We start from the raw sequence: 527,603 nt of genomic DNA, 5'->3' as shown, positions 1-527,603 counted from the left end.
ACATATTGGCAGTTGCCACTGTGTAATTATACTTAGGTCAGATATTCCATAGGAAGAGTGTTTTTTGTTTTATATTTATATTTATATTTATATATTTATATATATTCACTGAAAACACCATAGGTTTCAGGGGCGTTATAGTTAGGTGGACATTTCCCTTGTACAAAACCCTAGAAATTCCCCTGTTTTAGTTAGTTCTGCTAACTATAACTCGCGCCCCCGCAATGCACTGCTGATGACGTCACATATTACATCACTCATGACATGGTCAGTGACATCACTGATGACATCACTGATGACATCTCAAATGACATCACTGATGACATCATCCATTGAGTATGTGTTTCTGAACAGTTTTATTATGTTTAATATATATAGGGAAAGGCCTGTTGAAGAATAAGTGGGTGTACAAGTGTGTGAATGGATGATTTTCTAGGTGCGTAACTGACTCTATAGTGAGTCATTAAATGTATCTTACTGCAGACTAGTGACTAAACTGTGTGAATGTCTGTATGTGTCTGTGTGTTGGTGTATAAGTGGCTGCATGGTTTTGTGAATAGCTATATGAGTGTTTATATGGGTTATTGATTGGTTGTCTGAGTATCTGTATGGGGTGCCTGAGTGTTTGTGTGGGTAGGGTGTGTGTGACTCTGTGACTAGATGTGTGAGTGGGTGATTCACTGGGTGCATGGTTTTAAGAGTTCATCTGTGATGGACTGTAAGGTTGGGTGAGTGTCTGTATGGGTGTGTTAGTGATTGAATGTATATCTCAGTTGTACATGTGTCAGTAACTACATATGTGAAACGCAGTGTATATGTGTGTTTGAGTATATAACTATCTATATGTGAGAGTGTGTGATTTTGGGAGTGGCTGTATGCGCCATAGTGCAAGGATATCTGTGTCATGTGCTGGTTGTTTTTTCTGCAGGAAGACACAGAATTTGTTAGTATTTTTATGAGTAAGTGAACTTGAGTGTGTTTAACTGTATAGATGAGTAAATTAATTATTTGCATGACTGACTAGATGTGTCAGTACCTCAATGGATGATTGGCGGTGTGTGAGTGTCGATATAGGTGTATAAATGCACAGAGTGACTGTAAGTATGAGTGACTGTAGAGGTGAGTGAGTGGACATGTATGTAGACCTAAAAGTCAATGAGTGGGTGAGTAGTTATTGGTATTGGAGTATCTATGGTTGTCAAAATGGCCGTCTGAAATTTTGAGTCGGTGTATCAAAGGTTATATTAGGGTGTGAGAAGATGCACTAATTTATCACATGGATGACGTCATCAGTGATGTCATCGGTGATGTCATTTGAGATGTCATCAGTGATGTCATCAGTGATGTCACTGACCATGTCATGAGTGATGTAATATGTGACATCATCAGCAGTGCATTGCGGGGGCGCGAGTTATAGTTAGCTGAACTAACTATAACAGGGGAATTTCTAGGGTTTTGTACGAGGGAAATGTCCAGCTAACTATAACGCTCCTGAAACCTATGGTTTTTTCAGTGAATTTCTAAGGTTTTTTAAATGCCAATTCCTAACTATAACGTGCCTGAAGCCTATGGTTTTTTCAGTGAATTTCAAAGGTTTTTTTAAATGCCAATTCCTAACTATAACGTGCATGAAGCCTATGGTTTTTTCAGTGAATTTCAAAGGTTTTTTAAATGCTAATTCCTATCTATAACTTATCTCTGAAGATATCATGTTTAATGATTTTGATTGGATTTCTATATTTTTCAAATTCAGTGTGTCATTTCATTAATTACATTTTTTTTAAAATACTTTTTTATCACCATTTTTAAACGTATTTTTTCAATTAATTCTTTTAAAAATTAAAAAATATTATTTGAACTTAATGGGTTTTTCAAACATATTTTTCTATATTTTTAAAAATATTTTTTTAACTATGTGTGCAAAACTTTATTTTATATATATTTTTTCCATGTTTTTGGATCTGCGCACCCTGTGCACACCGTTCTCAATCCCTACGCGTTAGCATCCGCGCATGGCATGCGTCGGGTACGTGGTTAGTGCGCGATTCCAATGCGACCGGTACGCGACTTCCAGCCTATACGCAACACGTTCGATGTACGTAACGCGATGTTTACGCGCTTCCGTGATGCGTCATCTGCGTCTATGATGCGGTGGGTGTGCGGATCCCGCGAAGTATTTAACATTTTAAAAAACATATTTATGTATTTCATGTGAATATTAATTGAAGACAAAGTCTAAACTAGTCTTAAAAGTAATATATTTTGACATCTAATCCTATATTTCTTTTTAATTCAATTTCGCGGATGCGCGCTGGGTGCGTGCTGCGTACGCGCAGGGTGTGCGGATCCCATGTGACCTGCAAAAAAAGAGATTTGATTGGTTCATTACACTTCCTGTTCTAACTACTGAAAGACCCCACCCATTTCAATCATTCTTCTTTGAGCTTCTTTGGAGAACCACCTCTTTGGAGAGAAGAAGATTTTTTAGACTAAGTTTACACTTAGCTCTAACTTTTTTCAACCAAAAATGGCTTCAGGGCAGCAGGCATCACCTGCATCACCTCATAGTTCTGAGGATGAATTTTTGCCGGAGGCACCACTCAAAAAACGTTTTTCTTCAGTGGTGTGGAAATTTTGTACTTTTCCCGAGGGGCAGAATAAGACCAATGCCACCTTTGTCACGTGCAAGATTTGCAAAAGAGTCCTATCGAGAGGGGATCCTAACAAGAAATACTCTTGCGGCACGGCAATGATGAAGCACATGAGGACCCTTCATCCAAACAATCTTGCAAAAGAAGAGTGCTGACGGATGAGAAACACTCCTGCTCCTGCGCCATCCACCTCATCGCAGCCGAGCACATCAACAGTGCATCCATCAGCCCAAACCTTGGACATCCGTCCTCAATTTCAATTTTTAAAAGTGCTCTGCACTAAGTGCAATAAGACTTTGTGCTATGGCGAGCAGTCGATCGATCTGATCTGCCGCCGCCAAGAAAGTCACATTTGCTAGTTTATTTTTTGTTGTTCCCTGAAGTTCATTGTTTGGTTTCTCCTGGGTTTTTTTTTTTCAGGAAAACCAAAAAAATCACAAAATTGTTAGAAAAACCCAAAAAAAACATTTAAAAGAAGAAAGAAGAAAAAAAAAGTTCTTGTAAGAACTAACTTTCCTGGTTTAAAAAAAAGAGCTAAATTTCTTTGTTAGTGTGTGAAAGTTTAGATGAATGTATCTGTAGTACGTAATTGACTGAATAAATGCATTAGTAGCGTATGGTGAATGTATAAGTGCAGAACTATAAGGAAGTGCTGCAGCATCACACAGTAACCTCTTTAACTGCAGTGTGCTGTAGTACTTCCGAAGCACAGGGATGCAACATATGTACATAAATATGTTGCAAATCTATGCTTCTCTCTGCACGGCTGCTTAAACTGCAGCCATGTGGTGACACAAGCACCCTTGCACCATAGTGCAAGGATATCTGTGTCATGTGCTGTTTGTTTTTCTACAGGAAGACACACCTTCCTGCACAAAAACAATGAGAAAATGCATTTTTCTCCTTCAATGTATGCTGAACATTTCAGCATGCATTGAAGATATAAAAATGTGGAGAAATTAAAACAATTCTCTTTGTTGTGCTTTCCTACACCAATTTTAGAATGGTGCACCATTCACACACATATCAAGATTTATGATTTCTAATAAATCTAGACATGTGTCTTGTTCTATGAGTATTAAGTGCAATCATGCACAACAACACTTATAGAACACCCTTTCAACACAAAGTGGTCTAAATGATGAGGTTGTATTTACATGGAGTATAAAAAGTGCACAGAGTGCCTTTTCCTCTCTTTGTAAATATAAAAGAGTATCTTGCACAATAACTATGTTACAAAAAGTGACATATTTCCGTTTTTAAATTTCCTTGCGAATGATAGCAGGTAAGCACAGAGTTGTGTCTGCAAATATGTTCAAAGAAGAATGATTGAAATAATTGCGGTCCTTCAACAGCTAAAAAGGTGAAATATTATGAACCCCTCAAATCTCTTTTTTTGCAGGTCACATGATATCTGATTATGTTCAGATTTCAAAACTACATAAACAGAGTGTTTTTAGAAACGTGTTTCAACTTTGTAGCTTCTTGCAGGCCTCTTCATTCTGCATATTGAGACTTAGTTAAACTTACCTTCACAGTAATAGGAATAAAAAATGGTATTCATTTTTTGCTGTTTTTCATTCAAATATAAATTCTTAAAAATTGCTTATTTTAAAATTTGGATCTGTGAAAGAAAAAAAAAAAAATTATAACATATAATAATACTTTTTTTACAACACAACATAATTTCCACAAAGTAATTTGTTTGCCTTTTTTGCTGTTCTCAGAATATATTGAATTTCACTCGAAATAGTGATTTCAATGGTACTCATCACTTAACAGCGGGCAAAAAAAAAAACAATCAGAAAGATTGTAAAAAAAAAACAACATACTATTCTCAGTAAAATACCAGAAAATACAAATCATACATATATGAAATGCTTACAGATTACAAAATTTTATAACTTTAACTTATAAAAACTGTAAATGTTGCCGCATTAAAATAATCACCGAATAAATGACCACCAAAAAGTCCATAATTCAAAAATATACCTTTCCTTGAGGCAAAATGGTATGTAAATTGTCTAATGGTAGTCCTATTAAATTATAATAATAAATTCCTCAGAGAGTGAATTATCTTCCTAAAACTTTGGCTTTAAAAATATTAGGTAGGAATTTTGTAATTCCCTAGGCAAACGTTGTTTGAAAACCTACTGGGCATCATTATAAAGTGTCCAGCCTTTGTCACATTTTAGATAGGCAGTGTAATGTCCAGATGTGGTGGAAGGACCATCATGGAAAATTATTGCAATTGCTACAAAAGTCCTTCCTGATATTGATAGTTGTGCTGCTACAAATTGTTTTATTAAAGTATCCAATTTTCTTCCATCAGCTGTACAACGTTGCATCATTAAAATTATGTATTTTCCATATTTTGTTAAGAATAATGTGGATAACATTTCTGATTTACATTGGCTACACTCCATGTTTTGAATTGCACCTTTCACTAATTTATTGAAAGACACTGATTTACAGTCTGGTAATGTTAAATACAGAAATCTCTCAGTGTCTACATTGATGCTACATGTATACATGCAATTTTCACAATAATGTTCCCATTTGTAAGAAAGGCCAAAAATATTTTCTATTTCTACACCTTCATTTTCAAAAATGGTAAGCATATACAATAAAAATTCCTGAGCATCTTGTTGGATATTTTGTGTAAATTGTGTAGAACCAGAACACACATCCAAAAGATTACGAACATCTGAAACAGATTGTATTTTACTTCTATCTGTTGTCAATTTTTCTTAAACAGAATGCAACAGAGAACAAAATCTTTTTTCCTGATTCTGCATAATTTATGCTTGCAAACCTTCCAGAAAAAAACAACATTGACCACTACATTAGCATAGCAGTTGACACCAGAACTATTTTCAAACTGATAACCAACAATCTCTTCAACAGTGTCCAATTTCTTTTTACCTGCAATCACAACATTATCTTGTTCTTTTCCCTTCTTGACATCTTCAGTACAGATATTCTCTAACCTTCTTTTTCGACCAACCACACGCTTTTCAAATACAGGATATTGACCTAAATTGGGAGCATACACCCTTCTTAACCTATTATACTCTTTTACACAGTTTGCATCTGCAGTAACCTTTGTCTCATCAAAATCAATCAAAAACAAACCAGATATTGTTCTGACTCGCGACAAAGCAACATATGCCATACCCTCTTTAAATATAGTAGATCCAATGTTAACCAATGCACTGTCTACACTTAATCCTTGAGATTTATGAATAGTCACTGCATATGCCAGAGAAAATGGAAATTGTTTCCTACGGACATATAAATCTTTAACAAGCAAAAAATGAACTGAACAACGACCAATTTCTTTAACTTCATCAATCTGATCAAATTTAATTTTAAAAAATTCAATTCCTTCTTTTTTCTGATAATTCACAAAATCCACCACTTTGCTCATTGCACCATTAACTAAACCTTTCTCTACATCCAAATTACGCCTTAAAATTACCCGACAGTTTACACACACATACAGTGTATTTTCCAAACCAGCAGTTTTAGATATTTTTTTTTCTAAACAATCTAGTTTTGATCTCCACTTACCCGTCAAAATAATAGTGATTCCTTCATGTAGTATTTTATCGATGGCTTCCATATTTACAATTTCTTCATTTTCCAATTTTAATAATTCTTCGTTGAATATTGAACACTCACGCAGTGTCGGCATTAAGCAAATCACTGACTTATTTTTAGCAATTTCCACGTACACTTTTGCAGCAACTGCATTTTCATTTGGAAAGACATTGCAAAGTAATCGACTCTCCAAAGCTTCTTTCCCTTTTTTTGAAAGAATTCCAATTCTTATATCTTGAAGAATACTTCCATATTCAGCATCATTTGCCTGTCGCATATTTGTTGTCAGTTCTTTGTATTCAAAATTACTCCAAATGTTCACATTACTAACACTGCCAAGAGACTTTCTGGTATCTTCATGGGCAAGTGTTTTAAATACCGGTTGTCCTTTTACCGGTGTCAGTTGCAGTAGATCTCCAAAAGCTATGACGTGTTTTCCTCCAAATAACACGTCACACTCTGTTTTAAGAATGTGCTGCATTCTTAAATGCACAAAGGCAAGCATCAAGTTTGAAACCATGCTCACCTCATCAATAATGAGAAGTTTCATTTTCTTCAGCACTCTTGAAACTTCACAACAAGCTTCTCCAGATAGCTTGTGGTATTCCAATTTGTTCTCATGCTCTACTGGCAGCATTAGTAAACGATGTAAAGTAATTCCTTTAATGTTATGTGCTGCCAACCCAGTTGGAGCAGTGACAACACAAGACAAATGCGACTCAGTTGTTTTTTGCAGATAACTTGTGATTACTTTAATTAAGAAACTCTTTCCTGTTCCAGCTTGACCACACACACACATTCGGATAGGTTGAAATGATGTACATGAGCACACTCTCTTTTCATGAAGTAATCCATGGTCAATCTGCTCTTTCACTTGCTGATATATTTGTTTCTGTTCAACATTTAGTTGCTCTTCCAAGTTTCCTAACTGTATTGCATCTTCTTGTGCTTGATACATGGCTGTTTCCACCTTATTCATTGCAATCGCTGCTTCATTTTCAACAATTGGTTGTCCTAGTAGATCTTGACTCAGTGCATCAGAACTTTGACTGTCTTGAGAACTGTCTCTCGCAATCTCAGCTGCAATTGTAGCTTCTTGATCAATTTCATCATTCAACATTTTCACATAATTTGCGAAAGCACTGCATTGTATGCTATCTTTACAAGCATTAAATGAATCTTCATAGCTGGGAAAATCTCCAAGTAATTCCAGTTCAGAACGCCATGGTTTGAACATTTGCAAAAGGGCTAAAAAGTAAAATTCCCTTTTGTCAGCAGTGTTGCAACTCAGTTTTCTGTGATTAATTAAATTTCCTTTCCTTTGTTTCACCAGACATCCTTCAGAACCAATCACTCCATATTTTTCATCGTTGATGCTCTCTGTAATATTCCGTTCAAAAGTGTAGTTTTGCAGCACTTCATAGAGACACATGTTCTCAAGATGATGACTTCTCTTTGGATAGTATGTGTCCAACATATTGGTTTTCAAAATATCTGTACTTTCAGGGTCATTTTCTGCTAAATATTCAATTTCTTGAACAGATTTCATTACCCGATTTCGCATTCCTGCAAGACCTAGACTCACCCAAATGATTCTTCTACTTTTGGAATATAGACTTGCAGATGATAACCGATCTGAACATTCATATGCTCCAATGTCACGATGCGAAAACATTTTCAAACTGAAACTGTATAATTTCTTACTTAGAGTCATCTCGTGAGAAATCTCTTCCCACATTTCTTTCAATTCAGTCTTTTCTGATTTAGTAATGTAAGACGTTACATATCGAGCAACAGCAATGGAATTGTCCGCAACATACTGAATATCCATGTTAGCGTTCCACATGGATAAAATAACTGGATTGTAGTCATTTATGTATTTTGATTCTTCGCTTCTTCTTAAGTTGTAGGTGTTTTTCGGAGATTTTCTTGTGATGGTATGTCGTACAGCTGACATAAAACTGTTCACTCTTCCTTTGGCTAATACAGGACGTGGAAATACAAAACGACATTTGGTATAGAACTTATCCTTTGACTTGCACTTTCGTCGACAGTATTTTCCACACCTATGGCTTTGAAATCGTAAGACTTGTTGTTTTAAGTTTTTCTCTTCTCTGCTATTTGGAAGAGCACATGTAGCATAATCTTCAATGAAATACAAAACATTTTCATCTGAATCTGTTCCAAATTTGGGGGCGTCCATAACAACATATGTATGTGAGGAGCACCTCTTGCTTGATACTCCTTTCTCCAAAAGAAATCCACAACTTCTCCAAGAGGAGGATTCTTTTTATTGCAGATGAAAGACATCATAGCTTCAAATCTATGATTGAAATATCTGCATACATTGACAGGATCCAAAGAGCACAATTCTCCAGGTGTCTTGTATTCAATATTTTTTATATTGGAATTTGCCTCTCGAAGAAATTCAAGTAAATCATCCCAAGCATACTCAGCACAGCTTAGTGTAACAAACCATATAGGAGTTCCCAAGTTCCGTAGCATGCATTTCAGTTCTCCATGTCGATGGTACCAATATTCATTAGTCCCACGCTGACATGCCATCAGATTAATCAACTGAGATTCTAAATGATCATCTCTCTGATGCACTTTATCCATAAAATCCTTTGCAGTTACATTTTGAAGATGCATTCCAGTTTTTAAAATGTGATTTACTGCATATGAAAGTCCAGACAAGTCACTTTCAAACAGAAGATGAAACATATAAGGGATACATTGTCGAAATCTTGGATCTTCTGCATATAATCTTGTTGTCCGATATTCAGATTCAGGAATCTGCACAGGACGTTCATCATATCGTCCATCTTTTCCTATTGGAAACAACTGCGGGAAACAACGAGCTTCCAAGCTCTCTTCCCATACACTCATGGGACTTCCTGTTGATTTTTTCATTTGAAACAACTCAATTGTATTCCCCATCACCTCTTTGGAATGAAGTGGATGTACACTGTAATGTTCATAGATCTCTTCACATCTGGACATGTCTACTTTTTCAATTTGTCCACTTAATGTTTCACTATCTTCTGCTAAATCTATTTCTTCTTCTCCAACAAACACATTTCTATAGTACTCATTATTTTTTAACAGATACAATGATGCCTTTTGCACTTTTCTAACATCCACTAACTCTTGCCAGATTTTCTTATTCTTAGTAGGAACACCATTAACTAGAATGACTAGTGGCTCATTTTCTGCATGATCTACACCAATAGTTTCAACATTTTTCCTTAAATCTAATGGTCAATACACAACTCTTCCTTTCAATCCTCTTTGCAACTCTGATGGAGGTAATTTACTTGTTTTGGGCTCCATACGAACAATAGCCTGAAACGGGTGAACACATTGTATCAGAATAGACTCATACATATTTAAATCTATCAGCTCTGGAGGAATATCAACCAACTCTAGATTATTATGAACAGCTCTAGCAGGCATTTTATTCTCATCTAATTTATTGTAACAATATTTGCAAATACGCTGCTCACATCCCAAATCAAAACAATCCTCTACCAACAAATAAGTTGCAAATTCCATCCACTTATCATTATCTTCTATTTCACCTTTTAAATACAGATTGACACCCCTAGTCTGATTTTTATAGTGACTTCGCCGACAACAAATACAAGAAACATTTGGTCTTTCACCTGAAATTACCTTAAACTTTGTGATTTCATCCTCAAATTTTTCTGTAATTACAGGTTCTACATTGTCTTCAACATTTTGTTCTACTAATGTGTCAGTTTCTTCACTCTCTTGCTGAGGCCCAAAGTAAAAAAACTCAATATCCTCACAGACCTGCTTCACATCTGAAACTGACCCACGCAAAAGAGCACTGTTCAACTCACTTAACTTTAGTGCTGGACTTTTTGCATAATACAACCTTCTCACTAACTTCCGCATTTGAGTATGATGTACTACCAGCATTCTGAAATGGTGAAAAACACTTTCACAAACTTTCCTAGAAAGACAAGCCAGAGAATGACCTTGCAAACCAGTATGTTTTCTCACTCTGCAAGGGTCTAGTCCTTGCAACAGCTTAATCTTTTGTTTTACACTTTTTTTAGTATAGACTCGTAAAAAACTACATAATTTTTCAATAGATTCCTGTTGTACACTACAAACACTACTGCAATCCCAAGTGTACACAGGGTTTTTAGCACGTCTCCCTAAAACTTCATCAGCTATCACTTCTTCTGCATTTCTTTCAACCCTTTTCTCTTTCTCCATTGGACAACCATCACTAACCTCATAACCTCTACCACTGGTGTCAACTGCATACAATAATTTTTCACTTAGTGAATAACTCTCTTCATTAAAAAAGGCTCTGAACTAGAACTGTGTTTCCATTCTCCCAAAAAAACATCACAACATTTTTATTGGTTTATCTAGTGATCGAATTCTGTTGAACAGTTTCCTTTTTACTTCAAAAGCCTTTTCCACAATGCTTTCAATATGCTTCTTCTTTTTATAAAATAAAGCTCTCTTTTTATATTTCTTCACATCTTTCAGCAAATTATGCACTACTCTCTTGTAAAATATTTTTTTGCGTAATTCCTTATACTGATTTTGTCTTCTTTTACCATACTTTATCTCCTTTGACTGAACATTTGCTTTTTTACTTTTCCTCTTATTTTGATTTTTTTTCTTACTTAAAAAATTCTCTGAAGTTGCTGCATTCTCTACACTCTGTTTGCTCCTACAAACATTTTTAATAAATTGCTTCGTGATCTTACCAGAAGATTTGTTCCTTTTAGCCACATTATCTTGTTCATTCAATACTTGTGGTTGATGTTTCTTCAAATAATCCTCCTGTCTCTGTTCTTTTCTTTTTCTTTTTTTTTCTGGCATGATTTCTCGATTTTAACGTTGAAAAACGGTATCTGCAAAAAAGAATCACAAATAAATGTATATTAATAACTTTCAAATTTACAGTATTCCATTACTGTACAAAAACATTTTATATAAAAACAGACTAAGAAACTATAGCCCTGAACCACAAGTGTGAAGATGATTAAAACACTACATACATAGTGCATACTACTTTGAAGCAGTTCATGCCCTAAAGCCTACCTCACTAAAAGACTACATGCTAACTGACTGAATGATTACAGTACTAAAAGAAGACACACTGGGTGAGTAACAGGGTGTTTGCTAGAAGTGTATGAATACTAACTGGGGAATTGAAGGTGCGAAAGACAACTGTGTAGCTGATTAGAGAACTGAATGCATACTGGATAGGCATTTAAAGCAGTTCATGTGCTAAGGCGCGGCTCACTGCATGAGTACTTGGGTACTGACTGAATGATTAGACTACAGCAAGGAGACTGCCTGGATGAATTTATAAGTGGTAGGGTTTTCGCACAGGGAATGGATTAGTACTTGGTACTGAATGGGTCACTAGAAGAGTGCAAAGGGAGTGGCAGGATGTTTGCTGGACTATATGGATACTGACTAGGGAATTGAAAGTGTAAAAGACAAGTCTCTAGGTGGTTAGAAGACTGCATGCATAGTGCATAGGGGTTTGAAGCAGTCCATGTGCTAAGGCCTGGCTCAGTGCATGAATACTTAGACAGTGACTGAATCATTAGAGTACTGGAAAGAGAGTGTCTTGGTGAATTTATAAGTGTTTGGGTTTTGGCACAGTGAATGGATTACTACATGGTGCTGAATGGGTCACTAGAAGACTGCAAAGGGAGTGACAGGAAGTGTATGGATACTGACTAGGGAATTGAAGGTGTGAAAAACAACTGTGTAGGTGGTTAGAGAACTACATGCATACTGCATAGACATTTGAAGCAGTCTATTTGGTAATGAATGGTTCACAACATAAGTACTTAGAAACTGACTAAATCATCAGACTACTTCTAGGACAGTGCCTGGGTAAACATTTAACATTTTCAGTTCTGGTGCAGTGGAGACAATACTACATGGTACTGCACTTTAGTGTCAAAGCATGACTCATTTTATCAATGCATAAGCAAACACTGGCATCTAATGCTACTACAACTTGACAACATGACAGGTTTTATAACAGTTATCTGTCAGCAAATACACGATGTTACCAAACGCTTCTCTCACAGTGGTTCCCAAATGCACACAGACTCACAGTGTGATTCTAGACAAGCACCACTATCCCTAGGAGTTTACTAAAACTCATTCACTACACTGGAAGTGGTAAGGGAACTGCACACAATCTACATATTTCACGACCACACTTTACTGTCAATACCTAACTCATTTAATGGAAGCATAAGCCATAACTGTCTTCTAATGCTACTAAAACTTCACAACATGACATGTTTTAAAACAGTTATCTGTCAGCAAATACACAATGTTACCAAACGCTTCTCACACAGTGGTTCCCAAATGTACACAGACTCACAGTGTGATTCTAGACAAGCACCACTATCCCTAGGAGTTTACCAAAACTCATTCACTACAGTGGAAGAGGTAAGGGAACTGCACACAATCTACATATTTCACGACTGCACTTTAGTGTCAATGCCTGACTCATTTAATCAACACATAAGCAAAGACTGGCTTCTAATGCTACTAAAACTTGACAACATGACAGGTTTTAAAACAGTTATCTGTCAGCAAATACACGATTTTATCAAACGCTTCTCACACAGTGGTTCCCAAATGCACACAGACTCACAGTGTTGTTCTAGACAAGCACCACTATCCCTAGGAGTTTACCAAAACTCATTCACTACAGTGGAAGTGGTAAGGGAACTGCACACAATCTACATATTTCACAACTGCACTTTAGTGTCAATGCCTGACTAATTTAATCAACGCATAAGCAAAGACTGGCTTCTAATGCAACTAAAACTTGACACCATGACAGGTTTTAAAACAGTTATCTGTCAGCAAATACACGATGTTACCAGACGCTTCTCTCACAGTGGTTCCCAAATGCACACAGACTCACAGTGTGATTCTAGACAAGCACCACTATCCCTAGGAGTTTACCAAAACTCATTCACTACACTGGAAGTGGTAAGGGAACTGCACACAATCTACATATTTCACGACTACACTTTACTGTCAATACCTAACTCATTTAATGAAAGCATAAGCCATAACTGTCTTCTAATGCTACTAAAACTTCACAACATGACATGTTTTAAAACAGTTATCTGTCAGCAAATACACAATGTTACCAAACGCTTCTACCACAGTGGTTCCCAAATGTACATAGACTCACAGTGTGATTCTAGACAAGCACCACTATCCCTAGGAGTTTACCAAAACTCATTCACTACAGTGGATGAGGTAAGGGAACTGCACACAATCTACATATTTCACGGCTGCACTTTAGTGTCAATGCCTGACTCATTTAATCAACGCATAAGCAAAGACTGGCTTCTAATGCTACTAAAACTTGCCAACATGACAGGTTTTAAAACAGTTATCTGTCAGCAAATACACGATGTTACCAAACGCTTCTCTCACAGTGGTTCCCAAATGCACACAGACTCACAGTGTAATTCTAGACAAGCACCACTATCCCTAGGAGTTTACCAAAACTCATTCACTACACTGGAAGTGGTAAGGGAACTGCACACAATCTACATATTTCACAACTGCACTTTACTGTCAATGCCTGACTCATTTAATGAAAGCATAAGCCATAACTGTCTTCTAATGCTACTAAAACTTGACAACATGACATGTTTTAAAACAGTTATCTGTCAGCAAACACACGATGTTACCAAATGCTTCTCTCATAGTGGTTCCCAAATACACACAGACTCGCAGTGTGATTCTAGACAAGCACCACTATCCCTAGGAGTTTACCAAAACTCATTCACTACAGTGGAAGTGGTAAGGGAACTGCACACAATCTACATATTTCACGACTGCACTTTAGTGTCAATGCCTGACTCATTTAATCAACGCATAAGCAAAGACTGGCTTCTAATGCTACTAAAACTTGACAACATGACAGGATTTAAAATAGTGATCTGTCAGCAAATACACAATGTTGCCATATGCTTCTCTCACATTGGTTCCCAAATGCACACAGACTCACAGTGTGATTCTAGACCACAACCACTATCCCTACGAGTTTACCAAACCTTATTTACTACTATGGAAGTGGTAAGGGAACTGCACACAATGTGCATATTTCAAAAGTGCACTTTTGTATCAATGCCTGACTCATTTAATCAACGCATAAGCAAAGACTGGCTTCTAATGCTACTAAAACTTGACAACATGACAGGTTTTAAATGAGTTATCTGTCAGCAAATACAAGATATTACTAAATGCTTCGCTCACAGTGGTTCCCAAATGCACACAGGCTCTCTGTGTGATTCTAGACAAACAACACTATCCCTTGCACTATACCAAAACACATTTCTTCATCTACAAGGAGTACTACATTTTACTGCAGAAACATAACTCATTTCACAAATTCATAAACAATGACTGGTTTCTAATTCTACCAAAATATAAAAACTGCATAGTTATCTGTCTACAAACACATGAAAAAAACAAATCCTTATCACAAAATGGTCTCTACATGCACACACACTGTTAATAAGATTGTAGAGAAAAGAAAGTACTCCCTACACTTTAGCAGAAGAAATACATTTCTCTGATTAAAATAAAAATAGTCTACATACATCCCCTCACAATTAAATAACTCACCTTTCAAGATGTTTTGTAGATTAAGAAGTATATCAGTCACACACCAGATATCAGTCACACACCAGATTTTCTCATACAGAATCTCTGCACTGTGCACCTGTCAGCAGAACCAAAGAATGGCAAAGTTTCCCTCTCATTTTCCACACATACACATGTAAACATCAAATCACATTCCTTCCCACATAAATTCAAAAGCAAACACACATTTCTATTGGTTAAACATTTCAACCCTTTCCAAATGACATAAACCTCAACCCTTCCACCAATCTGCCTTCTGCCCGTTACCATAGAAATAGGTCATGGAACACTGTACTGAGCACACAAGTCACAAGTTCAGCACACACAATGTTGCTAATCAAAACAGCAAGTGTGCTTGACTTCTCAACATATCAGCTTATCATATATAATGTTCCTTACAATCAGTTTTTGTTAACCAATAAGAATCATGCGTTTAAAAAACAGAAATATGCACCCTACCTTTCAGTGTAGAAGGTTGTTAAACAACCAATGATTTCTTGTCTTTTTTCAAAATTGCATCTTAGCCACCATTTTAGAAACATCTTACTTTCCAAAATGCCATTTCATTTACAGAGACCATCTGAGTGCATCCAGACCTCCTTACAAGATGCTTACAGTGTGGATTGTGGAACACAGCTACATTTTCTGGAGCCAAAGGTATGCAGAAAACAAAGGCATTCACAAAGACCTAGGTTTGCCAAATGTATAAATTAAATGGATTGGACAGAGAGGGTTAAAGTGGCACCAATAGATGCCATTGGTGAAATCCTTCATGCAAATCCAACACCCTGACCTCATAATAGTGCACTGTGGTGGCAATGACCTAGGCACTTTGACTGGGGTAGGTCTGGAAATGCTTATGAAGGACACCTTTGCAGAACTGATTTCACTTTTCCCTAAAACTGCCTTTGTGTACTCTAACATATGCCAAAGGCAGAAATGGAACTGGTCCGATAATTTTTGTCCACAGATTGAGAAAGCTAGGAAACATGTGAATAAATCTGTTTCTGCTTTTCTCCGAGACTACAGAATGGGGTCCATTTACAATAACAATTTGCGCTTTCATATGCAAAAGATGTATAGGAGAGATGGAGTACACTTTACTGATGAAAGAAACAGAGTCTTCCTCAACAACTTTAGACTCTGTATAGGTACTAACTTATGAGTACCAAAAACTCTCAATGAACACAATGGCTCTTTTTAGAGCCACTCAAGAACAAAACACTTAACCTTAATCTTTATCTCCCATCAATTTCATTTTTTTTCCCTTGGATCCACGAACCCACCGCAAGAGGATCCGTGCATCCAACACGATAGGATGCACGCACCATGTGCGCATTTCGCCGTTTTCTTTTTTTTAAAAGGGGGGCCCCAGGGGGTCCTTCTGGGACCCCCTAAGCACCTCTAGAGGGTCAGAGTATTTCCACTCTGCCCCCTTTATATGTTTTACACACTTATTCCCCTTGCTTCTTCAGCCTCGCTTCTACTGAGGCAGAAAATGGCCGCCAACAGTTCCTGGTTTCGAATGTAGAAAGACACTCGACAGCCAATTAGCATTCAGCGTGCGATCGGGAGGGTGCGCGCTCGGTTTGGGGAGGGTGCGCGTACTACTGAACAGATTCACACCATTTATGCAAAAGGCATGAGTCTGAACTGAGGACTACCTCTTTGCCAAATTTGGTTTCATTCCGTTCAGCGGTTCGGGCTGTAGCTGCGACAACAGATCCTATGGGAAATTGCATGGGGAAAACGCGTTTTGGGACCCCCTTTTTTCTCAGCCCCCGCTTGACGAATCACCACAAAACTTTCAGGGTAGGAGCAGCGCGGAGCTGGCCAAAAGTTTGGAAAATTTCGTGAAGATTAGTCAATCGGCGCCAGACTTATTGGGAATAGAATGTTGCAGATTTCCTATGGAAAATAGGTCCTAACTATAACTATCTACTGGCGACCGCCAGTACATAATATATATATATATATCTATATATATATATCTATCTATATATATATATATATAGATAGATATATATATATATATTCACTGAAAAAACCATAGGCTTTCATCACTCATTATATAATATGGAGTACCATATTTGAAACCATTGACACACCAATATAAGTTTCTAAAAACCCACTCAGTGATTCCTAGATCTACACACACTTCTAAACACTTACTTATAGATTCACTCATACATGCTGACAAAGATCAATAGAACACTATCAAATATACTTTTACACCTACATCAACATTACACACCAGCATACATCCTATTCACGTATGTAGTCGTCCTACTCACTTATGCAAACAATTGATCATACTTACATTTACTCAGCTACACACTAATACAAACACCGCTTCATTTATTCATATAGATAGTAACTCATACTTTGGTGCCGATCACGATCCGGTAAAAACCGGGTACGAACCTTTGGACGGAGCATATTCTCCGTCCGACGCGTACCCGGTCGTCAAAATTTACAAACAAGGAATTACGATTCGCACGGGAACACCATTTCCGTACGAATCGTAAAAAAGCCCGACCGAACAAAATAAACCTACAAATGCGATCCGGGAAAGCGCCGACGTGACGTCGGGACGCTCGCAGCCTGCCATTCACGAACCAGGAATTACGATTCGCACCGACGTCATCCCGCACGGTGAATATTTTCCGGCTGCCAAAAACTGCCGGGAAATCAGGACGACGCGAACAAGGACCACCAGTACGCGACGGACAGACAGGACGACGCGAACAAGGAGGACCAGTACGCGACAGGACGACGCGAACAAGGAGTACCAGTACGCGACGGAGAGACAGGACGACGCGATCAAGGAGGACCAGTACGCGACGGACAGACAGGACGACGCGAACAAGGAGGACCCGTACGCGACGGACAGACATGGACCGGAACCTACGTGTCATCCCGGCCCTCATAGCAGTCAACCCCCTCTACAGGTTTGGACGCAGACGCCGCAGAAGGTCAGAATAACTAAGGGAGGGGGTAAAGTGGGGTGGGGTGGGGGTGGCAGGACCAGGGCAGGCCACAAAACCCCCACCAAAGTCACACAGCACACATGCCCCGGACATACCTGACTCCCATGCCCTGGTCACTACGAGGGGGTGGGGGCGTGTCCAGCTAAGCCAGCGCCCGCCACAACGGAAGTCCGTCACCACGTGAACCTGCAACACAACCAGACCGGTACGTCCCGTACCCACGCCTGAAGAGCGTGGGTATGAGACGTACCACGCCCACACCCACGTCACCCCAACAATGGCGGGACGGATCGTACCCACGTGGCAAAGGCCTGGGTACGGCCCGCACAAGCATCACATAGCGTGGGGACGGATATGTACGGACCCTACCCCCACCCGCGTACGTATGGAGCGTACCCCCACCCCACCAGTGTAAGTACGACTCGTACCCTCACCCGCGGACGTACGGACCATACCCCCACCCCCGTAGGCATGGAGCCCACCCCCACCCCACCAGTGTAAGTACGACTCGTACCCTCACCCCGTATGCATGGAGCGTACCCCCACCCCACCAGTGTAAGTACGACTCGTACCCTCACCCGCGGACGTACGGACCATACCCCCACCCCCACCAGTGTAAGTACGACACGTACCCCCACCCCCATAGGCATGGAGCCTACCCCCACCCCACCAGTGTAAGTATGACTCGTACCCTCACCCCGTATGCATGGAGCGTACCCCCACCCCACCAGTGTAAGTACGACTCGTACCCTCACCCGCGGACGTACGGACCGTACCCCCACCCCCACCAGTGTAAGTACGACACATACCCCCACCCCCGTAGGCATGGAGCCTACCCCCACCCCACCAGTGTAAGTACGACTCGTACTCTCACCCCGTATGCATGGAGCGTACCCCCACCCCAACAGTGTAAGTACAACTCGTACCCTCACCCGCGGACGTACGGACCGTACCCCCACCCCCACCAGTGTAAGTACGACTCGTACCCTCACCCCGTATGCATGGAGCGTACCCCCACCCCACCAGTGTAAGTACGACTCGTACCCTCACCCGCGGACGTACGGACCATACCCCCACCCCCACCAGTGTAAGTACGACACGTACCCCCACCCCCATAGGCATGGAGCCTACCCCCACCCCACCAGTGTAAGTATGACTCGTACCCTCACCCCGTATGCATGGAGCGTACCCCCACCCCACCAGTGTAAGTATGACTCGTACCCTCACCCGCGGACGTACGGACCGTACCCCCACCCCCACCAGTGTAAGTACGACACATACCCCCACCCCCGTAGGCATGGAGCCTACCCCCACCCCACCAGTGTAAGTACGACTCGTACCCTCACCCCGTATGCATGGAGCGTACCCCCACCCCAACAGTGTAAGTACAACTCGTACCCTCACCCGCGGACGTACGGACCGTACCCCCACCCCCACCAGTGTAAGTACGACACGTACCCCCACCCCCGTATGCATGGAGCCTACCTCCACCCCACCAGTGTAAGTACGACTCGTACCCTCACCCCGTATGCATGGAGCGTACCCCCACCCCAACAGTGTAAGTACGACTCGTACCCTCACCCCGTATGCATGGAGCGTACCCCCACCCCACCAGTGTAAGTACGACTCGTACCCTCACCCGCGGACGTACGGACCGTACCCCCACCCCCACCAGTGTAAGTACGACACGTACCCCCACCCCCGTAGGCATGGAGCCTACCCCCACCCCACCAGTGTAAGTACGACTCGTACCCTCACCCCGTATGCATGGAGCGTACCCCCACCCCAACAGTGTAAGTACGACTCGTACCCTCACCCCGTATGCATGGAGCGTACCCCCACCCCAACAGTGTAAGTACGACTCGTACCCTCACCCCGTATGCATGGAGCGTACCCCCACCCCAACAGTGTAAGTACGACTCGTACCCTCACCCGCGGACATACGAACCGTACCCCCACCCCCACCAGTGTACGTACGACACGTACCCCCAGCCCCGTATGCATGGAGCCCACCCCCACCCCACCAGTGTAAGTATGACTCGTACCCTCACCCGCGTATGCATGGAGCGTACCCCCACCCCACCAGTGTAAGTACGACTCGTACCCTCACCTCGAATGCATGGACCGTACACCCACCCCACCAGTGTAAGTACGACTCGTACCCTCACCTCGAATGCATGGAGCGTACCCCCACCGTGTATGTTCCAAGCGTACATATCCAGAAATAGGAGGTGTGTGTGCAGAGTCCTCCCAGCAGTGCCCTGAGACAGGAGGGGTGGGTGCAGAGTCCTCCCAGCAGTGCCCTGAGACAGGAGGGGTGGGTGCAGAGTCCTCCCAGCAGGGCCCTGAGACAGGAGGGGTGGGTGCAGAGTCCTCCCAGCAGTGCCCTGAGACAGGAGGGGTGGGTGCAGAGTCCTCCCAGCAGTGCCCTGAGACAGGAGGGGTGGGTGCAGAGTCCTCCCAGCAGTGCCCTGAGACAGGAGGGGTGTGTGCCTAACACTCCCAGCAGTGCCCTGAGACAGGAGGGGTGGGTGCAGAGTCCTCCCAGCAGTGCCCTGAGACAGGAGGGGTGGGTGCAGAGTCCTCCCAGCAGTGCCCTGAGACAGGAGGGGTGGGTGCAGAGTCCTCCCAGCAGTGCCCTGAGACAGGAGGGGTGGGTGTGGAGTCCTCCCAGCAGTGCCCTGAGACAGGAGGGGTGTAACACATGTGTGTGAGGCTGGAAGTACACACATGCATACTGCCTACAAGGGAACATGTCCCCATGAACTCATGTCAACAGACTCCATACACAAGTACAGTGATCACCAAGGATGCCACGAATGTTGCAGGTGGAGACATGGCCCTGCATGCATGGCCAAAGTAGAAGGGCTCCGTCACACACACAGCTCATGTAGACACAGCTCTGCGCTAAATATTGGGAACACCCTGCAGGGAAGATATCAGGGTACACAGAGGGAGGAATACACCCTGGGACAATTGCACCATGCAGTAACTGCTTACATGAACAAAGAAAGTTAGCTAACACCTTGTGATGGCACACAGATCCCAGGGTCCCCCCAATGAGCAGCACACTACTACATTTCCCACACACCCAACACATAAACACCACCCAAAACCATGTAGCAGCCCCACCAACACCAATACCAGCCTAGCAGTAGTGTCAGAATGAAAAAAAAGTAAAGCTTTATTCAGCATGATCACAATGTCCGTGGATCGCAGGCAGTTCAATATTCACAAAGCCCATAGGGCAGTCAAGAAGTCTCAGCTGGATGGGGGACACAGTGGGATGCGTGTCCCCTAGCTTGCCTGCACAGTTACATGCCGTCGTCTTCCACAGGGGTGAGGGCATCATGGGGGGGGGAAGCACCAGGCACCGCAGGGACATCAGGGCAAAGGGGAGGCGTTGTGGGTGCAGGGATGGAGGACTCCACCACAGGGGGTGGGGCAGGGCCAAAGGCGGAGGCCAGGATGGCACTACACACCTTTGCAAGGTCCTCCAGGGATTCCCCTGCACCCGAAGGATCCACAGGCCCCAAGGAGGGGGGGGGTCAGAGGGATGGGTCGCAGCACCACTGTGGGAGGGTGTAGACAGGGGGGGGAATCAAGCACCCTGACCGGGGACCTCCTTGACCACTTGCGGGGTGGTGTCACTGTGGGGCTCAGGGACAGAGCGGCCATGAAGGAGTCTTTGGGGGAGAGGTGGCCAGGAGAGCTGAGGGGAGGGGATTTGGAGGGAGTGGACTGGGTGGAATGCGGACTCCCACTCTGGCTGCGTGTCACACGTTTGCCCCCCGACCCAGTGGGTTTGCCTACCTCACCCTGTGTGTGCGTGTCAGGAGGAGTGCGGTGGACCTTCCCTGCTGGTGTGGTGCCTGTGTCTGTTGATGTGGGTGCATGCCGACGTCTGGGTGTACGTGGGACAGGCATGGGAGTGGGAAGTGTGGATGGGGCAGGGGTAGGTGGTAGGAGGTCGCGCTGCAGGAGACCCACTGCTGCAGTCAGTGTCGAGTCTATCGACCTCAGCAAGCTGCGTTGGTCAGCCTGCGATGAATGAATGCCCTCCAAGTATGCCTCGATGTTGTTGAGGGTCTGGCCGTGGGCATGGAGGACATTAAGGATCACAGCCTGACCAACCTGCAGCTGCCGCTGGATGTCCACAGACTCGGCATTGGCGGCAGCAGTGGAGACAGGGGCAGGGGGTGCGGTGCCTGGCATGAAGGAGACATGCGGTGACCGGGCACGCTGGGAAGGGACACGAGCAAGTGGGAGGCAGCTGATGGGAACGGAGGGGGCGGTGCGAGGTGTTGTTCCGCTGTCAGCTGCTGGTGCAGCCTCCGCCCACTCGGAGATATCCTCCTCGGACCTGTCAGCTTCGTATTCTGACGTGCCAGTCGACAGGTCCTCGGCCGCACTCTCCTCCGCCTCTGTCCCACTCGATGTGCCAGCCACGATGTCACGGCTGGCACTGGTGCTCGGTCCCTCCGCCTGGTCTGTGTCCATGTCTCCCTCTGTGTCCCCCGACGATGCTGTGGGCAGGGTGGAGAGACAGAAATTAATCAGACACCTGTACACATCTGTCACATGAGTCCAATCTACATAGGTTACATTGCATAGCCTGAAAAGGAAGATCCCTAACATCTACTAAACAAGGTACCGATGTAGGGGGTTCCATGATGGAATATCGTTAACATAACTATCGTCAGAAATAAATATCGTCACTAAAATATCGCTTACATTAATATCGTCATCCTATACTTAAACAAGGATTCACACAAATATCGATTTTTTTTTATCGACAACCCTAATATCGTTCACACTAATATCTACAACATAAATATCGACTACTACATTATCGACTTTATTTTAAATAACATTACCTTAGACATGTATATCGACTACACTAACATCGACGACCTATCTGCTTATAGAAATATACAAAAAATATCATCTTTTTATTACCAACTCGATATGCACTATTCTTTTATTTTACTCACTTTTTTTTACTATTTTACTTTACAAAACTATTCACACATATAATTATTTAGTTTTCCTAATACTTATTGATATAAAAATATATAATATAGGTTAAAAAAAATTACATTTACTGATACTATCATACACTCCGATGGCCTAAATGTGAAACACATTTCATTATTTTCTACATATAAACTATTTACATATAAAACAAAAAAGCACATATAAAACTTTTTACTATGTACTTTAACAAACAAATAGTGATGCAACAAACTCTTACGAAAATAACGGTTTTCTAATTCAAAATAACGTTCTCGACCAATGATTTTGAAATTTCACTAATTGAACCAATCAAAAGCTACCATTAATTAACTCACTAATATAAAAACAATTATACACTTAACGTAATTTACCATTTTTGGCCCAAACTTGGAGAAAAACGGTTACCTTGCTGAGAGAAGAGAATACAAACCTACGACTACAACTACAAAACGTCATACTACACTTCAAGTAAGTAAAATCCCATTGCTTTTTTCATTCGAACTTAGCAAAAAGTAGATAAACTCCCTAATTTAAAAACTGTTCTTCTTTAGAGTGAAAACAAAACATGTTGAACTTATCAACAACGACCAGAAACTTAGATGTAAAAACATTTATAAACTACCTTATCCATGTCTACTTAGATAGCTGATAAAAATTATTTAAACTTGCTAAGTAAATGTACAATTTACTTCATATGTTAACAACTACTATCATCCAAATACTATAAGTAACACAATGATTATTTTTTCCACAGACTCTACAAAATTATTTGCCTATCTACAACTACACTACCAACATCTTCTACTACATCAAGTAAGTATAGTCACTGTATGTATAACAATTCTGAAAGTAAAATCAAACACCTATAACACTAAATCATGTCTTTCAATTATTCTTTAACACTACTACAGAACTTAAAAAGAAGAAAATTCAGAAAGAGAAATAAGAATAAAAGAATTACCAGTGAAGCCACATAGTAAGTATATGTTCACGCTTTTTCCTGCTCTTATACACATCTCTGTAAATCGTGTTCAATGTTCTTAAAAATACATATATATATTTCCACAGATCTACCTTAGACATGGCAACTGGAGCTACTTTCATTACTTCGCAAAAAGGGAATCTAATGCTGAACTACATGGGTTACACCTACACCCAAGAAAGAATAAAAGCGAATAAGACCCATTGGAAATGTAGCAAATATTACTCAAGTGCATGCTATGGTAGAGCAACAACTGTTGATAACAATGTGGTAAATGTACGTGAGCATAACCACCCACCAAATGTAACAGAAGTGGAAGTTAGAGAAGCACTGGAAACATTGAAAGATGCTAGTACAGGATCACAAGAAACAAGCACTAGTATTTTGAAAAATGTTTTAAGCAAAGTGCCAGAACATGTGACAGGACAGCTACCTTCTATTCCCAACTTAAAAAGATTAATTGCAAAAACTAAACGTGCTTCAGATCCAACTCCACCAACGCCAGAAAGTTTTCAGGATATAAAAATATATCCTGAATATACCATTACACATAATGAGGATAAATTCTTAATGTATGACAACCACAGTCATGACAAACGATTTTTACTTTTTGCTACTAATAGTAATTTGCAAAAACTTAAATCATGTGAAACATGGATGATGGACGGGACTTTTAAAGTTTGTCCCAAACCTTTCTATCAACTTTACACCATCCATGGGGAATACCAAGATACAAATATCCCTCTAATTTATACTCTGCTGCCAAACAAAACAAATACTACCTACGTTGAACTTTTAACAACGATCAAAGAATTAACAGATAATTACTATCCTCAAAGAATTATAATTGACTTTGAAATGGCCATGATTCAAGCTATCCTTAAAATATATCCCCATACCTCAATACAAGGTTGTTATTATCACTACAACCAAAGTATATGGAGGCACTTACAAAAATCTACCTTAAACATTGAATATTCTACAAACAGTCACTTTGCTTATCAAATAAAAACGTTGATTGCATTGGCATATGTACCAACAACAGAAGTAGCTAACTACTACAATTTATTAATTGACAGCCCTTTCTACCGCACCAATGAGAAAAAACTAACTCCCTTCTTGGACTATTTTGAAGATACCTGGGTTGGAAGATTACATCGTTCAGGCCACCGTAGACAACCTAAATTTCAAATTCCATGGTGGAATGTGTATGCTAGTACAATAGCACAGAAAGCTAAAACTAACAACGCAGTTGAAGGATGGCATAATGCCTTCCAAGCCACTTTAGGAAGAAGTCAACCAACACTTCACAAACTAATCCAAAGCATTAAAAAAGAACAAAGCTACCAAGAACTCAGAATAGAGCAATCCCTTTCTAAAATTGGCCCTAAACTAAGTAAACAAACATTAAATATGTACGAATATCTCCAGCAAAAAACTAGAATGTACCCAAGTATAGAAGGTCTAGCATACTTAGACCTAATAGCTAAATCCATCCTTTAAATATAAATACCTAAAAATTAAGCAAAGCATAACAAAACATACTATGTAGTTAAATTTAGTAACATTATGTCATGTAAAAATATAAGTAATATATTATTACAAGACATAATAACATAACATTTTACTAAATAGTACACTATAACACAATGCAACCCAAAAGTAAATATCACTTTTACTTACGGTTCTACTGCTGTAGAATATGTTCCACGGTGATACTTTCCACAGCAATAATAGCAAACGCTATCCATATAGTGTTTAAAAATCCCAGCAAAATGGAAAAAATACAACTGTTTGATAATAGTCCCCCGTCGCAATCCTCTCGAAATTGAAACCATTAAAAAGGTGATAAATAATCACGAGTAAAAAAGTAGAAAACTCGAAAAAGCAGGGAAAGTAAAAAAGTATGTACCTGCTTTAAATAAAAAAGCGTTACAATCCATCTGCTCCCCAAAACGAACACCTGTAAATAATCGAAACAAAACGCACCCTCAAAACATAGGAAATACACATAGCCTACACATAGCATATAAAACATAAGACAACATCTGAATTCATCCATTAATACAACAGTAAACGTTACTTGTGTTCGAACTACCTCACAAAGTACGTTCTCCATAACGACGCTAAATAACACGTAATTCGCACATAAAGAGTAAAGTACTACACATATCGACAAGTACACACTACAACTATCACTAAAATAAATTTAAATAACTTTAAAAATAATGTAAAATAAACTTACCTTCACCAACAAGAAGCAGCTCCCAACCGCGAGGTTCCGTTTTCTAAAATGACCCAAACAACGATGTTGATAGAGTAAAAAGTGAAGTTCCAAAAACAAAATGGATGCATAATAAAAACTAAAATAGGACTAAATACCTTTTGATCAAAAATAAATTGTATTAAATAGCATAATATTTACCATGTTTAGTAATAATTTACTTTTTATTGTTAAAAAACAAATGAATATTGTAAAATATACATTAATATGTTCAATAGAATTATGTATTAATTGTTTATTGTATATTAAAAAATGTTTTTCATTGTTAAATATTTTTCTCAGATGTTAAAAAATGTAAATTTATGTTATGTACATATCGTGATAAAATCAATGACATAAAAAATATGTAATATATTAAATTTTTATAAAAAATATTAAAATTTAATATACTAATTTATGCATAATTGAAACAGTATTTATGTACAAAACTGCAATATAATTTGTTAGCAAAAATTATGTTAAATGTTTTATCAAATGTTCCAAATCTTTGCAGTAACAAATTAAACTATGAATAAAAAAAAAAATTAAAACATTTTTATTTCTTAATTTAGAAACTTGTCATATGTATGTAAAAATGTTATAAAATGTTTTTAATTTATATTGTTGAAATGAATATTACAACATGACATATATTATTCTCATTAAAAATAGTAAATAGATAATGCTGGATAATAAACCATAATAATTAACTAGTCTAACTCCAATCCTACGTAAGTCAGGGTAAATGGTGGATAGTAAACCATTATAATTAACTATTCTAACTCCAAACATAACATAAGTCAGGGAAAGTGCTGGATAGTAAACCATAATAAATTACTATTCTAACTCCAATCCAACATAAGTCAGGGAAAGTGCTGGATAGTAAACCATAATAAATTACTATTCTAACTCCAAACATAACATAAGTCAGGGAGAGTGCTGGATAGTAAACCATAATAAATTACTATTCTAACTCCAATCCAACATAAGTCAGGGAAAGTGCTGGATAGTAAACCATAATAAATTACTATTCTAACTCCAAACATAACATAACTCAGGGAAAGTGCTGGATAGTAAACCATAATAAATTACTATTCTAACTCCAATCCAACATAAGTCAGGGAAAGTGCTGGATAGTAAACCATAATAAATTACTATTCTAACTCCAAACATAACATAAGTCAGGGAGAGTGCTGGATAGTAAACCATAATAAATTACTATTCTAACTCCAATCCAACATAAGTCAGGGAAAGTGCTGGATAGTAAACCATAATAAATTACTATTCTAACTCCAAACATAACATAACTCAGGGAAAGTGCTGGATAGTAAACCATAACAAATTACTATTCTAACTCCAATCCAACATAAGTCAGGGAAAGTGCTGGATAGTAAACCATAATAAATTACTATTCTAACTCCAAACATAACATAACTCAGGGAAAGTGCTGGATAGTAAACCATAATAAATTACTATTCTAACTCCAATCCAACATAAGTCAGGGAAAGTGCTGGATAGTAAACCATAATAAATTACTATTCTAACTCCAATCCAACATAAATCAGGGAAAGTGCTGGATAGTAAACCATAATAAATTACTATTCTAACTCCAAACATAACATAACTCAGGGAAAGTGCTGGATAGTAAACTATAATAAATTACTATTCTAACTCCAATCCAACATAAGTCAGGAAATGTGCAGGTTAGTAAACAATATAAATTTTTCTATCTAAATTATTTTTTAGACCCTATTCCCCTATAATACCAAAATAACGCTTCTTCAATATTAATTTAATAATTTTTGTTAATATTAAAAAATAAATTTCGTGTAAAATTTAAAATTTCGATGTTAAATTTTGATTTCATGATAAATTTCTAATTTATTAAGATTTTATACAATTTTTTAACACTACATTTTTAAATTACTACCCACCCTAATCCCCTATAATACCAAAAACCCGCTCCTAAAATTTTTATTTGAAATTTTAAAATTTAATTACAAATTTAATTTCGTGAACAATTCGAAATTTCAAATTAAAATTTTGATTTCTTAATTATTTTCTAATTTGTTTATATTTTATAAATTTTTTAAAAACAAAATTTTAAATTACTACCCACCCTTATCCCCTATAATACCAATAACCCGCTACTAAAATTTTAACAATTCTTTTGTAGAAAATATTTTTTAACACATATTATTACTAGTAGGAGTTTTGTAAGTTTTTTAAAAACATAATACATATTTTTTTATAAATTTTATAACACCTTATATTTTTGTGTCGATATTATATAAAACGACATTTTGATCAACGATATTCTGTTCATCGATATTTTTTTATGACGATATTTTTGTCATTCTCACGAAACGATATTTTTTACAACGATATTTTCTATTACGATATTTTTAACAGTCGATATTCTTACCACGATATTAATGCTAGTCGATATTTTCCCGTCGATATTCTATCTTTATACCGATGTAGGGCATGAAACACACAGTTGGTTGAGCCACCATGCCACTGAAATACCATGGAGAGCATGAGATAATAGCAAATGACAAGAAACGGAGTCTGACATAGCACCCAGGCCCTGGGGACAATCCAGCACTGCATCTGCACCACACAGCGTTGGCGAAAATAGGGATGACCAGGGACCATATCCATGAACTTGAGACACATGCTGCATAGGTAATGCTGAAAACATGCCCAACATGACTGGGTCACTGCACCTTGAGTGTATGTCCAGACAAACATCACACACTGCCCAGACCCAGCAAGTAGAAATCAGGATTTGACATATAGGCTTTGCCCGCCCCAACCACCCCCTACACGAGGCAAATTGTTGAGACACAGGTGGCACCAACATCTCATAGTCTGGGTGATAAACACAGGGGCAGGCAAAATGCAAGATTGGACGCCAAACACCCAAGGTGCGCCTGTACAAATAATGAGGTACCAGTGCCCATCCTCAGATGAGTATAACAAGACACACAGGCACTGGCAACTGTGAGTATGAAGAAGGACATTCAGGTCAGGCTGCACAGTGGACACCTGTACTAAATTTCACGTCTATATACATGGTGCCAGGGGACAATGGCACAGAGCACAACCTACGCTGTAGACACTGAGAGTGTCCACGTTTTGTGATGACACATACAACACCGAGGAAAAGGTGCCCCAGGGGACAGTAGTGGCCACACAACTCCATGCTCCTGAATGGTAATGACTGCAACACACGCCACCATCCCTGCACTATGCGTATCGCACACTCATGCACATCATGTCACAGGCCACTACATAGGACATGCGCGCTGTAAGGCATGACACTTGAGAGACTAACTCCCATGTCTGGACTCAGCATCAGTGCCAACTGACATGGAACCCACATGCAGTGAACTGGACAGGGCACAGGCAAGGTCCCAAAACCTGTTACACACCACCCCCACACATGATGCTACAGGCATAGTTCTCGTGGACAAAGCGCCAGCCTACATTACCTTGTGAAGGAGTGACTACACACAGACCAGGGAACACATTGCAAGGAGGGGAAGGGTGGCAGGAGCGCAGCGCTATACTGGGGCAAACTGGATCTGCACAGCACCTTTAAACCCTGGCAGTGAATTCATGCTACTGTGCCCTTACAAATGCCGGTGACACACAACAAACACACATGTACCTATCCCCTTCCGGCTGCTGCATCTCCTGTAAGCGCCTCTCCAAGTCTGGAAAGACCACCGGCAGCACACGCCTGTGGAGGTGGCTCAGACGGCGGCGCCCGCGGTTCTTGTGGCTCACAGGTGAGTCCCCCAGCAGGACCCGTGCGATCCTCCGCGTCCAGCACCGGATATCCTGCCAGCGTTTCCTCACCTGGGACAGGCTCCGCCTCCGACCATCCACACCCCTCACGGCACTGACGGCGGTCAGCCAGATCTGCTCCTTGGCAGTGGCGCCTACCTGTGAGGAAGAACAAGTGACACCACATCAATACACCAGCCACATGTCACAGAGAGACATATGAGAACAAATTAGCTGGTTACAACAAGGCATGTCATGCAGCCAACGCATTGCACCTTTGTCATAGGGACATGATCCTCTGGGGAGGGAAAAAGCAGTACGTGCCAAAGTAGGTACACAGGTGGAATGATGGCAATGTCACAATCAATGATCAAGGCTCACACTGTGCATCACACCCACCCCTCCTGTCTCAGGGTACTGCTGGGAGGACTCTGCACCCACCCCTCCTGTCTCAGGGCACTGCTGGGAGGACTCTACACACACCCCTCCTGTCTCAGGGCACTGCTGGGAGGACTCTGCACCCACCCCTCCTGTCTCAGGGCACTGCTGGGAGGACTCTGCACACACCCCTCCTGTCTCAGGGCACTGCTGGGAGGACTCTGCACCCACCCCTCCTGTCTCAGGGCACTGCTGGGTGGACTCTGCACCCACCCCTCCTGTCTCAGGGCCCTGCTGGGTGGACTCTGCACACACCCCTCCTGTCTCAGGGTACTGCTGGGAGGACTCTGCACACACCCCTCCTGTCTCAGGGCACTGCTGGGAGGACTCTGCACCCACCCCTCCTGTCTCAGGGCACTGCTGGATGGACTCTGCACCCACCCCTCCTGTCTCAGGGCACTGCTGGGAGGACTCTGCACACACACCTCCTGTGTCTGGCCAGCACCTCAAAGCAGTCACATGCCACAGGCCACTGACGCCACCTAAGCAGAGTACACAGACACACACAGGCACAGGACATTCACCTGCCATTGCCAAATGCAGATACAAACCTCACTGCACATGTGCCACTAGATCGGGGGTGCTCACAGGTGTGGGGCTGGCTCTGCACGTCAGACACACAGCACTGCCCCCTGCTCACATGAGATGTGCAGGGCATATCCAGGCCTCATGCATCTGGGGTGGTCCACTACACATATGCACCCACACAAATGACATTGGACTTACACACACAGATGTCCAGGGGACGAACACATCATGTGGACACTCTCAGCATAGGTACAGTGGACAAACACACATCTGTAGGTACAGTCACCTGTCACACTGGGGTAACCACAGAATCACAGGAGGACTGTAGTAGCTCTATACCCTGGAGGATTAGACAGGCACAATGTGTAATGCCACATGCAGTGAATGTCACAGTAAACACAATGCAAGTGAGGAGAGCAGACATGCACCACAGCATGCTCTGGCTGGGAGACATCAGGCATCCCCCCCCTGGGACCCCCCCCTACAGTACATAGCATGTGTGTTACACCAGGACACAATGCCAGAAGTCACAGTCACAACAAAGGGACAGTCTGTGCCAGTGGCCTATGCACTCACCTGATACCCTGGTCGCCCATACAGAAGGGGGTACTGTGGGAGGATCACATCCAGCAATGCCAGGTTCTCCTCCAGGGTGAATGGCTGTGTCCTCTCCACAGCCCTTGACATGGTTCCAGGGAATCAGTAGCAGCAGCTGGGTCGACGAATTCAAAGATGTGCAGGCAAGTTCTCCCTCATGGGACCTGGCTGCCTTATATCTGCCTTTCTGCCCTGTCTCATGCACAGGAGTACAGAGTGATTGGTCACTCACATTTGCATCCTATGTTTCCACCAATCCCTTCAAACCTAGCAGTCTGTGTGTACTCTATCGGTTTCATTCTCCTGCATGATGTCAGCCCCACAAACACATTGCAACAAAGTAGATTAATTCCAACTGACTTCTGCTGTGCACCTTCCAGAACAAATTCAAATTTTGAACTTGGTCTCCATGACAACCAGCATGCATGTAGGCCTTAATACTTGTCCCTCATGTGTCCCCTATGTAATTTGGAGCTTCACACACAGGTACGGTGCGTTCCGGGGCCCTAGGGCACCCCAAATGCATTGCAACGGCCCGTACACGCGTGCCTACGTTCACTATCACTATGGGTGTCCTCGCGTATGCGTACTCGTAGTGGTACGGGCCGTACACACGCCTGTACGCTCCCTATCACTATGGGTGGCCTCGCGTATGCGTACTCGTAGTGGTACGGGCCGTACACACGCCTGTACGCTCCCTATCACTATGGGCGTCCTCGCGTATGCGTACTCGTAGTGGTACGGGCCGTACACACGCCTGTACGCTCCCTATCACTATGGGTGTCCTCGCGTATGCGTACTCGTAGTTGTACGGGCCGTACACACGCCTGTACGTTCCCTATCACTATGGGTGTCCTCGCGTATGCGTACACGTTGTGATAGTGAGCGTACAGGCGTGTGTACGGCCCGTACCACTACGAGTACGCATACGCGAGGACACCCATAGTGATAGGGAGCGTACAGGCGTGTGTACGGCCCGTACCACTACGAGTACGCATACGCGATGACACCCATAGTGATAGGGAGCGTACAGGCGTGTGTACGGCCCGTACCACTACGAGTACGCATACGCGAGGACACCCATAGTGATAGGGAGCGTACAGGCATGTGTACGGCCCGCACCACTACGAGTACGCATACGCGAGGACACCCATAGTGATAGGGAGCGTACAGGCATGTGTACGGCCCGTACCACTACGAGTACGCATACGCGAGGCCACCCATAGTGATAGGGAGCGTACAGGCGTGTGTACGGCCCGTACCACTACGAGTACGCATACGCGAGGACACCCATAGTGATAGGGAGCGTACAGGCGTGTGTACGGCCCGTACCACTACGAGTACGCATACGCGAGGACGCCCATAGTGATAGGGAGCGTACAGGCGTGTGTACGGCCCGTACCACTACGAGTACGCATACGCGAGGACGCCCATAGTGATAGGGAGCGTACAGGCGTGTGTACGGCCCGTACCACTACGCGTACGCATACGCGAGGACACCCATAGTGATAGGGAGCGTACAGGCGTGTGTACGGCCCTACCACTATGGGTGTTCTTGCGTATGCGTACTCGTAGTGGTACGGGCCGTACACATGCCTGCACGCTCGCCATCACGATGGGTACACATACGGCAGCACTCCCATAGTGAAATGGTAACGTACACAGGCCCTCTTCGCAGCAGTACAGTGGTTTTCACACATCACAGTGGTGACAGGCGGCACACAGGTAGGGATAGGGCGGACATACTTGTCCATGGATGGACATACTTGTCCATGGATGGACATACTTGTCCATGAATGGACATACTTGTCCATTAATTGACATCGAGGCATCGTCTGTGCATTACGACATGTGTGGGGCACAGGTGTGACGGCCTGTGATGTGTAACATTACTCCTGAGTCGAGAAGGCACCAGATGTATGATGAGATGTCTACAGATGTACTGTGTGATGGTGCAATGTGTGCCAGGCATGCCCTTGACTCCTTTGACATGTGTGCATGTCGTACTGCACACTTGGGGTGAGCGTCACTGGCATGGCACGGACACCAACACACGGAAGTGTCCCCTGATGCCCGGTACAGGGGTTACCACACCTGACTTGTCACTACCCACGGTGCACAATGTGACTATGTCATGTATGTGTGGGGGCTTCCCATCAGGTTGATGTTGGAGCACCCTCAAAAGCTGCAGCCGTTGCAGCAACCAACATGTGTCTGTGTGTAGATTGACATTGCACACTGTTCCGCACACCATGCCACATGTGGTATCGGATGTGAGGTGCACATGTATGCATGGGACACGGAGTAGCGTGACAAGGACATGTCTGCATCCTCACAATGAATGTGTGGTGAGTCATGACATGTGCACCTTCATGGCAAGGTGTGTGGGCTGTCCTAGTGTGATGTCATGTGACCTGTGGCTCTAGTGTTCCGCTACCAGTCTCTGCAATCGGCATCCTACTTCTGCTGATGTGTGGGCGTATGTCACTCCTGTCTTGCGTCTGGCTGTTCACTTGCACTGGGACACAGCTATTCCCATGGCATGGCATGGGGAGGTTCTCAATCTCCGTGTGTAGCTGGGTCTTGGTAGGGGTGTCACCTTGCATCCATACGTGTCCTGGGCATGTAGCACATACCTGACTCCCTATGTAGCATATGTGTATTGACAGATTAACATGTGCGCAGTACATATGAATTGTTGTCGTAGTGCACTCACTCTTCCTTGTCACTTCCAAATTACTGCAGAGCGCCGCCTCTTGCCCGACCAATGCCGGACTTGGCTGACATGCGGGAGAATGACAGCATCCGGCTCTACCGCTTCCCCCAACCGTTGATTCTGGAGTTGACGGCGAGACTGGCACCACACCTGCAACCGCAGCACAGGTATCCTACGGCACTGACACCCCAGCTGAAGGTAATGGCTGCCCTACATTTTCTTGCCACGGTAATATACCATAGCTCATGTTGGTGGCATGTCCCAGAGCATGTTCTGGCGTGTGCTGCATGATTTCTTAGAGGCCATGTTGATTCACCTGGATGACTTCATCAAGTTCCCAACCCCTGAACAGTTGACTGCGGTCAAGCGTGGATTCTATGCCCTGGGAGGGATGCCCCATGTCATTGGGTCCATAGATGGGACACATGTAGCTTTGGTACCACCACACGCACGGGAGGTGGCGTACCGCAATCGGAAGCACTACCACTCCATCAATACCCTTGTGGTGTGTCAGTCCGACATGGTGATTTCACATGTCTGTGCTCGTTTTCCAGGATCAGCACATGATGCCTACATCATGAGGCGTAGCAGGATGCCTGAAATGATGATGCAGCTGCGCAACGAAAGAGCATGTGTTGTTGGTGGGTACAGTCTGTCTGTCCTGTATTTTGCATAGCCTACCAGCACGACCACTGCACCACTTCTAACGATGTCAATGTGCTTCCCATGTAGGGGACGCTGGCTATCCCAGCATGCCATGGCTGCTCACACCTCTCCGCAACCCCATCACGCCGGCACAGCTCCGCTACAACACCGCCCATGGCCGGACAAGGCGAGTGATAGAGAGGACATTTGGCCTGCTGAAGAGCCGATTTTGGTGCCTCCACAAGACCGGCGGCGCGCTCCCATATGCCCCTGCGAAGGTCTGCAAAATCTTCATGGTCTGCTGCATGCTGCACAACATGGCAGTTGAGAGAGCTGTGCCACTCATCCTGGATCAACATGACGAGGACCATCCACCCGTGGAGGACGAAGGGCTTGGCAATGGGGCTAGTGATGTGGAGGATGTGGAGCCGCAAGAGGACATCCGGAATCGGCTCATACGCGACTTCTTTGCTTAGTGGTGAGTACCAGTGTCTGAGTGTGCACGCATTGGTCCCCGTGTGGCATGTGTTGTGATGTGTGTCTCCACCTGCATGTATGGCACGTGAGTCAGAGATGTGTGTGGGTGTGTCACTGGAGTGATGGTGGCAGTGATGGTTGTATTTCCCCAGTCATAATTGTGACCTAGCATGTTGTCATCCATACATGTGTCGAGTAAATGCACATGCAAGTGGCTGTGCTTTTTGTGGCTGACTTCTTGTGTGTCTCTCTTCCCCAGGTACTTGCGCATGCCGTCTGCTGCTTGCATTGTTGTGGCACTGCTATTCCTCATGGACACGTCATTGTGGGCTGACTCAGCGTTACAGGCACGGACACGTTTGGAAGTCTCCATAGGGTAAGGGATGCATCAGGGGTGTATTGGGTGTGGCAGTTGTTCATGATGTATGCACACTGCCCCTGTCGATGTTTGGTTCCTCTGCAGACATGTCGCATCAACATGGTGCACATGACATGCAGCTGGGTACACCTGAATAGATGGTCAGACTTGTTGACAGTCATCTGTAATGGGATAGTGGATTGTGATGATGGCATCAATGTGTGTAACACTGCCCTCGGACACATGCGGTTAGCATTGGGTTGACATGGTGTGGGACTTCCACATCAGCTGATCAATGGTGTATGGCAGTCTCTCCGTGAGCAGCTGTGGGTGTTTAGCTGTTAGCCGACAATTGTGTGCCAGTTCCATGGCTAACACGCATTTGTGCTGCAGAAGGGGGGTGCCAGTGTTGGACCCACATGTTACTCCACAAGATGTGTTCATGTGTACTTCAAGTTGCCTCTGCAATCCCGAATACATGACTAATAAAGGTGTCCCTATGCCTCCAAGGTGCCTCTTCTCCGTCAATGCTGGTGTGTTGCCACGGTGCATCCAGCATGTCTGGCATGGTTCTCCCTGATGGTGGCTATGTGTCGATGTGTCGAGTAGCACGATGCAAGCTGTGTGTGTGGGCTGAGACTGTGTATTGTGCATGATGTCCATGAGTGTGTGGGTATTGTGACATGTGCCATCCCCATGCATCCAACGTTGGCCAGGCCCCCATTCTCTGCATCCACCGGACTCAAGCTTGCAGGACATGGTTCTGCCACCTGTCTACACATACCTGGGTGCCCCCCCGGACCCTGGACTGGATCCCTGACCTCTGCGCATGACTGTTGCTGTACTCAATGTGTCTGTCAGCACGGTTGTGCGGCCACCCCCTCAGCTGGTTGGGCCCATCACGGGTGTGTATGGTGCTCCATGTCTGTCTTGACTAATACACTGTGACCCGCGTGTCCTGTGCCAGACTCAGGCCCCAGGGTGTGGATGTTTGGAGTCAAAAGAGAGCTCAGGCATGTTTAGACTTTACAACACACATGTAAGGTAATAATGCAACCAGCAGGCATCTTCTCTTCATGGTGTGAATTTTTATTTGGGGGGGGGGGGATAAAGTGAGGGGCTTTCCGGGAGTTTGGAATCCAAAGTTCAGTAGGGGAGTTGGTGTCCTTGCCATTTGAAATCCTCAGAGTCCATGCCACAGTCTTTGTCAACATTGGTCAGACAGTGACCAGCAGGGCCATGTGGCAGGGAATGTCTCTTGATGCTGTGCTGCTGTTGCTCCAGTGGGCCAGGTGCCAGGCCAGGTGTCCTGGGAGATGGTGATGTTGCGCCGACCCTCACGGTCTTTTACGTGGACGACCCGCCCTCCTGCGGGGACCCTCAGCAGCAGGCCGTGACGACGTCTGGGATGCTCCATCGGATGTTTCCTCCTCCTCCTCCTGATCCCTCCCTGTGGGTGGTGATGTTCTCCGCCTTCTGGCACAGGGAGGGTCGGCCATGTTGTCGGCCATCCGACGGAGTGTATCGTGAATCCCCTGGAACACCGTCACTTGCTCAGCCTGTCTGTCCTCCATCCTCCGTTGGTGTTGCAGTAGACAGGCATGTAGCTCCGCATGTTGCTGGGCCTGCTGGGTCTTGATCCCCTCGAGGACGGACACAACCTGGGCCATGCCCGTGGTGTCCTGCCGGTATGTGTCCATGATGTTACGGACATGGGCAAATACCGGTTCCCCAGCCAACTGGTCAGGCTCGCGCCTCCGCCGTCCTCCACTCCCACCACCCCTGCCCACTTGCACCTGGCCTGCCCTTGTGGGTACATCGGGTCTCCGGGACCCCTGAGGGGTGGCATTGGCGTTGTCGCCTGCCTCCTCCTGGGTGCCCGGGACACCGTGTCCCTCCTGGCCAGCCTGGCTGCATTGTGGTGTTGGGGCAGGGATCCTGGGTGTCTCCTGGGATGTGGCAGGAGTGGGGGTGGTGGTTGGCACAGTTGTACCTGACGCAGGTGCTGCAGGTGGTTGGACACCAGAGGGGCCAGGTCGGTCGGGGTCGTCCACAGAGTGGTGAGAGTGGTCGCTGCCGGTGGGATCGGGCTCCCGCAGATCCGGGTCCTGTGAGTCTTCCCCCCCAGTGTTGGGGGGTGAACCACGACGTTGACCTGTGTGTGAGAGAGACAATGTTAATTTTGGTCCATGCAACATCCATGTTTCATCAGTGTCAAAGTTGGCACTTTTCCTCTTGGAATTAGGATCTGTCTTGCATTCCACTCACAGTGCACTTGTGCATGGGTGTGTCCCTTGGACACCACTTTGGCCCCTTTAAATATGTGTGGCACAGTCTTACTTGCTGCGTCAAGTGTGACTGCAGTCAGCAGTGGAGTGGGCAGGTGTGGCGAGCCATGCATTGGCGCCTTCCGTGTAGCACTGTACATGTGCACATGGAGTGGATCCACACACTTATATAATGCAGGTAGCTGTTGTTGTGCTCGTGAACAGGTTGTGACATGGCCCTGTGTTTTGCCATGGTGAAGAGGGGGGGTTCTGGCACTGGCCACCCTTGGCTACATGCACGCAGTCTACCTGCTGACGAGCAGACATTCCCACACACCACACGGCTGATTTGCTCTCCCTGTGTCTCCCTCCCTCTCTGTCCCCCTCTCCCTCCCTCTGTGTGTCAGCCTCCTCCCTCTGTCCGTGTCCCTGTGTCTCCCTCCGTCTCTGTCCCCCTCTCCCTCCCTCTCTGTCCCCCTCTCCCTCCCTCTCTGTCCCCCTCTCCCTCCCTCTCTGTCCCCCTCTCCCTCCCTCTCTGTCCCCCTCACCCTCCCTCTCTGTCCCCCTCTCCCTCCCTCTGTGTGTCAGCCTCCTCCCTCTGTCCGTGTCCCTGTGTCTCCCTCCCTCTCTGTCCCCCTCTCCCTCCCTCTCTGTCCCCCTCTCCCTCCCTCTCTGTCCCCCTCTCCCTCCCTCTGTGTGTCAGCCTCCTCCCTCTGTCCGTGTCCCTGTGTCTCCCTCCCTCTCTGTCCCCCTCTCCCTCCCTCTCTGTCCCCCTCTCCCTCCCTCTCTGTCCCCCTCTCCCTCCCTCCCTCTGTGTGTCAGCCTCCTCCCTCTGTCCGTGTCCCTGTGTCTCCCTCCCTCTCTGTCCCCCTCTCCCTCCCTCTCTGTCCCCCTCTCCCTCCCTCTCTGTCCCCCTCTCCCTCCCTCTCTGTCCCCCTCTCCCTCCCGCTCTCTGTCCCCCTCTCCCTCCCACTGTGTGTCACCCTCTGTCACCTCAGCCCAGCTTCCTAGACACACACTTTTTCCAGTCCTTTGAATGGCCCTTGGCTTGTTGCGGTGAGTTTGTTTCTGATCTCCAGGCACCCATTGGGTGTGGTGTCTGTGTGTGCGCTGCTGCTGTGGTTGTGTGTGCTGCCACTCTTTCACAGTGTTGGCTGTTCATTAGCTGCTGTCATGTGCAAAAAGTGCCATCACCCCCATGTGTTGATGCAAGGCGTCCGCCATTTGCTGGCGAGTCTTTCCTGTGTGGGGACACAGTGTTTGTCTGGCTGTGACCTGGGCCATATGGGCAGAGGGCATTGTTGTCTGCTTCTGAGTTGCACTATGTGATTTTTGTGGCCCACCCTCCCGCCATCCGGGTTACCGTGTCATGGGTTGGTGTCTTCTGTGGCCTGTGACTTGACATTGTCCAGCTGGGTGCATGGGGCATGGTGGCAGCAGTGGCATGTGCGTGTTCATGGAGTGTGGTTGAGTCATGTGATCGGTTGGGGTGGTTGCGTGCCTGTTAGTGATTTTGGTTGTCGATGAGGTCCCCCCCATGTGAGGTGCGTTGTTCGTGTACTCACCCGGGTCTCGGAGTCCTCCTAATCCTTTGACTGCCTCCACCGGCTGTATGGCCATCACCCTCTCCTCCCAGGGCTGGTATTGTACGGGTCTGCGGGAGGGCCCTCCTCCGGTGGCGTTGGCCTGGTTGTGTTCCTCCAGCATCTTGGCTCGGACCCTCCTCCGCAGATCGTACCACCTGGCTTGGCATTCCTGCCTGGTTCTTCTGGTGTCCGCAACAGCATTCACAGCATCGACGATGGTCTGCCACATGGCTGTTTTTGCTGCAATGCTGGTCTGTCTGACCAATGTTCCAAAGAGATGTGGCTCGACTCTGAGGATTTCATCAACAAGGACCTCCAACTCTCGGTTACTGAACTTTGGATTCTTGTTAGTGGGCATGGTGAGGGGTGTTGGTGTGGATGGTGGGGGGGTGTGTGGATGGTTGTGGGTGTGTGGGTGTGGTTGTGCAGGTGTGTGTGTGTGTGAATGTGATGAGGGGGTGTTTGTGGAGGTGGTTGTGTGGAGGTTTGCAAGTGTAAGGTGTGGTGAGGCTTGTAGTATGGTTCTGTGGTGTCTGTCAGCAGTGAGTCTGTTGCAAAGGCTCATGGTTTGTGTGTGTGGGCCCTTTTTATTGGTCCATGGGTGGGTGTGGCTGTGTTTGAAGTTTGGGTGGGTGTGTTATAAGGAGTGGTGGTGTTTTGGGCCTCTGTTTGTTTTTGGCAGTTGCAGGTCAGTGGATGTGTTTTTTTAGTGTTTGTTGGCCATGTGTAGTGGCTTTGTGCCATTCGAATAGTGTATTCTTGTGTAGTTTTGTTTTGTCCTGGTTGTGTACGTGCGTTTTGAGCGTGTGTACGGTGTGTACATGGGCCATTTGGTTGTACGGTGCTGTCCTTGTGTGTGGCTTGGTACGACTCGTACATGAGGTTGTGATGTTGGGGCCTGGGGTGCGCTCCGTACTTAGGAGGTTGTGTTGGGGGTTCGACTCGAACGTACTGGGGTGTACATGGACGTTGGTATGACACGTACTGGGGTGGGGGTTGGCCTCGAACGTACTGGGGTGTACATAGACGGGGGGGTTCGACACGTACTCGGGTGTACATACACGGGGGGTTCGACACGTACAGTTTGACTCGTACTCGGGTGTACATACACGGGGGGTTCGACACGTACTCGGGTGTACATACACGGGGGGTTCGACACGTACAGTTCGACTCGTACTCGGGTGTACATACACGGGGGGTTCGACACGTACAGTTCGACTCGTACTCGGGTGTACATACACGGGGGGTTCGACACGTACAGTTCGACACGTACTCGGGTGTACATACACGGGGGTTCGGCGCGTACATGTGGGGGCTGGGGGGGGGTCGACTCGAACGTACGGGGGCTGGGGGGGTATGGCGTGTACATGCAGGGGCTGGGGGGGTACGGCGCGTACATGCGGGGGCTGGGGGGGGGGTACGGCACGTACCGGGCACCTGTTTGGACGTCTCCATGGTTGCTATAGGAGTTCGGTGCGGACGGTGTTTTTACCATACGGTTGTACGGTCGGACGCACGGGTTGGATCGTAATTCCTCGGTCGGACTTCACTTTTCACATTCGTACGGTAAATCGTCCGAGGAGGTGTCGGACACATTTTCCGACCCGAGGACTTGTGGGGGACAATTCCCAATGCGATTCGTATGGACTTTTTCCCATGCGAATCGTGATTGCCAGTTTGTACGGCACTTGTACGATTCGTACGGTAAAAAGACCGGATTCGAGTCGTACGGGGAATATTTTTACCGGATCGTAATCGGCACCTTTGTGTGTTATAAAATCACTATTACAAGTATACAGTTATCCATACAGTCACTCATTGAATCACTGAGTCTTATGTATACCTATTTATATACAACAACTGTCACATACACTGCCTTTTATATTTCTACTTTGTTGGACATGTATCATTGAGAAATATATTTACTCATCACTACACCCATAAAGACATTCACTCACCCAAACAGCTGTTTCCACATGCAGTCTTAACTTCATATACCTACTAAATCAACTATTTACACATCTTTGGACAGTCACACATCTCCCACCCAACCACACACACATTCACTCTCCCATAAAAATACTCACTTAACTAATCAATAACTAATATAGACTTTCACATAGCTAGTAACCAACTTATGCAGTAGTTTACACAACAAGAGACAGAGTGATACAGATATTCACACAGTTTAATCACTATCACATATATTTAGTGAGACACTTTTAATTAGTCACTTAAACAGTCAATCACACTGCTAGTAAATCCTCCATCCAGACACTTATACTTCCACTCATTCTTCAATGCAGATTGCTATATATATAATACATATTTAAATATCGAACCAAACCACATTCACTGGATGATGTCATCAGTGATGTCATCAGTGATGTGTGAATGTGATGAGGGGGTGTTTGTGGAGGTGGTTGTGTGGAGGTTTGCAAGTGTAAGGTGTGGTGAGGCTTGTAGTATGGTTCTGTGGTGTCTGTCAGCAGTGAGTCTGTTGCAAAGGCTCATGGTTTGTGTGTGTGGGCCCTTTTTATTGGTCCATGGGTGGGTGTGGCTGTGTTTGAAGTTTGGGTGGGTGTGTTATAAGGAGTGGTGGTGTTTTGAGCCTCTGTTTGTTTTTGGCAGTTGCAGGTCAGTGGATGTGTTTTTTTAGTGTTTGTTGGCCATGTTTAGTGGCTTTGTGCCATTCGAATAGTGTATTCTTGTGTAGTTTTGTTTTGTCCTGGTTGTGTACGTGCGTTTTGAGCGTGTGTACGGTGTGTACATGGGCCATTTGGTTGTACGGTGCTGTCCTTGTGTGTGGCTTGGTACGACTCGTACATGAGGTTGTGATGTTGGGGCCTGGGGTGCGCTCCGTACTTAGGAGGTTGTGTTGGGGGTTCGACTCGAACATACTGGGGTGTACATGGACGTTGGTACGACACGTACTGGGGTGGGGGTTGGACTCGAACGTACTGGGGTGTACATAGACGGGGGGGTTCGACACGTACTCGGGTGTACATACACGGGGGGTTCGACACGTACTCGGGTGTACATACACGGGGGGTTCGACACGTACAGTTCGACTCGTACTCGGGTGTACATACACGGGGGGTTCGACACGTACAGTTCGACTCGTACTCGGGTGTACATACACGGGGGGTTCGACACGTACAGTTCGACTCGTACTCGGGTGTACATACACGGGGGGTTCGACACGTACAGTTCGACACGTACTCGGGTGTACATACACGGGGGTTCGGCGCGTACATGTGGGGGCTGGGGGGGGTCGACTCGAACGTACGGGGGCTGGGGGGGGTACGGCGCGTACATGCGGGGGCTGGGGGGGGTACGGCGTGTACATGCGGGGGCTGGGGGGGGGGGTACGGCGCGTACCGGGCACCTGTTTGGACGTCTCCATGGTTGCTATAGGAGTTCGGTGCGGACGGTGTTTTTACCATACGGTTGTATGGTCGGACGCAAGGGTTGGATCGTAATTCCTCGGTCGGACTTCACTTTTCACATTCGTACGGTAAATCGTCCGAGGAGGTGTCGGACACATTTTCCGACCCGAGGACTTGTGGGGGACAATTCCCAATGCGATTCGTATGGACTTTTTCCCATGCGAATCGTGATTGCCAGTTTGTACGGCACTTGTACGATTCGTACGGTAAAAAGACCGGATTCGAGTCGTACGGGGAATATTTTTACCAGATCGTAATCGGCACCTTTGTGTGTTATAAAATCACTATTACAAGTATACAGTTATCCATACAGTCACTCATTGAATCACTGAGTCTTATGTATACCTATTTATATACAACAACTGTCACATACACTGCCTTTTATATTTCTACTTTGTTGGACATGTATCATTGAGAAATATATTTACTCATCACTACACCCATAAAGACATTCACTCACCCAAACAGCTGTTTCCACATGCAGTCTTAACTTCATATACCTACTAAATCAACTATTTACACATCTTTGGACAGTCACACATCTCCCACCCAACCACACACACATTCACTCTCCCATAAAAATACTCACTTAACTAATCAATAACTAATATAGACTTTCACATAGCTAGTAACCTTTTTCTTTAAATCTGCAACTGTGACTTCTCCACTGACTTCCATTGGACACGCAGCTGTGTTTCCACTCTGCACACAGCCTCCTTGGGGTTCCTGGGTACCTACCTTGGGTGGTTCCTGGTTCTCCAATCTCTTCTAAGTTCTTTGGTCCAAGTTCCATTTTTCTTTGCAGTCCGAATTCCACTTATTTAGTATATGGTTTGTTCTCCACCTGGAGACCAGTGTATATTTGTACCACTGACCTGATTTCTTTTAAGTATTCTTATGTGTATTATTGATATCTCCATGTAGGAGGTATACCAAATATAGTGAATGTATTGTATCAATAAATAACCTTATTTTTACATAAACAGTGTGTGGTTCTTTCTCATCTAATCTACATTATTAATTAATTGTGGTAAAATAAGCCTCTTGACACTCCTTCAAGATAAGTCTGAAGGCTGCTCTCTAAGGCTACCCGTTTGAGAGCTTTAAGCTTATCAAAGACCACTAAAATCTCCATAAGGGTTGCCTGGGTTAGTGCAAGGTGTATCACTCCTTTAAGTGTACACCATATACTAACCAGCCTCCTACAAGTGCAGATCATGCAAGGATGTTCTTAATCCAAAGTCACAGAGCACATCCAGCAGGCACCCAAAATGGTAATGAAGGACATACTTGCATTGGGGAGGTCCAAGGATCTGTCAATGGTGCGTGCCTCGCAGATGGACACTGCCCTGCACTGTGCAGTCAAAACCACACCGGTCAATGTAGTTCAGAAAGAGACCCTGAAATGCAAACTGATAGCCGGTAGAACTCCGGACGCCCCACAGTCATGTTGATGGTGTGAAGGACCCTACCCGCACGCAGGTGACTGCCCTGCGAGAGACAAGAAGTGCACAGCATGTGGCAGGCTAAACCACTTTTTGTAAGTGTGTCTCTCTAATCCAAAAACAGGGATGCCTTGCCCCAGATGAGTACACACAGTAGACACTGCGTCAGAGATCCTAGAAGGGAGCAACATGAATGATGATGGCTCAGAAACTATCCACAGTGTCCATGCAATAAAGCCGAATAGCCACCAGGCACGGGTGGCACCACAGTGCCTGCTGCACTTCTGAACTCCCCATCAAGACCCTCATTGACACAGGAGCCTCCATCAACCTTATGGTGTCAGAGCTGCATCATTCTCTGCCAACAGCCCTACCCCTTAAGCCCACAACAGTTAAAGCAGGGGTCTCCAACCGGACGATCGCGAGCTACCGGTAGCTCACCAACCCTCTGGGAGTAGCTCGTCCCTCCTATTCATTTATTAAGACGTGATTTCACATTTTATTTTGTATTCCATCATTCTCTTTTAGGGCAATCAGCCCTTGCCCGTTCTCACCCAAACCAGCTGCTCAGATTGGCTGAAGTGAGCTTAGCTGGGGCGGGGCGGGCTGAAGAACGTGACGTTCTTCCTGAAGTCAAGCGCCACCTCTCTTTTCCAGGCTGGCATTGCGCTTCGTATTTCCCATTTGATCCTCCCAGAGTAACTGCAAGGTAAGATGGCCCGTGGCTGAGTAGCAGCATAGTGACTTGGTAAAATTGGCTCCTTGCATGCAAGGCCCTTTGGTTTAAACATGGGCTACCACCGTGCCTTAGATCTGCATTCACGAATAAAGCGCGGTGGCAGGCGACGTTAAAATCAAAGGTCCTTGCAGGCACTGGGCTGCTACTGCTGTGGCAGCCGATGCTAAAATGCAAGGTCCTTGCCTGCACTAATCTGGCTTTCACTGACCTCACCACGCTTTCATTTGCCTGCGCGTAGTAGTCAGTGAAAGCGACTCCGTGCATTCAAGGAACCTTGATTTTAACATGGGCTGTAACCGCGCTTTACATCTGCCTTAAGTAATAAAGCGCCGTGGCAGCCGACTTTCAAATTAGAAGTCCTTGCATGCACTGGGCAGCTACGGCGCTTTACATTTGTCTGCCTTCAATAGTAAAACACTGTGGCAGACAACATAAAAATCCTTGCCAGCACTAAAACTCTTTGTCATGCAAAGGCAAATATATAGCGTGGTGTAGTAATCAGTGAAAGACTTTCACTGATTACTACACCGCGCTATATATTTGCCTGAAGTAGACAGTGAAAGCTGCTCAGAGCATGCAAGGATCTTGGATTTTAACGTCGGCAGCCACCGCGCTTTACATCTTTCTTCAATAGTAAAGTGCAGTGGCAGAGGATGTTGAAATCAAAGGGCCTCATATGGACTGAGTCTCATGTTTGTAATTTAACTGTGGGGCAATTTGAAAATGAAGGTCAGACTGTGGCCAACTATAACAGTACATCAAAAGTAAGTACTTGCACTGTTGCCTCAACATTAATGAATGTATATTTTTTGAAACATGAAGGCTCTGTGCGTCTTGCTTTGCATATTTCTGCTTCACAACATGTGTCAACAGGCAGAAACAGGGCATTGCCACCAGTCAAAAACAGAGTCCCTTTGATGGGTTTTTGTCTTGTTCTTCTCTGCTTTTTAAAGCCCAGACTGCAAAATTGCAAAATTCATGCCACATAATGTCAGAAGGGAAAATACATTTTTACTTTTCAATCTCCTACTTTTGCAGAAAGGCACAGACTCCAGAGTCCAGAATGAGTTTATGTAGGGGACCCATCAGACATTTTGTTATAGGTGCGCGAACCCAAAAATTAACAGATAGAGCAGAATGGGTTTTGAGACATAGAAAAGTAAAATAAATTCAAATATGCACTGGTAGCCCCCAACATTTTGAGCAGGTGAAGCACCATGGCTGGGATTGTACACAGACAGATTGATGCCCTCACATTCCAAACCTTTTTCGAAGAGGTTTACACCTGTGTGCCTTAGGGGTATGTAGCAATTGTGCGCAGAGGACAGCTGTACTGTTAGTGAATAGCTTTTGAGAAAATGGAGATGTGCTTAGTGTAGGATGCAGAAAATGCTGGCATTTGAAATCTGTGAAGTGCAGGACAAAGTGTGAGAACATAATTGAGTTAGGACAGGTGAAATCTAGACTGCAAAGTAAGCCCTTGTAAAATAGACTGCAAATTATGGTTTTGATTAAATAAAAGGCTGCCAAGAAATTGGAGTTGGATTTCTGGAAGTAGAAGACTGGGCAGAGAGTGCAAGGCTTAGCAGACAGTATATTACTGTGCTGAACAGAGTGAAGAACTATGGCTATACATTTTCTGGACTTTGCAGAGTTGAATCATGTGTTATAGAACTGAGTGAAGTGCTTTATAGTGAAACTAGGGTTGCCACCTTTCCAAATACCGGCCATTTTTTGCTGTTTTAATTGTCTGCAAAGGTCCGAGCATGAAAAAACAGTCATATGTATTCACTTGTAACATACCTTTTCTCCCCCTTTGTTTACTTTACTTTATTTGATAATGAAGTAAGGGGAGGCCTTCTGTTGCAGCATTCTATCTATTCTAGTGCTTACTAATCCAGTGTGTGGCACTGAAGCACTTACCTACATGGTCAGCAAGCTATGGCATGTGAACCATGGGTGGTTGGACATGTTTTCTTTGGTTTGTGATCCTATGTGGGAAGTGTTTACTCCTTGTCTTCCCTGATGAACACCAATAATTAGGCTTAAAGTCAATGAAGCTGGGTGTGGGGGGTGTCTCAGAAAAATGTGCGAGTTGCTCGGCCTTTAGTAGCTCACGATGATTTTTACATATCAGAAGTAGCTCTCACTAAAGAAAAGGTTGGAGACCACTGAGTTAAAGTGTATGCCTACGGGAACACCACACCCCTTCAACTGGCAGGGCTATTCCAGGCACAACGCAGGCACCAGGATGCGACAGGCAAGGTGTACGTCTCCCAAAAAGGTAATAGATTCCTCATCACGTACCAGATGGCCCAAGACCTCGTCCTGGTTCATTTAGCTTTCTCCGTCCATGCGCCAGCAGCAGAGATGCGGGTGCAGGAGTTCTCTCCGCTGTTCGACGGGATCAGATGCCATTAAACCTGTAGCACTTAGACACCACTGAGTTGTGTTTCACCTGCGCCCCAAAGCTGAGAAAGAGCCAAAGCAATTAGAGGTCGTAGGAATCATCAAGAATATGGCTGGACCCACACCGTGAGTGTGCCCCATCACAGGGGCCAAGAAACTAAAACAGCCCGGGGCAGTGATAATCTGCATTGATATGAGGTTCCCGAACTTAGGGATTAAGCAAGAGAGGCATCTGACTCCCACAGTAGACGATATCATAGGGGACCTCGTGGAGTCAAAGTGGTTCTCAAAGATGGACCTGCGGTCGGGGTACAATCTTCGCCCATGCGGTGGCTATGCCACATGAGTGAAGATAGTACCATAGTATGGCATTTCAAGTGTAGCCGAAGTCTGCCACGATATCATGAGAGAGGTGTTAGTAGGACTGCCTGGTGTGTTAAACATCAGTGATGATATTTTGGTACATGCCCCCACCATAGAGAGTCATCTGGCAAGGTTAGGATCTGTCTTCCAGCGGTTACAAAACCACTGCCTCGCACTCCACTGTGAGAAGGGTGAGTTTCTCTACGAAAACATAAGCTTCTTTGGCTTCCACTTCTCGAACGATGGGGTGGTTCCCGACCTAGAGAAAGTGAGGGACATACAAGAGGCACTGGCCCCCACCTCGGTATCTGGAGTGAGAGGCTTCCCAGGTACGGTTACCTATTGTGGCTGGTTTATTCAAAACCTAGCAGACCCCACAGCTCACCTGTGGGAACTAACCAAAACAGCGACCTTGTGGACATGGAGTCAAGCCCAAGAATAGTCGTTTGCAAGACCAAAGCAGCACTATCCGCAGAAACCACATTGGCCTATCTCAACCCTAGGAGGGCCTCTGAACTAGTGGTGGATGCCAGCCCTATTGGCCTAGGAGCCGTACTGTCTCAACGCCTGGAGGATGGAGTGTGGTCACCCGTTGCCTATGCCTGCAGAGCACTGCCCCCACCGAACAGAAGTACTCGCAAATTGAAAAGGAAGCGATAACCGTGAACTGGTGTGCTTCTCTACCATATCTATTTATACAGGCCTCCTTTCAAAGTCTACACAGACCACAAGCCACTTATTCCTCTTTTTAAAGGCTCCGCATTCAAGCTGCCGCCACAGATCAAAAAGTGGATCCTGCAACCCCCAGAGTTCAACTTCAGCACTGAATACAGACCATGCACATGAAACCCAGCCTATCTCCTGTTGTGACACGCCAGGTCTGCCATCCTGGCTGAAGAGGCAGCAGCCAAGGACATCAAAGAATACGTTCGACTCGGTCTGTAGAGGGCAAGGCTACTCCCCATGTTGATCCAAGAAGTTGCAGAAGCCACAAAGATGACTGTCTCCAGATGGCCATCACTGCCATACAGACAAACAACTGGAAACCCCTAATGAGCCATTCCCATCAGAAGACCAAGAAAACAAAGCATACACTTCAGTCCATCCACAACGTGAGGCAAGAGGCACTAGGCTACTGCTATACAGTGTCCTGCTGCATCAAACCCTCCAGCTGGTGCATGGGTCCCATCAAGGTATAGTAAAGACCAAGAACCTTTTATAACTAAAATGGAAAGTAAATGCAAAACACATAACACCCTCCCGTTGGTCAAAAAATATACTACTCTAAAAAAATAGCCTTGCATTTCACATAAAATCCTTAACGTGTCAAGCAGCTAAAAGCAATAAAAAAGGTCAGATAAGTAACATGCAAACTAATAAAAAATGCAAATAAGAATTTCATAAAAAGAAAAAGCCAATCAAAGAGTCTAAAAGGCATCCAAATTAAAATGTGGCATTTCAAACAAGTCCGGGACACCCAAATCCAGAATGTCATTATGTCTCGGAACTGAACCTGACTCTGAAGAAATCACAGCAAAAGAGGCCAGTTAAACAAGATCAAAATGTAATTTTGAGACATCCACAGCCCAATCAACAGAAGTCAAGGACAACATTGGTCTGAATGCAGCCTGCATTGAGGAAACAAGATCCAGAGACACATCGGGCATAGGCTCATAATTGACATCTTGCAGCAAAGAGGGCAGAATCACAGGATAGCACAACTGGTGTAACTGCAACGGACACACAAGTCAATCTATGTGCGGAAACTGGGCAAGGCATAAGTCAATAGCACATTCGAGAGAGTACCAAAGACAGTGAAATGCAGGCTGCACTCTCTGAGACTACATTAGCCGGAAGGACAGAGACCAGTTCTCGTTCAGTTCCCACAACAAGGACTCTCTGAAATACTATATCATGCATTCATGACACAGGAGGACATGTGGTAGTTCCATTACCACCAGGTCTTGATGTTGGACAGCCATTGTGGAGCAACAAAAATAGAACCAAAGCAGCGACCGGAAGAAACAGCACAATTGAGATGCCTCCAAAAATGCCTGAAAATAACGAATAACTCCAAGTACAGTCTGAAATATGGAAACAAATCCAGATCCAATCACTTAAAATAAAAAAGTGTACCACTCCAGAGGTGTTTGAAGCATTGCAATTGCGTTGTATAATTTTGCCAAACTGTTGTGATAACTGGATGCAGAGAAGTGATTGAACTTCAACCGAGAAACGAGCAACTTAGGGATAACAAGTTTCTCGGGCAGATGTGAATGCCATATCTTTTTGAAACAATAAGACTTTCAGTCTGCTTATTTTATTAAAATTAATCTGTGTACCAGGGTCTGTCAGCCACAAAGTAAGTTCCCCAAGAGAATGTGTGGGAGGAAATAAGACATTTATACAGCAAGTCACGACTTGGAAACAGTGACAACATAGGAGAAACCTGGTTTCATCCCGCAGCAGCTCTGATAATTTAAAATTAAATAGCTGCCATTTGAAAGTAACAAAAATTCAGGCTTTAGCAAAGAAATTGGAACACACTTCAAATAACACCCAGGGTTAGCCATTGAAGCATTATAGACACCATGAAGTGTAATCTTCCTGCAAATGTAGGAGTTTCCTAAAGAAGTTCCACGGTATTGTAGACTAAAAAAAACATCCTTTGTGTCATGTAGACATTTGAACTGAAATGACAAAAACCAAGCTTCCTGTAAAAACTTATCGCCAATTTCTTTGTACCTCTCCACAGGAAAGTGCTTTAGACATGAGGTGAAATTAAATGTTGAGAGTGGTAAAGAAATAAATCCATGTATTAGCCATGTGGCTGAAGGGGTTTTAGCTACTGTAAAAGGCAATGTATCTAACCTTTCAATATTGAGCATGGTGCAAGTGGATTCCTTTTTTGCCATGATTTTCTGCATATGTGTCAAATTATGAGCTAAGAACAATTCAGTTGCATTTAAATATTTCCATGGCTCTGGATTTGATTTTACAACCTGCATTGTCCAACTTAACTGTAAAATTTATCTTAACTGATTTTGACCACTTTGAAGCATGGACATGTCATTCTGTATTACATCAAATGCAGATGAAACAATATTATTCAAAGAATAAGTATGTGTGAATAATGTAGTAATTTCATTATCAACCACTGCCAGTGCTTTTTCAGTTTTTTCCTTATCAATTTTGTCTCAACCTGTCAGCCGCTTCCTCTTGAGAAATTTTCCAAGGTTCATTGTATGTGTCATAAATAAAACATTCAGGATGAGGAGCTCTGGGACATAAAAGAAATCCTTTAAATCCATATTATCAGAGAGTAGTGACAAATGATCTTTAACTGCAGGCAATGTGGAATGTTCTATCATTGCTGCATAACTTTCCTATGCTATAGATGGTAATTACTCCTGAGTGTTGTGTCTAAATAAACCGGGGGTCTGGCCTGCTTGCAGTAAACCCCTTAAAAGAGTTTTAAAAATGGGCATTTCAGCAATTAGTGTCGATTGGCCATAATAACCACCCACCTGAACCAGAAAGGGATGTATGTACCATTCTGCACCACCTGATTTAGCTGTGTTTCTGTGGAATTAATAAACTGTTGGCAACCAATAAATTTTGCAGTTTTAAAAAAATGATAATTTAATGAGGGATCTGACAAGCCCAAAATAAAGCATCAGTATCCTGCACCTGCCAGTGTCATGTTCCCCAAACAGATTTAAGCTCAACATTTTCCTTCCAATATTGATAACCTTGTATGACTAAATGTGAAATTGTAATAGATTCATTTTGTTTACGTGGGCATATTTATCTACGCAGGCTAAGGTGTAAATTGGAAAAAAAAAAACAGGATCTGCAGGTATATGACCAGAAACATAAGGGATTTTTAAAAATATATAGTTTTGAACTACCCACAGGTGGTGTCAGACAGTGTTCCCACTGTGTGTATTAAAAACAGCACAAGGGGCCATAAGTATGACCTTTTTGTGCTCGTAAACGGGAGATCATCCCGTTTGCGAACGCAAAAAAGGGAAATGGAATGTACAAACGAATCACTGCCTCGCAAAATAGCGTTTACGACTCTCGCTATTAGGAAGGGGTGTCCCTTCCTCATAGCGAGACTCAATGCCATTTGCTATTGTTTTGCAACCGCATTTGCAGCTGCAAAACATTCTTAGTTTACCACGAGGCAGTATCTGTGAGGCCTGCACAAATAACATGTCACATTTGTCCTTTTCTGGGAACCAAACACCCTATTGTAGTGCTTGACTCTCAGAGGGTAACATTGCAGGGCAGTCTAAGGCTTACTGAAGGGAGGTGGTGTGGGCTAGTAATCGTCATTACAGGAGCGCAGAAATAACACTCAATAATTTATTGTCCAGTCTGTACTTTGCTTTATAAAAGTAAGAGTACATTTATTAAACACACACACTACTTAATACTATGCACCAATTTACAAATAAACATAAGCTGTTGGAATTACTTTGTGACATTGCATAACATCTCCACCCCTCCCACGGGGAGGTCTAGTACCACCACTTCCATGTATGCACATCATCTTGCCTCCTAATGCAGTGGGTTGACAAAACCTGGAGTGAGGGCCTTGCCAACTGGCACCATCCCAGTGGCGACCCACCCCATCAGCTCAACAAGTATTACAAATAGGTACCCCTGCCCTGGGGACACATAACCCTGGCTGAGCATCTCATACTGACCATACAGTATGCACCTCTACATCTTTTGGCTAACAGTCTGGGTTGTTCTTCTCCTCAAGCAGAAGCAAAAATACATGTCTGGGCATCAATTTAAATGAGGTACTTATCATAGATGATAACAATTATAATGCATTGCAATTAAAGATCCTACAAGGCATCACAGTTGAATCACAGGATTATGCAAATACAGCCAGACACCCTAGCAGGAATGTCCAGCAACATAACCCCATTTGGCTTATGCCATCACCTTACACAGGTACTTCACATAACACATTTGACTTTCAGTCCTTCTAAAAGAAATAACCTTGGTAAATGCACTTCTGGTGCAATTGCACCTCTTCACCTCCAGAGGATGCCCTTTTCCAGACATCCACAACTCAGACCTTCATACCTTGGTGCAGTCCATAACGCACCCCCTGCTGCAGAACAAAGGTTCCAGCCTCAGAATGCTTGGGTTGCTGGCTGAGCCCTTGAGGGGTTATTCTTTAACAAGTCCCCAGAGACTTAGTGAGAGACTTTCTTTCTTTGTGCTGGGGGAGACTGTGTTGCTCCCCTTGCACCCTGTCACACATTTGGCTGTGACCCCGTACTTCTGGGGCCACCACGAACTGAGGAAAAGCTACTTTACCTTGCAGGCCGGTCCAGGCCTGCAAGGCATTATGGGGCGCTACTTCCATTCTCCGTGAATACTATAGCAGCGGCTCTCCCGCTGCTTCGGGGAGAGCCGCAATGTGGCCCTCCGGCCGCATCTCGGTATGGTTGGAGGGTCCGGTCCCACCCAGACCCCCAGGTGAGTCATGGCAGCTCGGGGACCCCACTCCCAGCTGCTCCACCTGTTCTTGGGGGCCCGGTGCCACCCAGGCCCCTCGCACCTCTCACCTCCTTTGGGGCCCCGGTCCAACCCAGGTCCCCGTCCGGCCTTCTGGGTGGAGATCCACTCAGGAACCCCACCCCTGGGGGCTCCCGCCGGTTCCCCGCCTGGCCAGCACCCTCGCGTGCTGCCACGTGAGCCGGCACTCCGGTTTTGGTCTGCCCGCTCCGGCGGGCAAACACGTAGTTGCATCCTCGCTCCAGCGGGTCTTCGGGGGAGTGCGACGGCACTCCCCCCGGATTCCAGCTATTGCGGGGCAGTGCGACGGCACTCCCCCCACTGCATCTTCACTTCGGGGCCCGGGGATGGGTTCCCAGGCCCCGACATGGACACTTTCACGGGGAGCGAGACGGCACTCCCCGGCTTTGCTTCTGTGCGTCGGGGCCCGGAGTTGGGATCCCGGGCCCCAGGGTATCTTCACGCGTAGTGCGATGGCGCTCCCCGACTTGGCTTCGCCTGCGAGAGGGGTTCCATGATGGCACGCCCCCCTCCTCTTCAGCGCCATCACTGGGGGCCAGGGTGGGCTCCTGGCACCCCGTTTGGGCATGTTCACGGGGAACTCGACGGCTCTCCCCGGCTTGACTTTTTCCGGGGTCAGCCCCCGGGACCTGACCCACCCCGGGGGCTCATATTGGACCGGTAGTGGAGCCCCACGCGCTTCGTCATCGGTCCCAGTAGAGGTCAAAGGTCGCCTACCTTCTGGGGGCATATCTCAGCTCCAGGGGACCGATCTTCTCGATCTTGGCCTCTTTTTGCTACTGGTGGCTCTCCCCAACCACTGGGAGCACTTTATTTTGCCCTCTTGCTCTCCAGGAGGGTGAATGCAGCAGGGAGCGATCTTCACTGGCTCCCTGCACCAGCCTTTTGCCTGGCTCTCTTCCTGGGCCTCTCTTCTCCTTGCGCAGAGGCCCAGGCTTCTGCTCACTGGTCCTGGTCTCCCCTTGTGACGCAAGTCAGGGTCCTGGGCCAGTCTAGAGGTTCTTCCTTCCAGCCGCCCATGGTGCCAGGCTCCAACACCAGTCGTCCTCAGCAGACCACACCCCAGAGAGAGCTCCTCTTCCTGTGTAAACTCTTTTAAAGAATTGGGGAGGTGGCTGGCAGGAAGTCTCTGTTTACCCTATCACACAGCGACACATCACTTCTCTGCCCCTGCTCCCTCCTTCCTGCCCAGGCCTCTGGGTTTGTTCAAAATGGCGTCATCCGGGGTCTCATGCCACATGGTCTCTGAGAGCCCCTTCCCCCTCTCTGCATTCTCTCCAGAGCAGCTTGGTGCCTGGTATCAGGTGTCAGCTGCTGATGGATGAACCTGTTGCTCCACCCATCTTCTCTTCTTGGAGTGGAGGCCTTCACCCTTGGAATGCTTGTCGTGCAGGGCTGGGCCTCTTATGCTACTGCTTGGGGAGGAAGGTCATTAATTCAGCCTGGCAGGGTCAGCCCAAGCCAGGCCCTGGTTATGAGCTGACTCAATATAACATTTGACATATGACATTTCTGGATAACCCAAAAGCAGTACAAATATGACTTTGGACTCTTCGGAATACTTCTTCTCACATAAGTTACAGTTGACTTTAGTGCGTGTCTGGAATTTGTAGGCCAGAGGAAAGAGAAACTAGCCCATGTGCTCCCCTTCCTCCTAGGAGAGTAATGGAATAAAAACAGTAAAGCACACTGACTTTCCCTCAAATGTTTCTTCCCATTGTAGAAAGCCTATTCCATGGCACCAACCAGTTCTGCATAAGTCCTGCCACACCATTCAATTTGTGTCTGCTCTTGGGCTGCGCATGCTAGGAATCTCCCCTACGCAGCCCTTACACTTGTGCACACGCATGTACACATGTGTCCCTTTCGTCATGAGTCCACTGTGGGTGAGTGCCCACTTATGAGGCTCTCCCAAAAGCTCAACAAATAGGTGTTCAAAAAGCGAAAAATCCGGGCAGCTCAGATGCTCAGAACCACCTTGTAACAACCACCTCCTTCAAGTAGGTGGTAAACCACACACAAACGCGGAGTGGTCCCCAGGGGTCCCCTTCCCCTTTGTGAATGGGGGCGTAATTATTTTTTAAGAGCAGGCAGGGGTCCCAGGGACCACTGCCTGCCCTTAAAAAATGAAACTGAAAAGATTCATTTTTCTATTTAAAATGCAGCCCGTTTTCCGTAAAGGAAAACGGGCTGTATTTAAAATAAAATAAAACTGCTTTATTTAAAAAGCTGTCCCGGACATGGTGGTATGCTGACCACCATCCCAGGCAGTGCTAGCCATTCCCAATGGGGTCGCAAATTGCGCTTACCTCATGAATATTAATGAGGCATGCAATTTGCAACCCCATTGGGAATCGCAAAGCAACGCAATTTGCGAGTTGCAAAATGCAAGCGTCGTACATCGGGCCCAAGGAGTACTAACTGTGTGGCAGTGCTTAATTTGTAAAAAAAACGTACGTGCCAGGGCCCTTTTCAGTAGCCCACTGAAACTTGCACCACCCATACCCTGTCAGCACTGCCAATGGCAGCACCAGCATAACACCTAATCATCACACTCTTACAAGTGTGAAAATTCACAACATTTTAGGCCACACAAAGTACAATAACGGCACGAGAGTCTAGTATTATTTTTTTTTTTATGTACATTGACTTACTAAAGATGGTTGTTGTGCTCCTCTCAAAGCAGTACCACCATGGGGTAGACTGTCACCAGTGCTGATAAATAAGTGCCGGTGCCGAGCACCGGAAATCACCGACTCAAATTAAGCACTGCATAGCAATGTGCATAATGATGGTAACAAAACAGTTCACCATTAGCTGCAGTGTTCAAATATTAATCCTCATTCTCAAATACAGTGTATGATTCTAAATCAGATAGCATATTAGGAACAGTCTCAAAATCCCAGTGATCGGACATGGAACCTTGAGAAAGAAAATCACTCATGGCAACTTGAAAAACATATGGAATTTGTAATGTCTCAGTTGGACCATGAATATCATATGAGACATTATCCTGAACAATACCATCAGTTACAGGAGTTGCAGTAAGACTTACCAGTGAAAAGTGCCTTGGGACCCTATGTGAAGTAGAATGAGGCATAAGTAGTTCAGCTATAAGTTATGGTGAAGCAGGATCTGAAAGAGAGTATCCATTCAAAAGTAGAAAGAAAACAGTGATAAGTCTAATCCAGAGGAAAAGGACTGTCAACGAATCATAAAAGTCTCAGGAAAAGGCAGGCATGGGCGCCTTCAAGTTTCATATGCAGGCTCAAGGAACCCACATTAAAAGACAAAGGTAATACATGTTATTTCCTCCATAGGCATATATTTCACTAAAACTCCCATGGTCCATTGCGAACAGCTCAATCAGTCATGAGGGGGAGTGACTATAAATAGAGTACTTGCGCGTAGGCTGTGTGCATAATTTAATTCACCTGTGAAGGCAGTTTTGTTGTCGAGTGGAGCTGAAAAAGTGAGGATTTATTGCTGCCGGGTTTGAAAGCATTTCTATGTTTTCCAGTTAAAGGAACTGTGGCTTTAGGTGGCTGAAGGATGTCTGCCTTTTCTGTTGTTCATAAGTTTCCTCTTAAAGTACCAGGGGAGGATTTCTCTGGTTGTTCTTTGATACACACCAGCTGGTGTGCTTTCATTTTCTGAAGTGCAAGGAGCGCTTGATTTATTTGAATTAATTTCTTCATGGAAGTCTCATGACCTTTTGCACTCTACAAGCCTGTTTTAGGAACAGCTGTTTAGCTGTTATTCGTATCCTGTTTGGCAAAGCGTGCTATTATATATGCTACTGAATCACAGAGTGTTTTTTTTTACTTCCTGCTTTTTTCCTAAATTCCCAAAACACAAGACTGGTTCTTCTATTTTTGTAAGGGGAGTTTTTTCCTGGTGACATTTAAACTTGGGAGATATATGAATACTTAGTGAATACCATTTTCTTTTGGGAGTAACTATCAGTTACCTAAAGGATTTATGCTTTTTACTGATTTTGGCCCATTGGCTGCATATTTCCCATCACAGATAAGAAAGGATTTTCTGGATCTAATGTTTGGTTCGTGATGAGAATATTCATAATTGACAAACATACATAGGACTTACAGTGTGTGCATGGTATGCATGAATTTCTATATAACACATAGCCTGCCTTACACTAGTACCACAAAGGTTTTGAATGAGGATTTTCAATTAACTTGTGATTTGATTGTATTTCAACATTTTTGTGCATATCAAGGAAGGATAAATGAGACTTAATGTGGTTTATAAGGAAAGTCATTGGTTCCATAAGGCAGCACCCAATATGATAGGTATTTGTCATGGCAAAATTATATATATATGAGTTATCTTCTAATAGCAGTGAGAGTGGAGACCTTAATTGTCTTTATCTTTTCTTTACAGGTCTCCATCCTTGCAGTTCCTTTTCCCCACTACCCCTTCCCTCACTCAATCACTCCAAGCCTTATGGTATGCTGAATCGGGAGTATTGTGGGGTGGACCCAATCTGAGCATCGTTCTGATCACAGGGAACTCGTATGTATACATAGTCAGAAATTTACAAAAAGTCTGTTTCAGCCAAAGGAAAAATGCCCATATACCACAAGTGTCATAAGAAAAATCATCAATGTTGATAAAGGAGTCTGAGTGAAAACAGGAACCTTAGCAGGTGAAGGAGAGCTGATAGAAGCCTCCAAAGGTGGTTGAAAGTATAAAACTTCAAAGCAAGGGCAGCAGTCGAAAGCGGGCACACTTACATTAGAAACACATCCACTGCTATCATTATCAGCTGGTTTGATCGAACGTTCAGCTTCTGTAGATCCCAGCCAGGGTGTAGACAGATTTGTACTGCTATAAGCATGTATTGGAATTTCATGCAGGGTAGCGAGAAGTGTGAAGGAATTACCCAGAAACCTCTGTGGCTTGCTGTGCAGGACTGGTCACATGGCATAGCACGATCAAATTAATTAAAACAAGTCTGTTGTGTTTAGAACCAGCGAGCGGTGGCAAAATCACAGTTCAAGTGCCTTTAACAGTAAGTACAGGCACTGGTGTATGGTAGGATGGGCCATACTCCTTTTTCACTGGAATCTTCTCCCGGACTAGGAATCCAGCCAGAAGTGCTGGCTTCTCCTTCACTTTGTCAGTGGCAAAATGTTTACAATTCAAATTGGAGTGCTCATCATGGAAGCAAAACATTCATTCATGTCAAATGGAGCATCTCTAGCCACTTTGCCAGAGTTATCAAAATCTGGAAAATATTTTTGGAGCCCGAAAATAATTTCATACGGGTTTCAGCCACCCAAAGACCTTCTAGGCAGATTATTTAATGCTCTCTGGAATGCATACAGGTGATGGATCCAACTACGACCTGGACTTAATACTCTAGCTGCTAAAGACTGCTTCAAGACATGTTTTTTTCTGTTCCACTATTAGGTTTTCCTCATTGGTTCCAGGGGGCACAATAATGCACCGCAGTACCCATGGTTTCCATAGTATCCCGGTAAGCCTTAGAGATGAAAGCCAGTCCCTGGTCTGAGTGAAAGCTGCTACTGCATATGTGCCGACAAAGACTTGCAAATCTTTAATAACAGTTTGTGCATCAGCTGATTTCTGTGGCCATACCCAAAGAAATTGTGAACATGAATCAACAGCCACTAGAATAAATTTAAAGGCACTATCCGAATGGAGTGGTCCACAATGATATACATAGACACATTGTAAGAGCTTGTTGGAAACTAGAAGTGGTGACTGTAGTGGGCATGAAGTAGTGGAAGTTTTAATTTGCTGACAATACTAAGAACATCCTTTTTAGTCCCCAGTAGCGTTTCTGTAGTAAAGAAACTGTAGCAGCTACAACAGCACGAGGAGATGCTAATCCCTCATGAGCTGCTATTATTAACTATAACCTGCAGTCCCTGTTGGGGAGGACTCGAGCACCCACCTCGGGAATGCGGGCTACGGAGACATTTTGAGGGCTCAATAGATAGGAGTATTTTGCTGCATTGCCTTTAGATAAGGGCTCAGCACTATCTGAAGCAGTGACCGCAGCCATGAAGTCAACACCAGTCCTTGTTTGTGAACAAGTAATTGCAGCTACTAAAACTGTCTGAACAGCTGCATTGGCAGCTTCATCAGCCAATGAATTTCCTGCAACGTATACACTTACACATTTATTACTGAATGTATGAATAACATGAGCCTGTGGCAGAGCATTTTTAAGTGTTGCCACCGTGCCCCAAAGCAATTTATGCTTGATAGTCTTTACTTTAGAATCATTTAATCCATTCAAGCTCCAGTAAGGTAAATTATCATTAAAGGCCTGGACATGGTAATATAAATAATACACCGTAAGTGTGGGGGAATTCAAATTCCGTGTTCTGTTGTACCAGAACCAATACTTTCAATTCAACCAGTCACCTAAAGTTTCTGTATACTTTTTTTGTGCCTGAAATACACCATCTTTCATGACATTCTTCACCGGAGCACATCCTCCTGAATATTTGTACTTAGTACCAACGGCGTGCTTGGCTGAACCGTAACTATAGATTAAAAAATCATATTGATCAAGAGGCAAAATTTCACTAGACACAGGATATTCTTTTTTTTTCTATATAGAAATCTTTTTATTGAACAGACATTGGTTTCGATAGCACAATACAGAGGACCAAATCACTTATACAGTGCAAGAAGTACGGATAGAAGAATAAACATTCATTACATAAGAGGGGAACATCATGGGGAGGGTGGGTCATCTTGTTCGATACTTCGAGGTGGTGTACAAATTTCTCCTCTATAAGCATTCCATGGACCCCATACACGGGACCACTTTTTAGGGCATCCCCTTGCCAAGTATACTGTCTTCTCTCTAAACATGCACCAGTCAAGATTCTTTTCCAAGGCTTCTACTGTGGGTGGGTGCGTTGCCCCCCATAGCTGGTCGATGTTCCTTTTTTGCCAACATGAACCCTAGGGTGGCCCATTGTGTCTGATGAGTGTTCAAATCCGAGGGCTCCCTGATGTTTAGGGGGCATCGTCTTGCCTCTGTACGAAGACAGACCCGTAACACTTCATTGAGACACAAGATATTCTTATTCATACTGGAGGAATTCCTGTTTTCGTAAGATTATATCAAAAACATAATTTACATTATTAGCTGTCAAGGAAGTGGCCCACTGGATCCATCTTGGATGTAATGCTTTTGCATTAAGTATGCTAGCTTTGGTAATAGCCTCTGAGGCTCAGACTGGAGATATCACAATTATGTGTTTCTCCTGAGCCAATGGACGTTCCTTCAGGACATCTCTTTGAGCTGCAGTCAAAAACTTTTCAGTGGATACAAAACTAATTTCAGCATTAGAATATAAATGTGATTTATATGCAATGGGCACTGTTTTACCTTTATTGAACAAAACATATGTGTAGCCAGTAGAACCCACAAAAATACAGATTACCAAGTTTGTCGTATTAGCACAAGTGTGTAAATGTTTAGACCCAAGCATTTCAGTCAGTAACTTTCTGACTATATCAGTAGACCAATGTTTATTAGAAAAATTTGGACGAATTATATTGTACAACGGTTTTATCTGCAGTGTATAATTTGGTATCTAGGTCCTACCAAAGTTTAGAAAGCCCAAATGAGATTGTAGCTTTTTCAATGTATTTGGGGTTTGTAATAGAGCACATTTCTCAAATGCGGTGCCAGGCTTTTGCCTTCATTTGACAACTTGTACCCCAAAAATAGGCCACTGAGAAATGCAATTTTGGATTTCGGAAAACTGAATTTATAGCCACCTTCAGTGAATCCCAATATTATGTGATCCACCCTGGTAAAATAAATCATCATCTGTAAGGTAAATATCATCACATATGACAACGCTTCTAAATCAATTTCTCAAATAATTGATGTTACTGGGGCAGAAAAAAATCCTGGGCTGTTCTTATACCCTTGTGAAACCTATAGCATTTTGTCTGGTCCCAAGCGCTGTGAAGGCTGTTGAGTCACAGCTATCAGATGCTATATATTGCCAGAAAAAAAACATTGGAAATGTCAAAGATAATTTTGTATCTCTTACTAACAATGTTGGGTATTAAGCCTGCTCTGTGTGCCTTTTGCACCTCAAAAGTGCATGTGTGATTGTTTAAATGTCTGCAGTCTTCGACTGTACGATAGGAATGATCTGGTTTATGCAGAGTAAACAGTGGACTAATCATGGGGAACAAACAAGATTCAATCACGCCTTGATAATCTAATTAGTGTAGAATTTCCTTTACAGGGCATTTAGCCTCATCTTTTATAGGGTAATGTGGTTGTCCTTGCGGGCTGGACTATATAGGTATAATATAATAAGGGGAATCCCTATCCCAACCTGCCTGATTGTGATATAATGCTGGGGTTTGAGCAAGAGCCCGTTCTGTAGCATATGCAGTTTTAACATCTTCTGGAACAATATTAGAAAAGGAAGGTATAATTACATCCTCTCCTTGTGGGACTTTAATAACAAACTCAGATGACCAATCCGTCTCAGACGAGAGAATATCATAAATAGAGGACAAATCCTTAAAAATAATCAAGCTTGATTAACCTGCAGACATATTAGGTGCTCCCTACTAAGCTGAATGAGGACAAAAAACCCTTACTATGATGGACGTCTCTGTGTAGAGGTAATAAAGGTGCTTTGGACACACGTAAATTACTCAGGAGACCCATTAAAGGAGACCCACTAAATAAGTATCATACCTAGAACGTTGATAATGCCATATTATGTGGTTCCTACTAATCTAGTAGGACTGTGTAGTTAGAGCAACACAACTTTATAATGTAGAGACTGAGGTGCCGATCACAATCCGGTAAAAACCGGGTACGAACCGTCGGACGGAGCATATTCTCCGTCCGACGCGTACCCGGTCGTCAAAATATACAAACATGGAATTACGATTCGCACGGGTACACCATTACCGTACGAATCGTAAAAAAGACCGACCGAACAAAAAACACCTACCAATGCGATCCGGGAAAGCGCCGACCTGACGTCGGGACGCACGCAGCCAGCCATTCACGACCCAGGAATCACGATTCGCACCGACGTCACCCCGCACGGTGAATATTTTGCGGCAGCCAAAAACTGCCGGGAAATCAGGACGACGCGAACAAGGACCACCAGTACGCGACGGACAGACGGCGACGCGAACAAGGAGGACCAGTACGTGACGGACACACAGGACGACGCCACCAAGGAGGACCCGTACGCGACAGGACGACGCGATCAAGGAGGACCCGTACGCGACAGGACGACGCGAGCAAGGAGTACCAGTACGCGACGGACAGACATGGACCCGAACCTACGAGTCATCCCTGCCCTCATAGCAGTCCACCTCCTCTACAGGTTACGACGCAGACGCCGCAGAAGGTCAGAATAACTAAGGGAGGGGGGAAAGTGGGGTGGGGTGGGGGTGGCACGACCAGGGCAGGCCACAAAACAACCACATGAGTGACACACTACACATGGCCTGGACATACCTGACTCCCATGCCCTGGTCACCACGAGGGGGTGGGGGCGTGTCCTGATAATCCAGCGACCGCCACAACGGAAGTCCGTCACCACGCGAACCGGCAACACAACCAGACAGGTACGTCCCGTACCCACGCCTCAAGAGCGTGGGTACGAGTCGTACCACGCCCACACACACGTCACCCCAACAATGGCGGGACGGATCGTACCCACGTGGCAAAGGCCTGGGTACGGCCCGCACAAGCATCACATAGCGTGGGGACGGATATGTACGGACCCTACCCCCACCCGCGTATGCATGGAGCGTACCCCCCATGCCAACAGTGTAAGTACGACCCGTACCCCCACCCGCGTATGCATGGAGCGTCCCCCCCATGCCAACAGTGTAAGTACGACCCGTACCCCCACCCGCGAATGCATGGAGCGTACCCCCCACCCCAACAGTGTAAGTACGACTCGAACCCTCACCCGCGGACGTACGGACCGTACCCCCACCCCCACCAGTGTAAGTACGACCCGTACCCCCACCCGCGTATGCATGGAGCGTAACCCCCACCCCAACAGTGTAAGTACGACCCGTACCCCCACCCGCGGACGTACGGAGCGTACCCCCAGCCCAACAGTGTAAGTACGACCCGTACCCCCACCCGCGGACGCACGGAGCGTACCCCCAGCCCAACAGTGTAAGTACGACCCGTACCCCCACCCGCGGACGTACGGAGCGTACCCCCAGCCCAACAGTGTAAGTACGACCCGTACCCCCACCCGCGAATGCAAGGAGCGTACCCCCCTGCCCAACAGTGTAAGTACGACCCGTACCCCCACCCGCGTATGCATGGAGCGTACCCCCCATGCCAACAGTGTAAGTACGACCTGTACCCCCACCCGCGGACGTACGGAGCGTACCCCCAGCCCAACAGTGTAAGTACGACCCGTACCCCCACCCGCGAATGCAAGGAGCGTACCCCCCTGCCCAACAGTGTAAGTACGACCCGTACCCCCACCCGCGTATGCATGGAGCGTACCCCCCATGCCAACAGTGTAAGTACGACCCGTACCCCCACCCGCGTATGCATGGAGCGTACCCCCATGCCAACAGTGTAAGTACGACCCGTACCCCCACCCGCGAATGCATGGAGCGTACCCCCCACCCCAACAGTGTAAGTACGACTCGAACCCTCACCCGCGGACGTACGGACCGTACCCCCACCCCCACCAGTGTAAGTACGACCCGTACCCCCACCCGCGTATGCATGGAGCGTAACCCCCACCCCAACAGTGTAAGTACGACCCGTACCCCCACCCGCGGACGTACGGAGCGTACCCCCAGCCCAACAGTGTAAGTACGACCCGTACCCCCACCCGCGGACGCACGGAGCGTACCCCCAGCCCAACAGTGTAAGTACGACCCGTACCCCCACCCGCGGACGTACGGAGCGTACCCCCAGCCCAACAGTGTAAGTACGACCCGTACCCCCACCCGCGAATGCAAGGAGCGTACCCCCCTGCCCAACAGTGTAAGTACGACCCGTACCCCCACCCGCGTATGCATGGAGCGTACCCCCCATGCCAACAGTGTAAGTACGACCCGTACCCCCACCCGCGGACGTACGGAGCGTACCCCCAGCCCAACAGTGTAAGTACGACCCGTACCCCCACCCGCGAATGCAAGGAGCGTACCCCCCTGCCCAACAGTGTAAGTACGACCCGTACCCCCACCCGCGTATGCATGGAGCGTACCCCCCATGCCAACAGTGTAAGTACGACCCGTACCCCCACCCGCGTATGCATGGAGCGTACCCCCCATGCCAACAGTGTAAGTACGACTCGAACCCCCACCCACGAATGCAAGGAGCGTACCCCCCTGCCCAACAGTGTAAGTACGACCCGTACCCACACCCGCGGACGTACGGAGCGTACCCCCACCACACCAGTGTCAGTAGACTCGTACCCTCACCTCTAATGCAGTGTGCGTAACCCCACCGTGTATGTGCCAAGCGCACATATCCAGAAATCGGAGGTGTGTGTGCAGAGTCCACCCAGCAGTGCCCTGAGACAGGAGTGGTGGGTGTGGAGTCCTCCCAGCAGTGCCCTGAGACAGGAGGGGTGGGTGCCCATCACTCCCAGCAGTGCCCTGACACAGGAGGGGTGGGTGCAGAGTCCTCCCAGCAGTGCCCAGACACAGGAGGGGTGGGTGTGGAGTCCTCCCAGCAGTGCCCTGAGACAGGAGGGGTGGGTGCAGAGACCTCCCAGCAGTGCCCTGAGACAGGAGGGGTGGGTGTGGAGTCCTCCCAGCAGTGCCCTGACACAGGAGGGGTGGGTGCAGAGTCCTCCCAGCAGTGCCCTGACACAGGAGGGGTGGGTGCAGAGTCCTCCCAGCAGTGCCCTGACACAGGAGGGGTGGGTGCAGAGTCCTCCCAGCAGTGCCCAGACACAGGAGGGGTGGGTGTGGAGTCCTCCCAGCAGTGCCCTGAGACAGGAGGGGTGGGTGCAGAGACCTCCCAGCAGTGCCCTGAGACAGGAGGGGTGGGTGGTGAGTCCTCCCAGCAGTGCCCAGAGACAGGAGGGGTGGGTGCAGAGACCTCCCAGCAGTGCCCTGAGACAGGAGGGGTGGGTGCAGAGACCTCCCAGCAGTGCCCTGAGACAGGAGGGGTGTGTGCAGAGTCCTCCCAGCAGTGTCCAGACCCAGGAGGGGTGTGTGCAGAGTCCTCCCAGCAGTGTCCAGACCCAGGAGGGGTGGGTGCAGAGTCCTCCCAGCAGTGCCCAGAGACAGGAGGGGTGTGTGCAGAGTCCTCCCAGCAGTGTCCAGACCCAGGAGGGGTGGGTGCAGAGTCCTCCCAGCAGTGTCCACACCCAGGAGGGGTGTAACACATGTGTGTGATGCCACAATTACCCACATCCATACTGCCTACAAGGGAACATGTCCCCATGAACTCATGTCAACTGACTCCACACACAAGTACAGTGATCACCAAGGATGCCACGATTGTTGCAGGTGGAGACATGGCCATGCATGCATGGCCAAAGTAGAAGGGCTCCGTCACACACACAGCTCATGTACACACAGCTCTGCGCTAAACATTGGGAACACCCTGCAGGGAAGAAACTGGGTACACAGAGGAAGGAATACACCCTGGGACAATTGAACCATGCAGTAACTGCTGACATGACCTAAGGAAGTTAGCCAACACCTTGTGATGGCACACAGATCCTAGGGTGGCCCCAAAGAGCAGAACACTACTACAAATCCCACACACCCAAAGCCTTAAACACCACCCAAAACAATGTAGCAGCCCCACCAACACCAATACCACCATAGCAGGAGTGTGATAATGAAAAAAAAAATAAGCTTTATTCAGCATGAGCACAATGTCCGTGGATCAAAGGCAGTTCAAAGTCAACAAAGGCCATAGGGCAGTCAATTATTCCCAGCTGCATGGGGGACACAGTGGGATGTGTGTCCCCTACCTTGCCTGCACAGTCAAATGCCATCGTCTTCCATACTGGTGAGGGCATCAGGGGGGGGGAAGCAACAGGCACCGCAGGGACATCAGGGCAAAGGGGCGGCGTTGTGGGTGCAGGGATGGAGGACTCAACCACAGGGGGTGTGTCATGGCCAAAGGCGGAGGCCAGGATGGCACTACACACCTTAGCAAGGTCCTCCAGGGAGTCCCCTGCACCCGAAGTGACCTCAGGCCCCAAGGAGGGGGGGGGTTCAGAGGGATGGGTTGCAGCGCCACCGGGGGAGGGTGGAGACAGGGGGGGAGACTCAACCACCCTGACCGAGGACTTCCTTGACCGCTTGCGTGGTGGCGTAACTGTGGGGCTCAGGGACAGAGCGGCCATGAAGGAGTCCTTGGGGGAGATGTGGCCAGGAGAGCTGAGGGGAGGGGATTTGGAGGGAGTGGATTGTGTGGAATGCGGACTCCCACTCTGGCTGCGTGTCACACGTTTGCCCCCCGACCCAGTGGGTGTGCCTATCTCACCCTGTGTGTGCGTGTCAGGAGGAGTGCGGTGGACCTTCCCTGCTGGTGTGGTGCCTGTGTCTGTTGTGGTGGGTGCATGCCGACGTCTGGGTGTACGTGGGACAGGCATGGAAGTGGGAAGTGTGGATGGGGCAGGGGTAGGTGGGGGGAGGTCGCGCTGCAGGAGACCCACTGCTGCAGTCAGTGTGGAGTCTAGGGACCTCAGCAAGTTGCGTTGGTCAGCCTGCAAAGAATGAATGCCCTCCAAGAATGCCTCGATGTTGGTGAGGGTTTTCCCGTGGGAATGGAGGACATTCAGGATCGCAGCCTGACCAACCTGCATTTGCCGCTGGATGTCCATAGACTCAGCATTGGCGGCAGCAGTGGAGACAGGGGCAGGGGGTGCGGTGCCTGGCAGGAAGGAGACATGCGGTGACCGGGCACGCTGGGAAGGGACACGAGCAAGTGGGAGGCGGTTGGTGGGAACTGAGGGGGCGGTGGCAGGTGTTGTTCCACTGTCAGCTGCTGGTGCAGCCTCCGCCAACCCTGAGACATCCTCCTCGGACCTGTCAGCTTCGTAGTCTGATGTGCCAGTCGACAGGTCCTCGGCCACACTATCCTCCGCCTCTGTCCCACTCGATGTGCCAGCCCCGATGTCACGGCTGCCACTGGTGCTCGGTCCCTCCGCCTGGTCCGTGTCCATGTCTCCCTCTGTGTCCCCCGACGATGCTGTGGGCAGGGTGGAGAGACAGAAATTAATCAGACACCTGTACACATCTGTCACATGAGTCCAATCTACATAGTCAACATTGCATAGCCTGAAGAGGCAGATCCCTAACATCTGCAAAACAAGGTACCGATGTAGGGCATGAAACACAGTTGGTTGAGCCACCATGCCACTGAAATACCATGGAGAGCATGAGACAATAGCTGATGACAGGAAACGGAGTCTGACATAGCACCCAGGCCCTGGGGACAATCCTGCACTGCCTCTGCACCACACAGCGTTTGTGAAAATACCTATGACCAGGGACAATATCCATGAACTTGAGACACATGCTGCATAGGTAATGCTGCAAACATGCCCAACATAACTCGGTCACTGCACCTTGCGTGTGTGTCCAGTAACATCACACACTGTCCAGACCCAGCAATTAGGAATCAGGATTTGACACATAGGCATTGCCCGCCCCAAGCAACCCCCACACGATGCTAATTGCTGAGACACAGGTGGCACCAACATCTCATAGTCTGGGTGATAAACACAGTGGCAGGCAAAAGGCAAGATTGGACGCAAAACAGCAAAGGTGCGCCTGTACAAATAATGAGGTACCAGTGCCCATCCTCAGATGAGTATAACAAGACACACAGGCACTGGCAACTGTGAGTATGAAGAGGGACAATCAGGTCAGGCTGCACAGTGGACACCTGTACATAATAGCACGTCTATATACATGGTGACAGGGGACAATGGCACAGAGCACAACCTACGCTGTAGACAGTGAGAGTGTCCACGTTGATGATGACACAAACAACACTGAGGATAAGGTGCCCCAGGGGACAGTATTGGGCACGCAACTACATGCTACTGAATGGGAATGACTGCTACACACGTCACCATCCCTGCACTATGCGTAGCGCACACTCATGCACATCATGTCACAGGCCACTACATAGGACATGCGCGCTGTAAGGCATGACACATGAGAGACCAACTCCCATGTCTGGAGCCAGCATCAGTGCCAACTGACATGGAACCCACATGCAGTGAACTTGACAGTTCACAGGCAAGGTCCCACAACCTGTTACCCACCACCACCACCCATGATGCTACAGTCATTGTTCTCGTGGACAAAGCGCCAGCCTACATTACCTTGTGAAGGAGTGACTACACACAGACCAGGGAACACATTGCAAGGAGGGGAAGGGTGGCATGTACGCTCACTATCACTATGGGTCTGCACGCGTATGCGTACACGTAGTGGTACGGACCGTACAAATGCCTGTACGCTCGCCATCACGATGGGTACACATACGGCAGCACTCCCACAGTGATTGGGGAACATACACAGGCCCTCTTAGCAGCAGTACGCCGGTTTGTACACATCACTGTGGTGATAGTCGACACACAGGTAGGAATAGTGCGGACATACTTGTCCATGGATGGACATACTTGTCCAGGAATGGACATCAAGGCATCGTCTGTGCATTACTACATGTGTGGGGCACAGGTGTGACAGGCTGTGATGTGGAACATGCCTCCTGAGTGGAGGAGGCACCAGATGTATGATGAGATGTGTACAGGTGTACTGTGTGAGGGTGCAATGTGTGCCAGGCATGCCCTTGACTCCTTTGACATGTGTGCATGTCGTACTGCGCACTTGGGGTGAGCGTCACTGGCATGGCACGGACACCAACACACGGAAGTGTCCCATGATGCCCGGTACAGGGGTCATGACACCTGACTTGTCACTACCCACAGTGCACAATGTGACTATGTCATTTATGTGTCCGGGATTTACATCAGGTTGATGTTGTAGCACCCTCAAAAGCTGCAGCCGTTGCAGCAACCAACATGTGTCTGTGTGTAGATTGTCATTGCACACTGTTCCGCACACCATGCCACATGTGGTATCTGATGTGAGGTGCACATGTATGCATGGGACACGGAGTAGCGTGACAAGGCCATGTCAGCATCCTCACAAGGAATGTGTGGTGAGTCATGACATGTGCACCTTCATGGCAAGGTGTGTGGGCAGGCCTAGTGTAATGTCATGTGACCTGTGGCTCCGGTGTTCCGCTACCAGTCTCTACAATCGGCATCCTACTTCTGCTGATGTGTGGGTGTATGTCACTTCTGTCTTGCGTCGGGCTGTTCACTCGCACTGGGACACAGCTATTCCCATGGCGTGGCATGGGGAGGTTCTCAATCACCGTGTGTAGCTGGGTCTTGGAAGGAGTGTCACCTTGCATCCATACGTGTCCTGGGCATGTAGCACATGCCTGACTCACTATGTGGCATGTGTGTATTGGCAGATTTACATTTGCTCAGTAGACATGAGTTGTTCTCGTAGTGCACTCACTCTTCCTTGTCACTTCCAAATTACTGCAGAGCGCCTCCTGTTGCCCGAAGAATTCCAGACTTGGCCACCATGCAGGAGAATGACAGGATCCGGCTCTACCGCTTCACCCAACCGTTGATTCTGGAGCTGACGGCGAGACTGGCACCACACCTGCAACCGCAGCACAGGTATCCTACGGCACTGACACCCCAGCTGAAGGTAATGGCTGCCCTACATTTCCTTGCCACGGGTACCTTCCAATATACCATAGCTCATGTTGGTGGCATGTCCCAGAGCATGTTCAGCGGTGTGCTGCATGATTTCTTGGAGGCCATGTTGATTCACCTGGATGACTTCATCAAGTTCCCAACCCCTGAACAGATGACTGAGGTCAAACGTGGTTTCTATGCCCTGGGAGGGATGCCCCATGTCATTGGGTCCATAGATGGGACACATGTAGGTTTGGTACCACCACACGCACGGGAGGTGGCGTACCGCAATCGGAAGCACTACCACTCCATCAATGCCCTTGTGGTGTGTCTGTCCAACATGGTGATTTCACATGTCTGTGCTCGTTTCCCAGGATCAGCACACGATGCCTACATCATGAGGCGTAGCGGGATGCCTGATATGATGATGCAGCTGCGCAACGAACGTGCATGTGTTGTTGGTGGGTACAGTCTGTCTGTCCTGTATTCTGTTTGGCCGAGCAGCACTACCGCTTCGCCTGTTCTAACGATATCCATGTGCTTTCCATTTAGGGGACGCTGGATATCCCAACATGCCTTGGCTGCTGACACCTCTCCGCAACCCCATCACGCCGGCCCAGCTCCGCTACAACACCGCCCATGGCCGGACAAGGCGAGTGATAGAGAGGACGTTTGGCATGCTGAAGAGCCGATTCAGGTGCCTCCACAAGACCGGCGGCGCACTCCCATATGCCCCGGCGAAGGTCTGCAAGATCTTCATGGTCTGCTGCATGCTGCACAACATGGCAGTTGAAAGAGCTGTGCCCCTCATCCTGGATCAAGATGACGAGGACCATCCACCCGTGGAGGACGAAGGGCTTGGCAATGGGGCTAGTGATGTGGAGGATGTGGAGCCGCAAGAGGACATCCGGACTCGGCTCATACGCGACTTCTTTGCTTAGTGGTGAGTACCAGGGTCTGAGTGTGCACGCATTGGTCCCCGTGTGGCATGCGTTGTGATGTGTGTCTCCACCTGCATGTATGGCACGTGGGTCAGAGGTGTGTGTGGGTGTGTCACTGGAGTGATGGTGGCAGTGATGGTAGTATTTCCCCAGACATAATTGTGACCTAGCATGTTGTCATACATACATGTGTCGAGTACATGCACATGCAAGTGGCTGTGCTTCTTGTGGCTGACTTCTTGTGTGTCTCTCTTCCCCAGGAACCTGCGCATGCCGTTTGCTGGTTGCATTGTTGTGGCACTGCTATTCCTCATGGACATGGCATCGTGGGCTGACTCAGCGTTACAGGCACGGACACGTTTGGAAGTCTCCATGGGGTAAGGGATGCATCTGGGGTGTATTGGGTGTGGCAGTTGTTCACGATGTGTGCACACTGCCCCGGTCGGGGTTTGGGTCCTCTGCAGACATGTGGCATCCCCATGGGACACGACATGCAGCTGGGTACACCTGAATAGATGGGCTGCCTGGTTGTCAGTCATCAGTGATGGGATGGTGGATTGTGATGAAGGCATCAATGTGTGTGACACTGCCCTCGGACACATACGGTTAACATTGTCTTGACATGGCGTGGGACTTCCACATCAGCGGATGTATGGTGTATGGCAGGCTCTCCGTGAGCAGCTGTGGGTATTTAGCTATTATCCGACACTTGTGTGCCAGTTCCATGGCTATCACGCATTTGTGCTGCAGAAGGGGGGTGCCAGTGTTGGAGCCACATGTTACTCCACATGATGTGTTCATGTGTACTTCAAGTTGCCTCTGCAATCCCAAACACATGACTATTAAAGGTGTCCCTATGCCTCCAAGGTGCCTCTTCTCAGTCAATGCTGGTGTGTTGGCACGGTGCATCCTGCATGTCTGGCATGGTATTCCCTGATTGTGGCCATGTGTCAATGTGTCGAGTGGCAAGATGCAAGCTGTGTGTGTGTGCTGAGACTGTGTAATGGGCATGATGTCCATGACTGTGTGGGTATTGTGACATGTGCCATCCCCATGCATCCAACGTTGTCCATGACCCCATTCTCTGCATCCACCGGACTCAAGCTTGCAGGACATGGTTCTGCCACCTGTCTACACGTACCTGGGTGCCCCCCAGGACACGGGCCAGGATCCCTGACCTCTGCGCATGACTGTTGCTGTACTCAATGTGTCTGTCAGCACGGTTGTTCGGCCACCCCCTCAGCTGGTTCTGACCATCACGGGTGTGTATGGTGCTCCATGTCTGTCTTGCCTAGAAAACTGTGACCCATGTGTCCTGTGCCAGACTCAGGCCCCAGGGTGTGGATGGTTGAAGTGAACAGATGACTCAGGCATGTTTAGACTGTACAAGACACATGTTAGGTAATAATGCTACCAGCAGGCATCTACTCTTAATAGTGTGATTTATTATTGGGGGGGGGGGGCCAAGTGAGGGCCTTTCCGGGATTAGGGAATCCAAAGTTCAGTAGGGGAGTTGGTGTCCTTGCCATTGGAAATCCTCAGAGACCATGCCACAGTCTTTGTCAACATTGGTCAGCCAGTGACCAGCAGGGCCATGTGGCAGAGAATGTCTCTTGATGCTGTGATGCTGTTGCTCCAGTGGGCCAGGTGCCAGGCCAGGTGTCCTGGGAGATGGTGATGTAGCAGCCACCCTCACGGTCCTTTCCGTGGACGACCCGGCTTCCTGCGGGGAACCTCAGCAGCAGGCCGTGACGACGTCTGGGATGCTCCGTCGGATGTTTCCTCCTCCTCCTCATGATCCCTCCCTGTGGGTGGTGATGTTCTCCGCCTTCTGGCACAGGGAGGGTCGGCCATGGTGTCGGCCATCCGACGGAGTTCAGCGTGAATCTCCTGGGACGCCGTCACTTGCTCAGCCTGTCTGTCCTCCATCCTCCGTTGGTGTAGCTGTAGACAGGCTATTAGCTCCGCATGTTGCTGGGCCTGCTGGACCTTGATCCCCTCGAGGACGGACACAACCTGGGCCATGCCCGTGGTGTCCTGCCGGTATGAGTCCAGGATGTTACGGACATGGGAAAATACCGGATCCCCAGCCAACTGGTCAGGCTCGCGCCTCCGCCGCTCTCCACTCCCACCACCCCTGCCCACTTGCGTCTGGCCTGCACTTGTGGGCACATGGGGTCTCCGGGACCCCTGAGGGGTGGCATTGGCGTTGTCGCCTGCCTCCTCCTGGGTGCCCGGGACACCGTGTCCCTCCTGGCGAGCCTGGCTGCATTGTGGTGTTGGGGCAGGGATCCTGGGTGTCTCCTGGGATGTGGCAGGAGTGGGGGTGGTGGTTGGCACGGTTGTACCTGACGCAGGTGCTGCAGGTGGTTGGACACCAGAGGGGCCAGGTCGGTCGGGGTCGTCCGCAGAGTGGTGAGAGTGGTCGCTGCCGGTGGGATCGGTCTCCTGCAGATCCGGGTCCTGTGAGTGTTCCCCCCCAGTGTTGGGGGGTGCAGCACGACGTTGACCTGTGTGTGAGAGAGACAATGTTACTTTTGATCCATGCAACATCCATGTTTCATCCGTTACAAAGTTGGCACATTTCCTCTTGGAATTAGGATCTGTCTTGCATTCCACTCACAGTGCACTTGTGCATGTGTGTGTCCCTTGGGCACCAATTTGGCCCCTTTAACTATGTGTGGCACAGTCTTACTTGCTGCGTCAAGTGTGACTGCAGTCAGCAGTGGAGTGTGCATGTGTGCCGAGCTATGCGTTTGCGCCTTCCTTGTAGCACTGTACATGTGCACATGGAGTGGATCCACACACTCATATGATGCAGGTGGCTGTCCTTGTGCTCGTGTACAGGTTGTAACATGGCCCTGCGTTTTGCCATGATGAAGAGGGGGGGTTCTGGCACTGGGCACCCTTGTCTACATGCACGCAGTCCACCTGCTGACGAGCAGACATTCCCACACACCAAAGGACTGATTTGCTCTCCCTGTGTCTCCCTCCTTCTCTGTCCCCCTCTCCCTCCCTCTCTGTCCCCCTCTCCCTCCCTCTGTCTCCCCCTCTCCCTCCCTCTGTGTCCCCCTCTCCCTCCCTCTGTGTGTCAGCCTCCTCCCTCTGTCCATCTTCCTGTGTCTCCCTCCCTCTCTGTCCCCCTCTCCCTCCCTCTCTGTCCCCCTCTCCCTCCCTCTCTGTCCCCCTCTCCCTCCCTCTGTGTGTCAGCCTCCTCCCTCTGTCCATCTTCCTGTGTCCCCCTCCCTCTCTGTCCCCCTCTCCCTCCCTCTCTGTCCCCCTCTCCCTCCCTCTGTGTGTCAGCCTCCTCCCTCTGTCCATCTTCCTGTGTCTCCCTCCCTCTCAGTCCCCCTCTCCCTCCCTCTGTGTCCCCCTCTCCCTCCCTCCGTGTGTCACCCTCTGTCACCTTGGCCCAGCTTCCTGGGCACACACTGTTAGCAGATCTTTGAGTGGCCCTTGGCCTGTTGATGTGAGTTTGTTTCTGATCTCCAGGCACCCATTTTGTCTGCTGTGTGTCTGTGCGCTGCTGCTGTGGTGGTGTGTGCTGCCACTCTTTCACACTGTTGGCTGTTCATTAGCTGCTGGCATGTGCAAAACAGTGCCTTCACCCCCATGTGTTGATGCAAGGCATCCGCCATTTGCTGGCAAGTCATTCCTGTGTTGGGACACAGTGTTTGTCTGGCTGTGACCTAGGCCATATGGGCAGAGGGCATTGTTGTCTGCTTTGGAGTCGCACTATGTGATTCTTGGTGCCCACACTCCCGCCATCCGGGTTACCGTGTCATGTGTTGTTGTCTTCTGTGGCCTGTGACTTGACATTGTCCAGCTGGGTGCATGGGGCATGGTGGCAGCAGTGGCATGTGCCTGCTCATGGAGTGTGGTTGAGTAATGCGATGGCTTGTGGTGTTTGCGTGCCTGTTATTAATTTTGGTTGTGGTTGCAGTTCCCCCCATGTGAGGTGCGTTGTTTGTGTACTCACCCGGGTCTCGGAGTCCTTCTACTCCTTCAACTGCCTCCACCGGCAGTATGGCCATCACCCTCTCCTCCCAGGGATGGTACTGTACGGGTCTGCGGGAGGGCCCTCCTCCGGTGGCGTTGGCCTGGTCGTGTTCCTCCTGTCTCTTGGCTCTGACCCTCCTCCGCAGATCGTACCACCTGTTCTGGCAATCCTGCTTGGTCCTCCTGGTGTCCGCAACAGCATTCACAGCATCGACGATGGTCTGCCACATGGCTGTTTTGGCTGCCTGGCTGGTGCTTCTGACCAATGTTCCAAAGATCTGTGGCTCGACTCTGAGGATTTGATCAACAAGGACCTCCAACTCTCGGTGACTGAACTTTGGATTCTTGGTAGTGGGCATGGTGAGGGGTGTGGGTGGGGATGGTGTGGGTGTGGGGGGTGTGTGGATGTTGGGGGGGGGGTGTGGATGGTTGTGTGTGTGTGTGAATGTGATGAGAGGGTGTTTGTGAGGGTGGTCGTGTGAAGGTGTGCAAGTGTAAGATGTGGTGTCGCTTGTAGTCTGGTTCTGTGGTGTCTGGCAGCAGTGGGTCTGTTGCAAAGGCTCATGGTTTGTGTGTGTGGGCCCTTTTTATTGGTCCATGGGTGGGTGTGGCAGTGTTTGAATTTTGGGTGGGTGTGTTATAAGGAGTGGTGGTGTATTGGGCCTCTGTTTGTTTTTGACAGTTGCAGGTCAGTGATTGTGTTATTTTAGTGGTTGTTGGCCATGTTTAGTGGCTGTGTGCCTTTCGAATGGTGTATTGTTGAGTTGTTTTGTTTTGTCCTTGTTGTGTACGTGCGTTTTGAGCGTGTGTACGGTGTGTACATGGGCCATTTGGTTGTACGATTATGTCCTTGTGTGTGGCTTTGTACGACTCGTACATGCGGTTGTGATGGTGGGGCATGGGGTGCGCTCCGTACTTAGGAGGTTGTGTTGGGGGTGCGCCAGGAACGTACTGGGGTGGGGGTACGACTGGAACGTACTGGGGTGTACATAGACGGTGGTACGACACGTACAGGGGTGGGGGGGTGTACATTGACGGTGGTACGACACGTACAGGGGTGGGGGGGTGTACATTGACGGTGGTACGACACGTACTGGGGTGGGGGTACGACTGGAACGTACTGGGGTGTAGGTAGACGGGGCTGTGACACGTACTGGGGTGGGGGTACGACTGGAACGTACTGGGGTGTACATAGACGGTGGTACGACACGTACAGGGGTGGGGGGTGTACATTGACGGTGGTACGACACGTACAGGGGTGGGGGGGTGTACATTGACGGTGGTACGACACGTACTGGGGTGGGGGTACGACTGGAACGTACTGGGGTGTACATAGACGGTGGTACGACACGTACAGGGGTGGGGGGGTGTACATTGACGGTGGTACGACACGTACTGGGGTGGGGGTACGACTGGAACGTACTGGGGTGTACATAGACGGTGGTACGACACGTACAGGGGTGGGGGGGTGTACCTTGACGGTGGTACGACACGTACAGGGGTGGGGGGGTGTACATTGACGGTGGTACGACACGTACAGGGGTGGGGGGGTGTACATTGACGGTGGTACGACACGTACTGGGGTGGGGGTACGACTGGAACGTACTGGGGTGTACATAGACGGTGGTACGACACGTACAGGGGTGGGGGGGTGTACATTGACGGTGGTACGACACGTACTGGGGTGGGGGTACGACTGGAACGTACTGGGGTGTACATAGACGGTGGTACGACACGTACAGGGGTGGGGGGGTGTACATTGACGGTGGTACGACACGTACAGGGGTGGGGGGGTGTACATTGACGGTGGTACGACACGTACTGGGGTGGGGGGGTGTACATTGACGGTGGTACGACACGTACTGGGGTGGGGGTACGACTGGAACGTACTGGGGTGTACATAGACGGTGGTACGACACGTACAGGGGTGGGGGGTGTACATTGACGGTGGTACGACACGTACAGGGGTGGGGGGGTGTACATTGACGGTGGTACGACACGTACTGGGGTGGGGGTACGACTGGAACGTACTGGGGTGTACATAGACGGTGGTACGACACGTACAGGGGTGGGGGGGTGTACATTGACGGTGGTACGACACGTACTGGGGTGGGGGTACGACTGGAACGTACTGGGGTGTACATAGACGGTGGTACGACACGTACAGGGGTGGGGGGGTGTACATTGACGGTGGTACGACACGTACAGGGGTGGGGGGGTGTACATTGACGGTGGTACGACACGTACTGGGGTGGGGGTACGACTGGAACGTACTGGGGTGTAGGTAGACGGGGCTGTGACACGTACTGGGGTGGGGGTACGACTGGAACGTACTGGGGTGTACATAGACGGTGGTACGACACGTACAGGGGTGGGGGGGTGTACATTGACGGTGGTACGACACGTACTGGGGTGGGGGTACGACTGGAACGTACTGGGGTGTACATAGACGGTGGTACGACACGTACAGGGGTGGGGGGGTGTACATTGACGGTGGTACGACACGTACTGGGGTGGGGGTACGACTGGAACGTACTGGGGTGTACATAGACGGTGGTACGACACGTACAGGGGTGGGGGGGTGTACATTGACGGTGGTACGACACGTACAGGGGTGGGGGGGTGTACATTGACGGTGGTACGACACGTACTGGGGTGGGGGGGTGTACATTGACGGTGGTACGACACGTACTGGGGTGGGGGTACGACTGGAACGTACTGGGGTGTACATAGACGGTGGTACGACACGTACAGGGGTGGGGGGTGTACATTGACGGTGGTACGACACGTACAGGGGTGGGGGGGTGTACATTGACGGTGGTACGACACGTACTGGGGTGGGGGTACGACTGGAACGTACTGGGGTGTACATAGACGGTGGTACGACACGTACAGGGGTGGGGGGGTGTACATTGACGGTGGTACGACACGTACTGGGGTGGGGGTACGACTGGAACGTACTGGGGTGTACATAGACGGTGGTACGACACGTACAGGGGTGGGGGGGTGTACATTGACGGTGGTACGACACGTACAGGGGTGGGGGGGTGTACATTGACGGTGGTACGACACGTACTGGGGTGGGGGTACGACTGGAACGTACTGGGGTGTAGGTAGACGGGGCTGTGACACGTACTGGGGTGGGGGTGTGGCTCGAACGTACTGGGGTGTAGGTACACGGGGGGTACGACACGTACTGGGGTGGGGGTGCGACTGGAACGTACTGGGGTGTACATAGACGGTGGTACGACACGTACAGGGGTGGGGGGGTTTACATTGACGGTGGTACGACACGTTCTGGGGTGGGGGTACGACTGGAACGTACTGGGGTGTACATAGACGGGTGGGGGTATACATATACGGGGGGTACGTGTCGGACGTACGGGGGCTGGGGGGAGTGTTGGGCGCGTATGCGGGCACATGTCTCCATGGTTGATATTGGTGTTCGGTGCGGACGGTGTTTTTTCCATACGGTTGTAGGCTCGGATGCACGGGATGGATCGTGATTCCTCGGTCGGACTTGGATTTTTACGTTTGTAAGGTAAATCGTCCGAGGACGTGTCGGACACATTTTCCGACCCGAGGACGTGTGGGGAATGATTCCCGGTGCGGGTCGTATGGACTTTTTACCATGCGAATCGTGATTGCCAGTTCGTACGGCACTTGTACGATTCGTACGGTAAAAAGACCCGATACGAGTCGCACGGGGGAATTTTTTACCGGATCGTGATCGGCACCTGAGTCTTCATTTATAATCAGTAAATGTTGTTCTATCTGGCTAGCTCACAGTACCGCATCCAAACTCCTAAACCTCCAGAGTTATGGATGTTGTCAGTAACCTAGAACATGAATCTCAGATTCCAAAGGAAATCGTATTATGATAGTGAAGAATACAAACAATTCAATCATGATAATTGTTCATAACGTTACAGGTATTACTAGCAATACAAATTTTACTCTTATCTATTGCTTACCTTTACACTAAAGAGAGCATATCAAGAGTGTCAATCTGCACGGTCTCTTGGAATGGCCTAACCCCATACCTTGATAATGTATGTCAGGAAGCTAGAATCAGTGCATCCACAGATTAACCTCCAAGGGAACAGCTATCTTCCTTCTCAGGATGAAGATCGGAAACAGCGGGCATACATGTCAGAAGCATTCCGTGATGACTTCGGGCAGAACAGAACCTCTCACTGAGTTCAGCACAGATGTGGTTTAAATAATAAAACAGCAGACTAATCAAACTGTGTCAAAGGTGTAGGACAGTGTTTTAATTAGATTGAATCTGAAGAGTCGTCTCTTTGTGAGCACAGAAAATAAAACAATGCCTCCAGTTCTGAATTTGTGCAACCCAGGAACTAACTGCGCAGATTACCGGTGTCAATGCCTATCTGAAAGAAATATGTATAAGGCTATTCTTGCAGTAGAAAAACATACAAGGCACCATTAGAAAATGAGGCTGAGTTAACATGAAAATGGAAGCTAAATGCAAACTGTAGTGTCCGGCTGGACATGTTCTAGTGTTCCGCCTGCTTGTAACCCACACTATTCACCCACCCATCACAGGCGTCACCGGTCAGGTGACCCTGTTAATAAAAGGGTCCGGGCGCACGTGCCCTGGGCCAGTTCCAGTACCGACAACAGCGTGTCTCTGTGGTCCTTTACATAGCATGTGGGCCTAGGGCCCAGGACACCACACAAACACTGCTATTAGGCTGATTATGCACAATAACAAAAATACAGAATATGACGATCCAGGCCAGTTGGAGGGCATGTTAGAGTCCCAGAAAAACGTGGAAATGGACACTCAAAACTTGAACCAACAACCACAGGCAATTCAGATAGAACAACCAGAGGACAACAAGGATTGTTTGTGACAGAACGGGAGGGACAGGTTGGAAGAAGAAATTTGCCAATCGTTCTCAGGTCCAAAATTTAAGCACAGAGCCAAACAGCATCCAGCAAGGGACAAATCCAGGTTGCCACGGAAACCCCCACAGTGATAATTGACTTCCTAAGGGAATACGATTCTACCCGTCCACGGTCCTCAAAGTACTTAGACGTCTCTAAGAGTCAAGTAGATGCACTGTAGAACATATTTGAACAATATTTTCCCTATTCAAAGAGATACCTATATCAATTCCACTCACTCCAGAACACAACCTACCTCGAAGTAGAGTACTATGAACGACCTCAAGCTCATATATTTAAATGTAATTAGGATAACTCATCATTGGGGTTCAGTCGAAGAGCCAGGTCTTAAGATCTTTCCTGAATTGAGTCAGCGTTTGGGATATATATGGTCCCATAAACCATAAGGGAGATAACTTCCAGTGCTTATCTAGGATTATGCTCCAATGCCCCAACACAAACATTTTGCTTGGAGGGGCCTTGAACATAACCCCAGATCTATATCTAGACAAATCCCAACACCTGCAAACATACAATCATATGGACAAAGGTCCGCTATGAGACCTCCAGTCTTATTTTTCTCTCCATGACCCATGGAGGCTCCTCAACCCTGATGTGAGGGACTACACCTTCATCTTCTGGGTGCATGGTGCATGCTCTTGCATCACTTACTTCCTGACCTCTACTCACCTTCTCAGCAGAACCACAGACACCATCATACATTTGAATGGGGTATCAGATCACACAACAATTCTGATTAAACTGGACCTGGGACTAGTGAAACTCCCCCTTTGGGCAATGGCAGTTTAATATGTCCTATTATCACTTGCTGAATGATAAAAATAGACTCATCTTCATGTTACACACCTACCTAGAGGAGAATAAACACTCAGTATGCTGCACCCAAATGGTATGGGCGGCAGCCAAAGCATGTGGTATGGAGGAAAGAATGAGGGTCTCAGCATTATGTAAGAGAGAAGCCCTACGAAAGATGATGGGGTTGGAAGAGCAGACAGCCTTGCTCACTAGAATTTACAAAAATACTCACTCACTTATTGAAACAATCTTCTACATTCCAAACACGAACTAAACAGGCTATTTAAGTCTCAAGCTGAAAAAGGGTTGTTCAGGCTAAAACAGCGAAACTATAAGGCGAGTAGACTACTTGCACTACAACTTTGCCAACAGGAGGTCCAACTTACCATACAGCTATACAAAATGCAACTGGGAACAATAGTAACCCATCTATTAGATATTCTCAGCACATTCAAAGAAGCCTAGGACAAACTACATATGGCAGAATGCATACACTCTACGACCGAGTCATTCGAATTCCTGTCACAAATATCCTGGCCCAACCTAACATCAGAGCAGATAGATTCCCTGAACCAAGAGACCTCAGAAGACAAAATAACACAAGTTATCACTGAACTACCATATAACAAAGAACCGGGAATAGACGTGTACCTAGCAAAGCACTTAAGTCTTAACAAACAGTGCCTAGAGTCCCCCTTCTATGTAAACTATTCAATGACATACGAAGACAACCTTCTAATCAGGGAAGTGAATAGGGCCAGAATCACCTTACTTTTGAAACCTGGCAAGGGTGTACTAGACTGCACCAATTATCAGCCAATCTCCTCACTAAACATGGACACAAAATTGTGGCGAAAGTCCTGTCCTATTGCCTCAAAAAGGTTAAACCAATTATAACCCACCAGGACCAGGTGGCCTTCATCCACCAGTGTTCCTCCTCCTCCCATGAAGGCCTGCTAGTACACATTGTGGCAGGCGAAGGATGGTAAAGACAACAAGGTGGCTCTCTCCCCAAGCTCAGAGAAGGCGTTCCACAGGGTGGAATGGCCATATTTATTTCACCTTTTATCATTCGCTGGCCTGGTAAACAAGTCCACAACCTCTGTCTGATGGCACTATACCAATCCCTTTGTAGTGGTAAACTGTAACGGGCATACGTCCACAGTATTTGAGATAAAACGGGGAACAAGGCAAGGATGACCACTTTCAATACTGCTGTTCGTCTTAGTGCTTGAACCTCTTCCGCAAGACATCAGGAAAAATACCAACGTTGAAGGAATCCAAACCGCAACTAGGCAACACAAAACCTTTCCATACCTGATGACATTCTGGCCACTCTCTCCCACCCACAGAAATCAATAACTCTTCTGATATAAACAATCTCTCAGTTTGCCCAGTTTTCAAGGTATAAAATAAACTGGGACAAAAGCAAAGCTTTCCTCTTCATACACCACACTACCATAGCCGCGATAGCGGACTATCCTTTCACATTGAAGTTGCATTCCTTAAATATTTATGGATCTTCATGAATACATGGCTCGCACATATGTTAGAAAACAATATAGATCCTGTCTTATCCAAAACAAAAACGGATCTTACGAATTGGTTCTCATTCAACCTATCCACGTGGGGAAGAATGCAGATCTACTGAATGAATGTGATGCCCCACCGGGAAACAGCCTATACAAGGTGGCCGTTACCACGCAATACCATTAACCATTAACATGCATCCTGTCTTTACCATGCAAAATGTTACCACGCATATACCTTTACCACGCATGCCATTACAACAAAAATATAAGTATTTACAGTTAGGTGTAAAGCCGTTTTAAATAAATATATATGTAGGGGATTCGGGAGGGCAGGGTAATTTTAGGGTTTAGGGTGAGTAATGGCATTTGGGTGGCAAGGGTAGGTTTTAGGGTTCATGGCCGGCAATTGTATTTGGGTGACAAGAGTAGCTAGGGATGAGGAGTTGGCCTAACAGCTAGGGCTGTCGACATCGAATCTGGGGAACTGGGTTCGAGTCTCGGCAATGCTGCTGAACATCCTGTGATTCTGGGCAAATCACTTAATCTCCCCGTGCCTAACAAAAATGAATGAGTCCTCATGTAAAGTAACTGGTGCTACGTAAAGCGCTCTGATACCCGATTCGGGTCAAGTTCGCGCTATATAAAACTCTGTTAAAAACAAAAACTTTGTTTTTAGGGTTTAGGGTGAGTACAGGTATTTAGGTTGCAAGGGATTTTTTAAGGGTTTACGGTGTTAAGGGTATTAGGGTGGCAAGGGTATTTTTAGGGTTTTTGGTGGGTAAGGGGTATTGGGGTGGCAAGAGTACGTTTAGGGTTCAGGATGGGTAAGGGTATTTGGGTGACAAGTGTATTTTTAGGGTTTATGGTGGGTAAGGGGTATTGGGGTGGTAAGAGTACTTTTAGGGTTCAGGATGGGTAAGGGTATTTGGGTGACAAGTGTATTTTTAGAGTTTTGGGTGGGTAAGGATATTTGGGTGGCATGGGTATTTTTAGGGTTTTAAGTGGGTAGAGGTATTAGGGTGAAAAGGGTATTTTTAGGGTTTAGGGCGGGTAGGGTTATTTGGGTGGCAATGGTATTTTTGAATTCAGGGTGGGAAGGGGTATTTGGGTGGCAAGGATTCTGTATGGGTTTTGGTGGGTAGGGGTATTTGGGTGGCAAGGATATTTTTAGGGTTTAGGGTGGGTAGGGTTTAGGGATTGAGAGTTGGTAAGGTAATATATACATTGATATGTATTTTTATATATATGTATATGGATAAAGAGATATATACACATGCATACACATACATATATATAGTAAGCATGTCTGTGTGTGTGTGTGTGTGTATACGTGTGTGTATATATATATATATATATATATATATATATATATATACATATAAATATATATATATATATTACCTACTGGCGGTCTCCAGTAGGTAGTTATAGTTAGGACTAAGTATCCATAGGAAGAGCATTTTTTGTTTTGCTTATAACTTTGGCGTCGTTTGATGAATCTTCATGAAATTTTCCATGTTAATTTCCATAGGAAACTTTAGTCAAGGCTACAGGTCGAACGGGTGAACGAAATTACCCCAAATTTGGCAGGGGAAGGGTCTTGGTCTAGAAAGCATGCTTTTGTTTATTTGGTGTAAATCCGTTCAGTAGTTTTTGAGAAATATCAAAATTTACAGATATCAATATTTGGGAATTCTGCCATCTGATTGGCTGAGGCGTTATGAGCACGAGCTTGCTTCTTATTGGTTGTGAGCGCTACGAGCGGTCGCAACTAGGAAGTGTTGGCTGCCATTTTGAGATTCCATCAAAGTGAGTAAGGGGAAAAAAGGGCGAAAAGAGTAGGAAAGAGGAGGGTAGGAGCGCTGTGAGGCCTGTGGGGTGGTTAGGGTGTGCTACACAGGTGGTGTGAATTGATGTATTCACCCCTACCGGTGTGAAAGTGCTGTTTTGCCCAGAGTGAGATGGTGCTGAGGTGAGGTGCTGGTACACTCGGGGATAAAACTGTGAGCTGATTGCTGTAAACTGATGTGCTCTGGGCGCTGTAGGATACTGGCCGCTGTAGCATAGCTGTGCAAGTGGTGTTAGTATGGGTTTAGAGTATAGCGGTGTGAGCTCTGTGGGGTGGTTAGGGTGTGCTATACAGGGAGTTTGAAGTGAAGTATTCACCCCTAGCGGTGTGAAAGTGCTGTTTTGACCAGAGTGAGATGGTGCTGAGGTGAGGTGCCAGTACAATCGGGAATGAAACCGTGAGTTGATTGCTGGAAACTGATGTGCTCCTGGCGCTGTAGCACACTGGCCACTGTAGCATAGCTGTACAAGTGGTGTTAGTATGGGTTTAGACTATAGCGGGAGTGGGAAGCAAACTACTCACCCCTAGTCTGAAGACTCGAATGGAGTGTTTTAGCAAGCTGTAATAAAGAAATAATCGTGAAGAATATAATGCAGAATGTTGCAATGCCACAGAAGACAAATGGTGAAATCAGGTGTGTTTAAGAAAGTGGCTGTGTGGGATAAAGCGATGGAGTATGCAAGTTATATAAAAAGTGTCTTTATGTAAGTGCCATAAATGGAACCACTGGTGCAAGAGCTAAGGCATCCAGCTGAGGCAAACTCCAACCGCTTCTGCTGTATTCAAACGTAAGCTCCCTCATCAGTCAATTCCACATTACATGTTACAGTTCCATGTGACATAAGCAATAACTATAAGACATGAATGACTGTAAATTGTAGAATAAAAATAAAGGTAGGATACGATTACCACACTGTGCCAACCAGTTCCTAAACAATGCAGTGTTTTTTTAACTTGATCGCCAGTTCGTAAGCAGAGGCTGAGGATGAGCTAATTTGTGTGAAAGGGTGAGCAGTCTAAATATCGATAATTTAATTTCGACCTACCATAATATCGAGTCTAGAATATCGTAGGGACAGAATATCGATGTCAAGAATATCGATGGACAGAATATCGACCCTAAGGTAAGTAATATCGATTTTTGTTATATCGATGATAGTAATATCGAAGTTAGTAATATCGATATGAAATATATCGATGTTACTAATATCCATGTCACTAATATCGATATTTATAATATTGTTATGTATTTTATTATGTATTTAATATGTATGTGTTAATTATTTTTTCTACTGTTTTTAAAATATATGTATACAATTTATATATGTTAATAATGGTTTTTTTAAAGTTAATTTTGTGTTTTAGTACCGTAGCGGGTTGTGGGTTTATAGGGGAATAGGGTGGGAAGTAATTTAATTATATGAATTTAATTATAAATTTTTGGGAATTATAAATTAATTTTAAATATTTTTTGCGTTTAAATTCTGTAGCGGGTTGTGGGTTTATAGGGGAACAGGGTGGGAAGTAGTTTAATTATATGAAATTAATTATAAATGTTTAGGAATTATAAATTAATTTGAAATAATTTTTGCGTTTAAATTCTGTAGCGGGTTGTGGGTTTATAGGGGATTAGGGTGGGAAGTAATTTAATAATATTAAATTAATTATACATTTTTAGGAATTATACATTTTTTTAAAATAATTTTTGTGTTTAAATTCTGTAGCGGGTTGTGGGTTTATAGGGGAAGAGGGTGGGAAGTCATTTAATTGTAATTAAGTAATATTTATATGTATTTATTGGTATTGATAATTATATTATTGTTAATTAAGTATTAATTGGTAATTATTTTTATTAATTGGTAATTAGTTTTGAATAATTGATTAATTGTTAATTATATTATTGTTAATTAAGTATTAATTGGTAATTAAGTTTTTATTAATTGGTAATTAGTTTTGAATAATTGATTAATTGATAATTATGTTAACTGTATTATTTTATTATTTGAATGTTTCATGCGTTTATAGGGGAATAGTGTTGGAAGTAATTGAAATCTAATTAAGTAATTATTAAATTTGTAGTTGGGTATTGATAATTAATTAACTGTAGATTAATTATTAATTGGTAAATATTTAAAATAATACTTTTTTGGTTATGAAAAATAATTTATTGTTGATTAATAATCAATTGGTAATTAAATATGTTTAAATATTATTTAGTGATATTTCTAATTAATATATTAATAAGAAATTATTAATTGGTAATTAATGTATAATAATTATTATTTTGTGTAAAAAAAAATATGTAATTGTTTAAGATTTTTTAATTGGTAATTAATGTTTGATAATTAATTTTTGGTATACAAAATTTAATTGTTCAATAATTTTTAAATTGGTAATTAATATTCCTTAATTATTATTTATTGGTATTTATTAATAATTTTTTGCTAATTAATTATTTATTGGTAGTTATGTTTTTAATAAATATGTATTGGTATTTGTAAGTAATTTTGAGTTATTTAATAATTAAATTATTAATTATTTTAAATAATTATTTTATTTAAAAGTATGTTATTTTTAACTTCTAAGCTATCCAACACTTTCTCTACTGTTGCACTCTCTGGAGTTAGAATAGTAATTTTTACCCCTACGCAATCCAACACTTTCCCTACTGTTGCACTCTCTGGAGTTGGAGTAGTAATTTGTACCCCTACGCTATCCAACACTTTCCCTACAGTTGCACTCTCTGGAGTTGGAATAGTAATTGTTACCCCTACGCTATCCAACACTTTCCCTACTGTTGCACTCTCTGGAGTTGGAATAGTAATTGTTCGTCCTACGCTATCCAACACTTTCCCTACTGTTGCACTCTTTGGAGTTGGAGTACTAATTTTTACCCCTACGCTATCCAACACTTTCCCTACTGTTGCACTCTCTGGAGTTGGAATAGTAATTTGTACCCCTACGCTATCCAACACTTTTCCTACTGTTGCACTCTCTGGAGTTGGAATAGTAATTTTTAACCCTACGCTATCCAACACTTTCCCTACTGTTGCATTCTCTGGAGTTGGAATAGTGATTTTTACCCCTACGCTATCCAACACTTTCCATACTGTTGCACTCTCTGGAGTTGGAATAGTAATTGTTACCCCTACGCTATCCAACACTTTCCCTACTGTTGCACTCTCTGGAGTTGGAATAGTAATTTTTACCCCTACGCTATCCAACACTTTTCCTACTGTTGCACTCTCTGGAGTTGGAATAGTAATTTTTAACCCTACGCTATCCAACACTTTCCCTACTGTTGCACTCTGTGGAGTTGGAATAGTAATTTTTAGCCCTACGCTATCCAACACTTTCCCTACTGTTGCACTCTTTGGAGTTGGAATAGTAATTGTTACCCCTACGCTATCCAACACTTTCCCTACTGTTGCAGTCTCTGGAGTTGGAATATTAATTTTTACCCCTACGCTATCCAACACTTTCCCTACTGTTGCACTGTCTGGAGTGGGAATTTTAATTTTTACCCCTACGCTATCCAACACTTTCCCTACTGTTGCACTCTCTGGAGTTGGAATAGTAATTTTTACCCCTACGCTATCCAACACTTTCCCTACTGTTGCACTCTCTGGAGTTGGAATAGTGATTTTTACCCCTACGCTATCCAACACTTTCCCTACTGTTGCACTCTCTGGAGTTGGAATAGTAATTGTTACCCCTACGCTATCCAACAATTTCCCTACTGTTGCACTCTCTGGATTTGGAATAGTAATTTTTACCCCTACGCTATCCAGCACTTTCCCTACTGTTGCACTGTCTGGAGTGGGAATCTTAATTTTTACCCCTACGCTATCCAACACTTTCCCTACTGTTGCACTCTCTGGAGTTGGAGTACTAATTTTTACCCCTACGCTATCCAACACTTTCCCTACTGTTGCACTCTCTGGATTTGGAATAGTAATTTTTACCCCTACGCTATCCAACACTTTCCCTACTGTTGCACTCTCTGGAGTTGGAATAGTAATTGTTACCCCTACGCTATCCAACCATTTCCCTACTGTTGCACTCTCTGGATTTGGAATAGTAATTTTTACCCCTACGCTATCCAGCACTTTCCCTACTGTTGCACTGTCTGGAGTGGGAATCTTAATTTTTACCGCTACGCTATCCAACACTTTCCTTTCTGTTGCACTCTCTGGAGTTGGAGTACTAATTTTTACCCCTACCCTATCCAACACTTTCCCTACTGTTGCACTCTCTGGATTTGGAATAGTAATTTTTACCCCTATGCTATCCAACCCTTTTCCTACTTTTGCACTCTCTGGAGTTGGAATAGTAATTTTTAACCCTACGCTATCCAACACTTTCCCTACTGTTGCACTCTCTGGAGTTGGAATAGTAATTTTTACACCTACGCTATCCAACACTTTCCCTACTGTTGCACTCTCTGGAGTTGGAATAGTAATTTTTACCCCTACGCTATCCAACACTTTCTCTACTGTTGCACTGTCTGGAGTGGGAATCTTAATTTTTACCCCTTCGCTATCCAACACTTTCCCTACTGTTGCACTCTTTGGAGTTGGAGTACTAATTTTTACCCCTACGCTATCCAACACTTTCCCTACTGTTGCACTCTCTGGAGTTGGAATAGTAATTTGTACCCCTACGCTATCCAACACTTTTCCTACTGTTGCACTCTCTGGAGTTGGAATAGTAATTTTTAACCCTACGCTATCCAACACTTTCCCTACTGTTGCATTCTCTGGAGTTGGAATAGTAATTTTTATCCCTTCGCTATCCAACACTTTCCCTACTGTTGCACTCTCTGGAGTTGGAATAGTAATTTGTACCCCTACGCTATCCAACACTTTTCCTACTGTTGCACTCTCTGGAGTTGGAATAGTAATTTTTAACCCTACGCTATCCAACACTTTCCCTACTGTTGCATTCTCTGGAGTTGGAATAGTAATTTTTATCCCTACGCTATCCAACACTTTTCCTACTGTTGCACTCTTTGGATTTGGAATAGTTATTTTTACCCCTTCACTATCCAACACTTTCCTTACTGTTGCACTCCCTGGAGTCGGAATAGTAATTTATACCTCTACGTTATCCAACACTTTCCCTACTGTTACACTATCTGGAGTGGATATAGTAATTTTTAGCCCTGCGCTATCCAAAATTTTCCTTTATGTTGTTTTTTTGGGAGCTGGAGTAGTAGTTTTATTGTCTCTGCTATTTAATATTTATTTTTATTATTTTAGCTAATGTAGTATATAATTAATTTTAACAATCTTTAAATTAAATATAATTTTGTAAATTTGTTATACATAATTATTTAATTTTTATTTATGTTATTGTTTTATGTGTGTAATGCGTTTGCAATTTTTAATATTTTTAAATAATTTATAATTTATTACAATAATTATAAAAACATTATTAAGTAAGTATATATATTATATATTATATGTATATGTTTAATTCATTTTTTATTAAATTATATTGATTAATTATTAATTTTTAACATTATTAAATATATTTAATTATGTTTATTTTATTTATAAGTATTATTATGTTTATTTAACATATTTATTGTAACAAAAAAAAACCGATATTTTTAAAAACGATATTTTTGACATCTATATTTTTTTTCCGATATTTTTGCACTTACCATGTTGTAGATAGGATGTCGATATTCTTGACATCGATATTTGTGTTGCGATATTTTTGTAGGTCGATTTTCTGACCTTCGAAATTTTGTCAGAGATCCGTGTGAAAGGGCTTCGTGGATAAGAGGCAGGCAGAGAGACGTGTGTACAAAGAATAGATATGGTTTCAAAATGGATGTCGGGTTTAGGCTAATTTAGCAAGTAAGTAGCGTATTTGCATAGGCCATACATCATCCATCCCTGGTTAGTGTGGAGAGGTAAGGGCCAATAATGAAAACAGAGTTCAAATGCCTAACCATACTTAGAAAGTTATTATATGAAAATAGTTCAATTGAAGTGTATTAAAATATTTAATAGGAAAAAGTCAAAAAAGTTGGAAAAAATCAATCCAAGAATAAAATGAATTTCTTACACGTCTTGGAGATTGCAGTCCGGAAGTTCTTCAGCGGCTTGAAATGCGTAATGTTCCAAGAGGCGATTGTTGCCATCGTGTGAGAAAAGCAAAGCGATCCAATTCATAGCCTCGAAGGGACACTAATGTTCCTCAATGTTGGAGCGGCAATATGAATTGGCAGGCAATCTGCGATATTGTGAAAGGTCGCACGTTGCAGGAGATTTTTCGCGGCTGCGCAGAAATCCCATTCCGCCAGGATACCTTTTTGCGTTGTATCCGTCATTGCTCCACAGCCCGAATAATCAGGTTCATGGTTTTCAAGATACTCCATTACCTGCTGGATATCGGGAGTGTTTGCTGGGATGTGGGCAAGGCATAGATCCATTCACCTGTCGATTGGGCAAGTTTTGCAATAAAAACGGTTGCACGCAGATTGTATATGTGTAAATAAATGTCATGTTGTAGCTGGCTCCGATAATAGATAGAGGCAGGCAGCCGAAAAGTTCAATTTTTTCACGGTATTGATGCAGCTTCGCGTAGAGGCGTATTCTTTTGGACATGCTTGTTACCACAGGGAGCGTAGCCATTTTTAACAAGCTAAAATAGTAGTAGGATGGCCGCAAACAGAGCGAGAATTATGGGCACTGTTGCTGTTATTCCAGAGATGATCGAATGAATGAAGATACTCGAAGAATGAAGATGAAAGTACTCCTTTCGACCAGCTTCAGTATTAGACTAAAAACAGTTTGAAAGCCTGTGAGAAGGCTGGAGGAGACAATGTTAAAAAATTGTGCAAGATCTTAAATGTCAGATGTGTTGAAAATTGTGTAACAATTCACAAAGTGTAATGGGAGGTTCGTATTTAAAAGGGAGTGTATTTTACTTGAAGTTCGTGCTATCTGCAGTCGTTAAATTACTTTTGGAGAAGTGATGGACACTTCTGTTTGAAACAAAAGCGCTTTGAGTTTGCTCCGTTTAATAAAATCTGTTTTCAAAGTAGGTATTGAAGGCCAAGTTGAACTTTGGGAGTTACTTTGTGTGGGTGGGAATAGAGATTGCCAGAGGAAGTTATCCGGTTTGAAACAGTAAGGACATACGGTTTGCCAGCTCACATTGCGTAGCAGTCCATGTTATTAAGAACCAGATAACTGCCGCTAGAAAGCTGTGTGAATGTTGGTCTGATTGTGGGAGTTGGGGTGCTTTTAAGAAAGCACGCAAGATTGGCGGCCGTAAGTTTAGAAGCGTCGTGCAGTTGGACATTCTTGCATAGTAATGAATGACTGGCTTGTGGTCGCACTTTTCACCTGTGAGAAAAACTTCAGTAGCCTCTTACAACATGACAAACAACATGTACACCTAGCAGACACAACAACACTACGTACTGTGGAACCGTGGCTAGCCATGTACACAAACCAAACATGGCATGGCACCTCTGCCACACAATGCAAAATGCGGGCAGAGAAAGGAGCAAAATATGTGCGAAGGTGGCAAGTGATTCTCGATTATAAAAGTATACAATGCAAAGTGTTGAGGGGATGTGCCGGAGAGACTTGAGTATGCAGAGCACAGACATTTACGTGTCAACATACACTGATGGTCTATTGAGTGAAGTCGACAGTGGACGCATCCATGATAGTACAGTCAGTAGGGAAGATTACGAAAACATAGCGCGTACGTGCCCCCTTCCCCCCCAAAATCTTTAGCGTAGTGGGCTGGCTCGGCGTACGCAAGGCTAGCGTAGGGGTATGAATAAAAGATACGTTTTTCTGGGTGTGGTTCTCTTCCAGAATGGCAAACATGTCTGTCAGGTCTGCGCTGCTTACACCGCCACGAGGCTGACGCCGTGAGTGAAGGTAGCTGCGGGAATAATGCTCTCAGCCTGCTGCTATCCAGAAACCGTTATGGCCGCTGCAACGCACATATGCCCCACAGTTCACCTTTCGACACCGCTGTATGTGAAAGAGGGCCCTCCATGTACCGGCAGAAGCTTTTGGGCCGAGGTCTGCGAGCTGGGAAGGCTCCTGAGATCAACGCTGGCTACCGCGACACAGGCAGACAGCGCCCAGCCTGAGGCCCAGCACCGTGAAGTGCTCTGTATACGACTAACACAGTAGTCGAAGAGGTACCAACAGTGGAACGGTGTCTTGATCCCACAATGGACGATGTTAGAACTGCATCTGAGAGTGCAGATGAAGGTTCTCCCTGCGATCAGGTGCAAGTAACTCTAGGTCCCAACAGTGGAACGGTGTCTTGATCCCACAATGGACGATGTTAGAACTGTATCTGAGAGTGGAGATGAAGGTAGTCCCTTCGACCAGGTGCAACCCACTCTAGGTCCCAACAGTGGAACTGTGTCTTGATCCCAAAATGGACGATGTCCGATATTACTTGCTGCTTGGTTTTGACAGAACTCCCTCCGTTGAGGTGCATCAGACTCTGTGCTTCCGTAGCTAACTGGTGCAAATGATTATTGGGCTTGGTTGACTGCAGTCGGTGGAGTACACCGTGGTACAGCAGGTCGGAACAGTGAAACGGGGTCTTGATTCTGTGATTGAGGATATCAGAAGTTAAAGTTTGTGATGATTTCTGTGTACCCACTCCGATCAGGTGCAACCAACTGCGTGCTTCCGAATCCAACGGCACGTGGTTGTGAGGCATTAATGACAACTGCCTCTGGCCTACAGTGCGGTCAGCAGGGCTCACAATTCAGATGGAGTGGTGATTGTTTAATTACAGAATCCAGTAGGCAACTAACTGCAATGTCTATTGAAATATATACAATAGCCTTTTAGTATACTTGCTTGAAGAAGTTTTTTTAAGATGAATTATAGGTCTAGTACAATGACCAAATTCTTCTTGGTAGTGGCAAAGAACACTGAATAACAATGTGCACAGTGGACAGCAGAGATCGCAATTCGAATTGTTTTGATTTATTTATTGCAGAGTTTTGTGTAATTTATGTTGTTGTATGCTGTGAAGAGGACATGAGAAAAAGTATTCATGGAAGACTGTGCTCACTACTGCCTTCAATTTACACTGCAGACAGCAGTGTTCACAAATCAGATCGAGTCGCTATTGTAGATGACGCAGTCCTGTAGGCAAAAGACATTGCTCCAGTGTGCTCTGTCCGCACCACGCATATGCATCATCACAGGGTCCGCACGCGGTTTTTGTTGCTTTGCGTACGACAAACTGGGCAGCTCAAGTCAACGCCACGTGGCTGTGGGCCCTTGCTGACCGCTCCCTGGCGTACACTGCAGACAGCAGTGTTTACATATCAGATCGAGTCACTATTGCAGATGATGTAGTGTTGCAGGCAACAGACATTGCTCCTAGTACGGCCCACCCGCAGCACGCATCATCGCTGGCTGTGCACATGCTGAATGCTTTTGATGTGGCTATCTAAGTGCACTAGACCTGATGGACCCTTTATGATACAATCTTTTTATGTATTTCAGATCTACTGCTTGTATCTTGGTATACCACAAGTTATGGTTGTTTTACAATAGAATCTTTTCTGTATTACTTCACATCTAGTGTCCCTACCTTACTGCAGCACAAACTATTGACCCTTTTATTATTGAATCTCTGTGTGATCAAATGATTACTGTTGTAGTTGATGCTAGCAGCAACCATTCCCTGAGGGCTGCTTTACACTCACCCCACACACATCCAGTACAGAATGGATATGTAACCCTGGTAATAAAAAGGAGTCGAGCGCACGTGCCCGTACCCACTTCCACTATCTATCTGTGTCCGTGTGTTCATTATGTATGCATGATACTGCCCCTGGGCCGTACCACATTACATTGTGCTGTGGACAGCGTATGCAACCATGTTACCTCTGGCAGTGGGGAAAAGTTCTGTTATGTAGCTTTTAGATGCATGGCTATCACAGGTGGAAGGCTGCTTTACAGAGCATGAATATTGATGAAGATGATGGTTGCATGTTGTGTGTACTGTCAGATATGTGTACATAGCAAAATGTTTTCAAAAAAGCTCTGTAAGCAGAAGAGGAGTCTCTCATCAAACGCTGTAGAGAGAATGGCAAAATTGGGTGGGGTCCTCCAACTGTTACAATGGGAAATTTTATGAACCAATCAAATGCTTTTCTTTAAGGTCACATGGCAATCGTGCAGCGAGCGCACGAGGAGGCCGTACCCGACGTGATTTTGAGAAAATATTACCGTCATTTAAGTTTATTACAGTTAGAAATATGTAAATGATTAAAATATTTTAGATTATCGCTTGGTCTCATATACACTTTAAACTTATTTAGATATAGTTTTGAGCTAAATAAAATGATGGAATTGCATTCCCGGCGCGGCACCATACGTCTATGACGTAACACAGGGCCTGGCAGCGTGCACTCGTCGAATACGCAACGCGCAGCAGGTGTGACCCCACACGTACATGACGTAAGGCGCGGCTTGGTACTGCGTACCCATCGCATACCAAAGTAGCAGCTGGCGCGACCACATATGTATATGATGTTACGCGGGACGCGGTGCCACGAACCCGTCGGATATGAAATGCGCATCCTTTACGAGTTTAGCAATATGGCGGATAGGATTGGAGTGCTAATGGAGCTTGTTACACTACTGTTACGAGACTTCAGTTTTCTCAACAACAAAAAAACCGATATACATACTTTTTTTTGAAGATATAAAACATTATATATTTTTCAAATTAAAAACAAAAAAGGATAATAGAGTTCCAAAATATTACACAAAATATTAGAAAAAAATATAGGTTTTATAAATATTAAAATATGAAATTAACATTTAAAAAACCTACGAAATTCACTGAAAAAACCATAGGTTTTACCGACGTTATAGTTAGGAATTAGCATTTAAAAAACCTTAGAAATTCACTGAAAAAACATAGGTTTCAGGGACGTTATAGTTAGTTGGACATTTGACTCATATAAAACCAGAGAAATTCGTCTGTTATAGTTCGTTGAGCTAACCATAACTCGCGCGCCCGCAATGCACTGGTGATGATGTCACATATTACATCACTCATGACATGGTCAGTGACATCACTGATGACATCTCAAATGACATCACTGATGACATCACTGATGACATCATCCACCTGATAATCTGATGCACATACTGATGGCCTAATATAAACTTTGATACACACACTCTAAAATACAGACTACTATTTTTGAAACTATACACACAACAATGCCAGATACTACATACCACCCACTATTTCCTAGGTCTACACTCACATCCACTCACTTATCCATGCAGTTGCTCATCAATACAGTACTATAATATGCACTTATACACCTATACATACAGTCACAGTACGCCACTCATCCATAGATTTACTCACACACCTAGTCAGTCATGCAAAGAATCAATCACATACCCATTTACTCATGTATACAGTTATACACACCAACTGCGTTATTTATACACACACCACATCACTTATTTATGCAGATACTAACACATACTTACTGTCTTATACAATCACTGATACAAGCAGACACTTTTATACACCCACTCCTTCAAATAACTTTCTCTCACGTATAGTCATTTATATACTCCAACACTCACATATACTGCGTTAAAACATATGTAGTTACTCACACATATACCAGTGAGACAATCATTCACTCACCAACACACCCATACACACACTAACTCACCCATACTGCCGTTCGCAGATGTACTTTTGAATCCATACAACCAGTGAATCATCCACTCAGACATGTATGCACATAGTCACACACCCCCCACCCACCCACACAGACACTCAGGCACTCATACAGATACTCAGACAACAAATCAATAACCCATATAGACACTTGTGTAGCTACTCACCAACCCATGCAGCCGCTTATACACCAACTGAGACACTAATACAGACTTTCACACAGTTTAGTCACTAACCCATACATTCAGTAACACATGTTCAATCACTCACTTATACAGTCAGTCACGCACCTACTAAATAATCCATTCAGGGACTTGTAAATTCACTCTTTCTTCAATACACCTTGGCATAGATATATATGAAAATATTTAAACTTTACAGAGACACACATTTACTGGATGATGTCATCAGTGATGTCATCAGTGATGTCATTTGAGATGTCATCAGTGATTTCACTGACCATGTCATGAGTGATGCAATATGTGACGTCATTACCAGTGTATTGTAGGCGCGCGAGTTATAGTTAGCTCAACTAACTATAACGGGCGAATTTCTCTGGTTTTATATGAGTCAAATGTCCAACTAACTATAACGGCCCTGAAACCTATGTTTTTTTTAGTGAATTTCTAAGGTTTTTTAAATCCTGATTCCTAACTATAACGTCTGTAAAACCTATGTTTCTTTCAGTGAATATATATATATATATATATATTTATATTGTCTCTCAAAAAAATAAAGGCACGGCACTCCTCTTGGCAATGATGTTATTTTATTTCAAGTCGTGTAACATTTTGCCGTGATCAGGAACTACGGTTCGAAACGCATAGGAAGGAGAAACACGACTTGAAATAAAATAACATCATTGCCAAGAGGAGTGCTGCGCCTTTATTTTTTTGAGAGACAATTAAATTACGAGACGTTGCCCTGGTCTCGACGTGGGCACCGACTGTGAAAGTTCTCCCACTGTGGCAGGACATTTGAGAAAGGATATATATATATATCAAAACAATAACCTTTGAGGCATAGAGTGACGCATAAATACTGAGGGTCCGTGGGGGCCAACTAGACCACCAGGTACCTCCAGTATGCGCCAATGAGATGTGTTGCAGAGAGGTGTTTAGAGGCCACGCCCCTTTTTACACCTTTCTGCAACGCAGCGCTGTAGCGCTTACTGGAGGTACCTGGTGGGCTAGTTGGCGCCTCAGGACGCAAGGGGAATTAATCCCCCAATTTACAATACGCCAGGGGGCACGTTTGTACAGTAGTGAAGGGAGGGGGTGGGGCCTGATGTGACATGTGTGTAATTATGCAATCACTTCGCCAAAACCCAAGCACTTCTAAATTCACCATGCACTCTCCTTGCAGCACTCTAATCATCCAGTCACTACCCATGCACTCATGCAATGACTCATGCACTAATTCATGCACTGCTACAATACCCTGAGCACTACCCATGTAGTTCAGCCATCCCCCTGTCACTACCCATGCACTCCTCCAATCACCCAGCGAGCACCATGTACTTATCCAATCACTCCGCCAAAACCCAAACACTTATAAATTCACCATGCGCTCTCCTTGTAGTACTCTAATCATCCAATTAGTACCCATGTACTCATGCAATGACCAGGCACTAACACATGCACTGCTACAATCCCCTGAGCACTACCCGTGCAGTCTAGCCATCGCCCTCTCAGTACCCATGCACTCCTTCAATCACCCAGCCAGCACCATGTACTTATCCAATCACTCCACCAAAACCCAAGCACTTATAAATTCACCATGCACTTTCCTTGCAGTACTCTAATTTTCCAGTCAGTACCCATGTACTCATGGAATGACCCAGGCACTAACACGTGCACTGCTCAATCCCCTGAGAACTACTCATGGAGTCCATGCACGTCCTTGTCACTACCCATGCACTCCTCCAATCACCCATCCAGCATCATGTACTTATCCAATCACGCCACCAAAACTCAAGCACTTATAAATTAACCATGCACTCTCCTTGCAGTATTGTAATCATCCAGTCAGTACCCATGTACTCATGCAATGACCCAGGCACTAACACATGCACTGCTACAATCCCCTGAGAACTACTCATGGAGTCCAGGCATCTCCTTGTCACTACCCATGCACTCCTCCAATCACCCATCCAGCATCATGTACATATCCAATTACTCCACCAAAACCCAAGCACTTATAATCCACCATGCGCTCTCCTTGCAGTACTCGCATCATCCAGTCTGTGTCCATGTACTTTTCCAATCACTCCGCCAAAACCCAAGCACCTATAAATTCACCATACTCTCTCTTTGCAGCACTCTAATCATCCTGTCACTACCCATACACTCATGCAATGACCCAGGCACCAACTCATGCACTGCTACAATCCCCTGAGCACTACTCATGCAGTCCAGCTATTGCCCTGTCACTACCCATGCACTCCTTCAATCACCCAGCCAGCACCATGTACTTATGCAATGGTCCAGGCACTAACACATGCACTGCTACAATCCCCTGAGCACTTCCCATGCAGACCTCTAACCACGTACACACTACTGATTCACTCCTCAAATTACCCAGGTAGTACCCATGCACTCCAGAAATCCCTCTGTCACTACCCATGCACTCCTCCAATCACCCACCCAGCATCATGTACTTATCCAATCACTCTGCCAAAATCCAAGCACTTATAAAATCATCATGCACTCTCCTTGTAGCACTCTAATCATCCAGTCACTACTCATGTACTCATGCAATGACCCAGGCACTAACTCATGGCAAATACAGAGGCGGTCATGCTAATCACAGGGGTACCCCAACGCATAGTGATCCCTAGTGTATGTAGGTGTTTTCACTGTATTCTAAGTGTCTTTTAGCATAGCACTGGCTCTAGGCCTGGTTAGTCAGAGTCAGTTACCTCCAGTACCCGACAGCAAAAAGTTGGGGGCACAGGAGGACTTTCTGCTCCTCCGTTGGTTCTTTCTGCACATCTCTTGCTTCTTCCTGCACTTTTCTTCGTCTTTCTGGACTTCTGTTGCCTCGTTCTGCCTTTGGCTTGCTTCTTTCTGCGCTTTTCTTCCTCTTTCTTCACATGTCCTACCTTTGTAGGCATAGTTAGAAATTAGCATTTAAAAAACTTTGAAATTCACTGAAAAAACCATAGGTTTCAGAGATGTTATAGTTAGAAATTAGCATTTAAAAAACCTTTGAAAATCACTGAAATAACCATAGGTTTCAGGGATGTCATAGTTAGAAATTAGCATTTAAAAAAACCTTAGAAATTCACTGAAAAAACCACAGGTTTCAGGGACGTTAAGGTTAGTTGGACATTTCACTCATAGATAATCAGAGAAATTTGGCCGTTATAGTTCAGCTAACTATAACTCGCACCCCCACAATGCACTGCTGATGACATCACATATTACATCATTCATGACATGGTCAGTGACATCACTTATGACATCACTGATGACATCTCAAATGACATCACTGATGCCATCATCCATGTGATAATCTGATGCACCTCCTCATACCGTAATATAACCTTTGATACACCCAATCTAAAATACAGGCTACGATTTTTGAAACCATAGACACACCAATACCAGTTAATACATACCCACTCACTAATTCCTAGGTCTAAACACACATCCACTCATTCCCCCTTACAGTCACTCATACATGCAGTCAACCATCAATACGGCATGAGCATATGCACTCACATATCTATACTGACACTCACACACCACCACCCATCCATAGAGCTACTCACACACCTAGTCAGTCATGCAAAGAATCAATCACACTCCCCTTTACTCACCAATACAGTTATACACACACCACCTCACTTATTCAAACATATACTAATACATACTTACACTCTTATACAATAACTAATACAAGCACACACTGATCCATACGGCCACTCTAACAATCACTCACTCTCACATATAGTCATTTATACACTCCAACACTTACATATACTGCCTTTCTCATATGCAGTTACTCACACATGTACCACTGAGACATCCATTCACTCACCAACACACTCATACACACACTCACCCACCCATACAGCCCTTCACAGATCCACTCTTGAACCCATACACCCAGGGAATCATCCACTCACACATCTATGCACAGAGTCACACCCCCACCCACCCACTCAGACACTCAGGCACCCATACAGATACTCAGACAACCAATCAATAACCCATATAGATCCTCATTTAGCTACTCACCAACCCATGCAACCGCTTACACACCAACTGACAAACTAAATTGTGTGAATGTCTGTATCAGTCACTAACCCATGCATTCAGTAAGACACATTTATTCACTCACTTATACAGTCAGTCACGCACCTACTAAATCATCCATCCAGACACTTATACACCCACTCATTCTTCAATACACATTTGACATATATATAAAACATATTTAAACTTTATAGAAACACACGGTCACTGGATGATGTCATCAGTGATGTCATTTGAGATGTCATCAGTGATGTCACTGACCATGTCATGAATGATATCATATGTGACGTCATCAGCAGTGCATTGCGGGGCGCGAGTTATAGTTAGCTGAACTAACTATAACGGCTGAATTTCTCTGGTTTTGTACAAGTGAAATGTCCAACTAACTATAATGTCCCTGAACCCTGTGGTTTTTTCAGTGATGTGATCAAGGGCACGGAGGTGCTCAAAACGCGTCATAACGGCTTTGCTTGCTAAATAAAACCTATTCTGCCACATAATTTCGGAGTCCGGATCTCTCTCATCGCCAGAAGGAAGTTGGGAGATCGAATACTGTATATGTATATATATATATATATATATATATATATATATATATATATATATATATATATATATATATATATATATATATATATTATCTACTGGCGGTCGCCAGTAGATAGTTATAGTTAGGACCGTGTTTCCATAGGAAATCCGCAACATTCTATTTTGAATAACTTTGGCGCCGATTGACGAATCTTCGCGAAATTTTCAAAATAGGTGGGGCGCTCCGCTCCGCTCCTTCCCTGAAAGTGTCGGGGGGATTCGTCAAGCAGGGGCTGAGAAAAAAGTGGGGTCCCAAAACACGTTTTCCCCATGCATTTTTCCATAGGACCTTTAGTCCAAGCTACAGCCCGAACGGCTGAACAGAATTACTTGAAATTTGGCAGAGAGGTAGTCCTCAGGTCAGGGATGTGCTTTTTGCAGGTCTGGTGTAAATCTGTTCAGTATTTCCTGAGAAAATAGCATTTAAATCAATATATATATCTAAAGGCGCGCTCCGAGCGCGTACGGTAAACTTAACGTACGCGAACGCTGCCGTGCGCGAGCGCAATTCTGATTGGTGGTTACATGACTGTAAACATTCGAATTGGTCGAAATCAGGAAGTGTCGGCCGCCATTTTGTGTGTCTCACACTGATAAACAAAGGTGGAGAACGTGAAAAGGGGGCAACGAAGAGAGTTGCAGACCCCCTAGCGTTTGTCAGGGGGTCCAAGAAGGACCCAAAAGTATGAAAAATACATTTTATTTTATTTTTTTTAAATCGCGGGGTGCGCGTACGGTAAGCTTACCGTACGCGCACGGCAGAAAAAAATCATTAAAAAAAAATAGAAATAAAAATCAATTTTAAGTGTTTAGATATTTAAACCATTTATTGATAAATAAGTTATTTTGTTGGTCAGGTAAGTGTGAAATTTCTGTATTTATCACACATTACTTTCATGCTTCCTTTTTTTCACTTCTCCTCTCTGCTTTTCTCATTTCCGGTCCCTCAAGGACCTTGTAGGGTGAACATTTTTTTTTTTTTTAAAAAGCGCGTACCGTACGCGCAGGGTAAAAAAAGAAATAAAAAAAAGTGATTAAATTTTTTTTTAAAAAGTTGTGAGGTAAGGCTGGCTCTTAAAAGAGCCGTTGTGTTAATACAGGGACAGAGGAAAGAAAGAATGGGAATATTAACAAGGACCACAGATGTGCTGGTCTATCTTATTGTTTATTAGGGAAATACTGGTCTCCCCATGAACAATTAGACCATAACATCTGGTGCACCTCATTTGTACCCTCTGAAATCGAGGGTTCCTTTCCACAGGAGCAGAAGAGGGTGATGCTCCCACCGCAGAGGAAGGGCTCAGCTGAGCTGCCGAAGATGTACTCGGCTGAGCTTCTGCGGATGTGCTCGGGTGACTTACTGGAGATGTTTCTTCAGTATGTCGAGCAAAAGTCCTGGGATGTACATCCCTAATGTGTCTAACCATAGAGTGATTACCAAAGGAATACTTCTTCCTTGGATCACCTCTAGATAAGACACGCTCACAAAGTGTGCAGGTGACTAATGGAGCATTTACCTTTTTCTGCCCCTCTGGAAATGTAAAATATTCCCAAACAAAAGAATTCTTTTGTTTCCTCCTTCTCTGTCTAATGATGGTGCTGCCCTGCTCACTCACAGAAGAGGACTGCTGCTCTGCCATTGTATGCCAAAGACAATTCAGCTCCTTCTCCTAGGAAATCACAAGCAGTAATGAGGGGAATGGGTGTGGTGTAGGAAGATTCTGGAACTGAAAGTAGTTTAAACCAATCAGAAGTGTTGTTTCTTGATCACATGACCCACCGTACGCGCACGTTAAGCTTACCGAGCGCGTACGGTAAAAGTACGCATGCGCATAGGGAAGACACACGCACGCGCGCATGCGCATTACAGGCACGCTCGTACACTTCCGCGTAACGTGCGCACGCGCGTATGAAGCATGCGCTTACGCGTCGCGTAGGAAGTATGGACGCGTCCGTAAATTGCGTAAGCATGCGCACACGGAGTATAAATATTACGTACACTCACCGTACATAAAGCGAAGCATGCGCTTACGGTAAGCTTACCGTACGCGCACGGTAAAAAAATTTTAAAAAAATATATATAAAAAAAGTTAAAGGTTTGTTGGAGATATTAACTATGTTATACAACTATATCTAACCATTTATTTAAGAAAGGTGAATCTTTCTATATTGCAGAATGGATTAAATCCATGAATATATGCATAGGTAGCATAGTGTTTAAAGGAAAAAATTAAAAGAAGAAAAAAAAAGATGTAAAAAAACAAGCAAATTCAATGAAAAAACCATTGGTTTCACACACATTATAGTTAGGAATTAGCATTTAAAAAACCATGCAAATTCACAGAAAAAACCATAGGTTTCACACACGTTATATTTAGGAATTAGCATTTAAAAAATGTTGCAAATTCACAGAAAAAACCATAGGTTTCACACACGTTATATTTAGGAATTAGCAATTAAAAAACCTTGCAAATTCACTGAAAAAACCATAGGTTTCACACACGTTATAGTTAGGAATTAGCATTTAAAAAACCTTGCAAATTCACTGAAAAAACCATAGGTTTCAGACACGTTATAGTTAGCTGGACATTTCGCTCATAAAAATCCATTGAAATTCCCCCGTTATAGTTAGTTCAGCTAACTATAACTCGCGCGACCGCAATCCACTGCTGATGACGTCACATATTACATCACTCATGACATGGTCAGTGACATCACTCATGACATCACTGATGACATCTCAAATGACATCACTGATGACATCACTGATGATGTCATCAATGTGATAAATTACCACATCTTCTCACACCCTTATAAAACCTTTGATATACCAACTGAAAATTACAGAGTTCCATTCTCAAATTCATAAATAATGCAATACCAATAACTGCATACCCACATATTAAATTTTAGGTCTTCATACACCTCCACACACTCACCTGTACAGTCACTCATAGTTACAGTCACTCAATAAAAAAGTATCATATGAATTTATACACACACCTATATAGACACTCACACACTACCAATCATCCATAGAGGTACTCTCACACCTAGTCATTCATACAAATAATCACACTGCCATTTACTCACCTATGCAGTTATACACACTCAAGTTCCCTTGCTCACAAAAATAGTATCACATTCTTATTCTCTATTAGAATCATTGACTCAAGCACACACTCATCCATACAGTCACTGTCACAATCACACACTCTCACATCTAGCCACTTATATACTCGTACACACATATATACTGCCTTTCACATATGTAGTTAGTCACAAAGGTACCACAGAGATATACATTCAATCCATAACACAGCCATACATACACTCACTCAACCATACAGTCCATCACAGATGCACTTTTAAAAACATCCAGTCATAGAATCACCCACTCACTCATCTATGCACAGAGTCACACACACCTTACCCACACAAACACTCAGGAACTCATACACATACTGAGACAAGCAATCAATAACTCATATAGACACTTATATAGCTATTCACAAAACCATGCCGCCACTTATACACCAACACACAGACACATACAAACCTTTATACAGTTTAGTCACTAGTCTGAAGTAAGATGCAGTTAAACGACTCACTTATCGAGTCAGTTACGCAACACAGAAAATCATCCCTTTACACACTTGTACACCCACTCATTCTTTAACAGGCCTTTCCCTATATATATAAAAGATATTTAAATTTTTTAGAAAATCACACATTCACTGGATGACGTCATCAGTGATGTCATGAGTGATGTCATTTGAGATGTCATCAGTGATGTCATGAGTGATGTCACTGACCATGTCATGAGTGATGTAATATGTGACGTCATCATCAGTGGATTGCGGTCGCGCGAGTTATAGTTAGCTGAACTAACTATAACGGGGGAATTTCAATGGTTTTTTACGAGAGAAATGTCCAGCTAACTATAACGTGTGTGAAACCTATGGTTTTTTCAGTGAATATATATATATCTATATGTATGGTTACCCCCACTTTTTGCTTGCGTCAGTATATTTCTGATTAGCCTGACTGGGATCCTGCAAATTGGGACCCCAGTCACTGTGCTTCCTCCCTAAATTTGACTATGGTAAGTACTTCTGTACCTCCAAAATTGGCTACGGGTGTACCCTTGTACGTTCCTAGCATATGGTACTAAGGCACCCACGGCCTAGGTACACCAGGGGTTTCCCATGGGTTGCAGCATGTGTTATTCCACCCATCAGAGACCATTCAAACAGTGACTATAGGCCTGCCATTGCAGCCTGTGTGAGTTGGGCTTGCACCTCTAATGACAGATATAAGTTTCCTAATATCTGAGATCACTGCACTTAAAAACTATGTCACCCTTATAGCAGGCCTTTCAGTCCTGAAGGTAGTGTGCTTGGTTACAAGTGTGAGGTTGCTCCTGAATGAGCAGGACACCCATACAAACCCCAGAGTCAATTCTCCTGGCTCTGTAAGTGCGGCCAGCCATTTTGAATCATATAGTGGCCATCCGTCATCACGCGATAGCTAACTATGTATTGGCTGGGCTGAACCTGGGCATGTTTGGCATCAAACATGTTGTAATCATACCCCAACACCTTTACCGGTGGTATGATTAGAGGTATGATTCCATGTACCGGGGGCTCCTCTGGGAAGCCCCCAGTACTCCCGGTAACAGCCTTTCAGGGTCTGCCAGGAAGCTGGTGCTGCTGACAACCCCATACATGATTCTGCCCTCCTGCTGCTGAGCAGAGCTCAAGGAGGGGAAGGTAGAACAATAGGTTTCCTGTGTCAGGGAGGTGTAACCACCTCCCAGACAGGACTTAGTGTATTGGGCTGGGATGTGGGCGCTTACCAGCACCACCAGACTGCTTTGAAGGGCACATTTGGTGCCCTCCTTGCATACTCTAGTTTGAACCTGGTCAGTGAGGCCTTGGCTCCCGCTCTGGTGTGAAACTGGACAAAGAACATGGGAGTATCCTCCCCTCTGTCCAGCCCATCCTCTGGGAGGGATCCCTGAATTGTCCTAATCCCCTTCCTAGGGTTTTTAAGGGCTTAGCTGTGGGTGGCTCTTCATATTTGCTGTGGGACGATACTAAAGACAGAAACCACATCACTCTTTGACTGTCTTGAGATTTGGACTTCGCTGCACTTCACCTGGAACAGAGACTGCATCAAGGAAGCCTCCTGTTGCTCTCGGTCTTGCTGTTCTGCAAGTCTTCTTCATTGTCTGTGTCTGTGCTTCTTTCAGAATCTTCAAGAGACCTGTGGGCTTCCAGGACACCCAAAGTTTTCTACCCTGGAGTGAAGGAGTCACTCCCCTGCATCTGCAGGCACCGCAACGAAGTTGACGGGTTTGCTGCTCCTGAGGCCCCTCGGACTTCAAAGGGCTCAGCAACACAGGTGGTGGTTCTGCAACTCCATCAAGGCCTGACCTGTCCTCTCTGCAATTTTGAGGCCAGTATCCTTCATTGGAATGGCTGGAGTCAAACCCCTGTGCACCGCATCGACTTGCCGTTGGCAATGCTTGTTGTCTCTGCACTCCAGAGATCTTTGAGCTGCAAGAAGCTCCATCCTCTAGCATTTCTTCCTGCCAAGTCCAACGTCCTCACCATATCCTCTACACCGTGGGCCAGCCTTCTTGATGAGAGGCTCGGTATCCGCTTGCAACTACTGTGCCTTCGGCCTGTGGGTCATCATGAGGGTCTTCTTCTGCCTCAGTGGGCTCCTCTGCTTGCTCTGGGCCTTCTCTGACTTTCCTGCTTTTAGTGAGTCCCTTGGACCTTGCTGGTCCCAACGTTGCTCCTTCTTTGCTTTCCACGCCTGTTGCAGCTGCCAAGGCTTGTTGGTGTACCCGCCGGACACTGACCCCCTGGTTTTTGACTTCCGACATGGGACAGCACCTGCATGGCTCCTGGTCTTCCTCAGCATTGCCTAGCCCTCACAGCTGCTGCGACAAGGTTACCATCAACCCTTCTGAACCATCCGACATCGGTGGGCGTTCTGTCTTCCATGCCTCCTGGTCACTTCCCAGTGGCACAAACTCTATCCCCTCTGCTTTCAGGTTCTTCACTTCAAGAATCCACTCTTGGATTCCACCGGACTCTTGCACAGTCTTCTCTAGCAGCATCTTTCCTGAAGTCCTCCTTTGTGGTCTCAGGCGGTTTCCAACGTCACTTCGCACCTATGCACCCAGCTTCCCTTGTGTGGGTATCCTGGTTCCACGGGTATCCACAGGTGGGGTGACTCTAACTTTCTATCTCCACTGGGTTTTTTCATGGTCCACTGGGAAGGGTCCTGCTTCTTCAAAACTGCAGCTGCGACTTCCCATTTACTTGTATTGGACATGTGGCTTTGTTTCCACTTTGCACACAGCCTCTGTGGGATTCATGGGTACTTACCTTGGGTGGTTCCTGGGGTCCCCCACTCCTCTGAGTCTTCTGATCCAAGTCCCAACTTTGGTTGCAGTTTGCATTCCATTTTTTTAGTATATGGTTTGGTCTCCCCTTGGAGACCACTGTATTTTGTGCTTGCTTACCTATTGCAATTGAAGTATTATTGTGTATTTGTGTTTATATCTCTGGGTAGGAGATCTACCAATGTGTTAGTGAGTGTTGTACAATAAATAGGCATATTTTTATATATACTCTGTATAGTTATTTTTCGTTTAACCTACATTACATAATTAACCTGGCAAAACAAGCCCACTCCTTCGAGATAATCCTGAAGGCTGCTCTCCACAGCTACCCCTTTGAGAGCTTTCAAAGGTTATCAAGGACCACTAAAATCACCATGGGGCATATCATCAACAACGAGCGATAAATATCACTAAACGTGTTTAGCGCGTTTTACATTATCGCCGTATATCGCCGGATCACATCGCCATGTTAGCGGCGTATTTGCAACGATTTGCTAACAGGCGATGTGAAATCCGGCGATATACGGCGATTGTCATCAATATTGCATGAAAACCAGCGATGTTTGAACAGCGCTGAAGAAAATGTTGTATATAGGTAGAAGTGGATTTAACCAAACAATCCACCTCACATTATGTACATGGCTAAGTTGAGAATTTAGCAGACGTTAGTATTAGGCGATATCAGCAGTTAGCGCGGAGTTTTTCATCGCTAAGGTTTTTCTGGGACGGCTTGTAAATACGTCGATGTACGGTTAGCTATCATTTTCCTGTTGTTTCCAGAGAGGAACACCTACTTTGCATCTCATTAGCGATGCAAAGCGTGGCGTTTGAAAAACGGCTGCTAACATGCGCTAATGCATGTTAGCGGCGTCATGTTAATAGGGCGATGTAATTTTCGCCAGAAATGCGCATGCGCAGGCGTCCGCGCATGCGCATTTGTCACAAGAAGTTGGAAACGAGGAAGAGGGAGCCCCGGAGACGCCGCGCTGCAGGTAAGTCTTTACTTTTAATTATTTCATCATGCATTATATTATTTTAAAAGGAGGGTGGGCGGGAGGCGGGCGGCACGTAGTGGGGCTACGTGGAGCGCGCGAGTGTGCGTAGATTTGGGCACACTACGCGCTGCTGCACGTAGCCCCACTACGCCCAGGCCTGGTAATAAATAGACCTATTTGTATATATACACTGTGTGGTTCTTTTTAGTTTAACCTACACTGCATGATTATCCTGGTAAAACAAGCTGCTTAAGACTCCTTCAAGATAAGCCTGAACGCTGCTCTACACAGCTACCATTTTGAGAGTTTTCAAAGGTTATCAAAGACCCCTAAAATCACCATAAGTGTTGCCTTGATTAGTGCAGGGTGTTTCACTTAAATGAATGTGCACCATATACTAAGCCAGCCTCCTACAATATATATATAGATTCCATCAAATGCTGCCAAACTCACAGTGGATGACGTTACATTCGTGATGGTAGATCTCACGCGCTTACATTTGGCTCAAGAAGTCGCTTCTAGGCACTCATTGGTCTCTTAATGTGTTTAATATAGCAGACACTTTTCAGCAAAGGAATCTTCCATCTCAATGCTCCATAACACTTTTGCATATCCAGCGCTCTGAGTCTGTTCAAATATACTGAACCGTACCCTCATTGGTGGGTTCAGTTTGCGATAATAAAAGAAGGACTTCAGTCATTTTATCAACATCACGGCTGCTGTTATAATGCAGTTCCAGTATGTATCAAACTGTTTATCCAGCAACAAATGTTCACAATTAACTCACCCCAATAGGTAAGTATACAATGAAAAATCGCTGCTTTACCATGTTGTTGTTGTAATTAATACCAGCCCCTTTAAGGCTCCCGTGGAGCTCTGCAACCCTCACAATCAGGATTCCGCGTCTCCCACCATACCCTCATCGAAAGACTCTACAAAATCGGCAAACAACAAAACGCCCTCAAGTGAATCGCCTCTCTTCTTACAGACCTCACACAGAGCATCCGGATGCCTCCCTTCATCTCTGAACCCAAGATATCATATGCGGCATACCCCAAGGATCATCCCTCAGTCCCACCCTGTTCAACACCTACATTACCCCCCTCGCAGATGTCATCAGATCCCACAGCCTCAACATAATCTCCTACACAGACAACACTCAACTAATCCTCTGGCTCACAGAGGACCCCTCCCAACCCAAAACAAACTTTCTGCAACGCCATGACCACCGTGGCTTACTGGCTGAGAAACAACTGTCCCAAACCCAACCCGACAAGACAGAGCTGCTGATCTTCGGGAAGAACACTTCCGTATGGGACCACAGCTGGTGGTTAGCATAACTCAGACCAACACCAACCGACCCTGCACACAACCTAAGGCATCATCCTCCACAGCGAACTGACCAGGAAACGACAAGTCAACACGGTTGCCTCCTCCTGCTTCCACACCCTTCACTTGCTCTGCAGAATCTGCAAATGGATCCCGGTCAACACCAGAAAGACTGTCACTCAGGCCCTCATCACCAGCTGTCTCGATTACGGCAACCCTCTCTATGCCAGGATCTCCACCCAGCTCCTCAGAAGACTCCAGACCATATAGAATGCTGCAGCCAGACTCATCCTTGACCTCCCCAAATAGACCCATATCACCCCCTACCTTAGAACTGGCTCCTCATTCGAAAGAGATCCCTCACACACACCTACAAGGCTCTACATGATCAAGGACCAGTCTACATCAACCATCGACTGAACTTTCATCTACCTGAAAGACACTTGCACACCTCCTCATCTGCTCGCGTGCACGCCCCCTGCATCCGTTGCAGCTGCAGCAGGGGGCAGCTCATTTTCCTAGACCTGGAACAACCTACCCCTCCACCTCCAAACAGCACTATCCCTCACAGAATTCAGAAAGAAACTCAAGACCTGTAATTTTGACGGAGACATGGCACCCTTAGTGCCCAGATACCCCTAGGGGTGACAGTGTTGCGCTATACAAATACTGATTGATTGACTAATTGATTATCAAGCAGTCTTTCCTGCATGACAGTCTTAAGAACCCGGAAGTCACCCATCAGAATAGTAGATGGTTTGCAACAGCGTTAGCAATTGCAAAACTTGACATTGAGAGCCCCACATGTCCCAGACATTCATACATGGCAACAAGAAATGCTCAAAAACAGCCAAATATAGATAGGTGATCTATCTAGCAAATGACCAGCTGCATAAATTCAAGGAAGTCTAGGGGTGTTGTAGGACTGCGAGTGACACACAGACTGCTACCACAATGGCTTTACTAGCCCTGGAATGACCCTGAGTATACATTACACAACATCTGGTCGATACACGCATAGTCACCGCCCCTTCCATTAACAACGATATTTATACGACCAATCAGAAAAATCATGAAAGAAGGAGCGATATCTCGTTACCCACAATAAAACAGATGTGATATGGATAATCGAGAGGTTGTAGAGGACCCATATTGAATCAAACACGAAGCTCACTACACACGCATGTTGAGTTGAGTTGAAAGCCATGGAGGGGACAACTGTAACCTTCAAGGGCTATGACTATTTTGTTTGCATGAAGAAATGACGCGAATGTTAAAGTCAACAGTCATGGTTTTAATTATATCTGTTTATTGTTCTGAGTCTACTTTATTGAAGTTTACATAAAGAAATATATTGTAGGCTTCACATAAACCAATGTTTCCTTTTGTCAGCGTAAAGCTTCCTCTACCCATAGTGCTTTAAAAGAAAAAATAGTGATATTTGAATTATTACAACGCCTCTTCAGGGGTAATATGCACTATTTAAATGGTATTTATTTTGTGCACGTACTGGGAAAGATCAACACATCCGCCGTTTTTACAGTGCATGAATATCTCCTAAACAGAGCATGAACAAAGTGGGAAGCTCCCTCTCTTGAGAATGTGTGAAGTGCTAACAGGGTGTGAAGCTTTGTTTCCCCTCTGCTGCATTTGCTTCTAGGTGTGAGGCTCCTGACTGCTGCCAACCAGGAGACTCGAACAAAAGGGATGCCTGAGTACCCCTCAAATTCGGCCTTTGTTATGGCCCAGCAGGAGTCAGAACTAAGAGAGCCCCCCCTCCCCCCCCTGCACGCTGTTGCAGATCGAAAGCAGACAACGTGCCTGTGCTGCTGAAACTGTCATTGGGACGAATTCAGCATCTTTTTCAGTGGGGCCCAACTTCTTGGCAGGGTGGACGGCATCCACCCTGTGAAAAAAATGGGTGGACGCCATCCACCCGCGTGTACCCCCGACTCGTGCCCTGGCTGCAACTGTCCATATGTCAGTACATACCGTTATCCTCGCTGAGGAACAGCGGAAGGAGGGGCACTCTGCAGAACTGGACTCCTAACATCTGGAGAGAAGATGTGCTTCTTTATTGTGTTAAGTTGTATGGGAGATACTCCAACACACAAATGTTGATATATATGTAGCATTTTCTATGCAATCGTGACAGTGTGTACTATGGTTCGCACACTTAATAAAAATGAATAATATCAAAAAAGAGACCAGGGTGACAATGAAAGTCCCTTGAAGAGAGGCTGTAAATGTATCTTTTTTTGTAAAGTATTTTATTGATTTTTGAAACCATACAACATATAATGAATAACCCACATTTTTTCCCTCTTCCACCCCCTCCCGTCCCACCCACTTTTCCATCCTTTCCAAATCTTCTCAAATGTATTTGCGCACCCTCTCCCTTAATGGATTGTTTTTTCCTGTGTATAGTTCATATCCATTCCCTTATCCCTGGGGCCACCAGGGAGCCCCATTTACGTTCCATTTCTCTTTTTGCAAGGAGGAACCCTAGATTAATCAGTGTGGGTAGGTAATATGTTGTGTCCGAATCACTCCAAATCCCTACTAGGACCAGTGGGGCACTAATCAATATCCTCCCTACAGTGACTGTCTCTAATCTACGTGTCACCTTCTCCCGCTACGCACTCAGAGCCGGGCATTCCCGAAATAAATGTGAGAAGGTCCCTTTTTGTCCACACCCTCTTAATCAGGAATCGTCTAACACCTTCCCTCTTCTATATAAGTGGATTCTAGTGGAATAAACTCTGTGTAGAATTTTAAGCTGTATTAATTTGTAACAGGCCTTAATTGCCACCTTTCACAGGAAACGGTAGTGCATCTACCCAGCCTTCATCCTCCAGGTCTCCAAAGTCACTCTGCCACCTGTCCCTCAATGATACAAGGTCTTTCTGAGTATTCCTCATGAGGGTCTGATAAGTGAGTGAAGTCATTTTTGTCTGTAGGGCCCCCTGCAATAACCTGTATTCCAATGGGGAGGCCTCCATAACTTCCTCCCCTGCTGTAGCCATTGCCAGTAGCGCATGGCCCAATTGCAGATCCCTAAACATTTGGGAGGCTGTCCACTCATACTCTGTTTGGAAATGTGAGAAAGGCGCCACCCCATTGACATGCCATGGATCTGCCAAAGTGCTGAGTCCTATCAGATCCCACTGTCGGAAACCCTCAAGCTCAGTCACTTACTTTAGCTTTGCACCCCCATAGTGGAGTCCCCGGGGTAAGTCTTCCTTTCCATCTTATCACTCGGTGAAGCTCATGCCATATTGATACTGTCACATTTGTGTGTGGGGGTGTTCCTTTTTTAATTTCCCCCCCATAGAGAACATGTAGATGCCCTTTCTCCCCCATCATCTCCCTGTCCATTTGGAATGCTTGGTGGTTCATCAGTGCATTGGCCCAGTCATTGTAAATGTATAATTTTAAACAGTTTTTACAAAAGATAAAGGTTTTATAAAATAATCTGCAAGGTGATCACTGCCTGGACCAAGGCTGGGGGGACGGGGGGACTCTCGTCCATTTTTCTCTCTCCACAAGGATCAGATGTTGCCCCTCAGGAGTCAGATGGCTCTGGCTTTGACTTGGCAGATGGACATGAGGCGTATTTAGAGCCGGCAGCCTTTGCTTACATGGGAGACTAGGGGCTGGAACTCCAGCACAAGGGCCTCCTATGGGGCATTGCTTTAAACCCCTGTATATTTGGTGATGCTAATAAGAAGACATGTGAGGCAGCCTTAAATCAGCAGGGCCCTGGGTGCAAAGCCTTCAATTCATTGGCCTTGAAGGCGTTTGACTGCTGAGGCTAATGGCCCATCCATCTACGAAGACGAGAAGATTATTAATCTGTGTTGCTCCTGCTTGCTTGTATGTGCATGATCTTAGACTGTTCGCGTGTGGCAGGAAGGCAGCACCTGTGCGGGCACCAAACCGTACCCCAGACTAAAAACAGGATTTAAAGACTGGCATAAGAAAGGAGAATCGGACTACTGAGATTATTGATGTGCCTTACCCCTTTGTCTCTTCCTCATCCCAGACCATGCATCAGGAGGATCAACCAAAGCTTGTGCCACCACCATTCATCGCCATGGATCACTCACCAAAGCATTGAACCAGAGGAAAGGAAGGGAAGGGTACCCTTTCTGTACACAATACCATGCCTAGACAAGCCTGCCTAGACCACGGAAAAGTAAGGAGAAATGAAAGCGTTTCTCCTTCCTTGCGCCTACTTTAAAATGGCTCAGTTTTCTCACGCTAAACCCAACCTACTTTATTTAGTAAATCAGGTTTAACGTGAGAAAACTTGGGTGGTGCATGGGAACGCCTATGCTCCACCCTTGGTACGCCCCCATGGCGCTAAGTAAAAAGCAGCGGCATGCGCTGCTTTCCATTACTGTTCCATTATTTCCAGTGCTAGACAAGTTTAGCGCTGGAAAGTAAATTGGAAAAAAAAAGATTTTGTACACATGTCTGTAACTTTTGTGAAGCACAAACAGCGCAAAATCTTAGTAAATCTCTGCCTTAATTGTTTTTTATTTGTCAATTACTCTGCATTGCTCCTAACACTGAAAGCCTTCATGGTAATAATTTTATGCATGTAAACAAGACTTCTGCTGCATCTGTATATTGCTATTTCTGTATTGATCCTCTGAATTTTGTAATAAACCTTCATGTTTTTCTAAATCCTGCATAGAACTCACTTTTTGAGACTTTCCTTTCGTTTTTGACTGTATTTTGGGATACTGTTTTGAACCTTATAACTGGGACACATTGCTTCATGATTTGAGGTTAACCCCATCCCTGATCCACCATAGAATTGGATGGGCTAATAAATTATAGATTTTCTAGGAGTACAGCGTGCCCACAATAGGGAGCTTGCCACAGCAAGGAATACCCCTTCCAATCCCCTGGAGAACAGCCCATTCAAACCCCATGGCCTGGAGTTGGCAGGCTACCAAAAGCAAACATCAGAACCAGTCTGCTCAAACAGAGAGGCATTGTCGTCTGCCCGGCCTGCAGAATACAAGAGGCAAACCAATCAAAGTCCTAGGAGGACAGTAAAAATGCAGGAACATGACCCTCACCAAAAGCAAAGTGCTTTCAGAAAAAGACAAAGTGGAAAAGGCCCAAACAAGGCAAACAATAAGCAGGAACTCGACACCCAGGGGCTGGGACAGTGTGGCTTCTGGCTCTCGTAGGAAACAGACAAAGCAGGAGGATTCAGGATAGATGTTGTCCTCTGTGGGAAGACCAGGAAAGAGAGCGATTGAAATTGTTAGGTCTCAGCTCTAGACGGCATGCATTCGCTCTCTCGAACCGAGACATGCTGTATCTGCTTTGGGGGCTTCAGCCCGCCCGTAGGCTTGCCATTTGCTGGCTCCCACATCGCTCTGTTAGTCCTTCTCCCCATTTGTCCACGGCATGCATGCATCATGCCTCTTGCAGAGTTTAGCTGTCCCTAGAACTGTGACCAACTTCTAAACCTATGCAGCCGCCATTCTAAGACAGTGTTTCAGGCTACTTTTTTTTCCATTAAGAGCGCTTTTCAGGACAGCTACTGTTGTTTCTCGCTCCTGCTCATGCCGCCTGCTTTATACAAAACTATCACTTAGCAAGGGTATCTATGCTGGCTGGCTGCATTTTTATCGAAAGTGTGAAGATACCGTTGGTCTGGTACACAGACACAATTTTTTTAACGTATGGATTAAGGAATGTTCACACACCTTTTAAGTACTTATAAATACATAAAAGAAATGTTTTTGGCAAGTATGGACACAAATTATTTTTGGGTGATAAGCAAATAATTACTTTTCTTTAAATTCGAAATTCATTTTTTTCTTCTAATTGTGAGATTTTTGGTGAAATGTAAATAGTTTTAATGAGTTCTGGTGCATTTTCTGCACAAAAGAAATCAAACACATCTCTGGTTTCTGGAACAAGAGGCCTTTTGTTGCATAGGCTGTTGTACGCTTGCCTTAAGAAGGAAGGCCTCTTTTCTCAGCAAGAGAGGATGTTGCATAACTGCCTGAGCTGCTCATTTCGGAGTCTGTGGGAACCAGGTTTGAGTCACGGCATCGGCGTCAACATCCTGTGATTCTGGGCATAATCACTTAAAATTAATTAATTTTCTATTTCCGAGTTGCTGTGCTCTGCCCTTAGTTTTATGCATGCTGGTCCATGCCTAGACTAGAATACAGCAGCCATGGCAGTCTTAATTAACTTGTCACCTACTATTACCACCAAGCCAGTCTCATGATTCCTCTTGGCAAGTGCTGTTGCTGCCAAGTTGTGCTTTGCTTGCCAATCTTCTTACCTAGACACATCCAAGTGCACCGTCTTCTCTGTGCTGTGCGTAAGTTCATCGAGTGAGCGCGCACCTCTGCGGGAAAATATCCCATTGTTCTAAAATCTGTATTCACGCTACCTTGCATGCTGTCGCACAGAATGTTTATCTTTTTGTTTAGGTAAATGTTGTATTCTATGATGTAATGTTCCTGGCTACAGATGCTCTTCCTAGGCAACGTGATGCTTCTACTACCGCAGTCCAGCGCGTGGGTTCTAGGAGGCTGGTGGCAGGCGGGTTCTGAGGATCAGGCTGGCCAGGGGTCGTTGTAAGCAGCTAAATAAACACCTCTCAGCTATACCCCTACCATGTCTTGACTTCTTCAAAATGGCGACCATGATGGGATGCTGACTAAGAGGACACCGTGGTAGTGAGGATTTTGTGGACGAGATTCAGGTTTACTATCAGATTTAGGGAGGATTTGACCTCTGGCCAGAAAAGGAAAATATTTTTACCCTGTGATGCAGCTTAAGTGCAACCTGCGTCAATGTCCAAACTGAGGAGGGTGCGGTGAGTGTTCTGAACTGTTTGGGGCAAACCTGTAGCCTGACGAGAGAGTTCTGCCTATAGGAAGGTGCGATACTGTGCTGCGTGCATTAGGTCATGGCCGATCTGTCTGGAGGCGAGGGACAATGTACAGTATACAATAAGAGCTGTACGCCAAACTGTGGAGGTTGCAATAGTGACTATTGAACCCCAGAATCGATAAGGAGTGTTGGAGGTGAATCGCTTACCTGCAAGTGGCATCAATTGAATGTGAAGGGGTAGATACTTGCTGTGGCTAGCAGCGGAACCAACAGGATGAGGAAGCTTTGCAGGTGTGCACAGCAGTGTGTGCATTGAGATGAATTTTCGCTAACAAGCACAGCTGGGTGTGTGTTGAAGGGTGTTTTCAGTGATGTGCTCAGCTTTGTGATTACACCAGAGGATAATCACACCGATGTGCGTGGCTTCAGTGCTACATTGACACCATTCTTTGTGCATCACAAGGTACTGTTGACAATTTTCTACTGGTGGTGTTTAAGTAGCTTTCTTGCATCATTTGGCTTTCTATCTAAGCCAAATTAAGAACTTCATGTGATGGGTAGTGACACTGAGCTCAACAGTAGTCCCTCACCTCAACACTGACATGTTTGTTGAACTACTAAGGAATGTGTAGTAAATCTCCTTGGGTGTCAGATGTACCAGATAAGTGAATAAGGGAAAACTAGTAAGCTTCTATAAAATTTATTTTGCAAACTATTACTGGAGGACTTGATGGCAAGTGTGTTAAGTTGTCAGTTACCAGAATAGTCCTGTTGTGAGTGCGGTCAGGAGAAAGCATTCTTCCCTATATTTGGAACGGTGTGTTCAGTCATGACAACGCAGTCTATATCTGAACCTACAGTCTTCTTACAAGATCCAGGGGTTCCATGTAAGAGATGGAAAGACTGGAAGGAAACGTTTGAAACCTATTAGGGGAAGATGTTTTTGTTCCGATTAGAAAATTGGCCATTCTAAAACATAGTTTGGGGCTGAAAGGCAAAAAGGTTCTCAAGACACTGCCAAGACCGGTTGTGGAAAGGAGAAATGTAGATGAGGGGTCTGATGAGGAGGAGGACGATGTGTGGGAAACTGCAATTAGAGCCCTGGTAGAGAATTTTGGCAGAAAGATCCGCATTGTGGTCGAAATGCACAATTTGTTTCTCGCACGCAGCTGCAGGGGGAAACCATTGAGCAGTATGGCAACCCTGAGAAAGTTGGCAGTTTCATGTAAATTTAGAGATCTCGGGGATGAAATGGTTAGAGATCAGATAATTAAAAGGACTAAAAATATTAAGATCCAGGAGAAGTGTGTCAATTAGACTAATTATAACTGATCGGCCTAGGTATATGACTGTAATATTTATATGTCAGGGCTGTGGACCAGGACGTTGCCTGTTTCTAATCATTACAAAGGTAATCCGGGATGCTATGAATGCAATGATCAAATGTGTCCAGCTGCTATCTGTACGTTCAAAAATCAATAAAGTTGTTTATCAAAAAAAAGATCCAGGAGAAGCTCTTGGGACTAAAAGACTCTACATTATAAGAGACCATAAAAGTAGCTAGGTGTATGGAGAACACCTCTTGCTATGTCAAAGAATCGGGAGGTGCTGCTGTTAATGGAGCAAGTGAAGCAGAAAAGGCATGTGATGTGAATGTTGCGAAGAAATCCTTGCATAGGGGTAACGAAGGAGAGAAGAAAGATTGGAAAACTCATAATGCTGGGAAAAAGAGAGCGTGCTACAGGTGTGGTAGTGAGCGACACATGGCTGAGGCTATCAATTGTCCTGCAGCTGACAGCAGGTGTTTCAAATGTAACAAGATGGGTCACTTCTCCAGAAGGTGCAAGATGGGGGACAAATGGAAGTCAGGAGCACAGTGGATGTTGTGAATGGACAGGAAGTACCCGGTGACAACATGGATTTGGAATCAAGCGATAAGGGAAAGTTGTTGTTGTAGTACTTTATTCGACATATAAAAAATATCATAAAAGTGCAGTGCAATGTGTGATAAAAACAGTTTAGAAACATACTACAACAAATGGCTTCAATCCATGCATGGTTAAAAAGAATAAAAACAGCATATATATACACGTATCAATTTCACATATCCCCTTTAGTTGATAATATGAACAATAATGGCCAACGGGGTCAGGGGAGTGGGTGGTTTGCTTGTAGATGGTACGCCTTAAGTAACCTGCGTCTTAATCTCCAGGCCCAGCCCAGGTATTTGGCGGTCCCACAGATTACACTAGGGACAGATGTGTCGTAGGTCAAGATACGCAATGCCACCCTAGCGGACCTTACACCCAGATTTTTGCAAACAGGTTTAAGCCACCTTAGTCTTGGTTGCCTGTACGCCTGGCAGGTAAGGGAAAGATTAAAGTGGTGGTGATGAGTGAGAAGGAACCACACCATACGGGTCAGTCAAGGGAGTCTTGTAAGGAGTATCGCCCACCTGAATGTACAATGAGGGTGAAAAACAATCACCTCCGATGTAACACGGATAAGACAGAAATGTTGCTGATAGGGAAAGATAACCCCTTTCAACCCAAGGATTGGTGGTCGGAGGAGGCAGCAGCCCCTCCATCCACTGTGGAGGTGGCTAAAAACCTGGGGGTGTGGTTCGATTCCTCCCTTTCCTTCAAACCCCATACACTCAAGGTGGTGGGTACATGCTTCGGCCTAATTAAAACCATGAAAAAATTATTTGATTTGATTCCGCTTTCTGCGAGGAAAACAGTGGCAGTGGCATTAATACTTTCACGTCTAGACTACTGTAATAGCCTCCTGGCAGGGGTCAATAAATCAACCCTGAGGAGGCTACAGGTAGTGCAACACGCAGCAGCCAGATTGGTCTTAAAACTTCCCCGTATGGCGTCAGCTTCAGCGGCGCGGAAAACACTTCACTGGCTCCTGCTACACAAGAGAATTCCAATCAAACTCCTTGTTACCACCTTCAGAGCCACTCGCCGACTAGGACCAGTATATCTCTCTACAAGATTTACGCCATATACTACAATGAGGACACTCAGATCTAAATCTGCAAACTTACTCCAATTGCCTGGTTTTAAACTTAAAACTTGGGGAGGGACGTCTGCAACTGTATTAGGTGCAAAGGCTTGGAATTTTATGCCAAACAAATTGAGATCTATGGAATCTGAAATGCAGTTTAGGAAGGCCCTAAAAACCTGGATCTGTGGAACACACGACGAATCTTGCCTTGCCCTCATCCAGGTCTCCATTCTCCACTGCTACGTTTGTTATCTGTACAGCGCCAGGAGGCTCCTTTGGGAGTGACAGTGTGCGCTTTATAAATGCCACATTTCATTTCATTTCAAGGGCAAAGAGGTACACGTTTGGGCTGATTAATGTTCACCATTTTCCATCATTGATAAATTTACCTGAGAAGGATTGGATGCTTGTGATCTGTGTTACTCGGATGTTGAACCCATAGGGTACTGTGGGGACAAATTGCCAGTTTTAATATATTTCAATGCAAATGTGGAATTTCGAGATAGTAAGGTGATGGGAAAAAATGATGTTGTTGAGAAGGGAAGATCTTTGTTGGGGTGGAAGGAACAACTAGCCTTGGGCATGATTTTGAACCCTAATCACCCTAGATGGTGATGAAAATCCATAACACCAACAGCATTGACTGAGCGTGCACGGGATATTTTGGCAATAGAAATTTGTGATCTATTTGACTGTTTGGGTAAGGGTGAAAGGCATGCTGCAGTAAAGATGGATTGGTTCCTGCAATGGCCAGAGGTGGCATTTATGAAAGAGGTCAAGGCATCAAAGGTGATTGCTTTTTGTTGGGAAGTATTCCAGAGAGATGGTTGTCCTGCCTCCATACTGGCCAATTGGGTTTCTCTTTTTACTTCGGGAGAGATTGAATTTTTCCTGAAAAGGAGGGGGATTATGCATAGTAGGACCACGCTGAACTAAATCAGGGGGAAGAATGTAATGGAGCACTTTAACCGCATCTTGAGAGAGAGTCTACGGTTGGCAGTGACAAGTAAGGTTGGTTGGAGGAGTCAGGTTAAGGATGTGTTGTGGAAATATAGGACTACTCTGCACTCTATGACAGGTGGGTCTCCATTTGGCCAACTTAAAGGGAGAGTGCCTTGCGCTGTGGAGAAGCCCACAAGATGGCTCAAGTCTAAGTGGGATTTTGAGAGGTCAAATAAGAAGAGGGAGAACAGTCAGGTGATATGTGTGCAGAGACAGAATGGAAGGAAAGTGGAGGATGGTGTGCATGAGAGGGCATGTCCGTGTAACAGGTTGATGAAAGGGTATGCCAAGTTGTTCGATTCCAGGAGGGTCGGCAACAGGGCGATGAAAGGGTATGCCAAGTTGTTCGATTCCAGGAGGGTCGGCAACAGGGCGATGAAAGGGTATGCCAAGTTGTTTGATTCCAGGAGGGTCGGCAACAGGGCAATGAAAGGGTACGCCAAGTTGTCTGAGACAAGGAGTGTGGCGGAGCTAAGAAATTAACCTGTTCAGTGAACAGTGAGGCAAAGACATTTGGGGAGGAGGGTGACCCCGTGAGTGGGTAAAGTCCTAAGCTGTTTAAAGTTCATGTATGCACTTATAACATGTGCTTGCATGGTGAACAAAGGCTTACTGTCCGGTAAGTCTTGATGATAGTTAAGGAGAGTTTAGCAGTTTTATAGTTGGTTTAGATGTATGAATATTTTAATTAGACTGGGGCAGCTATTTGCATTGTTTATTTGTTATTGTGTTAAAGAAGGCGTATGTGTTGTATTTTATGATGTAATATTCCTGGCTACAGATGCTGTTCCTAAGCAATGTGATGCTCCTGCTACTGGAATCCAGTGAGTGGGTTCTAGGAGGCTGGTGGCAGACGGGTGCTGAGGCTCAGGCTGGCCAGGGGTCCTTGTAAGCCGCTAAATAAACACCTCTCTGTTATGCCCCTAACTTGTCCTGACTACTGTATTCACACCACCTTGCATGCTGTTGCACAGAATGTTTATCTTTTTGTTTAGCTAGATATAATTCAAATGTGCCAAATCTGTGCAATTTACCCTGCACTTTTTTTCCATCAGCAGAGGTTCTAGAGGTCAGATTGAAGACATTTTAACTTAGAGGTTTGCATCCAATATGGGCGCATTTCACACAATTTTGTTTTGAATTCTGCTATTCTGAACACACTGATCAATATTTTAGACACTGGTTCTAAATGAACTTGACCTGGATTGACCACCCACCACAGAGGTCTGTCTGTAACCTGTGGGCCACTGTCCCTAAGCGGACTCAGCCTTTCATCATCCATCCTTCCTTGCAAGTAACGCGGGTCAATAGGTTAAGACCACACTGCTTTATATTTTACATGAGATTAGAAAACATTTACTTGTATGCAACTGCCTTTTCAATGCAACAATGGTCGGCTCAGCTGAAATGACCTTAAAATATGAAGTGAAGGTGCCTAATTATTCAATGGATAGTGTTCCAGCGGCTGGAACACTATCCATTGAATAAGCGCCCAAGGCCAAGCCCTAAAACCAGCATAGCGTATTAACAAGGCCTCAAAGTAATACCAGAGAGGCTGCTGCATTTTTCGTGCAGTGCTGATTGTACCAATATTTTTATTGGGTACAAAATGGCGGCGGCTATTCTTGTGTTCTCAAACGCCTAAGAAGCCCTGTCACCCACCTGCACATTCATGCAATGGCTTGAGTAGTTCTCTGCAGTGCTTAAGGAAGGTAATACTTTTAAAATATCCAGTAGACGGCAACAAAGAGTAAATACATTCTTGGCCGAAGTAGATGAATAGGTGGCGTGGGTTGCATTTGTGCCACCATTTCATTGGCGGTTCGTATCTTTGTTCTTTTGACAGAGGGATTGACTATCTTTCACAAAACACATTACATTAATACCAGAGCAATCAATGCAGTTCTCAAACCTGAACTTCACGTTTTGATTCGAAGGAACAATTTTCACCTGCACCCTAATGAAATGTCATTAGAAAAAAAAGACCATAAGAAATACAAAGCTTGGTATAATTTCACACTTACAGCTCAATCTGCTTGAAATGCCACTGTTCTTGACCTTTAGTCACATTACAGCTTCTTCCAGCAAAGCCTTCGGACTGAAAGGAAAAGGTGAATGTGCAAATTGTTGAGCCTGCCTGACACTGCCCAGGTCCTTGGTGTTCGAGTGCAGGCATTTGAACCAATGTCATTTTTAGGTCTCGCCTAGCTATTGCGTTTGCGCAATTGCTATGCGAGACTCTAGTAAGAGGGGCATTTCAAAGTGCTCCCAAAAGTGGATTGCATGGCGAGCACGCGCACAATCACGTGCATCGTGTCGCCATGCAATCCGTTTGGGGAAGCTCTTCAGCCCACTGGCGCGTGCCTGTGTAGCCACAGCCTCGGCATCATACTTCAAAGGGTCCGCTCCCCCGCCTGGAATGCGCTCCCCCGCCCCCGCCACAGCATGCCGAGAGATTGTTTCCTCATGGCGCCTCTCACAACTGTCCCTCCCCCACCACAGGGCTAGTCTCACGGACGCATTGCCATTCATCCATTTCACTTTCATGCCCGTGTTCTCTTTGCCTTTCAGCACACAGCCCGCCCTCCGCCCTCCATGTTTTCTTGCAGCTTTACCCAGATCTGAGTCTCAAACAACCAAAATAATAAGTTTGGCCTGCACGCTTTCTGCGCTTACAAAGTTAACATATGCCGCGCTCATTCCCTTTTCGTCCTTCTAAGGTCGATAACATTAGCTCCATTAATTCTGCGTCTAAGGATTTAAATAACCATATGTTTTCTTGCAACTTTAGGCACTTCACACACACAGCCCCACTGCTCACACACACAGGCATCAAGGCAGAAACAGAATGCACTGAGCCCCACCAGTGTTTGCCACACACACATGCCTCTCGCATCTCGTGTTTTCTTCCAGCTTTGGCCCGTGTTCTCTTTGCCTTTCAGCACTCAGCTTCCCCGTAACCACCATTTAACTAACATCCTGCCACACTCATTCCATTTTCATCCTCGCTTTCACTTTCATGCCCGTGTTCTCTTTGCCTTTCAGCACACAGCTTCTCCGTAGCCACCAATTAACGACCATCCTGCCACACTCATTCCATTTTCATCCTCGCTTTCACTTTCATGCCTGTGTTCTCTTTGCCTTTCAGCACACAGCTTCTCTGTAGCCACCATTTAATGACCATCCTGCCGTAAACACCATTTAACTACCATCCTTTTAGTTAAAATAAAAGAATTGCCTCTAAGGGTTTATGGAGCCATAAAAATACAAGGCAAGGCAACATACACTCCGAATGCCACTCAGAGCCACATAATTACATGCCACATAACTACAATGCACTCAATACAACAGACACTCCAAAAACCAATCAGTGCCACATAGTTACACACCACATAATTACACAGCGCTCAATGCCACATACACTTCAAATACCACTCAGCGCCACATAATTACACACCACATAATTACACTACACTCAATGCCACATGCACTCCAAATAACACTCAGTGGCAATTAATTACAATGCAAACAATGCAAGATACACTCAAAATAACACTCAATGCCACATAATTACACACCACTAAAATCAACATACACTCCACACAAAACCACTCAGTGCCACATAATTATATTCTACATAATTACACTCTATCTATCTATCGCCCTCACTCTATCTATCTATCTATCTATCTATCTATCTATCTATCTATCTATCTATCTATCTATCTATCTATCTATCTTATCTATCTATCTTATCTATCTATCTTATCTATCTATCGGACTATTGCACTTTATCTATCTATCTATCGCATCACCACAGCATCACTAAGCACCACCACAGCATCACTCAAGGGCACCACTACATCACTATGCGCTACCACAGCATCAATTACCGCCACAGCATCACTCGACACCACCACAACATCACTCACCACCACCACAGTATCAATCTGTACAACCATTCAACAACAACTGGCTCTAATATGTTCTCTCAATATTTAGGCTTTATTACAAATGGCACAAAAAAGATAATATTTAACTTCTGTTCTTGGATTTTAGGCGCAATTAAATACACTAAAAATAATCTTCACAAGAATTATTAACAAAAGTATAAACGATTGCCATTATAATTTACATTAACTTTTATTTAAGTATTAATTATTTGCAAAAATTAAAAGCCATTGTTATTTGTAATATCAATACATCTAAGTCACGTAAATACAACACATATTGCATTAAAATGCTATAGGTGTCACATTTGCAACAGTTAAAACTATTGACATTGTACATGAGAAAGCTAGTAATTTCAATAGTTTCAATACCAACACATAAATAAAAAATTAGTCAATTTACAATACAAAAAGCTCAAACTTTCGTAATGCGAGACCTATTGCATTGCAAATGCTTGTTAGCATGTGCTGTGCTGCGAGACGTATTGTTCACTGTTCAGTTGGCTTACAGCCTGCCCACAGCATACCATCGATTGTTTTCATCAGGGGCGTAGCCAGGGTGGACTGGCCATAGCGTGCAACGGACGTTTCCCCGGTGGGACGCCAGGGTGGGGGTCGGTTTTAGACCCCCTGCAATATCGGACCCCAGCAACAAAAGCGGCACAAAGCTTTCTGCTAGTGCCCCCCCGGGGTCTGGCTGAGCTCATTGCCAGGGCTGGTTTTGGTTCCCAGTCCGACCCTTGGCGTAGCTTCCGGAGGTGGGGTGTTTGGGGGGTTACAACCCCCTTAATAAATGTATTATTTCATTAATAGTTGGGTGCAGGAGCTTTCAGTAGGGTCTGGTAAGTTGTCTGTCAGATTTCATCTGTGATTTTTAAATACTCACGCACACGAAAACACACACACACACTCTGGTCTCTGTTTTGAAGGTCTTAAAACATGGATATTTTAAAAAAATACTATGTTTTAGGTACCCCTCACAATCTGCACTCCTTTCCTTTTCCACTGGGCCTTGATCCCTGCTCATGCGTGGCTTCTCATGTAATGGTTAACATGATATGCGAGCGTGATTGTCGGAAAATCTGAAGCTCACCCCCACCATCTGTCCTACTGACCAAGCTACGCCCCTGGTTTTCATTGTTATTCTCACTTGCAATCTTTCGATTGCTCATCTTCCCTAGGCTCCCCTTCCCTTCATATGTTAGCTCTCCCTGCAGAATGGATCAAGTACATGTGCTGTTCCTAGAGGGGAATGCTTTCAAAATATCCATTTCTTGTTTGAAGAATGCTTTCAAACGGTGTGCTTTCGGTTTACATTGGTTTTCTTGCTTTCAAAAGATGCAGTTTTATTTTGCATTGGGTTTTCTTTATAATTAATCAATTCATGACACAGCATGTAATTGCACGTTTTTCCATCTAGTTCAAATTTTCAGATGTTTGACATCTCCTTATTTATGATCTTTTCACCCTATCTGCCATCTCTATCAACACTTTAGTTGCTTACAGTTACACCCACAACTCTACCACTCTACTCCATGATACTCCACTCTATTGAATGCTACTCTCTCTACATAACTCTACTTCACGCTACTCTATGCCACTTTACTCAACGCCATGCTATTCTACTGTGCACCATTTCATTCTACTCTACGCTACTTTACACTACGTCCCTCCACTCTACTCTACACCACTCCACTGTATTCAATGCCACTCTACACCACTCCACTCAACGCCACTCCTGTCCACTGTGTGCCACACTATGCCACTTCACTCCACTCTACGCCATGCCACTCCCCACAATGCCACTCTACTGCACTATACATCACTCGACTCTTTGCCACTGTACTTTGCATCACTCTACACCACTCAACGTGAGGCAGAGTAGTATCGTCCCACTGCTCTGGGAGCAGTAAAAATAGGAAAAACAAAATTATATTAATGTTTGTTATTATCATTTTATTTTTCCGTGGCTTGTCTGGTAAGGGGCGGGACAGGCTCGACCAGGAACAGGGGAGGAGTGGTAGGCACTCACTTAAGTGCGCAGGACTGTTTGGACAGCCCTCTCGGGCTGACCAAAACAGTCCTGCGCAATTTGCATGTTCTTCATCCAGGCTGTTCTACAGCTGGGCGAAGAACATGCCAAGGGCTCCCAGTCCCTCTCTGAGCACTGAACCACGGCGCTCAGACCAATCACGATGCTGGTCACCACCCCTCCAACCCCGTTGAGTTGCAGCCACCACTGACTCTGCTCCACTTTACTCAACACCCCTCCATGCCACTTTACTCTACTCCACTCTATTCCACACTGTGACACTCCACCCTGCTCTATTCCACTCTACAGCACTTCACTCTACACCACTCTACTCTACGCCACACTACTCTACGTCACTCCACTCTACGCCACTACCCTCTTTGCCACTCTATCTTTGGCTCTCCACTCTATTGTACATCACGGCACTCCACTCTACTCTCCCCTATGCCACTCTATCTTTGGCCCTACACTCTACTGTACACCACACCACTCCCTTCTATGCCACTCTCCTCTACACCACTCTACTTTATGTCACTATACTCTACCTCACTCTACTCTACCTCACTCTACTCTACCCCACTCTACTCTACCCCACTCTACTCTACCTCACTCTACTCTACCCGACTCTACTCTACCCCGCTCTACTCTACCCCACTCTACTCTACCTCACTCTACTCTACCCCACTCTACTCTACCTCACTCTACTCTACCTCACTCTACTCTACCCCACTCTACTCTACCCCACTCTACTCTACCTCACTCTACTCTACCCCACTCTACTCTACCTCACTCTACTCTACTCTACCCCACTCTCCTCTACACCACTCTACTTTATGTCACTATACTCTACCTCACTCTACTCTACCTCACTCTACTCTACCCCACTCTACTCTACCCCACTCTACTCTACCCATATCCACTCTCTTCTACGCCACACTACTACCTTCTAGCCATGCTGACAGCAGCCACGCTGCTGTACAACAAGGCTAACAGACATTGGCAAAGCCAATAGGTCTCGGCAATCTAAGAGCTATAGGCATTGGCAGTGCTAATGTATTTATGCATTTTAACTTTTAAAAAACAGAGCCGTAAACAAATGCATTTACATTGCCAACGCCTATTGCTCTCGTATTGTCGCGACCTTTTGGCTTTGGCAATGCTTGTTTTGTTATAGCAGTCAGTGTGGGGGCGCACCTCCTGACGTAAGGACTGTGATGAGGAATAAATGAGGAACTAATTCTGTGACAGTCAAATAATAATGTGTTTTGTTAGAGAACAGGAAGAGCCGTGCAGAGGTCATGAATAAATTAGAGGCTTTGACGCATTTCTGCCATTCTTTCAGTTCCGCCAGCGGCCTTTCTCGTGTACTGTTGCTTCTCGACATGCTTGTTTTTTAAATAACACATTTTTTATTTCCTTTGCCTTAACTAATATCTTACACTTTCTTTAAACTGATGTTTTACATTTTTTCAAGAAAATTGTAATTGGAATGCCACTATGCTCATTTATTATACATTTTGCAACCGAGAGTTTAGTGTAGAGTTTTTTTAATAACTCAACACTAAAATGTATACAATGCCACGAGCCAGCTGCCATCCTTGAAGCAGCGGTGCCTTGAGACTCCCAGTGATTCTGCTGCCCCCTGTTAAGCACACAGGGGGCCACGAATCACCGTCGCATATTCCAGCATCACTCACTCGCTTCCGGGCTGATTACCGGTGCAAACATCTGTGTTACGCCCCCGCGACGGGCGAGTCCCGCGACCGGGGTGCAAGGATGCCCGAAATCAACCTCTGAGAGTCAGCGACCCTCACTTTCCCTTCTAGGGTGGTCAGAGGCGCAACTAGAGCCAAATTTCGGGGAGGGGGGCGGGGGGAGGCTAATTCTTCAGCAATAGGCAGAGTGGAGATGCAGCGGCTCTAAGGTGGGGTGAAAAAACAACAAAGCCTCGTTAACAAGCGAATGGTCTTTTAAAGACCTGTGAAGTACTCGGGTGCGTGTGTGCCCCGGAAGCTGTCTCAGACCGGGCTGCCACACACGAGGGGGGGGCGAAGCCCTTTGAGCCCAATGGGCGTAGCGCGCCTGAGGGTGCTTGCAATGAATCTCACTCAGGTAGCTCACAGTCTGTATCACGATACTTCAAATGCCCTCCATTTTTGGAGTCTTGTATTCAGTGCCAATGGGCTTCCAGTGACCATCATGCTCGGTGTCAGGCTGCTTTAAGTGTCAGAGCTAGGAAGCTTCAAGTGATCCTCGTTTTCAGTGGAAGGAATTCAGTGGCGGCTTCTCCGCTATGGTGGAGGAATTAAGTGGCGGCTTCTCCGCTATGGTGGAGGAGCATCGCCCCACTCCTTTTTAGCAGTTTAAAGGAAAGGAAATATAAAATGATAATAACTTTGAGTTATTATCATTTTATATTTCCTTTGTGGGCGGGCAGGTAGGCGGGGCTGCTCTTCTCATGGAACAGGGCAGTGGAGGTGTGATTTGCCCACTCCTAAATGCGCAAAGACTGTTTGGTCGGCCCTCTCGAGCCACCCAAGCCAGTCATGCACACTTTCCCTATTCTCCATGCAGTTTGCATTACAGCCTGCGTGAAGAACAAGACCAGGCCCCTATTCCCTGGTTGAGCGTCGAACCAGGATCTCAAAACCAATCACAGCGCTGTGATTGGTCAGTTGAGACTGGGTGCTTACCAATCACAACGCTGCATTGCAGCGTTGTGTTCAGTCAGATGAGCCTGGCAGTTCTTCCTGGCTTCCTGTCCCACGAGGAGAGGAGGAGACAGGGAGTAGAGATGCGGGACCCAGCGGTAAGGTAGGTGTATTATTTTTTTCATTTGTTTTTACATTACGCAACCTTTCTCCCCCTCTCCCTCCCCACGCTTGCCCCCGAACCGCTACCCGCGAGTCATGCTGGCTGCAACTGGGCAGGATGCTTTATGCAGCACTCACTGTCCATGCCAGAATACTTCAAATTACCTTCACTTTCCATAGTACAGTGTTTCCCAAATTGTGGATCACGACTCACTGGTTATGTTATGTTAAAGATCCCTTTTTAAGAGTATATCCATCAAAAAGGTCTCTTGGCGCTGGGGTAGAAGGAGGCTTCTGCTGTCAGAGTCCTTTATTCATAAGCTTGTCTGAACAGCCAAGTTTCTGTTTTTTCTGAACCCCTTGTAATTCACAGAGGATCTTATTTCAAGGGGGAAAGTGTTCCAAGTGAGGAAAGTGGACACAGAAATCCTGCCTCTCCTCCCCCCCTCATTCTTTTGCTTCGAGGAACAACCAGTAGATTTAAATGTGCTGATCTGAGCTGGGGGAATGAATTTTGGAAGAAAGGAAAGCAGGGGTTTTTGCCCTAGAGAGATCTAAAGATAAGGCACCCTGTTTTGAAAATGGACCTCCGAGCTACAGGAAGCCAGTGCAGTTTTTCCCAAGGATTTGATGTGGCAATATCTGAGCTGCCAAAAGGCCAGCCAGGCTGCCTGATTTGTAATATCTGCAGTCTGTGCGCAAGGACAGAAGGAAGTCCCATGAAAAAACATTTACACAGTAAATGCAGGATATTACTGGGCAATTATTATTTTAATGATCACTTCCAGGGTAAAGTACCTTCTTGTTTTCCGAAGTTGCTAGAAACATGATCAGGTCACTCCGCCGATCTGAAGTTTCGTAGATAAATCCTCATCTATGAGGATGCCGTCACTTTTCATCGTTTTTTTGGGGAGTGGAAGGGTGCTCATCTCTGAAGGCCGAAAAGAGGGGTTCCATAAGAGGGCTTCAAGCTCGTTTTTTGGTGGGTCAGGCAAGTCAGTGCAATAAATAAATATGACTTTAAAGTCTGTATTTATCTTGTCACATTTATGATGCTACAACAAGGTCAAATGTCAGGCTATGGCATATTCTTTTAGGATGGGATTGGTGTTTACTTTTCTTTTTTCTGACTGCAAAGTGAGAGGACTTTTAAAAAGTGTATTATGTGACAGTCCTATGATGTTTTTAGCAACATACAACAAAATGTAAGTACCTGTAAATTAACTGTGCATTCAGAAGTTATGAAAGTAAAAATGAAGTACACATTTTTAGGTCTCGCCTGACCCAGCGCATGCGCTGGTCTTGCGAGACTTATTGAGAGGGCTCCAAAAAGTGCTACCAGGCCAGCCTGGAGCTACAGTGCATGTGTGCGCGCGCGCGCGCTGCGCTTAACCGCGATTACTTTCACTTTAGCGGCCGCACGGCCGCTTTGATGTTTGATCGCGATCACTTTTACTTTTCATAGCCGCTTTTGGGACCTTATAAGTATTTAGTTATGCAACTGTTGCATGGCTAAACACTTATAAGGTCCCAAAGGCGAGACCTATTGGCTATGCCAATGCTTGTTTATAATTCTGAAGAGCTCCTCCTTCACAGAAAGTGAGTTGTAGCCTGCACTGTGATCTGCTGTCACGCTGGGAGGAGAATCCCAATGATGAAGCATGCCACATCTGGTGGGTGAGGGAATTTGTCCTCAAAAAGGAATACTTCTGTTCAGCTAGGTTTTTCAAATGCTTTTTAGACCCAAGTGTTCCTGTGTGTGTAAGATATGTGAGTTGAGAGTGAACACCTGCTGGTCTCTAAATCTCCCCTGGCCCTTCTTTTGTGTTTACTACTATTCTTGTAGGTCCAGTAGAGGTTTCAGTAATTTAAACCTGAGTTCACCCCCGGTGGGTATGGCACAGAGCAGGCAGGCTTAACTCAGGAAAATTAGTAAAGCATTTACAAGTCCCAAAACTGTTAAAAAGTAAAAAAGACAACACAATAAAAAAAATCTCCAATTTATAAGAATAGAGAATATTGTAATGAACAAAATGACACCAAAATGACAACAATCCAATAAGAGGAACCGGAGATATGAATTTTTAATTAAAAATAGCGCCATTAAGCACCAACTGCGGTCATCTGGTTGTCCTTGATCGGTACCTAGGCCCGACATAAGGCTGACCCCGATAGAGCACGGGTCGGATACAGAAACCAGGTACATCCCGGTCGGATATTTTCCTCCTGACGTAGTTTCTGAAATGGTAGTCAAAGTCCTAAGAGAGGTAAGGCAGATTGTAGCCGAGATTGGCTCCACAAGGCTAGATAGCCGTCAGACGATGAAGCCGTTGACTTTTGGCAGGAAAGCTCAGAGTGGAAGAAATTCAAAATATGTGCCCAAGTAATGTCCCTTGCTGGGCAGATACTTTTGGCACCTTCGCCAGGTGAAGATATCTACCTTTAGACTTTGTCACTTTTTTCGGGCTCCAGCGGGGCAAGGCTGAAAGCTGTAGCCAAACATGGCTCCATGAGGATGGATACCTTTGCTGCTGCGGAAAAGCTATGCGAGGCAGCAACCTGAAACTTTGTTCTACAGCAAAGCAACTTTGTAGGATTGACTTTACAGGTTTATCCTGGTCCTCCAGAGGTCTTTGGATCCAAAGAGTTTTGAAGTCTCTGGTTTTTCAGGATGTTGGGAGGAGTACACTTTGACACAGCCATGGTCCCAGGACCTCAGGAACAGCACTTAAGGGTCAACACGCATTCCAGCAGAAACCACCAGTAGGGTCCAGGACACGTCCTGTTGGGACTGGTTAGCTGGACTCTTCAGGAACAAGCATTGGCATAGCCAATAGGTCTCGCTTTTGGGACCTTATAAGTGTATAGCCATGCAACAGTTGCATACCTAAATACTTATAAGGTCCCAAAAGCCAGACCTATTGGCTATGCCAATGCTTGTTTCTGTTTATTACTGCTCTGTAGTAATGGCGGCGCACGGGTGCTACCATTACTACATAGAAGTAATAAACTGGAAAAAAAAAATGGCTCACGGAGAACATCAAAGCGGTTGTGCGGCCGCAAAAGTGAAAGTGATCGCGTTTGCGGTCAAACATCAAAGCGGCCGCGCCGCCGCGAAAGTGAGGCGCGCGCCCGCGCACATGCACTGTTGCTCTAGGCTACAGTGGTAGCACTTTTTTGAACCCTCACAAAAGTCTCGCCAGACAGCGCATGCGCTGGGTCAGGCGAGACCTAAAAATGGCTTCTCAAAGTTTTATTCCTGTGCTTAAAAGGTCAGCCAACTGACCCGAGGAGTTGACTTCTTTATGCTGGATCCAAGTGGAAGCAGGTCCAGCCTCTCAGTTCTCCTCACAGATCTCAACAACAGGTGCAGTCTTCCTTCTGTCTTCTACAGGGCCAAAAGTATTCTGCAGAAGGGGCCCAGAGATGCTACATTTATGCCTGACACAAGCCTGTGAGTGGGGGTGACTCCTGGCCCCTGCCTAACTAATAGGGAAAAATTCCCAGGGGGTACCTCTACCCAGGTTTGCAGCAGTTCCTGTGTGCCCTAGTGCAAACAATCCCACAGTGTCTCTCTGTACCTAAAACCAGGATGGCAGAACCTTCATTTCCCTGCGCAGAGGTGTGACCAGGGAAATGAGCCACCCCTCCTCTTTAGTCACTCAAAACGAGTTATAGGGGCAGCTCCTCTCCCACTGAGATTGTTGGTGCCTGGCTGGCTAGAAATTCAAAAGAGATAGCAGGTCCAGGTGTTAGCTACATTTGCCTGCGACAGGCTAGGCTTCTTTGAAGATAATCAAGTTACGAGTTACCGCCCAGATGGTCATCATGTCAGAGGGACAGAACACCTCCCAACAGCCTAGGCATTTGTCTCAGCGCTGAGTGCAAGTTTCCATCTCATCAAGGAGCTATTCAGCTCCTGGGTGGCAGCTGAAAGCTCATGCAGGTGAGTTTCTAGAAGCTTATGTTGGGCAAAAGGTGACGTTTTAAAGGTACTCTTTGTTAAATATTTAGTACAAATCTGAATTTACCAATGAATTGGATTTGTAATTAATATTTTAAAAAGTCAAAGATTTAACTTTTTAGTAGGTTCCTAGGAGGAAATATAATTTTTAATTTTAATATTAACACCCAAAGATTTTCTATGGAACACCTAACCCTTTTACAGTGAAAATAGCCTCAGGGGCCTTGTCACTGTAATGACACATTTTCTAAATTAAAATGTTACATTTCCTACTTTAAAATAATTTGACCTCTACCTTATTTCTTAGGGCAGTCTCATTAATATCTAAAAGGAGGGTTTAGGCTTGTCTAAAGGGGTTATTTTGACAGGTCAAATTTGCAATGTTAACACCACATAGACAGACTACATTAGTAGACCTGCAGTCATGGTTTGCACTTTCACTCTAGTTAGGACTCAATGTGTGCTGCAGGCCACTAGTGACATTTAACTAACAAGCGTGGAGTACACTGTGTACCATATGCTAGGGACTTACTTGTAAGTTAAACATATCAATTGGGCTTTCAGCCAATTTCAACATATTTTAGGCATCAGAGCACATAAACGGGTGCCTAGTTAACAAAGTGCCAGAACACACAGTCAAAAAAGCAATAAACTCTAGCAATAAATGGGGGTTACTGCACAAGAAGGTGCATTTTGCTAGAGTATTCTTTGATTGACCATCACATTATGGATTCCGCAGCAACCACAGCACTAAGACCGCCCTAATAGCCGCCACCGACGACATCCGAGCCCTCCTCGATCAAGGCCACAGAGCAGCCCTCATCCTCCTGGACCTTTCAGCAGCCTTCGAAACCATCTCCCACCGCACACTAGCCATGAGACTCCACGAAGCCGGCATCCAGGCCACAGCCTTGGACTGGATTTGATATTTCCTCTCAGGCAGAACACCCGAGAATAAGACTCCCGCCCTTCCTCTCTGAACTAACAGAGATCAGATGTGGAGTACCCCAAGGATCCTCCCTCAGCCCCACGCTCTTTAACGTCTACATGGCCCCCCTTGCAACCATAATCAGAAAACATGGGCTCAACATAGTCTCATAGCCCAACAACACCCAGCTCATCCTCTCCCTCACCAAGGAACCCAACATCACCAGGCGCAGTTTCTAAGAAGGGATGAAAGACATCGCAACCTGGATGAGCAGCAGCTGCCTGAAGCTCAATTCGGAGAAACAGAAGTCCTCATCCTCGGCTCCACCCCTCCACATGGGACAACACCTGGTGGCCCTCTGCCCTCGGAAACCCACCCACCCCACTGGACCACACACGCCTCCTCAGCATCATACTCGACTCTTCACTCACCATGACGGCCAGATCAACGCTGTGTCCTCCACTTGCTTCAACACCATCGGCATACTTCGCAAGACCTTCAAATGGATCCCCCAGTCACCGAGGCACTCATCACCAGCAGAATGGACTACAGAAAAACGCTCTATGCCGGAATCAACTTAAAGCTGCTCCGCAAACTACAGACTGTCCAGAACGCTGCAGCCAGACTCATCCTCAACATACCACACCATAACCACGTCACCCAACACCTCTGCGACCTCCACTGGCTCCCTGTTGAAAGAAGACTAACCTTCGAACTGCTGGCACCCGCCTACAAAGCCCTCCATAACACCGGACCCCAATACCTCAATGAACGAATCTCCTTCCACGCCCCAAGAGAAACCTCCGCCCTGCCGACCTCGCCCTAGCCACGGTCCCCCGCATCCACAGAGCCAGAGCAGGAGGCTGATCCTTCTCCTACATCGCAGCCGAGACCTGAATGAACTCCCCCACCACATCCGACGAAGCCCGACACTGCACCAATTCATAAAGGACCGCCACACCTGGCTCTTTGAATGACCGACGGAGCTGCCTGCACCCCCACCCGTGAGACCCTCAGGGGTGAGTAGTGCGCTTTAAAAACCCTAATTGATTGATTGATTGATTATGTCAGGATGATGCAAGCAAACCTCACGTTCTGTGCTGAGAAGCTTCGAACGGCCCTTTTCAGTGCCCAATGCTTCACCCGACCCTCACATTCTGTGCCAGCATGCTCTCCAGTCAGGTTGCTCAAAGTATCCCTCACTGTCCGTCAAAGGACCCTCACTTCCATTTAAAAAGTTGCAAACGATGTTTTGTTTAACAGTATCCTTCAACTGACCCTCACATTCTGTGCTGGGATTCTTGAAGTCACCCTCCTTTTCCATGCGTGGGTGCTTCAGAGACCCCGCACATTCTTTGCCGGGGTGCTTGAACGGACCCTCACTTTTGTGCCAGGATGCTTCAGAACCAGGGGGTTTACAGCGTCCCTCACTTTCTGTGTTAAGATGCATGAAAGGGCCCTCACTTGCTGCGCATGGATGTTTCAGACAGTGAGCTGCCAAAGAGCATCGCGTTCTGTGGCAGGATGATGCAGGCAAGAATCACATGTGTCTCGATGCTTCACATGACGCTCACTTTCCGCTTCAACTGTCCCTCATTTTTCAGTCTCAGGCAGGTGGAACCATCCCTCGTTGGCAGTCTCTGGAAGCTGCTAGTAACCCTCCCCTTCAGTGCCAGAACGCCTCAAACGTCCCTCAGATTCGACTCCGGGGTGTTTTGAGTGACCCCCATAAACCGTGAGAGAGGATGCTGTAAGGGACCCCTCCTTTTCGAAGGGGAGACAGGCGAGCAGAGACGGAGATGCCTGGGTTGAGTCCATGTGAGAAGAGCAAAAGGAGAAATGAAAGAGAATTATGGAGAGAAAAAAAAGTAGAAAGGGAGAGAGAGAAGACGAAGAAGAGGGAACTGTAGAAAGAGGGAAACATGTGGATGTTGGTAGTGAGAATGGAGGCTAGAAAAGATGAAAACAGAAAGGGAGATAGAGAGATGGAAAGGTAGTTTGGGGAGACAAGGGGTAGATGTAGGAGACAGGGAGGAAGGATCTGCTGGGCTACTGCAGGGGAAGATCATGGGGGGGCAAAATGGGAGAGAAGGGAGAGTTAGAAAAGGAGGAATCAGGGGCGTAGCTTTCTTTGGTGCAGCAGGAGCAGTGGCACCAGGGCCCAGAGTGCCACACTAAGCCCTGATTATTGCTGTATTTTATCGTTCAAACAGCAGTGGGGCGGGGGGCTTCCTTGCACCAGGGCCCATGGCACACTGGCTGCGCTACTGGAAGGAATGGAGCTGTCGAGGAAGGATAGAGCGGCGTCGCAGGGAAAAGGGGAGAGGAGAGGTTGTGGGAGGAGATGTGGGAAAAAAGGAGGGGTGTGTTGATGGAAGGAGGGGGACACCGCGAGAAGGAGGGAGGGAGATGTCGATGGCTAAAGGAAAGGGGTGTTGGAAAAGAAAGCAGGACGTTGCTGGGGAGGTGCTGTGAGGGCAGACGGTGTGGGTGAGGGAAGTGCCCGGAATCCACACAGTAGCCCACGCCGGTGGATGTGATAGCCACCGGGGCAGCACACAGAGCCGCTGCCGCGATCAGCGCCCCCGGCCAGGCCCGGCCTCCTCCGTCCTCCCCCGGAGCCGGGCCTGCCCCCTCCTGTCCTCCTCTGCCCGCCAAGCAGGCGGCTCGACACAGCGAGCGGGGGCAGCCAGTGGGCCGGGCTGTGTGATAGCGAGAGGCCGGGGGAGGCTCCTGACTGAGACCAGGGCCGTGGAGAGCACGAACCGGGCCCGGGGGAGATCACTGACCGGGGCTGCAGGAGAGCATTATCCGCGTGGGCGAGAGGCTCTGAGACCGGGGCCCGGGAGAGCACGGCCCGCAGGAGGCGTGCGCAGAGCGGGGACGCTGCAGCTGAGCACCGGGGACCTCCGGCCTGAGCCCTGCGGTCCGCCCATGGAGGACACCTTACCAGCCCTCGCAGCCGGCCCCCGCAACACTGTGCGGTGCAGGTAAGGTGCACATCGGGAGGAAACAGAGAGAGCTCAGCGTGCACGCACTTCACACCCAGAGAGTACACACAGAGGAGCGGACATGGGAGCGAAGACCATGCACTGTGCACCGATTACAGCCAGGGAGCACACTCAGAGAAGGGAACGAGCACATACATGTACACAGGGCACTGTGCACAGATTACAGCCAGAGAGCACAGCGGAGGGAACCGGCACATACATGTACATAGGGCAATGTGCCCAGACCACAGTCAGAGACCACACCTAGAGAAGGGAACCATCACATACATAGGGCACTGTGCACAGATCACAGCCAGAGAGCACACAGCGGAGGGAACCGGCACATGCACACAGACAGAGCACTGAGAGGAGATCGCAGGATGTGAGCACACAGCGGAGGGAACCGACACATGTACGCAAAGAGAGCACTGAGTGGAGATCGAAGCAAGAGAGCACACAGAGGAGGGAACCGGCACTTGTACATAGAGAGAGCATTATGCATAGATCGCAGCCAGAGAGCACACAGAGGAGGGAACCGGCACATGTACACCTAGAGATCACCGAGCGGAGATCACAGCGAGAGAGCACACAGCGGAGGGAATCGGCACATATACGCAAAGAGAGCACTGAGCGGAGATCGCCGGAAGAGAGCACACACATAGGAAGGAACCGGCACATGTACACAGGGAGAGCACTGAGCGGAGATCTCAGCGAGAGCACACAGAGGAGGGAACCGGCACATGCACACAGAGACAGCACTGAGCTCAGATCACAGCGAGAGAGCACACAGAGGAGGGACCCAGCACATGAACATAGAGAGAGCACTGAGCGGAGATCGCACGAAGAGAGTACACAGAGGAGGGAACCGGCGCATAAACACAAAGAGAGCACACAGAGGAGGAAACCGGCACTTGTACACAGAGAGGGCACTATGCATAGATCACAGCCAGAGAGCACACAGAAGAGGGAACCGGCACATGTACACCTAGAGATCACTGAGCGGAGATCGCAGGAAGGGAGCACACAGAGGAGGGAACCGGCACATGTACACTGACAGAGAGCAGTGAGCAGAGATCGGAGGAAGAGAGCACACAGAGGAGGGAACCGGCACATGCACACCTAGAGAGGACTGAGCGGAGATCGCAGGAAGAGAGCACGCAGAGGAGGGAACCGGCACATGCATGCAAAGAGAGCACTGAGCGGAAATCGCAGCCAGAGAGCGCACAGAGGAGGGAACCGGCACATGCATGCAAAGAGAGCACCGAGCGGAGATCGCAGGAAGAGAGCACACAGAGGAGGGAACCGGCACATGTACAGAGAGAGCGCACTGAGCGGAGATCGCAGGAAGAGAGCACACACAGAAGAGAGAAGAGGGAACCGGCACATGTACAGAGAGAGAGCTTTGAGCGGAGATCGCAGGAAGCACACAGAAATGAGCACATACATTCGGAAAGGAAGCACTGTGCACAGATCACAGCCGCCCCTGCTTTAAGTAGGCCGCTCCTCACGGTGCTAAGTATCAGCACTTCTCAGTTTCCTCCCTTTCAGTACCTGCACTTTTCCTTGCTAAAGGAAAGCACAGTACACATAAAGTTGGACCAGGGCAGTGGTCGAAGTTGGCGGGGTCGGAGGGACACGAACTGCCCATACTTTTTTAAATTTATGGAAAACAGTTCCACTACTTTCTGTGAAAAGATAAGTGTCCGAGAATATTAATCCCGGGAGTTGAAATGCTTCAGCTGCAGTGTTAGGCCACGAGTCTTCAGTGCTGAGACCGAAGGCTGACAGACAGCTAAACAAGCCTTCCTGCCAGGGTGCCTGCTTACCTGAAAGAAGTGTCAAAATGCTCAGTACGTCAATCTACAAATGTAATAAGGGAGCTCCGATGTCGGCATTGGCGTTAATTAATTAATGGATTCACTTTACACTGCTTGATGACATACATGTATTGTTGTTGAGTGTTTTTGGAAAGGAGTTACCAGCTGGGCTGTGAAGTGTGTGCTTTTTAAAGGCCGGCAACACAGGACCGACTGGTGCTACTGGGGCCTGTTACCCCACCACCCCCCTCTCCACTGCTCCGACTAGGATTCAGTACTGTGGCTGTCTGGTTACAGACACAGACCTCCTAGAGGTTTCAAAAACTATCAGTGCGTTTCCCACTGAATAACTTAATTTGTATTTGTTTAACATTTAAGCAGTGTGTCATTTATAGGTACATACATGAAGGTGAAAGACCCCAAAAGTTACTGAATGTTTTGTTTTTTTAGCCACTCCTTTGACCTCGACCCCACGCTTAGTCGCCCCACCCCCATGTGCACAACATCACAGCTCCCTTACTTTCTTTAATAGGCTTAGACTGCTGGAGCAGGGTCAGGGCAGGGATTGTGGGAGGGGATTATGAACAGGCTGTCAGGGCTGCTGAATCCATATGCTGGGCCATAGCCAAAATGTTATGTTATGTTATAAGTTGTTTGTAAAGCGCACGTTCCCCCAGGGGTTTCATGGCGCTACTTGGAACATACTGGGACCAAAGGGAAAATCGTGAGCTCTCATGCACAGCCACGTTTTAATCGATTTCCTGAATTTGAGTAGGTCTACAGGATCGGATCTCCAAAAATATGAAGCAGAGCCTGGCTTTCATAGTGACAGGCGGCTCACTGCTTAGGGGATTGTAGGCTGTGCATCCCACTAACAGGACAGGGTCCAACCAAACCCTATGCTGTTAAACACACTGTATGTATAATTTGGGGTGCGTCCTGTGTGCTGAATTCTATGTGCATGTGTGAGTTCTTCGGCCTGTGTGTGAGTGCCAGTGAGAGAGAAAGTGTGCGCTCCTGGTTTTGTGTCTAGTTTCCACCCCTGATAAAAAAAGATGGCAAAGACCCAAAGATTCAGCCCTGCCTCTAATAAGCAGCACCCCATTCCAGGGCGCACATACACACAGGAGTTCTGCTGGTAGCCTGTGGCCCTTATCTGCAGGATCTTGCTATTGACAGCTACTGTCCCCAGGACCAATGTGGAAAGACCAGGGAGGCAGCTGTAGAGAGCCAAGGGGTTCAGAAGTGATTGGAGGGAGAGGCAGAAGGTCTGTACATCCCATCCTCGTCGCCACTCTCCCCAGGACCAATGTGGAAAGACCAGGGGGGGGCAGCTGTAGAGAGCCAAGGGGTTCAGAAGGGATTGGGAGGAGAGGCAGGTCTGTACATCCCATTCTCGTCGCCACTCTCCCCAGGACCAATGTGGAAAGACCAGGGGGGCAGCTGTAGAGAGCCAAGTGGTTCAGAAGGGATTGGGAAAACAAGCAGAAGGTCTGTACATCCCATCTTCGTCGCCACTCTCCCCAGGACCAATGTGGAAAGACCAGGGGGGGGGGGGCAGCTGTAGAGAGCCAAGGGGTTCAGAAGGGATTGGGAGGAGAGGCAGAAGGTCTGTACATCCCATCCTCGTCGCCACTCTCCCCAGGACCAATGTGGAAAGACCAGGGGGGGGCAGCTGTAGAGAGCCAAGGGGTTCAGAAGGGATTGGGAGGAGAGGCAGGTCTGTACATCCCATTCTCGTCGCCACTCTCCCCAGGACCAATGTGGAAAGACCAGGGGGGCAGCTGTAGAGAGCCAAGTGGTTCAGAAGGGATTGGGAAAACAAGCAGAAGGTCTGTACATCCCATCTTCGTCGCCACTCTCCCCAGGACCAATGTGGAAAGACCAGGGGGGGGGGGGCAGCTGTAGAGAGCCAAGGGGTTCAGAAGGGATTGGGAGGAGAGGCAGAAGGTCTGTACACCCCATCCTCGTCGCCACTCTCCCCAGGACCAATGTGGAAAGACCAGGGGGGCAGCTGTAGAGAGCCAAGGGGTTCAGAAGGGATTGGGGGGAGAGGCAGAAGGTCTGTACATCCCATCCTCGTCGCCACTCTCCCCAGGACCAATGTGGAAAGACCAGGGGGGGGGGGGCAGCTGTAGAGAGCCAAGGGGTTCAGAAGGGATTGGGAGGAGAGGCAGAAGGTCTGTACATCCCATCCTCGTCGCCACTCTCCCCAGGACCAATGTGGAAAGACCAGGGGGGGCAGCTGTAGAGAGCCAAGGGGTTCAGAAGGGATTGGGAGGAGAGGCAGAAGGTCTGTACATCCCATCCTCGTCGCCACTCTCCCCAGGACCAATGTGGAAAGACCAGGGGGGCAGCTGTAGAGAGCCAAGGGGTTCAGAAGGGATTGGGGGGAGAGGCAGAAGGTCTGTACATCCCATCCTCGTCGCCACTCTCTCCAGGACCAATGTGGAAAGACCAGGGGGGCAGCTGTAGAGAGCCAAGGGGTTCAGAAGGGATTGGGGGAGAGGCAGAAGGTCTGTACATCCTGTCCTCGTCGCCACTGCTATGATGCCGACTTGCCAAGCCTGTAGTACTTTCAAAAGGGCTTTGCTGCATAAACGCAGCTCCATCAAGATTGTCAACAGTCCAGCTCAGCTCCCACCCAGTCTCCAACTGCCTCCCTGTAGTACTTGCCTCCCTAGTGACTGTCAACATTCCTTGCATGCCCTTCCTACCTACAATTAAAGGAACCCCAATACATTTAAAGCCACAACACACTCCAATCCTAAACATTGCAGTCCCAAAGTCAAGGCCCTTTCTAACACATGACCCGTCCCCACGAGCACCGCTCCAGCAAGGTGACAGATGCGAACTCTCGCAGAATCCTGTGTGTCTCACTTCCGAGTCTGCCACTGACTCTCGGTATGACCCGAGGACTGCCATTCACTACCCTAGGTACCCACCTGTGATGAAATCTCACTGACCCCTAAATGTGCCGACTGAGCCTTTCACTCTGGGATGACGTGAGCAGTGTCCACTCACTACCTGGTTGTCCTGTGTCTGAGTCCCTGACCGTGTGACTGAGGAAACCCACTTGTTAGGACCAGTGCTTAATTTGTAAAATTTGAAGTGCAGGTGCTCAAATCTTTGTCGGAGGCCACACCTACTTTTCTTTGACTCCACCCACTTCCTCCACTGGCTCCACCCACTTCCTCTATTAGATCCACCCACATCCTCAACTGGCACTGTGAAACGTCAGATGAATTTCAGCAAGGGAGCCTGCCTTCCTCATAATAAGGTTCTGATAGGAGGTTCCCCTGCCCTGTGAACATTTTGAAAAAGATTAAATCAAAAGTGCATTTAAAGCACAATTTTGGAATAAATTAGATAAAATCACTAATGCATTGAACAGGGACAATAATTCCAGTGCTCTATGTGCTGATTTGGGGAACGGACAATACCGGGGTAGGGTATGCCCTTTTTAATAGTCCATGCCTGACACTTGGCGAGTTCGTAGTGGGAAGCTGACCAATATGGTATGGTAACAGAATATGTTGTCCGAATATAATGCAGGTAAGGAAATAGACCCCTTGCTAATGCCGGCTTGATATAAAAAAAAATAACAGACATAGTTGATGTGCAGTGGGCCTCTCACACCTAGACCAGGTGTCTGTGCACTAGTAATGCCGGGTCTGGTGGCTTAGTGGACTAATGCGCCCACTACAGGGGCCTGTGTTCAACCACATTGCCACAGCTTCAAACCCCACTCATTTCATCCTTCCAAGGTCGATAAAAGGAGTACCATTGAATTGGTAACAATAAACATCTGTTATTCAGCTCCAAGATGCCCTTGGGTGAGCGTGCGCTTTACAAATACACATGTTAAGTTATGTAACAGATGTGTCCCTGCTTACTGATCGTCAAGGTTCTCATTTGTCCCGTCTTTTCCTCTCTCCTGCCTATCTTTATACCTCCACCCTCTCAGCTTCTTCCTCCTTTTCACTCTCTCCATCCTATCCTCTTTTTCCGTCTCTCACTTCCCTCCTCTCTCTCTTACTAGGTTCTCATTCATCTCCGTTCAATATGACATCCTTATTTCTGGACCCATTCTCTTGGTCGTTTTTTGCCCCTTTTCCTCGTCTTTATCTTACTTCTGATCCCTCCCACCCAGTATCTCCTCTTTCCATTCAGTCACTTATTCCGCTCCTCCTCTCGTTTCTATATTTCACCCCCTCATTTTCCTTCGTTTTTTCTCTTCTCTATTTTTCGTTTTTCCTCTGGTTCCATGAAATGTAAACATGGAACCAACAAGGCCACCGTCACGCTGCGTTAAAAAAAGAAAATCTGAGCGGGAGGCCTTTAAAATAACTTCAGCAGGTGCAGGGCAGGATGGGCGCACACTTGGCAGATGCCCCCGAAACCTGATTGCGACAAAGGAAACCCCAACCTGGCAATGCATAGGCGATGAGATTAAGATCCAGGCAGAGTCTAGTACTGACATCACCCTGCGCTCTAATGTGAGACTGCCGCCACATGTAATGTCGCTAACTTTGCATTAAAAAAAGCGCTATAATGAAAATAGGGTTTGCACTTTTCCACGCACGTATGCATCAAACCGTTAATCAAGACATACTTGCTTCAGAAGCTTATGTTAAAAAACAAAAATGAAATAATTACTTACTGCCTTTTTTCAGTTTTATTTATAGGCCTCCTGCTTGCTTCCTTCGATGACTAGAACTGCAGCTGCGCAGTACACTGGGGCATGCGAAAAGTGCAGACCCTGATCTGCATTTTGTCCATACAACTTGGGAGGAAGCACTTGATGATTCAACGCTAAGGAGGGAGGACGGGCCTGACGTCACCATGCCCAGGCAGTTTATGGCTGTGTGTGTGTGTGTGTGCCATCCTTGTTCCTCATGAGAAGGCGGGAGGCCCCGCATCCAAATTTAATAATTTTACAGCATGGCACGCTCAATCAAGCACCAATGACTGAATCCAGGCAGGCATGGATTTATTTACAAATTTACAAAGTCAAGCAACAAGGGCCTCCCTGCACGAGCGCGTACTTTTCATAGAGCAGTTTCTTTCGAGAGCCATCCGTTTTCTATTCACGGGAACCTAAAAAGGTAAATTAACTGTCTCATTGTCATCCCCTGGGAATAACTCCTAAATAAAAGTCCCACAGCTGGTGTTGAAATAATTGAACCCGGTATAACACATGCTGTAAGTAACAAAGCACGGAGTTACTACTCCTTGAAAAAATTTGATTTATTTACCCCTCACCATAGCATGCAGCTCCAGCGAGATTCCAAGGCTCCGCCTCTTTCATGAAAAAACGACCCGTGCCGTGCGCCTTTCACGCAGAGAGCGCGAGCTGCACGTCGCTTGTCAATAATAAACGCTGCAGTCCTTTCACGAAGGATGAACGTGATGTAAAAAATAATAAACGCACACCTACCTGCCCAGAAGACAGTGCTTAATTTGTGCCGGTGCTTTCCGGTGCTTAGCACCGGCACTTATTTCTTAGGGCCGGGTCTATACACGATATCGGTCTCTCCAGTGAATAGATGATATTGCATCAGCAGCACTGCTCGTGTTTGACCTTCAGGGGGCCCTTCTGGTAAGACTAGTATACGAAATTGCTACTTTGCAACCTGTTCCGAAAATATCTAGTAAATTTGTAACTGTCCCCAAAATATTCCAAGGGTGGAGTTGGAATAGTTAACAAGCCTCCTGCTCTGCATCTACCACCCTCACATTCAAATAGGGCAAGCTCTGAGGAAGTTACACTTTAACTTGTTCTTCTGGGCAGGTAGGTGTGCGTTTATTATTTTTTACATCACGTTCATCCTTCGTGAAAGGACTGCAGCGTTTATTATTGACAAGCGACGTGCAGCTCGCGCTCTCTGCGTGAAAGGCGCACGGCACGGGTCGTTTTTTCATGAAAGAGGCGGAGCCTTGGAATCTCGCTGGAGCTGCATGCTATGGTGAGGGGTAAATAAATCAAATTTTTTCAAGGAGTAGTAACTCCGTGCTTTGTTACTTACAGCATGTGTTATACCGGGTTCAATTATTTCAACACCAGCTGTGGGACTTTTATTTAGGAGTTATTCCCAGGGGATGACAATGAGACAGTTAATTTACCTTTTTAGGTTCCCGTGAATAGAAAACGGATGGCTCTCGAAAGAAACTGCTCTATGAAAAGTACGCGCTCGTGCAGGGAGGCCCTTGTTGCTTGACTTTGTAAATTTGTAAATAAATCCATGCCTGCCTGGATTCAGTCATTGGTGCTTGATTGAGCGTGCCATGCTGTAAAATTATTAAATTTGGATGCGGGGCCTCCCGCCTTCTCATGAGGAACAAGGATGGCACACACACACACACACAGCCATAAACTGCCTGGGCATGGTGACGTCAGGCCCGTCCTCCCTCCTTAGCGTTGAATCATCAAGTGCTTCCTCCCAAGTTGTATGGACAAAATGCAGATCAGGGTCTGCACTTTTCGCATGCCCCAGTGTACTGCGCAGCTGCAGTTCTAGTCATCGAAGGAAGCAAGCAGGAGGCCTATAAATAAAACTGAAAAAAGGCAGTAAGTAATTATTTCATTTTTGTTTTTTAACATAAGCTTCTGAAGCAAGTATGTCTTGATTAACGGTTTGATGCATACGTGCGTGGAAAAGTGCAAACCCTATTTTCATTATAGCGCTTTTTTTAATGCAAAGTTAGCGACATTACATGTGGCGGCAGTCTCACATTAGAGCGCAGGGTGATGTCAGTACTAGACTCTGCCTGGATCTTAATCTCATCGCCTATGCATTGCCAGGTTGGGGTTTCCTTTGTCGCAATCAGGTTTCGGGGGCATCTGCCAAGTGTGCGCCCATCCTGCCCTGCACCTGCTGAAGTTATTTTAAAGGCCTCCCGCTCAGATTTTCTTTTTTTAACGCAGCGTGACGGTGGCCTTGTTGGTTCCATGTTTACATTTCATGGAACCAGAGGAAAAACGAAAAATAGAGAAGAGAAAAAACGAAGGAAAATGAGGGGGTGAAATATAGAAACGAGAGGAGGAGCGGAATAAGTGACTGAATGGAAAGAGGAGATACTGGGTGGGAGGGATCAGAAGTAAGATAAAGACGAGGAAAAGGGGCAAAAAACGACCAAGAGAATGGGTCCAGAAATAAGGATGTCATATTGAACGGAGATGAATGAGAACCTAGTAAGAGAGAGAGGAGGGAAGTGAGAGACGGAAAAAGAGGATAGGATGGAGAGAGTGAAAAGGAGGAAGAAGCTGAGAGGGTGGAGGTATAAAGATAGGCAGGAGAGAGGAAAAGACGGGACAAATGAGAACCTTGACGATCAGTAAGCAGGGACACATCTGTTACATAACTTAACATGTGTATTTGTAAAGCGCACGCTCACCCAAGGGCATCTTGGAGCTGAATAACAGATGTTTATTGTTACCAATTCAATGGTACTCCTTTTATCGACCTTGGAAGGATGAAATGAGTGGGGTTTGAAGCTGTGGCAATGTGGTTGAACACAGGCCCCTGTAGTGGGCGCATTAGTCCACTAAGCCACCAGACCCGGCATTACTAGTGCACAGACACCTGGTCTAGGTGTGAGAGGCCCACTGCACATCAACTATGTCTGTTATTTTTTTTTATATCAAGCCGGCATTAGCAAGGGGTCTATTTCCTTACCTGCATTATATTCGGACAACATATTCTGTTACCATACCATATTGGTCAGCTTCCCACTACGAACTCGCCAAGTGTCAGGCATGGACTATTAAAAAGGGCATACCCTACCCCGGTATTGTCCGTTCCCCAAATCAGCACATAGAGCACTGGAATTATTGTCCCTGTTCAATGCATTAGTGATTTTATCTAATTTATTCCAAAATTGTGCTTTAAATGCACTTTTGATTTAATCTTTTTCAAAATGTTCACAGGGCAGGGGAACCTCCTATCAGAACCTTATTATGAGGAAGGCAGGCTCCCTTGCTGAAATTCATCTGACGTTTCACAGTGCCAGTTGAGGATGTGGGTGGATCTAATAGAGGAAGTGGGTGGAGCCAGTGGAGGAAGTGGGTGGAGTCAAAGAAAAGTAGGTGTGGCCTCCGACAAAGATTTGAGCACCTGCACTTCAAATTTTACAAATTAAGCACTGCCAGAAGAACAAGTTAAAGTGTAACTTCCTCAGAGCTTGCCCTATTTGAATGTGAGGGTGGTAGATGCAGAGCAGGAGGCTTGTTAACTATTCCAACTCCACCCTTGGAATATTTTGGGGACAGTTACAAATTTACTAGATATTTTCGGAACAGGTTGCAAAGTAGCAATTTCGTATACTAGTCTTACCAGAAGGGCCCCCTGAAGGTCAAACACGAGCAGTGCTGCTGATGCAATATCATCTATTCACTGGAGAGACCGATATCGTGTATAGACCCGGCCCTAAGAAATAAGTGCCGGTGCTAAGCACCGGAAAGCACCGGCACAAATTAAGCACTGGTTAGGACCCACTACTTCCAGACGCACTTCTTGAAAATCTGATCCCATCCTTGCTCTGCTCGAAGCCCCACCCAGGCCCCACCCCTAACACCACTGCAAACTCTGCCCTATCATCGCACCCACTCGATTGGGCAAGTACCTGCACTTTTTTCTCAATTAAAGCCCCGACCAGACAGAGGGAACAGCGCATGCACCGGGTGTGTCTCATTTGCATATTTAATTCAGAATAGCGTCACAGAAAGTGACGTCACATAAAGCCTTACACTTTGTTTTGTTTAACTTTTTGCAAGTTAGATGAAGGGCTTTCCATATATTAGTGTGTAACTGCTCTAAGAAATGCCAAATACGACACTATTTTTTATTTTAAACAGGTGTCGAACTTGTTATAGCCTCTTTTAATTGCGTTTAGAGAACAAACGAAATGTGCTGGGTATATTTGTTATCAATTAAAGTTGGTGTTCAGACATGTCTGTTTTCTGCTGGTGCTCTGTGCCAACTTTAAGGCACGAAAGCGCTGCACATTTGCAGTTCGTTTGGTGATGGAAGGTTTCATGGTGTGACGTTCTCTGTACTTCTCAGATTAGGACCTTTTTGACAAAGGGAAGGAAGGTGGGAAGGAGGGTTTTGCAAACGCCCCAAGACCAGGTGAGTAGGTGACACCCACAGAGCTTGTACATGCAAGCCGCTACAGTGCTGCGGCGCAAGGTGACACCTCTGAGCCCCTCTGTCTGGCCTTGGGTAAGGGGAACGGAGTCCCCTCTCTAAAACTAGCAGGGGGACGCCGTACACCCGCATCCATCTCCAACTTGTGCCCTTGCTCTGGTGCAGGTGTCACTGCTCCTCTCACACATGTGCACACAGATAGACTGGGTTCATGGCTCACCTGTGATCATAATGCACATATGTGTTTGTCTCACTTATTCCCCACACAGGCATCTCTGTGTGCGTCTCACCTGCTCCTCGCTGGGGTGCGCTCCTAGATACCTTATATGTTTGTCTCTTTTGCTTCTCGCACGTGTGTGAATACAGCGCAGCCCTGTATGTGTGTCTCTCCTGCTGTGTGCATAAGTGTGCTCCCACACCACCTCTGCGTATCGCCGGCTGTGTGCACAAGTGTGCTCCCAGACCATCATTGCACTTCACCAGGTGCGTGCACAAGTGTGCTCCCGCACCACCTCTGCGTATCACCGGCTGTGTGCACAAGTGTGCTCCCAGACCCTCATTGCGCTTCACCAGGTGCGTGCACAAGTGTGCTCCCAGAGCACCTCTGCGTATCACCGGCTGTGTGCACAAGTGTGCTCCCAGACCATCATTGCACTTCACCAGGTGCGTGCACAAGTGTGCTCCCAGAGCACCTCTGCGTATCGCCGGCTGTGTGCACAAGTGTGCTCCCAGACCATCATTGCACTTCACCAGGTGCGTGCACAAGTGTGCTCCCAGACCACCTCTGCGTATCACGGCTGTGTGCACAAGTGTGCTCCCAGACCACCTCTGCGTATCGCCGGCTGTGTGCACAAGTGTGCTCCCAGAGCACCTCTGCGTATCGCCGGCTGTGTGCACAAGTGTGCTCCCAGAGCACCTCTACATCTCACCTGTTGCGCGCACAAGAGTGCCGCCAGAGCACCTCTGCTCCTCACCTGTTGCGTGCACAAGTGTTCTCCCAGACCACCCTCTGCGTCTCACCTGTTGGTTGGCACATGTGTGCTCCCAGAGCACCTCTACATCTCACCTGTTGCGCGCCCAAGAGTGCTGCCAGAGCACCTCTGTGACTCACTTGTTGCGTGCATAAGAGTACGCCCAGACCACCTATGCGTCTCACCTGCTGTGCGCACAAGAGTGCTCCCAGAGCACCTCTGCTCCTCATCTGTTGCGTGCATAAATATACTCCCTGACCACCTCTGCGTCTCACCTGTTGTGTGCACAAGAGTGCTCCAAGAGCACCTCTGTGTCTCACCTGTTGCGTGCACAAGTGTGCCCCCAAACCACCTCAGCGTCTCACCTGTTGCGTGCACAAGTGTGCTCCCAGAGCACCTCTGTGTCGCACCTGTTGTGTGCACAAGAGTGTTCCCAGAACACCTTTGCGCCTCACCTGTTGCTTGCACAAGAGTGCTCCCAGACCACTTCTGCGCCTCACCTGTTGCGTGCACAAGTGTGCTCCCAGACCACTTTTCGCCTCCCTGTTGCGTGCACAAGTGTGCCCCCTGACCACCTCTGTGTCTCACCTGTTCCGTGCACAAGTGCGCCCACAGACCTCCTCTGCATCTCACCTGTTGAGTGCACAAGTGTGGTCCCAGACCACCTCTGTGTACCACCTGTTGCATGCACAAGTGTGCTCCCAGACCACCTATGCGCCTCACCTGTTGCATGCACAAGTGTGCTCCCAGACCACCTCTGCGTCCCACCTGTTGCATGCACAAGTGTGCTCCCAGACCACCTTTGCGCCTCACCTGTTGCATGCACAAGTGTGCTCCCAGACCACCTCTGCGTCTCACCTGTTGCATGCACAAGTGTGCTCCCAGACCACCTCTGCGTGTCACCTGTTGCATGCACAAGTGTGCTCCCAGAACACCTTTGCATCTCACCTGTTGCATGCACAAGTGTGCCCAGACCACCTCTGCATCTTACCTGTTGCTTGCACAAGTGTGCTCCCAGACCACCTTTCGTCTCATCTGTTGCGTGCACAAGTGTGCCCCCAGACCACCTCTGCGTCTTACCCGTTGCATGCATAAGAGTGCTCCCATGGCACCTCTGCGTCTCACCTGTTGCGTGCACAGTGTGCCCCCAAACCACCTCTGCGTCTCACCTGTTGCATGCACAAGTGTGCTCCCAGAGCACCTCTGTGTCCCACCTGTTGCGTGCACAAGTGTGCTCCCTGACCACCTTTGCGCCTCACCTGTTGCATGCACAAATGTGCTCTCAGACCACCTTTCGCCTCACCTGTTGCGTGCACAAGTGTGCTCCCAGACCACCTTTGCGCCTCACCTATTGTGTGCACTAGTGTGCTCCCAGACCACCTTTGCGCCTCACCTATTGCATGCACAAGTGTGCCCCCAGGCCACCTCTGCGTCTTACCCGTTGTCTGCATTGGAGTGCTCCCAGAGCACCTCTGCGTCTCACCTGTTGCGTGCACAAATGTCCCCCCAAACCACCTCTGCGTCTCACCTGTTGCGTGCACAAGTGTGCTCCCAGAGCCCCTCTGTGTCCCACCTGTTGCGTGTACAAGTGTGCTCCCTAGACCACCTTTGCGCCTCACCTGTTGCGTGCACAAGTGAGCTCCCAGACCACCTTTGCGCCTCACCTGTTGTGTGCACTATTGTGCTCCCAGGCCACCTTTGCGCCTCACCTATTGCATGCACAAGTGTGCTCCCAGACCACCTCTGCATCTCACCTGTTGCGTGCACATGTGTGCTCCCAGACTACTTCTGTGTCTCACCTGTTGCATGCACAAGTGTGCTCCCAGAGCACCTGTGTGGCTATACCATTTGAGTTTGTTTCCACTTCCCCTCTTTGTTGCAGGCGATGCTACTTCTCGTGATGGGGGTGCATGCATTTAGATTGCGGAGTCCCTCATGGTTATCTTCTTTTCTAGCTTTCTAGATTCCCAGAGCATTACTCTTGATTCCCAGCACCACGGCTTTCCATGTCCCTGTTCTTGTTCCCTCTTGCATGTAGTTGACTTGCTCCCTGCCGTGTTTTGATCTGACCTGATCACGGTCACGTGCACTGTGCGCGTTGTGCTGATGGGTATTAAACTGCCATGCCCCTTTAATTTTTTTAGATCTCGCCTGACCCAGCACATGCGCTGGTCTGGCGAGACTTTTTGATAGGGCTCCAAAAAGTGCTACCAGGCCAGCCTAGAGCTACAGTGCATGTGCGCATGCGCGCGCGCCGCGCTTGACCGTGATTACCTTCTCTTTCGTGGCCGCACGGCCGCTTTGATGTTTGATCGCGATCACTTTCGTGGCCGCACGGCCGCTTGGCATAGCCAATAGGTCTCGCTTTTGGGACCTTATAAGTATTTAGCTATGCAACTGTTGCATGGCTAAACACTTAAAAGGTCCAAAGGCGAGACCTATTGGCTATGCCAATGCTTGTCTATACTTGTTATCATCACTGCACTGGTGCGGTGCTCTGTTGGTTTCGAGCCGTTGCCATTAACAATGACACATCCTGTGTTCCTTCTCCTCTATCATGACTTTAATTTTCAATGTTCTTGTTTTGCCATTGATTATCCGTATTTTGTGCCCTGGTCTTGTTTTTTTAGTCACTGGTTCCCACTTCTACTCTGACAGTTGTACAATACCAGCCCCCTCCTGTTTTTTTTAAATTGTCACTGTCTTTCTCCTTTGTTTTTGTTATCTGTTGGTTTTTATTATCATTGCCATGTGTCCCGTTCTTGTTCTCTGTCAGGTATTACTCTTCTGCAGCCTTTCCCTTCTTGTGTTACTAATTGTTATTGTCATTGCCGTGGCCCCTCTTTTTTAGGTCTCGCCTGAGCTAGCGCATGCGCTAGCTCAAGCGAGACCTTTAGTAAGGGCTCCAGAAAATGCTATCACTGTGGCCTACAGCTTGCGTGCATGTGCACGGGCGCGCGCTTCCATCATGGCTCATTAAGTGCATCGCGTGCGGGCACCCTTCCAGCCTGCGATCGCGATCACTTTCACTTTGACGGCCGTATCACGCGAGCGCGCACACAACTCCCGGGCTTGTTTAAAAGTTTAAATGTGTCTAAGCGCGCATTGTTGCATCATCTGGCTTCGCGCACACTGAATATTTTAACAACCCCATTTTACAGTTTCATTGTTGCATAGTACTGCAGAGGCTTTTAATAATGTATAGCCGTTCAATATCTCCTCACAAAACGGAGGCAAGGGAATCGTAGCAAGTTAAAGCAAATTTTGACATGAGGAATGAACTACTTTTTGGGAATAATGGTCTCGATATTCCATCTAAATAAAAACGGTTTTATACATTTTTTTTATCTGCGCACGTTCCCGCCATAAGAGCATTTACTGGTTCTAACAGTCCAGAGATGGATTTCCAGATCTGGCTCCTGACCTTTCCCTCTCGCCTCTTTCTTTTGCCTCGGGTGATTATGAGATATTGATGCTTAACTGTACACCTAAGTCGAAACTGTAAGCAGCAATCTTCCAGCAGAGCTAGGTCTGAGAGGGGGTTTCCTTTCATACTCTCGCAGGAGTAAGCCTCAAGTTCATAAGGTGAATGAGGCTGAAATTGAAAATGATAACCGTCCTTGTTGTTGGAGAGAGCACATGACAGGTTCGCATTTTCAGCTGGGAGATTGTGGGTGGCTCATCGGCAGTGATAAAGTTCTGTATGGGCACTACAATGTGGCTTCGTGTTTTTATTTATTATCTTTTATTGACACCTCTATGTTTGCCTTCAACAGGGGTTTTGAGATCGATCACATTTTTTGTCATTTTGTTTTCATTAAAAAAAAGCTGGGGTTGTCGGAAGGTTTCCCTGTGACATATCTGAGATTAGATCACTGCGTGGCATTCCTGGCAAGCCCATAATTTCAGACAAGAGCATTTGATGCCTAGCAACCAATGATCGTGAGCAGACTGCAGGTTGGCTCCCGCACTTCATCAGCACCATGGGAGAGTGTGAGGGTGCACAGGTCATCCGGCTGCAAGACAGGAACAGGCGCTTAAGGAAACGTTAAGCGCTGTAATCAAATGCTCCTCTTTTAATGAGCATTTCTCTGTTTTAATGTCGGAAACTGTTGGTCACAGCCACTCTTTGGCACATGCACATTTGCTCAAACACAACGGTGGAACGGTGCACCCGTACACAAACAATGAGTCTTTGGGTCCATTTGGAAAATTCTCGCTTTATCCACATCCAATTTTCAGATTTGTAAAATGCAAAGGTTAAAAACAACCAGCCAACTAGTTTTGTTCAAACTCTCTTGAACTTCCTCAGGGCTTTTGCTTATATGCCGTTGCGCCTCTATTTCAATAAGAATTGATGCTTCGAGCCGACTCACATGTTGATTGGTTTAGTCAATATGGGGATATTTCTTCCCCTTGTTCAATACCTGAATCCATATTGTATCGTGCGAAACCGTGTCTGATCGTTGCACATTTGCTCTTTATTAAAAATTAAGCACAAGGAACCTGTACAATTCTGCAACAAGCATTGGCATAGCCAATAGGTCTCGCATTTGGGACCATATAAGTGGTTAGCCATGCAACAGTTGGTGTTGTTGCACCAAGGACATTCTGCTGCATAACTAAATACTTCTACTGTCCAAAAAGCGAGACCTATTGGCTATGCCAATGCTTGTGTTTAGTGGTTGTTGATATGAAAGTAATGCCCCCTCCTCATGTTCTGTTGGTTGTTATTAACAGTCGCGACTCCTCTAGTAGTTCTGTTGGTTGTTATTATCAATACCATGTGGCTGCTTGTAGTTCTGTTGGTTGTTATTTTAACCGTTTTGCCCCCTGTTCTTACTCTGTGATGCTTGCTTCTGTCACTATGCTGCTGTCTCGTCATTCTGTTTGTTGTCAATATCACTGTGTTGCCCTTTGTTCGCTGTCTTGTTCTTGATTCTAGTTATGTGGTTGTTACTATAGCTGATATATACCCTTCCTTCTGTTACTTGTTATTATTACCTTTGTCATGTTCCCGGTTCATGCTCTCTCTTGATTGGTTATATGCTGTGCTGTCATCATCTTCTGTTGCTCTGTCTTTTGCCATTATCACGGCAGTGTCAACCTTTGCTTTTCTATCTGTTTTTATCATTGTAACCTTCCACGTTCTTGTTTTGTCTGTTGTTATCTTCACAATCATGCAGTCTGTTAATGTTTATTTCACTATCATTGTTACCATTATCATTGTCTTCTACTTGTTATCTGTAGGTTGTCATCACCATTTCCTCATTTCTTGTTGTCTGTAGTTAATACAGCCAGGTAGCCTTTTCTGGGGTTACTAGTTGCTATTGTCATGGTCCAGTCCTCTGGTTATTAGAGCTGCCATGTCTCTATTGCTTGTTGTCTGGCAGTTGTAGTTATCACTCCCAGTCCCAAGTAAACCAAGTTATCATTGTCTTGTAATTTAAGATGGAAAGGTGCACCCGGAAATCAATGGGAGTCCATGAAAATCCAATACATGTTGCAAGCTTTCTGTTTTTGTTTAATCTTTGTCTCAAATCCATATGCAAGAACAATCTTGTTTGTGCAACAAACTTTTAGCCAATGTGTTTCGTTCAAAGAAAATTATTTTGAACTTCATCAGGACTCATTATATCTTGTGATCAGAAAACCATTTCCCTTTATGTAGTTGAGTCCTCATAGATTGGTTTGGTAGTTGAATAGTCATATGGGGTTAACTTCCTCTTGTTTGTTCACAATATTAAATCCAAATGAATTATGGCAACATCATCCGCTGGTGGAGTATCCACAATAGATACCCCCAAAGCTGATCCCTTGATAAGCATCCCGGTGGCCTGTTCCGGGTCCAACAGTTATCATTGTCTTGTCCTTTGTTGTTTTTACCTCTTGATTGTTTTTATCAATGCCATGTCCTCATTTCTTGTTGTTTCTTGGTCATACTTACCATTGACTATGACCCACTTCTCGGGTTAATTGTTGTTATTATCATGATCATCTCCTCTGTTGTTGTCGTCTGTTTGTTGTAATTATCATGGCTACTGCACTATTTCTTGTTGTCTGTCGGTCGTAGTCACTACTGCCCTGTAGCCTGTTCTTGTGTTATTAGTTGTTATTATCATGATCATGTACTCTGTTCTCTTGCTCTCGGTTGGTTGTTATTATTATGGCTAGATCTCTGTTTCTTGTTGTCTGTTGGTCATAATCACTACTGCCTTGTAGCCTGTCCTCAGGTTTCTAGTTGTTATTATCATGATCACATCCTCTCTTCTCCGTCCTCTTGCTCTTTGTTGGTTGTTGTTATCAAGGCTATGTCTCTATTTCTTGTTGTCTGTCGGTCGTAGTCACTACTGCCCTGTAGCCTGTTCTTGTGTTATTAGTTGTTGTTATCATGATCACGTACTCTGTTCTATGTTCTCTTGCTCTCGCTTGGTTGTTGTTATCATGGCTAGGTCTCTATTTCTTGTTGTCTGTCGGTCGTAGTTACTACTGACTTGTAGCCTGTTCTCAGGTTTCTAGTTGTTATTATCATGACCACGTCCTCTGTTCTCTGTCCTCTTGCTCTTGGTTGGTTGTTGTTATCATGGCTAGGTCTCTGTTTCTTGTTGTCTGTCAGTCGTAGTCACTACTGCCCTGTAGCCTGTTCTCAGGTTTCTAGTTGTTATTATCATGATCACGTCCTCTGTTCTCCGTCCTCTTGCTCTTGGTTGGTTGTTGTTATCATGGCTAGGTCTCTGTTTCTTGTCGTCTGTCGGTCGTAGTCACTACTGCCCTGTAGCCTGTTCTCAGGTTTCTAGTTGTTATTATCATGATCACGTCCTCTGTTCTCTGTCCTCTTGCTCTTGGTTGGTTGTTGTTATCATGGCTAGGTCTCTGTTTCTTGTTGTCTGTCGGTCGTAGTCACTACTGCCCTGTATGCTGTTTTTGTGTGTAATTAGTTGTTATTATCATGATTACGTCCTCTACTCTCCGTCCTCTTGCTCTCGGTTGGTTGTCGTTATCATGGCTATGTCTCTGTTTCTTGTTGTCTGTCAGTCATAGTCACTACTGCCCTGTATCCTGTTCTTGTGTTATTAGTTGTTATTATCATGATCACTTACTCTGTTCTCTGTCCTCTTGCTTTTGGTTGGTTGTTGTTAACATGGCTATCTCTCTATTTCTTGCTGTTTGTCGGTTGCAGTTATCAGTGTCTTGTAAAAGGTTCTCTGGTTATCAGTTGTTATCATGACTGCCATGTCTTCGACCCTTGTTCCTGCATGGTTGTTATTTTCACTGTGCTGAACCCTGTCATGATTTATTGTTTTTGCTCTCATCCGACCTGTTCTTGTCCAGTCTGACTACTGCCACATAACAGTTTCTGGAGCTGCTGGATGTCATCATTCACCCTTCCTCTGGGCTTGCTTGGCGTCGGGTCTCATCTGAGCCCTAAATTCACCCCCTGTAATTTGTTTCTATTTCATAACAATCAGAAGGCGTGACGTAGATCACTCATAAATATATTAGACCTGGGAAGGTGCAGAAGTTGAGATAAATTAGTCGTTTCATAAATGAAGGTATTTGTAGGTTTCATAAGGTTACTTCTCTGCTGTCGGAGTCTCATTGCAATTTTCTAGAGATAGGGTGACGCATTTCATTCTGTCTCTTCTGTGCTTCTTCGTATGATTCAGCATTTCATGTCACTTCTAGGAATGGAGAGCGCTCCTAGAGTCCTGGAGAGATAGAGAGGTGGCGTTTGGACTGTCAGTATATTATAGGGCACCTAGGAATGGAGAGCGCTCCTAGAGTCCTGAGAGACAGAGAGGTGGTGTTTGGACTGTCAGTATATTATAGGGCACCTAGGAATGGAGAACGCTCCTAGAGTCCTGGAGAGACAGAGAGGTGGTGTTCGGACTGTCAGTATATTACAGGGCACCTAGGAATGGAGAGTGCTCCAAGAGTCCTGGAGAGACAGAGAGGTGGTGTTTGGACTGTCAGTATATTATAGGGCACCTAGGAATGGAGAGCGCTCCTAGAGTCCTGGAGAGACAGAGAGGTGGCGTTTGGACTGTCAGTATATTATAAGGCACCTAGGAATGGAGAGTGCTCCAAGAGTCCTGGAGAGACAGAGAGGTGGTGTTTGGACTGTCAGTATATTATAGGGCACCTAGGAATGAAGAGCGCTCCTAGAGTCCTGGAGAGACAGAGAGGTGGTGTTTGGACTGTCAGAATATTATAGGGCACCTAGGAATGGAGAGTGCTCCTAGAGTCCTGGTGAGACGGAGAGGTGGCGTTTGGACTGTCAGTATATTACAGGGCTCCTAGAAATCGAGAGCGCTCCTAGAGTCCTGGAGAGACAGAGAGGTGGCGTTTGGACTGTCAGTATATTATAGGGCACCTAGGAATGGAGAGTGCTCCTAGAGTCCTGGAGAGACAGAGAGGTGGCGTTTGGACTGTCAGTATATTATAGGGCACCTAGGAATGGAGAGTGCTCCTAGAGTTCTGGAGAGACGGAGAGGTGGCGTTTGGACTGTCAGTATATTACAGGGCACCTAGAAATGGAGAGCGCTCCTAGAGTCCTGGAGAGACAGAGAGGTGGCGTTTGGACTGTCAGTATATTACAGGGCACCTAGCAATGGAGAGTGCTCCTAGAGTCCTGGAGAGACAGAGAGGTGGCGTTTGGACTGTCAGTATATTATAGGGCACCTAGGAATGGAGAGCGCTCCTAGAGTCCTGGAGAGACAGAGAGCTGGTGTTTGGACTGTCAGTATATTACAGGGCACCTAGAAATGGAGAGCGCTCCTAGAGTCCTGGAGAGACAGAGAGGTGGCGTTTGGACTGTCAGTATATTATAGGGCACCTAGGAATGGAGAGTGCTCCTAGAGTCCTGGAGAGACAGAGAGGTGGCGTTTGGACTGTCAGTATATTACAGGGCACCTATGTTGGAAGGCGTTCCCCGGGGAGGCTACGGAATGCGTTCCCGACCACCCGGAGGCCCACCTTTCCCAGAGTTAGGCCGAGCAAGAGCGGGGAGGCCCTTCCTGGAAGGGTCTCGTACCTAGGATCGCACACGCTGCGCTTACTCTCTCTTCGGATAGAGGGACACCACACAGTAATTCGTTGTAAGACAATAGGCTTTTATCGGTAGTTGTCAGGGATCTTTATGATCCGGCAGGCAGGTGCAGAATTAAGGCCACAAGCGGCAGCGATCTCGTGATGAGGGAAAAGGGGTAGCGGGACAGTCTTTGAATCAGTGTGTCTGCGAGGTATCCGGCGCACAGCTCTCAATCCTCGAGCTGAGGGGATGTTGCTTCTCTCGGCAATCTCTGCTGTTTCTCTTGGACGAGCGGGCCGCGAGTCACTCAGCAGGCACCGGAGGTTCGTAGTTCGGGGAGCCGCGATGGCGTCAGCAGGGCTCAGATGGCTCAGAGTTCGGGGAGCCACGACAGCGTCAGCAGGGCTCAGATGGTTCAGAGTTCGGGGAGCCGCGACAGCGTCAGCAGGGCTCAGATGGTTCAGAGTTCGGGGAGCCGCAACAGCGTCAGCAGGGCTCAGTTGGTTCAGAGTTCGGGGAGCCGCAACAGCGTCAGCAGGGCTCAGATGGTTCAGAGTTCGGGGAGCCGCGACAGCGTCAGCAGGGCTCAGATGGTTCAGAGTTTGGGGAGCCGCGAAAGTGTCAGCAGGGCTCAGATGGTTCAGAGTTCGGGTAGCGTTCTTCGGTTCGGGGAGCAATCGAGCCGCGACCAGGTCAGCAGGCTCTCGTCAGTCCAGGTCTTCCCTGCTCTCGTCCCTTCAGCACCCCTTGTTATACTCCCCCCTCCTCTTTGAAGTCCGGAGTCCTCGCGGAGAGGGGTCTGGTGCCTGGGGGGGCGGTGTGTCGGGGTTTCCTGTCGCTCGGCCCTTTGATCTGTTCAGGTGGGTCCGGGAGGGACTCCAGACACCCAGCGGCCGAGGCGCCTGCTCCCCGGGGGCCTGGTGGTCGATCGAAACCTCCCTCGGGGGAGAGACCAGAGGTGTGACAGGATTGGCGCCTCTCGGTTTGGTTTGGGGGGGTTTCGCTCTCCCTCGGCCGGGCATGCGTGTTGGGGATCTGGTCAGCCCTCGGGATGTTGGCCCACGGGAGCCGGAAGGCTGTATCAACGAGGTTCAGCGTGGTTGCAGGGAACTTGCTGGTCGGGAGGGCCCACGCCACGAGGCCGGTCTCACACGTGCCCCCCCCAGCTGAAAGGCGGGGAGAACTACCCATCCACTTGGGGGTTCTCCTCGCTGAAGCGGAAGAATCGGGACAGGCCGTCCGCGTTGGCGTGGTCCGTCCCGGGGCGATGTTCCACCGTGAAATCCATCCCCTGGAGGGAGATGGACCAGCGTAGCAGCTTGGGGTTTTCCCCTCGCATCTGCATCAACCACCGCAAGGGGGCGGTGATCCGTTTGTACTCGGAAGTGTGTTCCGAACAGGTAGGGCCGTAGCTTTTTGAGGGCCCAGACTACTGCGAAGGTCTCTCTCTCAATGGTGCTCCACCGCTGTTCTCGGGGCAGCAACCTTTGGCTGATGAAGGCTATGGGCCGATCTGTGCCCTTGTCGTCGAACTGGGAGAGGACTGCCCCGATGCCGTGTTCCGAGGCGTCCGTCTGGACCACAAACTCCTGGGCGTAGTCGGGTGCTTTGAGCACCGGAGCCGCGCACATGGTGGCCTTTAGGGTGGCGAACGCCTTCTGGCAGGAGGGAGTCCAGTGTACTTTCTTGGGGTGTTTTTTGGAGGTTAGTTCTGTGAGGGGGCCTGCGATGCTGCCATAGTTCTTAATAAACCTCCGGTAGTAACCGGTGAGGCCCAGGAAGGCCCGGACTTCCGTTTGGGTCGTTGGGGGTTCCCCGAACAAGATGGCGTTGATCTTCGGCTGGAGGGGGGCGACCTGCCCACTTCTCACCTGGTGCCCCAGATAGGTTACGGAGCCGTGCCCAACTTGACATTTGCTGGCTTTGATGGTGAGGCCGGCCCGGCGCAGAGCCAGCAGGACTTGCCGGAGGTGCTCGGTCCATTGGGAGCTGAATACCGCTATATCGTCGAGGTATGCTGCGCTGAACCCCTCTAGTCCGGACAGGACCCTGTTCACCAGCCGCTGGAAGGTGGCCGGGGCATTCTTCATTCCAAACGGCATCACCCTAAAGCGGTAGTGCCCATCCGAGGTGGAGAAGGCGGAGCGCTCCTTGGCTCCCTCGGTGAGGGCAATCTGCCAGTATCCACTAGTCAGGTCGAAGGTGCTGAGGTAGCGAGCGCCCCCGAGGCGGTCAGTGAGCTCGTCGGCACGGGGGATAGGGTGAGCGTCCGCTCGGGTGACCGCATTGAGTCCTCGGTAGTCCACACAAAACCTCAGCTCGGGGGCGACACCCGGGGTAGCCGCTTTCGGAACCAGGACTACCGGGCTGCCCAGGGGCTGTCGGAGGGTTCAATCACCCCGAGGTCCATCATCTTCGCCACCTCGGTCTGGATGCAGGTTCGGACCCGATCAGGGACCCGGTAGGCCCGGTGTCTCACTGGCGGGCTGTCACCGGTGTTCACGTCGTGGACACACCAGTTGGGGACCCCAGGGGTTAGGGAGAAGAGGTCCGCGAACTGCCTTAGTAGCTGGCGGCAGTCGTCGGACTGTTGGGCTGTGAGGGTGGTTGATAGTCTCACCCCCTCCACGGAACCATCGGTCTCTTTCGCCCCCAGGGGGTCTGGAAGGGGCTTGGTGTCTTCTTCGGCCCCATCGTCGGTGGCCAGGAGTAAACTCAATTCTGTCCGTACAAAGTGGGGTTTGAGGCGGTTCACGTGGAGAACCCGGAGGGGGTTCCGCGGGGACTGCACATCGACGAGATAGGTGACCTGGCTCTTCCGCTCGACCACCTCGAAGGGTCCAGTCCATTTATCTTGGAGGGCGCAGGGTTTCACCAGGGCCATGACCCAGACTTGTTGGCCCGGCTGAAACTCGACCAGCGTAGCATTCTGGTCATACCAGCTCTTCATCTCTTCCTAGCTAGCCTCGAGGTTCGCTTCTGCGAGTTCTCGGAATTTCCGGGTCTGGTTGCGGAGCGCCAAGATGTATCGGAACACATCCAACTCGGCCGACTTCTGTTCGGTGTACAGGAGGCCGTTTTCCCAGTATACCCAGTGGGTGCCGGTCCGGTCGCCTGCTGCTTGGGCCTCGGCCTGTCATCGGGGTCCAATGAGGGACGGGCAGGTGGATTGTTCTTGGCAGAATTCTTCACGGGAGGGGCCCCCTTCGCAGTGCCACTGGGCCAGTTCTGGCAAGTCCCCGAGTTCGGTCAGGGATTCGGGGTCGGAAGGCACGGACCCTTCGTCGGGAGTGGTCGTTTCGTGCAGAAGGGGGTCGTTGGCCCCTGGTGGCGTATTCTGGACCTCGGGGATGGTGGCGGTGCTTAGCGGCAGGGCTTCTCCCCCCTCGGAGGAAGGCACTCTGAGAGTCATCGAGCGCGTGGTGGCGCATACCCATTCGGGTAGGCCCATCATCTCGAGATGGGCTCTTCGTTCCACTTGTCCCCACGGGGAGTTCTCAAGGTCGTTGCCCAGGAGGCAGTCCACGGGCTGGGAGGTTCGGACCGCCACCTTTAACTTGCCGGTGACTCCCCCCCATTCGAAGGGGTCTAGGGCCATCCGGCAGAGGCTCTCGGAATTGTCTGATGATATGACGGGACAAAAGGCGCCGGGCAGGATCTGATCTTCGGAGACCAGGTGACAATGAACCGCCGCGACACTCGCCCCCGTGTCCCGGAGGCCCTCGACGCGGTGACCGTTGACCGTTACCTGCTGTCGGTACTTCTTCGTGTTGGCGGCCAGGGACGTTCCGGGGACCATCTCCCGGTCCCCTAGGGAGACCAAGGCCATGGCGGCTGGTTCCCATCTCTTCCCCCAGGGCTACGGAGGCCATTTGTCGAGCCGGCGGGGTTGTTGTGGCGGTTCGCTGGTACATGGGACATTGAGGGTCGCTGGCATAGTGTCTGGTCTGTTGGCAGCGGAAACAGGTGATCCTCACTTGGGGCCCCGGCCTCCATGGTGGCCCGGTGCTGGCCGGAGGTGGAGCTGGAAAGGGCGGAGGTGGTCCTCTGCGGGGGCTGAGCGGGGATCCCCCCGGGAGTTCCCTTGGCCGGCCTTGATTCCCTCCGCCCCTCTGGCGGGGGGGTCCCTGACTGTGGCGACTGTAGTCTCCCACGGGGCCCCGGGAGGCCCGGGTGTTTACCCACCGGTCAGCCTCAACGGCCAGTTTCCGAGGGTCTGTGAGTTTGCTGTCCAGGAGGTGCTGGCGCAGCTCTACAAAGCAATTAGCGGACAAGTGTTCCCATGCGATTAGGTCGAACAGCTCCTCAAAGGTAGAGACCTTGCTGCCCTTGATCCATCCGTCCAAGGCCCGGCTGTAAAAGTTCACGTACTCCACCCAGGTGGTACCGGGTATCTTCTTGCAGTCTCTAAACCGTTGCCGGTACATTTCAGGGGTGAGCCCATATCTGGCTACTAGGGCTTCTTTCATGTGACTGTAGGAGTTCATCACCGTGGAGGGCAGGTCCAGCAGGGTATCTCTCCCCTCGCTCAGGAACCGGCCCCACAGCCCAGCCCCCCAGTCTTTCTGCGGGACTCGGTGGGAGGTCATGGCGACTTCGTAGGCTTTGAACCATTGCTGGATGTCGTCGTTCTTATAGTATTCTTTCACCACATCTTTGGGGATGTGGACCTTTGGTTCCACGGTGGAGGAGAAAGGTTGGGTTTCCGAGGGTCTGGCCTCCGCATTCTTAGCCTTGAGCTCGATCTCTTTTAGGCTACGTTCGTGCTCTAGTTGGAGTTTTCTTTCTTCGTGTTCTCTTTGTCGTTTCTTTTCCTCGAGTTCTCCTTGTAGGCGTAACTGTTCCACCGCCAGTTTTTTTTCAGCCAGTTTTAGCTCTCCTTCGATTTTTAATTTTGCTAGTTCTAGTTCGTGGTTGCGACCTCTTTCTCGGTCTGCTAGTTCCTCTGGGGATAGGCCCCCCTCGGGGGCGCCGTTCCTCCCCGGGGTGCTTCGTGGTTCGTTGGGAGGCTCTCCTTGTTTGTGTCTGGGGAGTTCCCGCCTCGACCCAGGTTTTTAATGCCCCCTGGAAGTCCTCTTTCGTGCTTAGTCCGGTGGTAGCGATTCCAAAGTCTTTGCAAAATTGTTTCAGTTCTCGGTGCGTATAAGATTCTAACTGGTCCTTTTGGAATGTCGTGCTCGGGTTGGTGCCTACGGCACCTAGGGAAGTTTCTCCTTCCATTTCTTCTTGATAGTGCGTAAGCCGTCTACTGCACGATCTCTAGGTGTTGGCTCGGATCCCGTCGCCTGCCACCAAATGTTGGAAGGCGTTCCCCGGGGACGCTACGGAATGCGTTCCCGACCACCCGGAGGCCCACCTTTCCCAGAGTTAGGCCGAGCAAGAGCGGGGAGGCCCTTCCTGGAAGGGTCTCGTACCTAGGATCGCACACGCTGCGCTTACTCTCTCTTCGGATAGAGGGACACCACACAGTAATTCGTTGTAAGACAATAGGCTTTTATCGGTAGTTGTCAGGGATCTTTATGATCCGGCAGGCAGGTGCAGAATTAAGGCCACAAGGGGCAGCGATCTCGTGATGAGGGAAAAGGGGTAGCGGGACAGTCTTTGAATCAGTGTCTCTGCGAGGTATCCGGCGCACAGCTCTCAATCCTCGAGCTGAGGGGATGTTGCTTCTCTCGGCAATCTCTGCCATTTCTCTTGGAAGAGCGGGCCGTGAGTCACTCAGCAGGCACCGGAGGTTCGTAGTTCGGGGAGCCGCGACGGCGTCAGCAGGGCTCAGATGGTTCAGAGTTCGGGGAGCCACGACAGCGTTAGCAGGGCTCAGATGGTTCAGAGTTCGGGGAGCCGCGAGAGCGTCAGCAGGGCTCAGATGGTTCAGAGTTCGGGGAGCCGCGACAGCGTCAGCAGGGCTCAGTTGGTTCAGAGTTCGGGGAGCCGCGACAGCGTCAGCAGGGCTCAGATGGTTCAGAGTTCGGGGAGCCGCGACAGCGTCAGCAGGGCTCAGTTGGTTCAGAGTTCGGGGAGCCGCGACAGCGTCAGCAGGGCTCAGATGGTTCAGAGTTCGGGGAGCCGCGACAGCGTCAGCAGGGCTCAGATGGTTCAGAGTTTGGGGAGCCGCGACAGCGTCAGCAGGGCTCAGATGGTTCAGAGTTCGGGTAGCGTTCTTCGGTTCGGGGAGCGATCGAGCCGCGACCAGGTCAGCAGGCTCTCGTCAGTCCAGGTCTTCCCTGCTCTCGTCCCTTCAGCACCCCTTGTTATACTCCCCCTCCTCTTTGAAGTCCGGAGTCCTCGCAGAGAGGGGTCTGGTGCCTGGGGGGGCGGTGTGTCGGGGTTTCCTGTCGCTCGGCCCTTTGATCTGTTCAGGTGGGTCCGGGAGGGACTCCAGACACCCAGCGGCCGAGGCGCCTGCTCCCCGGGGGCCTGGTGGTCGATCGAAACCTCCCTCGGGGGAGAGACCAGAGGTGTGACAGGATTGGCGCCTCTCGGTCTGGTTTGGGGGGGTTTCGCTCTCCCTCAGCCGGGCATGCGTGTTGGGGATCTGGTCGGCCCTCGGGATGTTGGCCCACGGGAGCCGGAAGGCTGTATCAACGAGGTTCAGCGTGGTTGCAGGGTAACTTGCTGGTCGGGAGGGCCCACGCCACGAGGCCGGTCTCACAACCTAGGAATGGAGAGTGCTCCTAGAGTCCTGGAGAGATGGAGAGGTGGCGTTTGGACTGTCAGTATATTACAGGGCACCTAGGAATGGAGAGTGCTCCTAGAGTCCTGGAGAGACGGAGAGGTGGCGTTTGGACTGTCAGTATATTACAGGGCACCTAAAAATGGAGAGCGCTCCTAGAGTCCTGGAGAGACAGAGAGGTGGCGTTTGGACTGTCAGTATATTACAGGGCACCTAGGAATGGAGAGCACTCCTAGAGTCCTGAGAGACAGAGAGGTGGTGTTTGGACTGTCAGTATATTATAGGGCACCTAGGAATGGAGAGCGCTCCTAGAGTCCTGGAGAGACCGAGAGGTGGCGTTTGGACTGGCAGTATATTACAGGGCACCTAGGAATGGAGAGCGCTCCTAGAGTCCTGGAGAGACCGAGAGGTGGCGTTTGGACTGGCAGTATATTACAGGGCACCTAGGAATGGAGAGCGCTCCTAGAGTCCTGGAGAGACCGAGAGGTGGCGTTTGGACTGTCAGTATATTACAGGGCACCTAAAAATGGAGAGCGCTCCTAGAGTCCTGGAGAGACAGAGAGGTGGCGTTTGGACTGTCAGTATATTACAGGGCACCTAGGAATGGAGAGCGCTCCTAGAGTCCTGGAGAGACCGAGAGGTGGTGTTTGGACTGTCAGTATATTAGGGCACCTAGGAATGGAGAGCGCTCCTAGAGTCCTGGAGAGACCGAGAGGTGGCGTTTGGACTGGCAGTATATTAGAGGGCACCTAGGAATGGAGAGCGCTCCTAGAGTCCTGGAGAGACCGAGAGGTGGCGTTTGGACTGGCAGTATATTACAGGGCACCTAGGAATGGAGAGCGCTCCTAGAGTCCTGGAGAGACCGAGAGGTGGCGTTTGGACTGGCAGTATATTACAGGGCACCTAGGAATGGAGAGTGCTCCTAGAGTCCTGGAGAGACAGAGAGGTGGTGTTTGGACTGTCAGTATATTATAGGGCACCTAGAAATGGAGAGCGCTCCTAGAGTCCTGGAGAGACAGAGAGGTGGTGTTTGGACTGTCAGTATATTATAGGGCACCTAGAAATGGAGAGCGCTCCTAGAGTCCTGGAGAGACAGAGAGGTGGTGTTTGGACTGTCAGTATATTATAGGGCACCTAGAAATGGAGAGCGCTCCTAGAGTCCTGGAGAGACAGAGAGGTGGTGTTTGGACTGTCAGTATATTATAGGGCACCTAGAAATGGAGAGCGCTCCTAGAGTCCTGAGAGACAGAGAGGTGGTGTTTGGACTGTCAGTATATTACAGGGCACCTAGGAATGGAGAGTGCTCCTAGAGTCCTGGAGATACAGATAGGTGGCGTTTTGACTGTCAGTATATTATAGGGCACCTAGGAATGGAGAGTGCTCCAAGAGTCCTGGAGAGACAGAGAGGTGGTGTTTGGGCTGTCAGTATATTACAGGGCACCTAGGAATGGAGAGCGCTCCTAGAGTCCTGGAGAGACGGAGAGGTGGCGTTTGGACTGTCAGTATATTACAGGGCACCTAGGAATGGAGAGCGCTCCTAGAGTCCTGGAGAGACGGAGAGCTGGTGTTTGGGCTGTCAGTATATTACAGGGCACCTAGGAATGGAGAGCGCTCCTAGAGTCCTGGAGAGACAGAGAGCTGGCGTTTGGGCTGTCGGTATATTATAGGGCACCTAGGAATGGAGAGCGCTCCAAGAGTCCTGGAGAGACAGAGAGGGGGCGTTTGGACTGTCAGTATATTATAGGGCACCTAGGAATGGAGAGCGCTCCTAGAGTCCTGGAGAGACAGAGAGCTAGCGTTTGGGCTGTCGGTATATTATAGGGCACCTAGGAATGGAGAGCGCTCCTAGAGTCCTGGAGAGACAGAGAGGTGGCGTTTGGACTGTCAGTATATTACAGGGCACCTAGCAATGGAGAGCGCTCCTAGAGTCCTGGAGAGACAGAGAGGTGGCGTTTGGACTGTCAGTATATTACAGGGCACCTAGGAATGGAGAGCGCTCCAAGAGTCCTGGAGAGACAGAGAGGGGGCGTTTGGACTGTCAGTATATTATAGGGCACCTAGGAATGGAGAGCGCTCCAAGAGTCCTGGAGAGACAGAGAGGGGGCGTTTGGACTGTCAGTATATTATAGGGCACCTAGGAATGGAGAGCGCTCCAAGAGTCCTGGAGAGACAGAGAGGGGGCGTTTGGACTGTCAGTATATTATAGGGCACCTAGGAATGGAGAGCGCTCCTAGAGTCCTGGAGAGACAGAGAGCTGGCGTTTGGACTGTCGGTATATTACAGGGCACCTAGGAATGGAGAGTGCTCCTAGAGTCCTGGAGAGACAGAGAGGGGGCGTTTGGACTGTCAGTATATTATAGGGCACCTAGGAATGGAGAGCGCTCCAAGAGTCCTGGAGAGACAGAGAGGGGGCGTTTGGACTGTCAGTATATTATAGGGCACCTAGGAATGGAGAGCGCTCCAAGAGTCCTGGAGAGACAGAGAGGGGGCGTTTGGACTGTCAGTATATTATAGGGCACCTAGGAATGGAGAGCGCTCCTAGAGTCCTGGAGAGACAGAGAGGTGGCGTTTGGGCTGTCAGTATATTACAGGGCACCTAGGAATGGAGAGCGCTCCTAGAGTCCTGGAGAGACAGAGAGCTGGCGTTTGGGCTGTCGGTATATTATAGGGCACCTAGGAATGGAGAGCGCTCCAAGAGTCCTGGAGAGACAGAGAGGGGGCGTTTGGACTGTCAGTATATTATAGGGCACCTAGGAATGGAGAGCGCTCCTAGAGTCCTGGAGAGACAGAGAGCTGGCGTTTGGGCTGTCGGTATATTATAGGGCACCTAGGAATGGAGAGCGCTCCTAGAGTCCTGGAGAGACAGAGAGGTGGCGTTTGGACTGTCAGTATATTACAGGGCACCTAGCAATGGAGAGCGCTCCTAGAGTCCTGGAGAGACAGAGAGGTGGCGTTTGGACTGTCAGTATATTACAGGGCACCTAGGAATGGAGAGCGCTCCAAGAGTCCTGGAGAGACAGAGAGGGGGCGTTTGGACTGTCAGTATATTATAGGGCACCTAGGAATGGAGAGCGCTCCAAGAGTCCTGGAGAGACAGAGAGGGGGCGTTTGGACTGTCAGTATATTATAGGGCACCTAGGAATGGAGAGCGCTCCAAGAGTCCTGGAGAGACAGAGAGGGGGCGTTTGGACTGTCAGTATATTATAGGGCACCTAGGAATGGAGAGCGCTCCAAGAGTCCTGAGAGACAGAGAGGGGGCGTTTGGACTGTCAGTATATTACAGGGCACCTAGCAATGGAGAGCGCTCCAAGAGTCCTGGAGAGACAGAGAGGTGGCGTTTGGACTGTCAGTATATTATAGGGCACCTAGGAATGGAGAGCGCTCCAAGAGTCCTGGAGAGACAGAGAGGGGGCGTTTGGACTGTCAGTATATTATAGGGCACCTAGGAATGGAGAGCGCTCCAAGAGTCCTGAGAGACAGAGAGGGGGCGTTTGGACTGTCAGTATATTACAGGGCACCTAGCAATGGAGAGCGCTCCTAGAGTCCTGGAGAGACAGAGAGGGGGCGTTTGGACTGTCAGTATATTACAGGGCACCTAGCAATGGAGAGTGCTCCTAGAGTCCTGGAGAGACAGAGAGGGGGCGTTTGGACTGTCAGTATATTACAGGGCACCTAGGAATGGAGAGCGCTCCTAGAGTCCTGGAGAGACAGAGAGGGGGCGTTTGGACTGTCAGTATATTAAAGGGCACCTAGGAATGGAGAGCGCTCCAAGAGTCCTGAGAGACCGAGAGGTGGCGTTTGGACTGTCAGTATATTATAAGGCACCTAGGAATGGAGAGCGCTCCTAGAGTCCTGGAGAGACAGAGAGGTGGCGTTTGGACTGTCAGTATATTATAGGGCACCTAGGAATGGAGAGCGCTCCAAGAGTCCTGGAGAGACAGAGAGGGGGCGTTTGGACTGTCAGTATATTATAGGGCACCTAGGAATGGAGAGCGCTCCAAGAGTCCTGGAGAGACAGAGAGGGGGCGTTTGGACTGTCAGTATATTATAGGGCACCTAGGAATGGAGAGCGCTCCTAGAGTCCTGGAGAGACAGAGAGCTGGCGTTTGGACTGTCGGTATATTACAGGGCACCTAGGAATGGAGAGTGCTCCTAGAGTCCTGGAGAGACAGAGAGGGGGCGTTTGGACTGTCAGTATATTATAGGGCACCTAGGAATGGAGAGCGCTCCAAGAGTCCTGGAGAGACAGAGAGGGGGCGTTTGGACTGTCAGTATATTATAGGGCACCTAGGAATGGAGAGCGCTCCAAGAGTCCTGGAGAGACAGAGAGGGGGCGTTTGGACTGTCAGTATATTATAGGGCACCTAGGAATGGAGAGCGCTCCAAGAGTCCTGAGAGACAGAGAGGGGGCGTTTGGACTGTCAGTATATTACAGGGCACCTAGCAATGGAGAGTGCTCCTAGAGTCCTGGAGAGACAGAGAGGGGGCGTTTGGACTGTCAGTATATTACAGGGCACCTAGGAATGGAGAGTGCTCCAAGAGTCCTGGAGAGACAGAGAGGTGGCGTTTGGACTGTCAGTATATTACAGGGCACCTAGGAATGGAGAGCGCTCCTAGAGTCCTGGAGAGACGGAGAGGTGGCGTTTGGACTGTCGGTATATTACAGGGCACCTAGGAATGGAGAGCGCTCCAAGAGTCCTGAGAGACCGAGAGGTGGCGTTTGGACTGTCAGTATATTATAGGGCACCTAGGAATGGAGAGCGCTCCAAGAGTCCTGGAGAGACGGAGAGGTGGCGTTTGGGCTGTCGGTATATTACAGGGCACCTAGGAATGGAGAGCGCTCCAAGAGTCCTGGAGAGACGGAGAGGTGGCGTTTGGGCTGTCGGTATATTATAGGGCACCTAGGAATGGAGAGCGCTCCTAGAGTCCTGGAGAGACAGAGAGGTGGCGTTTGGGCTGTCAGTATATTACAGGGCACCTAGGAATGGAGAGCGCTCCTAGAGTCCTGGAGAGACGGAGAGGTGGCGTTTGGGCTGTCGGTATATTACAGGGCACCTAGGAATGGAGAGCGCTCCAAGAGTCCTGAGAGACCGAGAGGTGGCGTTTGGACTGTCAGTATATTATAGGGCACCTAGGAATGGAGAGCGCTCCAAGAGTCCTGGAGAGACGGAGAGGTGGCGTTTGGGCTGTCGGTATATTACAGGGCACCTAGGAATGGAGAGCGCTCCAAGAGTCCTGGAGAGACGGAGAGGTGGCGTTTGGGCTGTCGGTATATTACAGGGCACCTTACTTGTCAGCAATGATACACAGACCTCGCTAGAGGTGCTGTGTGGGTGATAAGGGCAGGCCGCAAAGAGTGACTGCACACTGTGCACCGACTTCTTGCAAGCTGCTTGCAGTTTTGCGCTGCGCCTTTTGTACTGACACGTCCAGGCGCAGGACTTGCCGAATTAATATTAATGAGCCATTTGTGACGCCCTGTCCTTGGACATTAACACATGGATGGTGTCTGCAAGGAAGAACAGACCTCCATCCCAGCCTCTGTAACTCCACAAGGGGTGCTTTGTTTGTTTGTTAGAAGCCCGGGGTCCCTACAGGAACCGGAGCTTCTGTAAGATATATGTCCCATGTGGGATGACATCCTGGGATGCAGGCAGGGGTTGCTCTTGTGGGCACTGCCTCAGCCTGCCTGCTGCCTCAGGCGTCCGACACACTGCTCACAGGGGAAACTGTCCCCTCGGGGCAGCAGCCTCCCCTTCGTGACTGAGGTGTCAGTATCTGTTCAGTGGTGAGCGACCACAACTGAGGTCACACACCACTGATGCATCGGATACATGTCACTGCAAGTCACAGTTTGCCGGGAGCGCCCTATACTTCGCCTCTTAATCGTCATTTGGGAAGAAGCGCAAAAGCCCTGCTGGGTATCGGACATGCTTGTGCGAAATGCAGAAGGGTTAATACATTACAAAACGCATTTTGCACCGGCAGGCCCTGTGATTTTGTGACTCTAAGGGTTTGGGGCTGCAAATACCGTAGAAGATCCTGGCCTTTGTTATTTCAGCAAAACATGAACATGAACAAAGCTTTCAACAGAAACTACTATCGAGGAAAATTGTTCCAAAGGAAAGGCATTTTAAATTGCTACTGAAACTATTAAAACAAACATTTAAATAAAGAGTTTAAATGTGCTACAGAGGGACGAGAAAAGATTATATTAAAAAAGGTCGGGGTTATGGTTTAATGTAAGGCTTGGCACTGGGATTAAGGTTAGGGTTAGTTCTAGGGTTAAATAAACGTATACTGCAAAATAATCTGGTGTATTGTTGTTTGTTTTTGTTTTCAGAAGTGCATCTAATATGAAATACATACTTTTGTTGAAACCTCCATGCTGTGTATTGTCTTTTAAACATATTTTCTGTCCTAACTTTTCTATGTGGTGGCATTTCTGCAAAGATATTTCTCTGAAAAGATAATCTTATAATGACATAGTCTCGCCTTTCAATGTTCTTGCGGGCTAGATGTCCGTTAGTTTCTAGGAAACTTAGAAAACATTCCCCATGGGCCATTACCGGAAGGAACATGAAAAAATACAAGTATATGTTATGAACAAGATGAGGCAATGGCCACGAAAAAGTTCTGAGCAGGTACCGCGTCTCTCTAATCACTGTGCTTCACAAAGGAAATAATTAAATAAACCTGAAAATGTATAAGCAACTGAAGAGTGACTTACACTGGTATAAATATGACCCCTCTTTCCAAATCCGAAAAAACCAAACTCAATAACATCTGTTACGGTGTTGCAGATGTGCGGGAGGAGCGAACCCAAGCCACAGACCAGGATTACCAGTGACGAGGTGTATGAAGTTCCTTTAGATTTATTGTATCGTATCAGGATATCCTGAAAACATCGTGGATCCCAGCGGTCCCACATCTTTGCCAGACACCCCTGTGTTACAGTGATCCCCAAAAGGCACCAATCTAGTGGCCAAGTAAGGCACATGTAGGGCTGTTTCTCTCCTAGTCACTGGGCACCCTTTTTCTGCAGGGAATTTACAATGGCTCTCTGTGAGAAGTTGGCCTGGTATATGCTGACCACTAGTTATAGTGGGCACCTTGTACCAGTCCAAACGACCCTTATTGATGATTAGGTTAAAGATAACTTTTATAGAAAGCTTTCCTAGTGGCAGCTATGGAGAGCAGCCTTCAGGCTAAGTCTCGAAGGAATGTAAAGCAGCTTGGTTTACCAGATTATAACCTCCTGAATGACCAAATGAAAGGAGAACCACACAAGAGATATATAAAATATATGTATTTTTTACTAAACACTCTCTACTAACCTCTTTATGAGATTAGAGCACAAAGAACACAATATTAAATCACAAGAACGACAGTGAATAGCACAATACACAGCGGGCTCCAGGGGGAGACCGAACCATGTACTAAGAAAGTGGTATAACAACCACAACTTAACTAGACACAGTGCCTAGAGCACGTAGAATCGCTGGGACCCCAAGGAGCCACCCAAAGTAGTGACACAGGGGACCCACGGAGGACGGGTGCAGTGCATGAACACAGGCGCGAGCTCCGTACAACTCTATGGGAAAGCTGCGGTTGGAATTTTAGAGTTTAAGGACACTTCACGAAGGACTTTAAGCAAACCCTTTCAAACATAGAAGGTTCTAAGACCAGCACCCTTGAGAGTACCGAGATACCTGTGTTACCTATCCCAGAGGAGCCGGGTGCATAGGGGTCAAGTGATGTCAGAAACCTTCGTCGTTTTCGATGGCATGATGCGAAAAAGTGCTGCTGCTGGGAAGATGAAAAGTGTCTGGTGGAATCCAAGCCTGGATCCGAGGTGAGAAGAACCTGTCCAGAGGGGACAGAGTCTGGGTCACTTCAGAGTGACCAGGGGCAACGATAGACGAATGCCCACCGATGTCGGGTGCTCCAGGTGAGAAGATGTGATGCTTGTCTCTGCAGCCACGGGGACCAGGAGATGTTGGCGATAACCAAAGTCCGGAGGTGAGCTGTCCCATGAAGGATGTCGAGTGCTGGAGGGTCAGTGTCCGGATTGAACACCAACAAGCCTTGGCAAATGCAACCCACACGGGCAGAGGAAATAAGCTTCGGTGAGGACCAGCAAGGTCTTGGGAACTCTCCAAGCAATGGAGAGTCAGAACACGTCTGAAGCAACCAGTAAAGCTTCACAGGGACCCACAGGCCAACGGACTGGGGATCGCGAAGAGAACTCTAGCTCAATCACGAAATACCAGCCCACGGAACACTCGTGGAGTGTAGGCCGGAAATCTTCAGTGAAAATACTGCTCGGGTCAGGACTACAAGTAGCCCAAAGCACAGTCTCAGGGATTGCCGAAAAGCATATGCTGCTGCAAAAGTACACGTGCACAGGGGTTCGGGTTGCACGGTCCCCACGAGGAATACTGGTCTTAGAATTGCTGGGAGAGCAGATCAACCTCAGAGACCTCGGGAACACACCTCCTGTGTTGCAGAAATATTCGGAGTCCTCAGGAGCTCGGGAGATGCAAACCGGTTAGATGCGTTTAGGTGCCATCTGCTGCAGGGGAGTAACTCCTTTACTCCAAGGGAGATTCTTCAGTCATCCAGCGTAGTGTAGATCGTCGAAGTACTTGGTTTCTGTAGCAGAGTTTAGTCCAGGTAAAATCTAAAGTCCTGTAGTCAGGGTTCCTTCTTCATACTCAAGGAAGGGGTGGGATAAACTCTGTGGACCCACCTATGGGAGGGTCGGGACAGAGGGGTGGTTACACCCTTGTCCTTTGACCAGTTTCGCATCAGAGCAGGAGCAAATGGCTCCTGCAACCGGTTTGAACTGGACTATGCACAGGTACACCAAATGTGCCCCCAGTGCAGATTTTCAAACACTCTCAGAGTGCATCCACCCAGCCCCAATACACTAAATCCTGTCTGGGAGGTGGTCATACCTCCCTGTGACAGGAAACCTATTGCCAAGCCTTCCCCTGCTCGAGTTTGGCTCAGCAGCAGGAGGGCAGACTCGTGTCTGTGGCTGGCAGCATCCATTTTGTGATGCCCAGGTCGAGAAAGCTGGTACCGGGTGTACCGGTGTTTCACATAAGTCCCTCTAGAAGGGTGGAATCATACCTCACACACCAGTTACTGGTGTGGAGGTATGATTCCAAGGTGTTTGACACCAAACACGACATGTTTCTAAGCAGCCGTTTTAAAGTTAGCATTTACCGCAAGGCTATAATGCACTTAAATATATATGGTTGGCTGCATCACAAACAACCCCGGAAAATAGGTTCCGAAGGCTGCAGAGGGGCTCTGCTCATGCAGTTGCACCCTCTCACATAAAACCCAGCACCCTGCCTTCAGGATTGATAAGGCCTGCCATAGGGGTGACGGATAGGTTTATATGTGCAGAGATTTAGAATAGATATATTGAACCTATATCTAAGTAAGGGGTGCATGCACCACCTCACACAGGCTGCAGTAGCAGACCTGTGGTGTCAGTTTGAATGGTCTCTCAGGGGTGGCATAACACATGCTGGGAGGCCTCTGGGGTACCTATGCCCTGGGTACATAGTATACCATAACCTAGGGACTGATAAGGGTACCCTAGTATCCAATCTGGAGTGTACCTAAAGTACATGCACAACCAGTTTAGGGAGTAAGCAGATAAACTGGGGTCCTGATTAGCAGGATCCCAGTCAGACTAGTCAAAAACCAGCAAAACACAAGGAAAAAAGTGGGGGTAACCATGCGGTCCGATTCCACCTTCCTACAGTCTCCACATCCCAGTGAAATATTCTTATCCTGATTTTCAAGATCCTGATTAAAAAGGAGATTTTGTAGGCATACTGTGCTCCAAATTGAGGGTGCGTATAGAATTGGATGGTGAGTATAGAATTGGAGGGTGAGTATAGAAAAAGCAACAGCCCAAAATCGATATAGCTCCTGCGCTGTTTGAAGGCTGACCGTTGCATTTATATTGTTGTGCAGAACTGCAAAGGCCTCATCATCGGGGCGAATACATTAGAGGAGGCAATGCAAAGAACTGTTAAGTGGCAAATGACACTATTGATCAGTGGCGTATCGTGGGCGGGGCCACAGGGTTGGTTGTCTCAGGCGCAAAAATTCTTAAGGGCATTCTTTTGGGCGCAACATTTTGAAAGAAAAGTGGAAGGATCCTTGCCTTGCCCCAGGCACTGGCAACCCACGCTACGCCGCTGCCATCGATAGCGTAGTGTCAAAGGCCCAGGATGATCCATCTCACATTTTCACCCGATCCACATAAGATATGACTTACATAAAATTAATCAAAATGTAACTAATTTACATAGTCAGTTTTTATCTTAAAAATCTGGCAAGGATCTGTCCCTCCTTAACTTACCCTGGGGATCCCTGTATTAAGAGTGTGTAGCTTCAGCATGCTGCCTCCCCAGGACTGGTGCTTTTACAAAAAAGCCATTGTTATTTCCACAACAGTAGTAATTATTAAATAAAATGGAAAATGACCACGATGTATTGTTTACTAATATTATGAACATGTTGCGTTGAACCAAAAAAAAGAAAATCTGAAACGTCAGGCTCATGTAGCTGATTGACTGGGCAGCGACAGCCACACATGCGCAAGTCTAACAGCAAACCACACTACACCAACCTCAGCAGCACCTCCGAGAGGGGAACACATATTGACTTGGCTACTTACCGGTAATGTTCATTACTCCGAGTCATAGTCTCCCTCGTCACAGTGATCACGGGGCGCTCCTTGGTTACTGTGACGAGGGAGACGGACGAGGTTGGCAATGTTGGGTGGCTTTGCTGGTAATATCCAAGAAATATACCTCTATTCTTCGGACAGCTGTAAAATATATGAATGGACCTATTTATTAGGGAGTTTTATATAGCACCTGCTGTCACCTCGGCTGCACCCCACATGTAGGGTAAAGAGAGGAAAGAGGTCAGGGGCTCAGATTCTGTCTGATGCGAGAACAAGCCCCAGATCTGGCATGCTTCAGCCACCTCTTGATGAGTAGGAGTAAGAGACTCAGGTAGAAACAACTAAGAGACAACAACTTCTGGATATAATTAACAATCACTAGAAAACGAGAACAGAGGACAGGACAGTGATAATAAAAAAAGAAAAGATATAAAAGGAGCTTGGGCTATGACAGTGATAAAAGCAGCCAACAATATCAGCAAAGATTGGGCAGCAGTGACAACTTCAGCCAGCAAAGTACAAGCATGTGCTCAGCGATAATAACACATGACAGCCCAGTGTTCATAACAGCGATAATGACAAGTGAAATTTAACAAGAATGGAAGACATGACAGCGGTACTAGCATCTAAAAACACAAGAAAAGGTTACAAGGCAGTGATAACGACTACTGACCTGACCAGAACTGAGAATCTGGCAGTGAGAATAACCAACAGAGAGAAAGGACAAATGAGAGGCAAGCAATCTCAAAAAATGAAAGAAGAGTGACAGTGATAACAAATGAAAGATAACAAGAACAGACAACAAAGCAGTGGTAATAACATCTAACACCACAAGAAAAGGTTCCATGGCTGTGATAACTACAACTGAAAGGAGACAAGAACTCAGATCATGGTAGAGATGATAACAACCAAGAGAGAGAAATCACAACTGAGAGGCCAGCGAGAATAGCAGATGGTAGATCAGGCTTCATTAGAGAGATAATATGTCAGTGTCAAAAATGAAGGAGAAAAACCGAGGACTTGATCATTGTAATGACAACAGTCTAAGCACAAGAATACATGGTGGTGATAAAAACTACTAGCACAGGAACTAAGGGCAGGACAGTGAAAACAACAACCAACTGAGCAAGAAGAGGGCACATGGCAATGGTACTAAAACCCGACAGAGATCAAGAACCGGGGACATGACTGATAATAACCAGAAGGAAACAGAACATAGAACATGACTGTAATAATGTGACAAACCACGAACAAGAGAAAACAGCAACAGGTCATGTCCACTGTTGGTGGAAACTGACAGTGATAATAACAACCAAAAGAGCAAGGAGAGGGAACATAGAAGTGATAATAAGAACCAACAGAGCAAGGAGAAGGAACATAGAAGTGATAACAACAACTAACAGAGCAAGGAGATGGAACGTGGAAGTGATAATAAGAACCAACAGAGCAAGGAGAGGGACCATGACAGTCAGAACAACAACCCACAGAGCAAGAAGAGGGAACATAACAGTGATAACAACAACTAAGAGAGCAAGGAGAGGGAACGTGGAAGTGATAATAAGCAACAGAGCAAGGAGAGGGGCCATGACAGTCAGAACAACAACCAACAGAGCAAGAAGAGGGAACATAACAGTGATAACAACAACCAACAGAGCAAGGAGAGGGAACATGGAAGTGATAATAACAACCAAGAGAGCAAGAAGAGGGGCCATGACAGTCAGAAAAACAACCAACAGAGCAAGGAGAGGGAACATGGAAGTGATAATAATAACCAAGAGAGCAAGGAGAGGGACCATGACAGCGATAACAACAACCAACAGAGCGAGGAGAGAGAACAAAAACATGACAGTGATAACAACAACCAAGAAGAGAGAACATGACAGTGATAACAACAACCAACAGAGCAAGAAAAGGGAACATAACAGTGATAACAACAACCAACAGAGCCAGAAAATGGCACCTGGCAATGATACTAAAATCTGACAGAGGCTAAGAATCGGGGATATGACTGATAATAACCAAAAAGTAAAAAGAACATAGAATTTCACAGTGATAATGAGACAAACCTAGAACAGAAAACTGAAAAAGGTCATTAACAATAACAACTACTAAAGATGGCTACCGACCGTGACCATAACAACTAACAGAGCAAGCAGAAGGAACATGAAAGTGATAACAACAACCAACAGAGCAGGGAGAGGGAAAAACAGCCAACCGAGCCAGAAGAGGTGCTCTGGCTTTAATATTAACAATCAGCAGGACAAGAGATGGGGACGTGGCAGTGATAACCACAAGCAACAGTGCCAGAATACGGGACATGGCTTTAAGAAGAACAATCAGCCGACAAGGGTAGGGCACACGCCAGTGATATTAACAACCAAAAGTGCCAGAAGAGGCTCGAACATAACCAAAACAACTCCCGGGCTATGGAGGGGGGACACAGCCGAGATAATATCAACAGGGCGTCTATAGTGACCATGGTTGTGATGACAAAAATAGTGAACATGGTAGTGATAATAGTGTCCAAAGAACAACCTGTGTTGGCGGCAGTCGATACATACACGCAGGTGCGCAGAATGCACCTGTAGGGACCTCGTGAAACATTCACACACGTGCACTGTGTACACACCTGTGCTGGCAGCAGGCGAGACATACACGCAGGTGCACAGAGTGCACCTGTGCATGGAGCTCGTGAGACATTCACACACGTGCACTGTCTACACACCTGTGTTTGCAGCAGGCGAGACATACACGCAGAGTGCACCTGTAGGGAGCTCGTGAGACATTCACACATGTGCACTGTCTACACACCTGTGATGATAGCAGGCAAGACATACACGCAGGTGCCCAGAGTGCACCTGTAGGGAGCTCGTGAGACATTCACACACGTTCACTGTGAACACACCTGCGTGGCTGAGCAGGGAGCTCGTGAGCCATGCACACAGGTGCCCAGAGTGCACACCTGCGTTGGCTGAGCAGGGGGCTCGTGAGCCATGCACACAGGTGCTCTGTAGCACATACATACAGGGCGCGAAGTAAAACAAACGCATGAGTGATCTGTGAGCACCCCAGTCGGAATCAGAGAAGAGGTGACCCCGGGTGCACTGTGAACACAATTGTGAGGGAAGTAGGTGAGAATTTCACACGTGCTTTACGAGTTCACGTGTGTGGAAGGCAAACGCGGCAGGGTGCACGTGAGAACATGCGCAAGTATCTCAGCGCAACTGTGCAGGGGTATCGGGTGACATGTGGAGATCCCTGCGAGCACAAGTGTGCGGGAAGCAGCTGTGAATGTCACACGAAGCAAACGAGGCGTTCACCTCCGTGTTCGGGGAGCGTGCCTACATAGGGAACGGGTGCACTGTGAGCACAACTGCGCGGGGGAAATGGGTTCTATGTACGTCACTGGGAGCACACGTGTGCGAGGAAGACAGACGGGCACACTGTTGGTGGATGAACACACGTGTGTGGGCAGCAGGTGGGACATTCACCCTCATGCTCTGTAAGAACAGTTGTGTGTGGGAGCACGTGAGACATATCTCATATGGTCCGGTACAGCCGAGACCCCCTCCTCCCTTATCAATACTAAGACAGTAACACGCCTACCACAAGGAATATTTTGTATTAGGGAGTCGTAAACCCCCCGGCCGTATTTATTAACATAAAATTAAATCAACAATTTTTTAATTATAATATTTGAACAATACGCAGAAAAACCATTACATTGTTTACTTGGATAGGTACAGGTGTAATTTTCCTAACCTTAACATATCTCTAATACAAAGATATTCCTATCCGAATCTAAACATTACATAATCAATAATCACAACAATAACATTTCATTTTCTGCGTATCCCTATTTTGAGCCTACGGCAAGGTCATTAACTGGTGGCAGATCCTTATCAAATTATGCCCGCACTCCAACGGAGTGCGCATGCGCAGGGGGCCCATTTACCGTGAGGGTACTTCCCCCCCAGGTCGCCCCCATACGCCCTTATGCCCGCCCTCCAACCGGAGTGCGCATGCGCAGAGGCCCCATTTCCCGTGAGGGTACTTCCCCCCCCCTCCCCCCAGGTCACCCCCGTATGTCCTGTAAATTCTCTCCATAAGGGGCCCTTGCAGTTATGCGCCATTTACTTGCGCCCTTGTGCACGTGCGGGGTGGCCAAGCATCCTACTGGAAAAGCGTGACTCCCCCTCCCCGCACCCATCCAGCCAACCGGCTGTAACTGCCGCTGGAGTTCTATGAGAGACCACTTGTCCCTCCCCCTTGGGCGACGCCATTCAAGAATGGCGCCGCCCTCTAAGGACCTTAAATTTACTGCTCACCAATCATGACCTTACCGCCACAGGCCTGCATAGTTGACCGACTATCAGGCCCCCCAAAAAACTCACCGAAAGGTCATGCCCTGCCCCTATACCCAACTAACTCGGCTAGAAGATCCTCCATAACGATTACAAATCCCTAATTTTGACAGATGGATGCCGTCTCTTAAGAAGCACGGCTCTATAGTCTGGAGGTGTGGAGCCCTAGATAGCCTCCCCTTAGGGGATCTTTGCAGTCCTCGAGCCCGGATATACCCCGGGCATAGACGTGCCTACCCACCTACTTCTGTGGTTAGTGTTTTGCCCAGCCCCCTTATTACCCAAGTGTACCCGGTCATCCCCACCCCGAGTGTAGGATAATAATGCGAGGGCTGACTGGCTAAGGGGAAAATGACATCGTCTGGGAGCCACTAACAGGCCCCGATTGATAGCAGCGCGATGTGCCTGATAGACACAATGCCCCAGACAGATACCCATTGCCTGTGGTAATGCCCCATTGGAAGGCTACACCGGGAGGGCCCCTACGGGCCCCCAAGATCCCCCATGAACATATCATGTAAAACAATCTACACTGGACCACTATGTTCTGAGATAGGATCTGCGCAAGCTTCCACCCCTACTGCGGAGCATCCCAACAGCTCGCCTACGATGGCACCTGCGAGCACAGGCGCCGTAATGGCAGAATACCTTTTCGACCAGGGGTGTCGGATCCGCCTTTTAAAAAACCTGGGTTCAGTCGAGGTGGCCAGGCATACACCTTTGAAGTAGCGTACAGCTAAAATACCACATCTGGCAACGACAAATGGTTGACACCTACACCGGTAAAGTAGCGTACTGCTAACTACCCTGGCTGGCAACAACAAATGGTTGACACACTTATATTCAACCAATATAGTGCATGGGCAGCACCATCTCACCCATGCACGCTGGCACCTCTTGAGTTTTTCCATTGATCGCCCATCAGCCTTAATTCGGCTGCTTGCCACTCCCGTCCTGGATCTTCCGGTCCCCCTGCCTGCCCACATCTTGCAGTCATTGGGGTGTGGAGCGCCTCCCATGTAACAGTTATGGATCCAGCCATACATAAATGAAAATCAAACACAGATGATTAGTGTTTTTTGTCTTTGGGTAAAAGATACAGCGTGATACAATGTGTGACACAAAACGAATGCAAGATATCATAGGCATCCAACACACTATAAGTGCACAAGCCATGAACGATAGGTACAGTGTATTGCAGAAATCGAGTGCAGAGATACCGCGTGACAAACCATAGGCCTCTAATGCTTGATCAGGTATATAGGGCGGACCGGCAGCGTGTGCCACAACACGGACATCCAATGAACCAGTGTTGTGGCACCTGTGTGCAGAGATAGTGTGTGACACAATAAATTAGTAGTATGCATACCTACAAGTAGAGCACATGGGTGCACCGGTACCATGTGACAACCACCGGCATATATTGCTGCACCCTCCTTGTTACCTAACGGGTTTCTAATGTATAGGTGTCGCTGCAATGGGTGTCTAGATGCTTTTCGGCAGTCCCCTACCTTGTATGTGTGACTGCACACGCGTGCTTAAGTACTCATGAAGGCGTGACAGCAAGGCATGGGACGTACTGATGTGACATCATACGTGGCGATAATGCGCTTGAGTGACTTCACCTGGGCCAGCGCCTCGCAAGACTGACCTCAAAACCATGGAATGGGTTGCTGTCACATGACAGCTTGGAATATCTAGATGTGAATGGCCACTGAAAGGCAAGTCACGTTTCGTACTACAAACGCCAATAATTTGGCCACTCTAATGGCAACAAATTGCCCCAGCCAGGCCATTGGTGCCAAAAACCTGCCGCTGACACACTTAAAATGTGACCATTAAAACACGCATGGGCATGTAGCATTGAGATCTTTGCATTCTGATGAACCAGCCCCAAAATTGGACTAAATGTGAAAAGAATGTGTAACTGACAAAAGCGGCATCTATAACTTGCATTTTGTGAAGCGGCCCAAACTCAATGTAACCTACAAATGCCGAATCCATACTTGCATTCCTTGTCAAGCGGCCAAAGCACACTTTTCCATGCATGGTGTTACAAACCATCATGGGAGCGCAAACCTTTTGCTCTTAGTTTTCTATTCAGAAAATCAAGTACTGTGCAGAACATTGACATCAGACGTTTCAATGAGGCCTAGCATAGCACCAAGTGCATTAACATCAGACCGTCCGCTGAGAGCGCTTAGCATAGCACCAGTTGTATTACAGGAATTGCTCAGTGAAAGTTTCTTGTATGACTCCAGCTCCTGGAATGCCAGAATCTGAGCATAATGCTGCTAATTAATTAGAACCATCTGGGAAACCCAATTCCAATATTTGCATCAAAATGCATTCTCTCTGAGTTCAAAACAAGCATGATAAAGTGATGGATCTAATCCTATCACTGAGTTTGCAATCCCATGGAATACAGCTAAGGCACAGACCAAAGAATTTCTCAGAGGTAGGAAATGTGATCACTGGCTGAATGTGGGCTTTTAGAACCAGGCGGCGTGAGTTTCTATTGTGGCTGCCTAACTTGAGCAGACCATATGATCCTGGGCTAAACCCTACATCTAGCCCCTCACTCACTGTAGATCATATAAGGCATATATGGACCCTCTCATATGGTAGCTGCCTAACACCAGTCAGCTGAACAAGACCCTCTTTGTATAGATAGCTTATACACTACAATATATATATTATAGGAAGATGGTGAGGCCCTGGTGAAAGTCAGTAGGTTCGCACAAGTTGGTTGTTTTTTGCTGTAACGTTTTTATACTGGGGTCTCACGAAGCACCCACAGGGGATAAAAGGTACATAGCCTTTAAACCATATGCTTGAGATATCAGTGGCAAGATCAGCTATTGTTCGATTTGCTTAAAAGTTCACTTTGAAGCAATAGTTAAAAGACAAGTTGACGCTAAAATCATGAAGGGAAAGTCAGCCATGCCCATCATAGCCAAGAGTAAGTACACAGTATAGCTGCAGAAACCTTAAAATGTAAACACCCCTTAGGAGTAACCCAGTATCAATGCATATGTAATACAGTGCTATAATAACACACACCAACGAGCTACAGACACATAATGGCTTCCGATGTTGCAAGTACATTGTTGACAATAGCTAATTCGTTTTAAGGTGTCTTGACAGTTATAGTTTTAAACACTCCAACTGCTGCGCACCCCGCATTGAACCCAGTTGCTTGTAATCTAGAATACAGCAAGAAAAAGGTCGGGTGATGCCTCCGGAGAGGCTGAGGAGCAGCTGTGCTTCCCATGATCCAGGAAAACTGGCATGATAAGGTAAACGTTCCATGAACAGCCCTTGATTCCCACATGAGCCTAAAACATGGTGCTAAAACAATGGGTAGAACATTGCCCAATAGCACTCCCCAGATTTTTTACCAAATACCTTTCAAAAGTCATCAGTGCTTTCATGAAACATAATCTGCCCAGCCCCTGACCCCCACCACCGTCTAAATGTGGTGCTAACACTATGGGGAATACATCACCCCAACATGGCTGCTCAGATGTCCCACCTCCACGCTGTAAACGATACCCCTGCATTATTAAACGTGCCCTCAAGAGCGAGCTGCTCGCGCTATCGTAATTGAAGACAAAACGCTTGGTCACGCTGGGCGCAGTAATACAAAGCAAACAACGGCGGGAAATCGCAATACCCAAACCTGCCTCAAGATCCACTTAGACCTTGTTAAGGCTGACCCCATCTCTTTATCAAAATGTTTTCCCACATTTTTTGTCAACTAAATTACTATTGCATACATCTTTAATTGAAGGAACAGCTACATCGCAACACCCGGACACTCTTTTAATGTTACACATGTGTGTATAGTGTTCTTAGTGCACACAGACACACTATTAACATTGTGTTGTGTTTATACGGTGAAAATCAGCGACTTTTGACCCCCGCTAAAAATGCTCTTTCTTCCTCAGCTGCAGGCTCCTGCTATCTTATTCCAGGACACTCTGTAAACGTTACACTGCATTTATCATGTGCTTATCACACACAAGGACACTCTGTTAACTTTACACATGTGTGCATAATTTTCTTATTGCACACATACCCACTATCAACAAATTGCTGTGTTTATACAATGAAAAACAGCGACTTTTGACACAGCTATCTTATTGCACCGAGAACCAACATTTCCAAAACACCCGTGAATTGCAGGAGACAGCCGTGAATTGGAGCTCAAACGACCGCCACTGCTCGGTGTAGACCGATACTGCAGTGAGTGGTGCGAGAAACGGGTACCAATTGGGGACTCTGACTACATTTCAGCGATCCTCAGTACAGTGAGACCCTCCCATCTGAGTCCCATGTTCCTTTACTCTCTTCTGGGTAACCTGCTATTGCACTCCGCATATTAGACACCGTGATATTCAGACAAGAAATCAGGTATCTATGCCGTCATTCTCAAAATGATTTCCCTTATCTTTCAAAAAGGGGGTGAAGCACTAGTCAGCTAAAAAAGCGGCGACACAGTCATGCTAACAAACATTTCCTCAAACATTTCAAAGTAGTCAGGAAGATCCGCGAGGCAGTGCACCTGTCCCGCTGCCATCCGGAGCTATGCGTGCGCCAACAGCCCCCTATAATCATGCTCCTCTTTGTTACCAGGTGCCTTACAAACACTCACCCTTTAGGTGCAGAGCAGGGCGATAACCCTGCCAACTCGGAACCTCCATCCTTCGACGCTGGCCCAACACTTCAATGCCCCCAGCCGGCACACATGGAGACCGTAGTACTGCCTGACGGATCCGGTCACTTGGCGCGCTGGGATTCCTCACGCTCGCCGCGATCCGCTTGGCCCCAAGAAGCCCGTACGCCGAGAAACAACTGCTGCTGAATGAAGGTTACACATGGTCCCACGGAGCAACCTGCAAGATAAAAAGAGAAGGGTTGTACCGCTTCCAAGCGAGACTGCACGAGTCCCAAAACCGCCGCTCCGCGTACCCGAACCTGTAAAAACAAAACAAAAGAAATTAAAATACAGCCTTCTAGCGAGGCTGTTGTCCTTAAGGGGCAGGCTGTGGGAGCGGCGACCAAAGAGGTAGACTCCGCCGCTCCCCAGCCTTTTATTCAAAATCTACTCAAGCCAGGCTGGTTCTAACCGGCCTAGCCCTGATGCGATGCGTGCCCCGGAAGTGATTACAATCACTTCCGGGGCACGCCCTAGAACCTAGAGACCAACGATTGGCGGGACGGGCCTGTCGCGTCACGCTTGCGCGCGACAGGCCCGCCCCTGTGTGGTCGTTGGGGGCCGGCAGGACCGCCATACATGCGGCGTGTCCGATGCCGGCCCCGCCTTCCTAGATCATTGAGTGAATGTGTCTGGGTCCAGTGGGACGAACACACTTTGCACACACCTGTGCGAGGGACAGATGTGACATGCACGAGAGAGCAGTGAGTACACGTAAGCAGGAAGCAGGTGATACGTGTACATGAGCACACCCCTGCGGGAATCAGGCACACACAAGAGCACTGTGAGCATATGTACGGGGTGAGCAGGCAAGGCATCTACACGTGTGATCTGTGGCACACTTGTGAGGGGAGCAGTGCACAAGAGCACTATGATGAACTGTGCGTAGAGTAGCTGCGAGGTACACACGTGTGAGGGTAGTAGGTGAAACACACACCAGAGCGCTGCAGGTAAGTAAGACATGCATGCACACATCCTTGTGGACAGCAGGTAACACATACAGACAGCTGCTCTGTGAACACAGGCTAGGAGAGTAGACAGGTGCTCTGTGAACACAGGCTAGGAGAGTAGGCAGGTGCTCTGTGAACACAGGCTAGGAGAATAGGCAGGTGCTGTGCGAACACAGGCTAGGAGTGTCGGTAGGTGCTCTGTGTACACAGGTTAGGAGAGTATGTCGGTGCTGTGTGAACACTGGCTAGGAGGGTAGGCAGGTGCTCTGTGAACACTGGCTAGGAGGGTAGGCAGGTGCTCTGTGAACACTGGCTAGGAGGGTAGGCAGGTGCTGTGTGAACACAGGCTAGGAGAGTATGTCGGTGCTGTGTGAACACAGGCTAGGAGGGTAGGTAGGTGCTCTGTGTTCACAGGCAAGGTGAGTAGGTGGGATGTGAATATGAAAGTCAGATGTGAACTCACATGAAAAGTGCATGTGCTCTGTGAGGCCTGTGGGCGAAGGAGGTGAGATATGTCTCCGAGCCCTCTGTGAGGGCGCTGGCGAGGACAGCAGGGGAGAGGAGCAGTAGTGTGTGCATGCAAGGGTGAACGCTGGCTACTGGGACCGGGCTCTCGGAGGTACCGGCATGCTGCAGCACTTGTAAGTAGAGATTTAAGCACACTGAGGGCCGAACACCCTACAATCCTGTCACATTCATACACATACTGGCAAACCAGGCCCTGGCATCCTGAACGCCTGTGCGCTGCGGCCCAGTAAGCTTATGACACGCTGAGAACAGACACGCTGGGGCACAAGCACACTGAGCTTGTGGCACACTTAGGTTATGACACCCTAAGAACAGACATGCTGCGGTCCAGTCACGTTAAGCCATGACACCACTGTACGTATCACACTGGGGGCCTAGAAAACAGAGTGTGGCACACAGAAATCCTGGTGTATTGAGGTCCTGGCACACCGAGCCCTGGCACCAGCTCCAAGGCTCATCAAGATGATTTAATTCCAAGGCCTTGGCGCTCAGTAACTGTGATGCAGAGACCTTGGCACTCTATGTCTCCAGCATTCACAGATGGCATCACACCGAGATCCTCGCTCACCGAAGACCAGGCACACATGACGTGGCGCTACAGGGCCACAACCAACCAAAGCAGTGGCACGTTAAGACTCTGGCAGACTGAGATACTGTATCATTCAGTCTCTGGTAGACTGACATACTGTAACAAAAAGGCTCTGGTAGACTGAGATACTGTTGCACTACGTCTCTGGTAGACTGAGATACTGTAACACTAAGTCTCTGGCAGACTGAGATACTGTAACACTAAGTCTCTGGCAGACTGAGATACTGTAACACTAAGTCTCTGGCAGACTGAGATACTGTAACATTAAGACCTTGGCAGACTGAGATACTGTAACACTAAGACTCTGGCAGACTGACATATTGTAACACTAAGGCTCTGGCAGACTGATATACTAACATCAAGGCTCTGGCGGACTGAGATACTGTAACATTAAGGCTCTGGTAGACTGACTTACTGTAACATTAATGCTCTGGCAGACTGAGATACTCACATCATGGCTCTGGCAGACTAAGATACTGTAACCTTAAGGCTCTGGCAGACTGACATACTGTAACATTAAGGCTCATGCGGACTGAGATAATGTAACATTAAAGCTGTCATATTGAGAGGCAGGGCACATTTAAATCCTGGCACACACAGATTCTGGCACACTTATGCCCTGTCACATTTAGGCCATGCAGCACTAAGACCTCAGTTGTAAGAGCTCTCTGCACGTACTGTGATAGGTCATTCATCTTTATGTGCTTTGATAACTCAGTCATCTGTACGTAGTGCAGTGATAACTCATTCATCTGTAGGTGCTGTAATATCCCAGTTATCCTTATGTGCCGTGATAACTCTAGCATTCTGTATTTACTGAGATAACTAAGTCACCTGTGAGTGCTGTAATAACTCGGCCATCTGTCCCTGCTGTGATAACTCAGGCATCTGTACCTGCTGTGTTTCTCAGGCATCTGTGCCTGCTGTGGTTCTCAGGCATCTGTACCTGCTGTGGTTCTCAGTACTCCTTGGTAAGGGCCACCACTGATAGCTCTCATACATGTGACTGTACTGTGGCGGTCAGTGCTGCTGGCTCCCTGGAAAGGGTGGTCACTGTGGTGGTCACTCTTGGGTATGGCACATCTGTACTGTGCCTCTCAGTGTTTGCTGGTAATATATGTCATTGATAACTCTATGGTGTGTCTGTACTATGGCTCTCGGTGCTCCCCGGTAAGAGCAGTCACTGATACCTCTTGGGTATGGTGTTTACATACTGTCGCTGCCAGTGCTACCTGGCAAGGGGTGGCACTTGTAACTCTCAGGCATTCGTCTGTCCTTCGACTCTCAGAGCCCCCTACCTGATGGTAAGAGATGTCACTGATAACCCGTGGGTATGGTGAGTCTGTACAGTGGCTGTCACTGCTCCCCAGTAAGAGCTGTCACTGATAACTCTTGGGTATGGTGTGCATTGCTCCCTGGTAACAGCTGTCACTAATAACCTTTGGGTTTGGTGTGTCTGTGCTGTGGCTGTCACTGCTCCCCTGTAAGAGTTGTCACTGATAACCCATTGGTATGTTGTGTCTGTACTGCATCTGTCACTGCTCCCCAGTAAGAGATGTCACTGATAACCCTTGGGTATGGTGTGTCTGTGCTGTGGCTGTTACTGCTCCCCGGTAAGAGCTGTCACGGATAACCCTTGGGTATGGTGGGCATGTTCTGTGATGTCACTGCTCCCCGGTAAGAGCAGTCACTGATAACCTTTGGGTATGGTGTGTCTGTGCTGTGGCTGTCACTGCTCCCCGGTATGAGCAGTCACTGATAACCCTTGGGTATGGTGTGCCTGTACGTTGGCTGTCACTGCTCCCCGGTAAGAGCTGTCACTGATAACCCTTGGGTATGGTGTGTCTGTGCTGGGGCTGTCACTGCTCCCCGGTAAGAGCGGTCACTGATAACCCTTGGGTATGGTGTGTCTGTGCTGTGGCTGTCGCTGCTCCCCGGTAAGAGCTGTCACTGATAACCCATGGGTATGGTGTGTCTGTGCTGTGGCTGTCGCTGCTCCCCGGTAAGAGCTGTCACTGATAACCCATGGGTATGGTGTGTCTGTGCTGGGGCTGTCACTGCTCCCCGGTAAGAGCTATCACTGATAACCTTTGGGTATGGTGAGTCTGTACAGTGGCTGTCACTGCTCCGTGGTAAGATCTGTCACTGATATCCCTTGGGTATGGTGTGTCTGTGCTGGGGCTGTCACTGCTCACAGGTAAGAGCTATCACTGATAACCTTTGGGTATGGTGAGTCTGTACAGTGGCTGTCACTGCTCCGTGGTAAGAGCTGTCACTGATATCCCTTGGGTATGGTGTGCATTCCTCCCTGTTAAGAGCTGTCACTAATAACCTTTGGGTATGGTGTGTCTGTGCTGTGGCTGTCACTGCTCCTGGTAAGAGCTGTCACTGATAACCCTTGGGTATGGTGTGCTTGTCCGTTGGCTGTCATTGCTCCCCGGTAAGAGCTGTCACTGATAACCCTTGGGTATGGTGTATATGTTCTGTGTCTGTCACTGCTCCCCAGTAAGAGCTGTCACTGATAACCCATGGGTATGGTGTGTCTGTGTTGTGGCTGTCACTGCTCCCCGGTAAGATATGTCACTGATAACCCTTGGGTATGGTGTGCCTGTCCGTTGGCTGTCACTGCTTCCCGGTAAGAGCTGTCACTGATAACCCTTGGGTATGGTGTGCATTGCTCCCTGTTAAGAGCTGTCACTAATAACCTTTGGGTATGGTGTGTCTGTGTTGTGGCTGTCACTGCTCCCCGGTAAGATATGTCACTGATAACCCTTGGGTATGGTGTGCCTGTCCGTTGGCTGTCACTGCTCCCCGGTAAGAGCTGTCACTGATAACCCTTGGGTATGGTGTATATGTTCTGTGTCTGTCACTGCTCCCCAGTAAGAGCGGTCACTGATAACCCATGGGTATGGTGTGTCTGTGTTGTGGCTGTCACTGCTCCCCGGTAAGATATGTCACTGATAACCCATGGGTATGGTGTGTCTGTGTTGTGGCTGTCACTGCTCCCCGGTAAGATATGTCACTGATAACCCATGGGTATGGTGTGTCTGTGTTGTGGCTGTCACTGCTCCCCGGTAAGATATGTCACTGATAACCCATGGGTATGGTGTGTCTGTGCTGTGGCTGTCACTGCTCCCCGGTAAGATATGTCACTGATAACCCATGGGTATGGTGTGTCTGTGTTGTGGCTGTCACTGCTCCCCGGTAAGATATGTCACTGATAACCCATGGGTATGGTGTGCCTGTCCGTTGGCTGTCACTGCTCCCCGGTAAGAGCTGTCACTGATAACCCTTGGGTATGGTGTATATGTTCTGTGTCTGTCACTGCTCCCCAGTAAGAGCTGTCACTGATAACCCATGGGTATGGTGTGTCTGTGTTGTGGCTGTCACTGCTCCCCGGTAAGATATGTCACTGATAACCCTTGGGTATGGTGTGTCTGTGTTGTGGCTGTCACTGCTCCCCGGTAAGATATGTCCAGGGCCGGACTGGGAACCAAAACCGGCCCTGACAAAGTGCCCAGCTGCCCCCCCCCCCCGGCTTGGGGGTGCCGCCGAGCTCTTTGCGAGGGCCGGTTTTCGGCCGATTTTGTTACAGGGCCGATTTTGCAGCTATGCTGCAAAAACGGCCCTGTAACAAAAGCGGCCCCCAGGGGCCCAAAACCGGCCCCCACCCGTGCGGCGCACCGGGGGATTGCCCGGTGCCCGCTACGGCCAGTCCGGGCCTGGATATGTCACTGATAACCCTTGGGTATGGTGTGTCTGTGTTGTGGCTGTCACTGCTCCCCGGTAAGATATGTCACTGATAACCCATGGGTATGGTGTGTCTGTGCTGTGGCTGTCGCTGCTCCCCGGTAAGAGCTGTCACTGATAACCCATGGGTATGGTGTGTCTGTGTTGAGTCTGTCACTGCTCCCCGGTAAGAGCGGTCACTGATAACCCATGGGTATGGTGTGTCTGTGTTGTGGCTGTCACTGCCCCCCCGGTAAGAGCGGTCACTGATACCCTTTGGGTATGGTGTGTCTGTGTTGTGGCTGTCACTGCTCCTCGGTAAGAGTGGTCACTGATAACCTTTGGGTATGGCTAGGGCCATGGAAATATGCGATTCTGCAGCCACGGTGTTTTCTACATATATATTAATACATGATCTAGAGGATAATTTGCAGATTTTAACAAAAAATATTTTGTTTGTAGCTGAAACGGAACAAATGTTAGTAAAAAAGCAGCAACACATGTTACACACACAGGAAGACCTAACGCAAAGGTTGACTGGTCAGCTTTGAATTGTTTATTGCAATATTTGGGTGTTAAAGTGGTTCTAATGAGGTGAAACAGTTGGTTGAAAGTGGCAAAAAAGTAATACTATCACACGATATGCCGCATTATGCCACATAATTTGCCTTTTCTTGCTGCATAATTTAGTCACCTCTGCCGCATAATTTAGTCACCTCTGCGGCGTAATTTGTCCTTCTCCCGCCGCATCACTCCAGTGGCCGGGGGTGGGGTGCGTCGTACTGCAGCTCTCACTGCTCTCTGCTAAGAGGTGTCACTGATACCCCTGGGGTACCTCATGACTGGGTTGTGGCTTCCACTGCTCCCCGCGAAGAGCTGTCACTGTTAACCCTCGGGTGTGATGTGTGCCCATCACCGAGGCCGGCTCCAGGCAGTCAGAGAGGGATCTTGTTTTTCTCCATTCTTACAGTGGTGAGCACTCCGCCCTTTGCACGCTCTTCCACCCCTCCTCCCCCGCTGAGGCTGTCTGGGTGCTGTCAGCCAGAGGCTGCCGCACATTCCTTCCTGCCTCTGCTGTAAACTGATTAAGAATGGGTCATTGCTAAAGAGAGCGCTGCTGGGGGACAAAAGCAGCCCATTTCTGTACTGAATATTTCTCTGTGTCTTTCCTTGCATCTCACTGCTTTAGCCACAGTATGAGCCCACATGACAGCCTAGCCAGGCCCGTCCAGTCTGCCCACCTCCCTGCTTCTGACTTATGCAGCCTTCACTGTCACCTCCTTTCTTTCTGTGACAACTCATGCAGGGTCCCGCATAGGCCCGAGAGCGCCGGGTCCATGCCAGGTTTTCAGGAGAACCACTGAGCAGGTGAAAGGTTGCAAATGAAATTCCTTTACATGATTGTAACCACACGCACCTCTGGAGTGCCCGGCCCGGATCTGACACCTCTGCTTCCACGGTGACTTGTCTCCGATCGTATCCTCACTCTGGCGGGGTTTCTGCAGAGATCTGTGTGCCTCTTGTAGGGGAATTATTCTCTATAGTACTATGAGATTCTACGTCATGTGCTCTGCCCTTCTTTTAAACCAGGGTACGCAGTTCTAACCCAGGAACATCCCCTCCAAGGACTTGCACCGCTCGAGGTACTTGTTTTTGCGTGTTCTCTGATATGTCTTTATAGTTCTGGCGATGCCCCCCTCCCCAGAACTAGGAGCCATCTCCCAAATGTGGCATCATAACTCGACAGCTTCAAATGTGGGCCCCAGAACTGGATGCAATAGAATCAGATGTGCCCCAAAAACTGCAGAGCTGCTGGCGTCAGTACATAGCGGTCTCAGAACTGGATACAATACCCCAGAGTTGGATTTGAGAAATGGAAGCAGAACTGTAGACGGGGACTCAGTAATTGGACACAATACCCCAGGTGTGGATCTGAGACCCGCAGACAATGTTGATGATGTGGTTGTGGGAACTGGAAGCAATATTCCAGACATGGACTCTAGACATGGACACCATACTCGAAATGTGGCCTGGAGAACTGGAAGCAACATGGTACACCTGGTGTGTACACCCCACAGAGTTGGACTCAATAAACCAGATTTCCCTTTGGAACTGAAAGTAATACTCCAAATGCAGCCACCAGAGCTGATAATATTTGTCCACAAGCGCCCCGCAGAACTGAACACAATATCTCAAGCACCATCATGATCTAGACACAATACTTCAGATGTGACCTTGAGAACTGGAAGCCAAAGTCCCAATGTGGTCTCCAGACCTAGACTCAACACCTCTTCGCCCCATCCTGTACTGCTCCTCCGCAGCTTTCTGCCCACAGTTTTGCACTTGGCTTTACTGGACTCAAGCCAGCACATCCTGCAGTACTGTAGGGGTGCAGGGCAGAGGACAGTTTCCTTCTCGCTTGCTGCATAGAGGTATGCTGCTTTCCCTTTCTCTTTCACTGAAGTGTTCCACTGGCTATAAAGGTTGGCTAATCTGGCGAGGAGTTGGTTTCTGTCCATTGTACAAGGGCGACGTTTCAGATCCTGCATAAATTATGAAGTATATGTGTTGTGTCCTCCACTCATGGGAGCTTCGAAACATGCAATTCAAACAAATGTGGTAAAAAGGCTGAGTTTAAAGAAACTATCCAATAAACCAAAGCATCTGATAGATGTGCCCGATAGAAAGGAATGAGCAAGCTTAGAAAACTATTTTAACTGTAGTATCAAAACCTTATACTGCAAATGCAAACAGAGAACTGATATTACTAGTAGCTATGGCGCCCTCCTCCAAGAGTACAGAGGTTAGTAGTTTACCAGTCCAGACAAAGACGAACTGTGCTATCAGCCTTCTGGACAATGACTATGAGGGCAACCAATCAGAAGTCTCAATGCGTCCAGGTACTTTCCACTGCTCCAGATATTCCAGCACCCCCTTCACTTCCTCTTATAGATCAGTCGTAACTCTTCTTGCAGTATGTAATATTAAAATAGCTCCTACTAATGTACCATAAATCCCCCAGTAAATACGTTTTTTACCCATATCGGATTAGAGTTTTATTTCTCTTTATTTTTCCACACTTGCAGGACTATTAAAATGTACAGTATTTTTTTGAAACTTTGTGGTGCCTCCATCCCAAGAGAGATGGACTCCTCTCTGCCCATAAAGGTCTTCCTCAGCGCATTTTGATCCTGCCTCTTTCAGGAACCAAGCGGTACAAAAGGGGGTGGTGATGGACGGAGCATCAGAACCAATCAAACACTCACACCCAGTCAACAGATCTGGGTTTGATCCATCACCGTTCTTTAGCCCACTCTGCCACCCCAGTTCAGACATGGCCATATGCAAATCAGTCTGACCCTGTGCCTCATGGGAACAGTCCAGCTCGAACTGCCAAGCCATGCCTTCCCTGGACCGGAAACAAGCTTCCTAGGACCGGTCTGTCCATCACCACCCCCTTTTGTACCGCTTTGTTCGCCATAAGTTGGCAGGGTATGCTCAGACGTGAGTCCCTTGCTCACTTTGCCACTGGATACAAGCAAGCCTGGCTGAAGACGGCTGAAATGCCAGAAACCGGTCCTAGGAAGCTTGTTTCCGGTCCAGGGAAGGCATGGCTTGGCAGTTCGGGCTGGACTGTTCCCATTAGGCACAGGGTCAGACTGATTTGCATATGGCCATGTCTGAACTGGGGTGGCAGAGTGGGCTAAAGAACGGTGATGGATCAAACCCAGATCTGTTGACTGGGTGTGAGTGTTTGACTGGTTCTGATGCTCTGTCCATCACCACCCCCTTTTGTACCGCTTTGTTCGCCATAAGTTGGCAGGGTATGCTCAGACGTGAGTCCCTTGCTCACTTTGCCACTGGATACAAGCAAGCCTGGCTGAAGACGGCTGAAATGCCAGAAAACGGTCCTAGGAAGCTTGTTTCCGGTCCAGGGAAGGCATGGCTTGGCAGTTCGGGCTGGACTGTTCCCATTAGGCACAGGGTCAGACTGATTTGCATATGGCCATGTCTGAACTGGGGTGGCAGAGTGGGCTAAAGAACGGTGATGGATCAAACCCAGATCTGTTGACTGGGTGTGAGTGTTTGATTGGTTCTGATGCTCTGTCCATCACCACCCCCTTTTGTACAGCTTTCTTTCAGGAACCAGCCGCAAGCAAGGTTGGATGCCAAGACGACAGAGTGCCAAGGCTGCCGAGTTTTGATTCTACCTTGGTCTCTTTCTTCCACTATCCTACATTTCTTGTGTCTTTTTATTACTCTTCAGGTGCTTTATCATCACTTCTTCCTCTCTTTGCCACTGATCTCTTAGCTTTCTCTTCTCTCTACCGTTTCTGCCTTTCTTTTTCTTACTGTGGGTCAAAGTTTTGTAATAAAAAAAGTAATCCTGGTCCCCAAAAGTGAATGCTGATGCCAACCTCCAGCAACCGGTGGGCCTAACTGAGAACTACACTGTAGCCTCTCCCTAGCGGAAGGATAAGATGGCGTATTCCAGGGTTTGAAGACACCCAACAGGGAATGCATTGATGGTTTACTGAGAGTCTCTATTCCAATGGCCTTAAAACCAGCTATGGTTTTCTGTGGCATGTGAGCGATACCCGAAGGTATGTGTAAATGCAAGACTTCAAATACACATAGGCCACATTCGTGCAGAACAGTCCTTGCAAATGGAAGCACACCTGGCAGCCTCAATGTGCCTCTGTACTTCTATCCAAGTATGGCTTTTTACTGTCATCTGAGATATGTGAGTTAAGATGAAAACAATGCGATGATTTATGTTAGACGGACCGGGAGGGTCGGCCGAGGACAAGGGGAGAGGTCTCCGGGGAGAGCCGTCTCCAGCGATCGTACAGACAAGTAACTTCCCCCCCACAGATGTACACCACACAAGGATAGGTTTTAACGCTCTTTATAAGCAGTTTCTTAAGGTACGATGGAATGGTACAAGGAGGTCTGGACTCCGGGGTCCCCTCGATTTTAGTCTCTGGGTTTGGGAAAGGGGGTAGCGGGACAGTCTGGTTTCCAATCTGGTAGATGCAATGATGGATAGCTCACAATCCTCAAGCTTGGTGTTCTAGCTTGGACGGTCCGCGGCAGCGCCAGCAGGTCCCGATGAAGATGGTCGTTACACGGTCCGCGGCCGCGCCAGCAGGTCCCGATGAAGATGGTCGTTACACGGTCCGCGGCAGCGCCAGCAGGTCCCGGTGAAGATGGTCGTTACACGGTCCGCGGCAGCGCCAGCAGGTCCCGGTGAAGATGGTGGTTACAGCGGACCGCGGCAGCGCCAGCAGGTCCCGACGAGGATGGAGGATGCAGAAGGCCGCGGCAGCGCCAGCAGGCAGGACGATAGTTCACAAGGCAGGGCTACGGCAGCGCCGGTAGTCCGTCAAGGATGAGTTCTTCGCGGTGTCTCTCGACTCCAGGATACAACTACCTCCCTGCTCTGGAGCTGCCCTAGTTATAGGTCTGGCGCCCTTTGATGTCCGGACCCTCGCACTTGGAGGTCGGGAGGTCCGGGATGAGGGAGTCCAGACACCCAGCAGGGGGTGGAGCCAGCGCCCGGGGGAGCTGGAGGGCGATCGGCACCTGGCGGGGGAGAGCCATCGACACTCCTTTCTCCCATCGACCTGCCAAGTGGTCCGTTCACCTCCTGGGTGGATGGTGGTGCCGGGATGGCGGGGCCTGGCCAGGCCCAGGGTTAGGGTCGAGCTGAGGCCACGCGGCCTCGTGGTGCAGTGTCCAAGATGGCGGCTGGTCCGGACGGGGGAGCCGGGAGTGGGTCGGCCCCATGATACACAGATGTCCGGGGGCAGGAGTTCCGTCTGGAGACGGGTTGCGGGCTGGTCCTGTGGGTCACACCTGGAGGGCCGGGGCTTGGGCCGTGTCATGCAGGGAGGGAGCAAGCCCTTCATGTGGCCTGTCCAACATGCGTCCCCCCCAGCTGAAGACGGGGAGAGTCACCCATCCTCTTGGGGACTTTCCTCGTCGAGGCGGAAAAAGCGTGACAGGCCATCTGCGTTGGCGTGGTCTTGGCCCGGCCGATGTTCCACAGTGAAGTCCATCCCCTGCAGGGAGATGGACCAGCGCAATAGTTTGGGGTTCTCCCCCCGCATCTGCATTAGCCACTGCAGGGGTCGATGATCTGTCTGCACCCGGAAGTGGGTGCCGAAGAGATAGGGCCGGAGCTTTTTGAGGGCCCACACCACTGCGAAGGCCTCCCTCTCGATTGTGCTCCAGCGCTGTTTTCGGGCCAGGAGGCGTCTGCTAATGAAGGCCACCGGGTGGTCCAGCCCCTCGGGGTTCAGCTGGGAGAGGACCGCCCCGATGCCATGGTCGGAGGCATCCGTTTGCACAATGAATTCCCGACTGTAATCGGGAGCCAGGAGCACAGGGGCAGTGCACATGGCGGCTTTCAGCTTCTCGAAGGCCGCTTGACAGTCGGGGGTCCAGTTAACCCTCTTTGGTTGGTTTTTGGAGGTGAGTCCCGTGAGGGGCCCCACAATGCTGTCATAGTCTTTCACGAACCGCCGGTAGTAGCCGGTGAGCCCCAAGAAGGCTCGGACCTCGGTCTGCGTGACTGGGGGCTGCCAGGACTGGATGGCAGCGATTTTGAGTTGCAGAGGGGCCACCAGACCGCTCCCCACCTGGTGTCCGAGGTAGGTCACGGATCCCTGACCAATTTGGCACTTGCCGGCCTTGATTGTGAGACCGGCCCGCTGGAGGGCCTGCAGGACCTCTCGGAGGTGGTGGAGGTGGTCGGACCAGTGGCGGCTGTACACAGCGATATCGTCCAGGTAGGCGGCGCTGAACTCTTCGAGCCCCGCCAATACCTGGTTCACTAGCCGCTGAAAAGTAGCTGGGGCATTCTTCATGCCGAAGGGCATGACCTTGAAATGGTAGTGGCCATCGGGGGTAGAGAAGGCGGAACGTTCTTGGGCCCGGGGTGTGAGGCCGATCTGCCAGTAGCCCGCTGTCAGGTCGAAGATGCTGAGGTAGCGAGCAGCCCCCATGCGGTCGATCAATTCATCCGCTCGGGGGATGGGATGGGCGTCGGTCCTGGTGACAGCATTCAAGCCCCGATAGTCGACGCAGAATCGGAGTTCAGGAATGGTGCCGGGGGCAGCAGCTTTGGGGACTAGCACGACCGGGCTGGCCCAGGGGCTATCCGAGGGCTCGATGACCCCGAGCGTGAGCATCTTGGATACCTCTTCCTGGATGCAGGCCCGCACCCGATCTGGTACGCGGTAGGCCCGGTGTCTGACAGGGGGACTGTCCCCAGTGTCCACGTCGTGCAAGCACCAGGGGGTGACCCCTGGGGTAAGGGAAAACAAGGTAGAAAACTGCAGCAGGAGGTCCCGGCAGCCTTGGCGCTGTTCTGGGGTGAGGGCGTCGGAGAGCCGAACCCTGTCCACGGAACCATCCTTCTCCTGAGTCGTCAGGAGATCCGGGAGAGGCTCGGAGTCTTCTTCTGCTCCACTGTCGGTAGCCATCAGGAGGCTGAGCTCTGAGCGCACAAAGTGGGGCTTGAGTCTGTTGGCGTGGAGGACCCGGAGGGGGTTCCGGGAAGACTCCATATCGATGAGATAGGTGACGGGACTTTTGCGTTCGACCACTTTGAAGGGCCCTGTCCACTTGTCCTGCAAGGCACATGGTTCGGTGGGGGACATCACCCACACTTGCTGGCCTGGTTCAAATTCGATGGAGGAGGCATTGCGGTCGTACCATTTTTTCATGTCCTCCTGACTGGCCTCAAGGTTTGCTTTGGCCATCTCCCTGAACCGCCGGGTCTGGTTGCGTAGTGTCAGGAGGTACTTGAAGACGTCTGGAGGGGTCTTTAGGGGGGCCATCTCCCAACCTTCTTTGACTAGGCTGAGGGGCCCTCGCACAGGGTGCCCGTACAAGAGTTCGAACGGGCTAAAGCCGAGGGACTTCTGGGGAACTTCCCGATAGGCGAAGAGGAGGCACGGAAGTAGTACATCCCACTGGCGACGGAGGGGCTCTTCCAACCCCCCAATCATTCCCTTGAGCGTGCGGTTGAACCGCTCGACTAGTCCGTTTCCTTGGGGGTGATAGGGGGTCGTGAATCGGTAGGTGACCCCGCACTGTTGCCAGAGGGACTTCATATATTTCGAGATAAAGTTTGTGCCTCTGTCGCTGACGACTTCGCGGGGGAAGCCCACCCGGGAGAAGATCCCCATTAAGGCCCGGCCGACCACCGGGGCTGTTACCGTTCGCAGGGGCACAGCCTCGGGGTAGCGGGTGGCGTGGTCCACCAGTACCAGGATGAACCGATGTCCTTGTGCTGTACGGGGGTCCAGGGGCCCCACAATGTCTATTCCCACCCTCTCGAACGGGGTGGTGACAACTGGGAAGGGTTGCAGAGGTGCTTTGAGTTTGCGGCCGCTCTTCCCGCTGGCCTGGCACGTGGGGCAGGACCGGCAGTGGTTGAGGACGTCGTTTCTCATCTTCGGCCAAAAAAAGTGTGTCACCAGGCGACTGTAGGTTTTGTCCTGGCCCAGGTGTCCCGCCAGAGGGACATCGTGGGCCAAATTTAGCAGGAAGTCTCTGAAACGGAGGGGCACGACCAACACTCGGCTGGCCCCTAACTCCGCGATTCTCTGTTCACTGTATAGTAGGTCGTTGTCCCAATAGATCCAATGGGCTCCAGTGGTGTCCCCTGCGCTTTGGGCGAGGGCTTGCTGGCGGAGTCCCTCGAGGGAGGGACAGGTCTTTTGCTCTTGACGGAACTGTTCCTGGGTGGGCCCCCCTTCTTGACGCCACTGAGCTAGGTCGGGAAGGTCCTGGGGCTGGGCGACCCCTTCGGGGGTTTGCTCTGGGGGGTCGGTATAGTCTGTGTCCTCTACTGGAGCGATCGGGGGAGGAGGTGCTGGCCACTCTGGTTCTTCTGGTCGGGGGATGGTACGGGCGGCCATGGACCGGGTGGTTACGCACGCCCAGTCCGGGAGGCCCAACATCCCCAAGTGCTCTCTCCTTTCGACGGCGGCCCACGGGGAACTCTCAAGATCATTCCCCAGGAGACAGTCCACGGGGGCATCATCTCGGACCGTCACCTTCAACATGCCGGAGACTCCTCCCCATTCGAAGGGGACGCAGGCCATCCGACAGAGACTTTCGGAATTGTCGGCCGAACGGACGGGGCAGAGAATGTTCGGCAGGATCTGCTCTGGTTTTACCAGGTGACAGCGGACGGCCGTCACACTAGCCCCTGTGTCACGTAGTGCTTCGGCCCGGCGCCCATTAATGTTCACCCACTGGCTATATTTTCTGGTGTTGGCGGGTAGGGGAGCCCGCGGGACCATGTCTCTTCCCCCTAGGCACGCTAGAACCATGGCGGCCGGTTCCCACTCTTGCTGTGCCTGCTCATATTCTTCTTGTTCCTCGGAGATTTGTTCTCCCCCCAGGGCGGCGGCAGCTACCTGACGGGGTTTTGGCGTTTGGTTCTGCGGGCAGTTCGGGTCATTGGCGTAGTGGCCGACTCGCTGGCATCGGTGACACGTGACGTTGGCTCGGAATCCCGGGCACATCGGGGGGTTGCCCCGGCCGGCCGGGGGCGGGGTGCTGGCAGCGGGAGTGGCCGGGGCGGTGTCTCTCCCTCGCCCCTGGCCTCCTCCTCCTCCTCGGGGACGGTGCTGACCTTGGTGGTTCCGGTTCTGCTCGTGTGGCCCTCTCCGGCCCACTCGGGTGCTTTCCCACCGGTCAGCTTCGGCAGCGAGTTGCCGGGGGTCAGTCAATTTACTGTCGAGGAGGTGCTGCCTGAGCTCGACGAAGCAGTTGTTAGAGAGGTGCTCCCATACCATAAGATTAAAAAGTTGCTCGTAGGTCGTTACGTGGCTTCCCTTGATCCAACCCTCGAAGGCTCGGCTGAACTAGTTGACATATTCCACCCAAGTTGTACACGGGATCCGGGTGCAGTCTCGAAACCTCTGGCGGTACATTTCGGGCGTGAGCCCATATCGGGTGAGGAGGGCAGCCTTCATGTGGTCATAGGATGACATCTGATGGTCTGGGAGCTGTAGCAGGGCATCACGGCCTTCGTTGACGAACCTCCCCCATAGGCCGGCTCCCCAGTCACTTCGATCGATCCGGTGGGAGGTCATGGCGATCTCGTAGGCCTTGAACCACTGTTGTATGTCGTCCTCCCGGACATACTCTCGAACGACATCCTTGGGGATGTGGACTTTCTTTTCTGTTGCTCCCGGGGTGCGCGGTCGCTCGGGCACCTCCGGTTCTTTGTTCTGCTTCCGTAGGTCTATTTCTGCCAGTTTGCGCTCGTGTTCGTACGCTAGTCTTTTTTCTTCGAGCTCTCTCTGCCTCTGTTTTTCTTCCCGTTCTTCTCGGAGCCGCAGATGTTCCAGGTTCAGTTTTTGCTCGGCTAATTTTAGTTCACCGTCCATTTTGAGTCGTGCCATTTCTAACTCATGTAGTCTGTTTTTTTCTCTTTCTTGGATCTCTTCCTGTGAAAGGCCCGTTCCTCGCTCCTCGGGAGCCGTGGCGATCCTCTCTGACGCTGCACTCTTTCGGTCTGGGGATCTGGTGACCCCGGTTTCTGCCCACGACTCAATGGCGTGCTTGAAATCGTCTTTGGTACTCAGGCCGGTGGTAGCAATGCCTAGTTCCATGCAGAATTGTTTTAATTCACGATGGCTGTACTCTTCCAATTTATCCATCTGGAATTTCTCGGTAGATCCGCTCTCTTTGGTTGACATTGTGGTTTTGTCGTGGGGTGAGCTACTCTCTGTACGATTACGCGTTGATTCGGATCGCGCCGCTGGCCACCAATGTTAGACGGACCGGGAGGGTCGGCCGAGGACAAGGGGAGAGGTCTCCGGGGAGAGCCGTCTCCAGCGATCGTACAGACAAGTAACTTCCCCCCCACAGATGTACACCACACAAGGATAGGTTTTAACGCTCTTTATAAGCAGTTTCTTAAGGTACGATGGAATGGTACAAGGAGGTCTGGACTCCGGGGTCCCCTCGATTTTAGTCTCTGGGTTTGGGAAAGGGGGTAGCGGGACAGTCTGGTTACCAATCTGGTAGATGCAATGATGGATAGCTCACAATCCTCGAGCTTGGTGTTCTAGCTTGGACGGTCCGCGGCAGCGCCAGCAGGTCCCGATGAAGATGGTCGTTACACGGTCCGCGGCCGCGCCAGCAGGTCCCGATGAAGATGGTCGTTACACGGTCCGCGGCAGCGCCAGCAGGTCCCGGTGAAGATGGTCGTTACACGGTCCGCGGCAGCGCCAGCAGGTCCCGGTGAAGATGGTGGTTACAGCGGACCGCGGCAGCGCCAGCAGGTCCCGACGAGGATGGAGGATGCAGAAGGCCGCGGCAGCGCCAGCAGGCAGGACGATAGTTCACAAGGCAGGGCTACGGCAGCGCCGGTAGTCCGTCAAGGATGAGTTCTTCGCGGTGTCTCTCGACTCCAGGATACAACTACCTCCCTGCTCTGGAGCTGCCCTAGTTATAGGTCTGGTGCCCTTTGATGTCCGGACCCTCGCACTTGGAGGTCGGGAGGTCCGGGATGAGGGAGTCCAGACACCCAGCAGGGGGTGGAGCCAGCGCCCGGGGGAGCTGGAGGGCGATCGGCACCTGGCGGGGGAGAGCCATCGACACTCCTTTCTCCCATCGACCTGCCAAGTGGTCCGTTCACCTCCTGGGTGGATGGTGGTGCCGGGATGGCGGGGCCTGGCCAGGCCCAGGGTTAGGGTCGAGCTGAGGCCACGCGGCCTCGTGGTGCAGTGTCCAAGATGGCGGCTGGTCCGGACGGGGGAGCCGGGAGTGGGTCGGCCCCATGATACACAGATGTCCGGGGGCAGGAGTTCCGTCTGGAGACGGGTTGCGGGCTGGTCCTGTGGGTCACACCTGGAGGGCCGGGGCTTGGGCCGTGTCATGCGGGGAGGGAGCAAGCCCTTCATGTGGCCTGTCCAACAATTTATCACGCATGTCATACCTAGCAAAAATTCCTTATGGTGTTCTATGTGTTGACAGCAGCAGCAGCGTGTACCTTACCCGGGCAGTTATCTACTTCCTGGAGCTGCGTTATTGACATGTTTGCGCGTGATAAGTCTTCTTTACCACTCACAGGTTTGCTGAAGCAGGGCATGCTCACTGATTCAATCTGATTACACACCTACATGTTGACACGGAGGGTGGCTCATTGATTTTTATGATTCTTTGCGGTGGGTATGCATGTATGGCAAAGGCACAGCTTATGCAAAAAGAACAGTAGATGGACGGAATACTGAACAATGTCAAACACTCACCATCAGTACAAAGATCTGGGCCTAAACCCATCGTTTTTTGCTCATCACGCCTTCCCAGTTAGCACCCAGCCATATGCAAATCAGTCTTGACCCTGCTCCCCATGGGAAAAGTCCAGCCCGAACTGCCAGGCCAGGTCCTTCCTGGACCAGAAACAAGCATCCTAGAGCCAGTTTCAGGTATCACCCATATCAGCTAGGATAGCTTGAATCCAGTGGCATGGCGAACACAGGATCCACTTCTGGGCATGCGCGTCCCACTCAGGGGGACAAATACAAAAAGATCAATTATTGGACAGAATGCTGCACAATGTCAAACACTCACCCCCACTACAGAGATCTGGGCCTTTGTTTCTGTATGGCATAGCTTATGCCACCTCTGAAAGAATATAAAGAAAACCTGGAGACAAGATGCCATGTCGAAGCCAGTCCGCCCAGAAGATTCATGGAGAGGTACACAAACTTTAAACTGGAGGAAGACAGGGATAGAAGAAGCGGTAGATGTATCGGAGACGTTGAATCAAATACACCAAGTGTATAAACACAGAAGAGAAAACGTGCATATTCCAATAGAGGTGCGATTCCCTAACAATAGGTTATGCACTCAGACCCTACTTGATATAGTCAGTGGCCCTAATCCAAGGGCCCGCCCTGACACAAACACTCCTACCCCCAGTAGATTACTAGGCTGCTGCAGGGAGACACTGCACCCTAAAGGATCTCACCCACAAATATCCCGTTATTTGACAATGCCTCCAGGAAGCTAAGGGGAGACTCTGAACACGCAGGAATCCAACTCAAGCCCATCCAGGTGAGCGAGAAATGGATGTAGTCTCACCTTTGCTCTGAGGGGGTCTCTACAACTTCAAGCTCCGGGAAAAAACACCTAATATTTGGACTCATCAGTAACACAAAGAACTTCTGCACAGAAGTGGAGACATTCAAATGGAGCAGCCTTTCACCAGAAGTGGCGCAGCGAAATCCGTAACAAAATGAAAACAACCCTTGAGAGACACAGGAGAGTTATCGTAGTGTGAGATGAAAATATAGAGCGTGAAGGTGAAGGCGGCCGGAGGTGCTGCAGTGGGAAGTAAAATGTGCGTAAAGAACAGTCTTTGCCTTTATCATCTACGTTGCTAGGTAACAGAAAAGGACACAATGCCCAGTTATCGTCACTGTGCCTTGCCATGTGCGGGAGGATGGGCCTGGGGGCGGGACAGGGTCCGAAAAGAGCAAACTCCAAGTTTCTGAACTCGGTCCCATAGTATGCGGCGCTTCACTGCTAAAGCTGTAACATTTTACTCTAGAAAACATACATTCCTCTTCGCTATGCGTGGGAACTCTTTCAGTTGTATCTAGTGACTGGAGGAAGGAGGCAGTTCTCAGAGTCTTCCCCATTTCCAGCAAGAGACACCAGAACACTATTGATTAAATTGACATTTCGGTCTTCTGTGCTGATTTTCTTAAACCTGCCTAAGATATACCCATTGAAAGAAGCGTAACATTATCTAGGGGTAGAGCAGGTGTAACATTATGTAGGGGTAGAGCAGGTGTAACATTATGTAGGGGTAGAGCAGGTGTAACATTATGTAGGGGTAGAGCAGGTGTAACATTATGTAGGGGTAGAGCAGGTGTAACATCATGTAGGGGTAGAGCAGGTGTAACATTATGTAGGGGTAGAGCAGGTGTAACATTATGTAGGGGTAGAGCAGGTGTAACATTATGTAGGGGTAGAGCAGGTGTAACATTATGTAGGGGTAGAGCAGGTGTAACATTATGTAGGGGTAGAGCAGGTGTAACATTATGTAGGGGTAGAGCAGGTGTAACATTATGTAGGGGTAGAGCAGGTGTAACATCATGTAGGGGTAGAGCAGGTGTAACATTATGTAGGGGTAGAGCAGGTGTAACATTATGTAGGGGTAGAGCAGGTGTAACATTATGTAGGGGTAGAGCAGGTGTAACATTATGTAGGGGTAGAGCAGGTGTAACATTATGTAGGGGTAGAGCAGGTGTAACATTATGTAGGGGTAGAGCAGGTGTAACATTATGTAGGGGTAGAGCAGGTGTAACATTATGTAGGGGTAGAGCAGGTGTAACATTATGTAGGGGTAGAGCAGGTGTAACATTATGTAGGGGTAGAGCAGGTGTAACATTATGTAGGAGTAGAGCAGGTGTAACATCATGTAGGGGTAGAGCAGGTGTAACATCATGTAGGGGTAGAGCAGGTGTAACATCATGTAGGGGTAGAGCAGGTGTAACATTATGTAGGGGTAGAGCAGGTGTAACATTATGTAGGAGTAGAGCAGGTGTAACATTATGTAGGGGTAGAGCAGGTAGTTACATAGCACTCCGATCAGCCTAGAAAGCGCCATTTCTTTTCCATTCATTCAGTCGACAACAAGTCACAGGGTGAAACAAACCAAGGCTCTCTATGCATCTCAAGGGTTACCAGCATCACACCCTGTTGGCTTTGTACCTTGTGTCCTCCTCCAGTTTGTCTAGATCTCCTTATGACACTATGGTGTCTGAGAGAGATCAAATGATGTTCATTGAGGCATCAGAGAGCAAGAACTGGCAGGGAAGATGGTTCTTGATTGTGGGCACACATTGGGTACCAATAAGCATCTATTAGTTAGCGCCAAGATGTTCTGGGGGTGAATGTAAATACACGTTATGGTGCGGAAATGTATATGCTGTGATCAGCTGATGTTCAAGAGCGCTGCCAATAGCCTCGCCAATGTATTGTTGTTATTATGAATTTCCAACCTGATGACCCTATATGGCTGGCCCTGCTAGACCTATCGACAGCTTTCTTTATGGGTGGCTGTTCTGCGTCACTGACCTGCCATGGTTAACGGTGTAGTTGTGATGTAGCACGCGTAATATGTACACTGTTGGAGTAGGATTAATAAGAAGTGGTCTACATGGCAGGGAGTAGCTGTTCGCTTCATGCTTGTTTGCTTTCACATTACATTTCTTCCACAGCTCGACATGAACCATTTCTTGTAATGGTGGAGCGTTGATATCCATTATGCAATAGACGGCTCCTCCATCTTGGAACGGCATTTGCTCTAAAAGCAGAGATGCTGCTATTCTCGTTGTATTATAGCCTTAGTGGGCTGTACTGGCCATTATAAGCCCGCTCCAGCGTTAAATGCCCGAGCCAAAGGTGAGGGCCTTTAACAAAGGAGAAGGGCTTTAATGGCCAGTAGAGCCCGCTACAGAGTGCTCTAACGCTAGTTGAACATTCCACCCCTAGAGAGCAGAATGCTCTAATTTGTAAAGCAAAGGCCTGACGGAGCCCAAGGCGATTAAAATCCCAGAAGGCTCCGTGAGGCCTTTGTTCTCCGCAACAGCGATTAACAAACATTGGAATGTTGGTGCTTTGGGCTTCTACGGCCATTAGACACATGGAGCACTCCATTGTCTTTAATGGAGCGCTTAACATAGAAATGTTCTAATTTACAGTAAGTATGCCATCTCTATCAAACCTACTGAATGGCAGAGTTTGTGTCCGTGCTCTGTTCCTGGAATTGAAAATGAGTAATGCAGAGACAAAGTCACCATTGGTTTGTCCCTCAGAATATTTGAAATGAGTGCCAGGTGGTAAAATGCTGAATTGTTTACACAGACCAGTTGTCCTGCATCTAGACGCCTCCCTGTAGACAATCTGTTCAATTCTGAACTGGCTGAGTCCCACCCTGGATTGAATATAAACTTGTATGCCTGCCGTAAGCCTGTTTACAAACCAAATCCTGTTTATTTTTGAAATTCCGTCCTTCAATATGCCCTATAGATTGGGCTCTGGGCTCCCAAGGACATTTGGGGAATTCAGCTTTGTAGGCCATGGACTTCGGGTGCATCACGGCGAGGGAAGAAGGGGGGTCATTTTTGGGGTTTGCCCTTGGAATTCCCTGCTTGGTTCTGGTCCATGTTTCCATGGCTGCCAGGACACAGGGTGGATCTTATACAATGCTGTCAACTGTAGCTGAAAACGCTTTTAAATCACAACTTTTTAGAGAGCCCTGCCCGCTCTTAGTTACACCCGGTATTCAGACTTTTCCTGCGGTGCTGTGCACCAGGGGGCTATGTTTAGGGCGGAATGGGCTGCTACAATCCAGCCCTGAAAGTACTCCGCATATATATCTTGAAAAATGTGCTCCATTTGATACATTTTTTTCAAAACATTTCTTTGGGAGGTGCGACCCCACCCATACCCAGTGGCTAGACTGAGGCTTGCCCACTGCTGCTTAGTGCATTGTGGGTCTGTTGTGAACATTTGAGCCAGGGTAGGTTTGGGTTCCCACTTCAGGCCTTTGCACACCAGGCTCCTGTAGGGGTTAAGTCCACTGAGTGTGCTGCTGGAGTTTTCCACCCTCTTGCCATGCCTCTAAGAGGACAGCAATGGCTGAGCTGGAGGTATTGGAAATCACAGAAAAGACCCAATGATGCACATGCCCTAAAGTCAAACTAGGTATATATTTATTTATTTTGTGTTGTATGTAATAGCAGCATGCCACTTTGTTGTGATTTCAGAGCTCCTTTAGGCCCTGTGGATCCAGAGAAATACCAAACCAGTAGCAGAACTCAGAGAGTACAAAGAATTGCAGAAAATACCCCGGCGCAGGTGAGCTAAGGACGTGGGTCACGATGTGCTCAGATATGCTCTCGAGATACCCTCCTTCGCCTCCGGCCTTACCTTAGTGACTTAACAATGTGCACCGATGTTTGTGAGTCACAACCTTTGTGACCTTGCCCTTCTTTAAGTTTAGAAAGCTTTATTGAAGTAATAAACATAGTAAAACATCAATACAAGTTATATGATGAGGGGTGGCATTCCCAGAATAAATATAACAATAAGACAAAGAAAAAAAAGAGTGAATCACACCTCAGATGAAAAAGAAACTATGCAAAGTCAAATGCTTTTTAAGATTTTAAGTAGAAAGAGAAGGAAGGAAAAGAGGAGAAAGAAGGGAAGAGAGAGGGAAAAGAGGAGAAGAGAAGAAAAAAAAAGGTCTAACACGAGAAGAAAAGTAAGATATGTGACCTTGTCCTTCTTTGCACTTCTATTCTTTATCGCTTAGGTCACTTTGTGCCCTTCATTACTGGATCACGGTTACTGGATCCCGGTCTCCATAACAATCCCAGGTAGCGACAGGGTTTTCTGCAAAATGATAGCTTTTCCGTTGCATACAAGAGTTTACCAAGAGAGTATGAACATGAGGGTCCTTTGGAACGTGGATAGTGCAGGAATACTTTCCTTCCTATTCGTAGTAAAAAAAATGCTTCATTTAATATGGGTTGAACCCCATACCACGGATAGACTCATACGCTTGAACCGTTGCTTCCATGTTTAATGTTCTAGATATGAGGGATCCGTGCTCCACTGCTGCCTCCTGTCCTGTTACTTGTGTTAGGAAAACTTGTGCTGCTTCCTCCCATGCTGTGTGTACGCAAGTCAAGCTTGGTAACATCCTTCTGCTCCTCACAAAACAATGGCATAGCCAGTGCTTGTTGAGAGTACAGAATGGCTGTTAGAAAAGCCACTAGAAGATCGCCTTACCATGGGCTCTACTGGGGCTCTGTGGTTTCTGATTCATTATTCACCCCCAAGAAAGGGGCAGGATTTGTTAAAGGGAGAAAGTCATAATTAATACCATCCAGGAAATAGTTAGCCCCTGCGCTACTGAAAAAGATGCCAACAAAGGCCATCTGAGATGGTCTCTAGTAGCAGCATTTATTTTTAATTTAGCCAAATATAGACTGGTTGCAGTGGCGGCTTCTCCACTAAGGCGGAGGAGCGTCGCCCCACTGCTCTTAGAGCACTGGGAAAGGGAATGCTGTTATCATTTTATTTTTGGTTGCTGCGGAGCTTCGTTAGGGCGGGGCAGCGCTGGTGGCTCAGGGAACAGTGGACTGTCCACACTAGGTGGGCATGACTATTTGCCCGCAGTTTTGGCTGGCCAAGCAGTCATGCACAGTTTGCATATTCCCCACCAGGCTGTAGTGCACAGGCTCTCTGTCCCGATCTGAGCGCCGATCCAATCACAACGCTTCGATCAGCACGCTGCTTTGCAGCTTTGTGATTTGCTTAGGGGAGCCTGTGTGCCTAGGTACTTCCTGCAGCTTCTTCCGCACTGGAGTCAGGAAGAGCAGCGAAGGGGAGGAGAGATGCAGCCAGCAGAAATATAAGTGTGTTTTAAAAAAAAATATTTTCAAACCGCCCCCCCGTAGTTCCTCCAGTCACCCCCATTCCCTACTAGCCCCACTGACTGGACGTTAAAGTTTCTTCATGCCTTTCCTTAATTACCAGCCCGTGCGGTGGTGGAGAGGAGTTAATCAAGAACAAGCTCAAAAACAAACATTGGCAAGGCCAATAGGTTTGACGTTACCTGCCAGCATTTTCGCTTTGTCAATGCTTCCTTTGTTTTTCAAGGTTATCGCAAAATCTTTTTGTTGGGAAACCTGTAGGCCTCACTCAATCTGACAAAAAATAATTTGGCAAAAAGCAAACCTATGTTTGGTCTCAAAATGACACATTGTGATAGTAGTGCCTCGAATTTCAGGGAACTACTATGTTTGTGAAAGTGTTATATACCGTCACTCACTGTGAAGTTTGCCCATTGCTGAGGTGGGGTGACCTATTGCCCTATGTTGTAATCTGTAGTGCGCAAAATAAAATAGTGAAATACACAATAACACACCAATGGATGAAGAGGGCTGACTGAAAGCCCCTGTAAATAAGTATATGATAAATATTGATTTCTGGCAAACCAAAGGGTCTTAGGCAATCCCAGACCTACCGAATGCCTTCGGTTGTTGTACCGGCCTCTGGTAGAAAATCATGTACTCTTACACCCTCCTATAATGTCATCTTTTTGGTAATTAGTTACACTTTGAAACAGGGATCTTATCTGATCTAGAAAACATTATCTCAAAGCACTATTGAAGACCCCCAGTGACACTTTTTACCTGAAAAATGGGGCTCTACACCCACATATCTGCTGCTTTTCTGTAGAGATCTGCTTCAATGGAATCCATATCTGGTCTTAGACTCTCTCATGCACAAACCATTTGAGATAATGGCGCAGACGGCAACCATTGGTTCAATTTCAAACGTTTTTATTGAAGGTTTTGGTGCAAAACAGCGGCTGACATGAGTTAAATACATTTTAAACAGTACAGTTGCAAGGCGTTTACACGTGGGTAATATAAAAACTGATAACCAGTGATCAAAGATCACGCTAAAGTATCAATAATCTACGTTGTTCAACCGCGTGATGGGAAAAAAAGACAATAGAAAATAATTAAGAAAGGAGAGGGCAATAGAAGAAGAAAACAAAGAAACAAAAAAGCAAAAGAGTTAAATGAAGGTTGCTAAAGTTAACAGGCAGTTAATGTGAAAGACCTGTCGAGCCTAAATAGGCTTTGTCCTTAAGACTACGTAGAGAGCACCGAATCTTGGTTGCAAATCAGCGTAGTGGGCTGTTGGTTATGATGGCGTCCACCTCTCCCAAATAACATTAGGAGGGCTGGAAGTGAGGCATCTCTAAAGAGGGAAGGCATTGTGTTTGGAGATGGCTACTTTGAGTTTAAGGAAGTGATAAACGATGGAGAAAGCAATTTTGTATTTTTGCTTAATGTTGTAGCACAATAAGGGATTTGTTTCGAGCTAAGATCACCCCCAGTAGAAATTCCCTTTGACCTCCATGATTTGTCTATGGACATGTTGGATCCGCTTTAATGTCCTTATTGAACCAGATTGTGGTCTGTAAGGAGTTTCTAAGTTTCAAAGCCGAAAGGCGAAGGTCGAGCTCAAGCAGAACATTTCTAGGGTGTTCCAGAATCAGGAATCGGGAATCTTTATTCGGTTTCTTTCACAAAAACCATAAAAGCGCATGAATAAAATACAAATAACAACATCCTCAGAAAAAACACACACTAATTAAAATAGTGTCCAAGACTGTGTATAAAAAGATTAACTTCACTTTGTGATATAAAAGGCACGAGTAGCGCTATCAATGAGAGATCATCTGTAAGAGATTGTTCAAGGGAGAGCCATTGGGATATGAAGTCAAAGGTATTGTTAAGCCACTTCACCCTCTTGGCAGCCCGAAAGGCACGTTGGTACTTCCTGAAGTCTGCAAGATTAGCCCCACCTAGATGTTTAGGTTGGTGAAGGTTTTTTAGGGAGATACGATATGTTTTATAAATCTAAATGAATTTGTGAAGAAGGTGATGTACATTGTGTAAGAATTCATCCGAGCAGGGGATGAGGGACATGCTTAGTAATGTAGTCAACAATCAGAGTTATAACCATTTTAATGGATTCCAGTTTGCTCCAACATGTCAGGAATTTTGTTGACCATCCTTCCAGGAATTTCTGAAACTTTTGGAAGAAAGACTCATTATGTCATATAGATTCCGTGAGGTCATCATTAAATTCGAGACCGAAGTAGTTGAGGAAGTCGAGTTGCCATGATAGAGCGAAGGTGCCCAGAACCTCTTCGGTGCAGATGATGTCAAGTGGATGAACCTTACATTTATTTTTATTGAGGGTTTAGCCAGAAGTCAAGGAATATTCTTCAATCGTGGCCATAATTTCAGAAATAGTAGTGTCTGCGTGTTCTGTTATTATTAGGATGTCGTCCCCATAGGCCACTGTTTTAAAAGATGTGCTATTAATATTTAGACCTATTTAGACGTATTATGTTCAGGACAACAAGAGTGGTTCAATGGCTAAAAGGAAGAGGGAAGGGGAAAGAAGGCTGCTCTGTTTGGTGCCTTGTTTGAGTGGCAAAAAGTCAGATAATACACCATTAGACCTGATTTTAGCGTTGGGATTTGAGTACTGGGCCATTACCATCTATATAAATGATTCACCCAAAATAAAGCAGGACAGGGTGGCTTTTAAGATGGGCCATGCAATCTTGTTGAATGCTTTTTTAGCATTGGGTGCTATGGCTACTACTGGTGAGTCGGCCTTTGATTGATTGGAGACGATCAGAGATGGCCAAATCGCTTCAATACGTTTAGCCAGTATGTTGGCGTATAATTTGCAATCTAAGTTGATGGGTGATATTGGTCTGTGATTTTTGGGATAAGTGTGATCTTTGCCTTCCTTGGGAATTACAGCTATAATTGCTTCTGTAGTAGTCCCCCGATGCAACCAGTCTTGGCATAGTCTTGAAAAAGGTCCAGTAGGGGTAGTCAAAGCTCTTCCATGAATACGTTGTAGATGTAGGCAATAAGGCCATCTGGCCCAGGGGCCTTTCCGACTTTAAGGGATTTAATAGCTGATTGTATTTCCGAATCTAATATGGCCTAATTTATTTGAGACTGGCGTTGGGCATCTAATTTAGGAGGGTTAAGCTAGTTGAAATATGTCAAGCCATCCTTGGAGCTCATAACTGTATTTTCCTCATATACTGTTCGATAAAATTCTATTAAGCCAAGTGAGATTTTATGGGGGTATAAGTGTAACTGTCCCTCCTTGTCCCTGATAGGGGTCATTTGTGAACTGTTTTATCTATGTTTTAACAAACGGGCTAAGATTTTACCTGCGGTATTTCCAGCACATAATTTTATTGAGTTATGTTTGGTTACCCATTGGCAAGCCCTGCTGCTCAGAGGGTTGTTAAATTCGTATTTTTTCTGGATTCCGGTATCTAAGAGAGGAGTCCTTTCTCAGAATAATGCCTGAATTCTAACTGTTTAATTTCAGTTTCTAATTGTTTCATCTGTGTGTTTGCAGATTTATTAATGTGTGAGCTGATTCCGATTATACCAGCCTAAAGTGGCCTTGAAGTCATCCCAGTACACCCGGGGAGGATTGAGCTGAAAGAAGTTTTTAATAGATTTGTGTATATTCTCCAAATGGTTTTGTCTTGTAATATTTCCGGATTAACTCTCCAGGATGTATCAGTTGGGGTGGTTGTGGCCTAGTCTACTGAAGCAGAGATGGCCAAATGTTCCGAAATCAGTCAGAGGTTCGATGGAAGTGTCAGTGATCATCCTCGCCAAATTCTTAGATACTAATATGTAGTCAATTCTGGAAAATGATTGGTGGTGGGGGAGTATAAAGTATAATCTCTGGTGTCTGGGTGCTGAATACGCCAGGTGTCTGCAAGAGAGTAGCTGGAACATATCTTGTGGAGAAGTTTATGGGATGAGGATGGCCTGAATTGAGCTCTTGAGCTGCGATCTATGGTGGAGTGAAAGTCACTCCCCACTATCAGTTGGGAGTCGTTGGGGAGTCCGGTAATCAGTTCATAAATGTGTTTTCAGAAATTTATATTGTTAGTATTGGGCGCATAGATGTTCAGCAAATAAAATTCTTAACCAGATGTCGATGGTTTATTGAATATCCACCACCAGTTTTGATCTGAGAGCGTGTCTAATACAGTAATATTTGCTTGCTTGGTGATGACAGTAAGTATCACATTCTCTTTTTTGTATGCATGAGAACCTATGACTTCTGAGATCCAAGGAGCAATAAAGGAAGAGATGTCTGAGAGAGAGAGAGTTTAGATTCTTGTAGAAGCAGTATATCAAATTTGAATTTGTATGTGTATTCTATAATTTTGCTTCCTTAACCGGATGGTTCAATCATTTTGTGTTAAGTAAAGACGTTGTAGGGAATCAGTCTTCAGCATAAATGATAGGGTAAAATGATGAAGACCTGAGGTCATCCCAAGGTGTTGTGTGAGGGGATTGTTAATGGCAAGAGTTTCTTGCATTAAAAGACTGCGGACATAGACAGTGTGGATGATGCGATTTAGGACAGTCCTGAACATGATGTTACTGTAACGTCCTGGCTTTCTCGGGGTTGGGACAAACAGACAACGGACCAGAGAAAGGGAGGTTAAGGAGGATTTAATAAACAGATAAACAACTACAGACAACAAAGAATACCGGTACTGGAATCACCAGTTAAAGTACGATACCCATTCACAGCTCTTCTAACCGTCCTCCGCATGCACACCGGTCCCGGTATGCTCCAACGGAGGGCACAGTGCTAAGCAGTGGCCGACAATGCCACTCGACCGCTGTGAAGGGTAGTTCCAAGGTTGTGGAATATACGGGGGGCACGTGGGAGTCACCCGGCCGGGCTCTCTACCACCTGGGAACAGCCGCTCTACCAGTTTCCCCCAGAGTACTGCCACAACACAAAGACGCTGGGAACACCTCCTAGTGTGCGTCTCTTGTATCCGGGTTTAAGTGATGATACCCAAAGTGGTGCAGAGAATGGATGGGAGCAGCCGCTCGACCTATCCCAGTTCTCCTACGAGTGTCGATGGCTAAGACGCGGAAACACCTCCTGGATAGCGTCTTAGCTCTAAGCGTGTGTTCACCCAAGTAACGAGGGTTGGGAGCTTCGGCTCGCACCAACCTCGATTTCTCCAAATTGTCAGGCCGTTGGGAGCTTCGGCTCTACCAACGGTACTTGTGCCCAATGACGTTGAATACGGCTCTCAGAACGGGACAGGACACGGGCAGGAAGCACACGCCAGCACCTCTCCTCCGCTCCTTAGAATGTTCCTTCCGCCGCTCCACTCTCCAACGGGTCCGTGTACCTCAACCAGGTACTCCGGCAAAGATCAGAATATCCGACGCCGAGTCCCAGTGATCTTCTCCTTAAGTAGTTCTCTCGGCGTTGTATAACATGAAAACTAGGTGTTACCCTTGGTGTTATGTAACCAGAACTCTTGAGTTGCATAACATGCAAACTAGGCGTTACCCTTGGTGTTATGCAACCAGAACTCTTGAGTTGCATAACATGAAAACTAGGCGTTACCCTTGGTGTTATGTAACCAGAACTCTTGAGTTCCATGAGGCAATTGTTGCCGGAGGGCATTCTGGGAGTTGTAGTCCGCTCTCCTCCAAGCGCACCAGGTTCACGGAAGTGGCATTGTGGGAGGGAATCCATGTGCGGGAGGGGATTCCTGACAGTTACGACCAGAAGAAAGGATAAAAGAGAGATACAGAAAAAATATGATACAACAAACAATTAGAGTCCATCAACCCCATAACCCAACCCCACCTACGCCTGAAAAGTTGGCATGGACATCATATGGTGCTTCAACTGTGCCATAAATAATCTGAATTGCACTGTGACTTTACTACCTATCTGGGGTATGTAACCAGAACCCCTTTTTGGGTGTATGGAAAATCAATTAAAAAAAAAAAGAACCCATCCCCACCTACCCTACCCTACCCCACCCAGCACACCCAACCCGAAAAAGGAATAGCACAGTCAAGAACCTGGGGGTGAAACTTGATAATAAGCTTTCCATGAATGCCCAGGTTCAGTCTGTGGTAGGCACCTGCTTTGGCTTACTCAGGATGATGCGAAACTTTCTTCCATTGCTTTCTCAGTCACACAGAAAGACAGTTGTCCAGGCTTTGGTACTATCTCGCCTTGACTATGCAAATGTTTTGTATCTCGGTTTGCCTGAATATCTCCTGAATCGCCTCCAGGTGGTTCAAAATGCTGCTGCTCGGGCGATCTATCTGGCCGATCGCCGCACTCATACGACCCCTCTTCTGAGAACTCTGCACTGGCTCCCGGTACGCAAGAGGATTCTCTTTAAAGCTTTGGTACTGGCTTTTAAGGCCTCCCATAATATTGGCGCACCGTATTTAAGGGATCGCTGCCAATATTATGTACCTTCACGTTTGCTACGATCCTCTACTGCCCAACGACTTTGTACTCCCAGGTTTTTTCTTTCCCGTCAGGGTGGCCGTACTTTTCAGGTACTGGCGTCCGCCCTATGGAATAATCTTCCTTCTGACTTACGCCAGGAATCTGATCTCTTGCTTTTTCGTCAGAAGCTAAAAACATCACTGTTTCCTTGATTTGGGTCTGTGATTTATGTTTGTTGAATATCTTGTTGCGGGTTCTACGATCAGCGCCGGGACACTCTCGGGAGTAGCCGTGCGCTTAACAAATACCCAGTAACATTAACATTAACATTAACATTGGGCTCTAAGGATGAGACCAAACATCTCCTGGGCGCCATAAAACAGCCTCATAAATATGGAAATAAGCTTGAGTATATAAGTGTTGTTACTTATGCGTATTGCAGCGTAGGTTGAAAAAAAGCCATACCAGTGAGTAAACAGCTCTTACACACTTAGCATATTGAGTGAGTAAAAGGTTTCAGAGCAGGTAAGTGGACTGACTGACCTAACAATCAGCAAAGTCAAACAATGAATGCCTAAAATGAATCGAAACAATACAGAGAAGGCTGGCTTGAGCATCTTTCACATAAGAAACCTTCTGGTGGCAAGAGTAGGAGGCCAACAGTGGAACGTTGATGTTAAAAAATTAATGACAATGTTAAACATCTTAATCCTATAGCATAGGGAACCGAAGAACAGAACAGCTGAGTAGCAGTAGGAAAGGTACACATCAAAAAAGTAAATTAGTGAGGCATTGCAATGTCTCTGGGATAATAAAGGGAATTTACCTCTCCACCACTTGGATGCTATAAAGTAAGGAAAACAGGACCTAATCGCAGCTGGTAGAGCAACATTACTTGCAGGACAAATAGATGTAATATTCGGCTTAATGTTAAGGAAACCTGATACTAACCACAGTCATGTACTGTGAGGATGTGATACAAACCTTAACATATCTAAGATTGCCAAGCTTGGTGTGACAAAGAGATATGAGAGCAAAATAACATTATAAGGTAGTGTTTGCAGGTAAAGTCAAACTGCACTTTGTTCAAGACATACAGATCATCAAAGGGTGTAAGCAACTGCCTATCAAAAAAAGAAAGGAGTTTGATGCATCATAAAAAGTGGCAATGAATTACAATATCGCTGCATTGAAAGAGATTGTATCCATTTCCACCTCTTGAATGCTATTTAGAAAGGAATCCAGGTCTCTGTGATCGTGGAACAGGTACGATGAACATTTGTAGGTAACGCAGAACCTGGCGGGACCTGAAGAGGAAAAGGGGATGTTCCGTAGCCTAGATCTGAGAGAGAGAAGCATTTCCTCATTTGGACAGTGATCTTGAAATAGTCCTGCGAGATGGGGATCGGGTGACCTTCTCAGTTAATACTTGTGTTCTGAAGTCCACGATTAGTTCCACATGTTGGTAACGCAGGGCTTGGCAGATTATTGGTCTAGGTGGGCTCATTGCGGAAGCATGATCGTAAATCGTCTAGGGATATGATGCACTTGCTCAAGTTCAAAGCATTTTTTGAAGGAAATATTAATGCTGTGCGCAAGCCAGTCCACCAGAAAGGCAATGCATGAGTCATACTCCCTTCGCTGTTTTCAGGAAAGCCCCACAAATCTTGTGTTGCCCCCCCTACTCCTATCCTTAAGTTGGACGATAGAGGGTTGCACCAATGTTGCCATTTTATGTAATAAGCTGAGGTCTTCTTTGCGGAGCGAGATTTGTCTTCGAGGTCGCTGATGCGCTGCTCTGCAGCAGATAGCTTGTCGGTTGTTTGTTTGATATCCGACCTCATACCCGCCACATCTTGTTGCATGATGTCCATACTGACTGTTGTTGTTTGGGCAAGATGCAAGATATCGGAAAGCTTTTTAAGATTGATGTCTATTGGTTCCCTAAATTCAGTATTGTTTTTTTTTACTAGGAAATCGGAAAGCCGGAGTCTCTGGCTTTGTCCTTTTGGTATCTGTTTTTTATTCTTTCTCGGAAATCCTGACACTTGAGCAGTTTGGAACAAGCGGATTTAAAGTAGGCTGAAGTGGAAGGTGACCAAGCTCAGTTGGTGGTCAGTGAGATGAGCCTTTAGTTTCGTAGATGATGTGTACAGCCCCCCTCTGTCGCCGACTGGAGTTGGGGGACCCTTCTCACAGATGGTTAAATAAACACCTACTAAGTAGCATGTTGTCTCGTACTGTGTAAAGAATATCTGTTAAAGATGGTGGTGGGGACCTCTCAAGTCCCTTCTCTTTTCTCTAGTGGTGATGACGTGCCCTACATTTCAGTTATAGAGGGTCACTGTATGGTTAGGGTAGCTGGCGAGTGCACAAATGTAGGGTATGCAGCACTATTCTTAATTGTGGACATGCAGCCTTCTGGACTGGTGGAGCGGGTCGCGTGCGTCGCTGCAACACGGCTACTTAGGGATCCAGTATGAGAACGCCAAGAGGAGGTGGGATCATGCAGGTAGGCCGAAGCATAAACTCTAGGGCTCTTAGCTGGGGCAGGGAACCGCTATAGACAAAAAAAGCAGAGGCACTTACTGCATTTTGTTCGCAGGGAAGCAGGCGATCAGAGGCTTGGTGTAATGAGTCTCCGGCGGTACGCTCACCCCGGGACTTGCAGCCACACCGTGTGATGCGAAGTAACGTGCTAAGACTTTACCGGCAGTATTACCAGAGGTAAACTTGATTACCCATTGGCTAGCCCTGCTGCTCAGGAGTTTGTTAAATTTGTATTTTTTTCCGGTTTAGGGATTGCCTTTCTCAGAGCAATCCCTGAATTTAAACTGTTTAATTTCAGTTTCCAATTGTTCCATCTATATGTTTGGAAATGTATTAATGTGGGAGCTGATTCTGATTATAACCCCCCTAATAGTGGCACTGAAGGCGTCCCAGCGCACCTAGCTAGAGCCGTCTTCAGGAGAATTAGCCTGAAAAAAGTTTTTAATAGCTTTGCAGATATTCTCCAAATGGGTTTTTATCTTTCATGATTAACTCTCTAGGATTGAACAGTTGGGGTGGTTGTGGCCCAGTCTAGTGAAGCCCAGATGGCCAAATGATCAGAAATCAGTCTGGGTTCGATGGAAGAATAAGTGGTGCCCCATGTTTTAGATCGCATACAGACCGTTTTTCAGGTTGCATAACTGCAGTTGAACCCCTGTATGAACACAGATGTAATTGTGGCCACCTTAATTGGTTATTGAGTACTTGTGAGGAGACTAGTGATCGAAGGCACTCTTTGGTCTTTGTCCCTGTCGGTGCGGTCTCGCCTGCTCTTTAGTTGCAGCCTTGCCATGTTTTGGGACTGGATGTGGCCATGCTGTAGACTGCAATCAACCTGTTTTCAGGACGCACTACTGCAGCGGAGTCAGAAGCGGTAGCGGGTGAATAGAAATCTTGCCGCTTCTAACATTGTTGAGCCCCCGCTTGAGCAAAGGTGTAGTTTTGTGATGGATTGTACAATTACGGCGTAGTTGTGGTCACGTTAATTGATCAGAGCCTGCTTGTATGTCTCATTGCATTGGTAGAATCACTCCCTTCATATCGTTTGTAAAGAGGTGAGCGATTGGAGGATTGATATAATTTTCGTCCCGGCCAAAACGATCTCGCCTGATCTTTAGTTGCGGCCTCACCGCATTACGGGTACAGAGCGGCCATGGTGTAGGCCGCAGACATCCCGTTTCTCGGTTGCCTTGCTCCCGCAGAATGCAGACACCAGGGAGCGATTTTGGAACCTGTGCCGCCTTCCGCACCTGCTCTGGAGCACTTTTCCTTGTATTTGGAGTGTGTTTAGTGCATTTGGCTCATTTCGGAGATGATGATGCAGCATCAAGGAAACAGCTCGAGCTCAGGCAGCCATTTTCCTCTGCGTAAGGTCACGGTAACCATTTCTTTAACTCCATTACCTGTACCATAGAAACTGCATCCTCAAAGGGGCCTTACTTAGTATTCTACAATGAAAGGGTTCTCGTTCGGTCAGGGTTTTTGCTGATTCCAAAAGTTTGCTATGTTTTGTACCCATGACCGCCACTTCCTCAACTGAGAAAATATTAGCCAAACTTGATGTGTCCTGGAATGTGTTATTCTGTCAGGCAGGACTAGCTAGCTCAACAGTTTGTGATCATCACTGCACCTACCCCAGGCAAGACCACCAAAACCACTACTGTTGAGTTAGATATTGTCCCATATTTAAAAAAGTATTTGCAATGCAATTGGGCGCGCATTTACATGAGTTTGAGCTATTGGCATTGTAAATGACAATAGCTTAAATTCTCGCAAATGTGAGACCTATTGCATTGCAAATATTTGTTGTTTCCAATGGGTATGGCACGCTTTTTCCACAAAAGCATTTGTTTGAAAAACAATGCTTTCATTTTAATGGTGGCCGTGCCCCCTTACTTTTGACGTGGCTCGTCTAAAGAAAGGGGCGTGGCCTCTATAAACGTGCAAGTGTGGTATGGGGTGCTTGGAAACAACAAAAATAAAAAGTGAATAAAGAGTAAAAAACCAAAACATGTGCCCGCTTTTGGCACCGCAAATAAACCAAAGGCCCGGCCGCCACTGTGGCGTGCCATCCCATAAAAAAATACATTAGAAGAGAGCACGTCCTGCCTCCAACAGCAGGCAGGTGAAAACAATTTAAACAAAATAGTGCTCGGAGGCTGTAATTAAAGCCTACCACGTAACAACACAGGTACGAGCGCTAGTCCTTATGGGTGGTTACAAGATGGGACAAGGCGGTACCAAGGAAGGACTACTAAGCCTATTGACCAATGAAGAGCCAGAGTTTACAAAGGACAATGGCACAAGCCAATGAAAAATGTGGGCGGAGCTTCAAGTCCATACCTGAATACAGCACGCCTCGCAGAGCAGCGCATGCGCTGCCGAGGCTTGACCTAAAAACGTACAATATTAGAAGAGACATCATGCTCATTCAACTAGCTTAAAGGCTACCTTCTGAAGACGCCTTTCCACTCAGGCAACTGAAAGGCTGGGCAACTTTTTTTCGAGTATTACAAATTGGTTGCTTCAACCAGAGAACGCGTAGCTTTCTGGTGGTGAATTGTCTACCGTTTGTTAGCTTGACACACTGTCAGGCATTTGCTGCTTTGCCCCTGGTTCCACTGCAGTTGCGCTCTATACTGCCCAGCTACCAACGGGCACTTGATTCTTCTGATATCATGAGCCTCATTTACGATTTTAAAACTTGAAAAGCCCTATTATTTTTTGTCACGGGTGTTGACAGGGTTGTCGCAGCATAGGTAAATGACGTTTACCAGATGCTCGCAAGGATGGTGCTCCCTTATAAAAAGAAAGGCTTTGTGATTCAATACCTGAACCGCTGAAGCCACCTTCCGGCCTTGCTCGCGCGCACGCACTGCCTGGTGACGTCTGAGGTCTGCGCTGGAGTCAGTGCTGCTGCAAAAATCCTTCGGGCTTGCAAGTAGGCGATCCATCGATTTGGCATGTTTCCAGCCAAATGCTAGCGGGGCCTCTGACTTGTGAGTGGGGAACAGTTTAGCAGTGGTGCCAAGTTTTCTGTCTGGTATTGCACTTATGAGTGACATTTAGTATCTGATGATATGTGACACCGTGAATGGCTCTTTAATGATCCTGCACAAAAGCCCATCTTACAAACTCTGGAAGATTCATCACTCTTTCTAGGGCTCTGTCGCTCTCTGTTACTATGGTTTAGACTCCGGCAGTACTGCCTTCTTTCAGGCTCCTCCCGCACGTCTGTCCCTTCCAGTTTCTGCAGTGTTCACATCTGTCTAGCTTCCTACAGTACTTCCAGCAATCTAGGTTCCTGCAGCACTTCCCCTACAAGGCGCCTGCCGTGCTCCCTTCTCTTTCCACATTGCTGCATCCCTTTCCTTCGTTCAAACTCACAAAGGGTACCCATCTCCTAAAGTCCTACAATGCTTCTCTTTCTCAGGTTCCTGCAGAAAGTTGGACTTTCTCCAACATAGACTTTCACTAGGTTGCTTCTACATGCCTCCCTCCAGGCTCCTGCAGATCTCATTCACACACAGGCTTCGCAGACACACACCACCCTCCGTCTGCCTACCACTAGAGCACGTCTGCACCGGGCTTTAAGATGGAAGTTTGCTTTGTTTAGAGAGTCCTCTTAGAGACAGGAGGCAGTAGGGAAACCCCGATCCCAACAAACCAAGACCTATTCAACGAGGCCAAATTCATGCATATACATTGAGATTGTAACTGACTTCATGCATTTAGCCTTCTTTCCTGAAGTTTTCCATTCACAATATGGAGCTTCAAGGTGCAGTAGAAATACATCATGCAGGCATTGCACTGTCTCAGAAAGTATTCGTCCCCAGGTACATCACAAAGGGGTCACCAAGCCAGTTCACTGCCAATCACTCAGATGCGAGCATGGGAATATTTTTTTTAAAGAAACGGTTATGTGATGTTTTAGACCTATTGGCTTTGTCAGTAGCATCTCAAATGCTGTGCGGCATGCTTAAATAACTAAAGAAAAGCAGGTGTGCCATTTTGTAGGCACGCCAACATGCATGCGCACACCTACAAAATGGCTTGGCTGCTTTGTTGTTTTTTTTAGTTACCGATCAAAGTTGGATAGATAACCCAAAAAATCAAGTGTGTGAAAGAGCTTATTTAAAAGCGGTTTTGGGAAAGCAACATGGGGTGGCAAAGCAACACAGTGGATCGGTGTGATGGTGGAAGCCACGTGGGGCGCTGGTAGGGGCTGACGCACTGGAGGGGGGAACAGGATACAGAGGAATAACAAAGTGGCGTACTGTGGAGGGGGAGCAACGGGCAAAAATGAGCAATGTGGAGCAAGAGGAACGTGGAGGGGAGAAGCACACAGGTGACTCAAGCAACACTTGGGGAAGGGATGATGCACACAGGCAAGACAGATGAACACCAGAGCACAGTTGGGCAGAGAGAGAGGTATACCACGGAGACAGCTGGAAAACACATGTACTCTTGTGGAGTGCTTAAATAAAGGGGGAAAAAAGTAGCTCCTGAAAAGTGAGCAGTGGAAGGACACAAGTAATGGCTTAATGAATCCATGCTCCATGGGGAGCAACGAGGAGAGAATGGAAAGCCTACACAAGTTAACGCATAATGAGTAAACAAATGCGAGGAACAATTAAACCAACCAGTGGTAAGCAATGACTGGGCTCTAGGATCACTGTAAGCCAACAATACATCTCACAACAAACAGCGCATGCGCTGTCTTGTAGGAGAGACCTACAAAGGGAGGACTGACTTTGCTTCACTTTCTTTTCTTCATTTCACCGTGTTCTACGTCATCCTCTGCTTCCCTCTCTGCTCCTTTCTCCTTCTGCACTCACCTCCCTCTCCTGTCTTGGCTTCCCTTTTATCATTACCTCACTTCCCTCTTTTCACCTCTGCTTCACCCTTCTCTCTCCACCTCGGTTGACTCCTCCATCTCCCCTATCATCAGGCACTAATATCACTTGTTAAGACAAGAAGAAACACAGACACACACACACACACAGTCTCTCTCTCTCTCTCTCTCTCTCTCTCTCCCTCTTTCTCTCTCTCTCTCTCTCTCTCTCTCTCCCCCTCCCTCCCTTCCTCCCTCCCTCCCTCCCCTGTTGGGCCCAAAAGGGGGCAGCACAGACCACAGACTAGCTCGCTGGTGTGAAAAAGGCCACTTTATTGGAAACAGGTGCACCTTGCACAAAAAACCCTTGGCCTGTGCCGTACAAAACTAAACCTCACTAAATATTGTCCTCCTACTTTACACCCCTCCCCTAAACATGTTCCCCCCTGCAACAATTATAAAACAACTTGCAAATTCTTAACCTTTCTTCCCTACCCAACCATGTAAACTTCCTATGTTCTTTCAGAACTGTAACTATACATCATTATACCACAACTGCCCTAGGAAAAAACGCCCCCAAAGCAACATAGCGAGCCACACCAGCACCTGCTCCAGCGACAACCCCAATACAACTCGTAGTCCCCCCGATGCACCTGCTCCCAAGAAAACGACCTCACATAAAATAGTAATGAAATGCCCCCGAAAAAAACCCTGAGGAAAAAGAGGGAAAAAACACAACCTTCACAGGGAGGGAGGGCGACAAAAAACTAAACTGCCAACTATCCTCCCCACCGGCTGTCGTGTCACATGCCACCAAAATGGTGGCCCACGACACAAAGTGGCCGGTTATATATCTACACAGCCCAAATGTAGCCTCACCCAAGCCCAAAGAGCCCCAAAACCGCCCAATGTGGCCCAACTAGCCTCCTGGCTCTGGTTGCCCCCCGGCCCAAAAAACCCCGTGGGGGGCAGGCCTCTGCTGATCGGCCGCCCCCCCCACCCCCCAAAGCCCTATAGGGCTCAAAGGGGGGCAGCACAGACCACAGACTAGCTCGTTGGTGTGAAAAAGGCTGCTTTATTGGAAACAGGTGCACCTTGCACAAAAAACCCTTGGCCTGTGCCGTACAAAACTAAACCTCACTAAATATTGTCCTCCTACTTTATCCCCCACCCCCTCCCCTAAAACATGTTCCCCCTGCAACAATTATAAAACAACTTGCTAATTCCTAACCTTTCTTCCCCTACCCAACCATGCAAACTTCCTACGTTCTTTCATAACTGTAACTATACATCATTATACCACAACTGCCCTAGGAAAAAACGTCACTCGGGAAGCCGGCCCTGACGGCTTTCCGACCCCCTCCAGTAGGACTCCTGACGCTTCGGGTATCTGCACACACCAATCGCCCTGTCCAACGCCTCCTTCAACTGCACTATATACAATTACATGCCATAGCGGGACAGGTGTACTCCATTCACCCAAAAAAAATACACTGCTGCATTTGCTGCAGATGTTCAATCCTGCCAAACCCTTCCTTGTCGCAAAAAACTCTCATGTCCCTGTTAATCTTCCTCCGCACCCTGTCTATGGCCGCCGGCTGTTCAGCCCCTCTCCAACATCTCCTAGGTATAAATTCCGGCCATATTACATGACAACCAGACCATTGCCGCTGGATCTCCAGCAAATTCCGCTTCATTTGTTTCAGCAATGCCAAGCCTTTGCATTGCACCAAATCATTTTCTCACAAATGAATAACCAAGACATCCGGGCTAATTCCCCCCTCAACTACCTTACTCAGTGCCGGAAATAACTCATGCCACCTCATGCCCCCCTTCCCTTGCCAAGGCAACGAAAAAGCCTAGGATCCAATTCTAGATTTAAATTCCTGGTCTTGTCCCATTCATAGCTCTCTGCACGTTTCACGAACGAGTGTCCTAAGATGAGAATGGACAGTCCTGCCACCGCACCTGAAAAGACACATATGTGAGACAAGCGACAGCAAATTAAACTTCCTCCTCCCTGAAGCCCCGCATCCTGAGGTATGGCTTATAACAGTCTGATTTCCAGCGCCCCAGACGCATCAGTTCCTCCTTCCCCCACCCCTTCTTCGCCGCATCCGTTGCCGCGCCTATATGAAAAGAGTGCATCCCAAACATTCTGGGGTTCTCACCCATTGCGCGTAGGGCGTGCCGCAGAACCCAAAGTAATTGCGCCGCTGACACCCCGCCACCCTCGGCCTGGCTAAAGACCGCACCCGCCGCAACACTCGCCCTGGACGCCGACCTCTCACCCCACACCGCGGGGCACACCGCCCGATCCGCCACAGGTCCCATGACCACCCACTTCCCCACTCCCGTTGTTCAGTCTTGGAGCGCCACAAGAGCACCGCCACCTCCCTGGTCCGCAACTCTACCTCCTCCCACCATACCCCCTGCTTCCCTCTTGCCCCCAGGAGCCGCGGTACCCGAAAAGCCCCGAAATACATCCATGACATTAGCGTGGAAAACAGAATAGCTTCCTCCCGGTTGCGGCAATTCTCCGGCATGCGTCTTACCAAGCTGACGAGAATACCCGCCGTTATGGGACGGCGCTGTGAGGCAGTGGCGCCTCATTCCCGCACCCAACCTTCCAACAAACGGGCACCCAGTTCCCCCGCTGACGGCGCATAGCCCCACCACAATTTACCCATGAAAGCGATGGCTGACAACTTGCCCGCAATCGTCACTTTGGACATTCCCTTGTCCATCATTGCCAAAATGAAGTGCACCACCTGCTCGCCCCTCACCCTCAGACTGTCGTGCCGTGTAGCCCCACTGGCCAAAAATTCCCGCAAAGCCTGCTCGTATGCCTTCCAAATTGAAACGGCCACTGACCCTCTTACCAGTTGAACAACCCTTTCTCTCCTACTGACCACATCCCTGCCGGCACCGGCGTCTTGCATTCGTCCACCTCCGTGGCTAGCCCATGGAACCTCTGCCACTGTGAACGAGACAAAGCATCTGCAATGTCATTGTCCACCCCCGGCACATGCCGGGCTTGAAACAAAACGTCATGTTCCAAACATTGCAGCACAAATACCCTCAGCAACTTGAGCACCTGTGGGTCCCTGGCCGACTGCCTATTCACAACATGTACCACAGACATGTTATCCACCTCGAAAATCACCTTTTTGTGTGCCAGATCCCCCGCCCACACTGTCACTGCCACCACTAGCGGGAACAGTTCCAAAAATGCGATGCTCCTCCCCCCGTTCTGCCACTGTGGGGGCCAAGCCTCTGTGCACCACTTCCCCTGCCAATACAGTCCGAAGCCGCCCACCCTCGCCGAGTCCGAGGAGATGGTCGCGTCCCATACCCACTCCTCCAGGGGTGCCATGGGAATACCATTGAATCGCTACAAGAACGCCCACCACATGCAGAGGTCCTCCTTCGTACCCACCGACAGGCGCAGATGGTGGTGCGGGAGTGTCTAACCGGACAGGGACACGCCCAGATGTCTGCAAAATGTCCGCCCCGTTCGCACAACCCGGCACGCAAAGTTCAAGTGCCTAAGAGAACCTGCACCTCCCGTACCGTCACCTTCTGTTTGACCAACATGGAGTCAATCAACAGCAGCATGTGCACCTTCTTGTCACCCGGAAAATGGGCCTCCATGGCTACCGAGTCCAGCTCTATGCCCAGAAATGACAGCACCGTGCTGGAACTTGTGTCTTCTCTGGCACCAGGGGCACACCCAGGTAGCCCATGAGCTCTGTTAAACTGTCCAGCTGCTGCTGGCAGTCCGCCGAACCCGGCCGTCCCACCAGGAAAAAGTCATCCAGGTAGTGCGTCAACGTCTCCTTACCTGTATGCTATGAGAAAACCCACTGCAAGAAGGTGCTGAACCGCTCAAACAAAGCGCACGATATGGAACACCCCATGGGCAAAGCTTTGTCCACGAAGATGGCCCCCTCAAACTGATCTCCAATAGTGGGAAATCCTCCGGGTGTACCGGTAGCAGCCGAAAAGCCGACTTGATGTCGCATTTCGCCATGAGGGCGCCCGTCCCCACCGTCGCGACCAGTCACCGTGCCACGTCCACTGAGGAGTAAGAAACCGACGCCCCATCCGGCCATGACAGCTGCTGAATCAGCCGATACTGTCCAAGCTCTTTCTTCGGCAGCACTCCGATAGGGGAGATAATCAGGTCCCGAATAGGGGTCTCTTGGAAAGGCCCCGCCATCTGCCCCTCCCGAACCTCCTTACCCAGTTTTTCCTGGACCATCGCCCCGTGTGTGCTGGCAGATTTTAAATTTTTGGCCCATCTGGCCGCTCTCGGACCTTCGTATCCAAGCCGGAAAACCTCCCGAAACACTTGATGAAGCAGTCCCGCGTCTTCAGTCCGTGGATAAGAAGCCAAGAAGGTTTCCAGCCGTTCCAGCTTAACTGGCGTATGAGCCTTTTCCCATATTCCCTTGTCCTCCCCTACCTCCCCAGCCCCCCTTGCTGGCCTGCCAGCGCGGACTGCTGTCCCTGACTGCCGCCTCCTGTCCCCCAGCATTGCACCACCAGGTGTCGCCCCGCGCATTTGGAGCACTCGTGTCGGAACCTGCAATATTGTCTCGCACAAGCGCCCTTGTTGAAATCCCAGCACGCACCCACTGTAGGTCCAACTGTGTTCCCTCCTTGCCCCGGGTGGGGTGACTCGTAAAGGGACGGGGCGCGAGCGGAAGGCCGCTGGCCGTGTATATTGTGTTGTCGAACTTGGCCCCCCCCATAGTCTGCTGGTAGAGGTCTGAATCGATTTCCCCCCATTTCGCCTCCGGATCCCAGGCCATACGCACCCGGAACTCCTCATCATAGTGTGACCAGGCACATCCCCCGTACGTGACCTGCGCCCGCCTGATCACATCCATATACTTGGAAAGCGCGACGGACCTGTCAGGGTACTTGTCGCAGTACACACTGGCAAAGATCAAGAAACCCACCGACCAATTCTCGATGTTCAGGGGCACTCTCGGCCTTCTGGCCAACTCCAGCTCCTACTCCTTGGACCCCTCTTTCCCTGTCAGCTCACGATGCAGGAGATTTAAAATATCCACATACTCGCCCTTCCATATGTTCTCCTTGGTGGACAACGACAAGTGCGCCCCCAACGGTTTCGTGATGCCCATATACGGCAGCTTGCGCACCGGGACATCATTACTTTTTTTTCTTTCCTTACCCCCTTTACCTTCCTTGGGCGCACCTTCCTCGTCCTTTCCCCCCAAGCCGTTCGTGTCTGGCTCTGCCTCCTCTGGCCCCACCCCAGCATCCAACACGTACAATCCTTTACTCAACTGCAACCCCCATCCTCCCTCCCCACGCATCCGTGCCGACTGATACCATTGCCGGTTGTGGTCTACCCGCCCCACTCTCCACTCTGGTTCGTGCCTTACCTGGCGTCATGGTCGGCATCCGCACTGGATCACGCCGCCTAACCAGTCGTGCAGGTGGAGCCGTCAATCTATCCACCCGGCGTCCTGGTCGCGCCTCTCCCTGTAAGACACTAGGCACAGCGTTACTCCGCGCCCCCCCCGTCCTGACCTTCCCCCACTCCACAATTTCCCCGTCCTCCACACTTTCTTCCTCGTAATCCAACTGGCCCGGGCCGTCCTCATCAGACTCCAGCCCTATGCCATCCTCCCAAAGGCCGCCCTCCGCGGGCTCCTGCCTGCTCAACCCTGCCCGCTCCCTACAGGTGCGGAGCAGGTCTCTCAAGTCCACGCTCCCTCTCCTCTGTCCCGTGTGCCACTCCTCTGGGTCCCAATCCGTACTGTCGGACCTCCGCCCCGTCCCCCAGCGGCCGTATCAACCCTTCGGGTTGGGGCTAGCGGGGACTTACTGCCCTGCTACTCGCAGGGCGCCGCTGCTAGGTCCCTCGTGGGAGCGCGACCGCCTGCATAAGGCAGAGCTGGCCCATCCTCTCGGTGGAGTGGAGCCGCATGCTGCTCTCCCTAGCGCCTTGCCATGCTGTCCTGCCAAAAGAAAGAAATGGAGTCCGACATGCCGGGGTTAAACCTATCCCCCTGGCCACCACACCCACAGGCCTCCTCCCGGGGTCCCCCCCATCCCCGCCCCCACCGCGCCAGGCGCATGACTCCCGTCGCGAAAGAGTAGCCCGCCAGGTCCCGGGCCCCACTCCCCGGCCCCAAGTGCCCCACCCCTCTCTCCCAGCCGCTTGCACCCTCCTCCCCCTCACTCCATACCAATGAGTCCAGGTCCCGACAAACCACGCCGCCCCCCGGAGCACTGCCCAATACCCCCACACCCCGCCCGGCACCCGATGACCCCGCCGGCTCCCCCCAAGCCCTCGCGAACGACCCCCGGCTGCGCCAGCCCACTGCCGCCCTGTCGCGCCACCCCCCGGCATCGAGCACCAGCATGGAACCCCAGCGCGGGAGATCCCCGCCCCCCCCGGTCTCAACCCCCACCCCTCGCCTGGAATCGCCCCTTTCCCCAAAATCCTAGGCGATCCCTGGGACACCCCCCCACTTGGACCTTCCCCCCCACCCGGGCTCCACGGCCTGGCCTGCACCCCGTCGCCCCTGGTGTCCCCCCTCGGTCCCTCCAGCACCCTTGGACCCCCCTTCCTCCGCCCCCTCCACCTCACTATCAATAAGCAATAGCAAAGACCCACCGCTGCTCCCCAGAGCTGGTGAGCCCCCCACACAGCCCTGGTCCTGCCCAGGCGCCCCCGCCCCTTTCACACCGCCCCGCTGCTTGTTCCGGGCCCTTGCCCCCCTGCCTGTCTCGTACGTCGCGTCCCCTGCTCTTCTATGGGCCGCAAATCCCCCCAGCCCCTTCCACAAAAGTCAAGGCTGGCCTTGGTGCCGTGCCCTTCTTCCCGCCTCGCTGGCGTTTTGGCAGCGCGGGCCACTGAGACACCGCTCGCCGCCCTCCTGGGGGGTCTCACCTTGACGTTGGGCCACAGTATGTCAGTGGGGCCCGCATCCTCCAGCAGGCGCAGCACTTCCACCACACGGGGATTCTCCATTCCCGCCATCGCCGCAGACAGTCCCAGCCAGCAACGCTCCTCCGCACGCTCCGCCAATGACCGTAAACCGCCAGCAACGCTCTCTTCAAAACCCACACTCCTGAACACCGCTAACTTGCCGCACTCGGAACTCGCTACCCACGCTAATCCACAGACTACTGCCCACTATCAAAACTAAACTGCCAAAAAACTAAACTGCCCACTATCCTCCCCACCGGCTGTCATGTCACATGCCACCGAAATGGTGGCCCACGACACGAAATGGGCAGTTATATATCTACATAGCCCAAATGTAGCCTCACCCAAGCACAAGGAGCCCAAAAACCGCCCAATGTAGCCCAACTAGCCCCCTGGCTCTGGCTGCCCCCCGGCCCAAAAAACCCCATGGGGGGCAGGCCTCCGATGGTTGGCCGCCCCCCCAAAGCCTTATTCTACAAGCCTGCGTACAGGGCCGGACTGGGAACCAAAACCGGCCCTGGCGAATTGCTTGTCCAGCCCCCCCCCCCACCCCCCCACGGTTTGGGGGTGCCGCCGAGCTCTTTGCCAGGGCCGGTTTTCGCCCGATTTTGTTACAGGGCCGAATTTGCAGCTATGCTGCAAAAACGGCCCTGTAACAAAACCGGCCCCCTGTGGCCCAAAACCGGCCCCCACCTGTGCGGCGCACCGGGGGATTGCCCGGTGCCCGCTACGGCCAGTCCGGCCCTGCCTGCGTACTATGTGGGTGAGGAATAATGGGAAGATGCTGTAATGATTCAGTGTATTGTTTTTTAATTACATTTATAAAGAGCTTACTACCCCTGACGAGGCTGTGACGTGGTTAAGTGAGAGAATCTGTCACTGCTGCACTAAATACTGGCTCTGTACTGTGTTTGAACCTGAGTTGTGTCAATTATGTTTATGCAGGAGGTCTTCCAGCATAATAAAATTCCTGTAAATAATATTTTAAATGTCTTTTTATATACTACTGGGCCATGCGTGACCCTGGTCATTATACGGACTCGTCTCTTGAGAGTTTGACATGCCCACCAGGCCCACCTACTATGTTGCTCTCTGCTAACTCCCCGCCACTACCAAAAAATGAACACAGTGCTCAACCCTGAGCATTCAAATAATCCTCAAGTGTAGAATCCTGAGCCTCAATGAGCACAGGGTGGGACTTTCAAAAACCATTTTAGTTGTGCATTAACTTAGTCACACAGTCCAACTAACCTCGAGCGCTCCATCAACAATCAGTTACACAATAGGTCTGGTTTGCATTTTGAGTCACAACTAAAACATTTTTAAAAGCCTGCTGCAGTGAACAAACAAAACAAAAAGAAACAAATGCTTTCTGTATACAATACAGTCAGTAAAGAATGTAATTCGTGATGGTTTAGCGTTCTTTTGAGATGTTAAATAGCCCCTTCTCCATCGCATTGCACACATTTCGCAGGAGGCGGGATGACACACTAAACAGTCAAGGTGAGAGAGCATTTACTCCTGTGGGTAGAGCCAAAGCCCACTGTATATTTCAATGAATTGGTAGTAATAGGTCTCAGATAGCCATGACATAATGCCAGATCTATAAAGCTCCATGTGTAGAAACAGATTCCACAAAGTCACCATGTTCAGTTGCCGAAATTAAGGCTTCAATGAGAATTGTTTTGCAGTGGTCTTCAACAAGCTGTGAATAAATGAATAGTGCATTTAAATCCTCTTTATTCGTGTTGAGAGAAGTATAAAGTTGCCCGTTAACACGCTGTTGGAATGGGAATGTCCCCTGCATGGTGTATAGTCGTATTCCCCTGGGCTGCTCACGCTAATCTAGACTGTGAGATTTTGGAATTGTCCGGGACCTGGAGTGAGGCGTAGATCATACCTCATTTGTTTGACAGCGGACCGCCATCTGTATCATGCGTTTGGCATGTAGAGCGATGGTGGCAGCGTAATGTGTTTTGTAAATATGCAGTTGTGGCAATATCTTTTTATCTGACTCTCAAGTGTGGAGGTCTACATGCCCAGTCTTGTAAAGTTTCACTGCTACTCTCTAATCCAGGTCCCGATGGTAACATCCCAGTGCATGTTTGCATGTATGTATGTGTGTGGAGAGCATGGAACATTCATTGTGTGCATGAGTGAACCAGAGTAATGTAGTCCCTTGGGCTCTACTTTGGAAACTTTTGGCCAGTTTATGTCCACAAGATGGAGGTGAGGTTGTTTCTACTCAGACAGTGGAAATGTATTGCTGACATTTCTGAAGTTAAAGGTAGGAGACTTACCACTCAATTGAGGAAAGAGTAGACAGGGCTCCTTTTCGAAATTAGATTTGGTCTTTTGGCTGAAAAGAGCTGCTGACTACTCCCCATGAGCACTGCCATTTTTTAAGTGCTTGGGGTAAATGTTGGGTGTGCAGTCTCTGCTGTTCAGAGAGTGATGGATCCTTTAGGGGAGGCCAGCCTTCTGTCTTTTCCTGATCACTGTTCAGACTGGCTGTCGATTGCCAGGTGCTGAAAACCCTTTGAACCTCTGTTCTGGCCCTCCAAAGTTAAGGTGACCCTGCTGTGAGGAGCATCACTCTGCACAACGACTGTGTTTAGAAGACAGCCTGGAAAGGACACCTTAAAGGAGAACCAACCCAAACCTTATCCCTGAGTACACACCAAGAATCCACCTCATCTGTCTACTTTATCTGCTGACTGACTTCCAGTTCCAAGTTCTCTTGGCATTTTCCACTGAGTTGCCAGACATCTGCTGTGAAACTAGAACTCCTGTCGGCCTGACAGCCAGCCTTCCAGGGGTGAGGGGACATTTCCTAGAGTCTGACCTGGAAGGAAGAATTGTCTTCCTGTCCTGAAATGCCGGGAGGCTGACCTACCCAAGAAAAAGATGGAAGTAGAATACCAGACCTACAAGAAGTATAGACCCTGAAGGGGGACGAGCAGAAGCAGCTGACCCAGGAGGTGACGGTCCATCCACAAGAGAGACTCGAGAGAGAGCGAACAGCATGTGCTTGGATTGGAGGGGTGACTCTCTCCTGAAGCGTCTGCACCGTGGAACTGAGTGTTCCTAATCCAGCTGGGCCGCCATGACTCTGAAAGTGGCTTGCATTGTGGCACTGTCCGGAAATGTGCCTGAAGTAGACATGACATGTTCCACTCAAACCGCAGTCTCATCGCTTTAAGTGATGCCAGAGAGCAGCACCGCCACCCTGAGGAGTTCCACTGGCGGCCCTGTGATCTCTGACCCCACCGACCTAAAACGGATTACTTAATTTGAACATTTAATTGCAACCTGGGCAAGCTAGTCCTTTGTGGCCTGCTTTGAAGTTGACTTCGAAACTGTAACAACGTTTACTTTGGGCATAATGAAAATGTAACCACAACTGGGTTTGACCGCTCCATGTTGAAACTTACCCATCATTTCAGAATATACGAATTCTGTTTGGAGCCACACATACTACAGTTTGGTGGGATATTGATGAACCTACACTTGGTGGTCTGCTTGCTTAGAGTTGTTACTGCTGGTGAAGCTGTATCCATTCGAGACACCCACACAATGCCTCAGCCATCAACTGGGACACAGTAATAATTTCTAGTGAACTTGCCAGGTGATTATCAATAGGGAGAAAAAACATGGTGATTCTGCTTAAAACTTGGTGAGTAATGTAAACTGTTCATTACCAGTAGTGGCCACTCGTATTGTGAAGTGGTGGGGCGGGGGAGGGAGAACAGAAACAAAAAAAAAAAACAGAATTAGGAGTAATGAAAATAGCACATACCTGCTCTGACTGCCGTCGATTTGCTCCTGATCCTCGCGTCTCTTCCAGGAACGGCTGCACTCTACGTAGGGTCCCAGCTTCCAACCCCAGAGCTTCTGTCATGCAGGGGATAGCATGGGATTGGTCTGAGTGCCCTGGTTCAGCGTTCAGACAGTGCCTGGGAGCCTGTGTTTGTTCTCCACCCGGCTGTACATTGGAGAAAGGCTAAGTGTGCATGACGATTTGGACTGCCCCAGAGGGCCAGCCGAACCGTCATGCACACTTTGTGCCCACTACTCCCCCTCCTCCCTGGTGCTGCAGCGTACGCAGGGATGGCCCCTCTCCTCCCTCGGCTCACAGCCTGGGGATGAGAAATAAAATGATAATAACCTTGCTTTATTATCATTTTATTTTTGTCCTTTGCCTCTGCTGGCTTTCAGCGGGGGTGAGCCAGGCTCCTTGGCCACAATAGAGGAGCCACCCCTGTATTATCAGCCTAGAAACAGAACCTGTGAAAACAAAGAAATAATATGATAAGCGCACTCTGAAAGCGATTTTAAGTCCCTATGCTTTATTTTCACCCTTGACGCTCAAATGTATGAAGTCAGGTTTGTAAAAGACATAAGGTCAGGTGAAGATAGCTGTACAATGTTCAGATGGCCGACAAGTGCTCCACTTAGCACAGGGTTAGCTGAACTAGGAAGCACAGATGGGCTTAAGTTAGCTGTTAAGCTTGAAGTCTTTAATTTGTTCAAAATAAGTCACCAATGGCGTGGCATATGGTGTTGGGTTATTTGTTGAAGAAGTGTCATTTTTATAGTCCCTATGTATGGTTTCAAATCTGTGCTTCACTCATTAAATGGTGCCCTAACAACAAAGAAAAGGCCTTGATTTTTGCAACCTTGAAGGACAGACAAGTCACGTCTTACCATCTATACCCCTAGCATGTGTGGTCGATGTGAATACCTTTGTGCATGCCACCGGCTGTCTTGGTACTCTAGAAACTCATCTGAAGGGTTTCATTTACGACCAATCCCACGTCACCAGTTATTGCAGCGGGTTAAGTACATTATCAATATGTGATTGTTAATGCATTCTAGCTGTTTTAAGTACATCGTCTGAAATGGGGATATTCATTGACCTGAAAGCCAACGCGGAGCGGGCAATCAATAAAAGTTGGCAAATATTAAATGGCTTCAGAACAGCATCTTTAATGTGGTCGGTTCTTGTGGGATTATCTATTGAGATGCAATGAGGTGGGTCTGACCGCCCTGCTGCCTGCAGTGAGTACATCACTGTCCCATGCCACAGTGATGTCTTGTGTTTAGATAAGTGTATAGCTGCACATCCTACAAAAAAGTCAACTCTGGTACCCATTGTAACTAGTTAGCAAGAGTAAGGCCTTCAATGGAAAACGCTGGATGTACCGCAGCAACAGTGTTGCTATTTTGGAAAATAGGAAATGACAGAAGGAGAAGTCGAGACGCCGTCCCAGTCCAGATTCACCAAGCTCTGTGCTGTCTCCACTTCTGCAAGGACCTGAAATACAATTTTTTTAAGCAACACCTCATTGTGGGTTATCTACCCCTAATTCTTCCCATCCAACCCGCTCCTCCCACACGTCTGCCATTCCCCTATCTGTCCTAAGCCCGTTGTAAGCCTCACTCCAGCACATGTCTGCTCTCCACAGTTAACTCGTCTTTCATGCCGTAGCCCTTGTCTCTCTCATCTTCTCCTGCAACACTCAACATAAATACTTTTCACTTTGAAAACTCGACACTTAAGAAACTTTTTCACACACTCCAGTGTTATGCTATGGGGAAAACAATATTGTGGTTAAACAGGTAAGTATTTAACTTACAATCTCAGTCTTCGGAGCCAAAAGTCAGCAAGGGCCAGGGGGTCAAGTAAGTACCAAAACTGCACCACCAGTGGCACAGGGACGGCCGGTTGCAGAGATCACACTCTGAGTTCGACCCAATGCTTTCCAAAGGAGACAGGGGGTGCCTGGAGCCACACTGTTTGCAGGTAAGTAGATCGGTTGCAGGGGCCAAGTGTTGGGGGTTAGGTTAAGAATGGGGGAGCCACAAAGCAGCACCAAACCAGCAGCACTGGGGCAGGCAGAGTGCAAATTCAACGTCAGGTTTTCCCACCCAAATTAGGGATGTAAACCAGGGGCTGCTATCTGCTGCTAACAGTAGAGGCTGGGGGTCGCATTACAAAGGTGGCAGGCTTTTGAGTACTGGCCCATCCTTGGGGAGGAGGCATGACACCTGTGCCCAGGATGTGCATTGTTCCTAGTCCCAGGGAGCAGGGGCTCTCTACCCAGGGTTCCAGAAACATGTCTGGTGGTTGTTGGCTGCCTACAGCTGGTCAGGGACCACACCAGGGCTGGTAGGGATTCAGGTAGGGATTCAGGGGGCACCTCTGAGGTGCCCTATGGGTACATAGTACAATAAATCCCACAGTGTCATCAGTGGGGTTTTATTGAAAGAAGTAGATTGGTACCAAACACTGTGGTATTCAGTGAAGCCATCATGATGCTGTGGAACTCGAGTTGTCAAGTTCCCAGCCCCAGCCGCGGTCGGTAGTAGGAGTAACTGCAGGGCGGTGACGTGGGGAGGTGGAGGGGCAGGGTGGGGGGTAGTAAACTATGGATTACGGAGGTTTACAGGTAAGTTAACATATAAATTAATAAAACGAATTTCGTTGCGTGCACTGCATCGCATTTGGGGATGCAGTGCACGCAACGAAATATTACAATTTTCCACACCATTTCTGTGATTCTTTCTTCCTCATCCCAGGGCCAAATGAGGAATCTAGGGACTTCCCTAGTGATGCTCTTTTCCCATAGAAACAGCCTCTACCAATTATTTCTCATTGTTGCGGATACCAAAGCCTCACACCGAATCTGCGGACCAAAAAGAGTTGGGGGCTGGGAGTAAGGCATGGGACAAAGAAGAATTAAAGTAATGGGAATGTTCTTCCTCTACACCCTCCTTTGAATGAGGCATTACTCAAGCCTGCTCAGAAGCTTTGGAACTGGGGGTAATTTTAAAAAACGCAAACACCAAAGCAGAATGCAGTATCCAGTGTTCCTTTAATAAAAGTGGCTGAATCAGGGATGTTGCTTCCATTGGTGCAGAGTATGTAGTGACACCAGGTCCCAAACACCTGAGGGGCCCACTGAACCGCGATTATTGTTGAATTGTATCATTTGATCACCAGCCAGAGGGTCCATTTCCTTCCTTGCACTAGGGTCCAGGACACACTGCTACGCTACTGGGCTCAATTTGTCTCAGACCTTCAGACAGCCAAAAAAACACAGTCCCACAAGACAATTGTTCCTGAGAACCCATATACTGTCAATAAAGGGTAACAAATGTAGAGCAAGCACTCCAAATAGCAAATGTCACCAGTGGAGAGACACCTTGTGCCTCTACCTGTGAAAAGGCTATGCCACGAGTAGACAATCCTTGGACAGGACCAGGGGGCTCCATATCTGAAAATTCATTAGCCAATGAAAGTAGTCTGCTCAAGATAAATGCAAAACAGAGCTACACACAGAAAACAAATGTACCTCCTGTTGATCAGGAGGTACAGGATCTGCAGAGAAAAACAGGACGGACCATGAGGAGATGTGGGCAGGGGTGCCCATTATGCGGTGCAAGGGGAAACAAATACATAGATTCTCCTCCTGTGTAAAGGATGGACGAGGAAGAGGTACTAGAAACGTGCACAGGTTTCTTGCACGACTGAGTTAACTTGTATTTGTAAACTGCATCTGGTCACTGAATGACAGACATTTATTGTTACTCAACTCCGTGGTACTTCTTTTACCAACCTCAGAAAGATGAAACGTTGTGTGAATCTGCAGGGATTTGAACCTGTTACCATGGGGCCAAGACATGGAACCCAAATCAATTGTACTTTTTAATTGACCCTGAAAGAATGAAACGTTGAGTCTGCCTTGCCAGGATTCATTCTCTTGACTTTCACAGCAGATAATCATAGCTAGATTAAGTCACTGATCTAAGATCTGATTGGTTCGCATTCTCAACCTGCCTGACCTCCTGGCCCCATAATGGTTCTGTAACCTAGATTTGTAATAAGATGATACTATATAAATAAACTAATAAATGCAAATCATAATACTTTTACATTGTTATAAAAAGCACTCCAAGAATTCCCTGCAGAAGTCAATTCAAAGTTCAAAGGCATAGCCACCTAGCATAAGACACTTTGTAACAGTGGCCTGGGCTACACGCAGAAATGGGCCAGGCCACTAAAAAACAAAGATATGGGGACGATGTCCAGGAGTGAAGGGGTCTAAGGTCTGAAACTCTCTCAAACCATCCATTACAGCCTAACTGCTAACTCCCTAGGAAGCTTGTCAGAGCTAAACACTTCACCTGAGAGCTGGGTCTGATGGGTGGAGAGACCTCAAGCCAAACAGCACTATACAGAGCACCATAAATGAATAAGCATATATTAGACTTTTGACACACACCTGCTTACAATGTTAGGAATCAACAAAGCAGGCTGGCATCTACCAGGCAGCTAAATGTGGGTCTAGGCACATCTGCAGCTAGAAGCCACACTTCCTTCCCTTGGCAGGCTTACTTATCAGCCATGGACCAGCAGGAAGAGAAATCCCACACACCGCCTTGTGCAGCCAATGAGCGAGACGCCTCCTTAGCTTGTTTTATTGCTATTATTTTCATTTACCGCGTTTTCAAATGGTCTCACATTTAGAGTCATTCAAGCATTTTTGGGGGGTCTGTCAGCCCAAATAAACTTTGGTTTGTGAGGACTGGGTGGTGCATGAGATTGTGCTTCGGTTCTGTACAGTTTTGATTCCGCCCTGAGGACATTTGTTGGAGAATTGGAGATGCTGACTCCTTGCAGCGAAGATTTACCTGCTTCCCAAGTTTGTGTTCTGGGAGTGGGAGTTCAACTCAACTCTTAGTTTTGCGATGGAGCAGAGCTGGGATGGATGGATGGATGGATGGATGGATGGATGGATGGGTGGGTGGGTGGGTGGGTGAATGGATGGATGGATGGGGAGTTTCATTTTCGAGGTAGCTTGGCAGCTGCTGTGTATCATTTCACAAATGAAGGTTGTGATTTTGAAATTTCAATCTGCTGATTCAGAGGGTGTGGACACACGCGCCTGGAAGTGCTCCCAAGAGCATTATGCAGATTTTTTTCAACATTACTGGAAAGAGTGGAATGCAGCCATCTCGCCTGCTGCTTGCACGCACTGCCTAACTTTGGTGAATAAGAGGGCTCTCTTGCAAGAGAGAGGGCAATATCTGCCAAACCATACTGAGCTCAACATGCTCAACCATAAATGCCCAAGGATCAACACCCAGGAGTAATTAGGGTTGAACCTGTGTACATAACACCATGTCAGTTCTTGTAGAGCCGTTATATATATATATATATATATATATATATATATATATATCCAAAACACAGTATTCCACCTGGGGCCAGCCGAACTCGCAGCGGGTGCAACCGGGAAGTGGTGGTGGAAACCACTTATTACACAGCAAAAACAAGGAGATCATGGTACTCCCAAGGTCCGGTGCACTCACGGAGTATGTGTCGGCTATAAAACATCCGCAGACGCGTTTCTGGCTCTTGCCGTCATCAGTGCGGAAAAGCCGTCAATAAAAACATCTCCTCGCCTGCCGCTGTTAGAACGAAAACTCTGTGAGTGTCCCACATATGGTGAAGCACTCTAGCTTTGTATAAGCCACAACCAGAATAGGTCAACAGAGTCCGTAAGCGACGGTTCAGCAGCCCAAATTGAATCCAAAACACAGTATTCCACCTGGGGCCAGCCGAACTCGCAGCGGGTGCAACCGGGAAGTGGTGGTGGAAACCACTTATTACACAGCAAAAACAAGGAGATCATGGTACTCCCAAGGTCCGGTGCACTCACGGAGTATGTGTCGGCTATAAAACATCCGCAGACGCGTTTCTGGCTCTTGCCGTCATCAGTGCGGAAAAGCCGTCAATAAAAACATCTCCTCGCCTGCCGCTGTTAGAACGAAAACTCTGTGAGTGTCCCACATATGGTGAAGCACTCTAGCTTTGTATAAGCCACAACCAGAATAGGTCAACAGAGTCCGTAAGCGACGGTTCAGCAGCCCAAATTGAATCCAAAACACAGTATTCCACCTGGGGCCAGCCGAACTCGCAGCGGGTGCAACCGGGAAGTGGTGGTGGAAACCACTTATTACACAGCAAAAACAAGGAGATCATGGTACTCCCAAGGTCCGGTGCACTCACGGAGTATGTGTCGGCTATAAAACATCCGCAGACGCGTTTCTGGCTCTTGCCGTCATCAGTGCGGAAAAGCCGTCAATAAAAACATCTCCTCGCCTGCCGCTGTTAGAACGAAAACTCTGTGAGTGTCCCACATATGGTGAAGCACTCTAGCTTTGTATAAGCCACAACCAGAATAGGTCAACAGAGTCCGTAAGCGACGGTTCAGCAGCCCAAATTGAATCCAAAACACAGTATTCCACCTGGGGCCAGCCGAACTCGCAGCGGGTGCAACCGGGAAGTGGTGGTGGAAACCACTTATTACACAGCAAAAACAAGGAGATCATGGTACTCCCAAGGTCCGGTGCACTCACGGAGTATGTGTCGGCTATAAAACATCCGCAGACGCGTTTCTGGCTCTTGCCGTCATCAGTGCGGAAAAGCCGTCAATAAAAACATCTCCTCGCCTGCCGCTGTTAGAACGAAAACTCTGTGAGTGTCCCACATATGGTGAAGCACTCTAGCTTTGTATAAGCCACAACCAGAATAGGTCAACAGAGTCCGTAAGCGACGGTTCAGCAGCCCAAATTGAATCCAAAACACAGTATTCCACCTGGGGCCAGCCGAACTCGCAGCGGGTGCAACCGGGAAGTGGTGGTGGAAACCACTTATTACACAGCAAAAACAAGGAGATGGATGGATGGGTGGGTGGGTGGGTGGGTGAATGGATGGATGGATGGGGAGTTTCATTTTCGAGGTAGCTTGGCAGCTGCTGTGTATCATTTCACAAATGAAGGTTGTGATTTTGAAATTTCAATCTGCTGATTCAGAGGGTGTGGACACACGCGCCTGGAAGTGCTCCCAAGAGCATTATGCAGATTTTTTTCAACATTACTGGAAAGAGTGGAATGCAGCCATCTCGCCTGCTGCTTGCACGCACTGCCTAACTTTGGTGAATAAGAGGGCTCTCTTGCAAGAGAGAGGGCAATATCTGCCAAACCATACTGAGCTCAACATGCTCAACCATAAATGCCCAAGGATCAACACCCAGGAGTAATTAGGGTTGAACCTGTGTACATAACACCATGTCAGTTCTTGTAGAGCCGTTATATATATATATATATATATATATATATATATATATATATATATATATATATATATATGTATGTATATATATATATATATATATATGTATGTGTCACCTCATTGAACTGCTTCTTTATTTTTCTTTCGATATTGTGAGACCCAGTGGTGGGGGGCAGATACAAGGCAGACAAGAGCTACTGAGCTACAGTCGTGGTGGCTGAGGTCTTTTGCCACTGGTCTCCTCCGGTCCATCCTACTATGGCTCTGCACAGTGGACCCTTTCATCGCTTGACTCTCAGAGTAGCGGGAGTGAGCAGTCAAAGACTTCTAAGAGTTAGTGTGAGAGACAAGAGCTCAGAACTCAACAGTCAACCAACAGAAACAACACATTGTCCAGCCCACTGCTTATTATTAAAATAAAACGAAAGTACTTTAATCGCACTGCATCACGTAATACTCCACACTACACCCTCACTGGAGGCCTTCGGAGTTGGGGGCTGACCCTATACCTTCAGAGTCTGCTAAAGATATTGGAGTTTATGTGGACACTGATCTTTCTTTCAAAAACAGATTCATGCTTTTTCTTTTTCCTGTTTCTTTTACGTTTAGTTTGCAAAGTCTTACTTTTGCTGCTTTTGGAGGTGCTACGCACAGGTGTTATCGCACCTTAATTACTGTGACGCTTTCTATTTAGGCCTTCCATTAAAGTCTATATCTCGCTTTCAACGTATCCAGAATCTGGCTGTCAGACGTTTCTTGGGCCTACTGCAAAGGTGCTTGGTCAAACCATCTCCCAGAGCCTTACACTGGCTCCCAGTAAAAAGCACATCCATGATCAAGGTTATGTGTATTGCTCACAGAACATTCTACAATCAAGGCTCTGTGATATTGCAAACAAAAATTAGGTAATATGTTCCAAGTCATCTGTTCAGATCCACAGATGTATGTCTACTGGCCACCACTTGGATTTCACAGTCCCAATTGGGGCTCAGGTCCCTAAATTGTGTAACCTAATCCCCTAATCCCCTACTCCCTTCGAACTGAAGCCAACCATACGAGATTTCGTAAGGGCTTCAAAACATGGCTCTTTGTGTGAGTGGTTATCTTCCATTTCAGTACAAAGACACCCCTTCAGTGGTAACTGCGCATAACAAATACACTATACCTAAATTAATCAAATTAAGGAATCCGACACAGTGCTCCATTCCTGCTTGTGATGTTGAGGCGCTACACCCATTGCTACCCCTCCCTGCCACAAATGAAGTTCCCCAGCATCTGTAATTCCTGGCTTTTACCTTGGAATATGGTCCTGATTAGGTTGGGTTCTGATGTTTATTAGGCACAGGTGCAGTTCATTCCTGTCACCCTCAAGATACATATTCGCCCACCAGTTCAGTTTGGTTTTCGCTTCTTGGTTATTCATAAAAACTCTTGGTTTGTGCTGCATACCTTGATTTGCTGCTCAGTCTCTTGTTCTCACACAGCTCTCAAGTCCTGCAGTTACCTGTGTCTGAGAGTTACAGTCCGGGCAGGCGTGGGACAGGCGCGTGCAGTGGCCCTGCTCCGGTGGTGGTGGGATCTTTGCTATTGGGGCAACAGCCTCTCTTGGAACTTCAAGTCTTTTGGGATTTCAGTGCGTCAGCTCTCACCTTTGGCAGTTCTAACCTCTCAAGCAGGGGCACAGATGGGACGCTGGTATAGCAGGTGTGGCCATAAGGCCCATCTTGACCTTGCGCATGAGTTCAGCAAACCTCGGGCTGATCATGGCACTCTCCTCAGCAATGATGGAAGGACAGACTCTGACGTCATCAGCAGCATCACCTATCTCCAAGTCAGAAAAACAGCCAGTCACACTTGATACCTGATTTCTGTAGGTTTGTAGTCACTCGCTCTCTCTGGTCATTCCTCATGCACAGTAAACACTGGGCTTCCCCTCTTGGAAAGTCTCTCCTCCTGTGGGGCCAGGCACACTCCTTCCCTCAGCAACAGACAGGCTTCTAGGCTCTAAGCAGAACCTCAGCTCCTCCAGCAGTAAGTGCAGACTTCAGGCGATCCCACCTCGCCTCTGTGGGACTGACTATCATACAGACACCAGCCCTGGTACATAGCAGTCCTCTGAGTTCTCTGCGGAGCACTCACTGGTTTGGGTTCGATTTCTTTCAAAAGTCATTTCCTTCTTGCTCCTCAGACACAGCTGTGCGCACACAATGACCCTCACAGCAGGTAGGAATGATGCTGGCTCCAAGCAGGAGTATCCACAACAAGGGGACAATGTAGTGTGAGATCTCTGCACCTGGCTGTCATAACCCTTCTTATAGCAACAATCGGGGGACAGAGAAAAAGAAAGGCCCTCACCTTGAACATCTGAAACTACATTCCTGTCCCAATGTCCTGCATTGTTGTCAGAGACTGCTGGGATGTGATGCGTGTTCTTTCACATATGAGTGGTTAGTAGAAAGTGGTGTATATGTTGAGGGTGTCTTTGCTAGCCTACCTTCAAGAGTTCTACCGAGTTACTTTTGAGGCAACCAGTTTACACTATCTGGTTTTTGATGTGGTTGTTGTGCCTGTTAAATCTGGCTGCATTAAAGTTGTCCTGGAAAAGTGAAATAAAGAGGTGGAGATCTGATGAAGGAAACATTCAGGCAAAGACGCATTGACTGGACAAAGCTGGAGAAGGAGGTAGAATGATTTTGTCCAGCTGTGGGTGGTTATCTCTCTTCTTGATTTTACAAACTGCCTCCTTCCCCCTTACATGCAACAGGCAGCTTACAGCAGCACTGTTGGGTGCAGACAATCTAAAGCTTGTACATTTAATTTATTAGTTGTCATACTAGCTTCTTAATGTTTTAACTCACTTATGATACGTACCTATAATTGTACATGAGAGTGCTTTTTATGTATCAACTTTCTGCAAACATCCTACTACAAAAATAAACATAAAAACTGCTGCATCACATAAATGGCAGCAATGACTAGTGCACCAGCTTACCCGTCTGTGAATATTACCATCTCAAGAGGCCACTATTCCAGAATGAGCAATAAATGTTAAAAAAGGGAAACAATCTATCTCTGTCTGTGCACCCAGAATCTGGAACAGCGTTCCCTGATATGGTAGGCCTCCAACATCCCTCCAGAAAAGAGCTCTACAAACAGCACCTCATCACCTGTAAAGAGTCTCCCTGCTCCTGGTTGGTGTCATAGGAAATTTGAAGATCTGTCCTTCGCTTCAGATCTTCGACTATAAGAATATTGATCACTAATAAAGAACCTCCCTTCTCCTAGAAGCTTTCATTGAATATTGGGATATTTGCTCCTCGTTTCAGATCTTCAACTAAACGATGAATGCTCATCTGTAAAGAGTCTCCCTGACACTCTCATAAAAAGTCAAATCTGCTCCTCGCTCCAGATCTTCAACTCTAAAAAGGAAGATCACCAATAATGAGTCTCCGATCCCGTGGATGGACTCGTAGAGGATCAGAAGATTTGCTCTATGTTTCAGGTCTTTAACTATAAGATGAATGGTAACCAATAATCAGTCTCACTGCTCTTGGAAGCGGTCATAGAAGATCAGGAGATCAGATCCTTCATTCGGATCGTAAACTATAAAATGAATGACCCCCAATCAAGAGTATCCCTGTCCCTGGATGGTCGCGTAGAAGAGTGGGAGATCTGCTTCTTGTTCCAGATCTTTAACTATAGGATGAATGATCACCATTGAGAGTCTCCCTGCTGCTGGAAGCGGTCACAGTAGATCAGGACATCTGCTCCTTGTCCCATATCTTCAACTATAAGCTGACTCACCTGAAAATATAAAATAAAAGATTCTCAACAAAGAGTCTTCCTGTCCCTGGATGGTCATATAGAAGAGCGAGAAAGCTGCTTCTCTTTTCATGTCTTCTTCTACAAGATGAAACATCACCAGCAAAACCTCTCCCTACTCATAGAAACTCTCATAAAACATGGGAAGATCTACTCCTTGCTTCAGATCTTTGACTGTAATACCAATGATCCCTAGCGGAACCCAACCTAACTCTTTGCTTTTGGGCATGTCTGCAAACAGACCCCACTGATGATCGTTGTTTCTATAGTTATACATTGTATTTGATCCTAACTGTTGCACATACACTATGATGAATTTTTGTCAACTGTGTAAGCTAATATTGCTGTCCCAAAACTGAATGCATTGTTGTAAAGTGCTGTGCCACCCCTTGTAGCTGACCATTATTATATAAAAAAATAATAACTAGAAATGCTGGAATTTGTACTGGTGCAGAAAGGTTTCAGCAACTGAAACCTAGTGAACGGAAGGGTCCCCAGATGGCTCAATCAGGCTTATAATAAATAAGAGAGAAAACAATGGTATAGTCTTTACCTATAATCTTGAAGCATGTGAATGGATTATCCAGAACATTTTGATGGAAAAGTAGTCCGTAATTGTGAAGAATAATCATAAAGTAGGCAAACTTGTCAATCATGAAAAGTAATGAAGTCTGGACAAATGCACTGCTTTGACCATTTTATATTGATTATTTATGCCTGGTTGTCTGTTGTTTGATCACTAGAGGCACCCATGTCGATTCTACTCATTTTATATACTTGCGCAAGGTAAAGATTCAGTCTTCTCGATAGGGGCTCCAATGGATGTGCTCTATTCAAATCTCTGCTGCATGTGCTCATTTTATAGGATTCTTGAACATTTTGGCCTACACTTTCCTTCAAAAAGCTACATTTTGACAGTGTTGTAGCCCCAAGGTCACACTCTTTCTCTGTGTTCTTGATGGTCAGTGATTTCTGGATACCAGAGTGTAGGGTTGTGGTGTGATGCATATGAGTACCAAAGACTGCTATCCGGGTTATGGTGTGGTATGTTTGAGCAGTCAAGGCTTCCTGTAGGATGTGGTTATGGGTTAGGGTTGTGGATACAGAGTGACACGATAGGATCAATCAATCAATCAAGGGAATTGTAAGCGTACTACTCACCCGCGGGGGTCTCCAGGCGCTGGGTGGAGGTGGGGTAGCAGCTCCGTTCATTCAAAGAGCCAGGTCTTGAGTGTCTTCTTGAAGATGTTCAGGGTGGGGGAGGGTCTGATGTCGATCGGGACCTTGTTCCAGGTCTTGGCCACGATGTAGGAGAAGGCTCTTCCACCTGTTCGAGGGGTTTCGGCGAGGAAGAGGTCGGCGGATCACAGATTTCTTTTGGGTAGGTGGAAGGAGATACTTTCGTTGATGTATTGGGGTCCGGTGTTGTGGAGGCATTTGTAGGCGTGAGTGAGTATCTTGAAGGTGACTCTCTTCTCGACAGGGAGCAAGTGAAGGTTCCACAGGTGTTGGGTGATGTGTTCACGTCGAGGGACGACAAGTACAAGTCTGGCCACAGTGTTCTGTATGGTCTGAAGCTTGCAGAGCAGAGACTTGTTGATCCCAGCTTAGAGGGCATTGCCGTAGTCAAGTCTGCTGGTTATGAGTGTGTGGGTGATGGTCTTTCTTGATTCAGGGGGATCCATTTGAAGGTTTTTCAGAGGATGTGGAGGGTGTTAAAGCAGCTGGAGGTGACGGTGTTGACCTGTCAGGTCATGGGGAGGGAGGAGTCGAGAATGATACAGAGGTTCCGGGCGCGGTCGGTGGGGGAGGGAGGGATGCCGAGGGCGGTGAGCCACCAGGTGTTGTCCCATGCTGAGGGGGAGGGTCCAAGGACGAGGACCTCTTTCTTCTCCGAGTTGAGCTTCAGGCAGCTGCTGCTCATCCAGGATGCAACGTCCTTCATTCCTTCCTGGAAGTTGAGTCTGGTGGTGGTGGGTTCCTTGTGAGGGAGAGGATGAGCTGGGTGTCATCTGCGTAGGATACTATGCCTAGTCCCTGCTGTCTGACGATCACGGCAAGGGGGGCCATGTAGATATTGAAGACTGTGAGGGTGAGCATGGATCCTTGGGGTACTCCGCAGTTAATTTCTGTGGGTTCGGAGAGGAAGTGAGGTAGTCTGAGTCTTTGGGTTCTTCTGGTGAGAAAAGAGTGTATCTCACCTAAAAAAGGTCAATGTCTAATCAAGTGTATGTTTTAGAAAAGTAACAAGTATTTATTTATACAGTAGATTATTTGGATTGTAAAAATGGGACTCAGCAAAGAAATACTATGCCCCTGCTCATGCATCTAGACTCTACAGAGGCTAATACATTGAGACACATGGTTAATGTTAAGCATAGGGAAGTGCTGATTGTGATTCACATGCTATGCAAAGCTCTCCGGTGGAATGTCGCTGCGCAGTGGCTTACAGGAAAAGTACAGCAGCTCGCTTCTGGGCAAGGATAATATCTCTGTACTTGTTCCAAACTGCCTGTGTCTCAGAATGTTATAACGCTAGCAGGCCTCTCATAAATCAGACAGATAACAACTAACAGAAGAATCTGAAAAGAAAATACTGCTGTGGGCCCATCCAAGATGTGATTGACAATGTCTCAGACCAATGACTGAATGTTCATGAGCCAAAGAAGCCAATTACTGGAGGAAGACAAACCAAACCTGCTTAAAATATTTATAAAATACTATACGTTTCACATGTTAAACTTAAAAATAAGCCATGGAAGGCAAACGCGATCCCTGAAAGTTCGAATAAAGTAATCTCCATGGCAGGGACACTTTTGTGTCTGAATAAAGCAGGAATGGCCTTCATTCGCCTCTGTTATCATTTTCTGCCACCACAATCAATCAATCAGGGTTTGTAAAGCGTGGCTACTCACCCGTGAGAGTCTCAAGGCGCTGTAGGGGAGCAGATCAGACTAAGTGCTGAGTTGATCCAAAGAGCCAGGTCTTGAGATCCTTCCTGAATTGCATCAGCGAGGGTAATTTCCTGAGGTGGATGGGCAGGGTGTTCCAGGTCTTGGAGGTGAGGTAGGAGAAGGTCTTATAGATTTGTGGGACGGTACGCAGGGAAAGCTGGGTGGAGCGGAGGTGTCTGCTGGGTACGTGGAATGTGAGGCTGTGATTCAGGTAACGGGTCTGGTTTAGTGGTTTGAACGTTTTTCTTCTGTCAACTGGGAGCCAGTGGAGGTCACGGAGGTGTTGAGCGATGTGGCTGCGATGTGGGTTGTTGAGGATTAGTCTTGCCGCAACGTTCTGGAGTCTTCAGAGGAGTTTCTAGGTGACACCGCAGTGGCGCAGCAAGGGGTGGGCGGTCTGCCCCAGGCAGCATGAGGTTTCGGGGCAGCAGCCTCCCCCTTCTCTTACCTGCGGCTGCGCAGGCGGAAGAAGCAGGAATTGATTGGCAGCAACCCCCCACCCCACTCTTACGACCACCGTGGGGTGGCAAAGTCTGGGACCACCACGGGCAACAAAAGGCCTAGCTACACCACTGTGATGCCGGCGTATAGTGCGGTGCCGTAGTAGAATGAGATGCGGGAAAAGGTGATTGTCTTCATGGATTCGGTGGGGAGTTATCTGAAGGTCTTTTGAAGCAGGCAGAGTGTGTTGGAGCAGGCTGAGGAGACGTTGTTTATCTGGCGGTCCATTGTATGTGAGGAGTCCAGTACGATACCGAGGTTTTTTGCGTGGTTTGTGGGGGTAAGGGAACTTCCTAGAGCAGAGGGCCACCAGGAGTCATTCCAAGCGGAGGGTGAGGCTCCCAGGTTGAGGACTTCTGTCTTGTCCAAGTTGAGCTTCAGGCAGCTGTCCTTCATCCAGGCGGCAATGTCTTTAATCCCATTGTGGAATAGTTTTTGGCGACAGTGGGTTATTTGGTGAGGGAGAGGATCAGCTCAGTGTCATCGGTATAGTAGATGATGTTGAGCTTGTGGTTTCTGGACGATGACTGCAAGGGGGGACCATGTGGATGTTGAAGAGGGTGAGGCTGAGGGAGGAGCCCTGGGGTACTCCAAGAAGATCTCTGTCGGTTTCGAGAGGTACAGTGGGAATCTATCCCGTTGTGTACTGCCAGTGAGGAAAGAGCGGATCCAGTGAGGGCATTCTCCTGGATACCAGTGTTGTGGAGTCTTGGGGGCTAGGGTGCAGTGGGAGAGGGTGTTGAAGTCTGCCGAGAGGTACAGTAGGATGAGGACCGCGGTTAGGCTCTAGGTGAGGAGGGAGCGGATGTCGTCGGTTGCAGCGAGGATGGCGTTCTTGGTGCTATGATTGCTTTGGAATCTGGATTGAGGGATGTCCAGGACGTGGTTGGTTTCGATAAAGTCGGCGAGCTGGGCGTTAATGGCTTTTTTGACAACTGTGGCTTGGAAGGGGAGCAGGGAGATGAGCCTGAAGCTCTTGAGCAGAGGGTTTCGTCAGGAGGGGGCTGATCTCTGGGTGTTTCCAGTCTTCAGAGAAGTGGGTGGTTGAGGGAGCAGTTGATGGTTCGGCATAGCTTGGGTGCGATGGCGGAGGTGGCTCTGTGGAAGATGCGTTGCAGACAGGGGTCCGAAGGTGCTCCGGAGTTGATGCTTTTCATGGACTTTATAGTGTCGTCCGTGGTGCGTGGGGTCCAGCTGTACAGAGTCAGTGAGGGGGGTCGGTTGTGATGGTTGCTGGCACGGCATGGTGGGGTGGTCCTGGGTGTCGAAGTTGTCATAAATAGTCTAGATCTTGTGGTAGAAGAGGGCGCCGAGTCTGTTGTAGAGGTCTTGGGAGGGTGAGACGTCTGTGGCCTCGCTGTTGGGTTCAGCAAACTCCTTGATGATGCTGAAGAGTTCTTTGCTATTGTGTGTATTGTTGGTGATTCCGATGGAGGGCCTTCTTTCTTGTGATTTTGATGAGGTGGTGGGGTGTGGTGGTGGCTGCTTTGAAGGCGGCATGGGCTTCCAGGGTTTTGTTGTCCCTCCATGTCTTTTTGAACTGTTTACAGGTGCTTCTGGAATCTTGAAGTGTGGGGTGAACCAGCTTGCTTAATTGATGTGTTGTTTGCCAGTGGCTTTTTGAGGGGGGGCAAGAGTGTTGGTGCAGTTTGGGATCCATTGGTAAAGGTTGCATGCTGTGGTGTTGACGTCTGAGGATATCGGTGGTGATGTGTCATTGAGGAAGTTGATGAGTTGATCTTCTTTGACTCTGTTACAAGTATTGTAGGGTAAACGGTGGGTTTGTTGAAAGAGAAGTGGATGCAATGGTGGTCGGTCCAGAGGAGTTTGGTGGTGTGGTTGAAGGAGATGCTATTTCCTGTGGCAAAGATGGGGTTGAGTGTGGGTCCTGCTGTGTGCGTGGGAGAGGTGATTACCTGTTTGTCCTTCATTGGCGATGTTCTCAAGGAGGGAGGAAGTGTTGGGATTGTCCAGATGGAAGTTGAGGTCTCCGAGTAGGATGTAGTCATGGATGCGAGGGCCTGGTGTGCGATGAGGTCGACGACGATGGCATAGGTGAAAGAGGCACGGGGACTGGTGGTCTGTGGACGAGGGTGCCAAAGAGGGTGGTTTTCGTGTTGGTCTGGATCCGGAAGTGGAGGTGTTCCATGTGGGTCGTTGGATCATCTGAGTGGGTGGTCAGGCAGAGGGAGCTTTTGTGGACAATGGTGATGCCTCCTCCTGGCCGGTTAGGACGGTCCTTGCGGATGATCTTGTAGCCTTCGAGGATGGCGGTGGTGATGTCTGGCACTGAGCTGGGCTGCGCTGAGCTGCAGTTCATCCAGGTTTCCGTCAGTTAGTCAGTGTTGGGCGAGGCAGCGTCGAGGAGGTCCTAGTTCTCAGTGGCGTGTTTGTGGAGGGATCGTTCATTGAGAAGGATGCACTTGAGAGGCTTGGATGCAGTGAGGTTCGGTAGGTTGGGTGAGGGAGCCGAAGGTACGGAGGTCGGTGAAGGTGAGGTGGCAGTGAAGGCAGGAGAGCGGGCCGTGGGTGTTGGTCAGCATCGAGAGCTGGCAGTTGTTGCTGTGCCCTGGGTTGAGATCGTGGAGGATGCTGGCGTCATAGCAGTGGCAGGCCGGGCGACCAGGGTCCCTGGCGCTGGGCGCAGTCGGGTCACGGACTGGTGCAGATGGGCTTTCCTTTGGCACACCTTCGGCACTCCAGCGGTATTAAGTAATGTAAGAGGGGAGGACTGGTCAGCTGGGAGGTGTGAAGCAGGGAATAGGAAAACAGCAGGTTCGAGTGGGGAGGGGATGCTGGAGTCAGCATCAGTCAGAAAACGGGAAAGCAATGGAGGGCAAGAAAAAGAGGCAACATAAGTAAAGAGGGAAAAGAAGAAAATAACTGAGATAAAGGCAAGAAGAAAATAAAGGCACAAAGAGTAGGAGAAAAGAAAAAGAGAGAGCAAAGAAAGCACAGAAGCAGCAGAGGGACAGAGGGCAGAACAGCAGAAGAGCAAAATGCTCTTCCACTGGACCACCAGGAATGAGGCACAGGCGGGAGCCCGAGGGTGGAGGAGGGCCTCGAACACCCGACCAAGAAGGGTCAGAGCGCACTCAGGGGGCAGCAATGTCGTGGTGGAGTTGAGCGGGGAGAGTACAGACCAGCCGTGGTCCATGCAGGTAACAGAGGTGGGGGGGTGGGGTGGGTCCAGGTAAGGGGGGATTTCCAGAGACGATGCTGAGGGAAAATGAAATATTTATTTAATTTTCCCTCTGCATCGTCCCTCGAAATAACCCCTTACCTGGCCCCACCGCCCCATCGCTGTTACTTGCACGGACCGCGGCTGGCCGTGACACTGACCAGATCAGTGGGCTTGCTCTCCTTGCCGCGCGGCGGCCGCCATTAAGTAGCACGCCGGAGGGGGGAGGGCCCCGGGGGGTGAGCAGCGGCAGGAAAACAGGAAGGCGCTGGAGGGCAAGAAAAAGAGGCAACAAGAGTAGAGTGGCTAAAGGAAGAACACAGAGAAAAAGGGAACAAAGTGTAGGAGGAAAGAAAAAGAGAGAGCAAAGAAAAGGCAGAAGCAGCAGAACAGCAGAATGCTTTGCCACCAGGGATACGGTGCAGGCAGGAGCTTGCGGGTGGTTGAAGGCCTCTAACACCTAGAAGTGTCAGAGCGCACTCGGGGGCAGCTACTTAGTGGTGGAGCTGCCCTGGGGAGAGCAGTGACACTGACCATGTCCACTACACATCAGCAACAACACAGAAACAGTAACAGCTCTATCATTATGTTGCTGGTATCAGGGATGATGGGTGTGCAAGTGCTTGGCAATAGTTCTGTTCCTGACATGCATTGTTTCTCACCTGGCCTCTACTTTAATAATAGTCCCAGCCGGACGCAAGCCAGCCCTGGCAATTGAGTCGAACCAGCTGTGGGGTGGGGGGAAGGGGGTTTAGTGCACATGGAACAAACTGCAGCTGTTACAGGGGGCCGATTATTGCAGCTATGCAAAACCAGCCTCCAATAATAAAACCGGCCCGACCCTGGCGGCCCACCGGCGAAACGCCCGGTGCCCACTACGCCCAGTCCGGGCCTATCAACAGGGATACTCAGTACAAATTCTAGAGCCCCAGTTTTGGGGGGCGAGGGTGAAAAGCCAGCCCTTGATCAGGTTAGAAGCTACCTCTGAATTAAAAGCAGATAGCCAGCTACAGCAAATGGTCAGATATGCAGTGTTGTTATGTTATGTTATGTTAACGAACATTTTTAACGCGCACAGATACCCGGAAGTGTCCCGGCGCGATAGGCCTAAGCTGGGGTGAGCAGTGGTGAAAATAGCAGCTAAGCAACTTAATCAAAGAGTAAGGTTTTCAATTTTTTCTTAAACGTCTGCTCCAGCGGGAAAGGCCAAATTTACATATCCTCCCTGCGTCACAGACCCGTCGTTATACTAACTCATTCATACATGCATCCATTGGTGGGGCCCGTAACACCAACACTCATACGTCTCACTCGAATCTGCACACAGGAGGAAGAGAAGCACTGGACATGTGGGGGGTACCTTATTACCTACAGAAAGACCTATTTACAGTATTTACATATCATACATCTGTTCTTATAGAATCCTAACTTTAACATCAAGGCACTCCACCACATGGTCGATGGACCAATTAGTTGGACTGGTTGATGGTGATTTAGAACCAGCTAAAACACATTTAAAGTCTCAGAATCTGTAATCACTACCTTTCAAAGAATCACATACTCATTTTCTTTCAATAAATGTTTAGTTTATCTAATTAAATTCACTCTCATTGCCATAATTAGCATCGGAGTTAGTCAAAATTTAATAACAGTAGCATAAACCAGTATGACAATTATATTTACCTCATTTCTGATTTTGGCGACCATCCTCCCGCAACCTATCAACCCTGCATAAATCAAATTCCTTCCAGCGTGACCCTTCTATCGAATGCAGGCTACGACCCAAATCAGTCCGGAGCAAAGTTATTTCGCTCGGCACGACACAGTCCCAGAGATCTCCGGGGACCCGACGATCGTGCAAGCAAATCGGTCGACAGGGATTCGAATCACACTCCTGGAACGTAACAACCTAACGCCCTTCTACTAACCTCCTTTTTATAATAAATTTTGGGTAACATGCTACATTTACTGAGTTGGAAATGACTGTGATTGGCTAAGCCATTAAAATTTGCAATATCGGACATAATTTCCATAGTTCCTTGATTCTCATGAAAACCCGAAGATGTCATGTCCTGTTTGGGCAGTTCTCATGCGAAAGGGTCCAAAGTATCAATATACAGGCTGCTAGGGACAGGTGTCCTTTGTCTTCTCTGTCAGTCATACTAGTTGAGCTTTGGCAATCCTCCACGTTTCTATCCTTGACAAGGAACACTGTGACCCGGTCAGAGGATGCCTGGAGATCTTCAGAGCCATCCGAGTCTGCGCAGTAGACATCGCTCTCACACGACGGTGGCCACTTCCGAACTCCATTTTGGATATTGCGGCCTAGTAGGCCCGAATGCCAACTTAAGTGAAACAAACAAAAAGTAATTAATATACGGAAATGAAGAGTCTAATGTTTAAACCCACACTAATCTTTTTTTATATTAGTATTTTCCTAGCTTATAGCAACATTTAAAGCAATAATACTCACCATTCAGTCCCATCAGGAACGCAAAACATTACATGCAATTTTTCTATGTCAACACAATCTACCGTTAATATGCGTACCACAGTTATTCATTTGGGTTATTTGCCATGCAATTTGCATCTAGTCCCGCGTGTAATTCATGTTTATTAAGGTGCATGGTTGGTTAATGTCAACACTTCAAAAACAGTTAATACAAGTTTAACAGTTAGAAAGTTACGTAATTAGTATTTTATCATGCAAATTGAGAAGGTATACAAAATTTCGTTTTACCTCCTCCAGCACGTCCTCAGATCATGGTTGTTCCTGAGCTCAAAGGGCAGGCTATTCCAAGCCCTGGCAGTCCTTACGGAGAGGGAGCTCCCTCCCGTTCTGGCGAGGTGGTAACGTGGGATGGCAACAAGGCATTGGCCCGTTGACCGGAGCTGCCTAGATGGCGTGTAAAAATTGAAAGGCCTCCTAAGGTAAAAGGGTCCGGACTTGTAAAGGGCACCGTGGGCGATGGTTAGTGCCATAAACAGGATGCGCTGGTCAACAGGAAGCCAGTGCAAGTCGCGAAGAAACTGCTGGATTCCGAAACTTCGCCGGACGCCTAATAGCATTCGGGCAGCCGCGTTCTGAATAGTCTGCAGCTTTTTTATCTGGTAGCAAGGGAGGCCGATGTAAAGGGAATTGGCATAATCAAGCCGCGACAAGCTGAGAGCGCGGGTCACCATTTCTTTGGCCGCTTTTGGCTGGAGCGGCAGAAACTTCCTAAGAAGTTTCAATGTACCAAAGCACACTCCTGCCAACTTATTAATCTGAGTTTGGAATTGGAGTTCCTCGCTGAACCATAACCCCAGGTTTTTTGCTGGACTACCCTGGGTTTTTGGCTTGGGGAAGCCCACGGGCCACAGGTCATCCCGAAAATTCGTCGGAATGGTCCCATAGAGGAGGACCTCTGACTTTTCCTCATTACATTTAAGTTGGGCCCGCGCCAACCAATTAAAAACTTCCATTAGGCATTTTCTAGCTGATTCCATGGATGCCTCATCTTTTTTCCATGTGAAAAGCAGCTGGGTGTCATCAGCGTAAACTATAATTTTGCCACCCAATCCTTCCACCAGATTTATCAGTGGAGTCACATACACATTGAAAAGTAGAGGGCTCGGCGTTGAGCCCTGAGGGACGCCTGTAGTAATGCTTCTTGGTGCGGACAAAAAAGGCGGTACCCACACTTGTTGGGATCTGGTGGCCAGAAAAGATTTGATCCAGTCCCACACCTGGCCTGAGATTACAATATTAGACAGGCGAGCTAAGAGCTGACGGTGTGGAACCGTATCAAAAGCGGCAGAGAGGAATCAAGCTATCCTGGCTGAAGAGGGGTGAAACCCTGAAACCGGTCCTAGGATGCTTGTTTCCAGTCCAGGGAGGACCTTGCTTGGCAGTTCGGGCTGGACTGTTCCCATGAGGCACAGGGTCAAGACTGATTTGCATATGGCTGGGTTCAAAGTGGAATGGCATGGTGAGCAAAAAAACGATGGATTTAGGCCCAGATCTCTGTACTGGGGTGAATGTATGACATTCTTCTGCATTCTGTCCATCAACTGTTTTTTTTTTTTTGTAGTGTAAATACGGCGCATCCATGGTGACGCAAGGGTTTTGCATAGTGGCGCAGGGAAAGTGATGCATCTCTACAGATGCGTCACTTTCTTGTAAATCTGCCCCATAGTTGTCAATGACACGAGGGTCTTGCAAACCAGCATCCACTAACTCCATGCTCAAAACTACAGCCCATACCCTAGTGCCTTATTTCACACTGTCAGAAAGTCATGGACGTGGCAGGACGACAAGATTTTGTCCGACAAGATATATTACTTAAGACTTTATTGGAGGACAAAGTGATAAACATCTGGAAGTGGAATTCCTACATGAGGAAATGGATGGGTGTTTTAATCATATGTGTGGCTATAGAGTAGAAAGGGCGACTTTCCTGGTTAACACCCCTTGATCACTTCTCTATGTTGAAAGAAGATGTGGCATTATAACTGCCTATAGACCCCATTCCGGTGGGAGACTCCCGGTTTAAATGGCTTTATTTCGGCTGACTTCCTCCTGAAAGGGCCTCTGCTCAGCAGAAAATCATATTTCTTATCTCCCACTTTCCTCTTCTAAAATGTTGGCGTGGATGTGGCATTTTGGCAAGAGCTGCCGACTTTGGAACGGAGAAACCAGAATCTAGTTTTGGCGTCAGCTCAACATCCTGTGATTCTGGGCAAATCACATCTCTCCGTGTGTCTGTGTAATGTAAGTGGAGCGCTTAAGTAAAGCGCTCCAATACCTTCGTATCAAGTTCACTGCATATAAACCTGAAAAAAGGTTAGAGATGTAAAAGTAGACGTGAAATCTGCAGCTTAATGCTGATAATGTCGCCTGTGATTTAAAATCATATATTACATAGAAGCATCGCTTTTCAATTTGTGAGTCGAGTACTTAAAGCCAAGCCGTGGCTGGCGCGCTCTCTGCGCATGCTCCGTGCCTGTTTGTTTTGGCGCTCTTTGAGCCCTCGTGTCTTTATGGAGTGGGCCTCGGTGCATTTGTAGGTAATGTGGGTCATCTGTTTTGATTTACTGTTGACATTTCACAATAAGACGCGTATGAAATAAAAGTGAACCCGTCGAGCAGGCCTAAACGCAGAACACGGTCCCAAAAGAACAAACAACCTTCTAACTTCAACTCGGAGCACTCACAAAACGCCCCATGACTCACTGACGAAGAATGGCCGCCGTCACCCCCACGCCTCCCAGCGGCACAGTTCAGCTCATTGCTTAATAAATAAAGGCTTTTAATGTGAAATGAATCGGGTGGGAGATACCATTGCAGTAAACAGATATCTTGTCAGTGGAGAAAATAAAAAGAGAGAAATGACGGATACATTTGGCAAGAGACTGAGATAACGTTGCAGAATGGGTGTCTTGGCAGAAGAGGGGGCTGCCGAGATCTCACGCCTGCTCTTGGGGAGTTGGTACAGTCTAACCAATGAGGAGTCTAAGGTTTGGATTGGGTAGGGACTGCAGGTGGGATTTAATGAGTTTCACGTTGCGGTTTGCAGGGGAAAGATTACTCTACATTTTCTCTCTGCACCTCAGGGTTGGCAAAGATTTATCCTGCTTGCCAGCCCAGTGTTTAGGTCTGGCGTTAGCCAAGAGGTTCTGCTATTACTAAAATTATACATTTGTAGGAACCGCCGCATTGGAAGTGGAAGAACGATTTATTCTTGAGGTTTCATAAAAGTACATCACCACAAGCACTTCACTCTGCGTTCCTACCCCAACCACCCTCCACAGAATCCTCCCTTTCCAACCATCTTCATTCTACTCTACTCCCCGCTCCCACATTTCACCCACCATAGAACCTGAACACATCCTCCCTCCATACAAAATAAAAAATAAGAAGAAAAATGAAACAAATGTTCAATTGAGTGAACATGGAACAAAAGTACATTTGAACATATATTAAGTGGAGAGAACATGGAATCATTAAGGTAATCTAATCGATCAAGAGACTGTGATACTTTATTGACAAAATTCTTTGGCTAACAATGTCATTTTCATACCAAGATGGCTCACACATTTCAGCCCTTGGTCAGGTTACACATGGCTCTCTCTCATCGACTCATGCTCTGGTGCCTCACCAAAACGAGTAGCACAAAGGCAACTTTTCCTCCTGGAATAACAGCAATCCTGTCTTTCTTCCACTCCTTTCCATTACTGGTATGCACAACATTTGGGGTTACTTTAACAACCTGGACTGGGACAGAAAATTGGCGCCCAGCTTTGACAACATGTCCAGGTTTCTTTACCCTGACCCAACAACCCACAGCTAAGTTTCACAGTTCCATCCTCTTTTGCTCACGCTCGTACACCTTTTGTACATTCCTCTGTACATCAAGCACATCAGATAAATGTGTAATGTCAATCCACACCCTATTGAGTTTAGAACCAGGTACACACCCTTGAAATAGTTGAAAAGGTGACACACCAGTCGATACATTGTGAGTAGTTCTATACGCCCATAACATGTCATCCACTACAAGCGTCAAATTCAATTTGTTAACAATTGCCAATTATCTTTCAATGTGCAAATGAACCGTTCCACTGAACCATTACGCCTATGATGTATGAAGAAGTTCTAATTTGTCTGATGCCGTGAGCACTTAAGAATATCTGTGTTTCTTTCAACATTAACTGGGTACCAATATCAGTCAAAATTTCAGTGGGATAACCTTCTCTCATGAACACTCTGTGTAAAGATTGAATGACCGAATTAGTAATGTTACTAACAAAATTAACTTCTGGCTGCTTGGACATGTAATCTATCAAGACAATGGAAAATGTACAACCTTCTCCCAAAATTTTTATGTGACCTGTAATGTCCAAGGCCAGTTTTGACCAAGGCACCAATGGTGCTTCCACAGGGTTAACCAAAGATGCAATCATAATACAAGGACCACAATCCCTTGCAAAGTGTTCTACAGCCCTGTCTATAGCATGCCACCAGAAGACCTCTCTTATTCTACGTTTCACTGCCCTTATACCTATGTGACCCTCCTGTGTTAATTCTAATATATCTTTCTCATACTGACAAGTACAGCAAGTTGCCCTAGCCTGCATAAAAGTCCTTTCTCACACATCAGTTCTGAGGCAACTTGGAAGAATGGTGTAAAATCCATGTTTAACTCTTTGGAATTAGGCCACGCTTGCACAACCCAAATAATGACTTTGCTGAGTAAGCTGTATTTTTGTAAGTCATCCCTCCACTCACTTTCCTCCAGAGCACCAATCAACACATTGTTGATAAGATTAGTCATGAAAACCCTCTTCTCATCCAAACTATCCGGAGGCATTCTTGACAAAAAATCTGCAATTACATTCTTCCTGTCTGGGACATACTCAACGTTGTAGTTGAATTCTTGCAACGGATACTTCCCTTTGGAAATTCTGGTTGTAGCTTTGGCACCACACTTCGCACTGAACAACTCCATTAAAGGTTTGTGTCCGTCCTGAGAATAAAAGGAATACCCCACACATATGTACTATAATTCTGTGTACATCACCATAATGCTAGGGCTTCTTTCCAATGGTAAAGTAGGTGTGTTCTTGTCGACTGAGTGCTCTGGACACTAATGCAACTACATACATTCCGCCATTACTCCTCCTTTGCATGAGAACAGCTCCCAACCTAAAGTTGCTGGCATCAGTGACTATGATACCAACATCCCTAGTGTACAAAAAACGTTAGCGGTCTTGCAGATACTATGTCAGAACATATTTTATCGAAAGCATCCTGACAGTCCACATTCCAAAGAAATATTGCACTTTTAAAAAAAGATTCCTTAGGGCACTAGTCTAGTCTGCAAAATAAGAAACAAACTAAGTGTAAAATCACACTAAAGCCAAAAAAGTCCTGAATTGAACTTTGTTTGTGGGCACAGGAGCTTCCTCAATTACTTTGAGCAATTTCACCTTGGGACTAATTCCACTCTTAGATATGTGATGTCTCAAATAATCGTCTCTCAACTCTTTAAATTACATTTGTCCCTTCTGAAAGTAAGCTCTTCATCTTGTGTAATACTTTGTCTAGTGGTGTGTTGTGTTGCTGAAGATCTTGGCCAAACACTGTTATATCAGCATGAAAATATTGGCCTCCTACAAATCCCTGAAAATGTTCCTCATATGCCTTTGAAATACTGATGAAATGGACGCCAAGCCAAATGGCATACATTTGTAATGAAGTGGTCCCTCAAGAGTTAACAAATGAGGTAAGATGTCTTGATTCTTCGCCCAAAACCATCTGATGATATGGGGCCAACATATCTAAAGTGGTAAACACTAAGGCAGCTTCCAGCGTGCTTAACATTTCATTATTGTTGAGCAGAGGTTCTCAATCAACCCATTTATTTTGGTTAGCTCTCACAAATCCACAGATAAACGCAGAGAATTGTCACGCTTACAAGCTAAAACGACAGGCGTAAGCCATTCTGAACTTTTAATAGGTTGTTTGACTTCCAGCTCTCACAATTGATCTAATTTGCTTCACAAATCTATTAAGGACAATAGCATTCTTTGAATTTTATGTGCTATGGGAGTGGATCCCATTTTTGATACTATTTTGTGCTAAAATCCATTCAACTTTCCAAGCTGTTCAGTACATAGCATAGAAAATGTACATACCCATTGATTCATTGGGTAAACACTGATGCATGCAAGCATTATATTTCTGGAAATTACACAATCAGGATGAGTGGGGTCTAAAATCATGTCTAGCTCTCTTTGGTCATGCCAACCCAATACGTTTGAACCTCCTTTTGTCAGATTTTCCTTCAACTTCGAGCAGCCCTTTGAATTGGCGCTCTATCTCAATCTCTTTCCTCTATAGACACACATTTTGACAGAGGAAGCTTTAAGTTCCTGTGGTTTCAATTTCATGAAGACTTCAGTGCCAATCAAAGTGAAAGACAAACCTGAATCTGCCATCGAAAGCATGTGTACACCATTAATAACAATATTGCGGAATGGTGGTGACCTTATAAGAGGCATTATCTCTGCCGCAGCATTACCATTATTTGTTCTTTCTGCACCGCTATCAATTTCATCATCCAAATCTAGAGTCAGTATCATGTTGTTATCTTCATTGGATAGCGCACTCTCCTCCACTCGAGATACCATAGATACGCACACTGTGACATACTCTTGCAAAGCGCCCTTTGCGATTGCATTCAAAACATGTTTCCAATAACGCAGGACAATTTTTAGCTGAAGCCACTTGATGGTGACCCCCACACTTACAGCATACAGTGATTTCATTGGCGATAGCTTTCGTTCCATCCTTGTGTTCATCCTTTCCACTAAGTGCAGTCACCACTTTAGCCTGTCGTGAGTTCCTTGAAATACACATTAGAAATTTTCAATTGCTGTTGTTATGGTGATGGCTGATATAAGTTAGTGTCTTCCGGGAGAGCAAGCGCTCTTGAATTTTCTTGATACAAGTATCTCAATTAATTGATCACAAATTATCTCATCCTTGGATTCGTGGTGGTCAGTTATTTAAGGGGAAAAATAACTGCAGGTACTCATTAAAATAAATGAGCCAAAGGTGTGGTGAGTGGGCTGGGCCAGGGGCGGGGCTAAGGGTAGGACATGGTGATACTTAATGGCTTCTCTACCAGTTGCAGCACATACCATAATACATGAGAAATGCGTTCATATGAACAAAGCAGGTCAACTTGTTACACAAAATGAAAGCCAAGCTAGGGGCGTAACACAGCCCCCCGCACCCTCCCGCCGTGCGGGGGCGGGGGGGGTATCCCCGAGATGCAGGGTCCCCCTCAGCACTGTACCCACACCCAAGAGCTCCGGATTAAATCCGGAGCGGGGCCCCCTCTGTGTACCTTGCAGGGGGGGCCCCTTCAACTTTCGTTACGCCACTCCCAAACGCGATGATATGTTAACATTTCCTTGTTTTGTAACATATGCAGCTTCTTAATGCTGTATTGTTATTTGCTGTTGTTCGGCACAAAACTGTATAGCCTTGCGCGTGCGTTACTGACAGAAAGAAACAAGCAGATGTGCACACAAAGCATCCCACACATTTCCTATGAAATATCTCCTGGGAGCGTACCGGTTTTCTCCCTCTTTCCCTCGCTTTTCTTTCTCACTTAAACACACACACAAGCAGACAAACCCACAGGCATAAGCAGACACTCACGCAAAAGACTCAAGTGGGATTAAAGCCATTTTTAACTCTTTATCTCCCTTGGCTTTCTTAACTGCCGCTATCAGCTGGCTGCCTCGATTCCTGTGTTTGCACAAATGCACACTTAGTGTGAGTGTGATTGACAGCACAGGGCCTGAATGGACCCTGATCTGTCAAACACAGTGTGACGGCGAACACCTGGACATTATACAAATAAACCCATGCTAAATTGTTCATCGGGGCTCAGCCCAGAGCTACACAAGCGCCTTGGCTGTTAGGGACAGGTTCCACTCTGACAGTCTAGTGCTCACCAACACTAGCAGCCAGTGAGGCTACCTTTCATAAGCACCAGTAGTCTCCTCAGCAGTAGCCAGTGCTCAGAGGGATAAAAGAAGAAGTGCTGGTAAAGCACTGGTGGTAGTTGCATGTCATTGCTAGTTATCATAACGCAGAGACAAACTCATCAATGGATTTTGTTTGTTTGAGGGCAAGGACGGTGCACCAAGAAACAAAAATCAGAGAACTTCCAATCTTATCAAAATTAAGTCCTTTATTCTTTTTTGATCTTTAAAAAAGGCTAAGCCAACGCGTTTCGTTCCAACGGAACTTCGTCAGGGCTCAATATTCTCTTTGTGGTTCCAGATCATAAATCAAAGAAATATTTATAGAGTATTCCAAGTGTTTTCAGTTCTCAATCTTTGTATTCAAGTGGCATGAGTAACCCACTAGTAAGAATAAAAGTGACGGCAACCAAAGTAAAGGCCATCCGTCCTCCAAGTATAATGGGTCATAAATAACCCCCAATATAGGACAACCGAGCGTCCTACCCGTCTACATACGTCTTTCCTGAAGAATTCTCCCGAATGCCTCGGAGGCTTTTTACGGTTCGATTTGTACCGAGGCATTCAGGAGAATTCTTCAGGAAAGACGTATGTAGACGGGTAGGACGCTCGGTTGTCCTATATTGGGGGTTATTCATGCCCCATTATACTTGGAGGACGGATGGCCTTTACTTTGGTTGCCGTCACTTTTATTCTTACTAGTGGGTTATTCATGCCACTTGAATACAAAGATTGAGAACTGAAAACACTTTGAATACTCTATATATATTTCTTTGATTTATGGTCTGGAACCACAAAGAGAATATTGAGCCCTGACGAAGTTCCGTTGGAACGAAACGCGTTGGCTTAGCCTTTTTTAAAGATCAAAAAAGAATAAAGGACTTAATTTTGATAAGATTGGAAGTTCTCTGATTTTTGTTTCTTGGTGCACCGTCCTTGCCCTCAAACAGTTTGGAATCTGTGTCTACAGTGGAGCACATGTGTGGCGAGCTCTGGACGTACCGTGCACAAACTAAGGACTTACAAATCGTCTTTGAAACTGAAGTGCCTAACCATGGTCAGCCACACTGTTCTTTCTTAAGAATTTTGTTTGTTGTTGCTCTTTCTGTAACAATTTATGTCTCTCTAATACCACATCCCTGGCTGGAGAAAATATTTTTTGTCCATTGCTTCTAGGACAAAAGCATATTCGTCCACCACTTCAACTGCTATAATTTCACCAGATGCTCCTTCCTTATTTGAATGCACCTTTACTTTATGTAGGGGTAGGGTTTTTAAAATGGATTTCCCTTCGGGACCTAAATTGTGCATGAGGAGTGTTGTTTTCTTTTTATTGGTGAAAGTATCTCCATCATTGGCATCCAAATATGCCTCAAATTCCTCCTTCCATTGAGTTCAGTTCAAAGGAGGCACCCTAAGTGTAGCCAGAAAAACAGGAGGAAAGTGACACTTTCCAAGGTTGCAGTATCCCCAATTCAGCAACCATAAGCTGAAAAAAACAAAGATTATTGTTATGAAGAGTAATTTAGACATTGTGCCAGGAGTTTGTAGATCACTGTTGCTGAATGGTCCACATGACGTTGACAAATATGGTACTCAAAAGTGTGTTGAAGGGCAACCCACTTGGTAAAATTGACTGAAATAAATCAATAATAAGTGTGTGGATTGCTGTTGGTCACTGTGGCTGTTGCTTGGAAACAAATATAGTCCACTTGTGTGTGGATTACTGTGAAAAGATTTCAAGCAGAAATAACCTGTTAATTCCTGTAGACAGCACCAAATCCAAAATGTCAATTAATGAAATGAAGCAGATCAGGCAGTAAGTCCAATCCAAAATGGCCGACGCGATAAGCAACGTGATGGTCAGCTTGTATGCATCACGTTAGACTTGCCTCCAAGGAACAGGGTGCCAACGCCACCCACAGTGCAACCAATACGCAGGGTGGCTACCTTTACTTTCAAAGAACATCCACAGCTGGGCAAGACAAGCATTGTTAAGGAATTGTCCATCATGAACCATCAAGTAGGAGTGGAGCCCGCCTAACGACGGTGATGCAACAGATGTGAAATTGGTGGTGAGACCAGTCCAAAACCCACTTGTCACCACAAAAATGAAGAAGAAATGTCACAATGGGAATTGAAGAACTATTTATTCTTGAATTTTTATACAGGTAAGTCACCACCAGCACATCACTGCAATCATTTCGCAACCGCCCTACACAGAATCCTCCCTGATGAAACTTCCACATTCTACTCCCCGCTCCAACATTGTATCCTAGATCAGAACCTCAACACAGAACCTTTTGATTTGACTAAACTTATAATGTAATTTCCTTATTTATAGGGTAATTCGGCCAGAAGTCTTCGGCCATTGCTCTGTCCTTCCCATTTTTAGAACGGTGGTTATATGCAGAACATTCGTGTTTGGCTTGCTGCTAGTGTATCAGTGAGGCGGTTGGTATTGCGCTGTGAGGCAGTGTCTGGATTGTTATTAGCACACATCTGCCTCAATAAAGCAACATTTTCCACACTTTCTTTGTCTACCGTAATGCGTCGTTTCACACAAGGCAGTTTTGTACCAGAGGATTTTTGTATTTGAAGTATTTTGATCAGGTTTTTTTTTTTATGCCATATAGTTACATTTATGACAGCTCTAAAGGGTTAGACAAATGTAATAGAAAGGCGCTGTTCTAAGCGATTTCATCAACCCACCTTCCAAATCACAGCAGCATTATTATTGCGCAGACCTTGCCACAGGTTTTTTTCTTAAATCGTTGTGCGGAGCACAGCTCTATGTTGTCTGAAAAGGAAAACATAGGCTCAAGGTTTAGGGCACCTTCTCCAACAGTTAATTGTTATAAAAGCTATTAGTATTCTTGTGTATGGCTCACACTGACAGCCATTGGCATAAACTCCAGATTCTACATCAGGTGATTTACTGCTATGACATAGCAACTGTTGTCAAGAAAGCTGGTACCCACTGTTCCTGTGTCATAAAGGAATTCCAGGCTTCTCTGGCAGGGCTCCCACAGAGCCTGTCCACACAGCGCTGGCAGAATAGAGGGCACACCAGGATGGGAGAGGAGATGGAAGAAAGGCACAGAGTGGGGTGGGGTTGGGGGTAGAACTTGGTCAGGCTTTTTCTGTGACAGGGAGGCGAGGATATGTTATGTATGGCTCCCCAATTAATCCTCTGCCCATGCGAAGCATCTAAAAGCAGGGAGAGATGATTTTGGGGAATATGCATAACATAAAATTATAGATGTGTAACAAGTGAATTATGGGAAGGTTTTTCACCTTGGGGTGCTGACTGACATCATAGACAACGCTAGCTTCGCTCTTATGTATCTGATGTTACTCAGAACCACTTGGTGGAAAACATACCCGTAATTCACTGTAAACCATTTATAATTCTATATATTACGCATGGTTTCCACAGGAAGCCTCTTTCTTTTATACCAGATTTTAAATCAGGTAACTCACTGCTATGACGTAGGGACAGTTGATAACAAAACTCGTTACCCTCTGTTGCTGAGTCATGGAAGCCTTCCAGGGCAGGCTGGCAGGGCTCTCCAGAGCCAGTCGGAAGAGCTCTTCTTGTCTGCGTGGACTGAAAGCAGAAAGCACCGCTGCAGGAGGGGGAAGGAAGCCAGGGAAGGAGGTGGAAGTTGTTTAGGGATGGCAGGTAAGTTATATATTTTTCATTTGAGACGGGGAGAGGCCGTGTTATGTCTGGCTCTCTCTTAATTCCTCTGTGTAGTATTGTAGTAAATAATGATTCGTTAGTAATGTTGTAATGTGCCTTTAAGAATGTGTGTATATTTCAATGGTGCTTGACATCATTCGGTTCTCGAATGTTTATTGAAATGTCAGACGGCTGTTGGATTTACCTGCGATCATTCGTGGGTCTTGTATCCTGTATTAAACTAAGCTTTTCAACCGAACCGCTGTTTCCTCCTGGATTATTTGGGGAATTTCCACACTACATTATTTGGCGACGAGGGTGGGATCACTCTGCCACTACGTAGCAATTGAAGAAGGGGCAGATGATTGTGGGGTCCATATATAACATACAATTTTAGATGGGTAAAAAGTAAGAGCATCACTCTTGTTGTCTATTTGTTGCCACTTAGTGAAGAGCATCCCTGTAATTCACTGTTACCCATCTATAATTCTGTATGTTGTTGTTGTTATTAGTATCATTATTAACACATTATATTATTATCATGATTATTATGAATTTTTTGATTATCATTTTGATCATTATAAATATTGTCATTATGAGGATGACTATCATTATTTGATTATTATTGCGATGACCATGTATTATAATATAGTTGTTATTACTACTAATAGTAACAATGATAAATACAACAACAGTATTAAAAATGTCAATACTGTACACTTTCCCAAAGTCTAGTGTTATAATCCATGTCCCCTCTTTTGCCTCTTATCTCCACTCCTGTTTGCCAAAGCAATGGAACCCTTGGCATGTAAGCTGAGGCAACACCATGCACATAGGGGGTTGAGAGTTATGAATCAAGGCTTATTCCTATCATTGCATGAGGATGAAATCATGCTGTTGCACCCAAAGGAGAATCTGTCTCCAGTCCTTCGTGAAATTACAAAATTTGGTGGTTACTCTGGTATCAAGATAAATGGGGGTAAATCCGAAAGTTACTCACTGACTCCCTCTGCCTGAGAACTGTCTCAGGGTACATTTTTCAATTGAGGGAGTACTCAATATGCTACCTGGGTATTAAGATCAATAGAGATAGAGAGGCCGTTCTGCTCCACAACTAATTGCCCGGCAGTGTCTTGCCTGCGCACGACGGTACACCACTGAATCAAATTACCTTTATCAATCGCTGGAAGGGTGGCACCCATTAAAATGGTTGTGATATCGAGGTTTCCTTACTTATTCATGAACATACCGATATCTCCAACACGCATGATCTTTGCCACACTAAAAGCGGGGCTCAGGAGGCTTATCTAGGCAGAGGGACTGCAGAGATTGTGCTGGGAGCTGGCGAGGGGTGGTCTGGCTGTACCTGACCCCGAGCTGTACTACTTAGCTGCCCAGGTTTTTTTGCAGTTTACTCGTATTTGCCACAAACCCCCATAGAGCACATTGATGTTAAATCTACGTTTGTTGCCATGGGTACATTACGTTCTTGTAGTAATTCAAAAGCTGTCATACCCAAGGGCGACTAGATTTGGTAGCGGCGACTGCCGTGGCGTGACATAGGCTGAGTGTTGCCTTCGGTTGTCCTTCTTTCTCCCAGGGCTCTGGCCTTTGATAATCCTGCAATACCAATTCCTACTGGGGCATTAGTTAAATCAACACTTATGATACACAACACTATGGAATTTTCTCAACTGTTGAGCAATACTGCGACAGAATCCTGCACCCACCCTAGACACCTTCATATATTACAGACTTGGCCCATGCACTCAGGGTATACTTCCTGGAGTTCCCAAGGAATGTATCCCTCTCACTCACCTTTTAGACATAGCATTTACAAGAGGCTGGGTCTCACCACTTTATAAACTCACAATAGGCATATTCCCACTGGGCCGCGTTTCAGCCAGGAAACCTTGGGATAGAGACCTGGGTGACCTATGGGACACTCGTAAATGGACCTACTGCTGTGCCCAATTGGAAACGATTGCTATGAATTATAAGCACAAACTATTACACTTTAAGTTCCTGTACAGACTATATTACACTCCATGTGAAAATACACCATTTTGCGGGAGCTGTGTGACACAGCAGCCAGAGCGGTTGACTCCGGAGCGCAGGGCTCATGGTTCGATCCCCGGTGCCGGCAGCAGCTCAGCATCATGTGACTCTGGGCAATAGGTCACTTAATCTCCCCGACAGCCCCCAGTGCCTGGATACCCTTAGGTGTGATAAGTTCATGCTTCACAAATGTGGAATTATTATTATTATTACTTTGATGCCACTAGGCTGCGTGAATGCTCCCATTGTCACCAACTCTACGCTACCGTTCTTCACCTGGCATGGGAATGCTGCTTACTGGTCTGCTGTGCTGGCTGAGATCTCCCGAATTGTTGGGGATAAGGTTCCTGCCACCCGTCATGTTGTGGTGACGCGTTTGTGGCCAAATTGCTGAAACCTGCTCAGCAACTGGTGACGCTGCTAGTACTGTTTGTCAAAAGAGAGGTGGATGAGGGAGTCGCTTCCCCAAAAACGGGGGAAGGGGCGGGACTTCGGTATGTGGTGACCTGCAACACTAATGCAGAATTATATGCGACCCTGTTGCCTGTTAATCCAGACCCGCAGACTGACACCGGTCTATAGATTCAATAGCAACGTTTGTTGAAGATGACTTGTGCTTCTGTTGATCGGTTTTGTAGGTGTTGACTGCCAGACTAGGTGATGATTGTGGCCTGCTAAGATGTACAATGACCCTTTGAATGTGACACTGGACCAATGTTTTATGGAATTTCTGGAGAAGCTATTGCATATGCTGATGGCTGTTCTGCTTTTTTGATGCAGACTAATGAAAAAATAAATAAAATAAAAGAAGGTTGTACTTAAAATAATAATAATAATCATATTACATGGATGAGATTGTGCTAAAAATCTATCTGTAAGAAGAGTTCTTATAGGTAATATGAATGCATGTTTGCGGACTAAGTGCACACCTAGCAAGAGGGCAGTAAAGAGCTGCACTGGAGTTTTAAAGAGAGTACAGAGAAAGGTCAGGGTTGGCGAGGGACATCACGCAAGGCATGGATAAGTAATGAGGAGATGGGGTTATAATCTGGGTTGAGAGGTACTGATGGAACGCACAATTGGGGTGGGAATTACAGTCCAAGCTAGCTATGGGTGGATGTGTCTGGGGGTTGGGGTGGGGGTGCAGCAGGAGTGGTCCAGCAGCCTGGAGGTTCACTGCCAGGTGGCAGCCAGGTGGCTACGCTGTGACAAGACGTTTCTTGAGGACAGTCAATTCTTTGTGAAAGGAATATATACCAAAGTTGGTCTTGTATGCTTGCATTGCTAAAAAATCATGGTGGATGGTCCTTTTTCAACATTTAAATTTCATTTCTCTTGCAGATCATGATTCTCGAACCCAAATGGACTGGTAATGCTGTGCAGCGAGATGATCTGAATAGGATTATGAAGTAAAAGGTCCACTGTGACTACAGTGCCAAAATGATTGGGAAGTTGAAACAAAACTTGTTACTAGCGTGTCTGGTGATCAGCTCTGTGACGGTCTTCTACCTTGGCCAGCATGCAATGGAGTGCCACCACCGGATTGAAGAGCGGAGTCAACCTGCTCGGGTGGAGCTGGCAAAACAGACACCAAGGACTCCACTCAATCTTAAAGCCAATCGGACCTTCCCCTATGATAAGGATATGCCTTTGGTGTTCATTGGGGGTGTCCCTCGCAGCGGCACCACTCTCATGCGTGCTATGCTGGATGCTCACCCTGACATCCGCTGCGGGGAAGAAACACGGGTCATCCCGCGAATTCTAGCGGTCAAGCAAATGTGGGCAAGGTCAAGCAAGGAGAAGGTCCGCCTGGACGAGGCTGGGGTGACTGATGAAGTGCTAGATTCTGCCATGCAGGCCTTCCTATTGGAGATCATTGTAAAGCATGGCGATCCGGCCCCTTACTTGTGTAATAAAGACCCATTTGCTCTAAAGTCTTTAGCGTACCTTGCCAAAATTTTCCCTAATGCCAAATTCCTGTTAATGGTACGAGACGGGCGAGCTTCCGTGCATTCCATGATATCTCGGAAAGTCACTATTGCTGGATTTGACTTGACCAGCTACAGGGACTGCTTGTCTAAGTGGAACCGGGCCATAGAGACCATGTACAGCCAGTGCATGGAGGTTGGATACAAGCGGTGCATGCTGGTGCACTACGAACAGCTCGTCTTGCACCCGGAGCAGTGGATGAGGACTCTCTTGAAGTTTCTCGACATCCCATGGGATGATGCAGTTCTTCACCATGAGGAGATGATTGGAAAAGCAGGTGGTGTGTCCTTGTCGAAGTAAGTTTCCTGTATTTTGTACAAATATGGTCCCTAAAACCTGCAGTTCTCTTACATTCAAAAGCAAAGCATGCCTTTTACATGTATACTTCTATGTCCATTCTATAATTTGTTATTGCAAAAGTCTTTACCCCATGAATTATGGCTGTTTTTATTGTATTTCATTTTCAGCCTTTCTTTCACTTGGCTTCCGCCAAGATTTTAGGTGGACATTCTGATTTCTGTGTTTGCATTTGCCTCTACCGCTTACGCTGGAAGAAAAGGTAGTGGTGTGGTGGCCGTGGTCTAATATTAGTGGATGGAGAGACTTTTCTTGAATGTTGAATGTTGTGCTGTACCAGCAGTAAACCCATGATTGTGGTGAAAGAGTTAGATTCAGATGAGGCCGTATTTAGTCTGTGGGATAGGTGCCTTATGCTTGCATTGCTAGTGCTCCTGTGAGGCCTACAAATGGCTCTGATTTAGGATCCTATGTGGAATCCCTTATAAGTTTAAGAGACCATCTCCAATAACTTGCTTTTATTGTCATGAATGCTTCCAGACGTCGATATCCTGAGATAGTTCAAATGCTTTGAGTCACCTATGTACTAAAATGTATCCAGAGCAACCAAGACTAGTGGCGCCTTTTAATTGTCCAATATGCTGTCGCTTTCTTGCTAATCACAGTAAAGGACCTCTGATGTCAGCCGAAACAGCTTCAAGAACTGATAGTACCTCCTCCTACTAGGATCTCCTTTATCAAATGTTAGCACCTGCCAGAGGTTTTGTGTTTTGTTTTGCATTTGTGTATTTGGTAGCTCTTTTGATCCTACAACATTATCAAATATATGTCTATAATACCTTCACCCAGACTGTCATTTTGCACTGCTGGAGCTCTCGGTTGCCCTGGTCTGGGTTTTTGGATTGTACTTCGACACAACATCCTTGCAACGTTGGGGTACAAATTAAAGACACAATAAAACACTATTCTAACTGCTTTGAAGAACCGACCTCCAAGGTTCAAGGTCTCTTTTACTTCACAACCCGGTAGACTCCTCACTAACAAGCACTGGCAAAACGAATGGGTTTGACGATCATATTCAATTGTAAACAGTAAACAATGTATGTTGCACTGCAAAACAATTAAAAATGGGTTGCTTTGTTTATACGATGAATGGCTGAGGCAAATAATTGAATGTACGATGAAATAGTGAGCATTTTTTATTAGTCCCAGATTCTTCTAGTGGAGCAAGAAAGATTCACCCACACAGGCAATATAAGGGTGAAACTAAAATGCTCTTTTGGGTGGATTCAAGATGTGATTGACAATGTCTCAAGCCCATGGCTAAAGGTTCTTGAGCCAAAGAATCCAGTGGTTGAAAGAGGTTGAACCAAATCCCTTATGATCACCATGAATGGAGCAAGCACCATTGCAGACATCTAATATATGTTTGCCTGTCCTATGCCTGACATATGTTTTGTGCTTCGAGCTTATGTCCACGTGCTAAGAAAAGACTTGGTTAGGCCATTTTGTTGAATAAGATTGCTCTACTTCAAAGTAGTGCCCATGACGGTAGTCTCAAATCCTTTATTGCCTCCAGCTATGGAGTATGAGACAATCACTAACATTGAAGTCCGGCTTGGGCATGTTTCCTTGCTTAAGGCACAGCCACGTGTATAGCGATCAGCCGCGGCTCTGATCCTCACTTCAGTATCACCCTGATGTGAAAAATTGCCAAGATTTACCCATGCAGGTTTCGTGAAGTTCACAAACGTTGGAAGCTTTCCGAAAGTTTGCAGGAAAACAAATTGTAAACCAGGATTCACGAGAAACAACATCTGAAATCTCCCACTTTTTAATATAAGTTTGTTCTTCCACGAAAACGTTGTGCAGGAGATTTGTTACCCAAAAATGATTTTTTTCAGGAATTGTTTTACTGCTGGCGAAGTTTAGCAACAATGACAAACTTTGGAACTTTGTGAAGTTGCATCGTTTTTTGGCTTTGCAAGACATTGCTAACAATATTTTTATTGTGCACAGCAGATTTTCCTCGTCTTCCATAAAGCACTAGGGCTTAGAGTCAGGAATGGAGAAATCCATGATGCCGAAACATCTTCAGTGTTACTCTGTTGAAGTCCTCGCACTCGTTCGTGTTCCCTAGGCACTAGGAATGAGCTCTACTGATGATTGAGGTGATGTGAAACAACCAAGGACCTAGGCACACATAAATAGTAGATCTATACAGTATGGACACATATGCAAGTACTACAGTATAATACACATCAGATAGGAGGAACGGTCTTCAGAGATGTTTGTATAGTGTTCGGTCTTCTATTTCCTTTCAAGATTCAATGATCAGTGGACAAAGCAGCTGACACGAGTTTCGTCGCATTGGGAGAACAGCTCCGCGACTTCCTCAGGGCGCTCAGCCGGTGATAATTCCAACCCGGCTGGGCTCGGACCAGTCAGGGCAAATCAGGTTGTTCTTATGTATCAGGCGTGCGGTAAAAAGAGCATCCCGCACATGTTGATCGGGACTCAATCAATCGATCAACGTGAGAATTTAAGCCAGTCGGGCTGGACACCGTGAGGGGGTTCGGATATCCAAAATTGGAACCAATACTTCCAACAATGCGGATTTGATGCGTTTTGAACTCGAGTCTGAGAAGTCTGGGATCCCCCACGGCGGACCACTCTGTTCCAAGTTGTGGATTGCGGTGATGTGGATTACACATTCGTATCATCTGGAGAAAAACGTGTGTTCTTAAATGCAGGGCCATCTTAACAGCATTATAGGCCCCTGGGCAAAGCAGTGCACTGGGCCCCGCCCACACAACCACTCAGAGGAATTAAAATGTTTAACAGAAAATTAGTGTTAAATTCTGATCTGAATTGGGCCCCTATGCTCTTCGCGGCCCAGGGCTACTGTCCAGCGTGCCCATGCGTTAAGACGACACTGCTTAAATGGCTTCCAGGAATAAAGAAATCTCACAATCGGGCAGAGAATCACATCACAGTGCAAGAGAGGTGCCCCCTTTGTGGTATGGTATAAAAGCTTGTAGCGAAGGGGCAGTAAAAAACAGCCGGAGTAAGAGGTAGATTTACTGGGAAAATGGAAAGGAAAATCGTTTGCTAGATACAGCACCAGATGTATAACTATATAACATTTAATACCATATCCAGTCTAATCCACATAATGCATTATTGTTCAGAAAGGCTTTAAAGACCTAGCTTTATCTAAACTTACAGAATTAGACCTATATCAAGCAATCTAACCATATCCTGATAGATAGCCATCATAGCACTGGAATTATGAGGCAGTGGTGAGGCAAATTATGTGGCAGAGTTGACTAAATTATACAAGAACAACAAAAAAAGGCAAATCATGGGGTATATTCAAAGCAATATTTTGTCAATATAGAACACGTTGATACAAGAGGAAATCCACCTCTATACAAAATAGGAAGGATTCTTACTAGATAAGTATAAACATTCACTAGATTCTATTCAAAATGTTCATCACCAGCAGTTAATTAACTATTAATTAAGATGTTGTCAAATGCGGAAGCATAGGAACAGCTTTTTTAACACTATTATTTAAATATTCGTTTGTACAAAACATAGAATGTGGCACTCAGCAGAACACAAGTTTACAAGTGTAAACTTCTTGTAATAATTTGTTATTTAGCTGCTTCTGTTTGCTTTTTAGAACTGCCCTTCAGTTCAGGGTGTATTCAGTGTCCACACTCTGGGCGTCTGTAAACGCCAATTTTTATTAAAAAGAGCTCTGAATACAGTTATTCACATTGTATATGAATAACCTATGTGTATTGTTAGGAGGCACTGTGATATTCATGACGTCACAGCTTAAAACATGAATACAATTTGAGATTTGTGCCCACTTTGCACAAAGAATGGAGCAATACATATTCATGACAAGGAAGGAATCAGTATTTCCACTCTGATTTACAATTCACATATGTAAGGTTTTTCTCATGCGTCAGGCAAAAGTCCATCCCCATTGCTGAAATAGGGATATTAATATAGTTTGGCAAAGTTTCACTTCATTCATACCAATTTAAAACCTAAATAAAGCTACCATCAAAAGATAAGTACATTTCTCCTCCATAATTCTGCATTATTCCACTGGTGCTGGCTATAAATTCGGGTCTTACACATTTCTCTAGGAGTGGATGGTTACTGTTAAGTGTGAGGAGATACAGTGCAACCGATGGGTCTGAATATACTATGCAACACGTGATCTTGATGGCCATAATTCACGAAGTCTAGGAATGATCAGCTACAGTCTGTCATGGGCGGTGGTAGAGCCATCAGTGCTCTCTGTGTTATTTCAGTTGTGAAAAACCTAGACAAGCCCTTCGGTGCCACTGTTGCAGTGAGCCACTCGCCCAAGAAGAGTTCTATCCATGGGCCCTTCAGTTTTTTCAGTTCAGCCTACAGTTCATATGTTATTGTACTTCCCTCTCTCCTTCTTTCTTTGATATCTTTAGCCCTATATTCAAGAAATCGCTCCCTTTCCTCAAATTCTTCCACCTAACTACATAGGCATCGGGTTCCAGGGAAGTTGTTTTAGACTCAGTGTCTTCAGTACTGTCTGCCCAGTGCTACGGTCTGCCTACAGTAGGATGTCTTTAATTGCCATCAAGTCTGTTGAGTTTTTTTGCTTGACTTTGTCATCAATGCTTGATTCCTCCGCAGTTTCCATCTTGGTTGTAGGTGGGTCATGTTCATTCATACTAGTAATGAGTGGTTGTGTTATTACCATATCCTTCGGATTAGCCTCGGTGGGGCGGCTTTGTATGTACAATCTTATTTATGAGCTGAGAGCTTTCTCCACACCACAAACTTCTCACTGCAGTGCTGTACAACCAGGTATTTGATCCTAGCACCCCAGCTGGAGCAAGAGGCGGGGCACACATTAGTTGTTGTGAAGCACAAGGCTCATTTGTTATGGTCAGAAGAGCCTAAGGCTTAGCGAGTCATAATCCGCGAGGAAAGAAGGTCGCTCATTCCCTCCCCCACCAAGATTTCAAGGAGGATAAAGTGACCCTCCTTACAAATTAGCAGATCCACCTCTCGCCACCCCTCAGTAACTCTGATAGTTCTGCAGGCCAATGGGGAAAGATGCCCCACAACCACAGAGGCAACTTCAGCACCGCTGTCTTCACATAGTGTCCCCGGCATCTTCAAGTCTATTGCAGTTCACCAGTTTTCATTGAGTTTCGATGTCAACAGTGTTTAGCGCTCTTTCACGGGGTTGTAGACTTCACAGGAGCAAATTAAGGCTCGTCTTCACTCCGCGCTGCTCAGTCAATTGATGAGGAGAAGGAGATGATCTGTGATTTAGTCAAATTCAGCATGACAGGATGTAAGGGGATCCACTGAAGAATGTCTGAGACACAATTTGTGATTTTATATTAGTGATAGCGATGAAGGCAAAAAGAGAGGAAGGTCTCTTGGCTGTCAGTGAATATGTAGTAGAAGAAGCTAAATTGTGACATAATCCCTTCGAGTGAGGCGGTCCAGAGCAAAAAGAGAATAAGAACGAGGACCAGGCATCACCACTGGAAGTGTGCAACAGGTTCATGGAGCACCAAGAGATGGTACAGGAGCAGTCAGAAGGATGGAACAAGAACCTGGTTGAGCTGGCTCCTCCAAGCGAGGAGATAGTGGCCAGGAGTGTGGGCTCAAGTCTGTGGATATGTTAAAAGGATGAGGATAGAGGGCAACTGGTCGCTGAAGCAGGGAGGAAGCTGTGTGGACACTGATCGCTCCAGAGTTTTAGAGAAGTCAGTCTGGATGGGGCAGCGGCGTCGCGTGGGTTGCCAGCGCCTGGGGCAAGGCAAGTATCCTTTCACTTTTTTTTTTTGAAATTGTGTGCCCCTATACAAATTTTGCACCCCTAAGAATGCCCCTAAGAATTGTGTGCCCGGGGCAACCGCCCTGTGACCCCTCCCATGCTACGCCACTAGGACAGGGCTGTAGTCACCGGAGGTGGCAGGGTCCGCATTGGACTTTGCGGGCAGAGGGTTGATGATTAAATCCTGGAAGCTGTTGCAGTACATTGCATGATGTGCACATCGGTGTAGCGAAGTGACTAGATAGACAACTGAATGTCTCCTGAAACTTAAATATCCCGCCATGGGTGCGGTTGGCCAAAAGAGAGCTACTGTCTGTCCTTTTACTTGTTACTGGACTAAGCCTATCTAGGCGCCTCCTGGCGAGTTTGAATAACCAGGGACCCTCAACCTAAGCAATATACTGATAGGGATTGCGCTTCGATAAGGTGAGGTAGGGCAGCAGCCTCCAAGTGCTATCTGATGGTGATACCAAATAACAGCAAACGACAGAAGCATTGATCTTTGGTTACATGCCTTGAGCACTGCAGCTCTTTCCCCTGCTCCTAGCAACAAGCAGGCCTTGAAGTGAGAGGACAGGGCAAGAAGGGAGCAGCTTAGGGCCGGGAATGATCACACCCAGCAGTGGCACATAACTAACACGAGCAATGCAAGAACAATTGCTGCCTGTGGGAGATACCACTCCCTGAATCAGATAAGCAACAAAAACATTTATTATAGCCAGGATTGGGCGACACAGCAGGTTAGCTGTGCAAAGGCACTGTTTACCATAGACACATATTGTAACTATGTACTTGCCTGTATGTCAGTTAACTGGAACCTGGTGGAAATAAGGTGCAGTTCCTGGGAACTGTCTTCATTGGTCATCATAGCATTTATTGTTCAACTCGCCAGGTTATTATAATTTAAAAGAACAGCACAAATAGAATATACAATCACTGTGAAAAGGCAATATTAAAAAAAAACATGGAAACAGTGCGAAAGCAAAAAGTTGACATAGTACATTCAAGAGAATGAATATCTTCCCCAAGCTTAATATTGGTAAATGTTCAACCATACAATTAATGACTGCCCATAGACTGGGTAAGATCATAAAAAGAGACTATTCCAGACCACTCATGAGAACACACATCCTAAGAAGGCCGACCCTTAGACCGAACTCTCCATGCCTTCCTCAGATTTTTAGCAACTGAGAGCTGCCCATCACCATTGTCAGTACAACCAGTGGCTCCCACCACAAACAAAGGGTGGAGGGAACGTGGAAGGGGTAACGCACACGGGCTGAAAAGACACTACGGCTAGGGGGTCTGTGAAGTTTCTCCAGCTGGCTGTTCAACACAGCCGGGCTGAAGAAACCTAAGTGCGCATGTGTGTTTGGCCGGCCTGAGATGGCCAGCCAAACCCATATACGCACTTAGGGAATGCACATAGCACTCCTCCTCCCATGCCCCGCACCTCCCTACACAAGCTGGCTCAGTGCAGGCAAACGAAAAATAAAACAATTCTAGAACATCTTTTTATTTTTCATTTGCTGCCTCTGAACCAGCCAGTGGGGCGACACTCCTCCGTCATTGTGGAGGAACCATTGCTGACTACAACACTGAAGTTAAAACGTCTTTGACCTTCCAGACATTATACTTTTCAAAAATGGGTCAGATGAAGTAAGGCAGAGCATCCATAGCCTGAACAATAACACAGTCACCTCAAAATATGAAAGAACCCTATATGCAGGTGTTCGGATAATCCTGCTGCCACAGGAGAAGCATATCACAGCTGTATCCTAGACCTACCAGTTGCATGCCCCGGCCTTCAGACCACGGCACACCCAAGACTTTGACATCAGGGTGAACTCCTTGATGGGACTGTCCTACGGCACCGTAGCAGAAGACCTACATGGAACTCATTGCTGTATCTGGCTACTTCCCCCTTGCACGTTGGCTCCAACTCTGCCCGCCTTAGCAGAAGACCTAAATGGGACTCACAAATATATCTGTCTACGTCCCTCTTCCCTATTTGCTCCCACTCCTCGAACGCTCTGAGGTCACCAACCGTGTGGTTAGGGATGCTTAACAAAAAACCTAGATAAATATCCATGGACCAGTCGGCATTCAAGGACTAAGATTCAACCATTGCGCCATGAGAATATTCTCCCCAACCAACCCTGAGCAGCTTCTTTCCTCCTAACTTGACAAATGAAGGGTTTGAGTCGATGATTCCGCCTCAATTTTGAGACATTGGTCTTCCGTACACTGTTTGCTTTGTTACTCATTCATATCCCCTCCAGTGTTCCTGGGCTATGGGGATTGCCATTTGCTGCATTGCTCATGGGGCGATGTTCAAAGGGGGGGTATTACTGCCAGTGAGTGGACTCAACCATTAAGGCAAGGGTATATAATAAATGTGGAGTTTTCTTCCAAAACTCTTTTTTCAGTTACATAAAAAAATTGGATCCTTTATGCCAGAAGGATATGCCTTCCATGTAACAGGATCTCCCAGGACACTTTTGGTAGTGGTATATAGTCAGTGTAGACAGTGTGATTGCCCTGCCTCTATTGATCCTATTATCATTCATTCTCAAATTACCAGACCATTGGGGATCTGTTTTTGGGGTCCATTTAGCCATACTAAGCCTTATTTGCAAAGGTAACTTGTGTTGTAAAAGTAAATTTATAGCCAAATGTGTCTGTTCTACAACTGCTAGTAATTTACAAAGGGATTCCTGGAAACGGTAAATGGTTTTATACGTAACTCACACTCAAGGGAGGTGAATGGGCGTCCTGAGGTATGGTTTGCCATAGAAGTTTGGGAATGCCCACATACATGCATGCATTTGTGGGGATTCCCAAACTCCTCTCCTAGTTCTTCCCACCCAGGAAATGATTAGAGATTTATACCAGCAAAGGCCTGGCGTAACTTCCCTCCCAGGAATTGGTTGGGTTGTAGGAGAAGGGTTTGCTCAATGGGAAGAAATGCTTTCCCTGTGAAGGTGCTTTTGCTCTGGACACTCCCATTCTATCACAGGGGAAATAGGAACTTTTAGAAAAGTCACATTATATGCTCGGAAACGTGTATCTCACGCAGCTTTCCAGGTGTATTTCCGAAAATGTTTTTCAATAGAAAAAATGAAAAGTATACTCAGGCAAAGGAATAAATCTCTGCCCCGTAAATGTCTGTGTGTTTAGGTCGAGCCTAGCGCAGCGCGCATGTGCTGGTCTGCGAGGCTTCTTGTATCTACTCTGTGTGGGTCTGACTCCTCCCACACATTGAATTGGCTATTGCATGTGTCTTTTTAGAATCAAAGCCTGCAGATGGCAAAAGGTGGGTGCATGTCCCACCACCTCTGAAAGGTTCACTCCCACGGCGTTTTGCCACGGGAGTGAGCAGCGCGCGCAGGGCGGCAGCCGCAGTGCCTCCTTGTCTCCAGGCAGAGGCGCAACTAGAGCCAAATTTCGGGGGGGGGGCTAAGAAAACATTTCGGGGGGGGGGGGGCTGAACCTTTAAGCAATAGGCAGAGTGGAGCTGCAGGGGCTCTTAGAAGGGGTGAAACAACAGCAAGGCCTCATTAAAATGCAATTGGTCTTTTAAAGACCTGTGAAGTGCTTGGGTGCGGCTGTGTGTGTGCCCGGGAAGCTGTCTCATCCCGGCCCGCCACACACGGCGGGGGGGCTGAAGCCCTTTGAGTCCAATGGGTGTTGCGTGCCTGTCTCCGGGTGCCTGCCCCCACCACTCCTCTTTGTATTCCTGTGCGAATTACAATAAAAAAATACTTCGTTTTGTTTGTTATTTTTAATTTAATTTATCAGTAAGTATTACAATAAATTATTTTTTCATAACCATGCTTTCTTAAAATGAGGAGTGCACGGTTGGAAGATGGTGACTAAGTACCCATTGCCTTTGCTTGCTCCTGGTCCGTGTTTTGGCTTAGAGGGGCAGATTCATCATTGTTCATAAAACAGTGCTAGGCGGCGCTTTCCCGGGCTGCGTGCAAATTTGAAAGCTGCTTTCTTGTTTATCTTGCCGCCTGCAATGGGTGATCTGCTGTCTGAAGCCGGGGTAAAGTGCCTGCCTGCAGGGCCTCTAACGTACCCAGGTGGGCTGGTGACTCTTACCTGCTGTCTGCCCCAGGGCCGGCTTTAGGGCGGTGCGACCGGTGCCACCGCACCGGGTGCTGGCTTCCTGGGGGCGCCGTGTTTGAAAGTTTATTATGCTTTTGAAGCACCTGCTGCAGCGTTTCTTTCCCCCGGCAATTACCAGGCCTCACAGAAATGTCAAGATAACTGGTGTGATTAATTATCTTCCTGGAGAGAGATCAGCATTTTGCATAGTTGAGGTTTTGACTTAGGTGAAGTTAGTGCAGAGGGTTAATATGCCTGCTGCAAAGAACGTGTACCATGTAGATTACTGATGTAAACAGATCAGCAGGTTACTGCTTGCAAAAGAGAGATCCTTTTTAGGTCTCGGCTAGCGAAGGCTGCGCTTGCGCAGTCTCGCTCGCGAGATTTAATGACTTGGAGAAGAGGGGCTTGAACCCGCCCCTCTTCTCCCCTCTTCTCCATTGGCTGGCCTCTTGAATGCTGGCCAGCCATTGGAGAAGAGGTTTGTCTCTCCGAACAGGCCCCATCCTTTTCGGATTCGGGGGCGTGTTTTTTGCTACTTTTCTCATTATCTCCTCCAGCCAATGGCAAGAGGAGAGAAAAGAAAAACACGCCCCCGAATTCGAAACCGCCGCTACCTTCTTCGAGGCATTTCTGCTTCGCCTCGGAGAAAGGCAGTGGTGTGCTTGTTGTTGTGGTTTCCAGCACCCTCACACGAATTGACTCCTATGAACTGCCGTGTGTACATTATTGTGAAAGGGCAAATATGCCACTTTTGCACTAATTAACTGTTTAAAAATTTGAAAATTGATTTATATTTTGTTCCATTAAACAAGCTTTAATTTAGAAAGGCACCATTTCATCCTCACGTTCAGTTGACCAACAAATTTATTAAAGTATTACACTGCTTTCTTAGTCCCTCAACAGGTGCAAGTCCACCTGAATAATCAATGGCGTTCCAATTTCCCACCGCAACAAAGGTCTCGGAACCAGAACGCTGTAGATGAGAGGCATTCTTGACACAAACGGGAGCGCGCCAAAGTCATTAAAACGCGTTGAACAGGGCAGGAGAGTGATTAAACTCGAGCAGCGTTATATATTTTTTTTAACGCTGCGACGACATAACATTCAGAGTGCGCCGTTCTGCCTCACACCGCGGTTTAGCCCTCGCTTGAAGCGGCGGCCGTGCTATTGTCAGTCAAATGTAATTTTACTTTTACTTTAGTCGATGCCTTCCTGGCTGTATCTTCTGGTGCTTTTCAATACGTTTTCCCTGACTCTGATAAAGTCTCTGCTCCGCCCACAAGCTCGTCCTTCGCTACGGTTGTTTTTTTTAATATCTTTTTTTTATCTTTCTTTTTAGGGAACGCTCATGCCCTACAGACAAGGCGCGCATCCTCGAAGTTACGTCCGATTCCAATTGAGGGCGGAACCGCGAATGTGAAAAACAAGACCGAGGGGAGGGGAACTTGCGAACCGGCAGTTAGAGTACAGTAACAAGCATTTACAATGCAATGGTCTCGGCATTGGTAAAGTTAGAGCTATTGGCATTGCTCATGACATTATTTTTGTTTATGTTTTTGATTTAAAAACATTTAAAGAAACGGCATTGTTATTTACAATGTCAATAGCTTAATCACTCTCTGCGAGACCTATTGCATTTGCACCCACACACAGATTAAGCTATTGACATTGTAAATAACAATGCCGTTTCTTTACATGTTTTAAAAACAAAAACATAAACAAAAATAATGTCATGAGCAATGCCAATAGCTCTAACTTTAACAATGCCGAGACCGTTGCATTGTAAATAATTGTTTTACTTGCAATTTATAACTTAAAGTCCTAATATAGAATAGTGAGCTATTAACTTTCATCCTAGAACTGCATACACACTGCAAAGTATACATTATTAGAACATTGATTAATGTTGCAAAAAGGGTTAATTTGGTTAGAAATCGATTCTTCTTATTAAAGAAAACTCCCAACTATGCTGTTTCTTTTTCGACTCTGAGTTTGTGCTTCTCCACACCAAGCACTCTTAAACTATACTGCCTACCAGTATGGATGACGTGTGACTCCTACACTTTTAGTCCTTTGGCTTATGTAATATTTCCTATACACTGATTTACACACGTATGATTGATTGTCCCTGTGTAATGTGTGTGTGATGCAAAGTGCTCGGACCCCTACACTGGTATGAGTGGCGCTATATAACTAATTCAGTGCATTGAGAGAGTGTGGTTATGGAGACTTGGTTACTGTTAAAGGGTGCTAGTGAGAGATTCTGTGGTGGAGGTGGTCATTGGGGGGGGCGCCAACAAACATTGTCGCACAGGGCGCCACCAGCACTAAAGCCGGCCCTGGTCTGCCCTATTTCTGCAGGAATGATGCCGTGTGCAAACCACGCACACATGAACAGAACTGCTTCTAGGCACTGCGGTAGATCAGTATGTCAATTTTAATATCGCCAAGGATATTGTATATATTTTCCTGAATGCCCAACTGCAGAAACGCGGACTGTACTTTTTCCACACAATGTTTTAGTATATAAAGAAGCGGCAGCAATTTTCGTCAGGCAGCTTCCCTTGGCTTCCAGTCATCCATGTGGGAGATGGTTTTGATTGCTGGCCTCAGACTTTTTAAAGTTAAGCTCTGTATTTTTTAAAACAATTTATTGTCTAGCACACCTCTTTTTTATTATCATATAGAGCAAATAGGGCCCTTAGTTTTTATACTTCACTACCCACCTGCTGGGGGAAGGGGCAGCATAGTTCAGATAGAACAGGGAAGAGGTATAAAAATGACAGAGGTACGTGGTGTTTTATTATTATGTATATATCAGCAGTGCTCTCTATCAGGCCTTCCCACGTGCACCATCGCAGATCTCGTATCCCACTACTGCAGGCCTTATTTCTTGCCATACTTTATGAATTAAGGTTTATTGTCTCTATAATGTGTTGCACGGCTAAACACTTATGCGGTCCCAAAGGCGAGACCTATTGGCTATGCCAATGCTTGTTCATGAATTGGGTCCCATAATTCATGGAAGTGAAACTTGCAGGAAGGAAAAGGGGTTGAACCTTGAAGATCATACATCACCCCCGTCACAGATACCACTGCATTATCCATGAATGAGTTACTGCACTGGGCCTCCTTGTTGGAATCAGCGCTCAACCAACTACCCATATCAGGGGGAAATGAAAGTGACAGAGCTCAGGGTTAGACACAGTGTTGGGCAGAAGATTCCACTGCACGGTGCCGGGCGTGCACCCCTTCCCTGAGTTCTTCAGCTGCATCGAGGTCTGGATCCCTGGTGCTGATTTCTGGTTACGGGTGTATCATGCATGTGCGCCATGACCTAGGCCTGTCTCATGGAAATGCTGTCTGCTCAAACCTGGAGGGGCGCACCAAGCTCTATCCCCATGAAGGTAGAACCTATTGCCCTTACCTGGGGCTAAGTGCTGTGGCTCCTTATTAGGAGATCTAGGGCTCAGCCATGGCTCCTGTGAGGCGGCACTTACTGCCCTGCCTGCCATAACTACTAATTATTTAACAGAACCAGGTTCATGAAAACACAACTTTAATGAACACTGCCAGTGCGCAGGTCAGTCCTCTCGGTCTCGTCTCCAAGTTCCTGATACCAGGAGTAGAAGGAGGGGGCTGAGAGACGATCCCTCTAGAGTGTCGTTTAAAAATACAGCACTCTGTAGGTGGATGTCTGGATTACACATGTTAGGGGAGTAGTTCAACTATGATCCCCTCATATAGCCACAATCCATTTTGTTTAGCAGACATACTGCGCATGCCTCAGGCGGCACACTATATCTGTAAAAACGTGACTGTCAGTGGCACCCCCGAGGCTAATCAGAAGCAATACAGAGTAGCAGGGGCAGAATCTCCAGCACTGTCCCAGCTTCTTATATGGCTGGGCTTCCAGTCTATTTAAGAAGCTAGGCGAGAGATTCAGGTCTGTCTTCCCCTTTTCAAACTTGGACTTGCTCCTCCTTGTTAGGAATGATGCTTTGCTGGATCCAATGTCAAGAGGCTGCTGCCATGGAGCCTCCTAGTTGCCAGCAAAGGAAGCACATTGTATTGTTTCTCTGTGCATGTGTTTTGTTTCAGTGTATGTGAGTGTGTTTCTGAGTAATTGAGAGTGAATGAAACTGAGTGAATGTGAGTGTGACTGAGAGTCTCAGTGAAAGTGTGTGATAATTTGAGTGTATGAATAAAAGAGATTGAGAGCACGGGAGTGAATGAAAGAGCGTGAGTGAAGCAGTGTGAGTGCTTTGAAAGGACTGATGAAAGATTGTGAGAGGGAGTGGAAGTGAGTTAGGGTTGTAGCTATCAATGTTGCAGCAGGTACAGTTGCACCAGGGCCTACAGTCTGCGAGTGTAAAAGGGTGAGAGTGTAAGTGTGGTTGTGAGAGTGAGAACATTTGTGTGTGAGTAACAGTGAGTGAGAGCACGAGTGAGAATGTGTAAATGAGAGGGTGAGTTATGTGAGTGAGGGCGAGGAGAGTGACTGTGAGAAAGAGAATGAGAATGGGTGAGTGTGATTGAGTAAGAGTGTGTTTGTTTGCTTGTTTTATGATTGTGAGTCTGCCCCTGGCCATGGCATACTCAAAATAATTTGGGACTTATGACAGCAACCATGGTAACATGCAGCCCCTGGCATATGGGAGATAATTCTTATCATAAGGAAGGTCACCCGTGGTGAAATGCAGGCCCTGACACACTAGAATTAATTCTTGGCACAGAGGGCCCATTTGGAGGAATGCAGGTGCTTGCATACTGAAGGAAATTCTTGACTTGGCGGCACCTGTGGCAAAAAGCTGGCACTGGGACATAGAAGGCAAAATGCAGAGACTGAAATACTGAACGTAACACATGACAAGGGAAAACGTATGGCAAAAAACAGGTACTGACATACTGGACATGATGCTTTGCCTCAGATAGGGCAGCCTTGGCATATTAGAGCTGAGGGGCTAATTGGGGGGGAAGCCGACCATAATAAAATGCTGGCTGTTAAATACTGTAGTCATTTTTGACTTGCGGGCCACTCATATAGGCAGCATCAATGGTAATATTCTGGTACTGAAATACTGTATGCATTAGGGGGTACCCATAACAAAATGCTGGCATTTGCACAGTGAAGGTAATTCTTAACATATGGGGAGCTGTCAAGGCAAATTGTGAAAAATTGGGCTGAACTCTTGGCAAATGTTATGGCCCCTACTACTTTCAAAGATCACAAGCTGCCACTGGTTAAGTGTCGCAAGTGCATGGTGGAAGCGTTTTGTGTTCAGTAGAATCAGTAATGTGAACAGGCCTTTTTACCTGAATCATTGGAGTGGGGCCTACTGGACCTCTCGTGTAAAGGTCCATGGCTGTGTACTTAACTCACCCTTAACATGCATGGTTTGTGTGTAGTGCCAGATAACACATGATACTTGTGTATGAGTCCTGGGTTGCAGGTATGTATCTGTGCATGGTACATAACATGGGGGCCTGTGGAGTTTATTTAGGAATCCCAGGGCCTGCACAGGCTGAAGAGGCGTGAACTGCATCCCCCAGACTGGAGATGTGTATTGCTGACATTCATGAGGTCGGGGGGGGGGGGGGACACAAACACTGAAAGGAAGAAGTGCCCTCTGTGCACATCAAAGGGCTGTTTGATTCCAGGAGGAGTTACTGGTCAGGCTCATTGTCAGGGAGCTAGCTGGACTGATATGGTCGGAAGTGCCAGGGAATCTTGGTAGAGAGAGAGGCTAAGTCATATTTCAGTGGAGGCTGACAGCCCAGTGTGATAGACAGTTATTTTTTGGCCTGTATTGTGAGTCACTCAGAATTATCCCTTTGACAAAGGGTGGTGCAGAGGAGAGAACATTTCAAAGAAGCTGACACCCCTAGCACAAATTTAAATGGCCAGACACGAAATCCCATGTGTCTGGATACAGATTATAAAGTTGAGAGCATAAGCCCTATATATTTTTAACACCACCATCTCATCAGGAGAGGGACAATCGCCAAGACTTCTTGCTGCTGGAACAAGGACCAAGGACTGCCTCCCATCCGAGTGAGGAGCAATTACCCAGGAGCCAAGAACACTTGCCTTGTGGCTGGAGCACCAACCTTCTGACTTTCTGCCAAGACCAGTGTGCCCTGCAAGGAGAAGGTGAGAGCCTGAAGTGAACGATGCCCAGCTGGAATCCTGGTGAGAGGATTCCAGTGAGCAGTGTGAGGCACCCGGTTAAGGTCGAGAATGGTGTATCGAGAGAGCCATCCGCTCTCTTGTGGAAGCTGGCACCCTCCACCGGGACTGCCGTACTGTTGCAGACCTTTGCTTGGTGTCGTGGATCTCATTGATCTTACCGCTCCTGTCTGTGCCTCTTGTGTGCCAGGAGAGGGCCACTGAGATGGATGGGGCCATCACCCGTGCAAGTGAAAGTATGGGCCAGCACCTGTGTCTGGGACCCCTGTATGCCATGATTGGGCCACTGAGACTCTTGAGGTTATCACCTAGAGGATCCAACCTTATTGGGACTTTCACCAATAAATGTGACCCCTGTATGGCAGCAGGGAGCCACTAGGACCAATGAGTCCATCCCCTTGTCTGAGGAGTCCCCGAGATCAGTGGAGGGACAAGGGAACAAGGCCAGAAGTTGCTTGCCGGCACGCTGCTGTTTCACTGACCACAGGCTGGGACCATGAAGAAGAAGGATCTGCTGCATCTGGAAGCCATTGCTGTGTGTGACCGCCTCAGAGCAACGACCCCCAGACCGTGGAAAGGGCACAGCATGAGCTTCTCACTGTGGAGAACGGGGAAGAAAAGCACCACAGCTTCTAAAGGCCATGGTTGGGGCAGGGTGGAAGCCGGGCCACAGACCCGTACAAGTTTTGTTCAAGCTTGTTAATTTACCTCCCAGAGAGCTCAAAACTTTCAAGTCCAAAGCCAGACTTTGATGAGCAATGCTAGTGCAGGCACCACCTGGGGTCACCTCCTTAAATCCGTGACCAGCATACCTCAACAGACGACTCAGCTTCTACACCCCCACCCGCCAGCTCCGCTCCGCCGACCTAGCCAGAGTCCCCCGCATCTGAAGAGCGACCTCCGGCAGTAGATCGTTCTCCCACCTCGCCGACAAGACCTGGAACACCCTCCCCATCCACCTACGGCAGACCCAAGACCTGCTGACCTTCAGAAGACTCCTCAAGACCTGGCTCTTCGAGCAGTAGTAGCTACCCCCCCCCCCCCCTCCCCCCCCCCAGCACCTTGAGACCCTCACGGGTAGTGCACTTTACAAATGCGTTGATTGATTGCCAAGAAGGCTGAGTTTAGCTTCAAGGATGAGAGGAGGTGACATAAGAACCCTCAGGGGGAGCACTGCCATGAAAAGCTAGAGTGCACCTATCTTGAGAAACTTCTTGTGTGGATTAATTAGTGTGCTGTATTTAGCATGTTTAATAAATATTGCTTTCCACACTAAAGAGTAGTATTGGTGAACAGTCATCTTATTGGGGTCAATATGGGTATTTTGAGTTGAAAGCCCTTGCATGCTGTGCACCTACCTCCGCCGGAAGAGACTAAACTCTGCTCGACTTGTGCTACCACTGGGAGTCATGATTTCCTCTCCTTTATCACAGTTCTGACTGGAGTTAGAATTAAGTGTGTGAGCGTGTTTGGGTTATAGCCTTAAGGTAGTTTCTTAAATTGTGAATTTCCTGTCTTGCGACATTTTGTGCTGTAGCACTACTGCCATCCCATCAACCGTAACTTCCCTTTAACTCTTTTGGGATTTTGTCTTTGTTCGTAAAGACGCTAACAAGCACCACATAGCATTGCATTATTTCTCACTTGGACTATGGGACTTCCATTCCTCTTGGCCTACAAGAAAAACAGCTGAGAAAGCTCCAACTATTCAACGTGTCCAAATGATCACATCATGTCTTTGCAACTTTGGCCACAACTCTGAAGCTCGTAGGTCCCTCCCCTGGCCGCCCATCAAGGAAAGACTCCGGCACAAAGTGTCACTCCTCACGCAGTGACAGTGTCCCGCACTGGTTCCAAAGTCATCTCGGGGCTAATGTTGCCACGCGCCTGCACTCGTGTTCAGATCTTGCAAGTCATTCTCGCGAGAGGATCTCTCGGGTTTTAAAGGTTCTCTAAATTCCTAGCCCCCAGCTTTGCAGATCTCGCCTTCTGCGCTTCCTGGGCACGCACTGATATTAACTGATTATAAGGCCTTCTGAAAAGCATTTAAAACGAATCTTTTTTGACAGTCTCTCTTTTCTTTTTTTGGTGTTCTAATCCATGTATCTTCATGTCTATTTGCCCTTTGGAGACTGCACACTTTATAAATAAATAAAAAGAAATATGCATCTTTTAGAAGCCGACTCACTCTGTCGTGATGTGTTTTGATGAAAGTTCACAAAACATCTGTTGATGTTTCATTTGTTGATGGGTTTTTTGTTTGATGTCAGCGACATTTGAAGCATCACTGACTTTTAAACCCGTCAAAGGTAGGACAGTTGGCTGCGCTGGGGCCTCACCCCAGCTGAGTCTGATGATCTCTTTAATGTGATGCTATTGACATTGAAGAATTCTTACTTCCATAAACCACCATCACTTGGGTGTGGGGGTGCGGTGTGGGTGTCACAGCTGGTCCTGTGGACAAAGGAATACGTTTCATTTCAGAATGACATCATTTGTGGCCTGTGACAGTCAGGCCCGCTGCTTTGCGTGTGTGCTTTGTTAAATGTTTGTGAATACTGGGGTATGTTTGATTTTAGAAGAAAGAATAACTCGAAGTAGTGACGGTGTTTGCTAGATCTGCATCAGGATGGAGTTAATGGCCTCGTGTGCACAGTAGGGAAAGACCTGCCTGATTACCTCACCTGATGTCCTCAAGGTTTGGTTTCCTTGGTTTGCGTCCATTGGACCAATTGGACGAACACATCAGACAACAAATGACTTCTAATAGGAAAGTCCAGGACTAGAAATATGGTGCCCTGCTGACACGGAACAAGATGGCAACCCTACTCCTTGTCACATGTTCTGCAGAGTACCTGGGCGCCGCCTCCTTCTTAAGTGCAGCTTTTCAGACCCATGCAATTGATGTAGAAATACAGTGTTTTGTATGCGGTGGACGGGTGGTGGGGTATGCATGGTTTAACTATTAGGAGAAGTGAAGGGTAGTGATTTGGCATGTCAGGCCATCAATGTTTCTAACAGAACAGACCGATATACAGTTGATTATAAGCCCTATATCGTATCATGCTGCTTTTTCCTTGTGTGATATTGCTAAACCATTCACCTTGTTTTTAGGTCGAGCCTGGCCAGTGCAGGCGCTGCTCTGCGAGGCATGCTGTATTCAGGCAGGAAATTGAAGTTCCGCCCTCTCTCCACCCACATTTTTCATTGGCTTGTGACATTGTCCACTGTAAACTGTGGCTGTTCATTGGTCGAAAGGCTTAGTAGTCCATCTTTAGTACCGCCTTGTCTCATTTTGTAACCTCCCATGGCGACATGCCCTGTTACGTGTTTTGTTGCTCGGTAGGCTTCAATAACAGCCTCCGAGCACTATCTTCTCAAGCTTTGTCCTGCCTGCAGTTGGGACACGCTCTCTCCTAAGGCTTTAAAAAAAATGTATAGCACACAGTTGCAATGAAATAGGTCTCGCATTTGGGAGAGTTTAAACTATTGTCAATTTAAATGACAATGCCTTTTATTTATCTGTTTTTTAAAAAGAACACATAAATAAAAATGCATTGTCATTTACAATGCCAATAGCTCAAACTCTTGTAAATGCAAGACCTATTGCATTGCAAATGCTTGTTCTATAATGTCTGAAATACTTGAATCATCTTATAACTGCACATTTTTTATAGCAAGTACAACATGTATATATCGGGATGATCACTCGTTTATCTGCTTACTAAGATCTAAATCCTGCAGCATTTGTCAGAGTCTTGGTCACTGTTTACCAAATGTGATTGTTGTTATCAAGTTACAGGCAGCAGCGAGGACAGGGATTAAGCTTTGCCAGGTGTTGCTGGACACTAAAGCCTTGTGAACCCAACTGTTAAATCAATGCACAAAGCTTCGCTGACGAAATAAAGACTGCTGTGGATCAACAGACCTCTCATATTTCCCCACGGACAATATTCCGATTGATCAAGAGACAAAGACCGGTCACATCCTAGGTATCCTATTTTAAGTGCACTTCATCTAATTGACATGAATATCAAAGAATGTTTTTTAAAAAAGGATCCAGTTAAATGTCACTCCGTTTCCTACCACTAAATAGCCTGTTACTAAATCCCCCGCCACTACATCGGCTTCAAAATGTCTGGTGACATTACATTGTCTTTAACAGGGTAAATCGGACTCATGGCCCCTCCCTCCTGTTTTTAACTCAAGTTATCTGTAGTAAATTACTTCTCCACTGAATAGCTCTGTAGAATGTACCATGGCATCATGGAATGCCTGGGTGTCTCGGGCTGAGCTGCTAGGAGCCTGCTCCTGGTGGGGCTGCATCTGTACCTTCTATCTTCTCCTACTCATCTACCCTAGAACCAAGCTACAATAAAGCTGTATCCTATTTATACAGCTGGACCCTGCGTCTTCCTTTACCACATTATCCTTAGCTTATTTTTTTTTACATGACCCTTACTGCTGCCCTTTTTTATATAACTTACCTTTTATTATGTAATGTCCGGTGATTAAGCGGAGGTGATAATTGAAGATGATGTAGGGGGCTACAAACTGTTCCACATCCAGTTTCAAACTGCAGAGCTTGAAGTTTCTTCAAATAACTATATTTCAGTAGCAAACCCAAACGCAATCTCTGGATCGTACTTATGTTGTGACTGCTAAGGGGCGATACGAATCTAGAACAAAAGTCAATGGTTAGAGTAAAATATTGATTAACTCAAGCATGCCTTTGACTACTTTTTAGTTTTGCTGTAAGTGTCTTAAGTATGACTGGTATGCCCTGACCTAGTCTCGTGTTCACTGTACCACAAGCCTCAGGGTATACCTTGCTTGTCATGGCCTAAGTAGAGTAAAACCTGGTCTGGGGTTTTTGTGTTTCTGTCTGGAGGCGACCTGGCCTGGCAGTTCAACTGGAATGGTCGCTTTGGAGGAAGGCTCAAGATTAATTTACACATGGCTGCTCTTTGTCTAGGGTAGTATAATGGATAAAAAAATGATGGACTGGAATGTGATCCAAGCAATCACTAATGGCTGAGATTAATTCAAGCATTCCTTCCAGTACTTTGTTGTTTGCAGTAGTAGAATAAAATAAGCCTTCTCAGAAACCTCAGGAGGCAGTATGTCTAAAATAGCAGCCCAAGAGGCTCATCTTATGTTTGGGGTGATATCCTGGACAAGGGATAACATGATTAAAGACATTTTAAGTGATTCCCCTCTACCAGGGGAGACAGGATGCAGGCTCAAGAGGGGATCTTGCATCCTCCATTTCACCCTTTCACACGACCATAACACAAACTAAACTTGCCACATTTCAGACTGCAAAAGGTAGGTGTTTGTGGGAACAATGTGGCGAAGTTGGCTCAGCAGCAGGAATAGTTTGATGAGGAGTCCTTGTTGCAGGCCTCTGCCCTGACTGGTTCTTGTTTGTGAGTCGCACAGGACACCTGGGCAGATGATCCTCTGATCTTACCTCATGCAGCCTTTTTCTCCTCAAGCAGATTCTCACAGCCGATCTCCATCACCTGACCTTTAGGTCTGGCCAGCGAAATCAGGCGCAGGTCCTTTTTGCTCAGGGAAGTCCACCTCATCTTACTATTTGCAGGATAAAGCAGCTGGAGCAATTCCAAGCCTAGTCTTGTCTGTGAAGGTCACACTAACAGAGGGACCTGCAACTTGTCTATACCTTCCACAATGTAAATGGCGAGAGCTTATTCAGAAGTAAATAGAGAACTACAGTTTTGGCTCAGGAGTGCAAAGAAAATCAGTACCAAGTCACAGCTGCTCCAACCTTTGAAATTCAGGTGGCGGTCCAATAGAGTCAAAAACCACCCAGAATACTGCCGCCAGACTCATCCTGAACATCCCTTGAATTAACCACATCTCTCCATACCTCAACAATCTCCACTGGCTCCCAGTGTAGGAAAGATGTTAGTTCAAGCTACTCACCCTCTCCTACAAAGCTGTCCACAACAGCAGTCCAGCTTACCTCAACCACTGCCGCAACCTCTACCAAAGCCACTATATACCTTTAATCTGCACCCCAGGCAAGAGCACACCTACCTCGCATCGAGAAGAATAGAAGCAGAGGACGCTCCTTCTCATACCTCACAGCCAAGACCCGGTCGACCTCTTGAAACACATCAGAACCTCCCTCATGAACTTGTAAATGTATGGTTTTTTATATAGCATATGAACTTCCGAAGGAACCTCAAGACATGGTTCTTACAGACAAAACAGTCATGATCTCCTTCTCCTCCCCTCCTCAGGCCTGCCCTACTCAGTGCCTGGATACCGTCACCGGTGATTAGCCGTGCTTACAAATTCATATAACATAACATCTTTCTGTGGTTCCCCACAGGAAATGGGAGGGGACAGAATGTCTAGGATGGAGACAGTATATCATAGACTTTACTTTATCCAGGTACCTGTTACTGGGTAGAATCTACCCAGAGAGATTCTAAAACAGTGGTCAACTCACTGGGAGGAAAACACCTTTCGAGCTCCACAATCTTATTATACATGCTGACTAGCAAAGACACACAGGGTTGGGATAAAAAGAAACCGGCAAGCTCAGAAATCAGTGGGAGAGGTACTCCAGTCCTTCCCCCAAATGTTAAAGTAGAGGAAACACCAGGGTCACCAGAGTCCTCTCCCTCTTGATCTTGCGTGAAGACAGATACCATCCTTCAGAGCCAGTTGTAAATGGTGACTCTGGCCCCATGAACACTCCCTTCAGTAATGTAGAGCAGAAGAGAGGATGTACAGCACCCCCTGACTTCCAAGCAGGTCTGTCATTGGTACCCTTCACCTGCTATAAATCTTTGTGAAAAGAGTCAGGATTTGCATTGATTCCGGGATGAAGGTAATAGTCCTTTCAAATGATTCACATACATGTTATCCCTGCCTGTGATATGTATTCCCTGAATAAATGAGCCCCTCTGAAATAGGTAACTGATATGTCAGACAATACCAAAGATAGGGCCTATCTTGATTACAGATATGAGCCTTCACACTGATAGTGTCTGCACTGACCAAGACCTCTGCTATTGAAGCAAATGGGAATACTCCAATAACAACAGTGTAATTGCTGCCAGCTCTTTCAAGTTACACCGCCTCCCCTTCACCCTGGGAGAACCAATACCCCATGAAAGCAGTCCCTCACAAGAGATGCCTCCCATCCTCATCACTGGCCTAGACCATCCAAGTTGGGGGCATTTGACTGCAATTAAACATTCTGGCTCCCGCAATTAAATACAGCAGCTGCAATCCCAGCCTTGTAATCCTTGAACTGGAACCTGACCCAGGGAGCCACAACTAGTGACCCTGACATGCCCAGTGAACGGTTGTATGACACTATATCGACGATGATAATATTGACCTACAGGATTAATTCATCCTCTGCGTTGCCTATCACTACATCTTTGTAAGTATATATTTTCACAGTTGTTAATTACCCTCTGCCCAGTTATGGACCCAAGCAGCAGACGAGGGTGCAGAACGAGGAGGGCCAATTAACAGCTATTATTGTCCTGCAGTTAAGGCCAATACAGCTATTAGCCACCCTCCTCACACTGAAATACAGAGAGGTGCAGGACATACTGCTCTGAAGATCAGTTGAAAGAAAACAGCCCCATTCGCCCATGCGACAGAAGAATGGAGCTGTTTTTTTAGGTCAAGCTTTCTAGACCTGTTGTATTCTCTTTGTGGGCTTAGAGCCAGCCTACTGTTTTTCATCTGTTTGTTTCAGTGTCCTTAAAATATCCTGTCTTGCTAGTGGTCAATCCTTCCTCTTTGTCCCTCCTTTTCTTCAGTTGTTCACTACCACAGAGCAGCACCCCGTACTTGTACCCTTCCACTTGTCCCCTTGTAGCATCTGTTTAGGGACTACTTTTCCCTTTCTCTGAGAGCATTTGATCAGCAAGCTCAATGTTTTCAGTGCTTGAGGTCCGTTTTAGTAGACAGGGCTGCCAATCATGTTCTTATCTTGTTACATTTGCTGTGTAAAGAGAGACTGAGGGCAAATGTTAGAGGCTGTTTTCCGAGGGCGTCTGTTTCTGCCTGCTGCCTCTGCTTTCAAGCACAAGAGCTGCACCAGCCGCCCTGTTAAGTGCAGTGCGCACTGCCTTCTGGGACATGCAGTTCTTTGTGTGTTGTCTGTTACATAAACAGTCCACCAGCAATGGTAATTGAATCACTTCAAGCTATTGTTGAAAATAAAAAAGGCGCCAGAGACATCAAATTGTTCCGTACTCCCAAGTCGGCACTACGAGCATGCTGAGAGTCAATCAGAGCCTGCATTCTCAATCTAAAGCCTACCCGAGCTGTGTCCTATTGGAGCAGAGAAAATGTGGCCAATCAGAGTTTGTCTTGCTACAAGGTGCAAGTGAAGGCAAAAACTGTGATGCCCTGCCAGCGCAAGCACCAACACATCGTGAAGCAGGGGAAAATAAAAGAATCCTCGGAGCGTCCATCCGTTAGTTGATAGTTGACCTCAGCGGCAAGTTTCTCTGTCCTCTGCCTCGATCTGTGTCACTACAGATGTGTACATTTTGTTAATTATTCCAACTTTTTAATATTTTTATTTTTATGTGCTGCGTATAATATTAAATATGTGTGCAACATATAACTAAGAAAGTAATTTACGTTGTAACTCATTTTATGGTACATGGACAATAATGCAGAAGCATCGCTCCAAGATGACCAGCGCATTCACTACCTCAGATGGTGTGCTCTGGGTATGCATTCTCTGCCGTTTGCAGTCACCTCTTTCACGTGTTACTATGGAGACGGTCGCGTTACGATGGGCGCAGAACATCTGACCAGCAATTGCTAAACATTTTTCCTGTGACTATTTGGTGCTGCTGCAGGCCTGGTATTCCTCACTATCCTAAAGAAGATGAAGCAAAAGGATCAAAAAGTCCGGCTGCTTATGCTTTATCCACTTAACTTGTAGATAGCAGCTTAATTTTCAGTATGAGCCTTTGAACCTTTAGCTACCAAAATGCACTGTTGTGTACTTAGGTAGAAGCCATTAATGTTACCCAGCAAACGGGCAACCTATATGCTTTTTGCTAGAAAGTGTGCGAAATCGATTTAGCCAATCTGTGCCTTTCACACTTATTCCGAAATTTGTAGAAACTCCTCGACTGGTCAGAAAATTGACATCATTCATTGCAGAGATTCAAATGAAGTACATATTTTCATTAGAAAATGCAATTTTTTTCACCATACCTGGATTAGTTATGCACATTTATTGAACTGCTTCCTTACCAACAATCCTTTCTCCTTCGGTCCACGTCATCGCTCCAGTCATTATTTTTGAGTAGATCCCGCCTCAGCCAGGAGAGAAAAGCAGGAAGGGGAGGGGAAATCCCACCCACCACCTAGTTGCTATAACCGGGCATCACCTTTTCTTTGAGAAATTTTAGAATGATTAATTTCAATTTTTAAAATGTGTGCTAGGAAACACAAGTACATTTTCTGTGCATAGAATATACATGTCCATATAAAACGATCAAAGGATTAAAAAACAAAAAATGAGTGCTGGGTTGTTTAGAGTTCGGTATGTATGTGAGCATTGGTAGGTGCTTGAGTGCCTGGCCTGCTCAGGAATACCTGATGACAATAACTGAAATCATGGCTTCTTTAAGGCTTGGCTGCCTCTTCAGGTAGCTATTTCTTCACACTCCCTTGGTCGGTAGGTGCTGTTTGGAGATTTTTAAAGCACGACGACTCTCCTGCAGGGTGAGAGTGCTCCAGTGATCGGGTGCCAGGAGGAAGACCGATCTGACAACCGGGGTTAGCTCGGAACGTATAGGTTGTGATAGTGAAGGATGTGGGATCAGCGGGGCAACTTAGGATGTCGTTATTTTTTGTTTTGTTTGGTGTGCTGCATTGAACCAGAAGTATCTTCGGTACAAGGTTAAATCCAAGGTGGTGACATGTGCTGGACACCAGGACCTAAAGGGAAACTGGATGTGAACGAGGAACCACCATTGGGATCTGTTGTCCATGGGGCGCCAGCTTGCTGGACACCAGGACCTAAAGGGAAACTGGATGTGAACGAGGAACCACCATTGGGATCTAATGTCCATGGGGCGCCAGCTTGCTGGACACCAGGACCTAAAGGAAAACTGGATGTGAACGAGGAACCACCATTGGGATCTGTTGTCCATGGGGCGCCAGCTTGCTGGACACCAGGACCTAAAGGGAAACTGGATGTGAACGAGGAACCACCATTGGCATCTGTTGTCCATGGGGCGCCAGCTTGCTGGACACCAGGACCTAAAGGGAAACTGGATGTGAACGAGGAACCACCACAGGGATCTGTTGTCCATGGAGCGCCAGCCGCCTTGGTGTTCGAAGAAGGAAATGTTCTTCATGCTGTGCTTGATATACTGCCCCTGCGCACGTATTATTGTGCACCATGTATTACTTAACTGTGTGTTATGTTGATATTGCTGCACACAGTGTGCAGTAACGACATGATGTCCTAATCACGTTCAAAACAAGTCAGATTCTGGAGATATTTTCTTTCGGAAGCGTGAAAAAGTAAAATATTACGAGATAGTCTAAAAGGCGTTTAAAACAACTGTTGCAGTTTTTGGCAAATGGAATTGGACTATATCAATCCGCACTCACTGCATTATATTTTGCTTAGCACCAGAATGACTAGGAAGCAAGCAGTTTGAAATATGTAGGGTTTCTGCCCCTGACATACATATCCTAGCTCAACTTCATGCTCTTTAGTTTAGACAGCTCTCCCTGTCACTCACGTTTGTCGCCCTCTTTCTGGTTGAATGCAGGCCCTTATAACCTATGCAACCCTCCTAGTCCTTGTTTCATGCAACGTTTTTGCGTTTCTGTGCCCGGACGTATAGAAAGTGCCCTACTGGATGGAAGGAAACGCCGGCTGCTGGCGTCCCGGTAAAGATTCACTACGCAGGTGCCTGTATACAGTAAAGCGCAGTTCACATCTGCCATTACTTTCAATCTCTGGTCCTTCTATCTGGAACCCCTGACCTGCCTTATTCTCTGCCCCTCTCTCTTCTCTCTACCCTTCCAGCTCCCTCCCTTGAGTTCTTCTCTCTTTGCGCTCTCATGTCTATTTTGCTGCACTGCTCTTCTCATCTACCCTTATTTGACTTTTGCATTCTCTCTTTTTCCTCGCTTCCCTCCCTCTACCTCATTCCTCTACTTTCTTATTCTCTTCACTACGCTGGGTCTTACTCTTTGCCTTCTATAATTGTCTACATTGTCACCTTATACCCATGCCTTTTTCCAGGTAACAGCTGTTATGTTTTCATTCTCTGCCCCATTTTAATGCTTTACTATGTAGTTTCAGATGTTTGTTCAGTATCAAAATCTCAAGCCAAGGCGTTGCTTTGCCTGTCAGTCTTATCCGAAGGCCTCATTCACTTAGTCCTTGCAGTATTCATGTGACGTCACCCCCTCCACTTACATGTGTGGCAAGCCTAGCTGCGAGCCTGGGCAGGCTTGGCCCCATGATCATCACCGACTCATTTGGCCCTGGGCAGACTTTCCAGGAAACCCGTACATCGGCTTTGGAAAAAATGCAGTACCTAATTTTTTAGGTCTCGCCTAGACAATAATGTCTTATTGGTTATATATAAGGTAACAAAAATGCTTATAAAACTTTTTTATTATAACTTTTCAGAATTCTGCACAGCAGCCATGCTGCTCTACAACATAGCTTAAAGACATTGGCAGAGCCAATAGCTCTGGCTAAACACTTATAAGGTCCCAAAAGGGAGATCTGTTGGCTAGGTCAATGCTTGTTTCAGCTTATCTGCCACGTAAGAGGGAGCTTCTGGTCCTGCATCGTTCCTAGGGCGCAGAGCTCACTGGAGGAAGGTTGGGAGCTCGGAGCACAGAATGCTCCCTTTGTGTGCTTTTAACAGGAGCAAAAGGGATATTCTGATTGGCTGGCTAGCTCCCAATATTTCATCCAGAGTCCTAACTTCTATTATCACTTCAAAGTCTAGTTACCTATACTTGTTATGCGATGTAGTGGATGCAATATTATTCCCATGGTATTGTCATGTGATATAGCTCATATGATATAGTGAGGCTAAACCCACTGACTCAGAGGCAATCTTTCCTTCGCTGGTACAGTCTGTACTTCAAAAGAACTGTAAAACTTGCATGCTTTACATTCCATAAGAAAGACCAAGCTATGTCCTCTGTCCTGTTTTTAAACTAACACCTGTGCACGTTAAATCCTGTCAGAGGTGCCTGTCAGATTTCTCCCCATTGAGCAAGAGTCCACCTTGCTTTAGCGAATCAGCTAGCGTTGTTATTTCCTTAGCCATCTGATCTCTTAATGGAAAAGGCTTCAGCCAGTTGCTTGGGTTTGGGGCCATGAGAACATCTTGTTGGGGAGCAAACCTTCCCTTGGGGCCGTGATCTCTGTAAACATCCAAAAAGCCGACTTCAGGCTAGAGGGAGTGCTAGAGGTGAGGGAACCGTATGGCACTAATCTGAGAGTGATACCCCTGAAATGTAAACCTCAGACACATCTAAAGGCTTTTCTGGATTAGAAAGCACCCTGCAGATCCAGCATCACTAGTCATTCCACCGGTTATGGACCATTGCGACCAAGAATTGGACTTTCTTTAGATAAAAGACAGGCCTAGCCCTAAATGAACCCTCTTGCAGCTAAATCTGGATCGAATACGCGTGGGACACTGAGGGTACTGGCAAAGTGGGCGAACAGATCCAGACTCACAGTGCTAACTTTTGGTCTGACAGAAGATACGGGAGTAGCGACGCATAATCCCATTTCTGGAAATTAAGAAGAGGAGAACTCTTCAACCCTCATAGACCTATGACAGGCTCCCTCGAGAGTGTTAGAACGTCTCAGATATGTACCCTGATGGTACCTACCAGAGGCCCGGCTGATGCACTATAGTCTGGAGCGCCGCAGTTTCATTGCTGGAGTAGAGCTCACTGCCATCTGCGGAGTCTTTCTGGAGTGAAGGCACCCCTTGCCTCACGACATCGACAAATGGTGTCACCTCTGCTTTGTTAGCTTCAATCTGGAGGCCACAGACGTTGATTTATGTGTCTATCATTTACCTTACATGACAAGGGTTCTTTGGAAGTCTTTGTCACCATGACTTCCAGTTGTGAGTCCCAGAGCCTCTTGCTTCGGTAGTGTATTGACATCAAAGACACTGTAGGCAAGCGCCACCGTAGGCAAGCGCCCATGTAGATGGGAACAATCAAATCGAATAAAATGTTAATGGTTCAGCCTTACAAAAAGGCCATACAATTATAAAACATACAATACTGAATACAAATAAAAACCTCCCAATGTGCAGAATCGCTCTAGTACATTTCCCTGAAAGTACAAAAGCCTGTGCCTGAAGAATGCCACCGGGCACAGAACATGAATATATTAAAACAGGGAGGCAAATCTCGCACAAGGCGATGCGAACAGTAAAAACCTCAACTAGCGAGGCAACTAATGCTGTCATGTGCTTTTGTAGGCCGGATACATAATATACGACATAAAAAAACAAGTAAAGTCATTATAAACACATCAGGTCAAAAACGGAGGGGGTTGTCATAAGTGTATAAGAGTACAGAACCCAATAAAAAAAAAACAACCATGCAGAAGACAACAGTTGGAAAAAGGCACAGCAGATCATACAAGTTGCAAAGTAGGGTGCTTGATACAATTGCCAAAAGACAACTAAAGGTTATTAGCCTAACAGGCTTGAAAATACAGCACCCACACAATGCAACTAAGCAAGGACACATTTATTCATGAAGATAGATGTTTTTAGGCCATGTAACAGACAATATAAAGTGATACGTGCAGCTGCCAATATTAACTAAAATGCTACTAATAGGTACTTCCTAAAAAATTACCTGAATACATATGGGAGCTATATAACAGACTGATACAAATTTAAAGTTAAAAGAAAAAGATTCTTGGGACCTCTTGAGAAAGTTTAGAAGGGCAATAGCCTCAAAGAGTATTTGAATTGAAGCCGGATAAGATAATTATTTTTGTGCAACTTTGCACAATAGGATACGGCATTCGATTCCCAGCATAGGGAGCCAACCAGCTATTACAATAAATTATACACAAAGTGCAACAGTGCAAAAAATAATGAATAGCTCTTATGTACGATTGCCAAAAGACATTCCCATCCAGCAGTATGCGGATGCAATTTAAGTCAGTAGCAGCAGTTATAAAAATGAATCCTAATGTCCAACTTGTGCTCCAGTCAGAAATGACATAGGGCTATAAAGAGATGATTAAAAAAAAAAAGTGCTCCGTGCTCACTAATTTTTAACAAGTGGCGCTCTCCGCTGCCCGTGCTGTCACCGGTTGTCTTCTTTTCCAGGCTATATAAATACATGAAGCTACAGCCTGGTAGATCTCCGGGTGGTCAGTCCTGGAGCACAGAGGGAGGGTATCCTTACAGCTTCTCAAACCATATTTTAAAAACAATGGATGGAGATATGCTCTATAAAGAGCCAAAGAATTATTACAGAGTAACACAAAGTGCAGCAAAGTTTCTTGGCCACCTCGGGAGCAATCACATGTTCCATCTCTCCTGCCACTGCCCTTAGACCAGGATTTGGTATATGAGTGGACATGCAACGTGCCTAGCCTGAAGCTCAGAAAAAGAGCCCTTTTTGTATGGGAAAATCGTACCAATGTAGGGTTCCCATCGAGGTCCGGTCCTTAAAACTGGATATTTTGTTAAGATACCGCTTATGTCTGCAAATTTGTCCCACATAAAATCCCAGTATTTCTTTTCACCAATGGTAGTATACTTTTGGTTATTTTTTCTGGGTAAGACCACAGGTGTGAACAGCCGATTACCTTTAGAATGTGCTTCATATGTCTGAACCAGAACAGTTTGTTCCAGTTCATCAGATTCATAATATCCCTCAGGCCCTTTTGATACTCTACAAGATCCGGGGTTGACCAAAGACGGGTTACAGGGCGTAAGGCAATGTAATCTGCCACAGACCGTATTTCCAGTTCAGCTCTGAATGCTACCATTGGAGTCCCTGGGACTAGGTACAAGTGGCGCCTCAAAAAGGCATTTGCCACTGTTTGTATGGCCTGTGCGCTGGTGTGTCCCCAGATTTAGACCCCATAGGCACTTGTGGCGATGGCTTCCGAGTAGGGGGTCGTACATGCCCTGCACGATGGAGGGAAGGTCAGGCCTACTTTGGGCTGGTTACAGTTGGTGAAAGGTAAAAAGTGAAACTGAAGGTGTCTGTCTGGTGTTTCATGTTCACCTCAATCTAGTAATGACTGAAATAAGGAAGAGAAACCAAGAGGAAATGCTGATTTTGACGAAGCTTTCTCCAGCCACCTGCGTTGATTCATATGTTGCAAAATTCATGCACAGATAGAAGGATTTTTCTGTCTTTCCAATCTACTGATTAGCATAATGAAGGCATCGATGGAAATAACAGACATCAACATAACAGGAAATGACATGGAATGGGATCCAGGCCAGAAGAACAGTTGATGTGGCTTTTAGCGATAACGTCATACGATATAAAGACTTGGCATAGATAGGTTAACTTTGATCATAGTGGCAAGCGGCACTAAACGCAGTGCAAGTCCACAACCCCAGCAGGAGCTGCTGGAGATGCCTTTTAACTCTGTCCAACCTCCAGAGGGTTGTTACTGCCTGATCAGAGCTTCCGTGCACCCTGCAAGAGGTTAAATCTGCAGCTTCCCCAAAAGCAGCAGAATGAATGAACTAATTCTGTAGGCTATAATATTGGCCGAAAATAATTTGACTATTGCCTAAAGTCAGTGGGGTTAGCAAGAATGTTAATATCTGACGAATATTTGGCCAATGTGAAGAATATTTTAGAATTCAATGTGGCCAATCTACTGATCGCAAGGGGGGAGGTAGAGTTGTCAACAACGAGCTTAAGCATCTTCTACAAAGCGCATGGAATGGGGAAAAAACTAGAAAATGTAATATATATTTTTAGCATCTTACAAAAAATGTGATGCACAGAAGAAAATGTATTGAGGAATACGGTGACTTTCCCATTGAAAATGTGCATATTTGCACGTTTGACTTTGTCTTGGGGTAAACGCCCTTTGGAAAGGGATGCATGGATCTTTGGTGGGTAGGCCACCATTCAAATATAGCTGACTCGCCAACCTCATGCGCCCATAGAGGCTTGTGTAAGCCCTCTTCTTCTATCGCTCTGTTACGGTGTCGTTCACATTGTACTTCGCCTATCTCAGCATACAGCGCGGGGCGGCCTACTTCAGCCATTGACCCTCCTGCACTATAAACGAAGGCATTTTGACTGTTTATGTGCACATTCTGCTTAAAAAAGCACGCTAGCTTGCCAGGGCTGGTGGGCCAATGGTTTCCTTTGGTGAGGCTTTTGTTCATTATTTGTATGTATATATTTTTGTCTAATCATCGTCGTATGTTTAAACAGTGTCTTTAGGTTTCCAGGTTACAATACCTCAAGCCCAATAAAGGGTATGTTTTCTTTGTGCCTATTATAATTATATTTTCTTGTGATGTGCATTAAAACGTAAAGTGTTTTTTATACCTGTTCCAAGCCCCTGCATGCTAGGGAGTACCCATAATATTGTTTTTGTTCCATGTAATTTATTGCAGGCATATGCCGACAAGTACAGGTGGCAGAATTTTACCTATTTTTCTTTTTTTGTTGCGTATGCTTCCAGTACATTGTTAAGATCAACTAGCGTGCCAGCTTGCCAAGGCCAGACCTACTGACTTTGCCAATTCTTGTTATGGTTTTACTAACTTCCCTTTGACTACTGCTGTGCAGCTGCTTCCAATTTGGAATATTAATACCGTTCTTATCTGCGCTGGTTCTGCTGCAAGTGTTCTTCCCATGGCAAAGCCGGCAGCACCCCATCATAGGAGTGCCTCCGGCACTCTAAATGAGACGGGGGAATTGAGTGTAGGCACAATCGGACACTCACTATTTTTGGTAAGATTTCCTGTGAACGGCATCCTGTAAATAAGGCCCTTTTTCAATGAATTTATTTTATTTACATTGTTTTTCTATAGCGCCACTCCACCAAGAGCGCTTTACATGTAACATTAACACTTTGTACATGATAAACTTACAAAAATTAAATTCAACAATCCAACAAACAGGGAGGTCGGAAGGGAGGGTTGGAGTGGGCGGCAGGTATGAAGAGGAGCTCTTGTGAATAAGCACTAGTATAACATCTGCTAGTGTGACACGCTAGTCTTGCGATGCCTTTAAATTTGGCGAGTTGCAACTTATATATAAAATTGCGTAAGATCTTTGTTACCTGGTCTTGAAGCATCTTGTGAATGGGTAGGTCTTGAATGTTTTGCGGCAGGAAAGAGTTTCAGGTGCTAATTTTAATTGGATTGGGAGGGTGTTCCAAACTGTTGGCGCGGATCTGGAGAAGGATTGTCTTTGAGCTCGCGCTGCTCAGAGTTCTGGGGTTCCCCAGTAAGAAAGTCCTTGCTCCGGGATACTCTTACATCAGCAGAGAGTTTTAGAAGATCTGGGACTACCCTGGTTGAGTGCTTTATTGTTAAAGTTAAAGAGCAGAGTTTGAATTTGAGTCTAGTTTCCTGGGGAAGCCAGTGAAAATCCCTCAAGATTGGGGAAATGTTGTCATATTTTCTTTTGTCTGTAATCAATCTTTCTGTGGCATGCATTTCTGCTTTGATAAATAAGTAACTTCAATAGACATATGATTCTAATAATTATTAATACATCCCTAAAACATATTTTTTTTAACTTTATGTGGAGAATATTTAAACTTCAGAAAAATAATTTTAATTTAATTTTAGTTACATTTTATATATTTAAATTAATTTAAGATTTAATTCATAAGTTAACAACGCTGTAGCATCTTTTGCCTTTGTTATTTTGTTCTGCTTACAAAATAAACATATTTAATTAATTTACAATACTATTTAACATAAAATTATTTTTCTAATTTTTTATTAATTTAATCAACTCTTTACATTTTCCCTATACTTTACCTTCATCTTCCCTGTTCCCTGTAGAGTCTCCCTGTGGTAAATCATAGGGAAAAGTAAAACAGTTTATTTAACTCAAAAGTTTTTTTACTTTTTTATGTTAAATTCTAATGTAAATTAATGTTTTAGATTCGTTTTAAATGTACAACAAACTAAAAAATGCTAAAACACCACTAATATAATTTTGAATGAAATCTTTAATCAATTAAAATTTAGGGCCATATGTAGGTAGCTAAATACTGGCCGGTAACGGCCGAAAATCGGTAATTTTCCTGTTACCGACCGGTATTTAGCCCTTTCTAATGTAGGAGGCATGTTTTAAGGATTCGGTAATTTACCGATTCCTTATTTTAAGGAATCTGTAAAATACTGACTCCTTAAAAGCTATGTAGGAGGCACTTAAGTGAGTGCATTTTTGCATTCAGGATTCGTTATTTACCACCAACTACAAGTTGATGGTAGATACCGAATACCTTTAAGAAAGCAATAATTTGCTTTTCTCAAGGTGCAATGTGGCAGACATACATGCCCTTAGGGCATGTATGTGCGCCACATGTGCACACATGCACGATTCAGGGGTGCAACAGGGTGTCAATGTGACACCCTGCCACCCTTGAATATGCAACCCCTATTGCCGATTCGATATTTACCGAATCGGTAATAGTGAATGGCTACCCATTCATTCCTATGGGCCTCCAGGCCCATAGGAATGAATGGGAAGGTGATTCCTTATTACCGAATCGGTATTACCGATTCGGTAATAACGAATATTACCGATTCGGTATTTTTTACTGAATTATTAGCTACATATGAAATACCGATTCCTAAATACCGAATCGGTAAAATTCGGTATTTAGGAATCGGTATTTCATATTTACCTACATCGGGCCCATAATATTTTAAATAAAATGTATCATCCTGAAGTTTAAATTGAAAAGTTCCACCTAAAGTAAATAAAATATTTTCTAATATAATTATTAAATTTGATGTACAGAATTAATTATATTAAGTATAACAAATAATAACCCATTTTAATAAAGATTCATGTTATAAAAAAATTATACATTCAATAAAGTTTATGAAAATATTTTATAATTGCATAATAAATGTGGTTTATTTTTATCTTTGCTACATCAAATTATATTTATTTAAAATATTTTAATTTAATAACATTTGTTATGAGGTTTTATTTTCTATTGGAGGGTGTTGCAGTATCAGTGGTTGGCCTTTTGTGGTGCTTTCTTTTTTTGTAGTAATAGTAGTAACCTATGCTTGTAAATTTGTCTCCACTCCCTTTTTCAGGGGACGGAGTCGTGTAAATATAGAATTTTGAGTACATTTACACTGAGATTTTGGGAATAGCCAAAAGTGGTAAACTTACTCCACAGTGTAAATTACATGTCTATACTACTCTCAAGTGTAAGTTTCCCTTGTGAATAGCCCTATCAGTGTCTACATTCAATGGTGGAGGTTTGCATTTGACGTGTAAATAGTCTGCATACTAATAAGTATAGGTCAAGAAAAGATATGACTAAGTAAGATTGAAGAAGCAATTGACAGGCTCACAAACAAACAGTAAGAGAATGATACTGCACTTAAGCCTGATAGGAAGAAACGAGGGAAAAATACAACCTATAGGAGTGAGAGAACAGTCTGCAGGCTCGAAGAATCAGCGATGGAAAAATGCAGCCTGTGGAAGTGAGAGAACAGTCTGCAGCCTAAAAGGAAGAAGCGATAGAAAGATATAACCCATGGGATTGAGAGAACAGTCTGCAGTCTAGAAAAATAGCATTGGCAAACGAAATAGGTCAGACCTTTGGGACCTATTGGCTTTGCCAATGCCTTTTAGCAATGCTGTGCAGCATGTCCAAAAGTAAATACAAAAAATACAAAAAAACGTGATAACACGACCACAGCAGCTGTGTCTTTTTGTAGGCGAGCATGCAGTCAATGCGTATACACGCCATTTAATTCAAAGCCTCAGAACGCTGCCCCGGCCAGCAGAGTGTGTTGATGGAGTCTACTAGGTACTGCCGCTTAGGTCTGCCCTGGGAGAGCAGCCAAGGTTTCCCTGCCTTGTTCATCCAAGAACTCTGGTCTTGGGCCATACCGGCATATTGTTCGGAAAAAGTAGAATACCCCTCACAACTAGAAGGCTGTCTCCATGTGTTACCGGTGTTTCTATAGTGCAGTAATCACCCTTGAGGGTATCCAGGGGCTCTGTGGCCGGTGTACAATGTACGAGAGGGCACCGCCTCCTGATCTGCTTTTGTGTATGCACGGGGTGTGTGCTAGTGAGAGACCGGAAGAGCGAAGGTGTCCCGAAGGTTGGTGGAAATGTACGTGGCTGTTCAGGTAGGCAGGGCCTGGGTTGCGGAGTGCTTTGTAGGTGCGGGTGAGGATTTTAACATGCGTGTGCTTGTTTACCGGAAACCAGTGGAGTTCCCTAAGGTGTGGTGTGATGTGGGCTCGGCACGGCAGTAATTCATATGCCCTGAATCTAAAGATGACGCTGAAGATCATCTCATGTATGGAACAAAGATACCCGATGAAAGCACTGGTTTACGCGGAGTCTCATCACGAACTCACATAACACGCCACACATTGTAACAGCAGCTTTCCACCCTTTGAATGAGATTTACTACTGCGAATTGCTCTGCACTTGTGGATGGTGCAGTAGTAACGAGGTTGTATGTTGGGGTTGGGTGGTCCCTCTCAGCCCTGTAAATGTAGCTGAAAGCAATGGCGAACACAGCAGTGAATGCACATTTTGCTCACAGAGTCAACACAGAATGCATTGATAATTCCAATAATAATCTGTTTTATATGGTGCTTCATACCACACTTCTGCCATTTGCAAGCACTGTCAATAACAGATGGAACAATTTATGGTGTTTAACTCACCGACATCGGAAGGCTGGAAGGTGAGTTTGCCCTGCAAGAAATCCAAATCGTGACCTTTAAACTTGGAGTTTAAATAAAAAGAGTTTTAAAAAAACAATTACAAAAAAATTGTGACCTTTAGATCACTATAGGTGGCCGCAGCAAGTGTTCAGCTCATTCAGTCAGCCTCGCAGGCTTTAAGGCAGCAGTGCGAGTCCACCTTTTGAGTGTAAAGCGAAACCTACGAGTGGACTCGGCTGCTTCCAATGGCTGAGGCCCCTCCGCTCCCTGGAGTGCTTCCAAATCTGAAACGTATAACTCGGTACAAACAGGGGCGGAGCTATCAGCAGTGCGCAGGTGCAGTGGCACCAGGGCCCAGATGTGCTAGGGACCCACTGTGCCCAATTGATGGCATGATATTGATAATCAGTGAGGGGACCGCGGGCCCTTTTTCCGTTCTTGCCCTAGGGCCCAAAGATCTCTTGCTGCGCCACTGGTCTGAAAAGCTCTTTGAGGAAACAGTCCAGATGCTGCTGACACTGTGATGATCAAGAATGAGTAACTTACTGAAGAGAGTACTTTGGGTGGCAGCCAGCAATAATCGAAGAAAAAGGCGTTATTAATTTCCTCCGTGGTTTCCATCCAGAAAGCAGAGCTTTATGGCACAGAGGAGCTCATTGGAGTGAGAGTGCAAGGCCCAATGCTCCTGGGTGGCCTCAGGAGGAGGGGGTGCAGTAAGAGCAATAGAACAAGCATTGGCATAGCCAATAGGTCTTGCCTTTGGGACCTTATAAGTGTTTAGCCATGCAACAGTTGCATAACTAAAGACTTATAAGGTCCCAAAAGCGTCGCGATCAAACATCAAAGCGGCCGTGCGGCCGCGAAAGTGAATGTAATCGTGGTCAAGAGCGGCGCGCGCGCCCGCGCACATGCACTATAGCTCTAGGCTGGCCTGGTAGCACTTTTTGGAGCCCTCTCTATAAGTCTTGCCAGACCAGCGCATGCGCTGGGTCAGGCGAGACCTGAAAACCAACTCTTCTGCATTTTAAGGGAAAATCAACAAATGGCAGCTTTTATCCCCCTTTAAATAGAAATGAATGTATGTATTTATTTATTTGTTCAGTTAAGCCATAAAGGCATGTGTTGGAGTTGTTACAACTGATGGAAGCAGTCCGGTTTAAAAGGCAATTTCCCTTCTTGTGGAGGAGGATGAAGGGTCTCCAGGAGGTTAAATCAGGGTCAATGTTTGTCAGCATGGATTTATTCCGTACTCGTAGGTCCATGGTGGCCCTTTTCTAGGGAGATGCAGGGTAGTCCCAGTCCTGTCAATGAACCTTGTGCAACAGGAAGCAGCCACCGCCCCTCCTCCAATCCAGCAACTCCCTTCGGGTCGATGGGGAAAATATTACGGCTAAATACTGATCTTCCAGCCACCATGGCTGGGTGGAGGGAAACATGTCCACATATAAATACTTGGTCTATATGTGCGCCTTACACTTAGCTCAAAAATGGCCCAGTTATGACCTGGACCGTACCACCTCCCCCAATCATCCGGGGGTCTGGGAGAGGAGGCCACTTACATGGGTCGTCCTCTTCCCCCAAACCCCAGTGTCACCACCTTACATCAGCAAGTTAGTCGGTTTAGGAACACAGAAAACCGGCCTCTTCGTGAATTCAATTTCAGATTCCTTACACGGATGCCAATCACGACTGGCCAAACAACACCGCCAGTGCTGGTGGGAACTTCCGGCGTTCGCAGAATCCTTCAGAGAAGATGAGTCTAAAGGTAACACGGCCGCAGAGGATCATGGAAGCTGCCTGTTCGTTCAAGCTGTCAGCCCACTCGTTGCTGTTATTTTAAAGTAGGATGCACACAGTAGAATTGGTTTTAAGTCCTGAGTTCAATATCCAACTGAAAGACCAATCCAAAACAGAGGCCTTTTAGATATACATCCTTATCTGGTCGTAGTGCGGTCACAACTCTACGCCAATTACAAGAAAAAATCATTTCGAAGTAATTTATCCAAATAAGTAATTGGTAAATAATTAAAGCAAAAGCAAACAGGAACATATTCATTCGCCATAATAAAAAAGAAATAGAGACACTTTTGCACTGATTCGAGTCAAAACATGAAGACATGGCTGTGTTTTTGTTTGAGAAAAGCCCAGAAGGAGAAATGAGAGCGAAGCCCTCGGCTCGATGCGGGCATACATCTGCCAGGGTGCAAGAAAACCGGGTGAGTCGTGGACCACACCTACCTGCTCCCAAATTTGCATTCTCTGAAATAAGAGCTTCGGTCTAGGCATGTTAACAAAGCAGGGTTAGAGATGAGCAGGATGGGACCCGGATGTTGATGCCCCTGGTGAAATCATATTTTGCTGCCCTTTTCCTTTGCCAAGGGATGCTCTTCCGGTGGCAGCTGGGCAGCTGTTGAGAACTGCCTTGCCACAGCAGTGGTTCCGGCCCAAGGACTATAAAAAGCCTGGAGAGATTCCCAGGTCTTCAAAAAGCGTAGGCGTCTAGAATAACAAAGCAGAGACATTGGGACCCTGGGTTTATAAGAAACAAACCAGTTTAGCCTTTATCCAAAGAAGGAGGGCTGGGCACTAGTCTTCAGACTCAACATTGCATCTGCAGTCGCCCGCCATCAGGAAAGGCACAGGGTTGGCACGGACTGGCTCGCCATTTGGACATTTCCTGTTGGGAGACTGAAAATGCGGGACTGCTTTTAGGGCCGGGTGAGTGGCCATGGTCCATCCCTGAAAGCACATAATCAGTACATTGAGAAATTATGTTTAAAAATGTACCATTTGGTACAATGTTTTAAACATTTTCGTTGAGGGGCAAGAAACCTCCCTGGGGACCATCGAGCCCGATGAGGACGGTTGGGCGTGCCATGTGGAGCTGGTTTCGGTTCCCTGTCTAGCCCTACAGGCAGGGACTGCAAAGCTCTTCTGTTAATTCTGGAACAGGGTTTGAAGATTATTTTGGAAACTAGGCAGACAAACCCTGCTGGAATGCTTTGTCAAGGAGCAGCGGGAGGTAAAAATCTTAAATACCGAGTGCAAGAATGTGGAAAAACAATTAAGGGTGTTAGCAAGCAAAGAAAACAATCTAAAAGTGCGTTCTGTTTCCAAATTGTAGTGCCACAGTTAAAGTAGAAACCATTTAGGTGCTACAAGAGGCGCACACACCTTGCGCAGAAGTCATGACCATGGGGTTAGTCAATTCAGGCCAGTATCATAGCTCTGCCCAAGCCGGCCTGCCAGCTTTACGTCACAGTCAGTGAAAGTAGGGGATCCCACAGGATCCCAGTTCCTGCAGCTCTTTCCGGGCTGGGTGTGGGATCTGGCCAACCAAGAGAAACATGCTGAATTTGTCCTGGTGTCATTTTCCCATACCGGGACATTATTCAGCAGCATCTGCATTCCATACCGGGGCTCTCTTATTTTGACTTCCAACCGGGCCCAAATAAGGGTCTGATTTAAAGGGCCATCAGCCTTTCTTTTGGTCAAGGATCACCCTGGCCGGAAACAATCTTGGGCCTATTAGACTTAAAGGGAGGTTTTTCACTTTCTTCAACCTCCTTTGCATGAGATGTGCATGCACTGGCCTAATGGCTAAAGCGGTCGACCTCAAAGCTGGAGAACCGGGTTCGAGTCTCTGCATGGACACTCAACATCTTGTGATTCTGGGGATATCACTAAATCTCCCTGTGCCTACCAAAAATGAATGTGTCCATCTGTAACGCAACTGATGCTCATGTAAAGCGCCCTGATACCCTCGGGTCGACTTCGCACTATGTAGATCACCCCTCCCCCCCAAAAAATGCAAGTTATATCTGTATGTATAGGTAATTAGACAAATAATGATTTAAGTGGCACCTACTCATTTTTTTTATTTAATTCTTTTACCGCGCTACTCATCCCAGTGTAGGATGTCAGTGCACTTTACATCACACCCAGAGGCACAACAAATCATACAAGTATTTATATCAATGTCTAGGAAATGTTACATAAGACAATGAGGGTTTTAAAGGGTAGGAATCACACATTGTCCATACTTGTAGACATTATATGGTACGAATGAATAGTCAGGAGAAATACAAAGTCAGAATATAAAACGTAACACAGTGATTGTGGTTGTCTGTACTAACAAGACTTTATTACTTACCAAAAGAGCCCTTCTTTGCAATCTTAGAATACGATTTACTGGCTGGTTTTTATAAAGTCATTGGTTTTAAGTCCTTATTTCAACACCCAACTAAAAGACCAATCCAGCACAACTTGGATAAATCGCAGCTTCCTCGCTTAAGTTGTGTGATCTTAGGCAAATCTTTTATTTCACCAAAACTTCTTTTCCTTCATTATCGCATCTGAAAGCACTTTCAAATATGTGAGTTCAGAGTACCAGTTGTACAAAAACCTATTCTGCTTGACTTAATAGACTATAATTTTGAAGAGACGTTGTCATATTTTACATGATGTTTGCTGTATGATTTACATAGCCAATATTTTCAGGACTAGGCTTGTGTACACAATCTAAGAGCTGAGCCAGACCCTTGGTTCTGCTCTGGCCCGGCTCGCCCTGTTAATTTGTTGGCTTGCCTACCTCCACCTACATAAAATATAAATCTGTGATCACTATGTTACACGATGTGCTTTGCAGTAGGCACATTAACCCGCTATGCTACTCTGAGTCAAAACTGTGACTGGACAGAACACAGAACTCTCCAGGAATTGTGTTTACCACTAGAGTTATCTTACTGCCATTATTATATCCTCAATATTGCTGGGCACATAAAGATCTCTGCTGCAGGTGTATTAACCCTGTCAGGTATTTTAAAATGCAGCCTCTTTGTGGCCAGTTAAGTAAGGTAGAGTACATTTACTTTCACATATGCCCTTGTTGCCAATTTCTTTGCAGCAGATGTTTTTTAAATAAACGCCCTTCGTAATTCCACACCCTTTCCTCTGCCATACCTTGTCCCACAATTTATATGTACCCGGAGTACATTTTTTCAAAGTTCCAGCACTGCTGTTACTTCTTGTCACTTCATTTCTGAAAGTGACATGGCACAGTGAAGGCAGTCTGATCTGCTTCCAAGCTCAGCAATAAACATCACCTCTTTCGTAAGTGACTTTCAAAGTGCATGGAGCAAGATCTGGCTCCCCACTACCTAACCCATAAAGCTCTCCATTCCTACCACTGCACACCCAATGACTATCCCTTAGCCCCAACCCTTCCCACCCACACAACAAATTGCCACCATTGTCCTCTTAATGGTCAGCACCATCCCCCCAAAGAGCCCCGGGGAGAGCAGGCACGTCCATCTCCCCAGACCTCTTTCTCGTTCCTTGAAAGCCACCATCTTATGTGTATTACGACAAGCATAGTGCTCCAAAAAGCACTGAAGCTACCCTCACGGGGCGTGCTAGCACCATTAAATGAAGATGTAAACCAGGAACCGGTGAAGAACAACACAAACCTAAGAGAATATATTGCCAGCTAATGGCCAGAAGGCCCTAGGTCTTACCCAAGTGTCCCTCTGTAGTGTCTTGTGTATTATAGTTCACTGGACCCCTATGGTCCCTCATGGACTTTGTAGTCTAGTGACATAAGTGATTGGGTGAGGTTAATAAAACTCATGATGCAGCACTCACCAGTTACTGGTTACTCTCTAAGAAATAAAGATGTGTAATACAGAGCTCCGTGTGTGGCTTAATTCATTTACACGCCACCGGGCTGGGGAGAATGCTACAACTGGCAATGTGATTGGGGAGACTCGATATTGCTCTCTCAGAGAGTTTGCCAAGGTCCAGCAAACTGCTTGTGCGTGCCATGTGCGCATCAGTCGAAGTAAAGAATCATTGGTTGGTTTGTGTGGAGTTAAAGTGCACCTCAAGCTATTACAAGACCTTTTAAGAAAGTGAAGGCCCTACGAAACTTTCATTTATCTCCAGTCAGAAATGTACTAATACGACTGAGATAAGAAAAGCGACGCCACAACCTAACACAGAGCCATCATTCGTACAGTGCGGGAACCTCAAAGCCAGTATCAACCAGGTACAAAAACCGCAACCAGCAGCAACAGCCAGGTGCAAGAGAACACTGCAAGGGGAAGAAGATAAACGCAAAAGAAGCGCTAAAAGCAGTGAAAACTAGTAGCCATGCAGAAAGCTCAGACTGGTGAAGAACAAGAGACAAAACCGCTACACACCATCAAAGAAGAGGATGGGGCCTCACCACCTCTGGTTGGGCACAACGGCTAAGCCTTAGTCAAAGGACTGATGTTCGTAGCGATAACACTGGGCTATGCGGGCTGAACAGCATATAATCCGGGCAGCAGCTGCAGAAAACAGCACAAAGTATGCCGCTGTTTTCTTAAAGTTGCGATCTTCATTCCTTACCCACAAAAAGCAGAGACTTGGTGCACTATTGACTGCTTGGATCAAAACCTTTGATGATTTCCTTGATAGGCTATAAATAACCAATGACAAAAAGATCATCAAATTCTTAAGAATTAGCAAGAGAAGCAGCAAAATAAGTGATAAAGAAGATACCACAGGTGTAAAGAATATTTTACCAGGAAATCAAGGTGGCATTATATGTCAAGCTCAATCAGCTGCCGAACGTTGATTATGAAAGGTACATCATCAGTCAGAGAGACAGAGAGATGGTGAAACTGTGGGCAAATTTGTTAAAGACTTGAAATGCTCATTAAACACTGTTAGTTCAACTAATTCAATGACGAAGAAGCCATTTGTCTCAGAGTCATAGATGGTTGCCTGTCCAATTCTTTCAGATGCTGAATGCTGAGAGAGATGGTCAGTCTGGATCATGTGCTCATGGCGGCCAGAGCTGAAGAACGTGCCAACAAACAAGCCACTTGCATGGACACCAGAGGATCCTGGAGTGAATTGGCACTGAGTATGAAAAGCAAGAAAATACACAAGGTAGAAGGCTGTGAAGTGATGTATCTGAAGAAGAAGTTGTACTATCGATGTGGATTTTACTTTCCACATGAAGGTAAATGTCCCACCATTGGACAGATCTGTAAAGGCTGTGGGCAAGAGAACCATTTTGTAACAGTTTGCAAAGAGAGAGAAAAAGTGAGTGCGTCATGTTGTGAAGACAAAATGAATGCCAGTGCGAAACGTCGTGAAGATAAAATGACTGCCAGAAATTTTCAGAAGCGTTCCGGTCACACCCATCAAAGTAAACAACAACATCATTTTAGACAAGTAGAAATTGAAAAAGGCCCGATTTTCATATAATACCTCGTCAAGAGGTTCTTCGAGGTCACTGTTGAGCGACAGTGAAGAAGATGGGTGTGCGATGTCAATGTTGACTAGTGAAAGATGTGCTCATGGAGGTTTGGTTTCTTGCATTGAAGAATACAAGTCAGGAAAGGATTGACAAGTGAAATCACGAAATTCAGTTGGAAACTGTCCCAAAATAAAATTGAAGATTAACGGGTGCTATATACTGTTTGTCATAGACAGTGGTGCCTCAATAAACATCAAGCCAGTCGAAATGCTATATACCGTTTGTCATAGACAGTGGTGGGTCGATAAACATCATGCCAGTCAAAAAGTATCATGAACTGTCTCCAGTGCACCATCTCACACCATTGAAAACCAAAGTATACACATGGGCTGCCTCAGCACCATTACAAAGCCAAGGTTCATTCATGTCGACTATGAAACATAAAAAGACAAAGGTACAAGCCCCGATTCATGGCCTTCAAGGCACTTCGTCAAGTGCTTGTCTACTCAGTTTCAGCATTGCTGCTGACATGGAACAAATTTCTGTAAATTACATCAATGCTCATCACAACATAGTGAATCAGTTTCCGCCCTTGTTTCATGGATTGGGAAAACTTAAGACAATGAAAGCACAGCTCCATGTTAATGAGGACAGTCGTCTTGTTGTTCATGACATCGTCCAATTGCCTAATATCTACAAGAGGCTGTTGAAAAAGAAATTGAGACTTTGCCACAACATGAAATCATTGAGTGCTCTACTGGTTCAATGTCATGGGTGTCGCCAATAGTGGTGGTACCTGAAAAGGACAGTTGAGGGTCTGTGCGAATTTGTAATAACATGCATCAAGCAAGCAAGGCACTCATTACACATTGCTGATATGATTGCCCAGTTGAATGGTGCTAAGGTCTTTTCACGCCTTGATTTGAACAACGGATATCATCAGTTCGAATTGGAAGTAATTTGCAGGTACATTACTACCTTTTCAACTCATGTTGGTTTGTTTAGATACAAAAGATTGAGTTTCGGAGTGTCCTCAGCTGCCAAACTTTTTCAAGATGTCATTTGTCGTATTATACAGCCTGTTATGCATGCTTTCAATTACAGTGATGATATACTGGTATGCTGAGAAGCGCCAATGTGCTCGAGACATTACGTTTCAACAATGGGCTTGTGTCATTGTCAGGCAGAGGCAAAAACCCAAATCTGATACTCCATTCAAAGCCAATCCATTGCAAGTTATGACTAGTAATGGACACATGGTGACTGCTCACCCTCCTGGAAAGTCCATTACAAGGGATTACTCATATTTCAAGTACCTGCTTCAGAGTGTGTCTGCTCCAGAAATTAGGAGTGAGATTTTGTGATCAGAGGGCTGGGAGAGCCCCATGACTACGTCAGTGTCTAGATCACCAATGATGGCTGCAGTTGTTTCTCCTGTGTCTTCTCCGTCTCACACCACAAGATCTGGAAGAGTTGTTTGAGTGCCTGGGCGACTCATTGAGGAACTATGATGTATATGTTTTCTTTTTGTTTGTTTGACCATTTAATTTAATAAAGGGGAGATGTAGTGTCTTGTGTATTATGGAGCACAGGACCTCTATGGTCCGTCATGAACTTCATAGTCTAGTGACGTTAGTGATTGTGTGTGGTTAATAAAATTCATGATGCAGTACGTGCCAGTTACCGCTTACACTCTGAGAAATAAAGACGTGTAATACAGAGCTCTGTGTGTGGCGAAATTCATTTACATGGCTGGCTAGGGAGGATTCTACACCGTTCACCTTTCACAGTCTAAGCTTCTGTAATTATTATGCCCTCTTCAGGTTATGGATTAGAATTTCAATGCAAGACAAACCTATAAAACAACACTTAAAACTGTGCTGCGTATTTGCTTTTTAGGTACCTTAAAATTTAAATGTCACCTTTGTCAACCCATTTCCTAGTCTTGACAGCTCATTTTACTTTCAGAGTGCATCAAACTCTAATCCTGGTCCAAAGTCTATTTGGCTCGTATGCTATCGAATAATGACTGTCTCCAATTTGCAGTCATAATTACTGCACTCATATAGCTCACTCTAACATTCGTCAAGTCTCTATTGCAACTAAAGTTGTTAATTATTACTGGAGGTTGGCAATCCAGAAAAAAACATAATAGCCATAGCATGAGCCAAGCCATCAAATGATTTGGCACCTAACAATGGACTCCTGAGGCGAAAAGCCGGGAGATAGATTCTGCGTTATTTTAAAAACTTGCTGTGATATTGTGTTTTTACTTCTTTGCTCACCTACCTATCTCCTGTTGACATCCTCGAAACAGCGCTCCACGCTGCAACGACCCCCTCCTTCTGGCCGCCATTCACGAGGGCGAGGCGCGCCTCGAGACACGCCCCCTCGGTTGGCCACGCCCCCTCACCACGCATATAAATAGCGCGCGCCAAAAGCTGGGCGCTGCACTAACAATGGACTCCTGAGGCGAAAAGCCGGGAGATGGATTCTGCGTTATTTTAAAAACTTGCTGTGATATTGTGTTTTTACTTCTTTGCTCACCTACCTACCTCCTGTTGACATCCTCGAAACAGCGCTCCACGCTGCAACGACCCCCTCCTTCTGGCCGCCATTCACGAGGGCGGGGCGCGCCTCGAGACACGCCCCCTCGGTTGGCCACGCCCCCTCACCACGCATATAAATAGCGTGCGCCAAAAAGCTGGGCGCTGCACTAACAATGGACTCCTGAGGCGAAAAGCCGGGAGATAGATTCTGCGTTATTTTAAAAACTTGCTGTGATATTGTGTTTTTACTTCTTTGCTCACCTACCTATCTCCTGTTGACATCCTCGAAACAGCGCTCCACGCTGCAACGACCCCCTCCTTCTGGCCGCCATTCACGAGGGCGAGGCGCGCCTCGAGACACGCCCCCTCGGTTGGCCACGCCCCCTCACCACGCATATAAATAGCGCGCGCCAAAAGCTGGGCGCTGCACTAACAATGGACTCCTGAGGCGAAAAGCCGGGAGATAGATTCTGCGTTATTTTAAAAACTCGCTGTGATATTGTGTTTTTACTTCTTTGCTCACCTACCTACCTCCTGTTGACATCCTCGAAACAGCGCTCCACGCTGCAACGACCCCCTCCTTCTGGCCGCCATTCACGAGGGCGAGGCGCGCCTCGAGACACGCCCCCTCGGTTGGCCACGCCCCCTCACCACGCATATAAATAGCGCGCGCCAAAAAGCTGGGCGCTGCACTAACAATGGACTCCTGAGGCGAAAAGCCGGGAGATAGATTCTGCGTTATTTTAAAAACTTGCTGTGATATTGTGTTTTTACTTCTTTGCTCACCTACCTATCTCCTGTTGACATCCTCGAAACAGCGCTCCACGCTGCAACGACCCCCTCCTTCTGGCCGCCATTCACGAGGGCGAGGCGCGCCTCGAGACACGCCCCTCGGTTGGCCACGCCCCCTCACCACGCATATAAATAGCGCGCGCCAAAAAGCTGGGCGCTGCACTAACAATGGACTCCTGAGGCGAAAAGCCGGGAGATAGATTCTGCGTTATTTTAAAAACTTGCTGTGATATTGTGTTTTTACTTCTTTGCTCACCTACCTATCTCCTGTTGACATCCTCGAAACAGCGCTCCACGCTGCAACGACCCCCTCCTTCTGGCCGCCATTCACGAGGGCGAGGCGCGCCTCGAGACACGCCCCCTCGGTCGGCCACACCCCCTCCATTTCCTGTTCTTTCACCATAAATCATGTGCCTTGGCAGGAAGCGCAGCGGACGAGCGCAGCGGGCGCGACGATTGCGCGCCGAAGGCGCGCCTAAGGCAAGCCCGTCTGCGCCCGTCCGCGACTGGCCGGGACTAGGGGCTCGTCACTCTGCTCCGCCTATCACCTATACCCCGGACCAACTTCGCTGCTGCCAGGGCCCCTGGCCTATCCCGGCCTCTATCTGCTCTCGCATCTCCTCCCTTGGTCTCTCTCCTGCTACTCCCTTCCTCTGTCCTTTCCCCACAGTTGACACCCCTCCCGTGTCTTGTAGCACCGCTCCCTCATCAACCCCCAAAGCCTTCACAGCCTATTATCTCAACACCCGGTCTGCTGTTGCCCATGCACATGAACTTTCAGTCTTATTGGATCTCCATGCTCCCGACCTTCTTTTTTTAACCGAGACATGGTTCTGCGATGACTCCCTCCCTGCCCTACTATCCACCCTACCGGCCACCTACTATGCCCTCAGGGCGGACCGCCCTTCTGGCAGGGCCGGGGGTGGCGTGGCGGTCATCGCACGCACCAATCTCCCCTTCCAAATTTTATCTTTACCTGACATTACGACCACTGAATTTCTGGTGATCCGCACAGTCTCCACCTCTCCCCCCCTGACCTGCTTCCTTACCTACCGTCCCCCTCAGTCCCCCTCACAGTTTCTCCCCGACTTTTTGGAGGTCTTGGCCACCATCACAGTCAACAACTCCTCCATTCTGCTCCTTGGCGATTTTAATTTCTGGCCCTCCGACTCCGCTGAGTGCCCATCCTCCAAGGAATTCTCCGAAACCCTTCACTCCCTCAACTTCATTTCCCATGTCCATTCCCCCACCCACATCAAAGGTCATATACTCGATCAGATCTGGTCCCTGAACTGCCCTGTGGATTCACTCTCTATTACCCCTTGCTCCTGGTCTGATCACCACTTGATCTCTTTCCTTCTTCCCATCCTCCCTCCAGCCAAGCCCCCCCGGCCTAAAAACACCTGGGTCCGATCATGGGGTCGTGTCAACCTGGAGAATCTCTCTTCCCTTCTTACCTCATCCCTCCCCCCCCTTCAGGGTCTTCCCACACTTTCCCAGGTCGATGCCATAGATCAGTGGCTCTCCCACGGACGCGACGCTTTTGCCCCGCTCAAGCGCATTACCTCCAAACGCGACAAGGACGCTAATCGGTGGTTCACCGAAGAGCTTAAGACCACCAAATTAACAGTACGCCGCGCGGAGCGGGCATGGAGAAGAAATTACTGCCCCACTCTAAAACTGGATTATACTAACATCCTAAGCCAGTATAAAAAAGACATCTTGGAGGCAAAAACATCTTACTTCTCCTCCAAAATTTTAGCCGCGGAAAACCAGTCCAAGGAGATATTCACCATCATCCACAACCTAGCGTTCTCGGACAGAACTACTCTTAAGCCAGCTCCGTCCGAAGAACTCTGTTCTTCTCTCAACAACTATTTCATTCACAAAATCATCACCATCAAGGCTAATATCCCGCCACCCTCCCCCTCTTTTGTCGACCCCCAATGTCCCCCCCCCAAGGGCGTGCTTACCTCACTTCCCCCTATCACTCGGGAGAGCCTGATCACCTTGGTTCCCCTGGTCAAATCCGGCTCTCCTCTAGACCCCTGTCCCGCTCACATTCTCCGCCATATCTTTGTTTCCTGCCCTGACCCTCCCCTTCACCTTCTTAACAGCTCTCTTGCCCAAGGCATCGTTCCTAAACCCTTGAAATCGGCGGTAATTGTGCCCATCCTAAAAAAACCCGGGGCAGACCCTTCTGTCCCCGCCAATTTCCGTCCTATTTCCCTCCTACCATTCCTAGCCAAGGTGCTCGAGCGCCACGTCACCTGTGCTCTGAGCTCTTTTGTGGAGAATCATGGTGCTCTTGCCCCCCGTCAAGCCGGTTTCCGCCCTGCACACTCTACGGAGTCCGTTGTCCTGTCGGTCCTGGACACCCTCAGGGAGGGCATGGACACTAATCAGCACCAGGCCCTTGTACTCCTCGATCTCTCAGCCGCCTTCGATACGGTGGATCACACCATCCTCCTCTCCCGTATCGGAGCGGCGGGGATCGGGGGGACTGCCCTGGTCTGGTTGTCCTCCTTCCTGAGTGACCGCACCCAGGCTGTTCGCCTGGGTGACTTCACGGCGGACGTCCGGAAAGTTCAGTGCGGGGTTCCCCAGGGTTCCTCTCTTTCTCCCCTCTTGTTTAATCTGTATATTGCTCCCCTAATCTTCTCGCTTCAACAGATGGAGGTCGGCGTATTTAATTATGCGGACGACCTCCAGCTTGTCTTCAATCTATCTTCTCCTTCCTCTGTTCTAAACTTTCAATCTGTTATGCTTCACATCAGGGACTGGATGAACCACAATCACCTTAAACTCAACCCCGACAAAACCGAGTTGGTGCTGACGGGTGGTTCATCCAGCCCCTGGTCCCCTCTTTTCTGGCCCCCTTCTCTTGGCCCCCCTCCTACCCCCGCTTCCTCAGTCAAAACACTTGGTATAAAACTTAATTCTCAACTCACTCTTCACTCCCAGGTTAGCTCTGTGGTGTCTTCTTCTTTTCTTTCACTGCGCACTATACGCAGGGTGTCCCGTTTCTTCACTTTCTCTGCTCTAAAGCTCATCATCTTGGCCATGGTGGTATCCCGCCTGGATTATGGCAACGCCCTGTATGCCGGCATCCCCGCCTACAGTTTGCGTCGCCTACAACAGATCCAAAACCAGGCGGCCCGCCTGGTTTTCAAACTCCCCAAATTTCACCACTCTACCCCGCTCCTAAAATCACTTCACTGGCTCCCTGTGCGAGCCAGAATTCAATTCAAGCTTGCTTCCATCACTTTCCGGGCCCGACACGGACTCGCACCTGCGTTCATCTCCTCCGAGATTGTTTCCTATGTTCCCACCAGGGAACTTCGTTCATCCTCCCAGTCCCTCCTCACCATCCCACGCTTCCGGAGAAAGAAGTGGGGAGGCTCCAAATTTGCTACTCTCGCCCCTACCCTCTGGAACTCCCTTCCCCTTGAACTCCGTACCATTTCTCTCTACCCACAATTCCGTAACCAACTTAAAACCTACCTGTTTACAAAATATTTCGAATAATAACTTTCCTGTCCCCCCAGCTTTTTAATTTAGGATCCGGTTAGTAACAGCGCCAAGAAACCGCAGATATACGTGCGCTTTATAAGAAATTTTAAATTCAAATTCAAATTCAAATTCTAAATGACAAGGCAAATGTCATGGTAAAAATATGATTTAAAAAACAGGGTTTTCAAAGATAGTTTAAGCCTTGTTTTCCATGATAGTGCATTAGATTATATCACTGCCTTGCCAGCTGTTAAAAGTAATAGTTTTTAAACATGAACTTTTACCCACACCAATGCCCTGGCGACGCTGCTATGAGTGATGGAGTTCATAACAGTCGGGTGCATTTAGGCACAAGTTTGTTTGATTGTCTATATAATCCTTCCCCGGTCCTGGTTTGCTTTCACCGGCAGGAAGATGCAAGTTGGAGGGAGATATGATAGCAGAGTAGGAGATCATCATCCTGCTTACTCTGTTTTCTCTTTGGATCACGATCTGCATGCTCAGGATCTTAATCTTCTGGGTCCTCAACTGTAGAAGCCCAGGAAGAAGAACTGCGGGATATAAAACTGTTAAAAGATGAGGGTGGAGAAAAATCAACAGGCTTTCTTTTCTTGTCCTTTTTTCTAGCTCAATTTTCTTCTAGTAGATCTCACTTCCTTCTATACATTTTTATAAAATTGTCTGAGAACTCTGAGGATAAGGGCTCACAGATCTTTCTCCTTTTAGTTTTCTTCTCCATGGTAGTAGCAAACAATTGTAACCTAGCTCTCCAATTCATGAGAACAAGCGGTAGATCAAAGAAAGATCAAATCCTGGTTCATCCCAGTCCAAAATGAAAGTATACCACGCTCAGCCACAGATAATAACAATACGAAACACTTATTTCAATCAAAATTGGCTTCTGTGACATCGTAGCCTGCAATGCGTCTGATATAACCCAGAGGAAACTCCAGATACAGTTCAGATCAGGAGTTCTATTCTTTACAAAAACATGGGCCTACCTGAGCTCCCCAAACCAACCGGGAGCAGCCGTACCTATGAAAACTAGGCCTCCACCTTCGCTCTTTCAAGAACGAGTAATGGACACCCAACCCATTCCTCAGTGCTCTTCGAGATGCATGTAGTAGGAGCCTTCCAAATATCCATACAGCAGCTGCCCACCCGCATATTGACTTTCCCTCCATACTTTGAGTGAACAAATTGGGAAAAGGCTCTGAAAGATCTGTGCACAGCAGAGGAATCAAAGCGATACCAAAGGGGACAGAGTGTTTGAGCAAATCAAACACTCACCCCCAGTCAACTGATCTGGGTTTAATCCATCATCATTCTTTAGCTCACTCCACCACCCCAGTTCAGACATGGCCATATGCAAATTAGTCTGACCCTGTGCCTCATGGGAACAGTCCAGCCCGAACTGCCAAGCCAGGTCCTCCCTGGACTGGAAACAAGCATCCTGGGACCGGTTTCGGGTTCATAACCCTCATCAGCCAGGCTATCTTGAATCCAGTGGCAAATTGAGCAAGGGACCCACGTCTGGGCATACCCTACCAACTTAGGGCAAACAAAGGGATACCAAACTTGTGTTTGCTTTGTTCGCCCCAAGTTGGCAGGGTATGCCCAGACGTGGGTCCCTTGCTCTCCATGCCACTGAAATCAAGCTATCCTGGCTGAAGAGGGGTGAAACCCCGAAACCGGTCCTAGGATGCTTGTTTCCAGTCCAGGGAGGACCTGACTTGGCAGTTCGGGCTGGACTGTTCCCATGAGGCACAGGGTCAAGACTGATTTGCATATGGCTGGGTTCAAACTGGAACGGCATGGTGAGCAAAAAAAACGATGGATTTAAGCCCAGATCTCTGTACTGGGGTGAATGTATGACATTGTTCTGCATTCTGTCCATCATCTGTTGTTTCTGTTTTTGCAGCAGAGGAATCAGGCACATTCCTCATTAACCTTGCCAGACCAGACAAGACGCGTGGTGCACGGACTATGTCTAGCATGATTTTTGTGTGGAGTGAGTGGAAACAGGGCCGCTTTTGGGTGGTGCGAGCGGTGTCACCGCACCGGGTGCCAATGTCAGGGGGGCGCCATTTGTGCTCTGAAATCGGCGCCAGTCACATCACCCAAAAGCCTACACTGTTGAACACTGTTGTCCCTCTTTCTTTTCTACGATGTTAATCTTTGTAGTAATGGAAGAGAGATAACCATGTTTAAACAAATCAAGAGGCAAGCTTTTGCCCGCCCATGCGTTGCTGTAAAGTATTTTGCTTTGCTTAGGAGTCGGAGTCAGAAAGAAAAGGTTTCGTTTGAACATTCAGGAATTTTTCATTTAATTGATCTCTTGGCACAGAGAGCCGAGATCCGCTCTCTGCAGCGTATGAACGGTCAGACTAGGTCAACTTTTTATCTTAAGCAAAAATTGTCCTGTTAAAAATAATATAAATGATAATGTGCAACTTTCTATTTAAAAAATGTGTTCAGAACTTGCCTGTTAATTTCTTTCTTCTTCTGTGTCCTGTACTATGGTTATATATACACCAAGCATTGTCAAACCATCAGGATTTGCTTTTTAAGTGCATGCACAAAAAGGCACAAATCTGTGCAACAAGGTATGGTACACGGACCCAGGAAAACACTCCCACAAAGACCATTTTCTCCCAAGTCCAACAGATGACCATGCACACAAATCACCAAACATACAGTTATTAAAAAGTGAAAACAGAACAACATTTACACACAAACTTGTGCAACAGGTTGCATAGGGGAGTGTGCATCAGTGGCACAAAGTAAGCTGCACAACAGAAAGTAGAGCGTGATGTGTATTTGTGAGGACAGGGTGAAGCGCAGCAGTAGAAAACTCAGATTTGCATCATAGTGATGTACCTGTGGGGAGGAGCAATGGGTAATAGGCATAAAAGTCTCACTAGTGACATGTCTTGGGAGAGGACAAGGTGCTCAGCCTCACCAGAAGACTCGTTGACGTGCCTTATGAAAGCACTGAGTGCTGCACATCAAAGGAGCACCAAGTGCTGTGTCGTAATATCTGTTCTCCATGTAATCATTATTTAATTTACATGATATTTGAGCATACAGTTTATATACTCTAAAATGTATCCTGTATATATTTAATATGCGGCTGAGAAACCATACAACACAACACAACACAAAAAATAATGTTTGTTTGTGGGGGGGTGCCAACAAAGATTGCCGCACAGGGCGCCACAACCTCTAAAGCTGTCCCGAGTGGAAAAATGTTGTGGATTGACCATTGTTGGGTAGAACATCCTGCCGTGTGTTGGAGGATTATGTTGGAGCAGAGGTGTGTTTGTGGCAAGGTTGGTCTATTATGTACCGAGTGGATGGACATGTGATGTGTCTTGGATCTTTACTGCATAGCATGCATGTGCAAACCTTACTTAACTAAGTCCTGTTGAGGGATGGCTTGTCCTGTGAGAGGAAAGCAAAGCAAACAGCACAAACCGAGGCAGGCTTTAGAATCAAGAATGCACAGCTCATAATGTGGCAACGCAAACAGCACTAAACAAAACAGATCTCAGCAGCGCATAGGTCATAATGAGGTAACGTATTCTAATAGAACACTGAGACACGAGATAGAAACATAAAACGCATTCCACATGTAATTTAATGGTATGAGCTCTGCAGACCGCACTCTTCCCACTTGTATGGTTCCCAATTCCCCGGTTTCTCGTATACTTGAGCTAAGATAGTCTGGGAACATTGTGTACTGTGTATTGTTTGTAATGAATCATAGCAGCTTGTGGTCGGCTAGAATAGAACTGACCCTTTATTCTTTAGCAATGGTCCCAGGGGCCCCCAATTTTGTTCAATCTGCTGTCTTTGTTCCTACCCCTACGGCCTCTGAGCTCAGCCGATCCTAATCTGGCCCTTGTGCCACGTGTTGAAATGGTAAGAGCGGGGGACAGTTCCTTCCACGCTGCAGCTCCAGCCCTTTGGAACCTTTATCTCCTAGGGGTTTTCAGAACCATGGGTCCCGTAGGAAATCCCAGACCAGATGGTTGTTTTCCATGTATGTGCTCCTTCTGGGTACCTTTCCTTATGGTCATCATCTGCAGCTGGTCTCTTCGAGACTAGCGCTGGGACGCCCCGTTACTGGGGCAGCCATGCGCTTTACAAACCCTATAACATACAATAGTGGAAGATAGCATCGCAGATCATGTTGGGAATCTGTCTAGCGTGTTGTGTGTGTGTGTGTGTGTGGCAAAGGACTTCGTTGTTTGTTACGTTCTGCTGCAGTGCCTGGTCATCCATTGCTGGGCTCTGGGGGCTGTGCATTATTAGCCAATGTATGGCTTTGATGCACTGATATGTCGGTGTGGGTTATTCAAGTTAGTTTGTTCCGAATGGTAATATGTATGTTGGGGAAATATATGGATGTGCTGTTGAGGTGACAGTGCTAAGCCTACTATATAGCTTTAGTGCCATGTAGTGTGCATGAGGATGCAAGGAGTTGTCATATTTTCCAGAGATTATTATCCTGCCAGCTCCAGAGGTTACACAAAGTAGTCCTTTTGTTGTAGTACAGATACTCAGATCTTCTCACCGAGACCCACACAAGGCACCTCCATGCAGACTCCTGATGGTAGCTAGTGACGATCAGTCAAAATAACATACCCATCAAAGTGTCCACCACCATCAACACACCTGTTACCCATCCCTCCACCACAACTGGTTCATATTCGGGCATTGACGGCACTGCATCTTCCTCCTGAATCATTATCTGCCCATCACCAGCTACCACTCTGACCTCTGATGGCATTCCACGCCCCATTAACCACCATAGTCTATCTGCAGCTAGGAATCTGTCTGCAGTCAAAGTAGCCATAGATTCCGACCGGGCTATGCACCCTTTGTGCCACCTAGTGGACCTCTCCAAAACAGGAAAAATGTGACAACTAGCACCAAGATATTGTAAAACCCATGCATGATTTTCCAACCACCCATTCACAATGACTTCCCACCCACTATTTAAATATACCACACCCCTAATCAACCGTACATGGGTTATATTATGTGTTTTTGTAAAGCGCACTATCACCCGCGAGGTAACCCTGGTGCGGGTGGGCATCTATGAGCTGATACTGAGATTTCACCCAGGAGCTATGCTTGCTCTAGAAACGACCTCATAATTGTAACACTGCCATACATATTTAATCACCCGAATGTTGGTAGATTTGTTGAGAGACCCCCGATAGAGCAGACCCCAGTATGAAACCCAGGGCTCAGAAAAGAGTTGAACCCTACTCTAGTACTGCATATAACACCCTCAATGGCCATGGGTATGTCCAGACGTGGGTCTCTTGCTCGTTGTTCCACTGGAATTAAGCCACACGCGACTAAAGAGACCCCAATCATGCTGTAACGGTCTTGAGTTGCTTGTGCTCCAGTTCAGAGGTGATCTGGCTTTGCAGTTCGGGATGGACTATTCCTAGTGGAGCAGGACCAAGACTGATTTGTACATGGCTGGGTTAATCTATGGTGGCATGGTGGGCACAATGGGATGGAAGGCCACCCGAGTGATTGCCATTGGTTAGAGTTATTACTAGCATTCCTCCCATCACCATTTGTGTGTCTGATGTTTTCTCCAAACGCAAGGATATTATAGACCCCAATGGGTTGGAGTGCTCCAGAGATGATGCCTTCTAGCTTACCTCATACCCATTGATACTGATGAAGGCTGGGGTACCTGTGAAGGGAACTGGCACCACCTGGCATCTTACCCAGCGAAACCATTGAATGTTACTTTCTGAATGAGTAAGGCAGACTCAGATGTAAACAAATCTATCATGTCTTTTCATCCTCATAAACTTTGTCCTGCACCCCTCTCTTGTGCGCTAACTGCAGCAACTTGTCAGAGTCTTTGTCACAGGACCCTCGGACAAAGCAGCCAGCCACGGGAACCCCAAGGCTGAGCGTGAGCCGATGACAGTCACCCCATTTCCATGAAGAAGTAGAGTTAGTGGAAGAAAAAGATAGTACCGCCCAAAAAGGTTATTAGAGTAGCTCGTCCCTGCGTCCTCCCTGAAAGGCACAAAGAACTGGACCTGGGTGTGGTGGTTGGTGATACATTTATAAGAGGGTGGAGCGTGCACACAGTGGGAAGCAGGAATGTGGGAGCACAAACGTCTTTTAAAGTGATAGCAAAGGTTTTTACTAAGCTTTTTTCAGTCCTGTCTGCTAGTGCTGTGGTTCTCTGCCCGCAGCTGGCGTTGTTTCAGTAGGTGGAAGCTTCAGTTCAAATACCTTTTAGTGGAACCCCATTCTAAGATGGCTTCCACACACAGGCTCAAACAAGTGATGGCCACCAAACATGAGCATCATTTCAGTAACTTGTTTCTGTGGACAGCCTCTTCCTATCAGACGGATCTGGTTCTGGGGTCAGCCCCTTGCTGTCTACTGATTCCTATCTAGAGACCAGCCCCTTCTAGGGTGACCAATTGACATGGAGGCAAATTCTGGACATGACTGTAAAAGATTCAGGACAAAGAGTCAAAATTCAGGGCAAACATTTAGGACAAAGGGTCAAAATTCAGGACAAAAACTCAGGACAAAAGGTCAGTTTTACAGACACATCGAAGGAGAGGCCATACCCCACTATTCTATCAATGCGTTTATTTACTATTTTCTACCTAGTAATATACATGCACTATGCTGTAATCGACTCGATTTGTTCCTCAGTGCACTCAAATAGCCAGTCATCCGAGCCATCTCGGTGATTAACCCCTTCGCCGCGGCACGAATTTTGCCGCGGCGCTGGGGGGGTTCGGGGGTGAGCGCGGCGCCGCAATGCTCGTGACGGAACAACTCCGTCATGAGCCACGGGCGCGCTGTGCTCATGTCGGAGTGGTTCCGTCACGACTCCGCCCACTTGCATTATTCGCCCGCACAGGCGGGGAATCAGCGCCGCGTGGGCGGAGCGGCCGCAACAGCCGCAGCATGACGGAACCACTCCGTCATGAGAACACGGCGCCCGTGGCTCATGACGGAGTGGTTCCGTCATGAGCAGGCAAGGGGTTAAAAAGAAGGGCTGTCTTGCAGGCTTCCTCTCAGGTGTTGTAACCCCCCTAGACCTCGCCATTAGGCGCTAATAAAGAAATGGTCGGTTAAGCAAAAGCAGCGTGTGAGGAGGTTAAGAAAAGGTGACGATTAATGTTTCTGTATCATGCAGTTACGCCATATCTTTACTTGTGAGGAAAAAATGTTTACACCCAACACACATAACTGTCGAAACGTCTGTTATACATATAACTGGCAGAATGTCTGTTACCGAGAATGATTTCAAAGGAATGTATTTCCATTGATGTGCCACTGGGCCAGTGTGTCTGGGCATTTCACACAAAATGTAGCGAACCTTGCAGTGATACTACACAACTTTTCAAAACGCCCTCTCTTACTGTCCATCAGAGAGGGAATGGGCTGGCACTTCTGAGGATAGGGCGAAGACAAGCAGCTGGTCTTGTTGAAAATCTGTTTTACCTGTGAGTATTTTACTATTATTAGACATTGGATACAGGGCCTACTGCAGTTCAAAGCCATCTTAAAGTTATGGGCTCGCGTATTGCAGATAATGCCTGTTATCAGAAAGTTTCAAGTGACTCCATCGATTCAAGGCAATACCGGTTCCAAAGCTGCCGTAACAGTTGCTAATTGCAGACATGTGCGTCTCTTCGGGGAAGCAGGCACTCTGGCTCGAAGGCTCCTTTCTTTTTCGCCGTCTGCCCCCCTCTCCGGAGTGCAGCACAGGAGACCCCCTCCCTTCAGCCGGGGAATCACAATTGAGGGAATTAAAGTTTGTTTTTTAGTGGAGTGGCTAAAATTACGGACAAATGCCATCCGTTAACACGGCTATCACGGACAACGGACATTAGGGCTAATTTACGGGCAGTCTTTGAAAATTACGGACGGTTGGTCACTTTAGCCCCTTCCTGTCAATTGGTTTCTGCTCAGAGACCAGACCCTTCCTCATAGGTGGTTCCTCTTCAGAGGGGAGCATCTTTCCGACAGGGGGCTCCTGTTCTACCAGTATATACAGAGCTTCTGATCAGTGTACCAATGCGACTCCCGCGGGCGGTCCTGCTAGCGTAGTCTTCGCTCCTGCCCCATGTATGTCGCTCCAGCTCTGCTGCGGGACTGACCGCTCCAGTTCTGCTCCATTGGGAGCCACCAGCCCTCATTTTGGGGGACCATCTCTTATTTGATCTCTGCAGACATTTCCCGAGAGCAAAGGAGGGAAAACACAGAAAGACGGAAGAAGATAAAGATGGAAAAATCGTCACACTGGGAGAAAGCAGGAACCTGCAAGAGTGAGATAAAGCGGCAGAGGGTGTCTGGTCGGTGGATTAGAGAGGCCTGAGGTGGATTCAGATCCACACAGCCCCGGTATGCGGCGCGCTGACATTTACAAGCGCCGCCCGTGGCTTTGGGTCCTGGCACTCATTATTTTACAGATTAACCTATGGATGAGCCCCGGCACCCCTTGCTTTTCTTTGTCTTTGGGGTGTTTGCTCCTGCGGCTCTCTGGAGCTTCTTTCCAGGATGCATCCACCACGTAACCTGTGCTACGCCCGGGACACACAGCATGGCTTCCAGAAGGCAACACCCTTGGTTGAAGGACCTACTCCTACATACAGCCATTGCCAGCGGGACAAGCCCATTCACAATTAGTTGGTTTCTTAAATTTGAGATGTACAGCTAGAATCTAATTTGTCAAAGGAAAAAACAAACATATGTTGGTTAATTTATGAGAATTAATTTGTTCACTTCAGCACAAACAGGAGTACAGCAATAACTATAAATATTTAATTTGAAAAAAGTGCATTTATAAATGAGATTTAAAAATAAAAAAGTCTTTTTAACATGAGAATGGAAGTTTATAAAATTAATGTACAGAGCCTAAAGAAAGGCCAGAAATATAAAGCGGCTTACGTTAAATACATCACTCTTTATGCATTAACAGCTGTTAGGAGTTTTGGTTTTGGAAGTAATTCAGGGTTTCAGTGAAAGAGAATGAAAGATGTTGTTTGCCTAACGTTAATGCTTAACCTTCCAAGCCAGGCCTTGTCGTCACGTCTGTTGATCTTGGCTCCCCTTAATGGCAAATGACTTGTACCTGCCACATTTCACCTCCGGACATTACTGCTCTCCGGTGCATGGCGCGCGCGCTGAGCAAACCCCAGGAAAGCGCCACCCAGCCTTGATGCTCACTGGAGGATGCAGGGACGCTGGCTGCTTCTGGTAACCCTACACAAACAGCGAGCTAAAACCTGCTGCCCCCTGGGGTCGACTCAATGTCTGCCGTGGATAGATGTCTATAAACCCTTTGCTGCGGCCTAAGGGAAGGGCTGTGGAAGGATAGTGGCGCAAGGAGGTGACTAAACCTCTTTTACACACTGACTCGGAGGCCTTCTTTGGGGGGAAGCACTTAAGGGCTCCTGGACAGCCTCCTCTGTTGACTGTTGTCTACCACGGATGTTCCAAGCGCTCCATTACTTTTGCCCTCAAGATGGACACGCAACGGTCTACTATTGGGCATCTGAGTATGCGGGGGAGGAACGCCAAGGCTTACTTTGGAAGTGGGCCGGGGGGAGACGTGGTGGGGTTGAGGGGGGCCTCAGGCCTGTAAATACCGGAGCTGGTAATCCTGGGTTCACAAACTCTAGACAGGCTAATCCTGGACCCAGAGATCCCAGAGCTGTGTGTAGTGCTGTGAGCGGGCAGGCCGCCGGCGCATCTGTCAGCCCTGCTCCCGCACACTTTCCCTCGCTTTCTCCAGTCTCTCACTCCCTTCCGCTACCATCCACGCTATGGCCCTCAAAGTAGCCTCCACTCCCAGCAGCCCTTGCAGCAGCTCTTAAATGGATGCAGAATTGGGCATGGCATTCCCAGGTCCACGTGTTATTCCAAATTCCAGGGGAAATAACTCCCAATCCCCAGATTTGGCTGAAGGAATAGCAGGCAGATTGGGAGATTCCAACACCCACTGGTAACCCCACAATCCAGAGAACTCAAAATGGGGGCCCTAGTGCTGTTCCTGTAACATTGGTCCTGTAGCCCATGCTATCATGTGGATCTCAGCTCAAGCGACATTTATGACTTTGGGTCTCTTACAATTTACTATACTTTTGGTAAATAAAGACTTAGTCAATGCCGCAGGGGGGGGGGGGTTCTGTACAAAAACAATGTGGCATTTTTACTATTATACACCTGGCCCTCTATGATTTGATTACATTTTTATAAAGCGCTGGTTCTCCCAAGAGGGCACCTAGGCGCTAGGGAATGGCAGATAGGTATACAGGCTTAAAACATGGAGGACTAAAGACCATAAGGAAGCTAATAGAAGAGATACGTTTTCAGCTATTTCCTGAAACTAAAATAAGATGATTGCGTTTGATATTCAGAGGAAGATGATTCGCGAGATGACAGTCAAGGAGTCAGAGGGAGCGCCCTTTCAAGCACCAGCATTTGATGAAAGAAGAAGAAAAGATTTGTAGATGAAGCTCCTGCTTACTGGATGTGTTCTGCGGAACAGAGCACTATTCGTAAGACTCAGGGCTGTAAATGCGATTCTTTGTTTAATGGGCTCCCATTGCAAGCGGGTTCTTAGACGCAAGACATATTTCCTAAGGCCAGCTACTTCTTGGACAGGGAGGTTTTGAACTGTTTCCCGGTATGGAGCTACCTCATGTTGACAAGTTGAACTCCCTTCTATACCCTGCATTAAGGAACTCTTTTAGAATAAACTACCCCCCTAATCTAACCCAAAACACCTAAAAAAATCTCAAACATAAAATCCTCAAGCTAAATAAAGAAACTCTCATCACTGACCCCTACTTCTGTTACAAAAAGGGAACTTTACCAAATGATTTAATCTTTTTCACAAATCAGTGTGCTCAATGGGTGAAAGTGTTATTCTCTCTACTCAGCATCGCCGCAACCAAGAAAATCCCTCGCGGACATAAACTCACTTTAGCATCCTCACCTATGTATAATGCTGAAGCCACCATCTTTATCTATAATAATGGCACTGTGCTCATCCAGACATCTGACCACAATCTGGAACTCTTCATCATCTCTTCCCTTAAATTAAGAATAAGCTAGACACAGCCACTACTCCTCTAGCTCCCTCGCAAATACCCACTCACCACTTTCCAGGCTACAACCTCATCTCCCCGACCACCTCCTCACTCCTATTCTCACCTTTTGGACTCCCGTTCATCCACAGGTACAACTGCAGTACAATTTACCCCTTCCTATTTAGACACCGCTGACATTGCCCATCGACAACAGCATCCCACCACAATCTTACCCAGGCTCATAAAGTACCCGGTACTAACACGCCTAGCAACAGGGGCAGTTTACACACCACCCCCTCTTAACCTAGCCTCACTAAGTCGATGATATTAGACCCCATCCAAGATCGCATCCCCCAAACGCCCTGACCCAGCCACTTCTCAATATTACAGTGCCTCCTCTAAACAAAAGCCTTGTAGGAGCCGCCTAACCAACACCATGCTTGATTCTTTAAAATCAGATCTACAGATGATTGGGGCCAGCATCCTTAAACTAGTGCATATCATCACCAACCTGGAACAAAATTGGTCGCTACATATGATTCACTCTCAAGATCACATAACGCCACACCACTGCCAGCCATGCTAATGCCAGGACCACTCTATTGAGGTGGTGCTGCAAACTGAATCCTGACAGCTCCTCCCAGCCAAAAGGCTAGTTAGACAGTGATCAAATAATGATAAACTTTCTCTCCTCACCACTTTCAACCCGGTTTCACTGACCACGTCATATCTACTGAAAAAATTCAGCCTATTATCACTCACCCTAGGAGGGAACACCACCACAGCTCTACGAACCTCAAACAAGTACCCATCACACATATTACTAAGATAACCACTAAAACTGTCCTCAAATCCTCATTACTCAATTGTCACTCAGCGGTGAAACATGCCGCTGACATACATTATCTTATACTTAACCTCAATCCTGACACCCTTATACTAAATGAAACGTTGGTTGAACGAATCCTCATCCCCAATCCTCGACATACTAATTCTTCCTCTGGGACCTAAACCTTATCCAAGCCTACAACAGCCCTACCCATAACAAAGGGGCCACCTTAGATCTAATAATTGCAAAACCAAACACCGTACAAATTGAATCCATCCTGCCCTGCGACTGGACCGCCCACCATTGCATCACCTTTCTCATAGCTGAAAGAAGTATTATCGAAAGTGGCCAACCTTTGAAAGCTAAACACTGGGTCGAGACACATGTAACATACACCCAATCATGCTGTTGGAAATTAGCAAAGGTAGCCTGCTCCCTCCCCCTCACATGATTGACACTCATGACCTCTTTGATGATTACTTGAACTCCATGTCAAGGATCATGGACAGTATTGGTGGAGTGGTGTGGGTCACTGGTTAGAGGCGGCAGACCCGGAAGCAGAGGTCAGCCCGGGACCAGGGTTCGATTCCCGACGCGGCAGGGTCTTGGGGCCAAGGTCAGCGGACTCGATAATTCTCGCCTCGGTGCCCACTCTAACCATGGATCCCACTCAGCAACTCTGGGCAATAGCTTGCTTAATCTCCACTTACGGCCCCATCAGCGCCGGGGATGCTTGTCTTCACCTTGGAGATGCCCAGTAGGGACCATCTCACAGGGAAAGCCAGGATGGGTTCCCCAGTGGTATACAGCGCCGGGACGCCCCGTTGCTGGGGCAGCTGTGCGCTTTACAAGTATACAACATTTACATTTACATTTACATTATTGCCCCAAACAATGAAAGTGAGTCCCGTACAAAATATCAAACCCCTGGTTTAACTGTAACCTTAACCAGGAATTCTGATGCCTCAGACTTGCTGAAAGAGCATGGAGACTCATCCCCTCTATACTTAACCTCAAACTCCTTCGACAAAGTCATAGCACCTACAATAATCACATTATTCGTTCCAAAGCCGCATTAATTCGTTATCAGTTAGACACAGCAATCAATCAACCAAAAAACTTTCGAAATTGTCAAAAACCAAACAAACTGGAAAAGCAATGCCCCTTCGTCAGACAACAAAACCCTACCTAACAGCAAAGCCTTTGCCAAAAAAACAATGGTAATCACCATCGATCTGCAGAACATTATGCAACTCTTACGGTTCCAACCCACTCCCACATTCCACCCTTTCTGTTCAGAAACAATACTCAAGAAACCTAAAAACAATGTCGCCTGGTCCAACTTTATAGCCGTCAGTGAAAGTGACATCTCAATATTGCTGCTTTCTCTGAAACATTCCAACCTCTTCAACAATCCTCTTCCAGCTTAACTCCTCAAAGAGATTACTCACCTCCTTCTCCTCTCTTGGACTAGGACTGTCAATGCTTCACTTACTTAAGGCTCCTTCCCTCACTGCCTAAAAAGTGGCTAGGTTACTGCCATCTTTAAAAGAACCCAAGTTTGATCAATCTGATTCCAACAAGTAGTGCCCTATCCCCAACATCCCAACTTTGGACAAACTCCTGGAAAAATGTGTGCATCTAATCTACAGCTTTGAAATCACATTGAGCAATTCCAACATCTCGATTTACGTCAATCTGGTTTCAGATCAGGCCATAGCACTGAAACGGCCCTGGTACACATTGTTGACAATGCTCTACGTGCACTCAATCAGAACAAAACTTGCCTGCTAATGCTACTTGACCTGTCAGTGGCATTTAACACTGTCAAATATGATAATCTTCTGAACTTATTAGAACGCAGAATGTCTCTCTACGGCATCTTATTTAAATGATTCTCCTCATTCCTACACAACAGATCTCAGCGCATCCTAATCCACCATGCTCTATCCGAGCAATCCTCTGTTACGCTGGATGTCTCGCAAGGTTCTACTCTTTCCCCTATTCTGTTTAACCTGAACATGGAGCCCTTAATACTCAGACTCTCACACATCTCCTACTAAATGTACACGGATGACACTCAACCCTACATGTAAATTACCTCTCCCGAAGACATCAGGATCCTCAATAGCACCCTGACAAAAACTCAACACTGGTTGACTTGTAACCACCTCAAACTCGATGCACAATAAAATGAATTCTTACTAATCTCTCCAAATGGGTTGGTCGAGGACCTTCTGGCCCTAAGAGATATAGACGCACCCAGGTTGGCGGGCAGGAAAATACCTGCATTAATGTTTGCAGACGATACCCTGCTTCTGTCCAGGACCCCTATGGGAATTGGAAGAATCCTGGATGGATTTGCCCTATTCTGCAGGAAAAGGAACCTGGTCATAAATGTGAGCAAGACCAAATACATGGTTCTCCACGCGAATACTATAAACCGCCCCACGCCAAAACTGGACGGTCTGCATTTAGAACGGGTGAACATATTCGATTACCTGGACTTAACACTTAACAACAAAATGAATTGGGGCCCCCAGATTTCAAAAGTAAATTTAAAATTCGCACGGATAACTGGGGGAATCATAAATATGCACAAAAATAGCCCACTAAAGCTAATTAGCCCATTAGTGGAGATATACAAGGTCCAGGCGAGGGGGGTTGTGACTTACGGTACTGAACTATGGGGCCACAACACAGTCCCGATTTTAACCAAGTCGGAAAACCATTTTACTAGACAATTATTGGCACTACCCACGAGTACACCTATGCAGCCGCTCAGGATGGATCTGGGTATACATCCAATTGCGGACCTGGTTGCATCACGTCCGGTCATGTACTGGCGACGACTATGGAGTACTCCCGAACTTGCTAGTTTTCGGGAGGAATTGAAATCTATCCTGTTAATCCCTAAGGCTGGCGCTATTCCGTGGCTAGCCTTTGTAAAAAAATCCCTGAGGGCAATAGGGAGAGAAGATCTTTGGCTCACACCAGAGGAGTCATGCCCTAACCTTTCAAAAAAGTCACTGGCTAAAACCCTGGAGGAATTCAATCTGATACAGGTCCTACGGTGCACGAATAGCACCAATCTGACCTCGGCATTTCTCGAGGTCAAAAATGGCTATAGTTTTGAGCCCGCATTAGATTTGATTCACCCGGGAATCGCTAAGAAACTATTCATACAATTTAGGCATGGTTCTCTGCCTCTTTTCTCAAGAACAAACAAGTGGGTTGGATCTAGCAGATACTCCTGTCCTGGGTGCGGTGTAGAAGAAGAGTCAGAGGTCCATGTCATCTTTTTTTGTACAGCCTACTCAACCCCCCGCCGAAAATGGATCATCCAGCTCGCTAAAAATACGGGGGCCAGGAATTATAGAGATTTGTTTAGGCTGTTGAAGTATGACCCATCCCCCTTATTTGTTACCGTGATAGCCAAATTTTTATTTTCAATGTGGTCAATGAGAAGACGACTATTATCACGCTAAGGTATATCTTGTGTCATACCTCTCAAATATAGTGTTTTTTCTTCTTGTTGCCTTGGCCAATGTGTTTGCTTATATGTCCTAGTATCTACATTTTTATTGCTGCACCATTTTATTATATCTACTGTTTTGTAATATTGTGATTTATGAACTTTTATGGCTGATAGCCGAAATAAAGTTTTCTTGACTTGACTTGACTAATCTCTCCACCTGGAATCACCCCTAGCATCGACGACTGGTTCCCAAATCTCATGTTCTTGATCTGAACTCCACACATCATTGACTCAGCAAAATCTTTAGTAATAATACTGGATGATAACCTATTTATTAAAAACCACATCAGTGCCTGCACCAGAGAAGCTAACTATTAACTACAAGCATTAAGGAAAATAAACCATTCCTTCCAACATCAGATCTCAAAACAGCGGTTCAAGCCCTTGTGATAACCAAGTTAACCTATGGCAGTGTCACCCTTGTGGGCCACCTTAAAACTAAAGTTGCACCATTGAAGGCTACTTTCAGTGTGGCAGCTACACTCATCACTGACTCAAAAAAGGGCTCATATCACCCCTGACCTCATATCATTAAATTGGCTACTCTATGAGGCTATGATCCATCTCAAAATTGCCTGTATGTCCCACAAAGCTCTTCACCACAGCATTTCCACTTACCTGGCCCAGAAACTGACTATCGGGCAGAAACAAATCTTCCCGAAGCACAAGCTCCCTTCTACTTAAGCCTAAAAAATTTAACAAAAGGATGACCAACAATCGAGCCTTTCCCAGAATCGCCCCAAAAATGTTGTACTCTCTTCCTCCGGAGACCAGATCCAACCCTTCACTTCCCTCTTTAAAAAATAAGTAAAACTTCTACTATCAAACAGATTCCTCTCTCAACAAAACTACACCTCCCTCTAATCAGGCGTGATGTTATTTCCTGCGTATCTGAGTTCATCATGACATCCATTAGAGTTAGCCCATTCCATTACCTTTAAGGGACTATTTGCTCCTATCTTGCCTCTTATTACTCGCCTCTGGACCTATGACCTATTTTACCAGCACCTTGTTTATTGATATCGTTTTTTATTTGTGCCATAACTACCTCTCTCTGTTCTTATAAAGCGCTCTGACACCCGAATGGGTCTTGTTCACACTATATAAAACTCTAACAATAAATCAAAACAACATTTTCGGTTTGGCTCGGGAGACTTCAGGTAGGCCAAAGTACTGAACGTTACAATAGTCATGTCTCGACACCATACATGCCGACACGATTTGGATATGATGCTCCTGGTATACATAAGGTAACATTTTTCCAAGGAATTTTAAGATATGGGAACATTCTATGATCTGGCTTGTAAGAATGAGCGTGCTGTCCAAGTTGATTCCAAAAGACTAGGCTTTCTTAAAGGCCCGGAGTCTTCTACCAGAGAAGATGGCCATATACACACCAATGTGTGATGTTTGCTAGCACCATCATTTCACTTTTAAGAACGTTATTTACATCAAAGTTTTTATCCATGATAGACATTTTGTTAACATGCTTGTTCATTTCTGTAGCCTGACTGTCGTTCTGGACAAATAACTGTGTTTGTCTGTATAAGAAACTGTGTTTGTCTGTATAAGAAACTGCACACTCTGAAAGATCTAATCAGGTAGACCAGCAGACTTACGTAAATGCTAAACGCCATGGGTGACAAAGAGGACCCACACTCAATGAAGATAATGGATGATCGAAAGGGAGGCAACGACCTGCATCTAATTATTTTAGAAAGATGCAAATCAAGCTTCAATAGAGCTCGAGATCCTTATTTCACCAAAGTGGGCCAAAATCCACTGTAACAGAATCTTCCACTAGATCCAATAAGATCATGGCTGCTGAGTCACCCTGGCCATTATGGCTCTAACATCATCAGGGATGAAGGCGTAAGCTGTTTTGGTTCCCTTGCCAGGATTTACACCTAGCCAATATGGAACCAGAGTCAGATTTTTCAAGAATTTTTGTGAACTGTTGAGAATATGTCAGACTTTCTTGCTGAATACTGGTAGCAGAATATTCAGTCAATAGTTGTGTCCCATTGAGCCACCAAGGTGTCTTTTTTTAAGAGGGTGTCAGCTCCTGTTTTCTCTCTCTCGATGTGAGAGAGGGATTCATTAAGTTGGCAAAAGGAAAGTATAGTATTGGTGCAGAAGAGTGGAGCAAGGCAATGAGCAGAGACCATTAAAGAGACTAAATGTATGTTCCCCCGTGATAATCCAATTTCATCACTATTGGTAGGCTAACACTCCCTCCATGAATTAGATAAGAAAGTTATGTTGTGAATGTGCCTGGGGGACTCTGCTATGAGCTGCTTTTTATTTATATTTGAATTTATTTTCTAAACTGCACTAAACTCTCATAAGGCTCCTGAAATGCAAGACTGGTGGTGTAGTTGCAACGGGGCTTCAAAAATAACTTTAACCTGGATACGGTGAAGGTAAGGACCCTACAACATGACTGCATAGATAGCCCAATTTAGGTTGATGTAGCACTTTAAGGTCAAATGCATATATAGTCCCATTTAGGTGGATGAAGGACTTTAAGATATGACTCCATAGATATTCCGACTTGGGCTGGTGAAGGGCTTTGAGATGCTCCTTATAGTTGATTGCTTCTGAATTGGAGCATTTACTTCTCCAGTTAAGTTCTACTGTTCTCAAAACAAGACATCTTTTTTAATTCTCCAAAGAAGTATATGTTGGATGACTTTCTGCTTTGCCCCTGGAGAGTTGCTAAAGGGATCTCCTGTTCGAGCACCTTATTTAGATTGACTACGGTCTCGTGATCTGTGTCACACTTTATATTTGGGTTCAGAAGGAGTTCCAGGGATATATCAGTCTTTGCAAGATTTCAGATTTTTCGTTGATGACAGGTTTTCTAATGGTGGGCTATTGTTTGGGCCAATCTTATCGGGGGTTATTTGGAAGGTGATTCAATAGTCATCTGTCTGTAAAAGGGGCATGCATCTTTTAACTGAATTGTCACATTTTATGCCCAAAGTCGATCTAAGATATAACCTTTGATGTGAGTCGGTCCTGAAACAGGTAGTGTGGACTGCAATGTGTGGGAAAAACCCTGTCATATCATTTGTATTATCAGCATGGGTGTTCAAATCGCCTAAAATAATCATTCAGGGCGTTTTAAGTGTGTACTGTCCAAGAAGACTACAGAGGATGACAAGTGGGTCGACTCCAAAATTAGGGCTCAGTAGGGGAGCAGAGACATTAGAGTTTGCTCTAAAGAGATAAGGCATCGGCACTACAATGCCTCAGTGTCTTTTACATTTTCAGTACGAATCACAAGCCAGCTTGAGTAATCCTTGCCGACTGCTGCCATTCCAACTCTTCTACAAGGAGGCCGGTCGCAGTGGAAGATTCTGCGTTGATAGCCTCTCACTGGATGAAATTCGTAAGAGCTTAGTTGGCTGAAGCCTTTGCTGCAGAGAGTCCAGGAAAAAATGTTAAACCCTAAAGTCAACAAAAACGCAGTATCCAAACCACAAAAGGGCCACCTGGGTAAAGAGTTTAGTTTCGGTGTCCGGTTCTGTAACCTACCATACATCCAGTAACTGGTGTCCAGTTGAGAAGCAGTTCAGTGCAAGGACCAGTTAAGCGCTCAAATGTCCTTAAAAATTCAAAACTGGGCAGCTATACTTATGGGATTGCCCCCACAATCAATCAATCAAGCAGTAGTTTTAAAGCGTGGCCAATCGCCCAATAGAGTATCCAGGCGCTTGCAGGTCCCGAAGGCTCATTCAAACAGCCAGGTCTTGAGGGCTCATCAGAATTCCGGAAGTGATGGGATGGTCCAGAGTTGCATGGAAAGGCTGTTCCATGTCTTTCCTGTGCTGTGGGAGAAAGAGAATGAAATTATTGCATCAGGCTACATCCAAGGGTTTTAATCATTTACCCGTAAAGACCATGCAATTTACAGAACAATCCAACAGCTCAGCTATTATGCTGATCTGATCCTCGGTTCCCCAAGATCCAACAGCAATTATCCTTTCTGCTACGAACCATCCTGTAATAGATGCCCTGTGCTGTACTGTCCCTAGAAACGTTGTTCTGAAGAGACCCCGTACCAAGAGAGGGTCGAAACGCCGTCGACAAAAAAACAGAAGAGAGAGCTTAAAATAATGTATTCCTTATTGTGTGCAGCTCTCCTTTTGATGTTTTTTTTCCAATAACCAATTCCCCACTTTTTCACTTGTTTTCACTTAATGCTCACTAAGTTAGGTTATGGTCACTCCACTGGTACTCACGTATCACTCACATTGTGCTATTCTATGCATAACTTTTTAAAAAATTTGTGTAATGCAATACATTTGTGATATAAGCTGTGAATGCATAATAAATGCCACTTACTTCGGCTGGAGTAAGTAAAAATTGATTTATTGTTGTGATGGGCTTGCTTAAACACTATTTATGGTACAGTGTACCTGGACCTATCCAAAGGTTGTATTGGATATTAATATTGTGTATCAAATTGAGTTTGCGCAAATAAGTTTATTTTGCATATCCAAAAATTGTTTAATGAATTGAGTTCCTTGTGAACACTTGTTTTTCTGGCATTAGTGCTTACCCAGTTCACAAGGACGTATGGGCTGCTCTTGTTTCTTGAAATATGTGGGAGAAAGAGCGTCCTCCACTTCTGCTTCAGTAGATGCAGAGAGTATGGGCAAGTGAGAGAGAGGCGGAGCATAGTCTTCTTGAGGGTTTGTGAAAATGTAGGCGGTGGTTAATGTAGGCAGTTCCTGGGTTGTGTAGAGCCATGTGTGCGTATGTCAGCAGCTTGAATTGGCATCTCTTCTATATGGGAGCCAGCGTAGTTGCCGGAGGTGGGATGTGATGTGGGTTCGTCGGGGAAGGTCGAGGATGAGTCTGGCTGTGACGTTCTGTATGGTACGAAGTCTCTGTAGTAGGTGTGCGGCGATTCCTATGTAGAGAGGGTTGCTGTAGTCCAGTCGGCTAGTGCTGAGGGCCTGTGTCACAGTGCTTCTCGCGTGCAGGGGTAGCCACTTGAGGATCTTACATAGCATGCATAGATTGAGGAAGCAGGTGGAGGGGACAGCTTTGATCTATGATTTGATGGTGAGCTTGTTGTCAATGATGATTCTGAGGTTTCTGCTGTGGTTGGAGGGAGTGGGTGCCGGTCCTAGGTCTGATGGACTCCAGGAGTCATTCCATGTGTTGCTGCTATTGCTGGTGACCAGTATTGGTGTCCGGTTAGTATTCAGCTGCAGGCAGTGGCATACCCTTGGGGTGCCGAATTGCTACAGTTTCCATGAGTGGGAGCACAAATGAGACTGGACTTCATTGGACCCCGAGGCTTGACAAGTTTAGTGTAAGGGACCAACCACTACTTTCAATAAGAATATCTCTGCAACTATTGCTGCTCAAAATATGACCCACATGGCTCCAGAATTAGAACACCCAGCAAGAGGCAATTAAATCTCATCTCACACTGAGTCTGTGATGTGGCAAGACCTCCGGATCCTCTAGGGACTGGAAAGATACAGAGATCAGCAAGCTATGAGGTGGGTTGAAGACTATACAGGTTCACCAGTGATGATGCAGGAAGACATCTCTGTTGCTTCTGAACCCAGGCATGCTTCATTTTGAGCTTGGTCTTTGTCTTGATTCCAGGCAAGCTGGGCTGTCAGGATTTTGGAGCTACTCAACAGTCTTTGTCCTTGAGTCATCTTCCAGGCAGATCTTCAGTCAGTGTTTCTCAACGCAGGCCAGTACTGCTCTTCATCTTCCACAGGCCTCAGCAACAAGGTGTTACAGGTATACAGGCATGGTCCTAGTCTAAGGTGGAGGGTTTCCTCGATGTCCATGCAACATACAACTTAGTGGTTCAAGTCAATCTATATTTATCTTTATTCATGGCAAAGATGGGAATGCGGGAATCAACCAAAAGAGTGTTATTTTCAAAATTCAAGCTCTTTTTCTACTTAGGGAAAAACGGTCCTTCTTTTTTTTTTTCTCTTTCTGGTGGCTTTTTTATATTTCAGTTTGTCGCCCTAGGTGGTACGGGTTTGCCCAGATGTGGGTCCTCAGCACACTGTGCCACTAGAACATAGAACAAGTTGTACCCGGCTGATGAGCCCGTAACTAGGGTGAAACCGGTCCTGGGTTGCTTCTGTTCCGGTTCAGGGAGGACCTGGTTTTGCAGTCCGGTTTGAGCTGTTCCAATTGGAGCGGGGTCAAGACTGATTTGCACATAGCTGGGTCCAAACTGTGGTAGAATGGTGTGTAAAATAATGATGGACTGGGATGCAGCCCGAGTAATTAGCAGTGGCTGAGATTAATTCGAGCATTACATCCATCAATTTTTTGTACAATTTAGATGTCCGCAGTTGGTGCTTTGATCTTTTAGGTGCTAGATTTTACTAAACATTAAAAAAATTCATGACTCCGGTTCTACTGATTGGATTTTTGTTGTTTTGGATTCGAATAATTTATTAATGTTTGCTGTATTTTCCTAAATTGGTCTGGAATTTTTCTTTTGCTGTGTCTTCATTTTATTAATGTTTGTGTACTGCATGAATACTTTAAATATTGCCTCTAAGTTAAGCCTGATTGCTTTTGTGCTAAGCTACCGGAGAAGGTTACGCACAGATTGATTTAGTGACGTTTGGGGTTTATCCTGACAGGGATTGTGGCTGTTGCTTGAACAGGGGTCACCCTCCATTCAACCAACCTCACAATTTCTCACAGCTTCCTTTCTGAATTATTCATATGGTGCAGCCTCTAGCAAGACATCATAAGCTAATAAGTCCAAGTGAATATATGTCTTTTTATCAAGATATCTGATTAACTACATATACACTTATATCCTGTAAAACTATTATTAGTTATAAGATGCAGACTATAGACTAAACCCAAAATGTTTAAAAAATCTAGACTAGCCCTATTATAGGTTACTGCATCAAAGTAATACAAAGATCTCCTGTAGGTGTATGACTGGTAAAAACATCTTGATTAAACCAGCCTCAGGCTCGATTGAATCTTTGTGTTTGGTGTGTTAGATGCATTCACTCCTGAAAACAAAAGATATTCAGTACCTTAGTAATCCATGCTTGAATGCGAGGATCGCTAGCATCAGGTCATTAGCGCATTATCTGCAAGTGAGCAATCTGGACCATGAGAAACACAAAATGATTACAATTCTCTAGATAATACCCTTATTAATTAGTGCCTATAGCTGCAGAAATTTTACCAAAAATTCTTTCCAGAATGGTTGCAGAAAAGGACATGATGCAAACATATGAATTTGAAGATCATTTATTTAACAGCATTGTGAGAATTGGCTGGCGGTCCTTGTATCTGAATTCCATTGAAGAACCTTCAGCGCTGTAATGTATAAGTCCTCTATCTTTGAATTTATCCAGCAAAGTGACTTAGTAAACGCTTGTAAGGGAATCAGAAGAGAGATCGTACTCAATATCACTGGCAGGCCATTCAGATCATGTTTTAGCACATTAGGTATTGACAGTCGTGGCCGGCATGACTCGTGGGTGGGGGGGGAGCGGGGGTCACGCGGGGAGTGTGGGGTGTTAATTTAAATAAAAATACAAAATTAAAACGAACCTTCGCCTCCGGTCCCGCGTAGCGCCTCCTTCTCTCGCTGCTCCGAGTCCCAGGAAGCAGGTAGATTCCCTCTCCTCCCCTAAGCCAACCACAGCAATGGCAGCGTTGTGATTGGCTGAGACACCGACCACACAGGCGTCCATGAGGATACAGTTTTCTCTCAAAGTGGAGAAGTGTGGCTCAATGATAGGAGCGGCAGACCCTGATGCAGAGGTCTAGCCCGGGACCAGGGTTCAATTCCCCGCCTCGGCGGGTCTTGGGCAAAAAAAAAAATTCTATGGACCTGATAATTCTCGCCTCGGTGCCTATTCCAATCATGGAGTCCCACTCTGCAACTCTGGGCAATAGCTTGCTTAATCTCCACAACGGCCCCCACAACGCTATGGATGCCTGGCCTCCACCTTGGGGGTGCCCAGGAGTGGACGTCTCACAGGGAAAGCCAGGATGGGTTCCACAGCGGTATTCGTACAAGCGCCTTGAGACCCTTGCGGGTGAGTAGTGCGCTATGCAAGTATCAAATTTATTTACATTCCATGCTGGCTGCATGCAGCCTACATGGAGAAAACGGGAAAGTGCGTATGACTGGTTTGGTCGGCCCTGGGGCCGACCAAACAGTCAGCGCCCACAACAGTGGGCAAGCCACTCCTCCCCTGCCCTGCAGCACAACCGCCCACCTGCCCGCCCCCTATCATAGAATGGTATTCATAATACTATTTATGTTTCTGCTTCTCGCACTGCGAGAAAGCAGTGGGGCGACGCTCCTCCGCCCACGTGCAGGGAGCCGCCCCTGGGTATGGAATCTTAAAGAACTTGAATAGAGTAAATGTATTGAGCCAGCATTTCAGAATATGCATGCTTATACAGAATCCTACAAAATTGCAGGGATAAGATGGGGATGTACCTTTGAATTTGAGAGTTTGATGGTTGAAAATAGTGTCAGAATTATAAATATTAAAAAAATTACAGCAAGGCAATTACTTATTTTGTAGCTCCTTTAAAAGGTTGAAGCACCCATTTTGGATAGCTGATGGACTAGTTGTTGGTTGGATTAGAGCCACTGTGATGTCAGAAATCTCCCAAAAGCCCCATCCTCAGGTCAGGAAAAGACAAAACTAGACAGGAGATGGAGTAAATTTGTTTGCAATAGTTTTAAGTTTAATTTTATTTTGCACAGTTACTAAAAACCATTGCAACATTTAAAGATAAGCAGTAGGCCCAGTATTGTGCACCATTAAAATCTATAAAACACATGCTTACAAATGCTGTACAGTGGTTAAAATTGTGAGGGCGAGCGTTAGCAGGAATCATTGGTTCACAGAATAAAGTGCAGTACAGTCGCTAATAGCGTTACTGAAGCCAGATGTGTGCATTGTGAAGTGCCATTAAGTGCATATTGTAACCTAAATTTTGGCGAAAAGATAAGTAAAATATCTCCTCCCTTGAGTAATATTCTTTCTCCAACACAACCTTTGTTGCTGTATTTTGTGACTACGTCAACGGCAATTCCAATAAACACAATTTTTAAAGAATTTCTTTTGACTATTTAATAGTTTAAGTATAAGTATATTTGTTTTATACCTCACTTCTTCTTCACAATTTTATCGAAATATTTATTGGATACATATATACAAACATATACAATATTTACAATACTTACATATGACAAAGAAACTAAACATCTACATATCAACAAAAGCCCTATTTTCAACCAGGATGCCTATGGGCTTATTTTGCTACAGCATTCCTATATATCGAAGATCACTCATTCAGAGACACTTAGAGATTTTGTTGTTACAACCTCCAGATTATTTAGAGTGCTCTTTCCAAATTAATTCCAAAACACAAAACACAATCAAGCGAGTGTCTTCAAAATCAATGTCTGGCATCCTGGTTGAAAATAGGGCTTTTGTTGATATGTATATGTTTAGTTTCTTTGTCATATGTAAGTATTGTAAATATTGTATATGTTTGTATATATATATCCCAAAAATATTTCTATAAAATTGTGAAGAAGAAGTGAGGTATGAAACAAACATACTTCTACTTAAACTATTAAATAGTCAAAAAAAAATCTTTAAAAATTGTGTTTATTGGAATTGCCGTTGACGTAGTCACAAAATACAGCAACAAAGGTTGTGTTGGAGAAAGAATATTACTCAAGGGAGGAGATATTTTACTTATCTTTTCGCCAAAATTTAGGTTACATTATTAGTCCCGAGGCATTGTTTTCTTTCATATACTGTTTATATACCCAGATGCCGGAGGGTTATTGATTTGGGTCCCCCCCCCGTTTTTGAAGAGGTTAAGTGCATATTGTTCAGTTGTTAGAGCCTACTCAGAGTTTATACCATAAAGAAGTGCCCATAAAGAAGTGCTCCTTCCTTGTTGCGATTGAGAGAAGCCACACCCTGTTTGCGAGTCAATTGCTCCACAGACAGATTATTACTTGTGTGGCCGAAGTTGAGTTGTTACTTTAGGCATTTTTTGTTCGGCCAGCATAAGAAATGTTACTGTTCTGCAGTTCATTTTGCAAATTCGTTTGCAATAGATTCCAATGGGGAGAGTGGAGACTGGGCAAGTGGGTACACTGGCAGACTGGGACTAGGCACTCACAAATGTTACGTCTAGCCTTCCTTTGTTCCCCAGCATGCTTCTACTGCTTCTCCCATGCCTCAGGGTATGTCCTGGTTACTCTGATGTTCATCAGTGTTGTTGTTCTCAGACATCGGTGATGTGTTGCAGGTACTTTTACTTTTGGGATTCATATGACTTACTGTGAATGTCATAGTCACACTCTTCGCTGGTTCCTCTGCTAACTTTGGCTCCTTATCTCCCGCATTAGGCTAAGCTGTTGCCTCTGAGACCTTATAATATATCCATAGCATTATACAGCTGCCTGTCTTACTTTTTTCCTCCTAACCACTCTCTCCCCCACAAGGTATATGTCCACAAACACCTGATCTGTGTGGAGGTTTGGGACACGTGTCTGCTTTCAGCTACTACCTTGATTCATGACACATTCGTCCTTGGGAAGTCAAAACACTCGAGGAACTGTAGAGTGTTCGGATTAGAAGAATATCTTTGTATCTTCTCAGTCTTGAGTCCCTTGATTATGCTGCACCATGCAATGCAAATAGAAAGAAGCCTCTTGACATGATGTGAATGTCTTCTAAAATTCGAATACCATTAAATAGCAATTTGTGGGGGTCTTCAAAATATGCATTTATAACCAATAAAGCTAGCCGGCGTTTGGCTACGTCCTACCAGACATTAAAGTGAAAATTTGGAAGATTCCAACATCCCTGGTCCAGGGCAGCTAGGAAAAGCAAATGGAGCACCTTGTTTTTTTCTGAATTATGTTTACATTTTCAGTGTGCATATAATAGAAGATGGAAGACCAAACAAGCACATTTCACAGAAAGAGGGACTTTCTCAGAGAATACAGCAGTGATCGCCTGTTAGAGGCCCAAGAGATAAGCACCATCTCCAGTGTATACCAAATGAAAGTAAAAAGAAACACAAGAGTCTAAGCGCAAGAGGAAGGGGCTCAATAAACGGGGAGGCGGCTAAAGCAATTGTAAGAGGCGTTTGCAAGCTGTTATCGGCCGTAAAGACACACATTTAGAATTCCAAATGTATCATCTTACATTTTAACAAAAACAGAGTGTTGTAACCATAGTTTATAGACCATGAAAAAGTTGGCACAGGAAATAGATTCTTTTCTGGTAAAAATGTCGGGAGAAGTGCTTAATTTTGCCACAAATCCTCATTATTATTAAGTATCCTACAAAAGAGGAATGACAAAGAAATTGTCAAAAAGTACAGGTGGAGTCACCTACTCTGATCCCAGTATAATATTTGGTCAGTATAATATTTGATTATTATTCAAATAGCTTTATCTTTTCTTAAGACTGACATAAGAAACTTTGACATTAAAATTTGAGTTATAACTACAAACCTAACTGGAAAGCCAGACAAAGAGCCTGACATCTATGAGTCATACAGGTCTAAACTGCTTTTGATTACAGACATCCTTTTATTCAAATGGGACAGCACTCTTTCTAGAAGACATAAGATCAAGACTGATGAAACCAGAACGAGAAGGTTTTTTCATAAACAGAGAAGCAAGAGCTAAATATGTATAAAGTGTGAAATATTGCAAACATAAGTCATATTTACAAAATTCTTCTCTCGCTCTGCGTGCTTGATGCCACTAAGGGGTTTGACCATAAAGATTGTCAACAGGCATTTCTGGTTTTTGATAAATTTGGCTTTGGCACAAACATTCTATTTAATTTCCAAAACCCAAAAGTGTGGATCAAAGTAGGTCTGTCGCTGTGTTCTTGCGCATACCAAGAGCACGAGCCAGAGGAGTCTAGGCTCTGCTTCAGTAATGGAGGCGCTTTCATGCTTCTGCGCGTAAAGTACGAGCATGGAATATATCTAAATGTTTTGGGATCCTATATCATTCTCTAGGGCCCCGATATGACGGATTCCCCAGATGTGTTTCCAGAGTTAGAACACAAACTTTAATTACTCTCAGAAGGACATATTGTCAGGCATTTAAGAGTTAACACAGCCTGATTTCATGGGAGATCATACAAGGATAATGTACCAAACGAGTGGACACCCCAGATAAAAAATGTATTTGCAGAAGAGGAGAGGGCTTGGGGTCTCATGGCTGGAGAAAAACACATATTTAAAATTAAGTTGCTCCCTCGGCTCTTATATGTATTGCCTTCACTGTGTACTTAAATAGCACCAGTCACAATTAAAATGTTAAAACACTGTTTTCCATGTATTTAGGTTGGCCACATTCCAAGAGTCTCGAGGAAATCATGTCAAGTGACTCAGAGCTGAAGACTTACAACCTCGGATTTTCTTACATAAAGTTTGGCAGCACTTTACATTGAATTATTGGAATGAGCGGTATGAATTTTAAGATATCAACTTTCCCATCACTGTTATCTCTGATGTGTCATAAACCATATATTTCACCAGCCCCTGACCATATCACATTCTCTAAATGGGAAGATGGGCACAGTAACCTCTTGGCTGTTTGTACAATGAGAGGAAGCCTTTAGATTTACAGATGTGCACTTAAAAGGGAGTGTTTTGCAAAATTCAGAACTCTTCCACTGGTGACACTTGCAAAGATCAGGAGCAACAGATTAAGGAAAGCAGCAGATTTTGAATCCTAAGTCATTCAAAAATGAAGAAGAAGTGCTACATCACGTTTGTAAATGGCGGCTCTTGATTCTGACGTGGAGAAAATTATATTTCCTTCCATAAATACCTGGTACCTGGACCAAGAAATCCTTATTAAGACTTAGCAAGATATTTGGACCAGAATGGGTCAACACTCCAAATATATATATATACAATATTAAAAATGCATGTACTGTAATAAAAAAAATATAGTGCCTACTCCGTTTAGGCTGAGGGGCACATTTGGAACATCGTAGAAAAGGCGTGGCTACTATACGTATATGATCCGTACCTCCTGCACCGGAATATATCTCAGAGATATTGGAAGGAGATTATAGTACTAATAAAAGAGGTCTGCTGGATTCAACTACCTGTTGAAACCTACTGCTAATTTCAACACAAGATAATGGAACATATGCACTGCTTTCCATTCCAGTAAGTAGGCAACTCTTCAATTACTGTTGGCAGCTAGAAAAATGCTGGCGCACAGATGGAAGCAACAGATGAGCCATCTGCTGACTTATAATAAGGGGTTCATGAGGCACATCATACTGATGGAGAACATCCAGCTGAAATGTACCTGAAACATAATGTTCCAGAGAGACTAAAAAGTCTGCACCTGTACTTCTCGATTGGTAGAAGGGTTTGTTTCTCCAAGTATTTACATTCTATATTTAAAATCCTTATTCACCAGTCCTCTGATTACCAAATTATTAAGGCAAAATTGGAAATCTACTGAAAATATTTCAGCCGTGGTTAATTCTGCAGCAGACTCCCCTGTAGGAAGCAGGGAATTCTGCTATACTCTGACGCCTCCAGGTCCCTGGATTCTGTCAGCAGTAGGTCGAGTTCTAACTCTCCTTTCGAAAACTTTTAAAAAAATGATTTGGTTCTTCATCAGCTGAAGATAAACTGAGAAACGCGTCAAACCGAATAGAAATGTTTGAGTGTAAACGGGACGAAACTCCTCAAACCCTGATAGAGGCATACTTGGCTAAATGTGATTGGACTCCAATAGACTCTTGCCACGCTGAACTCCTCGATGCCCCCATTACACTCACAGAGCTCCACCGAGCCTTAAGGGAGCTGCCCACTGGCAAGACCACAGGGCCCGAAGGTCTCCCCTTGATCTTTTATAGAACGTTCCTCCCCAGCCTTCAGGAGCTCACGTTGGCACTGTTAATTCATTCAACCAAGATACTGGTCTCACCTCCACTATGGCAGGGTGCAGACAGTGAACGCCAGATTGCACACCTCGTTGGAAAGTCTCATCGTCACAACATCCTGGCTTACATCCTCTCACTGGATTCAGAGAAGGTATTCAACAGGGTGAGCTGATCCTTTCTATGCACAGTTTTGGGCAAGATTGGCCTAGGTCCTGGAATGATATCCAAGTACATGGCGACGTACGTATCCACGACAGCCTCCATGCGTCTCAATGGACATCGCATGCAGCCTATTAACCTAAGCAGGGGCACCCATCAGGGGTGTCCATTATCGCCCCTGCTAATCGCCCTGATATGGATGATTCTACAAAATCAGCCTCTTTGTGGATCACTTACTCAGCTGCGGCCGGTGCAGGTAAGAGCTGTGGGGCAGTAGAGCCGGGTGGGTGGGATTTCGACAGACGACCACGAGGGAAAATTAAATCAATAAATAATTTTCCTTTGTCATCGTCCGTCGAAACCTCCCCGCCCGGCCCCACCGCTCTTACCTGCATGGGCCGCTGCTGGACTTACTGCTTACTCTCACCCAGCCTGCCACTTCTTCACCGGCCATTGTCAGTTGCCTTGCAGCCTTTCAAGCGATATCGCGCTTTAAAGTTAACATGACGAAGTCCTATGCATTGAACATTCCCATACCCCAACAGAACCTGCCACCCTTACGATCACTAACCCCCTTGCAATGGGCAATGCTTTCAATACGATACTTAGGTCTTAACCTGCCCCCACGTTGCACTCTTGGAAGCGAGCCAATTGGCCGGAATACCAGTGTTCCATCCTGGGGGACCTCTGGCACTGGAAGTCACTCCCCACCTCATGGCTAGGTCGAACCATTGTCATAAAAATGAATGTCCTCCCCAGGATATTATACCTCTTTCAAACTCTACCCACACCCATCCTCGCTGATGACATCCTGCGCTTACAGCGAGACATATGCACCTTCATTTGGGGAGACAAACAACCCCATAAACTTAAATTCTTTGTTAATGCTGCCTAGGGATAGGGGGGTGGGGGGTTGGCTTGCCCCAACCTCCTCAAATGCTACTGGGCAGCCCACCTTTGCTTCCTTTCTGAATGGGTCGTTCGCGAAAGCATTGGCTCCATATGGATAGAGCAGTAGTTTGCCGCCCCCCAAACATGCCCTGCCCAGAAGTGCATACATTGCTACCCCCACCAGAACTGTCCGTGAGATTTGGGAAAAATTAACATTGAAGAGGGGCTTCACCACCTTCCTATCGCCCAGCACTCCGACTGTACGAAACCCTGCTTTACCCCAGCACTCCACCCTCACACATTTGGCCACTGGGAAACCGGCGAATGTAGAACTTTGTGTGGCCTCTTTGTAGGTGGCACTATCAAATCTTTCGAAACATGCAAGCTAGACTTCAGGTCTCCTGAAAAATCTTGTCTGCAATACTGCAAACTCCGACACTGGGTACTCCCCTCCCCCCCCCCCAATCATGCTCAGGGAGCCACCCGGGCTCTCACGCCCTTTGAGAAGTTGGTGATTTTGAAGGTACCATAAGGCTTATATCCAAAACCAACCAAGTCGTTCAACGCCCACCTGCCTTCTTCCACATCAAGCGCATTGGTATGCTAGTACCACTGAGGGTATCTCACAAAACCAGTGGGAAACATTCTGGCGAGACATAGCACAGGTATATAAAAGTATATCCCAGCGTGAGATTATGGTACAATATACTATACACTGACACCATTCCATGCTGTTTCCCCTGCGATCTCTGCTACCTGCTGGTGCTGCGGTTTGGCACCGGGCCATTTTCACCAAGTTTGGTGGCCTTGTTCCCTTATCACCACTTACTGGAAGGAGATTCTTGGCCATATAAAATGCATTGTAGGATTCCCAATCCCTGCATCCTATCTCACACTTATACTAGGCTTCCGCCCTATTACGCTTGAAACTAAGGCACATGCGGACTGGCAATGTATTAACCGCATGCTAGGCGCTACAAAACAGCTCATAGACCCAGCTTAGAAGAAACAAATGGACCCTCCCATCGCCTTCTGGTTTACGCGGCTCTGGAATGTTCTGGCAATGGAACGGTTATCGCATAGGTTTGCTCACACTGATAAAACGTTTGCTCTTATTTGTCAGCTGCTGATTAACTACCTCTCCTGAATTGAACACACCTGCTTCACTCCGCCCAAGCTCAAAGCCTACAACTGTTTGACTAGGAGGTCAAACTAGGAGGGAACTTATGGTTTCGATCCTTGGACAGAACCACCTGCATACTGCCCAGCTTCTGGGTTATTTCTGACATACTCAAGTGGACGGCCTACAATGGGCTCGGCCCTTCCGTGGATGCACACTGAACTGGTGCCTTTAGTCTCTATAGTGTTGTTAATTATTGTTTGAAGACGTATATTTGCTGGTTGTCCACCATCGTATTGTTCTTCATCTTATCAGTCCCCAAACCACACTCATGACCTTCTTACTGTTCTGTTTGCCTGTGTTATGCTCACTATACGCATTGTGGTACTGAAACTGAAACCATGTTGTGTTATACTTTGTGTTAAAAATTGTAATACAGAGATTCCTAGCAAAAAAGAGATGTGTGAGGCAGTTGCATCGAGCAGGATGAAGCCACTGATGAACAACAAGTCTATTTCCACAGTGCCCTGGTTCGGTTAAAAAAGCTTTCTTCGCCAAGCGCATTATGGAGTCTAGCTGCTCTCAAAGAGAGTTCTTTAAATTTACGTAAGACATGTTCACCTGCGACTCTACCATCTGCTGTTACTCCTTCATAACGAGCTTGGAATGAACTTTCCTCATACCCTGAGGAGAAGATCTCTCCTGTCTATGCGGAGTTGGAGGCCCAGCTGGACATACTGAACTCTTCAGCAGACAGCTGCCAGAAACCCCACAATCTGGGCCACTCGAAGGTCGCCATCTTTGAAACGTTTATCTAGGTTTCAAATGGAGTCTCCGAAGACCTAACGAAGGGGAGCAAGTCTGCAGGGTCTACTTAGCATCAGTCCACCCACAAGACCTAAATATCTGACAGTCTGGACAACAGTTGCAAATAAGCTGCATACATTCATCAACCACTCTTAAACGTAGGTGCAGTCCCGAATAGGCTGAGGTACAAGCTAAGATGCCCTCTTCTGAAGGACCGCTACTGGAAACCAGATCGGATGCAAGCCTTAGAGTTCTGCCTTCCCTTTAAGGCCAAGCTCATCATAGCAAAGATGATCATGTGCGCCCTTCAGGCCTGAAAGGAGTGTCAAGTCGCCCCGTGGCTATTTTGAATTATCTATATTTGGTGGTAGAAGATGGAAACAAGAATATCCCAGAAGCCTTTGCCAGCTGTATATGCAAATTCTAAGTTGCTGATCGTGCCATTGTCCAGCAGAGGGATATGTCTGTGTGGTCTTTCTTTGTGGCGAGTGCTGATCTCTCAGAACACAATTAAGAGTCTAGAATATGAAACAATTTCAGTTGTGGGGATAAATCATAGCACACCACAAGCACAAACTCAAGTCTTATGCATCGGTTTCTGGAAACGGTGGAGTGCGCTACTTCAACTAATGTATTGAGAGTAGCTATTGATATGAGACACCTTCCAGGGACAGCCATTGAGCTGTTAAAGCGGCACATCAGCCTCAGAGGCTGAACTCAAGTACAGAAGGGAATACCATCTTAACAGAAAACATCCGCATGAACCCTGCACAGCAGGTCCCAGAGGGAGGCCTCAGCTCCAGAAAAGCAAAACATCTGGGGGAACTGTCTAGGCAGGTGAAATTTCCTGCTTTGTCTGGCCGAATTTCACCAGCAATTCTTGTGCTCCCGGAAGCCCACAGCCAGCGTCAGCATCTTGGTTAGTCTGGAACAGCAGCGCACCTCCTCTGACGTAAGTCTCCCCTCTCTCTCTGTTTGTCTCTTTCTCTCTCTCTCTCGCTCTCTGTCCCTCTCTCTCTGTCTCTCTCTTTCTCTCTCGCTCTCTGTCCCTCTCTCTCTTTCTCTCTCTTTTTCTTTATCTCTCCCTCTCTCTCTCTCTTTTTCTCTCTCTCTTTCTCTCTCCCTCGCCTCACTGCTGGTCCTCTCAATGTTCCTCAAGTGTGATACCCAGAGACCTTCTCAAGCCTAGGAGGGCCCTTGTAGGTTTACTTCCTGTGACCATACTCCAGTTTTGCATGGTTATTCTATGGTTATTCTTGACGGGTCGAGTGAAAAGGCCTCTCTCAGACCCTTAAGTGCTATTTGCTGTTTTATTAGAAATAAAGATTTTTTTAGCTAGCTAATGTTTTTTCTTAACACAGATGTAGAAAGAGCTAAAAATGGGAAGCATAATTCCAGCACCCCAAAAATGCAGACTTGGTGTGAGTGTCTACTATACAGGCCGTTCTAGCGCAGTTGACAGAAAGCAACCACCATGTATTTGTTTTTGAGTTGTATGAAGCGCTGCTTCATGAAGCGCTTCAGGGCGCTGCATGTGGCCAAGAGTTTGATCTTGAGTCGATGGGAGTCCAGTGGCCTTCTGTATGAGCGTGGCCCGGTGAGGTTGGCAGGAACCCACTCCCTGTAGGGGCCTAACCTTGTACGGGGTTTTGAAGCTATACTATGTCACATATACCATACAATAGGGCGTAAACACAGGGCCTTAGAAGTAAAGAGGGAGAGGGGCATACGCCTACAGAGAGCAGAAATGTTAAATATCAAGAGAACTGCTCTCGATAATACATCATCCTTCACCAGATATGTCATCATCCAACCTCACTCATGAGCCCAAGTATCTACCTTCTACTTCCGGTTGCCCGCTACCAGCTGCCAATCTGCACCAGACCAGTCCCGACTCCACTAAAGCATTTCTTTTTTTCTTAAGTGCTGTTATGCACATTGGGGTCACCTATCTCTGAACCCAGCATATAAGGTGTGATAGGCAGGAGTGATACATCAGTGGTGGCCCCTAATTCCACCCACGCCAGCCTTAACACTAAACAAAAAACCTCTAAAAAGTGCAACTTCTTGGTTCTGTGTGGGTTTGCCAGGTGATGGTCGCCTTTACTGTACCAATGTTTAAAGTTGCAAGATGGTAGTGCCCGCTGTAGGGATATCTTGCCTGCACTACACAAACTCTACCTTGGGTTCCCGATCTACTGGCTAACTTGACTTCAAACCATGCTGAATGCCACTACAAGACGACTTCTTGGCCTACTTCACAGCACCTTTATACACAACCAATTGGCTGAACTGTACTGGTGCCCAGTCGCCTCCAGAGTTATGTTTAAAGTCATTTGTCTTGGGGGCATGGGCCTATCTAAGCATAGAAACACTCTCTATCCCTCTTCCTTCAAGAGATAGAACCCCTGCTTCTACCCCAGTCCTCAAAACTCCAAGTTTAGACAGTTCTTGCTTTTTGTCACTTTAGTGTGAGCGTCGGTTCCTTTTCTTTTCTGATACCGAAGCTTTGGTACTCCCTGACTCTCCACACATGCAAACCAATTGCAAATCTTCCCACAAACGCATCAAAAGCAGATACGTCCCTCATCTCCAACCAGCTAAACATCTGCTTTTTTAGCTTTTGCTTCGGCACTGCACTCTACAAAACGTTCATTCATTCAATAATACTTTCGTTTATACTGCGAAACAGGGACTTCATGGTGGCGGGAAGCAAATTTCCACCGACCTAGGCAAGTTTGGGTGATTTGGTTTTTAAGGTGTGGTTTTCACCCACAGTAGTGGTTTCATGGAGCGGTGGTGGTTTTGTGAAGGGGACGGGAATTGTGGTGCTCTGCCATAATTGTCTGCTAGATATACTATTACAGTTATGAATGTGAGAAACACCCTTTTTTTAACCAGATTTTATTGTGGTTTTACACAGTTACATTCGAGACATCAAATGCGCAATACACATTATGTAGAAGCATTTTGCCACATTGTCGTCATTCCCTCACGGTTAAAGTTTAATAATCCAACTCCCTCTTCCACCCCCCCTGTAAGTCGATTCACTATTGATTGCCAGTCTGGGTAATGTGCAGATATGTTGTAGGGTTCACTGCTCAGATATGGTATGGTCATGGGTTGCGATGGGGTAGAGTTCGGGATGCAGCCCTCACTTATATGCTCTGGCCTGTCCAGGCCCCCTATCGCTCAGGTGACGGGGGCGCAAGGGGCCTGCCGCCGTCTCATCCAAGTCAAATGTCCTTAATTCGTCAGCTAGTCCTGACCAGGCCCTTGCTGCGTCCTATGTGCCTATGGCCCATCCAGCTTCCCTCAGCAGAATCCTCTACTCCGAGCTCGCCCATTTTTCGAGCTCTCTCCTCCATGTCCCCACTCTCTGCCCCCAGTCAACTTCCAGTTTCTAGTGATTGCCTGTTTGGCCAGTATAAATGCAAGATCCTGGAATTTCCCTGTCACCTTGGTTTTAGCTGTATGTGGAAACCAGCTCAGCAGGCAGTGATCTGGAGTGTGGGGGATCTCTTTGTCTGTAATAGTTTCCACTATATGCAGCACCTCTTCCCAAAACGCACTGAGAGCGGAAACATTCCAGAACATACGTAATATATGCGCCTCTCTTTCTCAGCATCTGGGACAAGCTGCCATCTCTGCTCAGAAATATCTTCTAATTCGCACTGGGGTAAGATACGCCCATTGTAAGATGTCATAATTAATTAATTTAAAACTGCAGGTTCTGCGAGATCTTGGGAGTCCCTATCACTATGGTCTCCCAATCCTCCTCAAAGACCGGGGTTCCCAAATCCTCTTCCCACTGAAGCCGTAGCCGCTCCATGGACTTCTGGATGTCGCAACGTATTGCCCTATAAAGGCAAGAGATCATTTTGATTCTACCTGCTGACAGAATCACATATCAACAGCAGTCCAGTGCTCGTGGCTCCATGAACCCGGCACCCCAGTGATTCCGAAATGCAGGGGTGAGTGCCCTGTGCGGGAGAAAGTGGCCATGTGGTAGATCAAATTCTGCACGGAAGTCATCAAAGGGAACATCTCAGAGTCCCGAAAGAGATCTCCCATCACCTTCTTCCCCGCCTCTTTCCAGGCATCCAGGCCCGCCCAGTTCCCCCTGTGTGGAAGGTGTCGTAGCATGTCGAGGGGACAGTCAAGAGAGGAGGGAATTCTACAATGGGTACGTTGTAGATATCTAACCCAGCACCGGGCCACCACTCTGGTCTCTTCAGTGTCCCCATTTGGTGTCCACTGTATGCATAAAAATATTTTCGCGAGCTCTGGGGCTGTTGGAGTGAACAGGTATAAGGCCCTCTCTGGGTTCCTCCAGCCATTGGACCAGTCATTAGGGTGTGAGTAACACCCTTGGAGGGTGTTGTGCAGGGGCGACTCTAGTCCAGGATCTCTGTGTCAATGTTTCTGGGTAGCAGCAACGGATCATGGGCCCTTCCACATGCGGCGGGTGGTTGTGTGTCAGAGTCCTCTTAGCGCAGTGTTTGTGGCTCTTGTATCTGACCTGGGTTGCATTGTTCCTGACCTAAGTTCTAATGGACTCAGGTCACCGTGGGCTCTTGTTTTCATCCCTCCCTCTAGTTGGGAGGGATCAGGCCCTAGCCCCTTATAGGCTCAGTTGTTTTTGAGTCCATCCTCCATGCCTCTTTGTGTTTGGTGGCTTGCAAATCAAAGACTAACCCTCAAAGTCAGTATGCGACAAACATAAGACTTTAGGCGCTAACACTCCTCTCAGACCCTACTCTTCTTGCAGCCGGTTTAGAAAACGCTGGGTAACATCTGGAAAGATTTAGTCACATGCGCCTGTGTGTGGAACGCACTCACTGTAGTTTGCTTACTTTTGGGATCCAGTTCAGGGCTAATGTTGGGTCCAAGGTAAATACGAACGTCCCTACGGTTTCTGCTGACGTTCTGGGTCTCGCTGCCAAGTTCCTTGGATCTGAGCCCTCTTAACCACAGATATTGCTACAGTAGATTCAAACCAATTGAATTTATTACTGAAATGCTCCTCCATTTGTGTTGCCTCAATAGCCCCCCATGAGATTGTTTTTAGGGTGCTGCTGACAAGATGGCTCAGTAAGTTGAAGTTCACCACTGACATCCACTATGGTCTTCAGGTCACAAGTCTGAAGCTTGCCAAGGTCAGCTCAGTCTTCCATTCTTCTCAGGTCGATAAGTTGAGTAGCATTAAATTTGGTAACATTATCATTTGTGGTTTTCAGTACTTGGAATTGGCAGAAATTTGAAAGCGATTTATAAAAAAACAAGTTAATTTAGAGAATTATTGATTCAACCCCTATACATCATGCCAAAGGCTGATTTGTAGCTATTAGATAGCTCTGAAATGATAGGGCTGTCCCCGGCTACTGTTTTACTGACATGACCAATATTTTCATGCCAAGACCTGTACAAATTAACAAACGTAGCAAAATATGTTATTTTCTTATTTGATATGTATAAACTCAAAATGGTATCTTAGAGCTATCTAACCTACTCCTAAATGATTTATTAAAGCAAACAAAACCAGAACTGCATGTTAAACAAGCATTGGGAAAGCAAATCAGCCTCCCCTTTTAAAATCAGCGCAGACCTAGCGGCGTTGCAAATGCTTTTTACTGATGCTGTTCTGCAGCTGGTAAAAGGGAAAAAAGCTGGATGATGTGCAGCATATATGTCATGTCGCTAAGGCAGCCCTTTATGATGTCATATATCCGGACACGCGTATCCAAACACGCATACACCTACAGCACGACCCGACCGCCATATTTTTAATTTACTTTTGCAAGATGGCGAACTCCGACCTCAGAGTGGTAAATTAAAAAACAATTAATAAACTGTATGAGAAAGCACCTGTTAAGAAAGAAGCGGGTCGGAAGCAAAGCGGTGCCAAAAAACTGTAAAAAAAGAACATGATGAGGAGGGGTGAGAGAGCAACTAAGGTACGGTAGGTTTCTGGTTTAAATCAATTTAACTGAGCCGCAGGAGAAGTGGAAAAGAGCGACGAAGGAGAGGGTCTACATTAAAAAAAAAAATGTAAAGGCCGGCGAAGAAAGAAATGAAATAGCTGTGGGAGTTAGGGTGCGAGTAACATGGAGAGGTGGGGGTATTTGAAGTGAGAAGGAGCACACTAGTGGGAGAAAGAAAGCACATGAACTCACATACAGTGCTAGGAGAACAAGAAAAAAATGGCTGCCTGAATGCAAGTAGAGGAAGGCCACAAGTAATCCATTCATAACACACTAAAGAAGAAATGCTACAGAGACGGGACTAGTAAAAATGGGAGCAAAGCATTAAATAAGAAGCAGAGGAATGAGTCAATAAAGCCATCCAATCGTGAGCAAGTGGTTGACCCAAATCCCACTATGTGGCTACATGTAATGTATTAGAGACAAGTGGTCTTCCACATAATCAGCTAAATCTGTCTGTTAGCAAGACCTAAAAAAATACAATGAATTTTACACAAATAATTTTTCAGCTACCCGCTCCTAGCTTTCCAAGATGTCAACCGGAAGTCCAATGGCGGGTTTCGTTCTCTGAGAAAGGAGGAAACACTATTTTGATGTTTTTTATGACTTACCAAAAATTCTAGGTTGGACTTCTAACAGATGAAAGGATGGCCCCCGCCTCCGCGTACCTTCTAGCTCAACCTGTGCTAGTCACCTATGCAGAATTGGGCATTCTATTTTTAGGTCTGTGTTTGGCAGTGTAGTCGTCAATTAACCTATTGTTTATAATGCATATAGAGTGGTTGGGCTTATAGCGAAGCCTGTTGCTTACTAAATTCATAGTATGTGGCTGTTGACCATTGACTTACTGGGATCAGCCACTTTCAGCCATTGGCTCCACACTTTGTCAATCATGTCCTGGCTCAGCCCAGTGGAGTATGCACCTGTGCTCCCTCGAATGCTGTTGGTTGTTTATACTTCCGCCTCTACTGGAGTGCTTCATTCAACTGCAAGAGGGACTTCTTTTAATTTTAGCCCTCGCTGCTCGCTCCCTCCCGAGTGTCTCGCTTACTTTAAAACCCACATCCACTGGCTTTGCTAATGCTTGCTCTTTCCGTATACCTGGTGATGTGTGTGTTTGTAGCCTAAAGAAATGCAGCGCTTCCTGCCTGATGGAATAAAAACAGAGACCCCCTTGAGGTAAGGGAGCGGTGGCAGCTCGCCAGCGTCCAGATCACTGGAAAACAGGGATGTTTTTTTATGTAATGCAGCCCTCAGATCGCTCAAGTGGTTCACCCTATAGATTCATTGCCGTTGTTTTTGTAAGGCCTGGAAAACATTTAATCATGAAATCATACCGATTTTATTGGCAGCTTCGTTTGTTTCTACTTTTATAAGGTAACTTTTTTTGTATCCACCATTTGAACCACAGACGTGTGTGTTTGTAACGGAGCAACAACACCTGTCACAAATACCCGAATTAATAATACTCAGTTTATCGAGGACAGAATGATTAAAACCGAGTCACTCGAGTAAACCTGTGATCCGCAGCCTCCCGTCTAGCACAGATGTCTGTAGCAGGCGCATTGACCCACCAATGTAACTTTCTGGCTTGCATTTGATAGCAGTTTTCCTACTGTCCGGATTGAGGCCCCGCCTCCTATCTATTGATTGTGTATTCTGTTTACGTACATCCGCCTCCGTGTACTTTCTTGTTACTGTTAATCTGCTGAGTTCATATTGCTTGCGTTCGACATTTTGAATAGATTTGTGCTCATGCCTCGTGGCGGCGGTGATCCTCGAATGACCTCATGCACGTGCGCAGGGCTCCTCGAATTATTGCAGCCAATGAACAGCAGCAACGGGGCTTATGCCTGACATGCTGCAGTCTGTGAGCCTTCGGTGATATGGCACACACTGTACTGCGGCCGCAGGCGAAGCAAGAGAAATGGGGCGGGGGTGGAGAGAAAGGGACGAAGTACAGCCTAGGATAAGGGGTGGGAAGAGGACACTGCAGATCAGGGGGCATAGAGAGCGAGTGCCAGGTGGTGACAGGACAGGCACAAGGTCAAGATGGCAAGAGATAAAATGGGCCTAAAGACGGAGGCACTAAGAAAGGCGAGATTTCTCCGTAGCGCCTTATAGTTACGCCTCTGTTTATTAGGCGCTCTCTCATCTTGCTCCCTTGAGCTGGCAGGGCCTGGTCATTCTATAGAAAGCTGAGCTGCTTGCCATGACTCACCCCGTAGGATCCCGAACTTCTCTGTGGCTCCATAGTAATTATGGTAGATAGCCACAGCGTCGAGGAGCTATACCTGCACAAGGACAGTGGTTCCACGTCATGCAAGGTAGAGAGGGACCATAAACTCTGTTCCTTACATGTCATTTGTTCCCGTAGGGTTTTCTTAATAAGTGGGACAGTGGTAGCGTTATTCCACCGTGCTCACCTAATGTACAAATGTACCGGCCTACAACATAGCGCTTCGTCCTTCCACCTGAATATTTGAATGAGAAACAATTAGGGAAACCTCACCCAGGAAAGGCAGAATACGAGCATAATAATTTGAAGAAAAAAAATAAGAACGCGAAGTCCACACAGTTCAGAAAAGTGCACTTATAATACTTGTCTAAACTGTGTGGACTTCACGTTCTTATTTTGTGGACACATCAAACCAGCACCTCACAGCAGACAAAATAACTTATTCCATGAACAATCTTATATGCGGGGTCATGTAACAACAGAAGCACACAGGAAAGCATAAATGTATTTCAAAGAGCTCATGCTGTATCGCCTTACACTCCAGACGGAGTGCCGGGCAGCACATTCTTCCCATTGGTAATTTCTTTAGGGGCTGTGACATGAGGCCTGTTTTTAGGTCGAACGGTGTCTGGTTGCTAAAGAGTTCTTGGGGATATTCCAAAAGCTTCCCATGGAATGCCTAATATTAGCTTTGTGGTTTGTAACTCACATTTGCTTGCTTTCTATATGCTGGCTTTATTTATTTCAGGCTGTCCAGCATGTCTTTGTCCCTTCGGTAGAGCATAGCCTGTTTACCACCTCTCTGACCTGCTCCTTTTATTCTTCCACAATTGTTCACTTTCTATAACTCGGCCTTTAAATCTTGTTCTTATCTTGTCACATTTGCCGTACATTCAAAAAGAGGGGTCAAATGTCAAGCTCTGTCTTCAGAGGGAGCTTGGTGTTTACTTTTCTTTCTCTGACCTCAAAGTGAGATTGTGTGACAATCTTGCTGCATACTGCCGGTGTGTTGGAGGAAATGCTGTAGGCCACTCTATGCCTCTCCTCTATAAAACACTCTACTCCACTCTATTCTACTCTACTCTACTCTACTCTATGCCACTCCACTCTACGACACCCCACTCTGCGACACTCCACTCTATGCCACTCTACTTTACACCACACTATGACACTCTATGCCACTTCAATCTAGGCCACGCCATGCCACTCCATTCTACAACGCTCCACTCTATGACACTCCACTCCATTCTACGACACTCCACTCCACGATACTCAGATCTATGGAACTCTAATACTTTGCATGCTACTTCACTCTACAACGCTGTACTTCACTCTATTCTACTCCACTCTACTCCATTCTATGCCACTCCACTCTACTCCATTCTATGCCACTCAACTCTACTCCATTCTATGCCACTCCATTCTATGCCATTCTACACCACTTCACTCTAGGTCTCTCTACTCCACTCTCAATCAATCAATCAGGGAATTGTAAGCGCGCTACTCACCTGTGAGGGTCTCAAGGCGCTGAGGGGGAGGGAGGGCCCGCAGATCTGTTTTGCCGAAGAGCCAAGTCTTGAAGGTCTTCCTGAAGGTGTTCAGGGAGGGGGCGCGTCTGATGTCTGCCTGTAGCTCGTTCCAGGTCTTGGTTGCAATGTGAGAGAAGGATCTTCCGCCTGTTCTGTGGATGCGCGGGGTTTCGGCCAGTGCGAGGTTGGAAGATCGGAGGTTTCTTTTGGGTATGTGGAAGTTGATTCTGTCGTTGAGGTATTTGGGTCCTTTGCTGTGTAGGCATTTGTAGGCATGAGTGAGGATTTTGAAAGTGACTCTTTTCTCCACGGGAAGCCAGTGGAGACTTCGTAGGTGTTAGCTGATGTGTTCATGTCGGGGGATGCCGAGGAAGAGTCTGGCGGCGGTGTTCTGTATTGTCTGGAGTTTAAAGAGTAGGGACTTGTTGATGCCCGCGTAGAGTGCACTTCCATAGTCCAGTCTGCTGGTGATGAGTGCGTGGGTGTCTTCCTTGACTCAGGGGGGATCCACTTGAAGGTCTTGCGGAGGGTGTTGAAGCAGCTGGAGGTGACGGCATTGACCTATTGGTTCATGGTGAGTGATGAGTCGAGTATGATGCCAAGGTTCTTGGCGTGGTCTGAGGGGTAGGTGGGCTTCCGAGGGCAGTGGGCCACCAGGTGCTGTCCCATGCAGAAGGGGTGGTACCGAGGGCGAGGACTTCTGTCTTCTCGGCGTTGAGTTTCAGGCAGCTGTTGGTCATCCAGACTGCGACATCTTGCATTCCTTTCTGGAAGTTGAGTTTGGCAGTGGTGGGGTCTTTGGTGAGGGAGAGGATGAGGTGGTTGTCATCGGCGTAGGATACGATGTTGAGGCCGTGTTGTCGGATGATGGCTGCGAGGGGGGCCATGTAGATGTTGAAGAGGATATGGCTCAGGGATGAACCCTTTGGTACTCCGCAGGTGACTTTCGGGGGGTCGGAGAGGAAGGGTGGGAGTCTGATTCTTTGGCTTCTTCCGGTGAGGAATGATCGGATCCAGTCCAGGGCTGTGCCTTGTATGCCTGCGTCGTGTAGTCTGGCGACTAGTGTGCGGTGGGAGATGGTGTCGAATGCCGCTGATAGGTTGAGTAGGATGAGGGCGGCGGAGTGGCCTTGGTCCAGGAGGGTGCGGATTTCGTCTGTGGCGGTGAGTAGGATGGTCTCTGTGCTGTGGTTGCTTCGGAATCCGGATTAGGACGGGTCGAGGACGGCGTTCTCTTCAACGAATCTTGTCAGTTTCATGTTGACTGTTTTCTCTGCAACTTTGGCTGCGAAGGGGAGGAGCGAGATGGGCCGATTGTTCTTGAGGTCGGTGGGGTCAGCTGTCGGCTTCTTGAGCAGGGGTCTGACTTCTGCGCGCTTCCAGTCGTCTGGGAAGGTGCCTGTTTTGAAGGTGGTGTTGATGGTGCATTGTAGTTCGAGTGCGATAGCGGCCGCAGCTCTATGGTAGATGTGAGGGGGCAGGCGTCGGTGGGGGCCCCCGAGTGGATGCTTTTCATAGTCGAGGCGGTGTCTTCGGCTGTGAACGGTGTCCAGTTGGAGCTGGTGGGCTGGCTGGTGTTTCTGGAGGGCGGGGAGCCGTCTGTGGCACCTAGTGGATGGTCGATGAAGTTGTCGTAGAGGTTTTTGATCTTGAGGTGGAAATAGGTTCCAAGCTTGTTGCAGAGGTCTTGGGATGGGGTGATGTCTGTGGCTTCGCTGCGTGGGTTGGTGAATTCTTGAATGACACTGAAAAGTTCCTTGGAGTTGGTGGAGTTGGCCAGGATTTTGTTGTGGATGAAGTTCCTCTTGGTGGCTCCGATCTGGTTGTGGTAGTCCATCATGGCGTCCTTGTAGGTGGTGTGATTTTCGGTTGTCTTGGTGTTTCTCCAGTTCTTCTCCAGGCGTCTGCAGGTGCATCTGGCTTCTTGGAGAGCGGTGGTGAACCAGGCGGCTTTCCTGGGCGTTGTCTGTCGGGGTTGCGTAGCAGGGCGAGCTCATCTGCGCAGTTAGAGATCCAGGTGTGGAGTTCTCTGGCTGCGTCATTTGCATCGGGTGCCCAGGTTTGTTAGTCTCGGGTGAGGGTGGAGTTAAGTTGCTTGTTGGTAACCTTGCTCCAGTTACTTCGTGGTGGGCGTGGGGCTGGTTTGGGTGCCTTGGATTTGTTGACGGCGAAATGTACGCAGTGGTGGTCGGTCCATGGCGGCTGCGTTGTGGGGCTGAATTGGACACTGTTTCCTGCCGCGAAGATAGGGTCGAGGGTGTGTTCTGCTCTGTGGGTCGGTGTGTTGATGAGTTGTTTAAGTCCGATGCTGACGAGGATGTCACGAAGGATAGTGGAGTTGAGGTCGCTGGGGTTGTCGAGGAGGAAGTTCAGGTCTCCAATGAGTATGTAGTTTGTTGAGGCAATGGCATGGGGTGTGATGAAGTCAGTGATGGTGGTGGCGAAGGGTGTTCGGGTGCCGGGGTGTCTGTAGACGAGGGTTCCTCGGAGTGTGGCTTTGGGGGTGGTCTGGATCTCGAAGTGCAGGTGTTCGGCAGAGGGGAAGGTTTCGCTGGAGGTGGTGAGGCAGAGGGTGCTCTTGTGGGCGATGGCGAGGCCCCCTCCTGGGTGGTTGGGGTAGTCTTTCCTCTGGATCTTGTATCCATCTGGGGTGGCGGTGCTGATGTCGGGGGCAGAGGAAGCGCTGGTCCAGGTCTCTGTGAAGTAGGCGATGTCGGATGCGAGAGAGTCAAGTAGGTTCCAGATTTTCATGGCGTGTTTGTGTACGGAGCGTACGTTGAGGAGGATGCATTTTAGGGTGTCGCCAATGCTGGCGTCGCCAGTGTTAGAGGCCAGGGGGGTGGTGAGGGTCTGGTGGCAGTGGAGGCAGGAGAAATTGCCGTGGGTCGTTTTCGGCGAGGCCTATTGGCATTCTCTAAGTCTTCCAGGGTTGAGTGCGAGGAGGGTGGTGGTGTCGTAGCTATGGGTAGTGGGAGGTCCAGTGTTCCTGGCGCTGGCCGCAGTCGGGTCACAGACAGGCGCAGATGGGCTTGCCTTTGGCGTGCCTTTGGTGCGCTGGCTGTGTGACTGCGCAGCGGCCGCCATTAAGTAGGGGAGGTGGGAGGGAGGGGAGGCTGGGAGGCGGGAGCAGAGTCATTCCGTGGGGGAATTCCCAGGGGGAATTCTGGGGGGGAGGGGCTGCAAGGGCAGCAAAAGGCGAAAGGAACAGGCGGGCACGAGAAAATAAAAACAGTGGTGAAATAAGAGCAAGACACAAATGGGCACATTAACAGTGGCACAACAGGGAACAATTAAGAAAAAAAAAACAGCTGAGAAATGTTCGGTGGTTGCAGGCAGTCTGGTCCCAGTTGGAGTGGGCAGCAGGCGCAGGAGCGGGCAGCAGCCTCGAACCTCTCAAGGAGGAGGTCGGGGTTCGGAGGCAAGAGACGGCACAGTGGAGCTGCGGGGAGAGTGGACCTAAACCGAGGGTCAGAGGTCTTACTCGTGCTCCCCTACAGCGGCCGCCATTAAGTAGGGGAGGTGGGAGGGAGGAGAGGTTGGGAGGTGGGAGCGGGGGAATTCCGGGGGGGAATTCCTGAGGGAAATTTTGGGGGGGGAGGGGCCGTAGGGGCAGCAGCGGCGGAAGGCGATAGGAACAGGCAGGCACGAGAAATTAAAAACAGTGGTGGAATTAGAGCAAGACACAGATGGGCACAATAACAGTGGCACAACAGGGAAAAATTAAGGAAAAAAAACGGCTGAGAAAGGTTACAGTGGTTGCAGGCAGTCTTGTCCCAGTTGGAGCGAGCAGCAGCCTCGAACCTCCCACGGAGGAGGTCGGGGTCGGGAGGCAAGAGCTGGCATAGTGGAACTGCGGGGAGAGAGTGGACCTAGACCGAGGGTCGGAGGTCTTACTCTATGCCACTCCACTGTACAACACTCTACGCTACTCCCTGTCACTCTACGCCACTCCACTAACCACGTTCCACTCTATGCCACTTTACTCCACTCTACGCACACTATGCCACTTCACTCTATGACACTTTACTCCACTCCACTCTATGCTACGCCACTTCACTCTGCTCCATACTACGGCACTCCACTCTACGGCAATCTACTTTACTCCATTCTACAATACTTTACTCCACTGTATGCTATGCCACTCTACTTTACCCCACTCGACTCGCCTCCATCTGTCACTCGATTCTATGCCACTCCATGCCACTCTATATCACTCCACTCTATAACACTCCACTCTATTCCACTCAACTCCGCACACCTGCACTGTACACCTCTCTACTCTAAGCCCCCCTGCTATAAGCCCCTACATTATACGCCTCCCCATTCCACGCTTCCCCACTCTGGGGCACTCCACTCTACGACACTCCACTCTATGACGCTCTGCTCTATTCTATGCCACAACACTCTATGCCGCTATACGACTCTCTACTCCACTCCACAGCACTTTATGACTCTTCACTCTATGGACCCTCCACTCTGTTATACTCCATGGCCATCCATGACACTCTACGACACTACACTCTACGACACTACACTCTACAACACTTCACTGTATGCCACGCCATTCTAACCTACTCCACTTTAAGCCATTCTACAACACTCTACCCCTCTCTGTGGTGCTCCACTCTACGTCACTACACTCTACAATACTGCACTTCACTCTGACACAACACTCTGCGCACCCCTACTCCACTCTATGACACTTTACGACTCTTCACTCTGCGACCTTTTACTCTATGATACTGTATGACCCTCTACGACACTCTTCTACTACCCTACTCCACTTTACAATATTCTACCCCACTCTATGTTTCTCCACTCCAAGCCACTCCAAGCCACTCCACTCAACACCTCTCCCATCTATCACTCTGTGACACTCTACTCCTCTCTACATAACTCTACTTCAGTCTGTGACACTCTGTCTCGACACTCTATGCTCCTCCTCTCTACGCCACTCTACATCACTCCCCTCCACTCTACACCACTCCAGTCTACAACACTCCATGTCACTCACCTTCACTCTGTTGCACAACACTTCACTCTACCCCGCAACACTTTACTCTACAACACTCCCCTCTACAGCTTCTAAACTCCTCAACACTCTATGCCACTCTATGACACTCCAGACCACGACACTCTACTCTACTCCACTTGTAGCCATGCTGAACCTCAGCCAAGCTGATGTACAACACGCCTAAAACACATTGGCAAAGCCAATAGCTCTTGCACACACGAGACCTACTGGTTTTGTGAATGTTTGTTGAATGTTGATGACCAAGCCTTCTTTCTGTCTGTAGCTCCCTGGCATTTATGGGAACAGGTCGTGGGAGGCAAAACGAGCGAGAGTGACCAATTGAGAGAGTGAAACTCAATGAAGTGAAAGAAAATAGTTTTTCTCCCTCCATACCGTGCAAGTATGATAATAATGCTTTCTTGGATGACGGGTTTTGCATCTATGGCAAGCATGTAATTGTTAAAAAACCTTAGCCATTTTGCCCCATTTCATAGAGGGCTTAACTGGTTCCAGCATAAAAGATAGTGGTGCATTTGCCAATGCATGTGTGTTAATGGCACATGCAGTTAGTAGAACTAGGTAAGTGCATCTGATGATCCACTGCTACACAATGCTGGCTCAGTGCTCCTAATGGGATGAAGTCTTGAAGCAACGAACAAACCCAAAATGGCTGCTGCGGTGCGACGCGAGTGCCAGGAGGTTTGCGGCACACAGGTGCTCCTCCACACTTCATGCAGGAGGACAATTTCAGCCTTACATGGTTGAGCAGTCATCGCTAAACTAAAATTACAGGGGGCCTGATTTAGAGTTCAGCGGACAAGTTACTTAGTCACAAACATGACGGATATCTCGTCCGCCGTATTGCAAATGTATTATATCCAATGCACTGGTAATGTGGCGGACAGAATGTCCGTCACGTTTGTGACGGTTACGCACCTGACGAACTCTAAATCAGGCCCAGACTCCTTTGCCCACAAAGCAGATGTCAGAAGATCGGCAGATGATCTAGTAATGCTTTGGTAGTGTTTTTTGACCGAAGATCTAGAGCCAAGTCAAACAAGCATTGATGCAGTAACTGGCGACAGTGCGATTGATCAGAAATGAGCTGAAGAACAGGGTGAACTCTAAGGGAACTGTAGCTCAGGGCTGACTTTAGCACAGACTTTAATAGTTGAGCTCTGGACTTGTGACTTACCTGGACAGTTAGGCCAGCTAATCAGAGGCCTAGGCACATTGTTTAAGACACCAGGGCACAGTACAGCGGTGCTCGCACAACATAAAGCAAGGTGATATTATTATCCCCTTCGGTTGATAAAACAAACACAGCGCGATAAAAGGGCGGAAACAGGAGGCGTAGTGAAAACTTTCCCCGCTAACTGAAAACTCCCCTGCTGGGTATTTCTTCCAGACTATAACTTCAGTAGCCTAAAGCCCGTGGCTATTGCGATTGGTAACCATAGCTGTTAGGAACCTGGCATGCGCAGGTGTTTGTTTTCATGATAGGCCAGGGGGGTAATGAGACAGGGTGTGATTACCATTTGTGCAGCAGGTGTAGTGGCACCAGGGCTCAGAGCTCTCAGGAGCCCATTGAACCCTGAAAATGCTGTATATTACTACCCAAGCAGCAGTGTAAGGGGACATTTTCCTTGCTTGCACTAGGGCCCGTGGCATCCTTTCTACCCTAGTGGAGCCTGCTGGAGTGCTCCGTGTGACCTTACTGGTCTTTCATTGAATTCCATTAGGGTCAACTCTGCTTCCCCCTTTCTGCTCAACTGGACGATAAAATCTGCTAACCTTTGAGCATCATCATTCAACCTCGCCATGGCAACACCCAATCACCCAGCAGTGATGTAATGAACGCCCCGCTTACTCATCTTGAGTGAGGGCCGCCACTCTGCCTAATGGGCGGGTGAACTGAGTCTCACTAAAAAGTTAGTTGTTTATGGGGCTTTTCTGCCTGCAGGGCTGCTGACAAACTGCTCATAAATAAGGTTAATGCTTTGATAGAGGGGGTCGTGGGGTGGACTGACATGCACAGCAAAGGAAACAAAGTAGGAGACGTGATGATAATAGGGGAAACCACAGAGAGAAAAAGTCAACATGAGAGAGAAAGGTATGAAAGGAAGTAAGGATGGGAGACAAAAGATGGGTAGATGCGGAGAGAAAAGAAAGAAGGAGAAGAAAAAAGAAGGGGAGAGGAAGGAAACGTGAAAAGAAATAAGGAAGAAAAGATGAGAGGTAGGACGGAAGGGGTAAAGAATGAATTGATGAAAGGCTAGCTAGATGGATGGGTGGAAGAGTAAAAGTACTGATAGGTGAAAGGGCGAATCAATGGAAATGTTAAAGGATGGCTATATGGAAGGATGAAAAGATGGTGGAAGAGCGAAAGTATTGATGGTGTAAGAGTGAAAGTACTGATATGTGAAAGGGTGAATGGATGGAAGTGTTAATGGATGGCTAGATGGTAGGATGAAAGGGTGGGTGGAAGAGTGAAAGTACTGATAGGTGAAAGGGCAAATCAATGGAAATGTTAAAGGATGGCTAGATGGAAGGATGAAAAGATGGTGGAAGAGCGAAAGTATTGATGGTGTAAGAGTGAAAGTACTGATATGTGAAAGGGTGAATGGATGGAAGTGTTAACCCCTTCGACGCTCATGACGGAACGGTTCCGTCATGAGCGTCGGTTGAGCTGTGCTCATGACGGAACCGTTCCGTCATGACCACGCCCGCGCAAGCAGCGCTCAGCACAGCGGGGGAATCCGCCCCGCATGGAAGGGGTTAATGGATGGATAGATGGTTGATGAAAGGGTGGGTGGAAGAGTGAAAGTACTGATAGGTGAATGGGCGAATGGATGGAAGTGTTAATGGAAGGATGAAAATATCGTGGAAGAGTGAAAGTATTGATAGGTGAAAGGGCGAATGGATAGAAGTGTCAACTGATGGCTAGGTGGAAGGATGAAAGGTAGGGGGCAAGAGTAGAAGTATTTATAGGTGAAAGGGCGAATGGATAGAAGTGTCAACTGATGGCTAGGTGGAAGGATGAAAGGTAGGGGGCAAGAGAAGAAGTATTGATAGGTGAAAGAGCGAATGAGTAGAACAATAAAGAATGAACAGATGGGGAATGGTGAAAGAATGGATAGTGAAGAACAAGGACAGGCGAGGGCGTGTGCATGCACACCTCTTACTTCACTGCACAAGACCTGGCATACGGTTGACACAGGAACACCTGTGATAATGTGACGTTGAGACTCCTTACCCTGTCAGACAGGAGAGTCCTGGTCCCTTTAAATTGGTGCCGATGGCTCGGCGACACCCACCAGCACAAAGTAATCTAAACACTGCAGAACACTGAGCACCCGCTCGACACAGCTCATATATTCCGTAATGTTGGGCAGCACCAGGGTTAGAACAGTAGCAATAGTCATAATATTAAACAGCTACAACTCCAACACACCATGCAGTCAATAAAACACACACATCCAACACCCCTCAGAACCACCAAATTGTTAGATGGACCACACACGCAAAAGGAGCCTATTTATCACACACACTACTGATGATGTAACTCAGACAGTCATAAAACAGGCTACGGTCTCTGACGGCATCCTCAAAACAAGGGTGTGTAGGCACTCAAACTCCAGTAGCGCTGCAAGGCCATACAAATGCCACTGCATGGCTATACTAATCTCTGTAATTTAACATAATCTAACCAAACATATGTCCACGTCTCCAAATAAAGTATACAAATAACAAGCATTGGCAATTTTAAAAGGTCTGCCTTTTAAGGAATGTTGTATGATATTGTGCAATAGCACATCTAAATAGCATGGGAATAGATATGTATTTGTGTGGAAGCAAAAACTGTAGAATTATATTGGTGTCAGTGAAAAGGTAATGTGACAGTTGCACAATCAAGTCAGACCTAAGCATTCACGTATGCTAGTGACTAGCTGTATCCCATCTGTGCTGCTGCCAGAGAAGAACATCATACATTATTTAGTTATCTAAGACCCTTTAATAGCAATACCATGTCATACGTGTGCCCCTGAAAATTCAAGCTCTGGCAAATGAATAAATAAACAAAATGACCACATCTGTGTGGAAAGCATGCACTTTTTGGTGGAAGCACACAACTTCTGCCAAATCAAAACATGTACTCCTGAATCCCAACATGAGGGTGGAGCCAAAGCCCCTCTCTAGTGCTGCACACATTATTGTCTGCGCTCTCAAGCCAGACCATAAAATGGACCTCTACTCCTCGAGAAGCCCCCTAAGATCGAGACATTAAAGACCCACTTCTGTCAGCTACACCCACTCTCTTTCTGCATCTTGACAATCATCCTCTCAGCTCAGTCTCTGAGGTAGTGGGGGTCTGACTGCACAGAACAATGCCTGTCCCTCCTAGCATCTCACTTGTCTCCTTGCAGGGTGGCTTCAGACTGCCAAGCAGGCCACCCCTGCAACCTCCTATATCTGTGATATTCATGTATGGCCCGGGGGCTGCATGCGACCCTCCCTACCGTCACATGCAGCCCTCAGCTGAACGACTGCATTGGGCTACTGAGGGCCCTAACATTCATGAAGATGTTAATTAAGCGAGCAAGTGTTTATTTACACTAACTGAAATGAAATAAAAGAAGCAAATAAGGTGTTCTGCACCATTTAACTTTAGAAACTCATTTATTTTAAGACATCCTTCAACAAATGTGTAAAAAATAAAATCTCTTCAACATTTTTAAAAAGTGCATTTCATTAACCTTAGTGCATCAGATTACATCAATGCATTGAGATTTTTTTAAAGTGACAGTTTTCAAAATAAGCATAGAAGCAGTTATGCCTCATCTCAGTCTATCAACAATGCCAATACTGAATTTATAGGGGCAAAGTCTGTGATCACAAGGACCCCTCTGGGTGATCTGGGTTGTTATTATAGATGGACAACATTAAAGTTTAATAAATCAAGCACAAAAGAAAGTTTTACATAGCTTATATCTTACCCACATCATGTATTTCAAGGTGCTCTTAAATGTCCAAGTAAAAGAAAAGCGGGGAACATGAAATTATAAATTGCCCAGGATCACACAATTTTGTCAAGTGGGGAAGCCCTGATTAATCCCAGGTTTAATGGTTTCACATTGTGTAATTAGATTTCATTCCAATTCCATAATTAAGTTACTTTGTTTTTACACTTGACTCTCCCAAGTATAGAAGGCTTACTCCAAGGTGTAGAGAGGGATTGCGACTCACATACAGCTTAACAAAAGGCCCCACTGCCCCCCTGCTGGCCTCAATACGGCCCTTGGGCCCCCCACAGACATTACTTTCTGGCCCCTAGGCAAATGTTTGTGAATACCCATGCCCTGCATCACCGGAACTCTTTCATTGCACCTCAGTGCACACCTGAAACCCAGCATCAATCATCTCGCTGCATTTAAGGAATTCCTAAAATAAAAGCCTTAAGCAAGGTACTATATGAACAACTAAAGAACATACCTGACGCTTTTCATGTGGTGCCGACGTCCCTCAAAGAAAGCTGACGCTTTCATTGAGCAGTTTAGCACGTGAGCCTCGAGGGGTGGAGCTGCGATTTACATAGCAACAACGTGAGTGACATGAAGGGCGGACATCGAACGAAAAGAGGAACAAAATGGAGGAGTGGCGTGGAACTGAAGATCTGGACAGGGAGGAGGGGGAGCAAGGGAGAGGGAACAGAGGATACTAACAGGGAGGGGGTACGGGAAAAGAGTTGGGGAGAGGGAGCAGGCAGGGCCGGGAGGGGGGGCAAGTAAGGCTGGGTGGGGGGGTCTGAGGAGTCAGCATTTGAAGGGTTAAAAGGAAGTAGAGCCCATATTTACACACGCAGCCAAGTACAGTTGGGTAGTCAGTGGAGCAGGTTGCACCCCCTCTCACTCAGAACAACCCAGGCTGACACTTGAACCTCATTTTCAAAGAGAAGCCAAGTTTCGAATTTTTAAGGGCGGCTGGAGGTGAAGTAGGAGACTGCCATGCAAGGCATGCCCTCTGACCTCTGTGACCTCACTGGAAATGTTATGCAGATGTGGTCTTCACTCCTTAAACACTGGAGACCGTCTGTCTCTCCTAACCTGGGGCTTGTGCGGTAATGCCAGCCTCTGCTGGGTGTATGCTTGTAAATACCCAGGGCCACTGGAATTATGCGGTAGTTGAGGTCCACACTGTGCAGCAAGAAAAGCAAGAAAGCCACACTATCTGGGGTAGTTACCTCACTACTGTGTCATTTTAACACACATAGATACAATAAGGATCCCAAGCACTTATTAGGAAATTAAAATGTACACATTCACAAGATCCTACTGAAAATGCCATTCAGGACAATTTTGTCTTGCTTGGAAACTCGGGAAGTCCGATTAAAAACCCAGTCCCTTCTAACTCCTCCAAGAGTAAAATCGTGTGGGTAACATGATGTGTGCACGTGCTGCCCCGTTTTCTGTGTGCTGCATTGATGCTGCACGCGGCATGCGCGTGCACACATCTTGTCATAGGATGTCTGCACATCCCAGTCACGTGTTTGAATGGTCTTCTGTTTTGGATTAATTCGGTCTCCTCACTATGGGCCTTTAAGAGACCGCAGTAGACAGCAGTGTAGTACACTATTTCCACCCAGTTTAAATTACACCTTCATGTGTCAGCAGGCCCGGCTCCAGCAATTTTATTTGGTTGGGCCAAGGGTGCATTTGGGTGGGCCACTGCGGGCTCGATTTGTCGCATATATGTCTAGGCAGGCCTGCTTCCGGGCCCTCCTTTATCTCTTCTTAGTCTTACAAGGCCCAGTAAAACGCACTCTTTTCCAAATCTCTTTCTAAATATTATCACTCTCAAAAAGTGTTTTTTCCATGTAATGTTCCTTTGATGGGAAGAGGAGGTTTCTGAGGTGGGCGTATCAGGCAAGTGACACTTCTTGGGCTCCCTCTGTGCGAGCCTTCAGGGAGAATCCCTCTTCATTGCTACCTCCACCTGGCCCCGGACTCGGCAACGCACTCCCTTACAGGCTCCCTCAGTGCGAGCCTTCAGGGAGAATCCCTCTTCATTGCTACCTCCACCTGGCCCCGGACTCTGCAACGCACTCCCTTACAGGCTCCCTCTGTGCGAGCCTTCAGGGAGAATCCCTCTTCATTACTACCTCCACCTGACCGCGGACTCTGCAGCGCGCTCCCTTACAGGCTCCCTCTGTGGGAGCCTTCAGGGAGAATCCCTCTTCATTGCTACCTCCACCTGGCCCCGGACTCGGCAACGCACTCCCTTACAGGCTCCCTCTGTGCGAGCCTTCAGGGAGAATCCCTCTTCATTACTACCTCCACCTGACCGCGGACTCTGCAGCGCGCTCCCTTACAGGCTCCCTCTGTGGGAGCCTTCAGGGAGAATCCCTCTTCATTGCTACCTCCACCTGGCCCCGGACTCGGCAACGCACTCCCTTACAGGCTCCCTCAGTGCGAGCCTTCAGGGAGAATCCCTCTTCATTACTACCTCCACCTGACCGCGGACTCTGCAGCGCGCTCCCTTACAGGCTCCCTCTGTGGGAGCCTTCAGGGAGAATCCCTCTTCATTGCTACCTCCACCTGACCCCGGACTCTGCAACGCACTCCCTTACAGGCTTGATTATCCACTACTCCTATCCAGTGCACCTTATCTCACAGCTGACCTTGGGCCCCAGCCCCATATCAGGCACCATCGGGCTCCACTTTCCTTTTTCCCAGTGAAAATATTACTAAAATCACCTTCAAACTTAAAACATTGAATATAGCAGTAAATATAATTAGCACGCACTTTAAAGTATGTTCCACAGTAGCCCTTATGACCCGACTGCTAATTAAATAAACAAAAACAGAAAGGCCATGACAGGGCCGGGTTTAGCGCTGATGCGAAAGTCTTTTTTGGTGCCACACCAATAACCTCTTTCTCCGTAAATACCTTTACTACCACCTTCCAACAGTGCCCCTCATCCCTCCATGCCCCCCATTGACCTCCTCCTCAGATTCCCTCACTGCCTCACGCCACAAGGGCCCCTCATCTCCCCATAGCCCCTCCCCCTCATGACCTCCTTGGATTCCCTCACTACCACCCTCCACCAGTGCCCCTCATTTCTCCCTAGCTCCCCCTCCACCCCATGACCTCTTACTTGGATTCCGTCACTGTCACCCAGGGCACAAGCCCTAAAAAAAGAAGTGGGGGGACGCTGATGTCAACACAGGAAGTGACGTCACGAAAGGTGGCTTGCACCATCAGACTCATTGCCTCCCCTCGATCAACCCTTAGATGCCATTGCATCAGAGAAGCCAGCGCGTGAGCAGCGTTCTGAATGAGCTTCGATCTCGCCCTAGAGAGGCCAAAGAGTGAATGTGTGGCTCCATTTTCTCCAGTTATCGAGCTCCCGGTAAAATAAGTGGGGGGACGCCGTCCACCCGCGTGGTACCCCAACTCTAGCCCTGCTGTCACCCTCCACCAGTACCCCTCATCGCTCCACAGCCCCTCCCACTACCTCCTCCTCAGATTCCCTCACTGCCACCCTCCACCAGTGCCCCTCATCGCTCCGAAGCCCCTCTCTCATATGCATTTAATTTGTTGTATAGCACTACTCATATCAGTGTAGTGCGTGTCAGTACTTTACAACATGCACACTTTATACAGAGACAATGGATCATACAAGTATGTAAATCAGTCTACAGGGAATGTCACATGAGCCAATGAGGATTACAGGGTGTATGAATCACATGTCATCCATACTGGTGGGCAGTATATTTTGAGAGGGTTTGGTCTGGGGAAACACAACCTTAGCATTTAAAGAGTATTCCATGGGGGTCAGCTTTACTGATAAAAATGTATATCTGCCCAAACATACTCATTTTAGCAACATTAGAATAATGAAAGACTGGGGAAGTTCTAACTATATCACCAAAAAAAAAGCGAAGTTCTAACTATACTATTCATGTTTGTATGCAGCTCTTTGGTGACAGTTCATTGGTCACTGTCCTATGTTAGGATTGTAACTTCTGAACTGCAAGTAACACAAGGATCTCTGTGACAAAGGCAGTAACCCACTGAGCTTCCATATAAAATACAGTTCATCTGCATTTAAAAACTACCAACAGACAAATAATTGCTCTCCAGCGGATCATGAATCACCAGCGTTATTGGGGCATCTTTTATTGTCTTATTGTTGTCCTGCATCGGCCATGATAATGACAAAAACTGTTTAAATGAAGCGCACACCAAGTAAGTGTCCTGCTGGGCCTGTGCAGATTTTTTAAAGAAAAACAAATAGTAACACATTCTCTTACCTACTCCATTAGTCAAACTTTGTGTCACAGCCTGATGTGATAAACTGCTGCAGGGGTCAGGAAAGGTGATAGAAATAAACAAAGTTCTTTTCTCCTGCGCTGCTTAGAAAAAGAAATATCCACGCAGCAGAACAGTACGCAAAGGTTACCCTTGTCAAAGAAAGGATTTGTCGCCTTTCGCCATGTGGAGATGAAGGGGAGAAAAAACAAACAAACCCTCGTTAACATGTAAATGGTCTTTTAAAGACCCTGTGAAGTGCTCGGGTGCGGCTGCGGGCGCACACACACACACAGACAGCCCTTTGAGCCCAATGCCGTTGAGCGCCCGCCTTACAGCCCTCACTGCGAGGGACAAGGCTCCCGTTTGGGTGGGCCCGGCCCACCCGCTAGAACCGGGCCTGTGTGTCAGTCATCTGCTCTCATCATCTTTAAAAGAAAAGAATAATCGTATAAATGCGTTGTGCTCCCTTTTATGGAGATGGGAGTTCTTGTGTTTTTATGTTGTTTTATAAACGCGCGTGTTTCCATAATATGTGATCTATGAGATATTTTAGAAAGAAATTGTGGTCCTGCAGTATTGACTTAATAAATATTATTTTATATTTTTACAACTTCAGAGGTGTGATTTGTAACACACAGCATGAAAAGAGATTGGATAAGAGAAAGACATTCCTCTAAGATTTTAAGGATCTTTGTTGTCCCTGGAGAATTAGTTTTGTTGAATGGTATTCTCAATCCTTCCTCCTTAGGTGTGAAGGGTTTACCCTCTTTTGATAGGGGTTATGTTTCTTATAACAACATTTGATCCATTTGGGATAGAAATACATTTTTGTTGGAATCTGTAAATAATGCAGCAGATGGTGGAACATGAAGCTCGTGTGATAAATATATACGTATGCGGAAAACTCTGAAGCCCCTTGTTTGCATAATTCCAGTAGCCTCGCGAGCCTCAGACCTTCCTTTCTCTGTCTGTGCCTCCACTGAACATGTACCATACTGTAACATAAAAGCCCCAAACCTCCTGACGTCAAGCTCAAGAGCCAATGAAATGCCAGTGTGTGTCAGTGGCCTTCTAAAATGCCACTCCAGGTACTGTGAGCACTGCTCCGTCGCAGTACGGTTTGTTCACCCCGTATTATACTACACTGAATTGTAAATGATGTGATATTGACACAGATGTGCTCCGTGCTATAGAAACCCTCATCATGAATGAATGCTTCAGCCCTCCCACACAGACGCACGAGAAGGCAGCGAGGCAGAGAGGGGCTGAGGCCGGAAGTCTGAGGCAGGGCTGGCAGATGTTCAGAGAGAAGCAGCCATAAAATAGAAATGGGGCATGGAATGCATATGGGATGTGCCAGGTTTATTTCTTTTTTGAAGAATAGTGAGAATATATCACATCTGTGTCACGGATGTATATGATACGTCCACGGTTGCAACAAGGGGTGGCAGGGCAGGGGGCATGAAGCCCAGGCCTCAAGCATTGCAGGGACTCCCTCACCTTAATCAACATTTACAGCAGTGCTAAATTTGTAAAAATATAAGTGCTGTGGCCCCTGTCAGGAGGCCGCTGTAGTTTGCACAACACATAGCCATTGTACTTACACAACTACTAGCCATCAGAACTGAAGTGTGACAATGCAGACTGTTCAAGGCTGCCAAAGCTTTAAGAATGACGTGGGTGGTAGGTATTAGTTGTTGTTATTGTATATTGAATTAACAAACAACTGTTTTTCTGTTCATCTTTAAATTACATAAGCAGTGCCACCATGTGGCAGCTACCATAAGTGCAGGTTCAGGCAACTAAATGCTGGTACCGAGCACCGGAAACCACTGGCTCAAATTAAGCACTGGTTTATAGATTTTTAATCGCAAGCAGCCTCCTGTAGCCATTGATAATGAGGCAACTTATGGCCAGACCCTGTGGTTTTTATTTCCTTTGAATACTTTTTTTAATGCTAAAAAACCGGTGTTTATCGCACCTGGCAACAATGGGAGAAGTACCCAGAGGGCCCTAGTTTTGTTGATCTTATAAAGCACGACTGCTCACCGGTGAGGGTCTCGAGGCGCTGGTCTCACGCTAACTTCTCACAGGCCTGGATACACCCCGCAAAGTTAACCCCTTACAAACACCTCACAGCACATGGTTTTGGTTGGCAAATCACAGTGCCCCTGCCCCTCCATTTACAGAATATCTACAGAGTAAGCCTGGCCTTCAACACATCACTACTCTCACCCCACAGACCGCCCCACAGATGATCCTAGGATGGCACACCCACCCACGTCTAATTGGCAGATGTGCACTATAGAAAAGACGCATTGCAACACATGCCCTAAAAGTTATGATTATCCAGAGCATAGCTTCAGGGGGGCGTTTAGGGTGTTAAACCCCCCCCTAATAAATGTATTTTCTGATAAATAGTTGGGTCCGGGTGCTTTCAGTTGGGTATAGCTAGGTTTCTGTTGGATTTCACCAGGAATTTTTTCATACACTGACACACTCTCTCTGTTTTTAAAGTCCTCAAAAAATGTTGGTTATTTTACAAAATATTGTGTTTTCTCTCACTTAGTACCCCTACCAATCCTCATTTGTCTCCCTTTCCTCTGTCCCACAGGCCCCTCTCATGCACCCTGCTGTTTTATAATGCATTTCTACATTCAATGCCAATGTGACTGTGTGAAAATCTGAATCTACCCCCCCCCCGCCCCCCCCTCACGCACCCCCATCGTATGGACCAAGCTACACCCCTGCTGATTAATGTGACAAACTTTCATATGCTTGTTAATTCATAACAATATATAACCTTAAAGATGCATTAACTTTAAAATGTTCTGATGATATTTGTATTTTTCCACAGAGTTGAAAGGTCAACAGACCAGGTCATCAAGCCCGTGAACGTCGAGGCGCTGTCCAAGTGGGTGGGCCGGATCCCGGCGGACGTGCTGCGGGACATGCCGGTGATCGCGCCCATGCTGGCCAAGCTCGGCTACGACCCTTACGCCAACCCCCCCAATTACGGAAAGCCGGATCAAAAAGTCCTGGAAAACACAAAGAGGGTGAGTCTGCGCGCGCACTTTGGTGTGGTGAAAGTCTGCTATTTAAGGAGGAACAGATGGGCTTTGAAGACAGAAATAAACTATGTGTTGCAGCCCCCTCTTAGCGCCTGCGTGAGCCTAGGTGGAGACGCACACGTGGAGAGTGGCACGCGCTTCTAAAACAAGAACTGACAAAGTCAATAGGCTGTCTTCTTTCATGTAGTGAAGACAAAAGCGCTCAAAATTCATGCACATGTTGACATAGTTTACACCTACAGGACTTATGTAGTCGAACCACCAGAGGCTCTGGACTGACTCGAGCCAGATGTCTGGCTCTGGGTCAGCCCGAGGTCCTGGTGGACTCTCAGGCCAAAAACGAGCCAAGCTTTGGTGCACCTCTCCTACCCCCTCCACCCCCCCCCCCCCCCAACCCTCTCAAGTTCGTATGTGAGTCTGCTAGCTCCCAGGGTACAGCAGAAGAGCGCCGCCGAAAACTTGCATTTGATTATCTATTTTCAAAATGTAAAAGGCCAGCAGAGCTATCAGCCCTCTTCTGCCCCGAGGGGGGCTGAGGCACCAGAGGGCAGAGGCGCTGCTCAGCTGGGGTCCCTCAAACCCAGCGGCCTTCGGGTGAGAATGTGAAGCACAGACCCCTGAGAACATCATTTTCTGTGAAAAGGGCGCTTTATTGAAACAGGTTCACATCACTCAATTTTCTTAGGCAGTTCACCATACACAATGAAAGCCTCACTATACAAAACGTCAACTCTCCATTGTCCTACCCCCCACTCCCAGTATCCCCAGGGGGCATACCTCCCTTCGGTGGGCGGCCCCTAAAACCCTCATTTTACTAGGATTGCCCTGTTTTCCAGGAATGGAAGGTAAAGCAGGGAAGAAAGCGGAAACTTTAGATTGAAAAGAGAGCAAGAGATCAAAAAGAAGCACAAAACAAGAAACACAACAAATTAAAGAACCACAGAAGAGGGAAGGAACACTAAAGACAAAGTTAGCAGATAGCATTGCATGATTCCCGTAGGAGGCAGAGGAGAAAGAGAGCACAAGATAGAGGTAGAAAGAAAGAAAGACAAATCAAAATAAAGAGATCTGGTACCGATAATCTGCAGAGGGAGGAATAGAGTTGGATACAACACAAACAGGTGCAGCTAGGCACACAGGAGAGTACACGCAGGCTTCATGCCCAAGTCAACTTAACGCCTCTCTGCTTCAGAAAATACCATTTGAATGAGAGAAAAGAGCGGACTGTCAATCAACACCCATTCATTCTTCGGCCTCTTCTTGGGAAAACAGTTTCCCAAGTCGAAGGAAGCATTCTGTCTTCATATCCATCCACTGTTTGAAGTGGAAAAAATGTGCAACTGTAAGCAAAACGATCAGGCGTAGCAGGGCCCGGGGGTGTCTGCCCTTTACTGTCTCAGCCCCAGTCTGTTCTTACTCACTGCAGACTCTCTCACCTGCCCCAAGGGGTTACCGAGTGATAGGTGGCTGGTGTGGGCATGCCTGCTCATTTGTCGGTGTTGAGTGGCCTGTCTGAGCTGCCAATAAGGAATGCTGAATGATTGACTGCACATCCCACCATTACCTGATCCCTGAGCGACTGGCACGGTCTGCGAGGCTGTCTCGAGGTGGAGTGCTAGAGTGCCGACGCCACAGTATCAGAAGATGCTCAAGGGCAGGGGCGCAACTAAACCCGGACTTCGGAAGGGGGGGGGGGGTTACACTCCTGGCCCTAGCACTGGTCGCACACGGTGGCACTGTTTTTGTTGGCGCGCTCCCCCATTTCCTCCTTCTCCATGAATTCCCTCACTACCACTCGCCAACAATGCACCTCATCTCTCTACAGCACCTTTCTGACAAACATTTCATTTTTTCATAGTGCTACTCCTAGTTTACTCACACTCCGTTCTGTGATCTGCGTGGTACACATTCTTTGTAGCAGGCACATTAACCCTCTGCACTGTGTGGGTGACAGGAGGGCCCGTGTGAGTGCACGGTGAACGATGCAAGATTGTGAGAGTAGGGTGAGAGTAGTGACTGCAGGGTGAGGGAGGTGACCATATGAATTTGGGTGCGGATGTAAGTGCAGAGTAGGACGAAGGAATGCATGGTTAGTGATGGGCTTGTTTGAATGAGATTGCAGAGTGATCACTGAGGAGGACATGTGAGTGAAGTGTTGCATGAGTGCAGGGTGAGTAGTGTGCTCGTGTGACTTCAGGGTGAGGTACAGGGTGAACAGTGCAAGTGCATTGTGAGTGCAGAGTGATCACTGTGAGTGCAGGGTGAGCAGGGGAATGGTGTGAGTGCATGGTGACCAGTGTGAGTGCATTGTGATCGTTGTGAGTGCAGGGTGAGCGTGAAAGTGGAGGGTGAGAATGAGGAGTGAGTTGTCTGAATGTTGGGTGCATTTCCAGACACTTAAAGTAACTCAGCTTATTATTGACGGCGGTGTAGGGTTTCAGATATAAGTTAAGCTATTGCTATTATGGCAATATTCACGGATCAAGGCTCGAGGAAATAAATAATGTGTTGATCCTGCAACAAACTTCCAGTCTTATGATTAAGGTTGTCAGCTCATTATTTTGATGTCCCAGACTGTAAAAAAATAAGCAGTCACCTAAAGCCCTATTTTCTGCACTTATCTGTGCATACTTCGAACAGCAAATATAAATTTAAAGCACTTTTAATTGTGTTGTAGGGCTTCCTGAATGATCCATGACTGATAATTAAAGGGAACAAAGACAGAAAAGTCACATTACAAATGAGTACATACTTTTTTATTCATAACCCTATTTAGTGTCAAGACAAGGTCTTTCCAGGCTCTTTAAACAACACATGGCTGGCATTTTTCTTTTGGCAACCCTACTTTATATTCCTTTTCATAAAATGCATTATCACACTATGGCAGTAAATGTAAAATACAAATGTAAGCAATAGGCAGAGTGGGGGCCCAGGGGGTACTGGAACCAGAAAAAAAAGCTAAGCCTCAGTAACCAGTTTACAAAGGAATTTAACATTAGAACTAGTCTTCTGGCGGAGGTGGAGAGTGTGTATCACAGCCCTCCTCCAAGAGTTGTAAAAAACAAGAGTAAAATCTGTTATTTAAGAAATGAAAAATGGGAACAGTAGCCATGCGAGAGTAAACTTGAGACTATTTAAAGCTCGCCTGCCATGAACAGACAGGAAATGAGCAAGCCGGGCTAGTGGTTTTCACATTAATTTAGAAAATATGTTTTCTTGACTTAACTCAGAAAGAATGAAAAGTCAAATAACCTTTGGCAGCACTTAAGGAGAAGGCATGAGTTTGATATTTCCTGAAGAAAGAACCAGTAGACGTAATGTACATTTGAATTTGAATGCTTCAGAAAGAATGAAGGGTCCTGTTTACGAGATGGTTTCCGTGGAGTTTGCACCACGCAACGTGGTATAAGCGAAAAACCTTAAGTAAGATTTATGAAGCCAGGCAAGGCCACTTAGCATGGCCCAGAGTGGCTCCATATATGTGGTGAAAGGCAACACAGCACAAATCGGTGCGTTGCCTTACTCTGCCCTGGGAAGGCGTTCCAGTGGCATTGCATGGGTGTTGCCACGCAGCTCCCATGGTTTTTGAAGGATTCAGAGATTTACCAGAACTGGTAGACCTGGGAATGCGCCAAAAAGATACGCCTTTCCAGGAGAGGTGTAACAAGGAGAAATGTCTTTATTTCTCCTTGCAACGTCCTCTTTCTATGTAGGCTGCATTCTGCTGCACACATAGAAAGAGCAATATGGCTCTCAGGATTGTTTTTGTGCTGGAGCCTGTCCCTTCCTACACAAAAACAATCCTGCTTGCAACGCAGACGCCCTTTCACCATGGTGCAAGGGTGCCTGCGTTGCCACTAGGCTGCCAAAAAGGCACTAGCGCAGGAGAAAAGGCAGGAATGCTCCGTATTGCCTCAAATACGGCTCATTCCTGCCCTTCCCTGTCACGCAGTGCAGTGCAGCGAGGTGAGATGTTGCGCTGCGCTCTGTGACAAGTTCGTAAATAGGCCCCTAAATACTTTGGGGTTGTTTCCAGAAAGTAGATTAAAAAATGTGATTTATTATTTTACTGTGCATGACTATTAACTTTAGGCTCTGTTTGCATGTTCTTGCTGCTGAAAAAGAGGCCCGTGTAATAAATCTTCGATGGGGGACGCAGGGCTTGAAAGAGCGCTTAGAAACACATCAGCTCCTACCATGGTCTGATTTGTGGTGGTTGTTACCAGGACCACACCAATGAAAACAGCTGATGCCATATGAATAATAAGGTGCAGGGGCTAAGCTCCATTCCGGACGCATGATGCTTGCACTAATGTTTTGCTAATCTATTGAAAAGCCATCAGTGGCGCATGGCGTACCGGAATCCCTTAATCTTACATCTCCAGAAAAAGCTGGCATATGTGTATCACACTCGGGTTGGAGAAACATAAGTGGGCATGTGTGTTTGGCCAGCCTAGGACAGCTCAACCAAGCACAGATGCGCACTTAGGAGTGCACGCTACTCCTCTTCCATGACCTGCTCGGCCTGCCCCGCCCTATAGTCATCGTGGGGCTCAGACAGACAGCAACAATAAAATGACAATGACTGTGTTAATGTTGTTGTTTTATTCATAAATAAAATAACAATAACTGTGTTATTGTTGTTTTATTAATAAATAAAATGACTAACTGTGTTATTGTTGTTTTATTGATAAATAAAATGACAATAACTGTGTTATTGTCATTTTATTTATCACCTGCTGGCGCGGGTGGTGGGGCGACACACCTCCGCCATTACGGAGGAGCCGACCCTGCACGTATCTTTCAGGAATGACCCAACACTGCTTCAATTTAGGAAAGAGTCGAAGACCCACCTCTTTAAAGAAAACCACATCACACTGCATTCATCATCCACAGCTCAGCTTCCTTTTCTCTTACTCACTGATTTTAAGCTTGACCATGTGCAGTGCTCCGCTGCCTTTTGGCTCAGTTTGCGCTATTAAAATATCATATATTATTTATATATATATATATATATATATATATATATATATATATATATATATATATATATATATATATATATATATATATACATATATACATACATACATACATACATACACACACAGTTACATATGTGGGGTAAAGCTGTAACTAGAACCCAGGTTTCCTGATTTCATAGTCTAACTCTTAACCATTAAACCAGGCCTGCGTTATGGAAGCCGTCTTTGAAGATTAAAGGGGCGATCCAGTGAAATAAAAAAACACACACTTATGCGCCACAGACAATAAGGAGGGCAGAATGTCTATTTGCTGGTGGCGCTTGAGCACTTATTGGGACCTCATTGACTGGATGGCCGAGGTGCCCATGGATACATACCTGGACATTCCTCTTGGTTATATCACGGTGCGCTCTCTATGCATACTACGGTGGTGTGCCACTCCCTAAATTGTTCCTTTTTTGTCAAAGGATTAGCACATGTAGGACCGCTCTCTTATTCGAAGGCGGAAATAACCCTTCTGTCCACTCCTCATTCTTTGAAAAGAGGATTTTGTTCAGTGTTGTGTGCCCCATGGTACACAGCTGTTTCCATTCTTGCCCTGACACCCTTGAGTGCTCCTGGTTGTCGAGAGAGTTTATATCCTAACTGCACGGTACAGCGTGGTAAGCTGACCACACCATGAATTGAGGATGAGCCATGGCTGATGCAGTAGAGGAAAGGGTAATTATTATGTGGACACAGCAGCTATCGCCTGAATACACTGCCTTTGTTTGTCACCTTCTAAGGCCACTAACTGGCCAATAGGTGACTACATTGAGTACTGGGCCAGAGGCGGGTACATTCTGTTCCTGGTAGTCTATTAGGGCTGGAATTGAAAACCAACCCAGGCTGCTTCTCTCTGTTCTTCGACTGCAGAAACCCCCTGCTTCCTGTGGACTCTCTCCTCGCGAGACCTCAGATGTAATGTTACTGATGATTGTGTAGCCCGTCCACCACTGCTAAGGACTGGATGTAGGACCCAATCTTTCATCTCTTAAGAGACTTTGTGTAAATCAGGCTGTCCGATCCAGTCGCAATGCGACAAACTGAGGGGGGAGTTCTGAAGAAACAACAGTACAACAAAAAGTTCAAGAGGCAAAATGTCAAAAACAATAAAACACCTTCCGAGTGCTAAGTCTGATTGCAAGACAAATACTCCTAGCATGATTTTCAAGCATCGTGTTGTCAAACTGGAGTTTGTGAATGGAATATTGCAAGACTGCGACACAATGAGGCACAGCTGTAGGAATGCTTATGCACCAGAGGTACAAGAAAGACCGAGCTATGTACCCGAGCCACTAACCACCTATCTGAAAGAGGAAAGCATAGCTAGCAGTATCTTTGAAGGTTGTGTTCATCGTTGATGGTAGACTAACAGCCATGATGGAGTGATAAGCAAGCAATGCCTCAATGACCACAAGGACCACCACTGCACAACAATCCCCATCTTATGAACCAGCAGGAGCCCCACCAGCCCGCAGGGGAACGAGAGCAGAAGGAATGGTAATGGCGACCACCACAAGGGCTCCAATCAGGACCCCAGGGGGGTGCTGCACGAGGGAACGTGAAGGTTCAGGGTTGGCACACGAGGGGTCAAATCTGCTGGGCTGGAATGTGAGGGCTGAAGGTGGAGCTTGGTGAAGGTGAGTTAGTGCAGGAGCATACCTTACTTAGTAACGTCTACTCTTGTATGTTTACCCGGACCCCACCTGAACAATGTCTCAGGCGAACAATGAAATCCATTTCTCTGGGTGTCTGTGAGCTTTCTGATTTGTGTGTTGTCACACAGCTCTGGACTGTCTAGGCTGGGACTTATTGTACAATTCTTAAAAGCATGTGGAGCATGGTCTGAGGTTCGGAGCACTTGGTTTTGCTTGGGGTTGTAGATTATGATGGAGGTGTTATGTGTTCTTTGAGTGTTAGCGTGTCTGTGTAGAGCTTGCATGTGCCGTGTCGACACATGGATGACTTGCCAATATGGAGCATTGAGTGGATCATAGATCCAGTTGACGACCATGTACCCAGTTTTGGGATAAAGAGTGCATCTTGTAGGCTAGGGGTTGTAACTTGTGCTACTGGTTTGATACCCAGGTTTTGAGGCAGGCAATGAAATGGGCTTAGGGTTAGGTACATGAAAGTGCAAATTTAGATGGGTCTTTTGGCAACTGTGGGCCAGAGTGCCAAGAAAGGTATGTGTGTGTGTTGAAAGGACATGTTGCCAGTGGGCATGCTTTGGCGTTGTTGTGGTGAAGGCCATGGTTATGGGGGTCCTCTAGTAGGGACCACAGCATACAGGAAGAGCATACCATGTTTTGCCTTATGCAGTGAGATATGACACGTAACTGTTGTGTTGAACCAGAATGAGTGGCCTATGGTACCTATGTTAGTGCTTAATTTGTGAAAGAAAGAGTGCCGGTGCCCAAAGCTCTGCTCAGAAGGCAGTGGCCGGTGCAACTAAATGTCAGTGCGCCGAATACCAAGGCTGATAGACTAATTCTTTACCAAACACGGGGGCGGGGGGTTGTGTGTGTGTGTTTTGCAGAAAGCCTTGAGGTCGACCATATGTATGATGGGTGGCCAGACCAGAGCTATGAAAGCCAGTGCTCGGTGGCCTGCAGCTCCCACGTGCTGTAACAGATTTCTGCGGAGTTCTGCATGTGCTGGAGAGTGTGTAAAAGTGCGCTGGAAGCCTGGGGGTAGTCCGTAGGCATGGTCCAGGCACGATAGAATACTGAAGATTATTGAGAGAGCTGCTTCTAGGAAAGCTAGAGTGGGACTCTTCTGTTTTAGGGTGCTGAGGTGCACGAGGGAGGTTGCTGCAGTTAGGGATGTGTCGTCAAAGAGCTTCTATCTTGTGAAAGCTGACACTGAGGTGGTTATGTGTCCCGAGTCCAGCTCGAAGCTTGCACCGGTTGAGATATGTGGTGTCTTTGGGGGATGTCCATTGGTTTTGAGTGTGACTGTTGTGGTGTATGTGTCACAGGAATATGAAATATCAGATATGGATTTCTACTGGATGCAGGTAGTTGATGTTCAGGGTTCCACTCGGTTTGGAGCCCTGTGGCTCTCTGCGGGGGGCAGACAGGCTTTGGAGGGGGCTAGGGTGATTAGCTGGTATCTGTTCCAGAGGAGATCAGGGCCTCCGTTCAGACTCTACTGTGGTGTAGCCTCTGTCTTAGGACGCTGCAGTTCGCAGGGTTGATTGCTGCCAAGAGTTATGTTTATGTTTGGTGCTTGTATAGCGCTCGAATGCCGTAGCGTCTTGGCGCTGAGGTGTGAGGGCAGAAAAATATTATTGTAAAAGGCGGCCTATGCCGCTGTAAAAAGCCGGGTTTTCAAGCCCTTCCTGGAGAGCTGGAGGTTGGATTGAAGCCTCGTAGACCTGCTGTTACTCTGAAGCCCCGTGGAGCTCAAGGCTGCTTCTGCTTGTACCTCCGCGGGGTCTGCGTCGCTCCTGAGCTCAGCCTTGTGGATCAGAAGGTATTCCTGTTATTGGTGCCAGACCGCTTGGTCATTGAACATGGCAGAGACATGATTGTTTTTCATTGGCCTGTAGGACTCCGGGTCTTCTGGCTTTAGCAGCGGTTTCTTAAGTAGGGGCGTTCATGTCACCTGTTTTAAACACTGTCGTTTCCTAAGGAATATGTATACAATACAGAGGCAGAAGATTGTGCGACTGGTGATTGTCTGCAGGTCTTTGAATAGTTGGCATGGATTAGCGAGGAGTCCGCTTTCCACTGCTGGTGGCCACTAGATTGATTCATGGAATCTGGTAGAGGAGAAGGCGCGTAGAGCTATTTTTAGTAAGTGTGTGTGGGGGGGTGGGGGGCAGTTGAAGGCCAGTGTGCTGTTAGTTGTTTTATGTGGTATTGTGGTTGTCAGTCAGGAAGTTATGTGCTTGTATATGTTGGGAATTTTGAATGCCAAGTGTTCATCTAGGAGGTGTCAGGTTCTGACACTAGTGTTTTGTCAGCGCTTTCTATCGGGGTTTGAAGCTTGCTGACGAGTTGGAATATTTCATTTTGGGCGCATGGTGACGTTGCTCTGCTTTTTGTGTGGTGGCCCTGTTTGTGCTGCACACTGGCGCTCAGTCGGGCCTGAGTTGTCTCTTAAAGACTAGCTTGTGGCTGGCATGGCGGTCACTGTGCCTCTCTCTTACAGAGCTCAAGTCATTTCTTGAGCTCAGCTGAGCTGATGGCCAAAGCACTAACACCTAGAGTAGCCTAAACTCTGTGGAAAAAGAACAGGACAGAACCCCCCCTCCCTCCCTCCCCCACCCAAACACACACAAAAGTAATCCTTGATGAATACCCACGTGGTAAGGAAACGGTGTAACAAGCAGTGAAAGTCTACGGATGACCCCCCAGGCACTTCAGTCTAGCGAGAAGAAAAAGATGGCCCCGTAGTTTGAGTTGATTGTCCCTGGCCCTAGACCAACTTTTAAACACTGTCAATCCCTCATCCTTTGTGTCGACACCCTCCTTACAAACCAGGAAGTAACATGTTCTTGAACTGTGGCATCTCGTGAGTGCCCGGCTACAGACAGCTCCAGCTGTTTACTGCCACGATAATGCGTTCCTTGGTACTGGCCACGGGCACCGCGCGGATTCGTACATCACTTAATTGACCCCTTATGTCGCAGGTAAGGCGGCTACATTTTCTGCTCACACTTTGGGATACATGTCATTATGGCGCCCCCACGTGCCCACTGTAAGTGTTACAGACAAGCATGGCCCTGTTTTTTTTCCAAAGTCTTGCTTCGCCATGGGTTAGCAATGCAAAGTTAAGAATCAAATTAATTTATTGCTTTACTGTTGAAGGTAAAAATCAATTAATTGAGAAGACACAGGCACATATTCTTACCAACACCCACGATAGCCCCCCACCCTTCGCCAGGGTGAGAATTTTCTAACCGTCGTGTAGCATTTATCAATAGACAGGCGCCCCACGTGCACCTTGACCCCTGTTGTATCTGGAATACTGTAACGTTTTTAACCAGTTTAGTGAACATAAAGTAATCGTCGAGCCGTCCTCTTCCAAAGCCGTTTTCATGTGACTCTTCTGTGCAACAGACAGGCCAGTAGAAAAGCAATAACAGAACATTTAGCCTAAAACACAAAGTTCTACTGAGTAGTGAGACAATGATGGCAAGGCTACGGTGGAGGGCAAAACATCCTAAATATAGAAAATAAAAAGAAATTGTAAACATCGAGGGGTGGGGGAGGGTTCCGGAGTGTCTGAAAGTAATGCTGAGTGCCTGTTGATGAACTAACTAAAAATCTGTGGGAGGGACAGGTATGAAGACCATTAGTAAAATGCCAAATTTGAAACAAAAATGACCTTTGAACCTCAAAGGCGTTAAGCAGGGTCGGATTGGGATCACAATTAGGCTCGGGCACTCCTTAAAGTGGTCCACATTCCCGGATCGTGCCCTTTCATTAATCACTAATTGATCACATGTTTATAGAAATGTTTGGTAAATTTAACATTTTATAGCTTATAGCGCCAGTAAAGTGGGTAAAAACTAGAAGCACTGATTTTTGGCCTGGCGGGCGAGGTAAAATATAATGGTCCAAGGGTGACAAGACCTGATCTGATGGGCATTTTAATATCCTGGCCTGTACGCAAATGACAGTCACCTGAATCCGGTATTTTTCCCCCTAATCAGTGTGTATTTTAAACAGTAAATGTAAGGCCAAATGCCATTTATATTAATTTCTAAAGCTGCCTTAATGACCCGTGGCTGACGGTCAAATTAGCAAAGGCAGAAAAGCCATGTTAAAAAAGAATAAGGTTTTTATTTTATATTTAAAGATTTGTCTTTAATTATCATTCTCTGGCGTTCACAGCATTTTAAAACATGAACAATGGTCGGTTATTTTTTTTAAATGTTTTTTGTAGTTTTATATAGTGTGAACTGGTCCCACAGACATTAAATCTACTTACATGAGCACCAGTTGCGTTAGAGGAGATCAAATTCGTTTTTTAGGTCTCGACTGACCCAGCTCATGCGCTGTTCTGCCGAGACTTATTGAGAGGGCTCCAAAAAGTGCTACCAGGCCAGCCTAGAGCTACAGTGCATGTGCGCGGGCCGCGCTTTACCGCGATTACTTTCACTTTTGCGGCAGCACGGCCGCTTTGATGTTTGATCGCGATCACTTTCGCGGCCGCAGGGCTGCTTTGATGTTCTTCCTGAGGCTTCAATAGATTGCAGCAGTTAAAACAAGCATTGGCATAGCCAATAGGTCTCGCTTTTGGGACCTTATAAGTGTTTAGTTATGCAACTGTTGCATGGCTAAACACTTATAAGGTCCCAAAGGCGAGACCTATTGGCTATGCCAATGCTTGTATTATTCAGCCTCATGACATTAAGTGATTTGCCCAGAATCAAAGGCTTTTGAGCTAACGCCACGACTCCAACATAGCTCCTGAGTTTCAAAGTTGGCATCTCTGGTCAAGGTAACCTCACAGCTAGCCCTATGCAAACACACCGGTGCCCCCACACCCTCACACACACACACACACACACACACCTTACACTCAGTGCAGAAAGACACTGGGGCTAAGAAAACAACACCTCGCCCCCAGCAAAGCCCCTGAATACTCTCTCCCTCCCAGTGCTTTTGGGCTGAGTCGAACCCAAGGGGGTGCGGTGAGAATGACCCTACAGCCAGCGCAACAACTATCCCCCAGGCATGGCGGCTTCCCACTCACCCCCTCCCCAACCCACTATAGCCTCAGGGTTATGGCCTGGCAGAGCTGGAAGGAAGCCAAGAACAAAGCTTCTGGGCAGGCCTCGGAGGTAGGGGGCAATGGGGACTGAGGTGAAGATGGGCCATCTGCTGTTATCACCTGACACTGAAAGTGAAGCTGCTTTACTCTTCCCGACCAGTCTCTGCTTGACAGCCCGGCAGGGGAGAAGGAACACTGCTTTGGCTGTGCAGCCCACCCGGGGCTGAGCTCCGCTACGGCAGACCTAGTGACGCAAGTCCCGGCTCTGGTAGTCAGCCTGCCTTACAATACACCAGCCTGGCTGGGGGGCTGGCGAAGGTAGCAAGGTTCTGTGGGCCGGGTGACACAGGATTAAAAAAAAAAACAGCCCACGGGTGGCAGGTGCCAGCCCATCGGCCAATGCCCAACTGCCAACCTTCCCAATCTGACCCTGGCGTTAAGAGGGGAAAGCGTGGGATACATATATACTCTGTAAAACATGTGTTTAGCCTGAATTGCCTAAAAAGGGGAGAGTAGGGTGGTAAATCGGTGAACAACGTTTAACGTTTAAGAGGTGATCAAAGTTGGGACGAGCAGTCGGCAGAAGACAGAATAATACTGGGGTGACTTTTACAAGCATTAAAGGGCTTGCAGCAGCAAGTGCAAAATACACAGTAAGCGTTACCTGAGACAAAAAGTAACAGTAACGGATATCCCCAGTACAGGTGATGCTATGAGGCTCAGTGAGGGGCAAACACCTCAGGAAATAATGTTTTAAGGGCCCAATGCCTGGTTTAAATATAGGGGGCCTGGCCTCCGGACCACCATTGTGCTGGGCGTCGGGCTGCTTAATTTAAACATATCCACCCACGCTGTGGATATTTCTCCTCCAAACGTATCCTGCATGCACGCAGGAGCCACTTCTATTGGAATAAATGATGTATGGCGGCAGGTCGGCCATGCCATGCCAGGCTGGCAGACCTTTAGTCAGTTATGTTATTCCTGGACCACAAGCTGGACCACAAAAATGTCCATAAATAACATACCTGTTTGGCTGACCCTGTGTTTTTTGCCATTGCGCCTGTCGAGTGAGTCCATGAAAGGTGCTGTCCAGCGAAGCACAAGAAGGCTTTCCTGATGGACTCTGGGTGCTCCAAAGCGTACCCATAATCATTGCACAGGCTTAACTACTGCCACTCACCAGCCTACAGGGAGGCTGACTGTCACTGATTATCACTTGTACGCTGGACTATATGTTCAGTCCTCCATAACTGGAGTCCCTCACCTCCCCCTGAATAACAACAGTTTGTGTATCTGTGCATAGAGTTGTGTGAATGGTGTGCTGTGGGAGTACATATGGGACGTTGCACAATGCAATGGTTCCCTGCATAGCGTTCGGCCACTCTGGCTTAGCTGTCCCTATACCGGCTTCTGGCGCAGCATCTCAGACCCATCATGGTTCCATCCATGTCTGGCTCATGGCTGTACACTATTTTCAGTGCAGACCTTCCTGGAGGTAAGTTATATCCTCTCAGTATAGCTTGTCCACACCCTATAGCCACTGTGAGTCCAGCTAAGGATCCCAGAGGATCTACTCACCCAGCTGCATCTACTTTCTCAATTGTCAACATGGGACTTGTGGGGAACCCTCTATCGGTTGTTATGTTATGTAGATTTGTATGGCTCAACTAGTCACCCGTGAGGCGAACCAGGCAGTGGGGTAGGCATTTAGGCGTAAGACGAAGGATGTTGTGTGTCAGACCCACTGAATTATTCGAAGAGCCAGGTCTTCAGCTTCTTGCAGAATTCAAGAAGTAAGGAAGAGGCCCTGATGTGTTGATGGAAGTCGTTCCTGGTCTTGGGTGTGATATATGAAAATGCTCGACCTCCCGTTCTGCTTTTGTGGTTGCTTGGTGTCTGTGCAAGTTCGAGTATGGCTGAGCCTACATTTCTGGATGGTTGGTGAAAGCCTATGCGGTTGTGCAGGTATGTTAGTCCAATGTTGTGCAGTGCCTTGTAAGTGTGAGTGAGGAGTGTGATTTGGCTACATTTCTGGAATGAGGAGACAGTGGAGATCTCTGAGGTGTGGTGAGCTTTGTGTGCGCCGTGGGAGGTTCAGGATGAGTCTCACTGCAATGTTCTGGATGGTCTGAAGTCGGTGTAGGAGATGGTTGGAGATCCCGGTGTAGAGCGTGTTGCCGTAGTCTAGTCTGCTTGTGAAGAGGGCTTGCATGACGATGCGCCTGGTGTTCAGGGATAGCCATTTGAACATCTTGCAAAGCATTCAAAGACTTATCTGCCAGAGAAAGGATTAGTTGGGTGTCCTCTGCTCCTGATGAGCTGTGGGATAGCATGTGCCATGCAGAGGTTGACTGAAGAGGGATATGGAGCCATCCTACTGGACTGCTTTCCCCTCAAGGGCATTGATCCATTTTAGATAAAGGGAGGTAATGTGACCTGCGCTAACGCCCTACTCTTAATTTCACCCACAATCCAGGTGTTTGTGTGTCTTATGTCACCGTGCTGAGCTGTGATGTGCTGACACATCAGTATGCGTATGTCCTGTATACATACAGTAAATACAAAATATATATTTCCCACAGATTTTAACACCACGGTCATGTTACCAGAGTGGCCCTAAATGGATTTCCTTGATTTAGCCTGACTATTTTGTTGGCACTTGGAGATCTCATGGGTTCATGTCGCGGGTTTCTATGATCAGACTTCTCACATTTTCGTGTTGCTAATCTCTAATGTCTCGTGCTTTGCTTCCCCGGGTTTCCATGCTTCATCTCCTCTGGTTGCCATATCTAGACCCGTATCCTTGCGTGATTTCTCAGGTTCCTTGCTCACTCCTCAGGTTCCATGGCCAGACTCCTTGGTTTTGATACTTCTCACACCTCCATGTTAGCTACCATGGGCGTTAATCCTTGAACTCCTCATGTTGCCTGATCATTGCTGTGAAAAAGTGGCCAGAAGAATTACACTGACAGAGAGGCTACAGGCTTAAAAGTATTAGCTGAGCTCACGTAACACAGTAATCCTGCGCTCCACGGAGGCAGGCATTAGAACCTTGAAGTAGGCTTGGCTCGCGATAGTTGCGAAGGCCAAGCTCAAAATCCAATTCAGTGATATCTGCTGGAACCAGCAGACAGAAATGTATTTCAAACGAGAGATTAAATGCGTAAGGTGGAACCAAAGCATTCCTAAAAATAAAAATGTATTATCTGGGCACGCAAAAGTGATTTTAATGACATTTTCTGAAAAACAGTAAAATGGACTTAACTATGTACAATAAAAACCCAGTAAGTCCTTTGTTATAAAGTGTTCATATAGAGACCTGTGTGAGTCTGCAGGAAGATAAATAGGCCAAGACATCTCAAGGGCCAGTATGGGTCTTTCTAGTGAGACTGGTGTAAGTGCAATGGGCAGCCAAGCAACCAACGGACGGGGCCGACTTTGAGAAGGTGCACATTGTCAGACATTGCCTTGGGGATCAGAAGAATGTCTGCAGCTCATATCACCCAATCATGAGAGAAATCGTAATCGAGTTGCACAGCTCCAGATCAGCTTGACAAAATGACAGCTAAAGATGAGGAAAGGGTGAAGGCGGTCGCCTGCGTGTCTGGAGGGTGAGGCAGGCTAAGCGGTGGACGGATCAGTGCAGTCACTTCCCACAAGCCATTCCCAGGATGATCAGTACAAATAACAGGCAGTCACAGAGGGATAAGAAGACACAGTTCAGTCTCATCATCGACTACGTGAGTAGGAGAAAAGTCAGTACGCTGCGTGCTGTCATTTATTTAATTAGACGTCAATTGGAATAAATCTAGGCGTGTCTTCAAAGAATTGCAAGACAAAATGCCTGCCAGCCAGCAGGCTCGCGCCTGGAGAAGATGTGTCAGAAATCAACTTCTATCCATTGGTAACAATGTTGCAGAATGAATCACGGACCGTCTTACAGTCAGCGTGATACTTAAACGTCAGGCAAGACGTCTTCTTAGCCCTCTGACATAGGAGCCTATGGGCCCATGTTAATATCGTGATTCCACCAATTGCATGGTTGGATACAAGGTGACTCCCTTTGTCCTGAAGAAGACCCGGGTTTAAAGACATAATGCACCTTTGTTTATTGATGGGGTCGAAACGTCGACTGTAATTTAATGCCTGTACTGATTATGTTACACAACTTCGATAACAGTAATTGTGTTACTGTATCTGTTATATGATTGTACTTTCAATGGATTTTGGCCAAGCAGGCTATCGGACAGGTCTTCTTTTAACCCCTTCGGTGCTCATGACCGAATGGTTGGGGTAAAAGCCCCTTATCTGCCCCCCCCCCAGGTGGGACAGAAAGCCCACTACCCACCAGGGATATTTTTTTTCTCCAAAATTCGGGGTGGGGGTTGCCCAGAATTCCCCCACCCCCTTAAAAAGATGCCGCAGCCTTTCTGCCCCCCCCAGGAGGCAGATGGGGGCAGTAGCCCCAGATCTGCCCCCCGGGGGACAGCAGAAAGTCCACTAGGCACCAGCGATTATGCTGGCTTTTCTATTCGTAGGTGTGGAGGCTTCCCAAAATGGGCATCCCAATGCCCCCACCCCCCAAAATAATAGCCAGAGTCTTTCTGCCCTCCTTGGGGGCATATTGGGGCAATAGCCCTTGATTTCCCTCTTCCCCAAGGCGGCAGAAAGCCCACTAGGCACTGAAGTTTCTTCAGGATGTGCCTACCTGTGGATTTTGGGCCCTAGCGCAGCCGGCACATAGGGAAACCTAGCAAACCTGTACATTTTTGAAAACTAGACACCAAGGGGAATCCATGATGGGATGACTTGTGTGCCTCTCACCAGGTTTTGTTATCCAGAATCCCTTGCAAACCTCAAACTTTGTCAAAAATCCCACATTTTCCTCACATTTTTGTGGTGGAAAGTTCTGGAATCTGCTTGGATCCACAAAATTCTACCCACTCCACGTTCCCCTAAGTCTTCTGAGAAAAATGGTACCTCTCTTTTGTGGGTAGGCCTAGTGCCTGCGACAGGAAACGGCCCAAAACGCAACATGGACACACCACATTTTCTCAGTGAAAACTGACCCTTTTTGTGCAGAGTGCCTAGATGTAGATTTTGAACCCTAGCTCTGCTGGCACCCAGGGAAACCCAGCAAACCTATACATATTTTAAAACTAGACACCCAGGGGAATCCAGGATGGGGTAACTTGACTGGCTCTCACCACGCTCTGTTACCCAGAATCCCTTGCAAACCTCAAACGTTGTCCCAAAAAACAAACTTTCCTCACATTTCTGTGGTGGAAAGTTCTGGAATCTGTGGATCCACAAAATTCCACTCACCCCGCATTCCCCAAAGTCTTGAGAGAAAAATGGTACCTCACATGTATGGGTGGGTCCCATACATGTGAGGTACCCATACATGTGAGGTACCCGCGACAGGCAAGGGCCCAAAACCTAGTGAGGCGACATCAAAATTACCTTTCACAAACCAACCTGGTTTTGCAAGGGGGGTCCCATGAGTTTTTGGCCCGGGCTCGGCGGGCATCTAGGGAAACCTACCAAACACACAGATTTCTGAAAATAAGACACCAGGGGTATTCCAGGGAGGTATGGCTTGCGTGGATCCCCCAACGTTTTCTTACCCAGAATCTCCTGCAAACCTCAAATTTAGCTGAAAAAAAATCACTTTTTCTACACATTTTTGTGTGGGAAATGTGTGGCATCACCAGGCTGACACAAATTTCCTACCACCAGCATTCCCCCAGGTCTCCCGATAAAAAAGGTGCCTCACTCGGGTGGGAGGCCCAAGTACCCGTGACAGGCAAGGGCCCAAAACGTATTGAGGCAACATCAAAATATCCTATCACAAAACGACCTGGTTTTGCAAGGGAGGTCACTTGGGTTTTTGGCCCCGTGCTCGGCGGCCAGCTAGGGAAACCTACCAAACCCACACATTTCTGAAAACTAGCCACCAGCGGGATTCCAGGGAGGTATGGCTTGCGTGGATCCCCCAACGTTTTCTTACCCAGAATTCCCTGCACACCTCAAATCTTGCTGAAAAAATCACCTTTTCCACACATTTTTGTGAGGCAAAGTTGTGGCATCAATGGGCTGACACAAATTTCCTACCACCCAACGTTCCCCCAGGTCTCCCGATAAAAATGGTACCTAACTCGTGTGGGAGACCCAAGTACCCGCGACAGGCAAAGGCCCAAAACATATTGAGGTGACATCAAAATTGCCTATCACAAAACGACCTGGTTTTGTAAGGGGGGTCACCTGGGTGTTTGGCCCCATGCTCGGCGGCCAGCTAGGGAAATCTACCAAACCCCCACATTTCTAAAAACTAGACACCCGGGGGATTCCAGGGAGGTATGGCTTGCATGTATCCCCCAACGTTTTCTTACCCAGAATCCCCTGCAAACCTCAAATTTAGCTGGAACAAATCACTTTTCCCACACATTTTTGTGTGGGAAAGTTGTGGCATCACAAGGCTGACGCAAATTTCATACCACCCAGTGTTCCCCCAGGTCTCGGTAATGCCACAACTTTCCCACACAAAAAAACTGTGGAAAAAGGGATTTTTTTTCAGCTAAATTTGAGGTTTGCAGGGGATTCCGGTTAAGAAAACGTTGGAGGATCCACGCAAGCCATACCTCCCTGGAATCCCCTGGGTGCCTAGTTTGCAGAAATGTGTGGGTTTGGTAGGATTCCCTAGGTGGCCGCCGAGCACAGGGCCAAAAACCCAGGTGATCCGCCTTGCAAAACCAGGTCGTTTTGTGATAGGCAATTTTGATGTCGCCTCAATACGTTTTGGGCCCTTGCCTGCCACGGGTACTTGGGCCTCCCACACGAGTGAGGCACCATTTTTATCGGGAGACCTGGGGGAACGCTGGTTGGTAGGAAATTTGTGTCAGCCTGGTGATGCCACAACTTTCCCACACAAAAAACAGTGGACATAGTGATTTTCTTCAGCTAAATTTGAGGTTTGCAGGGTATTCTGGGTAAGAAAACCTTGGGGGATCCATGCAAGCCATACCTCCCTGGAATCCTCCGGGTGTCTAGTTTTCAGAAATGTCTGGGTTTGGTAGGTTTCCCTTGGTGGCCGCTGAGCACGTGGCCAAAAACCCAGGTGACCCCCCTTGCAAAACCAGGTCGTTTTGTGATAGGAAATTTTGTCTAGTTTAAAACAAATTATAGGTTTGCCAAATTTCCCTAGGTGCCGGTAGAGCTAGGGTTCAAAATCTACAGCTAGGCACTTTGCAAAAAAAGGGTCAGTTTTCACTGTGAAAATGTGGTGTGTCCACGTTGCGTTTTGGGCAGTTTCCTTTCGCGGGCACTAGGCCTACCCACACAAGTGAGGTACCATTTTTCTTTGAAGAATTTGGGGAACGCTGGGTGGGTGGAATTTTGTGGATCCACGCAGATTCCAGAACTTTCCACCACAGAAATGTGAGGAAAATGTGTTTTTTTGACAAATTTTGAGGTTTGCAAGGGAATCTGGGTAACAGAACCTGGTGAGAGCCAGTCAAGTCACCCCATCCTGGATGCCTCTGGGTGTGTAGTTTTCAAAAATGTATTGGTTTGCCGAGGTGCTGGCAGAGCTAGGGTTCAAAATCTACAGCTAGGCACTTTGCAAAAAAAGGGTCAGTTTTCACTGTGAAAATGTGGTGTGTCCACGTTGCGTTTTGGGCCGTTTTATGTCACGGGCACTAGGCCTACCCACACAAGTGAGGTACCATTCTTTTCGGAAGACTTTTTGGAACACTGGGTGGGTGGAAGTTTGTTGATCCACGCAGATTCCAGAACTTTCCGCCACAGAAATGTGAGGAAAATTTGCTTTTTTTACAAATTGGGAGGTTTGCAAGGGATTCTGGGTAAAAGAACCTGGTGAGAGCCAGTCAAGTCACCCCATCCTGGATTCCCCTGGGTGTCTAGTGTTCAAAAATGTATAGGTTTGCTAGTTTTCCCTAGGTCCCGGGAGAGCCAGGGTTAAAAATCTACAGCTAGGCACTTTGCTAAAAAAGGGTCCGTTTTCACTGTGAAAATGTGGTGTGTCCATGTTGCGTTTTGGGCCGTTTCCTGTCGCGGGCTCTAAGCCTACCCACACAAGTGAGGTACCGTTTTTCTCAGAAGACTTTGGGGAAAGTGGGGTGGGTGGAATTTTGTGGATCCACGCAGATTCCAGAACTTTCCACCACAGAAATGTGAGGAAAATGTTTTTTTCTTTTTACAAATTGTGAGGTTTGCAAGGGATTCAGGGTAACAGAACCTGCTGAGAGCCACACAAGTCACCACATCCTGGATTCCCCTGGGTGTCTACTTTTCAAAAATGTATAGGTTTGCTAGGTTTCCCTAGGTGCCGGCAGAGCTAGGGTTCAAAATCTACAGCTAGGCACTTTGCAAAAAAAGGGTCAATTTTCACTGTAAAAATAAAGTGTGTCCACGTTGCGTTTTGGACCGTTTCCTGTCGCAGGAACTAGGCCTACCCACACAAGTTAGGTGCTATTTTTATCTGGAGACTTAGGGTAAGACAGAATTGTAGAGCAACTGTTATTACCTATTGACTTTCGATGCATTTCTGCCTTCCAAATGAAAGACAATGTGTAAAAAAGAAGTCATTTTGAAAAATAACCTATAAGTCTCATGCTGGTAAGGATACTCACAATATCGGGAATGTGCAAATATCTACTGTTTCTAAACTCTATATTTTGTTCCAATTTCAGAAATACATAGGTGTCTTTCATACCGATTTTTCCATGTATATATTTTCACAAATTAATTGTTATATACCCGGAACATAATGAAAAACCATTGCAAGACGCTGCTCAGTTATTGGCTCTGGGTTCGTCAAGTTCTTGGTGAACCTACAAGTCCTATATATGCCTACAACCAGAAAGGTCTAGCGGATGTAATGGTATATTGCTTTCAAACAGCTGTCACAGTTAGAAGAAGTTACAGGTGAAAACGTTGGCATAAATGGCTGTTTTTTTCAACTAATTTTCAATTTTTCCTATATTTAACTGTTAGTTTCTATGAAGAAACCTTGAAGGATTTAAATAAATGACCCCTTGCTGAATTCAGAATTTTGTCTACTTTTCCAAAATTTATAGCTTTCCAGGATTTATTATTGCTTTCATACCCATTTCTACCATTAACTGGAAGGAGGTTGAAAGCACAAAAAATAGCAAAAATAGGCTGTCCCAGAAAAATGCCAAAACTGTGCAAAAAATGCTGGTTTTCTGACAAAAGTCTGTTTGTCCCTGAAAGCTGGAAAAATTGTGATTTCAGCACCACAAACACTTTGTTGATACCATTTGCAGGGAAAAAATCAGACGCTTTCATCTGTAGCCCTTTTTTCCCATTTAAAAAAAAAAAAAAATACCTGTATTTTGGGTAATTTTTGGGTCCCCTCCAGGGGAATCCACAAACCATGGGTACCTTTAGAATCCCCATGATGTTGGAAAAGAAGGACGCAAATTCGGCGTGGATTCCTTATGTGGTCAAAAAAATGTTGCAGGGGCCTAAACCCGAACTAGCCCAAATCAAACAAGCATTTGCAATGCAATAGGTCTCGCATTATAAAAGTTTGAGCTATTGGCATTGCTAATAATAATGCAACACCAGTAGCGCAAACAGTCAGTAATGCGAGACCTCTTGCATTGGAAAAGGTTTTTTTTGTTGCTTTTTTATATAGCGCGACTTGACCCAAAGGCGTGCATTTATGTTGTATTGAGTTCAGTGCAATTATGTGGTATGTTATTATGTGGCACAGAGTGGTATTATGCGGAGTGTATTTATGTTGCATTAAGTAGAGAGTAATTATGTGACATTGAATTATGTAGTATTGAGTGGTATGTGGAGTGCATGTATGTTGCATTGAATACAGTAATTATGTGACGTGTAATTATGTGGTACTGAGTGGTATTATGTTGAGTGTATTTATGTTGCATTGAGTAGAGTGTAATTATGTGGTGTGTAATTCTGTGGTACTGAGTGGTATTTTGTGGAGTGTATTTATGTTGCATTGAGTAGAGTGTAATTATGTGGCTTGTAATTGTGTGGCACTGAGTGGTTTCGGGGTGTATTTATGTTGCATTGAGTAGAGTGTAAATATGTGGTATGTAATTATGTGGCACTGAGTGGTATTATGTGGAGTGTATGTTGCATTTAGTAGAGTGTAATTATGTGGCGTGTTATTACGTGCCACAGAGTGGAGTGCGAGAGGGAGAGGGAAGAGGGATAAAGAGAGAGAGGGAGGGAGAGAGAAAGAGAGCTAGAGAGAGAAAGAGGGAGAGCGAGAGGGTTAGAAAGAGTGAAAGAGAGTGAAAGAGAGAGAAAGAGAGAGAGGGGGAGAGAGAGAGAGAGAAAGAGAGAGGGAGAGAGATAGAAACAGGGGGGAGAGAGAGAGAGGAGAGCTAAAAAGAGAGCGGGAGGGAAAGAGAGAAAAGGGAGGGAGAGAGAGACATAGAAAGAGAAATAGAGGAGAGAGTGAAAGAGTGAGAGAGAGAGAGCAAGAGAGGGTGGGAGAGACAGAGAGAGAGAGAGAGAGAGAGAGAGAGAAAGAGGAGAGAGAGGGGGAGGAGTGAAAGAAATAGAGGGAGAAAGAGAAAGAAAGAGGGAGGGAGGGAGAGAAAGAGAGAGGAGAGAGAAAGGGAAAGAGTGAGAAAGAGAGAGAGGGAGAGAAGAGAGAGATAGAGAGAGCGGGAGGGATATCGGGGTGATTCCCACTTCCGAAATGAATAAAGTAAGGCCCTGAGAAATGTGGGGCAGAGGGGTCATTATGTCACAATCGTCACCTCACACTGTGTTTCAGGTCTCGTGTGCTGTGATATTTGGAGGCAGAGGATGTGGCGCTGCGGTCAGAGCTGCAGTTAAAAATGTTATGCTACAACTCCTGCTTTGTAAAATTAGGATAAGAGCAAACTTGGCACCTCGCTGCTGTCCGAAGTATCATCGTTTTGAGTTTAACAAGGGTCAGAAAGTATTTGAGACAAGAGCAGCTGTTTAAATGCAGACAAACATCGATGAGCTACAGCTCCTTACAGCCTTCCAGCAGCCTTTGAGCGCTATGTACCTGGGATCAGACTGGTCGCTCTCGTCTGGCCCAAAGTAACCGACTGCAAACGGAGTGAAATGTTGACATTAATATGATGCCATCCTTCTGATAGATACGTATCCACCTTTAGTGGCGCAAAGGGCTCGTGACCTGCTGAGTGGTGCTCAGACCACACGCTGCACCTTAAACAAAGACTGCTGCAGCAGGGACGCCCCCTTCTAAGGCGGTGGCAATGATTGCACAGGACATCCTTGGATCACAATATTTGGTAGCCCTTTTGTGGTCAGGGTAGATATGCATTGTATTGTTTGTCTGTCCGTTAATCCAGCGGATGGCACATGGTTCTCTGCTCCGAATAAATGTCTTCTGTGCTGGTGCCATCTCATGCCGCCTCTTCTCAAAGGAACCTGCTGCTGGGACCTTCTGGCCTGAAATAAAGAACGTGACTGCGTGTATTAATCCCAGAGCTTGACCAATGGCCACCGAGAGTTAGTAAGGAAAGAACTCCAGCCAGTGACAAACAGTCTCTAGAAGCCCATAGAAAATGATATTTGATACAAGTGCACGGAGAAGGCCTTAGACCCAATGTGAGCAGTCTGGTACATGAAGGACAGACGCGTTATACGATGGTGCAGAGTTTTGAATTAATGTTATTTAGTGGCCAATGCCACACATCGGCTGGTATCTACAACAAGCAGAGAGCAAACAGTGGCACCCCGAAAAACACTCCTGTCCTGCAGATCCAGCAGAATGCTTGAGAAGCATGCAACACAAACATCAAAACCGGGTGACTGTTCACAAGCAAAGCTTTCCAGTGTGAAAGGCACACAAAATAAGCACTGAACGCTCTGCAGTTACTGCCCATGTCACTGACATCAGTTTGTGTCAGAAGTTTTTCACTACACGTGTACCCCAAAAATAATACTTATTACCGAACATTCTTAGTTTGTCCAAGACATTAAGAACACCCAGAACTGGATGCCTGGAAGAGAGGGAAATAAATGGGGGAAAGAGAGAGGTAGATAGAAAGAAAATCAGGGACAGAAATTAGGAAATCCAGATAAGGGGGGGGGGGGAGAGAGATAACGATAGAGACAGACAGAGAGAGCAAGAGAAAAATGAAAGATAGGAAGATAAAAAAAAGTCACGAGACAAGGATAGACAGAGATACAGAGAGAGGGAGAGAGAAGACAGACAGGAAGTGGCAGAGAAAGAAAGGTGGAGAGACAAGAAGAGAGCGAGAGAGTGACAGATGGCTAGAGAAAGATGAGAGAAAGTTAGGGAGAGAACGGGAGGCAGACAAAGAGAGAAAGCAAAACAAAGACAGAGCCAGGCAGGGAGAAAGAGACAGGGAGAGGCAGACTAAGAGCTAAGAAGAGAGCGCTACAGAGAGAACCAAAGAAAATACTGAGAAAGAAAAAAAACATTGTGAAACAAGCAGGAAGTGGGATAAGGGAGGGGGTGGCAAATGTTTGCACTTTCGCGGGCGCTTTGATGTTCTCAGTGGCCGTGCGGCTCACTGAGAACATCAAAGCGCCCGCGAAATGTACACGCAGGCTGCCAAATGGTGCGCTATCCCAGTTATCCCAGTTTCGCATCCCAGTTCTACATAAGATTTGTTTGGCGCAAGACCTGAATAAAGACAGGCTGCAGATCTACTTAATGCGAGGATAGCAATATCCAATGATGTATTATGTACGAAATAAAGTCAAATCACTTGTATCTCAACACAATCTGTCATTTGTAATATGAAAATGCCAATAAAAACATTGATAAAAAATACAAATCCTACTTTCGAACATCCTAAACACAGTTATACAGACGTTTATAACTAAGCAGTGCATTTTGCAGGAGGGGAAAGAGGCCCATAAGCAAACGTTTACGGTATTTCTGGGATTTGGGGCAATCGACTATGCAACGAGTGGACTCAGGAAGTGGCATTCTACTTTCTTTTGATATATCCTTAATGTCGAAGATCATGAGGCAACCTAACCTGTGTATAACTGGGACAATCAAAATAACCAAATAAGCCCAAATTCTCATGACATTCACATTTCCTTCCCCTGATAAGCCAATCAAATGTAGCCCCATTAACATAAAAAGCGTTCGAAATATTAAGTAGTTAAAACGTAATCGAGTCAATGAGGAGTACCTAAAGTGACCAGTGACTGACCAAGGAATTGCTTCTCTAAACTTATTTACCAAAATTCAAGTTAACACAAATGCTTACATACACATCCCAGGCTAAACAGTTTCTTTTTCCATAGATATACGCAAAAATAAAAACTTCAGAGCAGCATCTGTGCAATGGAAAACAATAATAATAGTTCAAGTGCCCCGCATGCCTCGCTCCCAGGACCAATGAAATCCATTACGTATCCTAAACTATGTTTCTAAGACTGCAGTCAAACGTATTTTTCCCCGGCTAGCAGAGCAAACCTTAGGGACCGGGAGGAGCGGTGTGAGCAGTTATTACCGAACATTCTTAGTTTGTCCAGGACATTAAGAACACCCAGAACTGGATGCCTGGAAGAGAGGGAAATAAATGGGGGAGAGAGAGGTAGATAGAAAGAAAATCAGGGACAGAAATTAGGAAATCCAGATAAGGGGGGGGGAGAGATAACGATAGAGACAGACAGAGAGAGCAAGAGAAAAATGAAAGATAGGAAGATAAAAAAAGTCACGAGACAAGGATAGACAGAGATACAGAGGGACAGAAATTAGGAAATCCAGATAAGGGGGGGGGGGGAGAGATAACGATAGAGACAGACAGAGAGAGCAAGAGAAAAATGAAAGATAGGAAGATAAAAAAAGTCACGAGACAAGGATAGACAGAGATACAGAGGGACAGAAATTAGGAAATCCAGATAAGGGGGGGGGAGAGATAACGATAGAGACAGACAGAGAGAGCAAGAGAAAAATGAAAGATAGGAAGATAAAAAAAGTCACGAGACAAGGATAGACAGAGATACAGAGGGACAGAAATTAGGAAATCCAGATAAGGGGGGGGGAGGGAGATACCGATAGAGACAGACAGAGAGAGCAAGAGAAAAATGAAAGATAGGAAGATATAAAAAGTCACAAGAAAAGGATAGACAGAGATACAGAGAGAGGGAGAGAGAAGACAGACAGGAAGTGGCAGAGAAAGAAAGGTGGAGAGACAAGAAGAGAGCGAGAGAGTGACAGATGGCTAGAGAAAGATGAGAGAAAGTTAGGGAGAGAACGGGAGGCAGACAAAGAGAGAAAGCAAAACAAAGACAGAGCCAGGCAGGGAGAAAGAGACAGGGAGAGGCAGACTAAGAGCTAAGAAGAGAGCGCTACAGAGAGAACCAAAGAAAATACTGAGAAATAATGCAACACCAATAGCTCAAACTGTAATAATGTGAGACCTATTGCATTGCAAATTCTTGTTAATTGTCTTTCAGCCACACTATCAGTATTTTTATAAGTTGCCGGTAGACAGCGCATTTTGCATGGGTAGTGGGCCCAAATTTTCAAAATCATTTTTGCTTTAAAATCTTATCAGATTAAAGCTTTTATATACTATCTGTTTGATTTTTGCTGTAGTTTGTGTTCTGCCTGGAAAGCATTGAAGCGTCTCCACTTGCTGAACTCTCAAGTGCGAAGCGAAACCAACCGCCGCAATTGAGAAGGAGGGTATGGGGGGTTGAGGAAAGCAACATAGAATACAGTCAGTTGCATTTGGTGGTATTGTAATAGGAACATAACCAAAGTAGGAAGCACTATTGAAGTGCTTAAACATAAAGAAGTGGGGTGGGGGAGACGGGAGAAAAAACAGATAGGGGTACGAGGGTGAGACAGAAGAAGCAAAAGGGATGGGGCAGATAAGATGTGCGTGTGTGAACGTAATCGCGATCACATCAAAGCGGCCGTGCGGCCCGCGAAAGTGAAAGCAAACAAGTGCTTTCAGGCCTCCAAATGGTGCGCGCGCCCGGCCGACGCACATGCACTGTATTTGGAGGCCTGAAAAGCCACTGCTTGCACTTCCAAAACTTGCTTACTATAAGTCTCGCCAGAGCAGCGCTAAAGCGCTGTCTCAGGCGAGACCTAAAAAAGGCTTAGCAGGGGTGGGGGAAGCCTAGCAGAGAAGGGTTAAAAGACACGGTAAATATTGCATAAACACCCCCTTTCCACACTTCCAAACCCTCACAACGAGCACTTCCTTGAGCAGTATCCCACCTGGAGCAACTGTGTATAAGTATATCTTAGATGCATGATTATAATGAGCAGATAAAAAAAGACTTGAACTTTCAAAATTGTTTCTCTTAATTCTTTAAATCGGTGATGTGATGTTTGTTTACTAGGCTTTTCGCTGTGACCGCCTGTTATTTGTACTGACATTGACCCAGGTCCGGTGGCCTTTTTGGGTTCTCCCTATTGGAGTGTAACATTCCCAGATTGATGGCAGCCTGGTGATAGCCTCACCCCAGTGAGATATAGCAGCAGTCCATGTATGGGCGAGAGATCCATGGCCTCGGATCATGCTGGTGGGGGCACAAGCAGATGCGCTTCAAAGATTATGAAGTAAGAGAAGGGAGTACACAATACACAGGATAAGGCTCATGTCTACACATGTGAGGATTAAGGTGGAGATCCCAGCACAGACCTGAAATCCCTGCAAAGAAAACCCTAAAAGCTTATCCTTATCCTGTATATTGAGTCCTTCGGAAGATAATACGGTAGCCTCAAACTCTGTCGACTCCCGTCTTATACAAGGGTAACGGAGAACAGAGCAGGCTATTGGATGTAGGATCAGTGCCCTGGTCTTTGCCAATCAGTTCACTGTGGGAAGGTCTTGGAGTTCCAGAGTGTGGCATCACTTTAGATTATCTGTTGAGGTCCCTCATTTTTTTTGTCAGGGCTTGGTGGATGCTGGCAGTCAGGAGCCTCTACTCTTAAAGAATGTTCATACTGAGCTCATCTTCAGACTATGTTGTTATGTGCTATGGTCCCAGCGTAACAGTTTTCTAGAGCCAGCCTGCGAAGCGCCATTGTCCAGTTTTTTTCTGTGTACAGGCTTAGTGCTCAGAGACTCTGGCTTCTAAGCAGGGGCGGCTCCTCCGCTAAGGCGGAGGAGCGTTGCCCCACTGCTCTCAGAGCAGTGGAAAAAAGGAAAAATAAAGTGAGAATAACATTATTCTCATTGTATTTTTCGTGCCTACGGGGCTAGGTTAGGGTGGGCTGTTCTGGTGCCACAGGGAGGTGGAGTGGTTTGTGCACAATAAGTGCGCATGACGGTTTTGCCACCCATCTTGGGCCTGCCAAATATTCATGCACACTTAGCATGTTCTCTATTGGCTGCATTGCACAGCTTGGTGAAGAACATGCACAGGCTCCCACTCCCTGTCTGATCATCTTACCCCCCACCCCCGGCGAGCCACTCCTGTTCCCTTCCAGCCGCCCCTGCTGCTAAGAGTTTTTCTCTGTTCCTACTAAGAGGCTGCTTGTACTAGCTAGGTAAATCTTTCTGTCCTATCTCATTGTGATGGCAGGATCCATAGCTACCAGATTCTGTTTACGGGGCTTCTAGGCACTTCTGCACAAAACAACAAAACGGACCTTGGCTTTGACAGTGACCATAGAGTTTTACTCTCACTAGGGACTGAATCTGGGAGCTGGCTCTATTACCTCTGGCAGTGAGCACAGTCGTGCCCACAGATCTTGTGCTTGAGTTTAGCCCTAGATCCCTACCTTACGCTGAGTTGCTGATCGTGTTTTCGGTGTCCGCCGCTAGGCGGCGGGCTCACTTCTTAAATACCTGCTCACGCAGTCCTCTATTGTGATCATTGGAAAACGAGTCTAGGTTTGTTGGCTTAGCCTTTTCATGTATTTGCTGCCAGCTGTATGGAGGCTATGTAGTGCCATGACGCTTTTGCGTTTGTGCGCTATACAAATAGAACTATAATAAATAGCAAGGTGTGAAAATCCCTTCTGCCCACGCACAGCTCACACAAGTGAGTGCTACTAACTCTTTTGGGGATTGCTTGGATCCCCTGTATTGTCGTATCTAATCGTGTCTATGATCACAGTGGATAATGAGGCTGCCCGCGGCCCACGCAGGGGGCCCCCATAGGAGGGCGGCCACCTTAGTGCCACATGAGGGCACAAGCCCGACATGTCTGGTGTTTGGATCCCCTCGGGGTCCGGTGCTACCTGCGTCATTTCTGGCGCGCCAGTGTGCAGGGGACAGGTATATCTACCTCCCCCACCCCTCTGGCGATCCTTTTCGCGCTGAGACATCACGCCCTGGTTGTAAACATGATCAACCGGGGACTTGCCTGGATACGCTCCGCCCCCTCAAGGGGCATGAGTAAAGGGGTGGACTGGTGGTCCACATGATGTAAGGAGCAATCCCCCAAAATGGTGAGCACCGATTGGTTAGGCCACGGTGCAATTTGGCTCTTTAGGTGGGCAGGGCAGCTTAGGGGTGTCGCTGCTGCCTGCCCTTGGATCGGCCGTAAGTTGACCCACGGTGTTGGCATATTTCTTATGCAAAATAAACCTGCTGCAATGTTTTCTCCAACAACCAATGTGTCTTGTGTGTGCATTATTATGGGACTTCTGTGTTTGCAGGTGGGGTGTGTTGCCGATATTGGCACTATGAGAGGTCTGTGAGAAACAGCCCCTGCTGCCGCTGGGGCAGATTGAGGCACCGCAGCACTGAAATGCCAGTCCGCTTTCTGTGACGCCGGTTACTGCGTACATGAGGAGGGAGACCGTGTGCCAGGGCGCACGAAAAGTAGTCCCACCCGCCTCATCGTTGGGGAAGGGTTACTTCACTCTTCATTCTGAGAAAGTGCGCGGCCTGCACACGAACTCGCTCCCCTGCCTGTTGGGGCGGGCCCGGTTTCCAGGCAGCCCAAATCCACATTATAGCTAACACAGCAAGCTGGAAAAATCTGGACTGTCTGCTTGTGTAAATAAATCAAAACCCACTTTTAGGGTAAATTGTGGAAAAAGCTACTTCACAACCGCTTGCTTCAGTGGACCTCAAACTTGATGTAAGAACTCGAAGCAGTCAGAGATGAAAGTACACTGCGTAACATACATTTAGGACCCACCCAGGGGCGGCCTTAGGCATGTGCAAGCTGTGCATCAGATACAATACATATTCTTGGCGGCCCCTGGCAGGGATTTGGCGCATGAACGACTGAGGCGTGCTAAATCCAATGTGATGCACGCTGAATGGTTATTCTTATACTCTTTTCCTTTCTGACCCAGTCTCGTCTTTGTGTGGGGTCGGCCTTGTTTCGGGCTCTTCTGGTAGGTCTTGTGCTTGTTTAGAACTTTTTTTTCCAGGAGAATCGAGCTTGTTTTAATAGTCCAGATCTGGCACCTCCGGAGGCTCGCATGCGCGCGCATGCGCAGTGCCCGCGAGTCCTGCAGCGAAGGGGTTACAGAAGCACCACGCATCACTGGCGGCAGGAGAGGTGGCAGCACCCGTGCCCGGCGTGCAGCGAGCAGCACCGAGACCGGCCGAGGCCATGCACCGGCGCGCCTAGAGACCCTGGGCAAGAAAGGCCGCCTTGCAGAGGATAGCATGCCAGTGTGCAACCTTTGGTGCCAGCTGCGAGGTGAGCAGCCCGAGGGTCAGGGCATGGGGAGGGGGAGTGAGGAGGTCAGCGTGTGCCACTGCAGAGTGAACCCGAGGGAAGGTGAGCCATTGGACGAGGGTGTGGGGAGCCCTGGGGAGGAGGGCAGATCAGGCGTAGGAATGTATCACAGCCCGTGGGGGTGAGGAGCTGGGGGCGTGGGGAAGGTTGGGTGAGGATGTTATTGTAGATGGTGTGTGCTTTGGGTCTGGGTGGAGGTAAGCCATGTGAGGTGGCGAGCTGGAGGTTTTCTGGTGGTCATGGGAAGGGAGGGCATGATGAATCGTGAGAGAGAGCCTCTCTCTCACGATTCATCTCTGAGAGGGCGCGGGTCGGAGAGGTGGTCACCGTGCGCCAGGGGTAGGGAGTGGTACAGATCGGCGCTGTATGTTGAGGGAAGAGTGAGTCAGGAGTGCGGGGGCAGTGTTTACTTGTGGCTGAGGGGAGGCATGGTGACTTTTGGAGGTGTAACTTGGGAAGCACGGTCGTATTGGGGGGAAGAGGAGAGCAGGGTACGAGGTGTTAGACGTAATGTTAAGGATTCATTAAAATGATTACAATTACTTATCAGCAATCATGAAAACAGAGTATGAAGCTGATACTTGTGATCTAATGAGTGGATCTGCCTGCACAAATCTTTTAAAACATCGAGTGTTCGAATGTACTTGGCATTTGGTTATGTCTGTTTATATGGTGTTGAGGCAGACATGAAATGCAAGCACCTATGGATGGACGCCTGGAATAGGATGGCAGTGGCTACCCATGTTAACTCAATCTAATGCCCTTTTGCAGAGACCTTGGTAGGAGACTGGCTTCTTGATCATTTCTTTAATTACATTCCAGTGCTTGTCATGTGACTAGCAGAGAAAACTAGTTTAACTAGTCCTCAGTTTGCAATTGGTGAAGCAGCCTTCTCTGTCCATACTAGGGGCATAGTTACCATTGGTTCAGCAAGTACAGTGGTACTGAGACCCAAAACCCTCAGGGGCCCATTGAACCCTGATAATTGCTATATTTTACTTCCTGAGCAGCAGCCAAAGGGGCCATTTTCCTTGCTTATGCCACGGCCCATGGGGTCGTTGGTACGCTGTGCTAGTGATTCGTACGTCTGCTTGAAAGTTGTCTCCTGACTGGATGTTCCTTGCACATTAATTTTGCTTCGGTGAACCTCTAGTGCCTTTTCATAGCCTTAGGACTCACTGTAATTAATCCTTGTTTAATAGGTGCTCTGAAAGCGAGCAGAACTGGTTGCTGGAATATGGCACTATACAAGAAACCTTAATTAAATATATTGTATTTTGTCTTTTGACAATGTGGTAAAGTGGACGAGTCTTTGGTTACCTGTAGTCTGTCTTCAGGATCAGTTAGTGACGTACTGAGACAGGTCTCTGTGTGCCATGATTTCAAGGTAGCTTACTCTCTTCCTGCTAAGGTCACTTCCCAAATAGATCATGAACTATTCTCCAGGCTCTACTGTTCTCAGACTGAGAAAACAGACCTTGTATGCCAAGTCACATGATCTACCCTATAGTTTTATAACACTCTTCAAATAAACCTTCCATATGGGGCTAGTCCTCATAATGTGTCATACATGTAGTGGGAAGGGTAATTACTATCAATCAGTCAGGGTTTGTAAAGCTCAGCTGCTTCACACATAAGGGTCTCGAGGCGGTGTGGGATTCATGCTGCTGGATCATACAGCGAGGTCTTGTGGTCCTTCCTGAACTGCTGGAGCGATGGTGAGGCTCTAAGGTGCAGGGGGAGGGTTTTCAGGTCTTCACTGCCATGTGGGAGAAGTAGCGGCCTCCACTGTTTTATCAGCGGCTGCATTGGGTGGCTGCTAGGGAGATGGTTCTGGAACATATTTTCCTGGTAGGTTGGTGGAAATTCACTCGTTCATTAAGGTATGCTTGTCCTTCATTGTGTAGTCCAGGGAAGACATGGCTTGGCAGTTTGGGCTGGACTGTTCCCATGAGGCACAGGGTCAAGGCTGATTTGCATATGGCCATGTCTGAACTGGGGTGGTGTGGTGAGCAAAAATACGATGGATTTAGGCCCAGATCTCTGTACTGGGGTGAATGTATGACATTGTTCTGCATTCTGTCCATCAACTGTTGTTTTTGCAAGAAAATAAAAATGACACATCAAAATCTTTCAGCAGCCGCCACTGCTGATTGTCTTCTTTTTTTCCCTACCCACTGCTAGCCTCGCCCGCTGCATTGCAAGCAAAATGAAGAGAATTAGAGTACACAAATCTGGTTATTCGAAACGAAAGAGAAAGGTGGCTCAGCAGGCTTTCGTAGTGTCACAGGAAGGAGCAATCCTGAACTTTATCACCCAAGGGAAACCTAAAGATGGAGAATCCTCTGGCCAGAGTACTGCTGATGCACTCGGTAAAACAGGCGCTGACGACCATAAAGAAGAACAAAACAATGATGATATCCATGAGCAGAATGATACTCATGAGCAGACCAATGAAAATGAACAAGGTGACTCTGAAATTGATACAAACATGCAGCAATTACCAACTCAGAATGAGGATTATTACAAAAGACCCTCAGACAGAGAAACTGAAACATCATTCATCGGTCCATCAACATCTGGCATTCTGAAGGAGGTTCAGAGTTTACAGACGGATGATGCTGGTATTGAAAAGGAAGCCAAAGAGCAAGACCATGTTACAGACCCGTGTTCTGAATATGATTTATGTGATTGGAGGGATCCTGCTTTGTGGCCGAACTCTCTTACGGACGCGCAACGTGTTTTTCTTGTTGAAAGGGGTCCCTCCAGAGACCCAGATTCTAAAACAAAGTATCCAAGTCATGAGCACTCAAAAAGTAAACGTCGTTTTTCTGTTACCATGTTACTGGTCATCTAACGCCTTTTCTGGACGTTTTATTAAAAACACCTTCCTGAGCTCCGCCCCGCCCGGACCCCCTCTTCCGGGGCCCCCTACCTGCGCTCCCTGCACAGGGCCACCATGAGCCTAGAGCCGCCCCTGACCCACCATTGCACGTGCGCTGTTGTCACACATTAGTCGAGCTTGGTACAACGTGTCTGGTGAATTGGGGTGTAGATCACCAGGACTGGTGACAGAAAGTGCGTTTCAATTCAAGGCAGACACTGTCCAGTCACGAGACCCGCTGAACGAGTGTCAGGGAATCTTACCACAGCGGGGGCTTGTCGAATCACCTTGCTGATGGAGTTTGCTAAATTCAAACAAGCATTGGCAAAAACAATGAGTTTGGCTTGCATTTTGAGTTCTGGCTAAGATATTTTTTAAAAGCCTACGGTTGCTTTATTTGTTAGGTGTACTTATAATACAAATAATTGAATGTGTGATGAGTCAGGATTATTCCGTGTACGTTTAATATGCACAGTAACCCCCTCTCCCCCATGGGTGCAGAGCAGACACTGAATAGGAGCCCGAATGTCAGCCAATAGCAATAGGTGATAGTATTCCTTTTGGGCTGAATTAAAGCTCACATTATATAGAAGTTCAAGGACTGGCGACGATAGGTCACACAGCAGCTGCATTGTCAATGTTGACCTAAAAGGAAGTGTCCAAACCATCGAGTGAATCCCTTCTAAAGGTATAGGACGGCCAGATGAGTTTTCTGCAGATGGATATTCCTTGCTAATCTCCACATACATCCATTTTTGGTTCATTATGGATTTTGTGGGCGGTGGTGGGTATAGAGAACACATCCTTCCAATTCTTCCCTAAGTGCAGTTCTAAATAGCCATGGTCAGACCATCGCTGAGTTTGCAATCTTTGCAACCAAGAGAGACCACGAGGAATCAAACTGTTCAGCCTGTCAGGTTTTAAAACAAGCATTTGCAATGCAATCGGTCTCGCCTTTCGAGCCTCATAAGTATTAACAAAGCTGGCATGTTTGTGTAACGTGATATGCAGCTTCTAGGGACAGCGCAAGAAAAGCTGCATGCCTCTTTCCTTTCAGAAATACATTCTCACGCTGCATGGAATACCTCTTGTGAGCTGGGGCCGGTGGGGGCTGAGGTGAAGGGGGCGCCTCGGAGGGGGTGTCAGCAGCAGTGATTTAAATGGGCCACTACTGTCCGGTACAGAGTACCGGCACTTTTTTATTTTGAGGAGGGGAGTACCAGCACTTCGAGAGAAATGCAATACCTTTGATAGGAGAGTACCTGCACTTCTCAGAAACAAGCAGGTACTCTGCTACAGAGTACCCGCACTTTTATTTTTCCATTTCAAGCACTGGTCAGCAGGGACAGACTGGAAACGGAGAGAGATCCGTAAACAGCTGCGAGTGGTTCAACAGGCACAGTGGCCCTGTAGGCTAGTAGTGTGAGGAGCCCTTTGTATTCCAGTTGTTTCTTTTCTACCCGCCAAGGGAGATGGGGGTCCAAGAAAAGCTCGTCATTTTGGCGTTGGGCAGTGTTATTTATTTATCCATTTATTTATTGCAAATATATGCAATGCACTAACATGTTTGACAAGTAAAGGAGTTGTTAAGCAGCGCAGATACACCAGCCTTGTTTTCCAACTGCTGTTTACATGTGATCAGTGCTGCCATTAACAGTACGAGACCGCATATGCCTGAGGTGAGCCGAGCCGTAGTCCCATGTTGTATGCTGCGGTGAGCAGATGCCACATGTGACTGACAATTTAACAGGTCATTGAACTGAAATCCTCTGAAGTATTTTTATTTTTGATCTTTTTAGAACACATGAGACTGACACGACCGCTATCGCGGGTGTCTAGGCTATTCGGAAAAAAACAGTGCAGATATATAGGATAGAATAAATTATAGTAAGATATATGGTACTATGCAAATAAACTGCAAGCCATACACGGTACCTGTGTACACCTAGAGGAGAAGCCTGATGGAGCGTTGAAGGGGCTGAAGGAGTACCTTCTGCAACATATGATGATGGGGAATGAAGTGCATATATAGCCAATGTCTTATAGAAAGAGAAATCTCTATTTCCACCACGTGCTTTAGAGGGCTGTGGCGCTGCTGAGGTGCAGTTCATTCTATGGATTCTAGCATATGCATGTTACTTGAATTTTAGAGATACAAACTCAGTCACCGATCTGCGTTATTATGGGCGGCTGTGAGAGCGGGAGAGTGACAGACAGTGACCGCGTTATCTTGAACTCCCGTGCACACTTTTGTATTTCAAACACTAGCCTTACATGATTAATGACACTCAGCCCTTGGCAGAGCATCTCCGCGCACAGCCAGGCCCCAGCCTTGCGGCTTATTTACCACCATCTACTAATGTGTTCACACCCCTCCTCTCTAGGGAGTTGCCCCTCCGTGCCCAGTTTCTGCTAAAGCTGTGATTGTAGTGCCAAGTGCAAGCATTCTTGTCATGCTTTTGAGGTTCGTGCAATCACAATGGTACAACACTCGCACTACATGTCCTCTACACGAAAATAAACGGCGGCCCAGTGCATTAAACGCTTATTAGTGGAGTAAACTGTTTAAAGGCAGGTCCAAGTTCGAAACTTAACCCGTCCTGTAGAAATCGGTAAACTTAGTACAATTCAAATGGTAATAACACCCGCTATTAATAGCGCTTAGAAACGGTTGAAGCGTGGTTTGAAATGCTTAATGAAAAAAGTCGATGTTGCCATTCCAATGTGGTACGTATATGTGTTTTCCTAATAATCATAAACAGCTTTAGCTAATACACTATTACGTCACTTGTTTGCTGCCAAGTGTTACACATGAGGTACCAAGCTTTACACAAGAACCCTGCGGACAGAACTATGATGCATGTGCAGACAGTGTGGAGCATGTGGGTCCCTGTCTGAATGTGGTGTTGTCTTTTCTTGAAGGCGACAGCATTGGACTGTTTGCTGCTTCAGCAGGCAGCGTGGCACACAAGCGGCTTTCCAAACCCACCCAGCAAGGAAGAGGTGAATGGACATCGGTGAACTGCATAAACGTCACAGAAGGATATGGGGGAAGCACACGAGTTGATGTGCAAGTAACAAGTACCGTTAAGAGCCACCAGTGCAGCAATGTCAGGAAGCAGAGAGACTCAATGGCGGCTCACGGGGAGCCCGCCAGCTGTGTGATGTCTAGCGGCACTCGCCGCTTGCTGGGACGCACTCCCAAACCGCGAGAGCTGGCAGTAGGAAACAAAGTTGGCTGACGGCTGTGCACCAGCGGAGCGACAAGAAAACGGCACAGGGCAGAAAAGTGCTTTGCTGAGCAGCGGGAAGTCGCCGCTTGGCGATGACAATGCTCCGGCAGGCTCCGAATTAATGCCGCACTTTAGGGCATCAAAAAGATGATTTCTGGGCATGCAGTTTGGGCCTGCCTCGGACCCGCACCCCTGAGCTCATCGAGTTAGAAAGAGGATTCCCCGGTTCGCTGCAGCTTCTGATCTGCAGCTTCAAGACTGCTATAGTCACGCGACAGTAGCTCCTACTCAGGCCATAGGTAAACAGCAACTTTAAACTGAGCGCGGCGCCGCTTCAAGGACACCGCGCTCGGTTTATGTTTTTTAACTTTAACACTGAGCGCGGTGTCCCTGAAGCGGGTGCTACGCTTAGTATTGAAGTTAAAAAATATATAAAGAAACTGAGCGCGGTGTCCTTAAAGCGGCGCCGCGCTCAGTTTTAAAGTAAACAAGCAGCTGTGTCTCTGAGAGAGACAGAGGAAAGGGTCTGCTCGGGGTGAGGCAGAGAGAAAGAGAAATCAAATAGTGCTCACCCAGTAATTAAAGGCCATTGTGTAAGGCCACCAGTAAACGATCCAATCCCGGTGGGAGGGGCCAAAAGGAAACAAGGCGGCAACAAGGAGGGACTAAGAAGCCTCCTTTACAATGAGAAGCCTCCGTTTAGCCTAAGCTATGACGCGAGCCAATGGGAAGAGGGGGCAGGGCTTCAAAGTCCCCTTCCTCGACAGTATTGATTTCAAGAAGCTCTTGGATGCCGAGAGCAGCGCATGCGCGCTGCTATCGACAGCCGAGACCTAAAAAAAATAAAAATAACTATATGGCAGAGAGTGTCAGTGGGCTCATTACAGGATGCAGTCAGGACCCTACAGGGTCCGTACCGGTCTTCGGACCCCAGGCGGTCAACTAGAAAAAAGTCCTGAAATACTCTCAACCAGCTGGGATGATGAATAAAAATAAACTCCAGGTCCCCGGGTCCAACTTTCACCCAGAACATAAATTGCACTGGGGAGACTGACACATGACACACCATCCCAGAACAGACCCTCTGGGTTTTGACCTCAGCAGGACACTAGAGTTCAGGTTAAACACTGCTACAGAGGGAGCCTGAGTATGAGCCCCAAGATGAGCCAAAAAGGCCTTGGCCTTGGCCTTCAGCCACTGCCCTGATCCTGCTTGGCAACGAGACGAGCCTTAAACTAAGAGCTCCAAGCCTTGACACAAAAGAATCAAGCAATCCTTAGAACAATTCCTCCGCTGCTATGTTATGAATCAACAAGAGCAGTGGGTTACTCGGTGGCCCGTGGCTAAGTTGGAATACAACAAATCATCCCACTCTTCTCTTGGCTAACCAACATTCTATTGTTCATTTGGTTTTCATCTGCATCTTTCTCCTCAAACCTCTGCTCCCCCTGTTATGGCTCTTATAGCTGTACTAACAGCAATCTGTACCATACATCCAAACAGTCTCCTACACGTACAGAAGGTTATGGCAGATTATAGATGACTTGCAAATCGTAAGAGATGAAGAGTACCCAAAAGTGGGGGATTTGGTCTGGTTATCAACTGTCAGCAGTGCCCTGCACACACTCAGGCACTCTGTCGTCCCTGCACAGGTTAGGTTCTTTTGTCGATGTCAAAGTCGTATCTCTACCCTCAATAGATACAACACTTCTTAAGGGCAGTTGTAAACTTTGTGACATGTAAAGCCTGTCCCAACCAAGAGAGGGGATGGCATGTCAAAGGCTGCTTCCTTGTTTGCAGACATTATGAACCCTAACAGTAGAGTGGTCATGAAACTGATGCTGATGATTGCCTCGTGTATTGCCATAGTGCTACACGTCTGCCTTCTACAGGAGTGTTGGTCCAGGCACTGGTCATAAGCGACGGGTCAAGGAAAAGATCTAGTACTGGTAGAGCCCAGAGTTCAGCACAGTCTCACAAGGTAGCACAAGCATGTGTTGCTGAGCAGCCCATTTGCGAACCCTCGCTGCAGGTGTCAATTACCAAATACCCCTCACTCATAGGTGGGGAGCACACGTGAACAACATGACGGTTCAGGGTACCTGGACGCAACAAACAAAAGGGAGTCACATAAACCTTCTTGAGCTGACACAGAGATGTATGTGGCACTCAGAGTGTTTTAAACACTTATTCAAAACAAAACCGTATTGGTGAGGACATCCAATATGACCATCCTATAATAAAACCAGAAGCATAGGGGCCCTCACTCACCTTAGCTCTCAGTGTTAGCACGATCAATATGGTACTGGGCCATTCAGCATCAAGCGGACATGTTAAGCAGTGTGCATCAACAAGTATTCAAGGGGGAGATGTAACATCAAGTATTTCAACAGTACTTCCAAAAGATGCGGGATGCCCACAGTAGATCTGTTTGCCACCGTAGATAATGCAAATTGCCCAAGCTTTGTTTCCAATTCCAACACTCCATGGCCAATGCACTATGGATGAATGGGTCAAGGATATTTGCTTAAGCATTTCCTACTCTACCTCTGCTTCCTTATCTAGTGAGAAAGCTGAGGCGGGTACCTATGATGTTCCATCTCATACACCAATGCGGACAAGACAAACTTAGTGCTCAGCACTACTGGACACATCTGTTCACCCTCACTTCCAGTTCATTAGCTCCGGTCCTAGAGTTTGGTTACCTATACCAATGGATAACCTAAAACTGCCATTTTGCTATGCAGCAAAATGGAAATGTTATGTCAATTATTGCATTAATAAATAAATTATTAATAAATAAAGAGCCTGTAACGTCCTTGGCTGAGGTTAACATCTGCTACATGCTACATCGTCAAACGACTGGTTGACATAAACATCCATTAGGCTTTGTTGAGCAGCAGTAGCTATTTACATGTGTAGTAGGAAACAAGCATCTCTACTTAAAATTCCAGTTATTAAAGCAATCATGGAGGGCGTCAAGAGAGTCATACTCCCAAGAATATCAAAGGTTCCAATTTGAGGCCTCAATGCAATTCTGAAAGAGCTCATAGGACTTCTTTTTGAGCCATTAAATTCTTGGGAATCACTTCCTTGCATAGGGCTTTTGAGTTGCAGGCTTTAACAGTGGAACACAGGGTTGTCCTGAGGATAAATCCTTTCATCCTGCCAAAAGTGGTCTCTGCATTCCATATCAATCAGACCACTGAGTTGCCAATTTTCTTTCCAAACCGTAACAAGGTGGCATAAAGAGCATTGCACATATTAAATGCAAAAAGGGTTCTAATGCATTATATTGAGCAGAACAAATTTATTTGCAATACAAAGCAACTAATTGCTGCACTTGTAAAACCCATTCTTGGATCCACAGGACAGACAGAACCTATTGGACCCCAACCATGATGGTTGTGGTCATTTGTCACTGGTCTCCAGGGGTCTGTCCTACTATGGCTCTGCAAACTGGGTCAAGTATAACCCTTTTCGCACTTGACTCTCAGGGTAGGGAAGGTGAGATGTCACAGGCTTCTCATGGAGGTAGTAGGGGACAGAGGGGTGCACGCAGAATTCGACGATCAAATAACAGAAACAATAACGCACTGCCTTATTTGGAGTTTAGTGGATGGCATACACTGTTACAAATGTGAGTTGTACTATAGCCTATGGCACGCACAATATGGCTTATAATAACAATATGGCTTATAATATGGCAGCCTTGATACCTGCCAGGTTTTGATGGAGTATGCCATCCACAAAACCCTAAATAAGGCGCTTAATGTCCAGTGCATTGCTTGTCTTTTAGTAAAAGCAGGTAATTAACTTACACAACAGTACTAACTACTACACATAACTGAGTTGCTTGGTTTCTGCTTCTGGTTTACATTCGGCAGAAAGTCTCAAGTTCCACTCTCAACTTCCTTGAAGCACGTCTCAGCCCTTTTTATCTGCTTATGGGTGAAGATTTGCGGTGCATGAGTACCAGTTCTTGTAGGTCAGGCGGCAAGTGTTGCAAAGCCCACGACTGCAGTCTCTGCAGTAGCCTCTCTTTGGTGCCAGCATTGTTGTGTGTATGCAGAATGCCATGCCCAGATGTCACAGTACAACCTCTCCAGCATTTGCGGTCTCCCTAGTTGATCACATTTACAGTGGTGCTGTGCAAGAACAGCCTCCCAGCCTATCAGGCTCACAGCAGCCGCAGCCTCCCGGGCCGACCAGCCTCACAGCAGTAGCATGCAGTGGCAGCCTCCCAGCCTATCAGGCTCACAGCAGCAGCAGCATGCAGCGGCAGCCTCCCAGCCTATCAGGCTCACAGCAGCAGCAAGCAGCGGCATTCTCCGAGCCTATCAGGCTCACAGCAGCAGCATGCAGTGGAAGCCTCTTAGCCTATCAGGCTAACATCGGCGGCATGCAGCGGCAGCCTCCTAGCCTATCAGGCTCACAGCAGCAACATACAGTGGCAGTCTGCCAGCCTATCAGGCTCACAGCAGCAGCGGCAGCCACCCAGCCTATCCGGCTCACAGCAGCAGCAATCAGCGGCATTCTCCGAGCCTAACAGGCTCACAGCAGCAGCATGCAGTGGAAGCCTCTTAGGCTATCAGGCTAACATCAGCGGCATGCAGCAGCAGCCTTCTAGCCTATCAGGCTCACAGCAGCGGCATGCAGTGGCAGCCCGCCAGCCTATCAGGCTCACAGCAGCAGCATGCAGCGGCAGCCTCCCAGCCTATCCGGCTCACAGCAGCAGCAAGCAGCGGCATTCTCCTAGCCTATCAGGCTCCCAGCAGCAGCATGCAGTGGAAGCCTCTTAGCCTATCAGGCTCACATCCGCGGCATGCAGCAGCAGTCTCCTAGCCTATCAGGCTCACAGCTACGGCATGCAGTGGCAGCCCCCGGTCTATCAGGCTCACAGCAGCAGCATGCAGCGGCAGCCTCCCAGCCTATCCCGCTCACTGCAGCAGCATGCAGCGGCAGCCTCCGAACCTATCCGGCTCACAGCAGCAGCATGCAGTGGAAGCCTCTTGGCCTATCCGGCTCACAGCAGCAGCAAGCAGCGGCATTCTCCCAGCCTATCCGGCTCACAGCAGCAGCATGCAGTGGAAGCCTCTTAGCCTATCCGGCTCACAGCAGCAGCATGCAGCGGCAGCCTCCGAGCCTATCCGGCTCACAGCAGCAGCATGCATGCAGCTGTCATTAAGATGATGAAATCTATATTTTACAAGGCAGCGTTAAATATTTTCCATATTTCACGGTTCCCTGTGAAAATTGGGTTGCTTTACCATTGCATTTTGTGCAGTGAAAGCATCCAAACATGTAATATACATATGCTCTCAAAACATGACCTGATCCTGTTACATTATTAGTTTTAGTGCACTGGGGACAAATACCGGACACCCTGACACATGCCCCACCCCACTGACCCACCCCTCCCCTGTCCTCCCCCGCCCCAGCCCGGGCAACTCCCTGAGGGGAAATATTTTGTAGATAAAGGAAAGTGTAAAAGTGGATCTTAGCAACTGTGAGCATCAATCTTAACGCGAATTTGAATAGCGCTGCGTATAGCCTTTTTAGCATAGTTTATGTAAGTTTCACTTTGCCTTCCAGGTCTCTAAAGGTGAATTTCAGCTGCCCGAGTTTCTCCGAGATGCGGCACAGGTGCAGTATTGCAGTCCTCCAGCATGCTTCACTGTGCATGCGATTGTAACGGAGAATGCCATACAAAACAAACAGATCCCTTTAGCTATCTTTTTTTAGTCATTCTTTTTTTATTGGCATGTTTGTATCAAACAACAGAGTTTTCCAATCTTAAGTTAAAGAAAGTTTCTAAAGAGATTTGTGCCAACATGGGGTTGTGATTATCTCGTGATTGGGTTCAGGTTTGCACTAACTTAAGTAGACGGTGTACTTTTCTACTTGAACAAATTGTTCCCAATGTCAGACGTTTAAGGCTTGTCTCCATGCCTGTCACTTATTTCCAATGAATACAGAATGGGCTGAAAGAGTATCAACTTCGAATAATGCACTGTACTCTTAGACACATTCTTGTGGCAGTGAAATTACTAGAGTGTCCTACTGGGGTTTTCCGAGGTTAGCCTCATCTTTAAACTATGAAGGTTTCCAGCCTCCTTTATGCTTCTTCAAAACACTCTTACACATTCCAGCTGTGGAACTTGCCACGGTTGCCAAGAGCACAGTTTCCATCGCCCATGTCATTTCCTGGCAAGGTTTTCCTGCAGCGGGTTTATGAATTCAAATATCCCTTTCTTGTTTGGACAGGTTGGTAGGGGCTTATTTGCAGTAAATCCTGCATTCATTTGCCCATTTTCACCACGGTGGCTGCCATCTTTACCCTACCTCATTCTGTTGCGTAGTTGCCAACAGTTCTACATTTCCGCCCTCACAGAGCCATATATTGACCCCATTCCTCTCCTTACTGTAAGGAAACGTCTTTTGACCACTCTTTACGCTCAGTCTTTAGCTATTTATTTTCCATTCTACTCAATTATAATCCTTTATACTGAAAATGTTTTACTCTATCTGCTCCACTCATATCTTATTTGTTTACTTGCTCATCTTAAAATATCGTGTGCAAGATTGTTGGGTATCAGAGCACTTTACAGCATGAATAGCATGTGGTTCTGACAAGGGATCCGCACTGAAACGCTCTTGAAGCAAAGACCTGTGTAAAAGATGTATCACATGGGCCTACCAAGCATTGGTGTGGGTCGAGGAGGGAAGAGGGACAAATAGAATAGACCAGAAAAGAGAAACTAGATTGCACGTGCTCCTGTTGTTGGTGGAAGAGATGGATTTTGAGCTTTTTTCTGAATCCTACAGCGATGGCTGTGTTCAAAGCCAGTATTGTACACATTTCCATTTTGAGGGGCCACAGTATATGACTCAAGCGGGGAACACTTGCTTTGCTCTCACTTCTGCAGTCTGCCCTCTATGGATATTTTTGCTCCTCAGATTCCTTGTTCTGTCTTAGTTTTATGGATCTACGGTAGCAGAGAGTGGAACTCTCAAGGTGTTGTTTTCAGTCCTCTTTCAGGTACATAGGGACACCTTTCGTTGTCATGTACCAGGATGACAGGGACATGGCAGACTTCTGATCGAGCCAGACGCACTTGTAGGAGCTCCCGGCCAGATCTACTCACCCACTTTATGATCCTTCCTGATCCTGAGACCCAGCAACACCAAAAACACAATGTACCCACTCACATGGGTCTTCACAGAAACCTGCATGCCACATCTGACAAGAAGATGGCAGATGTCCGCTGGACTCTGTACATCTGTGGGCGGTGCAAGCAGATCTCAGATCTTTAGTAGCTCTACATGCATCCCAGAAATCGGGGGGAGTTCGAGGGAAAGGCAATAGAAAGAGGAAAGTTAATGAGTTGTACCCTTGTTCGGCAAGCATCATCTTTTTCTAAGGTGTGTTTCTTTTGAGATGTAAGAACAAGAGCCCCTATAACGACTAGGAGATATTTTAGTAGGTAATGGATAAGAATAGAAAGACAATTCTCTATGGTCAGAAACATTGATTGTATAAATGGGCTGAAGCAGAGAACCCAGCCATAGCCACACAAAAAAGATAAACACCGGGGCCAAGAAGAACAACCTGAGGTGACTTACTGTAGGAGAGTAGGGTCTGCTATCCTATGGTCACCCCAAAGTTTTGCTTTTTGCTTCACTGGTTTTTGACATATTGAGGCTGTGGGCCTGCCAATCAGACCCCCAGCCTGCTGTTCTCTCTACTAAATTAAAACTATGCACCCTAGGTGCATAACCAATTGGAAGTGGATCACCCTGTCAGCCCCTGTACCAGTGTACACTAGGTACCCAGGGCATTGGTGTACCCAAGGCCTGCCAGGGGCTGAAACATGTATTATGCCACCCCAGGCTTGGCCTAACAATTTGACACAACTGGCTGATCACTCAGCTGGGGTAAGTTGGTGTAATCACCTCTTACTAAGGTGTAGTATACCTATACCTAACCTTAAATGGGACACCTGGTAACCTATAAGTCACTCCTATGGCAGGCCTTAACAATCCTGAAGGCAGAGTGCTTGGTTCCATGTGAGATGGTGCTCTGGCATGAGCTGAGCCTGTCTGCAGTGGTCGGAACAACTTCCTTCTACTGTTTCCAGATATCGTCATACCATATACTCTTAAGTGCATTATGAACCTCGCGGTTAAATGCTATCTTTGGTTTGGCTTTATCAAAACATGTCGAGTAAGGTGTCATACGAATTGGAATACTAACCCCTCGCCAATTCTGGTGACGGGGTTAGCATTCCACCCTTCTAGAGGGACACGACATGTACAGTACCTGAAACCCGGGTAAAATCAGACATAGCCTCAGCTCCACAAAATGGATGCTGCCACCACAGACACAAGTCTGCCCTCCTGCTGCTGGGAGTCCTTCCAGCTTGGGAGGTGTGGACAAAGGGTTTCCTGCCAGGGGAGGTGCGTGCACCACCCCAGACAGGATTTTGTGTATTGGTCAGGTAGGGCTTGAAAGAAACCAGACATGCCTGTGGCTCACAAGGAGCCTCGGTGCATATGCCAGTTCAAACCGGTCCTGGGGCACACCAGTCCCGGGCCTGGGGCGAGCTGGACAAAGGATTGGGGGTGTAACCACCCCCCTTCCTGGTCCCACCCATAGGGAGGGACCTAGCAGGTAGTCCGGCCCCTAGAATCCGCTTAAAGGTAGGAGCTGTGTCCTAAGACTTCAGACATCCTGGAATCAACTTAACACTAAGAAGAAGACGGGAACTTCGACGCTCTGCTGCACAGAGGACTGAAGCCAATCTCCCCTGTGGTCAGGGAGTGACCACCTTGCTAACGCAAGCACCATCCAGCGAATCAACGTCTGCTTTGCCGCCGCCTCCCGCCGGAGCCCGAGCCCAGAGACTGACAAGACCTGGACCTCCAGACCTCTCACCGCCCGATCCACAGTCCCTGAAAAGAGGAGACCCGTGGAGGCACCGAGACACGTGGAGCCAGCCATCTTGAAACGACCACGACAAGCTGACAAGTGCAACAACCGAGGCTCCCTCAAAGTTGTGCTTTGGGATCTGAGAAGCCCAACATCCGAGCAGCATCTGCACCAAAGGTGAGCCCTCCAGCATCTCCACGATCTGCACTTCGAGGCCTATGCACCCGCTTCCTGTGGGTGAGGTAAAGCTGGCACACCTGTGCCCAAGTGTAGTATTACATCTCTAGTGCCTGTGTTCCAAATCTTGAGTTCCTAGTCCATCCGGAAGATCCTTTTTGCAGTAACTTTGTACTTTTTACGCACCCATTGAAACCTATGGGAGCACGCGTGTGACTATTTGCTCTGCACACGCCACCCGTGGACCTCCTGGTCACTAACTGAAGTTAGCTCCTTGTAGGCCCAGCGATTCTAGAGGCCCTAGGCCTTTTCCCTTTTCTGTTCGTGGTACTTATACCACTATTTTAGTATATGGTTTGAGCGGCCACCAGGGCCTATCCATATAAAGTGCAACTTCTGTGTATTCTACTGTAATCTTGTTTGACGATTTGTGCTCCTGTGCTCATAAAGAGACTAGGGGTTACTTTGAGAAATAAATACATATATATTTTGAATATATATCTGTGTGGTGTCCTTTCATTGGTATGAAAGGGGGTTGCATTTGGTAAAACAGCTGGCTTAACACGCTTCACGAGTTTAGCCTCAAAGACTGCTTAGCCTACGCTACCACTAGGGCAGCTAGTCCGAAAAGGTTGACTTACAACCACACCATAAGGGTTGCTTGGCATGGTACAAGGTGATCACTTTAACTAGTGAGCATCATATACCAGGCCAACTTCTCACACTTACTGACTGCACTGGCCCGAATGATGGTAGACCTTCTTGACCCTATTGCATCCGAGCATCCGGTTATAAAGTACTACTCATGCTACTTCATTCCTTATAGATGCAGGAGGCACAACACACACTCCCTGGGCACAGTACCTGCAGCACTCAAGAACTACTGGGCAAGTCCAACAAAATACATGACCTGACGTGGACTGACACTGGACACTAACTCATTGGTTAGATGGTTTGTCAAGATTCCGTCCCAGTTCGATACTCCTCAGGATTCGAGCGATGCTATAGGGTGTCCACCTCTTGACATCCCCAACTCCTGCCCTTATGGCATGGAAGATTAGGGCGATCAAGTGAGAGAAGGGAAGGAAGGGAACAGCGGGGAGTAGAACCTGTAAAAGAAGAACACACAAAAACAAATGACCCATAGAAGCCGGTACGACTACACTCATAAATTCTCGCTAGGACCAAAGCTCCTTTCTGCCGGCTATCAGAAACAGACCACTGAATCTCGGTTCCTTGTGCAACCATTTAACTTTGTTCCTTGCTGCTCATGCAGCCAGAGTCACCACATGCAGTCCATAAACACGCTCTACTGGTGAGTGAAAGAAAGAAAAAACATGACATCCCCAATCAATCAGGGCCAAGGAATGGAGTTAGGTTCTGGCTGGTATGAACCCTTCAGATACCCCTGATTATCTCCAATGTATCCACTGATGGCAGAATACTGATGCATTAATAGTCACTCAAGAGGCACCCCCCCTGAAGTCGGACGGTAGTTCTCTGAATGTCGTTTTGCGGTTACCTCACCGCACACTGGTTAATGTTATCCCCAATTATCGCGCTACCCAGTTCTAGCGAGACTCCGGCGGTTACGTCACTGCCCTATGGCCCAGGTACCCCCCAATCTGACACAAAGTTCTGGCGAAAATCTAGCGGTTACTTCACCGCACTCTAGATCCAGACAAGGCTACAGTTACTCCGGAGGGAGACAGAAGCACCGTTGCCTCTTCTCCCATATTCTGCTTTAACCCAAACGGACACAGCGCACTTAACTGGCCGCAGACAAGGACGGCTCCCGGGCACTAGTGACGCCTGTTCCCGCTGGTGAACCCCGGTAGTTTCAAGGTGGTGGGGGAACAAACGGCAGCACTTACGCCGGTTGGAACGCTTCCTGATTCCGGTGGTACTCGATGACAGACTCGTTCTCAGAATTACGCACGACATGCAGTGCGTGTAGCGTCTTTTTAAGGTCACGACTCCTCCTCTAGTCCCACGGCCTTCTGGGAACTGCAGCCTTTATAGGTGCCTGAACCCGATTCCTGACAGTGTTCCCTTCCTCAGCAATGGATTTAAGGATATAGCAATGCCACGAATATGTCATACAATAGTTAGTTAGTACATGTTTTCTAATTCTTGCGTTCCACAGTACGCCTGAAAATGCCTACACTGATAATGTACTAACTAAAGGCACACTGTTATGTTATAAAACAGTTTTTTGTTTTTAATAGCAGGATAACTTAGACACAGGATGATGTAGACACAAGCAGGCATTTCCCTGCCAATGTCTGCCCGTGCCCTTCTCGTGAGTGGTGATATGTGAGAGCAGGAGCATCTCTCCGGGACACTGGTGTGTCCATTGGTCCCATACCAGCAAAGGCCTCTACAGAGTCACCCCCAAGGCTCATGTCTCCTATGATGAGTCATATCCAGGGCCACGCCCCCCAATATAACTCGTGTCACAGAAGGTCAGGCGCGCCATGCTGATCATGTCACCAGTCATCCACTGTTGTGTTCATCATTGAAGTGCTTTCCAGACGTTGCATCTTTCAGTCGCTGCACAAAGACATTATGTTTCCTGTTAGAAATTACCCGTGATGTGAGGTTCATTCCTTTCATTACTGTCGGTAGCTTCAAACACTCCATGTTTTCTCTTGCCACCTGCCGCTGAGTGAGTATTTAACCCCTGACTTCCCTTCAAAGACAGTCCGGGCAATGTATCCATTACTTACTGGTAGTCTCCATCGCTCCACGGGCTCCTCGCCCCACTCCTTATCGAATGGAAATGCTGGAGCTAATGGAGCCCAGGTTGGTGCTCCTCCGGATCCAGCTTACACCCCCACCGGCTAACCCAGTTATGGCCAGGGGGCGTAAACCAGAAAACTTCTCAGACTCAAAACAAAAAATCAAGCGAAACAACTTTAGGGATCAAGAGCAATGGAGAAAAAAAAGAAAGAACATGTTTGTAGGCACCCTTCAAGCAAAGCAGGCATGCGGGGCTCGCACATGTGTGTGCCTCCCTCGGTACCTAAGTCACTTTGTAATGCCCTGCTCACCATCAACTTTCCTCCCTTATGCCCACTCTACCTTCAGTTCTTCTCAATTGCAGGGCAGAACTTTGAATTTGCTAAATGTGCTTCACTCCAGATCTGAAACTCACTTCCCTGCTATGCCTTTAGGATTCTTTTTAGCCATTTCTCTCTTGCAAATTTCTGGTCTCTACATATTCATTCTTACTCCATACACATGCGCCCCCCTAATGTTTTGGGTTCTGTTGTAGACGCTTGCTAAGTGTTCTCCTTGCTAGCCCGGAGGCTCTCTTGTATACCCTCCCTCACTGACCCTTCATTAATATCAGATCCTTTAAAGATCCGAGTACGTCTTATTCTCAAAATCAGACCCCACTATAGGTTTCAAAACAGCCGCATAGTCATCAATTTTGATAATTAGATAAATGTTACTCATTCATTCTTCCCTACATATTCTCCAACTCTAGTAGTTCGGCTTCTTAACGCTCCCCACACCCTCCCCCACGCCAACTATATCTGAGCAGCTTACGCTTCCTCTGCAGGAAATAGCCTTCCTCCACGGAGAACTTGGAGCTAGGGTTCAAAGATGTCCCACACCATTGTCAATTCAGTGGGCAGCTTCCCTCATCTCTCACCCCACAGCCTGCTGAAACAGAAATTGTAATGCACACAGATGGTATGTAGGCGAACAGCAAACAGCACACATCACACTCCATATGCACGTAAGTCACTGCACACCACTGGTGAGCACAGACATGTGAGAAATCAAGAAAAACATGGCTCCTTTCAGCAAGAGAAATAACTTCTGCCCACTTCCCTGCTGGCCCAGTTTATGCCACTCCCTTCACTTGCTAGCCTTGCTGCACAAGTATGCTGTTTGCGTTCCAGTTCAGAGACTTGCGTTCCACCGTAAGATGCTTCAGAACTGCACACACGCAGCACTAATAGGATGACGTAAGTACACACGAAGGCACGGACGGGCTTGCATCAGATACCCCCATGATTCCAGTACAGAGGCACAGATGCAGGAAGACAGGTTTGCATTTTCATCTTGATTCCTAAGCAGTCAATAACTGGCAGCCACATAATCTGGAGTCAACCTGAAAAGAGCAGAACCCAGTGACAATGAGTACAAGGGCGTAGTGTCCTTTGAGACAGGTGCTCAGGACAAACCTGTGGATACACAATGTCTTTCGAGCAGCTCTTGGTGACAGGCTCGCATCACACAGTCAGCCAGTATGCAAAGAGCTCCCTAGCAGCACACACTGCCGCAGCAGAGTCTTTTGCAGGGCTCCATTCTGGACAGTTTTGAGCCCTTATCAAAGGTGACACTCGTCCACACCAGTTCTGGTACCACTGGTAACCTTGCCCCGAGGCCAAGGGATACTGGTCAGATGACGTCTTGACCAAGTTTGCAGCACAAGGCCCTGTTCGTGGATCCCTGGCCTTTTTTCCTGTTGTGCAGTTTTTACCACGTCCACCGTTCTCTCGCCCATCTCCAGAAAGCTAACAGGTGCTGATGACCAACCAAGGATTTGGAAAAGATGAGTCTTCAAAACCATTGGCAAGACACCTACCAATATAGCCCTCCTCCCCCACAGAAACCTTATGGGTTACCATTCCACTCGATGCACACCTCATGACATGAAATATGTGCATCCGAAGCGCTTTCACACCCGCAGTGAAAAAAACAAATACACTGCAGGGTGTTTACCAAAGTATTACTTTTACTGAAAACAATGTCGTAGCTTACTATGAATATGGGTCGTTGCCTGTTGCCTCAGTTAAAGGCCCACTGCCACACATTGAGCCCTGCTGCCACAGTTCAAGGCCTGCTGCCACAGCTCAAGCAAGGCTCGCTGCCACATTTTAAGGCCTGCTGTAACAGTTCAAGGCCCGCTGCCACACATCAAGGCCCGCTGCCACACATTGAGGCCCGCTGCCACACATTGAGGCCCGCTGCCACACATCAAGGCCAACTGCCACAGTTCAAGGCCCACTGCCCAGTTCAAGGCCCACTGCACAGTTCAAGGCCGGCTGCCACAGTTCAAGGCCGGCTGCCACAGTTCAAGGCCGGCTGCCACAGTTCAAGGCCGGCTGCCATACATCAAGGCCCGCTGCCACACATCAAGGTCGGCTGCCACACTTCAAGGTCAGCTGCCCGAGTTCAGGGCCCGCTGCCACAGTTCAGGGCCCACTGCCACAGTTCAGGGCCCACTGCCACAGTTCAGGGCCCGCTGCCAGAGTTCAGGGCCCGCTGCCAGAGTTCAGGGGCTGCTGCCCGAGTTCAAGGCCCACCGCCCAGTTCAAGGCCCGCTGCCCAGTTCAAGACCTACGGCCACAGTTCAAGGCCCACTGCCACAGTTCAAGGCCCGCTGCCACATTTCCAGGGCCGCTGCCACATTTCCAGGGCCGCTGCCACATTTCCAGGGCCGCTGCCACATTTCCAGGGCCGCTGCCACAGTTCAAGGCCCGCTGCCACAGTTCAAGGCCCGCTGCCACAGTTCAAGGCCCGCTGCCACTGTTCTGGGCCCGCTGCCACAGTTCAGGGCCCACTGCCACTGATGAAGACTATCTACCAGCTACTTTTCCGTGCCCCAATCTATAGCTTTCCTCCACTCTTTTGGAGATCTGTTGAATTCTTTGTAGAGCAGTGGTGGGTTGGGCTGTGGTCTTGGTAAAAGAGACAAGGCTTTCCCCTAATTTTTTCTCACTGTTCGGTCTTGCTGTCATGCAGTGAGAACAGCAGCTACAGCGGAAGGGTGAAACGGCTGCTGCTCGATTCTCCCTGGGCCTTCTAATATTGCAGGAGTAAAGCAGTTTGTCAATGCAGAAGTAAAGTGCAGATCTGCAGATGCTTCACCGTCATTCTTCCGCTGCTCCTGCAGATTTGAATGACCGTTGCAGCAGGGGATATTCATACTGACGTCTGTGTCCCCTGCAATGACTGTCATTCATGGACATCGAGTAGTGGGGCCTTGACGGAAGACACTAAGAGCCGCAGGAGTGTTGTTTTAATTTAAACACTCTGCCATGATGGGGTAAAATGTTCTCATGGACCTATGGTTTACACAGCAGGCTGTAAGGGTGTAGTGGGCATTAAATTACCCACTCCATTGTCATTAGCCTTTGGCTTAGGCCAATAACATTAGAGAGGCCATTTTCTTGACCTGAGCCAATATTGCTGTATTACTTACCGGTAATCTTCATTACTCCCGGTCCCGTTGTCCTCGTCCCATTCCTTACAAAGTGGAGATGACCATCTCCCGCCAGAAAAAAACAAAAGGAATGCTGGGACCCTAATACTGCCCCTCCCACCGAGAGCACATAGGCAGTACTTACCCTGCATCCCGCCTGTACAACCAAGCCCAGACAGGAAGGCCGGCCGCCTGGGCGGGAGGGAGGGAAGTATGAATGGGACGAGGACAACGGGACCTGGAGTAATAATGATTACCGGTAAGTAATAGAGCATGTCCTCGTCCCATTCATTACAAAGTGGGAGAATACCAAAGCAGAATACCGGCCTTCCGAACCCACAAGCACACCCAGGAAACCACAACAAAAGCAGCAACCCAAGGGAGCACCGAGAAGGAGGGAAAGGGGGACCGCAGGAAGCAACCGGCCCGCAACCCAGAACAGGACAGCAGGGGCCAAACAAGGACCGGAGACAACCAAGAAAAACAGAAGGCCATTGCCCCAACAAGGAGGCCGCCAACCAGAGAAACTGGAGACAGGGCAACCAGGACCAAAACCTAAAGGACCACCAAGCCCAGAGGGAGGAGCCGCAGCAAGAGCCCTGGGGCCTAACAGGAGCGAGACCCCAACCAAACCGACAAGGGCAGGGAAGGAGACAAAGACCCGAAACCCCAGGAGGCCAAAAGAAGAACCAGGAAGGCCACCAAACCCAGAACAGCAAGGGCAGAGGAGACCAACCCAAAGACCACAGGCTAGAGATGCCCCCAGAAAGAACCAGCTGAAAGCCGACCAACAAAGGAGAGGCCTACAAGACCGGAAACCAACAACAAACAAACCCAACAAGGGCAGGGACAGAGCCAGCGGCAACAACCCCCAGAAAACCCCCAACCCAAAAAGGGAGGGAAAACAAGGCAGGACGGGAGCCTAGAGCAACCAGGAACACCCAGCAGCCCCCAAACCAGGAAGCAACCAGGCAGGAATCCACCGAACCACAGAGGGCAGACAAAATAGTGGCCAACACGGCAGAGGACCACACAGACACCCCAACCCAGGCCAAGCAAGCAGCAAGGGCAGGAGCAGCCGAAAAAAGAAACTGCTCCAGGGCGCACAGCATCCAGACCAAAAGGTCACCAGGCCCAACCCCAGCAACACCGGAGAGGAGCCAAGAAAACAGCACAAACCAGGGTAACAAACGCCAAAGGAACCAGGAAGCCACGACCTGAGCCAAGCAACCCGACGATACAGGAGGACCCGCAGGCCCAACCAAACCCTGGAAGGAGCTCACACAGCGCCCAGGCCAAAGCAAAGGGCAGGGAGGAACAGGGAAGCCCCAGCACTCCACCGCTGGACCACACAGAAGGCCGTGGAGGAAGCAGAGAAGGCAAAGGGCCAAGCAGCAGGAAAACCCCAGACAACCCACAGCCAGGAGTGAGGACCCCACAGAGGCAAGAGCACCACAGAACCGCACCCCAACCAGAGCGGGGTGGGGGGGGATTACCCAAACAGACACACACAGGGAACAAAGCCCGGAGAAGCAAGGGAGGTAGAAGCGAGCCAGGACACCAGAACCAGGAAACAACCAGGAACGCCCAGCAAAACACACCCCAGAGCAGGCCGAAAAGCGACAGCCCAGCCAGAAAGCCAAGGAGGCACAGCCCGAGGCCACCCCGAACCAACAGGAAGCCGGCAGACCCGGAGCCACAGGACCCCACACAGGCCCCAACTCAGGCAAAACAAGCCCGGGAAGAGAACCGCCGGCAGGAGAACGCCCCGCCAGGACACAAAAAGAGAGCCCAGGCAAGGAAGCAGAGCCCAAAAGGCGACCAACAGCCACACAAGACCCCGCAGGAGCGGAAAAGCCCCAGCAGACACCCAGCCAGGCACCCACCACGGGAACCTGACGAGACCAGAACCCCCCAGGGAGCCAACGCACCAGAGCGCAGACGGAACAAGAAGCCAACAGCACCCGGCAGTCCCAGGCGGCCACGCAGGCACCAACCAGGCCCGACCATGCACAACCACGGAGAGCAGACGGGCAGAATAGAAGAGGGGAAACAGGCACCAAGCCAAGGACACGGCAGCAGCGAAAGACAGCCAGGCCCAAACAGCAGCGGCACGAACCCCAGGGACGAACCTCCACCAGAAACACATCCTGGGGGGGGGACACCCAGGAAAGGAAGAGCAGGCGCCCAACCACACCAGCCAGAGAAGCCACCTGGCACCCTCAGGAGGCCACAACCAGGAACAAACCAGGCAGGAACGGCGGCAGACCCAGGAGGGGCGGTCAGGAAACACCCGAAGCAAGCCAAAGGCAAGCACAGGGAGAGCCAGGGCAGGAGCAAACAAAAACAGAAGCAGCCAAACCCCAGAAGCAACCCAAGCACACAGAAGGCCCCGGGACAAACACCCGAAGCCCCAGGCTGGAGCAAAGGAGAACAGAACAGCCATACCCAAGGCAGCACGAGCCACCCATGCGCAGGCAGAGGGGGCAGGGAGCCCCAGAGAGCACCAGGCATGACACCAGGAAGCCGCAAGAGGAACCAGGCGCAGCCCAAGGGACAGGAATAACAAAGTCAGGAACCAGGAGCCCCCGCGCACCAAACCCCGACCAACCACGCAGAAGCCAGGAAGCGGAGGCGAACGCCCAGAACACACAAGCGTAGCAGAGGGCACAACAGCCAGCCCGCAGCGGAGGCAAGGCCACCCGAAAAGGGGAGGATGGACTGACGGACCCAGCACACCCAAGGCCAGGCCACGACACCCGCACCCGCAACACTCCGAGAAGCAGGGAAGCAGAGGGGCAGCAAAGGAAAGAGGGGAAAACCCCGGCAGGACCAACAGGAACCCAGGGGAGCCAACAGTACCCCCCCCCCCTCAGCCGTCCAAGAACCAGCCACCACAGTGGCGACAGGACCCCACGCCAACCCGAGGCAGGCCACCAAACAGAAAGCGAATGCCAACAGCACAGAGAATCAGCAAACTAACTCAACGGAGAGGAGAACCCCCCCAACATTGCCCAAAAGAAAACGCAGAAGCACGCGGGGCCAGGACCCAAAGGGAGAAGTCCTGCGGCAGAAACAGAAACACCCACCATGCAGACCAAGTGAGAGGAGCACAGGAACCAGCGTGACAAAGAGCACCATACCTGGAACCACAGCACCCGAGCGGCCAGCACCCCGGAGCAGAGTGCCCCAGAGGCCAGTGCGAAGCAAAAGCGCCACGAGGCGAGTGTGAAGCCATGCTCATACCAGGAGAATAGCAGCAGACAGAGCATGAGGGTGAAGAAGGCACCGCCCCAAAGTCGGGGTGAGAAACAGCTGCAGAGCGGGAGTCCCTGCAGCCCTCGGCACGCAGAGAAGCGGAGCCGGAGAAGAAGAGGAGGCAACGGCGGGTCACACCTTGCAAACCACCCGACACAGGGCCGCCAGCAACCAGAGAAAAAAACGAGAATACCCCCTCGCCCCCGTCCACTCCCCGCAGGCGGGGGGCGGAGGCCAGAGCCCAGAGTGCATAAGTAAACTACAAGCATATTCATTGTTTAGAGTCTCTGGGCAAATAATTTGCCCCGAATCACGTCGAGGTGAGCACCTCCTCAAGAGGCTCATCAGCAGGACTAGCCGCTATTGCATCCCCTCACCTTGGGACTGTTAAGCCTGCTCCATTGCACGCCGGGAGCAGCGCGAGAGACCGGAGCCCGCAGCAGGCCATGCTGGAGGAGGATAGCAGCCCAGAGAGGAACTCCGTTTGCAGAACGCGCACACACCGGAAGCACCGCCTCCAAACAAGGTGCACTCGACCAGGGCAGCAGACGCCGGGAGCAGCGCGAGGCACGGAGACTGCAGCAGGCCACCCGTGAGGAGAAGAGCAGCCCCGCCGGCAGAATGCGCACCTGGCGTGCCGTCGAAAAACAGCCAGAGCGGGGGCCAACAGCACAACAAGGCCCCCACTGCCACTCTGTGGGAGAGAAAGGCAGAAAACGAACGCGCTCGGTACCCCACACCACAATGCAAGGAAATACAAAAAAGAGGTGGGGGCAACCCCAGGAACAAGGACCCACACCCCAATGCCCAGGACACCAGGAGACCGGCAGGAACACAGCAAGCGCAGCACATCCACCCGGCCAGGCTAGGGAAGAGGAGCACACGACCCGGAAGAAACCCGGGAGACCAAGCCCCAGCCGCAAAGGGCCGGGAGGTCAAGCAGGACACCGGCTCCAACAGGGACAGACTCCCAGAAAGCCCAGCAGGCCAGGAGAAAGCCCACGGAAAACCCCACACCCGCACAGCCAGGCAGCCGGGCGAGGGGAGAAGAGAAGCACCGGCACTCCTGCTCAGCAGGAGCAGCACCAGCACACCAACCATTCTGTGGACAGACAGAAAAAAAGAACAGGCGGGATGCTGGGTAAGTATTGCTTATGTACTCCCAGTGGGAGGGACAGTATTAGGGTCCCAGCATTCCTTTTGTTTTTTTCTGTCGGGAGATGGTCATCTCCACTTTGTAATGAATGGGACGAGGACATAAGGGACCTGGGGGTAAAGTGGGAGCGGCCATTGGATAGTTGGTTCAGACTATGATGAAAGGTGAGAATCAGGGCACAAATGGAGGCTAGATTCAAGATTTTTAGTTTGGAAAGGGAGCTGCCTCCCCTTTAGACCATGGCTAAGGTACGACGATGTAATGTAGATCTTATTGTAAGGGTAATCGGTGATAAAATACATTTCCATCTCTTAAAAATTGTTTTACTTCAACAAATCTTCATTGTGCAATTATTGCCTCAGTTCGTAATCCATTATTCTCGGTGCTTTTCAGGAAAATCCAATTTTCAGGAGAATTGTAAGTAATCTGGTAAGCACACCAAATCTCTGTAAATTTGCACTCCAATTGCTCATGCAACTATCTACTCCAGCTTGTTTCGAAAAGAAATCGAGCCTCCTTGTCATTTGCTAACTTTTCAGCAAGATTGAAGCATGCCTCCCTGCACCCTCCATCCTCCGCCATTCCACAACCAAAGGATACATCTCTCATAGCCCTTGTCTGGTCACAGAACCGGATCCAACTCCATTGCTCATCGATTAATCGCCTCGCTTGGATGTATGGGCCATTCAGTGCTAAGCAGGCTAAGCACTTTAAATACTGTACTATTAGCAAATTTGTCAGTACTCTCTTTACTACCCTCAGAAGGATGTAAAGCTGAGTTAGACTTGCCAGTAATCAAACTTGTGAATTGCAGATCATGAGCGTACTCTTGAATATCAAGTGCAAGAATATCGTAGACACTAATTTTGTGGACAAAATGTCAGGGGACAAAATATTGAAAGATAAGTGCAAAGAAGGAAGTATAAATATCCTATTCCTAACTCCACATCTGTGCATCTTGAAGATATATCTAAATCATCATCATCACCTTTATTTTGGTTCATAGAACCATAAAAGCAGATAAGAACAAATACAATAATTATATCTGGAGTTAGGTATAGAAAATCTTATACATCCTTGACGTTTCGCTATTATGAACCTTGATAATAATGTCCGACGATATCCTGGACTGGAAATTTAGGAGCCACACCACAGATCATGCATGTCATCGGCAAGCTTTCACCTAACTTATCCATCGCTCCAGAATAAAGTGCATTCTGCTTAATAACAAATTTATCGTGAGAAATCCAGCATGAAATTGCAAATCCTTTTTGATAAGTCGTTAAATTATTTTTGTATTTTTATTAATAAATATTGATGTTTTTTTCAGACTGCTCCTCGCCTTTAAAGAGACAAACTCTCTCCAGGACTCTGATTCAGATGACCCAACAGTTGAGCCTCTGACGCTGCTTTCATCGTTTCTCCATTCCGCTGTAATCCTACCTGTTCTGTGGGCAAACCTCAACTTGTAACAAGTAAAGCACTTTGTTGAAAACAATCAACATGTTCGCCCATGGTATTGTGGCACTGTATCAAATTACTATTTTTGAAGGTGAAATAAATAAAAAATAAAAAAGCAAATGTGGTCTTTGTTGAAAATATGTCCTGTCAGCACCTTTTTTTGTAATTCATTGCCAGACCTAATTGTCTGGAAAATATCACGATAAACATTTTATTTTTACTGGATGGAAACTGTATGACGAACTGAAATTTTAAAGGTGGTATTGGATGAGTTGTGTATGTCTAATCATTGTCTTAATGATACGTCTTGAGCTCTTAGAATACGTGGAAACTTGTTAATATCATTCTTTGTATTATTTAAAGAATATCATGTTATTACTGAAAATATCGGGACGAAAGTGGGGTTGTACATGTACATTTACAATCTTTTGTATTTTATTTTTCAAAATAAAAGCTTTAAATGTGATCTTGGACTCAGTTTTGTGGATGCACAACCTACCTGGAATCCTAGTACGCGTCTCAGTGAAATATGTTGTGCAAACCCCTGCCCGTGCAGGGATCGGACTTTAGTCATGAACTCGTAATCAGGAACATCGTCTCAGTCCTGTATACATCAGTGAGTAATTTGTAAAAAAATAAGTGCCAGGGCTCTCATCAGGAGGCAGGTTGCACCAGCCCTGATAGCGCCACCTAAAACAAATCCAACTTCTAACCATGAAAGTGGGGAGAGGATGTGGTTTGACGGGCAGAGCTGCCGACTTCGGAGCTGGGGAACCAGGTTCGAGTGAGTCTAGGGTTTGGCTCAACATCCTGTGATTCTGGGCAAATCAATTAACCTCCCAATGCCTACTATAAATGAATGTAAATGCATCCTGAACTGGTGCTCGTGAAAAGCACCAGTGTTGATAAGTAAGTGCCGGTGCTGAGCACCAGAAAACACAGGCTCAAATCAAGCGCTGGAATACATTGCACAAGTGTCTAGAACACCACTTTCCCGTAGATTTTGTTGGATTCTCCACAGAATTTCATGACCAGAATTCACAGAGCAAGGCCCTGCAGTTCAGCTCTTGGGCTCATGTGTCTGGGAGAGAGAAGCACTTTGGGCGCCTGGGATACTCTGCCACCTTTGCTAGGTCTCTTTCTCCTCATGGGCCAGCACCTCACTTTAGGCTATTCAAAGGGATTGCAAAGCCTTCAGAAAAGATAAACAGGCTGTGGAAAAATGAAGGAATCACTATTTGGAAGAGGCGTCCCTTCTAAATACAGATCCCTTAAAGTATGCAGAAATATTTTGTGACTGAATTCGGGTCGCAAAACATTCATATTTTACCACCAACTCAAATGAGGTGGTGACACATTAGCAAACTGGAATGGGTCTCCAAAGTCCCCTTCCCCTTTGTGAATGGTGGGACCACTGCGTAATCTTTTAAAAAGTTTGTAAATGTTTTCATTTTCTGTTTTTAAACGCATCCTGTTTTCCTTTTAGGAAATAGCTGCATTAATAAAAAAGAAAATTGCTTTATTTAAAAGCAGTCACAGACATGGGGATCTGTTGACCCGAGCGTGCCACGATGCCTGTGATTACAGGTAATCGTGTTGGGTCGTAATTTGCTTCCGGTCTCATAAATATTTATAAAGTAAGTTGAATTGCGACACACTGCAATTCAGAATTTTGTGCATCGGCCTAATAATACATAGGTCAGTTTGCAAAACAAGAATGCATTCAATAAAATCTGGTGCGCAAATTGCGATCCCTTTTACCTAATGCATTCTTCATACACAAAGCTCCAAATTTGATGCTAATTCAGTGTTTCCGTAGACCTCTGTTTTATTGTGCTTGATATAAAATACATTTGCACTGCTGTAACAATAATGCTAAGTTAGGGGCGCAAAGGTTCAGTGTACTTTGAAATGAATCACTTCGAGGCACTGTTAACAAGGAATGGACGGTGCAGTGGCGCCACTAGGAGAACAAAATAATCAGCCACATTACAGAGAGCCATGTTAATGCTATGCAATAAAGAAATGTCAGATAACCACAGAGTAGATTTGCAAGAGTAGGCAACCATCTTTCAATGGTGTTTGTGCAAGCACGGGTGGTCATCTTTTTTTTTTTTATTAATAATATTTTATTGAGCAGAGGAGAGCAGGATAAAATGAAAGACAATTTTTAAACGATTTTACAATTTCTTTCTGATACATGTAAGCATCTGGAACAACACATCCTAACATACCAATCTAAGATCAAGGATATAGACTTATATATAAAAAAAAGTGTAAAACTACTAAAATGCAGTGTACAGCACTATTGGGCTTTCTATAAGACTTCAATTTTATATTGATGACAATGTATCTGCTGACCTCCAGTCCATGATATGGAAAGTATCTGATTTTCCACACCCCTCATTCCCATCATATTTTAATCTATCCATCGAATCAAGAATAAATTGTGCAAAAATACACATTTTCTTAAAGTGCAATATGCTTAAGTGCTATGTGCTAAAGTGCAACAATTTGTCTAATGGCCTCCACTCCACAGTAAGAGAAGCATTTGCTTTATCCCACCCTGCTTTCCCGCCATATTTTAATCTGTTTCATCAAATCAACAATAAATTGTGCAAAAATACAAATTATCATAAAGTGCAGAATGCTAAGGTGCTTAATGCTAAAGTGCTGCGCCACTACCATACTAAAGTTCTATATAGCTTGATACGTATCTAAAAACCTCCAATCCTAAGTGAATTTTTTTACTGCCCCAATCCGCTTGGCATATGCTTCTTCATATCTCCTAGTCCTCCACATTTTAATTAACCATTACAAGTAGGAAGGGATCTCTTCTGTTCTCCACTTTTGTAGAATCAATGACCGTGCTATTACAGCGCCAATAGCCACGAACGTTGCTTCTGCTTTATTTAGGTCAGCTCTTACTCTAGAGATCCCAAACAATGCTACCTCTGTTTCAGGATCAACATTTTTATCAATGGCATAGCTTATAGCTGAAAAAAATTTATTCCAGAAAATCTGCAGTTTTGGGCATGTAAAACAAATATGTAGCCAGTCTCCCTCTCCCAAGGCCTGGCACCGAAAGCAATTATTGTCAACCCCGGCATGGTGCTTGTTTAATACTGCCGGAGTATAATATGCCATCCACCTTGAAAGGAAGGCCATCCTTTTAAAATTGGCCGCTCTCAATGCTTTACTACCCATTAGTGCAATCTGCTGCCACTCTTGATGGGAGAACTTGCAATTAGTTTCTTGAATAATTTTTCCCAAAAAAGTTTCAACTATAGGAGCTGACCTATATTTTAAGTGTAGAGAGTACCAATTTCCTACGCCTTTCAATCTCATCTTATAGAGCGCGTTCACAAGCCCCCCTGGTACCTGGTCTGGGCAAATATCATATTTTTTAATCAGGTGCGAGATCTGTAAATATTCCAAGAATCCGGGTTTCTCCATGTTTCCACATCTGGCTACAACCTGTTCCCAGGACATAAAGGTTTGAGCTATAAAAAAGCTACCAAGCTCAAAAAAACCGTTGTCCTTCCATTTTGTTAACAGGTGAGAATGCATCTGCAGCCCCAAAGATCTAATTTCTTCGAGATTTAAAAAAATGTAGCCAGAAGAGTTCATTTGTTTAAAGAAGCATAAAAGGCGTTTGGAGAAGTCCCGTATTGTCTTATAGCGGGATTTCTTAGGTAGTTTGGTTGTTTTAAGAAAAGCTGATAATGTGTTCCAGACTCACTAAGCATTTTTTCATAGTAAAAAATTTCTGTCAAATCATTACAAACAAGTAGACGGGCAGTGATGTCCAGTGGGGCAGCCTCATAATAGATTTGGATATTGGGTAGAGCCAATCCCCCCTGATCTATTTCTAATTGTAGTGTGGAGAGCTTGACTCTGGAAATCTTATTATTCCATATAAAATCTCTAAACATTGAATCGATATCTTTAAAGAACTTTACATTTATCTTAAGAGGAATATTAATAAATAAGAAATTTAATAAGGGTAGAATAGACATTTTTATAAGCCTGACCCGGCCTATCAAAGTCAATGGTAATATAGATCACTTGTCCAATAAACTTTTGATCTTACATTTCATTGTCGTATAGTTCAAGCTAAAAAGTTGATCAACTTGGCTGGAGACATAAATGCCTAGATACCTTATTGGGTCTGTTTTCATCGCCTGGGGTTTTAAATTCGGGGGTAGAAAGTTATAATCATTATTCAATATTAACATTTCTGTTTTATTTTGTTTTATTTTATAACCCCCTATTTGTTCAAATCTTCTAAACTCCGCTAATGCCTCGCTCCAGTTCATTTCATCCGAATATAGATACAAGATTATGTCATCTGCAAATAATTTCATTTTTGGCATCCCATAAATGGGAGCTCTAATTAAAAGATTGTCCCTTATTCTACATGCCAATGGATCTATAAAAAATGTAAACAAGATGGGTGAAAGGGGGCAACCCTGCATTGTCCCTCATTTTATTTCTACTTCCCCAATTAATTCACCATTTATAATCAGTTTGGCATGAGCTCCTTGATATATATTCTTTAGCATTTTTATAGTTTGGCTAGGGAACCCAAACTTAGATAGACCAATTAAAAGAGCTTCCCAATTCACTAAGTCAAATGCTTTTTCAGCATCGACCATTGTAATAAAATGGGTAATTTATTTACAGTGACAAAGTCTAAAGTCTGAATTAAAAACCGGGTATTCGTTGACATAGATCTACCAAAAATAAACCCAGTCTGATCCGGATGAATTAGAACTTGGGCTATGGGTGTAAAGTGCTGAGCCCAAATTTTCATTAATATTTTAAAATCTGCATTCAAAAGGCTAATTGGTCTATAAGAATTAACATCTTTTTCAGGCTTCCCCTTTTTAACAAAGCTAATCAAAATAGACTCTGTAAAAGTTCTGGGAACCTTACCACCCTGCTTAATATAAGTAAATATTTTTTTAAAAAAGGGAATTAGTGTCTTCTTAAAAGTTTTATACAGCTCAATCGGGAGCCCGTCCGCTCCACAGGCTTTTGCCCCTGGAATTGATCCTATGGCCTTTTCTATTTCCTCTTTGGATATATCCATGTGGAGCTGCTCTACCATTTCTCTTGTAAGACTGGGTATCTCGACCTCCTCATAGAATTGATCAATCTGCTCTACTCCAACCTGATATTGGGTTTCGTATAATTTAATGTAATGTTCCAAGAATGTTTGTGCAATCTCTCCTTTTTCAGTTAAAAGGCCATTATTTCTAGGGTCAAAGATTTCAGTGATCATTGCTGACTCTTGCTTAGTTTTAGTAGCGCCAGCAAGCATTTTACCAATCAACTGATTTTCTTCATATACTCGTTGCTGGTAAGCTCTTGAACTAGCTATCTCTTCCATAATAAAAACATATTTTAGTTCATATTTAGCTTTAATGAGATGCCTTTTATCCTCCTCTAACGCTACAGACCGATTATTTACTGCCTTTGTTGCCTTTTCAACATTCTGTTGGAGATTATTGATTTTTTCTCTCCTCTGCTTCGTTTGGGCGGCCGAGTAGGCTATTATTTGGCCCCTTAGGGCAGCCTTGAACCCCCCCCAAACAGAAAATATGTCTGCCGTATTCTCATTTCTGTTGAAAAATTCTTCTATCCATTCCTCCGTATTATTCACCCACTGACTGTCCTGTAAGAGGAGCCGATCCATTTGCCACTTGGATCTTGATCTCACCTCTTCATTAATTTTTATCTCCACTTTGATTAGGGAATGATCCGAGAAAGGGTTTGTCAATATTTCTGTATTCTTATACCCCAGGGATTTAGTTATTAAAAAAAAATCAATTCTAGATGCTCTATTGTATTTATTGGAGTAACAGGTAAATTCCATCTTAAGGTGATTAGCATCACGCCAAGGATCTATTAAAACATGTTCTGTTATTAAACCTTCTAACACTTTTTTGGTTTGGGGGTTTCAGCTCCTTTTTTTTCCTATTTGAGGTATCCTTTTTTAAGTTTTGGATAAAATTGAAATCTCCACCCCAAATAATTTTCCCCGGTCTCCCCCTAAGTGTTTCCCCTATTTTAAGTAAAGCTGTGTTATCATCCATTACAGGAGCATAATAATTCACAAAATTAAATGTAGCGCCCTTTAATTTAGCTTCAACCCGGATCCATCTACCTTGAGGATCTCTTACTATTCGGCCGAATTCCCAAGGAAGATTTTTGCCAAAATATATAGCAACTCCTCTGCAGGCCAGTCCGGCAGAGGCGAAAAAGACATGCGAAAACCAACGAGGAAGAAATAGATTTGGAGAATTTGATTTTAAATGTGTTTCTTGTAGAAACAAGACTTGAGGTGTCAGGGAGGTAAGCCATCTAATAAGGGCCCCGTATTTCTGTTTATTTAAGATCCCGTTAACATTTAGAGAGTATATGTTACACAAGTTTGTCATCTCCTATATAATTCAATATTCCTTCCACCAATTACGTGAAAAATATATCCTATCCATTGCCTGCCTACCATCCATAACCTAACTACTTTAACCTTTTCAACTTCTGCTCTGCTTCTGCTCATTATTATTTTGTTTTACACCCCCCACCTACTGACCTGAGGTCCTCCCTGTCCCCAACACCTACCACTTACCCTCCCCTTACAATGTGGAAACCCCCCTAGCTGCCACGCTGCCCACATTGCACCCCTCCCAAAAACCTTATGGTCGTCTTGGAGTTACGCCCAGGGTGAGCCCGCATTATCCCCAAATCCCGCCCATTCTAATTTAAAAAAAATAATTTTCTTCATATATTGATTTATTTTTTCCCCTCCTGTATCGTGTGAGTGATATACAACCCTATGTGCTCAACCCCCTACTTGATCCAGCAGTCGTATTAAATCCCGGGCCTATCCTTGAAATCACCTGGTGTATACAACAGCACTTTTTTCCGTCTCACACCCAGGATCTCTTACATTACATCTACCAACCAACATCATCAACTAGAACCTTCTGAGATTTCCTTCAACAGGGCCTGAGCCTCTTCCAGATCAGAAAACAAAAAAAACTTTCCTTTCACCAGCACTTTAAGTTTAGATTGGTGTGCAATTATAGCTTGGGCGCCATGCGCTTTAAATAGATGAAGAATTTTAACAAATTCTTTTCTCCGACGAGCAGCAGCTGCTGTCATGTCTGAGAATATTCTACATTTACAAGTCTCTGTTACTGGAAACTGTCTCTGCTGGAACGCCTTTGCCAAAATTCTTTCCTTTATTCTATAATCTGCAAAGTTTAGTAATATTGTTCTAGGATATGTAGAATTAGGAAAGGGTTGCGCTGGGACTCGATAAGCTCTTGTTATTGTAAGATCTCCATCAAGTTCTGGCAGGACTTGCTTTTTAATGAATGAGGTCACCCACTGGATTGTTTGGGCTCCTTATAGCCCTTCCGGAACCCCCACAATTCTGAGGTTCGATCTACGAGAATAATTTTCGAGTTCCTCCAGCTTAGCTTCAACAGTGAGTGTCTTTTTTTTTTACCTCTTTGACCTCTCCCATAGCAACAGATACTTGGTCCTCTAGCATTGAAACCCGAGACTCCACCTCCTGCAGTCTATTCGGGAGCCCTGCCATTGTCTCTTCCATCTTTCCCAATCTTGTGTGGAGTGCAGCGATCTCAGCTTGTTGTGTATTTTTCATGTCTCGTATTTCTTCGAGGATTAGATTTAACATATCCTTAATATCTAGTTGATGCGTTTCCTTAATCTCAGCACTCTGGCAAGCGTTGGTATGTTGATCTCTCATGCCCACATTTACCTCTCCTGCCTTGGAAACTGCTTGGCTCAGGAAAATTGAGGGGAGAGCTACGATCTCAGCTGGGGCAGCTCTCCTACTTTCCCATGGAGTGGCGGCCGCTAATCCTATAAATGGGCTTGTCGGTGCCTTTGTCATAGAATCACAGTTGTTATTGAGTAGAGCTCCTGAAGTGAGTGGTCGGTATTCTGTATTTCTTTATCCATTATATTCGAAGAATTAGATGTCAAGCGATTTTGCTCAGTCTGCTTTGCTCGTACTTGAAGCTGAAGCTGAGCTTGCGGTCGAGGTTGCTTCATTTGGGTATTAAGCTGTTGATGTGGGAGAGCCACTGAGCCAGATAGTCTGTTGCGTCATCCCGGGGTGACTATCAGCTCCTCCCATGCCCATTTCTGTAGCTGATGTATTATCCGGCCCTAGAGTAGATACACCTAAGGAGGAGGGTGAAGGATGTTGAGATTTAGGGGTGGATTTACTAGTGAATAGCGGAAACTCCTTGATTTCCTTTAATTCTTTTTGATCACATCTTTGATTTGATATAGAGGCTGGTGTGGTTGCTTTAGGCAGGCCTGGCTCTGTGTCCACAGGGGGTGGGGCCTGATCGAAAAGTCCATCGTCCTGCAAGGGGGCTGGGTTCCAACTGGAACGGCATGGTGAGCAAAAAAAACGATGGATTTAGGCCCAGATCTCTGTACTGGGGTGAATGTATGACATTGTTCTGCATTCTGTCCATCAATTGTTGTTTTTCCATTTGTCGCCCGAGTGGGAAGGGTATGCCCAGACGTGGGTCCCTTGCTCTCCATGCCAATGGAACCAAGCTATCCTGGCTGAAGAGGGGTGAAACCCCGAAACCGGTCCTAGTATGCTTGTTTCCAGTCCAGGGAGGACCTGGCTTGGCAGTTCGGGCTGGACTGTTCCCATGAGGCACAGGGTCAAGACTGATTTGCATATGGCTGGGTTCCAACTGGAACGGCATGATGAGCAAAAAAAACGATGGATTTAGGCCCAGATCTCTGTACTGGGGTGAATGTATGAAATTGTTCTGCATTCTGTCCATCAATTGTTGTTTTTGCGTTTGTCGCCCCGAGTGGGAAGGGTATGCCCAGACGTGGGTCCCTTGCTCTCCATGCCAATGGAACCAAGCTATCCTGGCTGAAGAGGGGTGAAACCCCGAAACCGGTCCTAGGATGCTTGTTTCCAGTCCAGGGAGGACCTGGCTTGGCAGTTCGGGCTGGACTGTTCCCATGAGGCACAGGGTCAAGACTGATTTGCATATGGCTGGGTTCCAACTGGAACGGCATGGTGAGCAAAAAAAACGATGGATTTAGGCCCAGATCTCTGTACTGGGGTGAATGTATGACATTGTTCTGCATTCTGTCCATCAATTGTTGTTTTTGCATTTGTCGCCCCGAGTGGGAAGGGTATGCCCAGACGTGGGTCCCTTGCTCTCCATGCCAATGGAACCAAGCTATCCTGGCTGAAGAGGGGTGAAACCCCGAAACCGGTCCTAGGAGGCTTGTTTCCAGTCCAGGGAGGACCTGGCTTGGCAGTTCGGGCTGGACTGTTCCCATGAGGCACAGGGTCAAGACTGATTTGCATATGGCTGGGTTCCAACTGGAACAGCATGGTGAGCAAAAAAAACGATGGATTTAGGCCCAGATCTCTGTACTGGGGTGAATGTATGACATTGTTCTGCATTCTGTCCATCAATTGTTGTTTTTGCATTTGTCGCCCCGAGTGGGAAGGGTATGCCCAGACGTGGGTCCCTTGCTCTCCATGCCAATGGAACCAAGCTATCCTGGCTGAAGAGGGGTGAAACCCCGAAACCGGTCCTAGGATGCTTGTTTCCAGTCCAGGGAGGACCTGGCTTGGCAGTTCGGGCTGGACTGTTCCCATGAGGCACAGGGTCAAGACTGATTTGCATATGGCTGGGTTCCAACTGGAACGGCATGGTGAGCAAAAAAAACGATGGATTTAGGCCCAGATCTCTGTACTGGGGTGAATGTATGACATTGTTCTGCATTCTGTCCATCAATTGTTGTTTTTGCATTTGTCGCCCCGAGTGGGAAGGGTATGCCCAGACGTGGGTCCCTTGCTCTCCATGCCAATGGAACCAAGCTATCCTGGCTGAAGAGGGGTGAAACCCCGAAACCGGTCCTAGGATGCTTGTTTCCAGTCCAGGGAGGACCTGGCTTGGCAGTTCGGTCTGGACTGTTCCCATAAGGCACAGGGTCAAGACTGATTTGCATATGGCTGGGTTCCAACTGGAACGGCATGGTGAGCAAAAAAAACGATGGATTTAGGCCCAGATCTCTGTACTGGGGTGAATGTATGACATTGTTCTGCATTCTGTCCATCAATTGTTGTTTTTGCATTTGTCGCCCCGAGTGGGAAGGGTATGCCCAGACGTGGGTCCCTTGCTCTCCATGCCAATGGAACCAAGCTATCCTGGCTGAAGAGGGGTGAAACCCCGAAACCGGTCCTAGGATGCTTGTTTCCAGTCTAGGGGGGACCTGGCTTGGCAGTTCGGGCTGGACTGTTCCCATGAGGCACAGGGTCAAGACTGATTTGCATATGGCTGGGTTCCAACTGGAACGGCATGGTGAGCAAAAAAAACGATGGATTTAGGCCCAGATCTCTGTACTGGGGTGAATGTATGACATTGTTCTGCATTCTGTCCATCAATTGTTGTTTTTGCATTTGTCGCCCCGAGTGGGAAGGGTATGCCCAGACGTGGGTCCCTTGCTCTCCATGCCAATGGAACCAAGCTATCCTGGCTGAAGAGGGGTGAAACCCCGAAACCGGTCCTAGGATGCTTGTTTCCAGTCCAGGGAGGACCTGGCTTGGCAGTTCGGGCTGGACTGTTCCCATGAGGCACAGGGTCAAGACTGATTTGCATATGTCTGGGTTCCAACTGGAACGGCATGGTGAGCAAAAAAAACGATGGATTTAGGCCCAGATCTCTGTACTCGGGTGAATGTATGACATTGTTCTGCATTCTGTCCATCAATTGTTGTTTTTGCATTTGTCACCCCGAGTGGGAAGGGTATGCCCAGACGTGGGTCCCTTGCTCTCCATGCCAATGGAACCAAGCTATCCTGGCTGAAGAGGGGTGAAACCCCGAAACCAGTCCTAGGATGCTTGTTTCCAGTCTAGGGAGGACCTGGCTTGGCAGTTCGGGCTGGACTGTTCCCATGAGGCACAGGGTGAAGACTGATTTGCATATGGCTGGGTTCCAACTGGAACGGCATGGTGAGCAAAAAAAACGATGGATTTAGGCCCAGATCTCTGTACTGGGGTGAATGTATGACATTGTTCTGCATTCTGTCCATCAATTGTTGTTTTTGCATTTGTCGCCCCGAGTGGGAAGGGTATGCCCAGACGTGGGTCCCTTGCTCTCCATGCCAATGGAACCAAGCTATCCTGGCTGAAGAGGGGTGAAACCCCGAAACCGGTCCTAGGATGCTTGTTTCCAGTCCAGGGAGGACCTGGCTTGGCAGTTCGGGCTGGACTGTTCCCATGAGGCACAGGGTCAAGACTGATTTGCATATGGCTGGGTTCCAACTGGAACGGCATGCTGAGCAAAAAAAACGATGGATTTAGGCCCAGATCTCTGTACTGGGGTGAATGTATGACATTGTTCTGCATTCTGTCCATCAATTGTTGTTTTTGCAATCATCCATTACAGGAGCATAATAATTCACAAAATTAAATGTAGCGCCCTTTAATCTAGCTTCAACCCAGATCCATCTACCCTGAGGATCTCTTACTATTTGGCCGAATTCCCAAGGAAGATTTTTGCCAAAATATATAGCAACTCCTCTGCAGGCCAGTCCGGCAGAGGCGAAAAAGACATGCGAAAACCAACGAGGAAGAAATAGATTTGGAGAATTTGATTTTAAATGTGTTTCTTGTAGAAACAAGACTTGAGGTGTCAGGGAGGTAAGCCATCTAATAAGGGCCCCGTATTTCTGTTTATTTAAGATCCCGTTAACATTTAGAGAGTATATGTTACACAAGTTTGTCATCTCCTATATAATTCAATATTCCTTCCACCAATTACTTGAAAAATATATCCTATCCATTGCCTGCCTACCATCCATAACCTAACTACTTTAACCTTTTCAACTTCTGCTCTGCTTCTGCTCATTAATATTTTGTTTTACACCCCCCCCCCTACTGACCCGAGGTCCTCCCTGTCCCCAACACCTACCACTTACCCTCCCCTTACAATGTGGAAACCCCCCTAGCTGCCACGCTGCCCACATTGCACCCCTCCCAAAAACCTTATGGGCGTCTTGGAGTTACGCCCAGGGTGAGCCCGCATTATCCCCAAATCCCGCCCATTCTAATTTAAAAAAAATAATTTTCTTCATATATTGATTTATTTTTTCCCCTCCTGTATCGTGTGAGTGATATACAACCCTATGTGCTCAACCCCCTACTTGATCCAGCAGTCGTATTAAATCCCGGGCCTATCCTTGAAATCACCGGGTGTATACAACAGCACTTTTTTCCGTCTCACACCCAGGATCTCTTACATTACATCTACCAACCACCATCATCAACTAGAACCTTCTGAGATTTCCTTCAACAGGGCCTGAGCCTCTTCCAGATCAGAAAACAAAAAAAACTTTCCTTTCACCAGCACTTTAAGTTTAGATTGGTGTGCAATTATAGCTTGGGCGCCATGCGCTTTAAATAGATGAAGAATTGTAACAAATTCTTTTCTCCGACGAGCAGCAGCTGCTGTCATGTCTGAGAATATTCTACATTTACAAGTCTCTGTTACTGGAAACTGTCTCTGCTGGAACGCCTTTGCCAAAATTCTTTCCTTTATTCTATAATCTGCAAAGTTTAGTAATATTGTTCTAGGATATGTAGAATTAGGAAAGGGTTGTGCTGGGACTCGATGAGCTCTTGTTATTGTAAGATCTCCATCAAGTTCTGGCAGGACTTGCTTTTTAATGAATGAGGTCACCCACTGGATTGATTGGGCTCCTTCTAGCCCTTCCGGAACCCCCACAATTCTGAGGTTCGATCTACGAGAATAATTTTCGAGTTCCTCCAGCTTAGCTTCAACAGTGAGTGTCTTTTTTTTTTTACCTCTTTGACCTCTCCCATAGCAACAGATACTTGGTCCTCTAGCATTGAAACCCGAGACTCCACCTCCTGCAGTCTATTCGGGAGCCCTGCCATTGTCTCTTCCATCTTTCCCAATCTTGTGTGGAGTGCAGCGATCGCAGCTTGTTGTGTATTTTTCATGTCCCGTATCTCTTCGAGGATTAGATTTAACATATCCTTAATATCTAGTTGATGCGTTTCCTTAATCTCAGCTCTCTGGCAAGTGTTGGTATGTTGATCTCTCATGCCCACATTTACCTCTCCTGCCTTGGAAACTGCTTGGCTCAGGAAAATTGAGGGGAGAGCTACGATCTCAGCTGGGGCAGCTCTCCTACTTTCCAATGGAGTGGCGGCCGCTAATCCTATAAGTGGGCTTGTCGGTGCCTTTGTCATAGAATCACAGTTTTTATTGAGTAGAGCTCCTGAAGCGAGTGGTCGGTATTCTGTATTTCTTTATCCATTATATTCAAAGAATTAGATGTCAAGCGATTTTGCTCAGTCTGCTCTGTTCGTATTTGAAGCTGAAGCTGAGCTTGCGGTCGAGGTTGCTTCATTTGGGTATTAAGCTGTTGATGTGGGAGAGCCACTGAGCCAGATAGTCTGTTGCGTCATCCCGGGGTGACTATCAGCTCCTCCCATGCCCTTTTCTGTAGCTGATGTATTATCTGGCCCTAGAGTAGATACACCTAAGGAGGAGGGTGAAGGATGTTGAGATTTAGGGGTGGATTTACTAGTGAATAGCGGAAACTCCTTGATTTCCTTTAATTCTTTTTGATCACATCTTTGATTTGATATAGAGGCTGGTGTGGTTGCATTAGGCAGGCCTGGCTCTGTGTCCACAGGGGGTGGGGCCTGATCGAAAAGTCCATCGTCCTGCAAGGGGGCAGAATAACTTGCGGGAGATTCTTCCTCGGAACTTTCTGAGGTAGTTTCTGCGCCCGGTGAAATGGAATTATCTCCCCCATCCTTAGCCTTAGCACCATGCAGTATCGCCTTTTTTGCCAAGGTCTGGCAAAGATTTTCTAAGACGGGCTATAGTCTCCTTTTTAGCCTTATTAGAGATGTTACAGTCTTATAATTGTTTCTCCATCTTTTTTCTCTTTCTCCCCCTTTATGCGCCGAAAGTGACTTTTCTATCTACTATGAGCCGCTTGCGTCTTTTTTTTTTTTCTCCCTCTCCCCCTTTAAATAATTCTTTTATCTTTGTCCACACGTTTCCTAGCCTCCTACCTTTCAGCCTCAACTTTTTCCACCACCACTCCTCACCTCTCTCCTCTCTCACGCAGTTCAGGATGTCAGTTCCGTGGCTTCTTTAACCCTTTTCTTCCTTTTTTTTTTTATCTTCGCCTTATTTCAGTCTTGTAAAGGCAGCCGAAAATCATTTACCAAACATCCGCGGAAAAGTATCAATGTCCTCAAGACCTCCACCTCCACCACCTCCGTATTTCTGTATATCCGCTGTAACAATATAGCGGCTGAGCTACAGACCGGGCACCAAAACGCCGAGATTTCTTTGGTCCGATAGGCTCCTGTTACACCTCAGCGCTACTCCCAGCACTCACGCCTTTCCTTGCGTCGTATCGCTGCATTTCAAGAGCGGGATCCCATCTATTTTCTCAGCACAAAATGGCGAGTTGCCATTGCCGTTAGAGCCTGGGGGCGGGACCTGGGTTTCAGGTCACGGGTCACCTGCCGCTACGTAGAGGCGTGGTGCTCCGTAGCGGTCATCGTCTGTCCTCCACGGGTGGTCATCTTGAAATGGTTTTTGTAATAAAACACCATTCAGATACAAACAAGCATTGACAAAACGAAAAGGTCTCCATCCAGTACAAGATGTATTTATTGGCTTTGCCAAAGCTTGTTTTAGTTTGCGGTACTTTTCAATGTTGTAGTGAAACCATGAGTGGAATACATTTGGCAATAACATGAAACAATGAAAAATCAGTCCGCCATTGCTGAGGTCCTGTTCTACATTAAGTCCGCTGCAGGTAGCTGCCTTATGCCGCATCACAAATGGCTTCAAGAGCGCGAAAGGCTGCACCAAATTGCCTCATAAGAGTGCAGGTTGCTAGGACAATGCAGTCTCCCAGCATAAAAATGCGATGTTATGTTGGGCCTCGATAACCCTGTCATTTGAGGTCCCTTTACTAATACAATTTGCTAGTTGTAATTGTAGGGAAAGATCTATTGTAAACATATCACTGCATGAAATACGGAGCACCGCTACATAGGTAGTCCTCCAGAATTAGCACGGTACACTATGGGCGAATAAAGAAGAAAGACTGCACAATGCACTCATATTTTGTGTAGAAAATATGACTACAAAAAATGATGCTCTAGCCTTTAACATATCATTGACATAAATATTTCTCTCCCCACTTTCTTCCTTCTCTGGACCTCTGAAGCATGTAGCAGAATCACAACGAGCTGGTTGGCCTGCATCCCAGTCCATCGCTTTTTTGCTCTCCAGGCCAAGCACCAACCATATGCAAAGCAGCCTTGGTCCTGCTCCAATTGGAATAGTCAAGGCCAATCTCCCAGGCCAGGTACTCTCTGAACAGGACCACAGGAAACTTCCTGACCAGTTTCAGCTTAATTAGATCTTCTCAGTGAGGTACAACTTGAGTCCTGTGGGACAATGAGCAGGAGGCCCACGTCTCGGCATGCCTTTTGACTTGAGGCCAAAGATAACAAACACTTGATGGGTAGAATACCTGAATTGTCACTGGTGTTTATTCAGGCTGCATCCCAGTGCGTTTTCATGCCCACCATGACATCTCAGGCTGGAACCAGCCGTTTGCAATTCAGGCTTGGTCGTGCTACAATAGGAACATTCTAGCCTGAACTGCTAGGACAGACTGTCTGTGAATAGGAATACAAGCTACCCCGTGTCTTAGGTAGTCCTCCCAGTGAGGAATGGTTTGATTCCAGTGGCACAGTGAGCAAGGGACTAGCATTTAGGCATAACTGTCGCAAAACAAAGTCATGAAAAGTCATGGTCGGAATGCTTCAATTAATCTCAGCCATTGGCAATTACTTGGGCCACATCCTAATCCATCTTTTTTGTTTTTTTTGTCCACCATAATGCCATCTCAGACAAGAGCCAGCCAGATATTACCACAGAAAAAATATTTATTAGATCAAGAGAGGGTAGCGATCGTAGAAACAGATCCAGAGAGGGTGAAGACAAAAGAAATATCGGGTCAGGAGACGGCAGAGATCAAACGAACATTAGATCAAGAGTGGGTGAAAACTGAAAACATGAGGTTAAGAGAAGGTGAAGAAGAAAGAAACATTAGCTCAGAGAGGGTGAAGATTGAATAAATAATAGGTCAAAAGAGGGTGGAGCAGAAGAACATTGGATATCAAAAAGGCCAGAAATGAGGAGTTGGATGGGAGGAAAGAAAAGATAATTTTCCGCAAAGGGAAATAGATAAAATAAAAATACCTTGAAAGGCTTTAAATGCACACTTACAGAGGTCCAGCCAAGCACACACCATACTTGTCAGTGACAATCACCTGAAGAGTGTAGGAGTCTGCAAAGGGAATTGAATAAAAGGAAAATACAGCAAGAGTGGAAAAAGCAACTTTTAGAAATAACAAACCAACTTCAAGGGCAACACCGGAAACTGTGAGACGAGAATTCTAGATGCAGCAAAGTGACACTCACGAAGGACAAGAAGGGAAAAGACGTTCGCATGAGTCTTGCCCACAAATCGCTGTGATCCAAATTATCTGGAAAGAATGGTTGGTCTCCTCTTAAGACCAAAAGTAGTGGGAGGCTCTTAGAAATCTGGTTACTATAAAGATAAAAAAAATCAGAGGCATATTATCAAGGACGGTGTTAAAAATTATCGCTGGTTTAGCGGCAGAAAACTGCAGCTAAAGCGGCGTTAATGTGGCTTGATAATATGCCCTTGAGAATTCCAACAGAAGTCCATGTTCTGGTGTGAACATGGGCTTCTATTGGAATTCTCCAGGGCATATTATCAAACCCATTATCGCCGCTTTAGCTGCAGTTTTCTGCCGCTAAACCGGCGATAATTTTAACGCCGTCCTTGATAATATGCCCCTAAATTGGTTGGCGACAGGGCAGTCATTTACACGCGGCTGGGACAAGTTGTGTCTGCAGAACACTTGGAGGTGGTAAGTGGATTCAGGCCGAGAACTGGCCAGAGACAAGTGCTTGACAAGCAGCCCCAGTGTCTCAGTCTCAAACTGAAATGCTATCTCCTGTTACAAGAGAAGTCCCATGTGACACTTCCGGTAGGAATGAGAAAACTAGATAATGGTGGTTACGTGGTCACATCCACACATAGGGATGCACACTGGTACATTTATGTCATGGCCTCCTTCTAAGGACAAGGTTTCAGGTGCGCCCCTAAATTCTGACTTGTTCAAGGGTCGCAATTCGAAATTTGCTTCCATAACCTCCCTTCACAGTCTTGTCCTGGGGAAAGGTCTAACCTGCTGACATTTACTGGATGGCAGCATTCAGTAAATTTCGTTATTGAGCAACTAAACATGGAAAACACATGATTCTGCACTCAATCCCTCGTTTTTCCGGAGAAAACCAATAATTTGGAGGCTTTTACTTCACCTGGTAAATACTGCACCCTCCAGTTTCGGTATTTACTGGGTAAATTACGTCACCACCTCCTGACACCCACTTGGATTTACGTGCCAGTATACCCTTATCCATTCCTGCATATGAGAGCTAGAAATCACCCATTGCGTGACCAATACCACGCCAAGACTCCGTTTCAGGACTGTGGTAGTGCACACTAGAGGAAATAGGGCAGCTGCCATATAACAAGGTGATGAGATGGCCCCAAGTCACCAGAATATAACTTTCCTATTCCTGGAATTTGCTTTTACACATCAATGCATTCTGCGAGTTATAGTCTTGCTTCATTTTTATTCAGCATTTGGACCAACACTCCTGATAACAATAATAGGTGAAAGCAAGGTCTAGGAATAAAAAAGTGGTGTTCCGGTGACGAGGAGCCATCTGGTCACCCTACATGTACAGGATACTTGCTGTTCAAGCGCCGGCTCTTTTGTCTTTTTCGTGCTGCTATCCCCTGGTGGTCGCCGTATGCAGTAACCAGGAGGGCACTCAGATAGTGCAGTGAACAAAACCAAAGGGCATATTTACAAGCCCCTGCATCGCTCTTGCACCATGCAACGTGGTGTAAAGGTGATCGCAACTCAGAAATGAGATTTATGTAGCCACGCAAGGCCACTTTGCATGGCCCTAAATGGCTTCTTAAGTCTCCAGTAAAGCAACGCTGCGCAAATCGCTGCTTTGCCTTACTCTGCGCCTGGGTGGTATTCAATGGGTGTTGTGTTCCTATGCAACATCCATGGATTTTGATGGATTTCCAGATTTTCCAGAAGTGGTAGACCTCCGAATGCACCAAAAGCCTACACCTTCCCAGGTGAGGCGTAATGAGGAGAAATATGTTCTTCCCTTTCTTAGCTCTCGCTGAGCCAGCGCAGGCGCTGTCTCCGCGAGACATTTAGTGTGTGGGTTTTCAAACTGCTGCCACAGGCTTTTGGTGGCCTCAAGCTTGCATGCACGCCATCTGTCTTTCCTCTGCTTCTCCCCCTCCCCCACCACAGATCACTTTGCTGGCCGCACTTGATCGCAATCACATTCACTTTCACGGGCCGCGCGGCCTTGTCACTTTCACGGCCGCGCGGCCAATGCTTGTTAATCTTTCTTTGCAGTAGAAGGCACAGTGCCCATTTAACAATCCTCGTGAAGCCCCCTGTGCAAGGCCCGAGCACTTTGCACTTAGCGCGGCAACTCTTCCATTAGTTCACAGCACAAAGCAGCCAATTGAATGGGGGAGCCGCTTTTAAAACACACCCTGTAGACATGCCCCATAGCTGGAAAGCCCCTGGTGTTCACTCACTTTACAGGCAGTGGAAGCGCATGTCTACAGGGTGTGTTTTAAAAGCGGCTCCCCCATTCAATTAAACACAAGCCTGTGAATCTTGTTTCTGACATTATTATTCTATTATTTGGTAGTTTTTAGCTGGAGCTAACATCCGCTCTCCGCCGTTTCATGAAGCGCATGAGTCACTGAAACTGACCCTGCTTGTGTGCACGTACTCCCCCAGAGACCGAAGCCTCCTCCCCTCCTGCTGCTGCAGCTTGTCCTCCGAGACTTACATTATTGAGCGCTAAGCGGGCTTGCATTAGTTACCGGACATGCAGTTAATTAATATTTTTGACATTAGAAAGCACAGTGCCCCTTTAACAATCCTCGTGAAGGCCCCCGCCCCACCCTGCAAGGCCCGAGCACTTTGCACTTAGCGCGACAACTCTTCCTTTAGTCCAAAGAACAAGTATCTAGGGTATGTTCACCAGGAAAGAAAGCTACAGAGTGAAGAACTGGTGATGGAAATGGACAAATTACGTGGTAAGTTTGCCCGCATTAATTTGTGTTTTAGCTCCAAACAAAGCTTCTTGTAAAATCATCTTCACTGTTTGTTTGATAAAGTGGAATGCCAGTGTAAAACTATGCTGCACAGCTATATTTGTGCAATCTGAATTGAATAATAAAGGTTTCCAGCATTAAAGGTTTCCCAAGTAAATGAGCTTTAAACAGCTGTCTGCTGCTATACGACTCCCATGTTCACATAAATATTCTTTTTGGTAATCTATCCTTCACCAGTCTCCGTAGAATAAATGAATCTATTAGAGCAGAGCCTTGGTCTGCTTTTGGTTATGCAAGAACGAACCTTAGGCCGCACAGGCACAGTGCAGGTAAACTAGACACCTCTTGACTTGACTACTTTAAGGCAGGTTGTCATGTCTTGGGATAGTCTTTCTGATTTTTGGGGGCTTGGTCCCATCCTGTCGACCCTTCACCTTGTAGAGATAGGAGCTGCAATCTGACTTTTTTAGGATTACGGATAAAGTTATGCAAAGCAGTGGCATCATACCCTACCACATTAAGATTCGTCGCAATCGCTCTTGTTAGCCCTGATGAATCCAAGGCAATTGGTTCAGTTGCGCTCCCCCTTCCCATTGTGAGAATATAGCCTGGAATCTGCCTTTTGCAGTATTGGAAGATTAAATTATCGTGGGTCCTGCCTGCCAGCCAGCCAGGAAAACAAAACCTAGCCCCCTACCACATTACGGCTGGGCACAGTCTAGCCTGGCTGATTTCTGGTCAGTTGGTCTCGTCTTTCTGACTGACAACATTGCAGAGATGTCGCCCACACCTTGCCGCTATCTGTATTTGAAGCGGACATTCATTGAGACCTGCATGCTGGTCACTTTAAACACCCCTAACTTTGACCATAAATATATTGGTGGCAGGGGTGTTGCTTCTCACGTGTTCTAAATACAGCCTTTGCTCACTTGTAGTATTGTAGCATTTGTATTGAGCTTTATACCCCTGTGTTGGCACTGAACTGTTCACCAACATGGAAATCAAGCTACACATTGGAGAGTGTGTGGTTGGGACGGTGTTGAGTCTATATAGGAGGTGTTGTTATGGCATGGGTGATGACTGCCGAGGTATGGTTATGCTTTTTAACTAAAGGTTTTGCCCTATTGATCTATGATTTTTGCGTATTGATTCAATCTGCTCCCTTGTATTTGTACCACGTATTTCTATGGTATCTGCCTCTGGTTTATATTTAAACCCATAATATTAAGTCAAAGCCTTTATTGCCAAATCATGTTCCTAACCTAGTGGCGTTTTGCCTGAGAACATGGCCGCTATTGGGCACAGCATTTAATGTGTAGTCTTGCAGACAAGGGACGAAGTGCTACTGATGCCGTCAGTACTGTGATGGCTGTCATATTGTGCAGCAGCTGTCATAGCTGTGTATACTGTGTACTCTGGTCTTCTACTTCACTGTACTCTGCTTGCTCTACTCACACCAGATGGCCTTCCACGTCCTCCCTCATTTATGTTCCCAAAATGTATTTGTACATTGAAATGACCTGGCGGATCAGTCCTAGGATTTTCACACAGATAATCTGTTTGGCATCCTGTGTTTAGCACAGACTTCATCAATAATAAACTCTGCTTGTGTGAGTTTTTGGTTTGCATCAGCCAAACACCTTAAGACTTGTACCTCTCATTTGTTACAGATATCCACTTGTGTTTTGCTGCCAGTATGCCTCAGGCTAGTGCATTCTCCATATTCCTAAAGAAACGGAGTAAAAAAGGTCCATGGTTAGTTTCTCTTCAACTCTCACCTCATTACTCCTACGCAGAGATTTATCTTTCATTCCTGTTCATCGCAGCTGTCTTTTAGAGCTTACAAGAGCTCAGTTGTACATAATGTCTTCTTGGTTATATAAATAAGGTAACAAAAGTGCGTATAACACTTTTTTATTGTAGCTTTTCAACATGCTGCACAGGAACCACAATTTCCTACGACATAGCTTAAAGACATTGGCAAAACCAATATCTGTCTAAACACTTCTAAGGTCCCAAAGGCGAGACCTGTTGGCTATGCCAATGCTTGTTTCTCTTTCTTTGTGTGCTGGATTCTGCAACACACATAGAGGAAAATGCCTCAGGGGAATGTTTTTGTGCAGGAAGGTGCCCCTTCTTTCTCAAAACCAATCCACCTTACAGCGCAGGCATCCTTATAACATTGTGCAAGGGTGCCTGCGTTGGCGCCACTAGAATCCTTAAAAAGTGTTCAAGTTAACACAATACGTGCATCACATTTTAAACAAAAAATCAAAAAACCTAAAGAAAACATAATATGGAAAATTATACCAATGAAGACACAGAAAAGGAAAAAGGAAAGAGAACAAGGAGAAAAAGGAGAAAACCCATGTTTAAATACATACAATTCATAGAAAGAGTTGTATTAACAATAATAAATAATTCAATCTTGAAACATATAAGACAAAAAGCGCTCAATGCAATACACAAACAATCATAACTTGAACCCTTGTTAGGATTCATGTATTGTTTGCCCCTGGTTCAGGTTTTCAGGGCTGCCCCTGTTCTTGATAGCTGCGTTGGAGCGAGGCAGCCAAAACAGCTCATTTAAATACGGCGCATTCATGCCCTTTTCCAGCCGTGCGGCCCAGCACAGCAAGGTGACTTCCTGCACTGTCTGACTTTTTCATAAATATGCCCCCAACTTTGTTGTTGCCTGCCTGATGCTCCCACCCTGAAACACCAAACCCAGGGCTATGCATGAATTTCCTTTTTTAAGCTCCCTGTATTCCAGCTGAGGTCACTACTCAACCTATTAGTGCTGTTGCTTCTGTGCTACACTTTTTCTGTGCGAATGAGAAATGCTTGGTCTTCTGCCTGACCCGGCGCCCCCATCTTGTCTACATGAGGAAAATAATCACTGAAGCTGTCTTAGCTGTAGCCAGCCAATGACTATCACTTGTTTGAGAACCCCGGCAAAGAACAATCTGGCACGGGATTCAGATCCATGTTCTCAGGATTCAAAGGGGCAGATTTACAAGCCCCTTGTGCCACTATTCCCATGTTAAAAGTGACGCAAAAGTGGCGCAAGGGACTTGTAAATCTGCCCCAAAGAGTGAGAGTCTCTTAAAAGGGCAATGGTTTGAGTGCCGTTTAATACTGGGCCCCACACAGCTTTACTTAGATGAAATAACACCCCACTGCCCAAACAAGAAGGCTCGATGGAAACAGAGCAGGCCAGATCCACCATCGGTACCAGTAGCAGGAGGCCTGCCCGCTATAGTGCTTCGAGCTGGCAGTGGGGAGGAGGAGGAGCTGCATCTTGGGATGACGGAGGCTGCACAGGAGCTGCATGCAAACACCCATCATACAGGCTGGTGCGATGGAGCAGATGGGCAGAGAGTGGTGGGCAGGGGCAGCAGCCGAAGGCGTCCGAGGTGCTGGAGGTGCCGTCTCCCTTTCAAGTGGCTGAAATGAATGCCTGCAGGAACTTTGCAGCACTTCTCAGTAGTGTTTGTGAGGCGCCTCACCGCAGGGCTACAAGTCATTTCGATGATGTACCTTCAGTTACATCCACTTGCTAGGTCAAAGGTCATGGCAAGCTCCTGTCAGGCACTTCATGCGGGTTTCATGGGCCTGAGAATAGAAACAGCAGAGACAGCAAATCCGTTGCCTGCCTGCCTTCCTGAAGAGCCATGTCAACATCCAGAGGCATCTCAAGGCAGCAGGACAGGCTGCAGGGTCTGAAGGTAGCTGCCTGTGCAGGGCCATAATAATGTAATTCCTGGTCAGCCTTTTTAGGTCTCGCCTGACCCAGCGCATGCGCTGGTCTGGCGAGACATTTAGTAGGTGGGTTTCGAAAGTGCTACCCACATTTTTGTGCTGGCTACAAGCGTCAGTGCACGATGGCGTGCACGCGGCCAGCTGCTCCCCGCATTCCCCCTCCCTTCTCGCCCAGCCATCTGCCTTTCCTACGCCAGCCTTCAGCCCCATACCCCTCCCCCGACTGCTGCGCGCGCATCCCTAGCATGCGTCATCGCGATCACTTTCACTTTTAGAGTGATCGCGATCACGATGAGGGATTGATAGCTCCTTCACACTGAGGCCACATTTGATTGAATAAAATCGTCTTATGTTCTTTAAATTGGGGTGCAAACGTTCTATAAAATTCAGAGGGAATCGAATCAGTACCTGCAACATTACCAAAGTGGAGACAAATAAATGCGGAATAAATCTCATCCCATTGAAATGGCCCTTCCAAGAGGTCTCTCTTTTCTATAGTCAATTTATTTAAGGCCTCTGCCTTAAGGAAGTCAACTATTTGCTTGGTATTACTTTTAGTACTGCCTCAAGTGTTTGCTGTGGATAAAGTAACGTTTGGATCAGTCCGTTGCTTTGTCTTTCTTGTCAGTCTCGTGCTATCTTCTGTGGTTTTCCTCATCTTTTCTTGTCCTGCTCTTAGATCATAGTTTCTTTCCTATCCTTTTGATTAGATGGCTTGTATCCTTCAGCTGCTTATATTCAGGGAACTACGATTTTTTTATTTTGCTAATTAGCACTCCATGGGAGTACATGTATTTTTGGGATCTCTCCACGATGTGCTGCTTCCACCTTCACGTGTTGCGCCCCAGAAAGGTAGTTGCTTTCTATCCAGCTTGCCCGATGCTTCCTTCACCCCTCATCCTGCTTGTCTTTTTTTGTCTTTTTAGACCTACTCCACCTCCATTGCTTCCTCCCACCGGACTTCACAAGCGTATTTCCCCCCACCCCCGGTATTAGTCGTCCAGTTTTCCCCCCAAATTATTCTGATGGTCCCGACAGCTGCAGTTCGCTAATAGGATGCTTGTTTCTAAAAAAAAAAAGAACAAAAAAATTCTGCACTTTTTATTTAATTTGACACTCCAAGATCAACCACCACCTAGTAAATGTAAATTAAAGCAAGAATTGGCATAGCCAATAGGTCTCGCTTTTGAGACCTTATAAGTGTTTAGCCATGCAACAGGTGATGTTGTTGCACCAAGGATATTGTGCTGCATAACTAAATACTTATAAGATCCCAAAAGTGAGACCTATTGGCTATGCCAATGCTTGTTTCTTGGAGGCACACCTTAATTGACCACAGCGCCAGGGGCTGTGAATTGGGCTACCACTTGCTGTAGATTTTGGAGTAAATTTGTTTTTGAGAAGGTCATTATAGGGGGAGGAGCTTAGCGCGCATCCAAGATGGTCGCGTGAGCACAGGGCTCCCCGGACCCTCGCCGCTCCTCGCTAATTATCCTGATGATATCCTGATTTCTTGGACAGGCTTTCGAAGGCGAACCTAGACTGAGTCCACAACTCTTTCCAGAATTTGAATCGGACTTGAGCGACCGAAATTACGGCATTTTGAACTTTTGAGGCCCACCCTGAGGCTGTGCCGGGGACTTGGTGATCTGTGGAGTCGGGGCGTAGTTGAACAACAACGGCATTGGGACCTCCTCAGTGGCCGTGTCCCCACTTTCGGTTTCGCTTTCGGTTTCTGGCGTGGTCTGATTGAGGGCCTGTTTCGCTCGGCCGGGGACCAATCCAGCCTTCTTCTGTTGTTATCGCTGCCTTTACATCACAGTGTACTGGGTCAAGTCGCGCCTCTCTCCGGACCTCACGAGCCAGCTTCTTGGCCGGCTGGTGCCTGACCTGCCGGCGGCCATTTTCACTCGGTCTTGTGGGCCCCTCCGGGGTGCATCTTCCACCATGGCGGGCAGGGGTGAACCCGAGAAGCGGAAGACCAAGACGTCTCTCCGTGGGGGACAGTTCCAGACAAATGTTATGAACCGCTATACTCAAGACAAAGGATCCCCCGGTCCTTCCAGCAGTACTCCGGAGGACGCCAGAGAAGACCTATCTGCCCCTGCTGACTTGTCCCTGCAGGATATTATGGGCGCCATCACCGGCATGAATGAGACCATCGGCCAGCAGTATGAGGCCCTGGCTCGTAAAATTGACACGGTCGCCATTGACGTCACTCTAATCAGGGCTGACCTGTCCAAAACTAACGAGAAGGTGAAGTCGTTGGATTTGAAGACCTCCAGCCTCACGGCCGATGTGTCGGGACTTCTAACAGACCTTGGCGCCCTGAAATCAGCCAACGACTTGATGTCCCATCGGCTGGACGATTTTAAGAACAGGGCAAGACGCAACAACATCCGTGTCATAGGTGTTCCGGAGAATCCCGAGACTCATTCTGTTGACCTCCTGGTTGAAGATCTAATCCTTACTCATCTTGCCCCTTCTGGACTCAGCAAGTTCTTCGCTGTGGAGCGTGCACATCGTGTTCCGGGCGGCAAGCCCAAGCCTGGCGCTCCCCCGAGGCCTATCATTGCTAAACTTTTTCATTTCAGGGACCGTGATGCGATTTTGCAGGCCTCGAGGGTGCACGGCCCGGTGAAATTTGAAAACTCCTCTGTCAATTTTTTCCCGGACTTCACTCAACTTGTGCAGAGACAGAGGATGGGCTTTCAGGGGGTTAAGCAACGTCTTTGGGACCTGGGCTTGAAGTATGCCATGCTTTTCCCTACCAGGCTTCGAGTGGAACATGAGGAACGGACCTTCTTTTTTGAACGACCGGACAATGTGAGTGACTGGTTGGATTCCCTGCCTGGCCGGGGCGATCGAACGGGGCATCCTGGCAGTGCCGAGGGTGGTGAGCCTCCACAGAAGTGACTTTTCGGTCCCTAACCTTGATAATCGGACATTGCTCAGTTGGGTTCTACCTCTTTTGTATATTTTGTCTGATAAGTAGTTCGCGTCTGGGTGGCGGGTGGAGACGGGCCTCTCTCCTCCTCCTGGGGTCTTTTTGTAGAATGGGATTGTTAGGGCGACAGGCACACTGCATTTTGGGGGGGTTTTGTTGTTTGCAGGGGTGCAGGGAGGGGGGAGTTGTAATGGGTTTTGATTGGGGTGTTTGTGTGGTTTTTTTTTTTCTCAAGGCGGCATATTGGTTCTTTCTTTGCTTCTGGTGTCCTGCTCTCTGGGGGGAGACTCCTGCTACTTTGGTGGGGATGGGGGGTAGTGGGTTGAGGTTGATATCTTGGAACGTCAATGGATTGGGGGATCATATCAAACGGGGTGTGGTATTGCAATATTTGCGTCGTTTGACTCCTGATGTTGTACTCCTGCAGGAGACGCATTTGGTTGGCAATGTGTGTCATGCTATGAACAGGTGGGGATACCGATTGGTTGCACACTCTGGGTTCACCACTGGTTCCAGAGGGGTTGGTATTCTTGTCCGGTCTTCCCTCCCACTGGAGATTGATAATGTCATCCTTGACGACAGAGGGCGTTATGCTGCCCTAACTGGGAGGTGGGAGGGCAGGACCCTTTCCTTGGTTACGATATATGTTCCCCCAGGCCTTCAGACCTCTACTTTCTCTGATGTTGGCCGGATGTTGTTGGAACTCCCCGATAGTCTTCTCCTCCTGGGTGGGGACTTTAACTCGGTGCTATCCGTTGATCTCGATCGTCACCCCCCCAGGGCCCTTCCCGTTTCCCAATCATGGCTCGGTGGGTTCTTGGACACCTTTGGTCTGGTGGATTGCTGGAGGTTAATGCACCCGACGCAATGTCAATACACCTTCCACTCCGGGGCTCATGGGAGTCTCTCTAGGCTTGATTACTTCCTCATGCCCACGGCCCAGTCCACCCACGTTGGGGAGGTTCGGCACTTGGCCCGGGGCATTTCAGACCACTCCCCTGTGTGGCTGCTTTTTGACACGGGGACGCAAGCTGCGGGGCGGATCGCCCCTATTAACCCTTGGTATCTGCGCAACCCCGGTACTCGCGACAGCCTCATTAAGTCGCTCGACCACTACTTCCTGGAGAACGAGGGGTCTGTCCTGTCCTCAGTGTCCCTGTGGGAAGCTTTCAAAACTGTTATTCGTGGACAGGCCCTCTCTTTAATAGCTGCTACCAAGAAAGCTAAGAATGGGGAGGTTGTGAGGCTGGAGGCTGAAATACTGGGGTTGGAGGCTGAGCTAGACTCGGGTGTCACCCAGGATACGCTCCACGCCCTTGGCTTGAAACAGTTCGAATACAAATCCCTTGTTACTGATGCTGCTAAGACACTGTACAGGGAACAGCAAGGTAGACTGTATGATGTTGGGGATAAGGCGGGTAAACTGATTGCGTGGCTCGATAAGAAGGAGAGAGTGAACCGCGTGGTCCCTGTGCTTCAGGATTCCGGCGGTGTGCGTGTGACTGACCCTGGTGAGATTGTGGAGTGCTTTGCTGATTATTTTCGTGTGGTTTACTCCCCGGTGTCCGACAGAGATGAGGTTGACTCTCGTTCCTTGTTGAGGGATATCGCGCTACCTTGCCTGTCTGAAGAGGATCGTGAGTGCATGGAGGCATCGTTGTCAGCCGACGAGATTGCCATCGCGATTCGTTCCCTTCGTACTGGTAAGGCTATGGGCCCCAATGGATTGCCTATTGAATTGTACAAATTGTGTCCGGATAAAGTCGCGCCTTTTCTCCGTGATATGTTTTTGGAGTCACGTGAGCTTGGTTCCCTCCGTAGTGACCAGCATCTGGCCACCATAGTTGTGATTCCCAAGGAGGGCAAGCCTCGTGATCGTTGTGCCTCATACAGACCCATCTCCCTACTGAATGCTGAGCCAAAGATCCTCGCCAAGGTCCTCGCTAATCGCCTACTCGCTGTTATCTGTGACCTGATTCATCCTGATCAATCTGGTTTCATCCCGCACCGGAACACCGCTCTCAATCTGCGGCGTTTGCATGGCGTTCTCGCCAGGGCGGAGTTTCTTTCCGAGCCGGCCATCTTGGCTTCCTTGGACGCCACGATGGCCTTTGATACTATAGAATGGCCATATCTCTGGGCCACACTGGCGAAGTTCGGTTTCGGGCCGGGATTTATTAGTTGGGTCAGACTTTTATATACGGATCCGCTGGCTCAGGTTGTTGTCAATGGGAGGGTGTCCCAGCCCTTCGCTCTCGGGAGGGGTACTAGGCATGGGTGTCCGCTGTCCCCCCTGCTCTTTGCTCTTGCTTTAGAACCGCTTGCAGCCTGGCTGCGATGGGAACCGTTGATAAAGGGCATTCAGTGGGCCCCTGGCTTTGAGGACCGAGTCTCGCTGTACGCCGACGATATTCTTTTGTACCTCACCTCCCCGCATGAATCCCTTAATGTCCTTTTTGACGTCCTCACTTCTTTCGGGAAAAACTCCGGGCTGATCATTAACTGGTCCAAATCCTGTGTGTATGTTATTTCCGGTGACCTTCCCCCCTTGCCGAATAGGTTTCCCATTCAAATTTCGCAATCCGGCTTCAAGTACTTGGGGATCTACGTATCGCTGGACCTGGTGGTTCGCCATGAACATAATTTCCTTCCTCCTCTCCGGCGACTGAAGTTGGATGTGGCTCGCTGGCGTAGGTTGCCGTTGTCGCCACTTGGTCGAGCGGCACTTTTTAAAATGATGTCCCTGCCCCGATTTCTCTACGCACTCCAGAACTCCTTTGATATTATTCCGGCGGCCTACTTCCGGGAGGTGGAGGTTCTACAGAGGAGACTTATTTGGGATGGTCGCGCTCGTATCGCGCTTGCAAAGCTGACTCTCCCCTGGTATTGTTAAATGGTAGCGGCAGTTTCAGTCGATAACCCTTCAAGTATTGCCCGGCGGTAATCGCCTCTCATACCATTCGATAATTTACCAATGAAAGAGGCAGGCGCCGGAGACTGGAAGGCAGGAAACAAAGTTTTTATTCCGTCGGAGCAGAACACATCAGATCAGACAGCAAGGTATCGTCACGAGGTGCTCTAACTGCATCTCTGAGGCCTGGCCTCTTATACACAGGTTTATGACTTTATTGCAGGTTTATCATACATGGCACATTCTTGAGATTGTCTTGGAACATGAAAGAACATCCTCGGAATCCCCACTTCGAGCTTGTTCCCACACATATCTACAGTGGAAGTCCCCACCCCATCCACAGTAGGAGATGGCTATCACACAGCTGGACATTCCGCCAATTCCCGGGGGTGTGTGCGACCGGCCGGGTCTCAGGGGGTGGGGCTTTGATCTACTGTAATCCCTTTGATGTGGGGTGTTTCCCTTACAGTAGGGGCAATAAACTGCATCCGCAGGGCTAGGTGATGGCCTGGGATCGATTCGGACAATGGGGCGCAGAGGAAGGGGGTTATCAAAAAGAGATGCATGACCATGTATGGGATGTCGGTCAGGCGTAGGATGTGGTTCCATGGCCGGGTCGCGCAGAAGGAGAGGGTTTATGGCCCGTGTATGAGAGAGCGGGGGTGGCCGGCGCACGGGGGATGCTTGCAGCGCCAGGGGAACGCGCTGGCGATCGACAATGAACGGGGGAGAGAGTGGGGTGCCTAAAATGGCGGCCGTGCGTTCGCTGTGCGTGGCGCTGGGGAGAGGCAAGATGGCGCAGATAATGTTCAGTTACAAGCTAAATTTCCACAGTCCTCCCTTTTAACATATCTCGCCAGCTTGCCTGGCCGACATTCACCTTCGTTAACCCTTCAGCTATAATACCGTTAATGTTTTTCATACATTTCTTAAAGATACAGAGTTTTTAGGGCAGGCAGGAGTAATCTGACACATTTGTACATAGTTACATACAGTTGATAAAGTAGGCGAGGAGGTAGTACATACAAAATTACATCAGCTGCGCCGCATGTCAGGCCCAGGGATAGGAGGAGGGGAACTTGTTTGAGCACAAACAGGATACTGTAAAGCAAAAAAAAATGTTTCTGGCAAAACAAGGGATGTTTCGTACATTACTTAAGGCCCAGACTTCGTGTGGATCAAAAATAGTCAGTACAGTTGTGTGCATGGCTGGTGTTGTATGAACGTCATTATACAAAGTTGGATTTTCTTAACTTCTCAGTGTACAGTCGGAGGTGACTGACGCAACATCATGAAAACTCGATAGGAAGATAGTTAATATAAAAAGGTGGTTGGGAGAGGATTTTCAACTTAACATGGGTTCTTCTTTCCAGTGTCCTATTATAAAGAGCCATCACTGGTATGCTCTTATTGTTGTTCTTCTTTCGTTGGCACTGTTGAGCACCGGCGGTGGAGCTAAGGTCCAGCTCAAATCCAATTTCTCACGTGGCAGGGTGTGACCATTCGCTGTTCTCCGATCACAGTCCTGTTCCCTAACACAGTTCATCATAGGTACTTTGAGACAGGGTACCCGCTTTTTGTTCTTCTGTAGTTAGGTCAAATTCATAATCCATATAAAAGAGGGAGTGAGAGAGAAGGGTGTGACGTGCTTCGGGATGCCGAGGGAAGAGGGGGTGGAGTGAGATCGGATCAAAAATGCGGACCAAGGAGAGCAGAATCTTCCAGCACTGGGCCCATCAGTCGGGCCCGACGGGTTGGGACTTCAGGCACGCTGGTCAGTGAGCAGGGGGCCTCGATGTAGCCCTTCGTTCTATCGCTTATCATCCTGATAATGGTGCCTCGTCTCACGCCCTTTTTGCTTCGTTGCTTCCCCCTTGGTCGATGCCATAGATGTTCCATGGTCTGCAGCCAGGCTGTGCGTCACGTCCGACCCCTCTCTTCCGATGGCAGCACGTTATCTTTAAATGAGTACAAGAAACAAAATCTTAGAGAGTTGGCAGGGAAGACATTTACACACTTCATCCTCTCTCCCAACTACCGAGTAGTTGCGGAAATGCTTTTATCGGTTGCTGTATGATTGATGTCTATTAACTCTGATGTTAGTGTGCGTGTTACTAATCTATTAATCATTGCTGTGGTGCAGGTTTCTGTGGGTGTCCCTGTCCATCGTCTGGCCTGCTAGGTGTCGATTCCTGCGCCCTATAATCGTTGCAGGAAGCCTGACATCTGTCAACCTTCTGATCTATTAAAAAATTCGAACCGGCTTCTCCGGTAGAGACTCGTTCATCTCAACACAAGTTCTGTTAATACACATTTTTCCTCCGAGGACTGCTAAGTTTATGAAAAAAAAAGTGCGAGGTGCTACTGTCATGGGTTCATAGGTATCTATTTCGGGGAGGGACATAAGCTAAACATTTTTCTTGCTGGAGACAATAGGTAACCCTTATCAGTTTAGGCGATGCATTTTTTTTTTTAGAGAATAAGGTCATCAGCTGTTTCGTTCGAAATACTCTGAGACGGCTAGTATAGGGCTGGGGTTATTTTGGGAGAACGGGGTGCTTTAGACATTCTATTTCGGGGAAATTGGGCGGGGGCAATTCTGGGCGGTGGAGATGGTGTTGTTAAAGCTCTAAAAACGAAAACCACTGACATATAGTCCCCGTGATGAGGGCCAGATTGGGAGACATCAGTCGTCTTACCTGTCCTTTCTTTCTCAGCCAATTAAGCTCAACATTTGCAGAAAGGAGAGGTAGTAACGTGGTAAAGTATGGTCGTTTGGTTTCTGTCAATTTGTTCGAACACCACCGTGTTTCAGGCCAATTATACACTTACCGAAGAGGTATGTGTCGTTAATTTATTTCAAAAAGAAAGAGGGTAAGAAAGCCTTTAGAGAGGGAGGGAGAGAGAGAGAGAGTGAGAGTGAGAGAGAGAGAGAGAGAGAGAGAGAGAGAGAGAGAGAGAGAGACGTGTGCATCAAGTAGGCTATTTGGCATATGTACGACACAAAACGAGAGAGAGAGAGAGAGAGAGACATGGGTACGATAATAGGCCACTTGGTGCACACACAACATGGAGTGGCATGGGTCTGTTCTATGTAAGAAAACACAAGCGGGGAAAAGACATAAATTCGGTGATCACGTACACACAAATACCGGATAGGGTGTGACAGTACATGCATGAAGCGCAGAAACTTAAGACGGAGACTCAGGGCTACGTTGAGTATGGGGACCTCTCCTTTCCTGTCCTCTTCCCTATGCATGCTGCGTATTTTCAGTATTTTGTTGTTTATCTTGGGGGGGGTGTCGGACCTTTTACTCTCCTCCCTTTGATCGATGGACGAGCACTTCAATCATACGGTGACGCCCTCTTCAAGTGACCCAAGCATGAAATGCATACACATTCATACCGTATAATCGTAGCACACACGCACAATCATACCATACAGTTTCCCATGTTCCCAATGATGGTCTGCACTTTACGCACTATCCCACAACGTTTGTCTATGTTTTTCCTGATATTGAACACGGTGCGGTCCATGTCCACTCCATTCTTCAGTCGGAACTTCGCCGTGACCTATAGAGGGGAAAAAGAGGGGAGGGGATGTGCAGTATTCAAAGTACCTTAGCGCGCGTAGACATGAAAAAGTTCTACTTACCACGTACCAGGCTAGCCGCAGGAGTGGGTAATACCACAGACCTATTATTCTTTTCTTCCGAGACAAAGATGCTCTATTTCATTCATCTCCTAAATTCGGGTTCCCTGGTCGTACATGCATTTCTCAATCGGTCGTGTATTATGGTGCAAGATACCATACCTTGCATTCGGCATATACCTTAAGCTATGGTTGACCATTTTCTGACAACTCTTGGAAAAGACAGGTGTGACGGGCACAAATTCCATTAAAAAAGATTCATGTAAATGGGGTCTGCATTATCTGTTTTCTATTGATTGGGAGTAACAATCATTTATTCAAAAGAAAAATCTTTATCAACCTATATGATTTGTCATGACACTGATTCAGTAATCCTTTCAAGAAGCCCTTTATTTAAAACAATGTCAGTATACAAATACGGGCCTACAACCGTTCAGGCCGGCCACGGCGTGAGAGGCGTCGAGTATCATGAGCAACACTATCTTAGCTAAATAAAAATGGGTAGGTCAGCAATCAGTAAGGTTGTACGTATGCTCGGTCAGTACCCTTCCCGTCCCTCTGCTCATCATGTGTGGAAACATCACATACATATCCTTTTAACACAAATGCCACATGACTGGAACGCCACAAGGAGTTGTAGGCCTCTCCTACATCGGCGCCATTTTGGGGCGAGGTCGGGCCAGTGTACAGTCTAAGTCTTTCCATGAATTAGCTGTTGGACCAGAATTCCTTTCGGTAGTTCGAGAACTTTCGTTAGCGTCAGCTTGCGTCAGCATGGCGTCACCGCGATCTTGTAGCAATGCCGTGGTCCGTTCTTGGGGCGGGCCAGCAGGCGGGTTCTTCCGCCGACGCCTTGAATCAGTCTTTCTCACTGCACCAAGCGGAGGCAAGGTGGCTGCCGCCTGGGGCAAAGAACAATGGCGGCGGTTTGTCCCTACCGGAAGTCCGCGGGAGTCGAGTGCCAATGACTCCCACAGACTCTGCAAAGCTGAGGGGGCGTTTTGTCAAGGGTGGGGCCCACGCCCAAGCAGACAAGCTTTCGAGTCCAGAATCGTCTCACGGTGGGCTAGACCTGGATCCGAAGAACCGACCGCCGGAGTCCAAAGGCAGCAGCAGCAGCAGCTCTTCGGTACAGCCACCGGGGTGGGTCCAGTAGCAGCGACAGCAGCAGTTCGGATGGTATCGCCACCGGGGTGGGTCCCCGATTACTCGGCTGCGGGGGCCCACTCCTCGCGTCGGGCGCTAGTGGCAATCCTGGTGAACCCGTGCTTGGGTGGTTGTCCAGCGGTCGAGTGCAGGGGCGCCAACTCAGCCGAACGGCGAATGAATGGTTGGGGTGCCCTCATCTGCTGGTGAGACTCCACCTGGGGAGGCGGGGGAAGCCCGTCCGCGTCGCTTCCCCCCGCCAGGGCACCCTTCGTTATTGAAGGAAGAAGAAGAAAATGGGAAGATCCGCTCGGCGTGGCAGACTCCGCCTTGGCGCTGCCAGAGCTTCGGCGCTTCGTGCAGCCTCCGGCCTATTCGCACAGTCATCCGCCACTGATGTCAATGGATTTTTGCATGGCTTTTATAGCCCAAAACCGACTAAAAGGACCGCCCAAAACAGGCCAATGTTGCAACTTCGAGGAAGGAGAGGCGAGGACGGTGTCACGTGGACGTAAATGCTTTGGGATGCAGGTCGCAGCAGACTGTCATGTAAATAGTTGTTTAAAACGTGTTTTAACCTGTTCATCTTGTCGGAATGTTGTTATACCTATAAGTTATTAAAATGTTTAACTATACTACTTTGTTGGAGTGTTGTACATATTTGCAATCTAGTTAGTGTAATCGGAAAATGGCATTGTCCAATGGCGCGTGATCCTAGTCAAGTTCGGTGACGTTGATGGTGGGTATCAACAGACTTCCGGTTGTGTCTATTGGGCGGGGTGGGTGGTAGGGCAGACATGTTTAGGCAGCGAGAGCGATGGGGCCGGGCTACCTCGTGGCCGTCTTGACCGTGAGCTTGGTTCCTTCCCCTAGTTCCATATATCCTACAAAGGGCTATTTCCTAGCGTTTCTTTAGTTTTGTAGGGTCAAAAAGGATCCTACCAGTGGCCACTGACTCTCGGGGTCCCCCTTTGTATATTTTATGCCATAGCTTGCTATAAACTACGGCGATTAGTTCGTATTTTAGTGAACATGTCCTTATTAGGGGTGCCTTCCAGAGGAGCCGGATGGTTCACCTCTAATAAGCGGTCCGGGCAGAACCAACTATCAATCAGTGGGGAGAAGATAGGCATGACGGGTTTCAACGGGGACAAAAGTCAGCACTACCTATCTTTTCACTGCTTGCAAAGACTAGACAGAATATCTCTATTCCACGTTATTTGTAAGCAGAGAATATCTCAAAGAGCACTATTCTTCAAAAACAATCAATGTTCGGACAATCAATCAGTGGGGAGATAAAGATAGGCACGACGGGTTACAACGGGGACAAAAGTCTGCGTTACCTACCCTTCACTATCTGCAAAGGGAGAGAGAGAGAGTATTTCTACTCCTCCCCGTTTGTAGACAGCGAATATCTCAAAGAGAACAATCAATGAGCAATACTAGTATTTCAAATAATCAATCAATTATTTCGCAATTTGTCGTGTTTTACGACCTTACCCGGACCGCGTGGACAGTTTCTCGTCTTCCGCCTCCAGCGCCCGATCGTCCTCTACTCTCCGTATTTGCCGCGGCACTCCTGATGGTTCCCAGTCAGGACCGTAGATCACTCGAGAGAGGTCTGCTCGGAACCAGTGAAGTTCGGATGATCGGCTGCCAGACGAGGGTCTATTGGGCAGGAGCTCTCCCGATCGTTGCAGTCGTTCACTCTGTCGTCGGGACCTCTCCCACTGGATCCACGTGTCGCTGATGGGCCCCACGTTGGGCACCAATTGTTAAATGGTAGCTGCAGTTTCAGTCGATAACCCTTCAAGTATTGCCCGGCGGTAATCGCCTCTCATACCATTCGATAATTTACCAATGAAAGAGGCAGGCGCCGGAGACTGGAAGGCAGGAAACAAAGTTTTTATTCCGTCGGAGCAGAACACATCAGATCAGACAGCAAGGTATCGTCACGAGGTGCTCTAACTGCATCTCTGAGGCCTGGCCTCTTATACACAGGTTTATGACTTTATTGCAGGTTTATCATACATGGCACATTCTTGAGATTGTCTTGGAACATGAAAGAACATCCTCGGAATCCCCACTTCGAGCTTGTTCCCACACATATCTACAGTGGAAGTCCCCACCCCATCCACAGTAGGAGATGGCTATCACACAGCTGGACATTCCGCCAATTCCCGGGGGTGTGTGCGACCGGCCGGGTCTCAGGGGTTGGGGCTTTGATCTACTGTAATCCCTTTGATGTGGGGTGTTTCCCTTACAGTAGGGGCAATAAACTGCATCCACAGGGCTAGGTGATGGCCTGGGATCGATTCGGACAATGGGGCGCAGAGGAAGGGGGTTATCAAAAAGAGATGCATGACCATGTATGGGATGTCGGTCAGGCGTAGGATGTGGTTCCATGGCCGGGTCGCGCAGAAGGAGAGGGTTTATGGCCCGTGTATGAGAGAGCGGGGGTGGCCGGCGCGCGGGGGATGCTTGCAGCACCAGGGGAACGCGCTGGCGATCGACAATGAACGGGGGAGAGAGTGGGGTGCCTAAAATGGCGGCCGTGCGTTCGCTGTGCGTGGCGCTGGGGAGAGGCAAGATGGCGCAGATAATGTTCAGTTACAAGCTAAATTTCCACAGTATGACGGGGGCATTGCGCTCCCGGACATCAGGAGGTACTATTGGGCCTCCCAGCTGTCCGCTGTCAACCATGCTACGTATGCACCCGGCCCAAATCCGGCTTTCGAGATGGATAAATATCAGTTGCCTGGTGGCAACTTCAATAGAGCGCTCTATTCTCGGACGGCGGGGAGGAACCTAACGGGACCCACTAAGATTGCAGTGCGTGCGTGGAAGGATGCCAATGTGGCCATGCGTTGGAATGATCGCCTGACACGAGCGACCCCCCTGTTTGCGGCGGACGGATTGGGATGCCTCTGGACGACGAAAGGTTTTGAGAACTGGGAGATGATTGGCATTAGCAGAGTGGGTGATCTCTGGGTGAAAGGTTCTGTCAGGTCCTTCGCTGAACTTCAGAGTGAGTATGAGCTGAGTGAGAGGGAGTTCTTCAGGTACGCACAGGTTCGCCACGCTTTGCTGTCGGTTTTCAAGGCCGGTGCCACGATCCCCGCAGCTTCACCACTCGAGGACCGTATACTTGATGGTCATCTGCCCGATAGTACGATTTCTTTGATTTACAAGAAGTTAATCAACAGTCGGGCGGACCTCCTTGTGCATCTTCGGGAGGCCTGGACCGGAGACGGGCTGGAGTTGGATGACGAGGACTGGCAGTCTGCATTGTCTTCCCCGAAAGAGGTCGCCATTCCTGCCCGACTCCGTCTTGTCCAACTTAAAATTCTTCACCGTGTGTATGTGACGGGTCCTCGTTTGGTTGCGATGGGTTTTTCTTCTGATGGGCTGTGTAGGCGCGGCTGTGGTTTGAGTGCCACCTTCCTTCATATCCTTTGGGAGTGTCGCGGGGTTGCGGCTTATTGGCGCCGTGTGCATGCGGTAATGGAGTGTGTCACTGGGGTTGCTCTGTTGCCTGAGGCTCGTCGCTGTTTGCTGAATGTATGGGAGCCAAATGATTACAACGTTGCCCAGGCCCGGTGGGCGGCACTTGGGAACATGATTGCAAAGAGGGATATTGCGCAGCTTGGGGCTCCCGGCGGCCTCCCGCCGTGTCAGTGTGGAAGGAGAACATGGACTGGTGTATGTTCAGGGAGAAGACGGTATATCTGGTTCGGGGCAAGCCTGGGGCTTGGGGTAGAATTTGGGGTCAGTTGAACGCCTACCGAGGTAACATTTGTACGCCCCCTTTTGAAGACACTTCTGATATTTCCCTGTCCCCCTGATCCTGGGGTTCCTTGAATACTGTACTCTTTACGCTGATTGTTCTGGCTTCCCCGCTGCCTCCCCCTCCCCCCCCGATCATCTTTATTGATCTCCTGCTTCTTTACCTGGCTGGGTGGGGTCCCCACGTCGGCGCTTGACACTGTCAGACTATTTCTCGCCTTGAATTTTTTGTTTTTCTTTTTTGTTTGTTTTTTTGTTTGTTTTATCTTCAAAATTTAAAATATCGGTATTCTGTCTAACTACTGAGTTGCCGAGCATAACTTTTGTATTCCCTGCTGCGCCTCTGGGGATCAGTCGCTGCTTTGTGACGTCACGTAATTGGCATGCATGTGCTAGCGGCCGGCCCTGGTGGTTGTAGGCCCATGTTTGTACTGCTGGTTTTCTGCACAAAAAAATCTTTTACACAAAAAAAAAAAAAAATAGAATGTCATTATATTTTTCGACCTTGCCTGATAATTCTGAGTGCTAAGTACAGTGAAAATACTGCTTCATTCCTTAAGCCTTATAAATTGCCTCCACTAGGGAAGAAATAAAGTGGACTCTGTGGTCAATGGAAAGACTTAGCGTGACCCTGGAAGGGGGTATGAAATCCCTAAGTAACTCTTAGTCACTGTGACAGCATCCCTGTTGGAGCACAAATATGCTTCAATTTAGCCAGAAAAGAAAACATCATGAGTACATAAGAGAAGAAGCAACAGATGGGCATTTGAGCACAGTTAATCTGCAGATGGACAAGGGGTCCTAAGGAGCCGGTGGCAGCAGGTCTGGGGTTGCTGCGGCTCAAATCAGGACATCCCTTCCAACGTGGGCATGTCTATGGTAACGGCAGGCAAGTTTAGGGAGCAGGTATTAGGGCCACCAATCTGCCTGTTCCATCCCTCCACACCGCATCACGGTCGCTTTTCCCACTTTGTTTCATCCAGGTATATTTCTCATTTTCAGATGCTTTCTCCTGTAATGTGGGTACAGGAAAGTAATCCCATGCATAGCACTCTCATAGTTTGGAGTCAATGCAGCAATTCTATTGACTACTGCATTTCCTCGAGACACCTCATTGGTGTACATCGGTGGTCAGCACATTTCACAATGGCAACTTGGTGAGACCACTTGGAGCATCTAACAGACCCAGGTGTTCCAGCAGAAGTAAGAATAGCCCTCTGCATCAAAAGCAACGTAAAGCCATGGGCCACTCCTAATGCATACTTGGAGTTAGTGAGCACAGTAGCAATCTTGCTTTATAGTCCTTACAGCGTCAACACCCTCTGTCTGTTGTCATCCAACATTCCTACCTACCTTCTTCCTAAGAAACACACCCAAAACAACAGGACTATATTGTCATTATGCTCTTTCAAATATTGCCAGTTTCTTAACTTTTGTTTTTATAATAGTACCTCAGTCGTGGCTGCAGTGAGTATGTCCCAGCTTCTTCCTTTTCTGAATGATGCTTGCAAACCTATTATTCCTTTGAAACAAGGGACACAATTCAAATCATATCCAATCACAATTGGGGGAGAAAAAGTTTTGCTTCTGCATAAGCAGCATATTCTATTGTATAATTTAGGAACTGAAGCAGGAAAGTCTACAATTGTCTACAAGAACAACCACTGGGTGGGGGAATAGGACTTGATGCTCAAATGGATAATTATCTAATTACTTAAAAAAAAATTAGAACATTTTGGTAAAAGAATTAATATAGTATTGGAAAGACATAAATTATTTGGAAGAGTTCAAAGGGAAAATGGAAATGCAGCCCCATATGTTGCTGTACATAGAGAACACTCAACTATGTGTAAATGTAGCCCACTTTGTGACTTACTTATATGTGATCAATTAGTTTGATGTACTAAAAATCCAGGTATTCCGGAAAAACATTTAGCTATGAATGTGTCCTTTAGGATGATAACATCGCTTAAGGAGTGGAACACACTGAAAATTGTGTACAAGAGATGGAGACATTAATGGACATGGTACTGTGGTTAGAAATGTAGGTAAAATGGAATTATCCAATACACAAATAGATAATCCAGTAATGCCAATTACCCAGTTTAAGGATAAAGCCAAGAGTTACAGATTTGGTAATACCAATCTCCTGGCTAACATGCATCATGCCATGCTAGGAGTGGAATGTGTCACAAATGTGGCAAGAAAGGCCATTTTGCAAGGCTATGTAGAGAACAAGCAAACAAGAATGTTACCTTGGTAGAATCTGTAAGACTCAATAATAACGACATTAGATTCCAAGTGGTGGATTACAATGAGAAAGTAAAACTTTCCATTGGTGTTATCAAACTGAATGATCAGAATTTGTCTCCCCTAGCTGGTTCTTGTTGCTCTTTCACTTTGTTAGACAGTCAAAAGTATTATCAGTTGTTTGATATTAATGAATATGTGTGGCAACAACCTGAAATCAATCCAGGAGGTTATAATGGAGTCCCCATTCCCTTGGAATCTGAGGCAGTCTCTTTTTGTTGGGTCCACCTTTTGTGGGGATGATATATGCAAAGAATATTCTGTAGTATTTACTGAGAAACTTGGTATGTTAAAGAATTATCAGGATCATATCAAGTTAAAGTCTAATGCCAAACCACTCATCCATTACGTCAGCCTAATTCCCAATATGATGCATGCTGCCCTTACACGGAATTAGGCAAATTACTAACATGGGGGAGATTCTACCTATTTTTTTCTTCAGAATGGCTAGCCCCTGTTGTGATTGCTACCAAATCAGGAGATGAAAAATCAGGGTTTGTTTTTAACTTACACAATCTCAAAAATAACATTTGGGTGGACAGTTATCTCCTTCACAGAATACATGATATGCTGAGTTTAATCAAGGATGCAAACATTTTTATCCTCCTTGATTTATCCTCACCATATCACCAAGTTGAGCTACATCCTGATTCACATCATCTTGCTTCATGAATAAACTCTCTAGGATAGTTTAGATATGTCAGAATGTCTTTTGGACTTGCATCCGCTGCTGCAGGTTTTCAACAAATAATGCAACATGTTCTAGAGGGAGTTGAAAATATACTAAGTTTTCAGAATGACACTTTGATCTATATCATTCCATTAGTGCTTATAATGAGTGCTGAAAGGTTCTACAGGGCATTAAAGAGGCTGGTCGTACTATAAAAAAAGAAAACTCTTGTATTGTTATTGGATTAGTTAACTATTTTGGTCATACCATTTCTCAAGATGTGATCAAGCACAAAGTAAACCTTGTTAAAACCATATTGAAAGCACCAGCTACCTCCAATAGGGATAAGATAAGATCTTTGTTAGGCTTAGAAGAATTTTACTCAAAAAATGCGTACGTGGCTTTTCTAACAAAGTTAAACCTACGAGATGGCTTTTGAGAAAAGGTGTTCACTTTGAGTGTAATTAAGAATGTCAAGACTCATTTGAAAACACCAAAACTGCTGTGTATAACGCTCCATCTTTAGGTAAATTCAATTGTTTCTATTGATGCCAGCAACAAATGTATTAGTCCTACTTTGACTTAAGTTGTGGTTGGTAAAGAGAACATAATTGTTTTTGCTTCACATGTCATGCAAGTTTCTGAATGCAACTATATGAAAAAAGAATCTCTTGCATGCTTTTGTGCTGTAAAACACTTCAATTTTTGTGGGGTATTCCATTTCTTATTAGGAGAGACCACAAACCTCTTACTTATGTTTTCATCTCCAAAGGATTTGAAAATGCCACCTCAGCATTTCTAAATGGATTCTGGGATTCACTTTTGTTAACTTCAAAGTTGAGTATTTATCTGAAGGAGAATTCTGTTGTGCATATCCTGTCTCACATGCCATTGGAGTCTGAGGAAGTGGAAGTAAGAGTAATTGATGAGCATATTCTTGTGGTGGGGTTACCATGTTTGAATAAAAAAGTGTGGATGGGATGTATAGACCAAGATAATAAACTTAAAGCACTTTGTTCAAGAAGTATCCCACAGTGGCCTAATAAGCACAATGATCTTCCAGAAAGTATAGTTGGATATTGGAAGGTCAGGACTGTATTAATTTTGAATGCAGGAAGTTTTTTCAGAGGTGAAACGTTGAATGTTCCTCCTGGTCTTAGAGAAAGGATAGTTGGCCTTGCTATTGAACGGCACCTAGGGAGGAGTTTAACCAAGAGCAAAGTCAGATGGAATTATTTGTGACTCCTAAGTGGAGACCCAAGTCATGTTTTGTTATAGTTATCCTAATAGTGGCAAGGCTACGATGACCAGTAGCATTCCTCTTTTACCAGTTAATGTTCTAAAAGAACCATGGTCACAATTAGATCTGGATGTGATTTGACTTTTAGAAAAGAAGGAGTTTAGGAGGGTTTTAAGAAAAAGTATTTCATGTTGCTAATTGAATATCCCTCCAGGACACTCAGTGCCAAGTCCATATGTATTTTACACCACAGCTAGTATACTTATAAATTTTCTGCATGAAGTATCCCCTCAAATTCTTGTTACAGATAATGGAATCCAATTTACTTCTGAATGTATGAAGAACTTTGTGAATGGAATGCCAATTATGTATCACAGCACTGCATTATACTGTCCATGAGCACACAGCATAGTTGTAAGAGCAAACTATTTGATCAATGACTGTACGCAGAGAAATCGTATGCGTAATGAGCCTGTTGAGTGGGCCTTACAAGATTTAATGTGGTCTTATAGGATCACACCTAATTAGCAAATAACATTGTGCGCCATCAAATGTACTATAAACAATGGCATTGAGGAGCAGAGATCCGTGTGTCTCAATTGCTTAGTAAAATCATCAAATAGGACTTTACACTGGTCGTATGGACCTTTGAATGTCGACTTGAAGCATGAGAAAGGAGCTAGCATCAGCAATACATTTCAAATGCAGTGAAATCAATGAGGCTCCACAGAAATTACAAAGAGGATGATGTCCAGACCATAACGGTTTTATCAGCAGTTTAGTCAAATCATAATCCAAATCAGTTAGCAAAGGTTCAGTAAAAGTATCACAAGAGCGTACATATTAAAATGATCATGCAATCCAAACTTTGCATATTATGAGGAAAAAGATGGAAAATATAATCCCATAGGAGAGACAAAACAACAAATGTAAATATTCCATAAAGGGGCTTCCCTATTCTGAACAAAGGATCAAAAGTAGCACAGGGATTTCTATGAGGAAGGTGTCAGCATCAGTTGAGGCAAGTTTAAGGTTCAAGGGAGAGAAAAAAAGTGCCCAAGCATGAAGCTCAACACTCTGGGCAGGGGAAATCAGCAGAGTTAAGAAGAGGTCTTCTCTCAGATAATTTATGACAGAATCTGCTCGAAACTATTCTAAGAAAACATAATCAAAAAAGATTCTCCAGATCAATTCCCACCAAATGGACCAATCCGGAGACAGTGTTCTCTGGGAGCAGGGAGACTCCGTAGTTTCCCAGCTCTTAACAATGAGGTACACAGCTACACCATCTTGGATCTAACATCGGCTTGGATCTAACATCGGCCTGGTCTGCCTGGTATAGGAAGCTCTTTTCCACCATCTCAATCTGCATGTCTGTAGCCAACTTCTCATTAAATTTCAGCTACCTATCAGTCTAGTGCAGTAGACAGTAAGCATATTCTAGCTAAACAGGCACACAATAAGACACCGGCAGAGTAGAGACAAACAAGACTGTAGCAAAGCATTTAATAAAATTAAATTCATGTTATTCAGACCTGGTTACAAGTCAGGCCAATGTAAATGTTGAAATGGCTTCCAAGCAAATACTGTTAGTATAAACAAATACAGTTATTGCATTTAAAGAAATTATACATTATTCTATTTAATGAGGATACACAAATTATAGTTCAACTAGATATATAGTTGGCATCTTATTAAAGCAAATATAGCAATCTACTACACTTGGTTAATGAAAGGCACAGAGATTAATACTATTAAACACACAATGAGTATATAAATTGCATATAAAGGGGTGAAGCAATAAATTATGCTGCTCCAGTATGATAAAACCCATAAAGGAAAGGCTCCCAAAGTCAGACTAGGAGATTTGATGTTAGTGAGGAACACAAGGGGACTTAAAAGGAGTTTTATTTTAAAACCTAACCAAGTTAAAAATGTGGGACGCAATGTAGTTACTCTGACAAATGGCCAGCCTTGGAGTTGTGATACAATTCCCAAATGTGTGTGCACCAGAAGGTCAAATGAAAAATGTCACCTCAGATATAAGTAGGAAACATAATGTAGAAAACAATATGCTTATGCACTTACCTTCTTGTTATGTTGCTCAGAATGTTAGGGGAGGCTGTTGTTCCCCGAGGAGACTATCGATGACCTGTGAATAAACTATTAACTTCCACAAAGCAAGGTTTCTCCTTTAATACAACATTTATGTTAAGCATCATCGGCATTGAATTGAAAAAGGAAGCTGTTTTTTATGAGCAACAGTATTATGACAGTAGTTTTGACTTTTCCATTTAGTTTACATGGGGGACCTTTGGAAGGTGGTGGCCTGGGACAATTTGCCCACTGTGACAATACCATTAAACGCTCCTGCTTCTCTTAGCAGGTGGAGAATACTGGAAGATATTCTGAAAACAGTAGATGGGTCAGACCAGTCAATGTTCAACATATTTCGCTTGAAACTTATTGTCCATGCCTTTACTGCAGTATATAATGAGGCTAAGGCCATAAGGGCGTGAGGAACGCCCTTCATCATTTGATGGGGGTTCAAAAAGGTTCCTGTGGCTTCCTTTGGAGAAGTTGTCAAAAATGCCAGTTCATAAAAAGGATGCACCAAACCAAGAGGAAATGAAACCATAAAAAAGCACATAGAAGATAGCAGACAGTGACTGGGAGACCTTGCCAGATGCGTCTGTGTTTTCTTCAGGGAAATATAATTTTTTTGTAATTCTTTTTCTAATGTTATATAGTGTTAATCACATAGTAAAGGAAGGGAAGCGTAACACAGTAAAATCATAAAATAAAAAGTGTCCTTCAAACTGTAAAAACAACACTTTCTATTGAAACTAGTAGGCGTTAGTGAATATTTTGAAAGGTTATCTCAGGGCACAGAGTTAATTTGTTATAACACGGGTAAAATAGTGGCCTGATCTTTGATATGAGAATCACTTTAAAGTTTGTTTCTCAGTCTCCTGTGATCCCATCTTCTCAACACCAGGCTCTACCCATCCACCGGAGACCATTCTAATAAATACAACACAGCAGACCCCAATAGTCTACACCACCCTCATTCAGATACCAGACACTCACGCAATGACATCACCTCCACCGAGAGAGGAGACTCTGCTGTGTCTGGTTGCATGTCACTTGGTCATCTTCCATGCTGCCGCCAGTGATTTGTATTATGGGTACATTTTATAATGTTAACTTTCAAAGTGGGAGTTCAGTTGATCCAGGGATCGTATGCTTTCAGGGGCCACCGTGTGCCTGTTGTTGCTCCTCGGTGTAGTTGGTTGTTCCAGTAAAGCAAGTCAGTCCTTCTGATCTTTCAGTCTTTTCTTAAACTCCAAACTTACAACAAACATAATCATTCACATTACTTTTGATGTGAGTTGCACGCAGAATGTATTCTCCAGTTTCTGCAGGTAGAAAATGTTATCCACACATCATTATTTATAAATGCAGCTGTTCACTGTGGAGCATTTGAACATTTCTGCTCCTTATATTGTCTCTGAATTGTTTCTTTAGTGATACTACACAGGCAGCTATGTTTAGAATATTTGTTTTTGCATAGATTCTATCACACTGTTTGCATGCAAGGTGGGAGATAGTGAGTATGTATACAGAGTCAAGACCAGCGTGAGATAGGGATGCGTGATGTCTGCGTTGATCTTAAACTTAATCATCAACTGGGTGATGCGAACCACAAATGAAGCTCAAGCCAGAGGCATCAGAACGACCTTATTCTCTACACTGGAGGACCTTGACTATGTGGATGACCAACCCTTGCTCACTCACACACTTGCATATGCAGGAAAAGATCTCTCCCCTCAACTTATATGCACAGATCAACATGAAAAAATCAGAAGTCACTGCACTCATTATCCCAAACCCTTCACCAATCAAGGTGAATGGAGAAAATCTAGCCATGACTGAAGACTGCACCTACCTAGGTAATATTTAAGCCTGTGCGGAGTTCAGGGAGTTCCATTATGCGGAAGTCCGCAAAGTGACAAAACAAATCTGCCAAGCTACGCAGAGTTCCACAAGCGGAAGAGTGGGTTACCTCACACCGTTCGCACTGATGTTTAGTGCCGGGTGTTTGTCCCGTACTATAAAATCAGTGCGAACGGCATCTCACACTGGGCAAGAGATCGCTGCTTATTTTTGCTGCTCGAGTAGAAGTTCTACTCGAGCGACAGCTTCCGCAACGTGAATGGGAGGTTTCCCAATCCGAGTAGTAGCGACCATCCGCGACCTCCCACGTTGAGAAATTTCACTGGGAAGTGGTCTAGCGTTGGATTTTCCTCACTCGCACTTGACAACTTACCGTTGGCGAGAGTGAGCAAGGAGAAAATCTCTGCAGAGCGGAGGTTTTCAGAACTCCACAAGCCCCTCGGAGTTTGAAAAACTCCGCAAACTGAGCAGAGTTTACCGCCCAGCATTAACATTGTTATCAGACATGATGGTGAAGCAGCCAGTGATATCAAGAGCAGACTGAATAAGGCCACAAATGCCTTCAGGATGCTGAACAATGTGCGGAGGTAATCTCAGTACAGCACCAATATCAAACTGAGGCCATACCAGAGTTGTGTTCTGTCCACACGCTTGTATTGATCAGAATGCTGGCAGATGACAAAAAGAAACATCATTAAACTGTCAGTCTTCCACACCAGTAACCTGAGAAGGACCTTGCACATTTTCTGCCAGTGAACCATCTACAACCAGGAACTGCTCACCAGGGGCAGGCAAGAGGTAGAATGGACTCCGTCATAATAAGAAAGAGCTGGAGATTAGTGGGTTACACCATCAGAAGAGAAAAAGAATCCATCACAAGAACAGCTCTGGATCTGATGAATGACATAAAAACCGTGTAGGCCACACAACAAATATGCACTGCTCCATCTATGGCACTCCGCATAGTAGCATGATACCCCTTTAGCAAATGCACTCTGGCACCTTGTTAGAAGTATGAAGTACTGTATAAATATAACTACAATAAAATACAACATCCTTGAACCCTACACCACTACGAGTCCATAATAATGACAAAACAGTGCTAGACAAATCCATACTGGCATCACCCATCCCTCTTATTAGCAGACAGATTTTACTTCGATCCTGATTCAATATGTGTTTTAAATTCCATTCCTGTGCCGTGAGGGCAGTGACACCCTCTTCAGAGCTCTGCAGTCTTGCTGAGCGGCCACCATTTTTTAAGCATTCACTCAGAAAACTTCTTTCTTTGTACAGATAAGATAAACTCTCAAAGCAGGAGATTGTTTTCTTAATTCACGAACCAGATGGCCTGACGTTCAGGGAGCTATCTCCCCACATGTGGGGGCCATTCTGAATTGTCTCTGCCTGTATCCTCCAGGCCTCAGGCAGGGGAAATGAGTGATAGCAGACCCACCCTCAATAAGATGGGACGACCACCCTATTGAGATGGACAATGGAAGTGCAACCCTATGTGGCCTACCTAGATCAAAGGTTGCTCCTCTAATGGCTTCTTTTAACTTTGCTGCAAGACTCATCACAGGATCTAAAAGATACAACCACATCACTCCTGATCTACAGGTTCTAAACTGGCTCCCATAAGGGGGAAGGACTGAATAAAAATTGCCTGCATAACCGATAAAGCCCTACGCTTCAATACCCCTAATTACCTGGCACAAAAACTGGAGTTATCTGTCAAAGTTCTACTAATGAACACATTTTTGCTCCAAGGCTCATGTACTAGCCGGCCACATTAGACCTCACTTGCTATACCTATGTAGAGTATTGGACTTCCATTATCGTGTATATGTATATGTAGCAGGTGGCATAGGCTCTGTGATGGCCTCATTTTTGGGTCCCTCCCATCCTGTTTCTCTCTAGATGTTGTTATCTGATTTACTGTTTCTTCCTTCTTGACCTCTTGTAAAGCACACTGATACCGTTACCCTCTTTGGGCCATGTTCACGCTATATAAAACTTTATGAATAAATAACAAATTGTGATTTGGTAGACCCTTGGCAGATGGGCCACCAGATCATAGGTTTGTACCAGCAGAATAGTCGAAATTTCCACCAGTGTAAACACGGCCCTTCCGCCAAATATAAACAGAGAGGGAGAATGGCTAGTACGGTAAGGCATAATCACCCTGCCCAACCAAACTCTAAATGAGGCCCTTTGTTTTACATCTGACTGTTATCCTTGAAGGGGGGGAGGCATTGTTTGTCTTGATTTCCAATGGCAGGCCAAACATTGCAAACACCTTTCCGAAGATGGGTGTTATCTTATGGAATGAGTTGGAGGGCATAATCTCCACCCCAGGGTACTTAAAAATGGATGTTCATGATTAATACGGTGGTTCAACCATCAATTATACTCCCAAAGTCCATGCTCATATTTGTCCGCGGGCATGAGCATGGAACAGGTTACCACTCCACCATGTGATCTGGCACGGTCCGCACAGTGTAAACTTCTCCTCCAACATGCTCTCCATCCCCTGAAATCAGCCTGGCCTTGGTTTTTGCCTCATCCTGATGCCCTTGTTGTGCAAATCTACCAATCGAGTCCACATTGACTGCGGGACCACAATCCGTCTTCCTCGTAGCACCAAACCCTCGGGGTGCTGCCCAGCTTCTCTCGCAGTCCCCAGATTTGTGTCATCATGAGCTTCTCTGACTGGTTCCATGTCTTCACTGAGTCTAGGAATCGCTTCCACTGGTGATGTTTAATTACCTCGATTGCCTTCTGGAGGCTCGTGTCTCCCATCGCCGCTTCTGATAGTTTCTCCAGCGTCACTGCCTTGGCACAAGCCCCTGAGCAATGCTTCGGATAAAATCATCCAAGGTCGCCCTTGTCAGGCGCATGTCGTCTGCAGGAAATGAGTGAGGACCTGCAATGCTGAAGCTGGTACCAGGTTACATCCACGATTGAACAGGAAACCACATCTCCCATGAGGCAATGGGTGTTTTTGTAGTTTTGATGGGCCAATCCCGGGCCGTTAAATAGGGGACAAGGCATATTATTTTTCCTTTCCTGCCAAGTCTTCGGGGGCTGGGGCCATGGGGGATGAGAGGTGCAGGAGGAGTGGTAGGGCACTGTTGTCAGTGCGCATGATGGCTTGGCTAGCCAAACCGTAATGCAGACTGATGCTCTCTCTAACCTGCATTGCCGGGTTGGAGACAGCAGGCACAGGCTCCCAGTCTCACTGGGAGCACAAATTCACAGTGCTCAGCCCAATCCTGACACTGCTTTCATGCTGCCATTAGAAGCATGAGAGCAGCATCTGGATTGGCGCAGTGGAGTCTGGAAGCCTGTTACTGAAGGAGAGTAGCAGAAAAGCGTGACGTGGCCGGCTGCTGGTACGTTTAAAAAAATATATATTTTATTTTGGTCCCCCGGGCCCTTCATCCCCCTAACCGCCCACCCCCGCCACTCTTTGTTAACACCAGTCGCTACTGCCAATACCCCTAGGGGACAGATCTACCTCTGGTCGGCTGTCCCCCGAATCCCTATTCCGTAAAAAGAGGGCACAGCACAGACCACTGACACTTTAATATGTGTGAAAAATGGCCATTATATTGCAACAGGTGCTCATCACAAAATTACCTAGGCATACCACCTTATAAAACTAAAACCTCACTATACAAGTTTGTCAACTACCATTCCTACACCCACCCCTAAGATCCTGCCTCCCAATATAACGCAACCCTTCAATTCTACACATCATGACATACGGCACTCGTGTAATTGTAACATTTTAACTTCCCCCACCGTTTAACAATGATTCTATTAACATCTACTAAACTTAACTTCCTATAACATAACCTTTAACTTACTGCTTCGTTCCGGTGTGACCTTGTTCACACCCTCCCTTTCAGCCTAGTTCACCTATGGCAACAACAATAATCTTATCTAAACCCCTGCAAACTTGTGGGCCAACCGCCACCAGAAAAAGTCAGTAGCTTCAAGTTTTCTTCCCCCCCACCTGCCGCCTGACCAGCTCACCTCCGTATTCTTAATGTCCGTGTTAAAAATTCCTTAATTTCCAACAAATATAACTCCATCACGTACCATGAAAGATGCCCCCCATCACCCCGATATCTGCCCTCTCATACCTCAAACCAGAATGCTCTACCCGGTCTAGCCCCTCGTCCCTGCAAAATCTTCGCATCTCTCTATTAATTTTTTTCCTCACCTTGTCGATTGCTGCTGGGTTGCTAGCATCCCTCCAATTCCTCCTGTGTATGAATTCCTCCCAAACTACAAAATACCCTGATCATTGCGCTTTGACTTCCTTCAGATCCTTCTTCATTGCCCTCAATAATGGCTAACACTTTTCTACAACTATATAATTTTCACCTATGTGTACTAACAACATGTCAGGAGCATTCTCACCCTGAATCAGCCTGTTCAGGGTAGGAAGCAGCTCTCTCCAGTGCATGTCCCCTTTACCGTGCCAAACAACTGAAAGAGAGATTGGGTGGAACCCTATATTTCGTCCATAATGACTCTTGCCGGCTTCCAGGTCTGCCCATTTCACAAATGAATGCAGCACGATCCACACTCCCAAGCCAGCAGACTCCGGGCCCGAAACTGAACCTAGAGTGGGAAACAGCAGGGGCGTGGCTTGCAGCCAACTAAAATGGCCACACCCTAAGAGTGCTCCGGTAGTCACCCGTGGAAACCCAAATTATCACTTGCATTAATTCGTATGACAGCGTTTGAAACCCAGTCATAAGGTTCCGCCAAGCTCCGGATTGCCAGAGTTGTTTTTGGAGCTCCGATCAGGCTTGGTTGAGCTGCAACGGCCTTTGCCTGCCGAGACACTGCCTCCTGCCGTCCCCATCTGAGAAAGCTGCTGCGTCATCCCCCTGGAGGAGCGACGGAGCGGGTCCGGCCTCAGACTGGAGTAGCCTTGAGGCACTGAGCGGACAGACCAACCAGATTCCGGTAGTGCAGTTACGAGGCGGGGCGGGCCCTACCCTGAACCGCGAGAGCTCCCGTCCTTGCGATGGCTGCCCTGTCGGCCAAGAAAGAGGTGAGCGTGGAAGCCGATCAGCCCCGGCGGCAGAGGCCTACGCATTGTCTAGATTGCTACAAGTGGCTGAGTGAAAGAGAGCCCATCAAGGAGGTGCCGGTTTTGGGGCTTAATAACGGAGGTGTCATTGTGGAAGCGGACTGCACTACAGGAAGATTAGCTTGACTTGCATTGAGAACCCTGTAGACAGTATCCGAGCGTGACTCTAGAACTAGCCAGACCACAGGTGGCTATCGGCGCGATAGGCGGTGAGCGAGCCTAAGGTGCGCTAGCAGGAACAGGACAGTCCGGGCTGTGTTCACCTATATGGTTTCAAAGGGAAACCTAATATGGCTGGGAGAAGCTGAGCAGATTGTTTATTTTTCAAACTGCAGTATTCACCCAAACATTCTAAAAACCCAAACCCACACCTAGTCTGGCAGTCACAGAACATCATGACGTGGAGAACTTACCCAGTGAGCACGTTCTTGGGGCACGAAGTGACGGGGAGGTGAAGTGTGGGGCGAATTACTGCCAACCAAGATGCTGACACATAAAGGAGCCAAGCTGACACACCTGACCAAGCTCGATAAATTCACCCATCCCAAGCTGAATACCCTCTCAGAAGCGGGAGATGATCAAAGACAAAAGCAAATGAAAGAAGAAGGAGCGCCGCCTACCCGACAAGATATAATGGCAGCAATTCAAGGTGTGCGCTCGGCGCTGGAAAGCAAGATAGACACTGTTGCAACAGAGGTTACACTGATGCATGCAGACCTCTGTAACCTGGGAGAGCGGGTGCAACCTACTGAAGATTCTATTCTTACGCTCCAATCAAGTACTAAATCTCTTGAAACCACTGTTCAAAAGTTCCAATTGCTGATGAAGACCATGGAGGAGAGGCTCCAAGATCATGAAGGAGAGGCTCGAAGATCATGAAGAGCATGCACGTAGAAATAACGCGCGCATTTTAGGGGTACCGGAGCGTGCTGAGGGACCATCTACAGATCTTTTCGTGGAAGACCTCATTACAAAACACCTACAGCCTCACGCCCTCTCTAATTATTTCTCTGTAGAGCGGGCCCACCGGGTGCCGAGAGTCCAGCTGCGGCCTGGGGTGCCCCTACGTCCTGTTCTGGCCAGGGTTTTTTACTTTAGAGACAGAGACGTCATATTGCAGACTGCCCGCACAGCCCCTCCTTTGAAATACGAAAAATCTACAATAACCTTCTTTCCGGACTTCATAGCCTAGGTTCAGAAAAAGCGCTGCTCCTTTCTGAAGATCAAAAAACTGCTTAACGAAAGAGTCCTGAAATATTCAATGCTGTTTCCGGGGAAGCTTCAAGTGGTGGCAGAGGGGGAAACCATGGTTTTTCGATTCCCTGGTGGAAGCTCAGGAGCGGCTGGAGGGTTGGAGGACAATGGATAGGGCGCGTTCGGACCCGCATCGACAGCAAGATGGAAAAGAGAGGTGACACCCACGACATCAAGAAAAGGAAGTATCAGGAGATGGGAACTGAGACACAACTGCTCAACCATAGCTACAGCGATAGCTACATGGGAGGTCATCTGTGACACTTGTAGCACCAAATTGAACACAAGGCTTGTGCAGCCAGCCCAGAGGGGGTTGGCCACCTAGAGGCGATGAAACCGACTCATCCTAGAACTGATCACCGTTTATTGGGGATAGGCTGCAGAAAGGGTCAAAGATCCTATTGGACTCCAGCGACATAGTCTTGAACTGGTAAAATTATCATATTGTTGTGTGAAGGGTTGAAGCGGGTGAATGGCTGGCGGTGACACGCTCCCCGACAGTAAGTTATGAGAGAGGGGTTACACAGGCACTCTGTAAAGTTGGGGGGGTGGGCAGTTCTAAGTCTACAATTTAGGGAGGGGGGTGGGGGGAACTAGTTTGACGGTTGGGATTAGTAGAATTTTTAGATCCACGAACTGGTTTGTAATGGTAGCAATGCAAGATACAGGTCTCAAGAAATTAAGGGCTACAGAACAGGAGGTCGGCCTGAAAACCTTGAAGGTAAAAGTAAAGAGACCCCCTATTGGGGTCCCCTTGGCATCTCTCCCTCGAGCGACTTGGGCATATACACACTACCATGATCAGAGATAAATCCACTAGGAATTTTAAAATCCTATCATGGAACGTCAAGGGCCTTGGAGACAAAATGAAAAGGTGGGTGGTATTTCAATATCTAAAGCGTTAAGTGCCTGACGTTGTGCTGCTACAGGAAATGCACATACAGGGAGATTCTCCCAGAAATACAGAACTCTATCACCCCCAAGCAAACTTCACAGAGCCCTGTTAAACTCTGGCCCGCGCCCCTATCAATTTACTACATTAATACACGTTCCCTTGTCAAGCACCAGCTTGACATTTTCCTCCTTTTGCTAACTGATAAACCTGATATTCTTCTGCTGACTGAAACATGGCTCACCTCTGACTCTGCCCCTAATATGCCGGCGGCGTTACCCTCTGATTATTATATCATTCATGCCAACCGCCTGCCTGGTAAACCGGGGGAGAGGGGGGGTTGCAGCCGTTATTCATACTAATTTCAAGTTCAGTTCCTTGACCTGTCTCTCCCTCCCTGAGGCGGAGAACATAGTAATTCAACTTGAATCTGCTGCCGACACCTTTGTCTGTGTACTAATCTACAGGTCACCACATCAGATGTCCCATTTTACCCTATCACTCAGCTAACAGATTGCTAATATCGTCATTGATCATGCCAAGGTCCTCCTCGTAGGCAACTTTAACTATTGGTACAATGATCCTCACGAAGGACCACAATCTGCTGAGTTGTCTGATCTCCTTACCAACCTAAACTTCACCCAACAGGTCTCCTCCCCCACCCATCTGAAAGGGCACATCCATGACCAAGTCTGGACTAACGGCCTGACAACATCCACCCCCATAATTTTTCCATGTATCTGGTCTGACCACCATTTACAAAAATTTACGTTGATACTTCCTACCATCGATAAAACCAGCACGGTCGAAGGCGAATCTCTCTCATTGGCTACTCGAGACCAGTAATAAGCACGCACCTCTCAAAAAAGTTAAATTAGCCCGACGCGCCGACGCCCAGAGATGGTTCTCTACAGAACTTAAAACTCAGAAACTGGTCTTGCGCCAACTAGAGAGGCAGTGGCGACAGAAGTACTCCCTTGACAAAAAACCTCTGTATACCACAGCTTGGAAAGAATATATGAAGGCCATCCTTTCAGCCAAAGCTGCCCACTTCACCACACGCATCCTTAACTCCAACAAAAGTTCTAAAGAAATATTTATGATAATGAATGAACTGTCCAACCCAGATAGAATCCTTCCGATGGTTACGCCCTCCCAAGCACTGTGCGACTCATTAAATGACTATTTGATTGAAAAAATCACCACCATCAAAGCCAGACTTCCTAGACACCCCCCCAAGGTGAACTCTTCTGCCATGCACAGTAACAACTGCACGCTCAGCTGCTTCCCCACCATTAGCACCGAGATATTTCAGGACCTCCTAGTGAAAGTTAAATCAGGAGCCCCCTCTGACTGCTGCCCACCTCACATACTCAAAGAGTGCCTCTCAGTCTACCCGGGTCCTGCCCTTGCCCTCCTGAACGAGTCACTTTCTTCCGGCCAAGTCCCTATGGCTTTTAAGAAAGCCATCGTGGTTCCCCTCCTGAAAAAACCTGGAGCTGATCCCACGCTTCTGCCTAACTACCGTCCCATTTCCCTGCTCCCTTTTCTGGCGAAAGTGCTAGAGGCCCATGCAGCCAAATGCCTGTCCAACTTTTTAGAAGAATCTAAATACCTCGACCCTTATCAGGCAGGGTTTCGGCTGGCTCATTCCACTGAAACTGTAATATTAGCTGTCCTGGACACTCTTCGTGACAACGCCGACTAAAGCTCCCCCCCCGCACCGGTGTTACTGGATCTCTCCGCCACCTTTGACACGGTCGACCACACTAGCCTTGTTGCCGTGTCAAACATGCTGGCATTCAAGGTGCGGCTGCTCGCTGGCTCACCTCCTTCCTGGAGGACCGGTCTCAGGCCGTCCGCCAAGGCCACTTTCTGGCCCTTCCACGTAAAACTACTTGTGGTGTTCCACAGGGCTCCACTCTCTCTCCTCACCTATTCAATCTTTACATTGTTCCCCTGAATCAGTCCCTCAAAGACAGGAAGGTGACGGTCTTCAATTATGCGGATGACCTGCAATTAGTCTTCCCGGTTGACAACTCGCACAGCTCAGTCACCGAATTTCAGGCCACCATGCTGCATTTTCAACAATGGATTGACCATAACCACCTTATGTTAAACCCTGGCAAGACGGAGCTTGTTCTCACGGGGGGCAGCCATAAGTTCTGGGGCCCACACTACTGGCCATCAGAATTTAGGACCTCCGCCCACTCCCTCCCCCTCGGCTAAAACACTAGGAATCACCCTCAGCAGTGATCTGTCACTGAAAACTCAGGTTGGCTCGGTCATCTCTTAAATGTTTTTTCCAACTGTGGAAGATTAGGAAGATACATCGCCTACTCACACAGGAAGCCTTGATCCAGGTCGTAATAGCCACTGTCCTGTCGCACCTGGACTATGCTAACTCTGTGTACCTGGGCATGCCAATCTCTGCTCAAACGGCTACAGATGGCCCAGAATCACACAGCCAAACTGATCCTTCGCCAACCAAGATGGCACCCAGCAACCCCTCTGCTGAGGAAATTGCATTGGCTCCCCATTCCTCAACGTTGTGCCTTCAAAACAGGCTGCCTTTTCTTCAAATCCCTGCATGGCAATAATCCTAAATTTATCAATAACCTGATACTCAGGCACACCCCCTCTCGTAACCTACGCTCTGCTCACCTATCACTCCTCACCACCCCTGTGTTCAAATGGGTACGTCAGGGCAGCCTCAGATTTGCAATCCTCGCCCCCAGACTGTGGAACTCCCTCCCCTTGGAGATTCGGTCCTGCACTGACCTTCTGCAGTTTAGGAAGTCACTCAAAACATGGCTTTTTGCACAAGCCTACAATTGATGTCTCCACAGGTAACGAACAGAGCCTTTCACAGTGCCATGAAACCACCCGGTGCACGTGCGCTTTATAAGTCATTTTTAACATTAACATTCTTACTGTGCATACATCCACTCTCGCAGACCTGGGCTCTCACATTATCAGCTTGACGCAGGGGGAACTACTGATTGGAGCCGACTGCAACGCCTCCATTAATGGAGATATAGATTGTTGGCCAGCCAGACAGTACGATATCTCTGGAAGGGTCTTGGTTGAGTTCTTGTCAGCCCTGGGTCTTATTGACGTGTTGCGGACGCACAACCCCCAGGCCCACCAATTTACATTCCACTCCGGGGCCCACAGCAGTTTATTCTGTATAGACTACATGTTTGGTGTGGCAGGACAAATCCCGCTATTTGATGATGTGGTCCACCTCCCCATGGGCATCTCCGATCATTCTCCACTGAGTGCAACCTACAGGGGAGGCACAGGGTACAAGAGTAACCTGATGGCAATTAACCCCTGGTACCTACAAGTGCCATCTGTCAGAGCAGTCTTAGTGACAGAAACCATAAATTATATTGAAAAAAATAAGGAGTTGGTGGACTCAGCCCAAATATTGCGGGAGGCCTATAAGGCAGTCGTCAGGGGCCAAGGAATCTCCTTGATAGCAGGCCACAAGAAAGAAAGACAAAAACAACTGTCAGAAATAGAAGAGGAAATTAAAAATTTAGAATCCGAGTTGCATAAATTAATCTCCCCAGACATGCAACATAGATTACAAATTAAGCAGAGAGCGTACAAAGACATTCCTGAAGAGGCAGCTCAAGTGCAGAACCGTGCATCCTAACTTCGAATTTATAAGATTGGGGATAAAGCGGGCAAATTACTGGCATGGCTGGATAAGAAGGAAATGGCCTCCAGATGGGTGTTTGAGATTAACCCAGATACTGGCACGCCATTGAGAGGTAGGCTAGAAATCGCAGATGCCTTTGCGACATACTATGAACATCTGTATACCGCATCACGATTGACCTCTCAGGCCGATGCACATGAGCTATTGGCCACTGTACGTCTGCCGTCCCTCGGGGGGAGGACAAGGAGATCCCAGAATTGGACTTGACTGACAGCGAAATAGTGTAAGCAATAGGGACCTTACGACCTATCAATTGAACTATATAAACTAAATGCGTCTGCAGTTGCCCCACAATTAACACGTACATACCAAGAACGCGTTAAAAAAGGAATACTGACTGACGACCAGCGATTAGCTAATATAGTTGTGATACACAAGACTGGGAAGCCACCAGGAAAATGTGCATCATACAGGCCGATATCGCTGCCAAATGCAGAAGTCAAAATATTAGCAAAAATCCTGGTGACACGCTTGGCTCCACTGCTGCACAAGTTGGTTCAACCTGACCAATCACGATTTATACCAGGAAGAAATACCTCATTTAACCTTCGGCGCCTCCACGGTGTGTTGGGAAGAGCCAGTACTATCAGGGAAGACGCAATTGTAATGTCCCTAGACGCTAAAATGACGTTTGATATGATAGAGTGGCCCTTTTTATTTGCGGTTCTAGAGAAGTTTGGATTTGGGGAGAAATTTTTGGCATGGGTTAAACTTTTATACTCAGAGCCCCTAGCACAGGTTTTGGTCAATGGGGGCAGATCAAGACCTTTCCATTTGCATAGAGGGAAGAGGCAAGGCTGTCCCCTCTCCCCATTGATCTTCGCCCTAGTTCTGGAACCATTGGCGATCTGGATAATAGGCTACACGCTGATAAGGGGACTAAAATGGATGGAAGACTGGGAAGACAGAATCTCCCTTTATGCTGATGATATCCTTCTTTACCTGGCGAACACCAATTCTTCTCTACATAGGGTATTATATATCTTTACTCTATTTAAAAAAATACTCAGGATACACCATAAACTGGAACAAATCGGTTCTGTATGTTATCTCCGGACCCCCCCATCCCCCGACTTCCCAGATCCTGCACGGTGCAAATCGCTATGGAGGGAGTTCGATATTTGAGGGTCTATATTAGCATAGACCCGAGGGTCTTTTAGGACCGCAATTTGGACCCGCCACTGCAATGGTTGCAGGAAGACGTAAGACACTGGAGGAGCCTCCCCTTGTCATTATTGGGCAGAGCCTCCCTATATAAAATGATGGCAATCCCCTGCTTTGTTTATATTTCGCAAAATACGCCCTATTTGGTACCCCCAAGATACTTTCACGCTGTCGAGGCAGAGATACGTAGGCTTCTCTGGGACAGGGGAGTCCCACGAATAGCACAAAATAAGCTGATTAAAGGCTGGTACGATGGCGGGATCGCCTTCCTGGCGCTCCAATACTACTATTGGGAAGGGCAGTTAATAGTGGTTAATCGATGGGCTCATGTAGAGCAGACTGAGCCTGCGTATAGACTAGATAAACTTAACATGAGACCAGTACGTTTCCTTAGGGCCCTCTATGGCGGGAAACAAAGCCTGGCGGTACACACCCCAACATCTACAACGAAAAATCTGGCACATGGCATCAGCGTCATTGGGATGGAAGGACAAGGTTACTTTAGCAACCCCGTTGTGCGATTCATTGCGACTAGGACTGTTAGTGCACCAACCAGGCTTCGATAAATGGGACTGCATCGGTCTCTCCAGGGTAGGAGACCTATGGGCGGGGGGAGGGGAGAAATTAAACCCTTTGCAGACCTACAGAGGGAATATGAGCTGTCTTCAACGGAAACCTTCTGTTACCTTCAGATACTACATGCCCTATCAAGAGCAATCCAACTGGGTAGAGTAGTCCTGGAGTCCTCCCCGTTGGAGGATAGACTTCCTGATGACTACCTTAGAGGCAAGGCAATATCATTGACTTACCGCAAATTGCTTTACAACTCACCGACTCCTTACAGAAAATCCGGGCAAAGGAGGAGGAGGATGTGGGTACCTTTACTGATGAGGAGTGGCAAGAGGCACTTGCATCCCTGCGAGAGGTAGCCATACGCTCCTGAATCAAATTAGTCCAATAAAACATTCTACACAGAACATATTATATACCTACCACATTGGTTAAAATGGGTAAACTTGGCTCACTGCAATGTCCGAGACAATGTGGGCAGACAGGGACGTTCCTCCACTTATGCTGGGATTATCCAAGAATACAAGAGTACTGAGGAAAGATCACTACATGTATGCTTACGGTGTGTGAGAAACAGATGGAGAAGTCACCCCAGTGATGTTTATTAAACGTCTGGGAGAAAACTGACCTAATGGCGGGAGAAAAAATCTGGGTTGCACTGGGCTTTATAGTGGCTAAGCGCACCATTGTGAAAAAATGGAGGGTGGACTTGGCGCCAACATTGAAAGACTGGAAAACTGACATGGATTGGTGTATGCAGGCCGAGAGGAAAGAGGCTGCCCGCATAAATGGACCAAAATATGGGGAAAGTGGAATTCAGTGAGGGGGTTGCTTTGTCCGCCTGTTAATACCAGTTTTCCCACATTCAGAGGAGTGAGAGCACAGCACAGTGTAAATAAATGTTGTACATTGATTACAGAAATGGGAGATAAGCTATATAATATGAGGCCAATGTTGATAGTCCTGTTGTAAAATCGTCGTGCTACCTACGAACATTTACCAATATACGACTGGATTTTGTATTTAGAATGTTTCCACATGCAATAATAAAAAGAGTATAAAAAAAAATAGAATGGAAAGCAGCAGTATGAGAAAAGTGCAGCAGATGTTCTCTGAGCACTCTCCCGCATCCATCTGACATAAAGCTTGAAACAATTCAAGGACCATCTACCCAGGCCCATTATTCTTTCTCTGGACCGGCCCCACTTGCCCGCCTCATTAGCTGAACCAATGCAAAATGAGTCCATACCTTAGTCTGCTGCAACTAGCCCCAACTTAAAGACCACTTTTCTCACAATTGCCAATAACCAGAATGCAGTAACAGGCTCCTCTTGTCCATGACTGAAAACTTCCCCTGAGGGGGACACTCGCCGCTCCCATAGCTGCCTACCCCAGGCGGCCCAGCAGAAACCCTCTACTGGCTACAGCAGCAGAAGTGCAAACACCCCGTCAACCTTTTTAAAAAAATTCTTTTTATTATCCAGTCACTTAGTACACATCAAAGTGGGCATTTGTTGACAATATTATGGATGACACTTCAAGATGGAGAGTCAGTTCGTCATGACAGTTTCAGGCATTGACAAATGGCATACAGATCATATGGGCATAAATGTAAGTGCAGATAAACATTAATGACTTCATCATTGTTGAAACCACTGACCCCCATCCCTCTCTAGACTCCCAGTCCAGACCTTCATGTTTCCCTGTATAAGCACCATTTGTCCCAGACTTTCTCATGTTTCCTAGGGCAGCCCCAACTTTGGTAAATCTCCAGTTTTGCTTGTTGACACCAGTCCAAATCATCTAACCAGTCTTGGGTCCATTTACACGACCTCTGATCCATTTTTGAACCGTGCAGCCAGACTCCTACCCCTGTCTCCTGGAACCCTACTTCCTCCCATAGGAGTCCCCTGCTACCACTGCCCCCAACAATTACGACACTCGGAATGCTCCAAAAAACATTCAAGTTGGTGCAGCGCTCTGGGCCAACCCTCTTACCATTTGTCCTATGATGGACCTTTTCTTCGCTGCCTGAGAGGTTAACATTAGATCAAACAATTTCAAGTAACAGTGTAACCCATCACGCCAGTGAGATCGAAACGCTGGCAACAATGTGCTGGGCCTGGACCAAACTCCGAAAGTACCTGCGCAGCGATATTCTCTATTCCTCCCACATACCCCAGTGGACAACCCATGGCCACCACTGATGGCCTAACCAAGAACACACTAGTAAAGCACAGACTACACGTGGTAGGGGACTTGTTCAGGGACTCATGCACCCGCACGGATACTGAACTCACGGCCATTGTGGGAGCGACCTACATGGACAATTTCATACTGCATAGAGTAAGACGAGCCTTGTTGAGCGTTTACCGGTTACATATACTGAGCCAGAGGATTTCCCCCCTCTCAGTCTGCTCATTAACTCATCGGATTGCACTCACTTGGTCTCTCGATTATACCATCTGTCGCGCACTATGCACCCTGTTACAGATCCCAAAGCTAGGGCAGCCTGGGCACAGGATTTGGGGGGCATACTAACGGAGGAGGTTTGGGCATATTGCTGCTCGCAAACGCGGCATGTATCCCCCAACTACAGACACAACTCCTGCATTACAAATATCTCCAAAGAATGTATCTTACCCCTCAGCTGAACCCCAGAATGCATCCGGAGGCCTCTGATGCGTGCCCCAAGTGTGCAGCGCCAGATGCCGACTTCTGTCACTTAGCTTGGAACTGCAGACTCATGCAGGCTTACTGGGATGGGGTCTTCCATCATCTAACACTTATGACCAGGCAACCCCTGTCGCCCACACCTCTCCTGGCGCTACTAGGATATGTTAAGCCTCTCAAAAAGGGTATTAGGAGGTTCACTGCCATGGCACTACTGTTGGCTAGAGGTCAGGTCTCTCTTCATTTGGGCAGAGCTCACTTCCCAACCATTAAGGAGTGGCTGCGTTATCTACTATACTGCAATACAACAAGTGACGACTATGCTGCACTGCTGCCACCAACCAACAGGCCCCTGGGCATATGGCAACCACTCAAGGACTACTTGCTGATGCACCCTTTGGTTGAGAATTCGGAATGATCAAGTGGTTTCTTTGTAACGTCTGGAGGGCCGAGCTAACTGGTCCTCCTCTTTTCTGCTTTCCTTTTCTTTATATCCCCCCCTCCCCTCGCCTGCCTGACTGATAATACTGGACGATCTCAGCGGATCTGACGCTGTGCATCTTTTGAACTCTTGCCTCAACGATACCGTTATTTGAATTAATTTATCATACATGCACTTTGATTTACTACTGATTATGTATATTGTATTGCTCCGCAGTTGTTGTAGTTTAATTTTTGATATATGCAATGTTTTTGCTTTTGTGACCAATTGGACTGTATTCAAACACCACACCGTCTAAGATCTGTATGTAACGTTGGCTGTCTTTGTGAGCAATAATAAAAAAAACAGAAGAAAAAAAAACAGTGTAACCCATTTGGCTACACAATAAAGACCAGAAATCAGTGACTATAGTTAAGAATTTTTATTACAAATTAGCAGTCAGGTTTAGATAAACAAATCTTAGTACCATGCTGTAAAGATACAGAATAACAATGAGGTACCCACCTGCCAAAGAAGTTTAGGCGTACCAGTAGAAGGCAGACAAAAGATCAACAGCAAAATTCGATGATCAGAGAAGAGTTTCAGATTCTCTATTCCATACATGAGTAAAATCTAAAATTATATAGGTGATAGTCCAAACTAAGAGGATGGTTCAATAGTCTAAATAGATCTAAAAAAGCAGGGAAATGCAGAAAAAGAGGAAAATGCAGGGAAGAGCGGGAAGGTGCCAGAATTTTAGAAGCTCAGTCAAGAGTGTTTTTGGGTCAGGGAAATGAGTCTTAGCCTAAGTCAAACTCAGCAAAGAATCAAAGTGATTAAGCATAGAGGTCCAAACCTCTCAAGGTCCAAAGGAAAGTAGCCTAAACTCAGACAGTGTGAACTCTAGCTATTTCCATCAAAATTTTCAGACCAACACCCTTTTTTTCACCTCATCAGGGGCTTCGTTGTCCTTTCCATTCTCACGCTGTAAGGTGCAACATTCACCAAATTTCCCGGGCCGAACAAGTGAACGGTATTGTTTTTTGTCAACTGCAATTGTTTGCAACAGTGCTGAACGGACACTTTCAGTAACGCTCTGCCTCTCCATGTTCGTTGTCAAGGTCTTCTTCACAGACTCGCTCTCTATCACTAGTACATTGTTGCATCTATTCTCAAACTAACAAACCATGTGAACTTACTTACAAGGAAAAAGGCATACAAGCAGAAAGTGGAAAACTGCATTATGTGCAAGAAGAAATATAGGCCTAGTCAGGACAACTTAAATAATAAAATCAATGGTGCACATTCAACCACAAATGAATATACATTGTAAGTACATTAAGACATGTCACAAGTGGCATATAGTAAAATCTTGAATACATGTGTCTGACTAAGAACTACATTTAATGCCATATTTTAATGTGAAATGTGCTCCCCACATAATTTCTTTTGTGTATTACTTCTTTATTGATCAATGAATGATAAGGATATACAACATATGGAATCATCATCCTTCCAACAGATATAATAGCCGAATATAACAGTAATGTGGATGACCCATACTTTCCAATAACAATAAAGGATAGTGGGTTTGTGCAATAGGAATTGGGAAGGGAGAGAGGCCGGGAAAATGGATCGAAGGGGGCATCTGCCTGAGAGGAGGGAGCGAAGGATGCTATCATAAGGGTGTGAGGCTGGGTGATCTTTGAATTTGTATCCATTGATATGCAGTGGAATATTATCCCGTGTAATCGGGGATACAGGAACGTGTCAGTATGTGGTCCAGGAGTTTCATCATCCCGTTGTAGGGGATGAGTCACCAGGTATTCTGTGGTCATGTCTCTGGGGGTGATTTCTTTCGCTCTGTATCACCGCTAGTGCATCTCTGGTGGCGCCAAGCCACATCTCTAGATGGTGGAAGGTAATTGGAAGCCTGGGGGATTTGGGGAGTGTTGTCGGGGGTCAGATATACATAATTAGCCGGGCATTTTCTGTGATCTTCTTTGAGGGTCTCAGGTGGGATGGGGGAGTCCTGTTGTCTGGGGGCCCACCGGTCCGTGCTTAGCGTGGCCAGGGGGAGGGGAGAGGTGGAAGGGTGGTGGGGGAGGGAAGGTGGGAAGGAGGGGCAGGGCTGGAAGAGAGGGTGATTAAGGGAATGAAGAACTACATTTAAATGCAAATATGAAACATTAGTGCACACATTACATAACTCATTGTAGTTTCTGAACTAACTACATTTGAATAGTATGAAGATGGTTTCTATTCAATCATCTAAACAGTAAATGTCATTTAATGAGTTAAGGCATAGAGAGTATATATGAATCGTTAATTCTACAGTGAATGCACTTCAATAGTGATGTCAAGTACAACACTTTACATTAATATCATTGGGGCACGCAGAAAACAAGTGCTAAGTGCAGGTTTATGTTACGTATTTGTGATGTGTAGGGTGGAGCTACATTTACGCTGCTCCACTGTTATCAAAGTAGAAAACAGGATAGCCTCTCATTCCGAACTGCAAATCTCTGGCAGAGCACCAATCACCTTAGTGAAGACCTGCCACGTAAGCAGCTTCCGCTTTGTTCCTGAACGAACCTGTTCTCTAGCCCAACCTTCAAGCATACTCTTACCCAGTTCCTCTGCCAATGGAGCATAGCCCCAAAACAACTTTCCCATAAAGATAATGGCTGCTAACTTTCCCACAATTGTGATTGAGAAATCCCTCTCTCTGTCAGCCATAGATTAAACTGTACCACATTCTCCACTCTTTCCTATTCACCCGACCTCCTACAGGCCCCTGTAATGAGAAATTCCTCTCACACCTGTGCATATGCTTTCCAAGTGGATGCAACCAGAGACCCTACCACCAGCTGGAACAACCTCTGTCTCCTACTGTCCACAGCTCCATCGGCATATGCGTCTTGTCCCTATCCACCTCCGTGGCCAGCCCATGAAATTTCTCCCACTGTGAATGAGACACAGAATCCGCAATGTCATTGTCCACGCCTGGTATGTGTTTTGCCCTAAACAAAATATCATGTTTTAAGCAAGCAAGCACAAAAACCTGCAACAACTTTAGCATTTGCATATCTCTGGAAGATTGCCTGTTAACAGCCTGCACCACTGCAATGTTGTCAATGCAAAACAGAACTTTTCTGTATGTCAGCTAAGTGTTCCACGGGGTGACTGCCATCACCAGTGGGGGCAACTCAAGAAAAGCAATGCTGCAGCCATTCCTCCAAGCACCAATGCCCTTGCCAGTACAAGCCAAAATCTATACTCCCTACTGCGTCTGAATAGATCTGGACATCCCACTCAAACTCCCGCACTGTACACAGGGGAATACTGTTGAATGAACCCTGCCCTTCACACGTGTAATTATTAATGTGATAGTACTGTGGCATCAGGAAGGTTTCACTCTTACATCAGACTGATAAAGAGCCAGACGAAGACCTCACTGTGTCTATCCCTGGACAGATTTATCAGGTCCATATAAGGTGTAAACTAGCTGTAAGGCATTTACTATTGCACTTGTAGATTATTACTTCTAGCGAATCGACACGCGCCGTGTTCGATCTCCTGATACGTCAAGCTTGTTGAATTTTCTGTTAGATGTGTTTTCAAGTGATGGTTGCCCACAATCTCTGGTATCGAATAACGGGGTACAATTTGCAACTAAGGGAACTAATGCTTTTTGAAGGAAACATGTCTAAACATTCAAGGATTTTAATTAATCACCCTTGTGTATAGGATATGTGAATGGACAAACAATCTATTTTGTGAATACGTACAGTTGTCTGTTGCTAACCAAGGATTCCCTACAGATGCCATGCATCTCATGAAGTAGAGGCAGCATCACACACAAGTCCTTAGTGATGGTATTATCCTCGCATAAGAAGAATGATTGGAGGAAGATGGTTGTGGATTTGAGTGAGAGAGTGATGAAGTGAGGCAAAGAGGTAGATCCCAGCAGAAAATTAGGTGTAAAGACCAAGAAGTAAAAGGGGAACTTTTTTAATTATGAGATCACCACATCTGATCAAAAATGAAAAGGCCACATTTTCTTATGCCAAGGTGGTTGCAGAGGTGAGGGAAAAGGCAGAATGCTTCAGTGGAAATCAGAGTGAAGGCCAGGGTTAGAGTTCTGGGTGCCACTGATCCTGAGTTAGGATGCAGTGTGTATGAAATTAGATAAGGAGTATGCCATTATGATAACTTGTGCCAGATTTTCCTTCTTAAAGTATTTATTACAATTGTGTTCTTGTGCCCTTTTCCTATTCTGCTTGGTCTAGATTAATATGTGTATTGTTTCTGATCAGTGGTGCCTGTGTCTTCTGTGTCTGTTGCTAAGGGTATCAGAGTGCAGGATCTGGTTGAATGTTACCTTCGCCTGTCACTTGTAGCCAGTGTTACCTTCTACATTGGTGGTTTGGAAAGTTGTTTTTCAATCAGGAGTTTCAGGTGTTGTTGGATCCAGATGTTGGAAGGGTTAAGGTTTATCTGGTGCTGCTCCCAGGTATGGATGTTTCTTACAATCAAGCATGTAAGTACTTGGGCTACATCTAACTGTTTAGTGAAATAAACATTGCCCTCTCATATGTCCTCTTCGTCACCTTTGTTACCCTGTCAGAATCCCCACATCCCAGACAGAAATTTTATCATGGAAATACAAATAGTATTTCTTTTACTTTTGCCTCTGTTGTCGTCAGCAAGGGCTCCTACCTCCTTCCGCCCACCTGTATGTTTTTCTGTCTCACTGACTCAGGTAAGTGCTGCGCTAGTTTCTGACTCTGTAAATGCTTTTATGGCCATTTTGCTGAGCAAGCTGTTCCTGTCTCACACCAACTGCTCAGTACCAGGCTGGGGTGACAGGCAGCCTAGTGGGCTGCAATTGGGCTGTTTGGGTGTTGGAAAGCCATGTCCTAAGCCTTCCTGTAGTGCGCTGGTAGTACGTGCACCAAAGGGAAGGCTGCACAAGGTTTTCTGGAGGTCAGGTCTTGTGTTAGGCGTGATTTAGGCTATTGGCAATTCTATAAAACAGGTAGGTTTTTGCACTAGAACGACCTAGTTTGTCTAAAAATGGCCACATCCACCCCATTCGTTTTGCCAAAGATGGAGGTTGTGTCTTCTCATTCATTGTCCCTAAAGCCTTCAATGAACTCCACTACCACATCACAGCTGCCAGATCCACCCATGAATTCTGGAAGAAACTGAAACCCTGGCTCTTCCAGTCAGACAAATGCGAAAAGCCTATGAGGCTAATTAGAAGCTTACGCCTTGGTACTTTCCCCAAAGTGTTGAGACCAGCTACACTATCTTCCAGTAGGGCCCTAGACAGAACAGAACTGGACCATCACAGGTGCCAGGATACCATCCTGGAGATTGTAGTGCTGGAGGCACTCTTGTGGTTTGAGACCCTGTGATGACCTTTGACTACCATTATTTTAACTAATTTTAGGGTGTTATTTCACCCTAGTCTGGATGTACGAAGGTCCTGCATATGCCTGCATCTCTTCTTTCTTGTAATCTTACTGTCTTTCAGTGGGAGCTGTCACAGAGTAGAACAGCCTTGCCAAGAGCAGAGCGTGTGGGATGTGCATTTGAAAGCATGAAAGGGAGAGAGAGTTGTGGAATGTACTTTTTGGTCTCGAAGTGCAGTGTTGTGAGCAGTGATGCACACATGTGCTCGGTGTTGTGCATTGAGGGATGAAGTGTGTGAATCAGTTGTGCACAGTTGTGCATTGTGTTGTACATTATTGAGAATTATTAAGTGCTTACTATTGGCTTTGACATGGCCTCATGTCATCCTATTTTCCTGGCTTTGCCTTGCTTCAGCTTTTCTGCACGCACAGCAGTGCTTGCAAGTTGCTTGGGTTATTCACGTTCAAGGTCTTTCTGTTTTGGTGAGGGATTGTTTATGTACTCTGAAAGGCTTTTGCGAGCTTCGTTGAGATAGAGGCTGGAACATGTGAGATTTGGAGAAGGGACGTGGGAGCTCTTTCCTGCCGTGGGAATGCTTGCTTGGAACCTGGCCAGTTCTGGAAAGATTCCTCTGGCCCAGTGGGAGGTCTTTCCCGAACCTTCTTGTCAGCTCTGATAGCTTCACATGTAGATTATTTGGTACCTCGGAGTTGGTTCGTTGCAAAAAGGGTTCCACCTCTTGATCATCTCAATTCTGTAAGCTATTGCAGCACAGAAGGTTGATTAGATCAAGTGAGGGAAGGAAAGGATGGGGACAACAGGGAGGGAGACCTGTGAAAGAAAGCAAACGATTAGACACCATTAGCTAAACGCTATTCTTACTCTTAAGAACTGTTCTAGGTAAGTCGCTTACACTCTCTAGTACCTGTAAAAGAAAACAACAACACCTGGTCTTCATTATCATCATGAAATGCATATGGTTCTTTCTTGTCTTTGTCTCTTGTAATTCAATCACCTTTTAAGACATGAAACAAATAGGAGCATAAATACACTAGAACGAAGAAACAGTACATAAGCGGATTGAGAGCGTATCCAGTAATAAAGAGGAAGGTGTATTTCTCTTGTACCGACCCTTCAACTCAGGGCACTGTGCTTCACAGGGAGCTTCTCAATACGTCCTTCTAATGCCCCCTGTTACTCAAAACACAATTGGTAAAGACACTGAATCAATAGAAAACACGGTTTCTCAACAGCACCAAAACCCAATTAGTGGGATACATCTGATAGGATATGAGCCAAGAAATATTCACAGTTGTAGGATATATCCACCGTTTCTCAACACGGCTTTGTCATACCATTCCAATGTAGCACTGTAAATGTTGCTGTTTCTAATCCTGGCTTCGGCCATTAGTGCATCCTCCAGAATACCACGCACACACGTACATCGGTGTTCTCTGTAGGTTTATGAACACCCTGCAAAGCTAGAGTTTGAGCCATTTCTGTCACTGCTGTTATATCACAATCAATGCCCAGCACATTCGGAGTTACCGTAACTTTGCACGTTACTATTAATGACACACAAACTAAACATCCCCGCTGCTCTCCGTAGCAGTAAATTGTGGCGCTGCTCTTTTTTATCCAGCAACCTATTGTGTGTCCCAAAAACGAAATCAATAAAGTGTCACCCACGCCATTTCCTTCATTGCCGAGTGTAACAATGGTACCAATTAGCACTCACCCAAAAATACTCGTAATTGAAGGTCGGTGCATGCGCACCCTTACCCAACGATTACAGTCCAAGAACAGGAACCAGCAACCAGCGTCTTAGCAGGATAGAGGAAGAATAACCGGCATTGCCTGTTCCCCCTGGACTTCCTTTAATGCCATCTTGACGCCAGAACATACGTCAGGACGTCTCGCGTGCGTTGCAATGCCCGATGGGAATTGGAGTCCCAACTCCTCAGGCGGTGACGGGAAGCCCTGACAATGTTCTTAACGGGCTCCTGTAACACTTCTAGTGTGTTTAAAGCTGAGGGTTGTAGACTTAGAAACCAGGAGTTTGGAATGCGAATGAGGACGGACGCGTCTATCTCGGAGCATGGACCCTGGTTGCTGAGGCTCTCAATCACGGCTGTTTACTTTCCCAGTTTGAGATGCAGTGTTTTGCACCAGGTGATGTATTGAGTTTTGGTTATTGCCATTGTGATGTTTGGCCAGTGGCTTTGATCATTTGAGGTGTTTTCTTTGTGATGTAAGAGTGAGTTGAGGTACACATCCAAAGTAATCGTCTTATGTATATATATATTCCCTGAAAAAACCATAGGTTTCACACACGTTATAGTTACGAATTAGCATTTAAAAAACCTTGCAAATTCACTTAAAAAACCATAGGTTTCACACATGTTATAGTTAGCTGGACATTTCACTCGTAAAAAACCAATGAAATTCCCCCGTTATAGTTACTGCAGGCAACTATAACTCACGCGACCGCAATCCTCTGCTGATGACGTCAGATATTACATCACTGTATTTAGACACTTATTTACCCATGTCTTCTTCCAATAATCTTTAGCTATACATATATTACAAATATTTATTTTTCCTAAAGACACATATGTCATCAGTGATGTAATATCTGACGTCATCAGCAGAGGATTGCGGTCGCGTGAGTTATAGTTTTTTTTAAACCTGCGTGCACGGTGCGCTTCCCGCACCGTGCGTGCGCTGTGGGCGCTCGGTGCGCTTCGCGCACCGAGCTCCCACGGTTCGCAGTGCGTGCTGTGCGCGCAGGGTGCGCGCACCTCGTGATTTAAAAAAAAAGAAAAAATAGTTTTTTTCTCCCTTGGGGGTCCTTCTGTGACCCCCTGACCAAGGCTAGGGGGTCAGGAACTGTCCACTCTGCCCCCTTCTCACGTTCTCCACCTTTTTTTTCACCCCCTCAGACTGCGAGAGACAAAATGGCGGCCGACACTTCCTGGTTTCGACCGATTCGAATGTTTACCGACATCTAATAACCAATCAGAACTGCGCTCGCGCACGGCAGGGTGCGCGCACCGTGCGCGCACGGTGCACGCGTATAGATATTGATATGCTTTTAAATGCTCTTTTCTCAGGAAATACTGAACAGATTTACACCAGACCTGCAAAAGGCACTTCCTTGACCTTATGGCTACCTCTCTGCCAAATTTCACGTAATTCTGTTCAGCCGATCAGGCTGTAGCTGCGACTAAAGGTCCTATGGAAAAATGCATGGGGAAAATGCGTTTTGGGACCCCCCTTTTTCTCGGCCCCCGCTTGACGAATCACCCCGAGACTTTCAAGGTAGGAGCTGAGCGGAGCGCCCCATTAGTTTTGAAAATTTCGCGAGGATTCGTCAACCGGCGCCAAAGTTATTCAAAATAGAATTTTGAGATTTCCTATGGAAACTAGGTTGTAACTATAACTATCTACTGGCGACCGCCAGTGGATATATATATATATATATATATATATATATATATATATATCTTACTGATTTCTTGCGGGACGTACAGTATATTTGCTTGAGTCTTATCTCATATTATTTGCTGCTTGTTTATTAATCAGTATTATTCACGCATTTAGATTATTGTTTGCATATAAACATATATAGATCTCTTTGTATATTTGAACCTTCTGCATTTGACATCTGGGAAAGCCTTTCTGTTACAGAGCATTGTGTAAAATAAACCCCAAGCCTTATTCAAAAGAGAGAGAATCCTTGCATTTTGTAAAATAAAACCCTTTTTAGGTCTTGCTGGCGTTGCAGCGCGAAGCGCTGCCGCCAACGAGAACTATTGTTACCGTGATGCCTCTCAAGGGAGACAGACCGGGGCACGCGCAGCGATCGGGGTCTGTGGACGCGCTTCTGAGAAGCGCAGACGCACACGCCCCCAAGCGCGCGCGCGCCACGCTCCGCCGATCGCCGGGCTTGTCTTTCTTGAAAGTGTTAGTTGGGAAATGCCATCTTTACCACTTTACATGTAATGCCAAATCATGCAGACTTTCCAACTTTACGAGTATGTTCTTCCGTTTGCTTTTGAAGCAGCATTCCTCTGATGTGAGCTAGCTAGGCTGGCCGACGTCTCTCTGTCTCTTTTGCAACATGTATCCACCCCATCACGTTTTCCCTTTGTCGTGAGCTCGGCCTTGCGTGATACGGCGCACACAGTCTGCACTCATTGGCACCTGCCGTCTAAACTGGTTACGTTACGTCTGCCTTGAAAACGACGCCGATTGAAAGTGCATGGGGATCATGTTTACAAACACTGTGCACACTCTCAAAGAGCGAGCACACATCTGCAGGTCTGGGCTTCGCACATTCTCAATGCAGGAGTGGACTGAAGAATGTTTTTGGCAAAATAGCGTGGTAGGCGGTTAGCTTTGTTACGTCTGGTTTTAGTGACCGACCTCTTGTTTAGAGATCAGAAAACCACGTCTCTTTTCCGGGTGAATGTTTTTGTGCCTGTCCTAGGTGTGTGTTATTGAGTCTTTGCTAGTAAGAATTATGTAACAGAAAATGCAAAGTATTTGGCGAGGCGATTCATTTCATAATGCTGCCACGTTTCTTCTGACTCAATATTTTTGAGATTGTTCCCCTAGGCGCTTTGTGTTCTGTGAAAACTTCCGGCTGGTGCGAGATGGCCACATGTAGGAAAATCCGTCAAAGAGTTGGCCTGTGGCACTTTATTGAGATTACCACATCACCTTGACCAGTCAAATGTTTCTACTATAATCTCCCTAGCGTCTAGGAAAAAGGCATAGCCAGGGGCGAACAGACTGCAATCTGCCGTCAGTATAGATATTCCTGGTATATTTATTAGTCTTTTAAAAAATATTATTTTATCATTTTGTTCTGTCGCTAGAAGTATGCCAGGAATCATCAGATGACAGGGTATTAGCAGCCAAGACACACCCGGCTGGGTGCGTCACTGTTGACCAACCTCTCTATTCACTGCCTGGGGACATGATCATCTGTCTTGTAATTAGAGAGCGTGGTAATATTTACAAAACAGTATGGAACAGAGTGATGCACATGAGACATCACCCTGAACTTGTTGCATGTTTACCCAGCCCACGTTTGAATGAATTGCTTGTTGAAGCAACGCAGTTTGACTTCTGTAAACGAGCCTGTCTCTATGAACATTGCTATCTTTGGTCAGCGCGTAGTGCATTGTTTGGATGCAAATGTTATAGCTCCACGATTCTAGAAGTACTGCGGGGGCGTTTTGTTATGAACAGAATCACTGTCCACAAGTATTTCACGCTGGCTTGTGGCTCTTGCATTCCTGGCAGCATCTCTATGTTCAACTTTGTGACAGAAGTGGGAGGTGGTGAAAGACTTTCTAAACCAACTAACATTCTTGAAATACTCATTTCAAAGCTGGGTGTTTTGTGGTGTTGTTGCATAAGTTATGCTTAGAGTTGCAATTAGTCTTTTTTATTTTGTGTTTACATTGCCTTGAGGGTTTAATATTTATGAAATGTACAGTATATATTACACCAAATCTTAGATTGTCTGTCTATGGTTGATGGTTTTAATTGTGTGAGATATATAATATCAATCTTTAAAGGAGGTATTGGCAGATGCAAAGTAAATGTATCTTTTTGAACTTTAAAATATATATATATTTCTTTTGTGATGGGTAAATCTTCCTGAAAAATAAGATGTTCTAGTTTCTTGAATTAAGTGTGAATGCTTGTTTTTGTAATAGAAAAATCATATTTAAAAATACGTTTATTTAGTGTCTTAAATTGAGGATCAGTGCTGCTAAATTTTAAAATGTCTGCAAGATTTTAAATTGAATATGTTGTCTTGTTGGTGCTGGCCTGTGGAGTATTTAACATTTATTGGATGTGGCCCCAGGAATCAAGAAAAACATTGCCCCTCTCACTGTGTCTTAATCGTTGTAAATTCACCTGGTGGTCAAAAGGCAGCATGTGATTCTGTACAAAAGTTAGGAAGAAATAAGAGAATGCTTTTGCCTCAAATGCTTTTTGGCTGAGGCAGAGTGACATATAGGGCCTTCAAAAGATACCAATGGATATGGATTCTAATTTTGTTCACACTTTTTCATTTCTTTTGAGGGATGTTTTGCCTGTTTTATCATTTTTATGTCTCGCCTGCCGACAGTGTGTGCACTGTCGCTGCGAGGGTTATTGTGTACTGTAAGGGGCTTGGAGACCGCCCAGTACTTATCATAGATTGGCTTCATTATCACTCTTATTCGTTACTTCCTATTTGACCAGCTCCTGCAGATGGCACTTCCTGTTCAACAGTTTGAAGCAGCAACCATGTACTGATTGATTTACTTTTATTAGTGTCCTTCTGTTTTCCTTCCACTGCTCACTGTGCTTCAGGTACTATTTTATTTCTGCTTCCCATACTGATTCTGCCCCACAGGTGTTCATGTTGCTTTTATCCCACCACGTCCACCCTTCCATAGTCTGTGTGGCTTCTTCTCTCCCACCACCTGCTGTTTTGCCCCACACCCACCACTATAAGAAAAAAATAGCGCTATGACACGGCAATTTCTGGAAATGTCATAGGACTTTTATTTTTTTTACCACCCTATTGCTCCTTACCACCCTCCATCCCGTTGTCTATGGAGCCTACCCCCACCAGAAGTCAGAAAAAATAGCTCTATGTCACGGCCTGCGTTGCCGCTTCATAGTGCTTTTTAGGTCTCGCAGACCTGCGTTGTAGCGCGCATGCGCTGCTCGCTCTGCGAGGCTTCTTGTAATCTGGATATTTCAGAAGTGGAGTTTAAGCCCCGCCCCTTGTACCCATTGGCTTGTGTCATCGTCCATGCTAAACGCAGGCTTTCGATTGTAAATGAGGCTTCTTAGTCCCTCCTTGTTACCGCCCTGTCTCCATTTGGCCCCGCCCACCCGGACTTGATCTTTTACTTGCGGCGTTACACAGTGTCTTTTAATTACTTGCGCAATGGCGTGGTGACAGCTTATTCCGATTAGTAGCTGTGCGCTCACTTGCGTAATTTAAATTCCAAAGTCACAAAATCGTAGCCGAACGGTGATCCAATGGCTTGTGTGCGTGTGCATAGCCAGGAATGCCAGCAGAATCATAAACATTTACTAAATGTGTGTGGAATTACATACAAATTAGAAGTTCATCAGTTAAAAAATGTATAATCAGAACCCAGCTCTCGGTAGCACCCGGTGCTGCCTGACTCTCGGAGGCAGACTGAGGCCTTTTGTTTTTGTGTAGCTTTTGTGATAATAGAATGTGTTCCTCTCCAGTCCTGTGTACAAGCTGCAGCCATAGCAACACGTATGGCATTGCACGTGATGTTTATGTCACAGTTCCTCCTTTTTTGGGAGACCTTGAATTAAATGTATATTTTTATCCGGTAACAAAAGAAACTTTTGGACGGAATCATGTCGTTTGCGTGGCCGGGGTAGAGCAGTCTCTATCATCACTAATTGGGGGCTCACAGCCCGTCGCCGCCCGTGCAGATATTCCATCAGCCGGTGAGTTGCAGCCTGTCCTGGATCTGACCTGTTTCTGTCCGTGCGAGGCACCGTGATGTGTATTCAGCCCCCCCCTCATCTGCTGGGATCTATGAAGCATATTAAAGACAGCCCCCTCCCCCCATAGCTAAATATGGCTCACTCGTCAGGTGCATGACGAACTGATGATGTAATGTGCAAGTTACTGAAAGAGGTAAAGCTAGGTTTTTCCCACTAGCCGCATGAATGACTCACAACGAACAGCTTCAGGTGAATTTATTTCACGTGGTCGGAGACGGGTCAAAGCTATCGATTGTGCAGTAGGTGCAGTTGAACTGGCTCCGGATCTGTTTAAACATAACAAGGAGCTTGGGGTAGTCAGTTTCCTTGTTGCATTATGTATCTTGGCACCCTTGCTACGCCTCTGGTTCGGAGGCCTAGGAGTAGGTGATACCTGATATCTCCAATGTAGACTCCAATGAGTTTGACAGCTGATCAGAGTTTACATGTTTGACAAGGACAGAGCTGAAAGTTTGATGGAAGGGATTCGGAGGAAGCAAGGATCACTGATCTGAAGGGAAGTCTAGCTGGTGTGGGCTTCGCTGCCGGTCTTTCAAGCAGTGAGTATGACTTGGGGTAGGATTGTTGGAGACAGATGATCCTACATCAGGCCTTATCATAATCCTGCTCCGGGTCCTATGAAGCACAGTATTCAACTAGCATTTGCAAAGCAATAGGTATCGCATTTAAGCGAGTTTAAGTTATTGGCATTGTAAATGACAATGACTTTTATTGACGTTTTAAAGATCAAAACATAAATAAAAGGCATTTTCATTTACAATGCCAATAGCTCAAACTCTCATAAATGCGAGACCTATTGCATTGCAAATGCTTGTTTAAAGGTGCTGTGTTAAGGTGTTTTGACTGCCCCGGGTGTTGGGCTACCGTGTGGAAGATTCTGTATTATCTGATAGGCGCAATCAAAACAGAGATATGTGCACCCTGCATTTAAGAATAACATATCATAACGTAACAAAGAGAATGACCAAGAAACACAATATTGAGGAGTAGGAAGAGGAGGAATTCCTCCATATTTTAAGAACAGACCTGGGGTCTATAATTAAAGATGCAGTGGATTTTGTCATGATTGAGTCCCAAGTCAAAAGGCAATAGGTGGACCCAGATGATGATTAGGACAGTGGCCTTAGAGGGCAATATGCCAAGGGCACTCCCCTCCAAGATTTACTATGCCAAATTAGCAAAGTCTTGGGGTTTGAGCAAAAACCTCAGGAGAAAGGTTTTTTTTTACTCATAGTACAGTGGCTCCACAGTGGGTGATTTGCCTTTTCATGAACTTATAAAAGGAATCAATTGTAAAGAATGGAAGGATGTGGTTAAATCTAGTATCTCATGTTTTCTGAACAAAAGGTATTTGATGGAGGGGTTCGAAGATATTTTTCCACAGACCTCTGAATTGAATACTATTTTGTCTTCTATGGCGTCATTCTCTTCTTTAGCATCAGAGGAATCCATGTTGCCTGCTGTAATAGACAGGAAAACGGAGAGCACAATGAAAAGGTCCTATGCTGCATCAAACATCGCCTAGTACATATGCGGCATACACGCATCAAGTTCTCTTGAAGGATTTTCAGACACTGTATGATTGCCTACTGGAGAATAGAGACCTCAACATCAGTATATTTATTTATTTATTTGAAAGGTTTTATATAGCGCTGGCTAGATCCGGAGGTATCAGAGCGCTTTACAAGAGAAGAAGCAGTCAAGAAAAGCAATTGTTCAGGGTCAAAAAACAAAACAAGCAAATACATATACAATTAAGTTAAAAGGGGGCAAAAACGCACTTTACATGAGTAGAAGCAATAAAGGAAATCAATTGTTCAGGGTAATCAAAGCTAGCGAGTACCTACCAATCAGTTTTGGGCACAAATACAATTGCTGGTGCAATTGTTTTCGGATGTAACATTTGACTATCTCTGGGCATCAACCTCCTCAGCAAGGGCAAGGGTAACAGGCAGATGCATTCTATGCATAAAGCCGTGGAACATAGACTTTAATCAGAGGTTGTTGGTTCAGAAACTTTTTTATAGGCCTAACCTCTTCAGTCCAGGGTTGAATGAGATAGTTCAAAAGTTGGCAGAGGAAAAGAAGATCCTGAAACAATTCAAACACTTTACGGGCAAAAAATCTTTCCTGGAAAAGCAATGGTCTCAAGGTCAACAGGACAATAGACGTCCCTTTCATGGTGGGCCTGTGTTCGGAGACCATGTTTTCTAACAAGTCTGACCACAAACGTCTCAGTCCCAAGAGCAATGTCAGAAATGACTATATAGAGATGGGAGGAAGAATATTTTTTCTTCAACTGAACCACAGGATAACTGATATATGGGTCCTAACCATGATCAAACAGGGTTGTCAAATAACCTTCAAGTGGAGCACTCCAAAGAATTATTTCAGGTCTACTCAGTTACCAAAAGATGAAGAAAAAAGACAGGTAATATGTTTTGGGGTGCAGAAGATGCTTAAGAAAAAAGAAATTACTCAAGTACCAGAAGATCAAAAATGGAATCCTGTTCTTGGGTCCGAAGTCGGATGGGAGTTATCGACTGGAAATAGACCTAAAGACTTTGAACAAGAGTGTTCTAGTGGAGACTTTCAGGATGGTGTTGCTCCAAACAGTCATTGCTTTGGTTTCCAAGAGCGATTTTCTAGGAATACATGATTTACTGGACGCATATTTTAATGTTCAGGTGCATCCAGGAAGTCATCTGTTCTTGAGGTTTGCGGTAAAAAAACATGCACTTCAAGTTTCATGCCTTGATATTTGGTCTGTCAACATAGCCAAGAAGATTTACAAAAATATTCGCACCTGTGGTAGTGATTCTTCAATTTTTCTTTATCCTAATGATTGGTTATTGTGTGCTTCATCCTTCTTTAATGCAAAAAGAACAGATGATGAATGGAATGCTTGAATTAATCAAACATTCACCCCCAGTCACAGATCTGGGTTAAATTAATCATTTTCTTGCATTCCACACCATTCCAGTTTAGACCCAGTCATATGCAAATCATTCTTGACCCTGTTCTCCATAGGAACAGTCCAGCCCACACTGCCAGGCCAGGTCCTCCCTGGACCAGAAACAAGCATCCTGGGGTCAGTTTCAGGGTAACACCCCATATCAGCTAGGCTAGCTTGAATATGGTGGCAAATCGAGCACAGAACCCATGTCTAGGCATACCCTTCCCACTTAGGGCGACAAATACAAAAAGAACAGATGATGGACGGAATGCTGAATTAATCAAACATTCACCCCCAGTCACAGATCTGGGTTAAATCCACTGGTTTTTTGCCTTCCTCGCCATTCCAGTTTAGACCCAGCCATATGCAAATCAGTCTTGACCCTGTTCCCCATAGGAACAGTCCAGCCCGAACTGCCAGGCCAGGTCCCAGGTCCCAGGATGCTTGTTTCCGGTCCAGGGAAGACATGGCTTGGCAGTTCGGGCTAGACTGTTCCCATGAGGCACAGGGTCAAGACTGTTTTGCATATAGCTGTGTCTGAACTGGGGTGGCAATGTGAGCTAAAGAATTATGATAGATTCAACCCAGATCTGTGACTGGGGGTGAGTGTTTGAAAAGTTTCAGCACTCTGTCCATCATCTCCTTGTGTTTGCTTTGTTCGCCCTAAGTTGGCAGGGAATGCCCAGACATGGGTCCCTTGCTCACTTTGCCAATGGATTCAAGCTAACCTAGCTGAAGAGGGCTGTTAGCCCGAGACCGGTCCCAGGATGCTTGTTTCCGGTCCAGGGAAGACATGGCTTGGCAGTTCAGGCTGGACTGTTCCCATGAGGCACAGGGTCAAGACTGATTTGCATATAGCTGTGTCTGAACTGGGGTGGCAATGTGAGCTAAAGAATGATGATGGATTCAAAACAGATCTGTGACTGGGGGTGAGTGTTTGAAAAGTTTCAGCACTCCGTCCATCATCTCCTTGTGTTTGCTTTCTCCCTGGACCAGAAACAAGTATCCTGGGACCTGTTTTGGGGTGACACCCCTCATCAGCCAGGCTAGCTTGAATCTGGTGGCATAGTGAGCACCACCCACGCATGGACAATATTTCCACTGCATGACTGGTGACTTGATCATCTGTCTGCCCCTGCCTCTGGTAGAAGCGGCTAGAAATCTAGGTAAAATTTGACAAATTACCTGTCTTTTCGACCTCAAATTCTATCAGTGGCTGGTATGTGTTTTTCCCTGATTAAATCACTTTAAAATGTTTTTGAATTTCTCCCTTCGGCAGCGAGGAAAACTGTAGCCTTTGTGCTTATCGATTCAAAGCTGGATTACTGCAACAGCCTCTACCAAACCATTGCTAACCACTTACTCGTAGACTTAAAGTGGTTCAAAATGTAGCCGTAAAACCTGTTCTATTAAGCTTCCGCGCAAAAGCTCCATATCCCAGGGGACAGAAAATTGCATTTGGCTACCTATTCATAAGCAGGTTCTTTTAAAATCCCTTGTTTTGATTTTTATAGCTTTCCATCTAACTGACCCAAAATATCTTTCAGATCATTTCTCGATTCACAGAACTCAAAGGGTTCTCGGATCTTCTAGTGTTAAGTTACTACAAAGTCCCAATTTCAAACTGAAATCCAGAGATGGGAAAAATATTTTTTAGGATCTGGGGCCATATGTAGGTAGTAAATAGCTGCCGGTAACGGCCGAAAATCGGTAATTTTCCCGTTACTGACCGGTATTTAGCCCTTTCTAATGTAGGAGGCAGGTTTTAAGGATTCGGTAATTTACAGATTCCTTATTTTAAGGAATCGGTAAAATACCGAAACTTTATTTTAAGGAATCAGTAAAATACCGAATCCTTAAAAGCTATGTAGGAGGCACTCAAGTGAGTGCATTTTTGCATTCAGGATTCGTTATTTACCACCAACTACAAGTTGGTGGTAAATACCGAATACCTTTAAGAAAGCAATAATTTGCTTTTCTCAAGGTGCCATGTGGCACACATACATGCCATTAGGGTATGTATGTGCGCCACATGTGCACACATGCACGATTCAGGGGTGCAACAGGGTGTCAATGTGACACCCTGCCACCCTTGAATATGCTCCCCCTATTACCGATTCGGTATTTACCGAAATTGGTAATAGTGAACGGCTTCCCATTCATTCCTATGGGCCTCCAGGCCCATATGAATGAATGGGAAGGTGATTCCTTATTACCGAATCGGTATTACCGATTCGGTAATAACTAATATTACCGATTCGGTATTTTTTACCGAATTATTAGCTACATATGAAATACCGATTCCTAAATACCGAATCGGTAAAATTCGGTATTTAGGAATCGGTATTTCATATTTACCTACATCGGGCCCTTAATGCCTGGCATCAACTTCCATGTTCCCTTAGATTTGCAGAAAATGAAGCAGCCTTCTAGAAATGACTGAAAACTTGGTTTTTCTTGGACCCAGATGAGTTGTGTAATTGCCTGATTTAATCTGTTTTACTAAGGCTTTGCTCCTTACTGAATTATTGTTTGGGTTTTATTGGTGGTACTACGGAGGATGGTGAGTGATTCTTTGATTGAGTTAGCACCAGGATGCTTTGCTTTGAGTGACAGTGTGCTTTATAAGTACCTTCATTCATTCATTCATTCATGTTGTCAACAACAGGTGTAGTTCCTTTGTCATAATATCACCTCAAATTCCTTGTCAACCATCTTTTAGATCATTTGCCACAGAGCTCCTTCAATTATGAATGCCGGATTCTTATCCTAAGCTAGCTCAGGCTCTGAGTTGGTGGTAAGAAAGGGACACTTTGGTGAAGGGGCTCCCTTTTCAATACGCTTGACCAAAATATTTGACAACGGATCCCAATATCTGGGCCTGGGTTGCAGCCCTGGAAGATCAGGAGGTATAGGGCTTATGATCCGAGGAAGAGAGGACTCACTTTCCGATTTGAAGGGAATTTTAAGCTGTGTGAAAAGCAGTACAGGTATGCCACCTCGAAATGGAAGGGAGGAATTTAGGTATCAGGTAATGAGATGCTACTGAAACTTTAAAGAAGGTACAAGGAACAACAATCTGAACAACACTAAAAATCAGATTTGTGGTTGGAAGATGAACCATCTGGTAGCTCTGAGTTTGGTATATAGTCAGGGGAAGATGAACTTCCATCATCTGTAATATTTCATCCAACTCATCTTCAGTTCAATTAGATTTAATCCCAAGGGCAGAGCTTGCCTGGCCTCAAGTTGGCCGCACAGTAGGCAAGCTCCTGAAACCGTCATTACAATTCAACAGGAATCCTTGCAATCCATTGCTAAAATTCAATTCGATGTAATCCCAAGGGTGGAGCATGCCTGGCCTCAAGATGGCCGTACAGTAGGCGAGCTCCCGAAACAGTCACTACAATTCAACAGGAATTCTTGCAATCCATTGCTAAAATGTGCACTACGGAGGCATACTGAACAGCGCTTAGCTGCCGCAACCAAAAGATACCCCCGAGATCACAATATATGCCGGTAAACGAGATTTTATGACCCTGTTGCGTGTGCGGCGACATGGCCTACCTGGTGCTGGGGGCTGCGCACCACTGATCTTGCTGTGAACGGGGACCAACCCGGGCGCCCACCGAGCCAGTGTAAGGGCTAGGTGACTCCAGGAGAAGAAAGTATGACCGGCGGCCGCCCTGGAGTCGGCGGCGATCATGAGTTGCTGGGTTGTGCCATCCGGAGCTCTGGCGTGGTGCAGTGCTGCTGGCGCCGTTGTGGCCTGCCTACCTCAATCAATCAAGGGGATTGTAAGCGCGCTACTCACCAGTGAGGGTCTCAAGGCGGTGGGGGGTAGCAGCTCCGTTCACTCGAAGAGCACGGTCTTGAGAGTCTGCCTGAAGGTGTTCAGGGAGGGGGCGTGTCTGTTGTCGATCGAGAGCTCGTTCCAGGTCTTGGCTGCAATGTAGGAGAAGGTTCTTCCACCTGGTCTGGCTCTGCGGATGCGCTGGGTTTCGGCGCGGTCAGCGGATCGGAGGTTTCTCTTGGGTAAGTGGAAGGAGATTCTCTCGTTGAGGTATTGGGGTCCGATGTTGTGGAGGCATTTATAGGTGTGGTGAGTATCTTGAAAGTAACTCTCTTCTCGACGGGGAGCCAGTGCAGGTCCCGCAGGTGTTGAGTGATGTGTTCATGTCGAGGGAGGCAGAGGCCGAGTCTGGCTGCGGTTTTCTGTATGGTCTGGCGCTTGCAGAGCAGAGACTTGTTGATCCCGGCATAGATGGCGTTTCCGTAGCCCAGTCTGCTGGTTATGAGTGCGTTGGTGACGGCCTTCCTTGATTCGGGGGGAATCCATTTGAAGGTCTTTTGGAGGATGTGGAGGGTGTTGAAGTAGTTGGAGGCGACGGCGTTGACCTGTCGGGTCATGGAGAGGGAGGAGCTGAGTACGATGCCGAGGTTTCGGGCGTGGTCCGGGGGGTGGAAGGGCTGCCGAGGGCAGTGGTACACCAGGTGTTGTACCATGCAGAGGGGGTGGGACCGAGGACAAGGACCTCTGTCTTCTCCGAATTGAGCTTTAGGCAGCTGCTGTTCATCCAGGATGAGACGTCCTTCATTCCTTTCTGGAAATCTGGTGGTGATGTGGTCCTTAGTGAGGGAGAGGATGAGATGGGTGTCGTCGGCATAGGATACTATGCTGAGTCAATGCTGTCTGACAATGGAGGCGAGGGGGGCCATGCAGATGTTGAAGAGCATGGGGCTGAGCGATGATCCTTGGGGTACTCCGCAGTTGACTTCCATGGGTTCGGAAAGGATGGGTGGCAGTCTTATTCTTTGGGTTCTGCAGGTGAGGATTGAGCAGATCCAGTCGAGGGTGGTTCCTTGTATGCCAGCGTCATGGAGTCTGGCGGTGAGTGTGCAGTGGGAGACGGTGTCGAATGCTGCAGAGAGGTCGAGTAGGATCAGGGCCGCGGTATAGGGCCGTGGTATGTCCTTGGTCAAGGAGGGTGTGGATGTCGTCTGTGGCGGCTACTAGAACTGTCTTGGTGCTGTGGCTGCTGCGTAATCCGGATTGGGAGGGGTTGAGGCTGGAGTTTTCTTTAATGAATAGTTGTGCATTGACGGTCTTCTCTGTGACTTTGGCCACGAAGGGGAGGAGGGAGATGGGTCGGTAGTTCTTGAGGTCCATGGGATCTGCTGAGGGCTTCTTGAGCAGGGGTCACGTGACGGGAGAGAGATCGAGGACCCCCCTGAGGGGCAACGGAGACCCAGCAATCGGTAAGCCCGTGGCGCTGCTGTGGAGGGCCAGGCCGGCAGTGAGTGCCCTTCAGACCCAGTGAGCTGTTCACATTTACTGCAGCCCAGCACCCTGGTGGGGCCTGCAAGCACATACTTTGCAGCACCCCTCCAGCCAGCGCACGCAAATAGAGCGAGCCGATTCAGAGGCACTGGGCCCTCCCACGCAGTGATCCTGAAGTCAAATACATGGCGGTGACCGACATAGAAGCAAGCAGGCATCCATCGAGGGCCAACTTTGCCACCTGGGCCAGATTGCACAATAGACTAAGCACTCCTCATACTGGCATACCACTGCCCCAGATATTTGGCAGTAAATAAGCTATTGCAGTGGACTGCAAGTCTTGTAATCGGTGGGTTGGTGATTCACATAACTTGCACAGGTTGATACCGGTGATGATCCAGGCTGCGCAATGAGGACTGCCTCACAAATGATCACCTTCTCAACACCACTGCTGCAGATACAGGTATTGGCAAGTAACTGGTAGGGTAAACACTGCACCCTGGTATAAGGTACTGACTGGGGTACACTGAATATTGGTGCAGGCCGTGAACACTCCGGAATATTCAAAGCGAAATAGAGGAGCGCAGAGTTTCGAGGCTGAGGATCAACAAGTAGAAACTACAAAAACTCAGAAGCAAATAGGTAAACTGCTGGACACGTTTCAATCCAAAGCTGAGGACCTAGAAACGTGATCTAGATGCAACAATCTACGCATAGTGTTCCTGCCGGAATCCACATCGACAGGGAATATGGAACTGTTCGTGGAATAGCTACTAACAATGCTACTGGGCCAAGATACCTTTTCACCGATATTTGTTTTGGAGCGGGCGCATTGTTAATTGGCGCCTTGACCACCGCTGGGGGCACCCCCGCACCCACTTATAGCCCGAATACTAAACTACAGGAACAGGGATGCAGCGCTGCGCAAAGTAAGAGAATTACAGTCACTTCACTATGAGGGCACCGAGTTATCCCTGTCTCCGGATTTCACCACCAAGGTACAAGAGGCGAAACAGAGATTTGCTCCCCCAAAGCGGAAATTGGGGGACTTAAATATCAAATATGCAATGCTCTATCCAGCCTGCCTAAATGTCACATTGGATGGCAAGTTTATGATATATTCGGACCCTAACAATTTGCAGCAGGGTCTCAAAACCTTCACCAATGCCAAGCCCAGCAGACAGGCACCAGAAACCAACGAGGCGGACGATCTCAGCTCCAGCGCACTGGATCAGCAGGATTGATAGAATTACAGCACTTTTTTCGTATGTATAATTGCCAGTGGTAAAGACAGTCAGAAGGTAACTGGCTGGTCACATTGTTAACTGTATAATCCCACACCAATGGCTGCCCAGTAGACTGCTAAATGCAACAAGATAAACGCATATCTGCACCAAACGGAGGGAGAAACTAAGCGCACTAGCACACGATGACCTCCCAGCCATGATAGAGTATGGAGGTCCAATCTATAGTGTTCAGGGCCTTGCACCCTCATAGTCAATGTTTGTACAATAGCGAAGGCAATGGATAAGAAACATATGTTTAACTGACGGTTGAGGTGGAACCGGAGCTTAAGCATGCTGTCGCCCTCATGTGTAATGCACACCGGTATGGGGGGGGGGGGGGTCTGTTGGGATGTTCAAAAGGGTTATGGGAGGGTGGGATTGAAAAGACATGTTGTAGTTTGGGGGACATGGCGTGGGAGGGGCGGGGGCATGTTACTCATGCAAGTGTGCTGTAGATGTAGCCCTGATGACATGATTAAGAACAACTTGAGATGCAGCAAAGTTATAGTAGGATTAGTTAAACATTATGAGAGGGAATCGTAATCAGATTCCAGGACAATGTGGTGCTTCACTAAATGTTTTACCATGGAATGTTAGAGGTCTAAATGACCAGCGTAAAATACGTAAGGTGGTGTCCTACTTACAAAAACACCAATAGGCTTATCTTGCAACTCACACAGGCTTATTAACGCAGAGAAGAATGGAAGGGGTATATGTGGCAGCAGGATTCACATCCCACACACGTGAGGTACTGGTTTGGGTAAGACAGGGTACCAACATTAAAATACAGGCATTAGACATGGATCCAGGGGATAGATATATAGTAGCACACTACCATAAGGACAACTTTAATGTGCGAGTGGTGGAGATATATGGACCTAATTACGACGACCCTCAGTTTTCTCAAACACTACATAATTACATAATAAACATTACTATGTATACGTTGATGCCTACACTTTAGGGGGGGGCGATTTTAACTGTGTACAATCCCCTGAACTAGATTGATCAAGAGGTCCAACACAGAAACCCTCATCAGCCGCTAAAGCCATAGTAGCAATAGCTCTCCTTCTACGTACCCAACAGGAAACTCCGCTCCGCAGACCTCTCTCTGGCTACCGTCCCACGCATCCGTAGAACCACAGCCGGAGGCAAATCCTTCTCCCACTGCGCCGCCAAGACCTGGAACACCCTCCCCCTCACCCTCCGACAAACCGAAGACCTTCTAACCTTCAGGAGACAACTCAAGACCTGGCTGTTCGACCAGTAGCAACAGCACCCCCCTCTCCCCTCCCTCAGCGCCTTGAAACCCTTGCGGGTATGTAGTGCGCTTTACAAATTATTTGATTGATTGATTGACTGAATAGCAGAGGCAGATGGATTAGTAGATGTATGGCGTCACCGCTTACCTCAGGGCAGGGAGTACACTCATTACTCCTCAGCACACGACATACACACACGCATGGACTTCTGGTATGCTTCACGGGACCTGGTACCATTTATTCCGGAATGTGAGCACTTGCTGCGCACATATTCAGATCACTCTCCAGTTAGATTAAAACTAAAACTAGATGAAATGTTGCCCAGGGCTCACATTTGGCGTTTCCCACGGTACTCGCTACTAGATACAGTATTCAGAGAAGAGCTCTCACAGGAGTTAGACCACTACTTTCAATAGCAACCTAGGTAGCGTCTCCAGGATGGCCACTATTTGGGAAGCAGTTAAAGCTTATATCCGCGGGGTGGTTATATCAAAACAATCTGGGATGCTCCACTCTATTAGGGGTAGATTACAAAAATTGGAAACTGAACTTGCTGAGTCAGAGCCAAGATCACTGAAAGGCTCCACTCCAGAGGTGTTAGCCCTGATCAGAGAGAAGATAGATGAATATAACGAAGTAGCACAAACTGAAGTGACTCACCTGGGAAAATATGCCACTGCTAAGGTGCACGGAGAAGGCGAAAGACTTAGTGCTATGCTTGCTGCACTGACTCGGCCAGTAAATGGCACAAACAAGGTAATAAAAATAAGCGTCGAAAATGGTGTGCTGATATGCGATGCGTCACAAATAGTTGATAGATTTCGTAAATACTGCACAGATTTTTACACCTTTCGTCCCTCAAGTTCAGAGGAATCAGCAGACAACTATTTGGCACATATCAAAATGAGCTAGCTGACAGACGCTCATAGAACGCGACTGCTGGCTCCACTGCGCCCAACTGAAATCATTGCTGCACTCAAAGACATGCCAATCACAGAGCTCCCGCCTAAGACGGCCTCACAGTAGCCTTTTAAGAGGCCTACTAAGATCAACTGATGCCACATTTGGTAAACCTTTTTGAAGAAATGGCCACAGATGGCGTTATGCCCTCCACTATGCGAGAAGCTACACTAATCACATTGCTAAAGTCTGGTAAGCCTGTGGAGCAGTGTTAAATGTACAGACCATTGTCTCTACTTAACACTGACACAAAACTGCATGCAAAAGTGTTAGCAAACAGGCTCGCCCCCTTGCTCCCATTAGTAGTAGCCCCTGAACAATCCGGGTTTGTGCCGGGCCGATCCCTTACTACTAGTAATCTACATACGATATTCTGCACCATCACACACTTTGTTCCGTCCGTCCAGGCTGTGGCAGTATTTCTAGATGCCAAAAAGGCTTTTGACTCGGTGGAGTGGGAGTTCTTGTTGGCTGTGCTTAGAAAGATTGGGGTAGGAGAGGTGTTCATAAAATTAGTTAAAGTTCTATATGCAGAGCCCACTGCTCGGATACACATGAACGGACTGCTCCATGCCTCAATGAAGATTGCCAGAGGGACCAGACAGGGATGCCCGCTCTCTCCCCTTTTATATGCCTTAATAGCTGAACCATTAGCCTGTGCCCTGAGAGAATATCACAGTCATCGTGGTATATGATTTCCCCAATACAAATAGTTGTAACTGCGTACGCGGATGACACTTTACTCTATGTACGGAACCCTCAACGGAGCCTGACACCAATGCTACAGGAGGTGGAGTGATTCAGGCACCATTCGGTAGTAAGTCGCTTTTATTCCCACTAACCACAAACACTACCCCACATCAGACAGACTACCCTATAACGTGGACTTCAGATCCCATATGCTATCTTGGGGTGCAGATTCACATTGGTCCAGAAGTGGTGATCTGGAAAAATTATGGCCGGGCAGTACAGAAACGTACAGAGGCGATTGAGAAATTGATCCATTTACCATTCTCACTGTTAGGGCATATTTGGCTCATGACAATAATCGTTCTTCGATGTTTCCTATTTTACTTTGTAAACAACCCAATCCCACTGCCAAAAATATTTTTTTGCACGCTGCGCTCACTAAGAATCAGACTTGCTTGGGCTGGGAAGCAACCATGAGCACAATGGGAAACATTTACTAAACCATACTCAACACGCGGACTGAATGCACCAGATTTTGAAATATACATTACTGTGCAGCACAACAAATACATGCATTACATTGGTTACACGGCCCCCATGAGGCCCCACATTAATACATAGAGAGAGACGAGGTAAGCCCATTATCACTGCCACAATATCTTATTGGTAAGTCACAGAGAAGATATCATATTATAGACCCAGTAGGGGATACAAGACCCCAATTGTGCAGGGCGGCAGATCTACAGAAGATCACATTCCTAAATTCCCTGAAATTGCCCATTGAATGGTGCGAGTGTCCACAGACCCACAGGAAAAGGCATTCATACATGCAATGCACATGATAAATATAAGAATCATAGGAGACTCTCTTTCTGAGGGGACTGTCAAGACATGGGATCAGTTACAGGTACGACCAACAGGCGTAACACAGCCGAGCCGTGCAGGGGAATTGCATGCAGGAGCCACGGAATTACACTTCACTAACATATCTACTAAAGGCCCGCTCGCAGCAGTGCACAATTTCAACACTATGTATACTCATTAGGTTGGGAACCAACTCAATGCACACGAAGGCGCTGCAGGAATGGCGTGACAAACTAGGCATAGACATAACGGAGGAGCAGTGGTTATACTGCTGCTCTAGTACGAAAGATGTATCGCAGAATGGTAGACACTGCCTTACACATTTTAAATTCTTGCAAAGGGTATTCTACACACAGGTTAGATTGCATAAATACGATTAAGAGAGGATAACTGTGCCAGATGCTGGCTGTAGAGGCACACTTCACACATTTAGCGTGAGACTGCCATGGGATCCGTAAATATTGGTCGGAGGTCTTTGGAGCTCTGCAGTGAACTGGCTGGGACTCATATGCCTATGACACCACTGGTGGCCCCTCTGGCATATGCTAAAGAATTACCTAAGGGAACTAGGAAATTGATAGCACTTGGTATATTAATAGCTCAAAGGTGACTGGCTATGCGATGGATGAAAGGCCCAACTCCCACATTATCAGAGTGGTGTACAGAGTTATCCTTTTGTAATACACAATCAGATAATTGCAATGCCCTTATACCAACGGGTTGCAGGCCAATGAACATCTAGGGGCCATATCAGGCATACCTCACCCGCAGAGCTGCAGAGGAAGAGGAGCCGGAAGGACATGACAGAACGGGGATTGGCTAGACACATTTGTAATTATTAAGTCTACAAGAGGTGTAATAGTAATAGGGGAAAAATATTGACCTACAGAATACAGCGAGTAGACACCACGCTGAAGAAGCTGAATAATTGAGAAGGGTGCTGTGCTAAGGGATACGTCAAAATGCAATAACTCAAGAAGATCATTGTAACGTAACTTAACAAGTTAAATGTTATGGTAATGTAACTTTATGTGATAAGTAATGCTGCATACTCTTGGTGGATAACGATTGTACATGAGGAGGGCTACTGTAATGTTTGTATGTATACAAAATGAAAATAAGTTTAAAAAATAATTGAAATTGAAATGGATAGCTCTGTTTACATCCCAGCCCAATGCCATTCTTCCCAACTTCTGCAAAGAAGTGAGTAGCCCCAGGCATGGGCAGTAGATTTCCTATTGATACCACGCCCC

General features: G+C 46.8%; 1 protein-coding gene across 4 annotated transcripts; it reads left to right on the top strand.

Annotated features, from left to right (window-relative positions):
• Positions 1 to 136,642: 136,642 nt before the first annotated feature.
• On the top strand, positions 136,643 to 438,961 carry TPST1 (tyrosylprotein sulfotransferase 1). Of its 4 annotated transcripts, none has more exons than XM_085649759.1 (6): positions 136,643 to 137,276; positions 269,029 to 269,972; positions 380,524 to 380,722; positions 422,884 to 422,934; positions 437,428 to 437,463; positions 438,365 to 438,961. In XM_085649759.1, exons 2-6 carry the CDS (start codon positions 269,128 to 269,130, stop codon positions 438,380 to 438,382), a joined length of 1,149 nt encoding a protein of 382 aa, XP_085505885.1. In that variant the 5' UTR covers positions 136,643 to 137,276; positions 269,029 to 269,127; the 3' UTR covers positions 438,383 to 438,961. The 4 variants fall into 4 exon arrangements, with proteins under 4 accessions (XP_085505885.1, XP_085505886.1, XP_085505887.1 ...); XM_085649760.1 differs by having other exon boundaries at positions 136,657 to 137,276; positions 437,428 to 437,451; XM_085649761.1 differs by lacking the exon at positions 437,428 to 437,463 and having other exon boundaries at positions 136,657 to 137,276.
• The last annotated feature ends 88,642 nt before the right edge of the window (positions 438,962 to 527,603 follow it).

Source organism: Triturus cristatus, chromosome 3_2, assembly GCF_964204655.1.
Source record: "Triturus cristatus chromosome 3_2, aTriCri1.1, whole genome shotgun sequence".
Classification (NCBI taxonomy): Eukaryota; Metazoa; Chordata; class Amphibia; order Caudata; family Salamandridae; genus Triturus; species Triturus cristatus.
This window is presented reverse-complemented; position numbering and strand designations above follow the sequence as displayed.

What these genes read in the sequence shown, in the direction of transcription:
- TPST1 (XM_085649759.1), top strand. Translation starts at nt 269,128, where the DNA reads ATGATTGGGAAGTTGAAACAAAACTTGTTACTAGCGTGTCTGGTGATC. An exon ending in GGTGGTGTGTCCTTGTCGAA is followed by an intron (nt 269,973 to 380,523) that starts GTAAGTTTCCTG and finishes ATTTTTCCACAG; the next exon opens with AGTTGAAAGGTCAACAGACC. An exon ending in TTCTCCGAGATGCGGCACAG is followed by an intron (nt 422,935 to 437,427) that starts GTGCAGTATTGC and finishes GGTGCTTTTCAG; the next exon opens with GAAAATCCAATTTTCAGGAG.